General features: G+C 38.8%; 67 protein-coding genes, 4 long non-coding RNA genes, 4 other non-coding genes and 4 pseudogenes across 109 annotated transcripts; 42 read left to right on the forward strand and 37 right to left on the reverse strand.

Moving 5' to 3' along the window:
* The first annotated feature begins 712 nt into the window (after positions 1-712).
* Positions 713-5,984, forward strand: LOC103976439 (probable phospholipid-transporting ATPase 4). The gene is made up of 11 exons (XM_065138474.1): positions 713-872; positions 1,280-3,118; positions 3,226-3,336; positions 3,495-3,771; positions 3,843-3,931; positions 4,010-4,097; positions 4,191-4,400; positions 4,504-4,629; positions 4,714-4,812; positions 4,902-5,093; positions 5,178-5,984. The coding sequence occupies exons 2-11, from the start codon at positions 1,302-1,304 to the stop codon at positions 5,838-5,840; spliced, it is 3,672 nt and encodes a 1,223-aa protein (XP_064994546.1). The 5' UTR covers positions 713-872; positions 1,280-1,301; the 3' UTR covers positions 5,841-5,984.
* A 1,729-nt stretch (positions 5,985-7,713) lies between these two features.
* On the forward strand, positions 7,714-9,472 carry LOC135584402 (zinc transporter 10-like). The gene is made up of 4 exons (XM_065140583.1): positions 7,714-7,812; positions 7,890-7,948; positions 8,038-8,711; positions 8,798-9,472. The coding sequence occupies exons 3-4, from the start codon at positions 8,043-8,045 to the stop codon at positions 9,251-9,253; spliced, it is 1,125 nt and encodes a 374-aa protein (XP_064996655.1). The 5' UTR covers positions 7,714-7,812; positions 7,890-7,948; positions 8,038-8,042; the 3' UTR covers positions 9,254-9,472.
* Positions 9,473-12,387: 2,915 nt separating this feature from the next.
* LOC108952178 (uncharacterized) lies at positions 12,388-14,991 on the reverse strand. 3 transcript variants are annotated; one of them, XR_010494280.1, is made up of 4 exons: positions 14,742-14,991; positions 14,581-14,645; positions 14,366-14,476; positions 12,388-13,173 (listed from the first exon to the last, which is right to left on the reverse strand). It is a non-coding gene; the product is annotated as an uncharacterized LOC108952178 (long non-coding RNA). The 3 variants fall into 3 exon arrangements; XR_010494281.1 differs by having other exon boundaries at positions 14,565-14,645; XR_010494279.1 differs by having other exon boundaries at positions 12,388-14,476.
* Positions 14,992-15,941: 950 nt separating this feature from the next.
* LOC103976441 (eukaryotic initiation factor 4A-11) lies at positions 15,942-22,940 on the reverse strand. Of its 2 annotated transcripts, XM_065140017.1 has the most exons (6): positions 22,783-22,893; positions 21,926-21,958; positions 20,557-20,629; positions 20,334-20,440; positions 19,811-20,241; positions 15,942-16,929 (listed from the first exon to the last, which is right to left on the reverse strand). In XM_065140017.1, exons 3-6 carry the CDS (start codon positions 20,622-20,624, stop codon positions 16,294-16,296), a joined length of 1,242 nt encoding a protein of 413 aa, XP_064996089.1. In that variant the 5' UTR covers positions 20,625-20,629; positions 21,926-21,958; positions 22,783-22,893; the 3' UTR covers positions 15,942-16,293. The 2 variants fall into 2 exon arrangements, with proteins under 2 accessions (XP_064996089.1, XP_009389913.1); XM_009391638.3 differs by lacking the exon at positions 21,926-21,958 and having other exon boundaries at positions 22,783-22,940.
* Positions 22,941-23,846: 906 nt separating this feature from the next.
* Positions 23,847-29,185, reverse strand: LOC103976442 (translation machinery-associated protein 22). Its single transcript, XM_009391639.3, has 7 exons — positions 28,973-29,185; positions 28,801-28,902; positions 28,205-28,269; positions 26,841-26,922; positions 26,662-26,729; positions 26,491-26,574; positions 23,847-24,303 (listed from the first exon to the last, which is right to left on the reverse strand). Exons 1-7 carry the CDS (start codon positions 29,118-29,120, stop codon positions 24,247-24,249), a joined length of 606 nt encoding a protein of 201 aa, XP_009389914.2. The 5' UTR covers positions 29,121-29,185; the 3' UTR covers positions 23,847-24,246.
* A 1,792-nt stretch (positions 29,186-30,977) lies between these two features.
* LOC103976443 (uncharacterized) lies at positions 30,978-36,224 on the forward strand. Of its 3 annotated transcripts, XM_065138894.1 has the most exons (9): positions 30,978-31,128; positions 31,211-31,336; positions 32,929-32,948; positions 33,029-33,155; positions 33,633-33,776; positions 34,837-35,054; positions 35,137-35,395; positions 35,648-35,811; positions 35,933-36,224. In XM_065138894.1, the coding sequence occupies exons 2-8, from the start codon at positions 31,223-31,225 to the stop codon at positions 35,774-35,776; spliced, it is 1,011 nt and encodes a 336-aa protein (XP_064994966.1). In that variant the 5' UTR covers positions 30,978-31,128; positions 31,211-31,222; the 3' UTR covers positions 35,777-35,811; positions 35,933-36,224. The 3 variants fall into 3 exon arrangements, with proteins under 3 accessions (XP_064994966.1, XP_064994967.1, XP_009389915.2); XM_065138895.1 differs by having other exon boundaries at positions 30,978-31,336; XM_009391640.3 differs by having other exon boundaries at positions 32,929-33,155.
* A 1,558-nt stretch (positions 36,225-37,782) lies between these two features.
* On the forward strand, positions 37,783-42,672 carry LOC135630971 (uncharacterized). Its single transcript, XM_065138310.1, has 7 exons — positions 37,783-38,076; positions 38,718-38,839; positions 39,499-39,588; positions 40,704-40,756; positions 41,469-41,571; positions 41,966-42,081; positions 42,200-42,672. The coding sequence occupies exons 1-7, from the start codon at positions 37,839-37,841 to the stop codon at positions 42,237-42,239; spliced, it is 762 nt and encodes a 253-aa protein (XP_064994382.1). The 5' UTR covers positions 37,783-37,838; the 3' UTR covers positions 42,240-42,672.
* Positions 42,673-43,455: 783 nt separating this feature from the next.
* LOC135631653 (uncharacterized) lies at positions 43,456-49,330 on the reverse strand. Of its 2 annotated transcripts, XM_065139397.1 has the most exons (7): positions 48,851-49,323; positions 48,624-48,723; positions 48,419-48,539; positions 46,987-47,108; positions 46,756-46,877; positions 44,964-45,123; positions 43,456-43,807 (listed from the first exon to the last, which is right to left on the reverse strand). In XM_065139397.1, the coding sequence occupies exons 1-7, from the start codon at positions 49,086-49,088 to the stop codon at positions 43,798-43,800; spliced, it is 873 nt and encodes a 290-aa protein (XP_064995469.1). In that variant the 5' UTR covers positions 49,089-49,323; the 3' UTR covers positions 43,456-43,797. The 2 variants fall into 2 exon arrangements, with proteins under 2 accessions (XP_064995469.1, XP_064995470.1); XM_065139398.1 differs by lacking the exon at positions 43,456-43,807 and having other exon boundaries at positions 44,969-45,104; positions 48,851-49,330.
* A 1,175-nt stretch (positions 49,331-50,505) lies between these two features.
* Positions 50,506-54,215, reverse strand: LOC135631677 (large ribosomal subunit protein eL20z-like). 2 transcript variants are annotated; one of them, XM_065139435.1, is made up of 5 exons: positions 54,028-54,215; positions 52,365-52,422; positions 51,412-51,535; positions 51,221-51,338; positions 50,506-50,823 (listed from the first exon to the last, which is right to left on the reverse strand). In XM_065139435.1, exons 2-5 carry the CDS (start codon positions 52,372-52,374, stop codon positions 50,770-50,772), a joined length of 306 nt encoding a protein of 101 aa, XP_064995507.1. In that variant the 5' UTR covers positions 52,375-52,422; positions 54,028-54,215; the 3' UTR covers positions 50,506-50,769. The 2 variants fall into 2 exon arrangements, with proteins under 2 accessions (XP_064995507.1, XP_064995506.1); XM_065139434.1 differs by lacking the exons at positions 52,365-52,422; positions 54,028-54,215 and having other exon boundaries at positions 50,518-50,823; positions 51,412-51,581.
* A 550-nt stretch (positions 54,216-54,765) lies between these two features.
* LOC103976446 (17.0 kDa class II heat shock protein-like) lies at positions 54,766-55,360 on the forward strand. The gene has a single exon (XM_009391643.2). It carries the CDS (start codon positions 54,766-54,768, stop codon positions 55,237-55,239), a length of 474 nt encoding a protein of 157 aa, XP_009389918.2. The 3' UTR covers positions 55,240-55,360.
* Positions 55,361-63,375: 8,015 nt separating this feature from the next.
* LOC135630690 (uncharacterized) lies at positions 63,376-63,970 on the forward strand. The gene has a single exon (XM_065137818.1). It carries the CDS (start codon positions 63,448-63,450, stop codon positions 63,835-63,837), a length of 390 nt encoding a protein of 129 aa, XP_064993890.1. The 5' UTR covers positions 63,376-63,447; the 3' UTR covers positions 63,838-63,970.
* Positions 63,971-64,327: 357 nt separating this feature from the next.
* Positions 64,328-68,600, forward strand: LOC103976448 (iron-sulfur assembly protein IscA, chloroplastic). Its single transcript, XM_009391644.3, has 3 exons — positions 64,328-64,531; positions 67,333-67,551; positions 68,228-68,600. The coding sequence occupies exons 1-3, from the start codon at positions 64,384-64,386 to the stop codon at positions 68,371-68,373; spliced, it is 513 nt and encodes a 170-aa protein (XP_009389919.1). The 5' UTR covers positions 64,328-64,383; the 3' UTR covers positions 68,374-68,600.
* Positions 68,601-69,535: 935 nt separating this feature from the next.
* On the reverse strand, positions 69,536-76,109 carry LOC135630689 (inositol-pentakisphosphate 2-kinase IPK1-like). The gene is made up of 8 exons (XM_065137817.1): positions 75,698-76,109; positions 75,341-75,544; positions 74,719-74,863; positions 73,142-73,182; positions 72,907-73,017; positions 72,166-72,759; positions 71,310-71,514; positions 69,536-69,673 (listed from the first exon to the last, which is right to left on the reverse strand). Exons 1-7 carry the CDS (start codon positions 75,791-75,793, stop codon positions 71,359-71,361), a joined length of 1,347 nt encoding a protein of 448 aa, XP_064993889.1. The 5' UTR covers positions 75,794-76,109; the 3' UTR covers positions 69,536-69,673; positions 71,310-71,358.
* A 2,376-nt stretch (positions 76,110-78,485) lies between these two features.
* LOC103976587 (probable LRR receptor-like serine/threonine-protein kinase At3g47570) lies at positions 78,486-82,491 on the reverse strand. The gene is made up of 2 exons (XM_009391855.3): positions 79,645-82,491; positions 78,486-79,087 (listed from the first exon to the last, which is right to left on the reverse strand). The coding sequence occupies exons 1-2, from the start codon at positions 82,421-82,423 to the stop codon at positions 78,711-78,713; spliced, it is 3,156 nt and encodes a 1,051-aa protein (XP_009390130.2). The 5' UTR covers positions 82,424-82,491; the 3' UTR covers positions 78,486-78,710.
* Positions 82,492-84,934: 2,443 nt separating this feature from the next.
* LOC103976450 (histone deacetylase 1) lies at positions 84,935-92,735 on the reverse strand. Its single transcript, XM_009391646.3, has 7 exons — positions 92,080-92,735; positions 90,923-91,363; positions 90,010-90,240; positions 86,765-86,856; positions 86,620-86,692; positions 85,342-85,413; positions 84,935-85,245 (listed from the first exon to the last, which is right to left on the reverse strand). Exons 1-7 carry the CDS (start codon positions 92,608-92,610, stop codon positions 85,135-85,137), a joined length of 1,551 nt encoding a protein of 516 aa, XP_009389921.2. The 5' UTR covers positions 92,611-92,735; the 3' UTR covers positions 84,935-85,134.
* A 3,839-nt stretch (positions 92,736-96,574) lies between these two features.
* LOC103976451 (plant cysteine oxidase 2) lies at positions 96,575-100,535 on the reverse strand. 4 transcript variants are annotated; one of them, XM_065138799.1, is made up of 6 exons: positions 99,854-100,402; positions 98,464-98,582; positions 98,208-98,367; positions 98,008-98,067; positions 97,846-97,935; positions 96,575-97,056 (listed from the first exon to the last, which is right to left on the reverse strand). In XM_065138799.1, exons 1-6 carry the CDS (start codon positions 100,092-100,094, stop codon positions 96,932-96,934), a joined length of 795 nt encoding a protein of 264 aa, XP_064994871.1. In that variant the 5' UTR covers positions 100,095-100,402; the 3' UTR covers positions 96,575-96,931. The 4 variants fall into 4 exon arrangements, with proteins under 4 accessions (XP_064994871.1, XP_064994870.1, XP_009389924.1 ...); XM_065138798.1 differs by having other exon boundaries at positions 98,008-98,070; XM_009391649.3 differs by having other exon boundaries at positions 97,846-98,067; positions 99,854-100,535.
* A 5,728-nt stretch (positions 100,536-106,263) lies between these two features.
* Positions 106,264-108,458, forward strand: LOC135631941 (uncharacterized). Its single transcript, XM_065140109.1, has one exon. The coding sequence runs from the start codon at positions 106,355-106,357 to the stop codon at positions 108,365-108,367; it is 2,013 nt and encodes a 670-aa protein (XP_064996181.1). The 5' UTR covers positions 106,264-106,354; the 3' UTR covers positions 108,368-108,458.
* A 3,017-nt stretch (positions 108,459-111,475) lies between these two features.
* Positions 111,476-120,504, reverse strand: LOC135632061 (FACT complex subunit SSRP1-like). Its single transcript, XM_065140401.1, has 16 exons — positions 120,344-120,504; positions 119,133-119,318; positions 118,558-118,663; positions 116,861-116,997; positions 115,818-115,901; positions 115,647-115,738; positions 115,372-115,480; positions 115,138-115,224; positions 114,952-115,044; positions 114,477-114,674; positions 113,329-113,480; positions 113,102-113,246; positions 112,921-113,016; positions 112,581-112,763; positions 112,303-112,381; positions 111,476-111,793 (listed from the first exon to the last, which is right to left on the reverse strand). The coding sequence occupies exons 1-16, from the start codon at positions 120,395-120,397 to the stop codon at positions 111,666-111,668; spliced, it is 1,929 nt and encodes a 642-aa protein (XP_064996473.1). The 5' UTR covers positions 120,398-120,504; the 3' UTR covers positions 111,476-111,665.
* A 1,123-nt stretch (positions 120,505-121,627) lies between these two features.
* Positions 121,628-124,140, reverse strand: LOC135631288 (uncharacterized). The gene is made up of 2 exons (XR_010494339.1): positions 124,015-124,140; positions 121,628-123,942 (listed from the first exon to the last, which is right to left on the reverse strand). It is a non-coding gene; the product is annotated as an uncharacterized LOC135631288 (long non-coding RNA).
* Positions 121,961-126,599, forward strand: LOC135631287 (probable LRR receptor-like serine/threonine-protein kinase At1g14390). The gene is made up of 7 exons (XM_065138833.1): positions 121,961-123,715; positions 123,795-123,928; positions 124,917-125,160; positions 125,255-125,463; positions 125,549-125,601; positions 125,736-125,847; positions 126,073-126,599. The coding sequence occupies exons 1-7, from the start codon at positions 122,506-122,508 to the stop codon at positions 126,304-126,306; spliced, it is 2,196 nt and encodes a 731-aa protein (XP_064994905.1). The 5' UTR covers positions 121,961-122,505; the 3' UTR covers positions 126,307-126,599.
* On the reverse strand, positions 126,231-128,130 carry LOC103976589 (uncharacterized; annotated as a pseudogene).
* A 1,893-nt stretch (positions 128,131-130,023) lies between these two features.
* On the forward strand, positions 130,024-130,094 carry TRNAG-GCC (transfer RNA glycine (anticodon GCC)). The gene has a single exon. It is a non-coding gene; the product is annotated as a tRNA-Gly (tRNA).
* Positions 130,095-130,168: 74 nt separating this feature from the next.
* TRNAG-GCC (transfer RNA glycine (anticodon GCC)) lies at positions 130,169-130,239 on the forward strand. The gene has a single exon. It is a non-coding gene; the product is annotated as a tRNA-Gly (tRNA).
* Positions 130,240-130,310: 71 nt separating this feature from the next.
* TRNAG-GCC (transfer RNA glycine (anticodon GCC)) lies at positions 130,311-130,381 on the forward strand. The gene has a single exon. It is a non-coding gene; the product is annotated as a tRNA-Gly (tRNA).
* A 73-nt stretch (positions 130,382-130,454) lies between these two features.
* TRNAG-GCC (transfer RNA glycine (anticodon GCC)) lies at positions 130,455-130,525 on the forward strand. Its single transcript has one exon. It is a non-coding gene; the product is annotated as a tRNA-Gly (tRNA).
* Positions 130,526-131,178: 653 nt separating this feature from the next.
* On the forward strand, positions 131,179-137,391 carry LOC103976454 (heat shock 70 kDa protein 14). Its single transcript, XM_009391656.3, has 10 exons — positions 131,179-131,338; positions 131,667-132,885; positions 133,403-133,630; positions 133,843-133,938; positions 134,017-134,241; positions 135,588-135,782; positions 135,868-136,014; positions 136,097-136,246; positions 136,607-136,737; positions 136,865-137,391. The coding sequence occupies exons 2-10, from the start codon at positions 131,716-131,718 to the stop codon at positions 137,070-137,072; spliced, it is 2,550 nt and encodes an 849-aa protein (XP_009389931.2). The 5' UTR covers positions 131,179-131,338; positions 131,667-131,715; the 3' UTR covers positions 137,073-137,391.
* A 1,033-nt stretch (positions 137,392-138,424) lies between these two features.
* LOC103976456 (uncharacterized) lies at positions 138,425-143,943 on the forward strand. Of its 2 annotated transcripts, XR_010494615.1 has the most exons (5): positions 138,425-140,010; positions 140,363-141,279; positions 142,629-142,685; positions 143,462-143,776; positions 143,850-143,943. XR_010494615.1 is itself a non-coding variant. In XM_009391657.3 (4 exons), the coding sequence occupies exons 1-4, from the start codon at positions 139,041-139,043 to the stop codon at positions 143,705-143,707; spliced, it is 2,190 nt and encodes a 729-aa protein (XP_009389932.2). In that variant the 5' UTR covers positions 138,425-139,040; the 3' UTR covers positions 143,708-143,831. The 2 variants fall into 2 exon arrangements, 1 of the variants encoding a protein (XP_009389932.2); XM_009391657.3 differs by lacking the exon at positions 143,850-143,943 and having other exon boundaries at positions 143,462-143,831.
* A 2,074-nt stretch (positions 143,944-146,017) lies between these two features.
* LOC135631896 (boron transporter 4-like) lies at positions 146,018-149,681 on the forward strand. Its single transcript, XM_065139983.1, has 14 exons — positions 146,018-146,259; positions 146,498-146,603; positions 146,669-146,751; positions 146,829-147,021; positions 147,092-147,230; positions 147,318-147,483; positions 147,564-147,730; positions 147,810-147,983; positions 148,066-148,161; positions 148,226-148,342; positions 148,412-148,734; positions 148,812-149,091; positions 149,177-149,314; positions 149,387-149,681. Exons 2-14 carry the CDS (start codon positions 146,500-146,502, stop codon positions 149,417-149,419), a joined length of 2,013 nt encoding a protein of 670 aa, XP_064996055.1. The 5' UTR covers positions 146,018-146,259; positions 146,498-146,499; the 3' UTR covers positions 149,420-149,681.
* Positions 149,682-150,260: 579 nt separating this feature from the next.
* LOC103976458 (uncharacterized) lies at positions 150,261-154,927 on the forward strand. Of its 2 annotated transcripts, none has more exons than XM_009391662.3 (10): positions 150,261-150,553; positions 150,908-151,022; positions 151,112-151,226; positions 152,444-152,480; positions 152,633-152,702; positions 152,903-153,007; positions 153,519-153,669; positions 153,773-153,855; positions 154,483-154,576; positions 154,661-154,927. In XM_009391662.3, exons 2-10 carry the CDS (start codon positions 150,992-150,994, stop codon positions 154,746-154,748), a joined length of 774 nt encoding a protein of 257 aa, XP_009389937.2. In that variant the 5' UTR covers positions 150,261-150,553; positions 150,908-150,991; the 3' UTR covers positions 154,749-154,927. The 2 variants fall into 2 exon arrangements, with proteins under 2 accessions (XP_009389937.2, XP_064996056.1); XM_065139984.1 differs by lacking the exon at positions 150,261-150,553 and adding an exon at positions 150,694-150,736.
* A 485-nt stretch (positions 154,928-155,412) lies between these two features.
* On the forward strand, positions 155,413-156,435 carry LOC135631897 (zinc finger CCCH domain-containing protein 39-like). Its single transcript, XM_065139985.1, has 2 exons — positions 155,413-156,011; positions 156,101-156,435. The coding sequence occupies exons 1-2, from the start codon at positions 155,546-155,548 to the stop codon at positions 156,313-156,315; spliced, it is 681 nt and encodes a 226-aa protein (XP_064996057.1). The 5' UTR covers positions 155,413-155,545; the 3' UTR covers positions 156,316-156,435.
* A 332-nt stretch (positions 156,436-156,767) lies between these two features.
* LOC103976459 (probable cellulose synthase A catalytic subunit 1 [UDP-forming]) lies at positions 156,768-165,836 on the forward strand. Its single transcript, XM_009391664.3, has 14 exons — positions 156,768-157,044; positions 158,108-158,303; positions 158,467-158,660; positions 159,534-159,618; positions 159,713-159,899; positions 160,355-160,621; positions 160,712-161,057; positions 161,142-161,279; positions 161,361-161,486; positions 161,614-161,826; positions 161,904-162,171; positions 163,414-163,610; positions 163,701-164,051; positions 165,027-165,836. The coding sequence occupies exons 1-14, from the start codon at positions 156,964-156,966 to the stop codon at positions 165,612-165,614; spliced, it is 3,237 nt and encodes a 1,078-aa protein (XP_009389939.2). The 5' UTR covers positions 156,768-156,963; the 3' UTR covers positions 165,615-165,836.
* A 444-nt stretch (positions 165,837-166,280) lies between these two features.
* Positions 166,281-171,593, forward strand: LOC135631176 (uncharacterized). The gene is made up of 4 exons (XM_065138638.1): positions 166,281-166,944; positions 168,939-169,026; positions 170,224-170,338; positions 171,402-171,593. The coding sequence occupies exons 1-4, from the start codon at positions 166,296-166,298 to the stop codon at positions 171,459-171,461; spliced, it is 912 nt and encodes a 303-aa protein (XP_064994710.1). The 5' UTR covers positions 166,281-166,295; the 3' UTR covers positions 171,462-171,593.
* Positions 171,594-175,920: 4,327 nt separating this feature from the next.
* On the reverse strand, positions 175,921-179,326 carry LOC135631206 (OPA3-like protein). The gene is made up of 4 exons (XM_065138683.1): positions 178,988-179,326; positions 177,142-177,276; positions 176,765-176,851; positions 175,921-176,334 (listed from the first exon to the last, which is right to left on the reverse strand). Exons 1-4 carry the CDS (start codon positions 179,114-179,116, stop codon positions 176,179-176,181), a joined length of 507 nt encoding a protein of 168 aa, XP_064994755.1. The 5' UTR covers positions 179,117-179,326; the 3' UTR covers positions 175,921-176,178.
* A 290-nt stretch (positions 179,327-179,616) lies between these two features.
* On the reverse strand, positions 179,617-180,210 carry LOC135631631 (uncharacterized). Its single transcript, XM_065139369.1, has one exon. The coding sequence runs from the start codon at positions 180,208-180,210 to the stop codon at positions 179,617-179,619; it is 594 nt and encodes a 197-aa protein (XP_064995441.1).
* A 7,015-nt stretch (positions 180,211-187,225) lies between these two features.
* Positions 187,226-189,612, reverse strand: LOC108952147 (uncharacterized; annotated as a pseudogene).
* Positions 189,613-192,498: 2,886 nt separating this feature from the next.
* On the forward strand, positions 192,499-207,284 carry LOC135631654 (uncharacterized). Its single transcript, XM_065139400.1, has 14 exons — positions 192,499-192,941; positions 195,242-195,403; positions 199,165-199,230; positions 199,417-199,560; positions 199,684-199,797; positions 199,947-200,048; positions 200,133-200,318; positions 202,719-202,808; positions 202,884-203,018; positions 204,225-204,347; positions 205,026-205,111; positions 205,422-206,034; positions 206,114-206,191; positions 206,284-207,284. The coding sequence occupies exons 1-14, from the start codon at positions 192,630-192,632 to the stop codon at positions 207,112-207,114; spliced, it is 3,042 nt and encodes a 1,013-aa protein (XP_064995472.1). The 5' UTR covers positions 192,499-192,629; the 3' UTR covers positions 207,115-207,284.
* A 1,092-nt stretch (positions 207,285-208,376) lies between these two features.
* Positions 208,377-211,990, reverse strand: LOC135631655 (uncharacterized). 2 transcript variants are annotated; one of them, XM_065139401.1, is made up of 3 exons: positions 211,723-211,988; positions 211,202-211,656; positions 208,377-208,979 (listed from the first exon to the last, which is right to left on the reverse strand). In XM_065139401.1, the coding sequence occupies exons 1-3, from the start codon at positions 211,885-211,887 to the stop codon at positions 208,541-208,543; spliced, it is 1,059 nt and encodes a 352-aa protein (XP_064995473.1). In that variant the 5' UTR covers positions 211,888-211,988; the 3' UTR covers positions 208,377-208,540. The 2 variants fall into 2 exon arrangements, with proteins under 2 accessions (XP_064995473.1, XP_064995474.1); XM_065139402.1 differs by lacking the exon at positions 208,377-208,979 and adding an exon at positions 210,862-211,010 and having other exon boundaries at positions 211,723-211,990.
* A 1,306-nt stretch (positions 211,991-213,296) lies between these two features.
* Positions 213,297-215,461, reverse strand: LOC135631657 (uncharacterized protein At4g28440-like). Its single transcript, XM_065139403.1, has 2 exons — positions 215,135-215,461; positions 213,297-213,616 (listed from the first exon to the last, which is right to left on the reverse strand). The coding sequence occupies exons 1-2, from the start codon at positions 215,379-215,381 to the stop codon at positions 213,426-213,428; spliced, it is 438 nt and encodes a 145-aa protein (XP_064995475.1). The 5' UTR covers positions 215,382-215,461; the 3' UTR covers positions 213,297-213,425.
* A 5,429-nt stretch (positions 215,462-220,890) lies between these two features.
* On the reverse strand, positions 220,891-225,355 carry LOC103976465 (auxin response factor 9). Of its 2 annotated transcripts, XR_001976934.2 has the most exons (16): positions 224,786-225,355; positions 224,597-224,706; positions 224,364-224,459; positions 224,212-224,268; positions 223,925-224,077; positions 223,750-223,834; positions 223,551-223,641; positions 223,310-223,474; positions 223,047-223,160; positions 222,802-222,874; positions 222,556-222,721; positions 221,833-222,455; positions 221,538-221,725; positions 221,273-221,435; positions 221,054-221,187; positions 220,891-220,923 (listed from the first exon to the last, which is right to left on the reverse strand). XR_001976934.2 is itself a non-coding variant. In XM_009391670.3 (15 exons), the coding sequence occupies exons 1-14, from the start codon at positions 224,829-224,831 to the stop codon at positions 221,294-221,296; spliced, it is 2,109 nt and encodes a 702-aa protein (XP_009389945.2). In that variant the 5' UTR covers positions 224,832-225,355; the 3' UTR covers positions 220,891-221,187; positions 221,273-221,293. The 2 variants fall into 2 exon arrangements, 1 of the variants encoding a protein (XP_009389945.2); XM_009391670.3 differs by having other exon boundaries at positions 220,891-221,187.
* An 11,582-nt stretch (positions 225,356-236,937) lies between these two features.
* LOC135631632 (phytolongin Phyl1.1-like) lies at positions 236,938-237,330 on the reverse strand. The gene has a single exon (XM_065139370.1). The coding sequence runs from the start codon at positions 237,328-237,330 to the stop codon at positions 236,938-236,940; it is 393 nt and encodes a 130-aa protein (XP_064995442.1).
* Positions 237,331-240,302: 2,972 nt separating this feature from the next.
* Positions 240,303-243,413, forward strand: LOC135631200 (exportin-2-like; annotated as a pseudogene).
* Positions 243,414-245,007: 1,594 nt separating this feature from the next.
* On the forward strand, positions 245,008-253,838 carry LOC135587055 (uncharacterized; annotated as a pseudogene).
* Positions 253,839-256,578: 2,740 nt separating this feature from the next.
* LOC135630895 (phosphatidylinositol 4-kinase gamma 4-like) lies at positions 256,579-260,164 on the forward strand. Its single transcript, XM_065138179.1, has 2 exons — positions 256,579-258,296; positions 259,667-260,164. Exons 1-2 carry the CDS (start codon positions 256,983-256,985, stop codon positions 260,075-260,077), a joined length of 1,725 nt encoding a protein of 574 aa, XP_064994251.1. The 5' UTR covers positions 256,579-256,982; the 3' UTR covers positions 260,078-260,164.
* Positions 260,165-261,211: 1,047 nt separating this feature from the next.
* On the forward strand, positions 261,212-268,927 carry LOC135631689 (uncharacterized). Of its 2 annotated transcripts, none has more exons than XM_065139461.1 (4): positions 261,212-262,029; positions 262,918-263,098; positions 265,993-266,104; positions 266,190-268,927. In XM_065139461.1, exon 1 carries the CDS (start codon positions 261,377-261,379, stop codon positions 261,953-261,955), a length of 579 nt encoding a protein of 192 aa, XP_064995533.1. In that variant the 5' UTR covers positions 261,212-261,376; the 3' UTR covers positions 261,956-262,029; positions 262,918-263,098; positions 265,993-266,104; positions 266,190-268,927. The 2 variants fall into 2 exon arrangements, with proteins under 2 accessions (XP_064995533.1, XP_064995534.1); XM_065139462.1 differs by having other exon boundaries at positions 262,962-263,098.
* On the reverse strand, positions 266,559-269,146 carry LOC103976471 (probable pectinesterase/pectinesterase inhibitor 34). Its single transcript, XM_065139460.1, has 2 exons — positions 267,609-269,146; positions 266,559-267,528 (listed from the first exon to the last, which is right to left on the reverse strand). The coding sequence occupies exons 1-2, from the start codon at positions 268,699-268,701 to the stop codon at positions 266,831-266,833; spliced, it is 1,791 nt and encodes a 596-aa protein (XP_064995532.1). The 5' UTR covers positions 268,702-269,146; the 3' UTR covers positions 266,559-266,830.
* A 3,021-nt stretch (positions 269,147-272,167) lies between these two features.
* On the forward strand, positions 272,168-276,043 carry LOC103976472 (cytochrome b561 and DOMON domain-containing protein At3g61750-like). Its single transcript, XM_009391677.3, has 5 exons — positions 272,168-272,623; positions 273,386-273,537; positions 273,645-273,889; positions 274,464-274,750; positions 275,391-276,043. Exons 1-5 carry the CDS (start codon positions 272,309-272,311, stop codon positions 275,652-275,654), a joined length of 1,263 nt encoding a protein of 420 aa, XP_009389952.2. The 5' UTR covers positions 272,168-272,308; the 3' UTR covers positions 275,655-276,043.
* A 1,417-nt stretch (positions 276,044-277,460) lies between these two features.
* Positions 277,461-299,764, reverse strand: LOC135631688 (protein REDUCED CHLOROPLAST COVERAGE 1-like). 2 transcript variants are annotated; one of them, XM_065139458.1, is made up of 25 exons: positions 299,557-299,762; positions 299,304-299,396; positions 299,139-299,200; positions 298,514-298,606; positions 297,494-297,566; positions 296,867-297,199; positions 296,687-296,754; positions 296,465-296,596; positions 296,262-296,303; positions 295,066-295,590; positions 294,821-294,978; positions 294,167-294,719; positions 291,154-291,216; positions 290,945-291,046; positions 290,514-290,831; positions 290,345-290,437; positions 290,165-290,266; positions 289,972-290,076; positions 289,292-289,425; positions 287,184-287,367; positions 286,309-286,440; positions 286,083-286,195; positions 285,771-285,861; positions 281,989-284,478; positions 277,461-277,791 (listed from the first exon to the last, which is right to left on the reverse strand). In XM_065139458.1, exons 2-24 carry the CDS (start codon positions 299,362-299,364, stop codon positions 282,181-282,183), a joined length of 5,835 nt encoding a protein of 1,944 aa, XP_064995530.1. In that variant the 5' UTR covers positions 299,365-299,396; positions 299,557-299,762; the 3' UTR covers positions 277,461-277,791; positions 281,989-282,180. The 2 variants fall into 2 exon arrangements, with proteins under 2 accessions (XP_064995530.1, XP_064995531.1); XM_065139459.1 differs by lacking the exon at positions 277,461-277,791 and having other exon boundaries at positions 284,297-284,554; positions 299,557-299,764.
* A 2,148-nt stretch (positions 299,765-301,912) lies between these two features.
* On the forward strand, positions 301,913-302,994 carry LOC103976474 (plasma membrane-associated cation-binding protein 1-like). Its single transcript, XM_009391681.3, has 4 exons — positions 301,913-302,083; positions 302,158-302,247; positions 302,335-302,419; positions 302,502-302,994. Exons 1-4 carry the CDS (start codon positions 301,973-301,975, stop codon positions 302,813-302,815), a joined length of 600 nt encoding a protein of 199 aa, XP_009389956.2. The 5' UTR covers positions 301,913-301,972; the 3' UTR covers positions 302,816-302,994.
* Positions 302,995-306,563: 3,569 nt separating this feature from the next.
* On the reverse strand, positions 306,564-312,333 carry LOC135584475 (probable glycosyltransferase At3g07620). 4 transcript variants are annotated; one of them, XM_065140495.1, is made up of 6 exons: positions 312,170-312,333; positions 310,374-311,295; positions 310,166-310,296; positions 308,776-309,124; positions 307,697-308,385; positions 306,564-306,701 (listed from the first exon to the last, which is right to left on the reverse strand). In XM_065140495.1, the coding sequence occupies exons 1-5, from the start codon at positions 312,310-312,312 to the stop codon at positions 307,717-307,719; spliced, it is 2,214 nt and encodes a 737-aa protein (XP_064996567.1). In that variant the 5' UTR covers positions 312,313-312,333; the 3' UTR covers positions 306,564-306,701; positions 307,697-307,716. The 4 variants fall into 4 exon arrangements, with proteins under 4 accessions (XP_064996567.1, XP_064996569.1, XP_064996566.1 ...); XM_065140497.1 differs by having other exon boundaries at positions 312,033-312,274; XM_065140494.1 differs by lacking the exon at positions 306,564-306,701 and having other exon boundaries at positions 307,344-308,385; positions 312,170-312,332.
* A 704-nt stretch (positions 312,334-313,037) lies between these two features.
* LOC135631742 (protein MODIFIED TRANSPORT TO THE VACUOLE 1-like) lies at positions 313,038-326,949 on the reverse strand. The gene is made up of 5 exons (XM_065139573.1): positions 326,255-326,949; positions 325,018-325,770; positions 323,913-324,068; positions 313,889-314,818; positions 313,038-313,409 (listed from the first exon to the last, which is right to left on the reverse strand). Exons 1-5 carry the CDS (start codon positions 326,459-326,461, stop codon positions 313,365-313,367), a joined length of 2,091 nt encoding a protein of 696 aa, XP_064995645.1. The 5' UTR covers positions 326,462-326,949; the 3' UTR covers positions 313,038-313,364.
* Positions 326,950-327,479: 530 nt separating this feature from the next.
* On the reverse strand, positions 327,480-330,653 carry LOC135631633 (carotenoid 9,10(9',10')-cleavage dioxygenase 1-like). Its single transcript, XM_065139371.1, has 13 exons — positions 330,579-330,653; positions 330,120-330,260; positions 329,926-330,028; positions 329,428-329,687; positions 329,164-329,343; positions 329,016-329,094; positions 328,837-328,918; positions 328,677-328,739; positions 328,454-328,592; positions 328,051-328,369; positions 327,934-327,986; positions 327,690-327,845; positions 327,480-327,613 (listed from the first exon to the last, which is right to left on the reverse strand). The coding sequence occupies exons 1-13, from the start codon at positions 330,651-330,653 to the stop codon at positions 327,509-327,511; spliced, it is 1,755 nt and encodes a 584-aa protein (XP_064995443.1). The 3' UTR covers positions 327,480-327,508.
* Positions 330,654-337,621: 6,968 nt separating this feature from the next.
* Positions 337,622-349,123, reverse strand: LOC135631902 (TOM1-like protein 9). Its single transcript, XM_065139999.1, has 10 exons — positions 348,774-349,123; positions 347,346-347,424; positions 343,482-343,580; positions 343,278-343,394; positions 342,934-343,094; positions 342,042-342,123; positions 341,585-341,670; positions 341,009-341,179; positions 340,101-340,621; positions 337,622-338,509 (listed from the first exon to the last, which is right to left on the reverse strand). Exons 1-10 carry the CDS (start codon positions 348,872-348,874, stop codon positions 337,845-337,847), a joined length of 2,082 nt encoding a protein of 693 aa, XP_064996071.1. The 5' UTR covers positions 348,875-349,123; the 3' UTR covers positions 337,622-337,844.
* Positions 349,124-350,064: 941 nt separating this feature from the next.
* On the forward strand, positions 350,065-350,859 carry LOC135631634 (uncharacterized). The gene has a single exon (XM_065139372.1). The coding sequence runs from the start codon at positions 350,065-350,067 to the stop codon at positions 350,857-350,859; it is 795 nt and encodes a 264-aa protein (XP_064995444.1).
* A 1,737-nt stretch (positions 350,860-352,596) lies between these two features.
* On the reverse strand, positions 352,597-366,569 carry LOC103976479 (transcription factor MYB3R-1). 5 transcript variants are annotated; one of them, XM_018822668.2, is made up of 13 exons: positions 366,444-366,569; positions 365,710-365,940; positions 365,432-365,486; positions 363,421-363,478; positions 362,453-362,547; positions 362,239-362,342; positions 360,862-360,990; positions 357,997-359,854; positions 356,087-356,427; positions 354,826-354,940; positions 354,048-354,278; positions 353,509-353,595; positions 352,597-352,873 (listed from the first exon to the last, which is right to left on the reverse strand). In XM_018822668.2, the coding sequence occupies exons 2-13, from the start codon at positions 365,814-365,816 to the stop codon at positions 352,730-352,732; spliced, it is 3,324 nt and encodes a 1,107-aa protein (XP_018678213.2). In that variant the 5' UTR covers positions 365,817-365,940; positions 366,444-366,569; the 3' UTR covers positions 352,597-352,729. The 5 variants fall into 5 exon arrangements, with proteins under 5 accessions (XP_018678213.2, XP_064994608.1, XP_064994609.1 ...); XM_065138536.1 differs by having other exon boundaries at positions 356,087-356,430; XM_065138537.1 differs by lacking the exon at positions 366,444-366,569 and adding an exon at positions 366,286-366,423 and having other exon boundaries at positions 356,087-356,430.
* A 2,726-nt stretch (positions 366,570-369,295) lies between these two features.
* Positions 369,296-375,526, forward strand: LOC135631411 (uncharacterized). 2 transcript variants are annotated; one of them, XR_010494382.1, is made up of 5 exons: positions 369,296-369,691; positions 373,581-373,790; positions 374,014-374,182; positions 374,399-374,906; positions 375,290-375,526. It is a non-coding gene; the product is annotated as an uncharacterized LOC135631411 (long non-coding RNA). The 2 variants fall into 2 exon arrangements; XR_010494381.1 differs by having other exon boundaries at positions 369,296-373,790.
* On the reverse strand, positions 374,063-375,067 carry LOC135584478 (uncharacterized). The gene is made up of 3 exons (XM_065139069.1): positions 374,915-375,067; positions 374,654-374,835; positions 374,063-374,555 (listed from the first exon to the last, which is right to left on the reverse strand). The coding sequence occupies exons 1-3, from the start codon at positions 374,955-374,957 to the stop codon at positions 374,412-374,414; spliced, it is 369 nt and encodes a 122-aa protein (XP_064995141.1). The 5' UTR covers positions 374,958-375,067; the 3' UTR covers positions 374,063-374,411.
* A 1,923-nt stretch (positions 375,527-377,449) lies between the features above and the next one.
* On the forward strand, positions 377,450-378,536 carry LOC108952152 (transcription repressor OFP7-like). Its single transcript, XM_018822202.2, has one exon. It carries the CDS (start codon positions 377,504-377,506, stop codon positions 378,467-378,469), a length of 966 nt encoding a protein of 321 aa, XP_018677747.2. The 5' UTR covers positions 377,450-377,503; the 3' UTR covers positions 378,470-378,536.
* A 9,560-nt stretch (positions 378,537-388,096) lies between these two features.
* On the forward strand, positions 388,097-390,833 carry LOC103976482 (indole-3-pyruvate monooxygenase YUCCA2-like). The gene is made up of 4 exons (XM_009391696.3): positions 388,097-389,182; positions 389,922-390,170; positions 390,250-390,372; positions 390,464-390,833. Exons 1-4 carry the CDS (start codon positions 388,433-388,435, stop codon positions 390,665-390,667), a joined length of 1,326 nt encoding a protein of 441 aa, XP_009389971.2. The 5' UTR covers positions 388,097-388,432; the 3' UTR covers positions 390,668-390,833.
* A 3,486-nt stretch (positions 390,834-394,319) lies between these two features.
* Positions 394,320-397,439, forward strand: LOC103976483 (protein BUNDLE SHEATH DEFECTIVE 2, chloroplastic). 2 transcript variants are annotated; one of them, XM_009391697.3, is made up of 4 exons: positions 394,320-394,588; positions 394,688-394,760; positions 396,107-396,203; positions 397,168-397,439. In XM_009391697.3, exons 1-4 carry the CDS (start codon positions 394,430-394,432, stop codon positions 397,253-397,255), a joined length of 417 nt encoding a protein of 138 aa, XP_009389972.2. In that variant the 5' UTR covers positions 394,320-394,429; the 3' UTR covers positions 397,256-397,439. The 2 variants fall into 2 exon arrangements, with proteins under 2 accessions (XP_009389972.2, XP_064994889.1); XM_065138817.1 differs by lacking the exon at positions 397,168-397,439 and having other exon boundaries at positions 394,340-394,588; positions 394,691-394,760; positions 396,107-396,264.
* Positions 397,440-398,204: 765 nt separating this feature from the next.
* Positions 398,205-399,264, forward strand: LOC135630811 (uncharacterized). The gene is made up of 2 exons (XR_010494145.1): positions 398,205-398,340; positions 398,496-399,264. It is a non-coding gene; the product is annotated as an uncharacterized LOC135630811 (long non-coding RNA).
* A 1,367-nt stretch (positions 399,265-400,631) lies between these two features.
* Positions 400,632-401,453, reverse strand: LOC135631635 (pathogenesis-related genes transcriptional activator PTI6-like). The gene has a single exon (XM_065139373.1). The coding sequence runs from the start codon at positions 401,451-401,453 to the stop codon at positions 400,632-400,634; it is 822 nt and encodes a 273-aa protein (XP_064995445.1).
* A 10,121-nt stretch (positions 401,454-411,574) lies between these two features.
* LOC135630807 (abscisic acid receptor PYL3-like) lies at positions 411,575-414,248 on the reverse strand. Its single transcript, XM_065138028.1, has 3 exons — positions 413,820-414,248; positions 412,997-413,212; positions 411,575-412,081 (listed from the first exon to the last, which is right to left on the reverse strand). Exons 1-3 carry the CDS (start codon positions 414,021-414,023, stop codon positions 411,866-411,868), a joined length of 636 nt encoding a protein of 211 aa, XP_064994100.1. The 5' UTR covers positions 414,024-414,248; the 3' UTR covers positions 411,575-411,865.
* Positions 414,249-419,019: 4,771 nt separating this feature from the next.
* LOC103976595 (probable protein phosphatase 2C 8) lies at positions 419,020-419,388 on the forward strand. Its single transcript, XM_009391861.2, has one exon. The coding sequence runs from the start codon at positions 419,020-419,022 to the stop codon at positions 419,386-419,388; it is 369 nt and encodes a 122-aa protein (XP_009390136.2).
* A 592-nt stretch (positions 419,389-419,980) lies between these two features.
* LOC135631636 (non-specific lipid-transfer protein 3-like) lies at positions 419,981-420,574 on the reverse strand. The gene is made up of 2 exons (XM_065139374.1): positions 420,231-420,574; positions 419,981-419,990 (listed from the first exon to the last, which is right to left on the reverse strand). Exons 1-2 carry the CDS (start codon positions 420,572-420,574, stop codon positions 419,981-419,983), a joined length of 354 nt encoding a protein of 117 aa, XP_064995446.1.
* A 2,429-nt stretch (positions 420,575-423,003) lies between these two features.
* Positions 423,004-423,351, reverse strand: LOC135631637 (non-specific lipid-transfer protein A-like). The gene has a single exon (XM_065139375.1). The coding sequence runs from the start codon at positions 423,349-423,351 to the stop codon at positions 423,004-423,006; it is 348 nt and encodes a 115-aa protein (XP_064995447.1).
* A 5,663-nt stretch (positions 423,352-429,014) lies between these two features.
* On the forward strand, positions 429,015-433,750 carry LOC103976596 (protein phosphatase 2C 51-like). Its single transcript, XM_065138498.1, has 3 exons — positions 429,015-429,865; positions 432,697-432,802; positions 433,342-433,750. Exons 1-3 carry the CDS (start codon positions 429,056-429,058, stop codon positions 433,626-433,628), a joined length of 1,203 nt encoding a protein of 400 aa, XP_064994570.1. The 5' UTR covers positions 429,015-429,055; the 3' UTR covers positions 433,629-433,750.
* A 475-nt stretch (positions 433,751-434,225) lies between these two features.
* Positions 434,226-434,772, reverse strand: LOC135631638 (non-specific lipid-transfer protein A-like). The gene is made up of 2 exons (XM_065139376.1): positions 434,471-434,772; positions 434,226-434,235 (listed from the first exon to the last, which is right to left on the reverse strand). Exons 1-2 carry the CDS (start codon positions 434,770-434,772, stop codon positions 434,226-434,228), a joined length of 312 nt encoding a protein of 103 aa, XP_064995448.1.
* A 7,579-nt stretch (positions 434,773-442,351) lies between these two features.
* Positions 442,352-456,866, forward strand: LOC103976488 (ABC transporter D family member 2, chloroplastic). Its single transcript, XM_009391704.3, has 10 exons — positions 442,352-442,803; positions 445,945-446,140; positions 446,274-446,341; positions 447,870-448,196; positions 448,305-448,469; positions 450,097-450,325; positions 451,830-452,074; positions 452,647-452,962; positions 455,765-456,036; positions 456,359-456,866. Exons 1-10 carry the CDS (start codon positions 442,555-442,557, stop codon positions 456,542-456,544), a joined length of 2,253 nt encoding a protein of 750 aa, XP_009389979.2. The 5' UTR covers positions 442,352-442,554; the 3' UTR covers positions 456,545-456,866.
* A 2,803-nt stretch (positions 456,867-459,669) lies between these two features.
* LOC135630862 (NAC domain-containing protein 76-like) lies at positions 459,670-461,656 on the reverse strand. 3 transcript variants are annotated; one of them, XM_065138114.1, is made up of 5 exons: positions 461,245-461,656; positions 460,992-461,165; positions 460,596-460,867; positions 459,994-460,519; positions 459,670-459,887 (listed from the first exon to the last, which is right to left on the reverse strand). In XM_065138114.1, the coding sequence occupies exons 1-4, from the start codon at positions 461,387-461,389 to the stop codon at positions 460,025-460,027; spliced, it is 1,086 nt and encodes a 361-aa protein (XP_064994186.1). In that variant the 5' UTR covers positions 461,390-461,656; the 3' UTR covers positions 459,670-459,887; positions 459,994-460,024. The 3 variants fall into 3 exon arrangements, with proteins under 3 accessions (XP_064994186.1, XP_064994185.1, XP_064994188.1); XM_065138113.1 differs by having other exon boundaries at positions 459,670-460,519; XM_065138116.1 differs by having other exon boundaries at positions 459,670-460,519; positions 460,992-461,161; positions 461,245-461,336.
* Positions 461,657-467,155: 5,499 nt separating this feature from the next.
* Positions 467,156-467,742, reverse strand: LOC103976597 (non-specific lipid-transfer protein A-like). Its single transcript, XM_009391863.2, has 2 exons — positions 467,399-467,742; positions 467,156-467,165 (listed from the first exon to the last, which is right to left on the reverse strand). Exons 1-2 carry the CDS (start codon positions 467,740-467,742, stop codon positions 467,156-467,158), a joined length of 354 nt encoding a protein of 117 aa, XP_009390138.2.
* Positions 467,743-468,654: 912 nt separating this feature from the next.
* Positions 468,655-469,169, forward strand: LOC135631402 (uncharacterized). Its single transcript, XM_065139055.1, has one exon. It carries the CDS (start codon positions 468,665-468,667, stop codon positions 469,076-469,078), a length of 414 nt encoding a protein of 137 aa, XP_064995127.1. The 5' UTR covers positions 468,655-468,664; the 3' UTR covers positions 469,079-469,169.
* Positions 469,170-470,062: 893 nt separating this feature from the next.
* Positions 470,063-473,248, forward strand: LOC103976491 (transcription factor bHLH30). The gene is made up of 2 exons (XM_009391710.3): positions 470,063-470,869; positions 472,554-473,248. Exons 1-2 carry the CDS (start codon positions 470,594-470,596, stop codon positions 473,034-473,036), a joined length of 759 nt encoding a protein of 252 aa, XP_009389985.2. The 5' UTR covers positions 470,063-470,593; the 3' UTR covers positions 473,037-473,248.
* A 14,233-nt stretch (positions 473,249-487,481) lies between these two features.
* LOC103976492 (protein IQ-DOMAIN 10) lies at positions 487,482-492,682 on the reverse strand. 2 transcript variants are annotated; one of them, XM_009391711.3, is made up of 7 exons: positions 492,489-492,682; positions 492,325-492,384; positions 490,890-491,006; positions 489,871-490,026; positions 488,631-488,858; positions 488,247-488,360; positions 487,482-488,169 (listed from the first exon to the last, which is right to left on the reverse strand). In XM_009391711.3, exons 3-7 carry the CDS (start codon positions 490,956-490,958, stop codon positions 487,864-487,866), a joined length of 873 nt encoding a protein of 290 aa, XP_009389986.2. In that variant the 5' UTR covers positions 490,959-491,006; positions 492,325-492,384; positions 492,489-492,682; the 3' UTR covers positions 487,482-487,863. The 2 variants fall into 2 exon arrangements, with proteins under 2 accessions (XP_009389986.2, XP_009389987.2); XM_009391712.3 differs by lacking the exon at positions 489,871-490,026 and having other exon boundaries at positions 492,489-492,681.
* A 1,530-nt stretch (positions 492,683-494,212) lies between these two features.
* LOC135631954 (uncharacterized) lies at positions 494,213-495,261 on the forward strand. The gene is made up of 2 exons (XM_065140125.1): positions 494,213-494,516; positions 494,727-495,261. Exons 1-2 carry the CDS (start codon positions 494,290-494,292, stop codon positions 495,157-495,159), a joined length of 660 nt encoding a protein of 219 aa, XP_064996197.1. The 5' UTR covers positions 494,213-494,289; the 3' UTR covers positions 495,160-495,261.
* Positions 495,262-495,320: 59 nt separating this feature from the next.
* Positions 495,321-506,243, reverse strand: LOC135631953 (ubiquitin C-terminal hydrolase 15-like). The gene is made up of 15 exons (XM_065140124.1): positions 505,893-506,243; positions 505,128-505,314; positions 504,431-505,037; positions 501,953-502,379; positions 501,413-501,851; positions 501,156-501,307; positions 500,958-501,055; positions 499,834-499,919; positions 499,572-499,734; positions 498,953-499,076; positions 498,617-498,774; positions 498,448-498,532; positions 497,752-497,964; positions 496,317-496,378; positions 495,321-496,244 (listed from the first exon to the last, which is right to left on the reverse strand). Exons 3-15 carry the CDS (start codon positions 504,715-504,717, stop codon positions 495,704-495,706), a joined length of 2,835 nt encoding a protein of 944 aa, XP_064996196.1. The 5' UTR covers positions 504,718-505,037; positions 505,128-505,314; positions 505,893-506,243; the 3' UTR covers positions 495,321-495,703.
* Positions 506,244-508,529: 2,286 nt separating this feature from the next.
* On the reverse strand, positions 508,530-518,771 carry LOC135632067 (E3 ubiquitin-protein ligase GW2-like). Of its 2 annotated transcripts, none has more exons than XM_065140414.1 (8): positions 517,944-518,771; positions 517,699-517,750; positions 517,539-517,584; positions 517,341-517,422; positions 517,097-517,256; positions 516,906-517,008; positions 511,458-511,524; positions 508,530-509,309 (listed from the first exon to the last, which is right to left on the reverse strand). In XM_065140414.1, the coding sequence occupies exons 1-8, from the start codon at positions 518,133-518,135 to the stop codon at positions 508,743-508,745; spliced, it is 1,269 nt and encodes a 422-aa protein (XP_064996486.1). In that variant the 5' UTR covers positions 518,136-518,771; the 3' UTR covers positions 508,530-508,742. The 2 variants fall into 2 exon arrangements, with proteins under 2 accessions (XP_064996486.1, XP_064996487.1); XM_065140415.1 differs by having other exon boundaries at positions 517,115-517,256; positions 517,944-518,769.
* Positions 518,772-523,088: 4,317 nt separating this feature from the next.
* Positions 523,089-528,537, forward strand: LOC103976497 (polyadenylate-binding protein-interacting protein 9). 4 transcript variants are annotated; one of them, XM_065137942.1, is made up of 10 exons: positions 523,089-523,699; positions 523,923-524,033; positions 524,168-524,212; positions 524,364-524,433; positions 524,536-524,648; positions 524,797-524,856; positions 525,107-525,154; positions 525,233-525,298; positions 528,087-528,148; positions 528,214-528,537. In XM_065137942.1, the coding sequence occupies exons 1-10, from the start codon at positions 523,358-523,360 to the stop codon at positions 528,269-528,271; spliced, it is 975 nt and encodes a 324-aa protein (XP_064994014.1). In that variant the 5' UTR covers positions 523,089-523,357; the 3' UTR covers positions 528,272-528,537. The 4 variants fall into 4 exon arrangements, with proteins under 4 accessions (XP_064994014.1, XP_064994013.1, XP_009389992.2 ...); XM_065137941.1 differs by having other exon boundaries at positions 525,107-525,149; XM_009391717.3 differs by having other exon boundaries at positions 523,089-523,672.
* Positions 528,538-529,636: 1,099 nt separating this feature from the next.
* Positions 529,637-534,255, forward strand: LOC135631056 (large ribosomal subunit protein eL20z-like). 2 transcript variants are annotated; one of them, XR_010494262.1, is made up of 3 exons: positions 529,637-529,894; positions 533,190-533,230; positions 533,926-534,255. XR_010494262.1 is itself a non-coding variant. In XM_065138443.1 (3 exons), exons 1-3 carry the CDS (start codon positions 529,839-529,841, stop codon positions 533,983-533,985), a joined length of 231 nt encoding a protein of 76 aa, XP_064994515.1. In that variant the 5' UTR covers positions 529,637-529,838; the 3' UTR covers positions 533,986-534,250. The 2 variants fall into 2 exon arrangements, 1 of the variants encoding a protein (XP_064994515.1); XM_065138443.1 differs by having other exon boundaries at positions 533,116-533,230; positions 533,926-534,250.
* A 4,012-nt stretch (positions 534,256-538,267) lies between these two features.
* On the forward strand, positions 538,268-546,951 carry LOC135631798 (protein MEI2-like 2). Of its 2 annotated transcripts, none has more exons than XM_065139699.1 (13): positions 538,268-538,479; positions 539,238-539,298; positions 539,393-539,533; positions 539,622-540,091; positions 542,287-542,445; positions 542,543-542,659; positions 542,756-542,907; positions 543,740-543,831; positions 543,959-544,925; positions 545,010-545,094; positions 545,169-545,237; positions 545,389-545,568; positions 546,432-546,951. In XM_065139699.1, the coding sequence occupies exons 2-13, from the start codon at positions 539,265-539,267 to the stop codon at positions 546,573-546,575; spliced, it is 2,610 nt and encodes an 869-aa protein (XP_064995771.1). In that variant the 5' UTR covers positions 538,268-538,479; positions 539,238-539,264; the 3' UTR covers positions 546,576-546,951. The 2 variants fall into 2 exon arrangements, with proteins under 2 accessions (XP_064995771.1, XP_064995770.1); XM_065139698.1 differs by having other exon boundaries at positions 538,284-538,479; positions 546,423-546,820.
* Positions 546,952-548,637: the final 1,686 nt, after the last annotated feature.

Consider the following 548,637-nt stretch of genomic DNA (forward strand, 5'->3'; position numbering starts at 1 on the left):
AACTGAGGTTGTACATTCTTTTTATTTTCTCTCTCTATTTTTTCTCCTTTTTCCACCCAAGAAAGGGACCGGCGCCAAGTCAACCATATTCCAACTGAGTCTGCCGTAAAAGTCAACGATACTTTATTTTTAAAAGTCAACGCTAATTTAATTGAATTTTCTGTAAAAAGGTCGACGATATTAAATTGGATGCCATCATCGTCGTCACCTCAATTGCTATCGCAACTCGCTCTTCTCTTCCTCTCTCATCAAAAGGTGGACGACAAGCGATGACAAAAGGAGGGATCCTAGCCGTCGATGGGGACGAAGGCCATCGGCCAATCACCTCCTTCCAACAAGGCGGTGCCACCACGACGGGTTTGTCTCCGCCCTATGACGTCGTGCGCGTAGATGTGGCGTCCAGTGATGCCACGTCGGAGGAGGAGGAGCTTCCACGTGTTACGAAGTCGCATCCGGTAACGGTACACGTGCGAACGTGTCGGATCGTCTCGGGCCAGATGTCGCCGCCACGACATCCGGTTCGGTCGAACGGCCAGCCTCCTGAACCCTGTCCGGGAGCGAACTCGAAAAAGGGCCTCGACGTCCAGCTCACCCAATGCGGAATTATCTCTAACCCTGTTCACAAAACCCAATTTAGTTTCCTAATTAAGCTTAATTGGAGGGAGTTCCTTGACTCGAACGATTTAAAGGCGGAAGGGATCCCCCCAAAACTTAACCGACGTTCGCGTTCCAGCGCTCGAGGGTGCGCGAGCACCCTCATCCTTGGATCCCTTCCCCTCCACCTGCCTCTCGCCATTGTGGGATCCGGGGAAGCTTGGGAGGGCGTTCGATCCTTTCCCTCCCCTTCCTCCCCCACAGATCGATTCCCGAGGGTTTGCGCTCGATCCCCTGGACCCCTGTCTCTCCTTTTCCGTCTAGCTGATTCCGTTTGATCCGATCGGTCTTCTTGAGCTTTTCTCGGAGATCGCGCGCAGTTTGGATCGCATCCTTTTTTTGGGTCTTGATCTTTTATCTGGGAAGCTAATTATCTGGAACTTCTTTTAGCTTCCGTTCGAGCTTCCAAATTCGGTTCCTTTGTTCTGTTATTTTCTCTTCGATTACTTGGTCTCCCGTGAATTCTATCGTATGCGAAGAATTTGGATTTAGGTTTTCGTGGAAAATTTGAGATGATTCTCGGCAATTGCTTCGTTCATTGTTGGAGAATATTTTTTTTTTATCCTGTTCATATTAAAGATTGCATTTTTAGATGATGGGGAATAGTTGTGTTTGATCCGAGCAGAAGAAACCATAGCCAGAGAAAGATGGCCCCGGGACGAAGGAGACACGAGCGACTCCGGTGGAGCAAGCTCTACACTTTTTCTTGTCTCCGTCCCACCGTGGTGACGGACGATGAGCAACCCCATCCCCTGCAAGGCCCCGGATACTCGCGGCTCGTCCATTGCAACCAGCCCGGATTACACCAAAAGAAACCGCTCAATTACTGCACCAACCACATCAGCACAACCAAGTACAACATCATCACCTTCCTCCCCAAGGCCATCTTCGAGCAGTTCCGCCGCGTCGCCAACCTATACTTCCTTCTCACCGCATCACTCTCTCTCACCCCCGTGACGCCCTTCTCTGCGGTGAGCATGATTGCGCCATTGGCATTCGTCGTCGGTCTCAGTATGGCTAAGGAGGCAATGGAAGATTGGAACAGGTTTATGCAGGACATGAAGGTTAACAGTCGTAAGGTCAGCGTCCACAGTGGAGAGGGGCGCTTCGGCTACAAACATTGGCAGGAGATTCGTGTTGGAGATGTTGTGAGGGTGGAAAAGGACCAATTCTTCCCCGCCGACTTGCTTCTACTGTCATCGAGCTATGACGACGGCATATGCTATGTCGAGACCATGAATTTGGATGGAGAAACAAATCTGAAGGTTAAAAGATCTTTGGAGGTGACTTTGCCATTGGATGGTGACGCCAGTTTCAGACATTTCACAAGCACCATTCGATGCGAAGACCCCAATCCCAATCTCTACACTTTCGTGGGTAACTTTGAGTATGAGAAGAAGGTTTACGCTCTTGACCCAGGTCAGATTCTCCTCAGGGACTCCAAGCTTCGGAACACTACATATGTCTACGGAGTGGCTATCTTCACCGGCCATGACAGCAAAGTGATGCAGAATTCTACGGAATCACCATCTAAGAGAAGCAGAATTGAGAAGAAAATGGATAATATTATATACGTTCTCTTCACCTTTCTCATACTGATTTCATTGATCAGCTCAATCGGCTATGGTGTGATCACAAAGTTCGGGATGCCACAATGGTGGTATTTGCAACCGAGCGAGACCTCATACGTTTATGATGCTTCGAAGCCTGTTTTATCTGGCTTCTACCATCTTCTTACTGCTCTTATTCTTTATGGATACCTTATTCCCATTTCACTATATGTTTCGATCGAGGTTGTCAAGGTCTTGCAAGCAACCTTCATCAACCAAGATATTCACATGCGTGATGAGGAGACAGGAAATTCAGCGCAAGCACGGACATCAAATTTGAATGAGGAGCTCGGGCAGGTTGATACGATATTATCAGACAAAACTGGCACCTTGACTTGCAACCAGATGGATTTTTTGAGGTGCTCCATTGCTGGAGTTCCATATGGTGTGGTTTCTAGTGAAGTGGAGATCGCAGCTGTGAAGCAGATAGCATCGGAAGTTTCTGGCACAATCGAGCAGCATAGCAGCACTCAAGATTTCTGGGAGGATAGTGGGGATGGCTTTGGCTCACCAGAGTGTGAATTGGAAGTCGGGATTGCTCGCATGGTTGGGAAGCCACAAAGGCCTACAACCAAGGGGTTCAGCTTCGAGGACGACCGCCTCATTCATGGGAATTGGGCAAAAGAGCCTAATGCCGGTACCATTCTTGTGTTCTTGAGGGTACTTGCTCTCTGTCATACAGCAATTGCGGAGGCAAATGAAAAAACTGGTGCTTTTACATACGAAGCAGAATCACCGGATGAAGCAGCTTTCCTTGTTGCAGCCAGAGAATTTGGGTTTGAATTTTGTAAGAGGACTCAATCAAGTGTCTTCATCAGGGAGAGATACTCTGCTTCGGAGGATCCTGTAGAAAGGTCATAGCTGAATCTGAATGGTGTCATCAGTTTGTTGTTTGTCTTTGTGGTGATTGTTACAATCTAAACCAGTGAGTTCTTCTTCTCTTTTTTCTATTTTGATTTAGGGAGTTCAAGGTTCTGAATATTTTGGAGTTCAACAGCAAAAGGAAGAGAATGTCAGTGATTTTGCGTGATGAGACCGGGCAGATTATTCTTTTATGCAAAGGTGCTGACAGGTACTTATCTTCACCATTGTTTCTAGTTCAGTTATCTTCTTGTGTTACAAAAACATCTCACGCATATGGTTGTGCATATAGGATCTGTCCATCTCCACATCGTAGATTTGATTTTGTGCCTAAAGAAGCTTTTTTTTTTTTTTCCATGAACCAAACAGCATCATTTTGGATAGGCTGTCAAAAAATGGAAGAATATATGAGATCGAGACGATTAAACATCTAAATGAATATGGAGAGACAGGCCTGCGGACTTTAGCACTGGCTTATCGTGTTCTTGATGAATCAGAGTACTCTGCTTGGAACACAGAGTTCCTTAAAGCCAAAACTACCATTGGGCATCACAGAGAAGCTGAACTCGAGCGTGTCTCTGACACAATTGAGAGGGATCTGATTCTTGTTGGTGCAACTGCTGTCGAAGACAAATTACAGAAAGGAGTAAGGTTTTGTGATTTCCTATTGATTTTTGCCTTTCTAAAGCCATCTCTGATCACATACTTTCTCCACAGGTTCCACAGTGCATAGATAAACTAGCACAAGCTGGTCTCAAAATCTGGGTTCTGACGGGTGATAAGATGGAGACTGCAATTAATATAGGGTACGCATGCCTCACCAGCAATTCACATACAAACACCATTTAGTAGAAGCGATGTCAGTTTCTTTCTTGCTGTTGCAGATTCTCCTGTAGTTTACTTAGACAAGGCATGAAGCAGATCTGTTTATCCGTCGATAGCAGTAACATACTGTCATTAAACAAAGAGAAGGTACATCATTTCACCATATCTGGTCAATTATTTTGCCCTGGGATGTTGATATCACGCATTTATATGTCTATATTTCATGACTGCTCTGCTCAGGCTGCAAAAGAGAATACTTTGATGCAAATAATTGATGCCCATGAAATGGTCAAGCTAGAGAAGGATCCAAATGCGGCATTTGCTTTGATCATCGATGGTAAAACCTTAACTTACGCCCTGGAGGATGACCTAAAGAATCAATTTTTAAGTCTAGCAGTAAATTGTGCTTCTGTCATATGCTGCCGGGTCTCACCAAAGCAGAAGGCATTGGTAGTATTGAATCTCTTACACAACTTTTTCTAATAAACTGAACACTCATGCTGGATCGAAAACATTACTTCGGTGAGTGATCGATGCTTATCTCTTGGTTTAGGTGACTCGTCTGGTGAAAGAAGGCACAGGTAAAACTACATTAGCCATAGGCGATGGTGCTAATGATGTGGGCATGATTCAAGAGGCTGATATCGGTGTCGGCATTAGTGGGGTAGAAGGAATGCAGGTTTGTAGTGTCGATAAGGATGCTTGTGTCGCCTTAAGAATCATTTACTCGCTAACGAGCTCATAATCATTTGGCCTTTTGCAGGCTGTGATGGCCAGTGATTTCTCCATATCTCAGTTTCGATTCCTCGAACGGCTTCTCGTTGTCCATGGCCACTGGTGCTACAAGCGGATAGCACAGATGGTGAGTTTTGGGAATACTTTCAATCGATGCCTTAGCATTCATATATGTACCAATCACTCTCTGAATCGACTCTGTTGTCTTGCATTCAGATATGTTATTTCTTCTACAAGAACATAGCCTTTGGCCTCACAATTTTCTACTTCGAGGCGTATACTGGCTTCTCCGGGCAATCAGTGTATGCCGACTGGTACATGCTACTATTCAACGTCATTCTAACCTCGTTACCGGTGATATCATTAGGAGTCTTTGAACAAGATGTCTCCTCCGAAGTATGCTTACAGGTATGCTTACAAGGTTCTGAAATCCAAAGTAGACAGACACATCTCGTTGCTGGTCTTCACAAACTATGCTTTCACCTTGTGCAGTTTCCAGCATTGTACCAACAAGGGCCCAGGAACCTTTTCTTCGATTGGTACAGGATTTTTGGATGGATGGGCAATGGTCTATACTCATCCATAGTCATCTATTTCCTCAGCATCCAAATCTTCTACAGCCAGGCGTTCCGCGCCAACGGCCAGACTGCCGACATGGCTGCCGTCGGCACGAGCATGTTCACCTGCATCGTTTGGACCGTGAACCTGCAAATTGTGCTGACAATGAGCCACTTCACATGGATTCAGCACCTCTTTGTGTGGGGCAGCATCGCCACGTGGTACCTCTTCCTGATAGCTTACGGAATGTGCTCGCCGGTGATCTCTGGAAATGCCTACCGGATACTGTCGGAAGCTCTCGGGCCTGCCCCCATGTACTGGGCTGCCACACTTTTAGTCACTCTTTCCTGCAACATTCCCTATCTGGTCTACATCGCCTTCCAGAGAGCCTTGAATCCACTTGATCACCATGTGATCCAGGAGATCAAGTATTACAGGAAGGATGTGGAGGACCAGCATATGTGGAAGAGGGAGAGGTCCAAAGCTAGGCAGAGGACCAAGATTGGTTTTACAGCAAGAGTAGATGCCAAGATCAGGCAGCTGAAAAGGAAGCTACAGAAGAAAGTATCATCGCTGAGCATCCAAACTCAATCATAACACGCCCATGGCCTCCTACTTGGTTGACTCTTTCTTCTCTGTGTCATCTGTCATTGGCTCTAGAGTTTTCTTCCTCACTAAAACGTTTCATATCTGGATCCATGTTGAGGCAAGGCTCTATGGAACTAGTTGACGTATATGTTGAGTCAATGCTCAATGGAAATAGTTGAGATACATAAATATATATACATAAATATATATATATATATATATATATACACACAGATGTAACTAAAGTTTTGTTTCATCTCTGGTACTTGGTGAATTTTTTCTTATGGTTCTATGTAAAGTTGCTTGGTCATTTGAAGGATCAGTATAATCCTCATCCTGATTCAATTTGAATCTGAATCGAATCGATATAGAATATTAATAAAATATTAAATATTAAATATTAATATAAATTATAAATTATAAATTTAAAACAATTGGAAAAGGTTAGTTTTAAATTATATTTTATCAGTTAATTTTACCAAGTTAAATTGATGATCAAATTTGATTGTATCTAATTGGTATTAGAAAGAGAACCCTCGAGATAATATCATAGAAAAATCAAGTATCGAACAAGATACTGTCTCTTAAATTTGATCATAATAATTATCCTTGGATTAAGGGTTTGTATCTATACCTTCATAAGATCAAACCTAGATCGATCCATACTACTAACGATAGGACCCTCCTGCGTCCTCACCTTAGAAATCCAAGTCTTAATCAGGTAGATCCATACAATCTATTTTCCTTTTTAGTATGATGACCAAAACATCATTTCCTGCGTTACCATGTGAAGTTGCCTTTGGAGTAAAAAGGACATGCTATAGTTAATTAGATGATATCGGAAGCTTACTAATGTGGTGATTGTTGGTGAACAAACGTGCCGTGGCTGGTGAGTCAGTACGGCCTAGTCCACGGGTCAATATGGAGTCTTCGGTTAAGCTGGATGTCGAGGTCGATCGGGCCCTCGTGACGGGGTATTGATCAGCGTTCCTTGTGTGCCGATCCGGGCGCTATGAATGTCGAGCTACGTCTCTCCTTCTCCGGGGTCGCTGGCAACTCACCTTTATGAGGTGACCGGGTTTTCCTGTAAAAATGGTCCTCGTCGAGATCACCCGACGAGGCCCCTCCGACGAGCAAATCAATGGAGTGATTAATTAATCTTTTTTCCCCTCCTTTGCCAAATGCTGACTATAGGTCTTTATAGTACCGTAGGTGGGTCGATCGTACGCGGGTTGACGTGGTAGACATGTTAAACAGTGTCTTGGTACAGATTCTGATTTGACGTGTCTCGAGAGCGGCACTGTCTCGGAATTCCTAAGATATGATGTGTCGAGCAATATCCTAGTACGAATTTTGACCATAGTCGATGGCGTCGAACTCTGACGACCAAAATATACCGTTTAAGTGATGACGATAGAATAGGTTGTGGATCGGAAGGTTGCATCCAATTTGTGTTGGGATGATCTATTCCAATCTACTTAATATATATAATGTCATGCATGAAGATTAAAGAGGTTGTGTTGTATCATTTGCATTGGGATCTGTTTCTCATGCACAATACCACAATCTGCTTCCCTGAGCTTTGGGTTTGGCCATTATGTCGACATGGTGAACGAACCACGAAAGGACACCGCCCTCCGTCGTGGACTTCCAGACCTGTCGCCATTATGTCGACATGGCCCTACCAAGATGGCCCCCGTTGGTGGTCCCACTTTCCCGGTCAGTATGGCCGCGTCCGCGGCGACTCCTGGGGTCTCATCACGGCCGTCCGTTCCAACGGACGCATCGAGAGAGCGGTGCGCTCACCCGCGCGACGTCCGCCTTGTCGTATCCCCCCACCTCCCTCTTTCCCCGGATGACGACATCCTGTCCCCGCGAATCAGTTTATAATTCCGCCGCTTGTTCGTCACACGCCCCGAAGTACCTCCGGCCCGTCGAACGAAGGACATCGGCGAACGAGTCCTGCTGTCCTTTTTTCGAGGTACGGATTCGATGGAATCCCTTCGCTTTCCTTGATCCCTAATTCTGATTTTGCTCTTCTTTTCGTGTTCTACGCAGGATTTTGATCCTCTGCCCGTCTTCGCTCGATTCCGCGACAAATTGACCTCTTTTTGGAGGTAAAAATCGGTTTCCTTTTGTTTTTTTATATGGTTCGTATGTGTTTGATCTTGGATGCTGATTTGTGGTGGTGACGATGGTGGTGAAGAGAGGATGTGGGCGTCGATGGCGACGACGAACTGTGCCTCTGTCGAGGCGGTGGAGGAGTGCCTGGACGAGGAGGCGGCGTTGTGGCTGAAGCTGGCTGCGATCGGGGCGATCCTGATCGCCGGAGCTGTCGGTGTGGCGATCCCCCTGGTGGGAGGGAAGGGGCGACTGGTGCGCACCGACGGGGGTGTCTTCGTCTGCGTGAAGGCATTTGCAGCTGGCGTCGTGCTCGCGACGGGCTTCGTGCACATGCTCCACGCTGCGGAGTCGTCGCTCACGAACCCATGCCTCCCGGACTCACCCTGGCGGAAGTTCCCCTTCGCCGGCTTCGTCGCCATGGCGGCGGCGCTGGGCACGCTCGTCGTCGACTTCGTGGGGACCCAGTTCTACGAGCGGAAGCACCGGAAGGACGCGACGGCGGCCTCTGCGGCGGCGGATCTCGAGGAGAAGGGGATCACCGCCGCCTTGCTGACGCCGGAAGCGGATTCCGCGGGGAGAGGGAAAGACCCGATGCACATCGTCGGGATGCACGCCCACGCGGCGGCCCACCGCCATAGCCACTCGCACGCGCACGGGGCGTGCGACGGCGCCGCGGTACCCGTCCGGTCCCACGGCCACGCGCACGAGGAGGAAGGCGAGGGCTCCTCCAACGCACGGCACGTCGTGGTGTCACAGGTAACTCGATCCGCCATTGTCTCGATCCACACCGGAACTCGGATCGATCGAACACGGGAAATAACTCACGTGAACTTCGTTGCCAGGTGCTGGAGCTCGGAATCGTGTCGCACTCCGTGATCATCGGGCTCTCCCTGGGCGTGTCGCAGAGCCCCTGCACCATCCGGCCGCTGGTGGCGGCTCTCTCCTTCCACCAGTTCTTCGAAGGCTTCGCGCTGGGCGGGTGCATCTCGCAGGCACGGTTCCGGAGCACGGCGGCGGCCATGATGGCGTGCTTCTTCGCGATCACGACGCCGGCGGGAATCGCCTTGGGAGCGGGCGTGTCGTCGTCGTACAACCCCAACAGCCCGAGGGCGCTGGTGGTGGAGGGCATGCTGGACTCCATGTCGGCGGGCATCCTGATATATATGGCGTTGGTGGATCTCATCGCGGCGGATTTCCTGAGCCAGACGATCAGCTGCAACGTGCGGCTTCAGGTGGCGTCCTACTTGGCTCTGTTCCTCGGCGCGGGGGCGATGTCGGCCCTCGCCATCTGGGCTTGACTCGAGCAACGGAGGCACGTTTTGGCTTCCCTGCACGCATCGGTATACATCACTCATTGTTTTTTGGGATTAATTATTTGGACTGCAAGTATTACATCTTAAACATTGCTTCTGTTTTTTGGGTTGATAAGAGATGTAGACGTCATAGCCAATATTGAGGTCCACATTTGTAGGCCATGAGAGCGATGATTGATGATTGATGATTGATGATTGATTGGAGCATTGCGTGCACATCGAGATAAGCATGATGTGGAGCTATCGTTTTCTAGATAATTATTACAAAGCATTATTCTGATCAAGAAAAGTGAAACCATCACTTACCCAAACCCTTATGGTTCTTTATATTCCTAAGTGAGAGAGATGGTTACTAAAGAGTTGGTTCTGTATCATTGACCGTAAACTTTCCAGCTTCAATCACCTGTTTGACGAAACTGCGGGGCCCACGGACGTGGTATCATGAGACATACTCGTGGTGGGTGGGTCCCGATTTTATGTAGCATCAATTAAACTCACACAACGACGTGGCTACCTCTGGTTTTATCACGTTCGCACGTCAACCGAAGGCAGCGCCACTAAATATCACATTCCATAGATAATTAAATATTTTTTACATATAAAAAAAAAGTAAACAGTTGGAAATTACATATATAAGGAAGAAAGCCTTATATATAATTAATTTAGTGTGTAAATTTCAAAGATATTTAACGCTCAACATCCTATTGAATCCAAATGCCTCCGATTCTAGTTCCTAAATCTCGCCCACCTGCGTCTCTACCAACGTATCCGAACCGTCCATTTGCACACGGATCCGGCGGCATCCGAGCGATCGCTCGACGTTTACACGTGTCTTCCCCGAGCGTCCATTATTGAGGAGACATCACGTGATCCGCGAAGAGCTGGGCAGTTTCTAGAAACTTCGCCTGCGACGCCACGTGACGTTCTCTCCCGGTGGAGTTCCTTTCCCCTGTTACTTACCAGCAAGGAGTCCAAGAACGAGCGAAACCATCGTCGGCTTCTCGTTCCTCCTCCTCCTTGATCTTCTCATAACTTTTCATTGGTTGTTGAAGTTTCGAGGTCTGTGATTTGTGGGTTCTTTGTGTGACTTCTTGGCATGGATCATCGCAGGATCTCAAGGCAATGACGAGTCATCGTCTCGTGCTTTCCGTCCTGATGCTCTCTGCTTCGACTCTGTCCCTAGCGACCCGATCTCTTCCCGCTCGATCATTGTCGGTTTCCTTTATCTAGAGTTCTCGAGGGTTTTGAGATTTGTTCTCGTATGCTCGTTTATTTTCTTCGATTGGACCCCAAGGCAACGACGAGTCTTGTTCTCGTGGTATCCAGCCCTCGCCGTCCTGATGCTCTCTGCTGCCTATGACATCTTTATCGAAGCGATCGCTTGATCGCATTCCTTTACCCAGAGATCTTGAGGGTTTTGAGATTTGTTCTAGCGTGTTTGTTTATTTTCTTTAATCGGATCCTTCTCATGGTATTAACCCTTCGTCACCGCGTGCTTCTTCACGTGAGCGGTTTCTTTGTTTGATTTCTTGGCTTGGATGATCGCGGCGACGGAAGCCAACGACGATCCTCGATCTTGTAGTATCCAACCCTCGCCTCGTTTATTCTCTTTGCTGTCTGACTCTGGCCCTAATTTTCCCATTTCTTCCCTGTCGATCTTTATCGCATTCCTTCTTGAGGGTTTTGCGATACGTTCCTGCGTGTTTATTTATTTTCTTTGATCGGATCGTTTTCATGGTATTAACCCTTCGTCGCCGCGTACTTCTTTATCGAAGGCGGTTGTTTGGTAACCCTTCCTTTCCATAACAGTGCGTTCTCAGTCCATTGTTGTGTTTGCTTGTAGCATTATGTGCAGTTGTCGAGGGATTATTGCATGAAATCTGGTTTTGAATCTAACGTATAATACTTTCTTCCATGATCATGTGTTTTTTAGAGTTTTAAGGATGGTAATTTCTATTATAAGGTTAGATTTAAACGTTTTATGCTTTCTTAGTATGTGATAACCTGTTGCGGCTGTTTGGTGTATAATATTTGTAGTTCATTTTGTTGAGGTAGATATTTTGATTGTTTTGTTGTCTTCATTTCGTGATTTCTGTCTACTTGAAATAAGTTTGGTTATAGGTCGCACATCAACAGCCTGGAGAATCTTTTCAGGATGGTTTGGTCTGAGTTCGGTGATGGGACATCTTTTTTTTTTTTTTTTTTTGTACGCATTTGTATACTACGATTAACCCTTTTGTTTCCTAGCATTGATTGTCGTAGACAGATCATGGACACAGGACGTGATGGGGTAAATTCTCCAATTTAGCATTAACAGGGTAAACTCTCAAACTCGTCGTGTTGCATGATACAGGACATGGGGTGGCTTATCGCTACGAGTTGATTCAGCGTTTCCAGCATTGATAACAATATTGACAAAACGTCAACTTGTGCTTCTCATTAATCATGTTTTTTTGGTCCCTGTCCAAGCTGAACTTTTCTTAAATTTTTTTGTGCTTGATGAAATAAATTAGTATTCTTAATGCTATTAGAAAATGTGAAATACTAACATAATGTCTAATTCGAAAAAAAAACGTCTAAGAAATTAGAAAGCACACAAAAAATGTAAGTGAAATTTCTTTTAAACTTTGAAATGCTGATGTGAATGCCGATTTTGATTTGGATAAAGCCCACGAAAACTTTCTACCATGACAATTTTTTTTAAAAAAATCTTGGATATTATTCTTAAATTTTTTAAGAATATTTTGAAAATATTCTCAATATTTGCAAAAGAGATAACGAAATTTTGGGGAAAAAAACTTTTTTAAACCATGAAAATTTTGAGAATGTCTAAAAAATGTTCCTTAAATTATGAAAATATTTCTTAAATCATAAGCGTTTTAGAAGTAAAAAATCATTGCACTTTGTGCTTTGCAAAGTTGCGTTTCAGAATCATTCCAATGGCCTCGGCTTAAGTGGAATACAAGTAATATATGCAAGTCTTCAAGGACGCACGCTGCAAAGCTCAATATGGTCCAAAGTCTCACAGCAAAGTTAGAAAACTAGAAAGAAGGAAAAATAGCAACAAATCTTATAATCAGAAACAAGTCTACTAGAATAACAATATTTCGTCCAGTAAATGCATGAATTGAAGCAGCCACTTACATTTTGAATTGAAGCCACAAAGAAGGAGCTTTATGGCAAGTAACATATAAGCAAAAAGACAAAAAAAACAGTTAACTAGAGTCAACTCCTCCCATTAATGTCCAAAACCACTTCATAATCCCACAAACAGATAATTAATCTGCCGAAGACCAACAACTTTAGACACAAGAGACATGTCCCATATTCTAGCAAGCACAAAGACACATACCAGTAGAATTTGTATCATTAATCTTTTATGTGCAAACATGATGTGTCGTGTGTATAGGAACAATGCATATGGTGACCAAGAAACACCTGACTAATATTGTACAACAATTAACACGAACAGTTACATATACGCTTACAGCCGCATTATTTTCACATGCAGAAAACCACACGCCCACTCCAATTAGTTATGTAAACTTGGTAGACAGACGGGACTTGAAAAGATAATATAGGATTAAACTTGTTCCATACGAGTAAGCCCTTCTATTATTTTTCCGATTAATTTGAACACTGCGCTAGGGTGTGTACGCCATAAATCACCTCATCTTAGCATGACATGACAATAAAAAACACAAATTCATCCCCACCCAGGATTGCTATGATCATTAAACTTAAAGAGGAAGTTTAATTCGTAAAGAAGGTTACCCTCTTAAAGAAGGTACGTCCGGGCTATTTAATACCAGCGGAGCGGAGTGTGACCAGATGATGTCTCATTGAAGGTGAATGCCGAGGAAAAAGCTCCAGTCACTGTTTTGTTTTGTTTGTTGCTATTCTCCCTTCATCATAAAGATAGAAAGGATGTGAACAGGCAAGATTAGACCATCAATGCAAGAATCAATCTGACATCTAGAGAACTTTATTTGGCATAATCGACTGCAATTAAGAGTATTTCTATGCAGGAAATCAACGAGCTAAATCAAAGGCTGGATTTCATCTTTCTTAGCCACTTCAAATGATTTGATATTCTAATGACTGACGATGACATAGTCTTAATTTCCGTTTATATTAAGATCGTTCAAACAAGCATGACAAACCAATTAATGGAGAAAATCAAATACTTCATGCACTTAATTTCCAATTGTTTTCTAGGGCACATTTTTATCTCCTCTTTAATATTTCTCTAAGGTCCAAAACTAATTCACATTGTAATGCTTCTAGTTTACTCCAATTTCCAATGATCTTCTTCAACATCCGGTTAGCCTCTGAAGCATCTGTGCTCCTCATATATCCAATTTAACTGAAAAACTTCATCCCAGATTTCTAATCAAATGGAACACAATGTTCATTTCCATCATCATGTAATTAATACACGCTAATAACCTCTTAAAAATCCACCATATATATTGATTAGTCAATTGTATTTAATTTATGCATAAAGCACAACACGGTCGAATGATTTATTGTGGTTCAAAATAAGACATCTAGTTGCCGGAGATCAGTGATAAAAGTTTTTAAGGATGAAGGAATACATTTGACTATATCTCATAATATGCATTGAGGTATATTCCAAAAGCTTGTCACCCCTGAAGCACAAACCTCATGCTTTCTACATCCAAGTTAGCATGGAAGCCATTAGTAGAGTCATTATGTGGCCATGGGCTGACATGGCCCCGCCTGTCCCGTTCACCTACTTTTGGGCCTGTGTATATATATCGATATACCCTTCACATATAATTAAGCGGATAGCATAGTGCAAACTACATCAAAAAAGATAAACTAGTCCAAAAATCTCATGTAATAACTTGTTCGAAATCGTTCTTCTTTTCTATCTTTTTCATGTATCTTTTTTCTGTTGGGTGAAAGAACAATTTCAAGATCGAAGTATGTATGGCTCATTTTAGCCAAATAAAAGTCTCTCCACTTAGGTTCACATCTTAACCACGTTTTCCATTATGTGAAGATGAAAGATCGATAACAAGAACTGAGAGGCACAACAAATCTTAAGCACGAGACAGGGGCATATGTCACCTTGAGATGGGGATCAGCGGGAACCAGAAACACAAGATGATCGGTCGAAGCGAAGCCCCAAATTTGCTCCAGCCGGAGGGAGATCACGTCCCTTCACGTAGGAACCTACGGCTGCAAAAGCTTGCTTCAGGATCTAAACCGTTCTTTCTAGGCAACAACAGATCGAAAACAACAAACACCAAAGAAGGCCTGATTTCACCTTGATGTACACATACCGATCGTGTCTTCCGCCTGCTCGCCTGTGGTGGTGAGGGAATTGGACCGGATTCTAACCATGTTTCTATCAAATCAAAGATCCAAGATCAAAAGAAGAACCGAGAAAACGAAGATAAACACCAGATCAAGAACGCCAAGCACGAACAAGAGATGGTCTCACCTGGACACCGGGACTAAACTGAAACCGAACACTCCGACGATGATCGATCGAAGCGAACGCGGCGTCCTGCCGCTCTCCCTCATGGGAGCCTGCGGCAGCAAGCAACATAGATCCGGAATCCTGAGGGATTCCTTAGCCCGGCTGCACCTGAAGAAGGCGACATCCACGGCAGATGGCGGAGGATGAGGAGAGAGAGAGAGAGAGAGAGAGGGCGGAGGGTTTGCGCGCTTCTTGATCTCGACGTCCTTCGAAAAAAAGGAGGGAGGAAAGAGGCAAGTGGGTTTTGGGTGGCCGCATCTTTATTTATAGTGCCGCCACCGACTTGTAGGCTTCAAAATGAACGGCTGTGATTTAACTGGATGATGACAGTGCACACGCCACGCATCTCCACCTTCCGCCCCTCACTCGAAACGAATTCAGATAATAATAGTATCGAAATAGATAATTAGATTCATATTTAAATAGTGAATTTTATTTTTAGGATTCTTTATTTCTCAATTTTGCATTATCCAAAATAGTTTAGAATAATATGATGAATACGTTAGCATTATGATGCCAATGACATCAATGTTACTGGCAATGACTAACTCAATAGTTTATAGTACCATTTTTCTTGTGTAAAGAAGCTTCGATGGATTTGTTACTACAAAGAGAGCAAGAAAAGAAATTGCAAAAATTAATTCTCTAACACCCAACGAAAAATTAATTTAAAGAAATTGTAAAAAGTAATTCCAAAGGTATTTTCTATTATAAATCCCAAAAAAATACCAATTTTTGCTAAAAATCTATGCAATAGTTTGCTAATTGGAAAACAATATTGAGCCACAATACAGATTACATTCTTAATAGCCAAAGCAAAGTTATTCGTTTAATCATTTAAGATCATATGCACGTGCACATAAGACACAAATGTTACCACACAAATGTCATCAATAAATAATAATAAAAATTAATATTGACAGTACAGAAAAAGATAAAGATCTAAAAAGCTTTTATCAAAAAGCTATAAATAAAATTTTAAACATTTTAAATTTAATTTTGATAACGACAAAGATTCATGTTGCCGATCCATAATAGCCAAAGCAAAAAGGGAGTAACAAAAGCACCGTTCCAACCAAACCAATCACTCTACCTTTACCATCAGAGATTCCTTCAAGTAAGCCCACAGGGGTTTTTGATACAATTAATGCAGCATCAATCTAAACCAACCATCACTAGATAATTAACAATAAAATATCCTTGTCATAATACATAAATCCTTCAAATAGTACATCTAGAAACAAAACAGGTTCAAAAAAGATGTGCAGATCCAAAAAGGCTCAGCAATCGCAACAAAAAAGATGGGGAGATACAACTTAGTGGCTGCAACTCTAAAAAGATGTGATGAACGATAATAAAGTACTAGGAATCGTCGCTTCAAACAAGACCAGCACTTGGAACTTCCTTTATAACCGCACCATTCAAGATAGTCAAGAGACACCTTCGATGAGTTTATTGCTAAACCTAAACAGGTTATAAAGATCAAACATTCAGTTCAACCAAAAAATCCTTATCAGATTAGGTCGGCAACGTTGGATGGCAGCTCCTCAATCACCACATTATAGAACCTTTGGATATCAAACAACATTCGTTCATCATCACGAGTGACAAAATTGATTGCGACACCCTTTCTTCCAAAACGGCCACTTCGTCCAATACGATGAAGATAGTTCTCTGGCTGTGTCGGCAGATCATAATTTATAACCAGGGAGACCTGCTGGACATCAATACCACGAGCAAGGAGATCAGTGGTGATGAGTACACGAGAGGAGCCAGAACGGAACTCCCGCATTATAATGTCCCGAGTGTTCTGATCCATATCTCCATGGGTTGCAGAGACAGTATGATCCCTGCTCCTCATTTTGTCAGTGAGCCAGTCCACCTTGCGTCGAGTATTGACGAAAATCACGCTCTGTGTGATGGCCAAGGTCTCATAGAGATCACACAGGGTCTCAAGCTTCCATTCTTCCTTCTCAACATTGACATGGAATTGCTTGATACCCTCCAAAGTAAGCTCATCTCTCTTCACCAGGATCCTCACAGGTTTATTCATGAACTTGCGAGTGATCTCAAGAGCCTCTGGAGGCATTGTGGCAGAGAATAAACCAACTTGAACTTTGGAAGGAAGCAGCTGAAATATGTCATAGATCTAAAAAGGGAAATCCCATAAACAAGCTCCCATTTAGAAAATAATTAACAAAGGCACAGAAGACAAAGTGAAATTAAATCAAGAAAGAGGTAGTACAAGTTGCATTGAAGAAACATAAATGAAGATTTAAATGATCATCCAAAGATAACCAGGATGTTTTTCTTAAAATTGAGACTTCTAGCTATGGAATACACAGATGCAGAAATATTTTGACAACTAAAAGGAACAAAAAGATCATGATATCAGTGCAACCAAATGAAAAGTTTTGGCATATAAACTTCCACATAACATAGCTCTTACATTCAAAGGCAACATATATTTTAGCATTGGAAGAAATAGCCAACAATTTAAACAAAATTAACGTGATATTAAAAAATAAACCACTCGTGCCTTTCTATATCAGCATCATAAATGTTAAAACCATCAAAAACATCTTGAGTTCATTTATCTCAGTCATACTATGGGTAGTATTTAGAAAAAGAAATCACATCTGACACTGTGTTCATATATCTCTATTGATTGTAGTATAACAAAGAAGTCTTAATGAAAATCATATATTGACCAAAGTATCAGCTATGAACTCCAGCAAGCACCTTAATATAGGTAAGACATCGTCTTCTTCGTAAGAACATTTTACTAGAAATTTATTCTTTCATATATTAGTAAAAGAAAAAAAGAAGCAAGTCAAATGTAATTTTCTTCTAATCTTAAACAATTACAACCTATTAATGGCTCTAATGTCTTGTCTGTTTAATTAAAATTTTGGACTGCTCAGTGACACACCATCTATCAACATAAGTCATAACATCAATTAGAGGCTCAAATTACTAGTGGTGCAAAGTGGGCAATAAAAGTTTTCTAGAATTACAAAATAATGACAGTAGGTCAAAACGCCATAATGTTCAAAACAAATAATGCATTGATCATCTAGACCACTGACAACAAGATGTGGTAGTCTCTGTTTGAATTCATCCACATGTCCAGTCCTTTATGCTTTAAAATTCTATGATAATACTTACAAGGTCGGATTCATTTCAGCATCTGATATCATAATGAGTACAACTAAGGCTATCATACTCAGTAAAAGGTTACCATCTAAAAGTCTGCTTAATAGTTCAAATAACACTTCAGCTGTCCATGGCCCTCCGGATGGAAGTGTTAAGAGCCCTAAACTACAAGCAAGAGAGAGAGGGATGCACAAGAATGAAGATGAAAGAAAAACAAAAGAAATCTTCTCAACAAAGCAAAGTTTATTAATGCATCGAGTCAATCATGATTCACATAGCCTGCAAATAAGGAAAATCTGAAAAAGCAAAATTTACAAGAAATAAGCACTTGGCAGCATTTTCCATAAAAAAAAGGCCTTTGAAACAACTTTCAGATTGAGTTTTGTACTGGTCCCAGATAAATGGATAAAAATTTACGCCATATTACTAATTAAATGTCAAAATGATATTGATCAGCCTTCATTTACTGTGGTATGGCTCATATGGAATTTGACCCGATCTGATTTCTCTATAAATTAAATGCTATTATGGTCATACCATCAAACACCATAATTGTTGCCGATGCTACTAAAGAATACTGCCAAATGTTCAGGGTTCTAACTAAATTCCACACATATAATGAACTAATATTGAAATAAAACACCAACCAACATGGGGAACAAAAAAGTAGGCAAGTTGGAGAAAAAGAATAAATCACTAAATCAACAGCAAAAGGAATATAAGTGTAAAGAACAAATTAAAATGAAAAAATTCCACAAATACATCTAAGATGTATACGACAACAATAACAAAACCAAAAGTCCCAACTATTTGGAGTCGACTATATGGATCTTTTGCTGCTATAGAGATATGTAAAACCGTTTCATTTACTTGTTTTGTTGTTATTTGTTGACAGATACATCTATATCTAAGACGTATCTGCAAACAAATAACAACAGAATAAGTAAATGAAGATGGTTTCTCATGAGGTAAAATAGTAGCAATAATGATTTTATAAAATGGCAGCCTAGACCAATTGGAAGTCCATTTTTAATAAGGCACCAATTGGCTATGGTTTTACATAGATGTTGGGACCCATTAGAAGGCCACTTTATTCAGGATGACTACCAACAAAGTAGAGAAAGTAGAGAATCAATTTAGGGTTTCCTTTTCAACAAAGTAAGAAACAGGTAGAAAGTAGAGAATCATGCACCCATATTAGAACAAGCAAGAAATAACCATTTGCAGAAAAGCAACTAAAAACAAAGGATTCCTTTCACCTATTTTCCTATCCCATCCATCCTCTCTGTTACCCTTTTTGTCATATAAAAGAAGTCCAATGTTCTTTCTTTTCCTCTAAAAGAAGATAAGTTTGATTCACAGATAACTGAATTTATCCCATTACTTTGTGTCTGTCTGTGTTTTTTATTTCTTAGGGTGTACCACTACTTAAAAACAAAATTCCCAGGGATTTTGTCCTGTTGCCAGGATACTTGCTACCATAAAAGTACAATTAACAAGCATGTACTCCTTAACCATAGAGCATTCACCAGGAATCCCATCAGCAGAATTGGACAGTACATGAACAAGATCGTCAGCAGAAAAATTGCATGACAACAGCAACTGTTATGCATTTGCAATTAACCTCAACAAAAAGAAGGAAAATAAATATAAACTCTGAGGACCAACTTGTAGTGCCAATATACTGTATAAAATACATGCATGCCTCCAACTTAAAAAAAAAAAATCTTTATGTAGTAGTCAACTCACACTGGAAAGTTGAAAACAGGAACATCCGACAGTTAAGTACTTTGTTTACTATGCAAAATACTTTTACCGAAAGACGAAAGATTTAAAGACATCATTTGCAACAATATAATGGGCACTGGGTGTACCTGATCCTTGAAACCACGAGAAAGCATTTCATCTGCCTCATCCAGCACAAACATCTTGATATTGTCAGGCCGAAGAGACTGCCTTCTTAACATGTCAAACACACGACCTGGTGTCCCCACAACAACATGAACCCCACTGGAAAGAATGCGTTGATCTTCTCGAACACTAGTTCCTCCAACACAAGCATGAACTTTCACACCAAGGTAGTCACCCAGTGCACGCATCACCTTTTCAATTTGTTGTGCTAATTCACGAGTTGGAGCAAGAACCAAAGCTTGACATTGTACCAAGCCATAATCAAGCTGCTGCAAAATTCCAGCACAGAATGTTGCAGTTTTTCCTGTCCCTGATTGTGCCTGCTGAATGACATCAAGTCCCTTGCAGAAAGGAACAATACCTCTCTGCTGAATTGCGGAGGGCTTTTCAAAACCTAAAATTCACAGAGGGCAGAAACCGAAAATATCAGCTTACACCACTTCCATTAGATATTAACAATTTGAGCAGATAAGGAAGGTAATTTACCATAAGCATAAATGCCTCTCAAAAGATTCTCCTGGAGACCCATTGCATCAAAACTATCATATACCTCATCGTATGAAGTAAAAAAATCTTGCACATCTTGTGAAAGCCTGCCCTTTCCCACAAAATAGCAAGTCCAACATCAGTAAGCATTTTGCAATAACTCGTTGAATAATGACATCATGTTAAAATGAGTTCCTTATAGGGAAGAAGTAAGAATCAGTACAGCTCATTCATTTTGGCATCGTATTGGCGAGCATCAAATTGGGATCCTTCAGGTGTCATTCCAGCCATGATTGCTGAAATTAAAATTAAAGAAAATGATTTAACAGCATAATAACCAACAAAAAAATCGAAGTCAGTAATAGGTGATGCAAATGCAACAAAAAAGAGCCCTATGATCATGAAAAGAGCCAAAACCAATAGACCCAAGAAAGGTAAGTTAGCTATAATCAAACACGGCATTCAAAAGCAAAATATGGTGATAAAATATACATGGCTCCAGATTCCATTGTGAGGAACATTTGGAATCCAGGGCTGTGCTGACATAGAGTTATTTGTATCATTCAATTAGCACATTGGAGGAAAGTAGTAATCAGTTATATCATACAATAACAACAACAACAACAACAAAGTCGTAAGTCCCATTAAGATCTGTAAAAAAATCATATGTTTAGCTAAATTTAGAGTACTTAAATCTTTATTTATAATTTCTATTAAAATCTATTTAGGTCTTCCTCTACCTCTCTTTATATCACTAATATCAATTATTTCACCTCTTTTGACTACCACATCTAAAAGACACCTAAGCATATGCCCAAACCATCTTAAACGAATTTCTCTCATCTTATCCTCTATCTAAGAGGTACCTAATTGTTCATGAATAAAAGTATTTATTTTTCTACCATTCTTAATAACTCCACATATCAATCTCGGCATTCTCATATCAGCAACACAAACTTTTTGTATATGTTGTTTCTTAATTGCCCAACACTCAAATCCATAAAGCAATGTCAGTCTCAACCACTTGATTTTATATCATCCATTACAAAATTCAAAATTACGACATTGACCTTTCATACCATCACAATCTATAAGATGTCAACAAACCAATATATTAGGATAAAGAGAGCTGAGCTTTACTGGATGGCGTCAAAGATCATATCTTCAGAACATATAGTATATTCAAACATATTAGCAACTACAAGGGAATAAACAAATGGATTTAGTCACTTAGCATTAATAGAAAATCAAGTGGCTGCACTACCCCCATGAACATGAATCTGGAACACCTATGCTATTTGCCTTCAAATTTAAGCCTATGGATCAAAGCATAAAGGACTAAAGACTTTAACTAACAGTGATTGTAACCAGAGAAAGGAACTCAATTTGATATTTTGTTATAACATGCTTTTGGATCTATACAAAGGAATTGGATAATGCATGCACATCTATTATAGATTTCTACTAATATGAAGGTAGCCTTAGCCAACATGCATGCACATCCAAACAGAACAATGCCTCCACATATCACGTAACAGGCCCACAATAAGACGATCCATCAAAAGCTAGCACAATCAAGATCACTGCCTTACTTAGGTAAAGGAATCCACCGGCAAACGAATCACCTGGATCAAATTAACAATCCCAAGTTATCCAAAGAAAGAAACAACCAAATCAGTAATTAGGAAATTGTAACTTGATCTTAGAACTCTGTCATTATAAGTAAGCACCATCCGGAGAGAATACTTTAGCCTTATTAGGAACATAAAGCATCATACTAATACACATTAGAACCTTGCAAAAACTAAAAAGGAGCTATTGTTTCCCTGCTCCTTTGCTTCAGATTGAAAATCATGCATGGGAGAAAGGGCAAGCACAAATAGATTAAAAACAAATACTGTTACCACTAGCCTTATTTAGTCAGCAGCTTGCGGTCATCAATGCACTAAATATAATCGAAGATTCATTCCCACAAACATATCTACTCATCACACATGATGTTTAAATATAGCAGCTTCGCAAAGAAACATACGCCTCCTTTCCGTAAAAAACCCATGAGAACCCAATACAAGTAGGCCATCTAAGATCAATAGTCTAAAAACCGAGATCTTACTATGCTTCATTTACTCATTAGGACCCTCAAGGAAGATTGATAACAGATCCGACCAAAATCCACAAACCCACAACATACAAGAAAAATCCAGCGCGCACACTCAGAATCCACCAAATCCTACGACAAATCTTAACTTGCAACAAGCCCTCGTAACAGAACAAGAAACCAAAGATACAGGATGAAAAGATAGCACAGCTAAATCGATCCAAATTCGGAACGACAATATAGCAACTTTCCTTCCGCCTCAAACCCTAACGCTTCCACCAAAGAAACCAGTCCCGAGGAAAGAAGAAGCAGGAGACAAACCAGAAAAGGATGGAGCGTACATCCCATTACCTAGATTTCTCGAGAGCACGGAGAACAGAGAGGGAGAGGAGCCAACGGCGATGCTTTGCTTGAGAACGGCGACAGAGCGAGCGAGACCGCCACAGAAAGGTACCGCCTCTCAGGTATAATTTCTATTTGCCCTGCTCGGCCTTTTGTACAGTCGTGATGGGAATAGGATACGAGGCGGATTGGCCTTTGGGGATTCCTCGTCGCGTTACGCCACCACGTCATGTCATGTCATGTCATGTCATGTATGTGTATGTATATACGTACGTGTACGTTATATTTATACATTAGCTATATTTTTATCTTATTAATTATAATTAGAGATCTGAATGCTCTTAATTTAGCTACAAGTATTTTTTTTTATGTATTATTGTTCGAAGATGCAAAAATTAGCATAACCGATCTCAACCGGTTGGAACATCATGCTTTCTTATAGTAGTTGTTGTAATTACACTTACCTTGTTATAATGTTAGATAACAATAAGAATAATATTTATGGTAGTGAGTTAATAAACTTTATATTCATTTACTTTACATATGTTAATACTTAATAGTGTTTTGGTGTTGTTAAAAACAATATAAATTTATTTTGAAAATATTATAACCGATATAAAAATCATTGTTCTTACTTCTAACAAACAAAATTAATTATTTAAAATTATATATATATATATATATATATATAATATTTTATATTATATTTTGAGTCAATTATTGAATAGGATATTTGGATAGGAAAGACAGGGGTATTTCATGGATCATAAAAATAAAAAATGATCCTTGGAAAATTTTAAAAAGGGCGCCTCCTGAAAAAAAAAAAAAAAAAAAAAAGTAAGAAAAATCAATTTTTTTTAAAAAAATCACTCTAATAATTAATTTTTTGATGCTTCAAATCTCAATCTGAATACCAAAGAGAAAGGATAAAAGCTTCACAGCAAATACATATGAAGAATAATTGTCTTGAAGAGAGTCAGAAAAATGAAAAGTTGGATAGGCTCGAGTATATGATACATAAAGAGATGCTTGGCATATACGAAATTGAATGGCCTGCTTTCAACCAAGAAGAATAAGGTAGCAAAAAGCCATTGCACTTATCATTTTGTTCGAATGTAAGTAGACCTTTCCACAAAGCTAGAAGAGTACGCTCCCACTCAACTCACAAGTCATATACAACTAAGAAGTTGCAGCAGGCAAGCCACATCCATAGGAGCGCAACAAGATGCCATCTACGATATATAGAGACCAAGCATTCCTGTGTGTCAAAATTGGGGCCCAAGAACAAAAGCACCTTTGCTTGAAAGGTGTCGAAGAAAGAACGGAAATCCATACTGTTACTGCAGGTGATAGGACAAATGTCCAATAATTCGCTCCAACAGGCAAGTTGTTTAGCAAGTATAACGCAGGTCAAACTATCATGATGTCATCAGTAATTTCCCAAGAATCTTTGTTCCCTGAAACTACAGCATTTTAGGCAGCCGCAACCTTTCTTCCCTCTTCTATGAAGAAAATTGCAGTTGCTGGCACCTAGCATATTGTAAGAACAGATGTTAGTGCTTGCACCAAATTCAAATGCATAAGGGAAACTCTAAAGAAGCAACAGCAGAGAATGCTACGAAGCCACTTGTTTCAGTGTAGAGCCTACGACAATGGATTATTTTGTCAGTGGCCAGTGCCGATTGTCACATTAATTTGGCTAGATTAATAGCCATCAACAAAAACAACTGTTCCTACTCCAGAAAAACCACTAACATAACTGCTTAGGGTTCCTTCAGGAAGACTGAGCGGATAGGTAACAGAGTTACCGGATACAACCACTCAAAAAGGAATTGACACACACAGGCCAAACCAAATTGATGTTGTAGATATTTTGTTGTAAATTTAGCATATGTAGTACATATGCTAAATTGATGTTAAGAATGTAAGAGGCAAGGCCATATGTAGCAGTTGAATACAATGACTGTGCAATGTTGTTTTAGGAGTGCAATTGTCATAAATTTAGATATACCAGGCCATATGTAGCAGTTGAGCTGCTTAAAACAACTTTAGCCATACCAGTCAAGTGACTGGAAATTTTAAGGATAAAGCTTGTTCCACTAGATTATCCTACTAAGTTCCTCGAAGAGGTGGAAATCATTTTTTGAGCATCAAATTCCACCGCAGCAATTAAGTTCTTCAAATAAAGAGAAATATATGTTGCTCATTCAGAGTAAAACAGAAGTCTATGCATAATCAGGTAATATGTTTTAATCTGCAACTCCTATAAAAAGCAACTTCAAAAACAAAATGCAACTAAAGGAGAAGACCAAATATGATTGTCGAAGAAAAGAAAACAATATTGACTCCTCATAGACTTATTTAAACTACGAGCATGTTATCATTGTTTAATGATGCAAAAAAATGTAGTTATTATCAATTTTGATTGACACTAGGAAAAAATGCTAGGCCAACAACAGATTAGTGACATATAGTGAGTGGACAGTAAAGATGGACATGTTCATGACAATGATACATCAAAAGTTAACCACTGAATTAAATAATTTGTGCTGAAACTTTGAGGCACCCATAAGGAACTAGATACCCAAAACCAAAAGCACACCTAGGAGCCACAATTACCAAAAGTGGCAGCAGGATCATGTCAAAGAAATTGCAGAAGATAAAGCATCATCCAAGAGAAGCACAAAAGACCCTTGAAAAAACTGACATGAGGATGTATACGATGTGCAGCAGATGATTCAACGAAGACCCATTTAAGAGATTCAAAATTGATTCTCATAATTCATGTCAGAAAATTGAAATATCCATTTTAAAGAGCAGATTTCTACATAATCTATGGAAGTTACTTTGAGGGCTGATATCCAACACAAAACCTGAAATATAACAAAAAAAGCATTGTCCCTTCTCTTGGACTTAAATTTGTCTAAAGTCACAAGCACTAGGCTTCTCCACATGTTCCTTTTTTGTTCGACTAATTTAATCAAAATAAATGAAAAAATGTCAGTCCATCGTGTGCAAAGGGAAAATTTTCCAAAGCAAAAAAGGGTTGACTTGTTTAAAGAAATTGTCTAGTGATGGCCAAGAGGATATTAGAAAGATATGGAATGCAAACCATGAAAGATGTCAAATCATTAGTTCATATTTCTGTCAGATATTAATCTATTTGAAACTATCAGGACTTTTGACTGAGATATCACCAGCCACATATTTGGCAGTATAAGAATAGATCATATGCAGTATAATGACCTATTAATTTTTAAGTAGGCATATAATGCCTGAACAAATAGGAAATAACCAGCTGTTAGACTATGAACGTTAAATGTGTACAAGCCATAATTACATGCATTGGGGTGCAATAAATGTGTGAGATTAACAAGTAAAGTGTCGCCATTACAGAAGATTTTAGTACAGGCTATCTGGTGAGAAGACTATAGGGAACAACACTAGCTAGTAGATGATATACCAATTAGAGTGATTTTATTTATTTCAAAGATGGAGGTGCATGGGCATGTTTTCTATTAAGTTGAAATGCCTCTCTCTCTCAAACACACAAACATACACAAACAAAAGCAAAAGAAGTGATGAATGCTGAAATTCTTGGTCATAACACATGTTCCCCAACCATTAAGAATTTATCTTAAGGAAATGATGCACTAACATAGATGGTAAGGATGAGGAGTATTATTTGACAAGAGAAATTGGTTATAGAGAAATTACATCTGGCCAAGTGTCTGTGATGAACTCCACAATATCATATGCTATGTCCCCTTGCACATCAATTTGTTCTTTCTCAGTTGGCCCCTGAAATAAATTAGCCAGAATGAAGTATTTGGAAAAGCTTAGTATTATAAAGAATTTCCTTTACCAAAAAAAACAATGCCAGTTCACCTTAACAACAGAAGCTCCTGTAGCAAACTTTTTTCCGAGCTTCTTAGATGCATCACTCAGTTTTATGCCTAGAACATTAACATAGCAATATCAATATTCAGGCACTTAACTACGAACAATTTTCAATTTCTTAAGCAGCACAGATAAAAATGAAGCTGAAAGTCCTGAGTACCACTCACCAAATAGGTCTAGACCTTTCACAACAGTAACACATTTGCGCTTATTGCGAACAATCTTTTCAATAACAACTTCTTGCTTCTCCTGAAAGGAAAGAAGTTAATAATGCATAACTTAGGACTTTCATAAATCATCAAAAGATTAACCCAAATAAATATGCATATAAACACAAATTATCTTCACTAGTAACTCTCTGAAGTAGCTACTCTCCTACCATAAAACAGTTATACGCCATACACTGACCAAGAAACAACACATTTAATTCTTAGAAAAGAACGATGAACATCTATGTTCACTGTTCTCATCTAATTTCCTTCCGAGGTTTCAGCTCACTCAAGCTTCAAACTCACTTTGCCACAAATTTAATATTCCAACACAATGATTGGGATGCAGTTCATCAATATTATTATTTGCACATGATATGTAATGTCAAAACAAGTAATATCCACTCAGGTCTACCCTATGAAATAACTAAAAACCAAATTATTTTGCATCAAGCTATGAATAACTACATTGAAGCTGAAAAGCTGACAAAAAAACCACTACCTGACTGGCAGATAGGATCCAAAATTTAGTGTACAAAATATAGGCTATTAAAACAGAGAAGCACCACAAGTTTAACTGATTAGGTTAAGTAATATGATTTGATTAGTGAGGTTTGTTTGTGGTAGTTGGATCCCAAAAGGAACAGATCATGCATTGGAGACTCTAACAGTGGCCATGTTTCACAGAAAACTTCTGGTACATATTGAACCCAACACAAGGTTATACAAAAAACAAAACAATCATAAAAGAGATAATGGACAAGCTTGTACCCTTTCTTAACTGAATGATATCCTGAAATCAGATCCATCTGGTTTACATTAAATTAGCAAACTTTTTCTTCTTCAGCACTATATTCAACCATGGAGCAAAAAGAATTCCTAACTCTCACATGGGAGAACAAAACACTTGTAAAATTACTTAAATTGTTTATAACTAATCAAATAATATATATATATCCATATATTTCACTATGACATGCCAATTAATCATAAGCGAAGATAAATTTCTCACGGAGACAACAGATCTTCCTAATCATAATTCAAAAACAATGTCTATGGCACATCAATTAACTTTGAGCTTAAAAGACCAACACTATGAAACAATTAACCATTCTGTCAAATGGTGCAACAGCTGTGGCCAATGGAAGTTTCTGTAAGAGAAATCAGGCAATAATTGTTGACTGCATTTGAAGTTGTAATTATATTACCGCTTATACATCATAGGTGCCTTTCCATATAAAGAAAAAAATCTTTTGTTCCAGTTAGAAACAATTACATCTCCTGTAAATAAACATGACAAAACATAAGTTTAAAGGCCTCACCTTCTTCTTTATCTTACCACCAGGAAGGCGTTTTACTTCTTCTTGCTTAGGTGCTGAAGCACTCCCTGCACAGGAAAAGCAGAGTTACGACTGATGAAAGAACTACTGCCAGACGGGAGCCATCTATTCCAAATGGAAAAACATAAATCTAAACTAGTGCTGATTATTAGGAAGCAGAGTTAAGACAATACCATAAATAAACAAAAACAGCTATGCCGAAAACCAGCGGAATAGCAAAGGATCAATTTAGACTTTAGCAATATAAGAAAGTTTTGCGATGACAAATAATGGATTTCACCATCAGAAAAAAAATCAAACCCTTAGTCCAAACACATACAAAAAAAGTTTATCTACATGCACCGCATGAAGCCGTCTCGACCTAGGACCGCAAACAAAACCATGAATGTCCAACGTTTTAGTTCCAACCCTTGTGTTAATTCGTAAATCATCAACTTTAATAAAATCCTAAAATTTTATCAAATTTCTACGAAATAACGTCCAAATCAAGCAAAAGATTCCTGTGAAACGGATCAAAAAGAAGAGAAACAACAAAATGGCATATTTTGATGCCGGCAATAGTTCTCTAATTGAAGTACCTGAAGCAGCAGCGGATGCATCGCCGCGACCGTCGCCAGAACCCGATACCGCCACCGACTGCAGTTTCTGGGTGGCTTCATCCGCATCCGTCCTGTTCTCCTCTAAAATTCACATAAACAGATCGATAAGGGATGGAGAGGGGAAAGGTAGAGAGATAGATGCGGAATTTACCTTTCAGGAGATCGGGGTAGAGGTCGGGGGCGTGGCAGCGGAGCCAGGGTTTGCACTTTTCGAAGTCCGGCCCGAACTCGCAGTACTCCGCGGGAAGGCCGCAGACGCCGCAGTAGAGGACACGCACCGACTGCGGCTTCTCCGCCATCACAGTTTCTCTCCCTCCTGTCGATGTTTGTGAGTTCGAAATTATGCTGTCTTACCGAGAAAACTGATGATCGACGAGTATATATATATATATATATATATATATATATATATATATACACGAACTATTAATCTTAAAAAAATCTTTAGTAAATTAAAAAAAAAAGGAATTTTCACGAATCAACATAATTTTAAAAAAATTCAAAAAAAAAAATTTCTTAAATTATCATTTTTTCTCTAACCTTGTCGAATTTGTCTTTGCAACTATCTCTTCTCAGTGTCCCATCAAACTTATTGTTATCATCTTTTTTGTTTTGTAAAAGGGTTATGGGTTGAGACAACGAGGGTTATCGCAAATATCTTTTCTCATGTAAGAGCAATAAGAATTATCATCATCACACCCCCCATTTCATGTGCAAAAGTTATGTCACACTCCTTCGTTATATAAGATCTGTTGTTGCCTTCGTAAACCCTATCAAATCTTTTTTTTTCTCCTCTTTGTATTTTCCTTCTTTCTTATCCTCTTCATTTTCCTCATTTTTCTTAGAGGATGATATCAAACAAGTGATGACCAAGGTCATACAATGTGGAGTAGCGTCGAAAATATTCAAGATTGTGTGGAAGAAAATGAATAAAACAAAATCAATAATGATAAATAATAAATTTTTTTATTTTTTAAAAGATTACTAATAATAAAAATAAGGTTGTAAATACTAAGCTAGAAAGACAACATAGGAAGAATGTGAATGATACATGCATAATTATCAAAATTAATAACAACAATGCTATCAAGCCTTGGGTCATTAAATCACTAGTCGAATAAGTGGGTCAACTGATTAGATTTTAAAATATATTATAATATATAAAATATTTAAAAAATATATAGTAAAAGTCTAAAATATTAATTTAATAAAAAAATAAATAATCTTATATGAATGGAAGTATAAATTCAATCATATATAATATATAAAAATGATAATATTAACTAATACTATAAATATATTTTTTGTAACACCTAACAATATCAAAAAAAAGTAATTACATTAAACTAATCAAAAAATAAATATTATTATATAAATAAAATATTTTATTTAATATGATTATCATGACTTAAATAGTATATGCATGTGAATTTCTCAAATATCAAAATAAATTTTTTTAAGTCATCAGAATATCATTCCATAATTCTACCTTGATCTCGATCCATATCCAAAATTTCAAACTAATGGAATATCTATTTTATGATTAACAAATTGATTTTCTGATTCATTAATTTTATTGATTTTAATCAAGTAACTTATGATACTTAAACCCAACTTAACAAAAAAAGATCTATTATATTTAATAAATAAACTTAGGGGTACTATATTTAATGGATGAAAAGATAATTAATCTTCATATATTGAAAAAATATTGATAGTGAAAGTCATTAATTTTGATAGAGAAAAAATTAGGAGTAAATGTAGCGCATGACAATCGAACCACTATAAATAAAAAGTACTCTTTATTTTTATTACTCATTAATTTATTTATTCTTATTCAAAAGGCATACATACGTATCCAATGGGAGACTGAGCTCTAACTCGTTAGATTCTCTCTAGCATAAGAAAAGTAATCACCATGTGATCTAAACATGCTTTAGAAATCGTGCCAAGATGATCCCTTTAACTACTAAATCTTGCATTAAACGTTATTATGGGATGCAGCAGCGGAGGGAACACAAAGACGATGTTTAATGGTATCGGATCGGATCCGACTATAACCTACATAATAAATGCCCGACAAGGACTTCCGGGTCCGGATCCTTCGGTTAAGGGTTTGGGTCGTTCAAATCAAGCCCAACCCACGAGCAGGCTCTCCTCGCTCACCTGCAGCGGACGGGATGTCTCCAGTTCTCAGTCACGTGAGGAGGCAATCGATCCTGCCGATGGGGGTTTGCGGGGGCCGGAAGCGCCCTTTCTTCTTCCTCGTCCTCCCTCTAATCCTCTTCCTCCCTTTGATTCTCTCAGGTCCGTTTCCCCTCATCAATCCCCTCTCGCTCTTTCTAATTCCTTGTACTCTGATACATGTCCCGTCGTCTGTTGCTCCCAGTGTCAAAATTGCATGAGAGTTCTTCGATCCAACAAGAGCCGAAGCGAACTCGCCCCAATAAATCAGATCACCTCGTCCTCGGACCCGCTGCCGGTCAGGGGTTGCCCGATCGCCTCCAATGCCAAGGTATATCTTCTAATCCTTTCTTTCGACCTTTTTTATTGTGAAAAACAGCTTCTTTTTTTTTTTAAGTTTACATCAATTGATATGTTTGAACCTTTTAGCTGTTTACGTCAAAGTTGATGACGGTGGAAATTCTGTCATTGTTGTTGGAATGTTTGTCGAACAAGGAGTACGTGCTTTGAATTTAGGGTTGAAGTAAGACCATGGGCCATGGAATTATGTTGGTGATCCTTGATTTGGTCATGCTTCTTGATTTTGAGTTTGTTCTCGTGAACTTTACATGAAATGAAACGTCCAGTCAGCCACCTTAGATTAAGAGGTTTAGTCTTTTAACGGAAAGAGATGGGAAAAATCGTTAGAAAATTCTTGTTCAATGAAAATTGATCGGAAAGATGTTAACTTGAGAACACGTTTGTAAGCATAGTAAAAGTTAGAAATTAGTTTGCAATGTGAGAATGAAAAGCAAAACAGAAATACAAACCAGATTTATATTGGTTCGGTAATGTCATGATCTACATCCACTCTCGATTTTTGTTCACTCGACGCCATCAACTTCCACTACTAATCTTCTTTCAATGGGCGAAGATCAACTACTCTTACAACTCTTTTTTCTTTTCAAGGTTCAAGAGATAACCTTTGCACCCCTCAAGGTAACCCTCACACACCTCCCTTAGAACAACCTCTAAGCTCAAGAAGGAGGGAACTCAAGTTTTCAACACTTTTACAACTTATAATTCTTTCCCTCTTTTGCTCAATTCTTATATATCCATGCAGGAATAGCTGGGGTATTTATAGACCCCAAATTACTTAAAAAATTGAGCTAAAAAGGGTCTCATCCGGGGTCCTAGCGGTACCACCGCTTGCAGTACTGATAGTGGGCGGTACCACTGCCTGTAGCATTGATAGTGGGTGGTACTATCGTCCAGACTAGCGTACTATCGCCTGACACCCTAACACTATGTGGTACCACCACCGAGTCTGACGGTACCACTGCTTGACACAATGTTAAAGACTATGTCTCGGTAGTGGTATCACTAAGACTAGTGATACCACCGCTTGATCTACTGTCTTGTTGTCCCGTTGGATTTATATCCTCAAATCTTTTAGTAGATTATTTACGGTAGCATACATTACTGTGCTGCCACTTTTTTGCGTATGTAAGTAATTACAGATGTCAATAGCTAATGCCAGTACTTCTTCCATTTCAAGCAAATATGCTGAACCGATGTTAATCATCAGAAGGTGGGGACTTCACTGTATGTTTTGATAAATTTTATATATTAAAATTTTCTAGTAACAAAAACAGTTATGTACTAAAATGTTACTTAACCTTAACTACGGCTGGCTCAAGTTCTGAGTTTTAAGAAATGAGAATTGCTGGCTGATAGTTTCTGAAGTTTAAATTTCAAATATTTTGGCATTCTGTTATCTTGTCTCTTATATAGTAGCAATAATTCCTATATCTACCGTCTACTAAAATGTGTATATCGTTGGCAGATTTCTGGATGATTGTGCCTTCTGTTGATTTTGCAACTAAACTTAATGCCATCAATTATGTCTCTGTGAGCTTCCTCATCATGTGTCTCCTGTTACAGGCCTCAAAGCTGTCAATAAGGTCCATTCTTCAATCTCACATGAGGACATTCAAATTGGTGACAGCATTTCATTTGTCACAGTTTACACAATTTACAACAGCTTGCGTGGATCAGACTCTGCAAGGGCGGATAGTAAATTATCTGATATGGTAATTGTTGGAAACAATTCCTACAGCAAAGCTGAAAGGTCCATGGCCATTCTTATTGCTTTCATAGACTTCATACAGGTAATTACATGTATAAACACTAAATTACATGCTCCTGATTAATTATGTTTACACATAAAAAATATGATATTGTTCTTTAAAATGTACATTTTACATACACCAACACACAAGCATGTTTAGGAGATTTCTGTAAGGGACACTGATTTTAAGTTTAATCATATATGTAATGGCCACTTTAGAAGCGTGCTATTATCCGATTTTGCATATCCAATGGGGTTATAAACTGTGGATTATTTGCTAATGTTATTCAACTTAGTTACATTCATTTGTTTCTAAATTCATGCACTAATGTTCTTTTGGTGTGCATATTGGTTGGAGAGTTGTCTTTAAATTCCACATTTTCATCCAGACAAAAACTAATTTATACAAGCTGATGTTTTTCATCAATTTTGCCCTTATTTTTGATTGCTGAATTAAATAAATGTATAAGATGGTTGGTGTTTGTTTAACTTGATTTTTGTATGTAGAACTTTACAGGTGTCAATGCCAAGCAGCAGTGTAATCATATTGACTGATCCTGCTTCTGAGTTTGCAATAAGAAAAAGTAAAGCAACAACATTACCAATTCCTGGAGATTACTCACGTGGAAACTTGATGCTTCAGAGAATCAGGTCCTACATTGTAAGATCATGTTTAAATAGTATTTGAATAGCTTCAGTTTCTAAGTAATAATACATTTTCGATCTTGGTCTGTTCTTTTGTTCAGTATAATTCTGTCCATTTAGTTTGGCATATTCGAAATATGATGTTGTTCCACATTCATATCAAGTTATCAACCATGTTTCATGGGTAGTTGTACCATGCTCATGCTTTTTTGGAGTAGACTCTTTTACCAGATTATTTTACATTGCAAACCATTGCTGTCTAGCTGCTTGTTGGTTCTTTTACAAGATTGTTTTAACTTTGTTACTGTGTATCTACTCTTCTTTTTAGGTTTTATGCCTCCAGCAATTCTTTGTGTAAATTAGCCAAATTATCCAATACTTTTACAAGATTCTGTTGAGTAAAAATTGTAACCACAAGGATCAGCAGAAAATCACTATTTCAGAAAAAGTATATTGGTCAAGTCTATCGATATTATGATACTAATAATATCCAAATTTAGTGCAAATCACATATTTGAAATAAAGAGTATTGAATATTGTGAGAGAGACTTCTACATATAGTTGCCCAGATGCAAAAATACAGAAACATAACCTAAAACAATGTTGGATTAAATCCCTAGTTTCACAGGGAGTTTGAAGAGAAAAGAAAAATAGTGATAGAAGAGTGGAAACACTTATTTTCCACTAGAAAAAAGATGTCTACAAAAGAAAGAGAAAGTAATGGGCTGAAAGGGAAACCATTTCCATGTACGATGCTCCATAACATTTATCAAAACATGACTCCAAAATCATATTACAGAAGTGCCTCTACAGTTTCCATGTGGCTGAAGCTAGTGAGGCCTTTATAATAATCTTAGTGAAATATACCAGCAACAAAATATTTAAACATTTCCGATCTGTGTTGCATGTGCGAGTGGAGTGTTCAACTCCACATGTTATAGTTATATGATTTTGCAGCCTGTAAAGTTTATCTTAGCATAGTGTAGCACAGTGTTTTTAGATCTATTAATTTCTTGTGCTACTGAAAGGTTGTTAATTTATGTGAATCTTTTTTTTGTTATCTCGGACCATTGCAGGCATTCCTAGAAACAAGGCTTCAAGAGCAATCTAAGGGCCTCGGGAGTACTATTCACTACATTTTCACTGATTCTGATATTGCAGTGGTAAATGACCTTGGGCATATATTTCAGAAAGATCCTAACTTTCACCTGGCCCTCACTTTTCGTAACAATAAAGACCAGCCTCTAAACTCAGGTTTCATTGCAGTAAGAGGCACTCCAGATGGAATTTATAAGTTAGTTCACAGTGTCTCTTTTCATGATTATGATTTTCTGATTCAACAACTCGGCAAATAAGATACCAATTTTTGGCTGCAGGGCAAAGATCTTTTTAGAAGAAGTTGTGAATGTGTACAGCTTGAAATTTATGAAGGCCTCCGGCATGCTTGGTGATCAGTTAGCTCTTGCATGGGTAGTTAAGTCTCATCTTCCATTTGCTCTGAAGAAGTTTGGTAGGCATGCAAGTTTTTCTGCTGAGCTAAACGGGGTGTCAATTCTCTTTTTGCCTTGTGCTGTTTATAATTGGACCCCACCTGAAGGCGCTGGGCAGTTTCATGGCATGCCCTTGGATGTCCAGGTAAGCTTAAATTGTAGGTTTTTAAGTGAGATTCTCTGTCCCGTTGATTACCTATGAAACTTCTAATTGCTAAAATTTTGTCTGATTAAGCATTTTGTAGTCGTTAGTTGATGGAATTAATTCCTTCTTATTATCTTGTGTCTCTCTGTGATGAATATAATTATGCTTTCCTTGACCTCTGAGCTTAAACCTTAGCGCAAGGTATGCTATCCAAGGAGATACTATATTTGATTATTATGCGCTGTTATTCAGGTTGTCCATTTCAAGGGGTCGAGGAAGCGATTAATGTTGGAATCCTGGAGCTTCTATAACTCAACGTCCAATATGTCCGACATGCTCTGCCTCATTCTAAAAAGCGGAAGGACAAAATACGACTTCTAAAAAGCGGAAGGACAAAATACGACTTCTGAATTCAGGTTGGCTTCACACAATAATACTGTTGTCTGCTCAAGTTTTGTAAAATGAAGTACATCTCTTCTTCTCAAGTGCCTTCAATTTTGATCTGTCAATCTAAAGGTTTTTATTTCTTTTTTTCAGACAAGGTAGATCCATTGATTACTGAGCTGAAGAAAGATTGGTCACCGTGAACTGGTTTGAGATGCTGAAAACCTACAAAACATGTACCGAGGACATATTCGGTGAGATTTTCCAGTACATTAGAACACCACCAAGTTAGAAAAGAAATAATATGGTAATCAAAATGAGAGGAAGAGAGCTTTACTCTGTGCCGAGTCTCTTTTATATTGCCTTCCTACTGTTGTACCAACTCGACCATGAAAAAAGAGATTTTTTGTATCTAGGTTATTTAAGAAAATATTTTTGTTTGGAATTTGGTGATAAATGAGTTGGTTTAGGTTCAATAAAATTTGATTGAAGTGAGTCGTGTAATGTTATAGACACCACATGTAGTTGTATGGTTAGTGGGAGGGAAATAAGTAAATTTTATGCAAAAGATGTGGGAACTCTAAAGATTGTTGTTAAATGCAAATATGGACATGTCGTGAGAGATTTGATAATTCACTTAATATGTACTGCCGATTATCGATGGTTATTTTTTGTACAAAATATCATGTAGAGTGTTCGAGTTACACATAGTGGTAAAGGACAAGTTTGAGGAGAATGTACCGACGAATGGTAATATGATAAGATCTACAAATCAAAAAGGCAATTTCATGCTTTTACAGATGCAAATAATGCTACAATCTCGAGGAACATTTTCGCTAAAAGTGCTGCTGTTCATCATTTAATCGATGGCCAAAAAAAGGTTTCGTTTTTTCACATATTTTGGTACTTATCAAGTTAATTTTATTTCGTAAGCTAACTTCACGAGGATTAGCATTGATATATTATATCTATAAAATTACATGCATACAATTATTATTTTATATTCTTAATATATTAGTACTATGAAAAAACATGTATAGGCTTCTTTTATTAACACATTCTTTTTTTTATAATTTTTAGGGTGATTTTTCAGAAGAAAAAAAATTTATTGGCTTTTTCCCTCAATTTCAATTTTTTCATTTGGTGTTATCATTTTTCACTAATACACTAAAGGTCCTTGTTATCGCTAATGCCTCTCTTTTATCGGCTCCCTTTATCTCGTTACTTCAATCTCATTGATTTCGTCTTGTTGCTGTGATTGTTTTGTAATATCTAGTTCCTTTTGTCTCGTCATCTTTGATCTCATTACTTACTTTTATCTCGTCGCCTCGTTCCTTTTTCTCACCTTTGATCTTTATTATTTTATTTTTGGTACTTTCATCTCGTCATGATCGTCTCATTATCTTCTTTCATCTTCAATGTTTATAGAGACATTGACGATGATGAAAGACACTTAGGATATTAGAAGAAAATGAGATACGAAATGAGAAGATTAAAAATGATGTGTCATTTAATAAAAAACCTTTGATATTGATAATGATGAAAGACACTTATGATATTAGAGGAAAATAGGATACTAAATGGGAAGACTAAAAATGAGGTATCATTTAAAAAAAAAACAAAAGAAAGGTTTTCTTTACGAAAAATCATCATAATTTTTACAACTTTAAATTTGTATGATAAAATCATTAGATAAATTTTCTCCTTAAGCTAACTTGGAGAATATAATAAGCATTAATGTATTATATCTATAAAAATACACGTACATACTTTAGATATTATCTTTTTATTTTATTAAATATTATGAAAATACATGTATGGACTTTTTAAATTAATACATATTATTTTTTACAATTTTTTATAACATTAAATTTCTTTGATAAAAATCATTATATGTTTTTGGTTTTCCTTAAAAGAGGAAAAATTATAAAAAAAATAAAGAATCAAATAGGGGCCCACCGGACCATCAATCATATCTTCTTCCTTATCGCATAAACACTCTTCCCCTGCTCGGATCCTCCAAAACCGCCCCACAATTTGTCGAAGGGCTTGCAGGGCGATGGCCGCGAACGCCATGGCGCACGCCGGGGTGGCGGTGAGGGCCTCGTGGGACACCAATCCCAGCCCCAAGTCTCCCGCCCTTAAGTCCGCCAAGCCCCTCCGCGTCCTGCCGTCCACCCCTCCTCCTCCTCCCGCTCAGTCCCTTTCGCCCGCCCCCACCTCGTCGAGGACTGCCGTCCTCGAGAAGGATTTTTCCCAGCTTCTCAACGCCAGTCGCCGCTCGACCAGCAAGAAAGGTGTGGAATTGACATGAAAAAATATGTGCCCTTTTGTTGGCATGTCCATTCACTACGAGTTCTCTACATCCTTCTATTCTTGTCGTTATATGTACTAGTTTTTTTTTTTCTCAGTTTCATCTCGGGATTGTTATTGATTACGTACTTCTAATTCTAAGAGATAGTTTATCGTCTTGGATAATATGTATTAACATATTGTAGTTTCTTATGTTAGAAAAAAAAAATAGAACATTGTTAATAGACAAAATAAGCTGTAATTTCTACTTTACATATGTGAGTGACACCTACATGAGCATGTCCTTTCATTGTTTCTTTTTCTTTGGGGGGGGGATTGAAATCGATGTCATTCACTATATAAAGCAGGAGTTACATTCCACTTCCTATTCTCTTTTCCCCCTTCTTTCTGATTAATAAATGCCAGTCTTTATCATTTGCAAGTGGTGGCATTCCTGACACTTCATGTTTCTGTGATAGGAAGGAAATGAATTTGTTTAGGGAAAGTTCTACATCATTTGTAAATAGTTGCATTCCTGACACTCCTTGTTTCTTTGGTAGCAGGGTAATCGATTTGTTTAGGGATTTTCGTTTTATATCATTTGCAAGTAGTTGCATTTGTGACACTCCTTGTTTCTCTGGTACAGGGAAATCAGACGAGCATTATCTGGGATACGAGACATGGTTGCCGGTTGCGCCTAAAGTGAATAAGCCACGTTCCATTTACAATGCAGCATCTTTGGCATACTTGGGAGATTGCATTTATGAGGTGGCACTAGAAACATTTTCATGCCTATAATAATAAAGTCGTTTATATGCTTCACATGTAGTTTAGACTGAAAGTGATATGTGTTGTTTATATTTTTGGCGATTGGATCCTAAATTTTTGCATTTTTGGCAAGTGCATGGGAACTTTTGACTTAGCTTCTTTTTATAGTTAACATGCAAATTATCAGTTAATATCTATCTTGTTTCTAACTTCATTGTTGAAAAACTTGCTTTCCCCACTTGCCACCTTTTCATATTCTTGTTATCTTTTTTACTGCCATGAGAAAAGTGAATAAATATGTTGTACTCTACACAGGAGTTATTAGCCATAATGTTTCTACCAACTTCTTAAATCATTTTTCAAGAATTTTTATTCATGTAGCATAAACTATTCTGACAAAAAGTCCACATGCGTGTGATTATGTTTCCCAAGGAAAATAATAATTAGCAACTGCTTATAGTTCTGAATATACCAAACCAGATATTTAGATAATTGTCTTGTACCAAGCTTATCAAGGTCTTTATTTAGCTTGCTTCTTTGTAAAGTGATACTAACTGATTGCATATGTGAGCTGGAATCTTTTTCTAGGAGACTGAATTTTAATGTTTTTAGCTGCAACAGTTTTGAAGTTTCACTTCTCTCTTGTGTCAAATATGCAGCTGTATGCTCGAAGGCACTTTTTGTATCCACCTTTAAGTATCAACGAGTACAATGAACGGGTGATGAAAGTAGTGCGCTGTGAAGCACAGGTGTGCGCCTGACCATTTACTAGATTTTGTGTACATTGGTCACATGTATCTCTTTATTTGTCTCCTCTTAGTTTCATACCTGCTGTTCTTTTCATAATTTGTTAGAACTTTCCCTAGCATCATAAGTCGAGTTCAAACTAGTTATCTTAGTATCTTGTATGCTTTTCATGCTTTGGTGTAATGTTTGCTAGGAAAAAACGTGCAATTCTCTTGAGCTAGTTATTTTTTCCACATAATTTTGATTCACTGTTTTAAATATCTCTTTCTTTGAGCATAAATATAATTGATATTTGCCAATCCATCCTGCCCAGCTGGATCCCTCTTAGTAAAATGAAATACTAGTTACTGACATAACAGACCATTGTAAAATAATGGGTTTGAGCCAAATGATTGTTGCAGTGATTAAGAATTGCTGATTTTCAGTCCAGACACCTTATTGTTATTTGCAAGTTCAGACTGTGTTCATTTTGACCATCAATAGCGATGATACCAATGATTGTCGTATTCCCATTTAATAGCCTTGTAATGGAAAGTAATGATAATAATGAGTTTTCTTTTATGGACATATTTACAGGGATCCATCTCTGTCACAATCTTTATAACATTTATGACATTCATATTACAATGATAGTGGTGACTAATTTAAACTTTTCATGAGAAATAAATAAGGAAACATCGCATTTTTCCCCGAAAGCTAGAATTGAGCAAAAGGAGAAGAAAAATATAGAAAGAAGGAAAAGGAAAACAACAGACCTGCCTCAAAAACTAATGCCAGAAAAACTGCAAGCAGATTGCAGCCAAACTTAAAGATATTACTAACATGATTTGAGTGCGAGCAAGCACAATGACCTAATAATCAATTCCATGACAAACAAAATGCCAGAGACGTCTCGTCTTCAAAAATTGTTGTATCGTCCAAGTAACCAATTCAATAGCATCACCACTATCACCAGTTGCACTTGGTAATATGAGTTTGGTTCCTGGAGTCTTTTTCTTGCATAGGTAGAGGATCACAGTGCAGTCCGGACTTAATTAATCCATGTATCTCTATAGGCCATTTTATGCATTGGTATCTCTATAAGCCATTTGAATTTTTTTTGCATCCTTCTTGTCAGGATTTATTGCTCAAGAAGCTTCTTGATGAGGATTTCTTGACCGAAGAAGAAAGGTTAAAATTAGATTATCCATTTCTCTTCTTTTTGTTATTGTTCCCTTCTATATGAAATCTGCTTCGTTTTGTTAATATATTCTCATCATTCAACTGAAAGTCTTACTCTCACATAATCATTCATGATGAAATTTAGTGGATTTTATGAAAATCTGTTTCTTCTACTATGTTTCTTATTACTGGCCTTCTTGTTTGCAATTGTTTTGTTTATTCAAATAAAGTACTTAGAGTAGGTAGTCAGGGAATGAGCGAAGTGGAACTTAATCAAGTTTGTGGTGGCCGACTATTTTTCATTCCTCGGGATGCAACCTTGTGATTTATACAATGTCGTGTAAGAAATATGACAATTGGCATGGGATGCATGATCTCTTAGGCACATTTATGTCTCTGACATATTTACCAGGCATTTTTAAAGGGTTGAACACTTCATGTGCTGATAGCATTTTTTTCCTTTTTCATTTTTAAAGGGTTGAACTCTTATGTGATGCCTAAGAGTTGTCATTGTTTATTATTAGCCAAATGTAATAGACAATTTATGGGCTTAACTTTTATTTAGCAACAAGATTGTCCAGTTATGTGGTTGTTTTCCCATTCTGGTTGTGTTAGTTATTTTCACATATATTATGTTGGCAGTCACCAAGCCACTTTATGATTTTTTAAATAAAAGCATTCATTTGTATTGCAAATAATATTTTATGCAATTCTGGTACAGGGACATACTTCGTTGGGGAAAGAACATTGTTTCTAGCAAAACCCGAACTAGAAAACGGGTTGGTGTAGCTGTCTATAACAGAGCTTCTTCATTTGAAACACTGGTAAGTGGTCTTTTTCTGGAAAATCAAGGCAGTCAAATGTTAAAAGAGAGTTGAATAGTTAGGGATTTAATGAAAAATACACCTTAGGGATTTAATGAAAAATACACCTGAGTTAAGATAATTTAACCCGGGCAATCTGGTTTAGCTTAACCCACTTGTCACCACGAGCAACAACAAGAAAAGGTTATTTCTGTTCGCCTGTTTAGAATAATTTAACTGAATGTTTTAACCTAGATCTAACTGAAGCCAAAGAAAAATTTCTCATTATTGCGCGTATAGTGCTTGCAAGTTGATTTCTGCAAGTGAACATGATGTTAGTCCTTATGTTTGTCATGTCAAAATAAACAAAAAGCTATTCTTCTTGATGAATATATTTCAAGTTTAAATTAAACAGGTTGGGTATCTTTACCTAACAAACGTGAAGCGCTTGGAAGAGATCATGTTCAAGTTAGGATTCCTGACAGGAGCTTCTTCAGAACTTATTGCAGAGGAGCTTCGCATGAATCTTCGGTGAGAATTTTTTGTTTTTATTATGCAACTGTTTCACCATGGTTTTTGTGTGGTCTCCACCAGTGAACTTCCCATGTCTTGCTGCATATGATTGAGAAAAAATTTCGATCCTTGGCAGAAAAAAATCAGCAACTGCGGAAGCTGTTCATAGCGAGTGACGCAACAGTCGTGTTGCAAGGCACTGCCAGAAGGGAATGCATGTCATATTTCATAAATACTCAACTGCTAGCAGTAGTAACTATTTGTCATGGTATCATCAATTCATGAAAACTAGCTTCAAATCCAAATGTTTCTCCGGCACCGACGCTTTGCAAGAATGGAGATTTTGGGCATCAAAAAGGTCTGGAATTGTAGCTCAGGTGTAGAAACTTAGCTCAGCTGCATTTATGAAGGAACTTAAGGCGATGGTTTTGCTCCTCAAGATTAGCCAATTCTCCCTTTGATCGTCTGAAATGGACGACTAACTGAGATGTTTTGGAATAGTACATAAAGGAACTTGTTCTCAAGTGGAATAAGTTTAATGTGTAGGTTCCTAAATGCTTTAATGTATCTTATCCTTTTGTTATTTGACTAACTTTTATTGTCCTCTTATCTGTTTCTTTTAGCCTATTTAAATGTCCAAAATCATAGTTGGTGAAACCAATCATCCTCGCGAAGCAACAAAATTTTGAATTGTGCATTGTGTATCAGTCATGTAATTGGTTCAAGAAAAAAAAACTGGGACAATTCTGTGTACCATCAATTTTGAGTACTTATATATCACTAATGCATTGGTCATGTATCAATTATTCGTTGCGACATCGGGCATTTAGTGATGAGTTTTAATATTATATTTTTGCATTATCGTGTCACAAAAAATATTATATATACTTTAAATATGATACTTTTAACTTTTCATTTGCATATTTTATGAGAAAGGTGGGGAAGGGGTTGAATTAACCTTAGTTTTCCCCAGAGCAGAAAAAAAAAGAAAAAACCCTATTACTGATATTTTCTTTTTTCTAATTGTCATGTTCTTGGAGAGAATAACAAAATCTTACAATTTTGTCAGATCCAACAAAAAATGATACATCATGATGATGATGATCTTTTCGATCATCCAAGTTGAGCTCGCATCTTTCCGAAACTGCTTGTACTCATTTTTGTAATAAATATATAATTGTTCTATCCAAAAAACAAAAAAATCTTTTTCCTCCATTACTAGTCATAAGAGTGCATTAGCATCAGTTACACCTTAGCTTTGCAGTGGAAACCAACGAGAATGAGAGAAGCAATGTAATGATCTCAAAGAATTGGAAGACCGACTAATCGTAGCTAACAATACCAGCCAAGATCTCAAAATCCACAATTCGTAGCTAACAATACCAGCCAAGATCTCAAAATCCACAATTCACAATGGCTGACGCATCCAGTACATTTTGCGATTCGGAAAATTGCGCTTTAATCAGTCAAGTCATTTACATCATCTGATGATGCATCAAGAAGCAACAGGCAATTGCTACTCTAAAAATCCTACAAAGAAAGTAAATGATCAACGTAGTCACCAAACATCAACTAGGGCTTATATTAACTTTCAGGTCAGTGTCAGTTTGATGCAATCACCAAGTTGTTTCTTGATGCTCTCACATATCGGGAACTTTGATGGTACCAGAAGATGATCACTGGCGGTGCTGGTGCAGCGGTGCTTCCAGCAATAAGGACTTAAAGAGACCTGCATTAAGAGTCCCTGCATGATTGAATAAGATACCTACTTAGAACAATTAAGGAAAACTGACTGCTCATCTCACGTAGCAAATTAGATCGACGACACATATCAATCACACAAGATGGTACCCTTTGAAATATCATAATAGGATCGGTTCCTAAAACAATGGCAATGACGTCCAGTGGAAGTTTTTAGACAGTGGTGCTAGTATAAACTTGCAATTGCAAATAGTAAGAATAGCATCATGTTCAAGAGTTTACTAAGCATCCAGAAATATACTAATTGATCGGTGCAGGTCAAGAAAATATAATTTTGTTGCTGCAGTTATCAAGCCAATGCATCATAACAAAATTACAGATGAGAGCATTGTGATAAAGTGCACATCACCAGTATGATAAGATGTGGTCTGTCGCTTAAGACTTAATACATCACAAAGTTTGGTTTCTTGCTGGTGAAGTGGTTAGTCAACCTTAAAGTTGATGTACCTCCAATAGTTCATTCCCTCTCTTGATTAAATTAGTGGAACAAATCACAGAATGAAACTCCTATACTTCTTCCTTCAAAGTCAACTTGAGAAGGTGCAGACAGCATAATGAAGTAGGGTATATACATATATTGAGAAGAAAAGGCCAACGGCGACGTTTTAAAGTTACGACAGTAACAGGTTATGGATTGGGATCCCACCGATTGTCCAGAAACTAAAAAGACCAAAATAAGGTTGTAATCATATCACATGATGGGAGGAATATTTATTATCCCTCGCCAAGGAGCATGTCTATAATGGTTTAGAAAAACACTGACGACACCCTAATCTGAATCCTCCGAGGCAAATACTATTGCATTATGTATGTACATAGCAATTCACATGGAATGTTTTCTTGATTGGACACCAGAGGGCAGGTCATTGGAAATTAGGCATAACAATGTATGACATATACAAGCATGCATGATACTCTATCCTTAGCATTGAACAATATTTATTATGCTACCATCTCACTGGCGGTTTCTTCATCCGATCAACCAATCTAGATGCAACCAAAATTTGAGATGTGACTGATATCATAGACCAAATCTTACAAGTCTTTTAACATATGTAAGCTAGATTGTAGAGCATGATGCATTTTCGAATCATATATTAACTTGAATGGAGTCCCTTGATTAAACAATCTGCATATACCTGGCAATCTTAATACTTCTGAACCAAAGCATCACTGTAAGTATGATAGGAACCATTGCCAAACACAGGTGCTCCAAAGAGTGCCCACTTATGATGTATCGACTTGCACTGTAAATTTTCTTATCAGCAATGGCTTCAAATCTAGCTAGAAGGTAAAATCCTGCATTAATTACAGTGTTATCTCTAAGTTCTTTATGTATACTGTCAAAAAACTGCAACTAAAGAATGAACCTTTTCATGCATGACTAGAACATTTAGTGCTAGTATGGAACACAAAAAAATTGTAAAACATTCCAGTGGCACCAAGAAAAAACAAAATGTTGCTGATGAAATAGAAATTTGTCTCATGACTGTTTTCTTTGGTTCACCCAGGTGCAGATATATTGGAAGTTACAATTGGCACAACTTGTTGTCAGTAACTATAGAAATCTTACCAAAGTTGATTCCCATAACAAATGGTTACATTTGTATCTGCAGTAAAATGGCTATCTACTACATATGTGTATATGGCAAACAGTCCAACAACATCACCAAAAAGACTTGATAAATTAATTTGGGACCTATGATAAGATACTGCTCCATTATATTAAAGGCCAAATTTTTCTAAATTTAATAGTCTGAATTATTTATATTATTTTCATTCCTTGTTCAAACTTCTAATCCAAATTTAAGATTTAGTGCCCACAGAATCTGCCATAGGCTATTAATATTACATAAGGATGACCTAGCTAAATAATTGCAGTGAAGGCATGTTCGAACATATAATAAAAGGTTCATTATAGCTTCACTAACAAGAAACCTATCTAAATGAAGTTGCTACCATCTCTCCAAATTAGATATCGCATGACTGTCTATAAATAGTTTCATCCCTTAAAACATTTTATCAATCAAACTGCTGATGAAATAACCATAAAAAGAGTTTAAAAAAGAACATCTAAGCATGAATTAAAACAATGGTCCGATGCCAATATCTATCAGTGCAAGAACTAGTATGGTCCTGGTATGGTTGGCACACTGACACTCCATATGAGACAATACCAGTTGGTACCAACCTAGACCAGAGAGGAGGAGGAAGAGAGGAGGAGATAAAGCGTACTAACAGGAGGATGAGAAGGCAGCGGAGGTGGAATAGGAGAGGTGGAGGAAAATAAGATGGTGACAGAGGAGAAACAGAGAGAGAGGATGAAATATAAAGATACAGTTGGCAACAATTTTAATAGATTATAAAACATAAAAAATATAAAAAAAGATCTGATGCTGGTATATGCACACTTGCTTACATCCAGTACTACCAATAAAAACCACATCACTTAAAGTAGAACCAAAAAAGTTGATATTTAAAGACAAACATATAAGCCCCAGACATCATATAATTCTAGCATCTCATTCTTGTAATATATTGGATGACAAATGACAGAACACTTGAGGAAAGAAAAGTTGCTGAAGCATATATCTAGAGTTATGGCATATTAAGTTCTTGTCATTCTTGGTTATCACCTCCCTTCATATTATGTTGATATCTTGGATTTCCAAAAACTAACTATTTGCATCGAGACAGTGCCTGCTGATAGAGCTAAGCTACTACCAAAAATAATGAAAACAAGATTTTCTTATGAATTGTGAATTTCTAGAATTATGATGTAATGACTAATGATTATCAATATAAGAGCATAATGAAGGTAATTTCTGCTGCAAGAGTTGTAAAAATTCTAGCAATTTATGATCCGCGATACTTGCCTGCTTCATGGAGGAAATAGTAAACAGAAAACACAACATACGTTTAAAGTTCTACCTGTTGCACAAAACCAAAATCTGGAATGTGTATACTTGGGTGGAAATAAGAAGAGCAAAGCAGGGATTGCAATGCATGGCACAATGTGGAACATCATGCACAATCGCAGATCATCGAAAGTCCTGAAACCAACTAAGACATCACATTCAACAAAAGATTATGTTACATAATCTTTAAGCATTCACCATTAGCAAGAAATATTGGATGTAGAGTACAAAATAAATTAATCACCTCTCACATGCAATGCTAACAAGAACAAGTGTTATGAGGGAAGACAAACAAGAAATGCCCATCCGCTCATCTATTCTCTCTATAACTAATATAGATAAGAGCGAAGAAGCTGAAGTCATCGTCTGCAGAAAGACAAATGTTAAAAGATAACTATTAGACCAAAAAAACATGGACAAAGAAAGCTTAAAAATAAAGCATCGGAATCTGTATCAAGCCAAGTGCTGCTCAATGTCCATCATGTCCATACAGGCAAGTTAAATAAACCATGACATTTGCATGCTTAAATGATATGACTCAAGAATTCTGGTAATAAAACTAACACTAACTAATATCGTGTACCATTTGGGCAATTCCTGACAAGATATGTTAATTCCCAGAGTCTCACAGCATAAACCTTTTTCAACCCAATAGAATCATTTGCTAAGTTGATGCTTTCGAAACCTCTCAAAACAAATTTAGATATGTTACCTCCAAGAATTTCATTAGTGAAGGTAACTAGAATCTGCTCTAGCATAATTTCGAAAGTGAACTTGAGGGGAATATCCAAATATTTATCAAATTGAGGCCACATATCTAAGGTGGAGGCCCAAATGTTCCAATTTTTGTGGTACAGAATAGGTGGCTCGCTAAATGTTTGTTTCTTGAAAGGGTTCTAAGCACCTTATATAATCATTACCATGAAGTTGGTAAGGAAAGCAAATAAAATCATATGTAAATATCAACAACAAATTTTGATCTGCAGGCGTTCTAATTTATTTGCGAAGAAGGGGTATTAAAATTTTATTTATCAGCAAAACCAGCCAAGGTAACCAGTTATGTAATTATTTACTATCAAGGACAAAAATGGAGCACACAGTCAAGGCAACCAATATATCTCTGACTTTGAAAACTTAAAGTTAACAAGAAAACAAAAGACTAACAAACCTAACCTTTGTCTACCTGAAAGGGAAGGCTGTTTACTAAAGGAAATCCTATCCTGATGATTGGGTGCAAAGTGACACCATATCTTCTACTAGTTCAACTGCCTCTTCAAAAAGGTAGAGAGAAGTTGATTATGGCTTGATATTAGCCTGACTGACCTTCCCAATGGACAATGCCCAAATGCTTCTTGCAATTTGCAAATTTGCAATGAAAAACTCTCAAGTACATGGATAGTGTCTCTCTTGATACCCGTCAAATTTCACCACTGCGTAATCCATGCTGCTCCAACTCTTTTCTCTAAACAGCAAGACAAGTAGTGGAATATATTTGGAAGCATCCAACGTCATAGGCCAAATATCTTACATCTTACTCTCATTGAGTTCCCGATGGTAAAAGCTTCTTTATATCGGGTTGGCTCATTCGGAAAGCTAAAATTAACATCAATCGAAACAATAAAGTACTAAAAGAAAAGAGAGAGAAGAAAAGAACAGGGAGGGGGGGAGGGGAATACCGGCAATTTGTCCCAAACGACGCGATCATCGTCGGGCCTCAGATGATAATAAGCGGACCCAAAAGCAGCCGTGGCCGTCGCGGCATAGAAGAACGCCCAGCCCCACATCTCTCCTCTCAAGCTACCAATCAAAACCATATCTTTTTTCGTCTTCACATCATTAAAATAAGATAGAGAAAGAACAAGCACGCGACGATGATCGAACCTTATGCCGAAGCAACAGCCCGAGAGGCAGAGGACGAGTCCGGGGACTCCGACGAGCAAAAAGGGGAAGGTCGTGAGCACATTTAAAGTATTCGGAACACCTGCACCCAAATAAGAAACCATGAGGCAAAAGGGGATGTCGCCATTAGAAACAAAGATTGGGATTGGGATGTCGTTATGGGGTGGTAAGGGACGCGGGGGTAGGAGGAGGAGGAGGGAGTGGTTCACCCAAGAAGTTGCGCATATCGGCGAAGAGGTGGAAGGCGTGGGAGTGGGAGATCCTGGGCGTGGCCAGCATGAGCAACAGCCACAGCAGGATCGCCCCCGCCCACACCCGCCCTCGGTTCTCCCGCCCCCGCAGCAGCAGCAGCAGCAGCTGCTGCTGATCCCACGCCCACCGCATCCTCCTCTCGTCTCCCCTCTCTCGCCTCCCTCGCTCTCCCCCTTCGCTTCCCACGGAACACATGACAGCACATTTAGCATGAATCGGTGTGAAACCCACGAACTATTCCATATCCAAACTAAAAACTTCCCCTACAGTTCCCGCTACCCTTTTGTCCTACCCTCGCTATTATTCCTGACGGTATGTGGGGGGTCTGTGGAGCCCACCTCAAGAAGACCTTCAGCGGGCAACGACAAAGCCGGTGGGAGAAAGCACGGCCACTTCAACATCGGCCTCCGGATGTCACGTCTCGGCCACGTGGACGCCACATCAGCTTCGGATGGGCTAATTTATTATAATAGATTATTCTGAATAATAACTCTGCACATTATCTTATGATGGCTTTCCTATTTATTCATGTCGAGATTATCGGGAACAAATAGATTACATTTGTCAAAGGTTTTGAAGCTCTAACCCTTAATAGTAACATCTTAGAATCAATTGAAGGTTTGAAAAGACGATAAATTATACCAATAAATTTCACCTGTTCTTCTACCTATGGGTCAAGCAAGTGGTATGTACGTAGCTGTGTGGTTTCGTCAACTGTGTTACCTTCCTAAGAGTAGATGTAAAACAATAAGGAGTCTTCTTTTGTACCTTTGGTATGAGCGTTGTTACAACTGGCTTCAAGCTGTAGCAATTACATTGCCATCAATGTAATCCAAATCTGGTAGTACCTAATATGATATGCTTGAATATGAAATGACATATGACATTCTTTTTTCTTTTTGTAAGAGATGTAATGTATATATATATATATATATATATATATGTGTGTGTGTATGTTTCCATAAAACTTTTTTTTACTATGTTTCCATAAAACACAAGTTTGAGCCCTTGAAGTAAATATTCTTCTAAATTCAGATCAATGGAACTGATGCAGATAAAGAATTTGTCTAGAGAAAGTAAAAAAGCAAAACAATGTAGTCTAAGGATGTAAAATGAAACCTTTTATCTAAATGAGAAAGAGTAGTCATCCAAGTGTTATAGGACAATCTAAGTCTGAACTCAATTTGTGCAAACAAGCCTGACCTGCATCTGATTATTCATCCTGTGAGCAACTCAAATAACCTTTTGTGGAATTAAGACACTAAATAAATAGTAAGAGATTTGCTAAGTGACCATAGCAACAAGTACTATGAAGATTCATCCCAGACTCTTAACCTTTGGCAGAATTAAGCCACTAAATATTAAGAGATTTGGCAAGTAATAGGAACAAGTACTAGGAAAAACCATCCCAGACTCTTGAAACCGCAGCAAAAGTGTGAACATCATAAAATTCATTTCATTCTAATTACAAATAGAGTCCTGAGTCTTTATACTGGAAATACTGACATCTAAACATCCTAACAGGGCAATCTCAGATCAAGTATAAAAGTTAAGAAATGTGTTACTACTACAAGTAGTGCTTGATCAAACAGAGGATTTAATCGTGTAAATGTGAAAAAGAAAATTTGTCATAACTAGTAGTGCTTTATCAAACAGATGAATAAATCAGGTGTAAATGTGAACAAGAATTCTTTGCTCATACATGCGATATTAACACAAGGTACAGAATTAAACAAGTAATTAAGATGAGTGACACTGAACAACACAAACTTTTGGATCATGCTTCACTTGCCGAGCTTACTAATCTTCAATTTACCATTTTCGCTGTGTGATACAGAAGCAACTTGACTGAATTCATACAGGAAATAGTGATTGACTAGAGAAAAATGACAGCTAATGTAATGAGCACTACAATCGTAGAGACCAATGCCTGCAGGAACCAAAAAAAAAAAAGAATTACATATTCACCAGCCGAAGCATCCCAAGAAATGAAATAGAAACAGCTATGAAGAACTAGTAAGATATCAATCCTTTTTTTTACCCCAGAAGAAAGGCCAAAATTTGCAAGATGACTCAGATGCAAAATATCTACATGTATGATGAAATATCTTCAGCCAAAGTTCTCAGTCTAATGAACTTGATCACCAAAGTGGCCGTAGTATACTAGCAAATTGTGGTGGACTATGCAAATTTGATTTACAATTATTTTACACCTCTTTATTGTGTTTTATCAAGTCAACACTAATATTTTAATTGATGGAAGTTTCTACCAAGTATTGTTGCATTAAAAGGGAAAAAAAGGAAAAGAGGAATGGGGTAGAACTGACAGCTATTGCAGAGGCAGCAAGTCCACTTCGCTCACGTGGATCGTTGTCATAGTATTTGCATAAGTACAGAATTGCAGCGCAGTACCAGATCAAAGGGCATAAAAATCCCAAAAGCAAACTGCAAAGAATGAATGTCACAAAATAGAAATACAGTAGACAAAAGGATAAACAGGATATGGAACCATACTCACGATGACCATCCTATACCACACCCAAAGCAGGGAAGCCGTCTGTTAAACCTTGCCAATCGAGGGTCTTCATCATCTCTCAGCAGAATATACCTTCCACCACAGTCCTTACAACCATGAGATCTCCCTGTAGTCAACATGAGATTTTTATCAACCATGACACTGTTTTAAAGTAACAAATATTCTGGCAGATTTTGTTTCCAATCAAACAAATTCAATGGTCATATCCTCCAATGAACTTATGAAACCCTAAGATAGCAACATCACAATTGACGAATCTTACAATGTTCTCAAACAGATTTTGGGCAAAACCAATTCGGACACTTAATTATTTAAGTAGCGCTTGTGCCACAAACACTGAGGGTTCGTGGTCTTATATTTCCAATAACGTTGGAATTAATGGTTCACAATAGGTACCAGACAAATTTCTCTAGAGATGAGGGTTGCAATTTCAAACAGCATGGTGACTTTCTACATCATGGATAAGAAGGATGCTGTGATTGTTCACAAACATTCAATAGTTGGGTTAACATCAAGTGAACTGGAGGATAAGAAAATCTTTAACCACAACTGGACTAAAATTGCAATCAAAGGTAACGATCACAAACATATAAAAATTTGGTTATCACTAGGCAAGACATATGAAACAACATCTTTTTTTTTTATAAGTTATGAAACAGCATCTTCAACTATGATTGGAAAACATTTCATAGTATCAACAAAAAATCTAGGGTCAATTGTTTGATGCAAACCTACACCAGTTCTTACCAAATGAAACGATTGTTTCCGAACATATGAAGCTGCTATCTACTAACATTATCATCATATTTTACTCTGATATCAAATGCTTTAGAATGATATGCAAGACACTGGTCTTAGACATACAGTTCATTTGTACAAGACAACAAGAGACTCTACAGACAACATTTGGTCATAGGACCAGAGGAAGATGATACCTTGCTCCATCTCTGTGTGAACTGCGTATGTCAGTTTTATTTGACAGTCTCAAAGCACCTGCTTCATACATTCTCATTATCATTAAAATGAGCAAGGAAACAGTACTCTGCATGAGAATGACATGCCAAAGTGGACATGAATGTAATGCTAAGGTAATTTTGAGAATGACTTGCTAGAGCAGACATGCATATAACTCTATGGTCACATTGCAATTATAACACAACACATCAAAACTACTTCTATAATGACTATACAACAACGTAGCACAATTAACTGATTAACGTTAAATAGTGAAAATTTTGAAAGAGTAGCTACTGTATCACTAAAACCTCAAACAACATAAGCTATTATTTCATAACTTCCACAAGGAAGAGCAACGAATTAAATGACCAAAAGGCAGTACCACCCACAAGAACACCCTAGAAAAGAACATCCATCATAGCAACCAAAAAACCTATTCCTGTGGTGAATCATGGAATGGCTGACAGATCAATAATTTATGAATATCCTCTTTTGGCAACATGATCTCTGCTAGAATTGCAACGCTAAGGCTTTTATTTATAAATCAAAACTTCTATTGTTGGTTATGCATCCATGAATCATCATAGCTATCTTTAGCGTTCCACTTGTTAGGGAAATCTTTTATACGCTCTTCTTCTTTAGAGTGATTCTTTTCCTAAATTTTGTCCAAAAGGTTATGACCTACTGCTAACTTTTTACAAATCAAATCTTTCTAATGTCGGTTTTGTGCCCATGAATCCTCATAGTTTATATTTAGTATTCTGCCCCTTAGCTTGTGTTTCCAAAGAGACACAATCTGTTAGGGCAATCTCTTTTACACTCTTGTTCTTTAGAGTGAAGTATCTCCTAAATTTAGTTTGAAACATGCTGAGTTTGCACAACAGCACACTACCGAACCTACACTCCTTTAACACATAAATCCTGAGGGATTCTTCACTCTTTCAGGGTATCTTCCGTGGGATGGTTGTTATATCAAGACCGGTCACGTTATCAAACTTAGATGAATATCCTCTCTTAAACACTACAGATTTCACCCATTGTCCTCAGACTTCACATGTATATTCTCACAGGTTTTGGTTCACGATAGCAGAAGACAATGAAGAAGCACAGACAGTTGCACATTAAAAAAAGGCCTCATTTTTCACTTGGCTTCTCAACCATTTCCGTACAATTTCGACCTTGATCAGGCTTCTGGCAAATCCTATTACTCGAATCATGCAACTACCACGCGTTCTGTATGCAAGTATTCTCTATTTTCATCCTCCTTACTCCAATGCATCTCTTTGCAGAGATCTAATCTTGGTCGTTGTCCACTACAAGATAAGACACACACTATAATGGGAGGACACTGCGTTCAAGTGTTGTCACAGTGACCTTACTTCTATTGCCGACATCTAAGAACACGAGCATCCTCAAAATCAAATTGCGCCTCAGGCGAACTTAACATGGGGTCAAACCGCTCAGGAGAAAGACAACGAGGAACACGAATCTCACATCAAACCGTTGTTCGACGTTGGAACCCACAAAAAAGAAGATCTACAGAAAGCTGGTGCGGTTCATAGAATTCGTTGACAGCCATAGTAGACGCCACCCATCAAGGGAAAGAACTAAGAAAAGAAATGGCGGTTGGGACCCGATTACCTCGGAGAGAAGAAGAACAGGGAGCGACGACATGGGATTAGTTCGAAGAGTCGAAGAATTAGCAGCGAAGGAGACCAGAACGAGGGACGGAGAAGCGAGGGGCGACGCCGCAGTTCGAGGTGCTGTGTTCTTGACCTTTGGGTATGCTTAACAATGCGCCATCGGTGAAGCCAAGCATATGATCCTCCTCCTAACAAAGCCAAGGAATTTGCATTGACCAGCGACATGACAGTCAAAATTATGATGAGACTATCCAAATTTGATGTAAATCTCAATTCGACTATGTCAATTTTCGGTCTTGAGTTTGATACGGACGGCAAAAGAAACGAAGCTGGGAGGAGCAACGGAGGACAAACGTGACACAGTAAAAGTAACCGCTAGTGCAGAGGACAGGTGGCCCAGCCCACTCCCCATTAGCTGTCCGCCTGTCATCACTCGCCAAATCTGTTGTTGCCGTCTCCATCAGAGCAATTCGAACCGCTATGAATAGATTCCATAGACCCACACAATCCGCATAAACGAACAAAATACAAAGTGCATCTAAAGATGGTTAGATCGAACCACATACAGGTAATCGCGAGCTCGATTTCAATCGGACCGAACCCAAACCAACGATTTGGACCATCACCCGGAGGAGACACCTGTTCCATGCAGCCCTGCCACGTGCCCTCTTCTTACCCTCCCCAACCTCGTCAAATATGAATCACTCCGCGGGTGGATTCAAGCCTTGCTCGATCGATGAGAGGAATGGACGTCATGGTGGGGTTCGAAGACAACCCGTTGATGGCGGCTCTCCACCACCTGATGGACTTGACGGCGGGGGGAAACGCTGCGTGCGGGGCCACCTGCGCCTACGTCCGGGACTGTGGAGCCACGGCGTCGACGCCGGCGGATGTGAAGGAGCTGCCGAGCAAGCTGGTCTTCGAGATCGACATGCCCGGGGTCAAGCCCGGAGACGTCAGGGTGCAGGTGGAGGACGACCGCTCGCTGGTGGTCAGCGGCGAGCGGAGGAGGTGTGAGGACGGGGAGGGGGAGTACGTGAGCGTGGAGCGTCGCGTGGGGAAGTTCATGCGCGAGTTCCAGCTTCCGGAGGACGCGGACTTGGACGCCATCACGGCGCTGTGCCAGGACGGGGTGCTCACTGTGACGGTGGAGAAGCCGCCGGCGGCGGAGCCGAAGAAGCCGAAGACCATAGATGTTAAGATGGGTTAAGTGATAAGGGGAGTTGGGTCGACGAAGTCAAGTAGGAGAGAGAGAGAGACTCTATTGCTTCTTTATAATAGATATAAGCTCTTGTAAATGCTCCAAAAATAATGAGCGTTCTGTCGTACTAGTAAGCTATTTTTTGCCTTTCTTCTTTGTAATAAATAAAAGCTCTCCTAAATGCTTCAGGAATAAATTTAATATACCTTTTTCTTATGTTGAGAAAAAGATATGAAGAGGTGTAAATAAGATCGCTGTACATAAATTGAATAAGTGGAGCAAATAAAATTTTATTATTATTATTATTTTTTCTATCTCCTCCATCGCTCCATCTGTTTTATTCTCATCATAACGAGTATACTTTAATAATAATAATATTTTATTTTATTTTTTTATTTATAATATATATTGATCGAGTATACTTTAATAAAAAAGTTTTTTTTTATTTTTTTATTTGTAATACATATTGATAGTGAATATATATATTTATTGATAGTGAAAATATATATTTGTCCTTGAATCCGAGTGTCGCCCTCCCTTGAAGAAAAATCATGTCGCCCTCGGTTGAAGAAAAATAATTTTTATGACGAAAAAATAATTATAATATTTTTTAAAATATAAAAAAGTATAAAAATAATATTTTAAATCTAAGATTTTTTTTGAACTATTCAAGTACATTTGAGGGTCTTAAATTGTTTACTTGAGTGTTGGAGGGATTGAGTGTTGGAGGGACTGAGTTAAAAAATATCTCTCAATTTCGATCTTTTTACAGGTGGTACCTTGGGAGCTTTACGTTTTCACATCGGATAACATTATGCATAAGGGTTTGAATTATATCGAGTTGACCAAAATATCAAAAATATTTTTCCTTAACATTTTGGTGCTAGAAGGAGAATCAATGTCGTAGGAATGTTCGCTTACTAACCTTCTCAACGAACGCTTGAATGATGAGGCTCTGTCTCCGACATATAGTACTTTCACTTAGGGGGGCAACAACCACCCTTTCTGTATATGGATGCATCCATCTCGGCTAAAATGTCAATGCGATATGGGCATTTGTTCCATGACCTAGGCCTCTCGCCCACGAAGGCAACACCGAGCTAATGTCAATAAGGGCTCCGAAGGTGATGGTGGCAAAAAGTCCATCACCCTCGATAAGCTCTTCAAGTGCATTTGTTAACACTCACAGCGGCGATGTCACCGAGAGCGATGGCTATGCCTCCCTAGAGCACCACATCCTCGAGCTCGATGACTTCGCCCCCGAAGGTGGCGTCGACAACTACTTGGCATTTCGCCTCTATCCCTTTCGTCCTCATTTTCATCGATCTATCGTACAACCCAAAGAAGCACTGAAAATCATCGCCACTACTTGGCTTGGTTGCTCGTCATTGCCCCCGAGCTAACACCAACCAGGAGTCTGAAGGCAACGATAGTGGAAAGTTCATCACCCTCGGCCAGCTCTTCAAGTGTGTCGACAATGCTCACAGTGGTGATGTTGCTGAGAGCAATGGTTATGTCTCCCTAGAGCACCACGTCCTCGAGCTCGATGACTATGTCCCCGGAGGTGGCATCGACGACCACTTGGCCTTCCGTCTCCATCCCTTTCATCCTTGTCTTCACCGATCTCTCGTACAATATAAAGAAGCACCAAAAACTATCACCACCACTTGGCCCGCTCGACCACCACAACCCTTGAGCTAATGCCAACCAGGACTCCGAATGTGACAATGACAAAAAGTCCATCACTCTCAGCCAGCCCTTCAAGAGCATTGGCAACACTCATAGTGGCAATGTTTCCGAGAGCGACGACTATGCCTCCCTGGAGCATCACATCCTCGAATTCGATGACTTCGCCTTGGGAGGGGGCGCGTTGACCATTTGGCCTTCTACCTTTGTCCATTTCATCCTCATCTTTATCGATCTCTCGTATAGTATAAAGAAGCACCAGAAGCTATCACTCTTATGCAAAAATGACCTCGCTATCAACCCGATCGTCAATCTTGGGCCACCAAAGGCGATCACCAATATCGTGACACTGTTGAATTCCATCTCTGGTGAGGCGAGGGAAGGAGAGATCTTCATGTTGCTAGGGGAGTCCACCTTGATCAATGCCTTCATGAACCGCATTATGTAGGAGAGCTTGTAGATTACCATCACCCACAATGATGAGAAGTTGAGAGGTGGCTCCTTGAGGTGATATTTGCTTACATAAAGTAGGATGACCTCCTACACCTCATGCTCACTATGGAAAAGACCTTCATGTTCTTCACGAAGTTTCGACTATCATGGTCGAGAAAACTCAACCCACGTTAAGTGAAATCTACCATGGGGGGAGGACCCAAAATCTACCACGGATGAGGGATGACCCGAAATATACCATGGCAAGAGGACTCAAAATCTACCATAATGGGAGGACCTAAAATGTACCACTACGAGAGGATCCAAAATGTGCTACAATGGATGGAGGACTTGAAGCTCGCTATGACAGGAGGACCTGAAATTTGCCACAATGGAGGGAGGACTTGAAGCCTGCTATGATAGGAGGACCCAAAATCTATCATGACAAAGGAAGGACCTATAGCCTACTATAGTGGGAGGAACCAAAATCCAACTGAAGGACTTAAAGCTCGCCATAGCATGAGAACCTAAAATCTGTCACGGTAGAGGGAGAACTTGAGATCCACCATAGTGAAAAGAGGACTTGAAGCCCACCATGGTGAAGGGAGAACTTGAAGCCTGCCAGCATGGGAGAAAGAAAAATCCGTCACAACGAAGGCACAAGCCTAATGTGCCCGAGATGCGTAAGTTGAGAAAACTTGACTCGCATGAATAGAAATCTACTACTATATATTTGCAAGGCTAAATTCTCCCAAGATGCATAAGTCAAGGAAACCCGACCTACATGAAAAGAAATTCGTTATGGTGGAGATGTAAGGTCAAATGCATTCAATGTGTGTGAGTCAGAAAACCCAACACACACTAAGATATATCTGCCACGATAGAGGTGCGAGGCCAAATATGTCTAAGATGTGTAAATTGGGAGAATCTAACTTGTGTAAATAAAAATCTACTACGATGGAAGCATAAGACCAAATATATCGGAGCCGTGTGAGTTGAGAAACTCAACCCATGCCAAGATATATCTCCCACAATGGAGACGTAAAGCCAAATGTGCATGAGACATGTGAGTTAGGAAAACTCGACCAACGTAAAAAGAAATCTAATATGATGAAGGAGTAAGGGCAAATGCGTCAGAGACACAAGTCGGGAAAACCCAACTTACATGAAGAGAAATATGCTATGGAAGATGTGCAAGGCCAAATATGCTTGAGACGCATGAGTCGGGATAATTCGACATGCATTAAAAGACATCCTCCATAGTAGAGACACAAGGTCAAATGTGCCCAAGGCATATGAGTTAGGAAACCTAACTTGTGCCAAGATATATCTACCATAGTGGATGTGTGGGGCCAAATGCGCTTGAGACACATGAGTTGAAAAAATTTGACTCATGTAAAGAGAAATCTACTACGATGGAGGGGCATGGCCAAATCTGTTGTGTGTGAGTTGAAAAAACCCAACCCACGTGAAGAGAAATCCGTTATGACAAAGGCATAAGGATAAATACGCTATAAGGCTTATGAGTCGAGAAACCCGATCCACGCCAAGATATATCTACCACGATAGAGACACGATGCCAAATGCTCCTAAAATGTATTGAGTCGAGAAAACCTGACCCATATGAAGAGAAATCCACTATGACGGAGGTGTAACCCAAATGTGCTTGAGGCGTCTGAGTCGAAAAATCCTACCTGCACTAAGATATATCTGCCATAGTGGAGGCACGAGGTCAAATGCGCTTGAGACGTGTGAGTTGGGAAAACTCGACCGCATGAAGAGAAATCCACTATGGTGGATGTGCAAGGCCAAATGCACATGAGATGCATGAGTCGAGAAAACCTAACTTGCATGAAGAGAAATCCGCCATGGCGGATGCAGAGGGCTAAATGCATCCGAGTTGCATGAGTCGGGAAAACCCAACCTGCATGAAGAGAAGTCCGTCATGGTGGTGACTCAATGCCAAATGCACCTGAGATGCATGAGTCAAGAAAACCTGACTCATGTGAAGAGAAATATGCTATGATAGAGGCATCAGGCCAATGTGCCCGAGAGCATAAGTTGGGAAAACTCGATCCAAATGAAGAAATCTGCCATGACAGAGGCATAAGACCAATATTCCCGAGACACATGTGTTAGGAAAACCTCATCTGCATGAGAAAAAATCCATCACGACAAAGTCATAAACCAATGTGCCCGATATGCATGAGTTAGGAAAACCTAACTCAATGCCAAATGCACCCGAGATGCATGAGTCGAGAAAACCCGACTCATGTGAAGAGAAATATGCTATGATAGAGGCATAAGACCAATGTGCCCGAGAGCATAAGTTGGGAAAACTCGATCCAAATGAAGAAATCTGCTATGGCGGAGGCATAAGACCAATATTCCCGAGACACATGTGTTAGGAAAACCTCATCTGCATTAGAAAAAATCCATCACGACGAAGCCATAAACCAATGTGCCCGATATGCATGAGTTAGGAAAACCTAACCCGTGTTAAGAAATTTGCCATGATAGAACTCAAAGCCAACATGACCAAGATGCATGAGTTGGGAAAACCCGATCTACGCTAGCAGAAATCCGCTACAACGAAAGCATAGGGTGTAATGTGCCTAAGATGCATGAGTCGAATAAACTTGACTCGTGTGAAGAAATCCATCACAATGAATGCACAAGGCCAACATGCTTGAGATGCATGAGTTAAGAAATCCTGACCTGTATGAAGAAATTTGCTACAGTGGAAGTACAGGGTAAAACGTATCCAAGACACATGAGCCCAGAAAACTCAACCCACGTGAAGAAATCCAATATGGTAGAGGCACAAGGCCAACATACTCGAGATGCATGAGTTAAAAAAACCCGACCCGTATGAAGAAATTTGCTATAGTAGAGGTATAGGGCGAAATGTACTTGAGGCGTACAAGTCAAGACAACCCAACATATACTAGTAGAAATCCGCTATAGCGAAAGCACAGGACGAAATGTGCACAAGACATATGAGTCGAAAAAGCTCGACCCATACAAGGAGATCCCGAACGCTCATAAGAAAAATGAACTAAATGATGCACTTCGAGCTCCAGTCACAAGGACCCCAAAGCACACCTTTTGAGAGGGAGGGGGACGATAGGGTATACAACATCAACTGACATATGATTACTATGTGGGATTTGAGTTACCCTCCACCCATCATGCTTATGTGGATAAAGATTTAAAGCAAACAAATACAAGATTCCTTCTCATCCATTATAACGAAGGCAATCACAAGCTTCATTCTCATTCATTATGATAATAAAATAATTATAATCTTCATTATTATACTTTATGATAGGGAAAGTAACCATAAGCTTCATTCTCATTCATTATGATAATAAAATAATCATAATCTTCATTATTATACTTTATGATAGGGAAAGTAACCATAAGCTTCTTTCTCATTCGTTCCGATGACGAGAAAAATATTCAAAAATTCTTTTTCATCATTTAAAATAAATATTAAATCTAATATTATTGACTCATTTTGAACTACTTGAATCAATATTTGGGGACATCATATTACTAACTTGATGTCAAGAAACCTCTCTCGACTTCGACTTTCATGCAGATGGTACCTCGGGAGTTTTACGTTTTCACTTTGGATAACCCTACGTATACAGGTCTGAACCATATCTATATGACAAAGACATCAATAACATTTTTCCTAACATAAGCATACCTTTGTAATAGTAATTGTTAAGGCTTTCTCTTATCTTTTCGTTCAAGTAAACAAATGAATTCGAACGCAAACTTTGTTCAACGTCACTTGTTCTGCTATACAGATTGAAAGGAAAGGGGTAATATTTTGGACAAAAGGGGAATATTTGTGCAAGCTATTAAGCCGAACAACGTGGATTTCTTAAACTCTCTATATTATTTATTAGTAAAAGATCGAAATAATATATTTCGAAAATAATTTAATTTCCTAACTATATATATATATATATATATATATATATATATATATATATATATATATATATATATATATATATATATATATAATTATAATATGGCTGAAGCTGTGACTCCATCAATATTACCGATTTCATTATATATGTCTGAGGTTTTTTTCTCATCATATTTGACGTCAATCTTGAAGAATATTGGACACTTTGATCGCATTAATAAATGGGTATTTGATAATATATGTGCACAGTGTTCATTCCATATGTTTTGGATTTCCTTTCTTTATCATATTTTGTGTTAATCATAAAGAAAGTTTGGACGGGTGGATCGTATCAACAGGTGGGGTATCTGATGGGGTGTTGAGGAGTCGCAGATCAACTTGCTTCGTTGATGTGCACGAAGATAGCTTTCCATATAAAGGCGAGATTTCATGGAAAAGAAATCCAAGTGATATAGTCATCTCCAATCCATGGCGGTAGCCGACGCCGCAGGAAAACCTAGCCACCCCTCGTATCAGAAGCCGAGAATATTTCTTCCCTGCGCGCCTTCCTCCGCAGCAAAAGAATAGTTCCTCGCGGCGCCTCCTCACCCATCTCATATTCCTCGTCCATCCCTCCTCGCTCCGCTGCACGTCAAGAATCCACCACCCCTCCCCGCCTTTTCCCCGAAGCAACGATCAAGAAGATGCCCGGTGAGCACCGGTGGGGGAAGGCGATGGCCAACGCGGTGGCCGTGGCGATGACGCTGCTGATGATCGCCGTCGCCTTCGACTGCCTCGTGACTCGGCTGTACCTCGGCGCGGGCAGATCCCTGCACGTCGTCCCCCTCGCGCACGGTACCGTGGCGGGCAACCCTGTCCTCGTTCTTGCGCTCCCGTGCGTGGTGCTCGCCGTCGCTTGCTTCGTCGGGGAGGGAGGAGGATTGGCGCCGAGAGCTCGAGACGTCGGTGGCGGCCGCGGGAACGGGAAGGTGGATGGCGACGTGGTGGTCGATTACACGGGTGCGATGTCCGCCTTGGCCGACATGGTGGAGGTGAGGGTGGCGGACGAGGGGGAACGCAGCAGGGGCTGTCGCAAGGTCCGGGTGCAGATGCAGCAAATGAGTCCGGTGGAGGTGACGAAGGATGACAAGGGCAAGAGCATGTAAGGGGAAGGAGACGATCTTGTTCTTGGCCAAAGGAACGCAAACGTAGGATCATTAGGAGTGGTGGTACGTCGGCGAACGGACATTTCTGGTTTTGTATCGTTGTTCAGGGGATTTCTTTTCGACCCTTCGAATCAATCGAGGAGGCGTCTGTTCTTCTTGATGTGCATCTCATTATTAGAGCTTCAAGAGAGCCGTGCCATTTGTGTCCCCTCGCCGGACATGTAGCCCAAGCCATGGGAAACGCCGACGCCCGCTTCCCATCAACGGTCGCGGCTTAATCCGCCGCACGAGGAGACCCAACATACTTAACATGACATCTGCAGTAAAGAAGGCCATCATACTTTACATCTGAGTTATTTTTGCTGCATGCAATAATCTCCTTTATAACTTCGATTTTAATTCTTTTTGGTGACTTTTCTTTTCTAAAAAAGTAACTTGGCATTGACTTGGCTAGAATTGTTTGTGATGTTGTTTCTGACAATAATAGCTGATCGTAAATATTAGTCAAGACTATCAAATTCATTATATAAAATATATATTATTTATTTATCAACCATTCTTTTACTATTTTTAAAAATAAATAAAAAAGGAAAATCTTATTAATCTATGAAAGTGATATGTGACTGCAAGATGATTGGTAATGCGCGTCCCTTGTATCCAATTCAGCCGATCCAATCTGATCACCTTCCTTCTTTCGCTGATTCACTCCGCCGACCTCGAAACCCAGGATCTCGAGGCCGGAGATCTGAACACACGACTTCCGTACTCATCATCACCATCGCTGACAAGACCCACGGTGGGAATTCGTTCTCGTATGAACAAAACCGCCGTCACAGTGAGAACTGATAATGCATTGCCGACAGGCCAACTTTTGCTTGTTTAAGCCTTCACCTAAAGGACTCCTTACGCTATATACGTCGGCTTTGGCTTCCGGAGCAGCTCGAATTCGCCGTCCGCTTTGTCTGATCCCGTCGACCGAGACCATCTTGCACCGCCGCCGCCGCCGCCATGGATAAGGATATCTACGCATGGCTTTCCGCCCTGTCATTTGCCTTCCTGACATATAGCTCCGCCGTGGCCGTCTACCGCTCCAGGGACGACGCTTCGGCCGTGACCTTCGTGGTCGTCGCCTACGCCGATCTCTGGCTCCTGTTCCGCTGTCTCCGTGCCTTGGAATGCGGCGGCGAGGGGGCCAACAACTGGAGGCTGAGGGCCGCGGTGTGGTCCCTCGTCACGCTCCTCACCTCGATGTTCTCCTACAAGGTGGCGGCCGTCATGCCGTGGCCCGTGTCGGTGGTCGTGTGGGGCATGGCGGCCGCGGTCGCCATGGGCGGCTTCTGGGCCTTCTTCGTGCACCGGGAGCCGCCTTCCGACGGCTCCGGCGGCAACCCAGAATGATAGCATATGCTTCGTGTCATCTCTCTCATGCATGTATCATGTCTAATGGATACATAACATATAGGTACATCATCGATCATCGAGGAGGCTATACATAGCTTCCATCCATTCATCTGGTGAACGCTAAAAATTACTGGCATTAGCTGATGATGTCATTTACATAAGATTTAAATACGTATAGTAAAATAAAATAAAAATCATTTAGTCATTTAATATAATAACTCATAATGTTCCAATTGACTATATGAATTTTTGCAATATGTTTTAGTTCAATTAGAAATATTTACTACTGTCATATATAATTTAACTATTTAATTTTTTATAAAAAAACAAATTAAATCCACGGGAAAATTCAGCTTTGTTTGGGAGTCGACGTCACAAAAAAATATCAGCTATAGGTGTGACTAGAAAAGCAGGTAATATAACACAAGCAACCGATGGGGCCCACACAACCCTATTAACTGAGAGGTCGGTGAAATTTGGGTGGCGACCTCTTTTTGAAGCACGACTCTCCCAAGTCTCTGGAAAAGTAGGTCACGTTCTCTGATGGCGCTCTCATGTGGAACCCCAATCCAACTCCTATGCCGATCGCGCGGTGAATCTCGCACCACCCTCGCCCCTCGGTCTTCCGTTTCGTTTCCGCGCGATGTCAAATGCAGGAGTCTGATTCGCGTTAGATCGTCAGCTATTTCAGGTGATGGTTGTGTGTCCCTCTCTTCGATGGAAATTTTTGTTCTAATTAGCTTAATTCTTGTGCTTTTATGATTGAATTGGTAAAAAAACGTTTCCTTGACATTTTTTCCCCTTCTCGTTCATCTAATCATGTGAAAAAGGCTCTCTCTTTGTTGTTCTTTTAGTGACCCAAAATTATAGCTTGATTGACTCTGTTTTGATATGGGCAATAAAAAAACAATTTGATTGGAGGTTGGGAGCCGGAAAATTCTTAGGGTTTTTCAGACCAGTGGTGTTAAGGTCGACGAAATTTTGGCATTATAACTCATTTCTCGAGTACCAAAATCTGAGCAAGCTTTTCTTCTCAGCTACAGATACCTCTTGAAGTTCGTTCTCTGAGGGAAGAGATTAGTTCTGACCCATCACTAAATTAATCCGTAAAAGAAATGATGTCTCCTGGCCTTACAAGCATTTATAATAATTGGAGTCGTAGGTGATAAGCCAATCTCATTACTCCCCCACAAAATCCTAGTAGTAAACTTGCTTAATCAATATCACCGGGGGTTTGAATTTGAAGGGAACAACTCCTGCCCTTAGAGCTGGCTAAAAGGGGGACTTCCTGGGGTTGGTATCATTGGCACATCCATATATATATATATATATATATATATATATATATATATGTATGTATGTATGTATGTACATGTACATTAGGTGCTGTAGTTCCCGATAAGCTCTGCTGAGGTGTTTGTCTCGAGGACCGGAGTACGTAAACTTGCTAGTCGAAATCCAATATTGGGCTTTCAATATTCTTAAGGTCAAGCGCCGCCATTCGATTGATAGTCAGAGCCAAGACCTTTATGTGCCTTTACTGTTCGTCCTGGAGCAGCATCGAAGAACTTAATCGCAGCGAATCAACAGCTCCCGAAATTAATCAACAGCTCCCGAAATGGCAAATCCCTGCTCATCAATATGGAAGACGGGGCCGCTTGGTAGAAAAAGGAACCTTCCCTGCTCATCAACTTCATGCCACCGGGCACTTGTCGACCCTGTAGAATGATGGCACATCAAGTGATATTACGGAAATGAATAAGAGGAGTTAGCTGTTAAACCGAGGTCGGGGTTTGAAGACAAATCCATCATTGATGGGGCTCGCTCACTCAAAAATTGATGCTTCTTCACAATGGGAGCCTTTACGAGACGAGTCATGGCGCGTGGAGCCGGGTAGGCGTATGGGACTCTATTTCGACGGCGTCTGGTCTTTTTCTCACAATCTTCCCAACATCATTCTCAAACAAAGAAAGTATGGATTGAGTGGGTGGGTCCTTTCGATCTCCCGGAGGTAGGGTGTTAGGTTTTGGACTCAAAATTGGGTTGCTGAAATGACCAGGAAATGACCAGCCGCATCAATGGAAGGTAGCCGCATGTCAGTCTCTTTGCTCACTCATGCATCAATGGAACTATAGCACGCACGCACACACACATTTTTTATTCCTAGAAACAAGCATAATTGCCATTTGCTTATACAACTTTCTCATTTATTAGTTTCCTTCTAACCTTTCTCACTTTCCTAACATTCCTCATCAAACCAAGCATCTAAGAGAGACCCTTTCTCTTACCATCCCTTCTATTGTTATATTTACCATTCCAAACTTGTCCAAATAATTAAGTCGTTATCATTTCTGATTTCTCTGCTAATTTCTATATGGACTTGTTCATTAAATCAATGGTGCCAGAAAGAGAGAAATCCATTCAATATGACTTTTTTTGGATTCAGCTTATCAGTCTTTCCTTTTGAAAGGAGTCATTTGGTTCACAATATTTGTGGACTTGATTCTCATTACCTTCATTTCTGTATGCATCTGCCACGAATCCTCCTCTATTGAGCTAGTAACAACTATGATTACTGTATGTTCCCTATATGAATTTATTAAGTGAACTTGTTGAACTGACCATTATGTTTATTATGTTTGTTATTCTCCCCTTTCTCCTTCCATGCACCACAATGCAATCCTCCGTAATAGTCATCCTCTCCTTTAGGCACAATAGACCATTTCATTTCATGTGTTGCCCAGTGATTTCTTCCCGCAACATGAATGTCCTAAAGAAATTATCTGACTTCAATTCTTACTAGCTTCAAAATTCTCACTTTAAATACACACCACAAGCAGACAACCTTTCTGCCTCTGTCAAATCCTTCTTTTTAGTTCTTTTATTAATTACTTTAAAGTGCCAAAGAAACCTGCAATTTTGTTTAATGTTTGAACAATCTAAATACTAAACTTCCATTCAAATATAAATGTCATGTTTTGCAGCATCACTCTTGTATTTGTGTTAGTATGGAACTTTGTATATGATTTAAATGGAAACATATATATATGTCTTGGTTTATATCTTCTCATTAACGAATTTGTTGTTAGAAAATAAGGCATGCACACTTCATGTTTGGTTCTCCATTTTATATGAATAAAATTTACAATAACTTAGCTTTAATGGACTGTTATTGTAGTATTGAACATTTCCTTTCGGTGCAGCCATCTCACTAGGTTTTACATGAAATCAAGTGATCTGGTGTCTTTTAGCATGACTACAGTATACTTGTTGCTTTTTTTAAAAAGAATTTTTTCTACATATTAACGAGCTCCTTTTTTATGACATTCTCAGTTCAAATTTGTAAAATATTGTTTGGACTTTATTGGTGCCATTTTCTTTTTGTGGGCTTGGAACGCCTGATGCATTAGCATAGTGAACAATGTTTTCTTTCAAATGGATTCATTATTGTTCTAGGAATCATAATCTTGTAGTTGCATTTAAATGTCACAGCGCCTCCAATGTCTGGTAGCTTTACTCCTGCAATTTCATTAACTGATAAGGCACTAAACCATCTGAATACGATGAGATCTGAACGTGATGAAGATCTGTGCTTAAGAATTGGAGTGAAGCAAGGTGGATGCTCTGGCATGTCCTACACTATGGAGTTTGAAAATCGAGCCAATACACGACCTGATGACTCAGTCATAGAATACAATGGTTTTGTAATTGGTATGATTCTTCCTTTCTCCTTTCTTGAGGATCCTAATTATCATTGATTACTGTTTATAAAAATCCATTGCAAAACCAGACAGTTCCATCACAGCATAAACCTAGTTCTTGCATATATATGATTCTAACTTTCTTCTTTCCTTAGGAACTTGCATGGAACTTTGCTAGGAATACCTGAATTTCTAAGAATCTCAGTTGTTTGGTTCTTCTTTGTTTTATCTGAACATACATGGGACTGAAAGACAACAACTTTTCTATCCACAAGTAGGATTCTTTTTAGTTTATGCTAAACAATGGTGGACCTTGAAACCTTATGGCACTCTTATCAGAAAAATTGCAAATTCATACCAAATCTGAACTCGATTCCTGATACAATCAATTACTACTGAGCTCTTTTAATAAGTTTTTAGTCGACCATTTTTGTGCCTTTTCAGAGGTTGAGCTGATGTTAAAGTTGAAAGGTGAAAAACTTGATGTTGAACAATCTATGTTGAGTTGATTGATCCTTTGGAGAGGAGAATAAATCATAAGTTTCAGAATTGATGTGTGTGTGTGTCAAATAACATAGACAATCACATATTACATGGCAAATAACATAAGCAGACAATCACATATTAAATAATGTATGTTGAGTTTATATTAACACTTGTCTTTGTTTTTGGTTGTGAACTCGCAGTATGTGATCCCAAGAGCCTACTCTTCTTGTACGGAATGCTGCTGGATTACAGTGATGCACTCATCGGTGGAGGTTTCTCCTTTAAGAATCCAAATGCAACACAAACTTGTGGCTGTGGTAAATCCTTTGCTGCTGAGAGTATCTGACCACTTGACAGTATGCTGTTGTTCTCATAAAAGCAATTTAAACTTGATGTATCCGTAATCCTAATTAATTATTTCTCTCCCTCCCTCTACTCACTATTCTCACCATGCATGCAAATACGCAAGGGAAAGTGAAGATAGAGGAAAAAAGATGAGAAAAAGAAACACACTTGTGTAGCTCTATTACCTAGCTAATTTGGTCCAACATATGCTGGAAGTTTCAGAAATTATTTTTGGGATATGTTTGATAATATGGTTGAAGGGCTTTGCGAAACTATTACCAAGAAAAAAGAGCAAGCAGTTGCATGAGACTCTTGTCAATGTGGGATCTGGAAACGTTTCGTTCTCTCAGATCAACTTATCTTGATAGATTGGAAACTTTGATAATGTTCTTTTAATCAAGGATTACTCCTCACTTCAATTGCAACAGTACAATGTTCTTATTCTGTTCTTGTCAGTGTATTGTTTCTTCACTAATGGTGGAGCATCACTCTACAAGGTATGAGTTGCTATCTGTACCAAATAGACAACCTTCCAAGTACTTTTTCAAGACTTTATTAGCAGATCAGCTACCAATTTCACCTGACAACCTGTTATTTGAGACATCGATAATACGGATGTTCATCAAGTTCCCAAGTTCTGCAGGTAGGGTTCGTGTCGGTGAATTGTCTGAAACATTAAGGATTATGGTGAGAGCAGGGACGAACAATTTGCTGGTTGGTTTGTTGAATGAAAGGTCTAAGATTTGTAATGGACAGTTTCCATGTCTTGGAGGTATTGGATGACAGATGAAGACGATTAAATAGGGTCAGATTGCCAAGAGATGTTGGGATTCCTCCTGTGAAGAAGTTTCTGCTCGATTCCATCACTCCTAACCTTGGAAGGCTTCAATGGCAATACCATCAACAAGTGTTTTATGGGTAATCTTTGATGATCATACATCAAAAAGCATAAAACTAGAAACAAATATTGACACATGTTGATGATCCCATCTCTGGATTTTGTTTTCTGCAATTTATTACTTCCATATAAAAGCACTACATAGTTTATGTGCACAGAAGCTTAACTACCTGCTAACCATTGGAATATCTCCTCACTTGAAGATTTACGTCAAACTATACTATCCTGATTGCAATTAATTCATTGATGGAGTGCTCTTTCAGTGATGCAATCCATGATCCGAGTGTGTGCGCCGCCCGGAGTGCCATCTCGACGTCGCAGGGAAGGCTGAGACTGTCGTCAAAAGCAGCATCAGTAGGTCTCTTCCTCCTGAACGTCTCCGATACACAAAAGTATTCCATAACTGTTGCCACTCCATATTCGGTAACATGTTAGTTTATCCATCATATTTTAGAAAGAAATATAAAGAAGAATACAAGAATACAACAACAATAATAAAGTCATAACAGCTAAGATCGATGTTTATGAGAGGTGATGCAGTTTTATATTAATTGTCAGTGACCTAACCCAACCTTCTACTTTTCTGTTTTTTTCTTTCATCCTGGTTTTGGACCAGCATTAACATTAAGTGTACAGAAGAATATTATGTTAAAGAAAATGTACATGAACAGAAGAAAATAATAAGAAACCATTGTTGTAAAACAAGACCGAAAAGCAAGAGATTTTTATTCCCGCTGCTTTGCAGTCCCTTTACTATTATTCTCTTATTCTAACATTTGAATACTATCGAGTTCATCTACAGAAGAATACATGTTGCAGCCAGCCATTCTGTCAAATGGCTCGCAGTTAGAAAAGAAAATGGATTGGATGATGAAGAACCACACTAAGTCTAGTTTTAATTAGTGGATACAAATTTGGATAAGAATATGGATGCTACAACAACAACAAAGCGAACCATGTGGAGACGACTATATGGATCTTTCGTCACCGTTGAGATCTTTTGTCAACAACAAAATATGTTAAGAATATTTGTATATTTATAGATAATTTCTATTAATTATTTTTATATATTCCTTTGTCTCTCCTCATATCATTAATAATAATTATTTCATCTTTTTCTAACTACCCACATCTATTAGTCTCCTTAACACATCCATATCACCTTTATCGATTCTTCTTTGTTTTATTCAAATGATACCTTAGCACTTATCATTAATATCATCTTAATTAACATTCTCCTTCATTGTATTTGTTTCTTACTTGTCCAACACTCGGATCCATAATAGATTGTTAATCTAATAATTATTATATATATATTTTTTAATCTCAAAATTATTCGACACTCAGTTTAAGTCTTCTTACATTCTTTGTCATTTCAACTATCCTATTTTTATATTCTATGAATCTATGAATATAACCTATGCTAGATTATAAAATTATACTTTTTGACTACTGATGTGGCTATGATTGGATAACAAAAATTCTTTGTCAACACACAAACCAAACCTCTACATGAATTTGTGCCTTGGTAAAGATGAGTAACATTAGTTTCCTACCCGCTAGAAAGCGAGTAACTCGTTGACTAAAATCTAAATAAGTCTGATTTTTCTACTTTACGAGAAAAGATCACAAATGATCAAGTCTAGCATTACCTACACTGTCATGCAGGCTTCCTGCTGTTGACAAGTCAATTCCAGATGTGCTTTTAAATATCAAGCTTGCTGATGAAGCTATGACGTAGAATAATGATATACTTGGAAGAATAATGAAACCCTACAATTTGCATCGTGACATAGAGGATGCCACGTAGCAGCAACCTTTAATATTTCGATCCTTCTTGCTAATATAGCACAATGACAAGACACTTAACCTATGTTATTATTTAAGCATAGTAGAGTTAGTGCTGATGAGATTATTTCAGAAAAAGAGGAAAAAACAAGAGCTAACTGACATGATGTAGGAAAATAATAGATCATAACTGGAAATAATAGATCATAACTGGAACTAATCAAATCCCTTGAGGAGATATTTAAGCTTACCTCTTCTTCCACACATGCCGAATGGAAGATAACTTTTAACCACTAGTATTTAGTTCTTCATCTCCAGGTGGGCCTCCACTTCCAGAATGCTTGGCTTTCCTTCAGTCTCCCCACTCGTTTTATAGAAATCAACTATCTTCTGATGTAATTTATAGTAATGAACCATCTTCTCCAGAGGTTTCAAATCCAAGTCAATAAAGCAAGCCTGCAGGCATCAATATAAAGTTTCATTTAACTAAATTACTTGGGCAATAGCACTTAAGAAACTTTAGTAATTTTAGTCAGCTATCAGTGTCCTTCCAGAGTGATAAATTTGTCGTTTGCTTCACCTCCAGGAAATATTTATAAAGGGATAACATTCTGTTTATAACTGGTCAGAAACCAACAAATAAAAAGAAAGTAACAGAAAAGTAAATACTCTGTCAGAAATGAATTGACAGGCATGCTCTATGTAAAAATGTCAAACCGTCCAGCAATTACAGTACAGGTATCACACATTTTGTTAATAACTTTCTGGTGTCTGGTCAGCTGAGGCACAACACACCAGAAATAGAACTCCAAACTCCAAAGCAACACAAACAATAAGATCTGGTGACAGTTGAACCATGTAATCAAGCTAAAACTTGGAAATGATTTATAGTACGAGAACCAAATATAAAACATATTGTGTGCAAACTTGATGATGAAAACAAGTACAACCACATAAATAAAATTTGATCAAGTAGTACTGCAAATATGACCATCAATGGTTGTCGATTGAATCTCTTATTGATCATGAATGTCTCTAGGATTGAAAAATAACAAAGAAACAATGACTCATAAACAAACAAGCAACTACAGACAGTTTATTATATACCTTGTAATTATAGCATTGATTCGATGATTTGAGGGATGCAGAATTACAATCAGATGCGTTATGTCCATTTTCAGTGCGGCTAAAGCTGATCATCAGGCTGCAATCTTTTGCAGTAGCAGCTATAAGATATCCCCTAACAATTTTCAGGCTCTCCTCCAATGATAGAGAATGCAAGAAGGAATACTGATGCAAAAGCTCTGGATCAATTAAATTTTTGCAGACGACACAAGGCTGAGAAATAATATTGTAATATACATGAATAGCCCCTTCTATGTCCAAAACATCCAATTGTTGAGTTTCTAAGAGCTTATCTAAAATCCCAGACCTGAAGATTGCCTCCGCTACAAGCTCAAGAAAGCTAGCTAGCTGTAGGCCACTGGGGGAGATCAGATCCACAATTGCCTCTTCTGCTTTATGAGATTGGACAACTGTGTTATCCAAGCCACCTCCCAATCCTCCAAAGATAAGAGAGCCATTAAAAAATATACGGAAATTATTCTGAGGACATGCAAACAATGCAGTGATGGCCAGATGTATTCTATCTTTTAATCCAGAGAATAGATCAAGTGGGTCATACGGACTTATCTGTGATATCTGCAACAAAAAATTCATAATATATAATCCGAAAGCCTTGCCAAAATCTCATGATGTTGACTGAAGGATAACGGTAAGGAGAACTTATACCAAGGATAACATGTGAAAATTAGATTTTGAGAATATATAAGCCTATCAAGTGTGTACCTTTCCTTGATGAAGTTTTAAGAATTGATGCATTTTAAACCGCGTTACATGTTTCTTAACAGCATTTGCCTCCACTATGTATTCCGAAGATGGGAGAAACCCACATTTTGGCTGATCGGTTGCATCATGAAAGCAAGGTTATGAAACGAAATGGTCAGAAGAAGAGACCAAGCATATAGAGCAACTAAACTAAAAAGGGGAAAAGAAATAAAAAATCTACTCAGAAATAAAGCACCTTTATTTCTACTGCAATGCAGAGGTCATGTTTTGGAGTACCTGAAATTGCACCGAGTGTCATGAAGAATGTGGTTATGAGGCATTAACATTTATATAGTGAGCATTGTAGTAAGTACATTAAACATAGAAAAATTGCAAGAAACAAAATAGACACACAATGGCAGGACCAATGTGGATAACTTGCACTATAGTCAAAAGCAGAAAATAGAGAAAAAGACCAATTTGGGAAGAGATGGACAACGATAATCAAGAAATTGATAGCAAAGAATATACATGTATCAAAAGCTAATAAAACTGTCATTAAATAAACATCAACACATGTGTGTCCCTTAAAACCTCCAACAAAAACAAGCACTAAATCTTTATTTAACTGTGAATTCTTGAATCTGCTTCAAGCTGGCCAGGAGGGCCTTTCCCAATTTAGCCCTACAATTGAAAGCCAGGGCACAATAAGAAAGCAAGTAATTAATCTGACCAATCTCAGAATGATTTCATCTTCATTTTTTATCCTGGATTAAATCCGACAGATTAACTTGATTAATTAAACCATAGATCTATCATAGTCAAACTGGAGTTTGACCAGAATTAGTCAAAGTCTGACTATGTAATTAAACCAATTTGTACTTGGATTAAGGATATAGGTGCATTTTGTCATTGTTATTAATGTCAGTTTTCAGAAAGTCTCTAATGTTTAATTTATAATAAATATTTTACTGGTGGGTCAGTTGAATTCTATCTACTTTCATCATTCATTTTAATGACAGTATCAAATGGCATTCAGTGTCCAATTGAAGGTCTAAAAGTGTCCAAAAACTGTAATTTGAATACGATATAGGTTAGGCTAATTATTATTCTATTAAAAGTTGAATTTTGAGAGTTATAACATCAAGTTTTAGAGGTTTTTTTGTGGGTCTTATCATCACAAATACCATCAATACATGGCTATGGGCCCTTGGACACATCATTAGAGTATTGCCGTTTATCTCTCAAAAATTATATCTTCGATGTTACCATTTTCACTCTAAGTAGGCTCCGGCTGGTAGATATTACATCTTATTAAGCCCTTTGCTATAACTTGTCTTGAAAAATTCTTTACCCCAGACAAACTCAACATAGACAATCAAAAGCATCACATAATAGCCAAAGGAGGGAAGGGGGAAAAAAACCACACTAATTTGGTCCATCTTCAATGGTACCAAGTTATCGATAAAAAACTTGTATGTTCTAAAATTTGATTCTATTTTCCTTTGACCGTCATGTTTCTTCTTTGATCAGCTAACATTCACCAACTCTAACACAAGTTGATATTTCACAAAATAAGGTAGGACAAAGCAATCTATAAACAGGGTTTACAAGCATCTCATTACCAAACTAGTATAATCTTATTTGTGAAAAATACTTCGATACGCTTTAAAGGCATGACATTTGAGATACGGTAAATTTCACACTATCATTCTTAAAATCGTTGGCTGCATGCTGCTTCTATGGTCTTGGCAAGAGGTATTCCTTGATAGCAAGCTTGTATATGAACTTTGTCATTAAAAAAAAAGATTAGCTATTTAGATTATCCCTTACCACTAATAATTGAATGGTCAGAAATAAGAAGTGCAGATTCGTGCAGTACATCAATTTTGGATGCATCAACCCGCCATGGAGGACGTTGACTCTTAATATTTCCCTCAACAGCCTCCAAGAATTCCTTGGAAACATGGACAAGAATCTGCATATTGGAAGGACTTTGAACATAAAAAAGTATGAGAATATAAGAGACTGTTTGGCAAATCTAAAAAATGTATCTGACATTCAAGCCATACTATTTCAACCAGAGCAAAAAAACTAAGATGATCAATAACAACTTCCGGGGACTATGGTCTTGAAAAACATTTCATGTAATTGCAGAAATACAAGGCATATAAGTTAGCACCTGTTGGGTTCATTTCACCACCTATAAGTTCCTTCGCGGAACAATAAACAATATTATATAATGCACTAACACAGATATTATAACATTAAATGCCAAAATAAAAATACATGACTTTGCTGGATGTGAAATATTAAATGTGCTCAAATTTGGAAAAGGTTCAGGATGCATATTTAATTATGTTAAATGGAGAACAAAAAATTATGAACATAGCAACTAAAGAAATAACCAGTTCAGATAAGAAAAGAAATTGTCGAGGCAGTAAGAATAACATACACCAGCATCTACATGCTTGGAGTCCAATAGATTACTCATGACATGTTGAATAAAAGCTCTAGCAGCAACATCTTTTGAAGTGCACTCCACGAGTTCACCAATGTCTCTCCATACTAGCCTTTCATGATTAGATAGGACCAAGCATCCATTTGGAGACCGGCTTCTGCCTTTTGCAACCTTTTGAATCCGTAATACCTTACCAACCTGCTCCATAAAAACACCCATTTCCAAGCATAACATATTCAGTTATATATACAATCCCATGAAATGATAATAATAACAAACGATGCACTTAAAACGCTATAAACCAGCAGAGAAGTTTATCAAGATCACAAGTTAATGGCATAAACACTTTACCAGCGAGAGAGAAGAGCCACAATAACCCAGGACAATATTGGCAGCTCCTTCTCCTTTGTAGAACCAATCCTTTGCGTCTTCTGCTCTTAACAACATCTTTTCTTCCTATGCGAAAAATGCAATGCATCCAGACTTACTACTGCCTCGACATTAGCAGTATTGTGAAAGGCGCTAGAAGGCATCAAGGTTCCAAAATGCCCGAGGTGGTCACAGATCAATCATAGACCCTGTTCGATAAGTGGAACGCATTATCTCTCCGCTCTCGAATGGGCAATAAGGGTTAGAGAAGTGCAGTCATTCGAAGCGAACAGGGGAGGGGTGCCGAGAGCAGGAGGACGCCGGGTGGGGGACTCAGAGCAGGGGAAAGGGGAAGCCCGGCTCTAGGGCATCGGAGCTGAGAGCAGGAGGCACGGATGGCTGTCGGCTGCACCGTCAGAAGAGAGAGAGAGAGAGAGAGAGAGAGAGGCACCGGCGCGCTGACGGGAGGGGAGCCACGTTGCCACGAACGCCGGTCATCGGCTGCCCTGCACTAGCGAGGGCTGAGTGAGACGCGTGGGCACTTGTGCTCGCGAGACGCGGGCGGGGCTACGCACCGCCAGCGCCACGTGGTTTTGTTGTTGGGGAAGGAGACGGAGGGGAAGGGAGGTTGTTAGGATTGGGATCTGATCAAATCGATCGGTTTGATCGAACCACGTGAGTTGAGCCAGGATTCGATCAAATCTTCTTAATGATCAAATCGATCGACTCGAGTCCGAACCCAATCAAGTCTGAGAATTATGATTAGATGCGTCCAGGCCGATCCATGCAAGCCGTCCGTGCTGGGCGCTGAATTGAAATTGCCCATTTAAACCGTGTAGGCCATAATACATAAATAAATGTTATACACCTTCAACTATAGAGGTAAAATATTGTTACAAGTAATATTCTCTCAGGTAAATAAGCTGTTTATTATGAAGCGTTCTCATTCATATCTCATAGAGCATAAATATTTCTAATAAATTGATATCACGGACGGCGGTGATTGATGCTCAACTCTTTCGAGGGGAGGGAAGCCGATGAAGATGAAGCATGGAGTCAGGTTTGGACCGGGTCGAGCCGGGCCGGGGGAAGCAGATCAAGATGATTCATAAAGTTTCATGCTTGGACCGAGCCGGAATTATGAGGGTTCGGATTTAGACCGAGCCAGGCTGAGCCGGCTCGGTCCAACGTTGCAAACAGAGTGTTTGTTAAGCTATGCTTACACCCATTTCTGGGTAACGGAACAAAACTGCAAGGCCGGAGTGACACGGAAAGGGGTGTAATATAAAAATACGGGAGTAGCGTTAAATCACAGTTGCTTATTTTCCCCCTTCTCTTCTTTGCTGTGTGATCTATCCGTCCTTCCTCTCCCTCGTCGCCTCTTTCAAGGTGGCGTCTCTGTTCCTCCGTCGATGAGCTCTACCAGCGCTTTCCATGAGATCCACGACGAATGTTCGCATTCTGTAGTCTGCATCGATCTCTCTGTCTTCACTAGTTCCCAAGACCCAGGTATTACTGATCTCTTTGATCCCTCTCTCCGCCAGATCTCTTCTTATTTTATCTTCTTTTGGGGTTGTTCTTGCAAGTTCGTTTTATGACTCTGGACATTGGATGCGTTTTTATATGTATCTAATTTTTTGGAACGATTTTTTTTCTATCAAGTAATTGATGTGTCTTAATTCCAATATATTCTCGATTTGAGCGGTTAAGATTACAAGGTTTAAATTGATCATTGTATGAAGAGAGAATTTTATGGAATTCATGAGATCATGAAGCGTCGATAGCATGAACTGATTTAGTAATCATGGTATATGTTCGTTCTGATGATATTTTGTTACTTGCTTTTAGTTGATTTTATTTGTCTGGGGTATGACACTAATTAATTTAGTTTGTGTTAGGTTATTGATACCATAGTATGCTCTTATTTGTTATTTCTTTTCTATCTTATGGTAGATATTATTTCCCATAAAAAGGTTTTGAATATGGAACATAACGAAAAACATAATCATTAAAGTGTTAACAAAGGCTATATAAAGAGAGTTTAATTTTTTATTCTCAAATATTAATCTCAATCAAGTCGGAATCAACTTAGCTTGAATGAAGTTTGAGTGGAGTCGAGTTATTGAGTTTTCAAATTTCTGACTTCTCAGTATAGTGAGTGCTATGCCATCATTTGTTTTATTAATTCTATTTTGTTATATACTAAAAACAAGTAAAAATAAAAATTAAGACACTCATGTAGCCCTCTGATGCTTTAAGCATCCATCTCTCCTACTCTCTTTCCTTCTCTGTCTCCCTCGTTGATCAAATGCTATCCTAACCTTGAAGTCTTAACTCATTAATAGTGAGATCACCTTCTTCCTCTCATCTGTCTTACTTTGGTGTCCTGTTGGGTTGTGATCAAATTTGTATTATTTCTTACTATAGACATTCATATTATTCACCAAGCAAGATTCTTGTTTCCAGAAATTTTGATGGAACACTACCCAATCAAATTGAACACCTTTTAATCTTGTTTCCCATCTTTGCTTCATGGTATTCACTTTCATGGGAGTCAAGTACATCATGCAGCCAGAAAACTAGGGACCCATGCCTTTGTTCTACATGTTCTTAACTTACCGAACAGTCTCTGATCTAAAGAGAAGCAAGGATGGAAGCTAAATACACTGACATTTTTCACTACCAATGGATGGATGAATTACCATACAATCATCAATCACATTGCAACATTTCCGCTCATAAAGAATAAAATAGTTTCACAACTGTGAAATGCATTGGTGCCTATGGAAGCAGAGCACTCATTAACAGAAGTACAATTGTACAATCCATGATTATTCTAATTCTAGGAGCATTGTCCATATGTTTATGGAATCTTATGAGCGGAAATTCTAGGTTATATGCAGTACAGAATTTATTAGCCTATTTTGCTCAAAGCAATAGTGGATGAAACCTCGTTGCCCTGTCAAACTATAGCTTTTCTCCTGCTGTTCTGTCCTCACAGAATTGCATCCCTGATATCATGCAGTTCTCTTATGACATGTTCCATGTGCATTCGCTCTTTTGGTGATTCCTTGGAACATAAAATACCAACTCTAAGCACTGAAGTAATGCACTCTAGTGCTCTCGTACTGAATTCACTTGTTGATGGATTAGTGCGATCTGCTTCTGCTTCTGTTTCTCCTTCTTCGGATAACAAGCATGGGTCTATGATCTCAACAACTTTCTCTGGAACTGCCATCTCAACATATTGATGAAGGTTCAGACCTTCTAAGCTATCATCGGTAGGCCGCTTACCGGTGAACATCTCCAGCAAGAGTATTCCAAAACTGTATGCATCCCCTTGAACTGAAACCTTATTGGCCATCCCATACTCTGAAATGCATGTATATCAGTAAGAAATTTTGTATAAATTGAAATCAATTATAAGATGAGAAACTCAGATACGCGTTGATCTACTGATTATTAACCAGAATTCTATTGGTTGTACCAAATCACAAATGAAATACCTACAGATCTGATGAGAAAGATAGTTACAGAATCTCCATCAAGATTCTTTTATATTGGACAAATTAAGAAAGACATTGAGGATCTCTAAAACATGAAATCCTAGTAAAATACTACTGAAGGGAATACCTATATTTGAGACTATAAATCATAGATCAGGATGATGTAGATACCCATAAGAAAGTTTGTATAGTTGAATAGAGAACCAGATAAAAGTTCAGCAACTGATTGTTAGACCAATACTCCTTTATGGCTGCAACATGACAACTCGAATGTGGATTCTCAAAAAGTTTCACTTGATACCCTAAATGATGTAAAGATGCTGTGCACTATTGAGATGAATATTCCAAGAAGAGTTTTAGACATTTCTTTGTGGTAAAAACTAGCACTTGAAACAAATGAAACTGCATATATGAGAATCACACCTGGAGCAGCATAGCCGATGGACCCTTTCAATGTGACTGAATTTGTTGATCTCTGGAATGACTTGCTGACAGTTCTTCTCAGGAACCTTGCCAATCCAAAGTCACCCACATGTGCAACCATGTCATGATCCAGAAGAATATTGCTCGGTTTGAGATCACAATGGACGATAGGGGTTGGACCATGGTGATGAAGATACCCCAGTGCAGAAGCCACGTCGATCGATATATTCATTCTCTGGATGAGGCTTAGTGTTCGTGATGTGCCCCGTTCATCCGCTTCAGGATGGAGCCACTTGTCCAGACTGCCATTTGGCAATAACTCAAAAACTAGAGCTTTGAAGTCATTCCCTCGGAAATCAACACCTGAGCATGATGTTAGTACCTTGACCAGATTCCGATGCCTGATATTTCTCAAAGCTTCGCATTCAGCTGTGAAGCTTCTTGAAGCCCCTCTTTGCAGGAGGTTGAGCACCTTCACTGCGACAACCTTGTGGTCTTCCCAATCCATGGTTCCTTTGTACACAGAGCCGAAGCTTCCCATTCCAATCAGATTAGCAGGCGAAAATCCATCTGTTGCTCTGAGCAGCTCCGCAAAAGAGACCTTCCTATGTTGTTCTTTGATGCATGAGGCTACGGGAGAATGTGTCCTTGACTTGTGGAACCACCAACGAGCTGCAAACAAAGAGAGAAGAAAGATAACGCATAAAATTCCTGCTGCAAGTAAGATGACCGCGATCAGCTTCCCAGACAGATGTTTCTTCTTTGATGCTTGGTCAGGGCATGGTCTCAAACCAAGCTCTCGAACACCCCCACAGAGATTGTTGTTTCCTGCTACTGAGAATGCACTTGCATTGCTGAAGACCCCGACTTTTGGCACTTCACCGTCCAAGTTGTTGTAGGAGAGATTGAGATAAGTCATGTTATGGAAATTCGGTATCTGACCGGACAAGTTATTGCTCGAAAGGTCCAGCACTTGCAGCCCTTTTAGCTGGTTCAATGATGAAGGAATGGATCCCTGGAAAAGATTCCCCTGCATGTAAAGATTTTCCAGGACCTCACATTCAGAAATAGTGCTGGGCACGCCACCGGACAATCTATTATCGGAGACATCAATGGTTTGGATGTTTATTAACTTTCCAATTTCTAAAGGCAGGAATCCTGACAGTGAATTGTGTGAAACATTGAGGTACTTGTTGAAGGTGGGGATGAACATGATGTCTTTGGGCACCGTACCATTTAACTTGTTGGATGCAAGATCCAAGGTTTCTAGAGGGCACTTTCCGAGAGTCGAAGGAATGGATCCATACAATTCATTGCTGGCCAGACTAAGACTGCTTAATCTGGTCAGGTTACCCAGAGTTACCGGGATTTCTCCCACCAATTTGTTTGCGCCCAACTTTAATGTTTCTAATCTAACCAGGCTTCCCAGTGACGCAGGAATGGTACCACTGAGAAGGTTCGACCACATGCCAATTGTGTTCAAGTTAATAAGATTTCCAATCTCTGCAGGAATGCTCCCATATATTTGGTTGTCAAACAAGTTTAGCCATATAAGAGTTGTAGACAAATTGGCTATGGATTTTGGCAGCATGCCACCTAGATTGTTGTATGCGATACCCAATACAGCAAAACGGGTGCAGTTGGTCAAGGCATCTAAAAAGCTCCACTCAGCGGCATTCCTTGCTTCCAGCTTATTACTGGTGAGTATCAATGTCTTTAAACTTTGTAGGTGCCCCAAACTTATTGGAATGGTGCCACTCAGTTGGTTGCCACCTAAGAACAAAGCGGTCAAATTCACAAGGTTCCCTATCTCAGATGGGATGGTGCCGTTGAGATGGTTAATATGCAAATCGAGATATCCAAGGTGAACAAGATTCCCAATTTCAGGTGGGATGGCCCCTGCAAGAGAATTATTTGACAGATCAAGCCAGGTAAGAGAGGAGAGGTTCCCTATTGTAGCTGGGATGGCTCCTGTAAGTTGACTATTTGACAAAACAAGTTGGCTAAGAGAGGAGAGGTTTCCTATGGCAGCAGGAATGGGGCCGTTGAGATTGTTGCCGGCCAAGGAAAGTAATGTTAGGCTTGCAAGATTGCCAATCTGTGGAGGAATGCTCCCTGCGAGGCTATTACTCCAGAGGTCGAGCCAGGAAAGCTTCGACAGGGAACCGAGGTCACTGGGGATCTCTCCTTCAAGCCCATTGTTATCCAAACGAATAATTTGTAGCTCCAAACAATCGCTGAGATTGCGTGGGACAGCCCCAATCAAATTGTTAAGCCGCAGGTTGAAGGTTTGAAGTTTGGAGCAATTCTGAAACAGAGAGAGAGGGATCGTCCCATCGAGAGAATTATTGTCCAGCCGGAGATGCCGAAGGTGGGACAAAAGCCCGAGCTCTTGGGGAATGGGACCCTGAAGACTGTTGGTGGAGAGGTCGAGTCTCCGGAGGAAGGTGAGGTTGGCTAGGGATGGTGACAACGCGCCCGCCAAGTGCAGAGACACCAGCTCCAAAGCTGTGACCCTCGGTTCACCACTACGGTTGTGGCACCTCACCCCTTGCCACTGGCAGAAATGGAGGGAGCTGTTCCAGGAAGCCAACGCTTTGGATGGATCATCGTAGACGAAGGACTTGAAGGAGAGGAGGGCAAGGTGATCAGCGGAGCGAGCGTCTGATAGGGAAGCTGATAAGCCTCGTGAAGAAAACAACAGCAGAGGAAGCAAAAGGCTGAAAGGCCATGGCCAAAGGATGCATGAAAATGTGAAGCACCCTCCTCTTGGTTCCATGCAGGTATTATCTAGTAAGAGGCAATATACTGGATCGATCTATAAGTTGATATATATATATATATATTGCATGCTGTACCTCTCGTGCATTGACTAATTGCCATTGAATATTTGAGCATATAAGACTTTTCTCTCATTGATTAGCAGTAAACTCGGATTGATTCTAATCCGTAACATGATACTAATTATAGATGTGACCGTTTTCTAACTTATGAAGACATGATCATGATGTAGTTAGTCATGAGAAAAATGTTCTCTTGATACTAATTATTCAAGTTGAATGTTCAACAAGAAGACTATTGTCACTAACTCGATCAACACAATAATCATGATGTAATTAGTCATGAAGTAAATGTTCTCTTAATACTAATTATTCAAGTTGAATGTTCAACAGGAAAGCTGTCGTTACTGACTCGATCAACACAATAATCATGATGTAGTTAGTCATGAAGTAAATGTTCTCTTGATACTAATTATCCAAGTTGAATGTTCATAGGAAGGCTGTTGTCACTAACTCGATCAACACAATAATCATGATATAGTTAATCATGAAGTAAATGTTCTCTTGATACTAATTATTCAAGTTGAATGTTCAACAGGAAGGCTGTTGTCATTGACTCGATCAAACAATAATCATGATGTAGTTAGTCATGAAGTAAATGTTCTCTTGATACTAATTATCCAAGTTGAATGTTCGCTGTTGTCACTAACTTGATCAACATAATAATCATGATGTAGTTAATCATGAAGTAAATGTTCTCTTAATACTAATTATTCAAGTTGAATGTTCAACAGGAAGGCTATTGTCACTGACTCGATCAACATAATAATCATGATGTAATTAGTTACGAAATAAATATTCTCTTGATACTAATTATTCAAGTTGAATGTTCAACAGGAAGGCTATTGTCACTGACTCAATCAATATAATAATCATAATGTAGTTAGTCATGAAATAAATATTCTCTTGATACTAATTATTCAAGTTGAATGTTCAACAGGAAGACTGATGTTACTATCAACACAATAAATTATGATGTTGTTTGTCGTGAAAAGAAAAAAGATCAAACATGTAATGTTATCCAGAACGTCTACCAATAAAAATTTTGTATGAAGCATCAAGGAAGAGATCGACAACTAAACTCTGTATTTTAATTTTGCATGAGGAACAGTTGATCGATAGATTGAGCCACCAGTCGATCTCCTCTGTTACGTTAGGTTAATAATGCATGAATATTGACTGCATCCGGCGCCAAAAGTAGAAATAGTAATATGGAGACGATTTCCTCGTTGGCTTTTTCTTTTCTTTTTTATCGGTGACATTCTATCAAATGTTTTAAGTCGGTAATTCGAGACACAACATGATTTTTTTTTTATAACAAGATATATTAAAGTTAAATATGTTTGGTGATTTCTTTAAAAAAATATTTACATTTTAAATATTTTCAATCAGTACTTATATTTTTTTTTCACTGTTTCTCAAAAAATTTCGTTTATTATAATATATTAGTTTGTTATGGTATTTTTTTTTATCTGTTATAATACTTTGGTCACCACAATAAAAACATTGTATGATGTATTTGAAAATTCTATAAATAATCTAAATAGAATCTTAGCTTCAACTAATATAATTAAATACCTAATATTGTAATGATATATGGACAATGATAATGAGAGAGACACAATATGATGTCAATTATAATATTTTTAATATTTTAATAAAATATTATAATTTTTTATAAAAAAATATAATAAATGAGTCATAACAGTTAAAAATTAATTAAAATAAATAAAAGTTTTTGAGAGATATTTTATGTATTTTTTAATTAAAACTACTGCCTGAAAAAAAGAAAACAAATGTATTTTTCGAGAAATCACCCAAATATGTTTTGTTTCTAATCTGAATAAATTTCCGATGACTAGTCAAAAAATAATTTTACAGGTAATAATTAGTTTGGAGTCAAATTGAAGGAATCCATGGTGTTGTTCAAACTTCAAACCCCAAGTGGACAATAGGTTTCTTCTGGGAACCATCAAGAGTGAGATTTGAACTTTCTTTTTCTACTTCATTTGTGCTTAAAAATCAATGTTGTCAATTTTTAGCTCAAACAGGTCCCAACTCAGAAAGAAATAAAGAAAGCTATTTATCTCAATCCTACCATGAACAGGAAGAAAATTGCAGAGAACTGTAACAAATTCATTGATGGAGATTTGACATGTTAATAATAGAATGGCAATGAACTGGTTGGTACACACTCTTTTCTCATGTGATGTTGTTCTAAAAGGGCTCAAACAGAGAAAGAAATGTAAATGCAATGGAAATTAGGAGCTGTCATAAATGATAAAATGTCACAACTATTTGGTTGGATCGATTACATGAATCTTTCTTTTTCGGCCATTGAACTTCAAAGTTCATAAGACCTGACAACAAGTGAATTAAACTAGCAGAATTGGTGCTAGCCATCTCGGACATGCAATCAAACACAAATAAAAGATTGCAAATAAAAGGTATTAAGAAGTTCCTAATTGTCTAGGATCATTCTATTTCAACTGTACAACTAAAACGAGAATCACATTACACATCAAATTGTGTTTTAGCATAGGATGATGACACTTTTAAGCGCAGATTCAATTTCATCTTTGCACTACCATATTCTGGTTGTTTACATCCAGCTTGGTTAAGAATGATGAATACCGATATCGGTGGATGCTCAGGATTTCTGGTGCATAAAAGCTGCGGCATCAGACATCTTGTTTTGACTGTCCTGTTCGACCTTTACACTCCCAGGATCATCGACGGCCATGGGAGTAACATCCGGAGCCTAGCATGCAATGAATAGAGGGAAATAAGGCATGTTGATTAGCATTGCTATAACTTGAGATTCAGCCGTGCATTGATTAGAGATCATAAGAACTACCTTAAGGCCTGAGACCTCCTCAGCCATGGGTTCCACAGCTTTCGCATTATCTCCAACTACCTTTTGAGCTTCCTGCAATATAGTATCCAAATTAAATGAAAAGAAAAACTGAAGAAAAGGTTCCATGCATGTTGTGCGGAAATGAAGAAAAAAAGTAATACAGAAATCTCCATGCAAATGGTAAATCATGCCTGTGGATGTATATAATGAAGAGATCATGAAACTGTTCTTGTTATACCAACACCTCATGGATATACCAAGCCTCTAGATAACTAAATCTTAACCAATCGAGGAATTTCTAACAGAAATAAAGCAAGAAATATAACATATATGAGTCTTATTTTGAACAAAGTTGAAATCCATTTTTAGATTTTCCAAGGAAAGTCTCTTCCAAATGATAGGCATTTTGTTATACGTCATGGATATGCCAAGCCTCTGGATAACTAAATCTTAACCAATCAAGGAATTTCTAACAGCGATAAATCAGGAAATATAATATATATCAGTCTTTATTTTGAACAAAATTGAAATCCACCTTTTAGATTTTCCAACTAAAGTCTCTTCCAAATGATAGGCATTTCAGTAATTCAAGAAAACGTGTATGCATGTCATGTTTATGTCATATTAAACGTCCAAAATCGTCCCTTTGCTACAACCAAATGTTCAAATTGTTTGCGTACAAAAACCTTTCTTAAGGCCTGCCTCGCCTTTAGTCCTTCCCCATGAAGATTGCTGGTACGGTTAACAAGGTCATTTATTGGTTTGAAGGAAGAAAGGTTTTGGCATTTGTCTTCACACCAACAACGAAGCCCTAGATATGCCATGTCATATCCATCCTTTACCTCTCCAATCCTCCCTATCTCCTTCTGAACTCTTCACAGAGGATGATATATACCCCATCTATGGCTTACCCACAATTTAGTAAATAGTGAAATAAGTATGAAGGCATAAACAAAGTTGCTTGTCTTTTAATAATAATTAATGTTCATAAATAATAACATAATAGTTAAATATTATATTAACATTAAAATTAATAGCTCCTAGAGCAGAAAAAACAGTGACAACGGACTCTCAATATTTTCACGTGCTCAAACTCTATGGAATATGCAAATGGCTGTTAAGAGCTCAATAACAGGTAAAACAACACTAACGACAGGCTCTGCAGTAAAAATCAATCATAGCCGTTTAAAATTTAAATACAGATACACACGCATGCACATATATTGACAAGTAGTTGGATATGCTATGATTTGCACAAAGGATATCAGCAAACCCTACCTGATCTTTAAGCTCACGATCCATATTTTCCTTTTTTATTCTCATGTTTTGGATATTATTCGAAAAAGGTTTCCTGTACTCAGATATCTGTCAGTGAGAGGCATTGAATGCTACCCCAAGGAAAGAAGATGAAAAAAAAAGATACCAGGATGAATCTTCTGGATGCTTGGAATCATCCACTTCCATGTCAGACTCAGGATCATGTCTTTCATCTGGATCCTCTTGATCTTCATCTGGCTGAATATCGACAAGCAACATATGAAATAAACAGTGGGAGGCAACTTTCTCAAGTGTATTTTTCATATACTTACAAAAAATGTGAAATTACGTATGCATCACATCTCTTCATACACAGTGAAATTGCCCTTAATAAAACTAAATGATTGGAAAACATTTGACAAGACAACTGAAATAATTCCTTGCCAACAGGGCACCGGAAATGTATAAGGTGCATAGCCTAGACTGTAATATTTACTCACTAGTATCAAACTCCAGGATTGTCATTATTCTTGTACCACAAAGCATGTGGCATGTGGGTGTGCATACCCACTCAAGTGGTGGTCTGCAATGTCCATAATGCAATGTCAACAAAATCACCTTCTTCATGTTGGCTCCTGGTTGCAAGATAAGTGCCACTGTAATCCCCATCTCCAGTGTCATTGAGTTGTGCTAGTCACATGCTCAAGCTCAAGCCTAATTTTGCAAAAGGCACAACATGGAGATAAGGTTGACTGTAACTGACAATTGACGGCAATCTAATTTTCTCTGAGAAATCAGGTATATGTTAAGAATCAACCAGTGGCTGATAATTCGCTGGAAACAGCTCAGAACCAGTCAGAAATCTGTTGAGTCGACTTATATCGAGGGAAATTGGATGATCCCAGCCAATTACAGCAAGAAACCTCGCCAGCTAGAAGTAATCAACAGGAGGGGAGAGGCTGACGGAGAGAAGTGGTGACGGACAACTTACCTTCTATGCTACCGACATCCTTTCCCAATTGCTCCACTATCTGATGTTGTTGCATCACCGTCGCTGCTTCAACTACCAGCAAACTTGCACAAGCAAGTGCAAAACCCTCTATCCTAGTGGATATGTGCTTGGACTCAATGGAAGAAGGCGAGATTGTCCCAGCTTCCGAGGAAGTTTTGGAACGGTTTCCTTGAGTATTTGATATAATATATTTTATGAATTTATGTGAGTCTCTGCGGTAGCTTTTTGTCATTAAACAGTTTAATGCATTAGTTATTTTTTCTTATAACTATGATTTATATATTAAGCAGTGTGAATTACATACCTTATGTAGTTTAATATATAATTAAGTTAATTTAGATTTATAAATTGCATTATAACATAAAATTTGTATATAAGTTAAAATAAAATGCCTTCATTCATTATTACTCCACAATCGTATTTTTTTTGTTCTTTTCTAATTTTTATTTTTTTATTTTACACTATTGGACGACTGATTCCAATCAACCCACTCCGACAAAAACCTTCTTTTTGCCGCTGAACTTACCAATACCGATCTTGAAGTTACGACCTATAGCCATGACATTTCACTTCCACGATAACATAGCAACATGGTGTGGCATGATTGATACAGCAAATTTGATAGAGCAAATCCCCAAGCAAAGTTTGAAATACTAATAAAAAAAGTTTTAATAAATGCACAAGTAGAAAATATGCAAAAGAAGATATTGAATGACCTGCACAGATGCAATTTACATCCCTCTGAACCTTGGTTTAAATGTCGATCTAGCAGGATTTAAATGAGTTTGCCTTGTGCATGTTAGCTGTTTGCCTTTAGAACATTAGCTGTTTATAACCTGCATGCAGTCTATTGCTGTCACCCCTAGTAGTATGATGGAATCATGTTATACGTCATCTTCCACCTCTATCTATACACCATAAAATTATCAAAAGAATCATACATTTCTCATAATTTAAATGGTTTTATTTATAATTTATAGATGAGCCTACGAACATAGAAATCATGTAATATACAACACTGACAACAAGTGAGATAGCATTAATAATAAACCTAAAAGCAAGCAACACGTCTGACTCTGATCAAATTCAACTAACACAAGTTTAAGATACCATTTGGATCTATGTTGAAGATAAGACACCATCTAGCGAAAAACAACAAAGAAATTTTGGCATAAGAAGAAATAAACAAAGAACTAAGATATCTACGAAATGATTGAGGAAGTGAAAAAGGAGGAACCTATGAGCCTACTGCAACTTGACAATATATGTGCTTTGGCATGGACAAGATAGAAAAATTGTTTTCATTTATGAACAACTAGGTGGAGAACCAAAGAAAGATAAAATGAGGAAGAATCATCTAGATAATATGGACATATTGAAAAGAGACCTATAGATATTGTGGTTATGCGAGATGAATCAATTAATATTAATGATTCCAGGATGAGATAGAGGGAGAACTATAAATATTTTACTAAAAACAATTATAAGGATTAGCTCTTGATTTAACTAGAGATATTTCCTTATAGAAGACTCAATGATAGGAAAAGACTCTCAGTTGATCCTAAATAGTTGGAACATTGTGGCTTGTCGTTTTTTATGATCAAGTAGCTTATCTTTCAAAAGAGGTGATACGAGAAGCTTCTCCAAGAATGTTGTTATCTGGCAACTCCAACGCAACCTTATCTTTCAAAAGGCCTCCACTAGTTTTTTGAGACCTCCTGAAATCCAGTTTCAGGAAAAAAAAAGCCTAAACTAGATCAAAACACAATGCATTTTACATTTTATCTCAAGCTGCAAGGAACTGTTTCAATTACTTAGTTTCATCATTGATTTTGGTGCAGCTTCTGCCATAACAAAACCAAAACAAATGGTTTTTGACCAGTTCAGGTGAAACTCAAAAACCAGAAATCAAGCACACTTATTGTGCATTTGTAATAAGAGACTGACTATCTCCCTAAAAAGACGAATGAAAATTATCACACCTAATTTAATCTATATATTCAAAAGAAGAAATACAACATTGTGCTGAACATCAGCAAAAATCAATCAAGTAATAATTATCGACTTAAAAATATATATATTCATAGTTAATTTTCCTAACAATACATAAAATCAAGTCGATGCAGAAACACACAGAACTTGCTTTTTTACTATTAAATAAAATAATCAACATATAAATAGCAGTCAATCCATTTCATTTTTGCAATCAGCAATGAACTCTTTCTTATTAAAAATTTGCTTAACACATTTTTATTGCACATCCAGTAAGACAGAGTTTGTATAACTAATATGGATTTAGCATAATTGGAAGCTGAGATAAAGGACTATTTGATTGAAACAAAATGTTAAAGTAACAAGGATTAGAGACCAATAAATAGGGCTTCAGCATAGAAAACTACCTCTGGGAACTCTGTATCAGGTGGCCGTTCCTGAAATTGGACACTAGGAGCATGACGAAGCTTTGAAAGATTATCTAGAAGCCTTGCTCTGATCTCATCCAATTGCTGGCGTGAATTCTTATTCTCCATATTACTTGGTGCAACATGGAGAGTATAATCTGGTCCAAAATACTCATAATATTCATGTTGAGGCATCTTGTCATCAACTTCTATTCCAAGTGCAACTCCTGTCTGATCAAGAAAGTTCACAGACAAAGTTAGATGTTAAACTTGGTAACCATGCTATATTAGGCTTAGTATTGTGTTACTTAAAAAATACAGTTCACATCATTAAAGGAATTGAAGCTAAAGGATTTTTATGTTTTGATCCCAAGTAGAATTTGATGATGATAGAAAATGGATGGCTTTTGAACAGGAAGACACACACACACACACACACACACACACACACACATATATATATATATATATATATATATATATATATATATATATATATATATATATATATATATATATATATATATATATATATATATATATATATTCAAAAATAGATCCCATAGATGCACGCTGTTAAGTACAATATACTTTACTTGACATATGCACCCAAGTTCATACCTGCTTGATCTAGAAACATGTTGGATCATATCCAAAAATTCTTCTTTTCTTTTCTATATGGTTAAGCATACAACTAACGCTACAAACTTGGAAACCTTAAAGAAACAATGAAAGTACACAATACAAGAAAGTTTTGTAACTATTTAATTCTATTCTTCTCCTTCACAGAATTGGAGTGCTATTCAGAAAAATAATGTGCCCGTTACTTTACCTAGAAATATAAATACAATCATAATAAATAGAAAAAACATGTGGATTAAGAGTGCTAACGGTATTGGTTTTATCAAAGTACCTCATAACACCAACAGCGAGCAACATTCCTGATAGTATATCCACCCCCACCTACCAGCAATAATGGCACATTGAAAGATCTCATATATCTCACACACTCTGCATGGCCTCTAATAGAAAGGTTAAAACAGCCCAACCTATCTCCAGATAACGAATCAGCACCACACTGAAGTACCACTGCACCAGGCCGGAAGACTTCCATCACTTTTCCCATAATGGGTCTAAAAAGAGATTGATAACTCTCATCATCTATTCCATCATCTAATGGAACATTCAGAGAGTAATATTTCCCCTTCCCATATCCAATATCACGTATGTCCCCTGTTCCAGGAAAGTAATCTCCAAATTTGTGGAATGAAACTGTCATTACTCGGTCGGTTGTGTAAAAGGCCTCCTCCACACCATCTCCATGATGGATATCGATGTCCACATATAGCACACGCTGAAAGCACAAAGACCAATAGACACACCATTTAAGGTAACAAAAAATACGAGACAAAAATAGACATAGGAGAAGACAATATCAGTTAATCAAACAAAACAAATCATTCTCCAATCCAGTAGATCAAAACAAACAACCAAGGGAAGTAAAGCATTGGCATAAAATGTACTTGGACATACATTTTGGTAATCATCAATGCCATCTGAATCTATGAAGCTAAACGACTTAGGAAACCAAAGCTTCTGTGATGAAGGCCATTGTCTCAAATTGCTGAAGGACAAATCACTAGATCATCTATTCATCATTGTAGAAGCAATTAACATTTTCATTGATAGATAACCAAGTCTTACTAGTGGCATCAGAATTCCTTCCTGTGGTTGATAGCCATATCACTTGTTGTCTTCCTTGAAAACCACATCGACAATTTTCATTTCTCTTATGCTTACAAAAGCCCTAATTCAGCCCTCACAAACTCCACCCTTGAGGTTAGGCAAAACAAATTGTGGCACCAGATGTTTGAAGCACATGCTAAAATGATTTTAGAATAACTAAATTATTAATCTTTACCTAATATCATCACTCCTTCTATCATACAAGTCATGCGATTATTTTATTATACGGAAGGCAGAAAAAGCAGTTCCCTAGGGGCAAATAAAAGCCACAAATTTAGGATGGCAACAACCCTAAGAAGGAGCAGAACAGAGGAATCGACGAACCTCGTGGTATTTGAGGAGCTCGAGGATGGAGAGGACGATATCATTGACGTAGCAGAATCCGGAGGCCTCGCACTTCTTGGCGTGGTGGAGGCCGCCGGCCCAGTTGATGGCGATGTCGTGGCCGTGGTTGAGCTTGACGGCGCCGCCTACGGAGCCGCCGGCGTAGGCCTGGCAGAAGGAGTAGAGACCGTCGAAGACGGGGCAGTCCTCGCCGACGTTGAAGCGCTTGAGGGCGCGGATCTGGTCCTGCTGGGTCTCCGGGGAGATGGAGCGGAGGAAGGCAACGTAGTCGTCGGCGTGGAAGCGGCAGAGGTCGCGATCGCGGGCGGGGTTGGGCTTGTAGACCTGCATGTGGCTGAGGAGGCCGTAGTGTGCGAGGAGGGCGTGCGTCATCCGGATCCGGTGCGGCTTCATCGGGTGGCCCTGCCCGTAGTAGTAGTTCCCGATCTCCGAGTCGTAGAAGTAGCACACCTTCCGATTCGTCGCGTCCGGCCCCACGCCCGGCAGCGAGTTCCCGCCGCCCATCTCCATGCCAAATCCCCTTCCCTTCTTCCTTTTCCTCTTCCTCCTCTTTACCTCTTTCCAATCCTATAGACTATAGAAAACAAAGAATGGGAAATTAAACCTAAGACAATGGAGACGTTGGGAGACGCAAAGAGAGAGAGAGAGTGTGTGTGTGTGTGTTTATATAGGTTGGCGATTTTTTTTATTTAAAAATAAATTCTCGAAAAAACACCTGAAAATTTTTTCTAGTAGTAGAGCCTTAATTTAAAAAAAATTATAGAAGACTTTTTTTTTTCAAATGATCATTGTGTGTTGATCGATCATCGCTATACACTTAGTCTTTGACCGAGCCTTCAATCTATTGGTTGTTCTCTTCTCTCGTGTTAGACCTACCTAGCGACAAACATTATGAGTGAGGGTGGGCCGCCTTCCATCCTTGGCCAGAGGGCTATGGGTAATGATGAGGGCATGCCCTGTCCCTTCTCATCGATGATTGACGATAATGAGAGAGCATAATATCGCTGATAAATATATGCAAAGGATATTTGATGTAATATTTTATATATATTTATATCTTTCGATTTTATATATGCTTTAAGAGGGCTTACAGTAAGCTTAATAACCCCATTTTTATTAGTTTTTGTAGTTAGTTTAGTATTGTAAATGTAAGTTACGTGCAGTCGTCACGTAGAGATAAAACTACTTAAAAATAAGTTATCTAGAGAACTATTTTGTAGATTTTCTAACTCAACAAAGTGACGTTGAGTGTCAGCTAGTACAATATCCAGGAGTTATCTAAGTGGCACATTGCTGGATGGACCTTTGGGATATTATTTAGGGCTAGTTTTATATCTTGTTCCACAGTAGTATCATATGAGAATTTATGAACACTTGGGGTCATGATGGATCATCTTGGAACCTCTAATATGTAATTATTCAGAACTTTGAAGGTTTATGTTTGTAATTTACATTCTCTATCAAGTGTTTGTTAAAATGTGGGATCCTGAGTTAAATGTATCTTCTAACTTGTCTTCTCTTTTACTGGTCCTTATGGGATAATAAGAGGTTTCGACAAGGCTAACCCTTTATAAATTAACACACAAGAGTGTCACACGACTTAAGTAAAATCAACTACGTTTGTGATATATAGTATAAATACACACAAGAGCAAGACAAGCATACTTATAAATACTTAACATACAAACTTAGGGGACCTAACGAGGCTACGTTGAGGGCAACTAACACACGTGATCGTCTAAGGGAAACGAGCATAGAGATGTAGGGCAAGGAGTCGCTTACAAGAGCGAACATTCGAGATTGATATTTAGAGGAATAATCAACCCTTCTCATGAGAGACACCATAATGACAAGCAAGCTAGGAAGAACACAACATACAAAAGTTAGGATAATTAAGTTTGAGCTATAGCTCAAAGTTGGTAGCCAAACTTCATAGTGCTCAAGGCAAACAATGGTACTTGACAAAGGATGAGACTGTGCAAGAAGGGATGAGTTGCTCGATGACTGAAAGAGTTATGTAAAGCTTACAGAGGTGATGATGGACTATTCGTGATCATTCCAAGGTAACTAAAACTCGGAGTCATGGAGCATAAAAACTATATTTTTGGCATAAGAAGTATACATCCATGGGAGGCTAAAGTGTATAGTAGGTTTAGCAGGTTACTTGGCTTTAAGGGATGCATGGGGATTATATTAGCGAAAAATCATAATATAGCCAATGCGTTCACAATTGTGAAACACTGTATAATTTATTCAGCAAGGCGAAGTAATCCAAGGGGATGGTGATTTTAAAAACTTCTAGAGAGAATGATACAGGAGAAAATTTTTCCTAATATGGTAGATATCTAAGAGAGATAAGTCTCAATTCTCAAGAGGGATAATCATGTGTAATAGAGTGTATATGTTAAAGGGGGCACCTCAAAATGATAACTCTATAAAGCTCAATGGAAAGAGTGAGCAACGAGAAGTCGTCCATGATCTTGCAGGAAACAAATGCACATTTATAGTCAATGTGGAGATCAGACTCAATGAAAAACTAACCCGTGGAATGATAGGTGCGAGGGTCATTATCAACTCAATGCAAACCGAGGAGTTGATATAGAAGAAAAAATATAAAGCAAAGGCACAAAGCTTTTTTTGAACAAAGATCAAGGAGATAAACTCTTGTAGAGGCAAGAGTGAGATCATGTGGTTATATGGGTCCCTTATTCTGATCGATTGGACTCATCTTATATGGTGCCAAAGTTAAAAAGATTCAAAAGTACTCATCTTAAATGCAGGTTATGTGTAGTCATCGTGATAAGACAAAACTACCTAAAAATATACCATCCAAGTAGCTAAAGATTTTGGAGGTTTCCTAGCTCTGTAGAGTGGTATAGAGTGTCAACTAGCATAATACTTTGGAGTTACTTGAGTGACATATGGTTGGATGGGCCTTTATGGTATTATCTAGGACTGGTTTGTTGTCTTGTTCAATAACAGTATCATTGGATACTTGTGAGGACTTTTAGCGGCAACGAATCACCTTGGAACGTCCGTCACATAACCATTCAGAGCTTACGAAACCTATGTTTGTAATTTACATTGTCTATCAAGTGTTTGCTAAAACATCTACTTATGGGATCCTGAGTGAAATGATTCCTTTAACCCGTCTTGTTATCCATAGGTCTTAATAAGACCATAATAGATTTCGGGAAGGTTGACCATTTACGCATTGACACGTAATGGTGTTGCATAACTTAGGCAATACTAGCTTAGTTCATAATAATAAAGAGGTTGTATGACCCCTCCAAAACTAGTGATGAAGGTTATATGTGGGGATAAGCTACCCCCCTCCTTCCTCGCCCATAGCTAATAGTGAGGAGGGATTGCGAGCGATGATAAGAGCGCACCCCCTCCTTCCTTGCTAATAGTCGACAATGAGGAGGGCACACGAGGAAGTTGCGCAACCCCTTCACGGCCAACGACGAAGGTTGTAGGCAAGGGGTGGCCCCTTCCTTCTTAGCCCACGGTTGACGACGAGGGGGTTTTACAAGTGGAGGTGACAATGAGTTCGACAAAAGCAAGGATAAAATGATTTTTTTCATATGACCAAGGGTGTGCAAAATTTTCAAAATTGGGATGCTCTACAAAAAAAATTCTCAAATTTATGGGCTTATTTTGAGAATTCGATAAGATATGAAATTAATAATAATATATTCATCAAACCTTTATAAGTCGATATTACTCTAGTATACTATTAATATAAGATTAATCAGACTCTTATAAGTTAATCTTACTCTTATATATTTTGAATGTGGGACTAATCAAAAAGACGTTGTCGACCCTTTCTTATCCAACCTCTATTACCATACCCAAATTATAGGTTAGTTTTGATATCAAATGTTATGACTCATGCCAAAGGTTAACTGACCCAAGCCTAATAGATTAATTAGTCTACTAACTTTATATAACCTAAATCATGGATCAAAATATTTAAACTGAAATTGATAATTTTATATTTATTATGTTCTTATAAGTCGAACTTAATTTTGTTCGCTTTTGATGTGGAACCAACTATTACAATATTAGAATAAATTTTATCTAATATATGAATCTTTCACTATGATATTAAAAAAAATTATTTTTATATTTAAGAAAACTATTTTCAAGATTCATATCTTAAGTAACCATATCAATATACCAAGTCTACCCTCCAATAAAAGATCTAATCAATTTTGTTGGAGCCTAATCAACTTATAAAAGCTGGCCTAAGGCCAACTTTTTGCCATTACATCTACAAGCAAAAATGTGGAGAGAAATGGTTATTAACAAGCAACACATTATTCAGGACTGCAACAAATACAGTTGTCAGGACAGTAGAATTATAGCTGTTACCATGAAATTTACTATATACTCTATCCCATGGAAGAATATAGAAGGCACAGATAGCAATCCATAACAATCAAGACATGGGTGAGCACAACTTTAAAGATGCTAAACCTGGAAATTTTTCTTGGACCAACCAACAGTACAAGAAGATTACATGGCTGAGGAGCATTAAAAGTCAGCATTTTAGCTTCACTGTTCAAAAGAGCTTTTCCTCTATATTTCTTATACTCAAATTTACTGAAACAAAATAACATGGATGGAATGTTCTCTACCAGGTATCATAAACACATTTAAGCAATGGATACATTCATTCCTTTTTTCCTTGGCACTTAACTAAGAATCAAAAGGTCTGTTGAAGCTCAGACACACTTCCCAAGTCTTTCCCTATATGTTAGGATTCTGTACTTACACATTCCAGCATCTTCATCTTTTGCATCAAGAATGTAGCATCATCCTAACTTTATGATTGCTCTATAATTTTTGGGCCCCTATATTTTGCCCCAACTACAAAGAAGTCATCAGGTTTCTTCTTCGCTTCAAGCCAAGCATACACTCCATCCTCTTCAGGTGCCAAGTTCCCATCTCCTGAAATGGAGCAAATTGGTTGGTAATATTAAACAAGCAATCATATAACAGAAAACAATGGAGCACAAAACATGTTCTCAGAATTGAATAGAAAAATGCATCTGAAGATGCAAATTTCTTGTAAGGACTATATCCTAGAAATGTGGTGCTGAAGTTTTGAATCTAACTTTATATATACACACACAGTAATGTAGAATTTTGATTTATTTCAGAAGCAAATGAATTGATGACAATGGCACCAACACCAGGTTTTGGTTCCAAAATATTTCCAGGAAAGCTTTGCAAATATTTAGTGCTGACTTCTTATGAAAACTAACCAGCATAACAAATGGTTTTCTTGACAGATGACATGAACAACACTGTTTTCTGCTTGGTCCAAGTATAACCAAAAATCTTTTTTCTACGATGCTAGAAACACAAATCTGTAATGACTAATTATCATTAAGTTTGATGAGTAAGGTCCCTTGAATCAAGAAGTAACACATACATATAAATTGTACATACATGCATACATATATACAAGTAATCACATCATGACATGCAAACCAACCAGATCTTAGCCTAGTGGTTGGTTTCCTCTTCTTCGAGAAGAGGTTTTGGTTATTAATCGTTAGCGAGGTGGGTGCAGAGGTAATGTCTCTTGGTGGAGGGTCTCCCCTCCCTTCCTAAGAAAAATCAGCATACATCAAACTATGAGATGCCCCAAATCAAATGAAGGTTTATACAGTCAATAAAAGCAAAATTTAGTAAGAACAACATAAGCCAAACAGAATATTCTGCCCAACATACCAGAAAAACTTTTATAATGAAATTCATTGTAGTATGTGCAGTCCCTTCCATCGTCGGGGTTTGAATAAGGTGGCCCCAGGACATCCAGCACTGCACAGGATGATCTTGCGGTAAAACAGTGCATGTTACCTCCATCTTCTGGATAAAGCACAGATGTCTTACAAGGTGCAGTAAAGACGGAATCAGTCTTCACCTTTGCCAAATGCAATCCTGGGGGTTGAACTGCTACAAGGGGGCCACATATTATTTTACAGATAGAGATGTGCAAGAAGCAGAAATAGATCAACGAAAGAAAAAAAAAAGAAATAAATTAAATCTAAGAGCTACTATCTGAGTATCAGATAGTTACAACTGGAACTTACAGTGTAAGGATTTCACAATCTCATTAGAGTTCTGAGGCACATTAACCCAGTCATATGATTTGATGTGCATGGAACCAAAAAGAAGCTTGCTGAATACTGTCATCCCTGGGTGATTATGGAGTGGAATGACAGCTGATGGAGGCAAACAGAAGATGCCAATCTGCACATTGCACACAGCAAACAGGGAAGTGGTCAAACAGCTGAAGCATTTTGCAGATATCATTCTTGCGTGTAATGAAAGAGCATCCTTGAGTACCGATAACTTGTCACACTTGTAAATGTGCAAGTATGTAATTGGCAGAGTTCTCGTGGATGCACCATGTCGAAAATATGGCATATTTTGAGTAAGACCAACATCAGATGCATCTATATAATCTGCAAGTAGGAACATAATTGCAAATGTCAGAAAAGGAACAGAAATTTTCGTTTAGATGCGTAAAAAACAAACAGGTTCTAAGTTCCCACCTTGTATAATGAACCAAAAAAATTTAAAAATTGCATAAAAAATCTGTATTTTGTCTATCATTGATTAGCTTCCCACACTTACATAGAGTCAGCTCAAAGAACAACTATATATGTACATGTAACAAATTTAATCTTTAATCCGAGAATAAAGGATGAAAAATATTTGAACATTACAAGACAAGATGTGGTACCATCTTTACTTGAAAAGAAAGTAAACTAACACAAAAAAAAACAAGGATGCCAAAAAAAGGGTGAAGAACAAAAAGTTGAGCTGCAAATGTACTTAGCAACCTCAAAGATATATCAGACAGATCGTATAATGGTCAACCCCAGTTCCTGTTATTGATACATTGTGTAAAGAAAGCCCTTGGTTGCATGGTCTTAAAAGCACAACAACCTATCAGCATTGACCATGCATCATGGAAAGTTTTCTTCTCATGCCATCGCCGCCAATGCTGTGCAATTCACATGCATGTCGACTCAAAGTACATCCCCCTTACCCACCCTCCATGATTATAAGATCGCACAATCATGAAACCTAAACTGCATCTTTCCAAAATTCTTCCTTCTGTTGCTGTCTGTAAGCAGATTTGCAGCCTGTATATATTGACATCAAAGATGAAGTTGGCAAATACTATAATGATGTCACTTGGTGCCTTCTCACCAAATAGACCAAATCCAGACCAAGAATAGAATTTAGAATCCATGATCACTTGGTTTTACAATTGATATCTTAAGAAAGGAGACTGTGCTATGGTCCTACTTGGTAACACAGGCAGTTCAAAAATAAGCAATCTTTCAAGCAAGACTCAAAAATATCAGCTAGGTGAAGCGTACATTGCATGACCATACAAGAAAGATGCACAAATAAAACAAGAAAAACAATCACAGGTACAAAGCAAAAAAAGAATAATGCTCGAAGCAAAATATCATAATACCATCCAACAATACCACTCAAATGTCATGTAAGGATGCAATCACAGAAAGCACTTCATTCACCGTATTCATATAAATTGAACAGTTTCTTACTGTCAAGAAAAACAAGCAAACATAACGTAACCTGAATTCCTAAAACTGCACATTGTATTGTTATGATCACAAACTAAAACAGTTTAACATGCATCAGCGCTAAAAGTGACACCTTGCACGTCAATGTAACAACCAAGCAGCATAGACGATACCCAAAACGGACCGAAGGCGATCGACATCCTCCGGCGAGGGCACAATCCCAGCCCCTCCGTCAGCGAACACCTCCTTGCATGTCTCGAACAGCCTCTGCACCGCCGACGGTGTCGACCCGACCTTCTTCTGCTTCCTTTTGTTCTTCTTCGACGAGGGTCGCCTCTTTTCCGAGGTCAATTCCCTCGCCACAGCCGATAACTCCGGCGTCCTCTGGTCCGCCAACTCCCCCTGCACCCTCATCAAGGAAGGACTCGAGGCAGGAACACAAAACCAATCCAAAAACACCCAAAAAGGTGAGGCCTTTGGAGTCCTTGATGCCAAAAGAAAACAGAGGCAAAGATTGGATTTTTATACTGGCACAGGGGAGTGGGACTCATTCCATTGGAAGAGTGGGAAGCAAGAGGAAAGAGGAGACGAAGGAGATGCGTCCCATTGTGTGAAACACGGTCTGCTAAATATTTACATGAGAAGATCTCAAAGGCAACATACTACTGCATCACAATCTCAATTCTCAAGGAGTGTGGGGCTTCACCATGGGGAGGAGGAGGCGGAGGAGATGGAACCTAAGGGGGATGAAAGAGAGGGACAGAGGTGGGGTAGAATGGGGAGGAAGAGGTGGAAGGTGTTGAAAGGAGGAGGAAATACCATCAGTTTTGTATGGGAAACAATGGGCAAAGGAAGGAAGGCTGGCCACTTTTCCTGTGGGCTAAAACTCAAAACAGCTTTTGAGCATGGCATCTCTCTCTCCCTCTCTCTCTCTCTCTCTCTCTCTCTGGGGGGCCCCATCATGACCTCCTTTCCTGCTTTGAGTCCTATGATCTCATTCTTCTGGTGTCTACACATGTGGACTGAGCCCCAGCCACATCCAAGCAGCACTGATAGCCTAATCTACATGCTGATTGCATGTCAATGTGGAGCTGTGTGATTGAGTAAAAGTGTCTTGCTTAAGCTTTAATTCATATCTTCCTTGTTGACAAGTTACCATCAAGGTATTCAACTGTGAGAGTAACATATACATTAAGTTCATTCTTATTTTCAGGATCTTATGATAATGTAAATTTTTTTTATGAGTACCTCTACTTTAAAACAAAAATAAAATAATAATTTTAAAATAATTTTTTTATCCCTATTAATCATCGCCCTCCGCTTGTTGTCTGGTCATGTCTCGAACAATCGTGTAGTGTTTGGCCCCATCTTAACAATCGCTTGTTGTCTAGTTATGTCTCATGCGAGAGTCCATCGCTTGTAACTCTCGCCATTATCACTTATAGACATATCCTCTCCCCTCACCCATAGCCTTTGTCGTTGCTCACATATCCAACCCCATCCTTCGCTCGTAACCCTCGCCATCGACTGCAAGAGAGGAAGGAAAGGAACACATCATCCATAAATGAGCGACGAAGGAGAGGGGGTGATCACACACTCGGCTTAGTCATCACTTGCAAAGCCCCCCTCACGCTCTCGATGGTGGGTGAGGAAAGAAAGAGGGTAGCTTGCCTGCCCTCGTCATTAGCCATAGGGGCAGAAGGAGGAGAGGGGCACATGCCTTCACTATCACTGTCTCGTGTGAGGGTTGTAGGTGAGGCATACAATGGGCTAAGTCGATAAGGTTAACGGAGCTAGCTTTTATAGGCAGCGATGGATTCGATCAAAGAATAAACGATCTTTTCACGTAGGGTCTGTTGAAAATTTTTCAAAATAGGAGTGAAAATTTTTGAAAAGCAGAATCTTTAAAAAAAAAAATATTTTTTTTCGTAAAGACAAAATCCAAACTGTTATCATGCAAACTTTAGGTATCCTATACATTCCTTGCAAACTTAATATATGCAAACTTGAATTCTTTTCTTATTCCTATGATTTGATGATGATGTGTTTAATTTATTTTTTTCACATAAAAAGTGACGAAGGCCGAATTTGAATCCAAGATCTTACGATGAGTTATTAAAATCTTTAATATCTAAACTCGTCAGTATCTTCAAAAATATATCTGATGAATTTTAAACCTTTAACTTTTGGTAAATGGATCATATACATCACTATCGATAAATATTTTAGATGTAATTTTTTTTATATAATACTATTTTATACTATTCTTTTGTATTTTTAGAATCCATGATGATCTGATTAAATGTTTTATCTGTACCAGATCATGTCATGAATTTAAGTCTGGTATCTATCCCTCTATATTTCATCTAGTGGTTTTTAAATTGGTACATTATGAATTTCTCATTTGTGCTACGCACTTATTTTATTAACATTTATGTAATGTTTTTCTTCTCTCTAACTGATTTATGCCATCTATCTTAGTTTTATGTCTCTCTAATCGAGATTGTTTTATATAGCTTCAATTTTTTGAATATATGATAATTCAATCAAAACCTATATATTTATAATTATACTGAATTATCATATCATGCATATCACATAGCTTGATGATAAAGAGGTGCCTTTGCTCTGTAGTGTAATATGGTAAGGCTAAAGAGAGAATAATATGCATACAGTTAGAAGGTTCTAAAAAGTTAGATTTATTACTTTTTTTTCTAGTTCAAAATTTTGTTGCACACAAGTTCTTGAGAATAGATTTATTTATTAGGAAATATTACAAAATTGGACAAGGGATTAAATAATTTCTAAATATTTATGAATTTAGAAAGAAACATCTCACAAATGAAGCGTCACTTTTCATATTCAGAAGTGTTTCCTAAGAAAGAATTTATATGCATATCTTGAACCAATATAAGAATGAATGTTTTCCTTATTTCTCATCCACCATACAAGCATAATAATATTAGGTTCATCCTGACATGATTCAACTTAGGAATTCTCCTCAAGACTAATATATGGTTCAAAAGCATTCCCTTTTCCATCCTAATAATTCTGATACAACAATCCAAATTATTAGTAGTAGATCATCTAACTCTATATGCCATCATATATAACATCATATTGTATGCATAGGACTAATACATATCACATAATAATGCTCTTTCTATGCAATATGCAGATGTAGCAAAGCATTCACATAATAGGAAATTATTTCTGATGTTATTATGCTGATAATTATATTAAATTAATCAGTATTTATTAAATAGTTTTAGGTGTCTACAAAAAAAAACATTGCTATGTTAAGAATTTTTTGGCCACTATGATGGAATAAGTCCTCATTTTCAATTATCTCTCTCTTTTATGGTGCATAAATTGGGTGCATTTCATTATTTATATGTACAAAGAAAAACCCACCATCCATGCATCTATTAAACACATGCAAGTTGTTATATCTAACATTGAATCTTTTTTTATCTTGTGCTTGTCAACAACAATAATAATAATAAAACTAAGAGTTCTAATTATTTGGAGTCCGTTCCATAAATCTTTTATCATCATTAAGATTTGTAAAAAATCATATGTATACATACCTTAAGACCAATATTATAGCACATAGAGTGGCTAACTAATTGCTACATACATACAAGCTGTCTTCTTTTTCCTTTAAAAGAAAAAACTCTCATTTCCAGATGCTTAATTAGTTAATATAAGCGATGAGCGGAACTTATTATATATTATATTAAAACTGCTTGTTGATAATACAACAATCAGAAAATTGAGAAATTAAATGATAATTAATACAATTGTTTTACACATGAATAATAAAAAAATTATAAAATGTTAGCAAAAAATAATCTAGTAGATGATGCAAATTATCATAATCCAAGGTATGGAATGTCAAAGTTAAAGTCATCATTAGTGCTTAAATGCATGCTTAGGATGGCATGAGGAGAGATTTATTATGAAGTCAATAGCAATAGTTGACGACATACATATATTTAGACTACAAAGAGATAATAGATCCAATACACCGAGTCATAAGTCTCCTAGAATCAACTCTTGCCCAAAGGAAAACATAGATTTAATTTGAGAGGCTCAAGTTAGAAAGGACTACTCGATTAACTTAATGAGCCACTAATGAGATAGACCTTATACACTCCATTAACTTGAAGAAACCAGAATCACTGTGCCTAAACATTTTGGATCAACTGTTCAGGCTCAACAATCTAATGGGTCAACATGTGAACTAGCTATAAACTGTAAAAGAATAAAAAAGAACAAAAATACTTTAGAAACTTCGACAAGAACAAGGAGTTTCAACTTGACACTGCACAAAAATCTATATGATGGTTCTGCCTGTGGGTGTAAAATAACATGTATCAGATAGGTTATACAAGCATAAGATAGCTTTATGAATCTCAGGAGATTTATCGGATAGGTATATAATAACAGGTATCAGATAGCTTTATGAATCTTAGGAGATGGGCAGGTCACAAGTAATCAATGATCTGTAGAGTGCCCAACACTCTTATTTGGCTGGAAGCTAACACTACTTCTCAGTGCTCAGGTAAGCCTGGTGCTGAGAAAGCTTACATTTTTGTGTTCTTTGCATGATTTATATGTTCCACAACATAAACCTCTTCCATGGCAAATTGCAGTCACAAGTAATGAATGATGTTTAAAGTGCCCAACACTCTTATTTGGCTGGAAGCTGAAACTACTTGTCAGTGCTCAGGTAAGCCTGGTGCTGAGCACAGAAGTGGAATCAAAGGAAAGCTTACATTTCTGTGTTCTTTACATGATTTATGATGTTCCACAACATTAACCTCTTCTATGACAAATTGAAGTACCCCACAACTCAAGGGGGAAATGCTCTAGCAGGCTCTCTTCTGCAGTGATCAATGCAGAATCCTCGCCTGTCAAAATGATAAACAACATCAAGAACAGGAAGAAGAAAAGAGGAAATCTTTAAGGCTTCATTCTATCAACTTGTTACGAACTCTATGAATCAATTTTGCTCATGATACCAGCAAATGAGAGAACAAGGATGAAGGCCAAGATCTATATCGGAGGTTAAGATAGACACTATGACTCAAACAAAAGCCCACATAAATGAAGAGAAGCATTGCCCCAAGTATCCTGAATGAGGTTGAAGAAAACAGAAGAGGAAGAAGAGGAAATTTCTATCATTAAAGAAAGTTTAATAAATAAAGAAAAAGAAGCGAGCCACCAGGGGAAGCCAAAGAAACAGAAGAGAGTCAACCAAGACTTAGCTAGGAGTTCAAGAAGTTACAGATCACCTCAAAGGCAGATCATCCAGTTCTCAAGAATTACAAGAAAGCAAAGGAAAATCCAGTGATAGAATTCAGAACTTGGCCTTTCAATCTTCAAAGAAGAAGATGAAGCCTGATCAGACGAGTTACTAGGTGATTGTAAAAACTCTGAAAAATGATCCTGTTAAGTCATAAAAGATATTGAAGATATCATACTACATTTGGTTTTTATATCTTGAAAGAATAAAATTTTCACAAAACATGGTTATAGTGAAACCAAATTGATCCTATTTCTTGTCTTTGTTCCACTTGAAGTAATACTTGCAGACCGAAGAAGGATGTGGATGTTTAATCACTAGCATTTATGGAATTATAACAAAATGCATTGATCAAAACCATTATATAAGATAAACATGCCCAGTGAGTCATGCACTGAACAAAATGCATTCCAGGTGCATCAATACTTATTTCAACCACAGTAAGTCATCATTTCAACCACAAACAAAACTTGATCTATCTAGAGATTTCTTTTCTTACTGAATTGAACGAGCTACCGTTGGGGGAATCCTTTTCTCACTAATTTTCTCGATTCAAAGCTACCTCATCACAAATAACTACCAAAAAGAGTCACAACCCAGTTGTACAGCATCACAGATTATACTCCACATATGTACAAGCAAATCCGAAACTTAAGAGTGAAGTGAGAGATCACACACATTGACAAAGCATGCTCGTAAAAGCACATCACAACACGTTGATGAAGCCATAAAAATGCGATTTTTTTGACGAAGAAACTGCAGCGAAAGGGAATCAGAAAAGCCAAGCAAAGAACGAACCAGAAAGTGACGAACTCGGTAGCAGGGCTTTCTCATCGACGGAGACTGTGGTACGCGTTGGCGGATAGCAGTGTCGGATCGGCACCTCTCAGCGATGGCCTTTTCGCACACTCCATGGACGTCGAACGCTGCAACTTCGACAAGCCCGAGTGCGTGATCGATTGGGGTCGAGGAATCGCCCAAAAGAGGAAGCCCCCTGCGTCCCATCGCATAGATCCAGTCGTTTTGGTAGTGCTACTGATGGGTCGGATTTTTTCGGATCCGATCCATTAAAATAGGATACAGACAGCGGACGGACTTCCTAGGGAAGCACACAAGAATCGTTTTCGGGTTCGCAATTAATTTGCTAATGGATTCGGAAAGACTTGAGTGTTCGACCCGAATCTATGTTCCACCCGGTCTGAGTCGTCCGAGTCGACTCCCTCAACTCGGCCGAGTCATGGCATTCTTAATCTTATATGTCCGTTTCCCCTCATTCCCAAACTTCCGAAGCTATGATTCCACCGAAACCCTAATAACCGCCTCCGTTCAAACCCTAATCGTCCATCGCTTCCGATCTCCGACTATGAGGTCCAAAACCCTAATCTACGTCCTCTTCTTGGTCACCCTTGCCTCTCACGCTGCGCCCCGGACGGGAGAGGCCGCGACCCTCGGCCTGGATGCGTTCCTTGCCGGCGAGGCCCGCCGCGATCCCTCCGCCTCCAACGACTCTTTCACCTCCCTACCCGCGGCCCTCAAAAAGACGCTTGCCGCTTCACACCCCTCCGCCGACCACGCGACCCTCGTCTCACAGCTCCTATCCTTACAGATCTCCGTCCCCGTCTACGTGAAGCTTGTGGGCGACTTCTCCTCTGCTGCCCCGGGCATCATCCGGTCCTTCGCCTCCGCTGCCCTCACCTCCGACCGCTTCCACGTTATCGGCGCTACCCCGCACCACCTCGCCATCGGACACGCCCTCCACGTGGACAGCTCTCTCTCGCCTCTCGGATCGCAGATATGGAACGCCATCCGGTCTCACCTCGAGGCCTCGCCGTCGCCGCTCTATCGCTCTGCTCTCCTCTCTGTGCCGTACTCCACCGTCGATCATATCGTCCAGCAAGATTTCCAGAGGGAGAACACGAACTCAGCGCCGGGTTTCTACATCTACTTGCTGAATCTTGGATCTCAATCCAAGCCCTATGCCTATTCTCTCGATTCCAAGGATGCGTCGCTGGCCTTCACAAAGTGTCTGGGCACTCTCTGGACTGGGAAAGATCGGTATGTGTGGATCGACCTTGCTGCAGGACCAGTAGAATATGGCCCGGCAATTTCTGGCGAGGGCGTGATTCCCCGAGGTGAGTTCCATCCATTATCCTCGCTCCACGGCAGACCAAGATCAGAAAAAGCCCTTCTTTCGGATCTCACCTCTATGGTCCTTAGCGCATACCGAGCCCTTCTTGTTCCTTCTCTGAGGATTCCAGTCTTGTATGAGAACTCCCTCCTGATTCAGTTCATCCACGTTCATGGATCTGATCCGGATACCACTGGGCTTGACTGGACTTTCATCAAACAGACGCTAAAAGAAAGCGAGCTCGCTTACAAGGAACAATCTTTGGTGTTCAAATCATACAATGTAAAGTTCTCTGAGTGCCCAATATGTTCTTATGCCATTGCCCGATCGACAAATTCATACACCTCCCGGTTCCTCTTTGAGAACTACACTCTTATTGTGAGTGAATATTTGGACTCGAAGCGCATGCATCAGATACTATCAGACTCAGTGGAAGACGTACGGCGAGCTGCAGCAATTCCTGAAGAGGAGGAATATGGCAAGGTGCTTCCAGTATATGTGTTCGATTTGGAATATGACAAGCTCCTTTTGCTCGACCGGTACCACCAGGCTATTGCATTTAGAAACATGGTGATTGCTGTGAGGACCAGGAGCTCGCAGACTGTCAGCGACTACAGCTGCAATGGCCGGCATGTGATTACACAGACCCGTAACCTCGACCGCCCCATCATTGGTTCCGTGCTTCAGAGCATGTGGGGTGTCTCGCCAACCCACCTGTCATGGAGCCCACAGCACAACAGTACCCTGGTTGATTACACTTGGAGTGTTGGCCAAACTCCATTCGGACCCTTCTCTGAAACATCATCCCTGTCCTTTATTCAGAGAGATGCAGCACGGAGGAATGTTCTGCTAACTTCATTGAACTACACCATTACAAGTGTCATTGATGTATTGCAGTCTATGGCTGCACATGGTGGAGACAGGAAGCTTCTCAAAGAAAGAAAGCATGTTGAGTTTGTTCAGAGGTGGAATTTGCTCAAGTACAAGCTGGAGAAGGTAGTTTCTGCCATCTCCCACTTCGATTTCGAGAAAGCCATGTACTTCCTGAGGTCATCAGATCATGATCTGTATGCTATACACACCTTAATATATGAGGCATCACAAAAGTTGGAAGCTTTACTTGTTTGTTTCAAGGATCCACCATTCCCATGGGCATCGGTTTCCCTGTTTGGTGTGTTTCTTTTTGGTTTCTGTTATGTCTATGCAAAGAGGGACAAGATCTTGAAAAGCAAGAGAAAACAGTTTTGAGAGTGATTTATATGTTGTAATAATGTATGGACATCTTTGTTTCCTAGTTACTTCTCTGGATATTTATGTCAAGATAGCAGATTTGGTATTAGTCAAAGCACATACGCCGAGCCAGGTCATGTTAAGTATGGCCTCTACTTTCTTGTGGAAATGTCTGATCTCTAAGATTTCATGGTTACAGATTAGTATATGAATGTTAGTTTTTATCTCTAAGTTGTAGTTGATAACTTTCCATGATTTAACATGTAAAATTCTCTTTTATGAGAATTTTGTTTGTATTAGCTATCAATCTACTTTGTGCAATGAAAACACATGAGGATGTTCGCCTGCAAATGCCTACTAATGCTGATCTTGAATATTCTACCTTGCTGAATTTTGGCAGAGGAACTATAGGAACAGATGGCATTATTGCCTTTGACATATCAAAGTGAATGGACAGCACCAACTTGTTATATCTGGCTTATTGTAGAGTTTGAATATCAGCAGGATCATGGCCTTTTTTTCTGTCTAAGATGCAGACATGATTAACTTCTTCAGATTGGTATGCTTTGTAAAATTCTCCATCATCTTCAACTACGACCAGCTCAATAGCATGGATGGATTAATGGATTTGCTGGCACAGGTTCGACTTTTCATGCATTGTCGTCGTTCTTGTATATATTCAGATTTTTATAATCTGAAATATGTATAATATCTGAAAATTGGTATTCTTATTATTTTTGCACTTTTAGCATTAGGTGTCTGAAATAATTTTGTCTGAGAAACTTAGGTATAATATTGTCACAGTTTTGTCTCTAGTAATCTTGTTTTGCTATTTTTTATCAACTTTTCCACATCTTTTTTTATTCTCTGATGCTATTGTTTCGACCTTAAGACAGGTGCTAACTGTTGAAAGTAGATAAGGTGATGTTTAGGTCTCAAAGGTCCATTTCTACACCCTTAGAAAGTCAAAAATGTTTTCAATTTTTATAGGTTTATTTTCAGGTATTTGTGGATTTTTTTTAATACATCTTTCTAGATAAGCTTTTTGAGTGTCCTGGAGTTGTATTCAATTATATATGTTATTAATTTATTATTAGCTCACTGCAGACAGAATCGACACATACAGAACTTATTCAAGTATATATGTTATTGATTCAAGGCATATCTGATCTACTTTTTATTTTAAACTTATCTCTTTTATATCATACAATCACATATAACACAACATTGTCTATATTTAGGCTAATTGCATATTACCCCTTATAGTTAGACATCCTTAGTATCTCCATCCTTAGACTTAAAAAGTTTGTATTAGAGTCCCTATAGTTATGGAAGTGAAACATCTAGCTCCATTTATCTCGGTTTTACCGACAAAAATATGAAAACAAATGGTAAAAAGATAATTTTAATATTCTAGTTGGTGGTGGCAAACGACATTGTTGGTGGCGAACGGCGACGTCGTTAGGAGTCGCAGGTGGCTATTGTGGATGAAGAGAGCGACGGTTAAAGGTGAGGGCTGCTCGGCAACTACGTCGACGCAGATGCAAGCAACGAAAGGATTGCTTGGGTGGTTATTGGGAATGAGGAGAGCGACAGCAAGAAGTGAGGGTTGCTCTGCATCTACGTCGTGCTCTACATCTGCACCGGTGTCGACGCAAATATAGAGCGGCCCTCACCTCTCGCCGTTGCTCTCCTCATCCACAACAGCCACCTGAGCGACCCTTTTATCGCTCTACATCTGCGTCAGCGTCGACACGATTGCCAAGCGACAAAAGGGCCGCTGATGCCGATGTCGAGCAGCCCTCTCGTCGCTCAACAACTTCGTCGACGTCGACGCAGATGCAAAGCAGCAAAAGGGTCGCTCATCGGCCTCGACACAGATGTAGAGCAGCATCGCTTAGCAACTGCGTCGACGTAGATGTAGAGCGACCCTCACCTTTCATCGTCACACTCCTCATCCACAACAGTCACCCATGGCCCCTAGTGGCATCGTCATCCGCCACCATCAACGTCATCCGTCACCGCAAACTGAAATATTAAAATTATTATTTTAATTTTTGTTTTCGTGTTTTCGTCGATAAAACTGACGATGCTAGGATAAATAGAGTTAAATGTTTCACTTTCATAACTATAGGGATTTCAATATAAATTTTTTAAGTTTAAAAATTAGAATGTTAACGAGATCTAACTACATGGGATAATCTGTAATTAGCCCTCTATATTTATCTGCATTGTAGGTATTGCTACCATTCAAATTACTGATTTACAATGAAGCCTGTGCTCATGTTGCTACTGATTTACTACATGGGTGCAAGTTTTCTTGTTCCTTGTTATCTTGCTTTATGTTTCTTGTTCCTGTAGGCTGATGATGGAAACAGACGATACACATCCTTCAGGTTATATGCTGAGTCTGAGGCAGGAAGGAGCAGTACCAGGATGGACTGACTAACAGGGCTGTTGACCTAAAAAAAAAAAGATGAGATTTACTGTACTGGAAATCTTTGCATGTAGACATCACTGGAAGAATCTACTTCTAGTAGTATATCTTCACTGCCAATAATAGCCTGACAATCTGTATAATTTTGATATAGCCATTTTTGGTAGAATAATACTGTTAACATCATGCAACTCTTTGTAATGTGGTGCTCAAGCCTGAAGAAACCTATAACAAAATGCTTGTTTGCATGAAACCTCCCACCAGCTATTGTCATGTGTGCATGCTTATTTCTCTCAAGAGATGCGTGTATGTTTATTTGCAGAAGGTTCCGATGTGAATGGCTCAACATGCCAATATGTGGAAGTAGTTTCTCTTTTGTCATATTATGATCATGAACTGATGATCATATCAAGTGGACCGGACTACTTGATGAGCAGCTATTAAAGAGAGCATTACTCCTCACCGAAGCTATGCTTATTGTTGAGGGTCTTCAAAGAGCGCTACGTTATGCCCTCTCACCTAATGATGCTGAGTGAATTAAATAACATTACACTTATATATCACCCTTTTTTTTCTTCTTAATGTTGGATGAAGACTTTTCTTCTCAACAACACTAAAAACAAAAAGACAAATCATACGTTGAACTGCAAGCAACTGCAAATGAATGCAGCTCTCCACACTAAACCTACTGGTCAAATAGATGCTCTAATTAAAGCAACACTCCCACTCTCAATTATATTGTTCTTACAACGTATCTACCGAATTCAATAAAGCGTAAAAGCACAGCATACATTAGAGTAGAGTAGTAACAAAAGAGAAGGTTAGTTGCATGCTTCACAATAATGGATAGTCCTCCGATATTGGTTTCGCAGGTTTACTTCATTCGGACTCTCCGGAGTCCATATTGGTGGTGGTGGAAGGACCTCCGCTCTTGTAATCAGCCATGGCCTCCCTGTACCGTTTAGTATCTGCCCTAGCCATCGACTCGTATGGTTCCTTCTCTTCAGCTGCAACGTAACAGGAAAGCATAAAACACAATCAATCAGTTACCCCTTGGATCTAAGAGCAGAATCTACAAAGGTTGTATCCATAATGGGAAATTGCGGCCTCAACAGATAGATAGAAACAGCAAACAAATCTCATGGTGGTTCCTGTGACTCTGGTGTGCACCAGGACGAGAAACAACTAGCTATCTTTTTGAGGGGCAGTTGCAGCATGGAACAAAAGACAGGGTGGACTAAGGAAAAGTTCATGATGTACCCAATGACCTAATAAATCATTTATGATTTCATTAGAACATTCAAATAAAGTATAGATCATTCATGATCAATGTTCCGATGCTCAAGCATGAGACACTAGAAGAAAGACACATTCAAAATGATGCGTATCTAAGAAAACTTGCTGATAGTTTTGTGAATTATCCTAAAGCTCTATAACATCTCCTAGAAATCATGGGTGCGAATTGAGTCCTAAAAGCAACAGACATTAAGGACAATTGATACTGGACAAGCCAAACCTATCATTTTTTTCCATCTCTCTCCAAGGGCCCTTCCAACGTCTGTAAATGACATCCCTGGATTGCCCTTCTTCAAATTCTGCAAATAGAAGTACAGTTGGAATAATAAGTTTATAAGTCAAAACTATATTATGCTTGTTCACAAAGCTCAGTTTCCGCAACATTTGCAGAGATGAGATAACCAAACAAAAAGACTAACAAGAAAGATCAATTTAATTCACCTAAGAACTGAAGGAAACAAATTAGTCCGACAAGAAAGATCAATTTACACAACTTACTTCTCTTTCAGCATTTGAGAAAAACATAAAGCCTGACATAGCCCGTTTTGGTGCATTAGGATCCTTCTTCCTCTTTGGCTTTCTCTTCTTTGAACCTTCTTCGTCTCCATCTCTGCTTTTACCCTTAGCAGATGGTGCCTTCACTCCAGTAGCTTCCTTCTTGGAATCCTTAATGGAAGATTTCTGAGGAAAAATAATAACACTGCTTGAACACAATCGAATAGAGAAATTCCAGCATATTACAGGACACCATTTTTTTGTACCATGCTAATAATCAACATCAAGCAGGAAAAAGTGAATTCAACATAATTATTACAAGTAAACATATAAAAAAATATACTTTCTCTTCTCCACTTTCACTAGCATCAGATTCCTCTTCCCCAGAATCATCTGTGGGTGATCCACCATCATCCTTTTCAACAACAAAATCTTCATCCTGCAGGGTAGATAGAAAGATTTATCAACTGATCACAAGATATCTTTAACACAAGCATATATTTGATGCGACTCTATCCAAGCACCTCTTCATCACTTTCATCCCCAGCAGCATTCTTTATTCGTTCAAGATGTGGATCTACAGCATCATCATCATCATCATGAAGAGCAGCAGCAACTCCATTGGTTGTTTGAGAACCTCCAAGATTCAGTATCTTCATACCCTTTGCCCTTCATGAAACCAAAAAGAACCAGGTAACAAATCCAGACAAAGATACCAAAAAGATTATAGGAATGATGATTAAGGACCTACTTAATGAATTCGAAGAGATTATGATATTCGTTTCTCTGGATATTTCTGAAAAGATGCTCTTGATCATTTTTAAGCTTAACAAGGAGATCAAAATAGTGAGATGACACACTCGATCCTCCTGCGCCATGGCGTTCAAATTCAACAAAGTCAATCTGCATACCCACAAAAAATAAGGAACAAACTAAGTTACTCGAAAAAAAGAAGTCCAGATGTCCTGGACAATAATCACAGGTCAGCGGCTGGCAACTTGACTTGCCATCCGAAATTGGCAAAAATGAAAAAGAGGAATTATGTTTTGGACAAACAGATACAACAGAAGAATTCCAGTGTGCAAAAGCTTGGGCAGCACTTTTGACTGATGGTGTCTAAATTTCATGTCCTATCATACCAACAATTTAACTAGCAGGGGAAATCACCAATGGAAAATGGCTTTAACTTTGTTAGTTGATTCCGTTCACCTTCTCTCCACCTCCCTTCTTCCTGACCATTCCCTTTCTGATCTACCTATCCCCCATCTCCACCACCCACCAAGATCATCTCTGGCTCCGACCAACCCTTCCTCTCCATTTTCCATCCTACTCTTCAATATATATCCATAGATACACCGGTGATACAGCTCATCAAACTTCTAGCTTCTTTCACAATATATCATTCCACCTCCATGACAACCAGGGTGGAAAGAGAAGGGAGAAGAAACTGGCACCTTCCACAAAGCAGCAAAAACCGAGAAAACTAAACCAATCAAAACTAATAAAAAGCTGGTTTCAGATTACAACCTGACTCAGTTGGATTTCTGTTCGGACAATAGAAACCAAACAATTTGATCCATATCTTAAAACACAATCAAACTGAATTGCGTCTAATACACCGATAACGGACCATTCATCAATAGTGCAAACAGCAACATGACAACCCTGTCTACACTCCCCCTTTACCACGAGACCATTCAACCAAAAGCAAACCCTACTTGTTCATTATATAAAAATATCATTGGAGAAAAAGATTGTTTTATCTTACATAATTAAGCAACAAACAATTTAGATGAAAATTCTGCTTCAGATTTTGTCCAAAAATTAAACCAAAATAGGATAAAATACCAGGCCCAAATAACTGCTATTGCAGAAGAAAAATAAATCCATAATCATTACCTCATCATGAAGAATGAGTGTTGGAGGTTTTGGAAGAAAGAAAAATCCCTTTTCAAGTGGATACAGCAAACCATCCTCAGCTTTAAGTGATGATTTCACTGCATATCCATCTTGACAACTACGAAAGGAACCTGGCCTGGTCACCTTGGCTCCAGATATGCCACGCAAGGTCTTAATGAAAACCTCATGGATTAAGCCCTGAAGGAACAAAAAGAAAAAAGAAGTTTAGGAAGAGTTGGAAGTATGATGTTAAGGAAACAAAAAAACAAAAGTGCAGCTTCCATATTGTAAAGTTGACATATAGCACAAGCAAGTGCACAGCTAGAGATGCGATGAAGCATCAGATTTCACTAGACACAAACAACAGCAACAATGTGAGAGGAGGCTTGCATCTCTTCAAATTTAAAAGTTTGTGACAGATATCAAAGAGAAAAAGTGATAGAAATACTTCATTCCTGAGCTAAGTCACAATCACCTTATAGGATGGTTCCAGCCTGTCCTTGAATCTGGTTGACAAGAGCTCCTCGCTTAGTAACAGGTTCTTCTCGACTACATATTCTGTTTCAAACTTTTAAACCAGAAAAAGAAGGCACAACAGAATTTAATAACAATGATCATGATGGAAAGTGGAAACACAATAGTAACAGCACAGTGCAAATACCTGAATAACTATATGTGGATATAAAGTTTGTCCTTTCCGAATTGGTGGGTCAAGAGTAATTACAACAAAGGTATGGGGTTGGTTGGACTGTGTAGAAAAACAAAGCAACTAAGATTAAATATATTGCAGAAATCCAGTTGTTAACCAAAATTAAGTTGTTCCTCACCAAGATTATGACTATCAAAAGACACTACTGAATTAAATAACAGATTTCTATAAAACAAACATATTTACCTTCGGAAGTAGGAAAAGCCGGACAATACTGGCATATTGAATTTTAAAATCATTAGCCAATCCCTGAAGCCGCATGAATGAAAGGTGAAGCTCCACACTGTGTCGCCCCCTGGAGATACAAAGATTAAATCAGTTTCTGACAGCATATGTACGAAGAAAAAATGAAGAAATTCATGGGATGAATGTATGGACTAACCACGAGTAACCAACATAATGGAAAAAGTAAGAAAAATGTTTAAAGATGTTACAAACTGATTCACTAGTTGGCTTTGTACCTGGGTGTGAGGATTGCAATTCCTTCAAATGTGAGAAACGGTTCTTCAGACGAGCCAACATCGGCCAATGAGACTATTTTATCAAGGAAAACCTAAAATATATACAGATTATTGGATTGTAGGGGCAAATTCCATAACTGGACAAACAAACAGAACACAAGCAGATGTTACCTGAGCTGGAGGACGGTTTTCATCACCAACGAACTGTGTATTGGAAGTAGGTATGTGAAAACTTAAATCCATCAATGAATCTTTCTGAAATCAGGAAGAGAAAAATTAAAAGCTCATAGCTAGATTTTTAGGAAGAAAATTACCAATAGTGTCTTAACACATTAAACAAGTCCAATAGCTTGGACCTATTTTTTAATTGTCAACTCAATTACAACCATCAACAAATTTAGATGAAATGCAATCTTCTAGAAACTTTAGCATTGTGAGGTCCACTAGGACCAGACTTCGGTAAATAACAAGAGGTTTACTAATGACACTAAATAAAGGACTACGTTAACATCTACCGAGTCAATGTATAAAAAGTAATTTAATATGGTCTTGATATCACTTTTCCCTTTCATCCAACAATTTACGGGGTGTATAAGAAACCTGGGTCTACTTATCTTCCCAAGTTCGCCTGAGATTATCTTACATAATTTCTGTTTCCAGAATGAGACATCAAATTTAAGCTTCAGTATGCTGCTATTCACAAGTCTAGTCCAGGACCATCAGTTCAGGAAGAATCAACCTATCTCAATCAAGGCTCAGATAACTTTCATTCATAAATCTAGTCCAGGACCATCATCATAAAGAAGTCTTTCATTTTCAATATTCAATGTTCCAGCTAATTATTTTTCCCCTTCATTATACCATAGTAACTAGAATGATGATGGCCAATGTGGCACTAATAACGAAGAGTAAAATTTGTTGACATGTCATATGGATGGTGCAAAGGAACATACTGCTAGGCCATACGCACGATTCATACATCACAAAATTATAACTTCGTCATCAACAAGAACAAATTAGGTTTTGGAATCCATTTTCTTACTGCAGGAACATAAATTAATATTACAGGCAAGCAAACAAAACTAAATTTAAAAAATAAGACACGAACTGCAGGATTATCGAAATCAGTCAGCTTAGTATTTTTATCAGTCAGAACCGCACTCTAAGGTTTTCACTAGTGATCCTAAGATTCCTAAACATATATTGATGACTACCTCGGTTGCTCCTGTAGTATCATCAACATGGAACTCCATGTAGACATCTGTTTTTCCCTGAAGCTGGGTTTGAGCAACATCTGCTAAAGAAACCTCAAATGCTTGCTTTGAGCCAACTAAGAAGGTGAGCATGTTCCCTGTGATGCAAATAACATGATATCTTCAGGATGTTGGGGACAACAAAGCAAACAGTAGCAACTGTAGTTTGTACTCTAACCACCTTATCTCATAAGTTGGTAAATATCTACTACAGTTCATAACAAGCTTCATGTTATGGAAAGGGAACACTAAAATGTTCATTTGGATTCTGTTCATAAGGTAGTATCATCCATACTGGAAGCAAACAATCATGTCAGTATGATATATCTTTAACGGCATGAGAATATTTACAGTAAAGAGGTATCATCATCTTATTTCTGCTGATACGGGCATGAGAAAGTTTTTTGTTTATGTTTCAAGCAATGGCATGAACCCTACAATAAATGGTATGAAAAGACGATGACGCTTAGTAGTTGCAATCGCAAGAAAAATTTATTGAGATATGAACAGTAGCAACATATAGGTATTATTATCTCCAGCCAATCATATACTACTTGCATTTGTTGTGGTAGTTGTTAATATTTATGCAAGACAATGATAATAACATCAATATGCCGTAACAATGCCAAAAACCCCCTAGCATGAGGGGCATCATACTGGACTGTGCATTCTGGTTGCTGCAAGCAACATATGAATAAGACGCCAAATAGCATTTGTAACGAAACCTATAGCACATCTCAAATCAAAGGTAGTGAAAATGTACAAGTGGGTACTAACATTAGATATTTTCATCTTCAACCAATCATTAAAACACTAACCATTTTCAGCATTTGTAGTGATTGTTGTCAAAATCTGAGCTACAAAAGGATAAAGGTACCAGATGTGGTGCCAATACCAGGCAACCACTAACATGGCAGACACCACAAAGAACTGTGCATTCAGCTGGTTTCCTAACAGCATGGTATGCACTTGATATCAAAACAGCATAGCAGCGCTCAAAACCAAGGCGCTGCTTGGAAAAAAACAAGGTGCTGCATATATTCAATTCAGCTGTTTTCATGTGATGTTCTTAACAATGTTATGTTGCTACTGAATTGTTTAAAATAGAAAAAATTAATAAACATCGAAAAAAAAAAGACCTGACCAGGATTCTAACCTGTTCAATACCAAGTGAAATTCCACAATTAGAAAATATTTACCCTCAGGTAACCAAAGCAAAACAGAAACAAGCACCAAAACGACACGATCAGTAACATAAGCAGATATCCAATTCTACTCCTAACAGGGCAAATAATAACCATCAATAAATTCAGAATAAATAACAGCCCTTGAAACTAAATGAAGTTGTTCAGCATGGTTGATCATGCTTATGAGAACAGGACCCAAAGTTCTCCAGACTCCAGCTGTATTTCAACTGATAATTTTGTGCACTAATGTAACACTTAAACAATCAAACATAACACAGAAAGCTGATATTATGTGGAGTGCGAGAGAGAAGAGAGGGAAGGCAGCAGCAAAGGGACTAATTGGATTTGCTGGGAGCAAAAGCATGCCAAAGAAAAAAATATAAATAAATAACAAACAGTCAGTTGTAGTGACCACAAAAAGTAATTGTGATCAAGATTATTTTCAATCCTTAAAAAGAGAAGAAAACTAACCGTTTATATCAATTTCCCCCCAGTTATGGCCAGTGACAGAAAGTTGCTTCTCTTCTGGCGTTAAGCCTATATTCTTCTGTATGTAATTTGTCAAGTTGCTGACATCCTACAGCACAATATTATAACAAAAATCAATTATCTGCAAGGTCATCACAAACTATTTAAGTGTAATAAAGAAACCAACCAGTCCACTGCAAAATCAGAAAAACTACAACTGCAATGTATCATGTACTAGCAAAGCACCAACTAGGAAAACATTGCTTTTGATCATTGACAACTACAAATAAGGTTAACATGAAAGTCATAGGCTGAAATCAGTGCATGAGCCCACCTAGCCAACAATTTACATACGAAATGGCATGTTTCCTGTACTGACTGAGTTTACAGTTCCAATTTACCAATTGATATGACACTTCTGTATAAAACTTCTTAAAAGCTAACAAGGAGCTAGTCGTAGCATAACCACAAACACAAGACGACTTGCCGAAGCCAAAATATATTAAAGGAAAAATAATTAAAATGGACAAGAAAGAATTTAAGGCCCTGAACTTTGTAAGGTTTAAGAGAACCAACACCTGTTCACGAAATCCGATGAACTTGTAAAACAATCCATCTTTAAGCCTAACCCCGAGTTGATATGCCCTGGGAACTTTCATCCAGGTAACTCGAGCAATATCTGCCTTGTCGACATCAATAATCTTTCCACCACCTTGCTTTCTCCATGCAATCCCACCTGCGTGCACCTTCAGTTGCCCAGGGTTCTGCGGTCACAACACACCAAAATACGTTCAACAGGGTTTCTTGATATAATATGCCACCACTAACAAAAACTACATGAGAACTAAAGTTTATCATATTATAAAAATAAAAATGTGATTTTTTTACACCCATGTATAATAAGCTTTGCATTCGTATAATCTGTCAGACCAACAAAAAAGAAGTGGCAACAGCATTGCACATCAGCTGTAAGCACTAGGGGCTCACGAGCCTATTAGCCATCCAAAATGTTTCATAGACCTAAGTTGTGTATGTTTATTGATTCAATTTGTGAACTATGGATATATCAAAGCTTCTGACTGATGGGTATTAAAAGGACCTGAGCCTTCTCGTTTATGTTTATAAAGTGGAAAACGGAGAAGGAAATGGGAAAATTCAGAAATATTTGTTAGGAAAGGATCAAAAAGGCCAAATAACATAAAATTCACAGGACAAGGGAGTTAAATTTCTAACAACTAAACATGAAAAACCAAATTGTCAGCTGTTATTTTTGTTTTCTTCTTCCAACGGATGCCAGAACAGACCCAATAATGCATCATAAACAAGGGTTACGAAACGAAGAAATCAAGAACGAAAACTATGACAGAATAATAACTTGCAGAAAACATCATGGCATGTCTCGGAGCTCAAAGAGAAGCAATCTCAAGAAACAAAGTCTCCATCCGCAGTCGAGCAATCGAAACCCTAAAACCATTACAGACGCAAGAAGGTAACTCGATATCCGACTTCCGCCCATCAAAAAACACACAAGTGAAGACGCCAAAGTAAAACCCTAGCATCGAGAAAATAGAGAGTAATCATCGATACAAAACACTAAACTCCTCGGCGAAAAACCAAAATGAGAGCTCCGGAAACGAACCCCTCGAGTCTCAAGAAGGAATCACTCACGAAACGGGCCGAGATCCTAAACAATCCGAAAATCCCAAAAAAAATCGCCCAAATAAATAGAGACGAGGAGAGCGGCGAAGAAAGCAGGAAAACACAACGAGCGACTAGGGATTGTCCTTACGGTTCCACCGCGTCCTCCGAGGAGGATGTTGTTGAAGAGATGACCGTCCGTCATCGCTCTCGATCTCGGGGAGAGGCGGTCCGAGCGCTCGACCTTCCCCGATCTCTATTCCCCTCCCCTTCGCTTCGCCCGCCCTCGGTTCCCTCTCGAGGCCTCTCGCTCGACACTTCCTCCGCTGATCCGTGCATTTATCGTAGTGAGAAGATGCGAGCGCGAGGCGGTAACGATCACCGCAGGGCCCATCACGACTCCCCACGGTAACGGGGATTCCACGTGGGGGCCCAAAATGGGCCCAATAAATTAGACGAGAACATGTGGGCTCGCTAGAATCGTATTGGGCTTCGACGTTTAGCCCAATCAATCATATGAGATCCCAAACACTTAAGTCAAAGTTGGAATACAGCTTTGGGTTTCGAACACAAAGAAAAAATAATTGATGACGAAAACGATTTGTGGGAGTACGAGTGAAATCTTATTCATGTGAAATTGGTCTATCCAAGTGAAATCAATCTATAAATATTTTTTGTTGAAGAAAAAAAATTATTAATGTCATAATCAGTTTGACGTGATTTGAACTCGCATGTGTATGATTTCTCAAGATACCTCTTAAATAAAAATGTTGAGCTCTCGAGGTATTACCTGTACAAAAAATCAAAAAGAGAGAGAGATTTTTCGACCTCATTCCTTTGACGTCCAGATTAATAATCTAAGATATATGAGTATGAAAATAATTGATCAAAAAAATTGTAACCCCCACTTCATTTTATTAAATATAAATTTTTATATTTAGTCATAAATAAATATAATATTTTTATGAAATATTTTATGAGAATATAGCCTCTAACCATCTCTAACAATCGCCCTTTTACCTTTTACCCATAAGAGATAGCACATAATCATGTATCTGATACATAAAACAGATAAAACGTAATCTTTATTTTTTTTCACTCAGAATATCATGTGATAACTAAGTATCATGTGATTAGTTGACGATATATTTACTATCATTTTCTCATTTCTCTATCATAAAACCAATTTCTGAAAGTACAACTATTGCTCATTCATTACAAATCCTAGTATGGACAACCGAGAAGGTAGGTATAAAGGCATACCATTTGGGTCGCTTTCAAATTGAATTAAAGTATACATCTTAGAAATCGAATTAAATGGATGCATGTGCTTCGATAGTTGGATCTAACGTGACGGATTCGATCTATTTAATCCAATGGTTTGTAAACGATGGATGAAACGAAGGAGAAAGAGCCGCACACATGCATACAGACATATATCAATTGCCTAAGTTTACTTTGAGGTCTTCCTTGGAAAGAAAGTACATCGCATGCATGATGACACCAAAAGAATACATGTGCCATCCATCTTGGTTAAAGGCCTAACTTTAGGCAGATGGACCCACGCGGATGGTGGCTTATGGTTGGGTCAAGTCCTCCACGTTGACTAATCGTGTGAAGTGGACTCGGACCTTACAAGCTCGGACCAGATAGAGTGTAAGCGTTAGTCAAAGATAAAGACTAGTTTGTGTAGGTTTATGTGCATCTCAATTGGCATACAAAAGCATGGCTTACGTTTCCTTTTTGTTGCACGAAAGAGCTCCCTCTATCTTCAACCTTCATCTATTCAATCCTTAATGATCAATGGTCTCCTTTTCTCTGTCTTATAGATCTCCTCTTGGAAGACTATGTAACGAAAGATAACGATCTCAATCGTCTTCAGTGGAGAGAGAAGAGAGAGGTCGGCAGCGAGTGCGCCATTGCGGTCCGTTCACTTCTGGTCACCGCGAGAGCCGTGGCAAGTGAGACGAACGCGTGGGTAGGCTGTCGAAGCCGAAGGCACAGCCCCCGTCCCCGCTTCCCTCTCCTGCACCCCGCGGCTCTTCTCGCTGCTCCCCAAAAAGCTCCGAGGAACCTCAGACCTCATCTTCCCATCGCTAAGTGTTCGATCACGAGTCACGTCCACCCATCTCCTTCGCCCAGCAGACACAACATTTGCCGTTGCAGAAACGGACGAGCTTTTCTTTCATGCATAGCTTTGATGCGCATCGCTGTTTTGCATGCCAACTCTGAGCTTCTTCTCTGTGTCTGTTCCTTTCTGCTGCTTTTGCACGGCTTCAGTGGATCACTGAACGCTTAATCGTATCGTTAAAGATGGGATTTTTAACGCGGGACTCCATCGCTTGCCTCTGCGCCGCCGTCTTGGTTGTCTTCCTCGTCTCTCCCCCTTCGGCGGCCCAACCGCTGTCCCCATCCCAGTACAAGACGCTCCTCCGCCTCCAGCGCCTCTTGGAGTACCAGCCGCCGCTCGCCGGCTGGTCCAACGCCACCGCCTTGTGCTACCTCCCCGCCTCCCTCTCCCTCTCCATCTCCTGCTCCGGTGGCCGCGTTACCGGACTCTCCATCGTCGGCGTCGCCGACCGGCCCCTGTCAGCCAACTTCTCCTCCGATTCCTTATTCACCACCCTCGCCAGGCTCTCCGGCCTCACCACCCTCTCCCTCGTCTCCCTCGGCCTCTGGGGGCCGCTCCCCGGCAAGGTGGACCGCTTCTCCTCGCTCCAAGTCCTCAACTTGAGCTCCAATTACTTCTCGGGGCCGATCCCACCGGCGATTTCCAACATCACCAGCCTCCAAAATCTCTGCTTGACCGGGAACTCCTTCAACGGGACGGTTCCTGACCTCAGCCCCTTGACGACTCTCACCGAACTGGACTTGTCGGGGAATCACCTCGGGCCAGAATTCCCCTATGTGAGCAGTAGCCTTGTCAGCTTACTCCTTCAAAACAACAGCTTCCAAGACCGTCTCCCGCCTCGACTCGCATCCTTCGGCCACCTCCAGAAGCTGGATTTGTCTTCCAATCATCTCCATGGATGGATTCCTGCGTTCTTGTTCTCGTTACCGTCAATGCAGTACCTCGACTTGTCTGGCAACAGGATGACGGGAGAAGTTCCGGCGAATTCGTCCTGCGGCAGCAAGCTCGCATACGTTGACATCTCAGACAATCTTTTGGTGGGAGGCCTGCCTTCATGCATCCAAGCGAATTCCTCGAACCGAGTAGTACTCAGCTCAGGGAACTGCTTGAATTCAGATGATTTCGAGCTCCAGCATCCGAATTCTTACTGCAATCAAGGCGCGATGGCCGCGATTTTGCCTTCGGCAAATAAAATCAGTGGATCCAAGAGCAAGCTGGGCCTTATACTTGGCATTGTTGGGGGAGTCGTCGCTGGTGCAGTGCTGATTGGATTACTGGTCTTCTTGCTGTTTAGGAAGATAAGAACAGAGGATGCAGAGGTCAGCACCTTTCACACACCCACTGCAGGGAAATCTCTTATGCAGGTTGCGCCAAGAAGTACAGCTGAAGCAAGTAAGAAGGATTTGTCGATTCAGTTTCTATTCTGATCTCATCGAAACTCGCTGATGCCAAATTTTGATCCTTTTTGAAGGGCACATGTCTCATGCAATGCGGATAGGGACTCTTGGGCTAATGCCGTATCATGTTTTCAGTATGGAGGAGCTTGAAGAAGCGACTGATAGTTTCGATTCATTAAACTTGATCGAAGATGGTCCTCGAGGACAGGTATCGATTTGAACCTGCAAAAAAATTTAGTTATTTTTGTATCAAATAATAACAAACTCAAGCTTGGAAAAATTCTCATTGTTTACCAGCCTGCTTGCTCTGATTTTGCCTTCAGAATGTATTGGTAAAAACTCTCATTTGCATCTTTTGCGGTCCAAATTTTGGTTCTTGTCCTGTTCATTTTTTTCCCTGCTGAATGAAACAACTGAGGATCAATGAAGATGACTGGTTTTTCTGTCTCCTGCAGTTAAAAACACTAAATCATAGTGCATGCTGCCATGCTTTCATTTGAAAAGATATTGTTTCTAAGGACAAGTGCCAAATATTTTGTATATCCAAAGACGAAGGACTCAGTTCCCTGATTACAAAATATTGGTAAATAAGAAATCATAACAAAATCAGTCTGCATGTATGCGAAAGACGAATAGCAGCATTATATGCAGAACTTTCTGCAATAATATCTTTCAAAAAAGCCAAGGCAATAATAATTCATTTGGAAATCCTAGATGAAGACATCTGTTATCAATATGTGAACAATTTTAAGTCAAATAAACCTCATAATTTATGTGGATATTTTTTCACCATGATTGGACCTTAAGAAGGTTGAGTGTCTCTATTATCCATGGGATGCACTCAAATTATTTCTAGCAAAAGACCTCATAGGCAATAAAAGGCTCTCTACTAGGTAGAAACATGAACCTGATCATTTCGTATACATCATTTGCTATAAGTTTAGCTTGTAAGGTTTCATTTTTAAGAGAACCCAAAGATATCTATCGCAAGGCTATTATACAGTGCTGCAATCTATTATGGAGTCTGTTTAATGGTTCCCTCTCTTAAATGATACACGCTGGTGATGGAGATGATAAATACTAAATTTTCCCAGCATTCAACATTTCCATTTCATGTTTCACTTTATTTCTTGTCATAACCACCTGAAAAAAATATTTTGCTGAACTCTCTAAACTGTGAATGTGTGTATTCTCAGTCTTACAAAGGTTGGCTCCGGGATGGCTCTTGCATCGTCGTTAGATGCCTGAAATTGAAACAAAAACTTTCACGACAGAGCCTACTTCAGTATATGGAAATTGTCTCGAAGCTCAGGCACCGTCATTTAGTCAGCATTGTCGGACATTGCATTGTTAGCAGCCAGGATGGTGCTAACACTATGGATACCATCTTTCTTGTATCTGAGTACATCAATAGTGGAACTCTGAGAGATCAACTTAGTGGTAATAGCAAAGGCAAAGTTTCTCTTGATTTATATGAGGTTCATGATGAAACTAGAGGATTTCATTACTATTGTTTTATTAATGACTTGTGCAGAATGGAGAGAGCACGAAACAATGAAATGGCCGCAAAGAGTGTCAGCTGTTATTGGAGTTGCAAGGGGAATCCAATTCTTACATACTGTTGCAGTTCCTGGTATTGTTGGAAATGATCTTAACATGGATAATATATTGTTGGATCAAACTCTCACCGCGAAGATTCGCAATTACAATCTTCCAACACTTCCAAATTTCAAAAATAACAGGGTAATGCATCAATGATTCCAGCTGAAGTTGTTCGATTATGTTCTGTTTTTTAATTGTATCTGAGTCTCTATCTTTGATCTATCAGGTAGGCTGTGACATCCCTTTGACTAATGCAGCCGATAAGGGAGATCTTGGCAGGTAATATATCTTGTCCGAATGATTTCAACCACAGTACATGCGAAGATTCATTTCAGCCAATACATGGTCATCTTGTTAAAATCCTAATTAGATTGAATCTAAATTTATCTTTTCTGTTCTTGCGGTATTTGCAGTGTCGAGAATGGTGAAAAAGAAGATATTTATCAGCTTGGGCTCATTCTTTTAGAGGTTATCACAGGGAAATCAGCAGGGTCTAAAAATGAGTTAGATTCTCTCAGGCATAAGGTAAAAATGGACTTCTCCTCTGACTTAAGTTGAACATAAAGAAAAGGAAAGAAAACAAACGTCTAATGTATCACCCAAAAGATAATATCTGCATAGTTATCGGAAATGAGTGTTAAATTTTAATGGCATCTGCAAAAAAAAATAATTGTTTTCTGTTAAAATGATCAGTAAATAACATGTCAACTGTGGCAACTTATCATATAGCACATGAACTACTTGTTTCAGCTTCAGAAAATTTTAGTAGAAAACCCAGCAAACCTGAAAGGACTCACGGACCCTGCAATTCGCAAAAGTTCTGCTCTCGACTCCTTAAGAACAGCAGTGGAAATATCCCTCAGTTGTACATCCAGAGATCCTAAGCAGCGCCCATCGATCGATGATGTACTATGGAACTTGCAATACTCTGTGCAGGTCCAAGATGGCTGGACAAGCAGTGAAAGGTTAGACATCCAAATCTAGTTCCGGAACTGACTTCCTACTCTTCATTCTCCGGTGGTGATACAAAAAACTTGGTGCTATCTGAAATCACAGTGGTATGATGATTTGTATATTCACATGAGCAACTTTATATACAAAATAAGATTGCATTTGTACATTATGCGATCAAGTTGTTCAAATATATGAGAGCTTTGCTGAAGGTATACATTATAGCATTCTGTATCTCAAGTGCAGTTCAAAAGTGTTCTTACCATGGAGTAAGGTCACTAGAATCATTTCTTTTATATGCATTAGCAAAACAATATAATCATGAACGTGCTTTGAACAGTGGACAATATTCTGTCAGATAAATGCATTTACTGAACTCGAAGATACCAGCGACAATCTTTGTAGATCATCACAGTTTGATCAGATGAAGATGGCTGTTTCTGAAAGAAGAGGATGTTCATAGCAAACATGAAGCCTTCAAAATATGCAACCTGATATTGAGTTTTCATACTTACCAAAAAAAGGTTCAGTTTTCAATGTATCATTCTAGTTCACAATGGAATTCATTTTAACATGGAAAACCACAAATATTTCGGATCCACATTTCCATGTGAAGAAAAAAAAAAGAAAAGATCGAGCAGCTCCTACTTATGACTGTACACAAGTCTATATGTTGTAGTCAAAATTCAGTGTGTTGGAAAGGTTGTAAATGTATCAATAAGAGTTAGCAAATGTGTCCATGGAATGTATGAATCAGTCTTTGAGATGCAGATATAGCTGTAGGAGGTGATGAGGTCCAGAAGACAGACATGTTTACAAGAGCCGGAATATAAATTCAAGAAAATCCGTGGGGCAAGAAGGAACAAATTTCATCCTTGGAACACCATTTAAATTTGATTTATCAAGCTGCTTATTTTGGTGAATTAGCCCTGCCAAACTCAAATTCCATTTGGTATCAATTGTTATGAGCCTATAATCACACAAATTTTTATACATAAGGATCATTGGATCTACCAAAGAAAATAAGTAAGATAGTACTACTGCTGTCACATTGAAAGCAAATGGCATCAGGGCAAGTACATCAACAGCTATATTTTCTAGTGTCATAAGGATCATTGGATCTACCAAGGTTAAGATGTTCTTTACCGATCAGTGGTTACCGAACAAAGATGAAAGGTTCATGCATGCCCTGCGGGAGCTAATGAGATTTAACCAAACAAAGTAAATACAGTATCGAAATACGTACTTGAAGAAATCTCCGATGTTCTCTTTCAGCACACCCTCCAACAGAATCATCAGGAAATCAACCTCCGCCTGTTCGACGAAATGCCAGAACCGGCAGTTAGCCAAGGATCAGAAACCAGAAGCCGCAAGAAACGGAGCCGCAAACCTCGACCAGCCTTGGGGCGGCGCCAATTCTCGGAGGAGAAGGCGAAGACGGTGAGCGCCCGGATCCCCCCACCGGGACGACATGTCGACGATCTTCTTGAGGGCGCGGTACCCAGCCACATGCCCGACCGACGCCGGCAGCCCCCTCGCCCACGCCCAACTCGAATTCCCGTCCATTATCACCGCCACGTGCCTCGGCAGCGATCCCGCCTTCAACGGAGACGGCAAAGAAGCTTCTTACTTCCTCTGCTTCTGTTGCTCCTCCTCCTCCTCTCTGGCCGCCGCGGCGTCCGCCGGAAGCGCGCCAACGGGGGAGGCGCTTAGTAAAGGAGAACCGCGAGAGGTGTGGGAAGTTGAAACCAAAGAGTCGTTTGTCATATTTCTTCCTCTATTATTAACCCGAAGAAGAGGAGGAAGAGTTGAAGAGAACTGCTTCACAGCAGACGTGAAGTAGAGAGGCGACGCCATGCTTCCTTCGATATTGCAACGTCAAGTTGATTCTAATATATATATATATATATTCTAAGAAAAAAGTCAAAAATTTATTTATTTTTACTATGTATATATATATATATATATATCTTCGCCCTATTATCCTTATCCTCGAGGAAAGAAGATAATTATATTGAGTTGTCCCCTCTCCTCTCCTGTGTAGCCTATTGTGCTAAGTGTTATCCATTCTTTGTCATTATCATCAATAGTGCTAAGTGTATGAGATGAAAATATTGACGATAAAAGTGAGAAAGAAAATGGATAGCGAGGGTCTTGAGACAAGGTCTTAGTGATTGATAAAGATGAAGCTATAATCAGGTGGACAAGGGCGAGGACACGCTCGATGATACTAGATGAGAGCAAGGGTAGAGACAACGAATGAGGGAACGTTGGTAGCAATGGATAAGGCAACAAAATGATGGGACAAATGTTAGTAGTAATATTATTTTTTTAAAAATAAGTGGTACTATGCACTAATAAACCAAAAATAAGTGCTCTTATAGAAAAAAAAAAAAAGGGTAAAAACTTGATTTTTTTTAAAAACTGATACATGAATATAGACATGACATAAAAACTGATGACATTTATCAGTTCATATAAGTTTTTCTTCTTTTTTTTCCTAATGGATTCGATGCCCTTTTTTTAATGATATAAAATGCTGTTTAAATCATAAAAAAATTCTTACGTAGAAAAAAAGAGAGTAAATAACAGTCGTATACTTCGGTGAAGAGTTTGTGTGCTTAAAGAAAAGAAAAATCAGAAAAACAATTTACAAGAAAAAAAATTGATTAAAAATTCGTCCGAAGGACAATCCATCATCAAAGCTGCATCAGTCCCTTCGGTTCATTCATTGTGACTTGACATCACAGTGGAAAAGGCGTTGTACGTCTTATGGCTTTCAATTGTCGGATCCGACAAAAGCTAACGTGAGTACGTAAGTACCAAAAAAGTACAAACACTCGTCATCCACTGCAAATACGTCGACACTTTGTTCTATCTGTCCTTCCAATCATCACTCCATCAACCACATCTTTGTCAAATATATTTTATTTATTAATAATTTTTGATTCATCATAGATTCATTTTCTTTTGACAATCGATTGAATGGATCGAAACTCTCATTCTCTTTCTTTTTTTATTTAATTAACTAAAATATAAAAATGATAGGTAAATACTACAATTAACATCTTTATCATCATTCCCATGCTAATTAAGTATTATTATCTGTCCTCACGACTAAGAACAAAGAATCTAGGTCGTCCTAGTTAATTCATCTCACATTCGACAAAGATAACAATATCATCTCATACCTTTCGATGTAATTTTATTTATTTATTTTTTAAAATTTATCTCATAATAAACCACCATCTCGATCAAGTTTTATCCTTTGTTACCTTAAAACATTTGTTTATGATGAGATCTATTTATTAAAAATTAAGCATTTCAAATTTTATATTATTTTACTTTAATAGAGGATGTTTACATCCGAAACATTGATATGATATTAATGTAATGAATCAACATACAAAAGTTATTAGTATGAAACTTCATCTAATAAGTTTTTTAAAAATATTACTAAAGATAATATGAGGTTGCAAGATCAAAACCCGCCTTTATCTTGTAAAGAAAAAAGTTTTATGACATTTAACATTTGTGTCACGAATATAAAAAAAAAAAATTAAATAATTGGGAAACTCAAAGTTCTAAAGCTCATTTTGTATTGTAAGTTAGGGCAATCAGAAATATAGCCTTTGTATTAGATCCTATTGATATCATCCAATCGACAGGAAGCATATTTCTAGTTGACCTATGTTGAATATTTTACCAATTGCTTATAAATAATTTAACTGTTTGCTTCACAACACATAAGCACCAGTGGTCTAGTGGTAGAATAGTACCCTGCCACGGTACAGACCCGGGTTCGATTCCCGGCTGGTGCATACAGCATTTTTTTGTGTGAATCTAAATTAATATAAACACTATAAATGGTTGAAATGTTCGCACTGATCACGAAGCACCAGTGGTCTAGTGGTAGAATAGTACCCTGCCACGGTACAGACCCGGGTTCGATTCCCGGCTGGTGCATAGTATTTTTTGTGTGAATCTAAATTAATATAAACACTATGAAGTGTTAAATTGTTTGCACAAATCACGAAGCACCAGTGGTCTAGTGGTAGAATAGTACCCTGCCACGGTCCAAACCCGGGTTCGATTCCCGGCTGGTGCATATAGTATTTTTTTCGTGAATCTAAATAAATATAAACACTATGAATGGTTGAAATGTTTGCACTAATCACGAAGCACCAGTGGTCTAGTGGTAGAATAGTACCCTGCCACGGTACAGACCCGGGTTCGATTCCCGGCTGGTGCATTTAATTGTATTTCTTTTGTTAATTATCTACTCATAGTAATTAATATATGCTCTATTTGCTCATTGGTTGGGTGATTTATTTTAGTTTTAATACAACCATCGCAATTTGTATCCTTTAATTTGTTTTAATACAACCGCCCTAACATTCCATCGCATTCTTATCACGTCTAATTCGCTCTCCTACCCACGCAGAGACTTCTCTTCAATTGGAAACGGGACCCACATTAATAGCTTCAACGCTTGCAATTACGATTGTAGGTAAGAGTGGGGTAATTTGGGCGAGGGTGCGGAGTTCGGACTTTAAAGCAAAGGATTTACTGCAAAACATTCATTCACTTACCCGCATTTCGACTTCATCGTGGTTTGACTCGGGACCCACAATAACATCTTCGACGCTTCCAATCACGCATGGGTGTAATAGATCCTTCTCGAACCCGGTCCACACCACGAAATGGTCGGTTCAATTGCACGCTCTGCCACCACCTCAGCCACGTGCCTGGACTCAGCTTTCCGGGCCCCAGCGCATCGGACTATCTGGACCGCAAGCCGGGTGGACCATAGCTGGATCGACGGTTGAAAATAATTGCTAGTCCGGCGAGACATGCATCTCTAAGCCCTTTGGATTAGATGGTTCTAGAAAAAGCGACGCCAACCGGGCGACGCTTATATGTGCGCCCTTCCCCCCTCCCCTCGATTTCTTCTGCGCCAGGGGAAACCTAACGAACGACGACGAATTGGTGGATTTCGATCAGGAGTGAGAGCTCGAGGAAGGGGTTGGGCACCACTTCGCACCATCTCTGTGGTTTCCTTGAGGTACGATCCGATACCTCCATATTTTTTGATCCCCTCGCGTTTTTTCGCCTGAAATCCTTGACCTTTTGCGATGCTTCGATCAATCACTTGCCCATTTCGCTCGATTCTCGTTAGCTGTTTTGTTTTCTGCTGCTTGATCCGTTCTTACGCTCTTGGTCAAACTTTATATCATATGGGCGGTCAAGTCGCTCTGTCTTACGGTTACCATCCCGTAGGAGTGTTAGAATTGGATAACAGGATCTAAATTTTGCGTGCGAAAAATGTGTTTTTCTTCGTCTTTCTTGGGGTCTTAATGACTAAAAATCGTGTATTGCATGCATTGGTGCAGAGATCCCCGTTTCTTTTCGTACCGGAGACTCTATTTATATATATAAAACATGAGCGTCGTGGGATTTGATGTCGGGAACGAGAGCTGCATCGTTGCGGTGGCCCGGCAACGCGGCATCGATGTGGTTCTTAACGACGAATCGAAGCGTGAGACCCCTGCCATCGTCTGCTTCGGCGAGAAGCAGCGGTTTATTGGGACTGCCGGCGCCGCATCGTCGACGATGAACCCCAAGAATTCGGTCTCGCAAATCAAGCGCCTGCTTGGTCGGAAATTTTCAGATCCAGAGGTACAGAAGGATATCCAGTCTTTTCCCTTCAGGGTAACCGAAGGGCCTGATGGGTTTGCGCTGATCCATGCAAACTACCTTGGGGAGCAGAGGGCGTTCACTCCGACGCAAATTCTTGCTATGGTTCTCTCTAACCTGAAGAGCATTGCTGAGAAGAATCTAAATGCAGCAGTGGTCGACTGCTGCATTGGAATTCCGGTTTACTTCAATGATCTCCAGAGAAGGGCGGTGATGGATGCTGCTACCATCGCTGGTCTGCACCCTCTCCGCTTGTTTCATGAGACTACTGCTACTGCATTGGCATATGGAATCTATAAGACGGACCTGCCAGAGAATGACCAGCTTAATGTAGCTTTTGTCGATGTGGGTCATGCAAGCATGCAGGTGTGCGTCGCTGGTTACAAGAAGGGACAATTGAAGATCTTGGCACATGCTTATGATCAGTCTCTTGGTGGTAGAGATTTTGATGAAGTGCTCTTCAGTTACTTTGCGGCCAAGTTCAAGGATGAGTATAAAATTGATGTGTATCAGAATGCCCGGGCCTGTCTCAGGCTCCGCACAGCCTGTGAGAAGCTGAAGAAGGTTCTCAGTGCAAATCCAGAGGCTCCACTGAACATTGAGTGCTTGATGGATGAGACGGATGTGAGAGGCTTCATTAAAAGAGATGAGTTTGAGAAGATCAGCATCCCCATTTTAGAACGCGTAAGGGGACCTTTAGAGAAGGCTCTTTCAGAGTCTGGGCTGAGCGTGGAGAATATTCACACAGTTGAAGTTGTTGGGTCAGGGTCCCGTGTTCCAGCTATTATCAAGATTTTGACAGAGTTCTTCGGGAAAGAGCCTAGGCGTACCATGAATGCAAGTGAATGTGTTGCTCGGGGCTCTGCCCTCCAGTGTGCTATTCTGAGTCCCACATTCAAAGTGCGGGAATTTCAGGTACAAAGTTTTTTGCTTTTCTCTTTTATCGCGTGAAATTTAAAATTTAGTTTAATGCTAATCTGAAGTATTTTTTATTTATGTGCTAATACAATTTCCTCTGGTGGCTACATAGTGGTTTTTTTAATACTTTATCACTATAGCTCTTAACAGTTTATCACATTCTAGTTTATTATGTTTAACTTTGCACATCTTTTTTCTCATTATTTTTATTGTTAACATTTGTTTTTTGGTTTAAGCTTATTGATTGGTCAACTGTTTGGAAATTTCTGGGATGGGCAAATATAAAATATTGTTATTTTATATATATCAAAGGGAGTGGTCATCCAGAGTCGAGACACCTGATAACAAGACCACTGATGATCCACCTGGGTTGTCTGGGTACATTTAGGATACACATGAATGCATTTCTATATGTGATATGGACTGAAGGGAGCTTTCTATGTATTTTTTATAGTTGATGCTTCATATTTTGTTCTTTTTGACATCATACTTTTATTTATTTATTTTTTTGAAGGTTCATGAGAGCTTCCCTTTCCCAATAGCCTTATCATGGAAAGGATCTGGCACTGACTCTCAGAATGGTGGAACAGAAAAACAACAGAGTACAGTTGTGTTTCCAAAAGGGAACCCACTTCCCAGTGTCAAGGCTATTACATTCTTTAGATCTAGTACAATCACTGTTGATGCTGTGTACACTGACTCATCTGATGTGCAAGTTCCAGCCAAGATCAGCACTTACACGGTAATTAATTGACTTATACCAAGAATATGTTGGTAACTTTTTTTTCCGCTGGACGTGCTTACATTATTTTTTATTTTTATTTTTTTGGAGTGGAAAAAATTTATTTCTAAAAATTTTAAAAACAACTTCCATTTATTTCATCCCCTTGAGCACATGGTAGTGCTTGCTCGGCTCATAGATTTCTATGACAATTTTTAAATATTGTTTGGCAGATTGGACCTTTCCTGTCCAGCAAAGGCGAGAAGGCTAAGCTGAAAGTAAAAGTTCATTTAAATCTCCATGGAATTGTTTCCATTGAGTCAGCTACTGTAAGCACGGAAAGCATTGAATTGTATTCATTGACCTTTTTATTTACCTTTTACCATGAGATCATTTTATTTGTACAGATGTTGGAGGAGGAAGAAGTTGAAGTACCAGTCTCAGCTGCAGTGGAGCCACCGAAGGAATCTACAAAAATGGACATGGGCGAACTCACTAATGAAGTCTCAAAAACTGAAACTGATGTAAAAATGGAGGACTCGAAGAATGCAGCTAATAATTCTTCTGGTGAGGTTGACACTGCAGTACCAGAGTCTGATGAGAAACCTGCACAGATGGAAACTGATAACAAGGTTTGTAACTTATACTTGTTTGCCTTATGCTAAGCTTAGTTTTGACTTCTGGCCTAAACTTTTCATGCCTATTTGGGTCAATATTTGTTTTTTCTCTATATGTATGTTCTTTTCCCTTAACATTCAAAGATATCTTGATCTTTTTTTTTTCTGCTAATTGATTTGTCAAGTTTAGCTTTTGTCCTTTGGTGACATGCATTTTCTTTCGTTCATCTTTTGTGAAATTCAAAGATAATTGATTTTACTCATGGAGGGCAACCTGGACCTTAGCATCTGCTATTGATAATCTAATCAGTGCAAAATTTTCAAGGCATATCTTTTTTACTAAATTGTATCTTTCATTTTCCTAATTTTTTTAGCTAACAGAATTTTCATGCTCTGACAGGTTGGTAATGACTGCCACCTAACCTGGTTTGGCCATTATACTGGTTGCCTTCTAACAAATTTCAGGATTAGTGCTTAGCATGCAAGATGCACATAATTAAGTTACCTGAATTTTGAAATTGCTGTTAAAGCATATTACCATTAGAGATTTTTGCGTCACTATAGCTTTTCTGAACTCCTTATCACAAAAGTTTGTAGTGCATTGTCTAAGAAATTCAATTTATCGATCAGTCTGCCGGGCCAATCTAATGAGTGGGTCCTTCACCAATGTGTGGGACTGGGGCAGGCCAAGTTGTTCAGCTTTACTGATGCTGAAATTGGTTAACCTGCTACGCATCTGAGCTCACACTTTTAAGTCCTCTTCAATATATGTCTGAAAGTTTTTAGTTAACTTGAGATGCATATTAAGGATCTTTGACTAAAAAAATATAATGTTTTGAGTAAGTTAAATGTTTGAAGGCTGAGTGAATATCAAAAGATCAAGTGGGCCCTGTAATTTTTTGGTTGTTTGCATTTTTTTTTAAAGCATTTTTTTTGTGTTCTGGCTAATGCTTTCATTTAAAAGAAGCTGGAAATTGCAGAATCACTATCTTGTTTTGTTTTGGTTATTATTTTAAAACTAACTTGGAATGTACAAAATCACTATTTTACTGATTTATTCAATTATGAAGCTAGTGCCATCCTGGTGGGGAATCTAGTAGGTGATGTGAATAACTAGTATACTTGTGAATTTGGTGCTTTGACTCCAGTGCTTCTTTCCACCATATCATTGTGAGCTTAATGAGCTTCACTTTAATGGATAAACTGAAACCATATCCTGCTACTGAGATGTGTTTTTTCCCCTCTTTTATACTGCTGATGGCAATTTTTTATTTCAGACTTAAAATACTTTTGTTCGTCTTCCAAGGTTTTGAAAATTGCTTTTTTTTAAAATTAGATTCTTAAGATTGCATGTCCTTCAGGTTGAAGCACCCAGAAAGAAGGTAAAGAAAACTAATGTACCTGTGGTGGAATTGGTTTATGGTGGGATGTCGGCTGAAGATTTGCAAAAGGCTGTTGAAAAGGAGTTTGAAATGGCCCTTCAAGATCGAGTGATGGAGGAGACCAAAGAGAAGAAAAATGCTGTCGAGGCATATGTCTATGACATTCGAAACAAAGTAATATACATATCTCAATATTTCTATTGTGTTACAGATTTGCTGGCTATTATATAAGAACTAATAATTGATCTTTCATGTTCAGCTTTATGATAAGTATCAGGAATTCGTAATGCCATCAGAGAAAGATGAACTTATTGCAAAGCTCCAGGAAGTTGAGGATTGGTTGTATGAGGAAGGCGAAGATGAAACGAAGGGTGTTTATGTTGCCAAGCTTGAGGAGCTTCAAAAGGTACAGTATTTGCCTTAAGTCTTGATCTCTGAAAAAATGCTTCAAGATTTGGTGTGTATGGTGATGGTTTGTGTTGGTGCAGCAAGGTAACCCAATTGAGGTGCGTTATAAGGAGTGGACAGAGAGAGGTCCTGCAATTAATCAACTTGTTTATTGCATCCATAGTTTCAGAGAAGCAGCCTTGTCGAAAGATCCTAAGTTTGATCACATTGAAGTAGCAGAGAAGCAGAAGGTATGATATGTTTTCTCCACCTGCCAGGTTCTCTCTCTCTCTCTCTCTCTCTCTCTCTCTCTCTCTCTCTCTCTCTCGGTAAAGTTATTAAAGTTGGCAAGAAATGGTTTTTTTATCATAGGCAGTAAAATACCTATAATCATGAAACTTTGGTTATTCGCTTCTTTTATTAATGTAATACGGGGTCTGTGTATTAAGTCTTTATTTCCCAGAGCAATAACATTCTCTATGCGTCTGGCACATGCTGTGTGTTCTCTGTTTGATAAATTGCCTTCTGCTTAGATGCTTCAGATATTATAATTTAGGTGCAAATATATAAGGGACTCATGCATTGATGCTCTTATGCTATTTGTTTGATAGGTTGTCAGTGAGTGTAGCGAATCAGAAGCATGGCTTAGGGAGAAACAGCAGCAGCAGGATGCCTTACCCAAATATGCCACTCCGGTTCTTCTCTCTGCGGATATAAAGAGAAAGGTCGAGGCACTAGACAGGTGCAATTTCTCATAAGAAGTTAATCTTTTACTTACTGGCTGTGTTTTCAGTACATGTGTTCGATAGTAATATCTGCCTGCTAGTCATTCATTCTTTGTCTTCCTTTGGCTTGAGTTGCTTGATCAGGTTTTGTAAACCAATAATGACAAAGCCGCGACCTGTTCCAGCAAAACCGCAGACCCCACCAACTGCTGCACCCGGAGAGCAATCTCAAGCTCATGAAGGAGAGAATGCATCAGGGGAGCCCATGGCCGAAGAGGACAGTCATGCACTGCCTCGACCAGCCCCAGAGCCAATGGACACCGACAAATCGGAGACTGTACCTTCAGCATAGAAACATTGGTACCATGCTTGTCATTTAGCCTTCTACTCCAAAATCGTCTTCGATGTCAGCATTCTAGCAACAAGAGATGGTTTCTTCTTAAGGTCTTGAGTGCACGATCGAGATATTTCTCTTAGAATTGAGCCGATGTATTGAACAGAAAACCCTTAGATTCAGATCCGAAACCCCACGAGAAATTTTTTTTTTTAGTGATTCATTGATGACGGGGAAGTGCAAATTTTGAGCAGCCCCTTCTTTCCTGTGTTTTCTCCTCCCCGAAGCATGTATGACTAGTGATATTTCCCATGTCATAGTTAAGCTGCTTTTGCCACTGCTCATCTCCACCACTGTGCATTCGATATTGATTTCTTCTCTAATTTCAGGCTCAGCGGGAACATCCTCTGCTCCTCATCTATTAGTCCTGTGGCGTCATCACCACCATATTGCTATCAGGTTCAGTTCGTAACTTGATGTAGGGTTAATTATAAATCATTCAAAATTAGTATAATATATCGAAAAACAATAATGTAGGGTTAATTACCTACCATTGAGAAGATTACAATAATATCATTCATATCATCTCCCTATTGGTCTATGCCCAGTCAAAAAATAAACTGATTCCAAAAATTCAATTACATATTTGAGTGCCTAAAACGGAATATTCAATTCAACTAGCGATACATGTTTTAATTATTTAGGAGCAAATGCCAGGGGTAAGTGATGACAGTGCTGAAGTCGAGTCTTTGGTTCTATAATAAGATATTTACCAACTTACCTAAAGTAAATTGTGATGAGATCTTTACCAACTGGTCTAACTAATATTTTAATTATTTTATTTTTTTAAAAGATAAGTGGTGATCTTCCGAATGAAAATGGATTGTATTAATTGAAAATAGCTCTAATCAATTTTTTTATTATTAATTTTTTTTATCAAATGATACCCTCCTAATTACTTTTTACCTGAAAGTATTTTTTTTCTTTTGTCAATAGGATGAAAATGCCTCTATATCTTTCACTAAATGCCTCCGACCGGTGAGAAGAAGAGGAAAGAAAGGAAATAAGAAGAGAGAAGATGGGGATTATAAATTATTAAAAATTTACTTTTTCTAATCTATACTGGACGGGACGTGCTTGACTCGTGGTTATCACGTGCGAGATAAAGGCGTGGACCTTTTTTTGAGTTCGGACACAGATTCTTTTAAGACGATAAATGCTACGGACACTTACAACAGAGCCCCACCACGATACCCGGAATATCCTGACCCTCCATCACATGCTGGCCTTATCATCACCGTACTTTCTTGTGTTCGCTTTTCTCTGCGCCCGGGTATTCGGTTGGGTTTTGTCTTGGCCTTGACTAACGTACTGCTCGAACTCAACCCCGTGTCCCCTCGATGCCTCAACCCCATCACCCCTTCCATCGCCCCGCAGCTTCGGTCTCGATGTCTCGGGTCGAAGACGCTCCGCCCAATCCCCAATTCCTCTACTCCTTGCCTCCTTCTCTTTCTGTTCCCAGTTTCTCCGATTAGCTCGTTGGTTCCCAGGAGCTGGTCCGAGCTTGTTGTTAGATTGGACAGGTCCGTTGCTCGGCATTGTTGGGGTTTGACCTCTCTGCCTCTTGCTTGCTTCTTGATTTGGAGCGAAAGGTATCTACTCTGTGGCTGACAAGAGCTTTTTCGAGCTCTCGCATTCCGCCGAAATTTGCGGGGTTTAGGATGATGGTTAGGGTTTTCTGTCGAGTTCTTGCTTAGATATAGTAAAATGTGAATGAGGGGTCGAAGACATCGGAGCCAAGGATTACCTAATTGATCTGTTTAACTATGTTCTAAGCCTTTGACTTTGTTGAGCGAGCTTCAAATTTTGCGGAGATGCATCTAGATCTGACTACAATATTGTTCCTAGTGTGAGTTCAAGATTTGGCGGAGATAAGTCTGGATCTGATTATAATAGCATTGCTAGTTTGATTATGTTAGACGAGATATGGAGGAAATCAATAACAAAGCGGATTTACATGGAAATGCCTTGCGGCCTCTAGCAATTCGAACGCCGGGAAGTATGAAGTCCACTTTGTCGGGGAAATCTACTCCTAGGAATTCTGCTCCCTACCGACGGTTGCATACTAATAGAACCCCTCGAAAAGATTCTAAGGCCTATTCCAATTACATCCGAGGCAACAGTGTAGTGCTCTGGCTATTGCTCATAACTTTATGGGCTTATATAGGATTCCATGTGCAATCCAAGTGGGCTCACGGTGACCATCGGAAGGCAGAGCTCACTGGGTATAAGAGCAAGGCAGGTAGTGCTGACAAAATGGAGAGCACGGTAACAGCTGAAAATTTTAACAATTCTTCTGGGGAGAATCTTGTAGTATTGGAAGGAAAGAACTTGACTTCGAAGAAGCTTGGTCATACTTTGGTCAAGAAATTGAAAGAGGTTTCATCAAAGCAAAATACTACTAAGAAGAGCAATAGAAGAATGGTACGTAGACTACGGAAGCTTGGGGGCAAGCTGAAAGGTTCAGTGGCGGAAGATAGAACTGGTGCGCTGGAGGAAGGTTTGATACCAAGAAAAAATACTTCATATGGGATGATTGTGGGGCCATTTGGCAAGACTGAGGATAGAATTCTAGGTTGGAGTGCTGATAAAAGGAGGGGCACTTGTGATAGGAAAGGGGAATTTGCCCGCTTTGTTTTGTCACGGTCATTTGTGTTGATATTTCATGAACTGTCCATGACGGGAGCCCCACTCTCGATGATGGAATTGGCGACGGAGCTTCTGAGCTGTGGCGGTACCGTCTCTGCTGTTGTGCTAAGCATGAAAGGTGGGCTAATTACCGAGCTTGACAGAAGAGGGATTAGAGTACTTAAAGACAGGGCGCAGTTCAGCTTCAGGACTGCCATGAAAGCAAATCTTATTATAGCTGGATCAGCTGTCTGTTCATCCTGGATAAGTAAGAAATAGTCAAATTATGCATTAATTTATTAGATTCTGTAAGATAATACATTGAATTCTACTATTGTGCAACTTCTCTAGTTCTTTACATGTTTCTTTCCTTTTGTACTAAATGCTGCTGAAACATGAGTATGCGGTAAGTTCATAAATAAATTCTAGTACATCTTACAACTTAAGGGATTTGATGATGTTATTATCAATCCAAGTATAAAATAATTTATTTCATAAAATTTTTAATTGTTTTTCTCTAATCCAATAAATATGTTTTGTGTGTGGTTATCAAGTTTCTGATTTTCCTGACAAATCTACACTGCCATGCTAACCACGAATGCTTGATTTTACTGTTGTAGACCAATATCTGGCACATTTTCCAGCTGGGTCAAGTAAAATCATTTGGTGGATCATGGAGAATCGACGAGGATACTTTGACCGGTCAAAGGATATGCTTAGCAGAGTAAAGATGCTGGCTTTCTTGTCTGAGTCACAATCAAAACAGTGGTTAACTTGGTGTGAAGAAGAACACATTCATCTAACTACGCAACCTATGATAGTTCCTCTTTCTCTAAATGATGAACTGGCCTTTGTCGCTGGCATTCCATGTTCCCTGAATACTCCAGCATTCAGCGTGGAAAGCATGCTAGAGAAGAGGAATACATTAAGAGCTGCTGTTAGGAAAGAGATGGGCTTGGGAGACAACGATATGCTTGTGATGTCCTTGAGCAGTATAAACCCCACAAAAGGTCAGCGATTATTTCTTGAATCAGCTCTTTTGGTGGCTGAACATAATGTTTCCCTGGAAGTGTTTGAGAAAAACAGGTCATTTGCTGAGAATTTTCCAGTAGTTACTCATCAGAACAAGACAATCATAACTGTTGAGCTTAATTCTAGCAGTATCTCACAGTCAATCAAGCAGGATAATGTCCAGCAGGGTAACACTACCAGTGCAGCATCTAAGAAGAGGAGGAGGAAACGCACAAAATTAGCAAATATACTTTCCTCGGGTAATCACACTTCTAACAGTCTGACAAGAGAAGATCAACGAAAACTAAGGAATTTGCTGTCTGATAGTAAGGCCCAAGAAGAGCAGCACCTTAAAGTTCTGATAGGTTCACTTGGATCCAAGAGCAACAAAGTGCTTTACGTAAAATCGATGCTGAGACTTCTATCTCAACATTCAAACCTGTCAAAACTATTGTTGTGGACACCAGCAACTACACGGGTTCCCTCACTTTATGCTGCAGCAGATGTTTATGTAATAAATGCCCAGGTGATACAGGATTAGTTAAGATAACATGTCTGTACACCATGTATAATATTTGTTTGTGATGATAATCATTAACTTCATTGTTCATTTTTCTCTTCATTTTCACATATATCTCGGTAGAATCTCACTATACTTTTGATAATACTTAAATTTTTTTTTTTAATATTCAAATCTATGACATGGGCATTCTGTTCAAACTTTTCATTTTTTTCTCCTTTTATGTTCTTTGTTATAGTTCTAGGAGGATTTATGTAGATCTTTGTTATCTATATGTCTCTACTCATTAATGTTCATATCCCGGTAATCATTACACAGGTTCCAATTTATGTTCCGTTATAAATAATAATTCTCCTGTGATTTCTGCTTTGTCATCAACGAAGTCTCAAACTATGCCTTAGCATCTTCCTTTCTGATCTCATTTGTGATTCTTAGCTTCTCAAGTATTATGGATGTTCATGGTTACCCTAAGGATCTCATTTGTGGCTAACTTTGACCTAAGAAACATCCAGTGCCTGATTCATGCACCTGATCCTTTTTTAAAACACCTAAGTAAAGGTGCCATTAGTTCAGAAGTGATAAATCAAAACTAATGTTGTATACTTAATAGTGAACAATCATAAGTCAAGGAATCTTTCTGTATGTTCTAATCTCCTTGAGGATGGCCTTCTCACTAAAGGATCCGTGGGACAACCTTCTGCTATTATCTTTGTTTGAGCCAGATCCGATATCTCTGGACAGATATATTTAAATACTATGTCAAGTTATAACCTCTTTTAAGACCAAATGTGGTATAAAAATTAAATTGGAGGAAATCTGTGAAACTGTCCAGCGGTCTTTTGATGAATATGACAGTCACTCTTTCTCTTGATTGTGAAGCATAATAGCTTGTTTCTCTACTTGTCATGTCTAGAATTTTGATCGCTTCACTATCAGCCCAGAAAGGAAAGATCAACATCCATGAGTCGTTGGATAACAAAAGAAGGAAATGAATATACTGTTTGATGTAGGTTCCAAGAGTAGTCAAAAGCTGAAAACTTTTAATTTAGCTGCACATGATCCAAAATTTTGTAAATTTGCCTATTCTCATCTCTCAAATTAAGTGTAGATGATTTGCTCCTTCCACCACGTTGCTGGATATTGTGTTGAGACAAATAGGAAAGAAATAAATAATTCTTCAATATCATTTCATCGAATGTCAGGTTTGTGCAGACTCAAAAAGATGGGACTTTATAGCTTGTTGTTTTTATTGTCGTCAATTATTTGATGTACTATTTTTGTTGTTTTTTATTATTTCATGTAATACGACTCCATTTTTATATTGTTTGATAACCATTTGACAATTTGGTATACAGGGACTTGGAGAAACATTTGGGAGGGTTACAATTGAAGCTATGGCTTTTGGCCTGCCGGTATTGCCACTCGAAATCTTATGTTTCATACATTTACACTCTCATTCCAAATTTATTTTCAGTACAGGGTAATGTTTCTGTTGATTGATGACCTTGACATTTAAGCTCTCATTCTAAAGTTGAATGCATATGTACTCAGAAGTAAACACCTTTAGATAAACATAAATTACTCAGAACCAACTTTTAGTAAAGAATCTTAAATTTCAAGGATAACTCAAGTTTATATCGATATCTCATGTTAAACTACTACACACCCTTCTTATGATCCCACCATAAAGCAAGAAAATAAGACTTGCCTTTTCACTTCCATTCAAGATTCAAGAACTTAATGCACACAAATCTAAGTAGGATCATGACTTCAATCGCGTTGCTTTACCACAATGCTAAATGCTGATAGATATGAGAGTGCAACTTACATTTAACTTCACATTGAGAAGAGTTGGTTATGCTCCATCCAATGGGCATGGAACATAATTTGTGCTAGACAGCACGATCATTTCCTTTTCTAATTCTAGGAAAAGCTGGTAGCAATCTCGAGCATTCGTCCGAAGTGATTAATCTGTCGATCCTTTCCAACCATTTGAAAGAACAAGCAAAAGAAACCCAATATGAAGTCAAAAGAGAAACTTGTCAACAATTCCATATTGTTCCTATAGATGTAGGGCAGCTTACATACAAAATGCAATAATCGAGATCTGTCTTATATTCTTGGTAAGCAAATTTTTTCTCTATAAATTTTTTTCAAATTTTTTTTCTTCTTGTTGCCTGCGGAGCAGGTTCTTGGAACAGATGCAGGGGGCACTCGGGAGATTGTCGAGCACAAAGTGACCGGCCTTCTGCATCCAGTTGGGCAGCAAGGAATACAAGTCCTGGGCCAGAATATTCAGTATCTGCTGAGCAATCCATCAGCGAGGAACAAAATGGGAATGCTAGGAAGGAGGAAGGTGCAAGAGAAGTACTTGAAGAATCATATGTACAACAGATTTGCAAAGGTCCTCGCCAAGTGCATGAAGATCAAATAACAAGATTTATTGGCTTTCACCGTACTGCATTTTAGATCGGTTGTGAGTTGCCACTGCACCTTGCGACTGGTGAGCCTGTTCAAACCTGTTGAAAATTTTCCATTAATCTCTTATTTATTTTCCATTTCCATCTGATCCACAGAGGAAATTAATCCTTGATTCTGAGCTCACTTCATCTTAACAATACTGTGCGTCGATTGGATGCATTAAATATATAAATTGAGTTATTACCAGAAGGCCTTCAAGTCTACATGACTGATCAGAAGTTTCCAGGATTTGCCGGAGCTCTCATCAATGATTTGCTGGTACGTCGACTAACTTAATAATTAAGAAAGTTAAATTATGCAAATGCCTGCCTTCGTCTCCTCCACTTTGGAGGAGCTTTGATGCCCTAAACTTGAGTTACAAACACTCTTTGTTATGTATTTGTTGAAGCTGAGAACATAAGACAGACCTCTATCAATATTGCACTTATAGCACCTTGGCCTCATTAGCTGTCTTGTGCTCAGCTTAGTAGGGTTAGGAATCCCATGTTAGGTTTGTACAATGGCTCTGTAGATAGATGTCTACGGATCATATTGACACAGTGGATGCAGTTCACTGCACCGCTTGCTGATTCTAGTTGTTCTTTTCTTTCTGTTTGGTTCATTTCTTCTTCTACTTCTTCTTTGAAGCTACCTTCTTTAACCTCTCCCTCACATCCACTGCAGATGCATCTTCTTCTTGTGGCTCAGCAGCCATCTCATCAGGGCTTTGCTCAGTATCTAGACCATTAGGCTGTTCTTGTGGTTCTCTAGTGTCCTCGGAAAATTTCTCTTTCCTTTCTTTTTCTTTAGACTCATCTATGATGGAGAGGAGCAGTCTCCTTCTTCCTGAATGAACATGAATCATTAGTCCAAAAATGTTCGAGACTAGGTTAAATTTTTTTTGCGAGCGATTATTCATAGAATAAAAAATATTTTAGAAAATATTTTTCTCATTAAGCTCTTGTTGAATGACTATAACTTTTGTCATCTCTTCGAGCTTGTGTTCGGAGCATCGAGAACTCGGTGAAACGATCCTGATCGTCTCTGTTCTCTTCGTCACCACCCTATCGAACCATGCATATCTAGTGAGCAACATCCATCATTAATAAATTTCATGCAATGTTTCATGTGTTACATTGCAATTAACTTTGAATTACACACAATCCCAATCAACATTCTAAAAAGAAGAAAAAAAATCACAGTGCCATCCATCCATGATTCTTACCAGGAAGGCTGATTGAGTACTCTTTCTCTTCTCAGCGTCTGGTCATTAGTCTCCGCGAAACCGAGTTGCTATCTTTCCTCCACAACATGCATCCTACGTATGATTACGTGGTTTCTTAGTGGTTAGTATGCGAATGCATGCGCTACCACATACATCGTGGATGGGGTTCGCCAGCTCCAGTGGCGCTCAGACTTCTCGACCATTGCCATCGCTCTCTCTCTCTCTCTCTGCTTTCCGATTACCACACATCCCTGACCATTTTGCCGGCACAGCATCTCCGTGGATCCATCGAAAGAGATGATGCTCTTGGAACCACAAAACGATCTCTCTTTCCCCTACTCAAGTAGTATCTGCTTAAAGACACACAAGCCTCGTCCTTTTGTCTTCATGGATACCTCGGACACTCCACCACAAGTCGCAGAGATGAAAGCTCTTCTTCCTGCAGCTCTAAGAAAAGACCTTTCATTTCTACGGCGCATACGCGTCGTGGCTGAGCTTCCACCGAAGAAAACCCTTAGAAAACCCTCACCCTTCGTTATTGTCGTGAATGAAAAGATTCGAGGCAAAATGGGTGGTGTTATTGTCGTGAAAATAGAACCTCAATGTATCTCCAATCACCAGACTGTATCTTTTTCGTCCTCACTCTACAGCCAAAGTGTACGCAGACACATACACACATACACGAAGAAGAAAGGAAACGAGGCAGAAGAAGCGGCCGGTGAAACCCTACCGAGAGAGACCGAGGGAGGCGCACCGCGGACAGCTGGGAGCCACCCGACGACTCAGCAATCACGTGTGCGGAGGGTGGGCACCCGAAACCTCCCTTCGGCTACAAACGCGGTTTACTTTTTCGAGGCGGTCCCCACCGTAGATCTACCGCGATTGGATCCGCCGATGTGGCCCCTCTCCCCCAATACTAGATCTGTTGACCGCCAAACCTCCCGCCACCTGGACTTTTTTGTCTCGTTTAGGAAGCCCGGAGCGCGGTTCCTCCGCGGGCCCCCACCCCTACGTTGCCCGGGTCCCCCTTTCCCCCGTCTATTTCTCTCCCGTGCGCGACGCAGCGCTTCCCCCGCGCCGTCCTCGCTCCATCTCTCGCCTCGCTGTCATCCCAGGAGAGGGAAGAAACCGAGAAAGAAAGAGGCGAGGAGGACGAGGAGGAGGAGGAGGAGAAGAGGGGATTCCCCCTCCTCGTTGTTCCTTCCTCTCTCTCTCTCTAGCTCTATCTCTCTTTTCGACGCGCTTCCGGAGGCATTGCGTCCTCACGTTCTCCTCGTCCTGCCCAAGAGAGACTGCAACAGGTCGGTGCTCATTCGGTTTCCTCCCTCCCCGATACCGACACTAGTATTGGTTATTTGAGTTATCTTCGGATTCCATGATCTGTCCTCTGCTTTGTTTTCATGGTTTCATGTTCTATATATTCTCTGTCCTCTGAGACATCCTCTGCGGATTCCTTCTTTTAATAAGGCAGCCGTGCCTGCCATTAGGATTGCTTCCGGTGTTTGTCGCGTTGCTGATCTTCTTAGGTGCTCTGTCCAGGAATGGCTCAACTCAAGTCTCCCTTGGGGGGGATCATCAACGATGTCAAAGGAAGAGCCTCATGCTACAAGCAAGACTGGATCTGCGGATGTCACTCGGGCATGAGGTACGATTGCATCTTTCTATCCACCATCTCGATCTCTATTATTCATCGGATTATTTGATCTTCAGCATATTGGCTCCAACAATGTACATCTTCTTTGCCTCCGCACTTCCTGTCATCGCCTTCGGAGAACAACTCAGTAAAGACACCGGTAGGCACGCTTTCCCATTGGATCGATACGACTGCCCCCATCGGTACCTCTAAGCAGTCGACTTAAACCTGTCGCAGATGGAGCTCTGAGCACCGTCGAAACTTTGGCTTCTACCGCCATCTGTGGCGTCATACACTCCGTCATCGGCGGGCAGCCAATGTTGATCGTGGGAGTCGCAGAGCCTACCGTGATAATGTACACGTACCTGTACAGCTTCGCTAAAGGACGTGAAGATCTGGGAGGGCGTCTATACTTGGCCTGGGCAGGATGGTAATGTTTGATTCAGATCATGCTATCTATGTTTCTTGTTGCTTAACTTGGTTTTCTTTGCTGCTTCCAGGGTCTGCGTGTGGACTGCTGTAATGCTATTTCTTCTCTCAATTTTTAATGCTTCTGCTATCATTAGTAGATTCACAAGAATTGCAGATGAACTCTTCGGAATGCTGATCACAGTTCTGTTCTTCCAAGAAGCTATTAAGGTGCGCGCGCGCCCGCGTGTGTTCTCAGATTAGCTTGATATACTGATCCCTCTGTTAAAGGATCATCACTAACACAGGATGTCACAGGGTGTCGTAAGTGAATTCAGAGTACCCAAAGGTGAAGACCGAACTCTACCAATCTTCCAGTTTGAGTGGCTGTACACAAATGGGCTGCTGGGGATCATATTTGCTGCTGGTCTTCTTCTTACCGCAATAAAGAGCAGGAGGGCGAGATCATGGAAGTACGGCACAGGTGTGTCATCGTTTTGATTGCTGCACACACGCGCGCGCACGCACCGAGAGATTCTGAGAAGTCTCTGCTTTTGGATGCAGGGTGGCTCAGAGGTCTTACCGCGGACTATGGTGTGCCTTTGATGGTCTTGTTGTGGACGGCCATGTCATACGCTGTCCCCAGCAAGGTTCCTTCTGGAGTTCCAAGGAGGCTCTTCAGTCCTCTTCCATGGGAAGCCAAATCTTTGTATCATTGGACTGTTGCAAAGGTAACAATGCATCTTCTCATCACAGCTTGCAAGGATCAGAGCAGTAAGCTCTCTAATTTGTTTGCCGGATGATCTGCAGGATATGCTGTCTGTTCCTCCAGTGTACATCTTCGCTGCCATCATACCTGCATTGATGGTCGCAGGACTCTACTTCTTCGACCACAGCGTCGCCTCCCAGATGGCACAGCAGAAGGAGTTCAATCTGAAGAAACCCTCCGCCTACCACTACGACATTTTGGTCCTCGGCTTCATGGCACGTTTACCATCAACTCTGTTCTTCTTCCACCGTCGTAGATGCATCGTACTTCTTTCTTGACGTTCCGTTCCCATCTCAGGTTCTGGTTTGTGGGTTGCTCGGAATCCCCCCTTCCAATGGCGTCCTCCCTCAGTCCCCCATGCACACCAAGAGCCTTGCTGTCCTCAAGAGGCGGGTGGGTGGATCTGCTGTCTCTGTTGCATCCGGAAACAAGCTTCTCTAATGTCTGCTTTGTTCAGATAATCCGCAAGAAGATGGTGGAGACTGCCAAGGAGAGCATAAGGCAGCAAGCGACCAACTCGGAGATGTACGGGAAGATGCAAGAGGTGTTCGTCAAAATGGACGAGGGGTCTACGGTAATACAACAGCTCTTGCAAGATTCGATAGGATTCAGTGCGATTTACCGGAGATTTCGTCCCGTGCAGAGCATCTCGATCGATAAAGAACTGAAGAACTTGAAGGACGCAGTCATGGGCAACGGCGCCGGCGGAGACGATTCCAAGGGAGCGTTCGATCCGGAGAAGCACATCGACGCCCACTTGCCTGTTCGGGTCAACGAGCAAAGAATGACCAACCTCCTGCAGTCCCTGCTCGTGGGTGCTTGCCTCGCAGCCATGCCCGTCATCAAGATGATACCCACATCCGTCCTCTGGGGTTACTTCGCTTACATGGCCATCGACAGTCTGCCCGGAAACCAGTTCTGGGAGCGGACACTGCTTCTGCTCATCACTCCCAGCCGGCGTTACAAGTAAGTCCGCTCCCTATTCTACCAGGCTCTTTTTTCTCTGTCTCTGATCTCATCACCGTGTATGGCTTCCTCGTTAGGGTCTTGGAAGGGATGCATGCTTCGTTCGTGGAATCGGTTCCCTTCAGGCAGATCGCTGCCTTCACGATCTTCCAGTTCCTTTACCTGCTGCTGTGCTTTGGGGTGACATGGATACCCATAGCAGGAATCCTCTTCCCATTGCCATTCTTCGTCCTGCTCAGCATCAGACAGCACGTCCTCCCCAAGTTCTTCCATCCGCACCATCTCTGGGAGCTGGACGCGGCTGAGTACGATGAGATCGCCGGCACCCCTCGCCGCGCTCGCAGCTTTTCGTTTAAGGTACACGGGCTCGACACCCTCGACCTCACTCCACTGCATCACCGTCACGGCCATTCACATCGATGGCTTTGTTTCGGACTCGCAGGAAGGAGAAGCGTCGACGTCGGACAGCGATGACGGCCGTGTGGAAGTGTGCGACGCTGAGATACTGGACGAGCTCACCACCCACAGAGGCGAACTCAAGCATCGAAACAAGAGCTTCAACGATGACAGGTTCCACCAGGTAACGAACGACACTGCATCGATCAAGTTTCATCTTCGTCCGATGCTTCATCTGCAACACTGGTGTTTGTAGGTTCATCCCGATAAGAACACGCAGATCGGATGAAGAAACAGGGCTACAGGGCTGCTGGATTTTTTTGTCGAGAAGATGTGATAGACTCGGAGAGAGAGAGCAACGAACACAACACGCTGATTCATCCGCCATTATAGATCGATCAAAAACAACAAAACACAGCGAAGATTAGTATACTTACTACGTGCAAGTAATTAGCACACCTCTCCTCGTAGCTCCCGTGTCATTCTGCTTCTTGTGAAACGGATGAATTGGCTCTCTCTTTGATATCATATCGGATTATAGTATTGCTTCATGTGTTCGATAGATTGCTTTCTTTCTCTGTCAGTCCATAGAAAGTGACATGAGATCCCAGGCTTATCTGCAACTCTTCTATCCCGATTACGTTGCTTGTAGCAGGAAAACGAAGATAAACGAAGATGATCGCCAACTAAAGCACCGCAGTATTTGTATCAAATAATTCTCGAGATGAGGGATCATAATCCGTCGTTCTAAACTTGTTGATTAACTTGGAACTAATTACATATTATCTCTGTAATTGAACCGGAATCAACGATTCTGATTTCGATTCTAGGTCGTAGGAACTAGAATCGAACGGCTAGAACTCGATTCAGTTCTTGATCTTAGTCGGTTCGGTTCGGTTCTCGACCTTAACCGATTTAATTATGGTTTGGTTTTAGTTTAAACCGAACCGTGGTTGAGACTAACAACCCATGCATGGTTCTCGGACTCGATTGAGCTTAATTACAGCTTGACTCCTTTGCCGTCCGAGTCGCGGAGGCGTTGGCCGTCTCGCTTGCACCGCAACGGCAAGGGATGATGATGACGGGCCAATCACCAAACAGTTGGTGGGCGGTACGATGCTCATCCAGTACTCGGCCAACTCGACAGTGGGCCTTAACGGCACAAACAAGCAAGCGACAAGCCGTGGCCCATCACATTGATGGAACGGCTGCAACAGATAAGAAGGCCCGTCGATGGTGGCCACTTGGTCGGGTTGGGGTTCCGCTCTGTTCTTCGACGGTTGTCCCCGACTCCCTCTTTTCCCACCGTGCCATTCCCCTGCCCGATCCCAAGAACCCTTGCTGCAGCCGGCGAAAGCAAGGAGAAAGCGAGATAGATCTAGGAAAGCAAAAGCAATAATCAAGCATCCTTTGGTAATCTGAGGTTTGATCACGAATCGAAGCCCTGTAGCTCTTTCTGTCTTGAGTACTTTTGGTTATTGTGGAACGTGTTGTTGTCGATGCTCTTTTCTTTTCCCTCTCTATTTTTTGCGACACTACACTTTACTCTTTCCGGTAGCATCGATTCTTGGGAGCAAATCCAAACCAAGGATGTCTCTGCCTCAAGGTTGGAAAGCTCCCTTCCTTTTCCCCCCTTTACCCACTTTTTATCCTCCATTCTGCGAAGTTCTGTTTTGGACCCATACGCGTTTCCCTGGATCAGATCTTAGTGGCTTCTTGTTATTGTGTGTTCCTGAACTCTACATTTGATGTCAAAAAATGGTGCTTCTTTCCGCAGGTAGTGCGAGTTCGTTACGAAGCCATTTCCTGTAGAATCTGGAGGTTGCTAGGGGGGAGAGGGGCTGTTGTTGCTGTTGCTGAGATGAGCTACGGAAGCAGCTCGATTGCTTCAGGTTTGATTACTCTTTCTTCCTCCGTTACCAATCTTCCGGTTCCTTGCTGCTATGGGGGATTGTTTGAATGAATCAATGAATAAATTCAGGTGCTAAGACTGCTGCAAGGGCGTTTGACTTTGGAAGGACCCATGTGGTCAGACCTAAGGGGAGGCACCTGGCCACTGTTGTGTGGCTTCATGGCCTAGGTGATAATGGAGCAAGGTATTGGTAGCTCCCCTCTTTGCATTTTTGTGTGTGATTGATAAACCTGCAACATTCACTATTGACCATCAGTTTGTCAGTGAAGTTGGTTCTGACCCCAGAAAAATTTTCTGCATAAGTTTAATCTAGTAGGCGGTAGAATATAAAGTGATTGAGAGACCATATTAAACCACTGCTTGTACATGATATCTTATGTCACATGAAGTTGGACCATGTGCAGCATCAGTCTATTCTGGATATTATTTGAAGGATGTTGGGCAATCTTTATTAAGTTACTGTCTATGTTGGATATCAACTCAAGGCTGCTTGGCATCTTTGTTAAGTCGCATCTATTGTTTTCCTCAACAAGTTTTACATCATGTTGCTTCTCCAAAAAATAGTCATTTTATTTTCTCTAAAGTACTGTAAAATCCAGATTATTCTTTTATGGTTGCTTAACGAGGGAATTCTTCTCCACATTTTAATGCTGTAACAGAAGTTGTGACTTTATAATATAAAAACTGATTCTGGTTATTTTACGTAATTAAATCATATTTTAATTAGTGCTATAAGAAGACCATCACATTATAAAATCAGTAAGAAATAGAAAAGTACCATCCAGTTGGAATTTCTCTGTTCTTTGCTTACTAGAACTTGATTAGGACCTTGCCCACTTACAAAAAAGAAAAAAAAAGAGAAAAAAACAAGATCGAAGTCTTGATGGTGTGACCATCAGTTTACTAGCTTTCCTTCAACTCTCCTCCTGGCTGTTCAGTATAGAGAATCAGGCATCAGTTTAGCAGCTATGACTATGAGTTTTATGAAAGATCTCTTTGGTTGCACTTTGAGAAAAACTAAAAATTGCAAAAACTGATAGTCCAATACAAGAGAGAAAGATACTCCATATCAAATTTCTGTTGTCTGCTTTAGCTGCTACCTTAAAAATGTTTTATGTGCTATAGTTATCCTTGTTCTATGTTAATGGCATCTTAGCATTTTTATGAGAAGCCTGGTCCAATGCTCGGTGTAGTTGGCTGTCTTCTGTTCATTGTTTCTTTCTGAAGACTTAATTTTTATATGAAAGTTTACAGTGCACCATCTGTTGTAGTGGCATGGGAATTCATGTTTCTGATAGCTGATCTATAATTAGTTGAAACTGCTACCCTTTTAGGGAAAAGTTGTGCTAAGAATTCTGATAGTTCCATTCCTTATCTGCTTATTTCTTGCTTATGCTGCAGCTGGTCCCAACTCCTGGAAACCCTCCCTCTTCCAAATGTAAGAACAAAATTGCTAATCATTTTTTATACCATGATAAATATGAAAATAACATTTTCTATTACCCTTAACTTAACTAGTATGATCTTGGGTAGTTCATCATTTGCTGGTCTTCTATTAAAATCTTTATGAACTCAATTTGACCTATGCAGATTAAGTGGATATGCCCAACTGCCCCTACCAGGCCTGTAGCAGTTTTTGGTGGATTTCCTTCAACTGCTTGTAAGTTAATTAGATTGACTGTAATATCTGTTATAAGTTTACTTTCTTGTGAGTGAATGCATATGTAAAATTGTTGAGTTCCAAACTGGTTGGAGTAACATATCAATGCAATATTTGTATCTGTGGGATAAGTGCATGGGAGTCAAAATTATAATATATGTGATATTGGCATGGTACCTAAGAAGTTTTCTGTTTTATAGGGTTTGACGTTGGGGATCTGTCAGAGGATGGCCCTGATGATGTTGAAGGAATGGATGCATCAGCTGCACATGTTGCAAATTTATTGTCGACAGAGCCTGCTGATAGTATGTTCTCTCAAACAAACCTATTTTGATGTGCCTGTTCACCATATGGTAGCTGTTAATCCATGAACAAGAAGTTTGCAAAGAATTTATGCCATCCTTCGTATATAGTCTAGCTTTTCAACTTATTTTGATGTGCCTGTTCACCATATGGTAGCTGTTAATCCATGAACATGACGTTTGTGAAGAATATATGCCATCCTTCGTATATAGTCTAGCTTTTCAACTCGCCATTAGTTGCTCGAAATGGACCAAGTTGTATATCAGAACCTTGGATTTGTCTACTTGATGCAATCAGTAGAAGCTAAGACGATAAAAGCAAAAACAGCCAACTTCATGCAACAGATTAATTTAGAAGACCATCTTCTTTATTTCTTATGGCACATTAAACCTGTGATCATGTGCGGCATTAAGCTTTGTATGTTTTGCATAAGCCACCTATGTCATGCATGTTGCATGTAATTTGATCAATTGGGATCTGTAATGCGCTATACTTTTTGACTGTCTATCACAGTCAAACTTGGCGTTGGTGGCTTTAGTATGGGTGCTGCCACTGCCCTGTACTCTGCAACTTGCTGTGCTCATGGAAAATATGGAAATGGCAAGCCCTACCCTGTCAATCTAAGTGTTGTTGTTGGTCTAAGTGGCTGGCTTCCATGCGCGAGGTATATTGTACTGTCATAAAGAGCTTCCATGTCTCTGCGACACTTCTACTTTGACATTTAAATCTAGAGTGATCTCATTTGCAAAGCCATTTTATTTTTTTAGGAGTCTGAAGAGAAAGTTGGAAGGTTCCCAAGATGCTGCAAGACGAGCTTCATCCTTGCCTATTTTACTTTGCCATGGAAATGGTATGCGTCCGTACATCATCATAAATATATCATGCTGTGGTTCCTCATTATATCCTCTAGATGTGCACTTGAGTTGCACATTTAGCTGCTGGCTTTAGGTTAAGTTACATACAAACAGATCTATCTATGATATTCATGAATTTACCAGGTGATGCCAACCTGATGTATCATTGATCTCATGTTTTAGCTGACTATAATAGTTATGCAATATGCAAGAGATCAGCTCATGCACCTTTTATCCAAAATGTAGCACATGAAACACTTAAGTCAGTTAACGATACATTTCACTTCTCATGGAAATGCAAGTGGAAGATGGCAGTCTTGTAATACCTTCATCTAGTATTCTTCTAATCATCAAAATGATGAATTTAATGATCAAAATCATTATAAGATGAATTATTGATGATGTAGATTATACACCATTTCATCTCTTGAGGTCTGAACATATTTCAAGTCATTTATCAGCATCTGATTCTCATGATTCAACACAAATCTGCAATGTGACATTCTTCTTTTCTCTAAATGTTTTATCCCAATTACTAAATGTTGGAAGTTGCATTACTTTGGAGCAGTATTACATTCTGCAATGGTAACTTGTTCAGTTATGCTAAAGTTGAATTCTTACAGGAGATGAAGTGGTGTTATATAAACATGGTGAGAAATCTGCTCAGGTTTTAAAATCAAGTGGATTTGAAAATGTTGCACTCAAAACATACAATGGGTATGCAATCTTTTTTTACATGACCATTTTTATTCGGTCAGCCAAATTGCATCCTCTATGGAACTAACCGATGAAATTGTGTAGGCTTGGCCACTATACTGTCCCTGGAGAGATGGATGATGTCTGCAAATTTCTTACCACGGTGCTGGGACTTGACAGATCTCATTCTTAATTAAAGATCCATCATGAATAAGTGTGCTAGAGTTAGATAATCACATTGTTAATTCATAATTTTGGTTTGGGCTTTATGGTAAAATTTGTGTGCCATCACTCTTTTATCAACTTGATAGAATCCAAATGATCTCTACACACTCATAGCTCTCTTTTTTAATTACCATATTAGTTTATTTACCTTTGTAGGTTTAAGCTCACTACGTGTTTTGCTTGGAGAATTTAGTGGCCATGCCTTTGTTTTAATGTAATTTGTTCACATTATAGTCTCCTTTACAGTCGTGTTATGATTAAGGTTTTACTTTTAAATGTTTGATTCAACCTGAATTGTCAAATGGGAATCGGTGATGATAAGATTTGATCTTTAAACCTTGCTATAGAGTATATGGAAGTTTGTTATCTGACATCCTCAATCTTTGATAAGTAGATCTGATCTGATATATATCGTTCGGATGAGATTTCAAATCTTCAATATTTGATAAGCGAGATTGATATATTATCATTAGATTAATATTTTAGATGTAAAATAATATATCTGATGAGATTTGTGACACGAATTATCATAGTGCATGCTGAGTCGGATAGGCCTATCTATTGATACAACTGAGTTGGGTAGTAGGACTATTCCAACCGCCTCTGGTGTTCCAGTTGGGTTCGGTATCGGGCGTTTTCCAAGTTGGAGTGAGTAGGATTAAGATTTGTCGTTGATTTGAGCCTTCTTCCCTCTTTTATCTTGGCCCGAAGCCTGTCTTCCTATCAACCCTCCTCCGTCCGCCGCCGCAGCAGCACCAAGGATTCATGGAGCCTCCCCCGCCAAAGAAACCTCGGTTCGTCTTACACCCACCACCACAACAATCCCCTACCATGATTCCTCCCGTTCCAAACATGCCTTCATCGATCTCTACGATGCTCCCTCCCCTTCCTCCTCCCGCCATTGACCCAAACCTCGTGTTCTACAAGACCCGACTGTGCCAGAATTTTAGCACCAGGGGCGTCTGCCCCTACGGCCACCTCTGCAGGTTCGCCCACGGACCCGCCGACCTCCGCGAGCCGGTGCCCAACTGGCAGGATATCGCCGGGACGCACAAGACCAAATTGTGCCGGAGCTTTGCCGCCGGTGCCTGCCCTTACGGCGACAGATGCTTGTACTCGCACTCGCATGCACGAGGGAGTGCCTCGGCCGTGAGACCGACGCTGCCTGCAGCGCCTGTAGCCAACGCCAGCCGATCCAACGAGAGATGCGTCTCCGCGCATGGTTCTGCAGGTACACTCGAAGCCAGGCTTTGCTTGCTTTCATGGCTTATTTAGAGTCTGCTTTGTGTTTGATCAGCTGTTGTGTTCTTGTTGGTACAGTGTTGAAGAAGACTCCGATGAGCGTTGCGGAGGCAGCGAAGGATTATTCGGAAGAGGCTACGAGAAGCAGAACTCTTCCCAGATCTGCAAACTCTCCGACCCACGTTGGGACAGGAACACCACCACCACCCAGCTCAGAACCAACATTGAAGTGTTTCCCAAGGTTGCGGAGGATAAAGAAGCTGAACCATATTTACGCAGACTGGATCGATTGATATCTCTCCCCACTTCGAATGGGGACGTACAGTTGACGACGGAAAAAATTTAGATATATTTTTCTTTCTTTTTTATGCAATATAGTTAGTTATCTTAGGATAATTAATTCATAGTGAATCGGATACGTTCTTTCAGTTGACCGATTCTGTAGATAACGAGCCGTTACAAACAAACGACAACAACAACGTCACGTTTCGCCGACACCGACACTTTCTCCAACTCACGCCACCGACGCATCCAGTCACCACTGTTGCTGTAAGAGACACCAAACTTTGCCCGAGGAAGCCGACACTGGCTTAGCTGCACCAGTTCACCGACACTTGGCGGTGTCGTGCCCGGTGATCGGACGCTTAAGAATCCATCAATCCCTTCCATCCGACGGATGCGATTAAACGTATATTAGTTTATATTTAATTTATTAGTAATATGAGATGAAGGAAGAAAGGACGGCTGAGGAGGATAGGAATCAGCGGATGGGGGATTGCGGCAGCGAGTGAGAGACCACTGGTGCGCTTCTTCGGCTCCCATCGGAAGAGATCCCGATCGATTGTTCTCTTCCTCCGCCTCGGTGTAAGGTGATTCTTCTCCGGAGATTTTGGTGGGCAGCTCGGAGAAAGATCGGATCTGGGTAGGGTGTCGGGAGCGTCATGGAAGCCAATGCGGGAATGGTGGCGGGGTCACACAAGCGGAACGAGTTCGTGATGATTCGGCAGGGAGGAGAAGCCGGGGTGGGTGTTTGCCGTTTTTCGCCTCTTCATCCTGTTACGGATGGCCAAGATCCGACCATTTTTCCTTCTTCTCGATTCTTTTGAAAGAACTGGCATTTTGGTCGGCCTGTTGCTTGGATCGAGTGGTGCACTTTGCGGTTTCTGTGGTTTGACTTCGGGTTCATAATCGTCTTATGCAATTTGTGATGGGTTTTGTTCGGATTGACTGGATTGGAAGGCATATGGTGCCGGTCAATTTGAAGATGTTGCATACCTTTTGGTTACTGTTAGGAAAGACCATAATTTTGCCTTTGTTCTGCATTCAAATATCCATTTTGGAATTTCTTCTCTAGTCAGTTTTAGTATGATTTTGAACTGATGTCGACAACCCTATGCGATTCACTTTCTTGCAGGAAGTATTAGTTAAAAGATTGCTTCGGCATTAAACTTCACCTGATTTAGGGGTGAATCAATCGCTTAATTTTGTTTTGAGTTAGCTGTAACTCTAGTTGCTTGTTGTGGACTCTTGTTAAATTTGCGACTTTGATGCGCTCGACTAGCTTCTTCCACTTTAAATTGGGATCCTCTTAAATTTGCGACTTTGATGCGCTCGACTTTGTTGTCTTCCTTATGTGTTGTTAGATAGATATCAGAGTCTTCTTTCCTAATTGCGCTTGAAATCCCTGTATTTTGAAAAATGCATAAAGATCCTTTGCTGCCCTTTCTCGCCGGCATAGATCTGCATGCCACTTTGTGCTTTATGGACTTGGACTTGATATAGTATCCACTGGTATTTTCATGGTTTGCATGAGACTTCTCTAAAGAAATTGAAATTTGCAGGATCATTTAACTGAAATTATTAATTTGGCAGTTTGGACCAAATTTTGGTCTTGGCTGTCACCAAAATTTTGGTTTCTTGGTTTTTCGTGTTTTATTTAACTGTTTAAATATATTTTGATGAAGTTGTTAGCTTTGCTTATCTCATACACCTGACTTATGTTTACATCATTGGAACATGGACATCTTTTACAAGTTTTCTGATTCCTTTCTCTCCTGATCCTCAATTACTTGTTTCATAATGCAGCCCAAGCTGCTGAAAAAATTCGATGGCCAAGAGTGTCAAATCTGTGGTGATACAGTAGGACTTTCAGACACGGGGGACCTTTTTGTTGCTTGTAATGAGTGTGCCTTCCCAGTCTGCCGAGCTTGTTATGAATATGAGAGGAAGGAAGGGAATAAGTCTTGCCCTCAATGCAAGACTCGGTACAAGAGACACAAAGGTAAGGTCATGGTTTTAATCATTCCACTCCTGAGATTTTAGTTGCATATGAATGTGTAAGCATAAAATGAATCTCTTATGATGCTTCTTTTGATGAAATTCCCATCCGATTATATAATCACAAACCTAGACCTACTTCAGTATTTCTGACTTGTGGATTTCAGGTAGTCCTCGAGTTGATGGAGATGATGAGGAAGAAGATGTTGATGATCTAGACAATGAGTTCAATTGCAGGCAAGGCAATGTTGAAGCTGGACATACATGGCAACTTCAAGGACAGGCAGAAGATGTTGATTTATCTTCTTCTTTTAGACATGAACCTCAACACCGTATTCCATATTTGACCAGTGGGCAACAGGTAGATTAAAAAGAAATTTACTTCTTCTAGGAAACAATATATTTGGCATTTGTTCATTGTCTTAAACATTGGCTTCATGGGCAAAATAGGGATTGCAATGTTAAAACAGCAAATTTTTGCTTCTGCTAAAATATAGTGATAGACATGGAGCTGCTTTTATGCTAGAAAAAATTCTATGTGGGGGAGTAAACAAAGATCATACTAAAATTTGACTATCTAGTTTAACTTTTATTTTATATGCTATGAAGAATGCTGTGACAGTATAAACTAGAAAAGCTAAGATTATATAGATGAATGAGTAGAAAATTAATCAAAGATAACATGTCAATTGATTAAGAAAACCAACTTCATTGGTGAATATTAATGTTGGTTTTTCTCACTCTGGGCATATTAACCTGTATTTACTAATTATGAAAACATCTAATAAACATTCCTAGTCTTTTTAGTTCTCAAATGATGAAGAAGTGCTGAGCCACAAAGAATTTTCTAATTAAGAATGTTTTTGTCTTTATTGTTTCTAAAGATAACTTCTGTGAAAGAGAATGATCTAAGTTTCTTTTCGGCTTAAGCTCTCATTAAATTTGATTCCCTTTAGGACACGTAGAATAGCAAAAATGATGATAAGATCTCTCAAAGATCTCCAGAACTCAAGAAACACAGCTCAAACTGAAGGAAATTTTGACCCATACCCATTGCATTCTTCCCCAACCTGAACCTCAAATTTTGTCAATTACTGAATCATCTATAATTTCATTGTTTAAGAGCCTTCATCAAATCTATAGCTAAGTCACTGTCCAAAGCTATAATAGTAAATATGATGTCCATTGTTGGTCAACCTTTTGCTTGGTCTTACCATTAAATCAATATGTTTAGGTTTCTGGGGAGGTCCCTGATGCAACACCTGATCGCCATTCTATTCGAAGTCCATCATCAGGTTATGTAGATCCTAGCTTGCCAGGTAACATTAAATCCTCTTTCCATCTGCAAAATAAAACTTATTAATACATGGCATTTAGCTTTCAGTAATTGTTTTCTGGTGAACTATATGGCAGTTCCAGTAAGAATTGTGGACCCTTCCAAAGACTTGAACTCATACGGGCTTGGTAGTGTTGACTGGAAAGAAAGAGTTGAAGGTTGGAAGCTCAAACAGGACAAAACCATAATGCACGTGACCAACAAATACAATGATGGCAAAGGAGATATGGAAGGAACTGGTTCAAATGGCGAAGATCTGCAAATGTATGGACCTTGCATTTTTCCTGATATGGCCTTTTTGAATTGCTTTCTTGATTTTTTTCCCTTCTGGCTGGTAATCTCTAGTCGTTTCATGTTCCTTTCATTTACATCAGTCCCAGAGCTAGATTTAGATAGTTTCAGTGGTGTGTATTACAAGCAATAAAATTATTCATACAATAAATGCTTATTTTGCAATAAGGTACAAGTATAGGGACAAGCTTTATCATTCAGAAATGCTTGTCATTTTATATTTCTATTTATCAAATGATGCAATATGTAGATCTCTGTCCACAGTTTGACCAAGTCCATTGTAAGTATAACTTGTCTTTGAACTGTGCATCTCAGCCCACCTCTAATTTTCAGCCATAGGTAATTTCTGGTATGTGCTAAGAATTGCTGCCTTATTCATGATGCTTCAACATATAATCATACATCTGATATTTGAATTCCCTTTGTAGGGTCGATGATGCTCGGCAACCTTTAAGCCGTATAGTACCAATTCCTTCTAGCCAACTTAACCTCTACCGTGTGGTCATCATACTTCGGCTCATCATTTTATGTTTCTTCTTCCAATATCGTGTAACTCATCCGGTACATGATGCTTATCCTTTGTGGCTAACATCGGTCATTTGTGAGATATGGTTTGCTTTGTCATGGCTTCTTGATCAGTTTCCAAAATGGTATCCAATCAACCGTGAGACATACCTTGATAGGCTTGCCTTGAGGTCAGTGATCATGTCTTGTTCTTTTTCTCTATTGAACATAATATTCTTCATGTTTTTTCTATAATGATTCTTCACAATACACATTTGCAGATATGATAGGGAAGGGGAACCATCACAATTAGCTCCTGTTGATGTTTTTGTCAGTACAGTGGATCCTTTGAAGGAACCTCCTCTTATAACAGCCAACACAGTGTTGTCTATTCTTGCTGTGGATTACCCTGTTGACAAAGTCTCATGTTATGTTTCTGATGATGGTTCAGCAATGCTTACTTTTGAAGCACTGTCAGAGACTGCTGAATTTGCAAGAAAGTGGGTACCTTTTTGCAAGAAGCATAATATTGAACCCAGGGCCCCTGAGTTTTATTTTGCTCAGAAGATAGATTACCTTAAAGACAAGATTCAACCTTCTTTTGTCAAAGAACGACGTGCAATGAAGGCAAGGATGGAAACTAGATGCACTTATATCCTCTAAGATTTTGACTACTAGATTATATTGACCCATGGATCATTCCATTTTCAGAGAGAATATGAGGAATTCAAGGTACGGATAAATGCTCTTGTTGCCAAAGCACAAAAAACTCCAGAAGAAGGTTGGACAATGCAGGATGGAACTCCCTGGCCTGGAAATAACCCAAGAGATCATCCGGGCATGATACAGGTTCCATATACTTTTTTCGCAACTTCATTCCACTGTTTTACCTCTTTTTCTTTATATTATCTTTTTGTCGGTTGAATGTAGGTCTTTTTAGGGCACAGCGGAGGTCTTGATACAGATGGCAATGAGCTACCTCGCCTAGTATATGTTTCCCGTGAGAAGAGACCGGGCTTCCAACATCACAAAAAGGCTGGTGCAATGAATGCCTTGGTTTGTGTCCTTCACTCGATACTTGCACTCTCAGTGTGATTTAATGTTGCTTTCTTGCTTGGTGTTTCTAACATATCTAAGCATGCTGATGGATGTTTTAACCTGTAATTTCTGTCATGCTGGTCAGATTCGAGTATCTGCTGTCTTGACCAATGGCGCCTATCTTCTCAATGTGGATTGTGATCATTACTTCAACAACAGCAAAGCTCTCCGGGAAGCAATGTGTTTTATGATGGATCCTGCACTAGGAAAGAAGACATGCTATGTTCAGTTTCCTCAACGATTTGATGGCATTGATTTGCATGATCGATATGCCAATCGGAACATTGTGTTTTTTGATGTAAGAAATATACCAATGGTTCAGTGCACTAGTCATAGTGGAAAGAATCTTTTTCTTACTAGTATCATGTTTTGCAGATCAACTTGAAAGGTTTGGATGGCATCCAGGGACCTGTCTATGTGGGGACAGGATGCTGTTTTAACAGGCAGGCCTTGTATGGTTATGATCCTGTATTAACCGAGGCTGATTTGGAACCAAACATTGTGTTCAAGAGCTGTTGTGGTTCAAGGAAAAAACGAAAGGGAGGAAATAAGAGCTACATTGATAATAAAAAAAGGGCTATGATGAGATCTGAATCTTCAGTTCCCATCTTCAATATGGAAGACATGGAGGAGGGAATAGAAGGTAGTAATTTTTTCTTCTGTTGTATCTAAATTGTTGGTTAGCAAGACCTGAACTAACTAGTATAACTCGCATAATTTACTGTTGATTACTTTCCTGTGCTGGTAATAACTTCACAAGATATTGGATGCTTTTCAATCTATCGATATTGATGAAGATTTATATAAAGCATGGATATGGACATTAGATACCAATACGATAGTAACATGGTATATCAAATATATAGAGAAGAAGACAGCAAGAACTTATGATAACTGTGGCAAGATCATTTCATAAATCTCATTAATCATTGTTGTTCAATATGGATAACATGTGGACAATCTATCTAATGATTTGTTTAGATCTAGGAGAAAGTAATTGATTAGTATGATATGATAACCTCTTTGGAGCACTAATGCTTCATAATTTGCAATATTGTGTTTATTGGTGACATAGAGGAACTTCACAAGTGTAAATGTTTTTTCTATCTAACAGTATAACTGGAACTTTGCCAGTAGTGTCAGTTGGTGGTGAAGAAACTAAAACTCTTAATACTCTTGATATGTTGGTTTTCCGCATATGTTTGATACCTCTGTCCAATTTTTAAATGATCTACTCGTCCGCCTAATTTATTTCTTGGAGTTTGACTCATATTGTTGATCTTTGAACATGACAATGATTCTTTAGCAATGTGTTTCTTCTTTTTTAAGGTCAATCTCTAGCATTGTGAACATTTTGCACTTCACCACAACCACATCCATGCATATTTTCTGTGTGCACTATTCCTTCTTTATGAGGCATCATGCAAACTTTCAATGAAACCCAAATGTCACTTGTATTTTTAAGCCAGATATGGATTTATATTTGATCTCATGATCTAGGAAGTGAAACAATCAAATTACCTTTGATTTGAATTGGATATGTTGATCACTAGTATGTTTTGTGTACCTAAGTGAATGCATAATCACTGGAAATCACATATTATCTTTTAGTTTCTCATTATTGTTGATATGATTATGAACAAGACAGCCTTTTAGAGCATGCTGTTTGTTAGCCACAACCATGATCTTTTGTTCCTGAGAAACTTACAGAGTATCTACTTTAATTTACAAAAGATTCTTCGCATTGAAAAACCATCCTTTTTCTGCTGAATAAATTCCTCCTCTACATGTAAGAACACTTTTGTTATGTTCTTTTCTCTTTTTTTCCTGCATCTTGACAATATATTGACAAGTTTGAATTATGTCTATTTATTTGGCTCTCAAGGTTATGAGGATGAGAGATCACTGCTCATGTCTCAGAGGAGCTTGGAAAAGCAATTTGGTCAGTCACCAATTTTCATTGCATCTACCTTCATGGAGCAGGGAGGCATACCACCATCCACGGATCCAGCATCTCTTCTGAAAGAAGCCATACATGTTATTAGCTGTGGGTATGAAGACAAAACTGAATGGGGAAAAGAGGTTAATCTAAGATACACTCTGTTACCTTCTAGTATGTTTTAGCTCTCTATTAAATAAGTTGATGATTTTTGTTTGTTCACCTACTTTCAGATTGGCTGGATATATGGATCTGTTACTGAGGATATTCTTACTGGTTTTAAGATGCATGCTCGTGGATGGATTTCAATTTATTGCATGCCTCCCCGCCCTGCATTCAAGGGTTCTGCCCCAATCAATCTTTCTGATCGTCTCAACCAAGTGTTGCGGTGGGCCTTGGGATCAATTGAAATCCTGCTCAGTAGACATTGCCCTATATGGTATGGTTACAATGGAAGATTGAAGCTTTTGGAGAGGGTGGCATACATTAATACCATAGTTTATCCAATCACGTCCATCCCACTGATTGCCTATTGTGTTCTTCCTGCTATTTGCCTTCTCACAGGAAAATTTATTATTCCAGAGGTTAGCTTCTTTTATTACAGCTATCATTAGACTCTCATTTGATTTCTTGTGCATGCAATTTTGGTTTAGTTTCTTTGACCATTTGCATGACTAATAATGAGTAACCGATCCAGATGTCACCTTTGTTAGTGTGAATTCTGGGAGGCTATATACGGAATTACAGTATTATTGAGAACCAGCTTATATTGACCAGTTTGACATTTTATAGTTCTCACATTCTGTTGGATATTAGCACCTATTATTCCTTCGTCAATAGACCCTGGTGCAAAGTGGATGAGCTTATGCAGTATCATGATCTGGCTCGATGGAGTAACTAATCAATTAAATTGATGAGTCTCAGACACTTGCTCAACATGCTTGAGTCCAATTTGTCAATGATAGACCCGTCTAGCCTTATAAGCCTATCTAAACCTCGATACGACTAAACTGGGTTATTCCACAATCCATTATTTCCTCAAGGCAAAAGCGTAAATAAGCATGTTATAGTAATGCACCTGAAAAAAAATTCCATGTTGTGCCGCACATCATGCTTCAGGAAATTGAACAGCAGAAGCACTTATAAAAACTTAAGTAAGAACTTAACTTAATTTACTCTCTCGAAATCCACCCAAATTCACTTTATGGTTTGCAGTAAAAAACAGATTACTGATCTAGACCTAATATGTTTGGTGTTTTGGTGCAAGCTTACGGTTGTTGATATCTTGCTTGTAGAGGAGACATTCTTTTTCACATACATATGCAATAGTTGTTCGATCCTTCATGCCAAAATGTGTGAAGTCAGGATTTGATCTGCAATCACCATCACACAAATGGCTTCATGTTCATTTCTTTCTGGGTGATTTCAAATGTGGTCCCTTTTTTTTTTTACATTTTGACTTTAGCAGTTGCAATCATTGCAATTTCATTCTTTATTTCAACTGGCACCTTTTACATTGCCTAGGTTGCTTCTGATCCTACTATCCATCCATTGTGCAGATAAGCAATTATGCAGGAATGTGGTTCATTCTGCTCTTCATCTCAATCTTCGCTACTGGAATTCTTGAACTCAGGTGGAGCGGGGTCGGGATTGAGGACTGGTGGAGGAATGAGCAGTTTTGGGTGATTGGAGGAACATCAGCCCACCTGTTTGCCGTGTTCCAGGGTCTGCTTAAGGTGTTAGCAGGGATAGACACCAGCTTCACGGTCACATCCAAGTCTTCAGATGACGACGGAGACTTTGCTGAGTTGTATGTGTTCAAATGGACGAGTCTCCTCGTTCCCCCAACTACTGTCTTGGTCATCAACATGGTAGGAATCGTGGCAGGCGTCTCTTATGCCATCAACAGCGGCTACCAGTCATGGGGTCCTCTGTTCGGAAGGCTGTTCTTCGCATTTTGGGTGATTGCACATCTATATCCCTTCCTCAAGGGGCTTATGGGCCGGCAAAACCGAACACCTACAATTGTCATTGTGTGGTCCATTCTCCTTGCCTCAATCTTCTCATTGCTCTGGGTACACATTGATCCATTTACTTCTTCCACACAAAAGGCCGCCGTCATGGGACAGTGTGGTGTCAATTGCTGATCCTTCCATGTCAAGTTGGTTTCTCTGGGTGCTGCTGCTCACATGAAGAGGCAAAGCTTGTGTGGTATAGATGTTTAAGTTATGTATGTTTTTTTGTTCTCATAAAATGATTACTTGGTTTCTGTAATATTCAAGCCGCTGTAGTTGTCATTGTTAAATTCCACCCTTTTTTTTCTTTTTGTGTATGATATGAATAGATCTGATGAGGACTTTGTTAGTGTACCACTGTGTGTTAAAACAGAGAGTTTGTTAGTGTTTCTCAATGATATCATGAACAATATTCATATGAAAGAAGGACAAGAAGGTGAACTAATTATATTAACAATTATTTCTCTTTCATGCAATAGTTATTGGAGAACTAATGTGATCTTTCTACGTTCATGGAAGAATAATGTTCTTCTTAAGCATAATAACTTTGTTGTGGATAAAGAAAACATTATTATTGCATGATTAAAAAAATCGAATTAGTTCTTTTCTGTGACATTTTATTATTCAAAAGAATAAAATTCATATCATTTTTCCGCTGTCTTATTATTCTTCGAAAACAAACTATATTAAAATTAATTCCCAACAATCATAGTATTTAATTTAATATGCCAACAAAGTCCACTCTCATTTGTGCGGGTCCCACAATAATCAAGGCGGTGCACGTACGAGCCTTAGCGAATACCACGAGTCGAGATGATCGTACTTTGGGTCCCACGGAAGTTTCCAAAGATAGCCCGGGTAAGTTCAAGCGGGGAACAACAGCTGGCTGAGGAATATATAGCTCATTTCAGCTGCCATTGGCGCAATAGCGAGATTTCCATCGAGAGAAAAAACAATAACACTATTCGTACATGCGTCCTCGTACCTGCAAAACCTACCTGCCTCATTGGTGGAGTGGGAAACGGCTCCTCGAGTGGGTCCCGCCAAAGTTCCTTGTTTAACTCCAATAAAAGGCGGGTATCGAACAGGTCGTGGAAAGACTGGTGGAAGTTGCATGGCTCATTTAAGAATGCAGGTCAAAATGGAATCCCATTCACCGGATCAAACGGCGACGCAGGCAAATCTAAATCAGATCGGGGAGAAAGAAGAACGAAGCAGCAGCAGCAGCCAACAAGGAAGAGGAGAACCAGGGGAAGAGGAAGAAGGATGAGCGAGGAGGAAGGCAAGAGCAAAGGGGGACCGCAGCAATACGGCACCTTCCAGGGCGCCCCCAGCTACGCCCAGCCCGCCATCGGCTTCCCCCAGCCGGTGCCTCCCCCGGGCCACACCGCCGCGCACCCTTTCCCTCCGCCTCAGCAGTCTGGTCCTGCCTATTACGCCCGCGGCTACCACGCTGTCCCGGGTACGCCCTCGGTCCGCCTTATCGCCTGCGAAAAATGCTTCTTTTTCGTGAATCTCCTTGGCAGTCGATATGCCTCGATGTCTTCTCTATTTCATGCCTAATTTGCTCGTTTATGAGTACTTCCTTTCTTTTAAGGACAAGAATTTCTTGGAATATAGATGGATTATAAGTCTGTTAGAAGTCATTTTCGAAATGATCGTCGGAATTTATAGCGGGGGAGAGGGTTTAAAGATAATATAGAGCTTAATTTAATCGAAACTGGGGCAACATGTCTTCAGCTTGATGGGATCAACTCGGATCTGACTGCTTCCTTTGTGTTCTTCATGCAGAGATTTTGGTGCTTTGATAGGCAAGATCTTTGTACGTATATAAACAGTTGCAATGAGAGCGGCTTCTTTGTTGATTCCTTGCTGTCCATTACTCTAGTCTTAATGCAGATTTTGTGTGCAGCAGAGTGGAGGACAGAGCCATTTTGACGGTTGATCAAATTGACTACGCTTGATCACTGTAGATATCTTAATTCAATATCAAAATTATAATCCACAAACTCAGATCATTTGATCGATTCTTCTTCTTTGTTAACCTTTCATGATAGGATGCAGCCTAACTTCACATCTTTTACAGTAAGATGTTTCCTGTTCTTAAAATGCTTACCACTATTTGATATTATATACAGAAAGATATACCGAAATTAAAATCATTTTTACTCGCACTCGAGCCATATGAGTAGAAAAACCTCCTATACATTTCTTTTTTTTTGGGGGTGGGGGGGGGATTGTTTATGTACATCTATCCCAATGAGCCATCTATCAAATTGTTGCAATTGATGTTTGATCCTGAAGAGAAGGAAGAGATCTTCAAAAAGTGGGTTTTTATATTACCTTTCGGGATAGGAAGCATAAAAAAATTGTACATCTATATTACCTTTCAGGATAGGAAGCATACAAAAATAGTACATCCTGCCCAACTTTTCTTTGACATGGTTATCACTAAAGAACTGACATTTTACCAGGAGATAGTGAACCTTGTGTTGATTAGCCATGGGATGTTGTTGATCCACCACATCTGGATCAAGTTGGCCTTTGGTAAATGCTAGTGAAGAATTTGTGTCTGTTTCAAAGTAGAAGAATTTGTCACACATGACAGAGAGGAAAACCAGGTCAAAGGGATGGGGAGACAGAACTTTGTGGGATTTAGGTGAAATATGACAAAAGTTGCAAAAACTTCAGAGCAAAAAACAATAAGGTTATGAAGGGAAGATCCTATCTTCTTTTGAAGTGTCAAAGACCAAAATATGATTGTGATTTTCATGTTCATTGCTATTCTTATCATTTAAAAAATTACTTCTTGAACAAATTCTTTATCAATATTATTTGGTTGTAATCCTCCATAATTTCTGCTCTGTGCACAAAACTATTGCTTTCCCTTACACTTAATGGAATAACTGGCAGACAAAAGTCCAGGTACAGTTTATTGGCTTTGTGAGAATTAGGTGAGAATCTGACTGTTTCAGCATGAGATAACTACTTGACACTATCCAAAATATACTTATCAAAATTTAGATGTTTCAGGTCCTTCCTGTTTGCCATTAGCATCCTTTAGTTTTCAATGGTGTGTTCCTTAATTTGCTAAAGGTGTTCTGCAAGATTTTGATGTAACTTTGTTATGTTCCAGTTGTTTATTTCTGAGTACCTTTTGCCTGATAGTTTATTCACCTTCTCTCAATGCATTTGACTGACTGAAAGCACAAAGTTCAAAATTGATGTTCAATCCTGTTCGCTTGTAAATTCTGTTCATGGTTTAGACAAGTTATCTATTATTGTTCACCATGAATTTTTATGGCTGCATTGATATATTTTGAAAAGGAATTTTTTTTTATTATATTCACTGAAAGCTTTTGCATCACTAGTATAAACTTAGATGATTTATGGTATTCTGTTATTCTGCATACGCTGATGTATCTATTGTTTCCTGACTTATTGATCATTTTTAAGGTTATGCACCTGTTATTGAAGTTGTTGAAGGAACACCATTGAGACAGCCACGTCTCGCTTGTTGTGGCTTGGGCATCGGTTGGCTTTTGTATGTGAATCTTACATTTACTTTCTCAATACGTCTGTAATATATATCTACATCAAATCTTTATGTTTATATGTGTATATGTATATACGTGTAGCAATTTCTTTCCAAGTGGTTAGTGATGAAAGCGAGATTTAATCCAAGACCTTAAGATTGTTATTAGCTAACTAGCTGACATCTTAAAAAAAAAATTATAGGTTGAGATTTTGAATTTAGGTAAATGCGTCTGACCCATCATCATCAACAATAATATTTTAGATATAAAAAAATATATAGAATGATGGTTGAATACCCTTAATATAATATAAGTGAATTAGGTATGCCATCAAACTAATATTTTATATATTAAAATTTGTACAATGAGATTTCAAACCCCTAACTTAAGGTAAGTGAATTGGACACACCATCCTCAGGAGGATTGAGGTGTATAATATATCATATACTTGTATACATAAGTAAAGTTAAGCTAAAATTATATTGGGAGGATTAAGGCCTCAATTGTATCAACTTTATATAAATAATGAAGACTCCAAATTTAATTGACTTCAATCAACATAATCTATGATGTTCAGTGTTCATTAGATTAACAAGAAATAAATGGTGTGAAAATATATTCATGCGTGGAAGTATGACCCTGACAATCTCAATTAATGAACCAAATGATTGATACTTCTAAACTGTTGATAAAATCAAAATATGTTCTGTTATCACTACTAATCATTTTGTCAACTTGAAGCACAAGTTAGAATGATTTAAAAAGTATGATATTTTTATTTATAGGTTTTTTATAAATCACAGATTATGCTCATTGTTCGGTGGAGAGGATATATAATTTGAAGCCATCATGATTTGACTTTTGAGGCAACAGGCTTGAAAGCCTATATATATATGTATGTATATATATATATATGTATATATATATATATATGTATACATATATATGTATATACATATATGTATACATATATATGTATATACATATATGTATACATATATATGTATATACATATATGTATACATATATATGTATATACATACATATATACATATATACATACATATGTATAATGTGTGTGTTTGTGTGTGCATACTTATATGTGTGCATCTATACCTACCTTGTTTTTTAATCTTTCAAATATTTTTTTGTCATTTCTTAGTACGTTTGGAAGGCTAATGACATGTATTTTTCATTTCTGGAAGGTTCATAGTTGGTTTCTTTCTACCTGCCATTCCGTGGTATGTTGGAGCTTTTATTCTACTTTGTGTTAGAGTAGACTACCGAGAGAAGCCAGGCCTAGTTGCTTGCACAATTGCAGTAAGTGATTTTTTAAAAATTTGTATTCATTGTGAACTCGTTTTTGTTTCATCATTTTGATTTTTGTTTCCTTCAAATTCAGCTAAACTTTACTTGTCATTGACTGTGAACAACATACCTAGCTGCAATGATATACTAACCGTTGCTTAGTAATTCCAAATTGATATTTTCCTAGTTGCATTTAAAGTTCAAAATTGTATTTGTTATTTTTGCAGATTAAATCTATACCAGTATTTTGAAACAAGGGCATCATGGTACTCATCTTTTAGTAAAAAAATTATCTAACTTAATTATGAAGACTTCACAAAATCTCATACAAAAAATATGGAGATTAGATTCAAACACTCATTCCTCTCACAACACCATCACTACCTGGCCCTTTGGTGATTATTTTTCTCTCATTCACATTGGGTCAATCCTTTCCATACATTTTGGGTTAAAAAGACTTCGTGACACCTCAATTGAGTCTCGCTCTTCTAATATTAACTCGGGCATAAGTATTTTGGACCAATGATTAAATCTATCAAGTATCAGTAATTTTATATCTTGGTGATGAATTTGCACAGGATTTTGTCCTTACCGTTGGCCATACAGTTTTTCTAATTATTGTGTGCTGCTGGCCTCTAGATATGAAACCTGCATTGAATGAGAACAGGATTTTGTCCAAACACTACCATATTATTTGCTTCTTATAATTATTTTGTGCTACTTACCTTGGCATGAGTTTGACACAGGATTGGTCTGACAGACTATTTCATGCCTTTTTATCTGTTGAACCATGGTTTTAATAGATGACTGCTTAAGGCAGTGGTGTTGGTCTTAAAACATAAGAATATACACAGACTCTTTTCATTACATTTGTGTGCATATTGAAGAATAATCATGACACTTGATAATGTTATGAGGTTAAACTAGATTCTAACTTCTACAAATTCAGTTGAGGATACATTTTAGTAGTGAACAGCATCTTAGAACTTACTTTTGACCACCTCATGTGTCCGTGAATAGATTTAATTCAAGGCGATATTTTCTCATGAGGATTGTAATGTTATTCTATGAGCAGGCCATCCTTGCTGCAATTGCTGCTACTGTTGGTGCAACCAAGGGAGCTGATGTGTGGTGATAAATGGTGTGATTATTGTGTATATGCATTCTTTCCTGTCTCTATACCTTGACTATAGCAAAAATATTAGTTGGTGTTGTGGATGTACTTGTAATATGTCATGGTTCCTCAATAAATCACTGATTCCTTGTATTTTAAGCTGTAGTGGTCTTATTTGTTTGAATGTTCATACTTCCTATGGGAAAGAGTTATTGTGGATTGGGTTCTTCCACAAGGTTTTCAGAGTAGGTAATTAAAGGTGTGTTTTGGGATAAGGTCTTAGTTCTCTCTACTTTAACCAATATAAAAAAGTGGATGTCGAGATAGTTATCATAATCAGCTTGGATATTGACTCGGTCAAGTCTTGATTTCAACTGATCCAACCTTACTAATTTATTTTCTTTTTATGAAAGCTAAAAATATAATAATGCATTATGTTAAGAATTATAAAAATACATATAATATGTTTTGTGGAGACAACTATCATAGAGTAGACATGCTCGAGATAATATTATGAATTTATTTTTTTCAGTTCTATTACATTTGAGTAATGTTTATGTATATTCGTATCTTTTTGTTTTGTTTATATTTTATATAGTGATATTTTGATTGATTTTTATAATTATTTCAAGCTTAGATAAAACTGTCTAGAAACAAACGATAATTATTTTAGGAGCTTTTTAGCTTCACAGAGGTGGGGATTGTTAGTCAGCATAACACCCAAGAGCTACATGGGTGGTACATGATTGGATTGGCCTTTTTACCTTCTAGGGTTGGTTCGCTGTCTTGTTTCGTAATAATGTCATATGAGCACTTGTGAGGACTTCTGATCATGATGGACCACCTTGGACCTCTTGTCACACGATTATTTAGAGATTGTGAAGTCTAAGTTTATAATTTGTATTGTCTATCAAGTGTTTGTTGAAATGTCTTCTGGTGGGATCTTAAATTTAAATGCTTCATTTGATCCGTCTTCTCTTTTGCAAATCCTGAATGGATCATAAGAGGTTTTAGGGAGGTTGACTCTGTGGCAGGACACGTAAGAGTGTCACACAATTTAGACAAAACCAGCTAGGTCCATGATAGATGGTATCAAAGCGGAATAAGCACACTTAGAAATACTTAGCATGCAAATATGAGAGACCTAAGGGTTGTGTCGAGGGCAGCTAGCATACACGGTTGTTTAAGAGAAATGTGCGTTGAGATGTAGAGAAAGGAGTTACTCAGAAGAACTAGCATATGAGATTGACATTCAGAGAAATGACCAACCCTTCGTATGAGAGATACCACGAGGATAAGTGAGATGAGAAGAACACGTAGCACATAAAGGTTGGCATAGCTGAGTTCTAGCTATGGCTCAACGTTGACAACAAAACTTGATGGTGCTCAAGACAAGCGGAGCACTTAGCAAAGGATGAAACAGTGTTAGGAGGGATAGATTGCTTGGTGATGAAAGAGTTGTACAAAGCTCATAGAGGTGAAGAAAATTGCTAGCTCGAAGAATTCGGTATTGATGCAAGGACTTATATACAGACGATGGATTATCTATGTCCATCCTAAGGCGATTGAAACTTGGCATCATCTCTTCAGCATGTGAAGGATATACCCGTAGAAGGTTGAAGTGTGCAATAAGTTCAACATATTACTAGACCTTGAGGGGTGCAGTGGAGGGTTGTATTGAGGAAGAGTTATAATCTAGCAAGTGTATTTGCAGTGGTAGAACAATGCATAATTTGTTCAGTAGTATGAGGTAGTCTAAGGTGATGGTGGTCTTCAAAACTTTCAAAGGAAAGAATGTGAAGAGAAAAATTGCTCTGATGGGCAGATTTTTAGGAGGGATAAGTCTCGATTCTTTAGAGGAAGAATCATGTATAACGGACCATACATGTTGAGGAGGGATACCTCAAGACGACAACTCCACAAAGCTCAATGAACCGAGCAAGTTGTTGTATGATCTCGCATAAGGTAATGTGTTAGTAAATACATTGTGAGATCAAGTAAGGGAATGACCCAAGGTAATACCAAATAAATGTACACTTAGAGTCAATGTGGAGATCTGATTTAATGGAGGAATGACCCATGGAATGGTGAGCGTATGTGCTACTATCAACTCAATGCAAATCGAGGAGCGGAGCAACTTAGGTGGAACTTGGTGAAGTGCCTAAGTCATATGAAGGGAGTTAACATAGAAGATGAAACTTGGAGCGGAGGCATAAAACTTACCTTGGATAGAGGTTATGGATATGAACTCTTGTAGAAGCAAGAGCGGGATTATATCATTCCATATCATTCTGATGGAGCGGACTCATCCTGCATGGTGCCAAAGTTAAAAGGAGCTTTGAGACATATACACATTATCTCGACGAAGTATTTAATGAAGGAACTAAGACGACTCAATTTGCGGAGGTGAAGTTAGGGTCAGAAGGCCTTGGTATGGGACAAAGAGGATGTGAAGGCGAATACCCTTGAAGCATATGTCACAATGTTGTCATTCAAGTTACCGCGAAGAAAGCGATGTGCAATGGAGATTATGTAAGGGTAGGGACCCAGGATCCAGACAATGATGCACTAATATCAGTAAAGTTGATGGGCTTCGATGGTTACTTTACGATAAACTATTCTAGAGCTACGCTTCATCCGGATGTGACCCAAGAGCGAGTTAATAAAGATCAATTACCAAAGAAGCGAACATAATCGGAGGTGGGGGAGGCCCTACGATGTGTTGGCAAAGGTTACTCATGATGAGATCACAGTCCGAGTTCATCCCACAAAGATCAAATGGAGATATCATCAGGAGACGATATAGTGCAGCGAATCATGGTGGAATAGTATGAGGCAATGCGACATGCACATGAGAAATCCTGTGAGGGACTTGATTATACGGAGGTATAATCAGGAGCTACCGAAAGCTCTACTTCAGTGAACAACATGACGACATGAAGGTTTACGGATTCGATGAGTGAATGTTATAATATTATAGAGGTTGGTCTTCTTTGTATGTATCAAATTTTGTATCGGATGCAAGCCTTGATCATTAACATATGAGTTTATGTGCCATAGAGGGAAAATTTTGAGTGCAAATACTAATGAGCCTCGTGGGGGAGACATAATTATATAGAGGTATAATCAGTACAGTTGAAGAGTTGAACTATTTCATAACTAATATTTATTTAAAGGAGCTCGACAAGTCCAAGAATAAGATCTAAATAAATATTGTTATCAATGATGTAAAGGAGAACAGAATGAGCTCTACAACATAATCTTAGAGGCTATGCATGAAAAAAGTGGAAGACAATAGTAAAATAGCTTTGCACATATTCAAAGACCTTTGGAAGAAAGTGGAAGACAACAATTGTCAAATTCTCACCAATGGTGATCAATTCTACTAAGAGTAGATTGTTTACTTCATTTCCCAACAGAATATCAATTGAAAGCAAAAGTGATGCGAACTTACTTAGATGTGATAATTAAATAGAAGATGAATCGATGGGTAAATTTTGTGGAGGAAAGACCTAAAAAACTTCAAAGTTGGGAAGGTGATGCTTGTTAAAGCTCCATAGGCATCCAATTAGTTCAAGTGATGCAAGACATTTGAGAGACTAGCGCATAACAAGGAATGTCTCTTTCTTCATTTGAAGGATCCGTGCAAACCAATAAAGATTATCACAACTCAATTGACCTCACACAAAAGCCAATCATTGGCGAGTTGAAGTAGCATGGTATATCAAAGTTCGATTATTCAACAACAATGACAAAGAGTAGTTGAGAGCCAAGAGACATATTGTAATCAGAGCAGATGAGTGAAGATTTAACAAAAGCAAGGAGATGCAGCATCCGCAAAGGCTTCGACAAGAACGTCGAAAGAATAAGTAAGGGAAAATATCATTGACAAAGTTGTAAATAGGGTGTTCAATATAATGTTTATATATGTACATGTCTCTTAGTTTTGTTCATGCTTTGCACAACATGTAGAAGGCTTGCAGTAAGCTTGACAACCTCATTTTGATTGGCTTTTGTTATTGTTTAATGCTTGTAAATGTAGGTTGTGTATAATCATTACGCAGAGATAATAACCCAAAAATAAGTCATCCAGACAATTATTTTTGATGTTTTCTAGCTCTATAAAGTGGTACGAAGTGTCAATCAACATAACATCTAAAAGTTACCCGGATGACACGTAACAAGATGGGCATTTTGGATAGTGTCTAAGATTGATTCGTTATCTTATTCCATAGCAATATCATGTGAATACTCGTAAAAACTAGTAAAAACTCTTAACCACAATGAACTACCTTGCACCCTTTATTATGCGACTATTTAAAGCTTTCAAAATTTAAATTTATAATTTACATTATCTATCGATTGTTTATTAAAATGATTAATTGTGAGATCCTGAATTAAAAAATTTCTTTAATTCATCAAATCATAAAAAGTTGATCACGAACATAAATGTAAAGAGGATAGCACAACTCAAGTAAAATAAACTAAATTTGTGACAATAGATCTATTAATCTTCAAGATTACATTAATAATTATTTAATAATTTTTTTCTTTATTTCCAACTCCAGTAGAGAAATAAAGCTTCGTGACACTGTACATTGGCTTGGATGTGTTTCACCGGCGAAGAGTGACTATAGAACATGACCTTCCTACAATCCAACCACTAACACAAGATGCCCTACCTCTCCAATGGAAGCATCAACACCCGGTTTAGCGCCAGCACAGGAATCTTCTCGAGTCATTCGGATGATTTGACACCTTCGAGTGCGTGAGCATGCCTGAAGTTGAGAATACCTGAAAGGCCTCGTCCCTTGGCAAGCCGTTCAATCTCGCTGATCTTCAGCTTGAGTTGTTCTACTTCTCTCACTAGCTCTTCCTCTTTCTGTTTCATAGCCTTCGAGAACAGAAAAACACATTTTTGTTAGATAACAGAAGACGGCTTAAAGTAAATTATAAGGCTGCAACACTGCATTGATAATATAATGATTAGAACATCTTGACCAAGAGAAACATGCCTCAATAACCAAAACAGAAATGTGTGTTTCTTGCAGTTGACTCGAGTCACATGCCAGAAGACTTATCTGAAGGATGTTCTTTGACCTATTTATGGATTCTTACAAGTAGCACAGGATTGGAAAAGCCAAAAAAGAGAAAAGAACTTCTCTTAATGAATTGCAGTTGTTTTGTAGCTTATATCAACCCCAATTATCTTTCAGGTCCACGTAGATTTTCTAAATGCAACAGAAGTTCCAAAAGAAGAAAAGGAAATAATTTAACAATGTAGAAAAGAAAACATACTTGTGAATGAAAATTTCAGTTATTACCTCAATTTCCTGCCTGCGGATTTCCTCCTTCCTAGCTTCTGACCTTGCACTTCTTTGCACCTCAAATATCAAACCAGCTCCGGCCACCTACCGACCCAAAGAGGCCAAGGCATAGTCAAACAAAATAAAAATGCAAAGTTTCCTCTCATCTATTAGAAAACAGAATCTTCACGACATCAACCATGAGAAATGCATTAGTTATCCTTAGAAGGATCGACACATAAACAGTACACAGGGCAAACTTGCAATCACCAATTCATAAAACAGTTTCTATCGATTGCTGGCACAATAGAGCATCTAGTAATTATCAGCTTCAGTTCAAAATATTAAATTTGCTTGTGGTTTAAGTATATAATCTATTCATGGCATGTACGTACTGAGAAAACGAAGAGTTCTCCAATAAGGTCCGCAGCAGCTTGAACAGCTTTTTCCTCATTTAATGGCTGGATCTCAACGTTGGTTGAATGACCATAAATTCGTCTTTGTATGTTTGTTGTGATGCGATGGTTGGCCTGTTACAGATACATTAAGCGGTAACCATGTTGTTATGCTACTAATGACAATATTTTCAAAGCTAAACTACTTTTTTGGAGGATTTTTATGAAAATATAAATAAATGGTTGTAAACCAAGCAACCATTTTCTATACCAATCAGAATATATATCAAATGTGTGATGAAAGATAAAAAGAAGATTACATAATTCACATATAACTTAAGGCTGCAGGATAAATAAAGTGAAACGGGTAGGTTTACTACGGATTGTAGAGAATAATTGTCAGAATAATGATACCAGCTTGGATACATCATGAGAAAATGATTCAAGTATATGACTGGGCTATCATGATTCTGCAATGCTTTAGAATAAAGAAACTGCTACATTTAACCAGTGTCATAAAATGTTGTTGATCTTCTAAGTAAAGCACTTATTTTCTTTTCTACGTAAGTACAGATTTTCTGTCAGTGTAATAATGACCAATAATGCCAAAAGCATAATTACTTCAAAAATGTAAATTTTGCTTTTAACTGTAAAAAGCCAAAGTCAGCTGGGCCAGTTTTTTCGTTACTAAGAAAATAAGAATAAAATTTATAATTAATTGACATTACTTTATAGAGGAAAGGTAACTTCAAAGATAATTTTATAACCACATCCAATTTCTTTGAGAACACTTTTACAACTGCCAAACGAATTTCCTTTAAGAATACTTTGCCCTCATTCAAGTTCAAGTTTATTATACAAATGGTGGCTCAGATCTCTCATCATCGTATGAGAACCATAATTATAAATCCTCTAACTAGCGGTGTGTAGTTAACAAAGGCCATCACTTAAATGTATTATTTACACTATCAACTTTCTATATTCTTATAACAGAAATTCCACCTTGATAGTGCCATGATGTCCCTTGAAGCAAACATGTGATGAGCGTCAATAACTATCTCTTAAACTGGATCTCTCTATAAACAAATGACATAACTGATTCAACTAAAGAAGTCCCTTTTAATGAGTCAACTAGAAATTCATATTTATTTGTCATGAAAATTTTTGAATTTCAAGGATTGAGGTGTATGCTTAAGCAACTCGTAATAATATTTATTCCATTCGTCAAGTACTTCACAACCAAAAACCATAATGTCTCAACTACCTGGGTTTGTCTACATTGTTAATTACTTCAGTACTTCACTATTCATTGAACTTAAAATAAATGTGAAACCTACAAGTTATAAGAATATCATGAAATTTAGCAATATTGTCATACAGCACAAAGACAAGTCACATTGATCCATCCTCCAGAAATGGGTTTTCCATGCTATTTTAACTAGTAATTACCAGGTTGTACCACAATTTGTGACTACAAATCCTATAAAAGGATATCATCAAGTTCTAAGTGGCCAAAAATGAGGTCAAAGACAGAGCCATTGGCATAGTCTCTAAAAAGTTACCAACTTTAGTAGTGATTTGAAGTCACCAGCAACCAGATTAAAGAATTTCTCCGATTATGGTATGCATCGATCCACCAATTTACCCACAACACATTTTAATGAGGAGTCAGATAGTAGCTTTATCAAAAAGCCAATTTCTAAGCATATGAAAGATCACAAATTTTGATCACTAGGTAGATAAATAAAGGGTTTTGGTCATAATAAGATCTCATCGCCCTAATCGGTCCCGATGCTGAGTGTTTCTAAAAGAGGATTCAAACTCGGGGAAATGGAAACTTGAAGACCTGAGCTAGATTAATGATCAGCTGGCGGAACTTTGGATGGAGGCCGGCCTCCTTCTTGAGCCGGTTGGCGATGGGCTTGCAGACCGTCTTCAGAAGCAACGTCCCAAGCTTCACCACCGGCAAGATCATCCTTCCTCTCCGCACTCAACGCGGCCCAGCCGAGCCCTTGGAGAATTCCGGAGGAATCAGGCCAAGAAGAGGAGGGGAACGAGTGGATTCCCTCCCGACATTTGGGTGGTTTTGCCCCTCGAGCTGGCTGCGGAGCGACGCCGGCCGGGACGGGAAAACCCTATCTCTGTCTCTCTCACACATCTTGAGAAAGGGCTCCCATGAGACAGATTGTGTCCCACAACACTCTCATGTCGTGACATAAATCGCACTACAGTCGTGACCGATACAGAAGTACGCAGTACTCAACAAAGCAGAACGGTATATTTATACGCCATCAGATCTGTTCCTGGAGGTTACGAGTTGCGACACTCCATTTCGAAAGAAAATATGGGGGATGTTATCATCAATCCATCATGTCATGTGCGCTGCGCCAATGTATGGTGATCATATTTAATGCATCGTAGTGTGTACTCAGAAGAGGCTTACTCTTTGAGACTATGGCTAGAATGTTATTTTGCTTACATTAGCATCACATTGCGAGCCACCGTCCTCGCCCACAACCTGAGCTGCTCCTTCGCGTCTGCGGCCGATCTCCTCTCCTCCCACGCAAGCTTTGGAGGTGCAGTTCTCTCTATCAACCACGCTTCCGACAGATACGCTCGACACCCTCCGCCGTCGCCAGATATCGGCCTCTTGTCTCGCAGGCAGCGAACCACATCTGCGAGCCTCGCGCTCGGTCCTTCCTCGACGAAGACGAAGCCCAAGTCCCTGAATCCTTGGACCTCGAATGCCTCCATTTCGCTGTAGCTTCTCCACTTCCTCCTCCCTTGGATGAACCTCCTGCGTGATCTCTTGCCGTCCGGTTCCTTCTTTCGAGCTCGATGCGACGGCGTCGATGGAGGTCGGAGCAGCTTGCGAGCAATTTCAGTGGCACCAGCTTCTTCCTTGGCCGTGGTTGGAGTGCAGGGAGGTCTTGGTGGTGGTCTTCTGCCTTTGAGTGGATTGTGGAAGAACCAGTACTCATCTAAAAGATCCATCGGCGACTCCACCACCGCCTTGCCATCTGTGGCTGCAGCAGTGGCAGACCCAAAGGCTTTCTCCTCTGCGGCCATGCCGATCATGATCACATCTTGGTGGACAGCGAGAGAGAGAGAGAGAGAGAGAGAGAGAGAGGAAACTAAAAAGAGATGGGGAGGAGGAGAGAAGCCTCTGGTGGAGCAGCAGCGACGGTGGTACAGATGCATGTAACGTAGCTTTGATCACCAAACGAACTTTAGCGGGTGTCCATTAAAGGGATCGATTACATGCTGTGGGACATGCCGAATCTTTTTGCTTCTTCTTCTTCTTCTTCTTCTTCTTCCCGTATGGATCGATTACATGCATGAACATGTTGATCACACCGGTCAATACGTGCATGTATAGTATAATTTAGTATTTTACTACGATAATAGAAGGCATGAATTGCATTAAAGAAGCAAATCCAACAAGGGGCGAAAGTACAAGAACGCCATAGTGTCGTAACCTACCAAAAACATTGGGTTTGTAGGAGAGTTCATCCCTCCATACCCAATGCATCTTGTTAGATACAGTATAATTAGCTAGTCAGTTAGTCAATTTGGGCCATTGACTATGAAGGGATTCATTCTTTGGTGGATATGATTAAGGAGGGAGAATGTTTGATAGATCTGATAATTTCTTATTTCTTTTTTCCAGTTTAGTTGATTTAAAATTTCAAATATTTTATATGAAAACTCATCCTAAACATTCTTTAACATAATATATATCATATCACGACACATGAACATTAATTTAATACAAAATCTTAAACTTGTTAAGTCGTGGATCAACCTAATATTTATCGCATGAGCATCACGACGCCTTCTGAATCTAAAATTATCGGCTAACCGACGCACAAATCGGTGATTCCTGTAATAAGAAAGAGAATTCAACATATCTCCATCCTATGATCAAGCCAAAAAAAAGGAAGAAGGAAAAAAGAACACCCAGGGCTGCCACAGATGTTCCAAAGCTGACTGTCTAAGAGTTCCCAACATGGATCCAGAAAAATACAATCACAGGAACAGCTTAGTTAAACAAACAAATCTTATAAGGTATGTGATGAGAATTTCCTATCATTTCCATATCACTGTTTCTTTTAAGTGACTTCAAGATCGAAATGTTAAATGAAGCATAAGAAAAGAAACAAATGTATCATGTCAAAAAGATTAGACTCCAGGAATCAGTGATGGTTCTTTCCCACCACTATTCAAGTTCTCATGAAACCTCTGTTTTCTTTTCAACAATTGACAAATCAAGCCTCAGTAAACCAATAGTATCTAAATCCTCAAATCCAAGTATTATCAGAATACAAAAACAGGAAGGAGGAGATCGACGAAATGAGATGACGGCATGTTGGGAAACAACCTAACACAGCTCAAAAATATTCAATTTCTCAATGTTAACTGCTGCTCAAGATGCATCTGACACAGTTCAGTATGACAGCATCTGTAGTCGGATCGGGTTTTATAACAAATTTGACACCAAGAAAATCTATAGTATTTCAAAGTGTTTCTTTACTGTATTGTCACGGACAAACTTCTAAACAGGGTGTTTGATGTAATGCTTGGGCATGTCCGTGTCTTTTGTTATGTTCATGCTTTGTACAGCATGTAGAGGGACGGCCGAAGGCTTATAAGTCCCATTTTAGTTGGGTCGGTGGCCGCTTTAGGCTTGTAAATAAAGGTTGTGTCATGTGGACACGTAGGAGAGATTATTCGGTCTGTAATGGACCATTTTACCCTTTGTTGTGCCACTATTCAGAGCTTGTAAAGTCTGTTTGTAATTTGCATTGTCTATGAAGTGTTTTTCGGACATGTTTGCTTGTGGATCCCGATTGAGGCGTTCTCATTAACCCGTTCTCTCTTTTGTTGGTCCTAAGGGACAATGGGAGGCTTCGGGGAGGCTGACCTTTGCGGACGGACGCGCGAGGGTGCCGCACGCCTTAGGCAAAACCAGCTAAGGTCGTGACATTGTGGTATCAGAGCGGGACAAGCACTCATAGAAACACTTGACATGCAAACGTGGGGGACCTAGCGGGGCTGCGTTGAGGGCAGTCAGCACACGCGCGACCGTTTGAGGGAAAACGGGCATGGAGATGTAGGGAAAAGAGTCGCTCAGAGGAGCGGGCATCTGAGATTGGCATTCAGAGGAATGGCCAACCCTTCGCGCAAGAGGCACCACGAGAACAGGCAAGCTTGGAAGAATTTGGAGCGCACAAAGGTTGGGATGGCTGAGTTTGAGCTACGGCTCAACGTTGACAACTTTACTTGATGGTGCTCAAGGCAAGCGAGGCGCTTGGCAAAGGACGAGACCATGCAAAGTGGAATGAGTTGCTCAGCGACCGAAAGAGTTGTGCAAAGCTCACAGAGGTGAGGGGAATTGCTAACTCGAAGAATTCGGTACTCATGCATGGGCTTGTATGCGGACGATGGATTGTTCGTGGCCATCCCAAGGCGGTCGAGACTCGGCGCCATGGAGCATTGAAACTTTCTCTTCGACATGCGAAGGATACGTCCGGAGGAGGCTGAAGTGTGCAACGAGTTCAGCATGTTGCTAGGCCTTGAGGGGTGCAGCGGTGGCTGTATTGACGTGGAGGCGCAATCTAGTAAGTGCGTTTGCAAGAGGCAGAACAATGCACAGTTTGTTTAGCAGATCGGAGTAGTCCAAGGGGATGGTGGTCTCCGAAACGAAGAGAGATGTTGCTCCAACGGGACAGTTATCCAGGAGGGATAAGTCTCAGCTCTCCAGAGGGAGAATCATGTGAGACGGACTTCACATGTTGAGGAGGAGTACCTCACAAACAACAACTCCACGAAGCTCGATGGACTGAGCAAGCGGCGAGGAGTCGTCGCATGATCTCGCTTGAGAGAATGCATTAGTGGATGCATTGCGAGATCAAGTGGGGGAGCGACCCAAAGCAACTCAAATGGAGGCACACTTGGAGTCGATATGGAGATCGGACTCAAGGGAGGGCTGACCCGTGGAATGGTGGGCGCGAGGGCCACCATCGACTCAATGCAGAAATGAGGAGCGGAGCAACTTGGGTGTAACTTGGCGAAGTACCCAAGCCGCATGAAGGGAGCCAGCATAGAAGTTGGAACATGGAGCAGGGGCACAGCGCTTTCCCTAGACAGAGGTCAAGGACATGAACTCTTGCAGAGGCAGGAGTAGAATCATGCTGTTCCCTGGGTCCTTCATTCTGACAGAGTGGACTCATCTTGCATGGTGCCAAAGACGAAGGGAGCTTCGGGGCACATGCACCTTATCTCGGAGGAGCATTCGATGGAGGAACTAAGGCGACTCAATTTGCGGAGGCGAAGTTGGGTACAGAAGGCCTTAGCACGGGGCAAGAGGACGCAGAGGCGGGTACTCTTGAAGAATATACCACAGTGTTGCCATTCGAGTTGCTATGAAGGAAGCGGTGCGCAGTGGAGATTGTGCTGGTAGGGGCAGAGGCCCAGGATCCAGACAATGGTGCACAAATTACAGTGAAGTCGGTGGACTTCGGGAGCTACTAGGCGACGGACTGTCCTAGAGCGGTGCTTCATCTAGGTGTGACCCAAGAGTGGGTGGATGAAGGTCGATTGCCAAAGGAGCGAACAAAATCGAAGGTGGAGGAGACCCTGCGATGTATTGGCAGAGGCCACACATGGAGGGTTCACAATTCGAGTTTATTCCACAAGGATCAGAATGCAATGGAGATGTCACCAGGAGGCGACATGGTGCAGCGGATCGTGGTGGAACAGTTCGTGGCAATGCGACACACACGACATAGCCCCGTGAGGGACAAGATCATACGGAGGTATGATCGGGAGCTACTGGGAGCTCCACTTCGGTGAACAACATGACGGCAAGAAGGGCTATGGATTCAAGGAGTGAAGGCCATGGTACCGCAGAGGCGGGTCTTCCGTGCGTGCATCGAATTCTGCATCGGATAAAAGCCTTGGTCATCAGCATATGGGGGCTGTGTTCCACCAAAGGAAAAGTTCGAGTGCAAGTACCAGTGAGTCCCATGGGAGGGACTTGATCATACAGCGGTATGATCGAAGCAGCTGGAGAGTTGGACTGCTCCAGAGCTCACATTCGCTTAAGGGAGCCCGACAAGTCAGAGGACAAGGTCGAGTAAGCGAACGTTGCTACCAAGGAAGCTAAGTAGAGCAGAATCGGTGCAAACCCTACAATGTGATGGCAGTGGCCATGCATGGGAGTTGCAGTCTGTCTTTCCATCGACCAAAGGGAGCTGCTTGGAGAACACAGAGGTGTTGAAGCAGGGGGTCGAAAGGGGCGAGGAAGCGACGACGAGTCCAGAGGGACTTAGCTACCCAAAATCCAGCATCAGTTAGAATGGAGGTGGACTCGGAGGAGTGCCACAGAGGCATGTCTACTGATTGTGAAGAAAAGGGACGCAGATGCGAGTCGACGGATAGTAGTGCCATGGGCAAGGCAGCGCCATGGTACCGCAGAGGCGGGACTTCCGTGAAAGGCATTAATCCCTTGCTCTCACGGAGGGAGAGCGCTTGGTCGTGAAAGGGGCCGAGGAAGTGGAGCATGCAGAGGCAATCTCCAAGTACCGAGACAAGGCTGAAGGGCAGAGGCCAAGAAACTTCGTAAGACCGGTGTCAACAAGTTTCTCATCAAGATAGCTGTAAGTGAAGGACTTCGGGTCATGCAAGAGTGCACGACCAAGGAACGAAGCAGGCAGTACGCGGTGCTGTACCTTTGCTACTCAGTGGAGTAGGCGGCAGGGTTGATGGAGAAGACGGTACAATCCCAGAGGCGACCTCATCTATCAGAAAATTACTCCAAGTTGGGGTGAAAACTTCTCGCATTCCAGAAGTTCGATGGCATTGAGAAAGTGAATCACAGTAGCTAACTCAACGCAAGGAGTGCAAACACTTCAAGTGCTTCAGAAGTGTGAGCAAAGAGCAGGCGAAGTCCAGTAACCAGCTTGATGCATGAAGTACAACCTCGAGGAGGCGGGCGAAGTCAAGTAACCTTTGCCTTCTCAACACTTAAGAGAATGGGCGAAACCGAGTACCCCAATTCTCTTATCTATCCAGCAGAGGAGCTCTGCACAAGTTCAAAGACCCTTCGAAGATAATGAAAGACAACTGTTGTCAAATCCTCACCAACAGTGATCAGTGCTATTGAGAGTAGATTGTCCGCCTCATTTCCCAACGAAATGCCAATCGAAAGCGGAAGTGATGTGAACCTACTTGGATGTGACAACTAACAGAAAGAAGAGTCAATGAGCAGATTTTGTGGAGGAAGGACCCGAAACTTCAGAAGTTTGCGAGATGATGCTCGTTAAAGCTCCAACAAGCATCCACCCAGTTCAAGCAGCATGTGGAATTTCTGAGAGACTGGCGCAGTAAGGATGGTCTTTTCCTTCATCTGGCGGATCCGCAGGAATCAACAAGGATCAACACAACTCAGCCAACCCCACAACAGAGTCAAAGTCATTGGTGAGTTGTAGCAGCATGGCGGATCAAAGGTTCGACTACTCAAAAACAGCAGCGGAGAGCAGCTGGGAGCCAGGAGGCACATTGCAGCTGGAGCAGAAGATTGAAGACTCAGCAAAGGCGAAGAGTTGCAGTGTTCACAAAGGCTTCGACGAGGACGTCGAAGGGATAAGTGGGGGAGAATGTCACGGACAAACTTCTAAACAGGGTGTTTGATGTAATGCTTGGGCATGTCCGTGTCTTTTGTTATGTTCATGCTTTGTACAGCATGTAGAGGGACGGCCGAAGGCTTATAAGTCCCATTTTAGTTGGGTCGGTGGCCGCTTTAGGCTTGTAAATAAAGGTTGTGTCATGTGGACACGTAGGAGAGATTATTCGGTCTGTAATGGACCATTTTACCCTTTGTTGTGCCACTATTCAGAGCTTGTAAAGTCTGTTTGTAATTTGCATTGTCTATGAAGTGTTTTTCGGACATGTTTGCTTGTGGATCCCGATTGAGGCGTTCTCATTAACCCGTTCTCTCTTTTGTTGGTCCTAAGGGACAATGGGAGGCTTCGGGGAGGCTGACCTTTGCGGACGGACGCGCGAGGGTGCCGCACGCCTTAGGCAAAACCAGCTAAGGTCGTGACAGTATGGTTTTAGCTTCTCAACTCGAACCTTGGATACATCTGGTGGACGCAGAGCACAGAGGGGAAGAGCAAGCCCTGGAAAAAATTCAAAAGTGCATGAGCTTACACCATTAGAATCATAAAAATCAATGCATACAGAATTCACTTCTCTTCTTTACCTCATGTTGTTATGTTCCCTAAAGCTAAATGATTACATGTCTTGAACCAAGTTCGGACAAACATAAGCTTTTATGTAGAGTAGTTTGCAGAATCGTTTAATTAATGAAGGTCACATATACAAAAATATTGCATGACAATATTGGACAAATAGAATGACTATCTAAATATGATAATATTACATGATAATTCTGGATGACTATTTTGGAATATAGTTCCTTTTAGTATCTGTCCTAGAATATAAACCTGGATCTGAACCAAGCTTAAATAACGATGCACAACACACAATTTATTGTTGTCGAAAAGCTTCAATAACTTCACAATCACAAACCATATATGAGCCTATATCCACACACTGTTTGAAGAACTTGCCTATCAGGAAGAACTTGCCAACCATATATATGACCTAGAAAATGTGGAACTGCAAGCTACTGAGCAATTGGTTTTAAAAATAGCCAAACACAATCAGGCAACTGCTTAGGAGTTGATAAACACATTCTAAATTTTCTCTGAATTTTAGTACAAATTTTATATTTTAATTCTATCATTCAAAATATATAAGATACAAGAATGTGTTTTGCTAGTTTGCTAAACATTCCTTTCAAATTTCATGCATTGTTCCTGGCATGAGACTAACAACATGATATGCTCCAAGATTCCACATAAAAACAAAAACAGTAACATCCGCGGTTGCTACACAAGATTTCCATTGAGATAGTATACCATGGTTGCTATTTTCATTGCAGAGGCTACATAACATCAATAACACAAAAAGGCTTATCAATATTTCACACAGAATTCAACACAATGTTCTTACCTTGTCTAAGAGCTGAACAAAATCATTTAAATTGGTTGGCATCAGCTCAGAATTCCAATCCCAGCAGCCCCAGTGGGTTGATGTCTGTCCTTCCAAAAGCAAGCATCCGGCATCAGCCTCACTGATAACCTCATTGGTTCTGAATTGCACCATGTTAGCACAAGTGGACCATATGCCAGAGTTGGCGCTGGTGTTGGCCTCACAGCAACATTGCCTCTCCGCTTCTTCTCTGTATCTAATGCAGTGGATGAAACTGATGCCAGAAGTGGTGTAGGCTGGGGTGCCTCTTGTATGGGAGCAACGACTTCCTTTTTCTCACTGTTTTTATCAGTGCTAGTGGTGGTGGTGGCTGCAACACTGGCAGTGGACTTAGAAGAGTGATGAGGCTGGTTGTTAGGGTGGTGGAGACACGACCGAAGGCAGTCAGTGCCACTGACCGAAGCGTCTTCCGACATCTCCGTTGACAGATTAGGCTCATACATCATCAAAAGAAGGCAGTCAGGCAACTCTGTGGCTTTCACTCCCCCCTTTTTCTGCTGTTTCGCATTCTAGTTGGTCATGTTCCCTGTCTCCATCAGCCTCTTCTTTAACTTCCTTTTTATCCATGCTATGTGAGTTTTGAGCCTCAATGGTGTCTTTTGGTCCAGTCTCCTCCACAAAGCAATCTTCTTTGCTATTGTTTTCTTCATTGATTTCTTTCTTTAGCAATCTCAGACCATCCTTCTCGATGGAGAAGCTCCATCTCCGCTTCCCTCCTGTGGAGAAGCTAGCTCTTCTTGTTTCCTTCTCACTGCCCCAGCATGGTCTCCCCACCTCCCACTCTGTGGAGAAGATATGCCGCTGCCTACCCCTTTCTCTCGAAGCAGAGCTGCACCTCCCACCTGCCTCCTTTGGTCTGGAGACGTATCTATCTGATCTCCTCTCCCCCTTGTCTGTAGCAGTTGAGCAGATGCTAGATACCCTTCCTACTTCCTCTTCCTTCTCATCTTATCTATTCTCGAGATGAGTATCATTTGCCATCTCTTGCTCCTCTAGCTTTTCTTCCAGCTGAGCATTCTTTGCTTCAGCAACTGCTATTTCGTGCTCTTTTTTATCGCCTCCTGTGTTTTCATTCACTTCAACAAGCTCAGCCGCAGCACCTGTTAGGTCCTCGTCCATGTTTTTCTCCTCTTCATCTGGACTTGGCTGCACCTCCTCTTCCTCTGCCTCTTTTACATGATATGCTTTCATCAGTTCTTCTGTCAAAACCGCTGATTGAAAGCATTTCTCCACTCCTCTATCTTCTTGATACACTTGCTCGGTTTCAGTGGCCTCTTTACCCGTCTCTTCTCCTTCCCCTTCCTCATTATACTCTCCATGATGATCTCTGTTCTCATCACCATTATCTTCCTCCTCCTCGCCGCGCACTTGCATGGCGGGCGAATCCCGGAAACGGCTTGCCAGTGCCGCCATTCTGGCTGGATCAGATCTGCGCCTCGTTAGCAGCAGAGCGTTCCTCGGGGGAATGCATACGCTGACCGTCGCTTCCTCCTCTTGTTCTTTCTCCACCATCATCACCACCTCTTCTCTCTTCTCCATCTCCGCCAACAACCCCAAGTTCTCTCTTCATCCCTCCCTCGATTACCATTCCCATCTCTCTGTCCCCTTTACCTTGGAATACCACGCCCATGACCTCTCGTCTGTTTCCGGCTTTGCTGCCTGGAACCTCCATCAAGCACCTCGTGAACATTGCACCGCAGGAACTCGACCGCTTCTCTCCTCATTCTTCTTGTCCTTGTTCGCGTGATCTCAACGAAGAATTGGAACAGAGGGACCTTGGGCCACAAGGGGAGAAGCAATTGAACTCGTACCCGAATGCCCTCGGCACCTGGCAGATGTTCACCGAGAGCTGATGCACCCACCTCTGATATTTGATCGGGAAGCACTCTCGCGCCCCGCCGACGTTCTCCTTCCTCCGAAGCTCCCCACCCTCCGGCTCCCCCACGCCGTGGCCTTGGCCTTTTTCTTGCCCTTGACCAGCACCTGGGCGATGCAGGTGACCTTGGGGGAAGACGGCTCCGCCGCCTCAAAGGCGACGCCTTTCCACCTCCCTCCAGCGACTGCGGAAAACATCGGGGATTGGCCGCCCTTGAAGCTGCCACTCGTCGAGAGGCGGCGGCTGAGCGAGGAGGAAAGGGACGGCGTCGCTGCGGCGTTGCGACTGGGGAGGGACTTGGACGAGGGCACGGGCATGGCTTCGGCCGAGCGGCGGGAGGTGAGACAGAAGAAGAGATCGCCAACGCCGGCTTAGTGGTGAGAATGTGATCGGTCGCCTCCGCAAACGGAAGACCTCTTCTCCCGCCGCGACTACCTATTTAGACAACTATTCCTCCTAAGGACGAGAATAGCTGCTTTCATTCTCAGTGGGACTGTAAGCAAAAGCAGGGCTATTTACACATTAGCCAGGAGTTAGACCTCTTAATATTTTGATTTTTTATTTTAAAAATTATATTAGAATCTATTATAATGGTGAAAGTGAGATATTTATCTTTTATTTATTCTAACACCATGGATTTTATCGATAAAAATATAAAAATAATAGGTAAAAAGATAAATTTAATATTTTAGCTAAAAATGACGGATGACATCGATGATGACGAACGACGATACCATTTAAGACCATGAGTGACTGTTGTGGATAAGGAAAGTAATGACAATAGGTGAAGGTTGCTCTAGAGAAGGAAAATAATAACAAGAGGTGAATGGTGCTCTGCATCTGCGTCAAGTGGCACAAACCTGCATCTATGTCGGTGTCGACATAGTTGTCGAGAGGTAAAAGAACCACTCAACATCTGTATCGATATCAACGTAAATATAGAGCGATGTCGCTTGGCATCTACATCAACACCAATGCAAATACAGAGCGATGCTACTCATATTGACACCGACGCAAATGTAAAGCGGTAAAAGAACCACTCGGTAACTACGTTGATGTTGACGTAAAAACAGAGCGACCCTCGTCTCTTATTTTTTTATCCATTAAGATAAATGGACTTAGATGTTCCAATTTCATAACTATAGAGATTTCAATGTAACATTTTTAAGTCTATGGACCAGTATGTAAAGCAAGTCTAACTATATGGGTTAATATGTAATTAGCCAATAAAAAAAGATAAAAAAATATATGTAATAATAATAATTAAACTAATCTATAAGTGCATGAGGATAATGGGAGGACTCTTATAGGCTCTTTTGTGGTATATTGTTTTTGAGATAACATAATTAAAATATTCATGTTGGGTGATGATCTATTATCAATAAAATTTTCAAAAAAAAAGTTTTTATTATTATTTTATGTAAAATACTCTTTATTTTGTAAAAGACGATATCACTCTGACCCTTTGTCTTATCGACCATCATCACTACGTGGCTATCTTTGCTTTGTTGCAAGGTCTCGCTATTGCTTGATGGTATCGAGGTGGAGGACAAGGCTGAGGGCAAGGAGGAAATCATGGCGCTACATCTGCCCTCTATATGCATAATAATTATCGACCTTAGGGAAGGAAAATGAGGCGATCACAATGGGGCTTCCCCTCCTCCTCCTCCCCACATATGCCACCCTACAAGGCTTCGTCCACGCCTCCTTTTTTTAGCTACTTTGTTCTCTTGATCGAGTGATACCAAGGGATAGAAGTAAGCAAAAGCACACTTTTTCAATATAATGAATTCGAAATCTTGGAGGTTGAGGATGCTCTCCTCGAAGATGACATAACGAGAGGCATTCAAGGTGAAGGTGAGGAGTGAAGTGATAGCAACAACATTGGTGGAGACGAAGATCGAGAGCCTCGTGGTGAAACTTTAGCGATGCTTTGGTAACGCACAGACAACACCTAAGGTGTAGCCAGTGAAAGAAGGTGTGATGATCGATGAGGCGGAGACCAAAGTAATATAATCTTTTAAAAAATTAGAGATATTCTAAGAAAAATATAAAAAAATTGAGATTTTTTATAAAAAAATATTTATCTTTTATAATTTTTTTAATCAAATGTTTATATATATAAAAGTACCATCTTTCTCCATACATGGGTTCGTTCTTTCAATAAACATTAAGGGTCGACAAAGAATAACAAAAACAATGTCGAGTTGTGACTATTGTTAAAGTTAGATCAATCACAAATATAATTTAAAATGATATGAAACGGATGATAAGCACCGATGATGCAGTACTCAATAGATTTGATCAATATCGAGCTATAAAATTGATCATTTCGAGCCCACAATCATCGATTCGACAATTGGGAGCCCTTTTAAGCTTATAAAAATCTCTCCCTATTCTTTGATGCTGTAACCCACCCACCAAAGGTTCTTAGGACACATTGTTGTTTATAATAAGGAGACAATGATTTACCAATATAATTTATCGTGGAAGTGATTTCAAGATTTGGTCCGATAAATCTACATACAATATTAAAGGATGGATCTATTGGCTATAAAATATTGTCATTCAATTTAGTGTATATATTAATGTTATTTCGATAGTTTATTTTACTCAAATATTAGAATTTTAATATATATTTTAACATCTTAACTCTTTTTTCTTTAAAAGTAATTCAAAAGTAACTTTCTTTCATGGAGGATTGATTGTACAATAAGAATTTTAATTTTTGATTCTTATACCCTTGAATTAATATTCATTTTATAGCTATATATTTTAGTTGTATTTAATTTTAATTTATACACTAAAAAGTTAGGAGAAAAATATTAATTTTTTATTTTTCTATCAAATTTTGGGTGTGTTGGTACATACGAATATACCATATATTTGTAATTCCTCTGAATAATTTCTTTAATCCCGAACATTCTTCTATTGATAATTCTTATAATTTACTATTTACAACTCCCGTGCCTTATATTTTTATTTTTTTTCTATGATCTCTAATTTTGTTGTCGACGTTGTTCGTCCGTCCGAGGAGGAGAAGGATGAAGAGAATATTTATATATATTTATAAATTTTTTTAAAAATAATAAAAGCATTTAAGATGGGATTGTGAAAACATATAAATTACTTAAAACTTATTCGATCACTTACTAATTTACTTAAATTACTAATTTACATGGAAACACTATTAAACCCCTATCAACACTCCTACGAAACCTTTACAGCTCGACCGGACCGACTCATTCACGGCTGTCATCGGCTCCGCGGACACGTAAACAAATCTCAACCATCCTTCTCTGCTCATCTCCCCGTCGTTTTAAACCCGCTGGCGCCCGTCCAACTCGCTTCTCTTCCTTCCCTCCCTTTCCATTTACTTCCTTCGCTGCCTCCTCCCTTTCCCTTCCCCGAGCAATAAAAAGCTGCCAAATATACGTCCGCCAAAAGAGAGCGCAATCTTCTCCGGAAGAAGGGGAAGTGATAGCCGAGCGAGATGATGCAAATGCTTCGATTCCGCGGGGGCTCCGCCTCGACTCCGTCTTCCAAGAACGCCCCCACCTCCCCCAGATCCGGCCCTCGTTCTAGCCCTAATCCTAACCCTAACCCTTACGATGCTGCGTCCGCATGCGTCACACCCGGATCGGTCGGCCCGGCCAGGCCCCTGCGGCTGGTGTACTGCGACGACAACGGCAAGTTCCGGATGGACCCGGAGGCCGTCGCCACGCTTCAGCTCGTCAAGGGCCCCATCGGCGTCGTCGCCGTCTGCGGGCGCGCGCGGCAGGGCAAGAGCTTCGTCCTCAATCAGGTTCCTCTCCCCCACTTTCTCCGTTTTCTCGTGGAGTCATGGGATGTGATCTCTTGTGCTTCCTCTCAAGTTTTAGTTGATTTTGTTGATCGGCATTTGTCTCATTCGTTCTCGCGAAGAGAATTATGCAAGGCTCAGGCTTCTTTTTGTGAAAAATAAAAATTGCACTGAATACATTCATATTGCGGAGTAGGGTTTAGTAGTAGTTGACATCTGGGGAGTCTGCTTGCTATCTTTCTTTTTACTCAAAAACTCTTCAAGGAGTTCTGCCAATCGGCTACTAATGATCATCGATTATGGTGTCTGTGGATCATTGGGTGGGTGAAACAATTTCCGATATGCAATGAAGTTCTGATCTTGAATGAAATATACTTTCTATGTAGTCTCAATTTTGCTAACGATACTTGAATTTTGCAACAAAGTTGTGTACATCATGATACTTGGAATTTTTCTAACGATATTGTGTAGACTCGGTAGCACACTGAACCATGGTCTGAGTCTTCCCTTTTTTCAGTTGATATTTCCATACACAGATCACAAACATGCCAAAAAGACTTCTTTGAGGTTTTTGACTTCAAGATCACATGTGATATTAATTCAGATCAGGCTTGGTTATCCTTCCTTATTGGGCTGTAAGATCCAACTAGGGCCTTACTTTATAGGTTTTGCATGCCACTTTACTGGAACCTCCAAAGCAATTTCCATACCAAGGAAAAGGATTACAGGAAATCAATTTAGGTGGTCCCTCTTTGAGGCTCAAGTCGTAATGAGTACAAGAAATAGAAAAAAAAAAAAGGAGTCTTTTGCAAGAAAATGAATTAATCAAAATAATCCTTACCAATGCCTTGCCCCCTTTATATATGAGTTATTTATCAATTAAATTATTGCCGCATAGGATTGGCACCCATTCAAGTGACATTTGGTATCATCATTGAACTAGTGAATTTAACAGTTTCAGAGAAGTGGATTGTTGTTATCGGCATGTTGGGATTGATTTGTCAAAGGGGTTTGTTGTAATATATCAATATTAAGGATAATTTATAAGATTTCTTTTTCATTTAGTAACATCGAGGTTCATCAAGGATCCACATTAATTCCTTACCTTTTTCACATCGATATTATATGAACTTATGAGTCACGTGTAGATTGACCTCCTTGGATTATGTTATTTGCTGATGATATTATCTTAGTTGATGAGAGTCTTAATAGATTTAATTCTAAAGTTATGTTATGAAGATAATCTTTAGAAACTAAAGGTTTAATATTAAGCATGATTAAAATTGAATATATGAGTTGCAATTTACGTAATACTAGAAATACACTAGATAGGAGAATATTCCTTTAACTAAAAACTTTAGGTATCTCGATCAATTATTCAACAAAATAAAGAGATTAATGATGATATCATTCATAAAGTAAAAACAAGATGATTAAAATAGTGAGGGATGTCAGAAGTCTTGTGTGATTATCTGGTATCTTTGAGATTAGAAAAAATATAAGATAGTTATAGATCAATAATTAATTACAGATCTGAGTGTTGAGTAGTTAATAAATAACATATATAAAAAAATGTGTTGCTGAGATGAAAATATTAAGGTGGATGCACGGAGTTGCTAGCAAAGATAAAACAAATATTTTTATTCATGAATAATTAAATATATCTTCTATAGTCGATAAAATGAAAGAGAATCATTTAAGATAATATGAAGATGTGCTTAGGAGACCTACAAATGCAGGAGTTAGAAGAGATGAAATGATTACCGTTAGTAGTACGAGAAGAGGTAGAAGAAGACCAAAAAAGACCTTAATAGAAACTATAAATAAAGATTTAAATACTCTTAACCTAATATATGACTTTTTAGATATCTCAATGGGGGCAAAAGATCCATAGACCATAAATAGTTGAGACTTGTGATTTTGTCGTTGTTGTTAATTGTTACTTGATAACATAATTTGTGCTCGTATTTGTTTTTGTGTTTTATCTGATGATGCCCCATCAGCTTTCATTTTCATAGATCCTACACGTTATATCATAAAGATCATCTTGATGTATTCTTACAACTTTTTACACCTTGAAACCAATCTCTATCAAGAGGGTTCAGAGGTTAAAATGAGTATTCTCACAACAGGTGGCAATGTTGTCACTATAACTTCTTGGTTAGATTGATTGGTCAAGTTATCTTACTTCGGCGTCTTCTTAAGTTTTTGTTTCTTTGCCATCATAAATACAGCATAAAATCATATGTTCTGGATTGTCTATATCACTTTTGACATGTATTTCCATCTTTGAAATTTGGTAGCTATTAGGAAGGAGCTGTGGGTTCCAAGTAGCCTCAACTCATCGACCATGTACCAAGGGACTTTGGATGTGGAGTGCACCTTTAAAGAGAACTGCTATTGATGGAACTGAATATAATCTTCTATTGCTGGATAGTGAAGGAATTGATGCTTATGATCAAACGGTCAGAAACTGTTGGTTCTTTGTTAACATTACATGCCTTAGTTTGATAATCATTCATGTGTATATTTATGTAAAGTTACGGACAATGTAAAATATGTACATGCTCTTGCCATCAACAGACACATTTTTTCCTAAATTTTCACTTGCACTGCAGCTTCATATAATCCATATGGTAGGTATGTTCACATTATTTAGTAGGAATGATAATCCTTAGGTTTTGCTGGTATTTATTTACCAACTTAATTTGGTTTGAAATGAATCTATAGATTGGTAACTAACATGTCATGCTTCATCTGTTGGGTTAAAAAATTAATTAAGCTAGTTAACCATCTCTTCTTGGATATTGATTGGTTGCCATTCAAAAATGTCAACCAGTTTCATGTTCATTATTAAAAGTTGTTGTCTTTTTCAAAAATGGACATCATTTATGTTTAAATACTGGTAAATGTCTAGTGAGTTGCAACTTGTGTTAGACAATAAACTGATATGATGATAACTTTTTCAATCTTTTCTGCACTAATACTAATAGTCTATTCAATGTTGATGAACCATGTTTTATACTTCTTGATAAGTTTGGAATGAATATTGTGAATGTTTTCTAATAAGATCTATCTCTCTTTGATACTGTATCTCTTGTTCTTCTGGTTGTTATTAATCCCGTAGCAGACATCTCATAAGTAGCAAGAAATCATTTTAATAAAAATCTAGAGTTAACTTAGTTCATGCTAGGAATAAAGGGCAATGCAAAAAAGAGAACAATGAAATGGTTTCTAAACTAAACGTTATCTTTGAGTGTATCAAGAATTTCACTTGAAGATTCTTCAGCTAAATATGTTAATATCCAAATGTATGGTTCAAATTACAATAAATTTGTGATCTTTTTGGGTCAGTTATCAAAGAAATTGGATCATGTTTTTGGAACTATAATGTTCTGTTAATAAGCTTGCCTGAATTGTGTCTCCTAAATTATGCACATCATTTTCAATATTAACTTAAATTCTTCTTTTTGCTTCTCATCTTTATGATTTAGTGCTTTACTTTTGCAACATGCGTATCAAAATTTATTTTAATTGGTAATATTCCTTTTCATTTTGAGTGATGTGTATCAATGCATTAATATTTGATCTTGCTGCTTGCAACAACTTTGAGGACCTTAACATTAAATTTTGAATCTTTGCCAAAGTGTAACCAGCATGTTAGTCACAAGGGTCTTTTGTGAATATCATAGTTAAAGATTTTGCTCACTAATGTATGTTGTAAGTACATCAGAGTCAGAAACTTATTTGACTAAACAGTGGGAAACTAATGGATATATGTGTGTATATATATAATATAACACTCTTGTAACAGATTAAACATGTAAGGACCAAAATATTTTGACTGGTGAAATTGTCACTACCAGAAGTATGCACATTTTGAATTTGTAGTCATTATCAAAATCCTTTATGTTTGATGCTTAATTTGGATGAATGATATATCTGATCCTTTAATTACAATTAGGAATTTGGTATGATGACATTTAGGTTGATTGTGGATGGCTGATCCAGTACATAATATAATCTAACTTGATCATGTTATTTGTCTCTAACCAATCAATTTTTATGATTAAATATCACAACATATATATTCAATATCATCCCTGATAAGCCTATGAACTTGAAATCAATAATGTTCATAAATTGTAGCTTGTAATTCTCTTAGATAATTATAGTTTTTTTTAACGTATCATGGTTCATACTATAATCGTAAAGGATTTCTTACTATTATGTTGGCTTGGGTTCTAGAGGACAATTCTCATATTGTTTGATCTAAAAAAGCTAATCAGAATAATTTGAGCGCATGTTAGTGATTTGGAACTTAGGTTGAAGCAAGGTTTTCAATTTCAGGTAGTCCAAGTCCAATACATTCTAGTGTAAAGACACATGACATGTCAGAATGTACCATAATATCATTCTGTTGGGGAAGGGGAAGAAGAAGAAGGAAGAAGAATAATGGAGAATGAAGAAGGAAGAGTTGGTGAAGGAAGAAGAATAGGAGGAAGAAGAGAAGAAGAAGAGTAGGAGATGTACCATAGACGAGGCCGGCTGGGGTAGTGAGCATGTGGGTGGCAGGCAACATCGATAGTCGAGCCATTGACAGAGGAGAGGAACCTTACGAGTTGCGAGTCCTAGGTGACGAGGCATTAAAAAAAATATATTTTAATAAAAAAATGATAGTATCAAACTGCTTGAAATAGGTGGGTTCATGATAGGATATGCTATCAGATTGGTACATACTGTTTAGCGAAATATAAATCTCTGGGTTGTAGCAAGGTTCGTCGTACCGTACCGTACCGGCATTTCGACCCGGGCTCGGTACGGTATAGTACCGGTGTATCGGGCGGTACATCAGGGCGTATCAGCGGTACACCTTGGTGTACCGAATAATTTTATACTTTTTTCATACTGTAGCAGTGCTACAGTATAATACTGTAGCACTGTAGCGGTACCGAGCGGTCCGCGTACTGGTAACCTGTCGGACCGGTACATACCGCTCGGTATGGGCGGTACGCTTCGGTATGGCAGGCCTTGGGTTTTAGTAACAGATTGTGTATGTGCTTCTATGCCATGCTTGCCATGTCAAGAATTCACTGGCATTATACGAGGATATAGTTATCATCTGAAATCAGTGTCGCTGCCCCTTGGTGTATCCTGATTATTTGTATGCATGAGATGAATTAATATTGACCAAAGTTGAATACTAACAGAACTGGGGATATAGTTAAATTGGATAGACAAAAAATTCAAATAAGTAAAACTTCTAGGTATCTTGGATCATTCAAGAAGATGAAAAGATTGATGAAGATAAAATGAGGTTAAAGTGGAGAGGCATCAGAAGTTTTTGTGTGATCAATAGGTACCTCTTAGGTCAAGAGAAACATTTTATAAGTTAGCTGTTAGGATATTAATGCTTTATGTATTTGCGTGTTAGACAGTTAAAAATCAATAAATATAAAATTTTTTATATCACTAAGAATGAAAAGATAAATGTATGGAGAAGATATAAAAGGAAATGTTTTCATTTATAAACAATCAGATTTAACTATATTTAGAGGATCAAAGATAAAATGAGGAACAATGACTTAAGATAGTATGTACATGCAATAAGGAGATTTATAGATGCTATAGTTAAGATAGGTGAAATAATTAATACTTGCAGAGCGAGAAGAGGTAGAAGGAGATACGGAAGACTATTTTAAATGATTTTGTAAATAAAGATTTGAATTCTCTTAATTTATCTAAGTATATTATTCTATATAGAGCTCAATGTGGTGGCAACAATTCTATGCAGCCAACCCCAAATAATTGGGATATTATGGCTTAATTCTCATTGTTGTTGAAGCACCTGCACAAGTGTATCATTTTTATGATGGGAACACTGAAATTTATTTTTTTTGTTTGCTTTAGATTCTTGCTCATGTTTTACCCTAATCAGGACTTGTCTTGTAATTTGATCCTGCACTGGACTATATGAGCAATGCATGTTATGAATGATTTCTTTGTGTTCCTTCACTAAAGCCTGTAGTAGAATATTTGTGTGATGCATTATACTTTATGTGCATTGTCAACTTAAAAACTACAATTCCTATTTCCTATACTTTATGGTAAATGTCAATTTAAATGCTATAGTTGCTATTTCCTATCTAATATGTTATGTCATCATGCTCTTCAGCAATCATTTCAAAGTGTCTAAAGTGGTGTCTTCCTCGTCCTTCTTTTACAGGGAACATACAGCATTCAGATATTCTCCTTGGCTGTTCTCTTGTCAAGCCTATTCATCTATAACCAGGTACAGATTCCTTTTCTGGAGTTTCAGTTTGCTCGTGGTCATGGAAAAGGTGGAGATTATGAGTTGGAGATCTTATGCATTCATTTAATCCTGATTAGCTCACACCAAATTTGTTATCAGCACAGCCTCTCAAATAAGAAATTACTAATGGTTTGTTTTCTGTATTTCCTGTTTTATCTCCTTCAGATGGGTGGCATAGATGAGGCTGCACTTGATCGATTATCTCTTGTTACTGAGATGACTAAACATATCCGTGTTAGAGCAACTGACAGAATGTCTATGGTATCTGAACTTGGTCAATTTTCACCGATGTTTGTCTGGCTTCTGAGGGTGATTCTGCCTACCAAGCTAATTATATCATTTTTACTGCTTGTTGAGACTGAGATTTTGCTTAGGTTTGTGAAGTGATTGACCACTCATATTGATTACCGTGGATGACCCTATGATTTCTAGGACTTCTATCTGGATTTGTCTGAGGATAACAACAAAATTACTCCACGTGATTACCTAGAGTTGGCCTTAAGGCCCATGCAGGGTGGAGGAAAAGATGTATTGGCAAAGAATGAGGTATTTTGCTTAGTGCTCTTGGAGACATTCAACTTTGCTACTTAGCTAGCTAATAACAACTTTCTCTTGGGAGTGATTCCAAATTTCTTACATGTAACAGTTACATATTATCATATTGGTTACTGTTCTATTTCATGAAACACTGACAGATTCGGGAGTCAATTTGTGCTCTTTTTCCGGAAAGAGAGTGCTTGACACTTGTGAGGCCATTAAATGATGAAAATGATCTCCAACGCCTTGATCAAGTTCCTGTGAGGATATTAGACTTGCCTTTTAATTTTTCTTTTTTAATCATTGATCATATTAGCTTAAAATATACTCTCTTCGTCATGCAGGTAGCAAGATTAAGACAAGAATTCAGATCAGGCCTTGATGCATTGATGAATTTTGTTTTCGAGCGAACCAGGCCTAAACAAGTAGGGGACATTGTCATGACAGGTCCTGTTCTTGCTGGCATCACACAATTGTTTCTGGATGCTATCAACAATGGGGCTGTCCCTACGATATCCTCCTCATGGCAGGTTTATCAAGTTGTCAATATTTACATACTCATATGATTATGATATAGTTTACTCTTTTGTGGACAATGGCTTGAGATGTGTCTTCTTGTTCTTGTTCTTTTGTGCATTTGTTTGTATGTCATGATGCTTGACCTATCAGATTGTAGAACCTTAATGGATCTGATAATATTCATATGCTCTTGCAGGCTGTGTGTGTTCATGGGCCTTGTTTATAGGGATTCAAAAACTTATTAAGCTGGTTTGTGAGTTCTTCAAATCAAACCATGTTTTTACTTGGAAACCAAACTGTCCAAACTCAATCAAATCAAACCTTGATTATATGGTCTATTTTGTTCACATTCTATAATCAATCTGTTGAGCTTATGCCACACAGTTCAACTTACAAACAACAAGATGAAATACCTCTCTAGGGTGTCATTGACATCACCAAATATTATAAGCAGTTCTTCTCTTACGAAGTTGGTCAGTTAGTGTGAACAGTACAAAACTTTGCAAAAAGCAATTGTTATATTTACAACTTTCAAAATATCAAGACCATAACAAACTATTAACATTTGAGGGTGGACCTTTGTACAATGGCTCCATCATGACCTGAGACAGTCTCTATATTTGAAGGTAAGGCTGTGACATTGACCCACCGCATTCTAGGTTCCTTCGATTGCAATAATGTTGTTGGCTCAAAACAGAATTTTCATGTAATCTTGGAGCTAGACTTCTTAAGAATGATTACTAGAAAATTGCCTTGTGCAATTATCCTAATGTAAATGAAAATTATTGTAATTCTGAAACAAATATTTTGAGGCTCGTCATCTCAAAGGTATTTATCACTGATCAATCTAGCAAACTTTCTTTGGTTTGAAACTTTGAATAGAATGGCAGTGTGTTTGTGGCAGCCATTTTTATGCTTTGAGCCCATTTGAAGGGAGCAATTATAAAATCTTTTGGGATCATCACTCCTGTCACAACTTGATAAGATATAATAGCCAATTGATCCAGACAAAACAAGTTTCAAACACATACCGAAATGCTTATGCTCAAGACATGCATATTAACCCTTTCTAGTCTTATATTTTGATCCTAACATTGATTCTTGATGATGGATTAATTGATCCTCTCAATCTCCTGACTCAAATTCGTGACATTCTCATTAGGATCCACATGTGAAATATATAGACCTTCCCTAATCTCTTGTTGGTGGTCTGAAAGACTTGTGAACCACATTGGTGGCTCCATGTTGATCTTGCTTGCCCCTTGCACCATCCATTGTAGGTACTTCCTATTTAGATCTGCTAATCCATACATCGGGTGTCTTATATTTGCTTAGGTACCAATTTCCAAATTAGCTTTTTGTAGTATACTAGCGTAATAACCTAGGCAAAGCAAGCCATACTTTATATCTCATAGTTTAGTGGTGAGTCCATTTAGTCGTATCAACTAATGCATCAGAATTTACCTTTCCTGCTTCCACTTTGCTTCCTCCTATTCCTTATCCTTTTCTAGTGCACTTCTTTCTCTTTTTCCTCCAGCACCTGTGCCTGAGAGAAGGTGTGCACACAAGGGTTTCAAGGTAGGATCCTGCACGATTTAATGGTCGTGATCTACCATGTTAGACCTGTTTTGACATATTAAAAAGAGAGTCGATTTTAAGTTTGTCTTGATAAAGTTGATTAAGATTGGTTAAAACATCAAAACTTGGTCTGCTTGGTTCTTAGTATATTGGTTGTCCGCAAGTTGGTTCTCACTTGCACCAGTACATACAACCTGTGGCAAGAGGTATACCACTAATTGTCATTCCTTTCCCTTAAGTCAATCTTTAACATATTGGAGTTGTTTTATTGCATGGTTAAGATAAATATCATGTTTCTTCAAGTCAATCTTTACCACTTGCACCAGTACATACAACCTGTGGCAAGAGGTATACCACTAAGTGTCATTCCTTTCCCTTAAGTCAATCTTTAGCATATTGGAGTTGTTTCATTGCATGGTTAAGATAAATATCATGTTTCTTTATGGCTAGGTTTTTGCAACCACAACTACACACGGAAACAACAAATCCATCATGATACTTGGATTTCACATCACATAAATTATTTAACATGCTTATATTATTATTACATAATCCAGTCAAAATGTTTGCATAGTGATTTAGTTTGTTTTTGAGGATTTAACACTAGGCTATGTAGGCATATTTAGTTGTTTATGTTCTGAATTTCTATTTATGGAAGTGAAACGTTAATGTCCTACTCTGCTTGGTATTAGCAAATTTCTTTACTGTTTTGGTTTTCAAGTTCTGTGATAGTATGCCCTCATGATAGTTAGTAGCTAATGAATGATTAGAATTTCAGGCATACATTTTTCACTTTTCTTAAACTGTTATTTTTTTGTATTGTTTGACTACAGAGTGTTGAAGAGTTGGAATGCAGAAAGGCATATGACTTTGCGACTGGGATTTACTTGTCATCTTTTGATCGCACTAGGCCAGCTGATGAGGTGATGTGACACCATAGATGATAAATGGATGACAACTTTTTTTTGGACTTTCATGGGTGCTAACTTCATCTACAGGCTATTCTCAGAAAAGTACATGAAGATGCTGTTCACAAATCACTTGCTGCCTTTAATACTTGTGCCGTGGGTGCTGGTTCAGCACGATTAAATTATGAGAAACTTCTTAAGAACTTCTTCAGAAAGACATTTGAGGTATGTGCCAGATTTAATCCGGATATGATCATTGGCATCAGTTATAGGTATATTGTTGTTTATAGAATCACAAACATATGTCTGTTCTCTTTTGATTGTATTGTCCACATTGCTTAAAGCACAGTATCATCGTGCAGACTACCATGAGAAATGCCCAGCCCATGTCATTTCCCTACATCTTTGGTGCTAGTTCGACATAAGGAGTGTTGTGCTGGTATCTGCCTCCGGTGCAGTTCAGTATTTTCCATGCTGGAAACAAGTAGCAAAATACACCACAATTTTTCTCCCAGTGTTTTGCCTTCCTAGAGCAAGCTTTATAGGTTTGGGAAAAGGGTCTGAAGCCTCATAAATTTCATACATTTTATGACTTTTGAGACCCTTTTACTTGTTGGACGTATTTGAATACAGAGAGTGAAAGATCTATGAAAGAAGGGACTCAAACTTTTGTAGTCTTGGAGTAGTCAAGGAACATGTATTGGGCTTAAAATTTTAAGCTGTGTTTAAGAAAGCCTTTGATAGAATTGGCTCTGTTTCATTTTGGATGTCCTTTCCCACAAAGAACAAGGTCAAATGTATTGGTTGGTTTAGAGCTTGCATCTTTTCAAGATTGTTTGTCATTATTATGCTCAGCAAAGCTTAAATAGAATAACTGCTGATCACACGTAAAACATAGAGAAATCACAAAGCTTCCTCATTGAGATTACTTCAGCATGATTTAGAAAATTAATAGATTAAGTATTAAAGTCCTTAAATACTTTTATTTTTGGCAGTAGATGAGATGAGCTTCTTGTATGCTATATCATGTGGCATAGGAAAAGTAGAAGCTCTAACACATTAAAGCTGTGACACCTTAAAACATCTAATGGATGTAAGAAAGACATGGAGTAAATGGATGTATTAATTTTCAGCTAAATTCAAGAAAACATGCCAGCTGAAATTTCTGAGATTTAGGATAATCGGCTGAGTGAGATTGTAATCCGTTTGAAATCTTGGCCATAACTTAATCCAATCACCTAGTTTTTTAAATTAGAAATTTATCATGTTTGTACAAATGTTTTGGATGATCTAACCGGAAATTTGCTGATGTGGTCAGGAGACCCTAAACCTGCTAATCACATTTGTATCTGGCATCTGCATTCATTTATATATTAATATATAAAAATTGGTTGTCATGCTAGGTACTAATTCTGATGAATGCTTTTGCAGGACTACAAGAGGACAGCCTTTTTGGAGGCCGATAAGAGATGCTCAAATACCGTGAGAAGTATGGAAAACAACTTGAGACAAGCTTGTCATGATGCTGATGCTAGAGTTGACAGGGTGATTAAGGTGAGCATATAAGTACCAAAGTTGCAAATTAATAATGAGCTAGTTTAGGAGTATTGGTCATTGTTCGCTGTAATTTATGTGCTTAGGTAATATAGGCAGAGGAATTGGGAAGTGGAGGTTATATGCTTGATGATGCTTACATTTGATCTACTAGCTTGATTTTTTAACAATGCAGACAAATTTTGTATTTTAATTTGAAACGATATGAAGGATCCATTATGTTTATCTGAAAGTTTAATTATGAATTTTAGATACGACTATGAAAGGAAATACAACATGGTCGAAATTTCATTCTTTGCTAATTGCATTTAAGAATTTTAAACCGGTAATTTTTAAATCCAAGGTCGCAATTAGACTGCTCAAGTGATTATAAATCTCTAAACACTCTAAAGTAGGGTTGTAGTAGGGTTTTATGGGCATATCGAGAGCTCTTATATGGATCACTTGTTGACATACTGCACCAAATAATACAATGCAGTCATTGAAGTCATTATCTGTCATTTGGATTGTATATCAGTCTATTACATCCCTTCTAGTTGCCTAGCTGCCTTTCCCTTTATTTTTCTCTTTTTTTCTCTCACCACATGATCAATTTTTACACTGATAGACACATTCTGCATGGTTTAATTTATTGTATCATATGTACCTAAGACCTCAATATTATTGAAATTTCATCAGGTTCTGAATGATCTGATCTCTGAGTATGAATCATCTTCACATGGTCCAAGCAAATGGAAGACATTGGCTACCTTCTTATTTGAGTGGTTAGTTGTTGTTTTTTGCATGTTGCATTCTTTTGCTCTGATATAGCAATTATTGGTTGCAAGAGATTTCATAAGTTGCTCAGTTTGGAGCAGCTATAACATTGATTTAAATCAATGTCAGTCTGGTGGGTTGTGTCCCAGCCGCTTCATGGCTGTCCAATTAACCCTTTATATGAATTTATGAAAGAGTTCTTTATGTGTAGAACTTTTTGACCTGTTTTGGTGGTTCCATAATTGGCAAGCTTTTCTGGGTCGACATTGTTTTGTTTTCCAAGCTTTTATCTTCTAGTTTTGCTTCTTTGTCTTGCAGTTTGGAAGGACCCATCAAGGATGTTTTTGAGAAGCAATTACATCAAACTGATTCAGAGAGGGGTATTCTTGCATTGAAATGCTGTTCAAATGAAGACAAATTGGGACTGCTGAAGAAGCAACTTACAGCAAATGAAAAGCACAGATCTGAATATATGAAGCGTTATGAGGATGCGATCATTGATAAGAAAAGAATGTCTGAAGATCTAAGTTCTCGTATTGTGAACTTGAAAAGCAAATGCAGCACGATAGAGGAGTGCTGTATTTGTCTGTCCAAGGATCTTGATGATGTTAGACGTGAGTCCTCTGATTGGAGAAATAAGTATGATCAACGTGATTTGGAGTTGCAAAGAGAAAAAGAGAAATTCTATGCTCAAAAAACAATTCTTGAATCTAGTTACACTGTTACCGAGGGGAGATTCGCTGTTGCTCATGAACAGGTAATATCTGCTCAAGAAGAGGCATTGGAGTGGAAACAGAAATATGACATTGCTGCTGGAGAAGCTAAAGCAGGTCTGGAGAGGTCAGGATTAGTGCAGGAATGGGCTAACGACAAGGCACTAGAAAGGGAAGATGTGATAAGAGAAGAATGGGGCACTGAGTTGCTGGAAAAGGTTAATGTTTTTTTTGCTTATATATTGTTTTATGATTCTTTTGTCAGAAGCTTGATTCAACATCTATTGGATGCAATAGGAAGAGGAAATCAAGAACTTGAATGCAAAACTGGAGAACACTGAGAGCCTCATTGGTACCATGGGTACGCAATTGGAGGTAATTTCACACTCAAGGATCTCATTTCTTTTGACTAAGGTTTATGATACAGTTACTGATAACATAGACGATGGTGCACTTTGTATTTGTAGGATGTGGAATCAAAAGTAGCACATCATAAATCAGAACATTTGGGCTTGAGGAATGAAATCAAAGAATTGCTTGAGAAAGTGGATTCTATGAAGGTGATGGCTCAATCACATGAGAACCAAAGCAAAATTCTGGAACAAGAAAAGGAACATCTTGAAGAGAAGTTCCTAGCTGAAATAAAAAAAATTGATGAAACAGAAGAACGGATTAAATATGCTGAAAGAGGTGCAAAGATGGCAATTGAGTTGGCTGATGCTGCGCGGGCTGAATTAGTTATTATCCAGAAGGACAAAAGTGAAGCACAACGACTTGCACTTGAACGATTGGCAGTGATTGAAAGAGTTGAAAAGAAAATTGATAGCTTGGAGCACGAGAAAGCAAAGTTGACGGATGAAATAGAGAGGCTGCATCAGTCTGATGCCTTGTCGAAGGTTTCATCACTTGAGAGAAGAGTTGAGGAACGAGAGCAAGCAATTGAGGATTTGTTGTGTCAGAGTAATGAACAAAGATCCAGCACAGTCCATGTATTTGAGAGCCTTTTGGCCACGGAACGTGCTGCTCAAGCTGAGGCCAACCGTAGAGCGGAGGTCATGTCGTTACAGCTACAAGCTACTCAAGGCAAACTGGATAAGCTCCACCAAGATCTGACATCCATACTTCTAGTCGAGACTGCACTCGACAGCAAACTCAGAACTGTTTCTCATCATAAACGTTCTAGAGACGATGACTTTGGTACGGGCTCTATGGAAAACACTGAAGATGGCAAAGATCAGGCAAGAGGTGCGAAACGATCCAAGAGTACTACCAGCCCGCTGAAGTATGTTTCCTCATAAGGTGATGGTCCGTACAAAGGGAAAGATTCACGTTTTGCGGAGCCAAGAAATTCAGGAAACTGAATCTGAAAATTACATGAAGTTCACTGCTCTGAAACATAAACAGGAGCTTGTGGAACATGGATTCGGTGCATAGCTGTTCAAACAGAAGAACCCGAACATGAAGGAAACCCTTTCTCTTTCTGAGAAGCCGTATGATTTGTGGGCACTGTTTATTTTCTGTCTATAGAGTCAATTTTTAATGCTGTTAATTGAGTTGTGCATATAGTGTTACCCAAGTTTGCTAGGACTGCATCTTATGGATGTGGTTACCAAATTCCAATATGAGATGGAAACCAAGCACTCGTAAAATATGGAAGTCTGGCTTAGGTGTAATGATTGATGATAAATGTGGAAACATGTACAAAGTTTTTCGTCCTTAAGGAGTTTCTTTACTGTATGGTGTTCATTTACTGTATTGAGATAAGCATTCTGTTGGGGTTATGTAATCTTTAACCAGAGGTAACCTGTGGTCGTCGTCGGAGTTGCCCTCTACTTAATATACATCAAGGAAAGATGGAAGAGAAGATCATGAGTATATATCCGCCACTCAAAATGCATTTACATTTTTACAGTGAGAATAACTTAAACAGCCTCACTGCAACTATTCATTTCGTCTCGTTGAATGTCCTGATTTAGTAATTAGTAAGTAAAGATCATGAGCATTAGTAGTAGAATCCTAAGATCCAATCACATCTTAATCACTTACCTTTGTAACAAAATTTCTGAGCAGAAATTGATGAAAAAGTAAGCAACTTAAAAATTATGTACAACCGAGATGAGAATATTTTTATAAATATATAAAATTCATTAAAAAAACAATAGCTTTTTTATCGGATGTCTCCGAGGAGACCAAAAAAAAAAAAAACAAGGATCAAGTTTTATGAACTTGTGCAATGACAAGGAGAATCACATATAGTTTCTTATTCATGAACAATTACATATAGCTTTGACAAAGAATAAAACAAACTGATGAAATTAGACTCATCAAAAAGAGAGAAAGTTTTCCCAATAGTAAATATGAAAAAAGAAAAAAAAAACAGAAGAAGAATAAAAGAATCGAGAAAAGCAATGATCAAGACAAAGTGAATGCATCTGCAAGTCCAAATAATGAGTGAAGCAAAGAAATCAACTATATTGGGTAGGTGACAGTTTTCAATGTCCGCACAAAATGCACTACAAGTTATTGTGGGATTTGATTCATCAGGGATGCACTCATTCTTCTGTAACAAAGCAAAGATGCACTAGCTTTTGATTCATCAGGGTATTCAAATAATATCGAAATTAAGTTACAAAAAAACATTGATTCAAAGCCATTCAAGCTTTTGAGCTCACCCTAGCATATATTCTCAGCACTAGACTTCGAGCAGCATCGCTATATCCCTTCTTATTGAGCCAACAGACGTTTGATCCCAGCCTTCTGTTCATGCGTCAACCATGTCGGGAACTTTATGTTGAATTTGATCCGAAGATTTCCTTTCCTGGAGGGATCTTTTGGAACTGGCATACCCTCTCGATGGACCACCTCCTCGTAACCAGGATGAATGATGGAGTTTATGGGGATAGTGAGGCTGCGACCATCGAGTGTCGTCAAATGAACAGTATATCCAGTCAGAGCCTCGACCAAAGAGATTTTGAGTGTCACGATCAGATCATTTCCCTCCCTCGTGAAGACATCATGTGGCTTTTCATCAATGATGAAGACTATATCTGCAGGAATAACATAGGGAGCTTCATTTCCTTTTTCTGGGAAAGTAATTTTTGTACCCTTTTTCCAACCTGGCTTTATATTAATGGTCAGAATTTCTTCCACTGTCATTGTTTTCCTGCATCACACAGGAGTAAGAAATATATTAACATAACAAATATCAAAATATTCAAATGAAAATTAAAATAAGCATAGTGTTGAGCCTGTAGAGTGATCAGAATGTTGATCTAGATTGCCTAATGGAAGACTATATGTGTAACAGTTAACCATCAGTCAAAAAATCTGCCATTCAATCGCAAGGTCAGCACAGAAGAAAATGTGAATTGGGGTCATGAAAGTGCCAACGTGATTAATTCCAGAAGAGAATGCCAAAAAATCTGCCAGAAGAAAATGTGACTTGGGGTCATGAAAGTACCAACGTAATTAATTCCAGAAGAGAATACAACTGGAAAGTTAATTTTGAATAAGCATTGCAGCAATGGCTCTCGATACTCGAACCAGAAAGTTTGGCGCAACAGTTCTACATTATGCAAAGAGATATCTAGTACCAATCTTGAGCCATAACTGTAAATCTTCCCATACTAGCACCTTTGTTCCCAGAACAACCAGACCTCTGTGGCTCCTTATGACCAGACCCAGAAGCATTTTCCACTCACTAATTTTACATCTTTTTATTTAAAGGGAAATCTCAGCCTTACCACTCACCAACTCAAAATGCATCTGTCATTTTCTAATTTTATATCTAATTCAAAGACATGTTCAAGTCTGAATGAGATGCATCACGGAAAAACAGTGCAGTGCAGCTCTATATCTTGTACAGGGAGCGGTCTAGTTCAGATCCAGTGCATGACTATAGTTTTTACAATATAAGCACCTGATAACCAGAAAACACTTTTCCCAAGTAATTAGCTTCCTACTACAACTACCATTCTCTTGTTTTATAAAAAGCTGGCAACAGCATTATATCCTTGCATATACCAAGGATACCAACTCAGAGAACATCTAGTGCGGTTGTTCTTACATCTTGTGCAGTTGTTTTAGAAAAGAGAGCAACTCAGAGAACATATACCAAGGATTCTGCACAAGATCAATTATTTGCATTTCTGCCACAATGAGGTCAAGGTGCTACCTTGACCTTGAATATAAAAGGATCACATTATATCCTTTCAACTAGTATCAGGTAACATATAAGAAGTAACACTTTGAGGAAAAGAACTCATATCCTCTCGATCAAAATGCAGATTTGATGCGAAGTAACATATAACAGTGCTTTCCACTTCCTTTCAGACACAACAAAGCTATCGTTGATTACACAAGTATGTTAGCCATATATATAACATAAATTTAAATTAAAATCAAGATAAATATAAACAAACATAGAGACATTAATTGCAAATAATTTTGTGGAAGCATGTTTTTATAATCACATATGAGTATGATTACCTATTTTAGATAGTAAACATGAAAGCATTTATAGGACCTAATGAAATACACTGCTTATTTGAAAAGACATCCGAAAACAAAGCTGATTCAAGACAAATAGAAGCAGAAAGCTTCATTGATGAGTATTAGGCTTATTTGAGAGCAAACTGAGACAACCAAGTGTCAATTTGTTTCGATAGGAAAGCTCACCGGTCACCGTTCCACTTTACTATCATATATGTATTCACCGAATTATCCTGTAATTCTTGAATCATCTTACAAAGATAAAAGTAGAGCTGAAGAATCAATCACTTATCGTAGTTTACAATATTAATAGCAGTTTACTAATAAACAAGCGGAAGAATCATGAATACTATAAAACATATCACCTAATACGCAAACAAACTAACACAGTTGAGGGAAACAAACGAACTAGCAAATGGAAGAAAAAAATATTGATTCAACCATACTAACAGAACAAGGAAATTCTGCAGCACAACACCGCGAGACTCATAAAAGAAACCCACTCTATTCACAAACAAGTACAATCCCACAATGAACACTACAACTTTAACATAGCAGATATACGGCTGATCCTTACAGTTATCAACGGATTCACAATAAAATATCATTGACCATAAGAATGCAGGATACTGGCTATTCAGAATCATCTTTCTTCAAGAAAGAGTAACAACACCATTACTGGTTTACCAATGGATCCACTTGCCTGTAAATAATCATGAACTTGCACTTCTCACATCTTCTTGGATTGATTTAAAAGCATGACATTTCAATTAGAGAAAGTAGATCAATTTCATCTTCCTAAGAGACATGCACTAATTAGAAAAGCATGATGACAAAGGATGCAAGCAAAAGCTTTGGCACGTCTTCGACAACCAAAGAATGGGAGAAATTTACCTGCTAGCTTCCACAATTTCCCTCGAAATCTTCATCTTCTTGGCGGTCCCTTTAAACAAGTCCTCCAGGCTGCACGGCAACCGGTTCTCAATCGGCGCGGCCTTGCGCGGCTGCTGAGCGTACATCGACGCGCCCTCCCGGCCGCCGCCAAAGGCCGACCCAAAGAAGTCATCCCCGAACATCCCGTCCATTCCACCAGGGAACCTCGATCCGCCCCTAACACCACTACCGCCGCCTCCCATGCCACCGAAGGGGCTGGAGTAGCCGAAGAACTCCGCAAAAATGTCGTCGGCGCTCCTGGGATTGAAGCTGAACGAGGCGGGCCCATTTCCAGCGGCGGAGAAGAAGGTGGAGCCGCCTCCGGGGTCGCCAGCGCCCGGCGACGGGACCTGGCCCTTAAGGCCCTCCTCGCCGTACTGGTCATAGACGGCGCGCTTCTGGGGGTCGCTCAAGACCTAACACAAACAAGACAAGATCGGATCACGGAGGAGGAAGATTAGATTGGATCGGTCGCGCAAGACCTCGTAGGCCTCAGAGATCTGCTTGAACTTGGCCTCGGCATCCTTCTTGTTGTTGGGGTTCTTGTCGGGGTGCCACCTCATGGCGAGCTTGCGATAGGCCTTCTTGAGGTCGTCGTCCTTGGCGTTCCTGTCAACGCCCAGGATCTTGTAGTAGTCCACCCCCATCCCGTCCTCGTCTTCTGCCGTTGTCGCCGGCCGTCCTCTTCTCTACTATGATCCGGACTTGGTTCTTTCCCTCTTATTCCTTCTCTTTCCTTGTTGGAGAGGCATCGAGATCCCATGGAATCCACCCGGTCCAATAAGAATTGAATTAACCTGATTCGAGTCATTTGCTGATCCTGGCCGGGCGACCGGCTCAGACCGCATTTGATGATCGAACCGGACCCGATCCATTGATTGCGTGAAGCTAAGTGACCCAAATAATAATAATAACAATAATAATAATAATAATAAGCACGAAGCACAAAACTTGTGAGTCGATCTCGATCAATATTCTACTCCACAGGAAAGAGATTTCAGCTGCCGCCTCACACACAGAAAAATAAATAAATAAATGTGGATTTACCTTTTTTTTATTGAAGAATTACTGAAGATTCTGTGACCGAGAAATAGTCCCAAAGAAATCTTTTACAAAATCATGCAGCCTTTGCTCCTACAAAAGAATAAAAAAAAAGCACAAAATGATCAGCATGCAATACTAGAATTACTCTCTTTCTAACTTTTGCATACGCACTCCTATATTTGATTTATTCTTTTCTCATCATGCCTTCAATTTCCTGCTACATTCTCAAAAAAAACAGAACAAAGTGGTAAGTTCAGAGGTCCAACACACCAAACGTATATGCTGATCATTTGGGAAATGAAACACACCAAAAAACATTGAAGGAACAAGATCAGGGGAAGAAGAAACAGTGGCTGCACTGTGACAAATATAACTTGGATTAATTTACAGACCAGAGAAAAATGACATGCACTTGGACCACTCAAACAAAACACCATCCATGGAAGGAAGCTGCTATAGCAGGATCGCTTACATACACACACAGGTCCCCTATTATAGCAGTAATCACAAATAGCAAGCTCTTGTTGTTTGGAAACATGATAGGCTGATCACATGGGATGGATGTTCCGCATGTAGGGATCATACATTATCAGCCGCTATTTCATCTCGACCGAGCGTTCTGTTCTGTGGAAATATTTAACATTTTGTTGCTGAAAAAACAAGATCATGACCAAAGATATAAACATCTCGATTGAATAGACATAACATCAAAGTCATATATACATATAATGGTCACATGCATTGTATGTCGGTTTACCCTAGAAAAAACTGAACATCTCAGGTGAAATTTCATAGTCCTTTTCAGGCACTGAGAAACCCAAATGTTAAGGTGAACAGAATCCAGGGGGAAGCACTTAACAGAAACTGTAAAGCAATTAACAGGAGTATTAAAACAACATATGCTCCCAAAAAACAGCAGATGGTTGTATGTGCATCATGATTGATAATTCAACCATCTTCCATCATTCTGATTACAGATACCAGCAGATTATGATAGATATGCGCCAATGCAGAAACAAAAAGTAGCCTTGGTGAGATTTTGTATAACCCCAGATATTGTTCCAACCAAAACATATACGTTGAACATCTATGAAAAGTAAAGTCAGAAAAGCTTCCTCATCTAACAATCCTGTCCAACGAATCACTCTTCGCTGACGTTCACCAGTTCATACTCGATCAATGATAAATTGTTACCCTCCTTCACCACAAAATCAGCAGGTTCAGTAACCTCAACTCGGCCCCACTTATCAACAGCCAGCCTCATGCAACCCTTGAACATATCTATCTTTGCATTGCGCAGGATGACGGTAGCACCAGGCGTCAGCAAGTCAACTGTACATTCAGAGAGTTTCTCAATAATTAACGTCAATTTGTTTCACTTAAAGGAGCAAAAGATTAAAATAAGCTTTGGATCAATAACTGACTATTGGCAACTTGGAATCTACATAATCCTCCGTTCATATCATGATTTATCAACTAAGTAGTAGCAAGCAGTAAAAGTAGAACATGGTTAGCTTTGTCTATATAAGTAATACAAGTTCAAAACATGTACCTCTAAGATTGGGAAAGTCATATAAACAACTCTGAGAGAAGGAACCTACCTAACCATTTCTCAACTAAAATCTCCTTAGTGTAGTTACAGTAGACATCCAGAAATTTGAAACAGTAATTTGCATAAGAAACAACTACCATATCAAGTTTAAGCAAAAAAAAAAAACACTAACTAAATGTTGTAGGTGCGATTTTATAAACAACTAACTTTTTAAGCAGCAAGCTATAGGCTCCAACAGAAATGCAAATTAGCCAGGACCACAAAGACATGCTCCATTAAACAACAAGCATGATCCGGTAGGCTCCTTCTGCAGGCTAATTTACATTGGCACTGCCAACCCATAGCATCAAGGACAGGGCAAAAACTTGCAACCAGAGACACAGCACAGAAGTTGTGATAAAATTTGAACTTGTGTGTGCACGAATTGGTTTATGATTTCTTTCCCAAAGAAGTATTTGTGCATCATCCACTTCCTTGTTCTTGTAATAAATATTAGATGGAAGACTAATCTCACAACTTTTACAGCCAACATATGACGATCATGGAAATACGCTTGGATGTTGTTTACCAGTCCAATCACATAAAAGCCATGCAACTTAACTCACACGCAGAGGGACCTCCTAGGACATATTATCTATACATTATTTTTTTCCTTAAGTTTCATTTTGACATATCTCAGTATCTCGACAACACAACTGGATATGTTGTTTGAATTTCCATCTGATCCAAGAAATATATAAGCTTAATGAAACTTAGTGACATCACAAGTGCTTGTAGTTGTGATGCTAACTCATGGAATTACAAAGAAGATATGTTGAATCACCGGCTTCGATGGATTAAATGATAGTCCGTCTTTGGCTAATACCATTGTTCCATCCACTACAATGTGAGGTAGACAAAAAGGTGGTTTCTAATTCCGTGTATGCGGTTCTCAACCTAATGCCCCGAAATAAATGCTTCACAAACCAACTTAGCAAAAGTAAACGACAATCACAACACACGACGATCTATGACTACCAACTCTGTCAACAGCGCATGTTTTCCTTTTTTCTGATAGCCATACGCGTACTGGATCAACAGATCACAAGTTGCTCAGGAAATCTGGAGATCTAAAGAAAAGGTTTAACTTTTCTCCCTTTTCTTCAAATGCTATAAGATTAGCCATCCTCATTTGCCACCCTTTCCTGAGCTCGTCAAAGGAAGGAACGAACAAGATCTAAAGCAACGAAATCCCTTGGATCGCGTGTAGATAGATGAGGACGTGAATAGAGAAAGAGTGAAGGGTCGGGGAGGGGCACCTTGTTCGTTGCGGGCGGTGAAGACGATGCAGGCGGTCTCGTCGCCGACGAGGCACTCGGCGATCCGGGTGTGGCGGAGGTGGGCGGAGGCAGCGCCGCCCTTCTGGAGCACGGTGGTGGAGTTGACGACCTTCACGACGAGGGTGTGGCCGCCGGTGCCCGGCCTGAGCTGGTCCACCTTGGTGAAGATCGGCTTCCTCTTCGCCGGCTTCAACTCTTGCGCTTGTTGCTGAGCCGCCGTCGCCATTGAATCCCGATCTCAACCCAAGAAACCCTAACCCTAGTTTCTCCAATAAGAACAGAACGAAGCAGCAGCCGTGGCGGGGCAGTTGTCTATTAAATAGGGGGAGACGCGAGGAGCGATAGGACGGTGGTTTTGGTTGACATGCTATCTTTTTTTGCTGAAATAAATAATATATACGTAAATTGTTATGACTATAAATAAATTTATTTATTTGGCTTTTGACAATTTTACATCCCAATTTTACTTAGTATTCTAATAAGCTTCTTTTCAAAGTTCTTTGAATCCATTGAGTGAGTTAGGTTGCGGGTTGTTTGATGTTATGATGCTTTTGTTTACGAAGGATTCATTGAAGGCATTAGATACTTTTATTCTCAAAAAATATATTACGAAGATGAAAGATGTGTTGAAAATTGAAATGCTTTCACCTACGAAGGATACAGGTTTGGATGCTTTTGTCCGTCATGATTAAAAGTGTTGTGGGTTGAGACAAAGTGTCGTATATATAGTGCTTGTTAAGCGGGTCAATGGTATAATGCTTTTGCAACATGCACCCTCCTTCTAATATCAAATAATATAAGAATTATCAATTATATTTAAATCAGCCCAACTTAGCCGAAGCCTATGTGGGTAAGAAATCAAAATGGAGTTGAAAATGTCTCAAATGCTCGATTAAATGCTAGCATAAAAACTAAGGTTAGATGAGGTTCCCAATTGAGTCCCTCCAACACTTATATCAATAACAAAATGAAGTCAAAGTTTTTAATAAATAGCAACTAACCTTTGTTACTATGGTTTGATGGGTTTTTTAAATTGAGAATATTCTACGACATAAATGGAATATTCACCTAGTATTTTATATTAGGTTCATATCCATGTGAGCTTAATTATCGATCACGGTTCTATCTTCCTTATTAAATTATCTCTGATTAGATGAATATTTCTCCTATCGCCTATAAAGTTCTTAATGGATCACCATAGAAAATATTGTGAGTCTTTGAGAGTAATTACATATAACCTCCTATAATTAACTATGATTAACATAATGATTTTTATACTTTAAAAAATAGTATTGGGATCTCTATACTTACGAAGATGAAAAATTTAATCTTAATTCTTCTTATGTTATTAATTTTTTCGATGAAAAAAATTACACATTTTGTCACATGCAAAAAATACATAATAAGAAGGATAAAAAAAATAATTTTATTTTTTTAATTATTAAATATATATATATATTCTTTATCTTAACCGTTCTTTCTCTTCCTCATTCCCATGCGCTCTCAACCGCCGTCGTCTCAGCGTCGCTCGCCGCCTTCAGCATGCGAATGAAAGTAAAGAAAAATGAGCTGCTTTGTTCTCTATAAACTCCAACATTAACCTCTGCTTCATGCGACCAAGAAAGCAGAGAGTCTTTTCTGGCACGAGGTGGGAAGTGACTTCCTGCAAACCTAGCGGTGAAGAATGATGGCATCTGCTCATGCACTATGCTTGCTTTAATAAAGAGAGAGTTATTATAGCTAGAGTGGAATAAAAAAAGGGATATGTTGTCGTTGAAGAAGAAGATTATGTGGATGATGGTTCTGCAATCCACCTAAAGCTCAGCATGGACGCAGGAGAGATGACGTTCCAGGGATGTAGGAGCGAAGTTAACGAGCGGTGTAGGAGAGGCGATAGCGAGTGGTGCAGGTGCGACGATAGTTGAGCGATGCAAAGCAGCAACGATCGAGTGGGTCCATTGCAGTCGTAGTCGAGTGGTGTAAGAGCGACAGTAGTCGAGAGCATAGGTCAAGTGGTGGTGGTAGACAGCACGAGTCAAGCGGTAGCGGTCGAGAGTACAGATCGAGTATGGGAAAAAGGAGAGAAGAAAAAACGAATAAAGTATTTTAAAAAATATATATTTAATAATTAAAAAATTATATTTTTATCCTCCTCATTCGTGTCCTTTTGCATGTGACACAAATGAGGAAGATAAAATTAATAATGTAAAAAAAATTAAGATTAAATGTTTCACCTTTGTAAGTATAAGGATCCTAATGTTACTTATGGAGATGATATCATCTTGTGTCATGAATGAAATGATATCATCTTCCTTTGTTGATTAACTATAGAGGATTATATATAATTATCTCGAGTCTTTACAACGGCTGCATTGGTCACTAGCAAAATCATCTGTGGGTCATGAATGATATCATCTTCTTTTGTTAGTTGAAATCTTCTCCTCATCCTGTGTTGAATCCTAAAATCACATCTCAAATTGCTCAAAAGAAACAATCTTAAGAAACTTAAAAGAGTGAACATGAACCTGTTAGGAATGATATCCCTGAAGAAATCTAGGTTCAAGATGATGAGACCTCAAAACGAACAATCTTAAGAGACTTAAAAGTGTGAACATGAACCTGTTGGGAACGGTACCCCTGAAGAAAGCTAAGTTTAAGATGATGAGACCTAGCAAAATGATACATCAAATTTATGTTAAACCTAAGTTAATGGTAGACCACAGTACGTTATGCAAATAAGCTATGATTGAGATTTATCGAACTCGAAACTGAAGCCTTTTAAGAAGCAAGAAGACAAGAAGAGCATGGAGCTAAGCCCGAACCATAGAATGGATCTTCTCTTGTAACCCCTCTACGTTGTTGCGACCGTCACTACTATGGACTTCGACTTTTATAGCTTAAGATGAGTTAACAAGTATTTTCACACAAAATTGACATGTCTTCCTTAATTTATTTTTATCATAATTATTAAAAATAAGAAATTTATGCTTCATGATCTGATAGGGGAAATATTTGTCCTAATCAAGGCTCTAACACATGGCAACCCAATCAACACGAGGAGGATAGGGAACAAATACCAAGTAAATATTTTGCTCATATTGTAGAATATTCTCCTAGTTAAATCTACTGTATAAAAAATCCTTTGGAAACAATAAGAGGTTCATTACTCTTTACTAAAAATTCTTTCTTTTCATTCTATCGTTGACTTAGCATTAGAGGAATCACATTTTAGAAACTTGTCCAACCTCAATCTTTATGTGGGTCAACTGTGGACAAGCGTTCAAGTACCCCTTAGCCACCAAGCATACATTTGACCTCTTTTTCGGCCACTTCAAGCTTTTTTCACGTATGGATTTGAATCGAGTCAAGCTGATCCAATCACCATTGACATCATATATATCATTTTGGCACTAAAGGGAGGGCCTATGTCATAAGAACATCATCTTGTTGACCTCCTCAATGGGTGCTCTGGCGAGGGTACTCTACCCTCGACCCATAGTATGGTGGGAATGACCTAAAGCATCGATTGATCATTCACAGATAAAAGTATCCCAATGCATGATGTGTTTCATGCTCATAAATATCGCTAACATATAATACATCCTTCATGGACAAAAGCATCCGAATATCTAATGCATTCTTCACGGACACAATTGTTTCGATGTGTGATGCGTTCTATATATCTTCATAAAGAAAAGCATCCCAATGTATGACACATCTTTTACGATCATAAGTATCTCCAATGCGTGATGCATTCTTCATGAACAAGAGCATCCGAAGAATCTAATGTGTCGTTTACGGACAAAAGCATTTCAACATCCGACGTGTCCTTCGTAGACATAAGTATCTTCAATGTGTGATGCATCATTTATTCATGGATAAAAACATCTAAAGCATTTGATACATCCTTTTTGAACAAAAGTATCTCAACTTTCGAACATCCTTCGTTGACACAAGTGCCTTTGACACACAATGTGTTCCTTTATAAATAAAAGCATTAATAGCGTCATGTATCCATTATAGACAAATGCATCACAATATCTAATATATCCTTTACAAAATAAGTGTCTTCAACACGCGATGCATCCTAAAAGGATTCAAAGTGTTTGATGTGTCCTTTATGGACAAAAGCATCCTAACTTCCAGCATGATGTATTCTTTGTCGATAAAAACATCCGAAGCATTTGACCTTTCATTCACAAGCAAAAAGCATCATAATATCCGATATGTCCTTCGCGAATTCAAAGTGTTTTAAATACCAAATCCATGGATTGGCACAGCAAGTAAGTTGCCTAATGTTGGTAGATTGGCTCCTATAGCTGATCGGCCCAACAAAAGAAGTTGCCCAATGTGGGCAGATCAAGAGCCCCTATAGCCTAATCCTGCTGCTTCAGGCCACCTTACCCACCGGAGGTGAGTCCCTTAGCTCCATTGCAGGGTCGGGCAGAGATATGCTTCCACCACCTGGTGTAGGTGCCTCGACTCCACTGCAGCAGGTCGGCAATGACGGGCTTCCACCGCTCAATACATGCACATTGGCTCCACTACAGGGTTCGGTGGAGATGGGCTTCCACCATTTGATGTAGGCGCCTCAGCTCTGTTGCAACAAGTCATCGATGTTGTAGATAACCGATTGATGGGCACCTCAACTCGTTCCACCAACTGATGTGGGCCTCGTGCCATCTTCGTTGTAGATCGGGTGACGACGAGCTTCCGCTATCCGATGTGTGTCCCTTTACGGCTCTATTGCATAGTCCAATAATGTCGAAGTCCTATAGTAGAATGGACGAGGGAACTCTGTGCGGTGGTCATCTTCTCCTCTATCGAACTCCTCTAACCTGAGATACAAATCTCTCCGGCCACGAAGATTGGGATTCCGAGATGCATTGGCATATCATGACTGAGGCAATGCGGTTGCGGAGAGTTAGCTCCAGGCATCGCAGGTCGTATGCTTCTCCTGATGCTTCCGCAAAAGAGGTATCTTTAAGTGGAAGGCAGGTAGACAGTGCATGCTCTGCTGCATATTGGTGCTGCACAGGGTTCAGCTGCAGACCTACTTCTCATGGATGGATGAGAGACGAATGCTTTGCCCTATATTCTTTAGAACTAACTCGTCATGAATGCTTTGTTTGCTTGAGATCGGTGTCCGTGTGGAAGGACTTATCTCTCGGCCTCGACGACGGAGACTGTAAGCTGGTTTGGGATGCAGAGTGTTTCATGTGGTTTCTGATATCCTCACTTTTGTCATCGACTACAAAAGTAGACATCGGAGTTCGGAAGGTCAAATAAAGATCATGGAGACAACTCATGCTTCGATCTGTTTGTGAGCGTCAACATCACTGGATTAAATCACTGTCTTAACGATCTTCAAACATTCTGCATTTCAGGATCCCAAGTAGTTCCAATATCGTCTAGTTTGCATCACAATCTGAAACTTACGATCAAAAGAAAAGAAAGATGTTTCTGCTTTCATTCATAACCTCGAACTGTGAGTTGTTGTTCCTTGCTGGTCTTCTATTTTTTGTTTTGTTCTCGGTGACAGATGAGTTCTTGTTGCTGTATGATAACTTTCTGGAGTCATGTTCGACCTATAACCAGACAAATATCCAGAGAAAACAATTGCCATTCACCTTATTCGGTATCTCGGTTCATCGCAAAACAACAAACATAAGGCTAAAATGATCTCGAGTTGCCATCCAATCAAAATTTGTACAAGAACAATCGATACGTTCGGATAGGCGGTAAAGCTTGATTAAACCTGCCACTCACTACAAGTAGTGAAGGAGAAAGATTCAAATCATATATTTACAAGTTGATTACGATGACGACTACGTTACTGAAAGCTATAAGACAGAAAATGAAAGACAGCTACTTATAGAGTTAGAAAAACAAGCATACCCAAAGCATGTATTTTTCTTCCTTCTGCCTCCCAAATTAGCCTCGTGAGAACATGGAGTCGGAAGGATTCTTAATCACCATCAGCTTCATTGCTGTAATCCTCCCTGACTTCCCGAGCTCTCAGAAAACTTGAGCTGCAAATTTTCGATGAATAATCTGCATTACTTCGGTATGAAGATGACAGTTGTGCAACTATAACCGAAGAATCTTGATATTTACCTTTTAGGTTCCTGCTAACTATCATCCTTCGGTTTTAAGATCTTTATTAAGACAAACATCTTCTACATCATGAAGTAATGGAGTGAGCCTGCCCCCAGGTTTCATTTTCTTTACCTCTTCAGCAGGGTAGATGAAGATCTTTCTGACCATATTGCAGAATTCCCTGTTCGGTTCACATTTGAATTATTAACCATCCATAGAAATACAAGTCAAAATTAATGCCACAAGATAAAAGGATGCTGAGAAGGTTTCAGAGGAAAGTTACGGCCAAGGGTCATCGCCAACTAGCATCATATCATCCTCGTCATCGGTGAAGACAACTTCCCATTTATTCCGGTCTCGAAGCTCCCCGTGGATCTCAAACATCTCTTCCAGCTCTCTAATCAGCTCATCATATCCTTCTAGAATCGTCAGATCCACTGCCCGACCGACTGCAACACCTTGCATGTGAACCTATTGATTGTTCCAGGAATCAATTTAGCAATCATAAGAGATTGGTTCGATTGAAAGGTAAGAATATCTTTTATTTATGCTGGTCCAGGACAGAGGAGCACATTCACCTTGGTGCGGCTTCTGCTCAAACAGTTCGGTGCACCATGAATCTCCTTAAGACTGTCCTGTGGTGAATGCTTCTGTTCCTTTGAAGCTTTTGAAAGGCCTGATTTCTGGTCAGAGTCTTCCACTGATTCCGACAAGTTAGCAGGATGCTCAATGGGATCGACAACTTTGCTGAAATGTGTGGTCACCATGTTGGTGCTTGCCCGGCTTTTAGGGTGATCAAACAAATCAAACCCAAATAGCCGGTAACTGGTGCTACCACCTCCGGGTTTCTTCAATTCTGCTACAGCACTACCCAACTTTACAGACTGCTCCTTAACCATACAACTGGAATAAGCAGGACAGGAATTGAACTTGGTCACTTCATTAGTTTCTCGGAAACGATTCAGCAAACCACCCGTCAGCAAAGAACCCGAACTCCTAATCGGAGATTGGGTTTCCTTCAACCAGTCAAACAATCCAGCTTCGTGAGAATTTGAGTGAAATAGGATATTGTTTTCCTTGCATCCTTTCTGCATGGATGGCCAGGTAACTTGAGCTTCAACATTTTCAGCCTCGGTGTTTATTACTGCAGCTAAATCATGTGAATCAGTTGTTCGCGAATACCAGAATGTTGCAGTAGGTTCTGCATGCAGAAAAAATTGGGGAGAATTGTATGATACGAGGAAATATTCAAATAATGTGTTCCTAAATGTACAAAATATGAGATAATCTTTCTTCTCTACCAAGGACTGAGAGGTCAGCTGTGTCACTAGCTTGCCTAGATCTTTTGCACTTGACTACAGCGGGCTGTGGGACATTTGGCACAAGCACCGTGGCATCAAATGGCTCGATTTCCCAAGGAGAAACTCTCTCAGGTCGTTCGATACCGGCTGCTTCATCCCATTGAACCTGAAGCACATGAAAATTATAGAAAAAGGCAAGCATGAAAAGAATTGACGCAGAGAGGAGTGAAAAAAATGTGTATCAACCTTCAACGATCTCCACCTAGAGCCTGTCCATTGCGAAGAACAGTCTTCGATCCCAACAATAGTTCCAGAAAACCTACATGTTGAGAACCGTAATGACAACTAATTACATAAGAAATGTGATTATATAAAAAAAAAAATCTCTCCCACACTCCGTAGAAAGGAAAAAAAAAAAAAAAAAAAAAACAAACACTAAAGGCATCAAAATGGCAATGATACAAGATGTCATCTGTGTATGGATAAATCACCTTTTCTCAGGAACATCTTCACCCTCAAATCTCATCTTAAATCTAGTTCCCAGAGCAAATCCATTTTTCACAGCCTCTAAATACTTGTTGACATGAACAATGAATTGACTTGTTCTGATGTACAGGCAACCAAAAGACAATCTTTAGATAGTTACCAGATCTATAAGGTAAGAAAATGGGAAGTACTGTGTTCATCAGAACAAACTAAAAGGGACAGGAAGCATCACACTTTCTCAAATATGGCCAAGGGTTAGGTCCCAAACCTTGGTTTGTAGTAGACGGTAAAGAGTGTATGAGTCGTTACAGCATGTGACGCAGTCGCAAGCACACCTAGATGCATGCTCTGACTCGATATCACCGATGTTGGAATCGTGGCCTGTTGCCGTGCTTGGCGTCTCACTCCAACACGCAATTCGCCACACTCCCCTCTGTTACGCTTGGATGCTCAACATATCATAATTGCAATTGCAAGAACCCAGAAATTGACGGCATGAGCAGTAGTACCTCAGGAAAACAAATGCATCCCCAGCAACCAGTCTCTTGGAGGTGACAAAGGTACTCCATCCGGTAGTGAGCAAGTGCCTCCGAGGTTGACCTGCATCATATCAGCTAAGTCAACAGACAAAGTGGCATTGCCACATAAATTGGACTTGGAATTCAACACCTAAACATCTCTATCACAAACATATCTGAAGATGTTTACCCCTGAAGATGTGCTTGAATCTCCATTCAAAGTTGTGGAGATCCTTGGTGACCAATTCTTGAGTTGGGATCTGCTGTGACAGGTCCTGAGGTAAGAGGGGATTCCCACGATTAATCAGATCATTTTGGAGAAGGAAGGCTAAATGGACGGAGACAAAAGAGAAGAAACCACTAACAAGTGGAGGAAGGCATTCTGTGGCATGTCGCCGGAGTACGGAGAATCCACCATGTGTGCTGGTGTCCGAGGCTGTCAAGATCTTACAGAAAGAGTAGACCGCCGGCCTCGGTTGCTCCGGTAAGCATGGATCAGGGCTCGTAGGCTCATGTTGCTGTCTCGATTCAGCCAAAATTAGCCTTTCTAACACTAAAACCTTCAAGGATTTAGTGGAAGTAATTTGACGATCTCTTCATACCGAATTGAGAACCAAAGAAAGCGAAAACCAAGAGTTCATTGAGTTCTTACATGTGGTTCCGGTTGCAGAATAATTTGAGCGAACACTTCATCGGTCTCGGGATCGGCCTAACATGTAGTTGCAATCAAACGAAAGCTTAACATAATTTGAGGTTGCTGAGATGAAAAAAAGGCGAAGCTCTAGGGAAGAAAAGGAGCTCTACTTTGAGATGGACATCGACGACGCGACATAGTATCTTGAAAGGGAGATTGAAGAGGGGTATCTGCTGATCCAACTCCTGGTTCGTCGACGCCTCCAACTATGATCACATCCAAACACCGCACCGTCAACAAAACGCAATCTTTTTGAGAAGAAACGAAGCAAGACAGGATTTTTCTTCCTTTTTCTTTTGCATTTGCTGCATTTTCATGGCGTGTCATGCGTGGATCTTGTCACCTGTTCCATATGGCCCTGGGGGAAGTAGAACACCCTCTCCCTGGGCCTCGGCACTTCAACCAGCGGCCCCGCGCACGCCCTCCATAGCTCCTCGTAGAGCTTATCTCCTCCTTCAAGAGAGAAGCATCAGAACACACTGGTGAGAGAGACCGGAGAGTGGCCCAAAGGAGCCAACTTTCTCGCTCTCACCTCCTTCCGACCTCCCGCCGGCCCAAGCTTCAGCTTCGTACGCCATGGAAACCGCGTCCCTTTCTCTTCCCGTCGTCTCCGCCCGGAAGCAGCGCAATATCAACCAGTAGGTGGAATTCCCACTTTCCTCCTTGTCCTCTTCGAGGTGCTATTGCAGGGGGCAACAGCAACAGCAGTTATCTTATTACCCCCATTAAAGCAGCGGCGCAGGAGCGACATCACCACCCCTTTCCCCACCTCAGCGCCCTCCGCTATGTAACATTCCTTCTTTTATCTCTCTCTAGAGTCTAGAGCGAAGTGTCACACGAGTTGGGATCCTCTGCGCTCTGCTGTACTGCACGATCCTTCCGAGATCCGAGCAGCTTGTGATGTGAAGTGGCGTGGATCGTGGGAATTTACTGCACACCGCGCGGTACAAGAGGATCTCAGCTCTCCAACTGACGCACAGTTGCTTTGCTTTTGCTCTCCGCTTTCTACTGGCCAATGAAGCTTCAAAAAAGCGATCTTTAAAAAGGGGGCAGCCTCTCCTCCTTTCGCCTCTTCTTCTCTCCCACCCACCACTAGGCCAACTATAGACTACACTGCTGCAGTTTGTGGACACAGGACAGAGGAGGGAAAAAAAGGAGCTAATCATTGCAATGGAACCCCATGAAACAACTCTTCCTCTCTCCGCCTGCCTTCGCAATAGAGACAGCCGCCTGCGGGTCCCGAATGCTGCCTCCAATAGCATGACGGGTAGGCAAGTGTCGCTGTGGCCGTGAGGGAGGGAGTACAGGATTGGGGTGGAACAGGGGAACGCCGTTCTCTCACGGGGCGTCCGATAACGGCGGGGCCCGTTCCGTGTTGTTACCGCTCCGCACAGTGGCGGACGGCGTCAGGTCGCCTCGCCGTTACGTGACGCCGTCGGTCTGCCCATTCGCAGGCAAGCGGCTCGTGATGGGCGGCCTTTTTGCCAGCTCGTACTGCCCTCGGTTGTTCGAGGTATTACGGTCATGCCACCAGTTGCGGCAGGCCCCGCAGAAACACGTGGTGTCATCTCCAGAAAGCTAACGTGGTCCACAGGAACGCGTAGGTGCTGCCACGTGTATCCTTTCTACCCCGCTAAAAGTTACCCGCGGACCTGTCCCGTCCCGCGTTGCTGTGGGGCCCATGGGTGAGCTAAACATGACCTCACCCACGGCCTGAGCCTCGCTAGCATTCCGCACGCATCTGAAAGCAATGAGCCCTAAAACTCGTGCTTTTGTTTGATAATTCACGTGACTCGTATTCTTGGTTATTTTCTCTTTTGTTTTATTTGATTTACTCAAATAATCATGATACTCAAAGGTATATATACAATAACAACATGATATTCGAAAAGAGGATGAGGAGTTCGGGCTTAGATATTAATCGATAAGAAAAAATATATAATTTTACGATAATCAAAAATATATATGACTAAAGGAGCTCGGATACATAAAAGAGAAAATAGATAATGACGACGGTGATTGTGGCAACATTAGAAAAGAAGAGATTAATTGACAGGAAAAAAAGTGGAGGCACAACCACTAGCTCAACGGAGAGTTTATGATATTGAGATTCGATGAAATCAATGATATGTATAAGTGTCAATAGTATCGAGATCCAATAGAAAGAAAAGATGCAAAAGAAATGCGGATGGGATAGAACGAATGTGACAAACAGATGTAGAGACGATGGATGAGAGATAGTCGTAAAAGATTTTTAAAAAAACTTATCGACCTTGACTTGATCGAGAGAGACACATTAGAACTTAACGTGCCAACAAGTTATCGGAGATGTATCTGAATAAAGTTGAACCAACTTTGCCCAAGATTCTAGGCTTTCCGACTCATGACTACCACCACCACCACCATACCATATCCTTCTTTACTTGCATGCTTTGATTCCCAAAGCTTCTTTGCGAGCATTATTATCATCTTCTGCTCGCACTGCAGTGTGGAATAAATCGTGTGTGTATGTGAGAGAGATAGAGAGAGAGAGAGAGAGAGAGAGAAAAGTGTTCAAAGGAGAGGAGAGGTGCGGCGAAGTGAAATCCTAAAAGACAGACGCGAGAGGTGGGTTGTGTAGACGTTTCCGACTTTGCTGCTGGTACAAAGAGGCACCATTGCATGATTGGTAATCGCAAGTGAGTTTTACGTCTTTGGCCACCCTGCATGGTTGATGGACATCAAACTTAAGCCTACATAATTGATGATCGGAGGAAACCAAACCAAACCAAACCAATCCAACTCTGAAGAACCAAAGTACTAAGTTCGGTCAAATTAGACAATGGTGCAGGAAATATTCCTGTCCGAACTCGAACGTGAAAGTTGTCAGCTACGCAACAATATATTCGATGACCAATGCATTGTTGGAATCGGCATGACAAAGTTTGATGCACCAACTAACGTAATAGAGGAAAATTAGTTCAACAAACAGTTTTCCCTTTTCTTTCTCGTTCCACTATTTTTATTGCCCCTCAAGTTAAATTAGCATATATATTCTCGTAAAATAAAAACAGAACTTTCACATATAAATATACTTTTCAATTTTTCAAAAGAAAATATATTCTATCATCGTAGATTTCGGAGTGAAAACTCAGTCAAATTAGATAAAACTTAGAAATTTATATATTAAAAAATATAAAAAAATACACACACACACACACATAGAAATGTATTATATTTTTATTTATTTTCAAACAGTAAAAAGTGAAATAGGAAATTTAATACAAGATTTTTACAGATGATTTTACCATCAAAAAATTTTATCAACTAAACTAATCAGAAACATTCGAATACGTAAATGATATATCTGAGGAGTTATTCCCAGTGCAGGCATGGCAATACATGATGTGCCTGCCAATTGGCAATCGACAAGACACCTCCAGTGTTGAGTTGGTCCCAGTCAATTTGACCGAGCCAAGACAAGCCAAGACCAATAATTGTGGCCGGTCCCATCTACGCAACTTTGCACTAATGCTCACTCCCTCTCTCTTTCTATATATATATATATATATATATATATATATATATATATATAGCTTGTCAAGCTACCAGAAAGCATGTGTTCCATGACCACCTGAGAGACTCAAATTGATGTCCAAGTTGGCATGCATGCATGCTCAATAGCTAAATTAATCCTTCAGACTATACAGTGTCCATATTGTCAAATGCAACATCAACCTTTTGATTCTTTCTCTTTCTAATAAAAAAAACAGATAAATTCAGAGTAAAAAGAAGGACCTCCTCCATGTTTAAATAGATTATTTTACTGCACTGATTCCCATATTATGAAAAAATACTTCTAATATTTTTAATTTCATTTGATATTGTTAGTCTACTTTGAACCGAAGGAATGATAAGAAAAATTAAAAGTATAATTTCCTACTCGAATTAATAAATACAACACCATCCCTCGTCCAAAAACCTTAATACGAGCAATCAACTATACAAAATCATCAAAGCCAATTCTCCAGAGTTTTTAAAATTTTATTATGAATCAAATCAAATTGGACTGATATACCACCACAAGTAAAATTTGAAGTTATCCCTACACTCGACAAACTCGAGACAAACAAGCCACACTCATCATGCTTGGATGGTTACATCCATCCACCATGACAATACTCATGAGTAGCAGTAGGACTATCTTTTTCTTCTCTTAATCCATGTATGCTTAGGATTGGCATGTATTTTTCCTATAGGCTTGGTCGGCTATTAATATCCTAGACAACAATTCTAGAAGCTCACTAGTTGCTTCCTTATACTTAGGTACATGTGAAGATAATCCTACTAAGAGAGGAGAGAGAAAGGAGAGGATTAGGAACTAATGTTGACATCAAGAAACACCTAATCTCATTGGTTGTGCATCTAATGGCAATGTCAGGAAATCTAACAGGTATCCAACAACCACTAATTATAGTCTAATCATATCATCCTAATACTAAACAAAATGTGTGTGCAACACTTCACACTTACACTTGTGGGGTAGCCTGGTACACTTCCCTTTTGCTTGTCATGTTTATCATAACAAGTGATATCTTACTAAAGTTAAGTTGCAGAGCTTGTTATCTAGCATATATCACATGCTTTTATCTTTAAGGTTGGATTCCTCGAGAACAATGGACTTTTAGCAATGCTAGACTATCACTCTCTTAGATTTGCAGACAAGCAAAAGTGGATTCCAAGAAAGGATTAGTTTATAATTCATTCCCGACCAATATCTTTGAACATTAGATATGGGATGAAGGCTTCTTATCCAAATAGAATTTTCCTCTCCCGGTGCACTATCTAAATTCCCCAATTTTCAAGGCTCTATGTATGCATGACATCTTAATTGTTAGTCTTCTAAAGATCACCATTATGTAAGAGTATGAACTACTATAGGCAGTGTATCCTAACAGTCATTGTGGTTAGAGTTGCCCTTCATTCGACTGCAAGTGACAACTCACTTGCTTGGCCTTGGTGGAGTCAGGACACCAATCCTTATTCTGTGTGCTGTACGCCATTTTCTAGTGTCATGAGCTTTTGTGAAGCTCAAAGTACAGATTCCCATCAGTGATTGCTACTCCTGCTATTACATGAACAACAACTTTGAAGTATCTAAAGTTCACACATGATAGAGATGCTCTGATCAAACTTCACATAGTTCTGTGGAGAGGGAGACAGAAAAAAATTCAGAATAAAAGGATAAATCTATTTTTGTATTTGCATGTTGTAAAACCCTAATTACTATCCTAACATGGAAATAACAGCTCCTGGGTTGATGTTCACAACACAACATTGTAACTAAAGCTCTTGTGATGTTGTAAACCCTAGTTTATCATTAGTACAGCCAAGATATAGAGGAAACAGCTGCAGTTGATGAATGCTGTAGTCAATAATCAAAACAATAGTTGTTTTGTAAGTTTTAGGTAAAAATGATAGCATTGAGATAGACAAAAAAGAAAAATGAATGAACTTAAGAGGGTGTAATTGTTCTTGTTAAAATGGATCATAATGGTTTTCCCGGCATCCATTATTCCTATTATAATTGGACATCAAAACCTCTCATAAATTTTGTCTTATTCTTCATATCTATTTGGACTACCAAACCAAGATCTAGTTTTAGGACCAAGCAAGTCGAACCATTAAGACCTAGATTTAGTGCAAGTTAAAGGAAGACGAAGATACTCTTAAAAAAAAAAGGAAGACAGATTTAGAGAATGGCTTGGTTGCACATTTTCTTGATAGTTTTTAATTACATTTATATATTACTATATGTAATGTAATATCAAGGAGAATAAAAAATCTTGACATTGATTTATTTAATACTAGAGTCCATAGCATGTTAAGGATGTAAATTTGCAATAGATATCAATCACGAGAAACAGAAAAGTGGAATTATCGTAAACAATTTTAAATTGATATTAATTATTCAAATAATTGATATCTTAAGAAAAAAAATGGAGCATGTGATTAGGTCAACAAAAGGCAAAATAATTCACCTTAAGATGTAGGTCAACTCACAGTCTTGGGATTTGTACCTCAAAGTATAAGCAATGAGTCCTCCATTACATTCAGCTGCAAGTAGGGTCTAGTCAACTTCTGTAAATCTAAAGAAAACAATTCTGCAGGATGAACATTATGAGTTGCATTTGCTAAGCACCAAAAATATTCTACATTTCCACTGCAATAATGTAAAGGCTACTCTCTTGTCCTAGGTTAACCTTAGTTAAATCAAGTCTAAACTACATGGAATTGAACTCCTAGCTGCTTCAATTTTTTTTTATGTAGGATTCTTCTTCTAATGGAGCTCCATGAGGCTACTCCAGTGCATCTCTAAACTATAATTGCTGTCTCTATAAACTTTATGAGCGAGACAGGTCTCTGTTCCAACCACAGCCTGCTTGCTTTGGCATCAAGCTCCTCCTTTACTGTAAGTGCATGGCATCCATGGGATCATGGGGAATATGTCTTGCTTTACTTGAGTTTATTTTAAGATGGACAAGTTAGAGTGAGCCATCATGGGTGAGCATAAGTGGAGGCTTTTTGCTGTGCATCGTTGGCACATTCAATGGTCATTGGGTGTGAGACTAAGTGGCTTCCTTGAGGCATACCACCATGAGGAAACCAGACTGTTTGTCCCAGTGATCTCATCTAATGGCCCTAAAAGTTTGTCTTAAGGTGTCCTAAACTATAAGCTCTCCCCAACCTAAGCCTCTCCTACCCCTCTCAGAATGCATCTTTTCCCTCTACGGTGTGTTGATAAGGGACAAGCATGGCAGATAGGTATATATTCACGTAAGCTGATGTCAATCATGTATAATCATGTTTGATGTGCTGATTCAATTATAGAGGCACCATTTCCACAGTAGCATGGCTTAGTCTTTGCTCATGAATGCAACCAGAATTTAGATATACTTAAGCCAATATTAATCATACTATATTAATATTAAAGCATGGTTCACTCCCATCTCATATTTGGGAGCCCATGCATCAATTGTTTGGTGCATCCTAACTGGGTCATCTCATCAGGTAGGGCCATAAAATTATGGAAGAACTTGTACAATTGTCTGCTGCTTTAAGTCCAGGTTGAAGTGGTCTGTCAAACAAAGTGAAAAATCATTGGAAGTAGTTGCTCAATGACAGAATCAGGAGAAGGTCATAAAAATATGGAATCCAGCATGATTCTCTGTTCTGACTAGGCTGCTCTGACCCATATGATCTTTGTTCACCATAAAGCATTCGACAAAGATATTTTAGTCAAACTTAACTGGCTTGTCCCAAGGAAGCAATAACTACATAAAAAGTTGGCCAAGCCCTTCAATTGTACTGTGCAGAATTATGGTAGTTGATTGCACAGGGAAGTGACTAAGCATGGTTCAAGAAGTTTCTTGAGTTTGATGGCTCCCTAGCCTCATTTTGACATGGTCATGTACCCATAGGAGTGGCAATGGCAATGGGCCAATCAAGGCTTAGTCCAAAAACCCTAACCCTTAATCCGACTAATATCAGTTCATTAATGTTTTGGTTTTGCAGGAAGGTCTTAAGCCTTCCATTCAAAAAATGATTGTATGAGATTGATTGCCCAAGAGGACGAATTAAGTGCATAAGACTCACTAATATGGGATTCGAGGAAGATTAATAAGAATGATTTATGAGATTGACAAGACAATCATTAATATGAGATATAGAGAGGATCAATAAAATTGATTATGTCTGAGATGGACATATGCTGCATTTACCATATCCTACAGCTACAACTCTAATAATCCAAATGTATGTGATGGTTTTTCACATATAACAAACAATACATAAAAACATGGATATTAGCTTTACTTTTGTCTACCTGTCACTGATTCAACTGATCAGACTTGGATATTATGCTTCAAAAAATAATCATGAACCAATAAAGCGATCAAAAATAACAAGAAGCAAGGTGTATTGCATTTTGCCTGGACTATCTGGATAACAATTCCATCCAACTGTGTCTATGTAACACACACAACGAACATAACAAAAAAATTGTAGCATTAACAACTTCTGAAGAAAAAGAAAAGCATATTAAATAAACCTGTCTTGCAAATATAATCATTTGCTGTAGGATTAAAGAAGCATATTGATAGAAACGCTGCAAAGAGCAAAGAAATAGAGAAAGTTTAGGTAATATATGTACTCTTTTATGCGGTCCCACTACTTAATTTTGCAGCTGTGCTTTCTTGATTCCTGCTTCATAATTTCTTCTCTTTAAAAGAAAGGGCACAAATTTTTTAATAATTTAATAATTTGCCACCTTTTTTCCTAAAACAATTACAACTTGAATGGGCTAACTACCCCAACCCCCCCCCCCCCCCTCCCAAGTTAAATCTCATTGACATCCCGATTATAATTATAATTATAATTATAATTATAAAAGTAAAACATTTAGGTCCATTTACTCTAACGTCGTCAGTTTTATCAACGGAAACACACAAAAAATAGATAAAAAAATAAATTCAATCGTTCCTACTGGTGGTGGCAAACAACGTCGATGGTGGTGGATGATGATGTCGTTAGGAGACGCGAGTGGCTATTGTAGATGATGAGAGCGATGACGAGATGTGGGCGTCGCTCGTCAACGCAGTTGCCGAGCGGCCCTTTCGTCGCTCTGCATCTACATCGGTGTCGACACAGTTGTCAAGCGATGAAAGAGGTACCAATGCAAATGTCGGGCAGTCCTTTCGTCGCTCTACAACTACGTCGACGCCAACATAGTGAGTAGCCCTTTCACAACTTTACAACTGCATCGACACCGATACAGTAAGCGACCCTTTCGCTGCTAGGCATCTACATCGGCGGCCCTTTCGTCTCTTGGCAACTACATCAACGCCGACGCAGTGAGCAGCCCTTTCGTCGCTCTGCAACTGCGTAGACGCCGATGTAGTGAGCGTCCCTTTCGTCACTCTATATCTATGTCAACACCGATGCAGTGAGTGGCCCTTTCGCCGCTCTACACTTGCATCGACCGTCAACGCAGTTGCTCAGCATCTACATCAACGGCACTTTCCTCGTTCGGCAACTGCGTCAACACAGATGCAGTGCTCTGCATCTGTGTCGACGTTGATGCTGATGCTGAGCGACCCTTTCGTTGCTTGACAACTGCGTTGATTCCAATGAAGTGAGCGGCCATTTTAGCACTTGACAACTGCGTCGACGTCGACGCATTGAGCGGCCCTTTCGCCACTCTGCAACTTCGTTGATGCTGACATAATGAGCGACCCTTTCGTCGCTCGGAAATTATGACTATGCTAATGCAGTGAGCGGCTCTTTGGCCGCTCTACATCTGCGTCGGCATCGACGCAATTGTCGAGTGACAAAATGACCGCTCAGCATATGCATCGGTGACCTTTTCGTCACTCGACAACTACATCGATGTCGGTGCAAATAGAGAGTGACGCAATGTAGTCCAACGCCGCTCAACGTTTGCATCAATGCCGACAATTGCTGAGTGGCTACTCTACATCTACGTCAGCACCAACGTAGATGCTGAGCGGCCCTTTTGCCGCTCGACAATTGCGTCGACGCCGATCAGATGCAAAGCGGTTTAAGGGTCGCTCTACAACTGCATCGGCGTCGACGCAGATGAAGCTCATCCACAACAACCACCCACAGCCCCCCAACGGTGCCATTGTCTGCTACCACCAACGTTGTATGCCACCACCATCAACTGGAACATTGGAATTACTTTTTTACCTATTGTTTTCGTATTTCCGTTGATGAAACTAATGACATTAAAATAAATGGATCTAGATATTTTACTTTCATAATTATAAGAATTTAAATATATATTTTTTAAATCTAAGAACCAAGATACTATATAGATCTAATGGTAATATCTAATTAGCCTTCTTCGAGGAGCTAAACTGAGGCCCATGTTTCCTCTCTCCTTTTTTGTCATCAAATAGATTCATTCTCGTGTCAAAATGATTTGACTGAAGACAAAGACAGCTGGCTGATATTTTTTACCTATTCAGTGAACTTCTTAAATATCAAGCCAAATGAAAAGTGATAGCACAAACTTACCTTAAAAGGGTTGGCTTACATGCTATGTGAACTAAATTAAGCACATATCTGAAACTTCAATATCAAAAACATAACTTCAGTTGTAGTACAGGAACATGAGAAGGAGAGGACTAAATGTCTCCATATTAACTGCCAATTCCATCAAGAGTAAATTTATTAAGCTTAAAAAGGTATACAAAACAAAAGCACAGAGAAAGAAGATGATAAAACTTTCATTTTAGCCAAAATTAGAAAACACAAGTTCTCTCCCACTTCTGTAAGTATTTGATTCCACATTCCTTTCCTTTGGTTGACATAGATGTCCCAGGTCTCCAGCCAAAAGAAAGTGGCAGAAGTGCCTTTTCTTCTTCCCTAAGTTACATATTTGCCTTTTTTTCAGAAACCAACTAGCCCTTTTTAATTCATTTAGCTTAACACATGCTTAACTGAGGATAGATGAATCATACAAAGAACAAATCTACATCTCAAAGAAAGTTCAAACTTGGAATTGGAGATAACATAATATTTTTTGAGTTCTACTGCTGACATCTAGGGGAACACCAAAAATTTCTCATACTGGATCACTAACATGATTTAAGGAGACTCTTGATGTCCACAAGGAACAAAATAATAGAACTTTACTGTGTTGCATCAAAAAATAAAATCTTTGCCGTCTTTTGGCTCCACTCTCTCTCTCTCTCTCTCTTTTTGTGTGTGTTTTTTCATGTAAGAGAACAGTGCTCAAAATGTCCATACATGCAAAAGAAATACATGCATGCAGCTCTTGATTTTCCAAGCAAAGTCGATACACGTTAAAGATCCAGCTTACCCCTCTCTAACCTTGTAGTGTATATGCTTAATGATAAGCTTAATTTCAGTTCTTCAACAAACTAATCCTCAAATTCTACAATGAAGCTTTAGAAAAAGAAACATAAACTTACCACTTCAAAGCTTATTTAGAATTTATTGCATAAAGAAAGATACTACAAAATGACCTAACCACAACTGAAGCCTTACATCAAGTTCATCTTATAACAACAAACAGACAAATGAGGTTCAACAAGACTTAAAAGGAATAAAAAAAGGTAGAGATCATTAAAGAAACTATATATGTTGAAACAAGTCAGATCTTAGACAAGTACATCAAGTCAAATTGGTGCCATGCGCAATATATTTATTAGATATTCTTGGACAAATTTTGTCCTTACATTTAGTCACTACCGTGGGAGTATTTGGAGTAATAATATAAACTGTATTATTATATGTGAACAGATATTAGATATTCAGATTAACAGGATAATCAAATGCTAAAATTTATGATCAGTTGATCTAAACGCTTCACTTGATATATGAGATAAGTTTATCAATTAAGATTCTTACAAATGTTATCTGCTATCATGAACATCACATTCTATCCAAGTAATGCAGATAATAAATTGGAAAAAAAATAAGTGCAGCAGTAGTTTGAGAGTTTTGCAGATGCTCGTCATGATATTATGACTGACATGCATGATCATAGAGCAGATGTTGCTATAATGTGAACTATCAAGTCATGGTCCAAAGTGGAGCACAAATGCCAAAGAACATGAGAAATGATGATGGGAACCACAACATTATCTAAATCAAGCATCACAGATAGTTAAGATGAAGCATAAATATATTTCAATTGGGATAACTTGTTAAAAATCCTAGAAACACTTGCTAGCTATTTTGGTCAGATGCGAATTTTATTGCTACATGAAGTATTCAAATAATTATAAGTCAAATCATTTTTTTCTCTCTTGATCAAGAATATTAATCTTCCAAGTATTATGATGGATAATTAAGGGGTTGCTTCATATGGAATAATTGCCTCATGGGACTTTGTCAAGTCATGAGTGCAGTCCTTTTTGGCTGTGATCCATACACTTACTAGGCCATTCAATTCGTAGGAGTGACGGGTGTGTACAAAGGGCAGGGACGTAGTGACTCACGATTACTAGAAATTCCTCATTGAAGACCACTAATTGCAATGAATCTATCCCATCACGATCGAACTTTCAAAGATTACACGGGCCTGTCAGCCAAGGCTAAGTCAACCTTAAAATCACAAAATAAGACAAACTTGTTGGTATTAGATTAAATAACTTTCTACAAACTCCTTCATACACATTCTTAATTAGTTGACATGTCGCATGCTTGTCTCCAAACTCAAGATTGATGAATTTTTACCGAAGCAAAGTACATCTAAACCAAATGTACAAAATTTTCTATGGAAAACAGTTCCAGAAACATCAGATAAAGCTTTCATGCAAACCAAGGAACTCAAGGCCATATCAAATTATCAGCAGAATTGTCAATGTCTTATAAATTCCTTGAATTCACAAAGGCACTTGTATAGATGAAGAACTAACAGGGACACGACGAGGGATGGAAAAGGAAAAAATTCAGAACATACACAAAGGCAGCTAAATTGCAAATAAGCTCAACATTGCAGATCAGAGATATACACACTAAAGAGCCGGAATAGAACAGAAAGTTACCATACATCTCGAAGTATGTCCTGGAGAAGCTCACTGGACCACCAGCATACGCCATGTTCTCTCAACAACGGAACACAGATCGGGGGCAAGTGAATCGAAGTGGGTTTCATTTGGTGATGCACTCAAAACCCTTACAGATCGATACCCAAACCCCTAGGAGGAGGCAACACACCACGAGATCGATGAGGATTATTGCCCGAACGTGCTGCCGCCACACTTTATGCACCATTCTCGACCCACCATTTCCAGGGTCGGAATCAACAATGTCGCGATTGCCGGCCGAAATCACCATCTTACGCTTCCCCTTCCCACATTTCTTCTCCTGGAGGCAGAGGTGGGGGAGGGAGTCGGAGCCGTCGCCTCCCACAGCCGCGGCGCGGCGTCGGAGGGCGGTCGACGAGGAGAAGGCATCGCGGAGGCGGCGGAGGAAGAGGAGGGTGTGGGGCTTGCCGAGGATAGCGTCATCGGAGATGGCGAAGAAGACAAGGGGGTCGATCATGAGGAAGGCAAGATCCGGCCGCCGGTGGTGTGGGAGTAGTGGCGGTGGAAGCGAGGCGGGGCAGCGAGGCACTGGGCGGCGAGGTCCGGGGGGAGATCGGCGGTGGAGAGCTCGGCGAGGATGGCGGTGCCGTGGGCGACGCAGGCGTAGAAGATGGGGTTGGGATCGGGGACGGGAATCATCCAACCGGAAGCCGAAGAAATCGGAGGCTTCGGTCGAGGGAGTCATGCAGGCAGGCCGTTTTATTTCCGAGGTTATTACAAATTCACACGCAATCGGAGAAGGAGAAGGAACCTTGAGTTTTTCATTATTATTATTATTATTATTATTATATATATATATATATATATATAAATATATATATAATACCTATTCTCGTTAGACCCTTTGCTTCGCCGACACTGTCCTCGCCCGCGGCATAAGGACACAAAGTGGTCATCCATAGAGCGTCGCAAACCCTCTCACACCCACCCTTGTGCACCTTGGGACTCGAAGGTACGATAAGTTTGATGGGACCAACGAGGGCAACGAAGGTGGCAATTATCCTTACTCCCCTTTCTCTTTTTTTGTGCAAGGATTACGGAGAATAATCCTAACCGCTAGTGCCATTGATGAGGATGATGAGAGTGAAGTGACCGGTTCAACTGAGGCCGAAGGTGAAGAGAGGGGCAATAGTAGATTCGACGAGCCAAAGAGGAGAGAAGGTTACGACAAATACGAAAGATATTGTAGGGTCGGTGAACAAATATGATATGGTTGGTGAGTCAGTACGGTATGATGGATCGATGTCAGAAATTCTCTATCGACTGAGCTGAATGACGAGGTGATCGTGCTCTCAGGAAAAGGGTCCTTATCGACGTTTGTCAGTCTCCGGGCTGGTTGGCAGCTCTCCCGTGCACATTAGATGGCGACCCCTAGGTTGAAACGCTCGTGACTTACGAGTGATCGTTTACCTACAAAAATGGTCTTCGTCGGATGATTCTCAACTTTGGCCCCTCCGACGAGCAAGTCAGTTGTGTGTTTGATTGTTTATTTTTTCCTCTCCCCTTGGCCGGACGTCGGCCAGGGACTTTTATATTATTATACGAGAGTCGGTTGTACACGAGGTTTAGCCTAGCCGTTGATCCTCGAGGGATGGGACGACACTTATGACTAACCACCGTCTCGGGACGTACGGAGCAGCATCAGACGATACTGCCCTGAGCTCTCGGGACGGGACATGTTGAATAGCGTTTTGGTATGAATTCTGACTTGGCGTGTGGCATCGACTGTGACGTGTCTTGGACCCAAAACACGCCTTATCACAAGGTAGAGACGATAATTATTATTTAAAAAATATTCTATAATTTTTTTAAAATATATATTTTTTAGAAGTTTTTAAAACTAAATATTTTTTTCAAAAAATTATCCTATATATAAATGGTTTTTAATTTTTTTTAAAGAAAGAAATGTATTGCTTCAAATTTCTAATACAGCACAAAATCTATCAAATTTTGCTAACCAAGACTTGCTCTAAATGCAAGATGATGATTTAAAGATGGTAGCTAAATGTGCTAAGTAGCACTCATGTTTCCCTCACAATAAACATGACAGAATTTACGGGTCTGGAATAACTCACCAATGTTAAGTATGTTACACACACAATTCAGCCAAAAAAGTCAAATAGGTTATCCTTATTATTGAGGATTTTAATGATATGTAATCTAAGTGTCCGATTCAATTCCAAATGCGATATTCTATAACCAGAGCTTACTCCATTCCATATTTGATAGCCAGAACGTCTTTTATCTTTCGATAGCTATCTATCTATTATATTATATGTATAAACATAAAAACTATTATATATAATAAAAAATAATCTTTTATGTTAGAATTGAAATCAATTAACTTTAGATTATTATTATAATACATACCTTTTAATGTTATCTGAAAATGATCTATGAATGATTTGTAAATACACAATTTTATATCCAAAATCATTATAATCTACGAGGAGAACTAGATTCTCTTTAAATTGATGACTCCGAAACTATAATATCATTTGTGAGATGTGTTATTTAACTTTATTTATTTATAAACGAGAATAGAGGGTCTATGATAAGTTATTAAGAGAGTTTCTTCAATTAAGAGCATTCCCTAAGGAATCATGGACATCTTTTCTATTAATCTATATCTATCATCAAAATTCAATTAGTTCTATTATATATCTTATCTAATTATAAAAAATCACATAAACTAACAATATAAAAAAATAAAGTTACACCCACAAAAAAAAAATTATGTTTCATCAAATATCCAACATCACAACATCCATTCGTTAATGGTATACCTTATCACCCATTTTTTTTTGGTTTAGCCCGAGCTAGAAGAATCTGACATTCTCCTCGTACTTCCATCAAACTAGTTTGAATATTCATGAACATATGCAGAAGTTACACGAAATAATAATATGTATAGGTTATCCTTGGCATCATAAAAGATAGTTTCCATCTTCTAAGATAGAAGGATCTAAGAATCCAATCATTAATCTAATCATCTTTCTTTTTAATTATTTAATAATTGAGTCTTTCCAAACTTGTGAGACGAAAAAAAGAAAATTATGATTCTACTCATCAAAATCACGCAAAGAAATAAGAAGCCTCAAATGATCAAAATACAATCATGTCATATAAATAAATTATTTTTAAAAATCTAATTGGACGGTATCGATTTTATAATTTGATTACAATTTTTTAATATAGTTATATATTCTAAATCATCAGATCAATTATAATATATTTATTAGCTTACTAATTTAGATATATATATATATATATATTAAAAAATTAAATCATAAATATGATATTCTCAAACCGGAGAAAAGAAGGGAATTGCTTTGGTTGTTGGGGAATTTGATATACTCGAAAATAAGTATGTATATCAAATACTTGAATGAGCAATTCCTTCCCCAACTACGACCAATATAGGAAAGGGTGCCCTCGCGAAAGAAACCCTTCCCTATATAAAAACTCTTTTACCTCCTCGTGGCCTCGTCGCTCCATTTCAAATCGGTATTGCTTTGGTTTTACCGGCACTTCTCCTCTCTCTACTTCTGCCTTCGACTCCTTTCATGGCAGATCGGTTCGGTCCCTGAATCGTCCTCCAATGGACATCGGTCCCGAAACCCTAGCGTCATGGTTCCTCCATTCCCTCTCGCCCGATCCCCAACCCCGCCGCGCCGCCGAGTGCTCCCTCGCTGCCGCCGCCGACCGCCCCGGCTTTGCCCTCGCCCTTCTCCAATTCGCTGCCACCCCCTCCGTCGACGACCATATCCGACTCGCCGCTGCCGTCCACTTCAAGAATCACCTCCGCTCCCTCTGGGCCCCTGCCCCCGCCGGCGCCGCCGAGGAGCCCCTGTCCTCCTCCGGACCCCTGTCCTTCCCCGATCTCCGCCCCCGAGAAGGAGCAGGTCAAGTCCGTCCTTGTCTCCCTTATGCTCGCTGCCTTGCCCCGCGTCCAGCCCCAGCTCTCGGAAGCCCTCGCTGTCGTCAGCTCGCACGACTTTCCCCAGTCCTGGCCCGCCCTCCTCCCGAGCTCGTCGCCTCCCTCCGTAACGCTGCGGAAGACAACGACTACCGCGCCGTCAATGGCCTCCTTGCCGCTTCTGCCTCCCTCTTCTCCAAGTTCCGCATCTCTTCTGACAACAACGCCCTTCGTCTTGACCTCAAGTACTGCCTCGATGTCTTCGCTGCCCCCCTACTTGAGGTCTTCCTCAGGACCTCCCGGCTCATCGCTGCAAATGTCGCTGGCCCTCCTGATACTCTCCGCCCGCTCTTCAACTCGCAGCGCCTTTGCTGCGATATCTTCCACTCCCTCAACTCCGTCGAGTTACCTGAGTTCTTCGAGGAACACATGCGCGAGTGGATGACCGAGTTCCTGGCCTACCTTGGTACTGCCCACTCGCCTGCGGTTGAGGCCGAGGGCACCTTGGACGCCCTTAGGGCCTCCGTGTGCTAGAACCTCCAGCTTTACATGGAGAAGAATGAGGAGGAGTTCAAGGATTACCTCAATGACTTCGCGTCTACCGTGTGGAAACTGCTGCTGACTCCAGGTTCTTCGCCGTCACGTGACCAGCTCACTGTCACCGCCATCAAATTCCTGACGACGGCCAGTACTAGCGTCCACCACTCACTGTTCGGCAGCCCTGAGGTACTCCAGCGGATATGCTCAAGCATCGTGTTCCCTAACATCCGGCTCCGTGAGGAGGACGAGGAGCTGTTCGAGATGAATTACATTGAGTATGTTAGGAGGGATATCGAGGGCAGTGATATTGATACTAGGAGGATAATTGCATGTGAACTCCTGAAAGGAATCGCCTTGAATTACAAGGAACAGGTTACGACATTGGTGTCAATGCAGATACAGGAAATGCTGAAGGTCTATGCTGTCAACCCAGGCGATAACTGGAAGGAGAAGGACAGTGCAATTTATCTTGTGGTTGCGCTTGCTCCAAAGGCTGGCAGCAGTGGTGGTTACCTTGTGGATGTGGAGAGCTTCTTCACCTCGGTCATTCTTCCTGAGCTGCAGGAACAGGACGTGAATGCTGCCCCAATGCTGAAAGCTGGTGCACTAAAGTTCTTTACAGTTTTCCGTGATCAGATACCTTAGCAAGCTGTTATGGCTCTGCTGCTCCATTTGGCAAGGTTCCTGATGTCTGAATCAAATGTGGTCCATTCATATGCCGCAAACTGTATTGAGAAGCTGTTGCTAGTGAAGGACAGAGCAACAGTGTCTGGGTCAGATGTGGTTACTTTGACTCCTCGATATGGTCCATTGGATATCAATTTTTTTCTGCCACAACTGATGACCAATCTCTTCAGCGCATTGCAGTTCCCTGAGTCAAAGGAGAATCCATACATCATGAAGTGCATCATGAGAACTCTTGGTATCAGCAACCTCAACAGTGAGGTTGCTGCACATTGCATTTGTCGTCTGGCATTTGTGCTCTCGGAGGTATGCAGGAACCCAAGGAACCCAACATTTAACCACTACCTCTTCGAGTCAATTGCTGCACTGATTGGCAGGTCTGGTGAGAAGGACCAGGCACTTATCCCAGTGTTTGACGCAAGCCTGTTCCCAGTCCTCTGGAAAATTTTAGTTGATGATGTGACCGAGTTCTGGCCATATGCCTTCCAAATATTTGCCCAGCTTGTTGAAATGAGTAAGCCACCGCTTTCTGATAATTACATGCAGCTATTCAATGTGCTTCTGTCACCAGAAAATTGGAAGAGGTCAGGAAATGTCCCTGCATTGGTTCGACTGCTGCAGGCCTATTTGCAGAAGGTTCCCAATGAACTCAAAGATGAGGGAAGATTGCATCAGGTTGTTCAGATATCTATAGGTCTTCTTTCTGCTTCCAGAACCGAAGAACTGGGTTTTTATGTGCTCAATACTGTGACGGAGAATCTCAGCTGTGAAATTGTAGCACCATACTTTAGAGATATATGGAATGCAATTTTCACCCGGTTGCAGAATAGGCGTGTAGCAAAGTTTGTAAATTCTTTTGTAATATTCATGTCATTGATTTTGGTCGAGCATGGTCCCAGTATTCTCGTGGAGTCCATAGATTCTCTTCAGAAGGGCTTATTCATGCAGATCCTTCAACCATTTTGGATTCCTAATTTGAAGCTGATTTCAGGAGCCACTGAAATGAAGCTGGCATCAGTGGCTGCAACAAGACTTATTTGCGCATCCCCAGTTCTTCTAGATCCCTCATTCAGTGAGCTCTGGGGAAAGATGCTTGATAGTATCATCATCTTGCTTGCTCAACCAGATCAATACAAGGGGAACTTGAAAATGGCGAGGCTGATATTCTTGAAACATTGGGTTTCTCAACAGCCTTTGCTCGTCTTCATTATGGTGGGAAGGAGGAAGACCCTTTGAAGGAGATAAGGGATCCAAAAGAGTTTTTGGTGGCATCATTGTCTAGACATTCAGCAAGTTATCCAGGTCGGTACAGGACAATGATTGAGACGTGCGTGGATCCGGCTAATCAAGCTGCTCTTCTCCAGCTCTGTACCACTTTCAATTGTGCAATTGTCTAGGTAAGAAAATTCACGTAGCTTCTTAACTTAACTTTTTGCTGAATATGTTTACAATTTTATGAACTTTTTCTTTCATCATTGGACCTTGTTGTTATGTATTGTGAAATTCTTAACTTAAGCTATGTTATTAGGTATTTTAGAAGTTATCAGAAAATTCCCCTTTGTGCTAGTATCATGAGTTTAAATAGCTTATGAATCAAACTTCTTGTTAATTTACAACATTTTCTTTCTGGTAATGAAACACCTTTTTAGTAATGGTGGGTTGTATCTAATTAGAAGCCATCACAAGCCTTACCTTCGTACTTCTATGCCACCTAAAAATCAACCAAATTAACCTGCAATACAGGCACCTCTAACCAAATCTGACCTTAGACTAGGCCAAGCTGGGGATTTTGATCCCTTGGTAGTTAACAAAATGAACGGATAGACTGAGAATTCTGCACCACAAACCTATAGTGTGGACTAAAAGATAATAGAAAGCATAGCCTCTGGTTGCCACTATTTGTCTTTGTCATTGTTGTCTATTCAATTCAACTTAAATGACAGAAGCATCGTTGCCTGAAGTTAGCATGAATTATGAACTAGAATCAAACGAAATTGATAGGCCAGTTAACCCATCAGGCCTGGGTTGTGATAAGAATCCCCTGATGATTAAATGAAAGAAAATCTTGTAAGACTTATTGCTGAAAATTATAAAAAATAATAAAGAACACAAAAATATTATAAAAGCAGTCTTTAGATGACTTTGGGCTTGCAAGCACTTATTTATAGTTTACTAAGGCTTAACCCTGTTTATAGTTGTCTAAACTTAAATTCTCTTATGACAACTATCATCGGTCCTTCATCTGACATGACTAAACATCGTTGATGGGGTTTATATGCTCTTGGGCAGCTTCCAAGAGACTTTTAAGTTAGAAAGGGAAATATTATGATGTGAGTAAATATTAGTCGTTGAACACTTGCTCTGTAGGCTTGTTCTATGGCAAATGCTTTAGCATCACTTATCCCAACAAAGGGAAATATTATGCTTTAATTCTCTAGTTCTGCTTATAATGGCATTTCCTCAATGATGCCATGTGTCGATGAAGATCGAGCAAATTATCGAAAAAAAGTTGGTTGGTTTTTATTTTCCTGGAGAGCTTCTTATTTTTTAGTTGGAGAGAACTTTTTGTTTTCAGGGAATGCACGTAGGCATTATTGGTTGGCGATGGGAAGATTTCTTCTGAGTCGGTCTTAGTTCCTTCCTAGTCGAACACATACCAAATTTGGATCATCCGATTTGGATTAATCCATGTACCAATTAGTTACCTGAGGAGCCATAAATACCAAATTGACTAATTTAGCAAAAATAATGGTTTTTTAACTTTTCAATCTTTTATATAAAAACGACAAGTTCTGTTTTCTTATACTTGAAAGTTTTTCTATGTAGTTTTCTTTGGTTTGGTTCACTACGTTTCGATTCGACTCAAAATTTAAAAACTAGACCACTAAAAAAATAAAAAAAAACAAACTTAATTTTATTGATTATGATATATACTTTAGTATGAATGTCTAACATGACGATATAATTCTTTTAGGGGACTTAATTTCTACTCATTATTCGTTGAGGATGAAGCTGTAAAATGAGGCGCATTGTTGGTTCCCAAAACGTGGCTTGGATAGCCGGAAGAGGATCGCTAGATCTCCTCCTCCCCCCCACGCGATCCGATCGCCCGCCCGGTCCGATCCCATCCCCCTTAGGGTTAGGCTTCCGCCGCCCCTCCGTCCTCCTCCAGCCAAGACCCGCCACCTTTCGTGGTGTTCCGGTGGCCTCCCGGCCCCTTCTCCGCTGGCGACACGCCCCCTCTGATGCATGCACCCGCGGCCGCGGAGGACGACGAGAAGGTCTTTGCGAAGAAGCCGCGCCACTGCGAGGCGGAGATGCCCCTCGCCGACGCCAACAATGAATCCTCCTTCTTCCCCGTGGAGGAGATCGTTCAGTACCCGCTGCCAGGCTACGTCGTCCCCTCCTCCATCACCTTCAGCCCCGACGACCGCCTGATCTCGTACCTGTTCAGCCCCGATGGCACCCTCTACAGGAAAGTCTTTGCCTTTGACGTCGCCTCTCGGCGGCGGGATCTGGTGTTTAGCCCGCCCGACGGAGGGGGTCTTGACGAGTGCAATCTCTCCGAGGAGGAGAAGCTGAGGAGAGAGAGGTCTAGAGAGAGGGGATTAGGTGTCACGCGCTATGAGTGGAAGGCGAGGTCCCTTTCGGGGAAGCACACCATCATGGTGCCGTTGCCCACTGGGGTCTGCTTTCTGCTCTTATCTGTTGTCTCTGCTATTTCTTGATTAGCTTCGTTGGTCCCTGGGTTTAGCGTAGTGAAAATTTTGTCTTATTTTCGCTATATTATTATAACTCGATTTACTATTCGCTGCTGCATCTATCGATGATTAACTTTCTTGTCTACGGTGAGAGAGATTGTGAATGTTCTCTTTTCTTTCAGATCTATTTACAGGAAATATGTGATACGGAGCCAGAGCTCAAGCTGCCGTGTCGTTCTAGTTCACCAATAATTGACCCACATCTGTCTCCGGATGGAAGCATGCTTGCGTATGTTAGAGAGGATGAGCTTCATGTTTTAAGTTTATCAGAGGGGCAGCCTAAGCAGTTGACTTTTGGTGCAAAGGAAAATGGAATGGTGAGATTCATTTCTCATTTATGTAATGTATTATGTTTTGATGACCTTCCTTGTTCTGATAAGCGTTTGCTTCTTGTTAGTGGTACCTTTATGACTAAAGTTTATTGTTTTGTTTTGGTAGCTGGAGAACCTCTGTATCTTCAGGCATTATGACCATAGATCATGTTTTGTGCCATGTAATTTGTGACCCAAATGTCTAAATGAATCATTACTTTATGCCAAAGAAGATAATATTCAACCGAGTGGAGAAGTTAGCTTTTTGAACAGATAAGGCTAAATGATTGAAGCTGAATAGTAGTTGCACATCAAGGTTGGTCCAGTCTCTTTTGGATTTTAATACTGAAAAATGAAAAATACTTAGAAGAAATCAGAAAATGTGTGTAGATGTTATTGAAAGAGTATCGTTCCCTACATTGTAAGTTTTACCACCAGCCTATCTGAGAATGCTGAAGCAAACAAAGTATCATCAAATACTTTGTTTTGATCTCGTTATGGTCTGTAAACACATTCGAATGTGTGTTGATGTTGTTGAAAGAGTCTCTTTGAGTAACAGAAATCAGACATGGTACTAATTCCATAAAGAAAGCAAGCATGACAAAAGAATATATCAGAAACATATCTTTACCTGAATTGTTTAGCCGATTTGGGAGTTAGCTTTTTGAATTTTTTGTATGTGGGTGCAAAAAGCAGGCATTAAACAAATTTTGTTGCTCTGTACTTGTATAGTATTTCTCAGTATTGAATATAAATCTGATTATTTTATAGGCAACAAGCTGATATATATATATGTATGTATATGTATATATATATATATATATATATATATATTCCAAAATTGACAAAATTTATCTGAGCATATATAGTTTTATGTGCATATATATTTTTATGTACACCTAACATCTAGTAAAGAATTTATTATATGCCTGAATCTTTTAGTGGCCTATTTTCATGTGTAATGTCTAACCTGTCCTATCTGTTTTTCGTTTTCAGACTCATGGTCTTGCTGAATACATAGCACAGGTATAGCCTTATCCTCTCATTGTAGTTATATATTTGCTTGGATGTCACTGCATCGTAAATCAATGTCTTATTCACTGAATTACACCTTTTGGGTATAGGAAGAGATGGAAAGGAAAAATGGATTCTGGTGGTCTCCCGATAGCAAATATATTGCATTTGCTGAAGTTGATTCATCAGAGATACCTCTGTTTAGAATTATGCACGAAGGAAAAAAGTCAGTTGGTTCAGATGCACAAGAAGACCATGCATACCCATTTGCTGGAGCATCTAATGTTAAAGTTCGACTTGGAGTTGTTTCTGCCTCCGGAGGAGAAGTTACTTGGATGGATCTTATTTGCGGAGTGCAGGATGAAGCTGGAGGTGCTGAAGAGTATCTAGCCAGAGTGAATTGGATGCCTGACAATTCTCTTGTAGCTCAGGTTCTCAACAGATCCCAGACCAAATTAAAAATTCTTAAGTTTGATATTCAGACTGGAAAGAAAGTAATTTTGTTTGTGGAAGAACAGGGTACATGGATAAATTTGCATGATTGCTTGACACCTCTGGACAAAGGAGTGAACAATTTGTCTGGTGGTTTCATTTGGGCTAGTGAAAAAACCGGCTTTAGACATTTGTACCTTCATGATAAGAATGGAGTTTGTTTAGGACCTATCACCCAGGGTAATTGGATGGTTGAACAAATTGCTGGTGTAAATGAAAATGCAGGTCTTCTCTTCTTCACTGGCACCATGGATGGCCCACTAGAATCCAACTTGTACTGCACAAGCCTATTTCCAGATTGGAATCATCCCTTGCAACTGCCAAGGAGGTTGACTCATGGCAGTGGGAGACATGCAGTGATTCTCGATCATCAGATGCAGAGGTTTGTCGATGTCTATGATTCTCTGAACTCTCCACCTAGAGTAATACTTTGTTCATTACATGATGGAAGTATAATAGCACCTTTATATGAGCAGCCTTTAAGCATTCCACATTTTAGAAAGCTGCAACTTTTGTCACCGGAGATTGTGCAAATATCTGCAAAAGATGGTACTGTACTATATGGGACTTTATACAAGCCTGATGCAAGCAAATTTGGGCCGCCACCATATAAAACGTTAATCAATGTTTATGGTGGTCCAAGCGTCCAGCTTGTAGTTGATTCATGGATAAATACTGTTGACATGAGAGCTCAATACCTACGAAATAAGGGCATCTTAGTGTGGAAGGTAATTTTGGTTACTATTTTCTCTTAGTTGTGTGTTCAGGTCCAAAAACTGCAACACAATATGCTTGATTTGTTAAATTTCATTCTCAACATTTATCAGTGATTGCTTTGAAGAAGCATACCTACTAGTGGGATAAGGTTTGGATCGCTTGAACATGTTTGTTCTACAAGCATTGTGTTCAATATTTCACATCTTCATTTTTAAAAAGCCTTACCTAATCTTCATGCTCGATTATATTGTTTAGCATCTTTAAAATGGCTTGTTGATTTCACCTTGGCTTGCTTAACTTAGTTATGCAGTATTGTTTAAATTATATGAATTCCTTAATGGGTTTAGGACATATATGGTATTTTATCGTGCAAGAGACTTTTTGCTTATATTTCATAATGGTCAAAAGGTAGGGTGGGTAGGGTGCCATGACCCTGCTTGATGGGATGATGAGTCCATTAACTTGTTGAGCTTCATCCATAAGTGCCTGGACGGCTCAAGTGAATGGTAGTCGGACCATCTGGTCCTTGTAAGAATATTCCATTATTTTGCCACTTCTTGCTAGTCATAAGTGCCCAGCAAGCCAATCACGTGAGTGATGGCACGTGTGACTTGATACAGAATCTTTTTGCTTATTATATTTTTGGCGTATATCACTTTATAACTATTGCATAAATGCATATGTATTGTGATGTCCTTGGATTTGTGCAATGGGAATCGGATCGTGATGAGATCACGATAATGAGATCGATTCACCTTTAAACACATATCCTAAATAATCCCGGTCATAGGTTACTCGAGAGGGACATCGTGATAACCGGATAGACTGGTGTGCTGTATACCCGTCCATATGATGGATGCAGCTGGTCTCATAGCTGCTCGTGTAGGGACACTAGGGATACAGTACAGGTGCTCATTGGAGAATGAGTTCACTGATTGATCCGCTTACGGAATGCTGGATGGTTGATGATGCCTTATTGTCAGACAACGATTCCGTAGTCCTAGTGGTGTATCTGGTTCTTAGACTTGAGACACCAAGGATGTCCTGTATGAGTGCTCCACTCTTTGATACCAGACTTATAGGTTTGGCTGTTCCCAGATCTAGTACAGCTGGTCATTGGGAGTGGTAGTGGACCTTACGAGGGCTATTGAGTGTCGACAGAGGATCATCCACTCTCGGCGTCATGAGAGGAATATCCTATGTGTTCTTGCTCAGACAAATCCCTGGCCAGGGTCATTCGGGTTGAGAGAGAAAGAGTTCTCCGGGAGAATCCGATTAAAGCGAGACTCGAGTAGAAACCGTATGGGTCTGACAGCACCATGCTCGATATACGGTCTCTGGGATATTAGATGGATGAGGGATTATAGGTACATGGTAACTGAGGACAGACAGGTCCAATGGATTGGATTCCCCTGTATCGTCTGGGGACTACGGCGTAGTGGCCTAGTACGTCCGTAGTCGATGAGTCGAGTGAATTATTATCTCTGTAATAATTCACTAAGTTAGAAGGAGTTCTGACAGGTATGACTCACGACCAGCTCGATATTGGGCCTAGAGGGTCACACACATATGGTAGGCATTGCGATGAGTAGAGGTTCGAATATGAGATATCCGACGGAGCCCTTGTCTTATTGGATGCAGATCCAATACCCACTAGGGAAGGACCCATTAGGGTTTGACACGGGATCTCTATAAATAGGAGGGATTCACAGCCTCATAGGCTAGAGTCTTTGCTTGCCCTTCCTATTCTCCTCTCCCTCTCCACCTCAGAGTAGGCCTGGAGTTTTGAGGAGCGTCGTCGCAACCCTGCTGTGTGGATCACCGCTAGAGAGGAGGACGCTTGACCTCCTTCACCCTCTCCTGAGGATCTGCGAAGAACAGGGATATACGATCTCCCTAGGTAACACAATCTCTATACGCAGTTTTGTGTTTTGCGGATTTTGCGCACCAATCTTCGCACGACGACGAACATTAGATTTGGGAATCGGAGATTTTTGTTTTCTTGTTCTTCCGCTGCGCATATGATGTCGCCCCCCATGATTTCCCAACACTTCTGATATGGACTGAACCAAATATAACAAACTCCCCAATCTAATGACTTGACATCCTCATCAAGACCAACATAGTTCAAAATCAGATCATAAGATGGTGCACATGTGACCTAGCTCAATGGTGCCTCTATATCATGATATACCCTCTAATCTCATCCATAGATAGCCTTTTCCTACTTGAATCTCTCATTATTCTCACTACTTTGTTGACTTTGGTATCATTTGTCACGATTTGATCTAACAGGATTAATAATCCATTAACTTGTTGAGCCAGAACCATTGGCCCAAAATGTAAGACCAAGTTAATACTAGTTGGCCCATTTATATCCCACTGTTCTCCCACTAATGTGGACTTAGCCAGGGTATTACAAAGGGAGATGGAGTTAGTGAACTTAAACATGGGAATACTAGAACAAAAAATAATTAAGTTCTTACAAAGTTGGTCAGTTGGGATAGTATTTTCTGATTGAAGAAGTTGTTGGGTTCTTTGTAATGTTCATTGTCAATTTCAAAGAATTCTCAGGTTAATATGATCAAAACCATTTGAGGAGATCTATAAGTTAAATGTATCAAATTCTTATTTCATTGAAATTTGTGAAAATTTTGTGATGTAAAGCTTACGTTTGTCTTATAATGCTTCTTCAGCTTAGACAACATATAATTTGCTATGTCTGCATCAAACCTTACTGTTTTTTGCAGCTGAGACTACATGTCATCATATGATCCACCTAAATTCAACTATAATAAATTGACATAGGATCTCACGAGTGACTGAGATTACATTGAAAAGTTTATATGGCTGCCATCTTGTGTCAAAACTCTTGATTTTGCAAATAATGGATTTGAAGTTTAAACAACAACAACAAAGCCGTAAGTCTCAACTATATGGGGTCGGTTACATATATCTTTTGCCGTCAGTTAAGATCCATGTTCATGAGATCTGAAATAGTTTTACATTGGTCGTCGATGACCTGACGCAATCCTCCACCTTTTTTATCTGGGCTTAGGACCGACATTGGTGGTGCTAATGGATTTGGAGTTCAAAGAATAACTTAAAAATGTTGAACTGTTGAAATACTTATGATGACTTAATTTCTTCGAATGTATTCTTTTATCTTTTTTCATCTGTTAATTATAAATTCAACATATTTTCTTTATGCCTAAAATTTGAAGGAGCACACTGAACTTAACCTTTATGAGAATTTCTTGGTTAATCTTCTTCAGTAGTCTAAATGCTGTGCGAAATGTGATCAATGAAGTTGAGACATGAATACTTGAAAAGGAATTGGATCTGAAGCACTCCAATGTCCTTAAGACTGAAAATTTGTGACAGCAAACCAAGTAGGACTTACTTGACAGAAATTGTCTGTGAAATGTTGAAGTTGAAGAAATAGAAGAAACCCTGTATGGTTCATCATTGCAATCTGGTCATAGATGAGCATTTATTGTGGGGAAGACGATGATATGATGATGAAAAGGCAACACATAATGCTCAAAGAATAGTTGTCTCATAATGTCATTGTGCCAACAATTTTGTTTCGATACGAACTTGTTCCGCAAGGTTATATTATATCATCTATAGTCTTATTCACAAGTTGTGATGCACAATAATTCAAATGGCTTGAAAAAACAATAGGAAATTTGTGTATAATCCATTATGCATGACCGAGATAGCGATGGAAAGACCTCCTTAATTATTAAATGCCTTATGATTCAGAACTACTAGGAAAAAGGAAAGAGAGTAGAGGAGGAGCAGACGAAGGAGATGAGAGGGTAGAAGAGGTGAGGAGACTAGAGACATAAGACGAGGAGAGATTTAAGAGGACAATAGATGATAATTCATATTTTAAAATCATTTTGTGCTGAATTACATTAGATAGGCCCTTTGTGTAGGCTTAAGTCGTAATAAGTCCTCATAACTACATTAACTCAAACAACAAATTCAAAAGTGTTACGAAGATCACGACAACAACCAAACCTATAATTCCAACAAGGTAAATGAAGTTCCAATTATTTTCGTCGCACAATTTCAGCAAGTCAAACCAAGTTCTAGGATTATTTATAAAAGTGTCAGCACACATTAGTGGAAGCACTCACTCCCTGGTCTTCTTGACTTGCACCTAGAGTGAATGGCTTTCTGAAAATCCTTATTTGGGTCTACATCACCATATTGTACCTCTTGAAATAAATTCCAGTGTATCAAGTCAAAACTTGGCAACCAGGTCATATTTTAGTTTTGTTATCTGTTTCAGTGAACCACTTAACAAAGACATAAGTCTCATTTGTTGCATTGAAATGTTCGATTAGATTTTTTTTTTTTTTTTTTTTTGTTCAACCTGCATTTTGACCTTTTTTTTACCTCCCGAAATTTTCAGGACAAAAGTATCAGTTTGTATCAGTATACACAAACTTATACAGGCTGATTGTATGCTTTATTAGTGTATTTTATAAAATAAGTTCTTTCTAGTACTTGCCCTTTTCAGGGAAGCATATGAACTACTATCTTTTACTTGTCCTTTTCAGGGAAGCATATGAACTACTATCTTTCTGTGTACATAGTCTAGGTTCAGTGTTTTGTTGGTCAAACGTATTCTAGGTTCCTCTGAAAAATAAGCTATTTGGTATTTATAGCACGAATATTGTGTCCTTTAATTGAGTAATTAGTTGAATACCATGAATGTAGGTTGGTTTTACAGGTGCCCTAAGAAATATCTAGCTGTTACATATCAGCCCTTGCTCTATTTACCATATCGGAGTCATGGTTGTGACTACATCTTCCAGCTCAATCTATGGTTGCTGTTTTCTATTGGCAGCTAGATAACAGAGGGACCGCAAGACGAGGTTTGAAATTCGAAGGCCATCTGAAGCACAACTTTGGTCATATAGATGCAGAAGATCAACTTACTGGTGCAGAGTGGCTTGTAAGGCAAGGCCTTGCCAAAGTGGGTCATATTGGCCTCTATGGTTGGAGCTACGGGGGTTTCCTGAGACTTTCTGCTGTGCAGTATCAGGCGCCCCCGTGACTTCATGGGATGGGTACGACACGTTCTACACCGAGAAATACATGGGTTTGCCAAAAGAAAATCCAGATGCCTATGAATATGGGTCGATCATGCATCATGTGCACAAAATCAAAGGGAAGCTGCTGCTTATCCATGGAATGATCGATGAGAATGTGCACTTCAGGCACACCGCGAGGCTCATAAACTCGCTCATTGCAGCTGGCAAGCCATATGAGCTTCTGCTTTTTCCAGATGAAAGGCACATGCCTCGTCAGCTTAGAGATCGTATTTATATGGAGGTGAGAATTTGGGAATTTATAGAGAGAAGCTTATGAAGGGAGCCACGATCTCCCTATTCGGCTAGTGTGAGTTTATACTTGAGAACAGTCAGGCAGCACCTATTGTGAATGTGGCCCAACTATACCAGTTCAATAAAGAAGAATTTATCGACTGAGTGGACGATTTTACTTTTTAGTGTCTCCTTGTGAATAAGAGTTTCTTGGAGGATTGAGTTTTTTTTTTCCTGTTGGTTTTCATTCTCAGTCTTCCAGTTGAAGTTGGTTTTCCAGCAGATGTATCTGTCTGATTTATGTTAAAGGTTTACCTTCTTTAATTGAAGCAACGAGGCATTCTGGTTCATCAAATCATTTTGTAGTATTGATATTCTCTCGGACTAGAAGAAACTTTGCATACCGAGGCATATGTTATATATGGACAGAAATGAATCTGTATCAGAGACTACTAGATGGTGTGCATCAGTAGAATGACAGCCGGTGGGTAATCTCTCTCTGCCATGACACAAGTCATTGGTGAAAGTGTGAAACGATTGGGTCGATTGCCGGCTCATTCTATAAGCTGCTATATAATTATTTGGAAGTTCTGCCCGGGTTTGCAAGTAACTGCTGGTTGTTCAAAGTATGCTGCTGACTGTTTGTTGTATCGAAACCATATAATTTGATGACATTTAATACCAATAAATATCAGGTAACCTTTATTATTTTATTTAGTTGCATTGAAGGACATGGGTCGATATATTGTTCGGTAATAACTCTAGGAATATTTGGTACTTTCGACTTATGATTTATATGTTTTAGGTAGAAGATGACATTAGTGGTGTAGCTGGCGTATTTTCTCATTGCTTGATAACCTCTAGGTTGATCATGGAAACCATTGAAAATGATCTGCTAATGCCCAGTTTTGGTCAATTGATCTTACATTTGTCCTTTACATTTCTTCTTGATAGTTTGGCCTACGGTATCTGGTTGGTTCACTACCTGGATTGATATCGAAATTACATGCTAGCATAATTCATGTATATAATTTTAATTTTAGATCTAATTTTTTTGTCAAGCATTTTTAGATCTATTTTGAATATAAATAATTAGTAATTGTTTTTGGATGATCAGCGCTATATACAGGATTGGGTCTCTTTCCATCGTCATAAGATATGAGTGCGGCTTTCGAAAGGGAAAAGGCCGTTTGAACTCGCCCTCCGACAGCCGTTCTCTTTGAAGGTGGGGTGTGTGGACCTGTTTATTTCATACTATTATTTCACTGGAATGATAATATTTTCTGAACATAAATTTCGCTGGAATATATATGCTAAACATAAATTTTCAGACTCGTTTATTAAATTCTAAATTCACTTATTGTTTTCTCATCTTATCTTTATAATAATAATAATAATAACAATAATAATAATAATAAAGAAAATTACTTATTTGGTATGATATAAACACAAATCTTATTGTCTCATCTTTATCTTCACAGAAAAATAAGAAAATTACTTATTTGGCTTGATGTAAACAGGTGAAGGATATTTTGGTGAGACCGCCTTTGATCGTTGTGAAGATGATCTGTGCGTATCATCAAGCATGCTCGTGGCAGTGACCCAAAGGCAGTCGATGGTCACAAACGACGCGGCGGCACGCTCGTCGGGCGGAGCAACGTCTCCAAACAGACGCGTGCCTCTGCGGCCCACGTGCACATGGTTTCGCTTTGTCCGACACGTCATTTTCCGTTACCGTTAGTGGCGCCCAGAAGGGGACACGTCGAAGCCCGCGCCCCTATCCATCCCCGCTGCGACACCTCAGCCTCGTGTCATCATCCATCGCCTCGCAAGCTTCGTGCCGGACACATGAAGTTACAAAATTACCCCGCCGATGATTGCGGTACATTTTCCTCTATTTATTTTTTTTCTTTTGTTATCATAAAAAAAAAATTACCTTAATTCTTAACATATTTACGTTAATGCTTGTGTTTCATGGAAGTTTCTACATTAGATGACTATTCTCTTCCTCCTCCATTCTTGACGTTATTTGATCCTCAAAAAATATTTGATGTCTCAAAATTATGAAAATAAGTTAAAGATTTAAATTTATTTAATGATGCATATGTGTCGTTATTTTTTTATAAAAGAATTTGATAGAATTATAACATAATAATAATAATAATATTTGATTCTCATTTGAAATAATATTTTTTTTTTAATTTTGTATTTTTTTTTCTAATTGTATATGCTCCAAATAATAATTGTAAATTTAATAATATTATACATGAAATTTATATTTAATAAATAATAATAATAATAGATTTATTAATAAAATTAAAATTAATGAAGTAAAAATTATATTAAAGAAGATAAAAATAACTAAGAGTATAGGACCTGATAATATTCTTATCCTTGTTAGATAATTTTAAAAATATATAAAAAATTTATATTATTAAGATAAGAATATTGAAATAGATATACAAAGTTAATAAGAAAGATAAAAAATAAAATATTTTTTGTTGATAAGTAACTAGCTATCGTTTTGATAGAGGATAAGATGAGAAAAAATCATTTAAGATTATATGAATATATACTGAATAGACAAAAAAATAAATTAATTAATATCAAGAGACGTAAAAAAAGATTTAAAATTTTTTAAATAAAAATTATAAATAGTTTAATTTTAATTAAATATATATTTTTTTCTAAAATAAAGATAAAAGATATATGTAATCAACCTCATCGGGTATTACCAATTTTATGTATGTATACGCTCTAAAATATCAAACTACTACACAACCAAGGGGCATAATTGTAAAACTACTGTGAGAGCCAGCTTCCCGGAATCCACTCTTTGAAAACCGCTGTCATCGCCACGTAAAGCCGTCAGTTGCCGTTATGTGCCTGGCCCGCCTTATATATATGACCTCAAACCTTGCCCATCGCGATCGGCCCCATTCCTTTCTTCTTCTCTCTTCCTCCTCGACGAAGGGAAAAAGGTGTCGTTCTGAGAGAAAGGAATCCTTACAGTCCAATCCGATTCCTCGGAGCAAATCAATCCCCCCTCTTCAGGTAAAGGAGTCGATCTCTGCTGCTCCATCTTCTTCCTCATCGATCTATTTCTTGCGGCGAGAAGGTGGGGCATCGTTGAATCCTTCCATTTTGCCGCGATTCCTTGACGCCCTAGATAGGCGGGGAAGGTTCGATTGCAAGGGTGGGCTTTGATCGAAGAAAATGAGCCTTCCTGCCTGAAAAGGGGACAATAGATCTCGCCTTGTTTCCTCTTCCTTTTGTCTCTTAGTGGCAAAAGAGGGCTTCTTGCTGTTACCCCATTCAGAGGAAAGAAGATGTCCGCCGCTGCCAGTGTCGTCCTCAGCCCCATCAGGGAAGACTCGGCCCTCTCCCCGGTCCGCTTCGATGGAGCTCTGTCTTCCCATTGCCCGCCGGAATCCATCCTGATCTACCTCGCCTTGCCTGGGTCCCCGGTTACCCCATTGCGGGTGTCGGAGTCCGACTCCATCGCCTCCGTGAAGCTCAGGATACAGATCCATAAGGGTTTCATGGTGAGTAAGCAGAAGCTGGTGTTCGATGGCCGGGAGTTGGCCCGTAACAGTAGCCTTGTCAGGGAGTACGGGGTTACTGATGGGAAAGTCCTGCACCTGGTCATCCGGCTCTCCGACATTCGCTCCATCACCGTCAAAACCGCCTGCGGGAAGAAGTACGAGTTCCAAGTCGAGCGGAGCCGGAACATTGGGTACATCAAGCAGCAGCTCACGAAAAGGGGCGAGAACTTCCGTGATCTCGAGGATCGTAAACTCATATGTGATGGGGAAGAGCTCGATGACCAGCAGGTGATCAATGATATCTGCAAGGACAACGATGCTGTGCTCCATTTTCTGATCGGCAATTCGGCGAAAGTTAGGCCAAAACCTGTAGGGAAGGACTTCGAACTGTCAATAATTGCTGCAGTTGCAAAGGAGGAGATAGAAGCACCAGATAGAGATGCCCTAATTGAGCCAGTTATCGTTAACCCAAAGGTTAACTTGTCCCCATTGATCATGAACATGATCCAGTCTGTATCTTCTGGCTTGGAGAGGGGAAATCCACCGGTCATGTCCTCAGAAGGCTCAGGTGGAGCATACTTCATGCAGGATGTCGAAGGCCACAAGTATGTTGCTGTGTTCAAGCCAATTGACGAGGAGCCAATGGCTGAAAACAACCCTCGCGGGCTTCCCTTGTCAAAAGATGGTGAAGGGTTGAAGAAGGGAACAAGGGTTGGAGAGGGTGCATTCAGGGAGGTTGCAGCCTACATCCTTGATCACCCAGTCGGTGGCCGCCGCTTATCCGATGAAATTGGGTTTGCAGGTGTTCCTCCGACGGCCATGGTGCGGTGCTCGAATGGAGGGTTTCATCATCCTGAAGGAAGTGGACGTATGGTGAATAATTGCAAGATTGGATCATTGCAGTTGTTTGTAAAGAACTATGGGAGCTGCGAGGATATGGGGCCTCGAGCATTACCAGTGGAGGAGGTTCACAAGATCTGTGTTTTGGATATAAGACTGGCTAATGCTGACCGCCATGCTGGGAATATATTGATCTGCAAGGAGGCAGGGCAGACTCTGCTGGTTCCAATTGATCATGGATATTGCTTGCCTGAAAATGTGAGTATATAAAATTCTAGATTCTTTTTGCAAGAGAACTTGAGTTTTCTTTTTAATTTGAATTGTTCATGCATGTTTATACTTCTGTTCTGTTTCTTGTGCTATGTTTTTGGTAAAGTTGCTATAGTTAGCAGTAACTTTGATGTGGTATATATTTATCTTCTTATTCACTTACGGGCTGATCAAATTTTACATTATTGATTACAGTGTACGAACACTGAACCTTTTTTTTTTTTCTTTTGATGGGTTTGTTAGCTACTTATACTATGGTTGTAAGCATTTACATGTTTTTGTTTTGAACAATTTCAAGATTTTATCAATTTCTAGTGATAAACTGGAGAGCTACTTCTATACTTGTGTACTTTATGCTTGTTATTATGGGTAATTATCTGTAAAATGATTTTTTCACATAGATAGTTATAATGTGAAGTTGCTACGATAAAAAAAAAATGTAAGTGTATAATTAGTTATTTGTGAAGTCATTAATGATGATAAGTGTGTGTAGTGTGTTCTATTCTTTAGAAAATTAAGTGGTGGAAGATGAATGTTACCTCTCGAAAGGTACCTTGACAAAGGATTAGATTGACTTCATAACATAACAAACAGCTTAATATCTAGGATAGCTTTCCATCAACATTAGTTTAGCATTTTACCATTGGTGCTTGCAAGTATTCTGAGAGAGGTGTGTGGCAAGAACCATACTAGCTAGTATGCTGGTAAAGAACTCAATTATTTAAGTTGTGTAACAATCATCTAACTAATCATCAAGACAGAATATAAGCAGGATGGACATTTTGAATGACCTTCTCTGGGAATAAGCTTGGAATTACCATCCGTTATCAATATTCTTGAGTACATTGGAAAGCAATTAGGTTGCTCTCTAATGAATACTACATAACATGAATCAAGTGCAATCACTTGACCTTTCTTTTAAATATTTGACTTTGTTTGAAGCACTGAATATCTAGACATTAGTACAAGGTTCATGTGAGAAGTTCAAGCAAAAATTAGACATTTGTAAATTTTGTTCTCTTACATAAAGCAGCTGTTTTCAAGTTTATTTTGCCATTTGTTTTTTGGAGGTGCTACACAGATTGCCCATGTCCGGACTATTTAGTAAATGTCTGCAGCTTCTCCTTTTCCTTCTTCTTCTACTATGACACAAGATACTTTTTATCCAACATATTTGAAGTAGTGGTGTCTTGGTTCCATATTAGAAACTTTCATGCATGTTAGTTTCGAAGTTTCACGATGGAATTTACAGCCATCATTCTGTTGCCCTAATCCTTGTTTTCTCTTATGATGTCCACATTGCTGCGAAAATTACTTTTCTATAACCCAACTAACCAAGTTTTACATCTAACCTGCAGTTTGAAGATTGTACCTTTGAATGGCTCTATTGGCCCCAAGCCCGGCAGCCTTTCAAAGATGAGGTTATAGACTACATAAAATCATTAGACGCCGAGGAAGATATTGCGCTCCTCAAGTTCCATGGTTGGGAGCTGTCACCCGAGTGTGCTCGCACTCTTCACGTTTCAACCATGCTTCTGAAGAAGGGAGTCGAAAGAGGTCTCACTCCCTATGACATCGGAAGCATCATGTGCAGGGAGACGCTCAGGAAGGAATCGAAGATCGAGGAGATACTCCGTGAAGCTAACGAAACCATTCTCCCTGGCACTAGCGAGTCTGCTTTCCTGGAATCTGTTTCAGAAATCATGGATCATCACCTCGACAAACCAACTCTTCCCATAGACCGGCTTCTGATGGTTCCAAATCTGTAAGAAATGTATTTTTACCCGGTGGATGAACTGCAGAGTTATCATCTTTGTTTGTTCTGTTAATATGTCATTTATTCCTCCTCATTTTGGTATTCGCCTTGTATCTGGTTTTATTATTTGTTAATATGAATGAATCGAGACAAAAAAAAAAATCTTTCTAAAATGAATTGTGATTGCTTTCTATAGGTTATATACATTAGTTTGGCTTCTAACCATATCATTATTAATTGGATTTTTTTTTTAATCAATGTTGATCATAAGTTATTCCTACTTAATTATCGAGGTCAATTTTAGTTTTTCTTGAAAAAAAAAATCAGATCCTTTCTCTAACTTTATTACTATTTTCTTGTCATTGTCTTTTATTCCTTCATTTTTGTTGTTTATCTTCATCATTCATTACCATTATTTTGATTTTTCATCATGCCTTTTTAGCAATCAATCGATATTTTTTAATTTTTTTATTTATTATCGATATATCTTTTTTTCACACTCGTATTTGATGATACTCGGATCAAAGGTCCAGCTTTATGAAGATTTGTGCTCCCTTTTATCTAGCAATTCATCTACTATTGGAATAAGGTATTTGTCCTTGACGGTTATGTAGCTCAGTTATCAATACACAATCGTCATGTTCCGTTCTTCTTTCATACGAGGAGCATTAGGGGTTGTAACTTGGCCAAATAACTCCTGTTTTGAGCATCTCTTTTATAATCCTTTCTATTTCATCCTTCTGGAGATGTGGATACTGATACGGTTGAGTATTTACTGGACATTTGCCTGGAAGAATTATTATATAATGATCATACCGACAAGTAAGATGTAGGTTGCGTGGTTCATCAAATATATCTAAAAATTCAACAAGCAAAGGAAGTAGATTTGATCATCAAATCTGTATTATTATCTGTATTATTGAAGTTTGAAATTTTATTTTTTTGATCATCAAATTTCTTTAGTTTATTCTATAATAAAGAGACATTTCAAAATTACAAACTTATTGCATTTTAATATTTTAATAATAAAATAATATCTAAAATACCTGAGATCCGAGATTTGATCAGATCAAAATCCGGATCTGATAATTAGCACGAGCATTGCACGTGCTAAGAGCATCTCACTTGCTCCGCCGCCCTTCCTTTGCCTTCCTCGCTTCCTCTCACACTCTCACCTTTACATATCATATTCGGAGCAGAGAAAAACGTAATGTGAAGTTGAGTAACAGAAGCGTAATAAAGAGGAGGAGATCGAGTAAAGAAGGAGAGGGGAAAGGGTACCGAGTATTACCCTAATTTGGCACTGCTCCTCATGGCCAGATCGCCCGACTTCCACCACCGCGGCAGCGGCGGCGGCGGCGGCGGACGGACGAACCTGGCCTCTTGCCTCCTGGCGACGGCCTTCCTTCTCCTCCTCCTCGTCGCCGCTACCGTCGCCCTCTTCATCCTGTTCCGCCCCCGCGACCCCGAGATTCGGGTGTCGGCCTTCCAGCTCCCCGGCTTCGCCGCCGCCAACGGCACCCTCCGCTTCACCTTCAACCAGTACGCCGCCGTCCGCAACCCCAACCGCGCCGCCTTCTCCCACTACGACAGCACCCTCCAGCTCGTATACGCCGGAAACCAGGTGGGGTTCATGTTCATTCCGGCGGGGCAGATCGCCGGCGGCCGCACCCAGCACATGGCCGCCTCCTTCCCCGTCGACGCGCTCCCACTGGCCGCTGCCGCCGCGCTTCCCCCCGGTGCCGCGGGCGCCGTCGAGGTCGACTCGAGGATGAGCGTCAAGGGCCGGGTCCGAGTGCTGCGTTTCTTCACGCACCACGTCCAGGCCACCGCCGGCTGCCGCGTCGGGATCTCCGCCGCCGACGGTTCGGTTCTAGGGTTCCGGTGCTGATCGATCCGGCCCCAATTAAATGAGCGGAAAATTGCACGAGAATTGAGCGAACAAAACAAGAGAGGAAGAAGCAGGTAATAGTTCCTCTCGTTCGTCATGCTGTACATTATTGTTATTTTACCCTAACGGTATTTTGTCATCTTAATTTCTAATTTTTCCCCCCCAAAAAACGTTTTGGTTTTACTCACCGTTATATATAATATATAACGGTTTGTGTGTTGGGTTTGCAGATGTAGTTTGTGATGGAGATGGTTGTGTTTTTTATGGATATGTCGGTTTACTATATCAGCTGAGTGAGAGATCTGTTTGTGCTTTCTATTCAATTGTAGAAATACTTGTTTTTTTCCCAGACCACTTTTTTGTTATTGTCTTATGTTGTTTTTTGATAGAGAAAATTATATATATATATATATATGTCATTATTCTTTATCAAATGATTATCATTTGACTGTTATTTAAAATTTAAATGATATTAAATATTATTCAGTATATTTTATGTATTTATATATCTATTTAACTCCAAACTGGTTGATGTTGATTGTAGGAACGTAATTATCCTTATCTTTTTTTGGTATCAATCATCATGAATTTGGTGGATTCCTATAAATACAGGACTACAAATTGTGATTCTCCCTTTGATGGGATAACATTCTCTATTCTAGCCCCATTATCGAATAGTTTTTTCGTATTTGAATAGTCTGTCATGGTTAGTTTTAAATATTATTTATTTATTACTATCGAATCTGATCTAATAACTCGATGAGTATGAACGATTGATTCAAATTATTTATATCCAAGTTAATGATACTAATCATATCAAGTCATTAAAAATCATTTCAATTTTCCTCACTTTTGGTGGATATATGTGTACTGTGATATGAAACCTTTAATCTCTCTATCATCACTCAATTTTTCTTAGGGTTGCTTTTGTTTGGATATATATGTACTGTGATATGAAGTAGGCTGAGATGATGGACATGGTGGCTCACTCGGGGGGCTCATGCAGCATCCTGTAGGGAGGATGATGAAGATGGCTCGAGGGGCAGTTGATACCATGAAGAATGCTTTGGGTATATGTGTGGCACCACCACCCTCATGGACTCTTTTGCTTCAGCTCCAGGTTGCCACCTTTCTCAACTTGAGGTATTATCAACTCCGAATACATCGGATCCTGATAAGATTATTGATTCATTAATTTTGTTTTAGCTTGAATTAATTGATTCATTGACTTTGTTTTAGCATGAATTATTTATCTAAAATATTAAAGCATAAGTTATCTATAGTAAACTCATCATATCTTATAAATCAATTTAAGTTTTTGATTAAAGTGTTACAATCTCTCCCAATTAAAGATTTGATGTTCTTGTCAAGATTTAACATAATCTAAATTAAGTCCCACCATGATAACTTTGAGATTTAATTAAATGATGACTTACGTACCCTCTGGTCTTAACCACAAATGATCTTTTCCTATTTGAGTTTTTCATCAATGCTAACTCATTAAATTCGTTAAGCTTCAATCACTAACATAAAATATATAAACATAAATTAATAATAATATGCTTATTATTCTTATAAGTCATGTTAAATTTTTAGGTATTAAACAGCAGTGTTAGGTTGAAAAATAAGTCATTCATAAGCTGCATGTCCCTTTTCAGAATTAAGATATCATTTGTTCAGCACTCGGATGTTATCTTATTCCACTAAATCAAGAAAATGGACAATCTGGTTATGAATTATCTGATGATTCATTAGTTATTATTTTTCGCTTTGAAATAAAACTTCTAGCTTGACAGATTCAAACTTTAGAATTTTTTTTCTTGCATCATCATACATATGTAGTAAATAAAAATTACCCAACAGTCCTTTTGTCACCATTTTTTTTTTTGTCTTTTGGCATTATTAATGATATTGACAGGAATTTATGATATCAGTCCCCCTCTTTGACACTGCTAGAGCTCAAAATTATGAGAAAGCCTTACCCACATCACTAGCAAAACACTGGCCCCAGTATACTATGGAAAACCTACATACTGAAGTTTGATTAATCATTTAAATGATTGACAAATTACAATTAGTTTAGGAGTTGATAAAGCCATATTTATTCTAATATTGGTGTGGAAGAATGAAAAAGCCAAGACTTTATTAAGAGCCAAGGATGACTAGGGTTGATGGTAGAACAGGCAATTTCTTGTAGCTCAAAGAACTGACATTTAATGTTGATTTTATCAGATGATACCCAGCCTTAGCTCCCAAATTAGGATATCTGAGATCATATTTAGTCCTGAAAGATTGATTCCTTGAAAAAATCAAAGTACAATAAAAGATATTACTCTATAATAGATTTTTTTTTTTTTTTTTTGCAGCAGACAATACTAGACAATAAAGGATAACTCATTTTATCTTGAGAAACAAAGAATACTGTATATGAAATAAAAGTTGCAGAGAGAAAACAGTGGATGTGAACTAAAACTATTTCATGCTATTATTCAAGATTCAATTTGAAGTAAGCTTCTCACCAAGACTTGCCCTTAGGTTGAGATTAGATGGTAGAATGTAATTTGAATTGTACATGTTTGATCCTGCAGGTTTCTTATAAAATACTTGTGGATACTCTGTAATAGTGGACTATCCACTACAGATCGGATATTCTATTTATTGGTAAACTTGCACTGCTGATGACAGTCTCCATGTAGGACATCAAGAAACTCATAATGATTCATCTTTCTTATCCATCATGCACTGATTAACTTGTGAATAATTTAAATGACATGAGCCCAAGGGAACGACATAGGAAGTCCTAAATATTGATTGGATTTAGATGTGAACTACCGAATCTTGGATGGAACAAATTAAATTATAAGAAAATGATGGTTTCTTGTGAGAAAAAAAGAGAGGCCTGGATTTCATTACCCTCAAAACTGGTCACCAACCTCTTAAATTTAGGGGTCCTTTATGGATGAAATTTAACCTTCTAAAATATTTTTCTTATCCTAGTAAGCTCAAACACCACCAAAATATCGCTTTTTTTTTATAAAAAAAAAATATATCTCCTTTTCTGTGAAATAAAACTAGATTTCCATTTATAGCTTCTAAAATGATTATTTGTTAGAAAGAATTAAATAAGACGAGATTGATGACTGCATTTTTTTTTTTTGACATTTCATGTCAAAAGTTGTCAATAATTAAAGACATCCCAACACACACACACATTATTATTATTATTATTATTATTATTATTATTATTATTATTATTATTATTATTATTATTATTATTATTATTATTATTATTCATTCCTTTTCATTTTCTATGATGTAACTCCAATTACAATTACATAACTCAAAATTCTAGTCTCCATCTAAAATTCCGAGTAACAAAATCAAAGAAGAGTCAAAACTGCTACTTATTTTATTTATATCTCCTGCTCCCACTCAACTGAAGCTAAAACCAAATCATGTCACAATCAAGATCCATACCTGTATCCACTTAGAATAATTGAAGCAACATGGTCACTCTCCTCCAATATATTTATGTCCTTTTTTTTCTGGTTCTTTTTGTCCTTGGCTTTTTTTTTCTTTTTCTTTTTGGGGGCAACATTTCCCCTACTAATCATTGAGGTCCTCTCCATCCCACCTCACATAGAATCTCTATATATGGTAAATATTTTATAAAATTATTTCATTTTATCAATATATATATATATATTGTTTTATATTTTTATTAAAAAATTGTTTAACAGTTGTAATTAGTTTCTAATTTTTGGTCATAGAGGATCTCTTTACAATTAAAGTTAATAAAGGAAGGAGGATGCTAGCTAGTCTAAATTTGATAGGGAGGTCAAAGATCGAATTCCATTTTTATCGTTGACTAGGTTAGTAAGGTTGACAAATCTTATCTTACATCACCGACTCTTTCTTATTTTAATTTAATTGGACTAAATTAAATTATTTTATAAAATATTAGCCAATATATATATATATATATATATATATATAAATTATGAGGAGCTACCTTTGTCTCCTGGTTTTAATTTCAGAAGCTGCATCATTGCATCCCACCGACAGCTCCACGTGAAGAGCTGCTGCCCGTCAGTGGGTTGAATAGAAGAAGAGAGCAGTCAATGGATATAAACTACGTGGCGGCGCCATGTGAGCCCTCTGTCACTCTCTCTCTCTCTCTAGCTTGTTTCTTCATCCCTTTAGTCAATGAGTTCAGCATTCCTGCTTCTTCCAGACCAAGTTACCATGGCAGCTTCGATCGAGTCTTCCTCCTACTTTTAGCCCTTTGCCTTTCTGACGGGAACCTCAACGATCCTTTTACCCACCCTGTGGTATGAGCAGAGCAGTGGGAGAAGAGATGTGATGACCACTGGGAATTAAGAACAGTTGGTGGCCAAGGAAATCATGTCAGGATTCCACCCACTCGAGACACCATGACAAGCCAGTGACTGCCGCTCACACTCGTCCATTCCCATCACCCCCCCTCCTCATGACGCAGACGCTCGAGTCTTTGATTCCCTGCGAGCTTCTCGTCCATTTCCATCAACCAGCAGGAAACAATGACCATTTCGTTCTTGTTCTCGGAGCATTACAAAGAGGAAGATGAAGCTTACTGTAATCCATGTCACAATCTAGTGGTGGATCATACATACGATTAGACATGTCGAGATCAGAAAGCTGAGTTGGAACGAGTAACTCTGCCCATTGTACAGTTAATGAATTCAGCAAGTTGGAGTTATTTCCTTTCTGAAAGATCCAAAAGAAAAGAAGAAAAACTATACCATACTCTTCAGAAGATAAAAAGACTGAGAACTCGAAGAACTAGGAGAGCAGAGGAGAATGATGGATGGTTTGGGATTCGATGGGAATGGCCATTTACGTCTCGAGGCCAGCCAAGAAGGCCACTCCGGTTGATGGCAGCCACGAGGAGCCGTAGATGAACTGCGCCACCGTGAACTTGCTCGCCTCCGCCGGCAGCGTGATCACCCTGTACCCGGGCCACGCCACCCTCATCCCCAGCGCCGACCCCGGCCCGTCGTTCATGTACTCCCCGTAGTAGAGCGTGTCCAGGGCGAAGGAGCCGTTCCACTCCAGCCAGCCCGCCGGGTTGATGTGATCCCCCATGTAGGACAGCATGTACACCACCCTGGAGTAGAGTTTCCATGGCCGGCCCAGGTAGGTGGAGAAGCTGGCCTTCACTGGCTCCAGGTCTGCCGCCGCCACCACCTGGCACGCGTGGATGGAGATGCCGGTGTTCTGGTTGGGGTCCTTGCGGTTCTGGGCCGTGATGGTGTTCTTCTGCATCGGCAGCGGCCTCCGCGCCCACAGGCTGCAGTTCTGCAGCACGACGGCGGCGTTGCCGAAGATGAAGTCGACGGTGCCGTAGATGTCGCACTCCCGGAAGAATTGCCGCTGCGAATGCACGTACAGGGTGTCCTGGTACCCGATGATGTTGCAGCGGTACACCACCGCGTGGTCGGCCCCCACCCGGAGCGCCACCGCTTGGTGTTTCTCCGGTCCCGCCCAATTCTCGATCGTCATGTCCCTCATTATCAACCCCGTCGCCGTCGCCGCTGCAAATACCCAATTTCTTCCTCAGCTCAATTAGATTCGAAGCGATTCGATCATGGCAAAGCACAACGCAGTGGCGTACCGAAGGTGGCGGTGTGGAAGGTGGTGAAGTTGTCATACACGCTTCGCGATCCTGCGATGACCGTCTCGTTCTTACCATCGCCGACGAAGAGGAGGTTCGTCTTCTTCCTTCCAACCTTGATGTTCTCCTCGTACCGGCCGGCCTTGATGTAGATAATGATGCGGCGGCTGCTGTAATCCGGCGCGGCCTGCACAGCGTCCGCGATGGACTTGTAGGTGCCGTTTCCATCCTTCGAAACCACCATGTCGGCCTGGATGTTCGCTGCCGGAATCTGTAGCAGCCTCCTGTCCTTCTTTCCCATCCACGACGGGAATTCGTCGTCGTCGATGGCGTTCAGTAGCTTCCTCCTCTTCCTGTTCTGGATGGGAACGCCGGAGAAGTCCTTGTTCCTGCTCACGCCCGCAAATATGGCGAGGCAGTTGCTGACGAGCTCGGCGAGGTCCTTCATGTGGCTCTCCATGTGCTCCTTGATGTAGAGATTCTGTACCTGTTGCAGGCCCTCGTCGCAGGTGTCCTGGTTGGTAAGCGCGCCGCTGAGCCAGGTGAGCACGTCCTCGTCGGAGGCGCCCCTGATCCGGGCCTGGGAGGACGGGGACGGCGACGCGGGGGGGGCCACGACGAGGAGAGAGTTGGAGAGCTGGTCGAGGGATTCCTCGAGCAGCTCCATGCAGTCGTCGAAGGCGGCGCGGGCAAGCCTGTCCATGGCGAACCCGGCGATGGCGGAGGTGCCGTAGAGGGCGGCGCCCACGCGGTGGAGCGTCATGTTCAGGGAGATGTGCACCAGGTCGCGCTCGCCGGCCTGGAGCGCGCCGGGGAAGTCGAGCAGGGAGCTAACGCACAAAGCCGGGTACCGAGTCAGGCTGCACGCGCGGGCGATGGCCTGTGTCGGCGCCCGAGTCGCAGGCGAGTTCGACCGCATCCGGCCACGAACGACGAGCCCCACCGAGACGCCGGAAGCCACGAGGAGGAAGACGGCGAAGACGACGGTAAGCCACAGGAATCGTCGCTTGCGAGTCGCCGACGCGTCGCGACTCGGCTGGAGATCGGAAACGGAGGGAACTGACTCGGACGAGCCGAGTCGGCCATATCCCATCTCTGGGATGTGCTTCCAAGAAAGAGAAGAGATGGGCGAGAGACAAGCGAGAGAGGAGCAGAGAAAGGAGAGTCTCAGCGACGACGCTTATAAGGGTGAGCCAAAGGTTGGTGAGAGGTCCATGTCCTGCCGCTGCATGAGCTGTTCTCGACTCGGTTGTCTCCTCTCCTCAGCCACAAGTGCTATATTGTCTTCACAAAGATCGATCCCCATTTGCTTCCACAGCCATGCATGCCTTTGAAGCCTCACTTTTGTGCTTTAACATGTCAGAAGAGCCACGACCTTTCTTAAGCCTTCAAGTAAACACAAGATAGAGTCGATCGATGAACGATACGAAGCTGCTACAGTATTTGTTCGGCATTCGTTGAACTGGAAGATCAAAGACGAGAAAGCCGAGGCGGGGGAACAGAGCATGTGCTGCATACCGAGGAGATCATCATATCGAGGGACGAGGTGGGCGGAGTGCCGAGTAAAGCTATCGTTTTGTATATATACCTCAGACTGTAATGGAGAAGACTGTGGATCGTGTGTTACCCTTTCTTGGGAAGAAGAGTTGGAGGAAGATTAGGTCACCTCGCCATGTCTAAGCCCACCTTGTTTCTCTGCATTCCCACGGGGTGCTTGCTGACTTACCATTCCTTGTAGGCTCCTCTCTCGGTCCTTTTTCCCCCCATCACTTCAGATGAAGCAAACAGAAGAACAGCCTCATCAGCATCCTCGTTCATCTTAGATACGATCATAGAGAGTGCACGCAACAAACAGTTCCTCAACCTGTCTGTGCTTCATAGGCGACGAGTAAGTGGGAAGGATAGGAAAAGTGCTTTGGTTGGTCCATTTGATCTCCGATTAAGAAAGAACAGAGAAGAAGCTGAGACGGTGAAACCAACCGGTCTACGGTGGAAGTGCATGAACAAATGCTGTGTTCTTCCTTGAATTTTAGGTGATGCATGTCGGTAACATGGAAGCTACTCATTCGTCCTCTGCTCTTTTCTTTGGCAGCGTAAGTAAATACATGATCCGTCCGGTGATGATTAGATGATGCGGTGGAGTTGGGTCTTGTTCTCATCAGTGTTCTGATGCTTCTCCACCAGTAAGAGGACAGTGTACCGAAGGATACGTACGACAACTTGTTATCACTTGACCTTTGGAAAGGCTCCACAGATGTCGGTGCGCAGACATGCCATGTTCTCTGTGCGCGTCGGCTTCTCCCCGGCCTCCCTCCCGTCGCAACTCTCATATTTGTTTTTCTCCGATACGAAGATAAATCTTGCAAGCTACACCACGTGGTGTAGCTTCGTCCCGAGCGAGCTCGTACAGCTAGTTGAAGGGGACACGAGCAGCAGGTTTGCGAGCGAAAGGGGCCCGACCCTCATCATCGTTTCGAGGTACCTCGATCGTCATTGTCATTTCGTCGAACGCTCGGGAGGGAATTGGCTACGCTACGAAACACCAGGTCACAACTACTGGTCCACGGCCTTTGCTTCTTCTTTACCTCCCTCTCTCTCTCTCTCTCCTGCTCCGAGGGGGATCAACGTATGCGACTTGTTCTGTCTTCCTCGAGGACAGTCTCCATGCTGTGGGCACTGCCACATGAATAGCCAAATGAAAGGGGGGTATGTTAAAAGCTTATAGATATATCAGTCCTCTTCTAATAATTGAAACTTTTATATGATAAGCTCAAGTCTTTTGTGTTTTCTTTGGGTGTTTGCAAGAACTCATTGTTCTCTTTTAATGGTTGCCGGAGATTGGCGTATTTTGTTTGTAAGCTTAGAAACTAAATCTGAGAGGATTGAACTTTAAATCTTCGTGGAACTCTAAAAGAGTCATAAATTCCCTCGATATTATTGTGGATATGGGTGAGGGAGGGTCGTGATAGTAGGAAACGAATAAATGAATCTGTTCGACTCCATCCATCTCGACCTCGACAGATGATCTACCTATGACGGCCAATTATTAGAATTGAGGTAAGTGAGCTAACACTCTAAACAACATAATAGGTTTTTTTTTTTTCTATTACATTCTCATCTTGTGAGCTAAGAATGCTACTAATTACATATTACCCTTTTACCCCACGTAGTTAGACCTTTTTAGCATCTCGATTCTTAAATTTTTAAAAATTTATATTAAAATCATTATAGTTTTGAAAGTGAAACGTCTAGATCTATTTACTATAACATCATTAATTTTATCAACGAAAGCACAAAAATGATAGAGAAAAAGGTAATTTCAATGTCTCAGTTATATTTTCGGTGGTGGCGGATGACAACGTTACTAGGGGCTGTTGAGGGAGAGCAACAACGTCGATACCAATGCAGATGATGCAGAGCCACCTCGCTTGACAACTATGTCAGTGCTGCTCCACAACCCCATCCTTCAACTCCAACCTAGTAGGATGACCTCCACTCTCTCCTCAACCACTCGTGTCGTCGTTTTGTGGTTGTTCGTCAAATATCTAGGGCTTCTTCACTCGAGGCACCGCCATGGACTCGAAGGTGGAGAGGGAAGAGCTAGAGAGCGAGGAGGCCACAAAGTATGAAGGGAAGGCAACAAGATTGAGATCGCAGGAAGCACAAAAGGGGGTGGACCGACTGTAGACTTGTGTCGGAGACACGACAACCAACATCGAGAGAGTGGCAAGCAACACAAGTGACCTTGCCAACGTGATGAGCCACAAGGAGGTTGGTGCTATGGACGAATGTGTCGTAGGCCCAACAAAGGAAGGTTGCGTCCTACTCGCATTAGATTGTCACCCTTTCGTCGCTTTGCATCTACGTCGGTGTCACTCGGCAATTGCATCGGCGCCGACGTAGATGCAATGTTGTCCTCTTTCTTTATCACCTTTCGTCATCGCTCTCCCTCCTCATTCACAACAACCACCAACAACATCGTCATTTGCCACCATCGAAAACTTAACTAGGACTTTGAAATTAACTTTTTTCCCTATCGTTTTCGTGCTTCTATCGGTAAAATCGATGACGTTATGATAAATGAATATAAATATTTCACTTTCATTACTATATAGATTTCAACATAATTTTTTAAAATTTATAGATCAAGATACATCCAATAAATAACTATTTTGTAATTGACCTACACGAGGAGTTAGTGATAAAACGAAAAAAAAAGAGAAGATTTTTATTATGACGATAAACCTTTTTTTATCGATTTAATCAGAAAAAAATTATGCAATATAAATAAAATGTTTCTTCGATATTTTTTTTATTAAATTGATGTTTACATGACTATGACTCAATTTCATGCTGATCGTATCACCTGAAATTATTCTCTATCACATTAATTGCTCATTTATAAGAAATGATGTTTTGAGTAGATTAGCTCAGTCTGACAACAAAATATAGCAGTAATCAACTTCTGCAAAGAGAGAATCCAACATCTTTAATTGGAATCATTCCACTGTACCAAATACTGCTGATTGATCACATTCTTTATGCTGCAGTGGAAGAGAAGGAAAAAGAAAATTGTTAGATAATCTTGTTTGGAATTCTGAGTACTGATAGGATTTATAGTTTTCTTCTATAAACATCTGGCAGTGAGAGAGCAATCATGTTCTCCGGCCACCACCACCACCGCCACCGTCCACCACCGGATGCCATCATTCCCCACCCCCCTCCCCACAATCTTCCCTTGCAAGCAACAGCTCATCTTCCACCTTCTTTTCCCTTCTTTCATGTCTTTGCCGAGCTCTTCCTTCATCTCCACCTGCAATCTCCTCAAATCTCAGACTGCAATCCAAATGCTGCGTGGTGCTTATCTCTCTCTGCTCCTCGCATGGGGAGCCATGTCCATGACAGTCCATTCCCAAGTGGATAGCTGCAGCTCAAGCTTCCTTAGCTTCCTCCCTCTTCCCTTTAATGCTTCCCAGCTCAACTGTAGGCCGGTATGGAGAAACTTCATCCTCAGGGTAAACTAATCAACTCATGGATTCCTTTGGATTTGGTCTTCTTTCTATCTTCAAGCTTTCTATCACAAACAAAATCGACTCTTTTGGGTGTATTCACCTGCAAAAATATGGGATTGCTAGGGTTCATTATGTATTGATTGATAAAAGAGATCAGACCTGTTCAGGTCATATGTTTTCATGTTCAAGTTGTGGTGGTAATCTGTCTCCTCAACATCTTATATTTTCATGGCAACAAATCTGCTATCTTCTCCTCAACTAATGTAGAAATAATGTGCTAACACATCTTATATGCTTGAAATGTTCTACTTGTAAACCTCAACCACCATCCAACAACAATCACAAGAATGATCATTCCAACTGTTAATATTGTATTCTCTTTCCTAAATCAGATAGATAATGACCAATTCAAACTGATCATTCTAAGTATTTATCTTTTGTTTCTCATTTCAAATGCTATAATATTAAATGGAACAATTTCTGCTGACAATCTATCGAAAAAATAATAATGAGAGAAACTGGAATCCTACTAGTGTGGAAATAATGAAAAGATAAAATACCTTTGATCTACAGCAAGATGCAGTTCTCCTAACATTTATTGTCTGTAATATGCTTCAAATATTTTACTTGTAAATATGAACCACCATTCGACATCTATCACAAGAATGATCATTCAAACTGTTAACATTGTATTCACTTCACTATGAATCAGATCGATAATGACCAATTCACACTTGTAACATTCTGGCTGTTCTTCCCTTTCAGTACTCTCAGAACAGAGACAACACTTTGAGCATCATCCTCTCTGCTGTATATACTTCTGGCTGGGTCGGGATCGGATTCTCAAGCGACGGAATGATGACCGGCGCAAGCGCGATGGTCGGTTGGATCGATATAGGAGGCAGAGCAAACATCAGGCAATTTTTTTTTTCTCTTTTTGGCAAATGATAAGTACTGAGTTCAGTCCTTGTTATGATCAGTTAAAGTTTTTACCGACTAATCTAGCTAACATCTTCGACACCAGGCAATTCTATTTACGTGGCCAGACTAGTTCGGAAGTGATGGTAGATGAGGGCCAGCTACTAGAAACCGGAGTGGCACCTGCAGTTATTCTCTATGGGAACAACATCTACTTGGCCTTTCAGCTAAATGTTTCAGCTCCTATGGCTCAGCAGTTACTTCTATTCGCCTTGTCAACTGCAACTCCAGTTGAGTTCTACCTTATGGAACATGACGACAAGGCTTCGGTTTCGTTCGACTTTTCAGTAGGCGAGTCTTCTTTCTCAGTCACACCAGTGGTTATATTTCTGTGGAATTTATTTTCCCAGTTGATTTATAATGAATGAACATAGTGGACTTCCATAATGGTTTTTTGTTTTTGTGTTGCTGCAACATAGAACCAGGTATTCTTCTTAGATCATAATATCAGTCTAGAGTTGAGATCCTACTCTTTGATTAAGGGATCAAAACGTTATTGGACAAATTTTTACACCTAAGATGAGGGCTCAAAATATTATTTTTATAAATTTAACACATAGAAACATTGCTCTAGTAGCTGTATATCTAATTACTTACCTTACATGAGTATGCCGAATCTCACCCGATAAATTTCAAAGATGTCGAAATTCACCCTTAGATGAACTAGGTTAAGATTTTAGAACGAAGAACGGAATTCTACTGATACTTGGCATTAGATGTTTGCATTCCTTTAGCCTTGGAACTTTGTCATACATCATTCACATTGACTCACCTGTGTGATGTTTGTACTTCATGCTCATTTGAGTTCTATTGGTTCTTCTTCTCCAGAAAATGATGGCTTACAAGCTTGCAGTTTACATAGCAGGCACTGTAGCTGAACCTTCTTCCTACCCTAATCAGCTGAAGAGGAATCATGGAGCACTGGGCATACTTGGATGGGGAGTGCTGCTACCTGTGGGAGCAGTTGTTGCGAGATACTGTAGACTATGGGATCCAATGTGGTATTACCTTCATGTCATCATTCAATTTGTGGGGTTTCTTGCTGGGTTTGCCGGTGTTGTTGCTGGAATTGCACTTCACCGTAGACTTCATTCGGATGTCGCTTTACACAGAGGCCTTGGCATCTTTATCCTTGTGCTAGGGACTCTTCAGGTCAGTCTTACATATCTAATGACTCCAAACGTGTGTGTTATATCATATCTGAGTAACATATTAAGTCGACACTTATTACCATCTTGATGTTATTGTTATGATGTCCTTCGAACTGTCGAGCAATGGATGGTTTAGATAGAAATGGATTTGGCTTTGCTGATTCTATGCCCTATGAGGACTTGATACATGGTTGGCAACCTATACAAAACAAGTCGATCACCATAGACTATAACAGAATGAATCAGAGATGATTTACTCCAAAACAAGTCGATCACCATAGACCATAACAGAATGAATCAGAGATGATTTACTCTGTTAGACAATTCTCAAAGTGCGACAAGATTTGCGAACCAGGTTAGGTTGTCTCTGTAATTCGGAATAATGACCGACCTTTGGACTAACAACTTTCTAGACCATGCAATTTATTCTTTATATAACAGGAATTCGAGCCTGTGTTTTGTCGACCTAGTTTACATGTTCTTACACACTTTTATTCGGTGTCATGTTGCCTTGAGTCGTTGCAACTAATTGAATAAACTAGTTTGTATTAACATCTTGATGATACCAAACAAACTATTTGCTCTTCTACTTGTACTTCCATTGATGTGAGTCTCTTCCTTCTTCTTCTTCTTCTGTGCAGGTAACTGCATTTTTCCTAAGACCTGGAAAAGGCTCCAAGATCCGGAAGCATTGGAACTGGTACCATCACTGGGTTGGGAGTTTGGTCGTCTTCCTTGCTGCAATCAACATTGCTCTTGGAATTCAAGTTGGAGAAGCTGGTAACTCTTGGAAAATAGGTTATGGAATCATCCTAGCCATCATCTCGATAGCTGTTGCTCTTCTGGAATCGATGCGGTGGTGGTCAAGATTGTCTGAGAAAACAACTGAGCCACCGGCATTTTGATCGTTGATGGCCTCCAAATTGCAGAGGTGAAAGTGAGATTTGGAGGCTTGTGATGGTGGTACTCCCATGTCCGAGAAGAAGTGAGTGGATTTGTGTACTGCAACTGCTTCAACTCAGTTTGACATCCTGCAATTCTTATGGAAAGTTCTATGTGTCTTGACAAATCTTAGCTTCTGTATCAAAGTTAGTAAGATGGAACATGAGGCTAAGATGTTTATGTTTCCCGTATTCCCCTTCAGTGAAGAACAGTAAGGATAAGAGTATACTAATCCTGCTACTAATTAGCAGAATGTTTTCTAGTTTTGATTGATCTGCATGTGCCCTGTGTAAGCAAAACAGGTTCATGTAAAACAAATTCATGAGCATGCAGCAGAATAGATTTATCTATTTAGAGCAGAATGTTTTCTGGTGTCAAATTGATCTGCAAGTGTGCTGCTCTCCTACATGAATGGTTATGGCAGCTTCAGCTTGCTGTTAGTAGAACAGTGTCAGTTTCCCAAGCTCATTGAAATGTTCTCTCACAAGTAGTTTAGTAATGCTCTAGTAAATGAGACTTGTAATACAATAGAGACACCTTACTGATGGATTCACACCATTTGGGAGCATCTTGTTCAGAGGTATAATTGGCTGACATAGATCAGAGTAGATTTAGCACATGAACTTGTAGCTAATTCAGGAGTACAATTGCATGGTCCCTGGAAAATTCTTCCTACCACCACAGTAGATGGTAAGATTATATGCCAAGGACTTCTCATTTCATGAGTGTATCTTTTGGAACCATTTTGATTCTTTCAACTTAGAACATTCTTAGTAACACAAAACTTGCAAATAATTATTACATGACTACCAGCCTCCACTTTCAAATTAAATTTACAATCTATATCTTGAGGACCACTACTAGGGAATTTTTTTGCACCAAACTTATTTTAAGATAGATATACAAGTCCTTGATAGCTCTTGCAATCAATCTTTGTTTGAATTCAAACTCTAGTAATTTGTTAGCTTTCTATAGGAACACAATTCTTTCTAATAGCTAGTTATTCCAATACAAGTACTCATTTGTTACTGAGTGGCAATCATTCTTTTTAATCTTCCACTAACCCACTGTGCAAGTTAATTTTTTCTTTCTCATTCTCTTGGTCTCTTCTCAATTTTTGTTGCTGGCTTCTAAGGTAGCAAGAAACTGCATTCCCTTATTATGGGAATCCAATACATTTATTCTTGCATTTGCCTTTCTCCATAATGATTATTATTTTTAGTTCAGACTTCAGACACCATCTGCTGTAACTCACATAATAATTGATTGGCTGATACTGATAGCCTGCTTAAACCTCAAATATGCTCTATCTAAATTTTCCTGTTGAAGTCAAGATGTTAATAGGTTAGTAGTCTCACAGCAGTATGCCACTCACTCTATCCAGGAACAAACATGCAAATGTTGCATTATTAGTTGAGGATCAATAAAGCTAACATTAATTTGAAGTATATCAAGGGAAATGTTATGGTTGTCAACTTGCTACATGATCCGTTTGAACAATGAAGTTTTGCTGCAAGTTAGATGTGATAAAAATAAGACAACATTCAAACTCATTTCAGAATCCTATCCAGTAAAAGAGTAGCAAGTTCCTTGATGCATATCAAAACAAGTTACATGCTCCCTACTCACGATACCACAAGAGCGGCGATCAGATTATGGAACTCAGCTAATGAAGCTAAAGCAATGTTCTTTAACATTACAACAGAAACAAATAAAAAGAGAGACATCCTAATAAAGGATCAAATTATTTCAGTTTTGTAAACATGAAATGAATTCCCACTGGGTACTGAAACCCCCAAAACTGTAACATTATATTTAGAATGTGCAAAATTATTTTGATGGGCAGGAAACTCGAGATTCACAAAATCCCAAAACTTACAACATTATGGCTTATGCAAAAGCTAATAATAGAATCCTTGAGAACAAAAAAAACTGAAGAGAAAAGATCCTCATATTTGTCTATCCAATGAAGAAAAAAAAGATGGCTAATATCTCCAACCTGATTCTACATAATTCTGGTCAAAAATTCTAAACTATTCCAGTTATCTCAAGGCTTGGACATTGTATTCTCCATGAACCTCAAGAACATATACTGCAAACCTGCTAAGAAAATGAAGATCTTCAATAGGCTGACCGGAAAAAAATGCAAACAAAAGGTTGAATTAATGAATCATGCAAAAAAGGTAATCGTTTCAAGCATGGTTCATCTTACAATATATATTGAGTCGTACCGATGTACCAACATATGGTACAATGGGACATACTGATATACTAGTATGTACCATCCATACCGGTCTCATATCGGATTGATATGGAACACCTGTACCGAGCGCTATGCTACGGTACGACGAACCTTGCTTTCAAGTTTCAATCCCTCTATTCAGTGGTAAACACTGATTTAACCCTGTGATATATCCAAAGAAGTTCTGCTGCCAAGATTTAATGAAGATGACAAATGACAAGCATCTATCCAGATAGCAATGATGAACCACACACAAAATAAGATCTTCACAAACATTAGCCCTTATGAGTTTCATTTGCAAGTTAAAAACCCAACCATGTGCCGAGCAGATGTAGGGCAACATAAATGTTAAAGCTGTCTATTTCGCGGATGGACAGTGACAAAAATAAAACCATTGTAATGATATCTTAAAGAAAAATTGGTTATACAATGATCATTCATAAATGTTAAAGCTGTCAATTTAGCGGTGTTATTGAAGTTAAAAGGACAGATCTGAGTTTCAAGAAAATGTGCTGTAAACTTTAGTACTGAGTAGAAATGGTCCTAGGTCAAGTCACATAATATATAATCAAAGTTTAACATTTCTTTCACTTAACTCTCACTGGTTAAACAAATTAACCAGCAAGATACAGCTATACATTCACATGCTAGCCAAAATCCAATTGATTCTATGCAAATATCAGCCCATATACATGGTATCAAGGTTTGACGTATAGCACAAAATGATATGAAATGGATGGTATATATCGATCGACCATTACATGGACTAGTACATTTTGAGCGATAAACTGAAATATGGCCTCATAGTGGTTGATACAGGGCAGGGATTCAATTCTCGAATCGTATCGCCCAGTACGGGTGGTAAGTACCGGTCCGCCAATTGACTGACTCGCGGACTACCTGCTACCGGGCGGTATCAACCGGCGAACATGACAAGGAGCACGACAATGAGGAAGACGAGGCTGTGGCACTCGTACGACGGAGAAGGCATGACTGAGAAGAGAGTTGGACATGGCGAGACACGAAGAAGCGCTTCGTCGAACGGAACACGGTAGGGGGAGGGTCCTCGCTTCGTCGGGGGAAACACTATAGAGGGCAGGTCCTCGCTTTGTCAGGCGAAATGTGGTAGGGGGCGGAGGGATCGTGGCCGTTGTGGTTGGGGAGGTCGCAGTCAACGGCGAAGGAAGGGATCCTAGCCCAAGTTGGACTGTTGCTTCCCCTTCTCGCTCTCGCCGTCATCTTGGTCTTCTTCCTCACAGTCGCTGCTGAAGGCGGCAGCAACGGGGGAGTGGAAGATGAGCTCGCCCTGGGCTAGATCCCGACCGGATCCGATTGCTGTGGGAACATTGTGGAGTGCCTCACGGGGGATGAGTTCGAGCTGGGGACGGAGGCGACCTGTCGCATCCTCACCCGCTCCGCCATCACCCCCTTTTTGTCTCTCGAGATGGAAAGGAGGTGATGGTTTCTTCTTCTTTAAAAAAGAAACCATCCTCACTCACATGCGAGATGATTTCTTTTTAAAAGAAAGGTGTACCGCTCAGTACGCCATGGCATACCGCTCGGTATATCATACCGTATATCATACCGTATCATATCGAGCAAAGCTTGGTACATTGGTACAGTACAAAATTAAAAACCTTGATACAGGGTATGTATCAGCCGATATGGTTGAAACTTGTCTTGTATTGGTCAATACGGGTTGGTACCAATCAAAATTTGATAGATACATCCAAATCGGGTCTAGTTTAACCTCAATGATCAAATTGATTATTAGGGCCTCTTTTAGGGCTTTAAATCCCCTTCCCTCCTACCTCTTATGCTCACTCTCATTCTCGATACTGATCCAAATCGGGTCTAGCGTGAGCCCAATGATCAAATTGACTGTTGGGGCCTCTTTTGAGGCTTTAAATCTCCTTCCCTCCCACCTCTTTCGCTCACTCTCATTTACTCTCTCATTCTCACACACATTCTCACACTCTTACTTGTGATTAAAATGCCAAATCGGTTGATTCAAGATCAATGGAAGCAACTTCTTCCCGTGCAACAAAGTTGTTCCTCGATGGATCCGAAAGAATAAATTCAATGTTTCCTCCTTATAACCTATTTATTTATGGTTTATATACACTTTATTCTTATCTAAATACAATATATATACCAATAGATTAGGAAAAAATCCTAAAAAATAATTTTTTAATTTTTTTGGCTATTTTTTAGCTTTTTGAAAAATCAGTGTGCACCGGCACATCGTACATACTGGTCCACCCATGGATCGATACCACCAGTCAGCATGGCACGATGGTCCTTGCATGGTATATCTCATATATTGAGCAGTACAATCAGTTTTGAAATTTACTACCTGGTATAGGTGGTTCTGCATATACTTTGTCTTTTGCAGCTTGAACTGGTAATTCTTGGTGGGCTAGATTTCCAATGAGGATAGAGATACATGTGTGCCATTGAATTATAGATTAGATCAAAAGCAACAGACATTAACCTAAAGAGCTAAGCAAAAGGAATTTGGTTGCATTGGATTAGCAAGTCAAACCCTGGAATTTGCATTAGAAACTTGGTGGTTAGAGAAACTGGAAACTAAACATGGATATCCAATCTGATAATCAAGATTAGAGGTCATCCATGATATCTGACACTCATGTGCAGTTGATGAGAATGGCTAGCCCTAAATTAAACTTATCAAGACAAAGGCTGCTCAAATGGATGTCCTCATTCTGTGGTGCAAAATGGATAGATCGGAATATAAAAGAAATATCTGAAGGAAACAAGTTAGGATTTATGATGTAAAACAGAAATTTTATTTTTGTATGCCATTTCATGCAATGAAATTTCTTTTAATTTTTTTTTAAAATGAGAACAAATAGAGCATAGTACTCCCAACAAAATTGGTAAGACAAATGGTTTATTTTACAATGTTTAACCATATATCTATCTGTGGGAAATCTTCAGTAATGCAAAGTTGCAAACTATCGAGACTTTCATACTGTTTCTAATCAAGCCCTCCTGTGTGTGTGTGTGTGTGCCACACCATCTCTAATCTAAGTTTGCTCCTTGTCAATGCATCTAACAATCTTCTTGGGAAATGTTTGAACCACTTTAACCAAATTTCAACCAATATTTTCTATTCATGCTACCAGCAACTTACCATTGGAACAGTTGTCTATCCTTATACAGCACTTGAGTAAGAGAATTATGCTCTAAAAAAACCCAAGAAAAACCTACACTAGCTAACTATGATATATGGACCATGCAATCAATAGATAATAATACAGATATCACGAAAGAAACAGTCACTAGAATTAGAGGGTAACAAGATCTCCTTTCTATTCTGAAGTAACACAGCAAGAGTTGACAATCGAGACTGATTAATATGAGGCCCTAGTTTCCATGACTACTATCTGAGTTTATCACTTGGTTGTCACCTTTTACCCTTTACCCTTGATTCCAAGGAACCCTTAAGTTCCCAGATCATTTTGAGGGCTACATGTTGTATGTAGCAGGCATGAAATACCATTTGTAAGCATTTCTTTACCAGCACTAAGAAACAATCTCCTTATGATTTTATTCTTTTGGCATCGATTTAGAATGTGATTATCACTGTTCCTACCATTTCTTCAACCTTTTCATGAATGTTGTTTAATGTTCTTGCAGCATGATCTATGTTTTCCTTCCCTCCCAGTTTTGTTTCTTTTGGTCTCCACCATGTCTCCCACTCTGCTTACCTCTACATCTGGCACATTTTCTTTGAAACCTTCATGCAAATATCCATGTGTAAGTAATAATTGGTTCTCATGGTGGTTAAGAAGTATTATGCAAACAGCTTACTCACTTAAGTCCTCTATGTAGTCAGAATGGAATGGTAAACCGATTATCAACATAAAATCCAATAAAGTAATCATCATTAGTTTCTAAACTTTATAGAAACTATAATTCTGGTTAAGTAAATGCAATTAGCAGAAAATCATCATAGCTGCCATAACATATATGAAGCAAATTAATAACTAATTGCCTAGCTTGGACAACAAAGAGATAGCATCACTTACATTTCTGAATGTCCAATATATCAGAATTTGGTTTGAATTCTTTATAAAAGATCCCTTGCCCCGTAAAATAGCAATAAAACTGAAGTGCATGTTTTCCAAACGTCGAGTCATGTCCGCCTGGATGTAAAAGTTGACAAATGAAAACATCTTGCCTTCCTGCTAATTGAAGTCACAATATTCTCTTTCTTGCAACTAACTGACATTAGCATCTATATTGGAAGATGCATTTGCTGGTCTTACATCACTTCCTCTTACTACTTTGCTATAAACAACTTTAAATGACTGTGATCCATATGGCCTCTTGAGCAAACTTATAGGCAGCCTTAGTGTCTGTTTACGACGACTTCTACCCTTGATGTATATGCCAAGGCTCCCCTCACCCTCGTACTTTTGGCTACTTTCATGAACATGTTTTTCACCACTAGGCTGTGCATCTTCTCTGAAATCTGTCTCAGATTCCAATTCGGTAGTTTTTGTATTACTACTCTGAGATTCTTCAGCTTCCTGTTTCTCTGACAATTTCCCATCCAGTGATTTTCCAGTGTCTATAACCTGTGATTTCTCATTATTCTCGTCGGTTTTTGTTCCTTCTTCAATATTGATGCTCAACAGAGGGGTTAAGCTCATACCATTACTTACATCAGATGTCATAGTCGATTCCACCGTGGATTCAGAAATCGGACTTAACACAGGTGAGAAAGAAGAAAAATCCACTGGATGACAAACAGGCCATACTGATGCTGCAACAAAGTCAGGTGCATTTGGACCGATGTTGCATTGCCATGGATAATGGTTTCCGTGAAACATGTTGCTGTTCATAGCAAAAGTGGTATTGGGCATAATTTGAGGACGGGTATATGGTGGGTAAATAAATGGCAAAGGATGTAGGATGTTGGGAGACCTGGATGAAGATGCAAAAGGATGAAGAGGTGAGGTACAAATAGGAGGCACGGCTGGCATTACAGCCGTTGGTGCAGCATGAAGAGTAGCACTCAATTGCCAAGGCGTAATTGTAGGAATCACACCACTAGGAGGAAGGCCAACACTTACAGGAAGAGGATTAATTACTACAGGAAGGGATGGATTAAATGGTGCAGCAGAGGCAGACAACTTCTTAGCAGGGAGCTCTCTGATATCACTGTCACTAGATGGTAATTTTACCATTGGATCATCACTAAAAGTTTTCTCAGAGATGTCAACCTTTTGGAGATCCTCTTGGTGGATGCTGGAGGATGAACCGACATGAACATTGCTACACAAGACTTCCTCATGATTTTCTTCTTTGCTTTGTTTAGTGGTTAAGCACTCAAGTGTAAGTGTAACTATGTCAGATGTATTTTCAGACAAATTTGGATCATGACTGTCATTCTGTTCAACCTCTTGAACCTCATTACAAAGTATATTATTGTCAAAACTACTCTTGATGGGCATGCTACCGCTAGATGACAATTCTAAATCTGAAGCTAATGGTTCTAGTGGACTTTCCAATTCACAAACCCCCTCTCCTTCTCCTTTAATTTCAGCTTTGGTCCCCAAGTCTAATACCACATCCTGGGGAGAGTCATTTTCTTGGGCTATATCAGATATCTGAGTCAACTCAGCAGCATTTTCTGCATGTTTCTCATTCACAAATGAGTCCCTTAATTCTGAAACATGTTTTCCAGTATATATCTCTTGTTTCAATGGCGTATCCTCTAGGGACTTTAGACTCTGAACCTTGGCAATTGTTCCTGGAGGCGCTAAAGCTACATCTTTGTATGATGGAGAATTTGTAAGACCAACAACCAAATGATTATGCGGCTCAGAAACATCACCTGTTCGGTACTTCTGATCCTTTAATACCTCATTGTCATGATGTAAATAGGGTGCCTGACCATCTACGGAGGGAGCCATTCTTTCAGCAGCATTCCTATAGTTATCAGTGATCTCCTGATTGGTAGATGAAGGCACTGACTTGACTCGGTAAGTCACAGCTCTGTATACTCTCCGACCAAATTTGGTGCCTGGTGACTGGATTTTCATGTTAAGATTATCACTGAAGCTTCCAGGAACTACAGTTCTTTTCTTCAGAACATAATAGCGGTTATTTAAATAAGAAAACCTTGGCTTAGATTGAGCAGTTTCACCAGGAACATCATTCATCTGATAATTGTAGGTCTTCCAAGTACTTGTACGCCGCTGCTTGATTCGCTGGCTTGAACCTCCACCCAACCTTTGCTTTTGAACAGGTTGCCAACCATCTTCTATTTCTGTATTTATGTCCCTTCCATCTTCATCATCAGAAGGAAGCTTATGCTCTGTTGTTCCCTCAGATTGTTGAGAAACTGCTGGCTGCTTTTCAACAACTTCTTCATGTTTAACCTCAACACCTGGATCAATTGTGTTTTTATCATCTTGGGTATTGCTGGCACTATCCACTTTTTTCGTTCTATCTGAAATTGTAGCATGTGAATCAGCCACAATCAGGTTCTGAGAAGACTGCACTTTGACCTGAATCAGTACAACAATGAGTTCTGGAATAAAAGGTGTACCAATTGAAAGTCTCCAATGAAAACAGTTCAAGTACCTTCAAATTCACATATATAGAAAGTCAACCTTCTTCTAAACAGGATATGTAAAGGTTAGACATAATTTGAAAAAACACATATAACAAGGAACCAATAAGCATTACCGATGGGTCCATTTATAGGTTATCTGATTCATCCGAGAATTTCTTTCTGTTGAAATTTATTTTTATGTATATCTTATTTTAGAGATAAAAGCTACTGGTGAACAACATATGAGTAGACAAACCCATAAGTGATTCAGTTTTAAGCAAAAAGTTTCACCAAAAGATTTCATCCAACATTATGTATGAGATTATGTATAATCTGGAATAGATGCTTAACTAAAGAACACATATGGTTCTGGTTAATATGGTTTAGTTTATTCATGTTGCCTTAGTTAACAATTAAAGTGATTTTAGAACTTTCAAGACATAAATAATAGCCAAAACAACTTTGAGAAAATTGGGTGCTAGTAAGCCAAAACAATAAGACCCTTGAGATGAGTTAATCAGAACATTATAGCTCATAAAGATTATCTGGATTCTAGATGCAAGACATGCTTCTCAAACATACTTTTGCTAATACTAAAGCATGGGTATTTCACTTATCCAGATGCAGAAAAAAAATTGTGGGAAAATGGAATATCTATTTCTGTTTTCCATGTTCAATTGGATTATCTTTCAAATAATAGGATAAAGGCTATCTAGAAATGCAGAAGTTTACAGTTTCTTCTTGATGTTCAGGCATAGGACAGGCATGGTAAAATGAAAATATGCCTATACTAGCGTGTTTGGTAGCAGACAGCAAAAGATAAGTGTACAAGTCAAGTACAATCTGAAATTCGGATTCCAAATTATGTTTAGCAACTGACTTCTTACTTGCATATTATACCTTAGGTCATTTTGTTAAACTAAAGATTATTCAACCTGATTCACAGCCAAAGAATGAAATCATTAACTCTATTAGTATTGCCTTTGAGACTTATTCAACTTATCCTGAACTTAGATTCAAGATTTGAGATTTTACATGTGGCAAGTGCAACAGAATCCTACGTGTTGACAGGCATGGATACTCAGGTTCTTGACCAAGACAACATATTGTCGGCATGCCCTCAACATGGTATGAAACCTCATGCAGGTACCAAGCTTACATTGTACATGTTGGCCAATATGACAACATGTAAAATCCATGTTTAGATTCTTGGGAGATAATAAACAAGATGAAGGCTCAATGTACCTTTAAACCCAAGTTCTTTTTCTTCACAGAGTCAGCATCTCTTCCTTTACCATCTTGGATGGGATTGATGTAATCAAGGAGATCGGAGACACTGCCAAGCAGAATACACACTAGCACATGATTCCATCACTTTATTAGAAGTAAAAAAGTAAGAAAAACCTGGTCTGGTGTATCTAGTTCATGAAAAAATTACATTCAATTCATGAGAATGTTACTATGTGGAGCAGGTATATGAGAATATACAGAGGACTCATGCTTATAGTAGCTATATACTAAACCATATTGATCTAATCACTGCATTTGTTGCTTTACCTTAGGTGGCCTTTGCTGGCGATAGATGCATCAGGCTTACGTGTACCATTTCGAGCAGCTTCTTGCTGTTCAAGAGCCTTTGACTCAAAGTACTCAAGCCAGGCAGCAGCATCCTGCAAAAATCAAACAACTTCCAGTGACAAGAGATTGACATGCAGAATTAGAAGAACAGAACAGAAAGAAAGATGTCCTCATGTCTCTCCAGACAACGATGCATGTAAATTACCTGAGTACGCAAGTCATCAGGGCCAAGCTTTGCTCGAAGTATTTGCAGTGTTGTTTGCTCATGTTGAACACTCAAAGGATATGCTTCCATCAAGGAGAGTGCAATAGCTATGGCATGGTAACTTGCTGCAGTCTAACCATTAATGTAATAAAGAAAACTATAAGTTATTTATTCTTAATACTCTTGATATTATAACCAAAAGATCACATGCCTAAATTTTATTGAGAATAATTGACCAAGAAATAATCTTGGTCTTGGTGAGATTGATAGTCACTCTTAAACCCATTAATTTTAACTATTCCAATTTGTAACTACATACAATTAATTTTTTATTGAGTTGTTATCTGTTATGCCTAAACTAAAATCTATATGTTCTAAATATCAACCAACAATTAATAAAACATTATAAAATCCTAAACTACTTAAAATATATGTAAAATTGTTAGAAAGTTATTTATTTATATTCTAATGTATTTAATCTGAAAATAATAACAATAGAAAAAACAGTATTACTCAAATTAGACATGGAAAATATCCAAAAATACAGAAAAAATAGAAATTTTAGTCTAGTGTTTTCTAGACTTGATCTAAACCTAATTAATCTAAGTGTTAAATTTTTTGGGATCAATTCGATCTTCACTATTGGATAACTAACTTGTAGGGCATCATAAGAAAAACTTTATTGGAACTGAATGACTACAAAAATAAATTAATACCTTAGAAGGTGTGCAGTCACCAGTCAACTTAAACTACATGTGCTTCTATCTCAATATTTAGAATTTATAACCAATAGCCACAATATAGCTTGAAAAGAAGTATCTTAAAGAGTTAAGAGAAACAAGAACAGAAAAAAAAAATTTGAGAACAAAACAAACCTGAATGTGATCTGGGCCAAGTAACCTCTGATTGCATTTCAAAGCTTTATGAAGATATCTAAGTGCCACATGTACATTTCCTAGGCCTTCCTCCATCATGGCCACATTGATATATGTAGCAGCTGTGTTTGGATGAGATGGCCCACAAGTAAGATGCAAAAGATATAATGCACGCTTCACATACCTGATTAACAATCAACAAAAATAAATTATGAAAAATCATAATCAACATCTCATGGAGGCATGGTGATGTCCTATTACTTCTGGCATGATGTCAAAATTAAATAGCAAATAACCTGGAAAATAAGCTTAGTAACTTCTAATATTTTGTTCCTCAATCTTTATATGCACTTAAGTTTTAGGTATTCAAATAAATCAAGGAATGCAACTGCACCCGAACTGGTCTGTACTGATCGGTATTTACCAATATGGCTTTCATGTTAAGTTGCATCCTTGGTGTGGGCAAATATGAATTAAATCCTGGAATGTCATCTTACAAATGTAGTTTTACCTAATTTGCATAATATTTTTCTCTCACCCAGGAAAATTATGAAATTTATCTACTCTATGAGGTTTTGATAAGGAAGGCAAACTGATGACAAAGGATCTACTCATTCTCCTTCTAGGATGCTGGCTATTGTACTTCATGATATAACTCTGATATAAATGGAGGTATCTGCTTTCTCATGAAAACCAACAAAATTACACAGTGCATAGTCTCATTCATTTGAAGGTCACAATGCACTGGAGAATCTAAAATCTAATCATTAATTCATCCACCCATTCTTTGGCCTTATAAAGAATAAGAAAAGAAATGGAGCCTGAAGTTTTCAAGAACTATGGCAGCAAATGCTTCACCTTATCTGAAGCCACAAAGCATAACTTTCTTAATCCTTTGCTGCCATTTTATGGTTATATCAAATTCTGTATACTAGTCAACATGAACTAATTAATAGACTCCTTCATATCATAAACATTCCATTGCCATTTTTAGAAAACATATTATTGAATAGCTTCTGGCATCAATTTCTTTTTTACGTTGTAGTGCTTGGCCATACTATATATTATGAATGAAAGTAAAAGCATGTCTAATTTAAGGATTGAGACTGATGTTTCTATCTTTATGTAGATCAGAATTATTCCATGCAAACAATATTAAATTTAAAAATCTAGTTGAAAAGCTTCAACAGTTACCACCGAAAAGAGTCTATTAAAAAAGTTTCGACAGTTACTGCCAAAAGTCTTACTTTTCAGTCATTGCAAATTTGCAATTATACATCATGAGATAAAGTATTAGTATTTTAACCAAGAATTTGGGGTTCGGCAACTTAAATTGGTGTTCACTAGTATTTACAGGTCCTATGGTTGACCAATACATGGACCAAGCAATTTTGTCAAGTTCATGTTCATACCAGCTTATCGCCCGGTTATTATAACAGGCATATCATCTTATTATCTTAAAAATAATGAGCTTACCACCCAGTTATCTATACTCTCCATCATTTTCCTGATTTTGCTTGTTACTTATCAACCACTTCATCACTCTAGCCCCCATCCACTCTGCCAACAACACCATGAGCCCCTATGACTTGGTCTTCGCCTAATAAAAATGATACCCCATGTCCTATGCTATGCCTCCACCACCTCTGCCACCGTCAGAAACTGTTGGTATGGTCTACACTGCCTACAACTATACTGTCATATATAATGTCAATCACACCAATACCACCTTGCTCCCCTGCCCTTTCTGCCACCTTGGCAACCCTTCTTGTGATCACAGGCACACAATGCCTCCCTCCTCTCCATCACCTCCTGTGACCTCAGTTCCACCCTATTTAGTCAATATTGGTATGTGAATCCTCACATCTCCACGGCCTTCCTTCCCACTCAATATTGACCGTTACTAAGCCATACCAACTCATGAAACGGCTTGGTAGTCTGACCGATGATTGGTATTGGTACCAGACCAAGATTTTAATACTTAATTTCAAGTTATAATAAGAATAAAATACAGTATATTCTGTATATAATAAAGTAAGAGATCAGATCCATCAAAAGAAAGCATTCCCACATAAAGGTGGACTAGGACAATTGGGTATTGAACTTACTTTAGAGCCAATTCAGTATGCTGAAGTCTATAGTAAAATACAGCTAGATCACCATAGCTCTTCATTGTATCTGGATGATCCAAGCCAAGCTCCCTCTCATTAATGTCCAATGCCTTTTGCTGATAAGTTGTGGCCTAAACATATCAAATGTCATTGTAATCCCAATGAAAGACAACAGAACAAGTTCGAAAGTCATAATAGAAAAATCTCAAAAGTCACCCTTCACATTCAAAGTTTTACAGTTTAAATGATAAGGAATCTGTAAAATTTACATATATACCATGATATTCAACCAAGTCAGAAATTATAGAACAAAAATGTTCGTGATGTATAGACTGATCCAAATCTTTTCAAAAGCTATGAACAAAATTGAGATATTTAGTTAAAAGTTGGCCATATTTAATTAAAAGAGGACAGCAAATAATAGACACACAAATGCTGTAGTGAGATATTGCACTATGATCTATCTATAAGATTTGTTGAGATTCACAGAGCTCACAGCAAACAATAGATGGAAATAGATTAAATACCAAACAAAATATTAGTTGTACATTCATGAAATTTCTCACAATTCTAGTTGACAATTTTTTATTCATAGTGGTAGAACCACACGACAAACTGCAAAATACTCCAAATTATAATAATCATGGCCTTCGGTGACATGAATGTCTAAAAGCTACCTGATTAAAGTCTCCGGTATGGTAGAGAACAACAGCTAAAAGACTGTAGGCTCCAGCAGTCATCCGATGATATGGGCCACAGACTGTGATTAATTTTGCCAGAGCCTGAACCAAATACAACTTTGTTATCAAAGGAAATGAAAGGGAAAATGAAAAGGATTTAAGATGCAGGATAACCTGTATATGCATCTACCTTTGTCCCATAGCTAACTGCATCTTCAAGTTTACCCTTATCAAGAGCCGTCTTTGAAGATTCCAGTAGTTGTCGTCCATCTGCAGATGAGCATGCAACTTGCTACAAAATATTTAGAAGAAATAAGATCCTTGACTGCAGCGAACAGAATTCCTACAAAACTTTCTTTTTGTTTTTTACCTTGTGCACAGGTACAAGGCTGATGATGTCCAATTTGTCAAAGGGAAAAGCTGAATCCATATCAAAGTCTTTGGGTGCCAATTCAATTCCCGCCTAAAAGAAATAAACATGTGAGCTCAAAGAAAAATCAAAGGCCACACACATGTTTTGAAAAGATAAAGACTATTACCTTATGGCACAGTCCTCTCAGGATAGCATACTTTCTTATATCAAAGTAGCTTGAAACTGAGAGTTCCCAGTCATATCGTTTTTTCAAAAATACTTCGAGCCATCTCCAGACAAGGGTATGCACAGGGACAGAAGAATGTGAAACACCAGAATCAGGAAGCCCAAGGAGCAAGTTAAGAGTTGCAGCTATTGATATTGACAAATCTCTGGTGTCAGATACAGCAGCAATTACAGCTCGTACGACATGCTTAAATGCTCTTACTATCATCTCATGAATACAGAGTGACTGTACATGGGACAGCTTCTCTGAAAGCTTGACCTGATATATTGATCAGAATAGTGCAATTAATCATATATTACTAGAATACATCTTGAAATTAATATATATTAAACCGTTTTCAAATTGATAACGAGAGAAAATGGTTGACTTACAACTCGCCCAAGAGAATGCATTCTTAGGCCTCTAGTATGCATAAAATCAGTCAAAGTACGACCATCAACAGGTGAAAGTTCCAATGAACCAAAGTCTGAGACCTGAATACATGTCAAGGTATAATTTAAACTCATCAGAATAGTCATTTGATAAAAAAAAATGGCACTATTTGATAAATTAGGTATAAGCAAATAATATTCAGGCCTACCAACTTCGGAAGAGCAACCTCATCATAATATCTCAATGCCATCTCAGTTAATTCCTGTGGAGACTGATAATGAAAATAAATTATATTCTCATCCTTATACTAAGCATCGTATGATATGGAAATTTCTTAGATTGATAGAACATAAATAGTATCATGTATGCTAAATATTAAAAGATAATATTATAGAAACTTTCGCCACATAAGTATAGCTTAGAAATGGTGCAACTTCTTCTAGAACTTCAAAGAAATCATGTTAGCTTAGTCTATAATTTTCAAAGGTCAGCAGTAGCCACTGAAAACCAATTTTAAGTCTCAAAAATGGATTGTGACTTTGTAGAACTCGAGTCAAATGACCAAGTGTTTCTAGTAAGGAAGTTAGTTCCATCATGTGCACATGACATCTTTTCAGTTTCAAATATGACCATTAGTTAAGAATCCAACGTCCGATTAACACCTGTTCTACCTTTCCAACTTAGCAAATAAAGAAGTTATCGATCATTTGACTGTAAGATTTGCTATACCATGTTAACTTTTTTCCTTTATATGTTCTTTAGTTCGTGTACTGGATGAGTAGCATTTGCCAGCTAAAAGTAATCAAGGAATGAGTTGGCGCTAATGTACTACCTTGGTGGACTTTCCTCTATCAGCAATTAAGTCTCTGAAAGTATATGTCTGCTATAACATACTTTTAGAAATAGAAGAGAAATATAGAACTTAATAGAAAGATATATGTTGAACTGTTGTCATAGATATAACTCATATAATCAAATTTAATCAAAAGAAGATAGGATAATGGTGTTATTAGGAAAGACGTGAGAGATGAAAACGACTATAATTATGCAGCAACGGTATAGAACATGACAGATACATATGTAGCAGCATCTTTTAGGAGACAAGAACAGGTTTAAACAATAACTATTTGTTCAATAGAAAATAAAGTCAGCAAGGACTTTTAGAAGAGTGAAAAAGGAACTACTAGAATAGAAGAACAGTGAAATATTCACAAAGAAAAAGAGTGAAAGAAACGCAATGTTAAGGACTAGAACACAAAAACCAAGAGGCAGCAAAATTCTTCTATTTCAATTCACCTCAAGTCATGTCCATGCCCAAGGAAACAGTCAACTTACATATGCATGCACATACAAATGGCAAGCAGATTCCACCTAAAACACTATCGGCAACCAAAATAGAAAAAAACATAGTTTAATTTCCTTACATGACACCAATTTCTGTACATTCTGGCCTCAAAGTTAAGAGAAGCTGTTATCATCTGGAATGTTCTCACCCTATAGGACATACCCTCTAAAACTTCACTTCAGATTGAACTATTCTAAAAGGAAAGATTATGACCACTTAATGGTTGCCTGATTTACATGTACATTGGGCAGACAAAAAATCATGATGTTCTTATCACCATATGAAATCATAGAAAGTAATATTTTCTCTAAATTTATTTCAAAATCTTCAACATTGACAGTGTAGAAATCAAGAAAACAACATAAAAATGAATTAGATGAAAATATAAAACACCATGTCTAGCAATTAAAATAAGACACAAATTCCATTTCTACAAAATTAACCAACAAATGTAAAGTCCAACTTTAGCTTCAAAACTGGTAAATTTTAATTTTCTTATTTTAAAAAAACTAACCAAATTTCTTTGAGACCTTCATAAACCTGTTCTGGAACTTGGGAAGGATATGGAAAAAAAATTGTTATACTTAATTGATCAATATAAAGTTCATCACTTGAGATGGAGCTTGACATCTAAATTAATCTTTTGTTATCCCATGAAATTTTGTGCCAAAGTAGGATCACAATCGTGTGGAGTCATATTAACTTAGACCACAAGAACCAGATCACTGAATCATAAAATTCTGACAACATTAAATATAGCTAAATGAATGTAACACTGATCATATCAATAAATGATTCATACCAAAACTGACCTAACTAGTAAAATGAAGCAAGTGAACTTAAGTTGTGAATCCTTCTTGTGCCAGTAATCTGGTCTAGGTTTCAAGTTCCATCCAATGTTGGAGTTGGATTTCTCAAACTTCATCAACTTAGGTTTCTACATAATCAAACATCTCCCACAGTTCTTTTTTTCTTCTGTACTTTCTTCAATCTATGTCCTGTTTTATCTATCAAACAACCAAATGTTTGCCAGCTCAAAGCCTTCCCCCATTTTAAATTTATTTTCTCCAATGTGGCTAGCGAATGATTATACTACTATCTCAAGAGTGGGGGAGCATAAGAAACATTAGTCACAAATAAGTGCATCCTCATACAACAGCATTTAGTTCAAGGGTAACCTACAAACTAAAACCCGAACATCAACGAATACATACTCTGACCAGTGGCCCTGAACTACCATTTGAGAGGAATTTCAGATTAGAAAAGAAATACAATATATTTGATGGATGACTGGATGATATCTTTGTTAGGCAAACATACAATTCTATATACGGCAGCTTTTGAACTTCAGAATGAGGTTATATTAGTCATTTCATGTGCATTGACCTCTAAATAGAATTACTTTATCAAAATCAAGCTGAAAAGATGAAAACTCAGTCAAGAATGCATAAGCTAATGTAATCAAGATTATATTACAAGATAAAAATATTTCATGTTTCTCTCTTGGCATATTTAGTGAAACAAATAAGTTAATGAGGTTAATGTTGGAAAGTGCATGCACCTCTACTTTTCAGTGGCAAGTCAAAATGCCATATTGGACTATTGTCACAAAGATTCTGCATGAAGATACAAAAAGGAATTACGTGGAAAAAGATGCATCAGTAATTTAACTTGAAAAGCTTTTGTGTTATCATAATGTATCTAAGAACTCATTGTTCAAGAGGAAAAGCAGCAATCAACTCGGTCTCAAATATCAGATATAATCTTCATATGAAATTTTTATAACACGTTAATTAATTATGTGTATATATGTTCTGGATTTCAGGAAAACATAGTGGAACTAAACAAATCTACCCCAATTTTCTGTTCAGCATACCTTCATATGAAGTCCAGTTTTAGATTCTTGCAACCGTGTATATGCAGGTTCAGGTAGCAAATCTTTGAGCTTGCAAGCATCCTCTGTTGCTGTGGTTTCAACCTTTGGTTCCTCAAATGGCAACTTCACATCTTTCATTCCTCCAGGCGTCTCATCAGATGATTTCCTGTCAACTGTTGAAATCTTTTCTTCATCAAAATCTGGTTTCTTTTTGTGGTTTTTAAGAATTTTAAGAGGCTTCCCAAGGCCTTCGACTCTTGTCTCACTTTTAGTCTTTTCACCGGTTTGTTTTTTATCTTTTTCACCAGCCTGTTTCTTGTCTTTCTCACCAGTATTCTGATCCTGCAAATGCTGTATCCAACAAGCTCCTAATTCCCATCTCATAGAGACATTGCATTCAGCTTTCTCTTCCTCAAGGTTCACTAGGCTGTCTGACAATAATTTCTCCACAAAGGCTTGTGCTGCTGAGAGTTCCTCAGGCTTTGAATTCTGTAAACTATTATATGTACTTTTCTCTCTTGATGTATGGTTTTTGTGAAGAAGCATTCTCAGACTGAAATAATGAATAATAGCTTCAACAGATTGAAGAATTTAAAATTATTTTATATGATAAACTGAGAGCATGAAGAAATATGCCTATAAACTAACAAGCACCTGTTGATGTTAAAAGCATTTGCGCCCCCTTCAGGGTGATCTTTGATATCAACACCTTGCAAAGGTAAATGCTCTTCGCTTTTCTCATGATGGTTGACTTTCACAACAGCAATGTAACCACAGTAACGCACATTAACAACCCCTAAAGTGGCAATATCCTGCAGATGAAAGCCCACAAATTTGTTTCACTGAATTAGCTATCAAAAATTGTAAAACATTGCCAAGATACAATTATATTCTCTTACATGAGCTGCTGTATTTTCATCTGCAGTGATTCCTTTTAGCAAGTTCCTCTCGACAAGATGTTTGGCATCAATTCCTGTTGTTTTACTTCCATCAATCTTTGTATCAACCTTGCATTTTGCATCTGAAACATCTTTGGTGACAGTGATGCTAAAATCCCCTACTGTCTCAAAGTGCAGGATGTTTTCTGACCCTACTGGAAGTGCATCATGTTTTTTCTCCATAGCTTGCTTTACAGCTGCGATGGCTCTTAATATTGCAACATCGACAAACAGGCTATGAAGCAGGAAAGCTCTCCTGTCACGGATTTGTCTTTCTTCTGCAGTTTTACAGGGCATGGACTTAAGGGAAAGGAACTCATTTGCCCAAGGCACCATATCACTTTTTCCATCCCTACCCCAACCACCTCCATTGCCTCCCCATGTTTCATCCTCAGCAGGAAGGGAAGGAAATATGGATGGTGACTGAGCAGCAACTGGAGGCACAAGCCATGTGTTTGCACGAAATCCATATGGCAGATTTCCAAACTGCAAATAGGAATGTGCTCTTAATTGTTTGAGGAATTAGTACATTCAACAGGCAAATAGCTAGAACTGAAGGAAATTATGAATTATCAATCCAAAAGTAACATAAATGGTAAGAGACTTAAGCAAAGAAAAAAGTACACCTGCCCCAGATTTAAGATGTTGAAAAAAAACGATGTGACACATTGTGGAAAAATAAAAAAAGGCTGAAATAACTGATGAGCAGCTCATGGACACAACTTTCTTCTTTTCTTTAATTAATTTTCTTTACAAAATAAAAAGGTTTCAAACATATACTTACTACGTGCATCCTATACATGGAAAGACTAAAAACGAATTAACGAAGTGCTTTAATATACAAAATTCTGTCATATTATAACTTGGACATTGTGTAAGATTCATTTAATTGGTAAAGATACATATGACAATAGACGTCGTATCAAGAATGAGGAAGATATATAGGGTTGTTGAAGCAAGCTGTTATAGGACAAAGAATTAGATTGATTTTTGACATCAACGATCTTTTGGCAAGAAACATCCGTAAGTTACATATATCCACTTCCCAGCAAAGAAGGTAATAAGAATTAATCAAGCAAAGAACAGGAATAATTAACCAATCAGTGACCTCTTAGAAGTTCTTGTATCCACTATAATAAATAACATGAAAAAGTTACCTTATTTCGTTCCATGAAGGCTTTCATGAGATATTCGTAAGCCTGTAAACAGCACAGAATTCAAGAAAAGAATCTCGTTAGAGGCAAACATCACTGGCGTAACATATAATTCTATGCAGTACCATGAAATGTACGGTAAAAGATAAGTTAAAGAGTAATGTAATAAAGAACACAAATAAATAGTAAAGAAATGAGTTATTGACGTTATCAAATGCTCTGCTGAGATGTCTCAGGAGATCAACAAGATTGTGGCACAGCACGCGTTGCTTCCCGAGACTGTAAAATCCCCTGGCGCATGCCTCGACGATCACAAGCTTTCCATTACACAGCTTCACCTTTAATTTTACATCCAATGTCGATCAAAACAGATAATTAGCAAATAGTAATTCATAGATATAACTTAAGAAGAATTAAACAAGACGTACTTCGAGGAAGAAGATATGATCATCGGACGGACGCTCGTCCTGCCGGAGATTCGTTGTTCGCCGTATGACTGCAACGGGCAAATTGATCAAGAAAACAGACGAAAAGAACGGTTTTTGCTTGATTCTCGACAAGAACATGCGAATTGGGAAAGAGAGGGGCGGGGGGAGGATTGGACTCACACTGGATGGGAGGGGTGAGATTGGCGAGGGAGAAGAACTCGTAAAAGGCGCCGAGCCGAGGGCACGCGCCGCTCATCTCCGCCTCCAGGTCGGCCGGCAAATCCTTGGTCGGGGACGTCGGCGACTGCGCCTGGCGTTGCGGATCCGGCGGGGCCTTGCGGCTTCCGCTCTCTCCACCGCTCTTCTTCCCGTCCTTAGCGGCCGCCGCGACGGCCGGGGGGGCATCCTTGGGCGGCGGCGTCGCCGGCGGCGAGGGGCCGAAGCAGGTGGTGGAGCAGAGTAGGTCGAGGAGGCGCCGCACGTGCGCCAACGCTCGTTCCTCGTCGTAGTCCTCTGCCCATCATCGCGCTCGTAATTAGATATTTTCCTCTTATAATCGCCAGTAATAAAAGCAAAATAAAAAAAACAGTTTTCTGCATCAAAAAAGACTGTTTTTCTAAATAGCATTTAGTTTTAGAAAACGTTTTTACTTTCCGAACGCTTTTTTTTTTCTTCTTTTAATTACAACAGGCATTTAAAAAATATTTTTAAAAATTCACTTGATCAAAAAACACTTTTCATGACTTTAATTGCAACCAAATACACCAAATCTACTTATATTTATATTCCAATTGTATTATTTCTTACCTTCGACCAACGTAAGAGTGCATGGCTTAAGTGCCGTAACATCCACAGAATCCTTCAGCCTCGCTCCTCTGACCTGAAATAAAGGACATAATAAGACCAATTATTATCACTTCAGTAATTCGAAATTATGTCCATTATCTTAAAGCATTTCTTTTTTTTCTGTGTCATATATATCTTGGACAGAAACAGCATAAATAAATATATATTAAGAAGCTATAATTAATATTTAATATTTTTTTTGTGACAGTAATCCATTTCTGATATTATGCACAAATCAACTCTTTTAATATTATTTTTTTGTTCCAAAAAATAAAACTCTTTTTATGCCTTTCACTTTCTATGATGGGATGATGGAAACAATTTGGACCCCAAGCGTCCATCCCACCTCATATCCAATTCTAGGTCAGATGTCCATGCAAAGACTTCCCACCTCATGTGTTCCACATGAGCCACGAGATGCGCATGGATTTCTATTCACCATTTCCTATGTTCTCATCTACTTTGCATCCAAATCCATAAACCATATATTTTCCTGATAGCTTAAGTATTTGAATTTTCGATTGAAGTTTTTGGTGGATAAGTCAGTGATGAATATTTTGTGAAGAAGAAAAAAAAACATAAATGATAGCAACTCATGCTAAGAGATGGAATAGTTTGATCATGAGTTCAGCAAATCTAACTGGCCCTGTGGTTGAAGTCCCACCAAAGCATGTCTAGCTTATGAAAAATGCAACCAATTATCTGCACAACTTGATGAGCTACAGGACAATCTTTTTTCTTCCTTCTATGTGAAAACTGATGCTTGTCGAGTTTTCCGTCTAACTACTGTTCTTCCTTTTAAGGTCCCTATCGAAGTGGAAAGATGGATGGACTATCCAAGCACGACTCTGGAAAGGCAGTAACCCAACCAAAACCCACATCCACATCTTTGGCTTTGCATTTACTACCAATGTCTAGCAAACAAGAAGAATGAATCAACAGATCACAAGAAAACGAGTTGGGAAGATGAGAAGCTCTTACCTCATGGCACAAGGAGTAGTTGGTGAAGTTACATGTCGAGGTGTTAACACACAGCAGCCGCCGTACGTCGATGATCCTGTCAGTGGATATTCCCTGCAAATAAGCCACGAGAGGTTGCAGGGTGTTTTCCATGGCAGAGACGAAGAAGGACCATACGCAACCAAAAGAGCAACCAATTTTGATTGCTGCAGTGATGATGGTGACGACATTATTTATCTGTACAAGTTAATTTCCATGAATTAACCTCTTGCTATATGGTACCTCAACCTTAGCTGACACGATGCAATATGGTCCCAATGAGTTGTGCCAGTCTTCAGAAAAGGGCACTGAAGTGAACCACTCAGTTGCATAAATGCTAATAATAAATGCTCCGTCAGTAAATGTTCCCTTTATCACTGGTGTTGATACCTCATATCTCGACGACAATGAGGTGGGATCTATTATTCTATTGGTCCAGTGAAGCTGAGAGTAACCATCAGCTCGACTACTAGTACTTGTGTCCTTCCACGGATTAACACACTCCATGACAGTTCATACACGATGAACCTTTCATACTGTTCCATTTCATCCTCTTACTGAAAGAAAACATAGACTAGAGAAGGTGGTGAGAAGGGCATACACAGACCTTTAGGACGACATGAGACTCATCGGGGAGCTTCACTGTGATGTCCACAGCCAGAGGCAGAACTGGCACAGCAACAGCCAGTGGTCAGTCATCGGAACAAGCATGAAACCAATGACGGCAAGTGAATGGGTCAGGTTTTGCTCTTTAGCGGCGGTAAAAGCTTACCTTTCTCATCTTTCTTCTTCTTCTCGCCCTTTCCCTTGCCTCGAGCGCCCTTGGGTGCCATGGGGGACCGCCGCCCCGCTCGCTTCCACTTATCTGTGAACCGTACATACACTCATCCATCACCCTTAACACATCAAGTTGGGTTTCAAGAAGATAAGCTATTGCATGACAACCCATTAAAATAAGCTTGGAACTATCCGGTCTCAGGAAAACATTACAGAGCAGAGATATCTGGGAATCCAACAGGACTTACCACGAGAGAAGCGTTCGTTCTGCTGATGCAAAAGAGGTCGTATCAATCGGTGAATGGAGTTACGCCTGAGAAAGAGAGGAGGAAGCCGCCATTAAAGATAAGAGAGGCAGGAGAGGAGGGGGAGGAGGAGGTCGATGAGGAGGAGGAGCAGAGGAGGTAGAGAGATAGAAGCAACGCGAAGGATAGTGAGAGGAGGCGGAGATGGGGTGGGCTACGATAAGGGAGGAAGGGCGGAGATTTAACGGTCAGATACGACGTTGGCAGTTTATGGCAGCGTCCCTGCCCCAACAGTCGTCCCAAAATTACTTTTCCCACTGCTTTTCGGTCACCCGCTTTCGTACCTGAACATTGACTGGAATCTCCGACTGTATCAGAGATGTATATTTCGCGCGTAGGAGTGGATCCTTCACGAAACTTTTCGTGGCCGGGACCCACTTTTGGGGTGGAGACGATAGGGGGCGGCGTCACAGCCGTCGATCTGATCATGCGATGGTCGCTATTGGGAACTCCACTTTGGGGCGTCCGCCCAATACGGGTCAGCCAGCGGAGGGTTTGGAGCACTTGGATTCGGATCCGAGAACAGTGGTAGTGGGTTTCGAGATGATCGGATACGGTGGACACAAAAAGTATTGGGCGGACAATAATTGAAAGCATGGCGGTTGGGTCGACAAAAGGGTCCGACGCGGACCCGAACTTGCACCGCATGGGAACGGACCACGTGGCGGCCGACGAGATAAAACGGGCTAAGGAGGCGCGGTAATTGGGGTGAGAGGTGATGGGATCGATGGAGGCCACCTGCATCCGTGTCCGTGCTTGCCGATCTCCGATCGACACCTGGTTCCCATGTCGGCACACGTGCGCTTCGCGTGGAATCGTATTTAACGTGGCGAGAAGAGAAAATTAATTAACTGATGTTGACGTTAAATACCCGCTCGTAGTTAAGTTGATTTGGACAGAATGCTATCAACGAGCTGAGTAGTGATGATGCCTTTTTTTGTCTTGGAAGTGACTCATGCATGCCTTTGTTGAGACAGTGACATTCGATTTGGTTAGTATATAACGGTATAATTGATATATATATATATATATATAATTTAATGTAATAACAAAATATTATTTTTTTTATTTTTTTTTTAAAAATAAAAATTTTAGACAAAAAAATACTATTTAAGATGACTATATCATAGGATATATAATTCTACATTGAATCAAATTTCTGTGTGTGTTATGTTACAAGAGCATTCATTACAAGACTAAGTTGGTGTTTGATAGAATCACGTAGAATTTACTGTATGATAAAAGACTATAAACACATCAGAGAGAGAGAGAGAGAGAGAGAGAAGAATGTATACAACATGTCTCCCGTATGTGGTTTCCATGTGACGTAAACCACTCAATAGAACTTGACTCCATGCCCATCAAACTCGGAAGAATCAACGCCACCTCGTCCTCCTCCTCCTCCATCGGCGGTGCTTTCTCTTCTCCGACCCACTCGGAAGGCCCAGATATGAAGATAATGGCCGACCTTGAACCCATTGTTGCTCACCAGCTTGAAGTAGTCCCTGCCGAAGAGGACGACGTTGTACTCCCTCCCCAGTTGGTCGAGAACCTTCAGTTTGAGGCCTCCCTTCTCCCTCATCTGCGCTCTCTCCGCGGCGGTCATCATGCCCTCGAATACTGGCTTGTCGAGGACCTTCTTGGGCAGGAGGCGGTGATGCACCTCGTCGACGTCGCTCTGGTAGATCTTCTTCTCCATGACGCACTTGGGGTCGCTCACCCCCCCGACCGTAGCAACGTAACCGGAAGTTATCGGGTTCTATCTGATGCCAAACCGAAGCTTATCAGGCTAACCGATCCGGAGGACAAACCGGATCCCCTTTCGGGATCCGATCGAGTTTGTCCGATTGCATGCCGGGTTATTGGATCCAATGCGCTCCAATGGCAATCTCGTGGTTTTATGACCCTGTGAGATATTTATTTCACGTAGGTATAAAATAAGGGGAAGGTGGCAGGGTCCCGCGTGAGCGCGGCCACGTGGCGCAGCAAGTGGCCATCGCGCCACCAGCCCCGGCGGCGGGACCCACAAACCAGCGTATCGCTTTCCGCCGCCAGCTGTCGCGCGTTTCCGCTCTCCTCCCTCCGTAATTGACGTGCACGCCATCGAGTCATCGCAATGACCTAAGTACCCTTTACGTGCCCCCACCAGCACTCGTCCTCCCCCGTCCGATGCGTGAGATTGATGATCAAGAGCTGTTATTTTGCCTTGAGCCGGAAGGGCTTCGACGTAATTGTACTGACACATTGATGGTGTTTTGGTGGCTGGTCATCTTATATTTCCCTGGCATTTTGTAACTTGGTGATCAGGCAAACAAGCAGAGAGAGAGAGAGAGAGAGAGAGAGAGAGAGAGAGGGAGATATGGTTAACTACTGGAAGACGAAGGTCCTTCCAAAGATCAAGAAGGTCTTTGACCGGAACGGCAAGAAGGCTGCTGCAGCTGAGACATGCAAGTCCTTCGATGAATCCAAGGTGGGGGCTTTGGGCTTCATCTTCTTCTACCTCTTCTTCCTTGTCATATATACATACTCTTCGGGTTGTCACAGGAGGAGATCACCAAGGAGTTGGAGGAGAAGAAGGCAGACCTCCAGCCCAAAGTCGTAGAGATCTATGAAGCCTCTGCTGTTGAGATCAAGGTCCATCTTCCCCTCTTCACCAGAGAAAAATAGTTGCAGATCCATCCCGTGGAATTCAGCTAACTTAATAACTTTCTATGATCATAGACTTTGGTGAAGCAGCCTACAGAGTCGGGACTGAAGAAGAAATCAGCTGTTGTCATCAAGTTCATCGAGGAACTAGTGAAGATCGGTAATAATCTCTGTCTGTCTGTCTCCCTTCGTAATCTATAGTTTGCCAAAGGTGATCATGAGACACATATCGATCCACGTAGAATTCCCTGGCTCCAAGCCGGTAAGCGAGGCAGCAAGCAAGCATGGCCCCGCCCTCGTCTCCGGTCCTGTCATCTTCATCTTCGAGAAGGTCTCCACCTTGCTCCCCGCCGAAGCCGAACCGGAACCGGAACCGGAACCGGAACCGGAACCGGCCGCCGCCGTCGAGACCACCAGCAAGGAGATCACTCCCGATGGCGCGGAGGAGACCAAGAAAGAGGAGGCCGAGAAGGCGGAGGAGGCCCCAGCTCCGCCTGCTCCTGCCGAAGAGGCAGTGGCTCCGCCGGAGCCTGCGCCAGAGCCTGCCAAGGCTTGAAGACAGACAGGTTGCCATATGATTCCACGGACCTGTACAGCTGCCGGCACCACCTGCTCTACGTTCACATCATTCGCTATACTTGTTCCTTTTGTTGTACGTAATTGTTGCTTTGTGAAGGGCTTGCAAGCTGTGCATAGCATTATGATCAAGCAATTGGTGTGTGATTTATTGGCTTATTCTATTGTTCTTTGTGTTGTCATGATTGAAGTTGTTGCCGTGTCGTGTCCCATAAAGAGAGAGGGAGCTCAAGGAAACACTTCCTGTGGGCCCTTCACATGGTGCTTCTCTCATTGAATTCAATCAGGACTGTAAATAAGAAGAAGACTTAAGAGGCAGTCAAAGCGCTGATTGGGAGAGAACAACATCGAGGAAAGGGACGCGAGAGTTATCTCCTCGTGGACAAGAGAAGAGGTATCCCACACGCAAGACGAAGATTGATGGGCAAGTCTGCGCCGATGTTTATGTTTTGGGCAAGTTGTTGGGTTGAGGATGATGAAGGTTCCGAGGGAAAACCAGCTGCGGAGAGGATAGATATTGGTGTCATTCAATGTGGCGGGCTCCGTCCGCAGCACATCAACTGATGGCTGTGCCTTGTGCAACGTTATGCATTGAACTCGGCTTCTTATTACCATCTTGCTCGACGAGAAGAGAGTCAAGGATTTGACTTTTTGCTTGATGCAGAGCAACTGTTATAGTGGTTGGTGTCGGCGATAAGTCAGTCAGTCAGTCAGAGCAAACTATTTGGCACTGCGCCTATTCGATCCAACTCGAGCCCTCCTCATCTCGCAGGAAGAAAAAGAAGTGACAATTGTACTTTCTCTTTCTTTCTAATCATTAATATAACTATGCATGCATCTTATTATTAACATAATATAGATAGATATATGGGTGCAAGTATTTTTTAGATTTCTGAAATCAAATCCTTAAGGAATTTAAGTATGAAAGATTTCAAAGAGAAATATTTAAAATTTATGTTAGAAATTCATTAATGATGAGTTTGAGTTAATATAGTCAAAATTTAAGCTTTTCAATTATATTTATGACTCTTCCTTTTTTTTATTCACTAAGAGTCAAACTAATCGATATTAACATATATATCCGATCAAATATTAGTTCAATCTAAAAGTTTAAGCTTTTAAATTATGGATCAAACGTCACCCGATTTCTCTATATCTATTAATGTGAGATTATTATTTTCTTAATCTTCTTTTCAGTCTCTAATCATGCATGAATATTTCTAATTGTTTGATTATTTTGTCTATGGTAAAAAAGAGAACGGGGACTACTTTGGTTTTCTTTTTAGTAGATGTAAGATAGAATAAAACGATTCTTTTGTTGCCTATACGAGCTGGTTTGGATTAACTCAAGGAAACCGATAGTTTATTATAGTGTAATGAAAATTTTGATTTTACTCTATGGATACTGATGAATGTCAAACGAAGTAAATCTTTGTTGTTTATTTTTTTAAGTTTATATTTATCATTGATTATTTGGATTATACTTTTGAAATCAATCTCTCTCTCCTAATAACAAAATAAGATGGATTGATTATCACATAAAAGAAAAAAAAATAAAAACATGCTGACTATGAAATGAGGCACGATAATGACAATTTGAAAAAGTAATTGTAAGACTCGAAGAAACTTACCAATTTTAACGGCCAGTAAAGGAGGAGTTAGATGCAAGACATTAAAATATTCTCACTTGAACCACCTACATAAGAGGTGACATGACAGACTCATGAGATGCTCGAGAGTGTCTAAATATGATAGCTTGAACCACCTATGTGTGAATGTTGGATGCATGAGAAGTTAAGGCTTTAGACATATCATCTTGAACCACCCACATAGGGAGTGTCGGATGTATGAAACATTAGGGCATGCTTACTTGTATTGCCCACATATGACTTGTTGAACACGAGAGACTTGAGAATGCTAGTGTATGTCGACTTGAACCACATGAATAGTGTTATCAAATCCAAGAGACATATGAGATTGTGAGAGTATAATAATATCAACCACATGTTTTTTGAGTTCGAACGCATAAGACATGTGAGTGCATCAGAGCATGTCAACCTGAACAAACCACATAAGGGGTATTCAATGCACAAGACCTATACGGACATATATGTGAGACAACATGAGTTACTCAAAAGAAATCTTGAATGTAAGATGTGAGAGCATTAGAGTGTCTTGACTTAGTAGAGAGTGTCAGATCTATGAGACATGTGACGATATTAAATCTTGAATGCATGAGACATGGGAACTCATTGAGGAATATCAACTTAAATTGTTGACATAGGGGCATCAGAGTGTGTTGTTTTGAACAACTCACATTTTGGGGTCGAATGCATCACAGACAAGGGCATTGAAGTGTATCGATTGAATAATTTATATAGAGGGTTTCAGATGCATGAAATATATAGTAAAGCTATGATATATTGACTTGAATCACTCACATAAGAGGTGCCACATGCTTGACACATGTGAGGGTATTGTCGCGTGTCAACTTGAATTGATTTTGTAGAAAATTTTGAAAACGTGAGATGCATGTGGGTGTCATAATGTGCCAATTTGAAGTTCTTATGAATGAAGATTGGATGCATGGGATTTGAGGCCATCTGGGTGTGTCAAACATGAGAGTGTTAATGAGTGCCAATGAACTACCAACATAAGGTGTTTCGATTATAGGAGATTTGTGAGAACATCAATGCATGCTAATATGAATCACTAACTTAGTGGGTATCGAACACATGAATGTATGCATGCTGACCTAGACCACCCCATAAAAAGTGTTACATGCGTATGACATATAACAACATCGAGGTATACTAACCTAGACCACTCGCACATAGAGGGTGTCGAGTGCATGAGGTACACAAGAATATCAAAATGTATCAATACAAATCACGTTCGTTGATGATGTTGGATGTTTGTGATTCACGAGGATCAAATAAACTGACTTATATAGATTGTTAGATGTAAAAACATGTGAGCGAATAAAATGAAGTGTAAACATAAAAATCATGATATGTTATTATTATGTTAAAAACTTTAATTTTAAAATTGATTGATTTTCTCATATTAAATCTTGTATTGATTTTCTCATATAATTTTTTAATTATTAATCTATGATGAATTTTTCACCCTCCCAACACTCTCATGTAGAGATTTTCAATTAGGTAATTTGCCTCAACCTCCGCTCAATCCTTAGTATCTAAGAACAAACCGATGTTGCAGCGAAAGGGGTATCTGGAAGAAGTTGGAGCTGTCAGCCAAGTGAAAGAGGTTGCCTTGGCCGGAGAAGTAGCCACTTGGTATCTGAAAGGAGTGGGAGTCGGCAAAGAGGGTGGTGGCAGTGGATTAAGGGACGACATGGCTGCAGGGGGTCAGCATACCGGATTTTGGCTGGTGAGACCAAGGATGACGTGAACAGAGCAAAGAGGAGGAGGAGGTGGATAGAAGAAGGCAATGGAATTCTTGTGGAGAGGAGGAAGACAAGTGAGCAGTTGAGATTACTACGAATTTGGAGCCAACACTGTTTTATATTGAGGATGATGGATTGAGGGTAAAGAAAGCATGCATTGACCAAAAAAAAAAAAGAAGGAAGGCTTCAATCAAAGGAAGAAGGTTTGAGTGGTTGTAGCAGCTCAAGTGCAGTGGTTCCATGGAAGAATGATCGCATGAACCAATCATATAATAGTCAAGTAAAGAGGATTAAAAAGGCATGACAATAGAATTAAAAGCACCAATTAAAACGAGAAACAACATATGCCACACAACTATTCTGAAGATAGATCCAACTTGGAAAAACCTACACAGTTCGGTTGGAGAAGATTGACCTGACCTGTGCTTCTTGTTCTGCTTTTGGTTTGATGCAGACTCTGCATTTAGAAGACCCAGAAGCCAACCATCAGCTAAAACAACATGCTCTCAACAGCAGGAAAATGAGATCAGTGAGAAGAATAATAATGAAACCAAGCAAGATTACCAGTCAATAATTATGATATTCCACAAATTATAATTATGACCATACAACAACAAGATAATACTCCATAATAATGATATCAAATTAATCAGAATGTAACGACAATAAGTAGTCAAGCCTCCAACACCAGCATATTATGTATCACACAACAAAATATCATCAACCACACATCATAACCATGACCACAGTAACAGATCTTACATTGTATAAGCATTCCTGTGAAAATACAACACTGTGCTATGGTACACAACACAATACCATGTCATTAAGCATGACATGACTACATAAGAAAGAAAGATATAATCAGATCAGAAATCAGACCTCAAATGGATGAGATGCATACAAAACTATTAGGTCTGCGGGAATATTCACAGATAAGCCTTCAGTCTTTCCAACCAGGTAGTTGGCAGTTAATCCATGCTCCTCAAGTCAATTAGTAAATCCCATTAGTTTATGCTAGCTAGTCCAATTGGAATCAGCTAATGGATCTCTGGACTGGCCATGTGCAGTGTGATACAATATTAGAAACCGATACGCCTGGCTAAATTATTGAACAACATTCATTGCTGGTTCCTTTTCCAAAATACAATCTTGGCTAGGGGCTAACAGGTTCAGTTTAGATTCATCCCTTACAAGAGATTCAATATGCTATATAAATAACAGTTGAACAGGTACAGAACCAATGGCTTTGAGTGTATTGTATGCCTTGTTTTTTGAGAGGATATTGTTACATATCTTGTAATCCATATACAAAAGAAAAGATTTTTTCTCTAATCATCACTATTTGACCTCATGGATTTATAAACATTTCACTACAAATAAGCTTCATCCAGACATTTATTTTCTTCTTTTCTTGTGACCAAGTATTTATAATTATAATTAGCTGCATACCTCTGTAGGATCTCCATCCTTCATCTGGCTCTTATGGTGAAAACTCTGTTGAACCAGATGGAATGAAGAATCATGTGGAATAAATCATACTTCACTGGTGTATTATGCCAAAGGAAGTGCTTTTGTACCTTCCTTACCCCCTTCTGCAACAACAAGTACTTGTTCAATGGGATTGACATGAGTATCTCTTTTAATCGTGGTACATCTGCTTCTGGAACGATAACAGAGAATGCTTCCCAATTCAACACTTCAAAGAGAGGTGGCACATAATTGTCTGATATGATCACCGGAACACATTCATAAAAGATGGACTCCACTATCCGTGGACTGTTAACCTCATAACCTCGAGGACAGATACAGTATTTGCTTGTCTTCATGAACTGGATGTAAGTCTTCTTATTGTTGACTCCTGGAGGCATTGGACCAAAGATTTTCATGTCTGGGTCTTTGTTCTCCCAGTGCTGCAGTAGGATTGGCCGGAGCTTGCCATGCATGTTTCCTGCAAAGAAGGCAAGGATGGACCTCTCACTGGCAGGACTTCCGCCAAGCTCTCTTAGAGGGTTCTTAGGTGAAAGGACTAATGTTTCTGGAAGAGAGACATCCTTGCCTACTCGGAAGCCTTCATGGAGATCAGCATTACAGAGCGCTCTAATGGAACTGTCCATGGTATGCCTTGTTTCATAGGGTGCCTGCAGAAGTACTACTGGTGAGGAACATGATAGCACCATTCATTGAAAATTCAGCTATAATGCATAAGGTAGTTGCAATTGATTTAACTGTAATCAACTTGCATCATGTTTATCCATTAGCTTCAAAAGATGTACATATATTTTTGTTGCCTTAAGGTTAAATGACATATCTAGAAGATGCATGATGTTGACCATGGATTATATTTGATGGTAACAAACTGTCAACTGTTCACATCAGAAAATGAGTGCAGCACTATGATAATGTAAGATACATATAGAACCTAAGAGAGTGGGAATACATTAGTATCTAATGCTAGAGCAAAATTAGACATTTGAACTGATCCTGAATAATGTGTTGGTATTTTGGAGATCAAGTTTCCTGAATCCTACCCAGTCATGGCAAGCAGCAGCAAAATGGTCAGCTCCACCTGTTCTATTCCAGAAAGGATATTTTGCAGCAATCATGTCCATATAGCCCTGCAAGTACTGGACTAAGTTCTTTTTGTTGTGGGAGTTGGGCACATACAGAGCAAACTCCAAGAAACGAGAACTGAAAGGAATGTAGAACATGTTTGCATTTCTGGGGTCCTTCACAGTTAAGTGTCTGTTTCTCTTCATCAATTTCATGAACCATCCTTCAGAAGCATAAATTCCTTTCAGTACAGGCTGATGGAATATGGGTCTCCCGCCTTCCTTATAGACATATACTTTGAGCGTGCTTTCCATGAGCTCATAGCTCCTGTTGTTTGTAATATAAAATTGAAGTTATAGTACAAGAAGCAGCACATCCTAGCATAACTGGGGGGCTGCAATCAAATGTGGTTTCAAGTAGCAGATAAATCACTCAGAAAACATGGCTGATAGGAAGCATATTACAAAATAATTTTGACTTTGGTCAGGTTTTGGATGAAACTAATATGTTTTTATTAGGGACATGAAATTACATACAAAACATTAAAAAAAGGGAACTGGATCTCAGGTAATAAATGAGTTAATGATCTTGAATTTCAGATAGCAATTGTTATAAAAAATAATCATTACAAAAAAGAAATTGATTAATTTCTTCCAGAAAGTTTTTGAATGAATCTTCATGACATCACTGAATCAGACATATGCTGATTGATGTGTCCTGTAGGCACTAGTGCTATCAAGCACAATTCTTTGCAAGCTTATTAAATGCTCTAGCACTTGCTAGAAATTGTCTTGTTTGTTTTTATATGTTACCAGAACCTAAAATGTCTCGTAACTAGTGCCTTCACTTTGTCCATACAAGATATAAAACACAAAGGCAGGTGAAGATAAATATAAGAATTTAATATGCAATTCATCTACTAGAATATGCAAAGGTGTATATACGTTGTTGGGAACTGAAAAGGACCACGTGTAAGGATACTATAGTAAGGAACTAGCTTCCAATAATGGTTATATAGCAGGCTTTTTAGCAAATGATATAAGACATATAAGATAATATCACTTCCAATTCAAGTAGAATTTGAAAAGAACACATAAGACATAACCAAGGTCATCAATGAATTGTTTGTTTTTCAACAATTTTTACATGAAGAAAGTGTTTATTCTTCCAGAAATAGCTGATCACTAAATTTGTTATTGGAATGTTACCAAAAATTGCATCCTTTCAGCATCCCGAATTACCGACATGAACAACACTTAAATGGTAAGAATTACTCTCGACATGAAAGTCAAATAAAGACCATGCAGAAGCAACTGATTTACTGTACAAAAGACAAACTAGTAAAGAGAGAAGCAATTAGTAAAGTGCCTTTTAAACATGGAAAGATTTCGAAAAGCAGGTTCGTAGAGTTCTTGATCATTCTTTGAAATAGGAGCATTCTCAATCTGTGCCCTTGCAGCTATTATATTCTGGTCATGAGCCGAAGACCATCGAGGTCTCTGCAACATGTGGAAAAGGTCAAATCACAAGAGTAACTTCTCCCCATTCGGAATATACTAATCTGAGAAAAACAAACCATTGCACGATATGAAGCATGGTTCTTAAGCAGCAGGCTGTTCATCTCTGACATAGAAAGTGGTGGCATTGCTCGCCGCTTATTCTTTCTTCGTTTTGGAGTGTAGTTACCCCCAAAGCTATTGTAAGAGGTGGATTTACCAGCCAGCTGAGCACTGTCCTTTGGAAGTGTCTCTGTCGATTGCTTTATAGATGAAGAAACAATCTTAGTTGCTTGTTCTACTGATGATGGAGTACTAGTTGTCACTGTGCTGATAGGATCACTTGTATTTGTGCTCAAATCCACCAGAGGGTCAGTTGCATGAGAATCTAATGGTGATGATACAGCTACAGATGAAACAGATTCATTATGGAAATTTTTTATTTGATCAGAGACTAAAGGTGCATTATGTTTGCCATCTGAAGAAAATGAATAACCAGGAGCTGGTTCCCCAACCTTCTCCGTAGAAGGAAAATAATTTGGATCAACTACCTTTTCAAGTTTGATGAAACCACCATTTGGGTCCCTAACCTTTTTCAGTATAACCCCATTTCCAAGGTCAAATGAGAACTCGCTCTCTGGTTCTTCGTCCTCACCCAGGTCGATATCATCTTCATCATCATCCAACATATCGTCCTCACCAGTCCGTACATCAACCGGAGATGTTCCAGTCGAATTCCTTGGATCACTTAAAAGAGAGAGCTCTCCAACACTTAATGAGCGATAAGAAGATACAGTGCTCAATGAACTCCTTCCTTCAGTTTCAGGGTCACTAAAGGCACGGAATGGAGATGACAGAGCAGTTCTAGAGGAGAGCATGAAAGTCTGAAATACTAAAACAGAAAGGGCTATCGCGATCACCAAGACCACTCTTTGTACTGTGGCAACCCATGGCTTTTGCAATTGAACCATATTGATCTCACAAAAACTCACCTTCCATGACCTGAAAATGATGAAGGGCACAAAATTCATTAAGCAAGGAACACAATATGCAAAGACACCACAAGTTCATATTGGCACTTGACCAGTTGAGAGCTCAGATTTATTTTAGAGTAATTTCAAGGAGTTCAAAAACTGATATCAAGATTATTCATTCGGATGCTTAACAATTCATATGCTTTCATAAACTAGGCTTTAGCCCAGTGGTTCATACCTCACAGCGAAAAGATGTGCATAAGTAATTAGGCATGGATTCTGTCAGAAAAAAGAAGAAGAAAGAAAATGAACTATAAAGTACCCACAAATCCGACTTATCCATGTATTGCGGTTTCAGAACTAAACAGTTGACACCTAATTATTAGTGAACTCTCCGATCAAGCAACCTTTTTCTCAGGACTACACAAATGATAACCAGGCATAATCATCCACTGAAGGGATTATGCATCCACTTCCAGGATCAAACAGTCGAGAACTTGCATGTTGTCTTGAGTTGGAAATTTCTCTTTCTTCTTCTGTGGCCTGGATCTGAATGGTCAAACATCAATTGTAGGTTCCAACTTAAAACACCCAAAGGCGGAGAAACAACTAACCCTAGAAAGAGAGGCAACAGATCCAGAAAAGTAGAAGACAACGGAGCATAATTGAACTCAAATGCTCGGGAATCACTTGCACGCATTGCCCAAAAGCAATGCATCACAAACCAGAGCCTGTAAAATAAAAAGAAGGGGTCTGGTCGACAACCTCAACTTAGCAATCATGCTACAGAACACAAGCCCCTTCAAGAATCAAGAACCCCATCGTCCAGAGGGCTGAAGCAGACACACAAAGCTCGAAGATTTTCCTTTGGACTAGCTAGAGTATTAGGAGATCGAGAGTACCTCTCCCTTGCGATCTTACGACCTCTGAGTTCACCGGAGAAGAGGGCAAGCAGTAGAATGCAGCCACAAGAATGAAGAACCCCATCCTCCAGAGGGCAAACAGAAGAATTGTCACCGACTAAGCCTGAGCGTTCTAACCGCATAGCGGCAGGCACATGTCGGAAGAAAGAGTTGACAAATCAGACGGCCAGGAGCACGGATCAAAAGCAATCAAAACGAATCGTGTGGCTGCGACCCGCTGTTGATATATATAGGTAGCGTATTATCTTATGTACTGTGTATAAACGGATGGGTTTACCATGAACGGGTGAAAAGATTTGGGTACGTCGTGTATGTTTCTGTGAAGTTTCGGCTGAATTGCCTAAGGAACAAATATTAAATATCGATGATGACAAGGATCACGTGAAATGGGGTCCAGCCTTTGTACGAACGAGGTATCAAAACAGGAAAGGTCGAATATATATATATATATATATATATAAGAGTGAAAAATCTCAAATTGTATTAGATCAGGATAGAAAGCCAAAACGTGATTAACAAAGATAGAAAAGAGAATTTCTATAAAGAATGGGAACAATTCAAAATCACATGAACTAAAATAGACATCGGATAATATCTCGATACTAAATTGAACTATCATATTATTAAAATCAATATCGAATCAGTAATTTAAGTTAATTCAGAGTTAATAAAACCACGGACCGTGTTTATCCAATCTTCAAGCGGGTTCAGTAGAAATCACAGATCGAAAATAGGGGAAAAAATGCTAGTATGAGACTAAATTGCATGAGGAAGAAAAATTGATCTCCTGGCAAAACCAGCTAATCTAATAATCCTGCTGTTTCAAAATTAAAACAAACGGAAGAGAGAAAGTAAACATTTTAGTTCATTTTAGTTCATCTCAGTAGTTAATATATCGAAGGCCAATGGAAGAGATTAAGCTTCTTCGACCACAACTTATTGACCGACGGGAGAGAATAAACATTTGAAAGTGAATATCAACTCATACACAAGGAGAATACAAAAACCCTTTCTATAACCAAGCATGTTTCTAGCTGTACTGCAGATACAACGTGAAACTAACAAATGGATGAAGCTCATGTCGCTTGAGGCATTGAGAAATATTGACCAAACCAGCGGTGATCTGTTTGGAGCGGAAGGATCTCCAGTTTTCCACAGGTTAATAACAGCATCATCATGTAATCCTTTTTGAACCTCCTCGAGCTGCAGCAAGGTGATCCTGCCACAAGAAACAAACGTGATTTAACTTCCAATAGGAAGAAGAGCATGGCAAGCAGATCAGAGATTGGAATGTCATGAGGTCCATGCGCACCACCATTCCTAAAAAGATTAGTACTTCTTCTACACTCAAAAGCATTAATAACAGATCCATCTAAAAATTAACTAATCCCCTTGGATTCTTGGCATCTATATGATGAATTTAGATTCTCATTCTACTAGAATTGATTCCAGAAACTAGCATATTATTAGTTACTAATATGATAGAAATGTGTAAGAACAAATAAGTGTAACTCAGAATAATATAATTATTATAATAATCAAAAGTGTCTTCACCAGAAATTTTACACATTATATGTAAAGAATAGTTCTACTCACGCCCTCATGTATTAGACTATAACAAAAGCATATATCAGAGTAGTTCAGACAATGAAAGATTTTAGTGGAACAACTAAACACATCAGGAAGAAGAATCATTACCGTTATGAAATCAAAAGCTTTAGTCTCCTCCTTTGGGCTTTTCGTAGTTGAAGCATGGCTTTTTACTGGATTATTTGAAAGTTGAAAAATATCAGGAAGTGGTGCAGCATAACTTCCCTCCATAGCATTCCCAGCTGTTTGTCCAAATCCAGTGTTGAGATTTCCAATGTTTTGCAATAAAAACTGCTGTTGGGCAATGAATGCACTCATCGCCTCGTAGTTCATTGGCTGAGCAACAAAACCTTGATTGAACATAATATTTGGAGGCATGCCATACTGCATAGGAGCCTGGGAATAGACAGAGTTCAAATCCTGATTACTCTTCATAGATCCATTTGCAGGTACCTGGCTTGGTTGAGTGCTACTGGCCAACATTCCAAGTCCAGAGAAAGCAGCAGATGCTCCCACTGATCCAGGTGGTTCATTTTCTTGGATTCCATTGAGAGACAACCCAGTCATCAAATCATGCATGTTGCCTCTATCCTTTCCTGCTTCCTCTTGGTGCTGAACAGAATATGCACCAAAAACATCAAGCAAGTCAGGCTTCTTAATTTCAGGAACATCTAAAACAATATCCGACTTCTTATCATCAACTGTCAATCCGGAGAAAAGGTCATTCCCCTCCTTGTCCTCAGTCACATGGAAAGACACATCTGCAAATGGATCATCTTGATTTTTATTGCCAGAACTGTTTATATCAGCAAGAGGATCACTGGCAAACAGATCGTCTACCAAAGAGTTTGATGGCTTCAACTCTGCTGTGCTTTGCTTGCCCTGCGTCTCCATGGAATCTTGACTCCCATAATCATCAAAGTCACCAGTATCAATTAAGTCAGGCATTTGAACAACAGGGGGGGCAGAAGTAGCTTTTCCATCCGATGTCTCCTCTCTTGCTCCAGAAGTTTGCTCACCACCAAGAAGACTTAATACCTGAAGAATAGAAAAGAGATATGCAGTTAAAATATCTATTACAAACATTGTGGTTATTAAAGATTCTTCAAACTTGTACATAATTACCATCTCACATCTAAAACAACATTCATGTCCATGCTTTACTAACAAGAAGCCGTACTTAAATACACCCCCTCCTCTCACTGAAAAGTTCTTTTTTCATTATTAAACAGAAAATGAACTTCAAAGGATGGGTTCAAGTATTGTTTATACAGCAATCAATTTAATGCTTAAACAGGTTCCAATTTACCATTAGTATTTTATTTGCAGAACCTATTTTACAACCTCAACATCAGTTACTATCCTCTAGGATAATTTTAAATATAACTTGGATCCATGGAGGTCAGGGGGATTCGAAGCAAGCATTACAAATTTCAATATACTAAAAAGCCATCTGCTCATCAAAAAGGTAAAAAGAAAAGACTTGAGCCATGGAAAAGAAAAGATATCTTTTCTATAGATCCACTAACATTTTGGCTTAGTTATTCAATCACATATATGCTTGGACATTTTTAGACTAATTCTATATAAGGTGATTTTCCAACATTAAGTAACTCCAAAGTAGTAGGTCCTTAATGTAAGTTTCATAATTCTTTGACTCTGACTCATGCCAGTCACAGTTACACTACACATGAAGGATATAACACTGCAAACAGCATCTGCATCAGAAGTGAACCAGATATTAAAAAATAGCTTGCTGACCAAGAGAAAAACTGATATCAATGTACTTATCAGCTGAGCTTATATACTTTAAGAAACTAACCACCATATAGGACTAACACAAAAAACGTAGAACAAATAGAGACTCAAAGGTCTTGCTGGGATAATGTTAAAGACTTGTGCCAGAATCCCTACCTACAGAAGGTGACAAAAGTGGTACATATAAAGCAAAATTTTAGTGCCAACTAGGCACAGAATGCATGACGAAAAAATTTGTGAAAACAGCAATTCAGGCATGGTCAAAATGCCAGCTGAACCACTATAACAACATCTATTTCCTAGTCCAACCATGCAATGCTGAACAGTACAGTGCCACTCAGGACAACAAGTTTTTACTATTTATTTCATAATACAGAATGGTACAAGTTGGAGTCCTGCTTCTCAATATGTTGATATGACACTGGCAAGTTATCCAGATCCGTGTATGCACTGAACACGGACTTGTACCATCCTGTCACGACCTTAGCTGGAATTGCCTAAGGCGTGAGGCACCCTTGCGGCCGAAGACGCGAACTTAGCTTGCGTTGCCTAAGTCGCGGGTCACCCTCGTTGCAAAGACGCGAACTTAGCTTGCGTTGCCTAAGTCGCGCTTTGCCCTTGCGATCTTGCTCCGCAAGGATCAGCCACTTTGTAACCTCTCGCAGGTCCCGAAGGACCTGTAAAAGAGAAAGAAAGTTAGATCGAAAGAACGAGCAACGGACAAGTCCCGAAGTCTCGCGAAAAGGGAAGCTTTACAAGCAAATCGTCGAACACCTTGTGTGCACAAGAGAAAAGAGGGAGAGGGAGGAAAACAAGGCTTTCAAGGATGAACGAACAGCTGCAAGCCCACAAACAGCCGCTCACCTGGTCCCGGACGCAACACCAAGTTCCCGTAAAGGTCACGTGCGAACTTGCGAAAGAGTGTTCAACGCCCGGTATATAACCGAAGCCCCATCCAGCCATGTGCCACCCGGGGGGTTCCTGGGGTCTGAGCTGGCTGACATTTTGGTGAGCGGAGGCAGCACTCCGCTCACCTCCCGCGGCACGCGAAAACGGCTCCGTTTTGGGCTGTTTTGGGGCTGTTTTGCTCGGTTTGGTGAACGGTCGCTTTGCAACGCTGCAGCTTGTTCGAACTTACATATTTACAAGCAAAATGACCCAAAACCATAAGAAAACATGCTGTCAAGCAGCTGTACATGCGGGTGCGAGCGACGAACGGTTCGTTGAACGGAGTTGTTGCGGGTGCGCGACGACCGTTCGTGACATTCTCCCCCACTTAAACTGTCGACGCCCTCGTCGACGCTTGTTGGTAGTTGTTGATGACTTCTTCTTCATGTCGCAGGGCGTCTTCAGGCTCCCAACTGGCTTCAGTTCGGGGAAGCTTTCGCCACTTCACCAAGTACTCTGTCTGCTCCGCTCCGTTGGGTAGCTTTATCTTGCGATCCGCCAGAATGGTTTCCACTCGCTTCTCGTAGGAGGCTGTGATGGGAGGTAGCCGAGTTGGAATACTTCGAGAAGCATCTTGCGGATCCGAATGATAGGCCTTCAGGTTGCTGGCGTGAAGAACGTTGTGAATTTTGAACCACGCCGGCAGCTGCAACTTGTAAGAAACATTGCCTACTTTGCTGATAATTGGGAAGGGCCCTTCATACTTACGCACCAATCCTTTGTGGACTCTTTTCCTGAAGAATTGGAGTGATGCTGGTTGGAGCTTTACCAACACCAAATCGCCAACTTTGAACTCTTGTGGTCGCCTTCCCAAGTCTGCCCACTTCTTCATCCGTTTTGCCGCCTTCTCCAAGTAAGCCCGCGCAATATCGGCATTTCGATGCCACTCCTTTGCGAAATGGTAGGCTGATGGACTACTCCCAGTATAACCAATTGCCGTAGTGTGCGGAGTCGACGGTTGTTGTCCTGTGATAATTTCGAAGGGGCTCTTGTTGGATGCAGAGCTCCGCTGCAAGTTGTAGGAGAATTGGGCGATGTCCAACAGCTTCACCCAATCTCGTTGATTGGCACTCACGTAGTGCCGGAGATACTGCTCTAAGAGCGAATTTATTCTTTCAGTTTGACCATCCGTCTGGGGGTGGAGGCTTGTAGAGAAGTATAACTTTGACCCCAACAATTTGAATAGCTCGGTCCAGAATCGTCCCAGGAACCGAGCGTCTCGATCACTAACAATATTGTGTGGGACTCCCCAATACTTCACTACACCCTTCATCATCAGTCTGGCCGCCTCTTCAGCTGAACAGTGTAGGGGAGCAGCAATGAAAGTTGCATACTTTGAAAACCGATCGACCACCACAAGTATCGATCCAAGTCCCCCTACAGGCGGCAAGCTAGATATGAAGTCTAAGGAAATGCTCTCCCATGGCCTTTCTGGTACAGGCAACGGCTCCAAAAGTCCCACCGGCTTCCGTTGCTCCACCTTGTCTTGTTGGCAAGTAAGGCATGTTCGAACATACTCCTCCACATCAATCCCCATCTTTGGCCAGTAGAAGGCCCTCTCCACGAGAGCCAATGTTCTATGAATGCCGGGATGTCCAGCCCAAAGGGAATCGTGACACTCTTTCAAGAGTTCACGCCTTAAATTGTCCACTCGTGGAACATAAACTCTATTCCCTTTTGTGTAAACAAGTCCCTCCTGGACCCAAAATCGTCGTGCCTTGCCTTCTTTGATGAGCTGCATCAGGATAACTGCCTGGGGATCACTATACAGTCCATCTCTGATTCGAGAAAGGAAGTTGGAATGTAACTGACTTGTTTGGCCTCTGCCCTCCAGTTGTGCAGCATTCACGCACTCCACCTTCCGACTCAGCGCATCGGCCACGACATTCGCCTTCCCGGGCTTGTATTCCATTGCCATATCAAATTCAGCCAGGAAGTCCTGCCACCGTGCTTGCTTTGGGGAGAGCTTCTTCTGAGTTTGGAAATAACTCAGGGCAATGTTGTCTGTCCTCAGCACAAATCGCGACCCGAGGAGGTAGTGTCGCCAAACTCGTAGGCAGTGGATCACCGCTGTCATCTCCTTCTCATGCACTGGATACCGCCTCTCGGTCTCGTTGAGTTTGCGGCTCTCGTAGGCCACCGGATGACCTTCTTGCATGAGTACTCCACCAATAGCAAAGTCCGAAGCATCGGTATGGACTTCAAAGGGCTCTCCATAGTTTGGCAATTTGAGCACTGGTTCTTCCAGAACAGCAGCCTTCAGATCTTGGAATGCTATCTCACATTTGTCAGACCACTTCCAAGGCTGCTCCTTCTTCAGCAACTCCGTCAGTGGGGTTGCCCGCTTCGAATATCCTGAAATGAAGCGTCGATAGTAGTTGACGAATCCAAGGAAGGATCTCAACTCTGGCACCTTCTTTGGTGTTCGCCATTCCGCAACTGCTTGCACCTTCGACTTGTCCATCCGAATGGAGCCACCACCGATTCGATGCCCTAAGAATAGGATCTCAGTTTGAGCAAAGTAGCATTTCTCCCTTTTTACGAACAAAGTGTTCTCCCTGAGAACCTTGAAAATCGTCCGAAGGTGCTTGACGTGCTCCTCGAGCGTTTGGCTGTAGACGACGATATCGTCCAAGTAGACGACCACGAACTTATCCAAATACTCCTTGAATAGTTGGTTCATGAGAGTACAGAATGTGGCCGGAGCGTTGGTTAAGCCGAAAGGCATCACCAAGAACTCAAACGCTCCATACCTGGTCACACAGGTAGTCTTCGCTTCGTCGCCTTCAGCAATGCGCACCTGCCAATACCCCGACCGAAGGTCGAGTTTTGAGAAATACTTGGCCTTGCCCAGTTGGTCGAACAAGTCCGCGATGAGCGGGATGGGATACTTGTTCTTCACCGTTACTTTGTTGAGGGCTCGATAGTCGACGCATAATCGGAGGCTCCCATCTTGTTTCTTCTGGAAGAGAACTGGAGCTCCAAAAGGTGCTTTTGAGCTGCGGATGAGACCACCGCTTAGCAGTTCACCTAACTGCTTCCTGAGTTCGGCCAACTCTGGCGGGGGCATGCGGTAGGGTGGTCTCGCTGGAGGCTTCACTCCTGGCTCCAGCTCGATACTGTGATCCACGCCTCTGCGTGGTGGGAGAGTCTTCGGCAACTCGGGTGGCATAACGTCTTCGAACTCCTTCAAGACGTTCGCCACTACAGCAGGTTCTTGAATGGCCTCTTCGTTGAGTGGCTCTAACTTCATAGCAGCCACGAATGTCAGTTCGCCCTTTCGCACCCCTTTCTTCAATTGTAAGGCCGAAATGTGTTGGGGCTCCTTGGTTCCTCTCCGAGAGACGGGAACCACGCAGGGGTCATCGCCTCCCATCATACATAGGGAGTTTAAGAACGGCATCGGCACCAACTTCGCCGCATGCATAAACTCCATTCCAAGAATCACTTGGAAGTCGTCCAGTGGCACGGCCATCATGTTGGTGTTACCGCTCCAAGTCCCGATTTTGATAGGAACACCCTTCGCCAACCCGGAGATTCGCCTGGCCTCCGAGTTCACCGCCTTCATTCGGCTTGGGCTCTTCTCCAATGTCAACCCAAGTCGCTGTGCTTCGCGATCGGCTATGAAGTTGTGGGTAGCGCCCGTGTCCACCATTGCACGGGTCGTTTGGCCATTTAGCTTAATGTCCACATACATTAGTTCGCTGCTTCCTGCTTTTTGTGCCTTCGTCTTCGTGTTCTCCCCCACTTGACCCCGCATAGCGTTCAACAGACGCATTGCTCCCATTCGGGGTCCTTGCGACTCCTCATCGTCGCTGCTGGATTCTGAGCTGCTCGAACTAAGAGCAACAGCTTTGCCCTTGTCCGATCGGGGAGGGTGGATGGAAGCTGTCAAAGCGTTGAGTGCCTGCTTCTGTGGGCACTCCCTTACCATGTGCGGTCCTCCGCACAAGAAGCATCCTCCAGGTTTTGAGGCCTTGCCTTTTGGGTTCGGCCCTTTGTGGGAGCTCTTCTTCTTCTGTTCGCCCCCGAGCTCTTTCCCTCGAGAATGTTTTGGAGGGCGATTGCTTGAAGATTGTTTCCTTCTCGCTGGGTCTTCAGAGGAAACGAAGTCGGTGAGCCTTTCTGCAGCTGCAATTGCCCCGACCACGTCGGTAACATTCCTTCGATTCAGCTCTTGCTGAGCCCATGGTTTCAGACCATCAAGGAAGCTGAACAACTTGTCCTTCTCGGACATGTCCTGTATGTCCAGCATCAGTGCAGAAAACTGCTTTACATAGTCTCGGATGGTGGTACTTTGGCGGAGTTGTCTCAACTTCCTTCTTGTGACGAACTCTGTGTTCTCCGGTAGGAACTGAGTTCTCAACTCCCGCTTCAAGTCTTCCCATGTGTCGACTCGACACCGACCTTGTTGGATCTCCTCCCAACGAGTTCGCCACCAAAGTTTCGCATCTCCATTCAGATACATTGTTGCTATTGAAACTTTGGTATCTTCAGAATCGGGCCTCGTAGCTCGGAAGTATTGCTCCATGTCGAACAGAAAGTTCTCGAGCTCCTTGGCATCTCTGGCCCCTCCGTATCCATGGGGCTCAGGTGCCCTCAAGTTTTGTGGCGGTGCAACGCGGGTGTTGCCTCCTCCCGCATTTAGCATTCTTGTGAGCATAGCCACCTTCGCCGTGAGTTCCGCCACAACGTCTTGCAAGTGCTGCACGGAGTCCTTGGTGTCATCGGACAGTCGGTCGACTAGGGCCTCGACCTTGTCGATCCTGGACTCCGCTTCCTCTTGCGAGCTCTCTACCCCAACAAGTCTTTGTTGGCCAAGGTAGAGTTCCTCCATGCTCGCTTCCAGAACATCTAGGCGGGTTTCCGCCGTCGTGAGTCTCTCCTTATGACTCTTTTTTCCTGTTAGCGCACCAGATTGCGCTTCCTCCGCTCGCGGAGAGTTGCCAACTTCTCGCTCATCCTGTTCGCTGCCGCGATCCTCGTGAGCGGCTCCAACAGCATGAGAGCGAGTGTGCACATGCAGCCCACCTGCGGCTGCTTGGGGCAAGGTTCCGGCTTGCCCCGTCTTGCTTGATTCGCCACGATGCTTTGCCATGGCGAAGTTGCGAAGTTCGTTCGCTGTTCGATCGAAGAGCTTGCCCGCTCTGATACCACAATGTCACGACCTTAGCTGGAATTGCCTAAGGCGTGAGGCACCCTTGCGGCCGAAGACGCGAACTTAGCTTGCGTTGCCTAAGTCGCGGGTCACCCTCGTTGCAAAGACGCGAACTTAGCTTGCGTTGCCTAAGTCGCGCTTTGCCCTTGCGATCTTGCTCCGCAAGGATCAGCCACTTTGTAACCTCTCGCAGGTCCCGAAGGACCTGTAAAAGAGAAAGAAAGTTAGATCGAAAGAACGAGCAACGGACAAGTCCCGAAGTCTCGCGAAAAGGGAAGCTTTACAAGCAAATCGTCGAACACCTTGTGTGCACAAGAGAAAAGAGGGAGAGGGAGGAAAACAAGGCTTTCAAGGATGAACGAACAGCTGCAAGCCCACAAACAGCCGCTCACCTGGTCCCGGACGCAACACCAAGTTCCCGTAAAGGTCACGTGCGAACTTGCGAAAGAGTGTTCAACGCCCGGTATATAACCGAAGCTCCATCCAGCCATGTGCCACCCGGGGGGTTCCTGGGGTCTGAGCTGGCTGACATTTTGGTGAGCGGAGGCAGCACTCCGCTCACCTCCCGCGGCACGCGAAAACGGCTCCGTTTTGGGCTGTTTTGGGGCTGTTTTGCTCGGTTTGGTGAACGGTCGCTTTGCAACGCTGCAGCTTGTTCGAACTTACATATTTACAAGCAAAATGACCCAAAACCATAAGAAAACATGCTGTCAAGCAGCTGTACATGCGGGTGCGAGCGACGAACGGTTCGTTGAACGGAGTTGTTGCGGGTGCGCGACGACCGTTCGTGACAATCCGGTACAGGGTCTGTCCTGTTTGGCACACCTGGTACAGGCTCTGCAGCAGCAGTTTCTATTTTTAGCTTTCTTTATGCTTTTTCCTAAATCATACTAGTGTACCAACACTTGGTACACCATCATGGACCAATACAATACCGGTCCAAGCACTCTGGTATAGTACCAGTACTGAAATTGTGAACCTTGCCACTAACAATGCACATTTTTATGCCCTTTGTGGCATCATCAATAGATTGGAACCACATATAGAAAGTGCAGCCATTGCCATAGTGAGGTAGACAGCCATGAAGTTATGAATTTTTATGTCACCACTGATCCATAATCCTACCTCTAGTGGAATCTGTTTTATGAGGCTTTTTAATTTTATTGTGAGAACACTTCCATTTCCTATTGATACAATATGGACCTTGATAACAAAAAAATATCAAACACAATCCCTTCACTTTATACTAATCCAATGTTATTGAATTAAACATGAATAAACATGTTTTTAATAGTAATTTTTCAGCTGAGAGTAATGGCTGCAATATAAAGGATCCAAACCTTATTTGAAGAAAATTGTGTGACCACATCATCTAGCAATTACAAGCAAAATTGGTCCACTTTCTTCTTGATTCACACAATAGTTCACATTGTCTCTCGTACATATGTTTGGACAAGCTGAGACATGTGCATTATAACATACATCTGTGATGTATGGCTTAAAATAAGTCAAACACATATAGAATCATTATCAATGCAAACACACATGAGACAATGTAGATGTAAGTTTGGAGTGATCCATAGCTAGAACTAACACCAACAAGATTATAAAGCTTCAAAGCTAGAGATGAAACAAAAATGATATGAAAATTTATCAAGAAACAATAACAGTTATGGTGAATTGTGTTCCCAAATCAATTGTTCATTGAATCATTTTGTAATACATCCAGGAACTTCATTCATCTGCATATAAAGTAATTAAGAATAATTGATAAACTCATCACAACCAACTGAAACTAGGAATTAAGATAACCATTTTCAGAGTCTACCTTTCTGCCATTTTGAATCGAAAACAAAGTATCCAATGAGAATATTTAAGTACTAAATTATATAGGCATCATTTTCACACAAGTAGAAGTGAAAAGACCAAATAAAATCAACAAGATAACCGACTTGCACAATCAGTGACCAAAAGAGCAAAGTATAGATTAAGAACCGCTGATCAAGAATGCAACTCTGATCTCTTATGGCTTTGAAAGAAATCTTTTCCACATCATTTTTTCCCATAAGTTACTCATCACTCTCACTTTCTAACTTGTTATGCAAAGTGCAACCATCTGATGTGGAATAGAATGTAAGAATGCATTCATGAGAGATCATACCATGAATCCAGCTTAGAAAAGTGATTAACAATATAAAGACATAAGTTGAGTACTAGGAAAGCCACTTCAACATTCTAACAAAAAGAAATCATATGAACAAAGAGTACCTTGATTGCTTTCTCCCTCAAAGAAGCTTGTGGTAGCTCTGTACATCTGACGACAGAATCCTTGTTCTCGGTAAAATAAGACACTATGCTAAAGAAGTGTTCATCATCTTTTGTTTTTAAAATTGATTCCAGGACACAAATAGTCTTCATCCTTACCTGAAACAACCATGTAAATTTTACCGGTTTAGCAAACTTCAAATAACATTTAAGTTAGTTTCGTCACTTCTTGAAACAATTATCCTTATACAAAACATGGATTTGGACAAGACCCCTTTAATTCACTTCAGAATTCAGAGAATGAGTTTCATCAAGAGAAGATTAAGTATGGGGTGATGTACAATGACGAGCAATATTAATGCATGTTCAAATAGTCTCATTTTGCTACTTGTCATTTTGAGTCAGTTTGAGCCAATTAAGATCTATCCAAATACTCTGACCGTTGCAAACTCCATCAGTAAGTTCACTGACATACCTAAGTCAAATATTTAACATGACATAACCATACAATTTTTGTACCGCTTATAGGTCAAAGAAAATTCATAAATAAGCCTCTTTTGAATTCAAAATTAGTATAAGTTAGCAAGATGATGATTGAAGATGCCATATGGCATACATGTCATATGGATAAGATTGCACACAGACAATACAAATTCCCCTTTTGTTCACCAACAGCAACATAAAAGTTATTTGCTAACATGCAATATCTCTAAATCACTGGTTAACTCTACAGATTCAATATATAAGCAGAAAGCATTGTAGACATGCAATACAATTCCGCTTTTGTTCATCAACAGCAATGTCAAAAGCTATTTGCTAACATCCAGTATATCTAATCACTGCTTTACAATACAAGATTCAATATACAAGGGCAAAGCATCATTGCTGAAGTTTTTTACTCGAGGTAAATGAAATGACTAAGTCTAGACCAACCTCTCTAATGAAGTGACTAAAAAACATACAAAAAATACCTATGTTTCAATCAACATACCACTGTTTGATAGATGCAGCTTACACACAATATTCTAGATTCACACATAAAGCAGACAAATAATTTGAATAACCAACAAAGACTCAGAATGAACAAATTATAGATTAGTCAGCTTACTTGCCACAAATGTGATTGGAGCTTCATTTCTAAGGCATGACTCATGGCCACTCCATCTAATTTGGCAGCCGCTGCAAGAAAAGCCTGCAAAGCATCACGAGTTGGTTGCAGACGTACACCTCCAGATGTGACAATTGTCTCCAAAAGCCGTTCCTCACGACTCTTTGCTCCTGTGTTAGTTGAACTCGTGTCCTCATTTGCCACAGAAGTGGATATGCTCAGTCTCGAATCAGGGCCCCATGTTCCAGAGTTTCTTTTTGAGATACCAGAACCTTCCCAACTTTCTCCGTGGTGTTCGATTCCTTGATATCCATTAGGACTGTCTATTTCTGTTGTTAAAGACCTACGTAGGTTTGGGCTCTTATAACTGCCAGTGTCATTTTTCCTCGAAGAATGAGCAGCAGCAATGGTGCTAAGTCCCTGCCTGATGGAGGCACTACCAAGACCAACCACTTCACTAAGAAACGACCTTTTCTCTTCGGCTTGAAACTCAAAGTTTGTATTCCCAAAGCCTTGGATGCGCTTATCAAGGCCTTGTGTGGGTGCCACTGTCTTGTTGTCATCGGAAGCAAAGACAGCCGCAACTGCCTCATGAGCAGTCTCACGAACAGCCTTATTAAGGGCGTCTCCTTTCAGGGGATCTAACTGACCTTTATAATGGAACAGCTGACGCATTGCGACCGAGTGCCTTTGCATTTCCCTCCTGAACTCATTTCCAGATTTTGCCACTGCATACTTGATCAGCCGAAGAGCCTTGGGAGAAATAAAACAGGGATCAATTCTTTAATGCGACAGTATAAATTTGTTTGTGAGCACATTGACTAGATTACCATCTCATTGATAGAACACTCTGGACAAAGATACACAATTATACATTTTCCAACATAATTTTTTGTTATAAGTGAGATATATAGGAATCATTATATTGTGTGGAGAAAAATAAAATGAAATTTACTTATAAAATCTGTTCACGCGATGCATGCAGAGAATTATGAGTCCACAAAGACAGAAAGGAGGAAAGCATGCTTGTTTGATATATAGGAAGAGTTATACTGTGTAATATATAGAAAGAAATTTGTCATGATTTGCTTAATTCACAAGAGTAGTGACGGGGAAAAAGAATGATCTATCATCCCACCATGCAATATCATATAAATATCAAACAACACAAATATTGAATTACTGCGAGAGTACTCAAAAACGAAGGGGAGAAAAGAGAATGCATATAACCTAATACCTTCTGCTTAACAATTGGGCTCTTGTGATCCAGCCGTTTGAGAATATAATCCGATACCTCCTTCACGATGCTGGCCGGGGACGTTCGCAGAAGCTCGCAGACCTCCTCCAACTTGTACACTGGAGCAACCTTATCTTCATCCGAGGTCACTCCATCAACCATGCGAGATCTCCAATAGGACTCCACAGCTCTCCGGCTCTGATCCATATTGACCAACCTCTTCCACCCACAAGATCCAGACGACAACCCTAAAAGCACGCTCAAATCGACCAACCAAAGACCAAAAACGTCCTGCCCCCCCAAAATCCGAGCCTCGCAACAGAAATCGACTACCAGAAAATCTATTGCGACGAACCGCAGCCCCGATCAAGTATAAAACCCTTCAAATCGACAAGATTTAACAGAAAAATCCGTAAAGAAACGTTAGTCGATCGATATTTCCTGAAAGAGGAAGGCGATTGACCGATCGAACGGAATCCCAGAAGAAACCGGGAAGGCTTGGATTGAAGGCGAGCAGGTATAAATCTGGCTCGGATCGGGGGAAGGATTTGGGGGAGGGACAGCGGAGGGAGAGAAGAGAGCAGAGAAGGGGGATCGGTTTAGGGGAACGACACGGTGGAAGCGACTAGTTTGATGCGACCGCGAGGGGGTGGGAATTGTGTGCGAGTTCGATACAGGGGAAGGTTGCGTATGTGCGTGTGCGGTAAACCCGTCCGGGCCGTCCATTTATAACGCGTCGGTGGGTCCGAGCCATCACTTGCACGTGTCAAGTGAATTGGCTTGGGTTGGTTATTACGCACGGTAATAACTATTAATCGTGATTATTAGGACTTTAACTAATGATGTAAGGTTCATAAAAAAAGAAGAAAATAATAATAAAAAAAATATTAATTTAAGGCACTTAAAATATCCTTAGTAGTCTCACCATTATAATCATTTTAAAGGAATATTATTATCAATTAGATTTATAATATATACGATTAGTTATTTTATGTATATATGTTCATTTACTTGTATAGTTTTATCGTTTTCGTGAGCTTTAAAAAATATTTTTAAAAATAAAAAAATCTGATAAATTTATAAGTTCTTGGTTCTTATACTCCCCGATCAATATGAGATTGAATATTAAGAAATAAGAAAAAATAGTAACTCTATTTTTCTCTTGGATTGGATTTGCCTGTAAAAGCTTGAAGCCATAAGAGAACACAATGCCACATCGTCACATCACTTCTTCGTGAACTGATCTCGAGTTTCTTAGTCGTACATGTAGCAAGCATGGAAACCATAGGGAACCCTGCGGGGCAAACTTATCTTGGCCACTGGCTCTTCGGTGAACCTCTTCGCATCAATCACGTACACCTGCAAACATGCACAAACTCTAATCACCAAATCTTCCTTCACAAATCTTTAAATCAAAGCAAGATCGAAGTGCTACTTTGGATATGTTTGATCTTTCATCATGAACATAGCAAAGCAACCATCCGTCGTCTTCTTCCTCTGTTCCCTCTTGTTTCTGGACGAACTGAGCCCCGGTGCAGTACTCACCGTCGCCGAGCTCATGGTACTCGACCTTCGCCAACTCCTCGTCGTCCTGAGACAGGCATCGAGTCGAACACACAGTCAGTAAGCAGCAAATGATCGCTCACGATTAATCCCTTCTTCGTCAGAAACTTCAAAACCTCATTTTGCAATCCGAAGTGCAGCTTCGCCAGCATGTTGTATTTCGAGAGACCTGCAGAAGAGACACCGATTCTTAGATCACGAGCTTAGGTTGCGTAGGATTTGATGATCATCACCTAGCTTTGAGCTTGCTTCTGAATCCACTACTTGAGCGTATGCGTAGCGGTTCCTCAGTCCAGTGAAACTGAGGTTGATTGCCGGGAAGTCCATGGCGATCTCCTTCCCCGTGAGGTATCCTTCTTTGACTGCACCGGTTCTCATGTTGAGTCTCCACTGGTAAGGCCGAGAAAAGAGGACCCCATCCGTGGCAGGATCGAAGCTGTGAGAGTCCTCATTGGGTTGCAGATATGCTCTTCGGTACCACTCGGCTTTGTTGGCCTTGTGGTCTGGGCCTGGGATCACTGATCCTGTTGTTCTACACCCCCTCACAACCACCTGTTGCAGACTCATTCATCAGCTACAACAAGTCATCTTCAACCTCCGGAAAGGACCAGTAGCAGTTCGTGCGTCGGAGTCTACCTCGTCTCCATCCTCAAAGGAATTAATGATGTGGAAGCTGCAGTGGTTTCTAACAGTGAACCAGGAAATGGATTCTGCATCCCCGAAACGAGGCATCACTCCTATTCTTGATTCCCCATCTCCGTCATAACCTATGAAGCTGCAAATCCATGGACATGGAAGATGATTGAATCTGATTCAAACGCAGCTACGATACTAAGGATGAAAGCTTCAGTGAACTCACGATTTGCCTGCAAGCACTCTGTTGATGCCAAACCTGAGGGGGTAGTCCATGATGATATTGTAGCTGAAGACCACAAGTCCATGATGGTATCAGCATAGCTAAATTTGATATGATCATGGTAATTAATGACACATGAAATAATGTTGAGTAGAATGCTCACTTCTCAGTTACACTGAGCTCATGGACCAGAGTCCCTGTCCTAAACTTCAGGTCAACTTTGTGAAGCATCTCACCACCATCAGCTTAGGGGGAGAAGAAAAGGAAGAAAGCATCAGTGTATTCTCAAGCTTGAACATACTTGGACTCGTATCCTTGTTATCAGGATCATACTTCAATTACCTGATATGATTCCCAATATATAATGTGGCCTTTTGATGTCAACACCCATGATGACCATCTCACCAGTATGTGGAGCTTTCTACACCAATACAATCAGATGAATTTAGCATACATATATCACAGTATTAATGACAATGAGACACACAACCTTTGGATGACTGGTAAAGGGATGATGCCAAGCTCCATTGACATCCCAGGCTTTTAGGGTATGCAGATCCGAAGCATCAATCTCATAAGGCAGATACTGTTCAGAAACTGCATACAGTTTTCCAGCATGCTCAAACACATTGGTGTTGCTATCATCCTTGACTGCCTTCCCATACCTCATCTGCAAAATGCATTGGAAATACTTTGGTGGCCTAAAATTCACCAAGATAATGTTAGTGAGACCTCTGAGGCAATCCTGGCTTACCATGTTAAGAACAAAAGCTGCTAAAATCGCGGTCGGATCGCCGTCGGCTGCGGGTATGAACATCTTTTTGTTTCTATTCTTCTCCATGAGGAAGGTTTCTGATTCTACATACTTGTTCTTGTATGAAACTTTCCAGTTTCCTTCATCATCCTTGCTGAAATATGTGGCATGAAGCATTCCATCACCTTCAACCCATGTGTAGCCTGTTCTGCCAAAGATGGAGACTGCAGCTGTCTGATTTGGGTACAAATGATTTGGACCTGTCAACAACATGAGCATACCGATTAATCAAAGATGGCATGTACTATAACTTAGACTTGCTTGAACTAATAATATTTCTTGCAGTTGTAATCTCTTCAGATCACTGCATTTCTGCATCGATTATGTTGTTGAATCAATGATGCAAGTAAATTACTAAGGATTGCTTACATGTGATCTAAGTTTTTATTTGACTTGGTAAATGGTAGTATGCATCACAAAGATGAGAAGCAGAAGCACCTGTTCTAAAGTAGATGCCTTCTGGGAAATCATCCGGAATCTCCCCGTCCATGACTGAGAGCTGCAGAGCTTCTCCTACCTCGTCGACAGGCGCAAAGTTCCCCTGCAACACCTCATGATAGTATCATCAGACACGGAGACTTCTGCTGTCTACGCCATAATTCATCAGTCTGGTTTCTCTGGAGAAAGAATACCTCATTGAATACAGCTTGCTCTTCGAATTCGAACAACGAGTCTACCACTCCATCTAAAAGATTCAAAGATGTGGTTTTTATGATCTTGGGAACTTCAACCTTTAATGAGACAAATTGTTGCTGCAATCGTCTGAAAACAGGCTGCAAAAGAACATCCAATCACCTGTCAAACTACCATCTTTGAGGAGGAGAATCGAATGCTTTGTTAGTTGAGTCAACCTTGAAGGGTGAGAGTGAGGACATGAAGTTGAAAGGAGCTACTTTGTGAGGAGCCTTTCGAATGCTGCAAGTCACAGTGGATACAGTGAGTGAATCCATGCCAAAGCTTTCCCTTGTTGCAGGAAATGGAGAAGCATGAGGCTTAAAAGGATTCGACTGAGGCCTCTAAGCTGGTGTTTTCTTCTGTTCTTTAATCATTGATCCAATGGCATCCAAAAACATCAAACTCATGTTATATACAGCTGAAACAGCATTAAATTTAGTAGTGGAAGACTTGAGCTTTAGAATCAATCCACTATCTCTGCCCTTGTTCATGGGCATATATCTGCTGTTACAACAGTATAAATCTTTCCATCTTTGGATGCATTCTATTATTTCTTTCAAGTGGACAGCATGAGACATACTATTTTTTTAGATGCATAGCTACAAATTAGCATTACATTGTGATTGTGAAACTTCTGTCATCTGCTCCATAGCTTACAAAGGGCATATTCCTGAGGAACAAAGAGGAACAAGGAATGATTCCTTCTTCCACCAACAATTGACATAATATAGGTGTTCATCAATTTTATGGTGGAAAGAAATCTATATTTTGTTCTAAAAACTCCAGGATCAAGTGTAAACATAAGCACTGCAATAGAAATGCATAGAAGAAAGCTGCCCTGTACACCATTTTGATTACAAGATTTGAATATAATCATGCATCAAAAATTGTAATGCAGCAACTTAAGTGATTATGATTCTTTTATAAAATTTGATGCAAGCTTTTCAGAGGATTAACTATCTAAGTCTGATATATACCACTCTGTAGGGAAGAAACCCACATAAAAAAACTCTAAAAATCAATCAAATAAAATATACATTCCAAAAAAATAACAAAACATAAGATTTACATGGATGTTTCATTTGTCTATATCTTAGGAGGCAAACTAAAAAATTTCATTATATGAAATAATATAAGAAAAAAAAAACCTTTGTGAAATTAATTCAAACCGAAGCATAAAATCTTTTGTATAACCTCTTACATTAATCTTGAAAAAGAAAATCTCTTTCATACACTTGATAAATCCCAGAAGCACTCAAAAGTATGATGTTTTTTTAATATCAGACATCAAGGCAAGAGCTTCTAAAAAAAAATTCATCAATACCAACATTATAAATTAGATTTGAGGCCTCATGTCCTGCCTGACAAATAGACACAACTCTCCTAGGAGTGCAATGGTGATGAGTACATGAGACAATTTTTGGAATGAATCCATTAAGATTCAAACACCATAAGCTTTCACTAGCATGAAGAGACCTTTGGTATGTCAGAAATAAGTTCCAACAAAGCTTAGCAGATCCCAAAGTGTGGAGATCAAGCTGGAATTTAACCCAGCAGCCAAGGGAATCTTTGATGCTTGCAACAAAGAGTTGGTGGTGAAAGATTCCATTTTGTACTTACTGTGCAGCAACCTGCAAGCATGTATACCTCCTGACAAAAAGCCTTTGAAGAGGGATCTTAAAGAGCAGCATTCCTTGGTTGTACTTGATTTAACCCTGTTGATAAACTTGCCATTGTCATGTTCTTTTTGTGAATTCTTAAATTTTTTTATCAATATTATTCCATCTAGAAGTTTAGTAGGTACATGAGATATAATTTTAATTTATATTTTTAATTTTTTTTTCTCGCCTGTGGATAGCATATAACTCAAACCTATGTAGTAGATGGATAAGTTTATATGATTTAAAACTTATGATTTATACTAAAATATGAGAATAATTTGTAGAGCAATTAGAAGCTATCAAACTAAAAAGGATGAAATGCTAGCGCGCGCGCAAACACACACATCGGACTTCTAGCGTAAAACTTGATAGAGAGAGCAAATAAAATAGCAGGAATAGGCGAGATGCCCAGAAGCAAACTTGTCACCTGCAACCATGGCACCCATGTGGTAGAAGAGGCGGCTGTAGAATCGGTATCAGCCGACGCTCGAGGCGTGTTGCAATCTGAACAAAACTACCACGAGTAACTTCTCGCCGAAGGAGGAACCCTAGCACAGAAGCAAATCGAGACGATCAAGAGAACCAGAAACAAAAACGTAAGTGAACGAGAGTGTGGAACGATAAGATCGTCGTCTTGACACGGACTTAGCTGGATTTGCCTAAGTCGTGCGGCACCCTCGCGCGTCCGTCCGCAAAGGTCAGCCTCCCCGAAGCCTCCCATTGTCCCTTAGGACCAACCAAAGAGAGAACGGGTTAAAAAGAACGCCTCAATCGGGATCCACAAGCAGACATGTCCGAAAAACACTTTATAGACAATGCAAATTACAAACAGACTTTACAAGCTCTGAACAGTGGCACAACAAAGGGTAAAATGGTCCATTACAGACCGAAAAGCTCTCGCACGTGTCCACATGACACAACCTTTATTTACAAGCCTAAAGAGGCCACCAACCCAACTAAAATGGGACTATTAAGCCTTCGGCCGCCCCTTTACATGCTGTACAAGGCATGAACATGCCAATAGACACAGACAGATATAAGCATTACATCAAACACCTTGTTTAGAAGTTTGTCCGTGACATTCTCCCCCACTTATCCCTTCGACGTCCTCGTCAAAGCCTTTCTGAACACTGCAACTGTTCGCCTTTGCTGAGTCTTCAATCTTCTGCTCCAACTGCAATGCGCCTCCTGGCTCCCAGCTGCTCTCCGCTATTGTTTTTGAGTAGTCGAACCTTTGATCCGCCATGCTGCTTCAACTCGCCAATGACTCTGACTCTGGTGTGGGGTTAGCTGAGTTGTGTTGATCCTCGTTGATTCCTGCGGATCCACCAAATGAAGGAAAAGACCATTCTTACTGCGCCAGTTTGTCAAAATTTCCACATGCTGCTTGAACTGGGTGGATGCTTGTTGGAGCTTTAACGAGCATCGCCTCGCAAACTTCTGAAGTTTTGGGTCCTTCCTCCACAAAATCTGTTCATTGACTCTTCTTTCAGTTAGTTGTCACATCCAAGTAGGTTCGCATCACTTCCGCTTTCGATTGGCATTTCGTTGGGAAATGAAGCGGACAATCTACTCTCAGTAGCACTGATCACCGTTGGTGAGGATTTGACAACTATTGTCTTCCATTGTCCTCGAAGGGTCTTTGTACTTGTGCAGAGCTCCTCTGCTGGATAAATAAGAGAACTGGGGTACTCGGTTTCGCCCATTCTCTTAAGAGTTGAGAAGGCAAAGGTTACTTGACTTCGCCCGCCTCCTCGAGATTGTACTTCATGCATCGAGCTGGTTACTGGCCTTCGCCTGCTCTTTGCTCACACTTCTGAAGTACTTGAAGTGTTTGCACTCCTTGCGTTGAGTTAGCTACTGTGATTCACCTTCTCAATGCCATTGAACTTCTGGAATGCAGGAAGTTTTCACCCCAACTTAGAGTAATTCTCTGATAGATGAGGTCGCCTCTGGGATTGTACCGTCTTCTCCATCAACCCTGCTGCCTACTCCACTGAGTAGCAAAGGTACAGCACCGCATACTGCTTGCTTCGTTCCTTGGTCGTGCACTCTTGCATGACCCGAAGTCCTTCACTTACGGCTATCTTGATGAGAAACTTGTTGACACCGGTCTTATGAAGTTCTTCGGCCTCTGCCCTTCAGCCTTATCTCGGTACTTGAAGATTGCCTCTGCATTCTCCACCTCCTCGGCCCCTTTCACGACCAAGCGCTCTCCCTCCATGAGAGCAAGGGATCAATGACTTTCACGGAAGTCCCGCCTCTGCGGTACCATGGCGCTGCCATGCCCATGGTCCTACTATCCGTCTCCTCGCATCTGTATCCCTTTTCTTCACGATCAGTAGATATGTCTCCGTGGCACTCCTCTGAGTCCACCTCCATTCTAACTGATGCTTGATTTTGGATAGCTAAGTCCCGCTGGACTCGTCGTCGCTTCCTCGCCCCTTTCGACCTCCTGCTTCAACACCTCTGTGTTCTCCAAGCAGTCTGTTTGGTCGATGGAAAGACAGACTGTAACTCCCATGCATGGCCTCTGCCATCATGTTGTAGGGTTTGCACCGATTCTGTTCTCCTTAGCTTCCTTGGTAGCAACGTTCGCTTACTCGGCCTTGTCCTCTGACTTGCCGGGCTCCCTTAAGCGAATATGAGCTCTGGAGCAGTCCAACTCTCCAGCTGCTTCGATCATACCTCTGTATGATCAAGTTCCTCCCATGGAACTCACTGGTACTTGCATTCGAACTTTTCCCTTGGTGGAACCCAGCCCCCATATGCTGATGACCAAGGTTTTCATCCGATGCAAAATTCGATGCACGCACGGAAGACCCACCTCTGCGGTACCATGGCCTTCACTCCTTGAATCCATAGCCCTTCTTGCTGTCGTGTTGTTCACCGAAGTGGAGCTCCCAGTAGCTCCCGATCATACCTCCATATGATCCAGTCCCTCCCGGGACTATATCGTGTGTGTCGCATTGCCACGAACTGTTCCACCACGATCCGCTGCACCATGTCGCCTCCTGGTGACATCTCCATTGCATTCTGATCCATGTGGAATAAACTCGAATTGTGAACCCTCCATGTGTGGCCTCTGCCAATACATCGCAGGGTCTCCTCCACCTTCGATTTTGTTCGTTCCTTTGGTAATCGACCTTCATCCACCCACTCTTGGGTCACACCTAGATGAAGCACTGCTCTAGGACAGTCCGTCGCCTAGTAGCTCCCGAAGTCCACCGACTTCACTGTAATTTGTGCACCATTGTCTGGATCCTGGGCCTCTGCTCCTACCAGCACAATCTCCGCTGCGCACCGCTTCCTTCATAGCAACTCGAATGGCAACACTGTGGCATATTCTTCAAGAGTACCCGCCTCTGCGTCCTCTTGCCCCGTGCTAAGGCCTTCTGAACCCAACTTCGCCTCCGCAAATTGAGTCACCTTAGTTCCTTCATCAAATGCTCCTCCGAGATAAGGTGCATGTGCCCAGAAGCTCCCTTCGTCTTTGGCACCATGCAAGATGAGTCCGCTCCGTCAAAATGAAGGAACCATGGAACAACATGATCCTACTCTTGCCTCTGCAAGAGTTCATGTCCTTGACCTCTGTCTAAGGAAAGCACTGTGCCTCTGCTCCATGTTCCAACTTCTCTGCTGGCTCCCTTCATGCGGCTTGGGTACTTCGCCAAGTTACACCCAAGTTGCTCCGCTCCTCGTTTTTGCATTGAGTTGATGGTGGCCCTCGTGCCCACCATTCCATGGGTCAGCCCTCCCTTGAGTCCGATCTCCACATCGACTCCAAGTGTGCCTTCATTTAAGTTGCTTTAGGTCGCTCCCCCACTTGATCTCGCAATGCATCCACCAATGCATTCTCTCAAGCGAGATCATGCGACAACTCCTCGCCACTTGCTCAGTCCATCGAGCTTCGTGGAGTTGTTGTTTGTTGAGGTACTCCTCCTCAACATGTGAGGTCCGTCTCACATGATTCTCCCTCTGGAGAGCCGGGACTTATCCCTCCTGGATAACTATCCCGTTGGAGCAACATCTCTCTTCATTTCGGAGACCACCATCCCCTTGGACTACTCCGATCTGCTGAACAAACTGTTTATTGTTCTGCCTCCTGCAAACGCACTTGCTAGATTGCGACTCCACGTCAATACAGCCCCCACTGCACCCCTCAAGGCCTAGCAACATGCTGAACTCATTGCACACTTCAGCCTCCTACGGACGTATCCTTCGCATGCCGACGAGAAAGTTTCAATGCTCCATAGCGCCGAGTCTCGGTCGCCTTGGGATGGCCACGAACATTCCATCGTCCGCATACAAGCCCATGCATGAGTACCAAATTCTTCGAGTTAGCAATTCCCCTCATCTCTGTGAGCTTTGCATAACTCTTTTGGTCGTTGAGCAACTCATTCCACCTTGGATGGTCTCATTCTTGCCAAGCGCCTCGCTTGCCTAGAGCACCATCAAGTATAGTTGTCAACGTTGAGCCGTAGCTCAAACTCAGCCATCCCAACCTTTGTGCGCTCCAAATTCTTCCAAGCTTGCCTGTTCTCGTGGTGCCTCTTGCGCGAAGGGTTGGCCATTCCTTTGAATGCCAATCTCAGATGCCCGCTCCTCTGAGCGACTCTTTTCCCTACATCTCCATGCTCGTTTTCCCTCAAACGGTCGCGCGTGTGCTGACTGCCCTCAACGCAGCCCCGCTAGGTCCCCCACGTTTGCATGTCAAGTGTTTCTATGAGTGCTTGTCCCGCTCTGATACCATATGACACGGACTTAGCTGGATTTGCCTAAGTCGTGCGGCACCCTCGCGCGTCCGTCCGCAAAGGTCAACCTCCCCGAAGCCTCCCATTATCCCTTAGGACCAACCAAAGAGAGAACGGGTTAAAAAGAACGCCTCAATCGGGATCCACAAGCAGACATGTCCGAAAAATACTTTATAGACAATGCAAATTACAAACAGACTTTACAAGCTCTGAACAGTGGCACAACAAAGGGTAAAATGGTCCATTACAGACCGAAAAGCTCTCGCACGTGTCCACATGACACAACCTTTATTTACAAGCCTAAAGAGGCCACCAACCCAACTAAAATGATACTATTAAGCCTTCGGCCGCCCCTTTACATGCTGTACAAGGCATGAACATGCCAATAGACACGGACAGATATAAGCATTACATCAAACACCTTGTTTAAAAGTTTGTCCATGACAGTCTGGTAGACGCATCTTGCACTGCATCTCACACGAACAAGGAATATGCCTCGTACATTCTACGATCTCTCGGTGTATTGCATGGCTAATTAAACACTAATTAAAATTATCTTTTTATTTTTTATTTTCGTCGGACGTAACTAAGATAAACGGATTAAATATATTTTTTAAAATATAGAGATCGAAATACTAAAGATAACTAACGTATTAGATTTGTGTGTGTACATCGTCCACTTCTGATTTCTTTTTTTTATTAAAAAAAAAAGATGATTATTCCATTTCACTCTTATAATAAAATTTTTCATTATCATAAAAGAAGAATTAAGGACATTTTAGTCTTTCTAAGACTTAAACAATCTAATTAGTAAATCGGTCAATATATTTATATATAACAAGTTCACAAAATTGTCATCAACATAATGGCCACAATATCTTAGAGACTAAATGCAATGGATTCTCTAATATATCTTAACATTAGTACACAATATTTGTCACTGGGAGATCAAGTAATTACAGCATCATAGAGAGAAAAAGTGAGTGCTTGCTGGAAGCACTGTATGGACTCATATTTTGATCTCTGAATCATCAAACATGAACATAACCAAAAAAAGTATCTTAAATCTTTCTAATCAACCTTTATCCTTTTCCCCTCTAAATGTACATGATTAAAAGAAAAGGACATCATACAAATGAGGAGGCAGAAAGAGATAATACATGTAAGGAAAGCAAGTACCAGAACCAGCATATCAAATCAAAAAAAAAATGTGTGAAGAAACAGTTCCACACTGATTTTACAATATCTCGACCTTAGGAGTAGAGGCTTATTTAGCTTTGTTTTTGGCCAAACTAACAAGATCACCAAAGAGCTTATCCTCGGGCTTTGATGGTTTGTTCGAATTCTGCAGATAAGATGAGGATGTCGGCATCTGATATGACGAAGCCTTACTCGCGTACGTGTTATTATCTTGCACCGAAAGCCCATACATTGTCTGCCCGAGTGCATTTGGAGTATAATAAGGGTATGTAGGTCTCATTGGATCATAGAATTGAGCACCCGGCTGCTGCCCATACCCATAGCCTGTCCCCTGCATAGGCTGTTGACCCATACCAACCATGTGACCTCCGAATATCTGTGGCGGATACATGGCTCTCATCTGGCTGTTCTGCATTGGAGGATACATGCCTACAAACTGATCGCCCTGGACAACCTGAGGTTGCAACCCAGTAAGCTGAGGGCCCATCATATGTTGTGGAGGCATTCCTACAAGCTGACCGCCTGACGTTTGTTGAGGTTGCATGCCTCCGAGCTGGCTGCCGAGCATGGGTTGAGCTTGCATGCCCCGGAGTTGAGCAGTTTGAACTGATAAGGGATGCACACTAAGCTGATCGGTTTGAAGTGGTTGATGCTGCAAGCCAGGCATTTCATTCTGCACAGGTTGTGCCTCCCATGGCGGTGGGGGAAGAGCTCCACTTTGATCATTTGCATCTGTAAAATTCAGACGACACTCATACAAAAGGGCATAAAACTAAAAAGAATCAAGCCAAGCAATGTAGCAGATAGAGAACTCCAGTGAAATGATTTTGAAGCACAAATAAAAAGAATATAAAAAAACACATTTCATATTCTTTCTCCAACCAATTGTGCTTAAACTGCCAGCGTCGATGACAAAAAGCCTTCTATTCCAACTGTGTAAGTTGCCTACAGAAATCCGTTTTTACTATTAAAAAATACTGGGGTATCACCTTTTAACAGCCCTAACAACTTGAAGAAGGTGCAAGCACAGAGCCACAGATACAAGTTCAAGAGGTAGCTTCAAAAGGGCAGGGGTATGAAACAGCTAAAAAGCATGTGTACATGCTATGGTATATGTATGGATGTTTATTACTCGTTCACATGTAGAAATATACATATATGTATATAGCTACATACATATAAATATTTGTGTTTATCTTCAAATAGTATATTGGTGACACGGTAAAGGAAATCCTCTATGAGAGTTAACAGGGTCCATTCAACTATTACAAATGTTGACTTATAGAAAGTCACTTTGCACGTAGGGGTAAGCCGATGTATATTGATCCTTCCAAAATCCCACATTGGTGGCAGGTTTTTTGCACTGTTCTCCCCTTATATACATGAGCACGCACATATCTGTGCATTTATCAAACATAATATGCTTAAACTTGAGAAAAGAAGACTCAAAAATCAACACTTTATTTAAATTTTTTTCTCAATTTATTTGTGTTCAACAACTTATACATAAAGCAAAATATGGTTTTAGATCGAAGTTTTGTTGTGTTGGAGAGAGGTGATGATAAATAATACAATTCAAGATAAAATGGAAGGTAGTTCCAGATATTAAGAGTCATTATTCCAAATGTTAGAAATCTGATTCTTTCAACCTTTTCTAGTTGAGACTTATGGCTTTGCTATTGTTTAGAAATCTGATTCTTCAAAAGATTCCAAATCATGTAAATTTAAATAAGAGTGTGATGGGGCTTCTGCAAGATTCTTGTCGTTAAGGATAGCCCTGGTGTCTTTTTTTATTACTGATGATAAACTTTCCTTTGTCCACCTCTATAACTCTTTCTAGATATCCAAATCCAGATTGAATGGCATTTTTTGTTGGTGCATATGACAATTGGCTTTGTGTATGTTCTGACCACCATAGATAATATTTTCTCATCCTTACAATAACTACAGATACCTCTAATTTAGTAAAAGCACATCATTTCTTATTGTATCTACTGTATAATGTCATTCATCCAGTTTGGCATTGTTAGTTTAAATTGTACTTTCAGTATATGACATAATTTTAAGTATGCGACATTCTGATCCATAATATATTATTTGTCCTATAGCCATATTTGTGTAATTTTTCCTCTGGCATAGGTTTATGCTAATTGCAGAACAAACAAGTGCTATTTTTCATTTTATTCATCCTGTAGGTTTTTTAGAACAATCAATGACTAAAAAAACCTAAAACATTTGAAGAATACATTTGTAACAAAATATAGGCAAAATTACAGGGAAAAAGAGCATTATAAAGTTTTAGAGGAAAAGACAATGGTCTTACCATAACCTAGTGCCTGCTGCTGTGGATTATATGCTGGAGCAAACTGACCATTCCATGGAGTGGTTGCCAGGTTGAGCTGCATTCCCTGGTCATGACTTGACTGCTCAAATTGAGGTGCCCCTGAGTTTGGGATGCCTCCATTAGTAAAAAATTGAGGCTGTTGTGTCTGCTGAGCCTGCTGCTGAAGGTTCGAAAAAGCAGGATATGTCTGTTGTGTTGGAAATGTAGAATTTGAATCAAAAGAGTTTGCAGGATTTTTGTTGTTATTGGTAGAGTCGTTTGGAGAAAACATGTCTGCGAGTGCCAAGACATTCTGGTCAGAAGCAGAATTGTTGAGCGGTTCACTGACAGGAACAAGAGCTAGCAGATTCTCTGTTGTAGGTTTATTGTAGTCCTCGCCACTAAGAAGGTCCATATTGGGATCAACTTTTACTGAAGTGGTTCCTGCACCATCGGATGGAGGAGCAGGCAGCAATAGTTGCTGAAGAGGAGGCTGGTTACTTGTGCTTGTACTTGATGGCCTACATCAAAGTCGAACATGAAAGGAAGCCTCATTAAGCACTATAGATGTAAGCCAGAAATAAATGCTACTGATAAAGCTGAAGATTCCACTCATAAGTATAACATGTTCTAACGGTCAATCTTAAATAAAATAGATTGGTTAAAAATAAATCAACTAAACAAAAGGCTTTAAAGAGATCAACAATGATCAACTTGTATAACCACCACAACACATCCAAGCCAATCACAGAAGTGCATCCTCAGTAGAAATTTTGTTCTTAGAAATTTAAACAGTTTTCAGTAAAGCTGTTCAGATTTCCTCTTAACTTCGCATGGGCATTTCTATGGTGTAACAAATATAGTGCACAGTTTGTAAATAGCAAATTACTTAAAAGAAAGCCAACCACCTCTGTTGTGGCTCTTTGCTTGCTGAAGAATCATCAATATTGACGAGTGTCTGAAGTGACTTTCGTTTCTCCACACGAAGAGCAAGTCCTGCAGCAATAGCATCATGCTTCGCAAGTACCTTCTGCAAATCATCATTCAGAGCAAGTCCTTGACTAAGCAGCTCCTCATCTCTGTCACAAACAGCATAAAATATAAAAGACTGCAATCTTGAAAATGATGAGAACAGTCAAGTAGCCCAAATTTCGCAAAGTAGCATATGCCAATTCGAATACTTCACGTTACATGTGATAGACAAGCGTAGCTACCACTGACAATATTAACTCTAAAATACCTCCATGAAGAAATGCAATGAAAAAGGTGAAAAGATAAACAAGAGAAGAACCATAAGAATAAGAATTATTACTCAATTCTAGTGAATCAAATGTGCTAAGCTTTCATCTTTTTGTGATACAAATTTAGATGTTGACTCAAAAAAATGACTTTTACAGCAAGGAAACTAGATTAGTCCGATCTTTGTCCATCATACTTCTGTTATAAACACAGAAAATGTGGAAAACATAACTGAGAGAACATACGCAGTTGTGTTCACGAGATGCACCACTCTTTGTCTGTAAGTACGGCATTGAGCAACAAGATCAACGATTACCTCCTGTTTAAGTCCCTGCACATAAAAACAACCTTGGCTGAGCTTGATTACATTTCATATCTTTGTTTTAGCATTGGAAAAATCAGGTCATAAATGTATTGGCATACACAGGAGAAACCAGAGAATACTATCAACTCTAAATTGAGCCATGAGTATTGAGTTTTCAATAATGAGTCTAGCTACAGTAAACCAGATTAATGACACAGCAAAAAAATATTCACCCTCCACTACATTTTATTAATCAATGCCTGGATATCATGGTCCAGGAAAAAAGTTGCATGCCAGATTTTCAAAACTGGAGTGTTAATTGCCAGTTTGAACTAAAATGGTGTTTGGGATAACGTGCTAATAAATATTATAAAAGAAACTCTCAAAGTGCAAAATACCTCTCTGTTTCCAGGATCTAAGGCATTCAACATTTCTGAAAGTACATCCATGATACCACGAGCATTCTGAATTTCAGTGAGGCTGAAAAATTAAATAGAAATTCAGTCTTTAAAGTACAGCACCAGAACCAATAATGTATGGAACTTTAAGTTAATGAATCAAATAGGAATTTTACAGGGATAGAAATGAACATATGCTAATTTTGTTCTATAATACAGATTTGAGGAACTTATTGGGAAAAAAATATCTATGTATAGTCTATATATACTCACTTTAAACTAGTTTAGTGAACTAGAGCAGATCAAAATGAACAAAGAAAAGCTAGAAGATTGGTCTTAAAATTGTGATTTTAAGTGAATGAAACAAAACTTCCAGAAGTATTTAACCAGACACAAAAGTTACAGGGGCATGCAACGAAAGAAAATTTTTGTATAGTTCAAACATGCAATTATTGGAATAAAAAATCATGTATTTAACAATAAAAACTTACTTAAAACTAGTTCAGTGAACAATAGTAGATAAAAATGACAAAAAAAAATAAAAGATTGTTCTAGAAATTGCAATTTGAGTGCTTGAACCCAAGATATCGAATCTGAGCTAACATGGGTTGAACATGACCATTCAACCAACCAAGATATCCACTAGGCATAGTTTTTTCACTTAAATGTCATAAATGGTAAACCAACAAAACTCGTAGTCATACTCAACAAACACAAATATAGCAGCTAAACACAACTATCAGGGCAAAAAAAAAGTTTAAAGGTTTGGCTATCAAAACAGAAAGGTAACCATCACAGTGAGAAAATGAGAAAGGGAAGAACTAGCATCAGTGCAACTATCGTGTTTGCCACTGAAATACATTACAAACAACTGAGAAGATAGGGATAGCACCTCAAAACAGGAAAATCAGATGCAACTGAAGATTCAGGTGCTTCATTTTGATAATCAGGACTTCGCACTGATGGAGGATATGATCGCAAAGGTTGCGTCTGTGGAGGAGTAAAAATAGGTGCAGAACTCTCAGATCTCTGTGGAAATACAGCTCCAGCTCTCTGATAGAGAAGGAAACAACAATACATTTAGATAACATAAAAAACTGAGTACTAATTTGGCAACAGTTAATCCAAAATCCTAACTGTTTCACATGTCAGCATCTTATTTCTAAATTATTCCCAATAGAAGAATCGCATATCAATTGATACTTCATAGCAATAAAAAAAATGTGCAAAGCTTACCAATAATTCCTGATATGCTGCATAGTATTGAGGGTATCTTGCCCGTGGACCACCAAAAGCTTCTTGCCATGTGTCTATTAATATAAGTATCTTTTCCTTCACATGAAGGTCAGGTTGCTGTAAGAAAAATAATCAGAAATATGATCAGCAGCAAGTAAAAGGTAATAAACAAGGAAATATCTAAATTTGAAAAAAAAATAAAACCTTCTTCTTTACAATCTTGACCATCTCATGCAGTATATCTTTCTCAGCAACATGCATATGAACTATGTCCCCACAATTTTTTATCACTGTTTCCAGTAGCTGCAACATAAAATCAATATCCTGATAAGTGGTAAATCAATGTAAGATAAACAAGATATAAAAATATAAAATTGGCATGAAACATAGGAAACTATTTATCTAACTGAAGTTATTTAGAAAGAATTGTCAACTGTTAAACAAGTAATTGCCGAAATATTTCTGGCATGATATGGTAAATTCATGATGCAGCCCATGACAGCGAAGTAGGATATAGGTAAATTTAGAGTATATCTAATATGAGTTTTATTGAAGTGTACGTTAAATTTACGTTTCATATACCAGGGATTTTCTGTTAATTTTTAGTAGATGTCCAGATTCATTCAACCAGGACTGATTTGGTATAGTTTGAATTATCACCTTAAGCTGTATATTAGAGTACTGCTTCTAAAATGCATATCTTCATCTCAAGATGACGACGGAGCCACCCACAGCCACCAACAAAAAGACTGAATTAAAAAATTAAATCACTTTATTGCAATAAAATAAAGAATCTTTTATTCATATGGCCCTAGGTTTACAATCTTCTTACACATACAAGGGTTGCAGGAGATGTTAATCCCATCAACCCACTAAAGAGACACTTAAAACCTTCAAAATACAGATCTCTATGGTAAAATTGTTTGCCTAACTCATACTAAATTCATATTACAACTCTCAGATACAAATTAAACTTAAGATAAAGTTCTTTTGACCAATTAAATTAACTACTAAAATAATGACGAAAATCAACCCTAACGTAGAATCAAAATAGAAAATTCATGATGAGAAGGCTTGATCAGCCCTTACCTTTTTAACTTGACTAAAGGAGTTTTCAAAGAAGGCTTCTCCACTTCAAAACTAGTATTAAGATGTCCATTTCTATTCTAAAGCTTAATATGTCCTTTTTTATTTACCAGAAGCATGCGAGTCCTTGACCAGAAGATTGTTTGTCTAATGTTTGACATGACTTAATTCATGATTTGGACCTTTATGCGCTGAATTATGCTAGATGGACACACTAGAGGGTTGTATCAAGTTGTCTTATTCTGAACAAGCAGAATTTACACAAACTTGGGCCCTTTTGACGGTCAAGGAGGCTAGTTTAGACAATAAGCAAATGTACATTGGCTAACAAAAGACGGTCCAAGGTAGATGCACATCACAACATCTTATATGGTTCAGTTTAAGTTTAACTCAAGTCCATGTTTAGGCACAAGAACAGGAAATATGACATTTATTGGATTTCTTTCCATCTCATGGAAAGTCCCATAAGAAAATTTCTTAAGACTTTGTTCCAAATATAGATATGTCATCAATCAAATTACATGTTGACATGATTTAAATTGAGAAATCAAGTTTCTTTGGCCTGCTAGCTGATCTCTTCTCTCTTTCTCCTTGACTCTTTATTTTATCTCTCCTTGATTTGCTTTCCTCTGTCTGCCTAGAAAACCGCATTTCTTCAAATCAGCATGCTCGTACCCAACCAACACAAACATGTTGGGACTACTGGCACAAGTTGTCATTATGTATGCCAATTTGTTTCTGGCATAACATGTGCTGACCTGTTCCAAACCATGCCAGCCTGCTATGGATTGCTGTCTACTTGCAAATCCATGTATACTTCTTCGTTGTAATACCATAGAAAGTAAGTTAACTTCCCAAACGATCACAAGGGTGATGTGCTTTGGTCACCCACACATGCACAGATTTTTCAACAAAAGGAAGACACACAATATGCTGTGAAATGTGACATTTTACTGCAAGAAAAAGAAGCCTACAACTCAATGCGGTCCTGTCCAAGAGTAAGAAAAGGAGAAGTGTCACCCAAAACCTTCATGTGGAACATAGCAGCTAGCTTAACCCTCAATGTCCACCTTATAGGTACTTACCAGGAAGGAATATCCCTCACTACCACCTGCGAAGGTTCCAAGGTAAGCCATCTTTGATGTCCACCTCATAGGTAATATGTGGGAAGGGTATCCCTCACCACTGAGGGGTTCCAATGTATTGAGATAATTAATGTTTTGAAAGTTTAAAGTTATGTCTCACATCAGTTTCAGCCAATGGCATGGAAAATTTTCCATCACAGCTAGGACACTATCAGGAACCATTTCTATCTAAAGATAGTACATTTCATCAGCCCAAGGACTAACACAGTGGCACAAAACCTTCACGCTATCCAAGGAAACCACTTAAGTGCTAGTGCCATGCCACAAGTGCAATAGCAATGTCTGTGCCAAGACAAGACACAAGCTAAATGCTAGCTTTGCATACTAATTCTGACAACACCAAGAAGAACAAAACACTCAGTTTGCATGACAGATTTGTTACTCGTAAAAAAGGTATTTACCTATTTATGTCATCTCCAATGGCTTTCCAATGAAACTAGTTGGTTGAAAACTGTCTCAGCACCAAGACGAGAACGAGGTTCAAATTAACAAAAGCCTATCATTAAAGTGCTTGATTAAAAGGGCTCGAGTCTTTGATTTGGGCCCGAATCAGATTTGAACTAAAGTTATGCTAGCTCGAGCCTAAACTAAAAGGGTCTTGCCCTTAGGATCTGCGGGTGTGAACCGGGAGGCGGACCGCCCTTTTACAGGTGGTTTAGTCTGGTTCATTTGTTCTTCTTTTAACGGTTAAACAGTGACTCATATATACTCTCTCTCTCTCTCTTTCTAATTCTCTCTCTAAATAAATCAAACTTAAAGGGGAACTTGAGTCTTTCCACAAAAAAAAACAACTTAAAAAGTACACTAGTGTGTTTACAACCAACAAAAGATATGCAGTATAGAACATATGATTTCTGCAGTAATGATGCTACCAAAATACAGATAAATTATGTCAAGAGTTTGTTGAGAATTGAATCTTAGGAGTGTTGGACTAATATGTACTGCATAAACCTCGAAATCGCTGAGTGCATGAGATGCAAATAATTAATATATATAACCATGTCACTAGTATTTAGCAAAAGGGCCATCAACACTGCAAAAGAGAGTAAATCTCCAAGGGAATAGATAAACAAAGGCACATAAAGTAAATTAAAAGAAACAAATTTAAAGAGTAACTAAAATGAATCAAATGCTTTATTATCTTCTGTGAAGACATGGTCTTCATTTTATAAATTGAACTACATAACAAGGAAATTATAATTGGCACAAACATGATACGTGACCTGAGTTGCAAATCTTGGCCTTGAGAAAAACTAAGGTTGAAATAGTGACAAGAACAAAGAACAAAAATATTGCTTCATGTAAGCCTAAAGTGCAATCAGTCAGCCACATTGTACATGAGAGTAGCTCAATCAACCTAAAATAGAAACCTAGAAAGTAAAATGGAGGATAGAATCACTAAAAATAACTTATAAAACAGACACCTTTGGAGGATAGAATCAAACAATAAAACGAAAAGCAATTCAGAAAAGACTTAAAAGTGAAAATGGCATCTTAAAAGGTGTAAGAAGCACTAAGAAATGAGAGCATCCATAGAAACAAGATCAAAGTAGACAACAGTGTGAAACAAATATACAAAATATGCATAAAGATTTACCATAATTTTTTCAACAAATAGTTGCATCATGAAAGTTCAAAAGCCAATAGCAAGTGACTCCCAAAAGGGTATTATGAACCAATTGTTGTTAACATTTTTTCCTTATGTATATATTACAAGATGCACTAGTTGTTACCACATATGCACAAGGCACATCTGGGGACTCGAAACCCTTTCATATGAGAAAGCTACCTGGATATATAATGTACAATTAAAGGCCAAACTGGCTGAAGTACTTACTGTTAGTGCAAGAAGCTGAACCTTAGAATTTTTATGCCCAATACGTTTCTTGAGGACCTTAACAACATCTTTAGCTTGCCTGATAACAAAATTTAAGAAAGAATTAAATCAAAATTGGAAAAGTGAATAATGCATGCAAATGGAGTAGTCCATCATCATATGAGAAAACACATGTTCATTTTTTTAAAAAATAATTGTTCGTAAAAATAATATTTTTTAAGAATAATTGTCTCAACTCTTTTTCTTCCCTCTCCTTTGTATCTTTTCCTTCTCTTATTCACTTATATATATATTTTTCTTTTTTCCCCTCTGAACAATCTTTATTTAATTTAAAGTCCCAAGCACATGATACGTGAAACCCATTCTGATATCCCCCCTAGTGTCACAAGTGATGACTAGTGGTGGATCAGCTGAGGCGACCACAGGCAGCAGTCATCCTCTAACGTCAATGGTGAAGACTAGTGGCAGATCAGCAGGGGGGCGATGGGAGGTGGTCATCAAGAACACCATGTAGGCTTCCTCCTCCTCCTCCCCCTGGCAGATCGGAGGAGGCAATGGCAAGCAAGGGTATGGGATCGGAACATTACCCCAATCAGCACATTACAGAATTTGAAACCTCAGTCAAAAGCCCTATAGATATCTTCCATTTATTCTAATCCTGATAATCTCTTTCTATAAACCATTAGGTTCATTCCAAAGTTCTGAGTTTCAGTAGTGCCGCTGTCTGGAATGACAACCAGACTTTGACCTTAAGGAGTGGACTTCTAAAGCAAAAGAAAGGATTTAGAAAAGAACCACAGTAACAAGCAGTCACTGCATCCCAATTTTGTGGAAATACAGTTCCAATTCTTCCATATCATTTCTCACAGATGCCACCGTAAACAATTCTGGAAAAGAATTATTAAAGATCACCCTTCATAAAATGCCATACTGATCATTTTCCCATTTCATAGTCCATCTATGGCATCAGTGGTGTTGATCTTGCATCTGAACTAATAACACGTATCCTGCAGCCCTCCATTGGCGACTTTCATTGCTGAACTTCAAAATTGTCGTATTGGATACTACCCAAGCTTTAGATGATTCAGTTCCTCAGAACGTCATCCAAAACAATACTCCTGATCTAGAGATAAGAAAAACTAGTAAACTAGTTCATCAAAGTTTCCCACCTTGACAACCAGGGTAAGAATTTCGTACCGTTAGTCCTTATGTTTTACGGATGTCAACTCAAAGACCATGTTTACGCCCCAGTTTCACCGAATAAACAACCAAGTCCAACAAAAGCAAGACTAAGTTTCCATTCGCATGTGACAACAATCAAATTCAGAGCACCAAATGACGAAACAAATGCAACAGTAGAAAGCAACTCCGATGCTTAATAAACAAACGAAAGAAAGGAAAGGAAGAAGGCACAGTAGAATCACATACCCCGGGTCGTGATTGAGGATATCACAGATCTCGAGGTTCATCGCCCAGTCGGGGCCGATCAGCATATCGCTCGTGGCTCGATCCACCAGCGCGCCGGCCATCGCCGCGACCCCGGAACCCTAAGGAACCAATCGAACGAATACAAAAACGGGATCTTTCCGTGGAGATCCGACCGGGTTCAAGCGAAGACGACAGGAGGTGCTCCTCCCCGGGCAATCGAAACCGGAGTAATCGAAAGGCCGGAGAGGCGGAGACGGGGAATCCCTAAACGAGGAGAAGCGTGTGCGCCAACCCCGAATTCCCTTTCCCCTCCTTACCTGTCACCAGAGAGAGGAGTCGCGGATTCTTTCTATTTTTTTTTTTTTTTTTTGGGAGAGAAAAAATAAATGCTTTTTTTTCCTTCCTTATATACAAAATACAATAATAATAATAATAATAATAATAATAATAATAAATGATCAGAAGGGAGGATGGTTTTGCGCCGTGATCGCCTGCCACGGCGAGACATCAGCCAGGAAAGCGAGGGGGACCCACCAGGTTCGACCGGGGCTATTTACCTGATTGGTGCGTCGTCGGAGACAGAGGATGGGAAAATAATGTTTTCGGATTAATTGAAGCGTTTATACTAGTGATGATCAAAATGGTATTTTTCTCATCTACGGTTAGACTTAGCCATCTTGAGATTGAAATAAATATGGATTATTGATGGGCTACATATGAAGGATTTCGAAAATGTCGAAGAATGAGTCACGAGTAATCACAAATGATTTAATTAAAATTCTTGATAGGCATTTGCTATTTCAATTACACATAATTGTATAGGGTGTTCGTATACACGAGTTTGTCAGCTTGGAAACCACGTATTTTAAATTAGAAATTTTAGAATACAAAATATCTTTAATATATGCCATTACTTACGTCCATCCAAAACTTCATGTTATTATACTTCTACCTTACATATTATCTTCTATCTTACATGTTATCCTTATAGTTTATTACATTTAGTATCTCGATTTCTATGCTTTAAAAAGTTATATTGATATCTTATATGTCTATTTATCTTAACGATATCAGTTTTACGAATGAAAATATAAAATTAAAGGGTAAAAATATATTTTTAATATTTCATTTTAAGTAATAGACGACGATATTATTGGTGTCGATGTCGACATAATTGCCGAGCAGTCCTTTCGTCACTCTACATCTATGTCGACGCTCTATCATTGCAGAATCAAAGTTCACTACCGAAGCCGTTGTGGAGATTCGTCACCTATCAAAATAGGACCTAGAGATGCATTCCTCTCTCATCGATGCTAGCATCGTGTCCCTCCTTACCACCCGCCTCCTTAACCACCATCACCATCATTCGTCCGCAACCAAGGCTAAGGAGGACATTGTTACTGATCTCCTTAACCTCTTCATCTCTACCCATGAGGTGCTCATGTGCACCCCGAGCATCCTCGACTCCCTCAATGTCGCCCTCGACCTCCTCTCTCCCGTCGTCGCCCAACACGGCGTCGTAACCCTTTACAGCCTCCTTTCCATCGAAGCATACCGCTCCATCATTGGGTCAAAGAAGCCACTCGTCATCGCCCTTATGGACCTCCTTGGCACCCCTCCTAGCACACCAACTAGGTCCATCAAGGATGTGCTTAAGGCCCTCTTCTGCTTGACCCTCTACCTTCTCAACAGCATTGCCCTTATTGAGCTGGGCATCATGTCGCCCCTCTTCCTGGTGGTGAAGGATAGGTGGAGGGTGGTAGTGGAGGATGCGATGGTGGTAATCGCCTGGGTGACAGGATGCGATGATAGCATAAAGTCATTCCAAAGGGTGGACAACATTAGTGTCCTAGTGGATCTAGTGGTTGGGGGGAGTAGAAGGGCGAGAGAAAACGTTGCAGTTACACTACTGAACCTAGTAAAGAGCGATGGAAACAAGACGGTGGGGGATGTCAAGGAGGTGAACGGGGCAAAGGCAGCCATGAGAGCTTTGGTCAGTGGCAATAGCAGGGTGAGCATGAGGGGGAAGAGTAAGGCAGAGGTGTTATCGAGGGTTCTAGAGAGTGGGTGGGGGAGTCAACTCTAGGCTCTTGATGATTCCGAGACCGGTACTGATGACTCCGTGCCGCAAATGTTGCTCCGTGATGGAGCTGTAGAGCGCTTTGTCGCCACTTTACATCTACCACCACTAATGTCATTCGTCACCACCAATTGAAACGTTAAAATTATTTTTTTACCTTATATTTTTGTGAATTCATTGATAAAATCAACGATGTTAGGATAAATGAACCTATATGTTTCACTTTCGTAACTATTGGGATGTCAATGAAACCTTTTAAAGTGTAGGGACCGAGATGTTAAAGGTAGTTAACTACATTGGGTAATATGTAATTAGCCCAATTTATGTTAGTCTATTTGACCTACATAAATATATAAAAATACAAACACCCTAAAATACTCTGAATATTTTTAGCCAAACATAATATAAAATTGTGTGTGTGTGTGTGTGTGTATATATATATATATATATATATATATATATATATATATATATATATATATATATATATATATATATATATAGGATAAAAATTTGAAATTATATATATAATAATTTTTAAAAATTTGAAGTTTTTATTTTTTCCCACGACGTGTTCTTTGTTTTTGTTTATTCACGTAGCACGCCCCTTATTTAATAAAAGATGAGATTATCCATAGCTTTCGTCTGACTCATGCTCAATTTATTTGTCTTCCCCTCCTTCGAATCTAGGCACCACTAACTCCCAATTAAGTTGATAGTTACACCTCTACAACCATAGTAGGAGCGACCCCATCATTGTCGATGGGTCGGTGACCACCACCCTCACCTCCTCTCCCCTATTCATTTGCAAGCTTCACAATTGTCATTGTAGTGCATGGTGAGACCCGTCGATGATGGCAAAGTTACTCTTGTCACAGTGAATGGTAGAAATACAATTATTAGCTCAATGGAGAGTTAATGGTGTCGAGATTTTACGACGGGCAAGATGTATGAAGAGAACAAGGTGAGACAATGGGGTGGAAGTGAATCAGGACATGATGCCAGAGATGGATGAGGAATGAAGGTGGCCAGGTAAAAGCAACAATCGATGAGACAAAGGTTGATGATAATTTTATCTTTTAAAAAATATAGAGATGTTTCGTGGGAATAAACCAAAAAGGAATACTCTATGCAAAAAATAAAAAACTTGAAACTTATTAAAAAATTTATTCATATTATATATATATATATATATATATATATATATATATATATATATGCCTAGCTTAGTACATGCTGTTAATTACATTCTAAGTCGTCATAACTAATTCCCTTAGACAATGTTGGAAGCCTCAAGAATTCACATCATAAAAACAAGACAAAGAATGCTCTTTCGATTTGGAATTTATTTATTTGGCAGTGCCAATTCATATGCACCATGATGATATCAGAATTATGTTTGGTAAAATGATGACAATAGTAAGAGAAGTTGCACTTTTCTTGTTCCAAAGCATTAACAGAAGTCTTTTCCTATGAACATAAACATAGCTTTTCATTATAAAGACTACCCAAAGAATTAGTTAAAATGTTTCAATAATGTCTTTTAATTATTTTCTCCGACCAACAAATTGGCAAGATTGATCATTCTGATATCATGCAGTATGACAGTAAGTTGCCAACAAAGGCACTGCAAAAAGGTAACTTGCACAATATATTTTGCATTGAACAGTTGAACATTGAGAAAATTTGTATTGGGTAGAAGAATAAGATAGTTATGCTATCATGAATATGGCACATCTCCCATTCGTCTCTGTCCATGGCACTCTTCCCTACTATAGGAGGAGGCAAACAGCATACATTGTGTGTATTGTCATGAACTTAAAAGTACTGTTTCATTAGAAGCTGGCTCAAAATCATGAAAATTACAAGGATGGCTTCATGCTTGGAACTTAACAAAACCATTTTTGTAATGTAACATGGAGAGAGAAAGAGCAGCAGAACTATGTGAGTCAAATTGTCCATTGCAGAATAATGAGATTAAAATGCAGAATTCCGAGAGAGACATCATGAAGCTAATATCCTGCAAGAAAGCTAAAAAGGAGGCTCAGCCATTATTATTGAACTATTAAATCAAGGGATCTAAAGATCATCTAACTAAAGAATTCACTATGCTTGTTCAATGCTTCATTTGTTTACAAGTCCCCATAAAAGAAAGAATAAGATCACACATTATCATGGATTATAAATGCCTCCTTGGTAACTCTGCTATTTCTCCTAAGACATCAAGGAAAAAGCTAAGGTTGCACAAAAACAACTGAAGAGGATTTGCAGTTTGAAATGATGTCTGTTAAAAACACATATTTGCTGAGAAGAGAAATGCAAATTTGGAAAATATCTTATGCAACCCAGAAATATAAGCTTTATGGATCAGTTAAAAAACATGACACAATAGAGGATATTGTATTATATCTATAATAGATCAAATGTCATTCTTCAATAAAGCCCCAGTGCTGTCTTGTAATTGAAAATGGCCTGGCCGTTGAATTGATGACACCAAAAAGAAGAAAGGTGGGATAAAATAAATTAATAAAGCAATCTCTGCAAGGGGGCATTTACATATTAATATAGAGAGAAGGCAGATATTTTTTGCTTGATGCCCAAAAGCTTTTATCGGCAAACCTTCATAAGATATGAAGATGGACTTGAAAAGCTTACAGATGTCTCTGTACTGCCTGCTTTCACATTTTCTGATCTCTTGACAGGTGTGCCACATCCACTAAAATCAAGGATTCGGGCCTCAGCCTGCAGAATTGTTCAACATATTGATGTATCATAAACAATTGGAAAATATTTGCAATTTTTGAGAAACTTTAGCATGTATATTTGAATAGTTTTCAGGGAAGTTTAGTAGCCTTGTATACCAATGACAAAAAGTGACGAAATGTACCGCATAATCACAATGCAAAAAAAGTTAATTGCTAAAAAGACCTTCATGTAAAATGCTTCAAGACATTTTCTTTTAATTCATTTAACTTTCAATTGATAAAATAGACATGGTTAAACAAATACAGGAATTTCCCTCCAAATAATCTGATGTCGAATCCAAGTTAGTGCCATAAAAGGATTTTATAAAGAAAGACATGACAATGTTGCATGAAAAGGAAACATGTGCAATAAGTATATTCAGGTAAAGCATCCAAATAAATGCAGACGTATAGTAAAAACCTTGTTTCAGAGATAAAAGAGACAAATACCATGATTTTTGATGGTACACACTGATTATCCAGCTCTTTGTCAGGTTCAACATTTTCTTCTGAGAATTTCTTCTTGTCAAATTTCGGTTCGTGTGGCATCTTGATAGGGTTTCCACTTCTCAGTATCTCTTGAGCCTCTGAAACTACAGCAGCAGTATGCTCACTTAACTGCTTCATCAACCCGATGGCATCATAGCTTCGATCACCAGGGCTCAAGAAATATCCTATATCCTGCAAAATTAGGTACGAGAAATAGGGTTAACTTTATGAACAATGATTAAAGAATTCTGAAAATTCCTTAACTGAAAAGAAAAAAGCTGCAAGTTCGAGATTAACAACATTAGACTCAAGGCCACAATAGGAAAATAGAAGTTGACCAACTGAACATGTTGCCTATGGCTGTTATCTAAATACAGAAAACATAACACTCAGGACATGCAATGCCACCTTAATATTCTTTTTCTCCTGTAAATTAGTAGTCAAGCTAACATTTCTCGCAAGAGCGCCCGATGTGAAGTTAAATTCAGTTTGCAACTAGTTTGTAAAACTCTTAACTAGCATTTCTTCGACATATCTTGCAGTGTAATGGAAAATATTTACCGAGTGCACAATATGCAACTTCTTGGTTCAATTAAAAGTGTCTAAAAACAAATTCCTTGTAGGCAAATCACAGTACACCTTCATCAGAAACAGTGAAACTGAATAGGCAAAAAATTGACGAAAAACAAAGCAGAAGCAGGATACACATGTATCTATCACTAAGATTGGTTTGTCTAACCTCAAACATATCAGTGCTGATTCTATTTCCTGGAAGGAGAGAGTTCATAAACCAAGGTGATTTCCATGCTGAAGGAGATTCAATTCCCCTTTTGATGCCAGGGGTATCATCAAAACTGTAAGGAGAAGGATATTGGAATTAGAGAAAATGTATCACAGCACAAATTATTCTCCATAATATAAGCAGAAAGCACTCATTATTGAATCCCAACTTCCACGGAATTACTCACTTTAAGCATATTTCTAACAAAATTGCATTTTATTTGTAAAAAGTTTGTCCAAAAAATACTCATTAGTATTACCATTAATATTGGAAACGAAAAATAAAATAAAGTACATATGTGACTCAAATGATCAAACTAAAGTGTCATGATATATATTCCATTGAGAAAGTAATTGTTTAGGTATTAAAAAAGGGATCTAGCAATAAAATTAGACAATTTTATGAAACATAAGATACCACAAAATTTGGAGTTCTAGCTCTTTTTTCATAATTGGAAGGGTAATTCTTCTCTTAAAGACTTTTTTATACATGCAAATTCCATGCTGTCAAATCAGGAATTGATATGCCTTGTTTGATGATCCACTAAAATATTATTGAATGGATATCTTAGTCAAAAGAACTTGATCGAATAAAAAGTCATCAGAAGAAATAATAATTGATGAGCATTAATATTAGATTAAATTGACAATAAAACATGAAATCTATTAATAAGAAACAATAGAACAATCATGGAAGAGGAAAATTTTCATTAGAAGAATAGCTATATACTAGAATCTCAAATAGGAGGGTGAGAGTCGGTGTGATAGTAAGTTGCTCCTTTTGCAACCTAGGTAATTAAGTTAGAGCCACATAAAAATTCCTTTGAAAAAGGGGTTGCATTGACCCTTACCAGACCTCACATCCCTCAAGAGTCTTCTTGTGCATTGAACGGCCTTATCTTTTACTAGAATTTAAAACAGAAACAAAATTGTAGATTTACATTCAAAATGTACTAGACCTCGTTAGAAGCCATCTCATGTGTGTGATACAGCTAATCATAGAACTTAGGCAATGATGGAAACACCACTTAGATACTTAATGTTCACAATGCTAAAAACATGATGAGGAACATATGCAACCAAGTATGGAATAAATCTGCTTGATAACTCTCATTGTATGAAAGCCCGCAAGATACATATATATAATTCTAAAATCTATCGTACTGAAAAATTGAATGATCAAAAGCTAAAACAAGAATTTGTTTATCTAGTTTTCTTACATGTTCAAGTGTCCAATGTCCGCATCAATTGTTGAACTGCATTTTTCAAACATAAAAGGTGAAGGATGGATCAATGAAGCAGATTTTACTGATTTAGTGGACACTGAATGTAAGTTCTTATTTTCACTGGCAATAGGAGAAAAGAAGGCAGGGACATCAGGTAGAGATTCAACAGAATTTTCTATTTGGCCATTGTTCGATGCTTTCTCTGAGCTCCTTTGAGAGTGAACTTTCAATAATTTAGCACCAGTGCCTGGTGATGCATTCATAGAATGTCCTTTGCCATGTGGAGAAAAAAGTCCTTGGCCATTAGCATTGCGTTCAACTAGAATCCGAGATGCCTGCTGCATAAGAACCACAAGAGTAGAATGATTTTCTTATCAGAACTGGAAGTATAACAACATAAAACACACAAATTTATACTAAAATTCATAATTTGCAGCTGAAAAGAAACCAACTAATTCTGTTTCAGTTAAAACTCTAAAACATATATTACTCAATTATAAACGAATGTAATTAAGATTTAAGAATTTCCTCTAATGTCCCAATAGATCAGTAATGGAGCATAACAATGAATTGGACTGATACATAGGACTAGTCAGACCTCCAACAATTAACTTGGGCTTAAGCATGTCATGGCACATGGATAAGAACATTCTATACAAGTTATTAGGCTAGTAGGTTGACTGGACCTGGTCATGATAATTGGCATTGCAGTGGACCTATGACCACAGATACACAACATCAAAAACTAGATAGTGAAGGGCTAATAGTGACTGGTGCAAGGGGTGCATCATAGCATGGAACTGCTACCGTGAAGCAATTCTTACCAAGTCTTGCTTAGTAACAGTTAATTTGGATTGTGTGTGCTACACAATGGATTTTGATGAATGTATAACATCAGAGTAGAGAAGATCGTGATACCCCAAGGGTCCAGATTCAAATAAGCTAATGTACATAACTAGATAACTCTATTACTAATAAATGGGCTTAAGTTTTTTGGGCCACATAAAGCCTGCTCTATCCAAGACATTAGGCAACTAATGGATGTTGTCATGGCAGCTTACAATTTCAAACAATGAGAAACTTCATGGACTATCAAGTGATTTCAATGTCAATCCAAGGATGATGACATGTCATATGCCCATGAAAATGTGGAAGATCCTTAAAATATGAAAACACAATGAAGCATTGGAAGTATGTTATGGTGGCCTTCTCAACCAACATAAGACAGCCATACCAAATTTAAGGCAGTTACTTTAGACTAAAAGATTAAAAACTGATATTGAAAAAGAAAAAAAAATAGCAAAAAGAGATTAAAGCATTGGATAAAACATCAAACCTAAACGGAGACTTGCAAAAGATGTATTCATTTCTTAATCATATCAGATGTTGATTGATAGCTTCAATTCAAAAGCAAATAAACAGGCAGTGTTTACTATTGAACATAGAAGGAATCACAGAATAAAAAGTAGAAAAGTATAAGACAAGAAAATGAAATTTAGCAATTTAAAAACTACCAGTTTTAATAGATCTATAGAAGCACACTTATCTTAAATATTTATACTCCCGTATATGCCTAACATGTCTGTACTTTACAACCATTGACAAATGCCACTAAATTAAACTATACCGTATTCTTTTCTAGTTATCATGTGTCCCTAAAGAAGCTATTGTTCAAAAAGTACAAGATTGAGAACACCTTGAGTTTGAGCAAGCTTTTAGTGGAATCACATACATCGTACAGAGAAATTTTCTTCAAGGATATTTGGTTGAAGCAAGAATGAAAATATTTAAGTCATTATCATTGTAAGATCAATCAGCCACATGAACTACAAATCTTCGCTATGGTACATGGTTATCACATATAAGATGTACGGTAAAGATATAAATGATGAAATAACACTTACTCTCCGTCTTGAAGAACCGGCATCAGATTTGGCTGCTACACTAATGGTCACTGTAGATGATGTCATTTTATCAGATAAGTCAGTCGAGGACTTTACTTCCTTATTAATATTTCCATTTGTTGCACAACCAGAAGACTGACATAAATTTTCTTTGTCCTCATCCAAAAGAACAGGTTCCTTCTGCTGGTTGTCCGAAGAAGTAAAACCTCCCTCAGCATAACCTGATGAAATTTCATTCAACACAACTGCACCATTCAAGTTAACCATAGAAGAATTCTCAGTGTTACTTAAAGGTGATGAGTGTAATGACCCACAGGGCATCTCTATACCAGGTTTCTTGTCTATTCTCTGTTCCACCATAGGTGATGACAATTCACGTTGTCGTTTCTTCATAATGGATGGTGTACACATGAAACTTTTGGCAGCACTTTTTAACAGAGCATCAGGCGACTCATCATGAGAAGGTGAATCCCAGAGACTGTATGGTTTAGAACAACTCACAGAGGACATCATCAATTGACGAATCCCTAGGGGACTATACGCCTGCTGAAGATCTACAGAAGGTATGAGATCACAGCTAACAAATGGAATCTCTAAGCTTGGGAAACGTGGAGGTTCATAGAATAGAGCTCCAGAATCCTGCAATTCTGCTGGCTGCGTTGGATTTCCATCTGATAATGTAATGTTGTGATTGGCATCAGGAGTACCCGAAACCATCATTTCTGTATGTGTATGCTTTGGAGTCCCAATTTCCTGCCCCTTATCCTCAAGAAGACAGACATTAGGTATACTGCTATCATTGGGACATAAAGAAGAGCAACTGGAATAAGCAAAGCCATCATAAGAACATGTAATGACCTCTGAATCATGAGCTCCAACAAAAATTTCTCTGGTTTCATGAGTAGAATTTCTCTGTAGCTTCTCATCACTTGGACAGAGATAAGATGGAGGTACCACAGCCATCAAATTGTTACAATAGGAAATTCCAGGAACAGCTGATGAACTGACAGGATATATTGGGTTTGAACATGAACCAAGACTTCCACCAGCTTCAGAACCAAAAGAGTTTTGGCAGTTTATACCAGAGAAATAATCCAAACTTACAATGTTTGAAGTATCAAATTCAATAGGATAATCTTGGATAGTTCCCTGATGAACATCTAACCCATAAAGGTTGTTGTTGCAGCCATCAGTTTCACATGCCAAAAGATTGTTCTGCTTCTCATATCTTGAATCATTGTTTAATATAAAAGTTGGGACTTTCAGGTCTAAAAATTTTGACCACAAAACAGATGCATTTTCATTATTTCTAGTACATAAGCTATAATGCTCCGACGCTTCTGTTAGCTCAAATGACTTCTGGGAAACTTCTAATGAAGAATCATTAGGCAACTCATCCAAAATCATCCGATCAGATACTTTTTCAGACATTTCCTCAGGTAGCAAGTTTGCAGATGTAGAAGCTTCACATTGTACTTCAGGAACAGCACGTGCAAATTCCTCCATAGAAGCATAATATTCATTAGTGCACATTGACAACTGAGAATCCTGAATCTCTTTTCTATTACTATCACCATCCAGCTTAATGTCATCATCCACTGAAACTGTATTTGGTATTTCTCCATCAGATTGATACCAACCAACATTGGCTGTTGAAGCTTGGCTGCATTCTGATGAATCCTCAACTTCTAGCCTGTCCTTTAGACCATGATCATTGTTTTTTTGCATATTACCTACTTGGGTAGGACTTTCCACATTAGGCAGGCCTTTAAACTGTGAAAGTAGTCCTGATGCCAAATATGAATTTAATTTCTTCTTCACAGAGCTGTTCCAGTGGTTCTTTATTGCATTGTCCGTCCTGATGTTGCAAAGCACACAAATCTAGATCGTCATTTTGGCAAATGAAATTATAATAATTGTCACTTATCCTGAAACTGAACTAATTTTCAATTTAATGATGTAGAGATTAAAATGAGCTTAAGTGAGAATATAATAAAAGCAGAATCTCAGCATAATATACAGGTCAACAAGATAATATTCATATAAGTATATGAAATCACAAATTCTCAAGAAAAATTTACTTTCAAAAAAGTACATTGACATCTGTACAAGAAAGCAGGCATTGAACCGTGAATCTCCCAACACAGAAATAAACACTGTGGAACAATACCAGACAAGACAATCAATCGACATGTAATACCCTGATTAATCCCACATCAGAAGTGGCCACTACTAAGATTGACTTATAAGGGTATGATTGGTATACTACTATCAACTTCAGCTTAAGCATTTTGGCTATTGGTTTGAGCTCAATAAAGTCAACAGGCTAGTTATCACATCAGGTCGAGTCATGACAATTGGAATCATAGTTGACCTAGTATTGGAGCATGGTGAGAACACTTAGATAGGAAAGGGCTACTCATGGATGGAGTCAAAAGACTCATCACGGTGTGGAGCCACCACTTGGCTACACCTCACATGCACCATGCTAAGATTTAGTCTGGGCTATGACGAGCCTTGACAAGGACATCAAGCCCTTCAGTGGGGGAGTTTATAATTCAACCCGATTAGTCCCACATCAGAAGGGGATAAGACTAAGATTAACTTATAAGGGTCTCATAGGTGCACTACTATCAACTTTATCCTAGGCATTTTGGCTTGGCTAATGGATTGGGCTCAACGAAGTTAGCAAGCCAATCATCCCATCAAGTTGGCTTGTAACACAACATGCATCATCAGATAGAGAATAGTAACCATTCAAGTATCAAAAAGGTATGAAAGGCATGCGTAGCATCATCATGGAAGTAGAATCACTCAAAGACATTATGTTTATAAATCAAACAGTTAAGAGCATTCTAATCTCACCGGCCTGGTAAAAATTTTGTCAATTCTGCCCACTTATTTCCATAAATTTGATGAGCATGAATAAGCGCTATTTCCTCTTCTTGAGTCCAGGGCTCCTTGTTTATGGAAGGATTAAGATGATTATGCCACCTACAATACATTCTCTAAGAAGTCAGTAAGTTGTTAATCATGGATCATGAATTACCAAATCAAAGAAACATGATATCAAAAGAGAAAAAAATAATTGTAAAGAAACAAAAACAATAAAAAAAATATGCTACCTTCAATGAACACAGCAATATTACAATTCCATTATGGAATGAATAGTCACACTTAGGAACAATATATTCTTTAGAAAGTGTATATCTATGGTTTCAATATATTATTTATATCCATATCAAAAAAATGAATGGCCCCAAGCTAAAGATAAATGTGTTTGGTACTCCAAACCAGAAACTAGTCACAAGAATTATGCTAAAGAATCTCTCATGGGTATGAAATGTAGTATTCCATATTAATCAGAATGCAAATGAAAAGATCATGTTTTGTCAAGATCTTCTGAAGCTATGGCAGATAAATTACCAATAGAAGAACTTAGCATGTAAAAATTCTTAAACAGAAGAGAATTAACAAATCACTTCAAGCAACAAGCACAAGATTTTACATCTTTCACATGATGATATTATCTCTGAACTGGCATAGCAATTATATGTACTTACTAAGCCACATGATTACCCAAATGCCAACAATTCATTGTTAGATTGTATGACATCAGTGAGCTAATTGAACCATTGAAGATCAATAATGGGTTCAAATGTGCTTATTCAAGACCAGCATAATAAAGAGCTTTTGCAAGCTATTCAGTAGTCTTGGAACAATTCATGAGGGGATACATTTCTAGCAGAATGTGTCAGAGTATCCAACCATACATCCTACAATGATCCTTGAGGTCCAGGATCTTGAACATCAAAACCTTTAAAATTGAACTCAATCTGTTCCATTGCTCTCTGATTTAGACAAGTATGCTGCAGAAATGGATTAGATTATCATAAAACTAAGAATAACTCCTCCAATGAAAATTAACATATCCTCTGAAACCTAATAATATGTTATTGCAACCTAATACTGACAATCCCTTTTTTACTGTGATTTTGTTTATTAAAAAATATGGCTTGGTATGCAAAAGAACCCAAATTCTGAAGTATTGTTGCATCCAGCTATTCAGATAGTATGGTGATCTTACAAATGTTAAAAAAATTCACCCTTCATTTGCTTCAAAGGATCTGGGAGTCATCAACTAAATTGTAATTTCATAAGCAAAACATAGATATCATGTTGTGATCTAAGTTGAGATAAATCTAAAATGGCATGCAAGTTGTAGTGGCTCTTACTGTTTACCTTTCCCTGCATTGCTTCCCTATGCGCCCAGGTAATGCTTGTGCAATAGTTGACCATTTTTTTGGTCCAAACTTCTTTACCATTTCAATTATGATTTCATCTTCCTATTGAAGAGAAAAACAGAAAATTATATTAATCAAATGCTGACACAGAACAAATTTTCAGGAAGAAGGCAAAAGATGTATTATTATCACAATATTTAACATAACCTCACCTCTTTTGACCATGGCCCTTTCACAAGCTCTGGATTTAAAACCTTTTGCCATCTATGTAGGCATTGAACATCAGTCCGATCTGGGAAACATTCAGCTGAAAATAAAGACAACATAAGAATTATGTACTTCACATAACATAATAAAAACAACAACAAAGCCATAAGTCCTAACTATTTTGGGTCAGATATATAACATAATAACATATATTAATATTATAAAAAAGACAACGATGGCACTAGAACAAAAACAAGATTTAAATATGTCATTATTATTGCTATGATTTTTTTTCCTATTCCTAATTTACTATCAATAGTGTCCTACATAAAGCTCAATAGCTGAAAATAATCCAGGCAGATGATTTGGAATAATTGGGACCAAGAATTTAAATCTTGGTTTGATATTGATTTTGGCAACTAATCGGCTGGTATGGCACCAGCCTTATATATATTATATGTAACAATATTAACCTACATAGACCATTGGTCATACCAACTAATATCGATCGTTACATAAAGTTCAACCATTATATGAGGCCTCTACTGGGACATTATAGTTTCTTGTAATTATACTAAACTATTCATTAAAGAACTTATATAATTGATGATGTGGATTGTGTTATGCTTTTCTTCACATATGACACTTATGATACTATTGTTTATCGATAACACGTGCATATTGGTTAATTATTTATTGACATATTACTCAATTTAAGCATTAATTTTTCAGATTCCTTTTTCTCTTTTGATCTATCAAGATAAAATCAAAAGAAGTGCAATGTCCATATACAGTGTTGATTGAGAATGATAAGAAGAGGAAACACGATATGGGCATTATTGGAAATCAAAAGTTTCATACTTTGATCACTAACAAACCCATGACAACATAAGATTTTATATGCATAAGGGAATATGAAACATTAAAAAAAACTCCAAAAGCAACTCAGTTTATGTGAGACTAAAATAAATACCTATTTTCTTCCAATTTTTTCCTTTAAAACGTTCAACAGCTTTGTACAATATGGCATCCTGCATGCATAGCCAATGTGATGCATGAATTGGCAAATCCAATAAAAAACATTTGTTATTAAGATACGTAAAGCAAAGTACCATGCCAAAATTTGCAAAAGAAAATGGCAACCAAAAGAGTTCTTGTCATATTCAGAGCATAAACTAAAATAAACAACCACATAATTAAATTCAAGACCGTTAATATGGAATATCAAACGATAAATTAGCAACACAAGGATAAAGTAGGGATAATCAAGGTTTAAAGCAAGGTTTTGAATACCGATCGAAACCAGCGTACCGAGCTATGCACGGTACAGTACGTTCCGGTATATATCGTCGGTATGCCCTTAAACCTTAAAAATACCTCCACCTATCACACCAGGGTGTACCGACCGATACACCTCGATAATGGTCGAAATCCAAGGTGGTACCGATGGGTATGCCTCGGTATCGGTCGGTACCACTCAAAACACCGGTACCGTCCGATAGAGGGTGGTCCGCATACCGGTATCTTCTCGGACCAGTACGTACCTCCCGTATCGTGCGGTACATATCGAAATTAAGAACCCTGGTTTAAAGTATCACTTGTATCCATCATTATGAACCAGAATTTACTAGTCCAACAGTCAATCACATAACAGACTAAAAAAAATTGCCTAATTCAAAGGATGTACTGCTCAATAAGCTCATTATGCCAAGCACTGAGTAGATTGATATTGGATGTTAAATTAGCAATAAGCCTACCATCAAGTTGTGTTATTTTTTTTGTTTATGACAACTGGCAACTCAATAGGCTCACTATATCAAGCACTAAGTAGATTGATACTAGATGTTAAATTAGCAACAAGCCTACCATCAAGTTGTGTTAATTTTTTTAATTTATGACAACTGGCATGCGATTGTCATTATTTTCTATATTCCTTCCTCTTTCTCTCATTATGTTTAACTCTCTCTCTCTCTCTCTCTCTCTCTTGTCCTTCACCTCCTCCCCGGTTGCATTGCAGCTACCTCTTCTTGCTGCATCACCACCATCTCCTCCTCCTCTTACCCTTCCCCGCCTCCTCTGCTTCTTGCTTCACCTCTTCCACCTTCTCTCATCTTCACTCTCTTTCACCAATGAGTAAGGGTACATGCTAATTTATGGTATGCCCATCCGTATACTAGTATCACAATAGTCTGTCCGAGGACTGTTATCAGTACCAAAAAAGAGAATCAAAACCTCGGGTGAAATACTCAATCTATGATTTGGAAATGATTAATATCTTCAACAAAGGAATGTTAGTAATGCAAGAAAGACATACATACAGCATCAAACTAGTGAATGAGTGCATCATTTCTCAAAGCTATTGTCCTAAGAATCATTCTGGTATACTTATCAAGAGCAAGCAAGGGAAACAGAAAAAAATAAATAAATATCAAATATTACAAGTTATCCAGTAGATAGATATACAAGAAGTAAAGGAAACATTAAAAGTCACTATGAACATGCTTCAACTAGTTCCATCCATCAGGTCTTAATTACAGTCAATTAGACAATTACAGTCACTATAGTATTTCAATTAGACATTTACAGTCATCCAAATCTGCTGTTAAAATGATCAGAGGTAATGCACACAGAAAATATGAATTGAACAATCGGGAAGCGACAATTTATGACGAGGACAACCAGAGCATAATAAGACCAATTTTGATAAAAAGGAGCTTAGGCATAAATAACATCCATTATGATTGGAAAGCAGCCTATCATAAGCTTCACATACAAGTATATCCATAGCATCTTTCACTTCAACCTAGTTTCATGTCTCAAGGAAAGCAGTCTAGCATTCCCCTTACATCAAAACATTGAGTCATAGTGCAAAATTGCAGAAAAATCCTTCTTGCTTATCACATTTAGAACACTCAGCAGGTTAATAACCTTGTATTACAAAAGCAACATATCTGACTTATTGATTATCTACATCTGAATCTTACCTCCTCAGCTGTCCACTGTCCTTTGGTTGACCGCCGTGTTGGGCCGGTGGTTCTCCTACAATAAATTAAAAAGTAACATGTCAGATACGTTTCACCAAGCTTTAACTGAGAAAAGTCATCTTTCAGCATTGATTAAATCTTAATAACTTCAAAAAGAACTCTAACTGTAAACCAAACTTGATGCCTAAAATATTTTTATTCAAGCATAATTTGTCAAATGCCATTAGAATAAAGAAAAGAACGAAAATCATAGGAGCAGCAAACTTTTCAGCAGGTACCCATTTAAGGATCTTTGCTTCTGAATCTCTTGGCCAATCCCTTCATGAGCCGCGTTGGAAGAAGAAGCTTCACCTTTGACAGAATTCTTTCCTTTGTCACTTGCCATTCTTTTGACCCACGACTGATATTGTCGTTCCAAGACAAGTCAACAACCAGCATACAAATTCGAAGCCATCATTAAGCAACCAAGATGCCAGAAACAGATTCCACTAGCAAAGAAACACCATAGACTGCAGAATCAAAAGTATGAAAGGGATAAATAAACCACATAAACATTACTATACAGAATAAAGAGTAAGTTACCAATGTTAGAAGAGTAACTCCCAAATCAGCATTTGGTAGATGATGCAAAGAACAAGTTCATCAATTTAGGGAAATTTCCGAAAATGATTTTTCAAATTGAGAAAGATCTCAGATTGGCGAGCTGAGCTAACGAAATAAAAGCAAAAGAAACCCAACTTCCCAAGAAAAGGAAGCAAGCGGCCTACAAAAGGCCCATTCATCAAGAACCCGCAACCCTCTCTTTGCTTCTCAACCTCTCCGATTCAAACCACACAAACGGATCGCAAACCCACCAATTCCCACGAAGACGAAAGTTTCCACAACCTCCATCAAGCAAACGATCATAGCCACACCGAGCGCGAGCCCGAGCTGAAACCCTAATCGGGGACGGTCCCCCTCCCAAACGAAACCAGAATCAAACTGGGGAAAACAGAGCCAATAATTAATTCACCTCTCCGATGGAACAGACACGATCTGAAGCCGGCGCCTCGGCAAATCGAAATGACGCCGGGGGCCGAGATCTCCACCAGCTTCCCCCTCCTTCAGATCGGAATGAGCGAGTGAGGGGAGAGATTTGTTTTATTCCATCTCCGGGGTCCTTTTCTTGGTTCTTTTTAGGTCCAATCTTTTGAGTGTGGAGGCGGTTTCGAACCCTACGTTTAAACTTCGAGACACCTTCGGGCGATCGTCCGGACGAGGAACCGCGTTGCGGAAGTCGACACGAGATCCGTGCCGTTCGCTTCGAGGGCCCACTCGGTTCCGCTTCCTCATTTTGAATCCCAACGGCTGTCCACCGGGCATAGCCGGTCAAATGGCAGGTGGGCCACGGGTCCCACGCGGGAGCCGCTCGCGCGATGAAGGTACCACGTCGGGTAAGTAAAAAAGAGGTAAGAAATGTATCGCGGGTCACGCATTGACTTCAGACGACTGCCGTCCGATGATTGCTGGGATCGGCAAGTGGACGGCTACGGTTGAGTGTATGCATCACACAGATATTAATGTGCCCAAAAAAGATACCGCTGTAGTGATTGGTATTAAATGATGGTTAGCATACTCCGGTGGGAGTTAAGACACATATGTTTTATTTTTGTGAAAAATACAATTATGGAAGCAAATCCAATGGAATTCATCATAGTTAAAGATAAGCATCCAACAAAAATAACATGGAAAATCGCAATCTGATTCAATACATAAATGTCAAATTGAAGTTGATTAATGGTGCATAATTGGTGTTGGGGGGGCAATTATTTGATGGAGACTGTTTGGATTTTAGACATCAATTATGCATAATTTACTAAAATTAGCTTTATATACTATGAACATTATGTTAAAAGCAAGCAGCTTGAACTTTGTGTGTCGATTCTCCCTTATCCCAAAATATTTGATATATTAAATTTCTATTTTTTTTATTTAAAAAATACCTTAATGATTGGAGATAAATAGAATTTTATTTGGGCTTTGTTTGCTTTATTGAGTTTGATTAGAATTATGAGTCATAATAGAAGTGGAATATTACATATTTTTTATATATGTTGTAACTTATGTTATAGAGATATGGTCGCAAAAATAAACTATGGTTTTAATGGTTTCTCTATATTTATTAAATATAAATTATTTAATGGTTTTAAAAATGAATGTAATATTGTCGATGAGTCCCGTATCCAAAATGATACGATTAAAATTGACTTATAAAAATATAATAGATATTTTATTATTGACTTTAGCTTAAATACTTTAATTGATAATTGAAGTTTAATAAAAGTTAATACACCGATTAATCTATTAAACTGTAAAATATTAGTGGCATCCACACCACCTGCCAATAAAACATTCATTAAATTATTTGGCAGCAGATCTGAAACCACAACTAATGGTCCAATAAAAAAAATAGAAAAAGGCAGCTTGATAGTCTCATTCAGTACACTTGGTGCTATTTATAGTGGTATTATCTCAATATAGGGAAATAGATACTTGATTGGTCAACAGTCAACATCCATGAGACAAATATTATTCCATGTTCCAACATTCAAATATAAAGGAGTACCAATAACCAAAAATTTATAAGCCATTAATGTGAATCTATGCCTACCAAACTATTTTATCAATATTTATTTTTATTAAAATCCATTCTTTTCTTCTTATTGTTCTTATCATTTTAATTTATTGAACCAGTTTTATCAGTTAAATTTGTCCCTAACGTTTTGAATCAACCCAAAAGAAAAACAAAAAAAAAATAGCGAATTCAAATAGAGATAAAAAATATAGTATTTTAGGCCAATTACATATTAACTACACATGTAGTTAGTTACCTTTGACAATACTTTAAAAAGATACATTGACATCTTTATATTTATGAAAGTGTAGTGACGAATGATAGTATTGCTGGAGGTCACAGGTGACTATTATAGATGAGGAGAGCAATAAAGAAAGATGAGGGTAATTCTACACCTACGTCAGCATCGATACAAATTGTCGAGCGGTGTCACTCGACAACTACATTAGTGTCGACGCAGATGATGGTGGTCATCGTGACATGTATAGCGAAGATGGTGGCTGTGTTACCACTGACTCATCAAGCGGATCGTTCGACTCGAAGCTAGAGTTGCTAGAGCTCCTGTTACCCCCCCCCCCCCCCCCCCCCCCAACTGTCGCGTCAATTCTGGCATGGTCGTGAAAAAGGAGAGATGGGGGGCTCGTCGGAGGAGAAATTCTATTCGTCATGGTTATCATCGATCGGGAAGGAAAGATTTGAAAGGCTGATAGGTGAGCGATTGTAAGCTCTCAACGGATGTATTCAATGGTGGTAGAAAAATATGGGTCTTAGAATTCGACACTGAGTACGTCGTTGTACCCATCGTTGTCGAGCAACCCTCACCTCTCGCTACTAATCTCCTCATCCACAATAGCTACAAGTGATCCCAAATAATACCATTGTTCGTCACCACCGACGTCGTTCGTCACCACTAATATCGTTCATCATCACTATCTAAAAACGTTAAAATTATATTTTTATCTTTATTTTTATATTTCGGTTAATATACTGACGATGTTAGGATAAATAATTTTAAATATTTTATTTTATAATTATAGAAATATTAAGGTAACTTTCGAATGTGGTGAGAGCTAGTTATCTTTTTAAATCAAAATAACTTGTTAAAGCTAACAACGGGTAATATGCAATTTTACCCCAGCATTTTTTAGAGCAAATTAAAATATTAAAAATAAGTGACGGCTAAAAGAAGAACTGAGAGAAAATAAAATAAAACGAAGGCTATTTTCTGCTCATTTCATTTCATCCGGGCTTCCGTCCGTTGCTCGCTCACCCCTTGACACGACACTCTTAGCGGCGGCATCGGCCGCGGATGGAGTCGTCGAGCGTCCTCGAGGAGGAGCTCTCCCGCCGGTACAAACTCTCCCCCCTCAAGGAGTCATCGCCAGAACGACGACATGATTTCCTCCTTTCTACCGCCTCCGCCACGCGGCGGTCCCCAGGCTCGAGATCTTCGCCTCCTTAATTCAGCGTCGGGCACGACAAGGTCAACCTTGCCAAGTCCCGGAAGCGGCAAATCCGGGTCACCGTCATCACCGGCGTCCTCACCGCGGACCTGGGTAACCTTGCCATCGGTCTCTCCATTGCCGTCCTGCACCTCCACGAGGCCGACCACTACATCCGGATGGGATTTCAAACTCGCCACCAGGGTCAGATGCTGCTGCTGCTGCTCCTATTTCATTCGTTCCATAATAATTAGATTTGGAAGGTGCCTTTTTTCCTCGCGGGTTTCGTGAATTTTCAGAAATGGTTTGCTTTTGTTATACCTTGCCATCGCATAGGATATTAATGCAAAGACTTATTGGTTTAATTAGGTGATGCTTCATAACAATTTTCAAAAGTTAATTGATATTTGATTATTTTTTTAAAATCATATTTAATTAGTATTTACAGGATATTAATATATTTTTTTAATTTTCGAAATTACCTTATAACTTTATCTAAAATTATAAGATTATCAAAATGATTTATATATTCTATAAGGTGAAATTTTATTTATTTATTTATTTTTAAAGATTATTTTATATTTATTTACTTATTTGCATCATACAAAATTTTTTATAAGATTACATACATACATACATTCATTTAATTAATTAATTAAAATAAAAATATGTATTTATTTTTGAATAAATATTAAAAATATTAGAAGGGTAAATTTATCAAAAATATTCAATGGATGTTTGAAATACAATCTTACCAAACAAAACTTACATCAATGCACATTTAAAATATAATTTTTATCTATTGTTTACCAAGCACTCAAGGCATTCCATAATTGTAAATTCACTTGAATTCCTTTCTTCAACTACATATTAAAATAACAAATGTGTTCCCAAACGTAATCTAATTTTGTTTTGCTCCTCTTCTTGTTCTTTCGGTTCATGACATGTTTGATTGAATGGAATTACATGCTTGCTTTCTGAGATTTCTTGTAAAACAATAGTTAGAACATGAGATGACATAAGACTAGTTATATATGTGTTCTTGTTCCTAGTTGTAAATGGCTGCTACACAGACCATCAGTGACAATATGCATGACGATGTCTTGATCTCCTACGAGGTCCTATGACACCTAATTATATGTGCACATGATGCGATCATCTTACCTATGCATGTTTTTTATTTTTTACAAAAGATATTCATGAAGACAGAATTAGATTTCAGGACCATGCTATCAACTATCAAAGCTTTTACCAATTAAGCTGCCTAACATCCTCGTATGTCTATCATTTTCTGGAAGGAAAAAAAGTTTTGTTATGTGACACTATCCCTTGTCTTTGATGAGAGTGCATGCATCTCTTTCCCCTTGCCGGAGCTCAAGGTTCGATCCCCATCATGCATAAGTCATGGATTGTCCCTATCATGATGGTGGATAACTAGGATGACCTTGTGGACCTCATGGTCAATTTTGTAGGATCCTGTGCCGTTGCTATCTGAATAAAGTTTACCTAAATCTATGGCTGAAACAAAGCTGTTTTATAAGTATAAAATTTCTTGGAAATTGCAGTTCTTGTGCATATTTTATACTGTGTTTTAGAGATGGAAGAATTTATCAGCATTAAATCAGATTAGATGATGTGTTTACCATCATGCAACCTGTGGATATGTCTGAACCACATCCAAGGGTCATCTAAAACCATAACATATAAGCCAACACTCCATATTCTCATATGATCTTTGGTTCTCTTGCGATTTATTTTTCTTCTTCCTCTGCGCTTCTTCAGGTTGTCTGTGGACTGAGAAGTGAGAACATTGGAATCAGGTTCAAATGATCAAGTTGTTAAAGCATTTTAGTTTTGTTTTTTTTGTGCCTAACTAAATTCATTGATAGTTTATTCACACCACTTAGTGATACTAACATATGGACATTCACATCTGGGCATTTCCTAATTTTAGAGTAAACATGCTGAAAAAAGTGCTATTGATTAAAGGGCTAATAGTCAAACTCTTCAATCAAGTTCAAGCGCTTTGAATCAAATTGGGTTTCATCCATTCTGGTTATTTTAAGTTTGGTTGTGTATTGATATATGAAGTATTTACCTTGAATCTATCAGATGTAGTTTTAAGTTTCTGATATCTAATGCAGAGTCATAACTGTGTGTCTCATGTTCTACACAGAGATGACTAAATGTTTTGGTCAGTCTATGGTTGTTTCATGGCATGAACAGTTCTTTTAATATGACATACATATTACCTATATGTCTCCGCAATCTGTGCAAGTATATATGTATACACAACTTTCTGAACCTTCAAGTACCTGGATCTGTTTAGACGTTAGTCGATCCTTTTGAGTGGAGCTGCAGCAGCTGAGTCTGTGCTAGGGTTGAGATCATGTTATCCAAACATGAAACAATTATTACAAACCCCCCATTTGCTTTTAGGCATTTATGACCATGCATGTTTATGGTGTATATCCACTAAAAGAACACATATCGTAAGAGTTGTGTTTTCTACTTGGGACTTTTCATACATCCTTTTCATCTCATTGACATGGTGAATGTTGTTATTTTTTATTGTCAATCTATTTAAATTGGTCAATTTTTATTAAGAAAAGTGTTGCAATAATTAAGGGGTATGAAACATTATATAACATGAGGAGTTATCAATTTGAACATTATTGTTCTAAAAATAAGTATCCTCATCAAATTTCTTTCATTGGATTAAAAATTACAAGCTTATATAACACGCTATTTCATCCAAATTTTAACTTGTACATGAAATTAAAAACTCTATGAGGTCCTTGTTGAAGGATTCATCTCAAAAAGGATTTTGCTTCTTGGAGGACTCATACCTAAGAACTATCATTATAGCCCTAACTTCAGGAATCCAATTTGTAGAAATATCTTTGACTCATGAGATGGTGATATGGATGAAGTTTTTCAAAGATGGTCTTAACTCTTAAAATCCAAGTAATTCTATCTGATTCCAAGTGGGGATCATCATAACATAAAATGGAAATCAAGATTGTTAAGTTACTCAGAATAATTCAAGTTAAATGAAACTTACTCCATGTGGTTGTCGATGACTCCAACTTGTCAATGACACAGTGCATAGTCAAAAAGTTTGTGAAAATTTGATAAATTATAAAACCATTATTTAAACTAAACAAAAAAATCATAAGAAAGTTCAAAAATTAATATAATACTGTTAAGTGTCTGATCCTACTAGCCAGAATAATATATTCATTTGTTAAGTATCTGATCTTTGTTAAAAACCACAAAACTAAGATTCTGTGTTTCTTCCTTCTTAAAATAATTGTGCCTTGTATCACTGACTTGGTTTGGCACTACAGGTTGTCACACTAACAAACAATTTTTCTTTTAAGTCTGTGTCAGATGTTGCCAAAACATTCATCAAATCTATAAATAGATACCCATGTAGACCTTGGCCTTTCTCTTCTCGAATATACACTCCATCCTGTTTGGTCCGTGGATAAGATCTTTGTTTCTTCCAAACAGCACCAAGGAGTTCCTCCATTTTTGTGCCTATTTAGATTCTACTCTTTGCTCCCCATAATGTGGTTATTCCTAACATGGTCCTCTCTTTCCCTCCTCATTTTTTCTTATCTGTCATATTCTTTTGTTTACCAGTTTTTCCTTGCTCAGTATTTTGAACATCGTGGGACAAATGATCTATATACCATTTTCATATAGAAAGCACATATTATTCTCCATCCCCTCTATGCAAATTGTTAATTGCATTGTTTGTCCTCTACCATTCTATTTTCGCTGATACTGGTTAGTTGAATTAGGATATGTGAAAAGAAAAAGTAAACTATATGTGAAAAGTAGATATGCCTGGGAATGAAGCCTAGTTCAAAGTTTTAAAAATCATAACTTTGAGTTCCTCTTCTCGTTCCAAAGTTTTAAAATTGACCTCATCTTTGATATATGTAACCTGAAATTGGGAAGAAAAAAGGTATTAGAAGTTTCTGCTTGTATAATGAGTTATCATTTTTCTTAAACATTTCAAGAAACTTTTGTCTTTAATGTAAGAAGTTGACATCATACTATGATATCTGTTTGCTGTTGGCAGGGGTAAAATAGTTTGCTGTAAGAAGTATTTGGTTGCCTATAAGCTGCTACTCAAGAACAGAGAAACTGGTACCAATTACAAGAACTACTCTTAGAAGCAGTTTCTTCTGTTAAGACTTCCATCCGACTGTACAGAATTCTCTAATGAGTCACCCAACAATGGACTTCCAGTGAATTATTGGATTTCTGTTGTCTCCATTGAACTATCTAGGTATGACCTTCATCTTGCGGAATGATACCTTTCTAAGCTTATGGAGGTCACCTAACCAGCTGATGATCTGTTTTTAAGATCATTGCCGCATGAAACTTCAGTTCTGTAAGCTCATAACTTGTATAGATTCGCAAATGGTTGCTTCCTTTAATGCCAAAGAAGGAATTCAGAAACATTCATGAATTACCTAATAAAAATAATAGTTTGTATAATTTCTTTGCAGGAAATTCTGCTGCAAGTCCACAACTTATTGAAATAAAGATCACCAGTGATGCAACTTGTTGCCAATGTCTCTGAAGTTATAAACTAAGACAAGCAGAATCAGAGGGTCATGACATTTGATGTTCAGATCCAGCACTGATATATCTGCACACATAGGCTTTTCTCAAAAGGTAAGAAAAAAGTTTCTCATTTCGTTCCCTCACATTATAATGCAGAGAAAGCAAAGTAGAACTTTGATCTGAAACCTAAGTATGAAGTATATCACTATATTGTTCAATATCTGTTCTCATATTCAGCCACATTTCAGTGCGTCACAGAATTACCTCTTTTCATCTTCAGCTCTTGGGAGCTACCATCATAACAAGCCCAACAGCTATTTTGTGCAGGTGGTTGGGTTGGCTAAGCAGCAGCTCCTTTGAAGATGAGAAAGTTGAGTCTCTCCAGGCAGAAGTAGATGAAGGTGCCCTTTGTGTGGGTGAAGAAGCACCCAAAGTTGGAACCCACCACACATTGCCATCCAGGCCCATACCTCAGATCAAATTCCTGGAACATCAACACGCACAAGAAAAGAAGGGGATGACAGAAGGTCCAACCATGGAGGAATTGGAAAATTGATGTGGAAAGGAGAGAGGGGAAATTACCTTCTTGATGTGGGTAGCTATGCTCTTGCAGTCAAGGACATCAAAGAGGTCGAGAGCTTCACTAGCACAGGACATGGCTTGCAGCTGCATCTTCACTGGCATGTCTGTGTCCTGGATCATTGCCTTCCCCTCCAGCATTCTGCCTTCTCTCCCCAAATCCAGTGCTGATCCAATTGAGAAATCTGCTCCTATTTCACTGGATTAATACCTGCATGCTGTGGAAGACTGAAGGATTTAGAAGGATAACGCAAAGGTACATACATGCACACTGTCCCCTACTCTTATCTCTGATCTCTGACATCATAATATCCAGCCTTTTTTCCCTCTATTTAACTGTGGACTTGTGGGAGAACGCACGCACACACACGCACTTTCTCTCTCTCTCAATCAATCCTTTCCACATGGCAGAATGTTTTTGTTGTTTGGGAGGGGTGGGGAGATAAATATGAGGCAAAAATCTTATCACTTCTCTCCATGTCAAAGATAATCTTGTTAATTGCAACCACTGTCATGCAATCACAAAGGCATGGAGAATTCCTGAGAGAAAAAAAAAGATTAATAATATATTTTTCTTTCTGAGGAAAATTTACACCAAACTATACAAAATATTTGAACTTATCCTCTCGGTGTTTACAGCTCCTCTTTGGTTGCCAGTGGCGTGCATGGCGATCACCTCCTTCCTGCTGATGGTGACTTGTATTGTCATGGCATATAGATTGATGAACAAACACTTTTGAGGGTACACAATGACATGGTTGGTATTGTCTTATATGCAGATGTGTTAATTCATCTGAAACAGTATACTAATTAATATGATTGGTATATAGATTTGATCAAAGAAAAAAAAAAGAAAAAGAGAATTGGTTTTGACCACTAGATTATTAGAAAAAAAAAGTCATGGAGATTTATATGTCACTCCATCTGCAATTTTACATAAATTTAAGGATAAGAGGGGTATGATTCAATGGTTTGGGCCGTATAAATACATCTCTATCTGCAATTATGAAGTATGTTTCCAGGAATCATTTAATGGTATGATTGGGCGCAATGATTGCACGTTGACAAAGAGGGCTGGTGGCAGATCATTATCTTATTATATTCCCCTCGGTTTCGATAAGCTTTTGTGCAATTAATTGGGTGTCATTTTCCTTAATTTTTACGTGCCAACCATATTATTTGTTTGTGGATGCTTTTGTGGATATTATTATTATTATCTAACTTTGATGTGTCTACATGAATCCCATTCGGCAGTTCGCGTGCTTCAAGCTTCGAATCTACATATGAGATGTGAGTAATTGTAGAACTAATTAGTTGTATTAAACCTTCTTATCATTATAATTTTAAAAATTATATTGAGATTTTTATACTTATGAAAATAAAACATTTAATCTCATTTCTTCTCACGTCGTCGTCGACTTTGTTAATAGAAATATCGTAAGGTTTATCATTGAGCATGTGTTGACGTTGTCTTACTTCGGTTTATCACCGAGTACTTATGGTATTTTCGTTAACAGAATCGACGTGAGAAAAATCGAGATTAAATAGTTTACTTTCGTAAGTATATGAACCCCAATATGATTTTTGAAAGTATAAAAATTGAGATATTAAGGATAATTAATTACAAGAGATAATATATAATTAGTTCGTAATTATACTCTCTCGTTTACTAACAATTTCTCTTAAAATTGGGTGCTTGGCTACTGAATCAATAAGCATTTGAAGTTATAGCTCTACTGCTAAGCCTTCACTGTATTCAGTAAGTAGACGTAATCGTTGCAGCATCACATGGAAGGCCCTTAAAATGTGGTGAAAGTTCCATGTCGTGGTTGTTCTTTTGCTGTTGGATGTCCTGTTTGCAGCGTAGCTGAAGGCTTCGAGGAGATGAGCCTCATCTCTCTAATCAGAATCGTTCGTGGGAGTCAGAAATGAAGTAATTGGTAAACGAATGAGACAGGGGAAAGAATATTGGTGTCGTCAACCTTCCTCTTGTGTTCCTTTTCTTCTTCCACCTTTTTGAGTCCTCAGAGTAAGTGGACATTGGCAAGCCGACAGCGTGTGCTATGGGGGAAGAGAGCCCAAGAGGACAGGAGAGGTGACGAGGTTCACCACCTCCTTCGTCCCACTGCTGTCTTCCCTCCACATGGATTTCAAAGTTTGCCTTGTTTGTTCTTTGGACAGTGTAATCCCAAGAGAAAAATGCAGTGGTTGGGCTTTGGGAACTCAAATTGGTCACCAACTACTTTGTTTGTTCATAGCATGTTAATGCCCAAAGCTGCTTACATAGATAATGTGTGTCTAATAGTTTGTATCAGTGAGTTTGTCCTTTTTGTTCTTTTTGAAGAACAACAAGGTTACTCTTGTGTAAGCATTGGATCTAAAACCTGTATTGATTGAGTTTTCCAAGAACAAAGGCTACTACTTCTGTATAGGCATTGGATCTGAAACTTTGTAATTATAGGTTCCATCTGCCATGGTCATACTTGCTGAAGTTATGCAGAGCTCAAATTGTTGCTTACATTTAAGTTAGAATTTAAGATAAATTATCATAAAAATAACTTTTTATCTTTTTTTTTTCGATCTAAGAAATATTATTACTTCTTCCTGCATGAGACCGAGCCCATGAATGGATCCACGTGCGCCGTCTTCTCCCAGCAATAATAATTATTGGACAATAACAGCGTAAGATTCCGTATCTATTCCTATCAAAGAATAGATCCGATATCTATGGTGGATTCGCCACCGCATCCGAGTCGCGGTTCATAAATGAACTCCTCCTGCTCTGCTCTGCTCTGCCTTGCACCGCCTTCTCTCCGTTTGAATGCACGAGAGCGGAAGGAAGGAGAAGCCGACATGGAGATCAACGGGAGTTGTAGTGGTGGTGGTGGTAGTACGGGCAGGAGGCTGAAGCAGCGACTGGCTCGCATGTTCCTCCGCTCCTCCTGCAACACTTCCACCTCCGCCGCCTCGGCTGGAGTAGAGCCGGTCTTCGAGGTGGAACACCGCGACCATGGCCTCGGTCGTCGTTCGCTTTCTTTCGCTGTGCCTGGCGATCACCGTCGGCACACAGCGGTTGCTGTTGCGCTGCCGCGGTCAGTGGATTGCAGCGGGTGTAAACCATCCCACCAATCTGCATCCTTGATGGCAAAGAGTGACAAGTGGAAGGATTCCAAGGGAAGAAAGAAGGAGAAGACTGCTTCTCCCTCCTTGCCACGGAAGAGTTCTTACTACTATCATTGCATCGACAAGGCCATGGGAGAAAGGAAGGAGATCAAGAGGAAGAAAAAGAAGAGACTTTTGTCCAACGGCTACGGATTCAGCAGCTCCTCGTCGACTGAAAGCGATCAAGTAGACGGATTCTTCAGCAGCGAAGAGCGCGAAGGAAAGGAAGAGGAGGCCGAGGCGTTCTTTTCATCGAGGAGCTTCTCCTCTGACTCCTGCGACTTCTACCAGAGGCCGACGTCCAATAAGAAGAAGAAGAACAACAACAACAAGAAGAAAGAACCCGAGCGTCCTCCACGACGACGCCGCGGCGGCGGTAGGAAGTACGAAGCTTGGGGAGTGTGCAAGGGGCTTCAACCCCTGGTCTCCGTCCGATCTCCCGCAGCCAAGAACGGCGTCGCGGTGGTGAAGCGATCGAGGGATCCTTACACCGACTTCCGGAGCTCGATGGCGGAGATGATCACGGAGAGGCAAATCTTCGAAGCCGAAGACTTAGAGAACTTGCTGCAATCCTATCTCTGTCTCAACTCCCCTCACCTCCATCTTGTCATCCTGCAGGCCTTCTCTGATATCTGGGTTGTTCTTTTTGGCCGCTAAGTGGTTTGTTGCAGTGTTTTCTCTTTAGTGTTAGCTTGTGGTGTAATCTTTGATCGTGTTTAACGAGTTCTCTCACGATGGATTCACTGTGTCGGGCTTCCTTTGTCTTCCTGTTCTTCCCCTGTTGCATGCTTGATCTCCATGGAAAGGTTCAAAGATTACTTGTCATTGGAGGTTCCGAGTGCATCGATATGGTTTGGGATTTGTGTTGGTGTTGATGCTCTTCTGCATTTTTCTGATAACAAAGGGAACCGACAGCCGAGGAGTCTGCAAGCTTGAGGAATCAGTTCTGGTCAAATAAAGTAAGATCAAATGGATGTTTGCCTGATAAAAACATGCATACATATGAAGCTTTTCTCTTCATATGGATGCAAGAGAGATTCTGGTTTCTATATCTCCTTAGGGGCATGCAGTAGCTGCTAGGCTTACAGACAACACAAGCTCTGTTCCCACTCCTCATCTTCCTACTCCACCTATGAGCTGCTGCAAAGCCTACATGCAATGATAAGTCAGTGCTGGCTGTCAACACAAGCTGCTCCGCTTATGAAACAAGATTCAAATGGTGATGCATCTTATTTCTTTGACTCTACAAGATAAGTATCTTGAGAACTCTCTAAAAGATATATCTTTGATCTTCAATCAAGATCATGATATCAACTAAGCAATCAAACTATGGTTTCATATAATTGATCAGCTCAGGGTGAGTTTACACTGGACAAAGTATTGAAACTACATGCTGAAAGAATGTTGGAGAATGAGAAAAAAAATACCAACTTGAAGACTTGTGCCATGCTGAGGTGTGATCAATAGTTGACAAGACACTAGTTTGAATCATACCCAAGAGGAAAGATCAAAAGCCATTCAGAATATGAAATTTACATGTAGAAACAAAAGGATCCAAGCAAAAGCTAGAGACAAGTCTTTCTTCGTCTTTAAGATCTTATTGGATCCCTCCCTTATACACTCAAATGGAATAACCAATGCAAACCTTTTCAGGGTGAAAGTGGGGTGACAGACAGCAAGTAAAAAGCTGTTGCACTCTGTGATGCTCAAAGAGAATGCTTCAGAGACACAAGTAGGCAAAGTTGGTGTGGCTTAGCAGTAGTACTTCCAAGCTGTCAGCTATTTCTGCAAAGGATAAGAACCTTTCATCGGATATGTAGATCATTGAAGCTTTAGGGATACAGATAGGAGAGGAAGTAGATTTCTAATGCATGCTTCACCTGTCCACATCGAGCAAGTCTTTAGAAAAGAGAATCTACTTTCTTGAATGTAGTGATATCTGCAACACCAACTGCAGATTTTTGGGTAGATTTAAGAGTGCTGTGGAAGGTAAATTTGGCTGATATGGATGGGATGGTGACACATCAAATGACACAACCTACTTTTTCCTGTTATGTTTGCTCTCATCATCAGTTCATTCCATTGGCTCTTCTACAGGATAAAGAGAAGTTGTGATACCACTTTGTAAGAGAAGACTATTGCATAGCTACCAATTTGAAACTTTGCTAATAGCCAACTGATAAAAATAAAGAGGAGTTCATTGAAAAGTCAAAAACTTGTACTTGTAGCATTAATTTTTGTAAAAAACCAGCCATGAGTTTAATTTTTCATTTCTTTTTTCATCTATCTTTTATATCCTTCTGATCTGGATATTCCACATCCTCCTACATGTATCATTTCAGAGCAGTGATACTTCATCACAACAATACTAATTATTCATTAAATGTTACTCTTGTTAAAGTACCAATTTAGTACTGCATGAAATGTTGATTTATATACTAACAAAGGGATCACAAACTGAGCTAAATAGTTAGCATAAGTAGTAGTAGGATGAGAGATAGAAGTCACAAACTATCTCACTAGAAACTATATCTAAATATCTAACTATTCTTAATTTAACTAAGGATATGACATTTTATGAGACTCGATGATAAAGAAAAATTCATATAGTCGATCTCAAATAGTTAGAATTACACAAGTTTTTAGTACCAATTATAGTGTGCAAAGACAAATCTATCACGAGGGACAGAAGAGTAAAAAGATATTATTAACTAGTTAATATAAGTAATTGGAATGGGTTTGGGGCTGAGTCATCGGATTAAAATTTTCTCCATCAGTATAATATTTTATAAGTGAGTTCATTTTCAATCTTAGAACAAGAAGAATGTCTATTGATTAGTGGAAGCGTATGAGAATAGCTTTTATTCCTCCTTTTTACTTTTAATAGATTCTGAGGTCAATTGCCTATGCTCAATAATTCCACCACTCCAACAATCTTCTTGGCTTGATTTCTATTACCTTATCGTCCTTCAAGACTTAAGGCCCAGTTAGCCAGGCTTATGCCAAAAGAGATGATGTTCTCTGACCATTTAGGTAATCTAGTTTGTTTCTTGGACATCAAATGAACACAAATCAGATGCATAATTTGCACAATTTACCAAAGTCCTTTAGCTTTGGCAAGACCACCTCATTTGTGAATCCTATCAATTAAAATGATCTGCTTTTTTCATAATGTTTACATGCTAGAATTCGATCCAAGCATCTAAATAGCACCTTTGATATCTTTATACTAATTTGGTAGTTCCACACATACTATATAAACATATATATATATATATATATATACGGTTTAGCATTTAACTCATATAAGTCTCCAAAGGTCACCAGAGATGACTTTGATAGGGTAGTCGAACATATTTCTAGATTGCAAGTGCTTTAAGTAGTTCCACAACGATATGCACACAAGCCATGCTATTAACGTTGGATCTCCGCACTCTAATTGCTTGATGGAAATGGTGAGCACTCACTCAGACATGGCCTGTAAGATCACACTAAACTGTAGAGTGCGAATTGCTAGTTTTTGGTGATCCTTTTACCTCAGGTCCTTCGGGAAGAGGAAGAAGGCATTGGTAGGTGCCAAGGATATTGCAGACATGTACTATCCATTCTTAATGCTTGATTGATCTGTCACCTAATCTATCCACTGTCGTGGATTACGTTCATTATAAAGAAAGAAAAAAGTCTGCCAAAAGAAAGCTCTCCTCGAGTTGAGGGAATGGATAAGTGGATGAATCATCAAAGAACAATTAAGCTAAATTCTTCACACAAATTGAATTCCTCCTCATCTTCCAAAAAGCTTCTCTACCTACCGAAGTCAGTTCCCGTGGTATCTACATAATGCCCTTTTTCTTGTGGTGATTCTTAAGTGAAGCTATTATATGCATTTGTTTGGTTGGCGACAAGGATGTTAGATTTAAACTTGTTCAAGTTTTATAAAGAGAAAAGGTTCATTGTATCAAGAAGGAGATTCATTACATCAAGAAAAAAAAATAGATTAAAAGTCTATGAAAGGATAAGTTAAATTGGTTATTAATTCTTGAAATGAAACGAAAAGAGTTTTTAAATTTGTAAAGAATTTTCTTGAGAGAAATATAGAAGATCAAAACTTGTCTATTCTTTCTCTGTTTGATAATTATATCCCTTCTTTCTATCAAGATGAACAAAAGGTGCCAACATCTCCATCATGACAACTTTAATTCCATGAGCCTCTATACCTAACTACTAAACCATACTCTTTTCTTTATTTCTCTTGATGAGAGAGTGGTAATAGGTCTTTTTGTCCACCCTCTTGGCTTTAGCAGACAGTGTGGATCAGAAGCATTGATGCAAGTGGAGTTGTTTTTCTGATCTCTTGTGGAGGAAGTACAAGTAGAATGCTGAGTGATAATAATGTGATCTCCCAAAATCTTGTATCACTTGCACTTGGAAATCATGGGAAAGTTGCATACCCACCGCCATTTAATCATGTTTGAGTTCCCCTTATTATATGAACTCAAGTGGTACCGAGTCTAATCCTCCTTCCCTTGGCACAAAGCTCACTGATAACAAGTGGATGAGTTGATGTCTGAAATGGACTCTAAAGGCCACTTTCTTTATGGATGTGTTTGGGGAGGGAATGATGTTGGGCAAAGGTGGCAGTGCAGCACAATCCAAATACTATGGTTGTTACTTGGATTTGTCCCCCACTCGATCATTAGCAATGAGTGATCTCATTATATGGGCAGCTTTCTGGTGGAGTTAACCACAGTCAACTCATCACAGAATCATGCTTTTTGCAGGCAATGTATGTAATGTAATCCATGTAAAATGCTGCTTGTGAAGTCGTCACAAACTCATTTCTTTTGGATGTTTTTCATGATCTCAAGGAATTTGGAGGGTCACAAATAAACTCTTTTTTTTTTTGTATCCGTAGCTTTTTTTCTTTTTTTCATTTGCATATGATCTTTTGTTAGGGTTGACAAGAGAATAAGATTATATGGAGACTGAGAATTCAAGTATGAAAATAAATCCTTTGTGATTAAGAATGTGTTTGTTATATCAATATCTTGTGTGTCTTAAGGTTTTAATTACAGAGAGATTCAAAGAAAAACACATTGAACACTCGACAGTTTCTCACTGATGGAATAATGAATGTTAAGAGAAAGAAAAGTTCTTCGAATAAAAATGAATTAAATCAAGTTGATAGATATATCAGCTCTCCTGATTTGAACTTTATTATTGATCTCTCTAATAGAGAGGAGTTTAGAGTGAGAGTGATACTAAAGATCATTTGTGTTTCTGCTGACTCACAACGTGAAACAGGAGCTGTTGTTCTGCAATGTTGTCATGAAAACCATGGTCTCTTCTGCTGGTTCAACATATGGCATTCATCTTCAAGATTTAGTAAGATTCTATGCATCTTGAAGATGCTCTTCCTTTCTCAAATTGACGCATTGTTTATCTCAAAATGATGGGAACCTCAAGTGGTTTGCTACTTAAAAGGTGGGTCATATTATATACGAAAACCTGGACATCACTCAAAGTTATTAGATGCTGTGCTTTAGGTAGAACAATGTTTCTTTACTCCTAAGGACTAATAAAACGTGAGGATTTATATTTTTTATAGCTTCAATTTGTGTGTGTGTAGTGTTAAAAGCATAAATCGAACTAGATCGAGTTTAATTAAGAAATCTAACAATAATAGGTTTGAAATATAACAAGAAAGTTGTAAAAATAGAACTAGAAGGAACAAATAACGTCTTCGAATGGAACGACACAAGACAAAATACGATCGTCCTTCGTATGTGCATGACACGGAGTAGTAACACGAAGTTTTGGATGATATTAATATCCCAAAAATAATTTTTTTTATATAAAGGATCGAAACAAGTGGAATCGTAAAAAAAAAAAAAAAACGAAAGAGAAAGAAAACGAAGAGAAACTGGTACCGTAGTAGTGACTTTGGATCATCGAAATGCTTAAGCTGATTCCTATGAAATATTTTCGCCTTATAATAATAGTAAATTATGCTCCATTAAGATTGAGTTGAAGTGGTTTTCAAAAAAAAAAAAAAATGTTTTGTCATGAGTTGAGAATTACATTCTTTCCTTTCCTTTTTTTTCTTTTATAACCTAAATTTCTTTAGATACCGATTGAGATATATTATATTGTTTAGAACCTTCTAAAGTTTGATTGGAGTCCAAAATTGTAAAAAGGGGTATAGTTTTCCATGAAAAGGAGTTGTTATGTGAAGTATGACAACCTACCAGTCAAAATCCAATCAATAGGTAAGTACTTGGATTGGAAATCACAGCATTTAATAAGATATAATGCATATGGAATCTTAAAAATGAGAAGATCAGTCTTTTCCATACCTTCTACTCATCAAGTGCTTATGAAAAGTAGAAATGCAATGCTTGACTTGGTGCATGGTGTGACATCAAGTTTTTTCCAAGTTATACCATATTTTATGATGCCTAGATCAAGATCAACAGTTTTATGTTATTTATTTATTTATTTCTTTTTGCACTGGTACTATTTACATTGTCTATGTTGTTTATATTAAATGTATTGACAATGATGGTGAAAAATATTAATTTCTTTCTTTAACACATTGAGGTCGACGGTATTGATCTTCCATATTTATAATTAACGTTATAACTGAAGAAATAAATAATAAGAAAAAAAGATACTTTTAAAATTATCCTAACTTAATTTATAGAAGTTAGCTAAATTGTGAATCTAGTCTTTCTTGAAGCTATGTTTGTTGGGAAATCGTAAAGAACATTACATAGGCAATAAAAAATAAAAATAAAAATTAATTTTTTAAAATAATATTATCGAATCATCGTGTGCGAAGATGAGGAGCGTAAAACTAAAAAAATGATAAAATCATATAATTACATAAAATGGTTAAGACATTCTCGTATAGAGGAGATTGTATATCTCCAAATATGTAGATCTCAATCTGTAGACGAAGAAGCTTTTGCAAACTTCTCTCTAGCAATGATTCACGTAGCGGATGCAGCGATGATGCACCTCCTCTCATAGTACATTCTTTCCTCATATTCATGCACCACTATACTACAACAATCAAGGAATGATCGATCCCTCTTGCTATCCTCTCACACTAAGAGAGGACAGTCAACTAGAGGAAGAGGCAAAGAGGGGATGAAAGACTAAAGGGGTTTAGCCTATAATCTTTTTAAGCCCCAACTTCTATATATAGAGAGCCCTCTTTACTTACTCTATTGGATCCTACCTTAACAAATATTAGATCTTCATCTAATTATCCCGACTTAATGGATATTGAATCATCATCCAATAGTCACTCTAATCCCTATTGGGTATCACCAAATGAATATAATAAAATAATGACTTGTTGGATATCTCATATCCAATTCTCTATTTGTCGCGTTGTCTATCACATATATGTGTGACTCTGCCCAATATCAAGCTGGCCATGAGTTGCACATGTCAGAACTCCTTCTGACTTAGTGAATTATTATGAAGTATTATCTTCATAATAATTCACTCTCATCAATTATTGATGTATTAGGCCACTACACTATTGGACCTATATACTCTTTATTACTATATATCTATAGTCCCTCATCCATCTAATATCTGAGAGATTATATACGGAACATGATGCTATCATGCCCATATGATATCAATCCGAGTCTCACTTTAATTGGATTCTCCCAGAGAACTCCTCTCTCAATTCGATTCTCACGCTTATTGGATTCATTATGATTCGATTGACCCTAGTCAAGAATTTGCTAAAGTGAGAGCATACGAGATATTCCTCTTATGATACCGATAATGGAAGATCCTTTATTGATACTCAATTACCTTTGTAAGGTTGCCTACCATTCCCAATGACCATCTATATTAGATTTGGAACTTTCAAACCTATAAGTTCGGTATCAAAGAATGAAGTACTTAAACAAGATATCTTTTGTATCTTAAGTCTAAGGACCAGATACATAACTATGATTACGAAATTATTATCTGACAATGAGGTATTATTAACTATTTGACATTCTATAAGTAGATTATTCAGTTGACTCATTCTCCAATGAGCACCTGCACTATATCCCTAATATCCAAACACAAGTAGCTATGAGATCCACTGATTTCATCATATGGACGAGTATATAGCACACCGATCTGTTCGGTTATCTTGATGTCCCTCTTGAGTAACATATGATCGATAATATTTAGTGATCTAAAGGTGAATTGGTCTCATTATTATGATATTATCATAATCCAATTCTCATTGCACAGATCCAAAGACCTCACAATATATATTTATTATCCAATATAAAATAAAAATATTATAATAAATATTAATAAAAAAAATTATGTAGTGTATCACACGTATCATCACTCACGGTTTGTAGGGCACATGTAACTAGTAATATTATCCCAAAACTTATTAATAGCCCAACCAATTAAATATTTTATATTTTATGATTATTCCTTACAATAATAATAAGCCGTAGGATTATAATTACGATTATTTTTTTCTGCAATTGAGATATGTATATGATAACAACCTTAGTTAAATTAATTTAAATGTTTAGTTATAATTTCTAGTTCTCTCTACCTCTCTTGGTATCATAGTTTTCTTATTATATAATTATACTATTTTAAATAATCCTTCCTCATTTTATTTTTTTATTAAAACTACATCTAATTATTCATAAATAAAAATATTTCTTTTTTGATATCTTTTCTTGAATGTCATATATTTATCTCAACATCTCGTTATCCATATTTTTTTCGATTTTCATCACTTAAACTCTTGAACGATAAAGTTATATTTTTTTTCTTTTTCAAAGAAAAATGAATAAAAATAAAATAAAATAAAAATGTTGACTACAACGTTGTTCCTAGGTCAACCTCAAAAACATAGTTTGAGGGAGTAGGTTCATCTCTTCCATAAAAGAAAAACCGAAAACAGAATGATTAAGTTAAAAAGGAGATTCACATAGCATTGTGGTGAAGAGGGACAAGCAAAAGCATAATAATAACATCAATAATCTCACATCACTAATGGAAGAGGCCCAAAGAAAAGCATAACAAAGATGGAAGTACTTTTCAAGTGTGATGTGATATGTTTTTCTATACGTAGTTGGGAAGCTTGGCATCATCATACACCATAATTCCCACTACGATCTTGAGATTTTGATGCTATAGTGCTGTCTTATTTATATACTTGTCTCCTTATTAAGTTGGCCCACACTTTGCTTTGATTCTTCTCACTTTAGATTTGGAGCCATCTTATTGATGCAAATGTTTTGTTTTCTTCGAGGAGTACGGATTGCAAGCTTTAGACGACAATGGGGGAAGGAAAAGGCCTGCAGCTCATTGTCTGATCCTGTCTGGAAATTGTTCCATCACTTCGAATCTACAACTTTGTGCTTGATCTACTAACATCACAATAGATTTAATTTCCTTCTTAGAAACTTAAGTGAGCTTTTTAGGCCACTCCAAGCAACACTAAGATAGTGCTGTTAGTTACTCATTAAAAAAAATTTGTTCTAGTAATTGTGATCTATGGTAATGGTATTTGGTATTTGTTCCGAACCTTAATATAACGGTAAAATTATTTCTCTATGCACTAGAAGATGAGTCTCTGTAACCTTAATATAACGGTTAATTGATTTAACAACTTCATTGAATCAACATCATAAGTTATCAAAATACTTAAGCTGAAGTGATCAATAACATATCTATGAAACCGTTATAAGTTAAGATTAATTGGAGGTATTAAAATATCCACTATAGTCTAGATAAAATCCTAGTACGATGTATATGAGCTATAACCCTCAATGTATAAATCTTCTGACTCCATTTACAGACAGACTTTTTCTATTTGAGTCTTCCATCATATCTTAATACTATATCATATCGTTTATTAAGATCCTAAATCAAAATCATTAGATCCTCCTAAAGAAAAATAATTAAATTAAAATTAATAATAATAAATTTATTAGATCCTCCTAAATCAATTTTAGATCTTCGACAACAAAGAATCAAGATGATGATGTAGATAAGTTAGTAAAACCCACATAAAGAAAAATTCCATCCCCAAAAGCAACAGATGCTCTCATGTGGTAAGTTGTGTGCATCACATCTAAATCCAATGATGATAGTGATAATGAGCAGTTGGAGATGCCACACCTCCAAATGTCCCCTTTGCGAGCAAAGTCTTCCAACACTTGGCCAAATGCTTATATAAATACCACTCGCTCTTCACTTTGTTCCACCTCTCTCTCTCTCTCTCTCTTCCCAGCTTCTCCATCTCCTTCCCCGGAGCTTGTGGAGGGCACATGGATTAGGGTTTCCTGTAGCATCAGGAGAAGTCCCTTTTTGGACGAGCGAAAGAAAGAATCCTTCTCCAAGATTTGCTAAGCACCAGCGGTACATACGAGGAGAAAAGAAAGCAAGATCCGATGTTTTCTACATCTCCTCTCTCTCATCTCTATCCTACTTCTTCTTAGTCCGGGAACATTAGAATCCTTATGAAAAGGATCTTTCTTGCTTCCTGTGCTCACCACTAGTATTACCGAGCCTACTCTTCTCCAGATCAATATTAGCAAGCTCTGCGGCAGCTTCAAACCTTTTTGCTTCATGGATTGGTGGCGAGAAGCTGAATGCAAACGAGTTCATGATCCGTTCTTCTACGATCACCGCAAGGACAGCTCGGGGAACAGTTGCGACGTATTGATGAAGCCTCTGGTGATCGCCGCAAAGGCTGAGAAGTGCGTTTGGATCCCGGGGCCGATCGTCATCGGGGGCGGGCCGTCGGGGCTGGCTGTCGCCGCTTGCCTCAAGGCGAAAGGAATCCCCAGCGTCGTCCTCGAGCGGTCCAACTGCATCGCCTCGCTCTGGCAGCTCAAGACGTACGACCGCCTTCACCTCCACCTCCCGAAGCACTTCTGCGAGCTCCCCCTGATGCCGTTTCCCTCCTCGTTCCCGACGTACCCCACGAAGCAGCAGTTCGTGGCGTACCTCGAGGCCTACGCGCGAGAGTTCGACATCCGGCCTCGCTTCAATGAGACCGTCACCAGCGCAGAGTACGACGGGGCCCTCGGCTTCTGGAGAGTGAAGGCGGTGGCGATGGGCGGCAAGGAGGACAAGCGGGAGTACCTGTGTCGGTGGTTAGTGGTGGCCACAGGGGAGAACGCGGAGGCGGTCTGGCCGGATTTCGACGGGGCCGAGGACTTCAAAGGGCCCATCCTGCACACGAGCCTGTACAAGAGCGGCGACGCGTTCCGCGACAAGAGGGTGCTCGTGGTGGGGTGCGGCAACTCGGGGATGGAGGTCTGCTTGGACCTCTGCAACAACACTGCCCATCCTTCCATCGTCGTCAGAGACTCCGTGAGTTATTTACTGCCTTCATAGCGTAGACTCGATCTCACTGTTACATGCATCTTTGTGTCCAAGAATTCCCACCTCCAAAAATCCCAGCTTCTCATTGCACTTTTAAGGTCCGCTAGCTATCTATCATCACAGAAGAGCATAGATTTGATTTATTGTTAGTCAATTAATTACCACGTTATCTTTCTTTTATCCTTTTGACTCTGCCATCGAAGTGATCGCTATTGCCATTATCACACATCGACAACAGAGTAAAACGACAAGCGAACGTGTTGCACTTGCGCTTGTGATTGGACTTCACAGGACAAACACAAATCAGCACGTTAAATTAGTAGTTTTAGAAAGCTATTCTTTGGCATGCGAAGAAAGATGGATTCTACACGCAGGTTTGTCTGTCTGTCTTTTCTCACTCCCCACGCGGAGTTCACTCCCACTTCCTTTAATGTCCACCTCCACTGCTTTGGCTGCCCAAATTGCTGAGTGTCTTGGACCAAATGAACAAACAAATCCAAGGGTCCCAGTTGACCATGTACTTGCTGCCAAGAGAAAACAATGGAACTTGCTCTGCATGCATCGCCATGGCAAGGATGCAGAGTGTGCACCCAGGTCGTGTGTGCGCGTGTGTGTGGCCGAAAAAGATGCATGCAGCTAACGCTATGGACAATTCATGCCCAACTCATTCCATCTCAATCCTCCACCTCTTTTTGATCTCTTTTGGGGGTTATTCTATCGTGTGCAGGTGCACATCCTGCCCCGGGAGATGCTCGGCCGCTCCACTTTCGGGCTGTCCATGTGGCTTCTGAAGTGGCTCCCGGTGCGGATGGTGGATCGATTACTGCTGCTCCTTGCCCGCCTCATGTTGGGTGACACGGCCAGGTTTGGGCTACCACGGCCCCAGGTCGGGCCCCTTGAGCTCAAGTCACTCTCCGGCAAGACCCCAGTCCTCGATGTCGGAACACTCGCAAGGATCAAATCTGGAGACATCAAGGTTCGTTATCTATCAAAAGAGAACCACCGCATCATTTGATTTCTCCTCCCAGTTGTTTGATGGCCTACACGCAATGCAGGTGCGACCGGGTGTAAAGAAGCTCTTAGAACATGGAGCAGAGTTTGTGGACGGTGGAGCAGATCGATTCGATGCCGTAATCTTAGCGACCGGCTACAAGAGCAATGTACCGCTTTGGCTCAAGGTATAACATGCATTTTGTTGGGGAAAAGAGAGCATGAGATCTTCCATCCGAAGCATTAAGAGAACAAGATGACATGGTATTCGTTTGGCAGGAGAAGGAGTTGTTCTCAGAGAATGATGGACTGCCGAGAAGACCCTTCCCCGACGGCTGGAAAGGGGAGAGAGGGCTATACGCCGTTGGATTCACGAAACGAGGCTTGCTTGGTGCGTCGCTGGACGCAAGAAGGATCGCTCAAGATATCGAACAATGCTGGAAAGCTGAGCTGAAGAAGATAATGATTTTCGCATGTCCATGAACACGATAAGCATGACGTAACAGTAGGTTTAGGGTTGTCCACCATCGATTGGTTTGAGTTGCGTTTGGATTGATGGAGAAGCTGTGTGGTAAAGATGAGGAGAGCTATGCTTTCACTAGTAATCTTGTACAGACATATATATTGCCATTTTTCGACTTTGAGTTGATATTGTTCTTAAAAGGAAATGGGAGTACCAGTAACAGAGAGGAGAATTCGAATCTCTCTTCTTCTCCTTCTTGCGATCTAGGGTTTGGGCAAGGCTCTTATCATATTGTGGCAGATGCGACTCGTGCTTATTATGAACCCCTCCGCCCCCCCCCAACCCCAAAAAAGAAATCATATTGACCGGAGAGGTTCCTATCTCGAGGACCACCACTACTGCTTCATGAGGTTGGGAAAAGGATCTCAATGCCCCCTCCACCATTCGACGAACTGTAGATAAGATTACAGACGTAATACTCTGTTTGTCCATATCCTGCACATACGAACTCTTCCATGAAACTTTCCAGCTAGTTGCCTGCTCCCGTACCTTTCGAACCCCTTTGACTGCTTGGTGATTGTTAAGGCCGAAGCAAGCAACGCCCGACATCGTCGACCGACCGCACAAGCGGAGGTCAAAGGAACTCGCTCATGGAGACTCATGCCTTACCTCGAGACGGCTACGGTTGGTCTCGCACCGAGTTGCAGATGATGACGATCACTATCATCATCTTTGTTTCCACCTTTAAGTACTGAGAGGGAGGGAGGAAGAAATAGGAATAAAAGTGAGAGACGTAACTTGACCAGCTACATCGATCCACTAAGGGAGTCGATACCATGTGAGAAGCGGAGGCAAAAATGATTGAGGGAAGAAGGAAAGTGGCGGTCCCGAGTACAGTGATATACCTACAAATGAACAGGGAAACCACAGGGCTGGGGCTCCCGAAAGAGCTCCATCGACGCCCCCCACAAATGGGTGGGATCCCTCTGTCACCGCCGGATTCGGAATCGGTCCCGTCTCCTCGATCCACCTCGCTTTTTGTACTTCCAGCAACACAATCCAAGTGATCTCACGGCTGTCATGCCAGCTTAAACAAGTTGGAACCGAATCTATTTGCATCACCCAGCTAGCTGCTTCTCTTCTTCTTCTTCAGTATCCGATCAGCATTACAGAAGAAGAAGAAGAAAATAAGAGCATAGATTAGCATAGGAAGGGATCAAAGTCCCATGTTGGGGTTGTGCAAGCTACCAAAAAGTGGCAGTCTCCTCCAGTTCTGCTGTTCTAGAGAGTGCATGCGGTGGCTACAGCTTTTGGTGTTTGGAGGAGTGAGTGGTGAATGGGGCCCCTGACACATGCAGGGCGAACAAGTGGCACTGAGCTACTCGATTGCTTTTACTGGCCAGCCTCGTTGTTCGCCATTACCAACGTTAGTCTCACTGTTACAGGGAGAAAATAACCTCAACCTACGTAAGAGGCCGCCCCACTTCCATGCAATGACATGGCTTGGGTAATTCCGAGACTGCACACGTGTTACTGCATTAAGCCAAGGATATGTGAGCGTCTGCTCGTCACTTTCATCATACCCTCTTCCAAAGTGTTGTTGCATTGCCTGCCCACGGAAACCGATAGATCACGCATCTGTTTTTCACTGCGTTCTCTCTCTCTCGCTCTCCCTCTTTCTCTCTTCCACTTCATGCTACTACTGCGGCAAGAAAGAAACAGGGACAGCGTCGTCAGTCTGTTGTCTCTCTCATCAACAGTGCGAGATCGAGAGAGGAGGGAAAGATGATCCACTGCCATCGTAAAGAAGGGCATGCAACGAGGCAGTGTCTACTGCCGCCTAAGAGGTGATTCACTGGCATGAAAGGTACTTAATTCACTGCCATCATCGACAGTTTTGGCCGCTTCTCATTCACCTCCTAAAATGATAGCCAGGGAATCTAGCAGGAATATAGAATCTCCCCGTGGGTGGCATCTTCCTAATGAGTTGCACTCACTCACTCACTCACTCGTCAAGGATATCTTCCTAGGCATGAAGTTAGATAAGGGTTTTATGGCATACTTGAAAAAGACAAGAAGATAAAAAAACGTATAGTGTATGGATAGATTTGATATTAATGAACTGTGGTTCGAAGTAGAAATGTGAGGAGAGTTGAAGCATCCGCATAACGTATCTACGGTTTGAATCCAGCTCGAAAAGGTTGAGGGTATATATAAAGAGCTGAAGAGTTCTCGACTGAGATGATGAGTTTGAGGACAGAAGAAGAGAATCTGGAATATCCAAAAGCCTTCATGCTCATCTTGCCATCTATCAGACAAAATGCGCTCGGGAGGTCCCCATATATATTTATATATATATATATTCTGCAGCCATTGGTTTGTGTGCGGAACGGAATTTAAGGAGGTGGCCTTTCTTCAGGTTGAGTGAGCAATACAACCTCAGAGAGGGGTCTGCAGAAATGATGAATGTCAGCAGGACCACCGGCCATGGACAACTCAAATGGAAGGTGGAGGCTCATTGCGTTCCAACATCAACACTTGCCTCAGACATGCACCCATATGTTGCCACTGCCTGTAGTCTCTTGATGCAGCAAGCTCGTCCCTGCCCACCTGACTGACCCCATCCCCCACAACATCTTCATTTCATCTTCCTACTCCTCGCCCATTGTCAGTGCCGCTCCCAACCTGTAGCCCATCCACCACACTCATGAGAGGTCTCATGATGGAATCTTTAGCCATGGGGAGCTACATTTTGGCCAGCCAGGATGCCAGAAGCTTTGCGCCCATGTCGATCCTCTCCGGAATCTGGGTGAATGGGTGGATGACAGATCGTGCAGGACGAATCTTATTGCCCAGATATGCTTCGTACAACTATTATATGGGTGACCCCTAAACTTTTGGAAAACTCTACATGAGGATAAGCTCATCACTCAAGGGGTGGCGTCTTCCTGGAACCCCTGAGCTCAGCAAGCTGCAATGGAGCTGCCACTAGAGCACTCACAGAGCTTTTCTGCTTCTTTGTTGGGCTTGTTATGGTGCTTCATTGCCATGCCATTTGAGCTGACAGGTCCCACGGTTTACATAACCAGTCCATCCCATCACCATCTACTAGAGGAGAAGTGTCTTCTTCTTTTCTGCAGCTTTGGCATGGCAGTCCAAAGATAGTGTTTAGTGTTGGTAGCTGAAGGGGAAAACTCTATCCACCTTCACTCTTGCTGGGACTGTAGTGGATTTCTCCTTCCTCTCTCCCTCCTAAAAGCCCACTTGTGGGCTTTCTATGACTAAATCGGTATATAGATTTATATGGCTAAATAGGTATAATTCCACTAAATTAAGCTTAAATATTTTGGATCACATGCTCTCAGGCCTAAAAGCCCAACTCAAGAAAACCCAACCCAACCCAACGAGCGCAGTGGTGATCCAAATGCAATAGTTTTCTTCCACCTTATTTTACGTTACCCTTACGGTTACCTGCCTTATGTACTCTGGGGCCCACCAAATTCTTCAATCAAAACCAAGGTAACGTCGAGGCCACCACTGTCCCAAATGCAATCTTTTCTTCCACCTCATTGTTTGGTACCCGAATCTTGTACCTGCCTAAGGATGGCTTGGGGCCCACTTTCGCTTCCATAAAATTCAATCACAAGCAAGGTGAGGCAAGGTGTAACGAAGTAGTGGGTTACTCGTCACCTTGCCACCAGCCTCATCCTTCCCTTCGCCAAACCCCTAATCGGTGTCCACCACCAAGTCCATCATCCTCTCGTCGTTCCTCCTCCGTTCGCATGGCGAGCATCTTGTGCTTCACCTCCGCCGTCAACTCCATCACCTCTCTGTCCAAGGCTTCTAGCTCCACTTCTGGTCTATCTCCCAAGTCCAATCTCCCCTTCCGAAACCCCACTCACCATGGTGCGGTCTCGAGGTTCCAGCCCCTCAGGGTTAAGGTGAGCGCCCATCTGATGGATCCCTCGATTCCAATTGAGCTTCTTTCGCTTAATCTCAGAATTGCTTCGATATGTGTAATTGTTGGTCTTTTTCCTTAGCAGGCTACTGAAAGCAGTACTAATAGTGGCACGAAACGAAACAGCATCGTCTGCGCTGATTGTGATGGGAATGGTGAGTGATCACCCCATGATTAATCTAATTTGCTTTGATACTGGATGTATGATTTATCCTTAAAAACGTTTTTTTTCTACTTCCTGTTGCTTCATTAATTGCTCTGATGCAGAGCATGTGAGCATTTGAAGTATGGCTAGTACTAACACTAGTTGTATCCGTTTGAGTATAGCTAACTTATTTAGAAGATACATCTTGCTTCTATTGATTATGATTATGATTATTATTAATTTATTATTTTGGTGTGTGGTTGTAGAACAGTAGTCCAATTAGCTCCAGATACTGTGCCCAAGTTGTCCAAATATGAACAAGGGGACAACCGGATTTCTTTAACAGAGGTCCTAGTGGTACTGACAAATTTTATCCGCGACCTATGATGATGTGCATGGGGAATATTTGCCATTACAGCTTAAATACCTTGTTAGATCTCATTTCTTGATTAATTTTTTTGGGGAAATAGTCTTGTTGGGAGTCCAATAAATAGACAACACAATAAATGAAAGACTTAAGCTTAAGCTAGTAAGCTATGAACCAAGTTATATATGTCTTGCTCTTCGCTTTTACCTTTTCATTTATACCAGACTGACAAGTCTTAACATATTCTGACATAATCGGCTTTATACAACATCAAATCTGAACTTTGTGTTAGATAAGATATGCTAACTGAGCTTGGATCAAATTCAACTCATATATATCTCTCGAGTCATCTGAATGCTCTTGGTGGACATGTTTTTCTGATTATTTCCCTCTTGAAAGCCAAAGGTGCATCTGTACATTAGCCATGTGAAGTCATGCCTTTGCACCAGTGAATATTCCAAAATCCATGCAAATGTATGAGCAAGTGGATCTGCATCTGCTTGATCTTTCTCCTGGTTTTTTGTTAAATAATGTCTAACTTAGGTGCAGAGATAACTAAGATGGCAGAGATATTGTAACGTTTATGCCATTGAGATTACAGATGCTATATACATTATTTAGTTATTAGTCTCTTTTGTTTTTTGTTTTTTTCTTTGTTTTTTGTGGCAAGGATGCATGATATCTGTTTATCTGTTTTGCACCAAGAATGCAGCATATCCAACAAACATGTGATCGGTGTAGTTACAAGTTATGGCCTCAAATATAAATTGTGGGGAGGCTTTGCTTGTATTCCATTATATTAGGAGGACTACGGCTAGGATGCTGAGTTTTGTTGTCTATTTACATTTTTGCACTGAACCAAGACCAGCATAGTTATTTTTATTTCCCCTTGCTAAAGGCATCTGTTAATACCGGTTTTAGTTTTATTTGGTTCACCACTGGTATATTCGGATGCTAACTTCTTATGCCTTTTTCTTTTGGACCAACAGGTGCAAAACTATGCACGCAATGCCAAGGCACCGGTGTGAACTCTGTTGATCACTTCAATGGTCGATTTAAAGCTGGAGCATCGTGTTGGCTTTGCAGGTTAGTAGTTGATTAAATATATTTACTTCTAGCATATGAGCAGCTTTCTCTTGCACTTGTGGATAATTGCAGGAGCATTGATGAAAAGAGAATATTTTATAACTTTAGACCTTGAATTGCTTGCATGATTAGAATGAATGGTGCTTGCGAGTTGTATAGTAAACTTGTGAATTTAGCAGATGAAACAGATAAAAAAAGGACTGATGGATCATAATATTGACTAAGTTTGGTGTTTGACAACAGAAGAAATTTTACTATTTGGTAATGATCATTTTGGAAGAGAGAATTTATAACCTAATCATATCGTGTGCAGATCTTGAGGCAAGCTGCATACGGAGATCATTTTAAAACAGTAAGGCAACTTAAGAAACAGTTCAAAACTCTTTACCCTTTTGGGTGATTGAAAATCATACCAGATGCGGTGATAGGGTTTCTGCAGAATATCATTTTTGGCATCACCTCCAATCTGGATTGCCTCTTTTTGCGTACAGCCATAATACCTATCCTTAATTAATAAGAGATGTGTGTCAGTCTTTACCATGACATGAGTTGAACTAGCTTATGACTGAATCATAAGTTTAGCATTCTCAGGACTATGCTTGCACTAAATTTGCCTTGCTAGAATCTAGCTTTACCTTTTCTTCTATAAATCTTTCTTTCGTCTCATAGTTGTAGGCTGAATCTTAGGTTTTAGGATAGAGGTGTTGGGTGCCTCAGACTTCAACGACAAGTTTCATGTTCAGATTTCATTTCCATATGTCTAAGATTAGCCTGCTCTGTTTATTCCTATATATTTTATATTGTTTGCTACACCTTAAGGACGTAAAGTTAGTAAATTTTCAGGTGTTCGATAGCCTAAAACCGAAGAGAAATAAATCTCTTGTGTCTAATTTTTCTGACAAGTGAGTTGCATATAGTAGCGAAGTTTATGAGTTTCTGGTGCTTATTCTGGTTACCTTTGCAGAGGTAAGAAGGAGATCCTATGTGGGAACTGCAATGGTGCTGGCTTTTTAGGTGGCTTTATGAGCACATTCGATGAAACTAGTGGATAACTTGTCAAGATGCCCAATGGTCATGTTGTGATTACTGGTTATCGAAAAATCTAGGTTTCTCTTGTTGAGCATTGGACTTGTTTGCCTGAATCTTTGTGGGAGGCATTTGAATCTTCTGCTTAATTAGATCCACTTATGTATTTTAACAATTACCAATTCATTAGCAAAGCCTACTACTACTGTATGTTGTTTACTTAACATTAGAAGTTGATGTGGGAAGACATGTACACTTGTGAAATGCTAACACATGTTTGCATATACTCTTAACTTAGAACAAGAAGAAGAAGAAGACTTTTATAAAACAATTGATCAAGTCAATCCTAAGAAAAAAAGCTAAATAAATTTAATCAAGGACCCTACTTTGAAACCTCAAATCTTTCAAAATATATAAGTATTCGAGGAGTATAATATATGGTTGCAGAGTTCTCAATACGATCGACAAGTAGGTACAAAGATCCATTCAAGGACATTAAGGAAAGATTATTTTCAAGAAGCTTAAAATCGTTCACTTATTATTTATTATTTTTATGTTTTTTTAATTATTATTCTACGTTGTTAGTTAATTAATTTTCAAGATCTAAACTAATATAAATAAACGTCGATCTTTTTCATCCTCTTTTATATTTTATTAAAAGGAGTTGATATCTCACGTCTTTTTTTCTTTGTAAGGTTAGTTTTCTTTTTAGTAGTATTTTTAATTTTATTTTCATTTTACGTCAGCTCTTTTCATCGATGAGTCAGCTCGGAATACATCAATATCACTGCAAGATGATGCTTAGAAGCACAATAATAGGAAGCTTACAAGCATGCCCATCCAAACATAAATAAATAATGAATCACAATGACGTGCTGCTTGTTTGTTTCTGCTTCTATTTGTCATAATCTCTAAACCCTAATAATGTAATTATGATAAGTGTTTTGATATGTTTTTATCCTCATCACAAGATTTGCTGATGAATCAACGACTTTTAAGAGGAATATTTCGGTGGGTGGGGGCGAGTAAAAGAGATGTTGCTCGTGTGCTTCACGCTGCTGTGGGTACGAATAGCGACGTGGCATTCGCTTTATGTGCACGTTGCACAAAGGTATCTCCTCGCCTTACCCAACCGTGTCGGCGTTGGTGCTTCGTGCCACAAGCTGAGATGCCTTTTGTCCCTATTACATTAATCTTTTCTACAGTGACGCTCTTTCTTTCTGAGCTTTTTATCTCATCCAACCCCTCCTCGTTCTATATCTGTAGTTGCAGGCATAGATTGGTAAGAGAGATAGAGATAGAAAGTGTGTGAGAGCGAGAGGAAAGTGAAGCCATCCTATACACTCCACTGGGAGGGAGCTGGGAGATGTCTTCCTCTGTGCCACAGGAGGCGGTGAAGGTGAAGCAGATGCAGCACCGGAAGGAGGAGGATGGGTCGAGCGGCACTGCGTCTCGCCGCCTGCCGAGGATGGAGCGGGCGAGGAACGAGACGGTGCCGGAGTGGAAGGTGAAGTGCCTCTGCTCCGAGTACGGCGTGCCGGTGATCATAAGAGGCAGCTTGCTCATCGGAGGCTGCTTCTGATGGTGCCAAACAAAAGGCGTATGTGTTAAGCGAGCTCGGAGACGGTGCTGTATGCTCCAGCGTCGTCGTATGTTATGCCATGTATTCTCATCTTCTCTTCTAGCGTCGCATAAGGTGTGTCGTATGTCAAGTTACGTAGAAATCCATGTCGTCGTACGATGTTGTGCCATTTTACGATATGGTATACGTATGTTGTTACGTATTCACCAAACTCTTGTCCGAATGTGTCTTCCACACATTTTAGGATGTGTTATTAGTAAGTAATCAAGAAATCATGAAACAAAACACTTTCTTTAATAACATGACAAACACAGGGAAAGCTCATGCAATCAATCTTTTGGTCATGTATCCGGTAAGATTGGAAGGTGATCATCACACAAACAAGTAATGCAATCATCAACTATAAATTTATTTGATTTTTAAATGGTTGCTTAAATGATGTATTTTTCTTTATCATACTCCATCTCCTTTGTCATGTATCAATGTGTTGCTTAAATAGTTGCTTAAATGTGTTTATGAACTTCCATTTAAACATAATCAATCTCCTTTGTCATATATCCAATCTAGGAATATTCAAATCGGATCGAATCGAAACAATCTAGAATTTGTTTGACCCAATTATAAATAATTTAATTTTAAGGATAATATTCTTCAATTTAGTTAATTGGTTTAGATAAAATAGAGCCGATTTTACAAAAATTTCTTTGGGCATTGAATTCCACAATTCCAATGTCAATTTCACAAATAATATAAGCCTAATTTAATAAAATTTTATTGTACGATTCTATTGGACTAAGATTTTGATTCGATTCATTTAAAAATAAAATATATATTAAATTATTTAAAATTATAAATCATTTAATTGAGCCACATTAATTCCTTATTTTAACCCAACTTAACCAAAAACTGATTTGCTTTTGTTCGATCCATAAATATGAAATTTAAAAATTAAAAATTAAGAAATATATTCCAATTATGTTTTTATTTTATTTTATTTTTAGATAGTTGCTCAGATCACGTACTTATCATACAATGTATATTATATGTACCCTATATATATATATGTATATACATTAATAGATTAATGAAAAAAGACGACTTTTCTCAAACAATCATCCAAATTCTCAGTTAGAGAGAGAGAGAGAGAGAGAGAGAGAGCAAAGCCAAAGGACTTAGAGACGACGCCAAGATGAGCAACGCGAAGGAGACGTCTTCCGTGGCAGTACAGGAGGTGGCCAAGGTGAGTACGAAGGGAAACACCGGGCAGAATGAAACGAAGGAGGGGTCGAGTGGCTCGGCGTCTCGCCGGCCGGGGAAGATCGAGCAGGCGGCGAACGAGGCGGTGCCAGAGTGGAAGGTTGAGTGCCTGTGCAACGAGTCCAGTGTGCCGGCGATCATCAGAGGGAGCTTTCTCGGTGGAGGCGGCTTCTAATGAAGGCAAGCCATCGTATATAACGAATGTCATGAAACCCATGTTGTTAATAACATTACTTGTGTTCTACTGTTAGTGCAATTTTTGCTCATAAATTGGGTCGTTTATTGGGAGAGAAAAACCCTTAATTTTCTAGACATTAAAAGTTGATGTTTTCTAAATTACAAAGCATTTTTATTTTTATTTTTATTTGTGAAGAAATTAATGATAAGTTAATGCTATATATATATATATATCGAGCAAAGGAAAAGCGCGTTTCCATTGCCGTTTCGGCAGTTGACGCACAGAGGTATTATTATATAATATCAAAATTACAAACAAATTACAAAATGATTAGAATAAAAAATAAAACCGCATTTTTCTCTTCCGTCGATATTAAATCTTCCGATCAAACGGCTGTGAGCGATTCGATCGGGAACAAGTCGCCGTCGCCCTGGAAACAATCGTCTTCCTTGAACGGCTCGGAACCGAACAAACCGCCCGTTAGTGTCTCCGTCGGATCGTCGAAGAGACTCGGCATCGCCTCCTCGAAGGGCAAAAAGTCGCCCACCACGCCGTCTGGTATGGTGATGTCGGTGGTGAGTAAACCACCGTTCTCGTCAGCGAATGAGGAGAAGACGTCGCGGAGGACGGAGGTTAGGGAGGAGAGGTTGTGCGATTTCCGGCCGTAATCGAATCCGCCAGTCGTGGAAGTGAGGTCGGTACCCAAGGGGCAGTTCTCATGGGGCGTCAGGGAAGACTGCGCAGCGGAGAAGTTGGTGGTGGCGTCGGTGCCGCGGAGCCGGATGGCGGCCGAGTCGTAGACCATCGCGGCCTCCTCGGCGGTGTCGTAGGTCCCGAGCCACACCCGGACGCGCCGCCACGGGTCGCGGATCTCCGCCGCGTACTTGCCCGAGGGCCGTCGCCGGACGCCGCGGAACACGGGACCGGCCTTGCCACAGGCGGAGACACCGGAGGCGTCCACTTTCTTCCTCTTCCTAGCTGGCTTGCCCTTTCTGCCGCCCGCGGGACGGGGCTCGAAGCGGATCTCCTGGACGTAGCGGCGAACGGCACCGCGGCGGTCGACCTCGTCGCCGGAGGAGTCAGTGGCATCGTAGTCGTCGCAGAAGATCCTGACGGTGCGCTCCTGAGAACGCGGCGGGAGGGGCTTCGGCGTCACGTCGACGTGCTCCGTTCGCTTCATACAACCCTTCGACAACGTACCCTTCATGGCTCCACACAGTGCATGTAAGCTCAATCCTCTCCTATTCTATTCTCTTCTTCCTCCCTGCAACCATCAATCCAAGAGACCCAATGAATGCAATGGAAACACGAGAGGACTACCACTCTGCTCCTCTGCTTTAGATAGGCCAAAGATGCCCCATTTGAGCAGAAAAGCAGAATTCCTCTGTTATATATCAACAAAGATAGGCTAAAGCAACAAAGCTCTACGGATTTGTAGCATCGAGAACCAACCCAGAATCCCCAAACCACAAGAAATTACAGCACCGAGAGAGATGAAAGGAAGAGGAAGTACAATGGAAAGGGGGGCGAGAGAGAGTGAGAGTGAGAGTGAGAGAGAGTGAAGAATGGTTAGGATGCTTACCTCGAGAAGAACAAAAGAGAACCGAGACTGGGCGGAGGCGGCAGTGGGCTGAGCCTGAGAGAGCACGTCGCGGTTACTACAAGCTAGTCTATAGCAGCACAGAGAACCTCTGGTTTCGGGAAGCAGACCTCCTCTGCTACTTTCCGTATCCCTATCCACTGAGGAGCTCCTAAGAAGAAGATAACGTAACAGAGAGGGAGGGAACGGTGTTTGGGTTGGTTGTGGTAATATCGTGGGTTTTCCGATTGAAGGCTGGTACTGTGGCTGCTTGCGAGCGCAAGAAATGATATAATTAATGGTTCCTAATCTAATTTAATTTGATTTGGGGGAAGTCTTCTCTCGTTTTCCATGTGTTCTTTCCTCGAATTTTATTACTCATCTTCTATTTTTCTGAATAAATACATGAAAAAAGAAAAAGTAAAAGACTAAAAAAATTAAAATGAAGCAATTAACCTAATCAAAATGAAGCAATCAATGCAAAAAGAATAAAAATAAATCTAAAATGCTCTTTATATAAAGGCCTAAAGAAGTGTCTATTTTGGGCCTTTAATGGCCGAGTACTTTAGCTCCCAATAATTAACTGTTTCGGAATAATCTACTAAACCCGATCGAACAAAAAAAAGCAATATAATTATGGACATAAATATGGTTCGATCGCTTACGAACCGAACCGGGTTTGACCAGACCAACTCGTACGAGCTTGACCGGGACGCTCGCAAAAGATGTAGTTACGAGGTGCTCTCCTTCATCGGACAGAACATCTCCGAAGCCTTCCGCTCGCTCTTCTGCAGACCGTTTCTTGCAGCCCCGGTCGATTTCTCCCATCACCAGAAGCGAAATCGGCGTACGACTCGTGAGCGGACGATGGAAGCGGCGACGCCTCAGCCGGTTTGCGCTATGGAAGCGCTCGATCTGCTTAACTGCGCCGTCGACACCCCCTTCGACCGCGACAGGTGCCTCCGCTTCCTGGACGCCCTTAGGAGCTGCGTCCTCGAAAAGGTAATTTTATGATCTTATTCGTTCGCCTTCCTGTGTGCTTCGAGTCGGATCGTTCGTTTTTTTGCATCCCATTGGGTGCGGGCGTATGTGACCGACATGCCGTAGTGTGAAGTTTGTTACGCTCATTTTGTCGAACAGTTGGTGGGCGGCGTTGGGCTGAACTGAGAAATTTGAAGTGGACATGAAGTGCAGCACATTCGAACTCTTGAGTGTCTTCTTTGGAGTGAAACAGATGGGTTGGATTGGTGGCCATCGCGTTACCTTCTTATACCTTTAAAACTAGTACTCGCAATAGTGCTACTTTATATTACGAGAAAACAAAGAAAAATAATTGTTGAGGCTCAAGCATTTCGATAAGGTGCACCAGAGGGGCATGACAAATAGGTTTCTATTCAGCTGCGTCTTGTGCACTATTGCTTGTAACTATGTTGAATGATTTTTGCTGTTGTATCTTTTGTTGTATGTCTTTTCATGGTAATTTTTGTGGTCATCCTGCATCATGTGTGCAGAAGAAAATGATTCTACCAGCTGAGTGCCAACTGGAATAAGTTAATAGTATTTGCAATCATAAAACTTTGAATAAGAAGGAACTTAACAAACCTGCGTGAACCATTCCGATAATACCATCATAACAATATTTGGTGAAATTACCAAGATTAATTTTGTTAGGTCCATGATACAATTGCTACGTTGGTAGTGATTTCGATGTTACTGGTACCCAGGAAAAGGCTTCTTCTTTACAAAATAATGTTTATTTTCTTTCGTCTTCAAGGCACTTAAGTATTTCTAACTTATGCAACTGAATATTGTCGAGACAGTCAGCTAACATTGTGCATTTGTGCTTTATGCCTTCAATCTTGTCAGTGATGTTTTGGAGCTCCTTGTTAATGGAGCTACTTGTCTCTCCACTTTTCTATGGTCGTTAATCTATTGAGTCAAGATGGATATGTTATTGACTGAAGCTTTTGTTTGTAGTAGTGTTTCTCTGTTAATTATAATTTGAGATTTAATATAGGTCATGCCTTAGCTACTACTTTTAGTTTTCTAAGAGCTTTTTTGTTTTACTTGGATGAACCTTAAAGGTATTTTCTATTGGGTGTGCTCTTGTTGAGTCATTTAGCCCTGTGGAAAACATATGCTGGCTTTTTGATTGGTGTGTTACAATGCTAGTATTACATATCAAGCCCATACATCTTTAAAGCTGCTTGACATGTGGCACATCAGTGGTCATCAGTGGTAGGGTATCAACAAAATTCTTGGAATATGATCATTTAGAACATGTAGATTGAAGCTGTTCTCAGATTCTGCTGGTAGTTGGATAATATCATCAAATAGGTTGAGTCGTCAGAAGAACTCTAACCATTGATAGCTTAACTTGTACGTAGAAGATCCTTTTGCCACCAATGTTTCTGTTTTTCTCCCTTAACAAACCTGATAATGTCACCTAAAACCTTTTCTCTTTTATTCTTTATACATCACATTAAAATGAGTGGATGTTTGGTTGTTTTCTTTTAAAATAAACAAAGCAAGACTACACATATTGTTGATGTGGTTACCTATCATGCAGTATCGTAAAAAAAAAAGCAATCAGAAATAGGTAACTATTGTATGATTTCATTTCTTATTGAAACAATTTTTAAATACTTATATTTATAGGCCATTATATAAATTGTTAACCAAAGAATCAGACTCCTTGCTAGTTCATAAAATTCAGAAAATGGAAAACATGGTAACTATGTATCTAAATTAGGTTTCTGCTAGGTAAGATCATTTTATGGTTTTTAGTAGAGGGTTCTATAAGTTAACATAAAGATGAAGTCTAATTGAAGATAATTTAAATTTGGTATCAACAGAAGGTGGTAATGTTGGATAGACAATTTGAACTTGCATGGATTGGAAGTCAGATTGTATCAGCAGAAATCCCCAGCAGTGGTCAGCCTGGTACTTAATTTTAGTGGGTTAGATTGGTCTTGTCTTTGATTCAGCTTTGACATCTTATATGTAATTTCTGAGGACTATTTGTGTCAGTTTCAGATCAGTTTATTCATATGATACAGCTGGACAATGTTCTGTTTGTCTATGCTCGTGTGTTAGTCTGGGTGTCATTTTTAATGTTGGATGAGTTAACCAACACCTTAACATTTTTTGTAGAGGAGTCATAGCTAGGATGAGAGCTGGTGTCAGTTACCACTAAAAACGTGATGTACAGTACAATATGTGCAGGATAAATGTTTTTTTCTTTCCGTCATGGCCTTCTATTTAGTATACATCATTCTATTTTCTTCTTTTCTTTTCCTTCTTCACTTGTACGTTACTGATCTTTCTGCTTGAATGTGCTGCTCAAACTTAAAGCTTCTTCTGCATTTGTCAATGATATGTCAAGATCACTGCATATATGTCAATGCTTTGTCTTCTTTTTTAAATGGGTTTAAAGTTGAACTTAGCAGCTATATGTTTGCAGGAACACCATACTTTACTGTCATTAGACATATTCAATTAGTTCTTGTTCTATTGTTAAGAGGATGACCAGCATGTAAATCTATACAACCATGTGTTTGTGAATAAACTAATTGACATCTAGTATGTTAAGAAGTTGTCTCCAATTATTTGTAGTCTATATTAAACCGGGTTAACTAGTGATTTTGCCTCAGGGATGAGAATGTTCTGGATAAATATTATTTGAGTGAGCTTGCAGTGTTAATAAATTCCATTTATTGCACTTAGGTCTTCCAGGTAGCTATGACTATGATAAACATCTGAGAGAAAATATGGTAAATATTCAAATTCAAGGACATGTGGTGCATGCTTTGAATAATTTTTCGTCATATTTTGGCAGAGAGACTAGTACCTGCACTGAAAACTGATTACATTTTTCTAGAAAACCAGTTTGTTAGCTTTGCTGATGTTAGTCTTTCCATTTGAGCCTTTATCAATTTAAGTGTATCTCGATAACTAGTCCGTCCTGAATATCATGAATCCCACATGACATTAAGATGTGAATTATTTTTCTTTGCCTTCATCTTTGCTAGAAAATAAATTGAGAACTTATTGCTATTCATTGAATTCATGGAAATAAAGTTTTATTTTTCTTAATATTGTTAACAAACAATATTAAGAAAAAATAAAACTTGATTTTCATGATATCGCTTCAATAGAAAATAAGATAAAAGAAAATCATTTAGGATAGTATGGGCATATGCCTAGGAGATCTCCAAATACGGTAGACTGAAGAGGCAAAATGATTAATGTTAGTGGTATGAGGAGAGATAGAGAAAGACTTAAAAAGAATTTAATAGAAATTAAAAAATAAATATTTAAGTACTTTGAACTTAACTAAACATATGACTTTTTACAGATCTCAATAGGGGGAAAAGATTCATGTAGTCGGCTCCAAATAGTTAGGACTTACGGTTTTTTCGTTGTTGTTAACAACTCAAAGTCATATTTCTAATATGTCAGGGTTCTTAATCTCGTACCATACCGATGTACCGAGCTTTGCTCGGTACGGTATGACGTACCGAGCGGTATGCCTAAAATAGGCATAAAACCAAGGTTCGCCATACCGATGTGTACCGCCCGGTACGGGCGGTACGTACCGGTCCGAGAGGCGACCGGTACGCGGACCGCCCTCTACCGGGCGGTACACCAAAAAAAGTATATATCGGGCGGTAACGGTCGAAATTTCGACCGTTACCGCCCGGTACCATTCGGTAACGGTCGATTTCGACCGTTACCGCTCGATACCACTCGGTAACGGTCGAAATCGACCGGTACCACTCGGTAACGGTCGAAATCGACCGTTACCACACTGTAGCAGTGCTACAGTGCTCCAACGGTCAAATTGACCGTTGGAGCCCTTTCTCCTCCTATTTAAACTAATCTTCTCTCCCCTATTTCATTATACTCTCTTAAACTCTCTCTCAAACATTTCTTTTCTCTCATAAACTCTATAAAACAACGATTTGTGAATTCAATCGAGGTAAATTTGGGAAGATTAAGAGGAAGAACTTTCTAATCAAGAGGTATGTATTCGTTTTCTTTAATTAGAGAGTAATTAAGTTATTTAATGCTGCGATTAGTTATTTTAATGATGATTTAATCGAAATTTGTTTGATTTTATATCAATTTAATGTCTTTAATACCTATTAGGGTATTTGTCATGTTTATAGTGGTGAAAGAGAAGTAAATGATTAGTGTAGATAAATGATAAGTTTATCATAATTTGAATTTTGAATCATATTGGATTAAAATTACATATTTAATGTTTCTTTTATGTGTTTAACATATATATGATGGTAAAATAAGTTTAATTATGTTTTATTAAAGTTATTTAATACTGTAATTAGTTATTTTTACGATGATTTAATCAAAATTTATTCGATTTTATGTGAATCCAATATCTTTAATATCTATTAGAGTATTTGCCATGTTTATAATGTTGAAAGAGAAATAATTAGTGAAAAATTAACTATATTAATCACATAATTAGTGTATCTAATGATTTTAATACTTCTTTTATGCACGTAACATATTTATGATAATAAAATATGATTAGTTATGTTTTAATAAAATTACTTAATATTGTGATTAGTGATTTATGATCGATATTTGATCAATTTAATATGTTTATACTTTATAGTTTATTTGATTTAAATTTGATAGGATCATGGCACCAAAGGAACAGTCACACGATGATGCATGGGTTCATGCCCGAAAGCTAGATGGAAACCGTCATCATTGGCAATGTATTTATTGTGACTACATTGGTAAAGGTGGAGGAATAACTCGAGTAAAAATGCATTTGGCTGGTGGGTATCCTGACGTTGCAAAATGCAAGAAGGTTCCAACGGAGATCCGTAAATTATTTCAAAGCAAGATGAAACAAGCAAAGGAAGATGCATTAAAAAAGAAGGCAAGAGTTGAGGAAGAATATCATAGGGCTACACAGGAACCAGTTTATGATCAGTATGAGGGTTGCGGCGTGGAGGCATACGGTGTATCAATACACTATGTCATGATTGTATCAATACACTATGTCATGGGATCAATTTCATGATTGGGTCCAACAAACGTATCATATTGATATGTATCGGATCGAGGACCCCGATCCACCACCCGTGGAGGCTCGTCGTTCGTTTTGGTGGTAGAATTAACAATCAGGTATATCTAGATATATGATTATTTAATTCATTTGAATTTTAGAGTTTATATTGTAACAAAATAGTCTAACAATTCAACTGATTTTTCTATAGATATTTCAATCTATAACGAGCTGAAATACGAACCTCGAACAAGACTACCTCAAAGCCCGAAAAAGATATGTGATGCTATTTTTATCTAATTTACATTGATTTTGCTAAACTTATACTATTACTATATTTATTTGTAACTTAAAAACTCTATCCTAACTTTTTTTTTAATTTTCAGGTATTTTCGAAGGGATAAATCGGTGAAATTAAGTGTACCGAGCGGTACACCTCGGTATACCGCTCGGTACGCCGTACCGTACCGTACCGAGCCGGCGTCGAAACGTCGGTACGGTACGGTTCGGCGAACCTTGCATAAAACCCTCTGAAAAAATAGAAAAAAAAAGTTATGATAAAGTTTTTAAGTTAGAAATAAATATATATTTAGTATAGTTTTAGTAAAACTAATATAAATTAGGTAAGAATACTATCACATATTTTTTTTTGGGCTTTGAGGAGTAGCCTTATGCAAGGTTTGTAATTTCGGTCCATTCCAAATTGTTCTTCCTCTTAATCCTCCTAAATTTGATTCAATCCACAAATCGTTGCTTTGTTGAGTTTATGAGAGTAAAAATGTGAGAATAAGAGAGATAATGTGAGAAAATAAGTTTGAGAGAGTTTAAGAGAAAGTGAGAGTGAAATGGATTGAAATAGGAGGGAGGAAAGGGTTTAAAAAACCTTAAGGAGGCCTCCAACAATCAAATTGATCGTTGGAGCATTGTTACCATTCGGTAACGATAGATTTTGATCGTTACCGCCTGGTATAACCTCGTATCGCTCGATACAAGGCCAAATGGCTGATACCGCCTGGTAACGGGCGGTCTGCATGCCGGTTTGCTAGCAGACCGGTACGTACTGTCCGTATCGAGCGGTACGGTACGATTTTACAAACCCTGCAATATGTACTTGGAAGTGTTGTAGATTTATAAAAATTAGGGAAGATGCATCAGTATTAAGTTGCAAGTTAGCTTACGGGATGATCAAAGCTGCTTATGAGTGGGCCATTACTACAAATGCTTTCTCTTTAGTTATTTTTTTTTGGCAGGCACCGACGGATAATTGAAGCATAAGCTATCAGGAGATTGTTCTTCCCTGACAGATGCATGGTTTTGGTGACTGGTAGTGCAAGATTTTGAATCTGTTTCATAATGGCCTTAGGTAGCAACATTTTCAAATGATGCATTGTCTTTCAATTTGGTAAACTGAACAATAGAATGATTGACGTGAGTTTGCATCAGTGCATGAACTTGCTAGGCTTCAATAAAAAGTTTCCCTCAAGAACTTTAATAGGCACAAGGGACTGGATGGCCTTACAATGATCAGTATATATATATTTTTTATTTGAGTTGCCATTTTTTAACCTAGTTATGTCATTACAATTGGAAGGACAACTTGCATCTAACGTGGTTTGATACATTATGTTAATATGTTGATGTTTTCATTGTCAGAAAGTGAAAAAATTTTCGGTGGCAGAACAAGGACATGCAGCTGAAGCTCCAAAGAGAGAGGAAAATCTCTGAACACCAAATGAAAAATGAAGCCATCAAAAGGCACCGGAGAAAATTTTCCCATTCTTGGTACACACTATCTTGTCACCCATTTTTCCTTTCATTCAGTTGCTCAATTGAAGCTGCAGTTGGCTATTGTTACAGGAAGTTAAATAAGATTGAATCACATATGGTGAATGTGTTATTTAATTTGCATTCCTCCAATGTGATAGTTGTGTTGCCTGAAAATGGATCCCTTTGTATCCTCCTCATGTTGATTGGCATGGAAATGGATTCAAGTTCAAGCCCCACAAGGGAATAGATTGGGAGTTTGAAGTATCGACGTGGATGCGAGAAGCTGATGTGAAACGTAAGTTCTCTCGGTCTCTCCAATACCTAAGTCAGTCAAGTTCCTCCTATTTATAGTTCGAGTTCTTAGTGCTAGTTGTTTGGATAGTTTTATGTATGTTAGAATGACCATTGAGGTGGCATAGTTATCTCAGTGACCTAACCACCTCTAAGGTGGTTTGTTTCAATCATCCAAGCAGCATAACGATCGATAAGTTGGTCGTTGACTCGAACCAACCACCTATAGGGTGGTAGTTTCAGCCGTTGAGGTGGTACAATGACCACTAAGTTGTTTGATAATGGACCCAACCACCTCTAGGGCGGTGGTTTCAAACCACTGAGGTGATATCGACTACTAAGATGATGGATGATGTGGCCCAACCTCCTCTAAGGTGATGATTTCGATCACTAAGGTGGCTTAATGATCGTTGAGATGGTCGGGGATAATTTTGCACGTACCACTTGTGTGAGCATTTACAATATATCCATCCATGTGCTAAACTATGATGAGACAACTTTATTTTATATTAAGAACGAGCTCTTATGCTCGATCTATCAAAGAAAGACCATTAGGCGTGTGATGCTTTTTGAATGATTTGATGGTTGGGATCGAATCCTTATGCTGATGATAGGTTATGACTCGTTGAGTCACTTTCTATCTATCGATCCGATAAGACGCACATTAGATGTGGGAAGCAAGAGTGGTCAAGACAACATTGGCTTTGAAGGACCACCTCCCTTGAATTAGAAGTGATGTAGTAAGCTTTGAATTAGAAGCAGCTTACTTCCTAGTATAGTCTCTACTTTTTTTTTATTTTTTGAAGCAAGGTGTCAATTTTGGATTGTAATGATCTTTGACTTGTTGAGATTAGAAGTGTGTCAAGTTAGCCAAATTTTGAGATGAGAGACTCAATAATTTGCCTTATGTCCATCTGTGTATTTTTCACCCTTCATCCTTCCTCAACCTCAGCTCGAGATGAGAGACTCTACAATAATAGGAGATTGGAAAAGCTTACCAAAGTCTTTTTGGCGATCGACCATAGCAACTAACTAAGATGCATACAGGTGTGAACAATGACCGATGAGTGAGACATTAGTCGACCAAGGATGATTCCTCCCCTCCTGTGTACATAGAAACAAAGGGAAGGCCATTGAACCACTCACTCGTGCCACTCCTTGAAGCGTAGTAGGAAACGAACGACGCATCAACACATCAGGGGCATGGCATCCAATGTAGCAAAATGTCTTGTCTTCTTGTGTGTTACACACCGCATCGAAATAAATGATCCTTGGAAGAGGAGATGTACGTGGTCACCTTCTTTAAGGAGACAGTAATATGGATTTATCTCCGTCCCCACAAATGTGGTTTGGACTTGGTAGTAGATGCATGAACGTGTCAACGTCCACTGAGATGACCATCATGACCTTCCAGTCCGAAGGAAAAGTCTTGCAGAAGAGATTCCTCAAGCTCTAAAAAGTCAAAGACTGCACAAAATTGACATGTCCATGCTGTCGGTAAGGCCAAAAGTCCAACTAGTCTCACATCTTATCTCTACAGACACAGATAAAAAGAGTGTTGGATTGTCGTCTTTGCACTTCAATGGCCCAAAGCTGTCAACATAATCATCCAAACACCCTGTGAGTGATTGTTAAATGTATGGAGTCATGTAACAACAGCACAAGATTCATATTTGCAGAGGCCAAAGTCCAACATGTCTCAAATCTTATCCTGATGGAACAGAGAGGGTGTCAGATTTTTTTTGTTTACAGGACACAATGAGCCTTAATAAATGCACCAAAGCTGTGAAATAATGATCCAACGCCCTATGGTTCTTACACTCTAATAGAGCTGATGGTCCAATTTACCTCAATGCGAAAACGACACCAAGAACGATCAAGTCATAGAACGAGCATAGCTCGCTCGCTTGCGGCTATCTCCATGTCCCTCGGATGGCTTTTAGCAGTCAATCGGCTCTGTGTAATCCTGAACTGCCAAGCGCTCCGATATGTCAGCCAACGATTTCAGGTTGCACTTGATCAATGCCTCCACAAAGTAGCAGGTCTCTTCCTTTGTGTTTCCATCTGGAACATCCACTACAAACGACTCGATTACCAGAGTTGCTGGTCTACCGTCTATCGTTTCAGGATGGGCGGTAATGATAGATGAGTAGTTCTGCAGTACAAAACGAGATACTAGATAAGCCACAATTCAGTAAAGAAAGTCTTTGATTATTAATAGATACATCGGATTCGATCAAAAAGAAAAAAAGGACCACTGCTTGAAGTTTCCTTCGACTCTGGACTTTAGCGATCCTATCAATACCATCAAACAGATAGATTGAATTAGGTTATATGAGAATCTGAACCTGAACATGAATAAAACACTTGAGAATAAGAATTTCATCGTTGAATAGTCGATTGTTCATAGGAAGGTTGTCAATTTTCCCCACATTTCTAAAGCAAACTACACAGCTATGCAAACTTAAAAAGACACCAGTACCAATAATTTGTAATTGGATAGAACAAAGCGAGGTGAGCTGTAATGTCCGACGGTACTCGAAAGCAGGAATATTTTCATTCCAGATGAACTGGATTAAAACAGGTGATGAAAGTCTAAATCTAAAAGTTTATAGACTGTTAACCTCAAAGTTATTGCTGGAGACCAGTTTCTAATTTCAATTTAATAATGAACAGTTTATCCGACCTCAATAAATCGAATCAGATCAGAACAAAAAGAGTACCCAAGCAAATGAACTATTTTGATGCATTCAAAATATAAACATCAGAACATAACTGCATAAGAAAGCATAGATTTGAGAAGCAGCAATCACAAGCTTCTTCTTACCGAACATGAAGATCTATCTATAGCGGAAAGCAATTATATGTTCTCAAAGTGATGATATTACATCATCGATCACAGAGAAGTTCATATATCCAACAGGTTAGTTCGAATTTATGGTTTCGATACACATCGATAGAAAACCATTAACAGGGAACATAACGCTAAAGAAATAGGCTCATTCATGATCATCTGATGTATTTTTTAAAGGAAATAAGACAATAAGAACATCTGAGGAGATCAACACACCTTGAGTCTGTGGTCTCCCCCGACAATTCTGATGCTGAGAACCCGTTCATCGTCGTCGAGGTGCTCCAGCCTTTCGAAGCTGGTGGTGGCAGGTAGTCCAGATTTGATATTTACCTCTCTCAGGCTCCCAACCCCTGTGCCATCCTGCACGATGCATCTGCTAACAAAGGGCTTGTACTTCTGCGGCTGATCAAACCTTCGAACGAGAGACCACACCTATTACGTATCAACAAACAAGGAAGACAGAGCATCATCACTGTGAACGCAACAAATGCCACAACCCAATTCGCATCTCCAGCTCTAGATTTATGATTTAACATGAAAAAGAAGCATTTTGGGAACCATCAGATGCCAGTTATAGGAAGATAAGTAGATCTAATAGACAAAGAACCCAATCACTGCATATTCTCGTCGTCCTAGCTACTCTGAAGAATCCAAGATTATCTTTTTATTTAAGGATTCCCAACCGGAAATTCCATTTTAGACAAGCAAAAGTTTCGTCAAGAAAAAAGAGAGACAAATGACCTCAAACAAATTAAAAGACCCAACAAATGAGAGAAATCACGATGCATGCACGAAACCTTGTTTCTTCATAAACCAGCTTCAATCAACACCAAATCCAACTTCTGAGAGGGGAAAAAAACGTTTTTTTTCCTTTTTTTTGCATGATTTTCCGGGTCTGCTCATCAAATTTTATACCAAACAAAATCCTCGAGAAAATCCATTAGAATATATCTTATCAATCTCGAAGCACCATGTCCAGAGAGAGAGAGAGAGAGAGAGAGAGAGAGAGAGAGAGAGAGAGAGAGAGAGAGGATCATACATGGTGGACGGGGGCTTTGATGTGCTTGAATATGGCGGAGCTGCACTGGTTCTCGTTGGGCACATGCCGGTGGAAACTCCGAACATATTCCGCCTCCAACGCCCGGCACTCGGTCCCCGGCGGGTTCATCTCGTCAGCGAGTCGCCAAAGAGCCGGCACCTTCGACTCCGCCCCCCCGCAGCCGTCACCGTTCATCCGCACCATCCAACTCCTGTCCCGGCCCCCGGTAGCACGATCGCACCCGATCGAATCCGGGGAAGCAGCAGCAGCAGCCACAGCAATCAAACCAAATACCCTCCACCCCTTCCTCCCAAATCGCCTCGCTTCCTTCCTCGAGCGTCTCCACTCACCTTGTACGACCTCTTTCGCCCACAGAAAAGGGATATTCTACTTCTATATACCAACATCTCTCTCTCTCTCTCTCTCTCTCTCTCTCCACCGTCCTCTCGTCGCCCGCAGAAAACATACGATCCCACAAAGGAAAAAACGTCCTGGCGGCGGCCCCGCCGCTTCATCTCTACAGATCTATTCTTCTACTGACACCCTCATCGTGTAACCTTTATTACGGAAAAGCCATCACGGTTTTGTCCTCGGCTCGGTCGCCGTAGTGGAGCGGTGATGTGCTTTCAACCTCGGTTAACACTGGGCGGTGGCGTATTCGTAATTTAAACCAACGACAGTGGCATTTAAATGCAAACAATGGGCTTCTTGCTTGTCGATGAGGTTGGCATCACAAGTAGACCATAACGTCACCCCTTAGTTGACCGTTGCTTGTGGTGGGCCGACAGCGAGCGGGTCCCGCCGATGCGCCTGTTTTCGGCGGTTTATATATTAATATATATTTACCATTACGAATATTAATGCGGTATATATATCTCGAGATGTTTCCGAAAGGTTCTTCGAGTTTCGAAGGGCGGGCCGTCGCACGGCCGTCCGTCCGTTGCGGCGGCGCCCCTCCGAAGCTGTTTTTACATGTCAATCCTCCGTAAAGTTGGGAAATAACATTCTGTTATTACAATTTCTAATCTCATATATAACATACGATTATTTTTTAAAAAATATCTTTTTATTGATTCTTTTAAAAAAGTTTCTCCGGTTATCAATTTTTTCATCAGGTATTTTTTTTTAATATCCTATATACCTCTTGTTATCACCACCTTTGTAACGTGGATCGTCACCTTCGCCCCACTATAGTGCTCTGTCACTTTCCCTCTGTCGTACTCTATCACTTTCGATATTTTATTTCAACCTAATCATCTTCTTTCCCTCCATGAGATTTTAATTAACCTCTCATAGTATCCTTTCGATGTAGGTCCATATAAAGATCAACATAACGATAGTATCACCATGGGGCCCATCAACAGTATGAATGAAGGTCTCATAATGCTTATTCTCAAGGGTCTTTTTCTCGATAGAGATGGAGTTGCCAATGGGGACATATAAGGGGTGTCAGGCAAGGGGCACGATAGAGGCAATGCGACAAGATGAAGGTGCCCATAACAAGGCAACGAGGTGAAAGCAATCATGACCAAATGGAGAAACGATCGACAACATCCACCAAAATAAGGAGACGACAAGGAGAGACATTTAGAATATTTGAGAAGAAAATATACTGATAGGGAGAACATTGTTAACCAATCATCATCGGATACATGGCATTCATATGGTGCTCAGGATGGAAGGAGAAGACAAAGGTCAACCTCCATCTATTTGCCCACGTGGACACGGGTTCAAGGTAGGTAGTTCTAGGTTGTTCCCCTCTTATCGCCCATGTGGAGGTTGTTGGAGGGAGTTAGAGGCTACCTCCCTATAGAATATTTCACCCATCTCTTTACGACCAGGTATAAAAGCTCATATTCAACGCAATGAAGAAGAGGAGTTACCTTTTTTGACAACTTATGTTAACACTCATATACCTCGGGTTACTAACTTGGGTATTCAAGGAATCGAATTACGAAACATCTTTTGACCTCGATCTTTATGTAGGTGGTATCTCGGGAGCTCAACATTTTCATCTTGGATGCACCTTGGACAATCTTATGTATATAGGTTCGGACCATGTCGAGTTGACCAGGATATCAATGACTTCTTCCCCTATCATTTTGGTGCTAGAATGAGGGCTTGATGTCATAGGAATGACCACCAGCCGACCCTCTCAATAAATGCTCAAGTGAAGAGGCTTTATCTTTGACTCACAAGAGAGGCAACAGCCACCCTTTATACATATGAGTGCATCCACCTCGACGTAGATATTGATACAATAGTAGTGTTTATTCAACGACCTAGCTCTCTCACTCCGAAGGATGATCCCGAGCCACTTGCTCATTTCCGTTGATGTGTTCTTAAATCTCACTCAACAAGTACAGATGCTAACAAGCATGATATAGGTCGTCATTCTACTTTTGCCTAAGTTAGCCTAATAAGTGGTGCCACTAGCACAACAGCCATCAATGGTTCTATCGTGACCGGCACTGATACCTATCAAGGTTTCCTAACCCGACATGGTGTTGACATCCCAGGAGTGCCGAGACCCATCAAACCATCAGGCGAGGGGGCACTTCGGTCCCCAATCATGACATTCAGTAGACCATGCTAGCACTCTATCTTACTTGAATCCAAAGCCCAATTGATGGATTCGATTAAGAATTTCATGTAGATCCAACTATGGTAGATGGATCAACGTTTGAAGGAGATGCGATAAAAGTTTCAACAATCAAAAGGCGAAACGTTGGTCGACCTTATCTCAAGTCAATCACTGTTCACCCAGAAAATCTAGGAAGAACCAATTCCAAAAAACTTTCAACCCTCATCCTTGTAAGCATTCAATGGTAGTGTGACGGAGCACATTGCAACTTTTTATGCCCAAATATCATTGTACAATACTTTGGATGCCTTGATGTATAGCACCATCTTGATCATGTTACGAGGCTTAGCATGAGAATGGTATGCTTGCCTAAAGCAACTTTTTATTAATTCTTTTGTCCCAACTCATGAAGGAGTTCTAATTTCAATGCACCTTAGACTTAAGTAGGATGAGGAAAAAATGCTAGAAGACTTCGTAACTCAGTTCACAAGTGAGATTCGAGGCATGCTAGATGCCCATGTAACACTTATAATATAGACCTTCATGATGGGGCTAAAACCCTCTCGCATATTCTAATTATTGATAAATAGACCATTAGTAACTATACCAAAGGCTTTCAAATGGTCAATCAATACATCGTCGTCGAAGCAATGGTTTTAAGTATAAGGAGTCATGCAAAAGGTCAAAACAAGAGTGGTCACAATCAACCTTAACCCCGAGATCACCATGGCGAAGGAAAAACAAATGATCTTAGTTATCTCGCCCAAGGTCCGAGTTTTTCTATAGATAAGAAAAAATTTATAAAATAATTCTGCAAAATGATTAATTAAAATAATTTGTTGGTAACCTTAGTCGCATGGGGCACCGTAGAGTAGGGTGCCCCAAAATTCTGTAAAATAATTAATTAAATAATTTATTATTATTATTATTATTATCATCATCATCATCATCATCATCTATTAGTCATACATGGTGATATGTACAAGTGATGTATGATGTGAACGAATGATCATGAATTGTGTGATATGGTATATATATGTATATATATATATATATATATATGTATATGTATATATATATGTATATATATGTATATGTATATATATATACATATACATATATATATGTATATATATATATATACATATATATATACATATATATATATATATGTATATATATATGTATATATATATGTATATATATATATATATATATATGTATATATATATATATGTATATATATATATATATATATATATATATATATATATATATATATATATATATATATATGTATATGTATGTGATGTAATTGTTATTATTATTGAGGCCTATAAGCCTCTATTTTTCTCGTTTGTTATTAGGCATAGTTGAATGAGGGTTGGGTTCACGTCAACAAGCATTGACTTGCTATCGAAGAGAGCATATCGACTGAGGGTCCAAGGTTGTCGATTCAAGACATGGGTCGAGTGACCTTAACCTTATCGGTGTCCACCTAATACACAAAGTCGGAGAATCAAACGAAGAGGCATAAGTTTAACGTGTCAAATAAACTAAACATTGCACTTCGGATCCCTTTCACGGAAGTTTTGAAACATGCCTTGGGAGGAGGGGAGATAAATGATAAGGAGAACATATTAGCCAATCATTATCCAATACATGGCCTCCATATGGTGTCCAAGGTAGAAGGAGAAGACGAAAGCTATCCTTCACCTATCTACTCACGTGGATAAGAATCCAAGGTAGGCAATTATAGATTGTCTCCCCTTTATTGCCCACATGGACAATAGGCCAATGAGAGAATATTGAAGGTGATTAAAGGTTGTCTTCCCATAGAATATTTCATAGAATATTCTATCTATTTACAACCAAGTATAACAACTTATCAACATAATGAAAAAGGAGAGTTACCTTTTTTGACAACTCGTGTCTACACTGATATGCCTTAGATTACTAACTTATGTGTCGGAGGGATTTGGTCAAAAAAATATTTTTTAAATCTCGATCTTCATATCGATGATATATCGGAAGCTCAACGTTTCCACTTCGAAGGTACTTCGGACAACCCTACGCATATGGGTTCAGACCACAATAGGCTAACAAGGACGTCAATGATTTTTTCCCCTATCAGATATTAACTGAAAAAATTGAATGTTGGAGGCACCTTATAAAAAAAACCCAAAAAGAAAAACTTTTCAAGAATATATAAAATTAAAAAAATATATTATGTATATATATATATATATATATATATATATATATATATATATATATATATATATATATATATATATATATATATATATATATACACACACACACATATAATTAAGATATATATTTCTTCTTATCCTTATATTCCTAAGGTAAAATGATAAATTTCACTTGATTTTCATAATTATCCCTCTAAATCTTATATTACCATATACATATATATATCCCTTCAAAAACTAAAAAATTATACCATCAGTAAAATACAAAATTCATTATGATGGTAAGAATATTTGATTTATTGAAAGGAATGGCAGGAGTAGAAAATAAAAAAAAAATGTATTTACAAATGTTAGATAAATAATATGTAAAATGCAAGTATACCATATTATTTCTGAATCGATGGCTTCTCTGTCGCTTGAGTCACACACAGTAAGTTTATTTCCACTCATCAAATTCCGGCTTCCTCAATCCCGAACTACAGGGGATTACCATCTGAAGCCATACGTCAGCTCCGATCCCGAACTTACGGTGACCGGTCGCACCGAGAAGGATGAGTTCCTGATACTAGCAAGCGACGGGCTGTGGGATGTCATATCGAGCGAGATGGCATGCTGGGTGATCGGGAAATGCCTCGAGGTCTTGGCATCCGATGGTTATCCGTGTGGAGTGGCTAATTTTGCTGCTAAAGAAGCAGCTGCTGTGTTGGTCAGGCTTGCCATCTCTCGGGGCAGCGTAGACAACATCAGTGTGGTGGTGGTAAAGCTCTAATGCTGGCATGGTGGTTGTCACCTCTGCATCAATGCAGATTTGCATTCATATATTTCAAGATGTGTCTTCTTTATAGCCTCTCTGATGCCATAAGAGTGTTTCATGTCTTAGTGTTTAGGTAAATGTATGAAAGCTTCAGTTTATAGTCTGTTAAATGTATTGACAGAGGAAGCAATGTGTCTACAAAACCCTGTGTTTTGTGCTGAGATGCTTTATATAAAACATGAATCAAATTTCTTGATTCATCAATTGAATTCCTGGGTCTTACTATCTTGTTCGAGATTGCTATGCTTATATAAAACCAATAAAATTGATGGGATGTATCACAAAGCTTCTGGATTGAAGAGAGATTAATGTTGTTTTAATTGTAGATTGGTGGAAGATAGATTAGATCAATATTTAAATATCCTCGTATTTGTTGCGTGCAACTTTGGTAGTAGTAACGTAAGTTTCCTGTGGAAAATGGAAAACAAACATCAAATAAAGTCCAGCCAAAAGTTCATTCACTATTATTCGATTTATTTCCAAACACAAAGAGACATGCATATAAATATCTCTTCCATCTCTCAGCCTCCTACACGTATTTTCCAAGTCATGCAATCCTGCAAAAACACACAACAATAATATATCAATTCAAAGTCAAAATAAAACTTTTACCTCTCTATACATATACACAATGTTTCTATTAAAAATAATTTATGATTTCAGAAAATATGCAATCGCTTCATCTTTCTCAAACACAAAACTAAATGTAAATTTACAACAACTACTTAATCAATTGCTTGCATGAAATAACAGTAATCGAGCATGCAGCGGAGAGAAACAGAGAAGCGGGTTCTTACTTGGAGCAGTCAAAGCTGAGGCTGGTGGGGATGACGTCAGTGGAGACGCCACAACCCCCCGCAAGGCCTTTGGCCTTTGACGAGTCGACAGAATCTCCGGCATCTTTGAGTTCTTGCACGAGGCATGCACAGATCGCCCGGCGGTCCTCCACCGTGGGTATCAGCTCCTTGATGGCCCTGACGGCGGTGCAACACTTGTCCGAGAGCGACGGGTCTTTCCCGATCACGTACGGCACGCATTCACCGAACGCCGTCTGCGCTATCCCGCAGTCCGTGTGCGTGTACGACGACGCCCTCAGCATGGCGGCCGCCAGAATCGCTACGAGCAACAAGAGACGAGCCATGCGCGTACAGAAGCAACAGTACACTCGCACAAAGACGAACTGCGATGACTGCAACAAACCACGCAAGAAGGCAATGGCACATATATAGGAAAGAGAGACGGAGTTGAATGCCGTGATTAAATTGTTGTATGATAGAGGTTAATCAGGCAATTACTGATTTGATGCAATTAAATCAAGACAAAGATTTCAAGCGAAGTGTCATCTGACCAGAGACTTTGAATCCGATCGGATTTTGCACGAGTTATCTCGTGTCATCCAAAGTTATTTGCGTGCATAAATTTCTAAGATAAGAAACACAAACTTCTTTCTAATCCATTATGGTAAGAAACTTCTTTTTATCTTCTTTATAATAAGAAAAGTAAAACTTCCTTTTTCTTCTTTCATGACAAAAAGGACATCATAAATCTTTTTTCCTTCCTTCAAGATATAAAAATACATCCTAAATAGGGAAGGAAGGGGAAGAACTTATTTTGAACTATTTGAACCCATATTTGTGACTTTGGATTACTAATTTGACCGTTGAAGGGGTCAGAGCATGAAATCTCCCTATCATGGACTTAGCTAGATTTGCCTAAGTCGTGAAGCACCCTTGTGGCAAAGTCATAGACTTAGCTAGTGTTGCCTAAGTCGTGAAGTACCCTTACGCCAACTCCTCAGACATAGTTGAGATTGCCTAAGTCATGAGGCATCCTTGCAACATATGTATCTGCAAAGGGTCGACCTAGTTGCAACCTCGTACTGGTCCTGAAGGACTTGTAAAATAGAAAGTTGATTAGATTAAAAACAAGCGACGGACAAGTCCTAACGTCTCGCGAAGTAGAAAGTTTTACAAACAATTCAGCGAGCACCTTGAGTGCAAGAGAGAAAAGAGAGAAAGAAGAAAACAATAACTTTAGAAGGTAGAACGAACATTTATGAGTCCACAAATAATCGCTCACCGGGTGTCAGGCGCGAAGGAAAGTTTCCGTCAAGTTAACGTGCGAACTTGTAAAGATTGTTCAACGTCCAACACTATACCGAAGCCTCATCCAGTCCTGTGCCACCCAAAGAGTTCCAGGGTACTGAGATGGTTGACGTTTTGCGTACAATTACGATTTGTAGAAAATAAACCATGGCACGTGAAAATAGAGCTATTTTGGGACAGTTCGGCCCGATGCGTGAGCGATCGCATTGTAGCGCTGTGAACTGTTATTGCTTATATTTTTTAATAAAAAACACATAAAACTAAGGCAAAATATGTTATGTCTCTGTATAAGCATGCAAAAGCGATGAACGTTTTATTGAACGAAGTTATTATGGGTGCGCGATGACCGTTAGTGACACCCCGTCGTTGATCGCTTTTGTAAGACATTACGCATCTAAGGGGTACCTCGAGGTGAGGTCGAACATTCCCAAGCATGGTCAAGGTATACCTCGGGATGACTTCAAGCTCCCTTTAGCAGACAAGCCATATCTCGGGACCATCACAGAATCGTCATCATAAGTCAATAACACATCGAAAGTCCATCTCCCATCTCAACTCCCCATTCGGGTCACACTCTCGCCCCTAAGTGGGCACCACGGATGAATCTTTATCATTGGAATCGAACAACACCATATTGGCTCCCTAGTCAATGACACCAAGACCACAACATTTTTCTACCGTTAAGATATTTATTATGTTACCCTTCTTAAATTCAAGTCATGAAGTGTGCTCTCTCAGTTTCACGCATATTAGTGATCAATCATGTAACAACAATTATGTGTTCGTTGTATTTCAAGGATGTAATTTGCCTCGATCGATTCCATTATTAATGGATCTGCCTCATTCCGTGCGAACAATCCTGTCCTCGTGTTGTAGGAGTACTATCCACTTGTAGGTCCTTTGGTATGTACATCGATGGATGACAAGTTAAATACAAGCAATGAATTCCTTAGTTTAGAATATAAAAGCTTAATGTTCTGCCATGACAAAATCGGATCCCAATAGTTACTTATGAAAATATTGTTGTTTGAATTGTAAATTGGTGGAAGATAGATTAGATCAACATTTAAATATTCTTAGTGTTTGCATTCATATTTGGTGGAAGTAAAGTAAATTTCTTGTGGAAAACGAAAATAAACTCCAGCCAAAGTTTATTCGCTGTAATTCTATTTATTTAAGTTTCTCTTCCATCTCTTATTCTCCTACACGCATTTCCCAAGTCATGTAAGCCTGCAAAACACACGACGATAATATATGTCAATTCAAAGTCAATATAAAACTTTTACCTCTCTATATATAATGTTTCTCTTAAAAATAATTTATAATTTTCAGAAAATATGCAATTGCTTTATATTTCTCTCTCAAACACAAAACTATATGTTAATTTACAACCAAATACGATCATTTGCTTGCATGAAATAACAGTAATCGAGCATGCAACGGAGAGAAACACAGAAGCGGGTTCTTACTTGGAACAGTGAAAGCTGAGGCTGGTGGGGATGACGTTAGTGGAGACGCCGCAAGCCCCCGCAAGGCCGCTGGCCTTCGACGAGTCGACAGAACCTCCGGCATCTTTGAGTTCTCGCACGAGGCATGCACAGATCGCCCGGCGGTCCTTCGCCGTGGGTGTCAGCTCCTTGATGTCCCTGACGGCGCTGCAACACTGGTGTGAGAGCGACGGGTCTTTCCCGGCCACGTACGGCACGCATTCACCGAACGCCGTCTGCGCCATCCCGCAGTCCGTGTTTGTGTCCGACGACGCCCTCAGCATGGCGGCCGCCAGAATCGCTACGAGCAACAAGAGACGAGCCATGCGCCTACAGAAGCAGCAGTACACTCGCACAATGACGAACTGCGACGACTGCAACAATGCAATTAAATCGAAGACAAAGATTCCAATCGAAGTGTATATATACCCCAATCAAGCTGTCCTATTATGTACGATCATCTTTTTCTTTTTTGATTTGATATTTTGGCAGACACATAATCAATTGATACGAACGTCGGAGTCCTCACATTTGATGTATGCGAATGTAGAAACAAATCAAAAGAGAGAAAAAAATTTAATTAAAGAAAGATATTATAAAAAGTTCAAATTTTCTTATATATGTTTCTTCTTCTTCATTAATCTGCTGCTATTATACGGAGTTGTTTTTATCTCAAAATATAATATCATGATTATATTTGTTACATTATAATGTCAAACATCACATTGAAATTATAGTTTTGTGGTTTGTGAAATTGATGTGTTCAGAGAAAGCCACGGAACCTCATAAAAAATAATATTTTTTTAATACTTATAAAATATATTTTGATAATTTAATATTAAATAATAATATATTAATTTATTATTTGATATTCACGTATAGTCTAAAAATGCTAACAATCCCATTAATATTATCAACTCAATCTATTATTTATTATTTTTAAATAACACCTTCAAATAAAATCTTTTAAGTTCGAAGAATTATAAATACTTAAAGCATCAATCTCTCGGCAATCCTTAATCAATCCAAACTATATTTGAAATAGCTCAATTAACTTAAACCAAACTCAATTTAATTAGAATTTAACGAAACCAACCTCGAATCTTATTGGTTTGGAATCATCCTAGACTGATCTAATTTAGATTTGATTAGTTTCAATTAAGCCAAGTGGACTTAAACTAATCAAATTAGTTTAGAATCATTTTAAATCGATTTGAACTAATCAAACTTATCTAATTTAGTCAATAACAAGCATAAACCAATAAAAAAAGAGAAATTTGGATTATGTTGTAAAATATTAGCCTAGGCTGAACCGATCCACCCGTTGGATAAGGCACATGTGTTGCATATGCCTATCCCAAGTATTAGATTGGAATAAGGTACAACAGACTAGATAGAAGGACGATGATATGTCTAGCATCGACCATATAGCTTAGCGGGCCTAGCTTTATGGGTTAAGTTGAGTCTCACTCAGTTAAGCTAAGTCTTATCGTTAAACTAAGTCATACTTGACTCCCGGGTCGGGTCATGTTTAACCATATAGGTTACGTCATATTTGGTTACATAGGATGAATCATACTTGATCACATGAGATGGACCATATCTGATCATATAAGTTGAGTCATATCTGACTATATGAATTGGATCATGCTTAGTTACATGAGTTGAATTATACCTAACCACATATGTTGGTATGACTAATCATTCTAACTCAACTCCAATTTAATCTCTTTTATTAATTAGATATCAATATATTCAAAAGTACCAACTTTTATAGTGATTTATCCATAACAAACTAGGGGTACACAAAGACTCACATATGAAAAAATACATGAGCTATTGAGTGAGATGTGACATTAGATTACTTTTAAATAAGGTGATAAAATATTATAAAATAATAATTAACCTTAAATCTATTTTTTCATAAAAAATAATTTAAATTCATGAGTCTAAATTAAAAACTAATCAAATTATACAAATACACACATAATTCCTTTTTTGAAACATCAATATATCTAATTAAATAAATAAAAACTATTTATTAATATTAAATTTACTAATCAATCTAACATCAATATTTATTAATCATAAAATTTTAAAATCAAAATATTATTATACATCATACAAATTATAATAATTCTAATATAAAAGATTTCAAAATATGAATAAAAATTGATAAAAAAAATTAGAGAATCCTACCTCTAATGGGAAATAAGTGAGGGATAGCCCTTTTATATAAAAATTGATAAAAAAAAGAGGATTTTTAAGGATCCTCTTTTCAATTCTCCCACTATCAAGCTTGATGGGAAATAAGTGAGGGAGAGCCCTTTTATATAGGAGAAAATGAGTTCTCCTAAAATGATAAGCAATAATTAAATTTTTATTTTTAATTTATTTTTATTTTACTTTTGCATATAAAGATAGAATTATAATATTTATTTCTTATAATTCCCACATAAAAAATAAAATTTAAATTATTTATTTTTTAGAAATTTATATTATATTAAAAATAAATTAATTAATGATTTAATTAATTGATAAAATTTCTAACTCATTCAATATGAATTTTTGGACGGACATCAACAATGGCGGGAAAAAGCTCGCATCAAACCTAGTGGGTCTCGTGCGCTTCTCTGCCTGATGTCTTAGCGTGGCAGGCGATCACAACGCAAAACCATCCTCTCTTCTTGTTATTATTATTATTAAGAAAAAAAAGTATTTATTTTTTCTCTCTCTTATAAAAAGAAAAGAATCTATGACTATTCTCTCTCTGTGTGTTGATAGGTAAATTGTGTCTCGTCAAAGAGACTCAACTTTGCCTCTTCCAAGGGTACTATTCTCTCTCTCTCTCTGTTGATAAATAAATTATGTCTCGTCGAAGAGACTCAACTTCGCCTCTTCCAAGGGTAAAAAGTTGCTGACCACGTCGGATTGTGTGGTATATCAATGGTGAGCAAACCATTGTTCTCGTCGACGAATGAGGTGAGGTTGTGCAATTTTCGACCATAATCAAATCTACCTTTCAGAAATATATCAAATTAAAAAATATATTAAAAATAATATATATAGTATTAAGATATATATTTCTTCCTATCCTAATATTATTAAGAAAAAATAATATGGATTCCTCTGTATCGTCTAGGGACTACGGCGTAGTGACATAATATGTCCATAGTCGACAAGTCGAGTGAATTATTATGAAGATAATAATTCGTTAAGCCAAAAGGAATTCTGATAGGTATGACTCATGGTCAGCTCGATATTAGGCTTAGAGGGTGTCACACATATGGTAAGCATTGCGACGATTAAATGTTCAGATATGAGATATTCGTCGAAGCCCCTATCTTATTAGATATACAATAAGTCCATTAATTATTAGATCTTATGGATGAGATCCAATAAACACCAATAAGAGATTATTAGATAGAGATCTACTAATCTAAGAAGCTTGGGTAGTTGGATAGAGATCCAATACCCAATAGGGTAGGATTCATTAGGGTTAAGTTAATAGAGGGCCTCTATAAATAGGAGGGAACCAAATACCCATAGGCCAGAGGTTTTCTTAGTTGTCACCTCCTATTCTCCTCTCTCTTTCTCCTCCTCAGATAGCAAGTATGGAGTTTTAGGCAGCGATTAGAGGAGCATTGTCGTAACCTTGCTGTGTGGATCACCGCTAGAAAAGAGGGCACTTGACCTCTTTCATCCTCTCCTATAGATCTGTAGAGATTCAGTGATATATGACATCCTTCATTCTCATATGACGATGAATAATTTTTTAAGAAATTTGAGGATTTTTGTTTTCTGTTCTTCCGCTGTGCATGTGATGTCGCCCCTAGACTTCCCTACAAGCATATCGAGTATCTTTATACACTCACCCTCGTAGAGGTGCACTAGTACCATTGAGATGCTTAACCTTGAGGAGGTTGCATCAGGCATCTTCGTATGCTTACCCCCGTAGGGGTGCGTTAATGCTATTGAGATTCTCACCCTCGAAAAGGACACATTGGCCATCTTTGGATACTTACTCACGTTGGAGCATGTTAATGTTATTGAGATGCTCACTCTCAAGGATGCCTCGGGCATTTTTGGATGCTCACCCTCACAGGATGCATCAATGTTGTTGAGATGCTAACTCTCAAGGAAGGTACATCAAGTATTTTTAAACGCTCACCCCTGTAGGGATGCATCAGTATTATTGAGATGCTCACCCTTGAGGAGGGTGCATTAGGTATCTTCAGACGCTCACTCCCATAGAGGTGCATTAGTATCATTGAGATGCTTATCCCCAAGGAGGTCACATTAAGCATTTCAAATGCTCACCCCAATATATATAGGCATATCTAGTGACATTGAGATACTCACCCTAAAGTGGAGCGCATTGGGAATCTTCGGATACTCATTCCTGTAGGGGCGTGTCGGTACCGTTGAGATGCTCACTCTAGAGTATCTTAGATAATATCATTGATGATCTCTCTATTAATGACTAGAAGAGTTAGGAAAGCCTAAGCCTCATTATAAAGGTTTATACGAGGAGTAACAAATAAGCATTGATTATGTCTCGAATCTTGTTTGTGAATCAAGTAACAAAATCGAAGAGCATCTCCTCCTCACTTTACTGAAGTCCCAAGAGGGTTATTGTCAAATGCCAAGGGCATGCACTTCCAATGAAATGTTGCTCAAAACTCTTTTGCTAATTGACTGAACTAGCTAATCAAGAATGGCTTCAAATAGGCATATCACTCTTGCGTTGGGCCTCACAACATCATAAGGAAGGTGCGATATGTCATAGCATCTATTGTGTTGTATAAGAACATCTTAGCACAAAAGGTTACCATGCATTAGGTTGGGTCAACACAATTATCAAATATCTTTAAGGTTGGGGGTCAAAAGTTAACAGGGATAAGCTCTTCTTAGATCTTTTGAATGAATGGTAATTGACCTAAGTAGAGGTCGGTTAATTCTTCTCCCTTGGATAGTTGAAACTCTCGATGCATGCCATCCGGATGCTAATCTATTTACTATAGTTGTACTCGAAGAGTGTCTTCCATGTTGTATATGGAGTGTGCCTAGGACTCTGGTAAGGTAGATCAAGAATAGTCTAGGATAAGCTTTTATTCTAGGTAAAAAGAGGGTAAAATATTTTTAAAAATAATCTCATAGGGATAGCTCCTGATAATCTTGCTTGAACTCTTGTCCATATAAATGACAAGGAAGAAGAAGGAGGAGGTAATTCGTAATTGTCTATTATGGACTTGGACTTACGACCAAAAGGACTAGTCTTATTTCTCGTATTCTAACTTAATTGTCATGTATAAACTATATGTCAGATGATTGATCGATAATATTATCTCTATCATAATTCTAATTAAATATTTTAATCTTAAATCTTTAATTTATTTAAAATATTTTTTATATTATTTTTTATTTTAAAAATATATTTTCTCTCTCTGTCTCTTCATTATTGTTGCACATAGTTTGCTTTAAATGCAAAGACGCCAGAGTGTCCGTTACGGGCAACAGGACACCACCTCCGTGCCGTCGCCGAGAGACGAAAGGGCTGCGAGCACGCGCCACGCGTCCGGCACACAAACCGTTCCCCACGCGACACGCCCCGCGCCGCCCCTCGCTACCCTCCAAACCCCCATCAAAACCGTCAATCCGCCGCCGGGCACGAACCTGCACCCACCTGCCCGCCTCCCACGGTCGAGCCCAAACACCCGATCCGGTAAATTTCTCCAGAAGGCGATCCAACGGCCAGATCCCAGCGCGACGTGTCCCGACTCGTTGCATCTCTGCCGTCCACGTTCCCCCTACCTTCGCCGGAGGTCGCTGGGCTTCCACCCGCGGGCCCCGCGAAGGCAGACGAGATCTAACGTTGCATCGCGATCCGACGGCGGGGGCGGCTCCTCGCCTGCGGCCTCCAGGTGTTACGTTCATATTTAAACGCGTCAAGCAGCTGCGTCTTACGTTCGGCACATCACCACACGAAGTGTAACGGTCGACGACCCTCCGTTACCGCTATAAAACGGCATGGCGAGCGCTACCATCTCACCTGTAGCACCACCACCAGCAGCAGTTGCGCCGCTTCCACTGCAGGCGTCGCGGTTGGAGCCGGAGGGGCCTCGTCGCCAAGGTTTCCTCATGGAAGCGCCTCCCCGAGACGATAACAATGACAACGCCAACCACCACCCTATTCTCTCAATCCGCCGCGGGTATCGGCGCCGCCACTGCCTCCCCCACAACCCCGACCCGGCCAAGCGCATCCGCCGCGCCGAGGGGGAGAGCTCCCGATCCGCCTCCGGCACCGACCCGCTCCCCCAGGATGACGGCTCCGGGAAGATCGACGAGAAGAACGCCACCGACGCCTCGCCGCTGCGCCGCGCGAGTTGCCTGCAATCCCTGGCGCACGGGTCAATGTCGGTGCTGGGGAGGCGGAGGGACATGGAGGACGCGGTGACGGAGGTAACGGGTCTCGCCGCGACGGCGGCGGGGGCGGGCGGGTACGCGTACTTCGCGGTGTACGACGGGCACGGGGGGGCGATGGTGGCGCGGGCGTGCCGCGACAGGCTGCACGTGGCGGTGGCGGAGGAGGTGTGGCGGCGGCGTGCCGCGGGCGAGGGCGAGGGACCCGAGATGTGGAGGCGGGCGCTTGAGGCGGGGTTCGCGAGGGTGGACGCCGAGGTGATGGAGGCCGCCCGGGCGATGAAGAAGGGGATGGTGGGCTCAACGGCGGTGGTGGCGGTGGTTGCCGAGAAGTGGATCGTGGTGGCCAACTGCGGCGACTCAAGGGCGGTGCTCTCCCGCGGCGGGGTAGCCGTGCCACTGTCAATCGATCACAAGGTCTAATTCCTATCTTGGTTTTATCCATACTTTTGAAGTCTTCCCTTCTATTTTATCCTCTCGTCATTTAAGAATAATAGCTTCCTTCGTTTCCTATATTAAACTACTATGGTATGTTCTGTTCCTTGTCTTCTACTTGAAGCTTTGGTGGTACAAATTAGAGATTTTTCTCATGCAATATTTTAGATTTTCTTCATATATAGATCGACATGTTAGGATTGGTCCACTTTGCACATACAAATACTTTAGTTTCTTAAATATTCATGGTACTGTCAAGTAATTATTGTGGTTATCTTTTTTTTGCTTCCCTTAGGATTAAGTTCATGTTGTTCCTGAAAGTGCCCTTGTGTGACATGATATGAGAAAGTATTTGTTTCTGTGGTCCCTTTCCTATAGGGAGGTATACTGTGGCTCTTGGGAAGTGGTCAGGGGTGACAGACTGCATGCTTGTTGAGATGGAATCCATGAAGAGATGATTATAGAGAATGGGGTTGAGAACCTCCAAGTAGGAATTTAAGAGATCTCACACAAATGAGGCAGAAATGTTGACTTCTTCCTTTTTCTTTCTGAAAAGAAAGGGATTAGTTCATTGATCAAACAATAAGGTGACTTTTCAGTCCGCAATTGTAAAAGAAAAAATTTGTAGGAAAATCTGATCCTTAATATGGTCGATGTTCTGCGAGTTGTCATGCGAGGTTTAGGGATTCTAGCTAGCTTATCAAGATTCTCGACATGGGTGATTAACTTCTTTTGTACAGACACAAAGAAAATTTCGCAAGGTGGAAAATGGTGCTAAAAGATTTGGCAAGTCTCCATGTCAACTTGTTTTATTTTGTAAGCTGAAATGCTAGAAAAGAAACAAAGTTCAGGAAAGAGAGTGTTTAGTTGAAGTGTTTGATTTTCAATCAAATCAAAAGTGAACAAAAAAAATGTGGCAATCCACGATTGGATTCCTGAAAGGAGAGAAAGGAAGTTTGACAGCAATTGGTTTAAATTACTTGCCTAATATATAATGGATTACACATTGAAAATGTGGAAGTAGAAGTGAAATTATAAAAAAAAGAAGAAATTGACAAAATGACAGTTTGTTCAGATAATTCTTGCAATTTTAAGGATTGATGAAAGTTTAAATCATGTAGGCAGATATATCCCATAAACAAGGGAAAGAATGACAAAGAATTTCAATTTAAGTCAGCGCATGTAATCTAATCATTTTATGAACAGATTGTTGTGGATGTGGCATTAGATAAATTTGTTTTATATAGCTATAAGAATATTTCCATTATATTACTTTCATTTTTTGCCGTCTCAAACCTGCATATCATCTTTAGTGAGCTTCCAGCACGAAACGAAGGTAAGATAACAAGAACTAATTAACCGTTGAAGCAAAAATCAGTAATTTGCATGGGAATCTTCATGTTGAAATAATTTTTGCATGTGCATGTATATCCAACGTGGTCATGATAATTTGTCATTCTATTTTACAGAGAGTTTATTTCTTTCCAATTTTCAGATTAATCACAATCGAAACTTTTGATGATTCCTTTGGTACTATTTTGAACAATCATTTTTCTATCTTGTGGCTATTTATTATGTTACCCTTCTTCAGACTCTATGTTCAAGTCATTAAGTGTGCTCTCAGTTTCACGCATATTAGTGATCAATCATGTAACATCTGTGTGTTTGTTGTATTTCAAGGATGTAATTTGCCTTGATCGATTCCATTATTAATGGATCTGCCTCATCATGTGGGAACCAACTATAATTATTAATAAAATAGGCTGCACAATCAAATGCAGGTGTAGTTGATCATCAAATTAATGGAACGTGAGGCTATGCTACAAGGATTGTTTTTATTGCCTCTCTCATAGCATAATGTTTCAAGGCATCTTTTGAAATTGCCATTAGTGAGTTTTCATAATAGATTCAAGAACTACAAATGATGCAACTTGAGCTTGAAGGATGGCTATATTTTTCTATAGATACAAGCCCATAACCTGAGTAAAACTGGCCTAGAATCATGTATCGAAAAATACTTGAAACCGAGTTATTGGCTTAGCCTATCAAGCTATGTGGTTTTAGTTACTATCAATGTGGACCTAATACTATATATGTGTAGTGAGTGAGACCAAGTAGAAAAGAGTTGTGTGGATGGTATAAGAGGCATATCATAGTATGGAATCACCTGGGCCTTTTGCATACATGAATGATTCTTGACTATCATCTGAATGAGAAAGATTGTGAGATTGTGAGACTGTTATTGTCCCGTATTATGAGTGAGAGGTTTCGGGCTCTATGGTTATAGTGTTACTAACTTAGCCTTATACAGTCAAGTCATTTGATTTTTGGCCCGTTATATCTAAAGTTCTTGGATTAGTAGGTTTACTGAAATGGGCTGTAGTTACGTGGTGTTATGATTATTTGCTTCTCAAATCAGTATATACTAAAGATGCTGCTTCTCAAATCAGTTATTACTAAAGATACATTCTTTCACACTTTATGCTTGGGGCTGATGCCAATACCCAAATCCATGTGCATGTTTGTGGAAGTATGCTACCATGTCTGTGGAGGAGGATCTCAAATGGAAGAATCAATGTATGCCAATGATTTATTCAAAAATGGTAATCACCAGGCATAGGAAATATCAATTTTCCCATTAAATCTCTTCTTTGATGTATTTAACACCTATAAATTTTTTTTGATGATTTTCCTTTTCTTTTATTTTCTTGCATCAATTTTTCATTAGTTAATCTGTAACTTGATAATTCATATTTGTTTGCAATTTGTATGCAGTTACGTCAATACTAATGAATGAACTTGTTCCTACACAGCCTGACAGGCCCGATGAGCTCAGGCGAGTGGAAGCTCTAGGAGGGAGAATCCTCTGTTGGGACTGTCCTCGTGTCCTAGGAGTACTATCCACTTCTAGGTCCTTTGGTATGTACATGTTCATACTTGATCGATGACAAAGGTAAATACAATCATTCAATTACTTAGTTTAGAATATAAAAGCTAATGTTCAGCCATGACAAAATTGGATAAATGAGTTCCCATTGATCATGGTCCTTCCTTAGAAAATAGAGGGAATAAGTCTTTCTCTTTTTGAGTATTGAGCGAGGAAAACCTACAACATGAAACCAGTTATAAAAGAGACCAGACGCCAATTCTGGAGTCTACGTTTATAGGCTTATCAAAATACTACTATGACAACAAATCAACTGCTTCACAACAGTTAGCAGAATCCAAATTATAGAACAACTCTTCATCTTTTTTATTATATGCCATCCCAAATATTGAATGATTAGCTTTCGAAATTGCAAGGCACTTAAGTTATCAGTGTTGTCAATTCTCTTCATTACCATTTCTTCTATGACTGGCGTATCTATATTTCTGAATCGATGGCTTCTCTGTCACTTGAGTCACAGTAAGTTTATTTCAACTCATCAAATTCTGGCTTTCTCAATCCCGAACTACAGGGGATTACCTTCTGAAGCCATACGTCAGCTCGGATCCCGAACTTACGGTGACTGGTCGCACCGAGAAGGATGAGTTCCTGATACTAGCAAGCGATGGGCTGTGGGATGTCATATCGAGCGAGATGGCATGCAGGGTGATCGGGAAATGCCTTGAGGTCTTGGCATCCGATGGTTACCCATGTGGAGTGGCTAATTCTGCTGCTAAAGAAGCAGCTGCTGTGTTGGTCAGACTTGCCATTTCTCGGGGCAGCGTAGACAACATCAGTGTGGTGGTGGTAAAGCTCTAATGCTGGCATGGTGGTTGTCACCTCTGCATCAATGCAGATTTGCATTCATAAATTTCAAGATGTGCCTTCTTTATAGCCTCTATAGTGCCGTAAGACTGTTTCATGTCTTAGTGTTTAGGTAAATGTAACATAGATGTTACGTGGTAAATGTATCAAAGCTTCAGTTTCTAGTCTGTTAGATGTATCGACAGAGGAAGCAATGTGTCTATAAAAAAACCCTGTATTTTGTGCTGAGCTGCTTTATATAAAACATGAATCAAATTTCTTGATTCATCAATTGAATTCCTGGGTCTTACTATCTTGTTCGAGATTGCTATGCTTATATAAAACCAATAAAATTGATGGGATGTATCACAAAGCTTCTGGATTGAAGAGAGATTAATGTTGTTTTAATTGTAGATTGGTGGAAGATAGATTAGATCAATATTTAAATATCCTCGTATTTGCGTGCATCTTTTCCTGTGGAAAATGGAAAAAAACATCAAATAAAGTCCAGCCAAAAGTTCATTCGCTATTATTCGATTTATTTCCCAACACAAAGAGACATGCATATAAATATCTCTTCCATCTCTCAGCCTCCTACACGTATTTTCCGATTCATGCAATCCTGCAAAAACACACAACAATAATATATCAATTCAAAGTCAACATAAATGTTTTACCTCTCTATACACAATGTTTCTCTCAAAAATAATTTATGATTTTTAGAAAATATACAATCGCTTAATCTTTCTCGAACACAAAACTAGATGTAAATTTACAACAACTACTTAATCGTTTGCTTGCATGAAATAACAGTAATCGAGCATGCAGCGGAGAGAAACAGAGAAACGGGTTCTTACTTGGAGCAGTCAAAGCTGAGGCTGGTGGGGATGACGTTGGTGGAGACGCCACAACCCCCCGCAAGGCCTTTGGCCTTTGACGAGTCGACAGAACCTCCGGCATCTTTGAGTTCTTGCACGAGGCATGCGCAGATCGCCCGGCGGTCCTTCGCCGTGGGTGTCAGCTCCTTGATGTCCCTGACGGCGCTGCAACACTGGTGTGAGAGCGACGGGTCTTTCCCGGCCACGTATGGCACGCATTCACCGAACGCCGTCTGCGCTATCCCGCAGTCCGTGTGCGTGTACGACGACGCCCTCAGCATGGCGGCCGCCAGAATCGCTACGAGCAATTAAGAGTCGAGCCATGAGCGTACAGAAGCAGCAGTAAACTCGCACAAAGACGAACTGCGACAACTGCAACAAACCACGGAAGAAGGCAATGGCATATATATAGGAAAGAGAGACGGAGTAGAATGCCGTGATTAAATTGTTGTATGATAGAGGTTAATCAGGCAATTACTGATTTGATGCAATTAAATCAAGACAAGGATTTCAATCGAAAGATTTCAATCAGAGACTTTGAATCCGATCGGATTTTGCATGAGTTATCTTGTCATCTAAAGTCATCAATTTCAAAGCACAGATATACATTTCAAAGCAAAGGAAGATAATATTTTTCTATGTTTTTATGATAAGAAAGGTAATCCTAAACTTCCTTTTCTTCTTTTACTCATTTTTTTTTTATGACAAGGAAGGACATCACAATTTTTTTTTTTCCTCCTTCAAGATATAAAAACACATCCTAAATAGGAAAGAAAGGGGATGGACTCCTTTTAAACTAATTTGGTCGGGACGAGAAACCCTTGGGATGACTTTGAACTCTCTTTAGCAAACAAATCGTATCTCGGGACAATTGTAGGATAGTCATCGTGGGCCAACAACACATTAGAGTCCATCTCCCATCTCAACTCCTTGTTCGGGGTCACACCCTTGCCCCTAAGAGGGCACCTCAAATGGATCTTCACCTTTGGAATCGAACTAGGTCATGTTAACTCCCTAGTCAATGGCACCAAGGCAACAATATTTTAATTCAGGATAAATGTAACTTATCATATTGGTGCTAGAAGGTGGGCCCAAATGTCACGAGAACATCCATCTATGACTCCTAATAAACACTCCAATAAGGAGGCGTCTCCTTCAACATTTAACTCCTTCGAACAAGGACACCTTTCCCCCACCCCTTTTTCAATAGGAAAGTAACAAGGACACATTGAGAGGAGCTGCTCTTTCAACTCAAAAAAAAAATCTTCGATAAGGCCACACCCAAGAGGAAACTCATTACCTCAAGATTATGAAAGGCAGAGCCTATATCTTGAGCACAACACACCAATAAAAAATGATTCTATATTTAAAACACTACCTCAACTAAAAACTCACAATAGAATGACACAGGAAGAAATTTTTTTTTATTAAAAGTGGAAAGCTTACACTAGTGTGACACTTACAATTAAGGGCTCATGTTTGGAAGACCTAAATTGGAGCCCTTCAAAAATGATAAAAAAAAAAAAAGGCCGAATCATTCACTTAGAAGAATAGGATGAATCAAGGCTGTCGTCAAAAGGGGCATGTGTTTTAGGGATGTCAAGAACTTTGGGCCACAAAGTGAAGGGATCCTTCTCGACACTCATTCCCGATTACCTAGCCTTAAAATGCCCCAAAATAATGAGGTACTTATATTGATACGAAGCCCTTCCCGATCTCAACAAGCCCTGCCAGAATCCCTCTAACTCCTTATACATCGTGATCGCCCCCCTCTCTAGATTGTGAGCTTGGTGTCACTCCTCTAGGAGCTCTTTAGCCTCATGGGTCTCCATCTTAGTGACCATTAACTCGTTAAAGCACATTTGCAAGTTGTCCTCCAACTGGTCCCCCTCTCTTGGGCGTCCTCTAACCTTCGTTATAGAATTGTCAATCAATACTCAGCATCTTCCAACTACTATCAGGCTTGCCCTAATAGACCAATTGTCTTGGCGAGTTGGGCATCCTCAATCGCCAAGGGGGGCCTCTTCTCTAGCTTAGCAATCCTAGCATGAAGACCTTTGTTTGCCCGGGACAACTTGTCCACCAATATCCGAACATCATAGGCCTAGTCAACAAGGCTTGTCACGTAATTGTGATGTTGCTCAAAACAAATGGGTCAGTATTGGAGAGATATATAAAAAGGACCTAAATGGATGAACTAACCTTATTTCGAAGACGTTGATTGACCAAAGATTCCATTAGAGTACAATACACCATTTTGCTTAGTGTATGGCTGAGCAACCCTAATAGTACTCGCCCGTAGTCAAGGAGCTCTCACACACTCTTCCACACGATCATGGATGACAAGAACATAGCCTGTGGAGATACCAAGGCCCAGGAGGCCCCAATTGGCGTGATGGGCTAGCACACATGTCTTCACAAGATGACCCCTCAATGGTGCGTTCCCCACCCCATGCCAAGGCCTTGGGCCCATCAGGAGAAACCTTGACGAGAGGAGAATAAACCTCATGGCCCCCTATCTCCAGGTGGGGCACTTGTGGCGAAGGAATGGTCTTCTCATTACTCTCATGTGCCTCTTATTTTGGTTTGTACTGCTACTCCTGCAAATGGCGGTTGAGGCACAAGAAGACCCTCGTCTCCTGTAAAACAATGACTATGCATATTCGCCTAGAATGACACAAATCTCTTTGCTGCCTCCCACAAACAACTACAACAAGATTCGAGCTCCAAAAACTTTAGTAGATCAAAGCTCTAAAGCCCTAAAATTGACTTAGACTGATCAAAATCCTTAGGCGGGCCCTGCTACAATCAAAAGCCAACTAAAGCGTGCCACATCAAAAATGACTTAGCACGCCAAGAAAGAAGATGAAGTCAGGGGTCCCACACACTGACCCTAGAAACCTCGACAAGGCCCCTCCCCCTAAATAGAGCAACTAATCGAGGTCCCCTAAAATGACCTACCCCACTAAGGTGGTCGCACAAAGCCACTACGGTGGAACCACACTCCCACAACGACGATCGAAGCAAAATCCGTAAACGGTGAACTCCCACTCCTCGCACGGTTGAGGCAAAATCTATAATAGCGGACTCCTACTCTTGCAAATGGTGGTTGAGGCAAAATCCACAACATCGAACTCCCACTCCCCGTAACGATGGTTGAGGCAAAATCTGCAATGATGGACTTCTACTCCCATAATGACGGTCGAGGTAAAACTCACCATGCCGGGGTCCTACGCCTGCTATAAACAAACAAAAATTGCTACAAACAAAATCATGAAATTCAATTTCGACAGAGCTAAATGATCAAACGATGTGCCTCAAATTCCTTACCAGAGCCCTAAAGCATGCCTTCTCGGGGGATAAATGATAAAAAATCTACTAACAATTGACACGTAGTTGTCACATGTCATCCAAGTCATCTGCCTATGTGTATAAAGTTTTAAAGCAAAAAAACACAAGCTTCCTTCTCATTCATTATGGTAAGAAAATCACTATCTTCTTTCTCTCCATTTTTTATAAGGAAGGCAATCCTAAACTCCTTTCTCTTCCTTTATAATAAGGAAGGATATCACAAAACTTTCTTCCTCTCATTCAAAGTATAAACAGGGAAGGAAGGGAACAAACTCATTTTGAACTATTTTAACCTATATTTGGGACCTTGGATTACTAATTTGATCTTCGGAGGAGTCGGGAACTATTTTAACTTTCTTCCTCTCATTCCTTTAGCAAACAAACTGTATCTTAGGACGATCACAGGACCGTCACCGTGAGCCAGCAACACATTGGGAGTTCAATTGCCATCTCAACTTTTTGTTCGGGTCGTACCCTTACCCCTGAGTGAGTATCTTAGATAGATTTTTGCTAGGAGGATCGAACCAAGTTATGTTGCTCCTCAGCCAATGACACCAAGATAATAATATTTTAACTCAGGACCAAATGTGACTTATCATGTACCTCAACCGAGCTATATTATTATGTATGATATTTATTTTTATTTGATATTGATACTAACGTCAGAGCCATGACATTGATGTATGCGACTATAGAAACAAATCAAAAGAGAAAAAAAATATAATTAAAGAAAGATAACTTAAAAAGTTTAAATTTTCTTATATATGTTTCTTCCTCATCTTCTTAGCTACGTTGCTAAGAAACTGTCGATCTCATTTGTTATAACTATCTTTGCAATATTTGATAGCGTTGAAAATTATGTTATTATGCGGAGTTGTTTTTTTCTGAAAATATAATATCATGATTAGTCTATCAGATGATTGTATATTTGTTACACTATAATGTCAAATATCACATTGAAATTATAGTTTTGTAGACTTTGAAATTGAAGTGTTAAGAGGAAACCACATGTTCGGATTATATAAATTGTATACTTTCAAATATAATTCTGCAAAAGTCAGCCTCCAAAGTATCATAAACTTTCGATGTTTCAAAGAAAAAAAAAACACTCAAGATATATATATATATATATATATATATATATATATATATATATGTATAAACAAAATTCATATATAATAAGTTGCATGAATATATGGATTCAATTAGAAATAGGATCACATTATGCTTGTATTTATTATGTTGGGGTACAACTACATCATTATTATGATAAACAATGTCACAAGACATAATATTTTTTTCTCTACTTGGAGACATGATGATTGTATCATGCTCATGTCACTAAGAGACCAAAGGATTGGGGTTTAACAAGCCACCACAAATCTTGGAAAAAGGTTGACCATGGACTTGTGGCCACAATAGATAGCTGGAATAGTTAGATGTCTCCCATTTAGTACTACTAAACATGTGTTTGGTCCATTTGGGAGGTTAAATTCCGATCATTAGCTTAGATTAGAATAATAAATGCTTAAGAAACTAAGCTCGACACCCGAGCATGATTAAGTAACAATCTATTCATAAATCATGCTTAATCCAACATTTTCTCGTGCATAGCTTGGAGTAGATTCTTAATTATGCAAGAGAAGGGGAAAGACATGAGTACATGGCAGGGTCGGATACTTTTGAATTTATTAGGGTGTAGTGAGAGAATATTAGTCATATAAAAACAATTGATCAGTACTAGTCTACCCCTAGAATCCAAATAATGGAACATAGTCTTCTTCTCCTCTCATGGCTTTGTCGGCCTTGGTTCTTCTTCTTGCTAAATCATTGCCTAGTAACAATCATTCACTCATCTTTAATCACCCACATTGTGATAGGTGTCAGTAAGTAAATAATTTTCTAAAATATATATTTTCAGTTCATTGGATGATTGTAATTAAATATAAACAAGTAGTGATTAATTTCGAGAGAGGATGAAATGTAGCATTGATGTATGTAAGGTTGCTTACTACTACTACTGAAAGAGCACACAATAGGTTGTTCTTTTGTTTATTATAGCCCAATATATACAGCTATAAATTAAGAAAACTTTGTCCTTGTGGAATAAACAAAAGAGGTTATGAAAATTTTGGGATTAGCAAAACTTGTCCCCCACTTAAAAAAAAAAAAGATTCCTTGCTACTAACAATTGTTATTTTAAACTTAAAACATATTAAAAATATAAATAAACCAAAAGAGGTTCTTGAAAATTTCTTTTAAAGGTTGTTAATGTTGATTAAATTTTAAATATATTTGATTTGACAGTCAAATGATATTTAATTACTGAAGGTCAATTACAAGAGCATATATGCAAGTTTCTTAATTTTTGATATAAACACACATATATACATGTATGTGTTTAATTTAAATAAACAGTGATGGACACAAAAATAATTTGACCTATATGGAGTGAAGGCAAGTCAGTGGTCTCCTTTGCTGGCAAAAGAGAAAGTGTCAAATGATTGCGGTGAATACATCATTGAGCAGCAACATAGACCAAGCGGAAGAAGAGCACAAGAAGAAGTGAGAAGAACAGTGGGTGACAGAGAACAGTGGGTCACCACTGTTATGGAAAGAGGCACCAAAGTTTGCATCACAACAGTCAAAGCACATTGCCACAACACGCAAAAGTCCCTCACAGCTTATCTACAGATCGACCATGTCTCTCACCCTGAGAATGTGCAGTCAAATTGCTCCGACTACTGTGTGTTGGGCTTGAGGACCCACGCATCATGTGCTGCTTAACCTTCAGCTCTGACACCCTCTCATGCCTTGTTGAATCCTTGGCATCACTCCCTTGTGTTGCCAGTGAGATAAAGTTCCTGCACCCCCTAGTTTGTCACATTTAAGCTGCCCCTTGTCGTCTCCAGCAGCCACGGCAGAAGATTACGGAGCTGTGACTCTTGGTGCCGGAGAGTCATGGGCAACTGCACGGAGAGATCTGCTCCGAGCCAAGAAGAAGAAGAAGAAGAAGAAGACATGGAGCCAGGAAACCAAGATGGTGATGGAATTTCTGAGAAGGAAGGCAACTGCAGGGTTAAGATCTTGCTGACAAAGAAGGAGCTGGAATGGCTGGTGCTCCGTTTGAAGGAGAAAGGGGAGCAGAGGCTGGAAGATGTGTTGGAAGAGATGGCCAGAGAGCTGGGGAGAGAGAGAGGTAAAGCTAAAGGGTGGAAGCCTACTCTAGAGAGCATAGTGGAAAGCTCAGAGGTGCAGACACCTTAAGCACTCAGTCATCAACAGATGTTTTGTGTGTGTGTTTGTGCATGTTATGGTATTTCTCCTGTTAGCCCCCAAATTATGCATATGATTTAGAGACCTAAGTACATTACAAGTTCCTCAATGACTCCATGAAACTACTGTGGAGTGCCTGTAAATACTGTCTTCTGTTCCTGCAATCTGAGTGTCACTGAACTGAGCTTCTCAAATGTGGAGAGTGATGGTTTTCTCATCATTAATTACATCTGGAAATCACACTAAAGTTTCTTCGTGTGGGTCTTAAATGCATGATAAAGAAATTATTATCAATATTGTTCTCCATGATCATATGCAACAATGAAGTTGCTCTATATGATCTCAATTCTGATGTAAGAGAGAGAGCAAAGTTCATTTACACCTCCTTTCGTAACCCATGATGTCTTTCTTTGATGTAGTCTTGTAATTAACTATAAAATATATGTTTGATAATAAAATAAAAATTATAGATATTTTTATTTTTATTTTAAATACTTAAAACGATCGATAGAGGATTTAAAATTTTATTTTATTGGTTCGATTAATCGTTCCTATCCATTGTGATATCATTGAAGTGACATTCATATGGCATAGAGAAAATGAAACACATCCTCATATGATTCCTTATCAACAACATGTGATTCACATAGAATATCTTCTCCATCATTATATTTTTGATAAAAAAATATAAGGATAAATTTGTTTAAATTTTTTTTTGATATTTCTAATATATATATATATATATATATATATGTATATCTGATTGATAAAAATAAATAATATTTGATCATCTGTGTTACCTCAGTCATAAGGTGAATCAAACCACTTATAATAATTTTGAACCAATTCAATTAAAAATATATATATATATATATTACAACCGAAGAATAAAAACTTAAAATGTAATTTATAGACTAATTTATTATTCTTTATGATGTTCTAAATAGATATTCTTATTCATTCGAGAATAAAGACATGTAAAATATTTGATTACGAGAGTACATAAAATATCTGATTTGATTATAGTATTTTGTAAACTGATTCGCATGATGTTGATAAAATCATGTGGTCCACAAGACTCGACGAGGAGCCACGTGGTGGCAGCGGGTTGGTCAGTGTCGGGACCCTTGTGGCCACCGATAGTTAATGGCCCCCACCAAAAGTTGACAGTGTGGATAGGTTGCGTGCGGCTGCCAATGTTCCCAAAACACAAGGATTTATTACGCTTCCGTGGTGATCGGAAGCCACGAGACGACGACGAAAGGGAGGGAAGAAGGGAAAGGGATCGAATCTCCCACCAGCAATAGAGTGAGACAGAGAGAGTGGGGTTCGCTCCGCTAACTGCTGTTCCTGCGACCGCCTCTCTCTCTCTCTCTCGCGGTGCTCCAGTTCCAGACGCACTAAGAAATATAGAATAGGAGAGAGAGAGAGAGAGGATGGCTTTTCCCTTTATGGTATCAGCTCCTGCTTCTGCTGCTCAGCCACTGTTATTGATTCCACTTCCCCCTCAACGGCTCTCCGCCACGTGCCCTTCAACCCGCCCCTCTTCTTCTCTTCTTCACCGCACCAAGATCTCCCTGCCGCCGCCGTCGCTGCCTCCTCTGATGCCGCTCCGCTGTCGGAGGGTTGTCAGGTCGTCGGCTGCTGCTGAGAGCTCCGATTCCTCCAATGAAGGCAAAGATAAGGTCGGCTTGTTTGAACTCGTTATTCGCTTTCTTTCTCCTGGAAAAGTTTGACCTTTTCTTTTATTCAAGGTGGAGGAGGAGGAGAGGGATGGTTGCCTTGTTGTATTGAAGATGTAGCTCAAATCCTTTTTTTTTTCCCTAGCTGTTTATGAAAATTTTGCCATGTTTATTATGCAGGTTGTTGATGTAATCAAAGTTAACATACTTAGAGATAGGAAACTGGATAGGGTTTTACTGGTAAGAACCAGAGATTCAGTTAATCGGGACCTAAAAGGAACTGCCACTTCATACGAAATAAGAATAAAGAGAATAATTAGCGCTGATTGTAAAAAGAATATTTCATCTAAGGGAAAATCCTTAGTTATCTTAGAACATCCAACAAATGCGAAACCTCGATGATGAAATGAAATTACTGTTTGATTTAGGAAGTGCCCAGAAAAAAAAAATAAAGGGTTGCTTAGTGTGCTACAATCATATTGTAGAATTAATGTCACACTAAAATTGCTCTTACCCTGTTTACGGCTTTAATTTTGCCTGAGTTGGTCGTCTAATATTTTCATGCCTTGATACGTGTCAACTACACATTTTAGAGATTCACTAAACACAGCAACTTAAACCTTTAATCATGACAAAACATGGACAGTCGATTGCCCTAGTAGGTATGGTAGGATTTCATCTCCTTGTAAAAATATCTAAATTATGAACTTCTATAATGACTCACCACATAGAAAATTGCTTGGGAAAGCAGTTGGGCTCATTCTTTAAAATGATGCAAACCTAGAATCTCTATGGTCAAGGTTTAACTAATCAGCCAGCTCAATTTCTATTGAATTAGAAATTATGATATAAGTGTCATTATTGTTTTAAGTGGTAACTTTAAAGGGTTTCTAGAGTTTAGCTGAGACAAGTTGGTTCATAAAACCATAATATGGAGTATGGACATAGTTTATGTTAGACTAACTATTTTTCTAGTTAAACATTTATTTGAAGAGTTCTAGAGTAAATACGTACAGAGAATTTCTGGGATGATGGAATGAGATTTTCTCCATAGTCCACATAAGATTTATAAATATCTGAGCATGCAGATCCTAAAAGCACACAGTTGAAATTAATAAACACTTTCTTTTTTCTCTCAACTATATTTTCTTTCTTTTGTTTTGGTGGTAACTACCTTTTGTCGAATTAAGCTGCCAATGCGCCACTCAATAGAAGGTGGTACATCCAATCCTCTAGTCCATTAAATACACCTAGTTTGCAAAGCATCATTTATAGGCATTATATAAATAATATTTTATCCATCATAAATTTATGTTTTGTTTGTTGTTAGTTAAGACTTAATGCACATCTAGCTGCTGTGGTCATGGGAAGTTGTCATCTCGAAGTTAGGGCTTGGAAGTTCAAGAGGAAGAGGAAGAAGAAACTGAAGGGGAAGGGGAAAATGAAGATATGGAGGAAGAAGAGTACTAGCAATAGGAGGAAGAAAAAAGCCATGTAGGTCGTCATTACCAAATTAGGGCTTGGAGTGGGCAAGGAACAGAAAAAGAAAGACAAGAAGAAATGCTCTAAGGTCCATCTTTCCCTCTTTAGAGGAGACATTTTAGTTCAAATAAAATAAGTAATAATATAATGAGCAGGAAAATGTTTGTTTGTGCCTATAAGAGGAAAATGCATTAACATTAAAGAACTAACTTGAACAATAATAAAAGGTAGGATCCAAGTTGCCATTTCAGGAATAGTTTAGGATAACCACTGATGCCATTAAATCTTCTTTTTTCTCCAATTCCTCTTTTCTACTGTCTTTCCTTATATCAAAGTGATTCTTGTGTTTTTCTGCTATCCCTTGTAGCAAAGAGTTTTGTTCAATCTTTTTTTCTAAAGTGGGATTCTTCTTAGGCCAGTTTTTCAATCTTTAGGTGACACCTTCATATTGTTCACCATCATTAGATGCAACTGAAATGAGTACATACCAAAAATTGGTTCTTCATTCACCCACAGAGGTAAAAACATCCTACATTGCTCTATCCTGTGCTATGGAGAGTTAAAATCTTCATCTTCTCTTCCTGAATTCTTTTGATCTCATCATCTTTGTCATATATCAACATACCATATACTGTCGTCATTGCAAGTTGCAACTGAGTGCTTTGGAGCCTCCAAATCAAATTAACTTCAAATCAGACCATAATATCTCCATTTTTAAAACCCATGATTTTTTCCCTCAATTTGCATTTCAGGCCAGTTGAAATTTTTAGCATGCTGTTATTGTTTTTCTTGCTCTTCTGGCATATTTTTCTCATGAAAATTTACTAAAGCATTACTTGCTTATCTAAATGATTTTATCCTTTGTATCGTTTCCTCTAGCTTTAAGAGATTAATGGCTCCAATTAGGTGGTGTTTCCCATATTTAGAACACACAATTAAAGAAATATCACCAGATTTTTCTGCTACACAGTTGTCATAATTTCTTCAATTCCTAAAACAGATGTTTAATGAACAATCTTCTTATATAGGCTGAAAAATGGACTAACACCATTGCAAGTTACTATTTCTCAGGGTCTACAGTACCGAACTGTACCGTCCGGTATGGGTGGTATGTACCGGTCCGACAGGTTGCCGGTACGCAGACCGTCTGTTACTGGTCCGAGTGCACTATAGCACTGTAGCAGTGCTACAGTACTCGGCACACCTGGGTGTACCGCTCGGTATACCGTACCGTACTGGTACCGAGCCCAGATCGAAATACCGGTATGGTACGGTATTGCCAACCTTGCTATTTCTTGTTGTTATATATATCAACTTAATAAATTCTTTGTACATTTCAAGTTTTTTTTCTTATTGGCAAAATTTGTGAGTCAAAATACAGTACATTGTTTAACTTAAAACTTGAAAGCTGTAATTTTATGATGCCTGTCCTCTTTCAGTTAATCAAGGTGTTGCTCAATCTGCTATGGGAAACCGTCAGGACCTTTGTTTGCATGCATAATCGTCAAAGAGTTGCTTTCGACTTGAAGTCAATATTGATCTTTTGTGAAGCCTCTCATGGCTTTTAGTTGAAACTGCTCATTCATGCTTCTAAAGCTGATTCTTATTTGTATAAGCTTATTAGAATCGTCCAGTTAGTTGATATAGATTATGTTTCTTCAGGATGATCAGAGGGTAGGTTCTGATCTCAAGACACTATTGAAGAGATTCTGGAAGGTTGCTGCCCCATATTGGTCATCTGAGGACAAAGTCCAAGCTAGGCTGAGATTGGCTGCTGTATTTGCACTCACCTTGGGAACAACAGGGATTAGCGTTGGATTTAACTTTCTTGGACGTGACTTTTATAATGCACTTGCTAGTAAGTAAATTTCTTCTGTAATCAGTCTGTTACATATTAATTCTCAGTGTACTATGGCATACATTCGTAAGCAAATGCCAGCATAAAATTCATTTCTAATTTAATTATAGTTTCTTGTCATGTGTTTTGCAAGACAAGGATCAAGAACAATTCACCAAGCAACTTCTCTACTATTTAGGGGGTTTTGCTGGAGGAATTCCGGTGAGCATATTGCTGGCTTTATTTTAGGTATTCCTCTGCAAGACACAAAATATTTAGCAGCATATAATGTGCTCTGCTTCTTAGTCCATATGATCCAGTGAAGATTTGGTGTTTTAGCATAGAGTGCTTGATTCCAATACGGAATAAAGAACATGGTGTAAATGTAATCATGCTTCAGTTATAATTGGAATTATGCATCTCATCTAGAGTAGTATTGGACCTGCATGTTAATTAAACCTACCAAACATATTCGTACGTCTATTTTATATAAATAAATCACACATAAAGGCCAATGATGCATATACAGAGAGTACTGGTCAAAATTAATTAAGGAGCTTCTAATAATGCATAATAATCAATGTTGTCAAGCTCACTCTCGTAACTAGAATTGTAAGAGGGTTCATAAACTTGGATGATAGGATCATAAGATCATATAACCGAGTCAAAATTAGTTTTCCCATGATGTATGATTAGACTACATAGTCTATAAGTCACGGCTACTATATTTAACAGAAGCAAACTTATAGAATAGTTTAAGCTACATAGTCATTGCTTTGATGAATAATGAGGCTAGATGTTCAAAAGTTATGGTGTTCTGAGTTAATATGAAAACCAACATATTGTGAAACACTTGATAGTTGACAGGTTGGCTGGACAAGTATCAAAAATTAAGGTCAAACATCTACTTGGGAAAGTGGTAGGGAGCAAGATAATGAGGATGGTGGGCAAACGAGGAGGAAGAGGTGGCAGAGATGAGGAGGAGAAATACTGGCTCACAATGGCAGCAAATAGCGGCAGGTGATGGGTGGGTAGGCCTGTGATGTGGGTGGGTGGCAGCATGATTGTTGAAACAGTAAACTGCAAACATTACATTCAAAGTGATTATTAATCTTGTCAAATTGGGTTAGTCAGTTGGTTTATTTATTAGATAATTGTGATAACCCAACTGGAAGTTGGCAGATATATAAAGAATTTCCAGCCCTATGCTAGTAGACAACTCCCTGATCTCCATACATGTAACTTGAGACAATGCCATCTTGAATAAATTAAATTTTTGTTAGAGGTTAGGCGGTGGTGGTCTAAGATGACTCATAAATGCATAATAGAAAAAAATGTCTACAAACAGTAATTACAAATTTGTTAGTTCTCTAACAGTTAACAGAGAAATGATATTGGAATTTAGATGGATTTATATTCACTGTGTTACTAAAAGGTTCTGTCAGTGCAATTTTCTATTGTGAAGGATAATCTCACATAATGAGACTTTAAATATCCAAGAGTTTATCATGCTACTGTCTAAGTAAGAGAATCTATGCTATGGATGTTAATATTTCTTCAAGTAAGTGTTTTTGTTGTTTCTTACAGTTCCATTACATATTGCATCAAACAGACTTCACTTTTATTCTTTGTTTGATCCTTTTTTTCATAGAAGTAATTGTAAAATCAGCATCCAATTTGCTTCATTAAGAGGACCTTTGTATTGGTTCCCTGATAAGTCCTTTATGCACTTTATTTTTATGTATTGCAGTTCTTTGTTATAAGAGATTATGCAAGAGAAACTCTTTCCTTGAGATGGAGATCTTGGATGACGAGCTACTACATGAAACGCTATTTTAAGAACCAGACATTCTATAAAATACAGTCTCAATCAATTATTGACAATCCAGACCAACGGATTGTAGATGATCTAAGTTCTTTTACTGGAACAGCACTTTCATTTTCTTTGATTCTCTTCAACGCAGCTGTTGACTTGGTATCTTTCAGTAACATTCTCTTTGGAATCTATCCACCACTATTTGGTGTACTTCTTGTTTACTCTCTTGGTGGCACAGCTATAAGCGTCTTTCTTGGGAAGGTAACTCTGGTTGCCTGCTCCTTTTAACTTATGGTTCTTTCTGCAAGTTGATTTTTTAGCACATTTCCTTTGAGATTCCAGAACATCTTTGCCACTTTTTATTTTCAGGGTTTAGTCACTCTGAATTTCATGCAAGAGAAGAAAGAAGCAGATTTCCGTTATGGACTTGTCAGAGTTAGGGAAAATGCTGAATCTATTGCCTTCTATGGTGGTGAGGGGAATGAAATGCAACTTCTGCTGCAGCGATTTAGAAGAGCTTTTGAAAATTTAACTGTAAGTTCCTGTCTGCCTCTTGTATCACATATAGTTTCTTATTATATCTACGGAAATTGGTCAAGCTTTTCAGAAATGCTTCCTATTTCTACATTTCCTAGTTCAAATTAGCAAGAGCATTCAAGTGAATAAGCTACATGTATGACAATTAAATGCTTAAATATAGTAACAAAATGCACAACTAGGTGCTTTGTTGCCAGTTACTGGGTTGTTTAGATTACTGAAAGACAAACAAAATATAAGTAGATTTTTGAAGTACGAATGGCTTATATATGCTGAGTTAGGGCCTATTTGCCATTGTCCATGTTGTATGAGTCTTTACCATGAAAACCAGAGGTTGAAGACTGCAAATGGAATATTTTCCTTTTCTTTTTTGTTTATCTGAAAAATGATATAAAATTTGTGCGACAATAGGTTTTTTGCCTTCTGTTTTATATTAAAATCAAAACTTGGAATCTTGACATTTGAACTTGAAACCCCTCTCTTCTCCAAGTAAAAGCTCAAGCTTTTGTTTTATACTATTCCTTTCAAGTCATATGTAGTATATGGTCGCTGCCAATAAGCATTTTATGGAACTATGTTCCATCTTTCTTTCACAATTTATCCAGCAACCATTTTGCCTCAAATATTATGATGTTCCTTTCCTATTTATTCTAGTCCATACAATAAGCCCTCGTAGATTCTTAATGCAGTTTTGCAGCTGAAGAATATCTGTTCCATGTTGCAGAAAACACAGAAAGATGCACTGTCTTTTTTTCAGAAGCCTGTTTCTAGTTGAACTTTGCCATGCATTGCTGTGCAAGTATAACAGCAAACTCTGATCCTCGTAGGGTTTGGCACAGAATTTTTATGTCACTTGACTTTACCTTTCTCTCTATTAGAAGACCAAGATTCTTGAATATATTTTGTTTATTTGGCTTTCTTAAGATATCATCTTATGTTTAACTTGCAGGCTTTCCACACTTGATCTGTTTCTCATCCATAACTGAAGTAAGATTCCCATTTCTAACGGAACATTTGCACCTTTGGCATGAAGAAAAAAAAAATCTGAATTAAGGTTTTCTTCCTCACTTGATCTATGTATCGAATGGGTATCATTCATCCAAGGATCAATATAAAAAACACATAATCTTGCCAGTTGGTACTCAGATACTTTTCTTGATCAATATTTGCTTGATGAGAATCCAACATGATCTGACATTTGATGTTTCAGTGATTAAGAATGGTGAACTGCATATTTTTCTATTTTGGAATTGGTAGTTGCACACATTTCAATAAATCTAGTCCTCGTGTCATTTCCCTGCTACCATAGATAACTGTTTGTTGAAGCATGAGAGTGAGATATTTCAATTTTCAATGCAAAATTTGAGCTTCAAATTTGTAGGTCTTGAGTAATTACTTGAATCATAACATTTGAAAGAATTTTGGTTTTATCATAATTGGTGCCACGCGAATGATGAAATTGAATCTGTACTTCAATGTCATGTCTAGAAAAGTCACTCATTTGTCACGTCTAGAAAAATATCTCAGGCTATACCTTCTCCATTTTAGAAAACACAAATAAAAAGGACAGAAAAGATTTATAATTCTCTGGATTTTATAAATTCTTTCTTTTACTCTGTTGCAGGAACTGTTGATTTCATCTCGTAATCTAGAGTTCTTCACCAATGGATACCGTTATTTAATTCAAATTCTTCCCGCTGCTGTTGTTGCTCCTATGTACTTCTCAGGAAAAATCGAGTTTGGAGTAATCAATCAATCTGTTTCTGCTTTCAACCATATTCTTAGTGATTTTTCACTAATTGTGTTTCAATTTCAGTCAATCAGTGCCTTCTCAGCTGTCATAGATCGTTTGGGTAAGTCATTTGCACTTTCTTCTCTCAAGGAATTATTTCCTGTATAGTGCTTTTTGCACTATATAGTGCTTTTCGCACTCTAGTGTGACACATCATGGCACCACAGTATACTGTGCTCATTATTGACATGCCTAGGGTTGTCAGTTGAAATGTAACATAAATAAGTTAGTTACTTGAGCACACACGTGCCATGCCAGCACTGTTAGTACATTCTATAAACTATTATAATACCTGACAAACTAATCATATATTATTGAAAATAAGTTTATCAAGATACTTTAAGGTTCAATTTTTGAAATTCAAACCAAGGTTTGAAATATCGTACCATACCGGCATTTCAACATTCGCTCAGTATGGTATGATACAATATACCGAGCGGTATACCGTTCAGTATATCGCTCGGTATATATATATATGCAATTTCGAATAGTACCGTCCGGTACGGGCAGTATGTACCGGTCCGACGGCATACCGATACACGGACCGTCCGCTACCGGACGGAACGTGCTACAGTGCTACAGTAAGAGAAAGAAGTATTTAAAACTACTCGGTACGTCCTGATGTACCGTTCGGTATGTCCTGGTGTACTGCTCGATACGCCCTTGTGTACCACTCGGTATGCCCTGGTGTACCGAGCAGTACACGGCACTGTACTGTACCGAGCCAACCTCGAAACATCGGTACGGTACAGTATTGTGTATATATATATATATATATATATATATATATACACTGTCCAGTAACGGGCGATCTATGTACCTATCAGTTGACGGACCGGTACAGGTGGTATTATTCGAAACTGCATACCTTGATTCAAACATTATAATCTGGAGTTGTAGTCAACATGCATCTAAAAAGCAATATGCTTAAGTGGGTACTTAATCCAATGTAGTAGGAAGGAAATATGTTTCTGATACCTTAGTGTTGCCTTATTCAATCCATTGGACGGTATTATTCGAAACTGCATACCTTGGTTTAAACATTATAATATGGAGTTGTAGTCGACATGCATCTAGAAAGCAATATACTTAAGGGTACTTAATCCAATGTAGTAGGAAGGAAATCTGTTTCTGATAACTTAGCGTTGCCTTATTCCATCTCAATGGACATACATACTGCTTGTTTCTCTGTCCCAGGAGGAAATCCAGAAAATTTTTATTTGGACCATAATGTTGAAGTTCTACCATTATTTTTGCATGTCACCTTAAAGCTTGGAAGAGCTTTTATGTACTGTTGACATTCTAATGCAAAACACTAACTTTTGCTGAGAGGGCTCCGTGATTAAGTCTTGATATTAATGCTATATATAACTCGTCTCGTTCATGTATTTCATGTATTTATAGTGAATAATTTTCTAAGAAAAATATTTTTGTTAGTAAAATTATATCAACATGTTTTTAAATTCTAGCTTTGCTAAAAGACATGGAATGAATATTTTTCTAATTTTTCTTAGTCCATTGTTTCATATGTCTCGCATTCTCTAATTTGTTTTTCTCTGTTACAGGGGAATTTGATGATATTTTGGATGACAATGAATCTTACATCACTGAACATGAAAGCAATGATGAGGTTAATATTCTGTTTATTGACAACAAGGATCCATCTTTGTTGGTGTCAAATGGATATGTTCCTCAAGTTGAGCATCATCAGTTACTAAAGATTCAAAATTTGACATTACAAACACCTCGAAGAAAAAATATACTAATAACTGACCTGTCTCTGGAGATCAATGAAAAGGATCATTTGCTGGTACTCTCTCTCTCTCTCTCTCTCTCTCTCACACACACACACACACACACACATGTATGCATGTGTTGTAGTAAAGACACAAATTGGAGTAAAACTTGAATAAAACAGAAGTAGGAAGGCGTTTCCAGGAAATTCTATCTCCAGGATAGATAATTTCCCCACTAAGATGCAGATGACATCACGGAAATTCTATCTCCAGGATACAATGCCTATTACCCAAAATAATCAAGACTGCACTTCTTGATTACTTGAAGAATCAAAACTCAACTGGAAAATAAAGAGAAAGAAAGAATTCAGTACTATGTTTGCACTAAAATTTTCTTATCCTTTACTCTTCGATATAGAGGAGTTTATATAGACATTGAAAGGATGTTAATACACCCTTTTGGTTATCCTGAAGAGTTATGATTTTTTGAACCATCGCAGCATATTAAACTAATTTTTGAAACTGTAAGTAGTTTCCATAACTGTTTCTTTTCATTCCTTTCCTTTTTTTATTTATAGTAAATTCCTTATATATGACAGCATTTCTTTGCTGTTGAAGACTTCTTAAACAATTGCTTCATTTATAGGTGATGGGACCTAGTGGAAGTGGTAAGACCTCATTTTTACGAGCTCTTGCTGGTCTATGGAATACTGGTAAAGGAAATGTCATATTCTATGTGGAAGATGCTGGCAAACATGCACGGTCTGTTTCAGCAGATACTGATTCATCAAAGTCAGAAGATGTGCTAAAGACGGAGGAAGAGCAGAGGCCCAAAAACAGGAGACCAAGCAGTGTTTTTTTCCTTCCTCAGAAACCATATATGGTTCTGGGAACACTTCGCCAGCAGCTGCTTTATCCAACTTGGAGTGAAAAAATACACCCTGATTTAAATAACTCCCCTGGTAGGTTTTCAAATATCTTACCGTATGTTACAACTGGTGTATGTGAATTTGGATAGTGTCTATCATTTCCATTTTAAATGTTGATTACTTTTTTCCGTCAAAACTGGGATTAGACTGCAATTCCATTCTACTTATCTTATGCTATTAAAGGCCATTTTGTGACATTCTAAGATATATTTTCACAACAAGTGCTCCACTTTGCAACCGTTCTTCATTGCATTACTTACATCTTACTCTTTGTGCACATCTTGATATTTCTTCCTCCAATCAATGCTTCTTTCCTAGAAAGATGTCTACAATACAATTTTATTGTTCATAATCCATAACTTGCATGAAAAATGAAATTTGGTCACAGATTGCACATGGGGATCTGCTAATATGTATTTAGGTACAGATATGCTATTATGTGATACGAGAAATTTTAGTTATGTTATTTCTGTAAAATGCAAATCTGAAGCAAGTCACTGGACAGCCTTCTCTAATTTATTCAAGATAATGATCTTTATTTTTAGTATCTAGAAGTATACTTATTAATTTCTATTGTACATATGTTCTAATATTTTATTATTAAAAAATTATTTTTTTAAACAGTAGGCAATCCTCCGAACGTTAGAAGAGTCACAAAAAGGTCTTGATGATGTATTTTTGAAATTGAGAAGCTAGTTTCACAAGAAAAATGCTCTTAACCTTATATAAATTATAAGATGAGCTTAACTATGATGAAATAATATTACGAATATGTTCTGCATAGTATAATACTATAATGTATACAATGACATGACATCCCAAGTTCTAAGATCATTGATTCATTTTATCCACATTAATGAGCATTTGCCATACTTCTACAAAATGTATCTAAGAAAATACTATGTGAGAATCTTAAAATTATCCAACTTTTTCTTTAATGATTAAAGAGATGTGACATAAATGAGGTATCCAGTACTCTATGTACACTCTACAGATTAGACAGTTTGCTTTAAATCATCTGTATCTCTAGAGTTAAGGTAACACTGGTAGTTGTGGTTAATTCATCCTTGTTAAATGCAACACAAGGAACTACTTGGTACTACTTTTCTAGCATAATTAATTATTATGTGAAGAAAGACTTCCTTGTGCTTATGTCTTAAATTTCATGGTTGATTCTTGTCACATGGTTGCAAGATTTGAACTTAACAGATTGGGTAGCTTGTCAGCATTTTGCAATGAGAAACTTCTGAGTGTGCCATGCTTGACATGTTTAACTCTCCAATATTCATCTTGTGTGCTTAGTTCTGAAGTATCTGATATGCAGACCTGAATTACTAGCCTTTCATATGCTGATATGATGGATTGATATCACTCATTAGCTTAGCTATGAAACTCCTAGACAGACCCATAGTTTCTAGAAAACATAGTTAATTTTCAAAAATTCAATCTAATTTCAAAATTATTTTATAATGAACTTGAGCCTACTTTCTGTATAAATTTTGTCCTATTAAGTTTTCTGTTTAATTAAGTTAGCCTCAGAAAAAAGTTGTCTAGTATTCTGTTTTTCATGTGCTTGAATGTATCTATATTCAAGTTAGGGTTATCTTGGTTCAGATTTATGTGTCGTTCAAGGTGTACTTCCAAGTCAAGTTATTATTGATTAGCTTTTTCTTCTATTCCTTCTTAATGTCATCATTATTGCATTTTCAGAATTGTACCTTTTGTTGTGTGCATTTTCCAGACTTTTGGCAGTTACTAATGCACGAATAGTATTTGGTAGCTCCTATATTTCTGGTCTAAAATGACTGAAAATTATAAAGAGGGCTGGCTTAGAGTTTTGTATAAGACATCTACTCAAATGCTACTTTCTATTTTATTCATTAATGAATCCTGTCTCAATTAGGACAAGGATCAGACTGAATGTTAGATTTGAGCCCAATTATGTGTACCTCTGGAAGCCAGTTGCATCTCGAAAATTGCATTATAATCAGAGCCTTTTTTGATGTTTCAATTGAAATCTTTGAAAACTTCGAAGATTGGAGAGAATTTGAAATTTTAGCATATCAACAACAGACGATTTTGTGGAAGCAATGATGAAAACAATAGAATTTTGATAACTTGAAGAATGATGTATGTGTTCGTCTGATGAGTCGGGCAAACTAAAAGGAGAGTCATGAACCAAAACTAAATGTCCAAAATCTGAAGATCTGTAAGGCACTTTGCCCGTTTCATGGTAACTAAAAATTGCTGTGGCCCTTATTTGGAACTATTTCCAACTAGTGGCCATTCACTGCTCTTCTAAATCCCCATGAAATATCCCCAAGTTCATCCGTTAAAGTGATCTTGAGTATTATCCATTCACATCCATTATTGTTCTGTACAAATAAATCATGAATGTCTGACAACTCATGCCTTGTATGAAAGATTAGGTGTCTGTTATCATTGGTCCAATGTTGTCTCTTTATTTGACATAAGAAAAGAATACCTTGAAAGAGTATGATTAAAAGTAGCATTTTCAAGCTCTTTTTTTAAAAATCTTTTTCACAAATAGCAAATTTCAGTGTTATTTCTGTTGACTATGAGATAAGAAACGAGTATGATAGATATCTTTCTGATATTAGATTTTGTGAATATATTAAATGACACTTTCAGTGATTTATTTGTGACATTTACATTCGGAAACTGTCAAAGACAATAACTCTTACATGGTGTTGCAGGTTATATCTTTTCCGAGAACAAAATTCATAATTATAAATTTGCTATAATCATATTTGTCAAAGTAATCTCAGATGATCTACATGGTCTTTAATTATTGTTGTTCTTAATTGCTTTTAGGTTCTCTGCCCTTCTTGTCTCAAGCACCAAGCTTAGCGGATGAATTTGACAAGCCTGAGAAGCCAACTATTGATGATATGATTCAGGTGCTTGAAAGAGTTCGGCTTGGGGATATCTTGTCTCGTTTCAATGGCTTGGATTCAATCTATGAATGGTCTAGTGTTCTTTCTCTTGGTGAACAACAGCGCCTTGCATTTGCTCGCCTGTTGCTTTCGAAGCCCAAATTGATTTTGTTGGATGAGTCGACAAGTGCATTAGATGGTGCCAATGAGGTATGAACATTTTATTCTTTTTCTTCAAATATTGGATGCAGATGTTACTTTTTGCATAAATATAACCAGGGAACCAGTTTTTTATTCTGAGGAATGGATAAATATGCTTTTTGAAAGAAAATTCGTGGAGAAGCCTTTCCTTATGAATTTTGTTCTAATTAATAAGCATTTGAATGCTGGTTATCTTTCTCGATTTGGAGAAACCTGTTAGTAACATTGTCATGTTATCTAATGTCTCATCCTACATTAAATGCAGAATCTGGATTTTTTTAAACTCTTTTAGTTTCATGCCTAATTAAAGATAGCTGCAACTTATGTGCAGGCTCATTTGTACAGACAGATTGAAGCTGCAGGGATAACATACATCAGCGTTGGACATCGGATGACACTTCGAAACTACCATAAAAACATCTTACACATATCTAAGTATGATGCAAGAGGCAGTGAGCGGAATTGGCACTTTGAGCCCATCAGCCAGACAGCTACAGAGGCAAACTCAACATGTTAACGGTGTGGCAGTATTACACTTGAAAAGCGACAAAACCATTGGGCAGACTTTCTGGCTCGGTATCAATTGGTTAATATAACAAAAGAAAAAGAAAAAAAGGTTCTTAGTGAAGATACATGATTGGATTTGGCTTTTTTTCATTATCATTTGCTGGTGGATATGGAGTCACAGTTTTCTTGTATAGAAGAAATATCGAGTTCAAGAATTATCTAAATCGTCTCTTTTTATTTTTGGATCATGATATATTGTTGTATAAGAAGTTATTTGATCCACATTTTTGGACTATTATCATACTCATTCTTAATACTTTTAGTTTGCTATATCTTGCTGCATTACTGATTACCCTGCTGTCTTATTTCTTCTACAAGCCTGTTGATGAATGCAGAGGGGGAAGAACTATTACTGTCACAATGGCTTCCTTTTCGCCCCTTCGTGAGGTAAAAGGTGGGTCAGAAAGAAAGAAACTGGTTATGATTCCCGCCATTTCACATTGTAAGTTTGGGATGCCTCAAATTTTTGTAGTTCTTCTGTAAATATAAATATCATCATTATTATATAAAAAAATTTAATATCAAAATCTAATAATATATCAAATTTATGATATATATCTTTTAATGTTATTCATAAAGTTTTTATTTGATCCGTATTTATATCGTCATTGGATTCAAAAGCTATAGTAATATCGATTTACAAAGAGAATAAGATTTGTATTATTTTCTCTTTCTATCACTGATGAATTAGGGATTAAGAGAAGATGAAAGAAAATATGTAATATCTATTTAAAGTGAGATAAAAGAAGATTTTTAATTTTTCAATAATGTCATCTCATAATAATGTCACATATCTTGTGTTTTTAATTCTTGTGAATTTTTATCTATTTATATGTGAGAGAAAATGATCTGTCAATAAGATATTTTCTGCTGTCATCTCTTAAGAAATTATATTATAATTAGATCTTTTTTATTAATTGATAATTATAATATAATATATATTATCTAATTAAATAGAAACATATAATCTGACACCTTCCTAAATAGAATGCAAAGTTAAGTTCGAAAGATGTTTTCTTCTTTATATGAATATAGTATGTTACATAACTAATATTTTGACTAGAAAGATAAATAAGACCTAAGAAAAACTCGATTTAATTGTGGAAAAATATTTTATGAATATTTAATAATATAAAATCTTATGTAATTTAGGCATCATGGAATTTGAAAGATTATTATTATACTCTTTCAACCTGCAAATTATGTGATAAGATGTTGGAAGATGAGGTAAGTGAATATCTATGTTTGAGAGAAGATGAAGGATTAAATAGTGTAATTTTATAAGTGTTAAAAGGGTTTGATGACATATATTGGGTTTGACATGTAAATTATAAAGTTCAAACTTTTGACTTGAATTATTGTTTAATCTCATAGACGTTATTGCTGACCGGTTTGCTTCGTACTCATCCACTTGTTTATAAAATTTAAAGTTCTTTTAGAGAAAAAAAAAATCAAAGTAGGTTTTTAACTTTAAAAAAATTAAAATTTAAGATAAAAGAAATCACAAGTGGGTTTATGGTAAGCTCGAGTTGTTTGTAAATTTCTACTTAATAAAAAAATTCGATAGTTTTATAATTGAGCTTAGTTGAGATGGTACGTGTGTCGAGTGTTGATATAACGGGAAATGTCGATGACACTAAAAAATTATCAAAAATTCCTCCGAAAATATCTAAAAAACAAAACTTAGATTAAAAATTTTAAGTTAAAAATAATTATAAAATTAGTATAATTTTAAGTATTAATGATATTGAATTGACCTAATTAGTCTTCTTTCACTGCTATAAACATATCAAATACCTTAATAGGAATTAAAGACATTGAATTGATTCAATATAAGTCAAATTTTGATTAACTCATCATTAAAATTACTAATCATAGTATTAATAAATTTAATTAAAATATAATTAAATCTATTATACCATCAAAATATGTAAATCACTCTAATATGCATGACATATAAAGATTTCACATTATATATATATATATATATATATATATATATATATATATATATATATATAATTTTGATTAAATTAATATTAAATAAATTAATCATAACATTAAAGACTTTAATTAAATCCTAATTAACCCTATAATAACAATCATAAAGGTCTCAAACAACATATTAGACATTGAAAACATATAATATGCTTAATCATTTCATAAATCAGTAAAAATCTAAAAAAATAATAAACAAGGGGATAAAAAGGATTTAAAAAATCTTTTGATTTGGCTTAAATGTTCAAATAGACCATTTGAATTTAACAAATCTCTGGTATAAGTCAAAAACTAATTGTTACTAATCATTATAGGTCAGTATCGATCGGATTTCGATCGATCTATAGACCATCGGGTCATATGTCATAGACCATCGGTACAAGATGATCTATATATCGATCTCCTATCAGATCGATACATACCGCTTAATATACCACGACACGATGGACATCGATAGGAATGCTTCACCAACCTTGATCAAATGACAGACATCATATCCAAATGCTCAATCTAATATTCATAATGGAAGTAATGCTCAATAAAAAAGAAAAAAGAGTAAATGTTTGGTTGATAAAAGAAAGAAGTGAGATAAAATTTCTCATATATCTCTCTTGAAGAATGAGTTCTTTCAGATTTCTTCCTGTTTGAAAATGAAGTACATATATAGATGTTTGAAACTAGGAAAAGCTCTCATAAATATTCTTTTTCAAGAGTATACAAGAAGATATTTGGACTTATGGGCATTCATATACAACCAACCCTATAATATGGCATTTATGATAAGTTACATTCATAGAGTGATGAACAATGTATCAATTTCCTCATCTGAAATAATTGATCAATGTGATACTTTCAATACTTGTAAGGACAAAAATAATATCTCCACCACCCGACAGAAAGAACAATGTTACGTGAGTAATGGGAGCTCGCTTACTAAAGCTTGATTCAACCCCTCTTCCACATGATCTCAAAAATATCTTATTTTTACATCCAAATTCTTGATTCATTTAATATGGTTTGCATAAACAAGTTTAGTCTTATTATGTATATATATCGAGGCCTTTGTTTTCCTCTAAAAACGCAGAGCATTGTTATTATAATCATAAAAGCATTCAACTTTTGGACAAAGAGAAGAGAAAGTCCAAACTCGGCACTTTAAATGGTATCATGTGCAGGACGGCAATCTATTTGAGCCACAATGATCTAATTGATTTCAGCATGCTCTCAGGGAGCAAAAGCATTTCCAAGAGAAACTAGGGTTTGCCATTTCTCTGGAACAAACACTGGATATGCATCTGCATGAAGTAGACAATTGCACCACTTAGGGCAAAGGCAAACATGAAGTTATCATCGTCCAAAGTCCAAACAGTGCTAAATCTATATACATCTGAAACCACAAACCTCCAAACATTTGCAGAAATCCATCGCAATCTTAGTTAGAGAACTTCAGTAGATCAGCCTCACAGCCAAGATACTGGAAAGGATTCCTATGGACCGATGTCGCCATGTCCAGGAGCTGAGAAGGTGGATTGCACTTGCTCTGAAACAGCTGGTCTAGGTCTTGATGAGAAGCCAGAAGCTTGTCCAAGATTGACCACTCCCCAGGAAACCTATCATGTGGAAGAAGAGCTCCTCCTCCTGTTGTCAGTTTCATGAGGTTCTGAGAGCACTCGAGGTCCAGAGAGTTGATGGAGAGTGGTGGCACAAAGGGTGAGATTGTGGCCTCAGAGCTCAAGAGCTGAGGGAGATGCATGGAGGCATTGAATGAGAGGTCGTATGGGGTTTGGATGCTTTGCTTCTGATCTGCTGGAACAGATCCACTTGCCTTCCAAGGACTGAACTGGTCTTCTTCCATGACTGCTTCTGGAGGAATGCCCCTTTGGTAGTTCTTCTTCTTGAAGACTCTGCACACAACCCATCCATCTTCCTACATCGACAGAAAACATCTCTCTTGGTTAGATTCAGATATTGGAACTTGTCAGGCTTGATCGGTCACGTGGTACCTGGATGTCTGGGTTTCTGTCTTCCAGGCGATACTCATGCATGATCCAATCGGTCTTCTGTCCATGGGGAGCTCTCCCGGTGTAGAACACTAGGGTTTTCCTCATGCCAATCCTCTTGGAGCTGCTAAGGTGGATAGCTTTGTCTCTCCCGGTGGCCTTCCAGAATCCTGCGGTTGTTGCTCGGTTGGTTCGAGTCCCGGTCGGGTACTTCTTGTCTTTGTGGCTGAAGAAGTACCACTCATTTTGAGGCCCAGACCCAATTCTGCACTTCTCTGCAATGAATCAAAGGAAATCTATGAAGACTATGATGACGCATCTCTTTTAATACCGTTTCAAGAAGCTCATGGATCATATCACAGAGAGAAGCAAAGGGAGATGAAGCTCATTCGACTAAACCTTTGAGGTCCCATGGCTCGAGCTTGTTGATGTCGATATCTCTTATGACATCAAGATCAATAGCTTCATATGCCACCTTCTTCCTCAAGTAATAATACAGCAGCTCCTCATCTGTAGGGTGAAACCGGAAGCCCGGAGGGATCGATAGCTGCCCGTTGCTCGGCATCATACTTGCTAAAGCAAAGCAGACATCTCTCATGGTTCATATCTTAGCATGGACTGTACACAGAAGAACACAGAAAAAGAGACACACCTTGAGAGAACCGGGCTTCTTGATCTGCTCCGAACACCAGCAGCAAGGGACAGTAAGGTAAGCCAAGAGGCAACTTGTTCTTCCAGGAGATGGGCTTTAAGGGAGAGGGTGGTAAGCGTAGGACACACTCACAGCAAGCAACCATAGCAAATATAATATGATGCAGGTTGCGGTAAATAATATACTGGTCAAGCTAGGGTTAGGGTGACAGTGAGAGTGCATGGGTTTTGGATCATATGGAGAGTCCTACGTGAAGAAGGGGAGTTGTCTTTTGAAGAGGAGACCTGCTTGGGAAGAGTCTCACGGTGAATGAGGAAACATGCATGCAGACCGCCAATAACCAGTAGAGATAGATATCAAAGAGAATGAGGTCTCTCTCTCATTCCATATTCCTCTTCTATTCTTCATTCACCTTCTGTTCCCCCAACCCCACCCCATATGAGGCCTATTTTATGCACCATAGCCTTTTCCCTCATGCAGATCTGATATTTCCACCTTATTTTAGTTCTCCCCTCTCAAGAAATGGATTCATGGAGACCTCAGATACCATTCAATAATATGGTCTAATCTCCAGTGCCCCAGTCAACTAACATATTGATCCTCATAATTCTTGATTTATGAGTTCTCATACACATTTTACAGTAACATGATTTCCAGGACCTACTTGTCCTGTTACTTTCTGTCTCAAGTTATGGAGTTATTGGTGAGACGATGAGAGGGCGTTCGGAAACCCTAAAGCACAGTCAAGAAGAAGAATTGTGGCGGCACGTGCTGCAGCGTGGCCAACAGAACAGAGGCGGATTGATCCTCGAAGTCTGTGTGGGTTTGCACGTGCAAGGATCCCGTAGCAGCACTCCACCGCGCCCCTCACTTCGAGGCCGCCTCAAATCCAACCACACCCGAGAAGAAGAAGAAGAAAAAGCTCTTACGTTATTTGCAGTAATAAACAAAGCACATCATTGTCTCGTCGAAGGGATTCTTACGCTATCTCTCCCTCACCATCTCCCGGTCAAACACGGAGGCGTTCAAAGAATTCTTGTGATGTCGAGAGAGAGAGAGAGAGAGAGAGAGAGATGAGATAACTTGATGTGGCTCCTACTTCCATGTGTAATCACTGGTCCCTTTCTTGCTCAAGAGAATGAATACATGCCATCAGCTGGTAGTGACAGCATTTCTAGCAGTAAAATTATCAGTGGCTCAACATTTACGAGGGCCTGCATGCCGGTGGCAAAGACATGCATGGGAGCATGTAAAATGGAGGAGGCTTTCAACTCCTCAGCCTCGAAGGAAGAGAGAGAGCGAGAGACAGAAAGAGGGGGGAAATAAGAGAAGGGTGAGGTTACACAAGCTACTAGTCTGTGACTTCCCTTCTTCTTCGCCTACATTTCTGTGCTCTGTCCCTTCTCCCTTCCCCTTCATTTCCTACTGTGTCTTGTCTCATGTAGACTCACCTTCAGTGGAACACTTTGATACGTAGACAGCATAGTCTAAAAGGAAGAGACGAACGAACGAACGAAAGCTTTTACAGCTTGCACGACATCATGGCCACATTATTCCTTGCCCTAACCACAGCTTTTACTCAAATCATTATCGCATCTTTTGGCCAACGTTACACGGTTCAGAGCTGATAATGTACATATCTTGATCATCCATCATTTGGTGTGAGGATGAAGCTAAGATCATCAAGTATGTGATGTTCCTTAGCTGTTGATTCTCTTTGCTAATGGCATCACATGGAAGTCTGTGCTCCTTTCTTTAGGAATCCTTTCCTAGAAGATGTTGGAGTGATTGAAGTGTATGATTGTGAATTTAAAGTGCCTAAGTTTACGTAACGATGACAATCTTATAAATGAGTGCCATCATACATATAGTCTTCATTAGAATTAGCTTGCAAAACAGCTGTGTCATTGTTGTCACCATATATTAGCATCATTAATGTGTACAAAATGTCTTGTTGATGAAGGATCATCTGGTGCTACTTGTAGAAAACAACTTTGACAACATACTTTAAGGAACATTTAAATCTAGATACTACTAGCATGTAGCATGTTGTGATTCTAAAATTAGGTTGGATTTGTTTTTGAGCTCCCACATGCTAGAAACATTGCTTAACATGATTGCGATTTCGACCGATACAATTCTACGATACCGAATTTTTTGACAATCGAGCCGCTTCACAAAAATAATCAATCTAGAACATATGCATATGCAATTGCTTCGCATGCAAGAATTGCATTGCTAGTCGTTCTAAATTTGAGATATTTCCGTAATTGACAAGCAAGGTATCTCAATAAAAAAAATTGTCCTTAATTAACTAATGCATAAAACCAATGAGAATGTTTCATCGGTTTTTAGATAGATCATTGATCTTGAGATGATTATTGGCTAAAAGTAAGGTAATTTGTTCATGGAGATCCACTAATGAAGGAGATGGTATTAAGCTACAAGTATGAAGGAACCAAGCAAATTAACATTACTTTTCTATTTTTCATGCTCTCACAAAAGTTTGAAGAACAATGGAAGCTTGTGAAAAAATTATCAAGATTAGGAAAGAAAATGTAGATCTGACTTTCAATTTAAATGATTATTCATGTAGTTTTGATTCATAGAAAACCTATGTTTACTATGGTTGATAAATGAGCCACACTATTAACATGTTAGGGTCTACATTTTGTAATTTAAACCATACATTGATCAAGGCATTTTATAACACATACAAATTCAATTTACATTAAATGATTATATGTTATTGAACAGATCATATCACATTGTTGAATCTATGTTGTACCTCTTTAGGGCTATTGATGAATGAGTATGAGTTCATGAAAAAATCAAAATTGATGATACAGTTTGATTAGATTATAGCATGTATATAATTATTATTTATTTTGAATGTGAAGTATGAAGTATAGAAATTTTCTAAATGTAAAATTTAAGCTTAACTTCAGTACTATAGATTTATTTATGGTGTGGTCTAATTTACCATCAAGCAGTCATAGTTTGATAAAATTATTTAATTATGACACATATATAGCTCATTGAGAATTAGGCTTATGTTTGTGTAATCTCAAGTCAAACTCAGTCAATTGTCTGATGATACAAAAATAAAGTTAGAAATCAATCTCAAACTTAACTTTATTGGGGCTAAATTCAGGATGAAAACGATGAATAAAAGTCAGCTCATGAGAAATCCTAACATCAATCTAACATGTAAGGAAAAACAAAAACAAAAAATTTGTTGACTATGACCTGTTTGACAGTCTAATTATGTAAAAATATCTTATTATAGAATTACATATATATATATATATATATATATATATATATATATATATATATATATATATATATATATATATATATAGTTTTGTAAGAAAGAAACTTATCTAACAATATCCAAACTCTAAATTAAAAAGATTTAGCACTCACAGAAGGAATGGAAAACAAAAATATTTGTCCAATGTGACCTTTCTTACATACAATTACATAAGATATATTTTTCTAAGTATATATCCTACTCTGCAAGAAAGAATATTCCTATAACAATTCTAATTTAGAAAACTTACTTAAGAAATCCCTATCTTAATTGATGTACTTCAAACAAACAAATAGAATCCTATAGAATCATCAAATATGGCTGAATAAAATTCTATATAATTTTGGAAACTCACAGAAAAAGAGTAGATCTAATGCTCATTCAAGAATAGGAAAACAAAATTTGTATTCCATATAACCCATATCTTATTTTTCAAGAAAAAAAGTGTATTAGAGTCCTCCTATGTAATAAGATCTTATCTCAATTAATTCAGTCTTGAAAAATAATTAAGCAAATATAATTCTATGTAATCCTCACGAGTTTGAAGGTGCGTTCATGGGAGATGGTGATACCTTGAAAGATTATTTCTTGAAAATTGATGGAAGTTGCAAAAAAAGAAAAATATATATATCATAGAATATAGGGAGGATTTAACATAGCAAACATATGATTTGAGAAAATTCTTTGGAGTTTGGCTATAACAGGTTTTTCTTGGCCAATATGTGCATAAATTGGTAACAATAGCTATTTTATTATCTATCTTTATTGATGGCTATGGCAGAATGATATGGGAGGAGAAGTCAGATGAGAAGAAAAGAGGACTTGTTATGAAGATGTTGTAGGTAAATCATGGTGATTTGTCTAAGAAGAATTTTCTTGTCAAGATTGGCATCCAAAATGCACTTCTCAGCATGCTTTAATCTGAGAGAAAGCATTGGCTTGGTAAAGATATTTAAAAGTGTTCTCAAGCAATTCGTACTTGAGCATATACATCCACATTGCATCATCAAACTCCATTTGAAGCAGTGTATGTGTGGAAGACAAAGGCAACTCATTTTGAAGTCTTTGGCTATGTTTCTCATAACAAAACGACAGTAGAGTGCAATACATAAATTAAAGACTCCATGTCTTATGATCGTCTCACTAAGAAGTTACTGATTAGCTGTGATGCAGCACTATCAAGTTCTAACGAAGAAGATGATGAGTAATTGATTGCTCTAATTTAACATGTTGATGAAGACGATAATGATTCCAGCTCTTTCGCAATTAAAACTGAGCAACACTAGGCTTCATCAGGTTCCAACTCTCCCAAGCTCTTCTTCCTCCAAAACCCCTCCATGAAAATGGAGATCATCAAATGAATCTATGAGACATCAAAGTCCTTTGAAGAAGCTACGAAATGATTGCAGTGGCACGATGTTTCGAAGAGGAGAAAAAACTTGTGGAGCTGAAATGGATCCACAAGAGGTCTGATGGCTCAATTCAGAAATGTAATGATGTTGATTTGGAAGAAACATTTGCTTCCGTAGCAAAGCTTGACAATATTTCGGCTATGTTTAGCTTTAGTTTCTCAACATAATGAAATGCTTATCGATTCGATGCAAAATCAACTCCCTATAAATGGTGTTGTAGAAGAAAAAGTAATTGTGCTACAGCCACAGGGACAAGAACTTGCAGATCAAGGAAAGAAACTATACGAACCTAAGAACCACTCTGTCCAAAAGGATTAAAAGGCATGCATTTCAACAAACACAAGTTACATAGAAATGTGAGTGATCTCACATTATATATATGGCAAGAGCTCATGAGGTACTTTATGTCTTAATGTGGATGAACTCATTCATATGCTTGTTGATGAGTTCAGTTTCTTGGATAGGAAGTGGTGCAAAATGTGAGAAGAACTTTTGTTTCTCAAGAAAAGTTACTCCAGTTCAAATGATGAAGCAAAGACTAATTCTAATCTCAGTCAGCCTGACATTTGGCAAACTGCGAATCTCTTTATCCCAACAATGCAATATGCAAGCAAGGTTGATTAGGGAGTCGCAAGAAGTTTACTATGACACTTGAAGAAGAAGAAGAAGAAGAAGAAGAAGAAGAGCAAGCTCTTTTGGCAGTTAGTATGCTGAATCTGTAGAGAGTTCAGAGCATATGGGTCTGAACTCTTTCAATTGATGAAAGGTGTTTTCCATCAAACAAAATTAATAATGTTTGAAGATTGATTATCAATTGAACCAAATCTATTTCAAGATTGCTATGCTTATTATAAAACCAACAAAATTGATAGTATTACTCTTTCCAAGTTTATTAAGAGTATGTATCACAAAGCTTCTGAATTGAGGTGAGAGCCTTCCAAATTTTCCAAATAATTACTTTCTTTGTTGTTTTAATTGTAGATTGGTGGATGATAGATTAGATCAACATTTGAACATTCTTGTCTCAGTGCATATTTGGTAGAAGTAAAGTCAATTTCCTGTGCAAAACGAAAATAAAGTTCAGCCAAGTTGATTCACTATTATTCGATATATTTCCCAACACAAAGAGACATGCATATAAATATCTCTTCCATCTCTCGGTCTCCTACACGTACTTTCCAAGTCATGCAATCCTGCGAAAAACACAACAATAATATATCAATTCAAAGTCAATATAAAACTTTTGCCTGTCTGTATATGATGTTTCTCTTAGACAAAATTATGATTTTGAGAAAATATGCAATTGCTTAATCTTTCTCAAACACGAGACTAAATGTAAATTTACAACAACTACTTAATCATTTGCTTGCATGGAATAACAGTAATCGAGCATGCAACGGAGAGAAACAGAGAAACGGGTTCTTACTTGGAGCAGTCAAAGCTGAGGCTGGTGGGGATGACGTTAGTGGAGACGCCACAAGCCCCCGCAAGGCCGCTGGCCTTTGACGAGTCGACAGAACCTCCGGCATCTTTGAGCTCTTGGACGAGGCATGCACAGATCGCCCGGCGGTCCTCCACCGTGGGTGTCAGCTCCTTGATGCTCTTGACGCCGCTGCAACACTGGTCCGAGAGCGACGGGTCTTTCCCGGTCACGTACGGCACGCATTCACCGAACGCCGTCTGCGCTATCCCGCAGTCCGTGTGCGTGTCCGACGACGCCCTCAGCATGGCAGCCGCCAGAATCGCTACGAGAAACAAGAGACGAGCCATGCGCGTACAGAAGAAGCACTACACTCGCACAAGGACAAACTGCGACGACTGCAACAAACCACGCAAGCAGGCAATGTATATATGCAGGAAAGAGAGAGGGAGTAGAATGCCGTGATTTGTTGTATGATAGAGGTTAATCAGGCAATTACCGATTTGATGCAATTAAATCAGGACAAAGATTCCAATCGAAGTGTCATCAGATCAGAGATTTTGAATCGGATCGGATTTTGCATGAGCTATCTCGACATAATCACAAGCGTACGAGAGATTTGATGGATATGTATACCCCAATCAAGCTATACTATTATGTATGATCATCTATTTTGTGATTTGATATATTTGGCAGACACATAATTAATTGATACTAACATCAGAGTCAACGTTGATGTATGCGACTATAGAAACAAATCAAAAGAGAAAGAAAGATAATTTAGAAAGTTTAAATTATCTTATATATGTTTCTTCTTCTTCTTCTTCTTCTTCTTCTTCTTCTTCTTAACTACACTACTTAGAAACTGTAGATCTCATTTGTTATTACGATCTTTGCAATATTTGATAGCGTTGAAAAAACCATTTGTTATTATACGGAGTTGTTTTTATCTAAAAATATAATATCATTATTAGTCTATCAGATGATTGTATATTTGTTACATCATAATGTCAAACATCACATTGAAATTATAGCTTTGTGTGTGTGTGTGTATATATATATCCTCGTGGAGTTCGCATTCGCCGGCCTTCGTTTGCATGTCGCGTTGTGCATTTCATATGCGCCGTTTGGGGATCACACGATGCTGGATTCCAATCCTTGCCGATGAGCCCAATGACACTGTCATTCGTCTTCTCTCTCACTTCTCCCTCCTTATATACGCTTGGGGGTTGTATCACCTTCAAAGCAACCTGCATCGACCACCGTGAAGCCATGGCCGAGAAGGAAGGCGGCGTCGTGAAGGAGGGCCACGAGGAGGGCATGAGGCAGGCGCTGTCCCTCCTGGAGGAGTTCGGCCTCCCCATGGGCCTCCTCCCGCTGGCCGACGTCGTCGAGGTGGGCTTCGTGAGTGCCACCGGCTACATGTGGATCGTGCAGAAGAGCAAGGTGGAGCACAACTTCAAGATGGTGAGCAAGCTCGTGAGCTACGACAAGCTGATCCACGGCTACGTGGAGAAGGGCCGTATCAGGAAGCTGAAGGGGGTGAAGGCGAAGGAGCTGCTGCTGTGGCCTCCCGTCCACGAGATCACCATGAACGAGGACCCGGCCACCGGGAAGATCCACTTCAAGAGCCTCGCAGGCGTCACCAAGACCTTCCCTGTCGAGGCCTTCGCCTTGGGCCAGTAGGGGAGGAGGAGCTGTGTTTTGCCCTTCCGTCCATGGAGTGGTTGGGTGGGTGTTACTACTACTAGTTTCTGATCTCTGCTTGGGGGGTCACAAAGGGAATAAGAAAACATGGAGAAGAAGGCTCTCTGTTATCATGTTTCATGTTTTCTAATTGTATGTCTATTAAGGGTGATTTCGATTCTCCAACACGTCCACACTTTTCATATTATCACAAGTGGCTATCCAATGACATGTAGGACGACAGGTCATTCAACTTAGTGTCAAGCTGGAAGCGACACACCGTCTAAATGTCCATTATCATCTTCTCCACGTCAGCATCTCACTAGGGCAATGCAATATAATGAATGCCTATGCCACATACCCAATCCTTAATCACATATCTTAATTAAATACAAGTGTTAAACCTTATCTACAACCCTAAAGATGGGTGGAAGTTGCAGATTAAAGAAATATTGATATAAAAAGTTGATGCACCAAACCATGAAGTCTATACTTAAAGATGAGGCATCCACTTTGCTCATTGTTCTTTAGGGGGGGGGGGGGGGAGATCATAGTGGAGCATATCATTAGTTTATGTTATCAAATTGGAGGGAGCGGCGACAACAATTTGGATGCTAAACATGGTTAATGTGGCCCACACAGACTTCAAGTGAAGAACAATTGATCAATCGATGTGTTGCTTGATGGGTGGCTATCGTTGACCAAACCGGTTGACTTGTTCAACCCCCAATAATAATAATAATAATAATAATAATAATAATAATAATAATAATAATAATAATAATAATAATAATAATAATAATAATAATAATAATAATAATAATAATAATAATAATAATAATAATAATAATAAAGCTTGGATATATAGAGTCCATGACATTCTTATAAGTAGAATTTGATTGGAAAGTATTCCATGGTGAAATATATATAAAGGCGGATCCAATTAGTAGCAGCCCGACATTAAACTAAAGCACATGACTGCTGCGTTCTCAATGCTCCTTAAGATCACGTCGTGCCATTAAACTATAGCAAATACTGCTTTTCTCTCGTTTTCCTCTTGCGGTTTCCGTTTCTCGCCGGCGATAAGAAGGTATCGCCCTTCCTACGATTCCGAGCTACACAGCTTGAGATCGGACGAGAAAGAAGGAGAAATGATCGATTTCAATAGGAGTCCGAAGATGAAACCCGCCGCCTGTTAGTCTCTGCCTCCAATTCTCCCGTTTTCTCTCGTGATGGAAGCGATCGAGTGGGTTATAAGAAGACGAGTTACTGGATCCGTCGTTGGCGAGCAGGTAGAGGGCGAGGTGAGGAAGCTGCGGCGGCTGAGGCTCCCCCTCTGGTCCTGCCCGCCGAACCGCCCTCCCGGTTCTTGAGTTCCAGCAGAGAAGGCTTGGATTTTTAAGTCGCCTTCCCTTCCTTCCCCCTCTTCTTCTTCTTCTTCTTCTTCTTGTTCGAGTTCTTGCGTTTGGATCTGTCTTTGTTTCCCGCGTGGTTGCCGCTGTTGTTGTTCCAGCTATGGGTTCTCTTCCAGATGGGGATCCGGGGTTCTTTAGAGGGTTTCCTAATGGTCTGGGGTTCAGTTCTGGAACGGATGGGTCTTCGTCCTCGGTCGTGTTGGATCAGGAAAGGAGTAACCTTGTGGGGGCGCCTTCGAGGCTCGAGGGCGGAGGGGCTCTGGACGCCAAAACGGCGATGGCGATGAAGAGCCACTGCGAGGCCGAGAGGCGGCGGAGGGAGAGGATAAATGGCCACCTTGCCGTGCTGAGGAGCATGGTCCCCTGCGCCGACAAGGTTGGTGGTCGCTTTCTCTTTGTTCTTCTTTGTTTGCTTCGGTGCCTGCTTGCCTTGTGCTGTGGAGGTTCTGTCAACACCACTTCACAACTTGATTTAAAACCTTGATTTGTTCTTCTGTTTATGTGAACCCTGTGAACTTGACCAGTCTTTGACATGGTTGAGGTTATTGGCATCTCTATGATTTGGAGGAGAAATTTTAATTTTCTTTTATATGTCCCTTTCAATTTGCCTATGTTGTATATAAACCTCTCCTGCCTCTAAAAATTGTGTTGTAGTTATAGGTGTGCCTCTTTGCTTCATTGGCATAGGTTAGATTCTTGGTTTTGTTTAGTCTGATATGGTTGGGTGTTTGAGAAAATTCGAACAGTAGGAAGTGAAAGTCAAATAGAGAGAAACTACTCTGGAGCTATTCACTGAACTTATCAGTTTCAAAGAGTATCTATGTAAAGCACCTATTCTGAGATTCTATGAAGAAGAAAAAGCCGATCTTATGTTATTTCTCAAATCACCAGTGTTTACTAAGGATCAACCTAGCCAACATACGCAAGCCTAACACTCATTGTTCTTCTAATTTTTCCTTGCTTTCATGAAACTTTGTTGTTGACATTATCGTGTCGCACGACAAGGCCCAATCAACAAGGAGGCATTCCCCAAGTAAATCCTTGGTTTTCGAATATTAGGATGAGCGAGTTAATGTTCACCTTTTTCGGCTTTTCATAGGTTTGGGTCTTACTCTACTCCATTCAACCACTATTTTGAGTGTGCACTATTTCTTGAGGTTCATGTGCTGTTTTAATTAATTCACACTCCCAGTGAGTTTTAAGAATTAGTATTTGGTAGTAGAAGATGTGGACAGTTGATATCAAGATCATTGATCGTAAAGATTTTTTGTCGTGAGACATGCATTTTCTTGATGGATGGGACTCCTCTTTATTGTATTTTTATTTTGTCCTTTGTTTATGGTCCTAGATAGTATCTACGCTTATCAAGAGCTACAATCTTTATTCCCTGTTGCTTTCACTCATGCCCTTTGTTCTAATTCTTCAAACTGTAATATTCTTTTCTTGTTGCATGGTTTGTTGAATTTCCATCATGAATTTAAAATTGGAGTTCGGTTTTGTATTTTGTTGTTCATGATCCTAGCTACCTTTATCTAAAGTCGTAGTTTTTTTTGCTTTCCTGGATTTTGCTTATGCTCTATGTCCTATTCTGTTTCTTCAATTGAGTCCTCTGTTGACTGTGATCCAGAAAATGGTAAGGGCGTTCCTTAGTCATCTACCTTTCCAAGATTAATCAGATAGTTTTTAACATCTGATATATGGAAGATGTTTACTTTATATATGATGAGGATTATAGAACTTAATATTTTATATTTTTTTCTAGAATACTTATCTATCTATTATGACTTTTACATCTAATTTTTTGAAGACCTATTTCAATATTATCATTGGATACCTAATCCATCAACAGCTTAAGATTCTATGTCATCTTGCACTTTAAGAACCAACTATTCTCTTGACAAAGCATGTCTATGAGTGCAAAATCTTTTCATTGAAGAAACCAGTGGAATTATTAATATATCGATAAATTGTTGCTTTTTTGATTGATCAATAAATTGGTTAGTAATATTGACTACATTTTAAGACATATTTTATTAAAAGGTAGTGGTTACTTCTTGCAGTTGGACAAAGCTGCCTTGTTGGCCGAAGTCATTGGTCATGTAAAGAAACTCAAGAGGAATGCTGTAGAAATCAGCAAAGGCTACACCATTCCATCTGATACCGATGAGGTGAGGGTTGAAGTTCAAGGAGATGCAATGAGCACCGGCGGTTTTATGGTCAAAGCATGTCTATGTTGTGAGGACCGGCCATGGATCCTTGCAGATCTAAGACAAACACTTCACAGCTTGCATCTTCAAACTATTAGAGCCGAGATTTCAACTTTAGGTGGTCGAATCAAAAACGTGTTTGTGATGAGATCTGCGAAAAACTCCAGAAACATCGACAGGCATCATTTTGTGGCTTCTGTTCACCAGGCTCTGAAGTCCATACTCGAGAGAATCAATTCACAAGTGGACTTTCTGCCGAGGGCCACATTTGCTAACAAAAGGCAAAAAATCTCACTGTTGGAGTCATCGAGCTCCGCTTCAGGACTATTACATTGAGGAGTTGAAGCATATAGTTGCACTGCTTGCACCTGATATGATGTGATGCTTCTTTTACATGGACTGTTTTATCTACCACAGCTTAAGTATGTCAATAGTGCTGCTTTGAACTAGAAATTGGTGTTTGATGTATGTTATATTGGGTTTCCTCACATGTAAATCTGCAATGTATGTGAACTTGATGGACTAAATTTATATTACTTGTTTTGTCATTTTCATGTGCTATTTATTTGCTGGGACTCGTTTGGAAGGGAGATTTACAATTAAAATCAGCAAAAACGATGAGAATAGAAACATATAGAGGCACATAAAGCCACCTTCATTAATGGATAGATGTTGTTACGCTTATTTTTAATATCTTTTTGGAAGCAAACGTTGTTTAGGCTTTCGAATTGTGTGTCTTCAATCCCCATATATTATAGTCGACAGATTTAGTTCCCAAATAGTGTTGCAGTTTGTCTCTTTTTTTTTTCTTTCTTTCTTTTTCTTCTTCTTTTCTCTCTCTCTCTCTCTCTCTCTCTCTCTCTCTCTCTCTCTCTCTCTCTCTATATATATATATATATATATATATATATATATATATATATATATATATATATATATATATATATATATATATATATAAAGAAACGAGAAAGACAGACCGCCGCCACCTCTGCTTCCTGTGCGCCTCGAGTTGTTACCATTGCCTTTAAGCTTCCGCGATTCTGAAGGCGGCGGCGGCGACAAAAGCAGGTGTAGTAGTTTCCTCCGCAGTAGCCTTAGTTGGACTCCGACGCCATAATTGATACCATCAAATGCTTCTTCCCGATGGTTGCTACTGCTGCCACCGCTGGTTCACAATTGGCTTCTAGAATTACCCACCGGACCGTCTGCTAACACTGCCATAATCGCTTTCTGTAGTAAATTTTTTATGCATGATAATTAAATTTTAATTATGATTTTTAGATATTTATATAATTATTCACATGTACATATTTTAAAATTATAAAATAATATTTATTTTTTATATAAAGATATGAATTATGTTTTATCATGATTATAGTTATCATATGAATTTTTTATGATGATTAATAATAATAATATTATTATTTTATTCTTATTATTAAATTATTTTTTATATAAATTAGACTTAAAAAATTTTAATCAATATTATTTATAATTTATATTCTTATGTTTTATTTGTCTAGTAGTTATCAAAGTACCATAAGATGATATGTTTATGAGATGTAAATTATGATAAATGTTTTATTATTTATAAAATATATTTAAATTATATTTTATATTATTGTTTTGATCTTGTAGTTTTCGATGTAGCTTGGATTAATAAATTTATAAAATTATATTGAGAAATTAATCTTAAATAATATTTAAAAAATAATATTCATACATAATTAAGAGATTTAGATATTCTCAAATAAAAATATACATTGAATAATTATGTGATGATGTAGGATAATACTACGTATCCTTTTAGTTTATGATTGTATATATAATAATAACAACTCTATTCGATAATGATGATATCAATCCTTCATAATTATAAAATATTATGTGAATATTAGATATATTAATATTTTATCCAAAAATAAAATAGAGGTGATATCAATAGTTTAATATTTACTAAAAAACTTAAAATATTAATATTATATTATTTTGTTACAATGATATTTACTTCATTGTATTCTTATAAATGTTAATATATTTTTTAGATTAAATTATTATAAATGGCTTGAGTATTAAGAGTTAGATGTTAAATTTATTTGTTGAAAGGATCACAAACTTTAATAATTATTAAATAACTTTGAAAAGGGTCTAAAAGGCTCAATTTTAATAATTACTAATAATATTTAGATTTTATTATAAAATATAATTAATACATTGAGAAATTAAATAATTGAATTAAAGTTATTGGTAAATCAATAATTGATACCTTAAATGGAAAAACTGGCTATAACTCAACATTACAATATTAGTGAAGTTCTATGATATATTATCGTTATGACTAACAAAAATACAAAACTTAAAAATATTGGGTATAAATTTAGATGAGTTCTTCGAGCATAATTTATTTTTAATTCTCTTCCTTCTATATTTGGCCTCATTATAAGATAGATAAGTAAAATTTAAATGAATTGACCGGTATATATGTTTAAAAATAATTAAGATTAAAATAGAAAAGATTCATAATATTTTGAGTACCACTGGAGAAGAGGGTAATAATAAAAAGTTGAAACATAATTTATCAAATAAATCAACTTAGTTTATAAATACTATATAAACTCATAAAAAAATATTCACATTAAAATGCTATTTCTTTAGTGAAAAATATTATATGAAGAGGACTATAAGATTTGTCCGAAAAGAAAAGGTATAAGCTAAATTAATCATTATGGAAGTCCCTTTATAATGTTAGGATCGAGAGCACTAAGAGGGGGGGGGTGAATTAGTGCAGCGGAAATCTTACAGCAATTTAAAAGCTAAAGCTGCGTTCGTCCGATAAAAAATGATTTCGATATAAAAGCAGAATCACAGTGCAGTTTGCGTCTAAGTGCAGTTTTGCGTCTAAGCGCAGTTTGCGTCTAAACACAGTTTGCGTCTAAGCGCAGTTTGCGTCTAAGCGCAGTTTACGTCTAAACTCAGTTTTACGTTCAAACGCAGTTTTACGTCAAAACGCAGATTTACGTCTAAACGTAGTTTTACGTCTAAACGCAGATTTACGTCTAAACTCAGATTTACGTCTAAATGTAGTTTTGCGTTTAAAAGCAGTTTTGAACCTTGAAAAGCGTTTTACGTAGAAAGCAATTTGCAGTTATAAATGGAGTCCGAATGTAAGCGTAAACTGCAGTGTGAAGATCGTACGAAAACACGATTTACGTTTGAATGCAGATTCTGAAAGAACAGCACTTAGAACTTGTTCGTGAAAGCGCAGAGAGCAGTAGTAATGGAGGAGGTTTGCAGTAATGATAAAGTGCTCAAAAATAAACGCAAACCAGAGATTTAGAGTGGTTCGGTCAGCCTTGACCTACTCCACTTTTGGCTTCCTCCACCGACGAGGTTGCCGACGTCAACTAGCTGCCTTCCTTCAATGGGCGAAGGCTAACTGCCCTTTTACAGTTTCTCTCCTTTTGACAGGCTCAGGAGACAACCTTTACAGATCCTTTCTCTCCTCTCTTTACAACTCAAGACTTGAAGAACAGAAGGAGGAGAACTTTAGGACTTTACACAAATTTGAGCTCTTAGAATCACTGAAAAGATCAAGAATTCGGTGTGTATCTATGTCATTTCAGTGCTGAATGGGTGGGGTATTTATAGGCCCCAACCCAGTTCAAATTTGGAGCTCAAAACGATCAAATCGATCAAATCCCAGAATTCTGGGATCAGGCGGTTGCACCTCTTGACTGGAGAGGTGGCACCGCCTGGCAGAGCTCGAAGACTGAGCTCAGGCGATTGCTTCTCTCTGCCAGAGCTCGAAGACTGAGCTCGGTGATTGCATCACCTGGCAGAGCTCGAAGACTGAGCTTGGTGATTGCATCACCTGGCAGAGCTCTAAACTGAGCTCGGTGGTTGCATCACCTGGCAGAGCTCCAAACTGAGCTCAGGCTGATGCACCTCTCTGCCAGAGCTCGAAGACTGAGCTCGGTGATTGCATCACCTGGCAGGGCTCGAGACTGAGCTCAGGCTGATGCACCTCTCTGCCAGAGCTCGAAGGCTGAGCTTGGTGGTTGCATCGCCTGGCAGAGCTCGAAACTTGAGCTCTGGCGGTGCTACCTCTTGGCAGAGGAGGTTGCACCGCCCAGTCTAGCTCGTAGACTGAGCTCTGGGCGGTTGCACCTCTCGGCTGGGGCGGTTGCACCTCCCAGCCTCGCAGCCCTGGCGGTTGCACCTCCTGGCTGGGGCGGTTGCACCTCCCAACCCCACAGCCCAGGCGGTTGCACCTCCTGGCTGGGGCGGTTGCACCTCCTGGTGCAATCAGGGTCTGAATGGTTCACTCCATTCGGCCCACTTTGAATCTTTTCAGGGGCCCAATTGCCCCAAGATTAAGCTAATGGGATCACCTCCCATTTTCATGCTTAATCATCATGCTAACTACGATTAACTCTAAGACAACTTCTGCAGCTTTGCTCCGATGCGTCAATCGCTTCTTCCGGCGAGTTTCCGGCCAACTTCCGTCGATCAACCGATAACCCTCGGTGATCCTTCTGCGGACATCCGGCATACTCCTGGACTTTGCGACGATCCACTTGGCGAGTTCTGACGAGCTTCGCTTGGCAAGCTTCTGGACTTCTCGGATCTGTCCTCGCTGAACCTCCGACGACCGTCCGAACTTCCGTCGAACTCTCGAACTCCCAACGTGATCATGATCTTGACTCCGGCGCAACACCTGCTGCTTGTCTTACTCTTATCGTAGTTAATCCTGCACACTTATCTCAACACATAGATTAGACAACAAATGACAATTGACTTCATCATCAAAATCCGAGATTCAACAATCTCCCCCTTTTTGATGATGACAATCAATTGATAATGGAGTTATCCTTAACTCCCCCTGTCTATATGCCATAGTTGAGATAAGTCAACCTTGAATTCAAGACTAAGAATTCAAGTGACGTATTGATAAGTTAGATCAGTTAAACTTATCAATACTCCCATCATGATACCTATCATGATGTATCTCTTCAAGGATGATGTCAAAGCTTGACATTCATCATCACGTTTGTATTATGGTGTTTGTAACTGTTCATCATGTAAACATATAAAGCTACGAAGGACTTTTTACATGATGCACACATTTGAGATTTTCTAGCAAGTTTGCATTTACTTCACAAAATAGGATATCAAATCAAGATATGATGCAAACTATAGCACATGTTCACATATCTCTTGGTGATGCAAGGATGGCATAACATTGTTTATAGCATCATTCAAGTATTTGCAACTATGACATAGATATGATGATGGCAGTTCAGCTATGACATAGTGTTTATCAATTCATATGTTTCTCCCCCTTTGTCATCAACAAAAAGCATGATAGCATTATCAAGCATATAAAGGAAGTCATGACACATATATCTTTTTATTATTTTTGCTTGACGGAGGAAAGTCATTTTTCAAAGAGTTTTCATAAGAGTTTACAAGAACATCCCATTTTTAGTATACAAACCGAAAAATGAACTTCTTACATGCATCTGGTTAAAAATGTTTGTCACATAATTTGCAACATGTTATTTGATCAAGCGTTTGTCAAGGCATGTAATAGTAATAACATCCGAAAAATAATTTTAACTAGTTAAAGTATTCGGACAATTCAACATTCCTAATTCTCTTCTTATGTAATCAAATTGTTCTTCACATAGGGGTTTTGTAAAAATGTCAGCTAGTTGATGTTTAGTATCAATGAACTCTATGGTTACATCTTGATTAGAGACATGATCTCGTATAAAGTGATGTCTAATATCAATATGTTTTGTTCTTGAGTGTTGTATAGGATTTTTGGTTAAGCATATTGCACTTGTGTTATCACATTTAATTGGAATATTTCTGAGATAAACTTTATAATCTTCTAAGGTATTTTTCATCCAAACAACTTGTGCACAGCATGCACTTGCTGCAATATATTCAGCTTCGGTTGTTGATAGTGCAACTGAGTTTTGTTTCTTTGATGACCAGGAAACAAGGGCATGTCCTAAAAATTGACATGATCCTGATGTGCTTTTTCTATCAAATCTTCACCCAGCAAAGTCAGCATCAGCAAAAGCAATTAACTCAAAATTTTCTGATTTTGGGTACCATAATCCTAGATTTGTGGTACCATTAAGATATCTAAATATTCTTTTAACTGCTTTGAGATGAGACATCTTAGGGTTTGATTGAAATCTAGCACAAAGTCCTACACTGAACATGATGTCTGGTCTGGTTGCAGTGAGGTAAAGTAAACTTCCTATCATACCCCTATAAGTTTTTTGATCAAAGCTTTCTCCACTTTCATCAATTTCTAATTTAGTGGAGGTGCACATAGGAGTGTTACTGGCCTTTGAGTTGTTCATATTAAACCTTTTTAATAAATTCATGGCATATTTAGCTTGACTAATAAAGATGCCATTGCTTAGTTGTTTGATTTGTAAACCTAAGAAGAATGTTAATTCTCCCATTAAGCTCATTTCGAATTCAAGACTCATAGTTTTACCAAACGATTCACAAAGAGATTCATTTGTAGAGCCAAAGATGATATCATCAACATAAATCTGAACAATGAGAAAATTATTTTCAAAATTCTTGATAAACAATGTAGTATCAACCTTGCCTTTTATGAAATTATTTTCAATGAGAAAAGAACTAAGTCTCTCATACCAAGCCCTTGGGGCTTGTTTTAAACCATAGAGAGCTTTAGTTAGTCTAAACACATGATTAGGATAGCCATTATTTTCAAATCCAGGGGGTTGTTCAACATAAACTTCTTCGGAAATGAAACCATTTAGAAAAGCGCTTTTAACATCCATTTGAAATAACTTAAAATTATTGCAACTGGCGTAGGCAAGGAGCATCCTTATGGCTTCCAATCGAGCCACAGGTGCGAAGGTTTCTTCGTAATCGATACCTTCTTCTTGGTTGAAACCTTTGGCCACTAATCTAGCCTTGTTTCTAACCACGATACCATTTTCATCTTGCTTGTTTCTAAAGACCCATTTAGTACCAATAACTAAATGGTCATTTGGCCTAGGAACAAGCGTCCACACCTCATTTCTCTCAAATTGATTTAATTCATCTTGCATTGCGATAATCCATGAATCATCTTTCATGGCTTCATCAACACATTTGGGTTCAATTTGGGAGAGAAAGGCGGCGTTGGCACAAAAGTTTTTAAAAGAAGATCGTGTTTGAACCCCCTTTGATGTGTCTCCTAGGATTAGCTCCTTAGGATGAGCATCTATATACTTCCAATCCTTGGGTAAGGATATTTCGGAAGTGGATGCATCCAAGTTGTTAATTGGAGACGGGGTTTCGTTTAAATTCAAGGAATCAAAATCATCATCAAGATCATTTTTCTTAATTTCTGAAATCTCATTGAAAACAACATGGATGGATTCTTCAATAACTAAGGTTCTTTTATTGAAGATGCGAAAAGCTTTAGAAACCGAAGAATAACCAAGAAAGATTCCTTCATCAGATTTAGCATCGAATTTTCCTAAGTTATCCTTTTCATTCAAGATAAAACACTTACACCCAAAGACTTTGAAATATGAGACATTGGGTTTTTTGTTATTCCATAACTCATAAGGAGTTTTGGTGAGTAAGGGTCTTACTAGGACTCTATTTAAAATATAGCATGCAGTGTTTACAGCTTCGGCCCAAAAATATTTGGGTAGGCTATGTTCATTCAACATTGTTCTTGCCATTTCTTGTAAATTTCGATTTTTTCTTTCTACTACCCCATTTTGTTGAGGATTTCTTGGAGTAGAGAAATTATGGTTATATCCGTTGAGTTCACAGAATTCTTGGAAGTCATGGTTTTGAAATTCTCCACCATGATCACTTCTAATTGACGAAATCATAGATCCTTTTTCATTTTGAACAAGTTTACAAAACTTGGTAAAATATCTAAAGCATTCATTTTTCTGTTTTAAGAAGTAGGTCCATGTATATCTGCTATAGTCATCAATAATGACAAAGGCGTATTTGCTACCTCCTAGACTCGATGTAGAGATTGGTCCGAACAAGTCCATATGGATCAATTGTAAGGGCCTAGAGGTGCTTATTTGATTCTTAGCTTTGAAGCTACCCTTAATTTGCTTACCTAATTGGCAAGCATTGCATACATTATCTTTGATGAACTTGATATGAGGAATTCCTCTTACAAGTTCTCTAGATGATACTTGAGTGATTAGTTTCATGCTAGCATGACCTAATCTTCTATGCCATAGCCAAGCATCCTCATTCATAACGGCAAGGCACATTTCATCACATAAGTCATTGATGTTAATAGTGTATACGTTGTTTTGTTTTAATGCAATCATAGATATATTTTTGTGTGGTTTTTCAATGATACAAGCATTAGATTCAAATCTTATAATATATCCTTTATCACATAATTGACTAATGCTCAAGAGGTTATGTTTTAAACCATCAACTAGTAAAACATCTTCAATAGAGAGGTTGGATTTGTTACCTATGGTTCCTTTGCCAATGATTTTACCTTTGTTGTTGTCTCCGAAGGTGACATATCCTTCGTCTATGCTAGTGAGCTTAGAGAATTGAGATGGATCTCCGGTCATATGCCTTGAGCATCCACTATCAAGGTACCATTTCTTGCTCCTAGCTTGCGATTGTTTAGTTTTCTACAAGAAAGGATGATGTTTAGGTACCCATTTGCTTTTGGGTGCCTCATAAATAGATCTACATTTCTTATCATGTTGCATAGAGTTTATCATGGTTCCCTTAGGAACCCAAATTAATTTGTTTGGACTTATTTTCTTGAATGGACAACAATGTGTCTTGTGTCCAGATTTGCAACAAAAGTTGCACTTGGTTTGGTGTTGAACATGTAAGATGGGGCCTTTTACAAAGGTAGTTGGATTTCGGTGAGGACTCCTCACAAATCCAATCCCACTTCTTTTGGGAATGTGACCCTTGTTTGCAAGGATCATGTTTAATGACTTGCTACCAACCTCGAATTTCTTCAAGGTGTCCTTGAGTAGCAGGTTTTCTTTTTGCATAGTTTCTAAATCATGACATTTGATACATGAATTTAAACTATCATGATGTTCGACTTTTAACTTATCAAACTCACAGGTAAGACTATCATGCATCTTTTTCAGCAATTTATATTTTCTACTTATACTCTTGCATTCGTCAAATAAATCATTGAAAGCATTTAATAATTCATCGAAAGATAAATCAGCATCTATTGAATTTGTTACCTCGTCTTCGATGGCCATTAAGGCGTAATGAGCAACTTGCTCGGTGTTGGACTCCTCTTCCTCAGATGCGCTCGAATCATCCCATGTTGCTTGGAGCGCCTTCTTCTTTGTTGTTCTTTTCTTGACTTGGGGACAATCACTTTTGTAGTGTCCCGGCTTTTTGCATTCATAGCAGATCACTTGGTCCTTTTTGGGTTCAAGTTTATTTTTTGCATCATTCTTAAATTTGTTTCTTTTAAAGAACTTTTTAAACTTTCTTGTTAGTAGTGCCAAGTCATCATCACAGTCCTCATCACTTGAGTTTTCTCTCAAGTGGCATTCTGACGTTTTGAGTGCCATATCCTTCCTGTTCTTTGGAAGGATGTCTTCTTGCTCTTCATGAGCTTTACAAGTCATTTCATAGGTCATTAGTGACCCGATTAGTTCTTCAAGAGGGAAATTTCGCAGATCTTTTGCCTCTTGAATAGCGGTGACTTTAGGATCCCAACTCTTAGGAAGGGATCTTAGTATCTTATTAACAAGCTCAAAATCCGAAAAGCTCTTTCCGAGTCCTTTTAAACCGTTGACGACATCCGTGAAACGGGTAAACATGTCGCCAATGGTTTCACTCGGTTTCATCCGAAAGAGTTCGAAAGAGTGTAACAGCAAATTGATTTTTGACTCTTTTACTCTACTTGTGCCCTCATGGGTCACTTCGAGTGTGTGCCAAATATCAAATGCAGTTTCACAAGTTGAAACACGGTTAAACTCGTTTTTATCGAGTGCACAAAATAAGGCATTCATAGCCTTTGCATTTAGAGCGAAAGCCTTCTTCTCCAAATCATTCCAATCGATCATTGGAAGAGAAGACTTTGAAAAACCATTCTCGACAAGATTCCATAATTCAAAATCCATAGAAATAAGAAAGATCCTCATTCGGGTTTTCCAGTAGGTGTAGTCCGTCCCATTAAACATGGGTGGACGTGTAATAGAATGGCCCTCTTGGTTTCCGGCGTAAGCCATCTCTCTTGGGTTTTAATCCTTTTGAGAGTTAACCGGGCTCTGATACCAATTGTTAGGATCGAGAGCACTAAGAGGGGGGGGGTGAATTAGTGCAGCGGAAATCTTACAGCAATTTAAAAGCTAAAGCTGCGTTCGTCCGATAAAAAATGATTTCGATATAAAAGCAGAATCACAGTGCAGTTTGCGTCTAAGTGCAGTTTTGCGTCTAAGCGCAGTTTGCGTCTAAACACAGTTTGCGTCTAAGCGCAGTTTGCGTCTAAGCGCAGTTTACGTCTAAACTCAGTTTTACGTTCAAACGCAGTTTTACGTCAAAACGCAGATTTACGTCTAAACGTAGTTTTACGTCTAAACGCAGATTTACGTCTAAACTCAGATTTACGTCTAAATGTAGTTTTGCGTTTAAAAGCAGTTTTGAACCTTGAAAAGCGTTTTACGTAGAAAGCAATTTGCAGTTATAAATGGAGTCCGAATGTAAGCGTAAACTGTAGTGTGAAGATCGTACGAAAACACGATTTACGTTTGAATGCAGATTCTGAAAGAACAGCACTTAGAACTTGTTCGTGAAAGCGCAGAGAGCAGTAGTAATGGAGGAGGTTTGCAGTAATGATAAAGTGCTCAAAAATAAACGCAAACCAGAGATTTAGAGTGGTTCGGTCAGCCTTGACCTACTCCACTTTTGGCTTCCTCCACCGACGAGGTTGCCGACGTCAACTAGCTGCCTTCCTTCAATGGGCGAAGGCTAACTGCCCTTTTACAGTTTCTCTCCTTTTGACAGGCTCAGGAGACAACCTTTACAGATCCTTTCTCTCCTCTCTTTACAACTCAAGACTTGAAGAACAGAAGGAGGAGAACTTTAGGACTTTACACAAATTTGAGCTCTTAGAATCACTGAAAAGATCAAGAATTCGGTGTGTATCTATGTCATTTCAGTGCTGAATGGGTGGGGTATTTATAGGCCCCAACCCAGTTCAAATTTGGAGCTCAAAACGATCAAATCGATCAAATCCCAGAATTCTGGGATCAGGCGGTTGCACCTCTTGACTGGAGAGGTGGCACCGCCTGGCAGAGCTCGAAGACTGAGCTCAGGCGATTGCTTCTCTCTGCCAGAGCTCGAAGACTGAGCTCGGTGATTGCATCACCTGGCAGAGCTCGAAGACTGAGCTTGGTGATTGCATCACCTGGCAGAGCTCTAAACTGAGCTCGGTGGTTGCATCACCTGGCAGAGCTCCAAACTGAGCTCAGGCTGATGCACCTCTCTGCCAGAGCTCGAAGACTGAGCTCGGTGATTGCATCACCTGGCAGGGCTCGAGACTGAGCTCAGGCTGATGCACCTCTCTGCCAGAGCTCGAAGGCTGAGCTTGGTGGTTGCATCGCCTGGCAGAGCTCGAAACTTGAGCTCTGGCGGTGCTACCTCTTGGCAGAGGAGGTTGCACCGCCCAGTCTAGCTCGTAGACTGAGCTCTGGGCGGTTGCACCTCTCGGCTGGGGCGGTTGCACCTCCCAGCCTCGCAGCCCTGGCGGTTGCACCTCCTGGCTGGGGCGGTTGCACCTCCCAACCCCACAGCCCAGGCGGTTGCACCTCCTGGCTGGGGCGGTTGCACCTCCTGGTGCAATCAGGGTCTGAATGGTTCACTCCATTCGGCCCACTTTGAATCTTTTCAGGGGCCCAATTGCCCCAAGATTAAGCTAATGGGATCACCTCCCATTTTCATGCTTAATCATCATGCTAACTACGATTAACTCTAAGACAACTTCTGCAGCTTTGCTCCGATGCGTCAATCGCTTCTTCCGGCGAGTTTCCGGCCAACTTCCGTCGATCAACCGATAACCCTCGGTGATCCTTCTGCGGACATCCGGCATACTCCTGGACTTTGCGACGATCCACTTGGCGAGTTCTGACGAGCTTCGCTTGGCAAGCTTCTGGACTTCTCGGATCTGTCCTCGCTGAACCTCCGACGACCGTCCGAACTTCCGTCGAACTCTCGAACTCCCAACGTGATCATGATCTTGACTCCGGCGCAACACCTGCTGCTTGTCTTACTCTTATCGTAGTTAATCCTGCACACTTATCTCAACACATAGATTAGACAACAAATGACAATTGACTTCATCATCAAAATCCGAGATTCAACATATAATACTTGATGAATTAATTCTAATAATAATAATATGCAAAAAATATTTTAAATCAAAAACTAAAAGGGCATGAAAGGATCATCATTATAGGAAATTATCTTAAAGTAAAAATGATAATAATAGATACTTATCGTCTATACCTAGAAACGATTCATATGATAGATATTGTGGATGCATGTTATATTCTAACAATTCTATAAATTTAGTTAATTTATCTAAAATTATTATAATATTATTTTTTTTGGTAATGCTAAATTCAGTATATTTGTAAGTCAATTGGTTATGAACTTGTATAATCTTGGGTTTACAACTACCCTATAATCAAATATTATAATGAAACATAGATTCATGGACTCTTTCATATTATATATATTTATATATGTGAGTCATGTTCCTTCGGTGAAAAGAGACATGTTATTACTTTATGGATAACATATTGACAAGTGAGCATATATATATATATATATATCTAATTCATATAAGGTCTTAGGTTATTGATATCTAAGTGCATATAAATGAAGTCAAGAAATAATTAGATAGAAATGTTAAAATTATCAAATCTAACAATGGTGATAAATTTTATGATAAATATGAGAAACTAAATTATAATTCTAATTTTTTTATAAGATTCCTAGAAAAATATGATATATAGTATGTTTTACCATATGTGTCATAACAAAATAAGGTTACTGTAAGATGAAATCGTACTTTTAGAAATATAATAAATTTTTTTCATATACTTAAATCAATATGAGGTTCTATAACTTGAGTTATAGACTCGTAAGAAACCTAACCTAAATCAGTTCTATATCTTGAACATTGTTTCCAAGAAATCAATTCTATTAACTTGAGTTATAGACTCATAAGAAACCCAACCTAAGATAATTACATATTTAAGATTATCCTAGCGAGAGTTAAAAGCCTTCGATTTACATGGAAAGAAATTAAATTCAAAGATTTTTTTTAAAATTTTATTATTTATCCAGAAAAACTCAAAAGAGTATAAATTTAAATATCTTAATCATAATACAAGGATAGTTGAATCTAGGAAGATAATATTTATAGAAAATAATAAATCAATGGGAGCAAAAATCTTAAAATTTAATCTTGATATTAAGTAGATATAAGTTAGTACTTATTTATCATTTATATTCGAGAGATTATTGTTTCTTAAATCATTAAAAAAATTGATGAGAGTGAATAATAAAATAATATTGATAAACTCTCAGATGATATTGATATTGATATCGTTGCTAATAATCTTATAAAATAACCATAACCGATAGTTTGAAAAGATCTCAAAAGAAAAAAATAACTTATTATTTCTAATGATTAATTAGTATATCTACAAGAAATAAATTATAATATATGAATCAAATAAAGCTCTCGTTGTTTTCATAAGTTATGGAAAATGTTAATTCCAAAAAATGATACAATACAATAAAGATGAAATCAATAGACTAGAAGTACTCATCAAATTGCTTAATAATTAGAAAAGAGTCTAGGCTTTTAAGACTAAACATAAAATATTAAATGACATAAAGTCAAACTTATAACCGAAGATTTTACTCATAATAAAGCATTAATTATAACAAGATATTTTTTCTAGTTTATCTAACAAATTTGTTAAAAATTGTCATGATATTAATGTTTACTATGATTTTAAGTTACATTATATAGATGTGAAAAAAAACTTTGAATGAAAATCTATATAAAAAAATTATATAAATTAACCTAAATGATTCATAGAGAAAAGAAAAAATATAAATTTTAATATACAAATTTAGAAACTTCATTTATGATCACAAATAAGCTTTTAAATAATGGTATATAAAGGTTAATGATATTATTTTTTTAGATTTAAAAAAAATACTATATGTTGATAATATTTTACTTATCAATAGTAATATTAGTTTTTATATGAAAATAAAAAAATTTCTCACCAAAAATTTTAAGATGATTAATATGATTGAAACAACTTATCTACGTAAAGATATTTAAAGATACATCTCAATAATGATTAAAATTATCTTTGAAAGAAATTATTAATTGAGTCTGAGAAAGATCTAATATGTAATTTTGTTCAATAAATGACAAAGATATAAAATTTAATTAAAATTAATATTTTTAAAAATTAAATAAATAAATAAATAAATAAATCCCCTTTATTATATACTCAAACTTATGTCAACCAAATATCAGTCTTTCAATTAAAATATTAAAGTTATCTAAATATAAAATAAAATTACTCCAAATAATATCTTTTTCGAAACCATTACTGCATTAGGATAAAAATAACTTTAGGGATGTAAAGTGGAGGTTCCAACTTCAATTAGGACTTGCCACGTCGACACTGCCATTGCCATCACTGCACTGCATGAGACAACCACTACAAAACTCTGTAAGACCTGCTACAGATGATTACAATCACCACAACAATGTTCTTCGTTTGACAATGGACAGGACCACGCAATCCTTAGGACTCATCTCAATCACTCAGGCCACCATGGTACATGGAAAGGACAAAGGAAGAAGACCCACCCAGCTTGCAGCCAACCTTGAGGCTGCTTCACTTGAAGACACATACATATCACTCATCCAGTAATCTACACTTTAAAGGGCAAATCACCTCTTATTCTTCACATCAAATGGTAAAACCCCACGAAGATTTCAACTCACACACAATCTTCTCTCTATATCCACACACACTGCTGCATGCATACATTAGGCAGCGCCTACCAAAGCCAGTAAAGATCTCTCTCTCTCTCTTGTTTATGTAGTTTTCGTTCTTGAATGACCAGAATTTGCTGCCTTTGTGTTAGACTCTTGGTTTGTTGTTTCTTCATCTGATTGCTTAGATGGTTTCTTTGCGAATTCCTTCCCGTCAATGCTTGCATGTTTAACTGAACTAGGTAGTTTTGCACCCTTACCAACTCTGTTAACTACCTTCGTGAGAGTGGAAGGTCTGGTCTCCCATGGCTGAGCTGCAATCCATTTGTCCACCCAACTCCACTCCCAATTACCTTTAGCGAGCTCAAAGACAAATGGCCCTTGGTTCATCCCGGAGTTTGCCCTCCACTACATGTGCAAAACAATTGCATTAGTCTTAAGTTTCTACTCACAGCTTTCTTTGGCAAGTTCTTCCAATGACAGACCTGATGAGAGAACGCATATGCCATGGCTCGTTCTCTCTTGACTGCAGCTTCTTCTCTTTGCTGTATCCTGGCAATTATTTCCTCCTTTGTCTCGCTGCCTCCGTTCCAGTCTACCTGGTAGGAACTCGAGGTAAGGTTCATGCTTCTGAGTATAACTGAATACTATGCTTGTTGCTAATTTGCCACAATGTAAATGAATCCCTGACATGGTCATTCTTTTGTCCGATGTAAGGCATAGCTCCAAAGTTTCTTGTTGCTTCAATCATGCTCAGTTTACACAAGGCTAAGATATAACATTAAGATGATTGGAATTCGATTGTTTAGCCATTATCAATTATGCATCTCTTAAAGAAAAAAACACGTTTGGACATGCATCTCTCTTACCTCCAAATCATGAAGCTTAGCCTCAAGTTTTAACTGATTGTCATGTTTCTTCTGCCTAATGCGACCTTCTGCTACCATATTAGCACGTCGAGCTCTGATTTCTGCCTGTATTTTGCTCCAGGTATGAACATGGATCAAAGTGTTTGTTGTCTGCTTCTTTACAGAATTATGATAAGTGAATGCTTGCAATTTTTGAGTTCTTCTCAAGCTACCAAGAGTTTTCCTTGCCTACAAAATGAAGTACCACTATTTAGCCAAATCAACAGCATTCAAGCAGATGCGTAGAAAAGCTAATCTAGCAGGAGCTGTAACAGAGAGATCATTGATTCTAATTTCCATTGCAACTCCATGAAAGAATCACTTGTTTTAGAAAAGGAGATTAAACATGATTATAAGCATCACAAATAATTTTCATCAGCAAGTTGTTTTGGTTAGATCCTGGAGTGAATGAAAGATTATTACAAAGAAAACAAATGATGCTATCCAAATAATGTTTAACAACAGATCAACAGGGTTGCTTTTGAAGACTTGGTAGGATGAATATAAACTGCAAGCCAAGGTATAATGCTTCGGTCAGACTGATATGTATCATCCAGTTACCAGTCCAACTGTGACCAGCACATAGAAGAATTAATTTCTCCAAATCCATGTTTCGTACCAGAAATGACACCCAATATTGTAAGCTGACTTATCTATGCGCTGGTATCCTCCCATCTTGTTTCCTTCTTGTTTAGTCAATTCCCCCTTTCCTCTTCTTTCTTATCTCTCCTTTGTGGCAAAGTAACCTTATCATATGAAAAGCCTGGTATTGCAGTAGATTGGACGATTGAACAGTCTGCTTGAGAAGGTAATCTTATCAGACAATGTGCTTGGTGTCTCACCAGACCAGGCATACTAGTCCACACCAGCTGGTACAACCGGTAATTCTGTTACTGATTTCATTTCTTAGTACTAAAACGAATTTAACATAATAAACAAGAAAGTATCGATCTAATGTGATAGCATGCCCATCGCTATGAGCACCATGATAATTGGTAGTGTACACATTTGTAACCACACTGGTTGTGATGGAGGAATGATTTCATTGATAATCTACTGAAATAACTAAATGTGCAAAGGTACCCTGAAAAAAACAAATTGACTTTCAAGACTCAGTTTAAGATGTTCAGCGAGACAAGTGTGAAATTTGTTTTTCCAGGAAGCGTGAAATGGACAATTGCATAAGTGTAAACAATCATACCTTGAAGCCTCGAAAAGCAGTTTGAATTCGAATAGCAGCTATAATCTCAATAGTCATGCCACAATCTTGAGAATTTCCATTTAAAGCACCATTTAATAATTTATTAGGATCATTATGAGATCGACTCTTCAACTTAAGTGGTTGGACAGCAGAATCCTGTTAATACCATTGAGCTCATGAATGATGAAAAAAGACAATGTGGAGAAGGAATGAATACCTGATTTAGATGTTCCTATTGCAGATAAATATGAAGCAGTTCAGGCATCAGAAGTTAACAGATATTGAATGACAGAAATTATATCTATAATGCATGCAAAATAAATAACAGTAAAATAATTTGGATTTACCGAATGGTAAAGAAATTAGTGAACTTGTATGGCTACAGAAAAGTTATTACTATAAAGTCGAAGCAATAGCTAGTTAACAACTTTAGCTTTACTGCTTCCTGTTGATTCAATGCTCAATTTACTCATTCTTCATTATCAATTCAATTGCTACAAAGATCTTATAACCTTATCTACAAAAGTGAAGATGGTGATGCTGTTTCAGTTGCTAACTTAGAACACCTTCTAGTAATCTATCTGCAGCAATTAAAAGGCTTCGATGAGATCCATTTTCTTGGAACTGGTACATGTACTATTAAACCCCTTTGGTTGTTTCAGGGATTAGCCATAAATCTACATTGATACAACAGCGAAATTGAGATATATATTTCAAGGAGAAGAATCAGTAGGTTAGAGTTTCATGTTTCAAGTTCATTGGTGCTATTGACATTTCAAGAACTCCCATTGTATATCAAGGCAAAGAAAAATACAATGGTCATATGTTGATATTATGTATGAAATGCTCATTAAGATCCATATGTTCACCCAAAATATGCCCTACAACCTGATAATTTAATGCCCACAGTATGCGTTTTAGGCTCATTCTTTTTCTGCATAGACAAAAGGTCATTTCACCGGGCCCGCAGATGAGACGAGACTTATGGAACAAGAGTAAAAGAGAAGATAACCAATCACCTGCTTTGGCCTTTCTTTGTTCTTCTTCTTCCGACTAATTATCGTCCTTAACCAATCTCCAGTACCCATCCTCTTGAAGGCAGCTAAACTTTATGTCTAACGCGTCGAATGCAAAACCTGCAAGAAATTTTTTTTAATGTTAATATGATCTCCCTGAAAAAATAATATAAACCTCATCATGTGAAAAGATTAGAAGACCATCTCGAGTGAGATAAAATAAAGGCAGAGCAAATTGGTAAAACATGCAGAATTCAATGTGCCAGGCATTTGGAAAAGTAAATCAAGGCATGAAAATATGAAGAAATATGATTTTTGTATAATAGATTACAACAAGGCATGTCAATAAAAGTTGTGCATGATTTGATAACTACTTACCGCTATGGCTAAAAGGGAAGCATGCAAAAGATGCATAAGTAAAACTGTAATTCATTAGGGTATGTCTATGAACCAAATTTTCAGATGTAAGAAAAGAATAATGTCACTTCATTATGAGAAAAGCATAATTGGTAAGTAATCAAGTGCTTGCAAGATGAAAAGCATTAGACCACAGGGACGAGATTTCCAGGGACACAAATAAAATAACCTTAATTGTTCATATACCAAACCATTTTGTTTTTCCTTTGCAGGAATATTGAATTTCATGCAGATTAATTGTCCACAATTTCTCAAACTATATGAGCTTATTATATTAGAAATACTCCCAAATCTCCTAACAAGTGCACCTAAAGATCGAAGTTGTCCCAAGCAACCTTCCTTTCCCTTTCGTAGTTAAAAGAATGTAAGATTTCTTTCAGTACAAAGTTTTTTTATAACAGCTTATCTCACTAGTTCTTTTTTCACTGTGTCAAACATGTAAATCAAAATATGATTCCAGAAAAGATAGCTTGGAAAAAAGAGCAAAACCAAAACTCTCTAAAGTAACTCTCCACAGTAAACCCTCTCAAAGACTAAAAAAAGCATCTCAGAAGAATTCACTACTCAATTTATGATTCAAAAACAGACAAAGCTGCAGCAGAACTTCGACAGATGAACCAATACATTCCAGTTTCTTCATGTGATTTCTGATAAGTATTATAAAACTCCAAATTAATTTCTAACAAAATACTTTATGAGCATCAGTCGAATAAAAATTCATTACAGATTGGAAGCAACAAGATCACAAGAGGCCTCAGCTGCGGAAAATTCCATGTCCAAATATACAGATGACGATTGAATTAAAATCGAAAAAAATGATTTACTGATCAATTTATGAAACCAGATTTTGTATAAATCTTCAACAAACCAACATTAATACGACAAAAGAAATATGGCATCCGATAAACACAAGGACAAGCTGTAGCAAAGTAAATTGCAATAGACAAATTACGAAGATTGCCTGGATAATTCAAGGAACAGATTGCACATAAGAACAATATTGACCAATTTAGATAACCACCTTAATATTCGCCAAAATCACCGATAAAGCAACCTTCTTCGGACTCGTCAGATCAAGTCCCTGAACAGAAGATGAACTCAATCGTCAAGGTGATCCCAACAACTCCGATCAGAACTGCTCTGTGAAGAAATAGAAAGATCAAAGAGAAGGAACAGCGGCAGTACCTGAGGAGCAGCAATGGAGAGGGGAAAGAAGGAAAGATCAGAGATGACAGGGAGCTTTCACAAGAGGAGGAGGAGTCACTGTGGCAGCAGACAGAAGTCACCGAGAAGAAGCAATGCTGATAAGCCGTAGCAAGCAAAGGAGGGCAGGTGGGTGGGTGGGTGGGGTAGAGGCGGAAAGCCACCGCCATGGCCCAGACCTGCATCAGATCACCTCCGTCTCGAAGATTTGTATTCGTCTTGCAGTGCCCATTCTCTTACCTCTCTCACTGGCTCAGTAGGATCCAAAGTTAACATCATTTACTTCAGCCGCCGACATCAGCCACAATTTATTATTATTATTATTATTATTATTATTATTATTATTATTATTATTATTATTATATAAAGTATAAGTTAGTCATTTATATTGTGATGATTTCTTTAAAAAATATTCATATTTTAGATATTTCTTAATCGACACTGTCATTTTATTTTTTTAAATAGTACTCCTAATTTAAAATACTTAAATTATTTTTAAATTTTTTTACTTATTATAATGTTTTGATCATTACAATAAAAAAAATATAAGACCTACTCGAAAATACTATAAATGATCTAAATGAAGTCATAAAGAATATTTCATGCAATAAATTTTTTTAAAATATTTTCTATTCAACATATGCTAACATGGTGATTAATAATTAAATATTTTTTATTTCAAACTTATGGTTGAAATGTGGATCTTATTTCTAGAAAGCTTTACATTCAAGCAAATGCTATCATGATATCAACTTTCATGTTGTGATTAAGATATAGTATCAAGAATGTAAATAGTCAACACCACTCAAACTTACTTAAAACCCAAGCAACAAAAAAATAAAGATCACAAGTCATAATGATTGATTCAATTATGGTGTTGAGATTTTTTTAAAAATAAAAAAACTTATTATACGTACATAACATTTACGCATGAAATTAAATATACGACCTATCATTCACGTAATAATACATTAATCAATTCAGATGTCTCGACACATATAGATGTTAGGATATTTTATCGTTATTTAACTTTTTAACAAATAATCTTATTAGTTAAGTTAAAAAAAATTAAACTATTTTTTATTATAGGTTTTAGTATTATCTTATTTTTTTTCTAATTACAACAACTATATACTTTCTTAGTTAATGATTGTATCATCTTAAATAATTTTTTATCATTATATCATTCATCCAAGTATACTTAATCGTTTATATTTTTTTTTAAATTATTTTCGTAATTATATATTTATGAAATTAAATTAATAATTTCAGCTATCACAGAAGCAAAAAAAGATGACCACTGAAATGACTTGTAGCATCACAAAATAAACGGTGGACTAATTGTTGAAAAATCTATAAAATATATCTAATAAAATTTTTACTTTCACAAAAAAAAACATGTAAAATTTATAAATTGAAATGAATAAATCTGATATTTCAGTTTTCTATGAATATATATATATATATATATATATATATATATATATATATATATATATATATATCTTTGAATACTTCTTTTTCCCACCCTCGCCGGAGCTCTCTCTATTGGGTGGATGGCTTTCCACCACTCTCCTGATAAGATGAAGCAATCCGCAACGTGGAAGCATACTACCCACCCACGTCTCCACCACGGCAATCTCACCGTCTTCCCAACCCATCCCTTCGGTAACGTGGACGCATACAGTCCGAGCGTACACAAGTCTTCTATAATTACCCCTTCTGAGCTCCCACCGTAGCTCGTACCTTCGCCTCTATAACGCCACCTCCGACGAGCGTACTGATGGCCTCGCCGACCCACTTCATCCTACCGGTTCTCCTCCTCGCCGCTCATCTTCTCGGGTCCCGAGCCGTTCCTCCGACGTGCGAGCGCATCGAGTGCCCGAGCTACGACGTGGTCGACAAAGGCAACGGTTTCGAGATTCGCCTTTACAACTCCACCCAATGGATGTCGACCTCTTCCATAGACGACATCTCCTTCGTCAACGCCACCCGGACGGGCTTCCTCCGGTGAGCCTTCGAGTAGCAGTGGCCGTCTTCAAACGTTGGGCATTCGGATTTTTTGTTTCTTTTATGAAAATAAAAATATATTATTATTACTTCACAGGAGTTCTACTGATTCGTATCCAACCACATAAATATTGTGTACATTAATTATTCATTAGGATTTATATTTTTTATGTTCTTCCAACTTCATAATGATTTGTATCACTTGAACAGATTATTTGATTACATCCGAGGGAAGAACAAATACGGAGAAAAGATAGAGATGACTGCACCGGTGATCACCCAAGTCGCACCCAGCGACGGTCCCTTCTGTGCCTCCTCCTTCGTCGTCAGCTTCTACGTGCCTAAGAAGAACCAGCCAAATCCACCGCCTGCCGACGGACTCCAGCTTCAGACATGGGGGCTCAAATACGCAGCCGTGAGGCAGTTCGGAGGCTTCATCTCGGATGACGACAGCGTCGGTGAGGAAGCGGCGGCCTTGTACTCCAGCCTTCAGGGCTCCATTTGGTTCTCTGCGGTCAGCAAAGGACAGACGGCAGATCCCACCTCTGCTTATACTGTTGCGCAGTACAATTCTCCGTTCGAGTTCTCCGGTAGAGTCAATGAGATCTGGATGATGTTTGCGATGGACAGTCACAGAATTTAGACCGAGGCGAGTCAATGTTTCAGAACATGTATATGTCGGTGTGTAATGTATTATGATGTATCGGTATCGATCGTAAATGCATGCCGACAGAATCATACTGTAGTCTCTTGTAGAGAGTGGGAGGATGAATGCAATTAGATTCATCGTATCGACACCAAATGGAACATCCAAAAGAACAAATCCACTGACACGTATGAAGAAGGTGAAACAATAGTCAGTCTCTCTCTCTCTCTCTCTTCCATTTCTTATCCAACAAGACTACAAAGAAATCGAGAATCTCTACTAAATTACTTGGATTCTGAAGATTAGGCACGCCTCATTAGATTAAAAAGACATGAGACGGAGTTGAATTCAGCTCGATGATCAACAAGCACAACTCAGCTGCACCCGAGAAACTAAGAGAAACTAACATTGTCCCAAAATCCAGAAGATACAGCAAGGCCAGTCATCTCTTCTGGGATCGCTCCCATTGGCCAACTACATATGCGGCTGAAGCAGCACGGCCACAGTCAATAATCCTTCCTTTATGTACGCTGCCGGCTCGTCAAGGCAGCATCGATCGATCCATGACACAACCTGTGCTCTCTGGAAAGAATCTCCTCTGCAGCCTGGAAGGCGTGAATTTTGCCCAAGATATGTTGTTGCCATCTACATGCTCTTGTTCGTAGAACGTGCCAAAGAGAGAAGAGATAGTACCATCAAGGCTGGTATTGTCTCCGTAATCCGTCATGCTAAACGAATCCCGGGTGCCCTCGGTGGTAAAGGATGAATCGTCTGAGCTTGTAAAGAAAGTCCAGTCGCTCGATGTAGCATCAGAAAATTCTGTGCCTGATGTATCTGGATATCTTCCATTTGGCAGGAAGTTTCTGCTCGTGGGCCTCGGGAAGAATTCATCAGCATCCTCGGTGAGATCTTCATTTTCTTTTCCAAAACCGTTTCTCTGGTGCGATGAGTTTTCTCGGGCAAATAATGTCTCATTTCGTCTTTGTTGCACATGTTTTGATGTTTTCTGGCTCTTTGGTATACTAGTTGGAGGCCTCGATAGCCTTTTCTCTGCATAACCTCGTGGGGGACGTGGAAAAGATCTGCAGGATTGGTTGGATTTAGCAAGTTGATGTGTACTAATCCACCATTCCACCAAAACAGACTTAACATACCTTGAATAGAAAAGCATGTATGCACCTTCGGACATCACTTGACTCAATGTTACTGCTTGCACCTGTTTTAAGCAAGAGATTAGATCATATAAAAGTAACCTGAAATGCTTGCATCTGTTTTGAGTTAAATATGTGAGTATAATCAAAGTAGTTTTTGTAATCATGAATCAACTCATCCATAAAACAACTTAAGATACGAAGGATGTCCAATCTCAACTCTCCATCAACCTTCTCACTGACCAGTTTATGTACTTGAGATGGGATTTCACATCTCCCTATCAGCCCTGGTTAAATCAAGACATTTCTTGCTCTAAGAAGCTCCTCATAAAAATGAGGTTCCTAGCTCACTCTTAGGTGCATTTATAGAAAATGAGATCAGATTGAAGGAGTCAAGATTTCTAATTTTGGATACCAAACCAGTATTGTCCTGGCATGACGTATTCGAATGCGACCTATACATGATGCCAATACAGTCTGCCAATATATACCTAGTTTCAGATTTATCCTGAAAAGAAAGTGAAAAAAAAATAAAGATGTCATCTAGTACAACCCCTATACCGGATGATACAACTCCTATACCGGATGATACAAACCTTTTACCAGGTGTACCACTTGGTTATTCCTGGTCCGCATGCCAATAGGCTGTCGGACCAATAAATACTACCCGTCCTGGATGGTATTTGCAAAACTTTGAAGGAATCCACACTTCGAAACCATTACGAATTCACCATATTCTTAAAGGCTCAACATTGGCACGACTTCTGAGATTTTGTAGCAGTGTTTACAGAAAATTCTCACCGATGATTATATATAGTCATTAATTATCGTGTATATAATCATTCCCCAACATCTATATATTGGAATGGCTTTTTTGCCTGTACATTTATAGCTTTTCCTATGTCTAATAATCCTTTAACCTGAATTGCATCAGGAAACCTGATACAATACTAACTATGCAGTAAAGAAAACTGTCAATATCCAGAAGAGCTGACAGAAAAATTGGAGTATCACAATATTGTTTTCCTAATGTTGTTCATCAACCAGTCGCGTAACAGTACAATGACATTTATGTTCATTCAGAAATACATGTTTCAAAACCCAAGCAATAAAACACACAAGACATGTATTGTAAAATGAAGCATAATATATTCAAACTGAAATGTTCAATATGTGTAGATAATGCAAAATAGCAATCTACCTATAGCAATCCTGATAAGAAATGAAATGTTCAATAAGTTGTGTAGATAAATTTATCAGAATAGAATCCAACAACAAATAGCATTTCTGATCAACGAAAAGAGAGACGCATCAATGATACACTAGTAATGCCATAAATCCAGTTTGTGAAGCTTTCTTTATTAATGATCACCATTAAGCTGGGGGAAATAGTAACAAATGATATCCAACATAAACTGATTTAATAAACTCTAGTTACCTGAGAATCATCAATTCTGAACCATGTTCCTTCCAGATCTTTAATGTATGAAATATAGTGCCCAGAAAATGATGCATTTTGTGCATCCAAATGCACAACAACAGCATACAACAGGTAAATGGGAGGATTGTCAACAGTCCCAGTCACAAATGGAATCATGTCCAGCATGTCAGGGAAGGTAACACACTTATTAATTTTGCCATACTTCCCTGTCTAATTAAGCAAAATAAACAAAATGTTATATGAGAAACGGGGTCAGAATACAAAGAAAAGATCTAATAGAAGTTAAATTATTTTTATAGGCTAATGTTACTCACAAGAAGTATTGTCAACAATATGCAAGGCCATTTAATAATTGCTTTCGAAGTATCTTTTGAACATAGATATTGTGCAATATCATCATGTATTACACACAACAGAAGGACTAATCATACATGAATTTTAAAAGAAACCTGAAATGACATATGGAATAAATGTTGATAGAATGGACAAGAACCAATCATTTATGTTTCACATGACAAATGACATTCCACAGACACACAAAGCAGTTACTTTAGGGCATAAACTAAAGTCTATCAATATAGAAAAAAGATGGCTCGGTGCATAAGGCTCCTGCCGTGAGAGATCTAGAAAGGATCAATATATACAGCCTTGTTCCAGCATAAACTAAAACTAATCTACTCAAGAACTTAATACCTGGAATCTCTTCAAAACTATAGTTAGTATGTTTGGCACCTCATGTACACTCAACTGCTTTCTGGCTTTAACGTATGCCGAACACCTATGTTTCAAAAATAAGAATATAATCAGCTGGGACAAACAACAAATTTGGTTCAGATGCACGAATAAGGACTATTGACCAAACCTTCCACATCTGTACATGTTGTCTCCATCTAAATCCTCAGGAGCAGTAAATTGAGTGAGAGCATCTTCTAGTGACTCAACCCAACCGTGTATCTCCAGTGTAAGATCCATAATGCTCTCGTATCGTTCAGACTCAATATGGCATCTTAGGCACTTAACCTTCATTAGGACTAATTGTCATTTATAATTGAGGAGATCATACTGAGCTAACATATATATATATATATATATATATATATATATATATATATATATATATATATTTTTTTTTTTTTTTTTTTTTTTTTTTTTTTTTTTTTTTTTTTTTTGTGCATCAAAGCGATAGTTAGATCAATACCTTTGATTTGAGGCGACCACCAAATATCTGTTGTATGAGTGTGGTCTCTTGCAACCTTGGATCAACTTCCTTCTCACCACCCATTCCTTCGAGGAAGACAGATTGCATGGACATAACTAGAAGCCTGGTTGTTTTGGAAAAGATGCATCAATATGACTGCTGTTGGAGGTAGCTGCTTGAAATTGTATGTAGACAAATCTAACTAGAATACGAGACTGGAATGAATGATGCTAAACCTAATCCCACCATTCCATAAAACTAAACTCAGTCCATGATTTCAGACTCTAAAGCCAAGAGGAGTTCCTCAAGTAGGTTTAGGTCGGGTTAGGGCATATTTTCCAAGTTATTATCAGTATAAAAATAAAACAACAAATTCAATCCCTTTCTGGGATAGCTTGACTCATATTTAACCTATCCAAGGCTGGAACCAGACCCAGCATCAACAAGTCCAGTCTAACTGGACCCAAGCTTACTGACCCTCACTACCCTTCTTAAAACTAAAGATCAGTCTAGCTTGCCTAGACTATTGCATCCCTCTTCTGAACTAACTGATATGCAAAAATCTTTGACAGAAACAAATAAAGAAGCAATAAAGAAGAGGCAGGTTCATTTGCTACACCTCAGGAATTCATGTGCATCTTCTTGGTCACCACCACCCATGCGACACCCGATATTTTTCATGTTTGAAAGGATCCTACTGGGAGATAAAGGACCACCTCCTTCCCGCAACATTGAAACATATTGCTCAAGTTCGCAAATGAGGCACCATTCTTTGACATGACCTAAACAATGAAGAATAATTGAGCTGAAGAAACCCAAATAAATTAATAAAACTTCTGATATTGTTTGATCATTAAAACAAGCACTAGAGTCAAAATTACAGCTTTTTGAATGCAATCTCCGAAGTAGGTAGATCCTAAGAGGTTTTGTGCCAGTCAGACATTGCAAAACAGCATTAGCATAGCAACTGCAATGAATACAAAGCTATAGAAGTTATATAGAGAAATTGTTAGAGAATATTAGAAATAGTAATAAAATGAATCAGTATTTTCTAAAAGTGCAATATGATTTTGGAACAGACTAGGCACATGGACCACATGCCCAAAGCCATAACATGAATACAAAGCTATAGAAGTTATATAGAGAAATTGTTAGAGAATATTAGAAATAGTAATAAAATGAATCAGTATTTTCTAAAAGTGCAATATGATTTTGGAACAGACTAGGCACATGGACCACATGCCCAAAGCCATAACATTAAGATGTATAAATCTTCATTGCTGTTGTGATGTACTTAAGGACTAGTTATGCAAATCGGTAAACTCAAATAAGTTGCAAACCCATTCACTTGCTCTTAATAAATGTATACCATCTGAATTATTATTTCGAAACATGAAGCATGCTATTTTATTTAAGACAGAATTTATGAAGATCTACAGGTTACTGATGCTCCATATGCTAGGAATGCAGCGATGTCCCTAAGCATATCAAACACCAAAGTCTAAACCAATTAAAAGAGATGCATCTATGCAACACTAGACATTCATGTTAAACAATCCAAAGGTCCAAACACTGTTCCAAAATAGTGTTCTAAAACATAAGTTATTACCTGCCACAGATTTCTGCTTATCAAATCTAGATTTCTTTGAGTTAATCAATTGGCTGGTGTACATATGTTGCACATGCACATGAAGAACTTACGATAACCATATTTTGCGTAATAGATGATAAATCATGGATTCAAATAAGGATTCAATTTAATAACATAAGCATCACAGTTAATAAAATAAACTGCATAAATGGATAATAGCCAAGGGGCAACAATCATCTCTTTGCATGATGTACATAGATACTCCAGCAACAAGACACGAGTGATTAATGTTTAAAAATTCAGGTTCAAACTGACAAATTAGATATCAAATCAAGCTGAAGACAATCCAGCCTTCCAGAAATTGAGATTCCACTAGAAAGAATCATTCAAATGAAAAAATTTTCTAATGCATACCTATTGCCACAATTAAAAAGCCCCCTAGGATATATGTACTCTTCTTCACATTGGAAAAACTTGACAACATCCTCATAAGGAAACAACACCTGACATACCTGATGTTTCAGAAAACAAAAGTCAGAAATATGTTAAACCAAAGAAATTCATGATTTTAAATCTAAAGAACAATCAATTAATTAATTAATTAAAACATACCTTAGATTTCTTATTGTCATTTCTCAATCCAACAAGATTCCATTTAATAACTTTAGAAATCTTCTTTGAACTTGTCAGCCTCCCTTCGATGCTTGGATTCTTGTTGAGGTCCTGTAAGTGGATGTTAGAGGAGAGATTCTTCTGTGGAATGGCTGCACAAAGTTAACAAACAAGAACAATAAGCAAAAGCCAAAAAAAATCCACAACAGCTAAGAGTATAGGCAACAGAATTTCACGATAAGTTCCAGTTATCCTACTAGTTCCTCTTTCCTCGTCGCTCTTTCTTTCTAATCCTTGAGAATGATATTCTCTTGAACCATTTTCGGCTAAGTTTTGTGACAAGAAAGATGAGTGTCCCAAAGTGTAGGGGGGCTTTCTGTACATTATGCTCTGTTTAGCTGAATGTTCATCAGGGTACCTAACATGGGCTGCTTCAGTAGCAGAAGATAACTCAGCCCCGTAGGTGTCTACTTTCGCTGAACTGATATTTCCACCATTTTGGCATTCAGTTATCACATCTTGATCCAAATGGAAGGGGGATGACAATACAGAGGAGCCATTTTGTTCCAATCCCCTTCTTGTTTCATCTGCTGACGTATCATGGTAAAACATTACATTTCTGGTGTTAGATGAACTGTTGGTCTCTTGATTCGAATGGACTTGTCCAGAGGAAGCAGTTAAGTTTCCACTTGCCAACTAAAACCATCAGTAAATAAGGTAGTAAGAAAGTGCATAAAAGAAAAAAAACTAACTCACTTGTTGAAAGGACATACAATATGACATTAAATCATAAGAACCTTATGCACCACAGGAGCATCCACTGAAGGAAACACATTCCTATAGCTGGTCAATGAGGCTTGAGCAGAAAAACCGTAGCTAGAGTCTTCATCACACACACACGTAGCACTGTCATTGTCATTAAGATTAGCTCCTCTTAACTTGTTCAAGACCAACTTCTCTGATGGCTTCCTTCCAGTCTCTGAATTTTGAGATGTATTGATGATCATAGAGGAAGGATCATCCATGGTATAATGAATATTGCAACGGATGGACTCTTCAACACCATTGCCAAGGAAAGGTGATTTTATGTTATCTATTAATGGCTTGTGCTGGACTGTGACATTAAGAGGTAGGCTTGCAGTAACATTCAAGGAATTATCACTCCATTGTCGACATTCGTGCTTGTGCCCTTGCCTCCAGTGAATTATTTGGCATTTTCCAGAACTGAAAATATGCAATGAATAAGTGTAGAGTAATGAGAAGACAAAAAAAGAAAAAGAACTTCTGAAAAAAGCTCCCAAAGGATTTGAGATTAGTTTCACCTTTCAAATCCCATGTGCTTGAACCAATAAGTCAGTGTGATACGTACCGACTGGTATTTATAATCATTGCATAGATATCAAATAAATCACTTACAACAATCATGAGAAGCAGGAAAGAATTAGCTATCAGGTAACAACTATTTCTTTGGCTGCCACGTAAAACCATTCAAACATGTAGCTCTACTATGGGCAAATCCTCTTACCCTTGTGGCGAATGATTTGAATCAATCCACTCAACTGTCAATGCTGTATAGTGATCATCTTATATTTTTGAGGCATCATAAACCATTCAACAACTATCCATGTTATTCTTGTGTTGTTTTTCCTAAGAATCCCTTTTGTCTACCTCAACCTCCAATATCAGCTGCTCTAGATTGCTACAATAATTAGGTATGTGGCTTCCTGATAGCCAACACTATAACACATAAAGAATGTCTTACTTTATTGCTCTATAAAATTCGAAGCTTTTAACTTTTGCCTTGAGTTGTATCAAGTGATCAAATGTCATGCCTGGCACACTTATGCATTTTTCCAACTTTCAACAATATCATCTTCAACCTCCCACTAACAACCGCTTATTGATTCAAGCAAGCAAAATGAGATTCTTTGAAGTTCAAACTTTAGCTAAATTTTACCTCCCTTAGTCCCTTTATTGTCGACTTATTGGCTCTAGCACATCCATAACATAGCAAAAGTAAATTGTTTTATCTTCACAAAACATTTGTATGCAGCCAAAAAGGCAGTATTAATAAAGATAGGCAGAAACTTCACCAGGACAGTGCATTAACTTTGAGAACCATTTCATTTTAGTTCCTAGAAATTTCTGATATCAGGACCAGTTACAGTATATTAACAAGAGATGATGGCATGAATAAAGGATTACATAGGCTTATCTGCTCCACAGATGAGGAAAATTTTTTATAATCCTATCATATGTTAGCAAGCATTAACTAGGATGTCTAGAGGAAGCAGGACCCCTGATACATAAGACGTCTTCCATGTCCTGGTTAACATTGCCCATAGAGAGCAAAAACAAGATGCAAACTTTTGAATGAAATTGCAAGTATAAAAAAGCTTATAACAGATAATCTAGCCAAAAGGTATATGAAGGTTGACAAGGGCAGATAATGCAATGCAGTGAAATTGTGAAATATTATCAATTATATTTTTTTGCCAAGACTAGCAAAGGTGCTTGCTTAACAAGAACAACTTCAGCACCATTGATCACTGGCATATAGAATGGTTAATTTATAAACATTATCTCTTAGTAAGAAAAAATATTTTTATTATAACTGTGACTATGTCTCAACTCTCAAGATGTTTACCTATCAAATTTCTGAACCTACAACTATTATCATCTTCATCAGTGATCTATAATAATAATAACAATAATAATAATAATAATAATAATAATAATAATAATAATAATAATAATGATGATGATGATGGTCTTATTAGCCTATTTTATCTTTCCAAAGTATTCAAGAATCCCTGTGATTGCATAAAAAAGGATGTAAGGAATATGGTATTCTCCTATCATCAGATCTTATCAGCCACAAGTGCACTATGAGCCCCAACCAGTCCACAAAATAGATTTGGCAATTGACATCTTCTCACACAATCACATTATCATCTTCATCATCCATCCTTCTATTGCATTTGAATACTATTATTTGGGGCACAAAAACATCATATGGAACAATATTTGCTAAACAAATCTCATCATCAACATAATATTATCATTACTTCCAACACCTCTTCCTTTTTTCTGTCATGTCCAATTAGCAATCTAGAATAAACTATGTTTAGAGAAGTGTTCAGTTCACATCTGTGGCAGCTTCTGATGAAGCAAAATATTCTCCGATCAGGAAAGAATGTATGGCTGTTGAAAAACATAAGAGCTTATGAAATTATGACATTGTTAGAAATACATGAACGTAGTACTATTCATACCAGTATCTAACCGACTTGCACCTGGAGCAGCGTGTTGTAGCAGGAGCAGAACATCTACTACATTCATGAAAGATGCTTCTTGATGAAGGCAAAATTAAAGGAACATGAGCAGTTGTCGTTGCTTCTGCTTGGCAAGCTTCTTCAGCAGCAAGCTGAGCAAGCAAACCTATCCTTGCCTTCTTCTTTGCAGACTCGTTCCATATCCCAAGTAAAACATAAGTGATAAGAGGAAGCACAACCAGGAAAATGAAAAGAGCAGGTATGTCAGCTTCCCTTGGCAGAAGCATGTCCCCACCACCAGACTCATGTCCAATTTCAACTTGTGCTACTCGTAGGAATTCATATCAGTTGATCAACGGTACTTTCTCCTTTATTTTCATATAAGATCATAGAAATCCTTTTGTCTATAAAGAGACATGTTTGAAAAGCATAAAATCAGTAGCACAGATAGGTCCACAACTTTGTGCTCACTATTTTTCTTGAAGTTTCGGGTACGTGTGTACCAGAAAAAAAAAACTACTATTTTTTTCTCTCCAAGGAAGAAAAAGATTGCTGTTAAATTACCCTTAAATAACCCAGATAGATCAGGCCCAGTGAGACATTCCTTCTGAAAATACAAGCAAGAAAAAACTGAGGAATATATATAAATATTAAAGAAGCAACAAAAAGAAAGACCAAAAAATGAAAGCAGCCTTACTAGTTTTTGTTAGAGACCAACACATAATCACGAGGAGGAATCAAATCCAGGCTTGATCTACGAGCAACAGAGACGTAGCAATCTGGAATATCCTAATTCCAAGCTTTTGAACCAACTAAGAAACTTCAGCCTGAAATGTTCTATCTTCAAGCTTTTTTAACCAACACAGAAACTGAGGAATGGCGCACTGCAGGATACCAAATTCGGCATGCAAGTTCAGTACAAGATCATATCACAAAGTAACATCTCAAGAAAATGAAAACTAGAACTCAGTAGTGACTAAAAGTAAAGCTCTTCTCAAGCTCCATTGTCTATCGAAATTACTCGAGAATGCAACCCAAACTGAAGGAGACGCGATGGCATCAATCATGATTCGAGAAGGAGACCGTCGAGGAGAGAGATGAGAGGAGTTTTAAGAGGGGAGGCCCATTTCATTTCACCAAGATCCCTGTTTTACAGTCTCTGGCAGAGAAGAACCAAATCAAAGAGTTAACTCCCAACAAACCCACACGATTTCTGCCCCTTGACCAATACATGCGCACTTTTACCAGTTTCCTAACAAAAACACGCATTGCATCCAGCATTTCCAGACTACTCATGAACAACAAGTTCGGAAAAATCCCTCTTGTATCAAAGTCCGAGCAAGAAAGCGCCAGAAAAAAAGCAGAAAAAGAATCAAAAGAGATAATTTTTCGGTCGAGAAAAATACCAAAAGCGAAAAATAAATGGCACTAATTGGCAAAAGGATGCGGTTTTCGCTCTTACCTCAAAGGATAGAGATGTCTTAAGCATCAAAACCTCGCATCCTCCGAAGATTCCCCAAATTCCTCTTGAGAGGCTATTATCACAAGGAAAGGAGAGGCTTTTTCTTCCGAGCTGTTGCTGGCTCCGTGGTACTTTTCACACACACACACACACACACACACAACCCCTGTGTGTGTGTGTGTGTCTCTCTCTCTCTCTCTCTCTCTCTCTCTCTCTGTAGCTGTTTTGCTCACCAGGACTAAATGGCTCATAAAAGGAAACGAAGGTAATAATTAACAGACCGCCGGTGCTCACCTCCTTGTGTGCATCTGTTGGCCTTCCTCCTGTTCCTACTCCAACCAGTTGGAGGTAAACCCTGGCAGAGGAAACAGAGTCAAAGCTCTGTAATATCTTGTGTCCTACATACAATTACGAACCCAAAGTCTCCTTAGATTCACTGGAATATCAATGAAAAGGCATCATTTTTCTACGACGAGATCAAAGAAATTTGAAGTAATATTTACCTAATTTATCAGTGATTTGCATGCATCAACATTTATTTTCTTAATATACAGATCAGATTGTTTCTGAGGGTCTTAATCTTTTTATGCCCTGAATCTTTCCAGGTTAATACGACACATACATGGAGCTTTGGGAAAACAAATCCTATAATTCTTGCCTTGGAAACATGTGGAGTTGCACAAAAACTTGTATTGGCATCATACCATTGTAATTGCCGGCATTTTGATGATTAGATAGATGTACCGCCTCATTGTCCCCTTACTCCATAAGCATTCCTGTCTTCTACCATGGTTACTTTTACTTAACCAAGCCCACCAACGGGACACATGCACATGAGCTCGTTCTTGGCCTCATCTCCATGGCTTTTGTCTCATCGGGGAACATGTTATGCTGCGAGAGATGCCAAGTTTTGACCCGCTCAGTGAGGTTGCAGGGAAATCATCTTGCCTTCGATTGGAAGGAGAGAGGCCACAGGAAAAGAAAGGTTTTATCCCTTTGACCGGCTTCCCCACTCCCCAACAAGGACAATGATGCTGTGATGGCAGTGTCAAATGAATGAATGGCCGTGGGACAGAAGTCTAAGGTGGAGCCACAATCCATGAAGACGAAGAAGGAGAAGTCGATATGCCAACATCACAATAAAAAGTAAATTTGAAGTAGAAAAGTTCAAGTATGGCTTCTACTACTTAATTGATAGTTCTCTACTAGTATACAGAAATAGGCATGGTTGCTGAATAGAGTCAACTTAGTCTCACATTAGTTGAGTGGGGGAGTCAAAGGCTCATAAGGTAACCGTACCTCTCTCACATTGGTTGAGTGGAGGAGTCAGAGGCGCCTTTCGAAGTTTTGTGACTCCGAAATGACAAAACCGTACGGGTTCGATCGCACTCATCCAAAACGGACAATCTCTCGCACTCCCAAGGTGTATCGAGACAGACCAAGTGGTCCCCTGTCAATCTTAAACCAAAGTGATAAATGAGAATAATTTTAATGATTCAATCTCCTGCATCATGTACTTGATGATAAATAACTTAACTTGGGTTGTACACAACTTGAGATCAACATTATTGGGCTAAGGATCACTTTACTTGATGTTCTATCTCTGTCATTCTTGGAAGACCACATTTGCATTAACATTGATGCTACACTTGCCCCCACCATAGGTAAGAGTCATGGATGATGGTTAGCAACCGGAAAAGATCTAATAACGTTCATATAAACAATATTGGATGACAACCAATGCTGAGGGATTTTAGAATATGGAAAAGCAAATAATTGAATCATTGTATAAAATATAAATTGAGTGATCAAAAGGTAGGCACTCATTTTTTAAACAAACTAGTATAGTTCTCATACATTAAGGAAGTTTTATAGTAGATTTTCTAGATCAACTGAGTTGAACAACACACACAAGGCTATGATGTAAAAAAAGGATCTTTAAGACATTGCTCTATTGTGCTTTCCCTGCAACTCTGAAGAAGGTTACACACATGAGTGGTATAAATGTATATAACAATATATACAATATATATATATATATATATATATATATATATATATATATATATATATATATATATATATATTGGTGTCACAGCATAAATAGATGTAATTCAACTTGCTGATCAATTTCTTGTCACAGAATTTGTGTCAGATTACCATGTCCTGTTAGCTGTTGTACTGACTACATCCTGATGCCCCCAAAGCAGCAACAGAACCATATCCATCTTCCATATATCCCCTTGCAAGTTAATGTGATAAGTACTGTGGTAGCAAAGACTATGACAGTGTTCCTAACTGAATTATATTACTGTGCTTGACAAGTTCTAATCAAACTAGGTCTAGCAAACAACTACCCATGAACTCAATGACAATCTTCCACACAGCCATGTTACCTCAATGATATATTAGAGGCAATTTGCACCTCAGCTTCCACCACAAGTACAGTGAACTAAGTGCACCTGCAGAAGCATGATCCATGAGTGTCTCTAGCTTTGATTGGAGCTATGACTACCTTATTAGAACAAAGAATATAACTTTCCTACCTAAACCTGTATTAAGTTCCACCTCAGTAAATAGCCTTTTTTTTCAAGTTCAATGAGAGATGAGCCAATTATTGCCTATTAGCCTCAAAAATTCCATATTGCCGTCTTCCTTTCCACCATTCCATTCAAGATTGACATACAAATTTCTTTCCCTTATCTTTCTTTTTCCATTTTCTTCATACTCATGTATATTGGAAACAAACTAACACTGAAAGAACAATAGAACCAATAGATAAAAAGGAGAAAAAGATTAAAGAAAAAACGAATGGAAAAGGAAGCGATTTCTTTCATCCAATCACCATCACTACAGCCACGCAAGTCCATGGGGAGTCATCCTTCCTTGAGAGTCCGCCAGTGAAACAGACATGGCCAGCATCATTTGCTCTTCGAAGCTATCTGGAACAAAATGCCCCGGAGCCACGATAGCACTGTTGGGAAATGGAATTGCAGCAGTTCCTGGATCTATCGTGACATTGGAGCCAGTGTAGCTGGTCCCTGCCTCAGCCATGTCTGACCAATGATCGGTTGAACACTCACCAAACTGCTCCCTCAATATTTCCCTCCCACTATCTGGTGGTATCGCAGTCCAACTCCCTAAATGATTGTTCTGAGCAAAACTCACATTTCCAGCAGGTAAGCTACCTGACCGATGAACCATGTCGAATACTGAGGTAGCACCACCGGCCATATTACCAGCAGACTCAACACTGATATGCTGGCGCTCAGCTAAAGCTGCAGCTGCACAAGCTAACCCCCCATAGGGAGATACTTCTGGAGGAGCTATTCCATGGGAATTGTAGCATTCCTCTGAAAAGGATGGCCCTGGCAAAAAGCTGCCAAGATAACCTGGATATCCTTGATGACCATGTTCCTGGTGAAAGTAAAATGTCTGATTAGTGAATGGGTTCTTGAAAAATTAATACAATTATGAGAAAATTATTTTAGATAAAAATGTATGCATTATATAATTTCATATGACCTAATTCAACATTTGCGGTAATAATGCAAATTAAAAATACTTTTTCCATATGTCTCTGAGAAAATGACATCAGGGACTGACTTGGAAGTAGGCTAACTAGCTATTAACAGATAAAGGACATGTATGAATGCACACCATCTAAAATACACATTCACCAAAAGCATGTAGAGAAAAAGTTTCACAAAGATGGCATTCTGTGGAATAAAATAAAGCTCCTGCCATTTGTCACAACACTGACTTCAATGCTTACAACCTTAACCATACATTAGGATAGGCTGTTTTGAAAAATTAATCACATAGCATCTGGGTTTAAGAATCAAGCTCTACACCAAGGTCATTTGTGGATACTCAGGGAAGCTAATGTAGTTTACAAGTCCCGACGATTAACCGAGTGAAGAGACATGAGATCTCAAAAGCCAAGAGACTTCTCTGATTGGTTAGTAAGAAAACAACAGCAAACAGAGGGGGCAGGAAAAACTCAGAAAGGAGAGAGTAGAGAAACAAGGATTAACCAACAGTCAACAGAGTGTACCAGTTGGTAAGATCTCCTAAATTTAGAAATCAATAATTGACTTAAAGAGAGGTCTAAATAGCCAACTGAATCCAAATTTGTATGCTTGTCAAACTAGTAAGAACCAATCAGTAAGACGGGTACCAGCTAGTACCGCATTGGTACTGGCTGTTGCACCCAAAACACACAAACATTTCTACTTGTTAAGAATTTTTTGTTACCCAAGTCTACCGGCACACTTTCTGTGATTCGACCCATACAAAACTGAGCAGTATGCCTGGTATACTGCACAACATCAATCTATGATTTAAACTAGGTCCAGGCAAGATCCTGATATGGTCCAGTCCTGATATAGCCATGTTTGACTCAGAGTGATCAATTCAAAGGCCCATCTGAACATAACTGGGGTTCTTCCGCTTGACTCCAAGTTGAAAGACAAAAGTTAGATAAGAAAAATACAAAAATTAATAGTGATGCAAAATGAGAAAAAGAAAAATCAGAAGAGGCCTGCAGCCCCTTTCATTCTTGCTCTGGCGAAGAAGACCTTAGCATAAAAGATCCAAACTAGCAGACAGCAGACCAGCATAGAAAATGAAAGATTGAGCAAACTAATAAAAAACTTCAAGAAACATCTGATTATACAAGTCAAGAATCTCACTTTATCCCAATCAAAGACCCTCTTAAGTCTTAACCAATACCAATATCATCTAGCTGCCTCTTCTTAGCTGGAAATTTATTCAAACTTGATATGAATATCAAATATTACATACTTGATCCTTCTATAAGAGAAAGGAAGTACAACCAAGTTCCTAAAAAATAACTAAAAACATTAAAAAATATATACATTTTAAGTATCAATAATTTCTTTGAAGAATTGTGCATGGTATCATTAAAGAAGTCCTTGGCTACAGATTTACATTAATATTCAAATTAAAATGTTACTTGGAGTTGGATGAATTGTACAAACTTAGAGCACTTCCTGTTCTTTATAATCTAATGAGAATTCAGCTGACAGAATACCTTATACATGAAGACCACAAGATCATTAACTGCATGACTTGGATGAAATAAATGAGTGAGCCAAATGAAGTGATATATAACTAGCACCTATGTTTGTGCAATTTATGGAGGCAATAACATTTATATCAGACCGGAAGCATCATTTTAAAGAAAATTCTGATTCAAGTACAGAGAGATATTGGAAAATCAAAGGAAAACTAGTCCCATAAAACTAGAATTAAAAGGCAAAAAAAGAACAAAATTACTCTACAACAAACAACATGATGAGCATATCATCCATGAGGGCATAATATCTGCTTTCAAAACATTAAACAGATAAGTCATTGAACAGGCAATAAATACACACTGTTTTAGGAAAAGGGTAAAACTTACACAGCAACTCAAGACTCAATATTAAGAATAATTTAAAATACAACAAATTTTGAAAATACTGTTTGCATAATAAACATTCATTCAGCTCAACTTCCAGCAATTTAACTGTGAACTAATAAAGTAATAATCAACTTTACCTGAATTGAGAGCCAGACTGCTTCCATAACCATTATGTCATCAAGATCCAGGTCCAAATTATCAGCCCTGCATTTTACAAAGTTTGAAAAATCAAGATGAATATAAAGAATATATCATGGTTAGTGTGGGTGGTTAGTGTGGATGGATCATGGTTACACTCGTGCCTAGATCTGGATGGATCCACTCTCCATTCAAATAGATTTAAAGAATATAAGTGTACCTACCTCAAAGAGCAACATTGCATGCTTGAAACTATAAAAATTCCATCCGGAAAGCCAATTTAAGGAAAAAAGCAAGTTATAAACATGATGGCAAGATTCAATAATAACTTGATTTGGGGGAAAAGATAAACTTCCCCTCAAGAATTCTCCACATGACAAGAAAGAAATACTCAAAATTAATACTAATGGGGATAATTGATTCAAAAGAGGAGAAATTTGGTGAAATTAACTAGAAAATGGAAAGATAAGGATCTACTTGTGGAAAAAAAAAAGATAAATGGAGGAGTCATGAGGAAGAGGGGAAGGGTACCGGTACCAAAATATAGGTTTACTGCCCAACATAGCTTGGTACCAAGTAAAACTACTGAGCAATATACCTATTATGAAGCTGGACCAAGAACCCAATGTGGTTCATGGTCGAACTGACAAATACCAATCAGGACAGATGGACCTGTCTTAACAAAATTTGAGACCATGCAATAAACCAAAGATAGTCACCTTCATATCCAATAAGCACTTGGTACATCATGAATCAAATAATTTAGAAAAGAAGTATATTATATCATCTTAGAAACCTAAATCACTTGATCCATGCTCCAACTGATGGTTAAAGAGAAAAGGATAAGAAAAACAAATGTAAAGTTTGGTGGTCATTCAACAGCACGATTCCATTATCCAATCATGTACATGTTACCTTCCTCTTTGTAATTTCTAGATTAATCCCTTAACATTTTCTTTCATCTAATTTTCCTGCAGCCCTTGAATGGTTGATTTGGGTCATGAGATATAAACATATGGGATTTACATCTCTCTGCTGAACTAAATGTAAGGTTAAGGTTTGATTGAGGGCTCGTTGGCCAGATCTAATTTCATAAGAGACTGACACATACACACTTATATAAAGGAGGCCATTGTATCAATAAAGATGTGCATAAATGCTTCATTATCAACATGTTTGCAGCATTACACCTCTACTATGGTGACACCACAGACTTCTACCATTTCATTGACTATATGGTATTTAAAAGTCCACCTGCTGAAGGCAACAAAAACAACACCAGAGAGAAACTGAAAACACCTTCATTGTCATTGGCTCTTGCTTAAGAGGCAATAGTTGGCTAACGCTTTAAGCTATTCCATCTTATTACCAAATTGTTCAGTAAATAGCCATGCAGATCTTAACAAAAAAGGATGTTATTGCATCTAAAAGGACCTCAGAAGATCCCAGTAAATGCTTAAGGCCTTGCACAAGCTGAACCCATCAAGTCCCCAGGTTTTTTATGATAAAACTTAAGGAATGGATTACATAAAAGCATCAGGAAATAGAAGGTCAAAATATAAACAATCATTAGAACTAAGGTCCACCATACCGTACCGTACCGAAGTTTCGACCCGGGCTCGGTACGGTATGGTACCAGTGTACCGATACTGTAGTAGTGCTACAGTACTATATTGTAGCACTGTAGCAATGCTACAGTGTAGTACTGAAGCACTGTAGCGGTACAGGGTGATCCGCGTACCGAGTACCTGACGGACCGGTACATACCGCCCGGTACGGCCGGTACGCTTCGATACGGCAGACACTGATTGAAACATAAACATGCATAACAAATTAATAATTAAAAAGAAAGTTTGCTATAGAAGTCACTGTCACAGATCCTTTGTACAGAAAATAGCCGATGAAGCCAGGCAAACAACTCACACCCACTTTTCGCTCGAATCCTATTTCTTTCAACAAGATCAAAGAAAGGCCTCAAACACCCTAGGACTAGATGGATCTCAGTTCACAAGCAAGGGAAAAGCAGGACACTCTTTGGCTTTGTACAGACCGATAGCTCAATTGATTGAGGAAAAGAAATGGAAAGCCACGCGTCCTAGAAAAACCTCGGTGTGGGCTCTAATCAAAGAGAAAAATGTTTCAGATAATTTTATGAATTGTTAATGAAACTCAAGATTGACCAGCAGAATCAACCAAAATATAAAATTTGTTTCTAACCAAAAGAAGAATTTGATACACAAAATACAAAACAATTATATGCACAAATTAAAATTTTCATGAAATAGAAATAATATAATCAAGCAAATTCTTTTTGTCTAATGATGCTAGATCCAACAAGATCAAGTATGGATCTAATCATAGCACATCAAGATCTTTAATAAGTATGAAAATCACATAAAGTCATATCAAGTGATAGATTCATAATTGGGTGAACGTGGGGTTAGTAAAATTTCCCAGGCTAAACCGACCATTGTTGATAGTTGGATACATCTCTTTTCCAGCATCAATAGTGTTGTCTTCTAGGACTTAAGAGGATGAGGATTCTGTTGGTGGTCCCTTTTTTGCTTCTCTTAAAATGGCTTATGAGAATTTATAAGTCAAATTTGAATACTCCAGAAATCTTTGTTGAAGATGTATTGATGTGGTCTCCTATTGCCTTGTCATAGGTGGAAACACTGTGGAAGTTCCACCAATTGCTCTGGAACATGCCATGAAGGCACAACATATGCATTCACCATGGGCAGCCTAAGCACTATAGTAACAGGCCATGAGTCAGCCTGTGGTTTGAACCATGCGGGCCCAACAGTGAACAAGCCAACAGGGTTTTGTAGCCAATGGCTAAGCCCAACAGTGAACAAGCCAGGCACCACACAAGCCTAAGCTACATTAAATATTCTTCACCATTGCACCTGCTTACCTCAAATGTCTTGCATCCATCCCATTTTGTCACCGTGTCAGTCATGTGAGAAGTCATGAGACAGAGAGCCCATGCTTCTGTCCACACTAAATGTCTATTTTCTGCAGTCGGCTTTTCATTTCTTCTCTTGATTTGGTTTAACTTGTCACCGCTCTGACCCATTGGTCCCCTAAATAATCCTAGTGTAGTTCCCATTAGGTGCAAGGGTATTTTGGTAAAATATTATATAAAAAACAATTTTGGCACAAAAATATTTTGCATGAAATGACCCCCAAGAACTATTAATATCTATTTTAAAGGGGTGTTTTAATCCAAAATTCAATGTTTTCTAAATATTCAAATTTTAAGATTAAGACCAAGTTGCCTCCTCCAGTGTCTATGAAAGGCTGGTTTGGAAAGCTAACAAACACAAATATCCCTCCCACCTCTCTTATTTTTACTGCACATACAATTTCTCTTATATTATCTCAGCCTAGGCCGATCAACCTCACTTGGAACCCCACATCCTCTCTCTTGGGTCCTGCCAACTTGAAACTTGGTTGTGTATACTTTACATACATGGCATATGTGACATAGGGATCGTGCACAATTGGATGTCAAGTGTGACAAAATTAGGCAATATAGCTATGTTTATTTACTTCCTACCACCCTTTACACAATCATAATTTCACTTAACTAGATCAACATATTTTAACGTACTCACAAGTCACTATTACAAACTCTGATAATGTCCTATAAGCTAAATGGATAATTATGACTAGTATCGGGTCAAAATAACTAAGCTTTTCATCAAATAATACAAACACAAGTACATGTATACAAAATAATCAAGTAAAATATAATTGTCCAAAGTAGTACATCATGCATAGCATGGCTTCATATGTTATAATAATACATGATCCAAGAAAAAGCTCAGATTCATTAAGAACATTTTATACTCGATGTTTCATCCTATATGATTCCAAAAATTACTGCCTGACATAAGCAAAAGATCCACTTAATGATTTCATGAATCTTGTCATTCCAAGAATCGATGCTACAAGGAAGACTATGATACTATAAATACAAAAACATTTTCCTTGATCCTAACTGAAAATCCAAAAATCATGAATCTAGAACAACTTTCACTATCCACAAGATAAATAACTCTTCTTCTACATGCAGAATTGCAGCCTAGCAGAGCTTTTAGTAACAGTCATTTGCATGGAGGCCAAAGAAACATTAGCCTATCATGAATGTATTAAACTGTTTTAACCCAGATATTTTCATATCTCATCCTCCCATATTAAGATTCAATTTATCAGACAAAAATTACAAGAACACTTTTCTCAACATGATAAAGCCAATTCAAAAGACAATTTACATATAATAAGGCCAACAAATTAACAATCATTCCTAATGGTCATTCTTTAAATCTTCACTGTACAAGTCAAGGCCTAACCACTGTCAAGCTTAGGCTGAATCATATTTGAAATCATTATGGCAAAGACAAAAGCTGGCAAAGGCAAAGGAAATAGAGACGAGGCCTCAAGGCAATCCTTCTCCTCTCCATAATGTAGCTTGGACAGGAAGTTTGCACAAAATTGAAGGAAGAGAGTTGGTTAAGCAGCTGGCTACAGAATTCTATCAAATCTTGATGAAGCATCCTCAACTTAAGTTGTACTCTATAACTGACCCTTCTTTATGAGAAAAGGATTGGATTAAAATAGTCAAGACAAAAGTAAAACAAAGGGAAAGTATCTTATTATACTGATCAAGTGGTAACTTCAGATTTATCCAAAATAACTCTTTACGTTTTCTTAAAGGTAAAAAGTTGCAAGGCTCAAACATAATTTTATCTAAGCTCACTTTCAAAATTTTCTAGATTTTGCTATGATAAAGAACATTTCAATTACTTCTTTAACAACCTAATGCCAAAGAATCATAGTTATCGTTGTCCAAGTAAAATGAGGCAACCCTTGAAAATTCATTCCTAGTTGGATTACTGGATCAGATCCTACATAGTATAGGTCCCAGTAAATCTGTGGTATAGGTCAGTGTATTGTCTGCTATAGGTGCCTAAGGTGCTTGTTCTATATATATTTTTAATTACTTAAGATATGATCATGTATCTGGGGACTTCACCGATTCAACCCTCAAGTCAACCAACTATGAGCAAGATGATGCCATGATAAACTTAATTAACTTGATGTTAAGAGATACTACCAAACTCTGGCATCTGCTGACTTACCAAGAAATTCCTCGAGAATCAAAATAACTAGATATGGTTAGATTCAAAATTCATGATAAGATGGAAGTCCAGCGCAGGAAAGTATTCAACTCCCTGACCAAGAAAAAAAAGGTTTAAATGATAAAATGATGGATAGTTTCCTTTGCTGATCATATATATGATTAGGTGGTAAGGTCGACCAATATCATATTTATTGTAGATGGTTCAGTCTCTACTATTACAAACAGGATTATGAATCATTATTAGCCAAATCAGAACTGAACAATTAAACTAGTAGAAAAGCCCAAAACAATTTTGCACCTGTTCTGTCTGGAGTGTGAAGGAAGCACGCCTGATGGCATAGAGCATGAGGCTTGAGATAAAACAAAATCATTGGTTTGTGTAGTGCATCTTAAAGGTGGCACTGTTGAGTTTTTATTGGAGCATAAACCAATGTCAGTAGCCAGAATTAAAATAATAGTGTAAAACAACATATCTAGTGGAAAAAGGACCTGAAATTGAAGAGCTACCTATGTCACAATACTCCACTTCTACTGGATTCATTATCCTGCTTGATGAATTTATATCTTGTATTTTCTTCAGCTTTTTTGCTTCATCTTGAATTTCTTGCTGCCGAATCCTTATTTGTGCTTCGATGACTTTCTGCTCTTCCTGCATTCATGCAGAACTTTTGAAAAATAAGCCCCATCTCACAGGTCAAAGGCGTGCGAAGGTAGTACAAACTGAAATACTTACAACTTCTTCCATGCTCTTCTCCTCTTTTGTCTTCACACCTCGGTATTCAACAGCGTAATTTGAAGTTTTACAAAAGGGGCACCTTTTAGGTCAAGTAGTAAACTTCCATGGCTTTGTTGTTGTTGTCGTCGTTGTTGTAGTAAACCTTATATGACCAAATTATGTTTCACAAAAAAAAAAGTAACATTCGAAGGATACTGTGTAGGACGAGTTGCATCTGGTGGTTTCATCTGAAGGAAACACTCTGCAAGAAGCCACAAATTGAAGTCAAACAAAGTAAACAACATGGATGTACAGCAAATACAAAAAAATGTCTAAACAAAAAAGCTTTTCAATATCAGAGATAGATTTGCAGTACCCGTGCATATGCCTTTCATGCAACACCTCGACCGGTTAAGACCCGGATAATACTACAAAAGTTCAGCAAAAAGGGGGGAAAAAGTTTATATCATATCATCATCGAAAGAGATGAAAAGGCAAGTATAAACAGGTACAGATAGAAATCCCAACGAATTACATCAGGTACTTTTTCATTTGAACTGCTCAAAACTACAATACTTGAATAACCAATCAGGTGATGAAAGAAGGGTAGAGAATACGAACCAGAAAACAGATGGGACAGTATTCAAGATCAATGGCGCGTTCCTCGCTTCCAGGGTAGCAAGGCGCCAGCTTGGACTCGAGAATGAGCTTCCTCAGCTTCTTCTGATCAATGTCCGGGTGCTGGTACAGTCCCTGCGGCCTCGTGTACTTGTCATCCACCACCTGCCTCCTCCTCCCTATCTTATTCCCCATCTAATCCACCTCCAAAAAAATGCAAGAGATCCTCAAACCAAGCAACTTCTCCCCGACCTTTTATTCCTCAATATCTTTACTAAATCACCCACAAAAGCTAAAAGACAGAAAAATCAACAAGAAAAGCAACCAACTTCCCCTCCAAGAACCGACATTTCATTTCCACGCCTCCAGATCGAGCCAGGAAACCACCTCGGGTCCTCCCTCTCGCTCCCAATACCCAAATCTACATCAGCGTCGCTACAAACCCGGAACCAGGAAGCAAATGCGGCGAGCGGAGCTCAATCAAAACCCTAAAATCTAACTCGCGGACATCCCCAACAAAAAGTGACAACAACCCTAAGCGCCCGTCCACCACCACCCTCGTCGTAGCCCAAGCTTCTTCTTATATCACGCCGCCCCCCCCCCCCCCCCCCTCCCCCCCCCCCTTCTCCTACTGATCTCGAAACCAGACAGAGAGGTCAGGAAGAGAGAGAGAGAGGGGGGATCGGCCGTACGAGGCTTTGGAAGCAGGAGAAGGATCGGAGAGAATGATTGGAGGGAGGATATGAGGGTGGGATGGGTCGGATGGGAGACAGAGATTTGCAGACGCAGTGATCAGAGCCGGTCGGTCGGGTTTTACTTTGGCTGTAATAGCAGCGAAGTTAAAGGCCGCGGTAATACAGAGAGAGAGAGAGAGAGAGAGAGAGAGAGAGATGGGTGTTTGGTAGGCGATGGCTAGTGGTGTGGACGTAGACTACGTGACAGGGATTGTTCCTAATAATATAATTGGAATTGGGGATGTACGTCTTCAATTTGTCCACATTGGGGACACCAAATGTCCGATTTCATGCAGAAAATGCCATAATTATTGATGATGAAAGAAAATGACAAGCCATTATGAGGACCCAAAGAAAGTGACATGCATAATTATTCTATAATCTCATTTTAAGAATATAAGTACATGTAAATGTTCTAACTTATCATTTAATTTTAACACTTAATCGACTCCTTTCAACTTTCATATCAATTTTTTTCTTTTATTATTATTATTATTATTATTATTATTATTATTTTTATTATTATTATTCTCCATCTCTTGATCCCCAAAGATGATCGAAGAGTGTCATCAAGATTCTGACAATTAACGTAGTTAGATAATATGATGAATGAAATAGATTATATAAAATAATAATAATTAAGATGTTAATGGAACAATGATATTATGATTGATAATTATGATGTTGTGTTTAATAAAATTATTTTTATTATTTTTTAGTGGTTGCATGTAGTAGTTAGATATTACCAACATCAAAAAATTATCAATATGTGATTTTTTTATAAGAGGATAATAAAATATGTGAATATGTTTTTTATAATTTGTTTTTATAAAATATATATACATATATATATATATATATATTTATTTATTTAAGAAGATAGCTAATGAATATGTGATTGGATGCAGCTAAGTTAATCACACCCTCAAAATATACTGTCTTCAATTTTAGCTTTAAATTGTTTCAAAAAAATTATTATTATTATTATTATTATTATTATTATTATTATATTCAATGGCCCATTCTACATTCAATACATTTTGAGTTCTTACATGAGGATCGAAAATAAAATTCTCGCAATGTTTCTCGAATAAAAAATATTTCAAATAACATTATTCTTCCTTACTCACTAGAAGAATTGGATTGACTATACCCTATCTATTGAAATATTGGTCATCTCACATCCTAAATATATTGATCATGTAAACTAGCAACATTAATGTTTTTACTGTAATAAATTGATATATTAAACATGGTGTTGGCAGTTTTATTTGAGGGTGTATTTACCCTTTCCCTCATGAAATTATTTAATAATTTACACATTGATTGAGTAAAATTCTTATTATAAATTGTATTCATGCTATGATGAAATCATTTCCTACTTTTTAGCGAGCGATAACCCAATTTATCATGTAATAAATATATCCTACCTCATGATTTCTATCTATGTTCATACTCTTAATCTCTCATTGCCTATAAATGTATGATTTGTGGAGATAATATCTTATGCACAAAATATTCACTTATGATACTATTCGATGGATTAATCGAATTGAGGATTTAACTCAGATCATCAAGAATTCTTTTTGCTGATAAGAAGAACTTTAGATGATAAGAACGCTATCGTCAACTCTAGATAATATATATGGCAATGTCTTGTCGTTCATGAGACAGTCAAGAATTAGAAGAACAAAAGAAATGCTTGCGAGGGGAGGTAGGCTTCACATGCACCCTACTATGGCTGAGAATGACAAAAACTAAGATAAAGAAGTCATCATGGTGTTATATATATATACATATATATTAATCTATCATAGTAATCATCAAGACTAGTACTTGTGTTTGCTGGAACATGGGCACATACATTGATTTTGGAATGACAGAGAAAACTATCTCTCGGTTTGGTGAATCCTTTTGTTCTCCCTTTTCTATCTGGTTGACATTTTGAATCATCTAAAGTGACACCACAAATCAGTGCAGCCAACACAGTTTGTTCTTTCTTGTTTGTTGATAGATTTTATTATTATTATCTTATGTAATTTGCAAAAGGTTTATAATCATCTTGTCCTTGAAGCATTTATTTCTCTTTGCCCCACTCCAAACTTTTAGGATTGACAAATGAATTTGTGGGCATAATCTGATCATTCAATATCTCTATGATTAAAAAAATATATATTGGATAATTGCTAGGATAATAATATTTATAGTTATGTGCATCGGACATCTTAGACTAATTAATATGGCTTATACATGTGACAATTCATTAACGATAGTATATTTATCAAAATTTTATATGTCAGCCTTAATCTTTTATACTCGAGCTCTCGTTCAATTATGTCTTTCTATCCATGAATAACTATTTTCTACTTAGCTCCTAACTCTAATATCAAACGTCAAGTGACTAACTAAATTATTAGTAAAAATAATTAAGTTAAAATTAATAGTAATATACTCCTTAGATAATCAATCTGTCTTATCCATTTTTAACGTAGAATCAATCGATGTATTATAATTTTTTAAATCCAGGAGTTTGACGTTCTCATAAAGGTCCAACATAACCCAAGTTAAATCATAGATGTAATCGAATGCTAGCTTTATGCTTTAACGAGTCACTTTGTTCACGGATAATCCTTTCGTACTAAAGCTTCTCGTCATGTCAAAATATTATATTAATTTTGATATTGAATGTGATGACTCTAATGGGTTAATTTCTGACTCAAACAATTGATCATATATATATATATATATATATATATATATATATATATATATATATATATATGACTCAAACAATATATCTCTTTATAAGAGTTTTTTTTTTTTGCCTATCTTATCCTATAAATGAATATGGGTGCATAATTAAATGTGATTTACTTTAATCCAATCTAATATTATATTAATTTTTTTTATCATTTTCATTTCTTACAAAGCTCAAACAATTAGATGCAGCATGATTATTACTTATATGTTTAAACAAATATATAAGGCTAAAAGTTGGTGTTCTTGCAAACCAGATATATCTATACATGCATCCAGGATATTGTACGAAAATAAATGTATGTTATATTTTTGTGGAAGTTTTTATGAAAAGTCTGATCAAATCCATGATTTTATGGCTTAGATACTATATTTTTTTTATCGGGTATAATAAAAGAAAAAAAGATATATCCAAACTTCCATCAATACGAGATCATACATAATTTTTATCTTTTCATAATTTTAACTATAAAGAATAACTTGTATAATGATAATTAGAGTTACATAGACATGAAAAATTAATATTTTCATATAAAATTCACATAAAAAATAAAATAAGTTGACTATTTTTCACTAAATCATTGTCCGGAGCAAGGTTTGCAATATCATATCATACTAGTGTTTCGACCTAGGCTTGGTACCGGTACGGTACGGTGTACCGAGCGATAGGTGCACCGAGCACTGTAGCACTACTACAGTGCATTACTACAGTGTATCGGTGCACTGTATTGCTACTATAACAGTGCACTGTACTACTACAGTGCTACGATGCTACAGTCGAACCGGTAGCAAACGATCCGCGTACCGTTAGCCTGTCGAACCAGTACATACCGTCCGTATCAGGTGATACGATTCGGTATGACAGACCTTGACCCGGAGAATATATAATTCTCTTAAGATAAGAACGAAGACTTCAAATCATATTTGAACTTTTTATCAATTATCTAATATATTTATATTATTTTCTCTTCCTCATCGTCTTTTTTTTTTTTTTCTTATCATCGTCCCTATTACGATTATATATTTTTATAAATTAAAATAATAATTTATTGTAATTTATCATTAAATTTTTTATTATTAAACATGTGATTTGTCTCGTTGAATTACCAATTCAACCAACGAGCATTGATTGGATCTGATTCTAACAACCCCAACTTTCCGAGTCAATATGGAAACACACGACTGCTTCAAACCTCAACAAACGTTCCTCACCTACCAAGTAATCTCATAGGGTATATATATATACACACACGCTAATATCTATCCACAGTGATTGTGCAACAACCAACATTACAAATAAAATAAATCTCCATGGAAAATAATCCCTTCCAATATTATTTCTAAGCTTCTATCTTAAAAAAAAAAAGTGCAAAAAATTATTTTTATTAGTTTTTCGTGTCCAACCATTTCATTTATTTATTTTTAACAGAATAAAAGTTAAAAAAAACTTTAGAGGTATATTTCTTTTATTTTTCAAATAATTCATTGTGATTTGTCTCTATTTTTAACAAAATAAAATTACAAAAATTATATTTGTCTATTTTTTTAATGTTTATCCATTTAATTTATTATCAAAAAATAAAAATATGTGAAAGAAAAATAATTAGGCGTAAATTCCAATTTAGCAATACAACCTTCTCTGAATGGCCGGCCTGATTTCACCTAACCGTCCAGTCATCACGCCTCTCCTTTCTCCATCTCTCTCGCTGTCTTCTCGATTCCAAATCGAATCCTTCCATCTCTTCCTTAGCAATCTAAATAGAGCTTATAAGAGAGAGAGAGAGAGAGAGAGAGAGAGAGAGAGAGACTTTGCTGACAGTTGCGATCGATTGTTTTCGATTTGCTTCTTGTCCTTGATCGATCGACCGGTTTCGAGAATTTTTTGCAGCTGTTTTTTGTCCTCCTTATTGCTGTTTGAGGAAATAAATGGGTGCGGTGGCGGAGAACGCGGTCGGGTCGGAGGATAAGTTCATCGGCCGCCAGTCGCATGCGCCATCAGAGGCGGAGACGGAGAACCAGCGAGACGTGAGGAATCTGGTGGATTTCCTGTCGAAACTGAATCCTTCCGCCAAGGAGTTCGTCCCGTCTTCGTACACTGCTTGGAAATTTGATGGCCGCCTCTCGGCTGGTGCGCCTATCTTTGTGGTCGCGAGTGACTACTATAGTAAGGGAGGGATTGACCATGGTGGTATTAGAGATTCATTCAGCGATGGATCGTCGAATAACCAGCTGAATCGTGGAGTAATGGTTTATTCGTTTCAATTACTAGTATAGTCTCTGTTAGATTGTACCATGTTTTTGGGTTTTAGGTTCTTTCACAAAAAAGGAATGATCTCTTATGAAATAAAAAAAAAGCAAATTGGAGGAATGAGATAAATATGGGTGGAGGAAAAATTTTCCGCATTTTGTGGCAAATATTTTGATTAATTTTTTGCCTTTTTTTTGGCTGATATACCATGTGACTTAGAGTGAACTGCTTTTAACTCGGCAGAGGCGAAATGGTTATAGTCAGGGGTGGAGGAGGAAGACTGATAGAGTTCGGAGTGCTCAGAGCAAAGAAAGCATTCGGCGAACTGTGTATGTTTCTGATATTGATCATCATGTAAGACAGTGATAAGAAAAAACCCTTTGTGTTAATTTTATCCCATTCTGTTCTTCTTTCAAATTTGGAAGGGACCTCCTCCGCTCCTGTCTTTCTTTTGTAGTAATTTGAACTCGGTTACTCGTATTTATCAGGTCACCGAAGAAAAGCTTGCTGGAATATTTGCTACCTGTGGGCAAGTAAGTTTTCTTAACTGCAAAATGTTCCTTTAGCTGCAACTAGTAAATATATATACTATGCTATACAGGTATTATGATTCATGGTGGAGGCAAATTGCTAGTTATTATGCAATGTTATTTTCCTGATTATTTTGAGGCTTTTGTACTGTAGGTAGTTGATTGTCGAATTTGTGGTGATCCACGCTGGGTTCGATTTGCGTTCATCGAGTTTTTTGATGAGGGTATGTTCACATGACGTTGGGCTGTTTGGTGTATGCATTTGAACGCTGAAGTTATTAGTATTATGCATCTTATAATTATAATGGTGGGATCTTTACCGATAGATGGTGCAAGAGCAGCCCTAGATCTTGATTTTACTAAGCTAGGTTACTATCCAGTCAGAGTCTTACCTTCAAAGACTGCAATCCTGCCTGTGAATCCAAAATTTCTTCCTAGGGTGAGTTCTTGCCTAGATTTTAATATGATTACAGATATTGTTTTATGTTTTACTAATATGATGAGAAAATGCAGACATTGTTTTTAGATTGTGTTGCATGGTTACTTCAGTTTGGTTGAATTATGCTAACCGGAAAGATATAATGCAGTCAGAGGACGAGAAGGAAAAGGTTTCAAGGACAGTGTATTGCATGAACATCGATAAAGAGGTAGGCCGAACTCTGCTTATGTTGTTACCTGCTTTCTGCAAATGGCTAAAAAACATTTAAAATGATCATGGGCAAAGATAACTTGGAAAAAGTTAATATTACATGCAATTAGTTTTGGCAGATAACTTGATGGATTCTCTTTATATGTAGCCAATAAGCTAACTCCAAATAGTTGGGACATTACAGCCTGTTGCACTTGTTATGGTTGTATAGATTGCCTTTATATGACTTTGGATTAGCTCTCTTGCAGGTTACCCAAACAGAAGTAAAAGTTTTCTTTGAGCAATTTTGTGGTGAGGTCAGCTGATTATCTCTGAACTGATACCTTTTTAATTCATTGTTTAATATGGTTAATCATTTTATTTATTCTGTACAGGTTTCTCGTTTGAGACTTCTTGGCGATACGCATTTAACATGTATTGCTTTTGTCGAGTTTGTACAGGTAATTATTAGCAAATACCATCCTTGTATATCTGTAAGATGATTTTTTTTAAAAAAAATCTTACTCTTTTCAAGGTTAAAAAGATAATTTTCTTTGTTAGGCATGTCTCGATCATGTTTGTCAGTGAATCCATCTTTCTTTTTTAATTTTTTGAATTATATGGACAAATAAGGTTCTGTAGCCTGTTCAAATCCATGAAGTGCTGAAATCTGGTGGTGAGTTCAGGCATTTAAAGAAAAAGCATTATATTCTATAATCCTGCTTTATGGTAACAGTCATTTTAGGGCATCTAAAGTTAATCCAGTATGTTCACATTCACCTTGACATATCATGCTTTCTAAATGCTTTGTTTTTTAACTAAGTTGTACAGCCATATCATAATGTCCAAGAGTTCTAATTTCGCTCTGTGAAGATTAGTCATTGCACATAAAGATTTGTAGTTTGTTTATCATCATCTTCCTCACTCCATGGTGTCCTCTTTTTGTACTTGTTGTCTTGGCATGCTTAGGTTTTCAGGGCAACTTTGATTAAGCCACAATTATGATGTAACATCATAACCATGATTTTTTATCATTTCTTGAAACATTATGAAACTTAACTGCTAATGATAACTAGCAAAGAATGGTTATTGATGTCCTTATGCCCTTGTAATGTAGACAAATAATCTTAATCTTTTTTTGTGATCTCTGGTTGTTGTCTAATTGGCAAAGTTATCAAGCATCTAAATGGTGGCAGTTACCTTGTTGCATTTCCATACTTTGTACATGTTGGATCTATCAATATACTTCTATACAGTTCATTAATGGCATTATTATGAATGCTCGACCTGTTTATACACACACACACATATACATAGCAAAGGACACTGTCTGGAGAGAGATGCACTCTAGTGTCATATTATATTCTTTATTGGGATTGTAAAATTAAGGGTCATTCAGTCAGGAAAACACATAATCTGGCATGAAACATGTCATTCATGCATTATAATTAATTGTCAGAAGATTGTTCGCTGGGCAAATTTGTAATTTTATTCACCTTTTTCATCTGATCTAATGCTAGAATTATTTCATTGAAGGGCATAATGAATATGTAAAGCAAAATTGGTATTTTGCACCAGAAATGATGTCTGGTAATGTATATATCAAATAAGAGTAGAACAACCCAATTCATACGGTTGTAATGACTTTATCATATCCTTTCTAAATGCTACTCTTTGGAAGATGCAATGGATAGGACTTGGTGACATCTCTGTCAAATTTCTCGACTCCTAAGCAAGGATTGCAATCTAGTACCAAGGTATTATAGCGGTCCCTAGCTAGATAATGTATTGACCAGTCTCGGTGTATCGACATATGGTACTTCGGTATATATCAAAGGCTCGAAGAGGAAGGTGCAGCAATGGGGGTAGAGAAAGGAAGAAGAAGAGGAGGCGGTGGAGAAGAGCCTACCCGATCGAGGAAGAGGAGGAAAAGAAATGAAGAGGATAGGGTGGAGGAAGCGGAGTAGGAAGGAGGGAGAGGAACAAGAGGAGCTGGAGGAAGAGAAGGAAGGAGGAATAGGAAGGAAGAAGAGGAGGAGAAGAGAAACATACTCGGTTCACGACAACGTGGGCGATAGGGATGTAAGTGGCGGCTAATTACGTGTGTCGAGGCTTCTCCCGGGATTAGGGCTGGACTGTGAGGAGGAGGTATGTGATTTTTGTTTTTATATGGCCGGACCAGATTATTCGAAATTGGTCATGTCCATTTATCGGTTCACACCCCAACTGGTAAATACTGGTCGGTACATACCGCTGTGGGCGAAACAGAATTCTTGCTCCTAAGTTACATTTTGTGTTTACTGTCTTAGTTCAGTTTTTTCTGTTTCCTTGTGTTAAGGGGCAAATATGGCGCTCATCAGTTTTGTTTTGTCAGCATTTGCTTTCTTCTTTTGCTTTAAAGGCTGTACTGTGTTTGTGGACTCTTTAGACTTTACTTAATTTGTTAACTTTCTAGTTTATTGCAGAAGGTACTAACCCTGATTGAGCTAGATGGGTCTTGGATGTTTCATGATATCAAAGTTCAAAAAATAGATTGTGTTGTAAATACTTGTATGCATGTATAACATACACATGTATATCCGCATATCAAAACATGCATGTGTGTGTGTATGTATGTATATATGTGTGTGTGTGTATGTATATGTATGTATGTGTATATGTATATGTATGTATATATGTATGTATGTACACACGCGAGCGCGCACGTGCGCGCGCGCCCACACACACACACACACATACATATACTCAGCCTGCTCTGCTCAAATTTTTAGTTCAAGACGGATTGAAAGAGGGACATGCATAACAATTTAACTTAATTGAATCCTTTGGTGTAGCAGTTGCGGTAACAGGTTGTATTCTTGTATGCTGTAAGCTTTTTTACTTAGGAAGCTTTATTCCTTCTCCTATCTGTGTTAGCATATGCCAATCTTGACTCTTCTGGGGTGTTTTGACCATGCAATCCTCTTCGCATTCTTTTTATCTATAAATACATGTTCCTTAACATTCTTTTTTATGTGTTGGATAAATCTTGATGTCCTAAAGCTATTTCACTGTGTTTAATGCATTCTGTGAAATTTAAGAAGACTTGAGAGTTGCACAAATCTTTTTTTTTTTTTTTTTTCTGTATGCATAATTGTCAATGCCTAAAAATTGAGCTTGTGAATTTCATGCATCACAAAGTGGTTATCATGCCTATTTATCTATTTATTCAGGTTTTCCTAATGTTTTTATTTTTTCTATGAATGGCAGGCAGAAAGTGCTGTTCGAGCTCTGAATTGCAGTGGCATGATTCTAGGAACACAACAAATCAGGTATTTTCCTAATCCTCCATCCATTTCTGCACTGTCATATGTTATAACACAGATTGTGGTTTCAGGGTGAGTCCTTCAAAAACCCCGGTGAGGCCACAGGCAATCCGAGCCTCATCAAACTGACTTGGGTTCGGTAACAACTGAACTCGGTTGCAATGTCCATGTAACCAGACTGCTCATAAGGGCTCTTATCGCATTTTGCATGTATCAAACTGTTTCAACTGTTAAGAGTCTTTTCTCGTGGACTTACAAGGATGGCTTTCTTTCATTTGTTCTTGGCTGGAAAGGGCCAAACAACCTTCACTGACTACGGTGTAGTTTCTGTAGCTGATCATATTTGTCTGACCAGTAAGTTAATTTAGCAGAAGTAAATTGGGTATTCTATGCAATTCCATGATGTTCCTTGCGTCATTTCTCCAATCATAATCTTCTTTTAACACATTAGTGTGTATAATGTGTGATGGAAATAATACATTTGTTAGGCTATATGTTGGAATCATGAAAGTTTATTAACCCTCGATTTTCTAAGATTGTGTTGGCTAGTTTAGCTGCTGGTAGAAATTTTGACGGATTATCATAAGATTCTGATTAGAATTTTGTCTTAGTTATTTTCCTTTGCAAAAAAAAAAAAAAAGATAATGATATTTCCATGACTGTTACAATGTTTCATCTTAAACAACCTTTAACGATAATAACAGCATTGTTTTTCTTTTGATACAATATTTGGGACTAATTAAATATGTTTTTTTTTGTCATATTACCTAACACATGAAGCGCTTGAGAAATGGTTGCATTGTAGTTTTCTTAGAAATGTATAATGCTTATCAAATACACAAAATAAACATAACATATTATAAAAGTATACAATAAATAAAGGGTGAATTCTTAAAAAAAAATACTTCAACATTTTTTTAGTGCATTTTTGCCTTTTTGAAAAATAAAACGCTATACAGCAAAACTGAAAATAAGAAGCTTTTATGGGAAAAACTTATAATAAATGGCTCTTTAGTAAATTCGCCAATATTGAGTTCCTCGCAGGCTTCGGAGCTCAGTTCCGACATCACAGCCGTCCAACGGTGTGGGCCCTGTCCAACGAACATCCGTAAACATAATTTTGCATTCACCTGCTCAATGTGTACCCACGCAACCGTGGAAGACAGTGTCGACCCCGTCCACCAGTCACATGAAAGGTAGATGATTACGGCTGTTTATTAACGGGTAAGGGTAGGAATCTCTTCACAATTATTAGAGAAACCAGCCAATTCCCGTCTCTGCGATATCTATGTCTCGTTCAAAGCACCAAACACAGAAGTCTTTGCTTCCATTGGTCAAAAAATGCGGGGGCACTTCGTCTTGGGACAGTTGCCGCTTGTGCTACTGTGTTTGGTCTCTCCCTAGATACACAGGATTCGCTCTCGCTTTCGATGGGAACCCCAAACGAGTTTAAAGGCCTTCAGTGCCCACCCCGACCTGGCGCCCTCCTCTTGACCAAGATGTTGATGGCCGGGCGAGGCAGCGATGCCGATCGCACCAAAGTTCCCGCCGTCCAACCTCCTCCTACTCCTCCTCCCTACAGCACCTTTTCTCAGCTACCACCGACGGAATCCTTAATTTTCCCCTTTCCTTGTTGGATTCTGTTTCAGTTGGGTACCAATCTCATCCGTATTCGACTTTTGTGGATGGGATACCCATGGCCATGAGGGATCCTCCCCTCCCTTTCTGCGGCATTGGCATTGGCTGGGCTTTGTAAGTCGAATTTACCCCCCTTTCCCTCGGCCTTTCTCGAATGGTGGTTGATCGATTCACTACTTTCAAATTTTCTCTTTCTAATTATCGGGATTCTTTGGCCCCCAGTGAAATGGGTTAAACAGACGAGTTTCTATATCATGGAGTATCCCTTGAATTATTGGGGCTAATTATAGATTATCTACTATAGTTAGAACTTTTTAGCATCGTGATCCTAAACTTCAAAAATTTCTATTAAAATTTCTATAGTTATAAAAGTGAAATGTTTAATATTATTTACCCAAATACTATCGATTTTATTGTCGGAAGATACAATACTTGACAATACGTCCAAGAATAATATAAAAATGATGGGTAAAAAGATAATTTTTGGTGTCTTAGTTATGTTTTTTTAAATGCCCTAATTAAAACTTTTTAGTCGACTGTTGTAATGGTAGCCCACGGCGACGTCGTTGAGGGCCCGGCTGACTGGCTGACTGTTGTGGTCGTGGTCGATGAGAACGACGTGATGGTCGACCTTGTCGATGTCGATCCGAACATTGGCGACTGAGTTGGAGGTGACGGTTTGACGATGGTGGTGGTAGATCTTGGGGTTGTAAGGAGAAAGAGGAGAGAGAGCAACGGCGGGAGGTGATGCAAAGGGAGAGGAGCAAGAGGACGTTAGTGTCACGGGAGATAGCATCGGCGCGGCCATTGTCCTCATGACACTATCATCCCATGAGGGAGGAGGAGGAAGAGGAGGGAGAGTAGTGGTGGCGCTATCTCTGGCTTTTGTAGCTTCTTGTGGGAGGAGGAGGAGGAGGAAGAGGAGGGAGAGCAACGATGGGAGGTGAGGCAAAGGGAGAGGAGGGAGAGCGACTCTCTCATCTCCCTTTGCCTCACCTTCGTCACTCTCCCTCCTCGTCCTCCTCCCTCTATAAGAAGCCGCAGAAGCCGGAGATAGCGTCGTTGTCACTCTCCCTCCTCTTGTGGGCGGAGGAGGGAGAGTGACGGCAGGAGGTGAGGCAAAGGGATACGAGATAGCCACTCTCCCTCATCTCTCTTTACCTCACCTCCTGTTGTCGCTCTCCCTTCTCTTTCTCCTCCCTCAACGGATGATAGTGTCATGAGGACAATGATCGCGTCGACACTATTGTTCTCGTCCTCTTCCTTCTCTCCCTTTGCATCACCTCTCGTCGTCGTTCCCCTTCCTCTTCCTCCTCACAACCCTGAGATCCACCACTACCATCATCAAATCGTCGTCCCTGCCTCCGTCGTTGATGTTCGGATCGGCATAGGTAAGGTCGACCATCTCGTCGTTCTTGTCGACCAACACCACAATAGCCACCCATGGCCTCCGACGGTGTTGTCGTCCGCCACTACCACAACAGTCGATTAAGAAGTTTTGATTAGGGCATAACAAAAGAAAACATAACTGAGACGTTCAAATTACTTTTTTGCCTATCGTTTTCGTGCCATTCCTACATGTGATATATTTTTCATTGGTAATGCCGATGACATTAGGGTAAATAGAGTTAAATATTTCACTTTTATAATTACAGGAATTCCAATGTAAATTTTTTGAGTCCAGGGACCAAGATACTAAAAAGGTCTAACTACAAAGGGTAATATATAATTAGCCCAAATTATTGATGTGGAAGTACGATGACTGCAATATGCTAAAATATGCCAAAGATGTTCTTCTGTGATGCGATCTTAGAAGACTAGAAGTTTTATATATTAGTAGGCCATATCTCTAGTCTGTGATGATGGACTGTTCAATTTGTGGAATAATGTTTTTTTCTTAATGCCAAAATAGTGATGAGACACTTGGATTGCTGAATAAATGATGCTTTCTGGTGTGTAAGATCGTTACCATTTAACATATTCTTTCTCCAAAAGAATTATACCGTGAAACTTTGCTTGGTGGTTTTCACCATTCTGTATGCCTTTGTCTTGGATTTGAATCTGGACCTTATCATATGCCGTACATAACACTACATCACTGCAGATGTAACAAGGGCTACATTCTATTTTCTTTGACTTCTACCTCATTTCTCCTTGACCTTGTCATATGTTGGAACCTATGGCATGGGTTGGTGTGGCACATACAACATCATTCTGGTACAACACAGATGGTTGAGACCAAGATTAAACAAATTTATTGTATATATAATGAGGCAACAACAAAGTGAAGATTAAGCAAATTTAGAATACATTTATTGAGAAAATTACAAATGGAAGAAAAAAGGAAGTAAAAAAAGGTGTTGAGAGATTAAATTAGAAATCAGACCTAAAAAGTTGATCCATCGACTATCTGATCAAGAATCAGAGCTCCAAGTTGTTTAATATCTAATTTAGACATTGATAGAATTATGAATTATCTGGTTCAAATACTGACAGGATTATCAAGTCAAAATGTTGAATCTTCATTTGCCATAAATTGTTTTGGAGTGGGTCATATTTGATCCAATCTATTGACAAGCGTAGTTGGAAGTATGTGGATGAGATATCTTTGGAGGAATTTGTAATATTTGTTAGAGCAAGAAAGTGAAAGTATTATTATGATATGAATATGGGAATTAGGAAGCAACAATATTTATAAGTCACATAGTTTGTGGTATTGGACAATTTTGATAGCATACAATATCATAGGCTTAGTCTGTATTAGTTACTCCGGAGGCCAATCCAATTTCAGTTGACTTCTGGCCTTTTTGCTAGAATCTGGTCAAAATTGCTATTAGCAATAAACTCATCCAAGGTCAATTAATTTTGTTCATTTTTTGTCAATTATTTATCCAGAAAAAAAGAAAGAGAAGAGGGAGAAATGGAAAAAGGCCATTGGCTGCCGATTGCCATAGTTTACAACTGTAACAGACAAAACCATAATTTTTCACTATTTGGTTATGTTCTGGCCTGCGATCAGTTCCATAACAACCGATGATATGCATTATTATTATTATTATTATTATTATTATTATTATTATTATTATTTACTATTGACTTACAAACCCTACTAAAAGCCCCAATATTGTTTTATTTGGAGATAAGTATTTCTCTTTTTAATTTTAGCAAGGACAGAATAATTGTGTAATTTGTACTAACTATTGGACTTTAAATGTTTTAGCTTGCTAATGAGTCATGGAATCTCTTTGTGTGCTGCGTCACTTTCTGTGTGTGGCTTTACTGCATTTTCTCAACCTTGTATGTCTATTTTAATATGGCTTACATTTCTTTTAAAGGTTCGTGTCAGGTTTTTTCCTTGCTTCAATTCCGTGGTATGTTGGTGTTTTCATTCTGCTCTTTGTTGCTACAGACTACAGAGAGAAACCAGGACTGGTTGCATGTACAGTTGCTGTAAGTATCTAATACATCTACACTTGGAATAACATAGTTTTTTTTTTTTCTTATATTTTGGTATGTTGAATGAATCTAGGTTGTCTGCTTATAACTTTTGTATAGATCATCCAATTATCTCAAGGTTATTTTGGATATTATCAATTTCATTAAAATTTGGTGTCGAGTTTTCTTATTCCGCTGAAACTAACAAAACCTCTAATCTAGAGTTAGTATGCTTGATTAACAAAGTATCACCTATTGTAATATGCATTGTTTCATGTATTGAAAGATTTTGAAGTTGAAGCCCATTTAAGTATCATTTTAGCTTACACAAAGAAAGAAGTTGCACTTAATAATTGTATAATGAAAATGTTGAGGATGATAATTTATAGTATCAACCAAGAAGTAAAGGCAGTTGTTTGGTTGTTCTACCAAATTTTCTCTTATAGAACGAAAAACGCTAATTACATTATGTTGTTTTTCTAGCATCATGGCTTTGGTTTTGAATAGCCAAAACTGAAGTATGCTGGAACCAAGATTTCGAGACAAAGTTAAAGCAATTGATATATAAGTGGAAGTTTGTACGAGCATTAGACTTTGCCCACTCCTGCCTAGTTTCTATTAAAGTAACATCTATTGGTGTTTCTGCTAAGTCATAGTGCTGTTATCGGGTTACTCACCTTAGTATTTTCAGACTATATTTGTTCTTGCAGGCGGTTCTGGCACTCATTCCTCTAATCCTCAACGCCTTCAAATTCCATGTGTTCTGGTGACTTTCACACTATGTATACGCATGTGTATATTGTTAACCTTTATTCCTAACCGTGCAATGTCTTATTTTAAATGCATTACATTTAAGCTGCTTATTTGTTTTTAACACACGCAAACTTTTGCTGGCATGGGACATTTTTCCATTATAGTTGTGCATTCATCAACTAAAAGTGTTTTGCTTGCTGTATCTTATTCCTGATTATACCAGAAAATGTTTCTGCTTTCTTGTTTGAATTCATGACATTATTAATGTGTGATGTTTACATTAAGATGTGATCATATGAATATAGTGATATACCCTACTGACACCATAGTTGTTGGAAACTGCAGAACCCAAGAGTGGGTGAAGCCAGTGACAAGGGATATCTAACTCAATGTGGCTATTTATACAAGTAAAAGTTTCCACAGGTAGGATTCCTAATATGCTACCACACAATAGTTAACTAGTGAGGAACAAATATGCAGACAACAACCACAACCGAGGTGTAAACAATGTGGACGGAGCAGCTGCCGAAATGTAGCACCACAACCAATGAGAACTGTGAATTAACATCGGTAAAAGCCACCCCTTTAAAATCTTCCCTAACACCAGTGTCAAGAATTTGTTTAACCGAACATAGCCACCCGGAAGGACAACTGCTTGCTGGCATTCAATGCTCACCTGGTTGTTCTTCAGATTCAGCTGTTCAAGGTATCTATGCAATGGCGTTACCAACATGGTAACGAGGAAATGCAAATGACTGATTTAGCAATTATCACGCTATAATTTATATACACCTCGGTTTATTGCCCTTTCCAGATGACATGCATGACTAGAAGCATTACGTTCTTGTGCAAACAACATATCATTCAACTGCAATACAATGGGGTCGAGGCAGGCTTATACAGGAATGGTTTGACAGTGTGGGAATGTCCTGATGGCCGATTATAAGAGAATTTTATTCCAGAGTGAGCATCTCCCCTTTGCGTGCAATGTTCATGGAAGCTACTTACAGGCCTTGCCAAGCATGACACCCAGCGATAACTCTCAGGCATCGTCTCTGCCACTTTATAAATGCCTTTCAAGTTTGTGAAGGCCTGATAATTCAAAACGTCACCTGACTTGGTTATGCAAAGAACAGCCACTTCAGAACCTATAAGGAAAAACTATGCACCTTGTTAGCTCAGATCAAGTTCACAAATAAGCTTCTAAGCCAGATAATATTTCAAATAAAGGAATGCAAAAGATTAACTAATTATAAAATTCATGGTCAATATTGCAGGAAACTATGATAATTCATAGGACAAATCCTGAGATGTTTATGTTGCTCGGATAGAATCTTGAGCATTGTTTTTAATCTGCTCAAGATCATTCAACAGAAGAAACTTCATGGCAGTGTTAGGGACTATATGACAAACAACTTTTTGGCACATAATATCTTCTACCAAAACTTAAAAAGATTGTTTTTCTTTAGCAACAGTTGATGTGTCCATCCAGCAACGATACAAAATTTATCATTTTAGGACCAACCGGATTACTCCAGCTTAGTACCACATTGAAGGTGGAAGAAGATTTTGGGTTAGTTTATTAGGTTTTGATGGGTATACTAACACTACCTTGTGTTTAAGCATCTTGGTTCGACGGTTCATACCAAAAGTCAATGATTCCATCGAGTATTGTTCGTAACAAATGATATCAGAATCGACCTAGTATTAGGTATAACAGGGACACGAGCAGGAAAGGGCTATCAAGACATAGGCAAATCATGACGTGGGGTAACCACTAAACTACTGTCACATGTATCATGCAAGGACTTTATTTTTTTTTCCTCCTTAAGCGTGGCGATTATAATATCCTAGTTTGATGCCACATTGAAAGTTCGAGAAGATTTAAGTTAGTCTATGAGCTTGATAGAGATGGTTGAAATGAGAAGAAAAGAAAGGATAGATAGATAGAGAGTAGTGCGAAACTTGGTGGAAGGAGCAAATAAGAAATTTTATTTCTCATTCTCTCGACACAATTTTACACTCGAGATTTTTTTTCTTGACCACTCTTTATCATGAAACATCCCACCTATGTAGAGGTTAAATAGAAGTTACAATAGATATTACATTAATAGATTTGTAATCTATCAAATTTATTAAATGTCCCTTCATCTTCATGACTTATATAAGTTCTTCATGTTCATTTTTATCATGGAAAAGGTAACAATTCCCTCTCTAATTAAGTTTATTCTTTCGTAACACCCTTTAAATTTAATTCAGTTTCATCATACATTGAATGCATTAATTGAAAGGCATGAGGGAAGTGAATTAAGTTTAAAGGGTGTCAATAGAAGATCAACTTGATTAGAGAGAGGATTTAAGTGTCTCTTGCATGAACATATGGCTACGTAGAAGTGTAACCTCATTAGAACTTTAGGAGAAATAAACGGTTTTTAGCACCATGATAAAGTGAAATTGAAAAAAAAACAAAAAGTCATGAAAATGAGAAGATTCATGGTAAATTTGATATGTTACAAATCTATGAATGTAGTCATGAAAGATGTGTACTGTAACCTTCATCAAAACCCTAAAATAGGCGAGGTATTTCATGATCATGGAGAAAAGATCTACCATTATTAAAGTGTAGAGATTGTAATATCCTAGTTTATTATTATGTCGAAAATGAGAGAAGATATGAAGTTATCTTATGAGAGCTTAATTAGTGTATTACCATTAACCTAAATTTTAATCATTTTAGGTCAAAGATTCAAGCTCAACAACGTCATGAGTCAGTTATCTCACAAGGTTCAGTTCCTGACACACAAACCTCACCCAAAATTCTTAGACGACCTACTTTGATTATTCAGGTGTAGTAAAAGACCCATTCATGGTCTAATCAATCCTTAAGCAGTTCGACAAGATATAACCTCACAAGCATATTTTACGTTCTGATCACCACACCATCCGCAGTCTATAAAGAAATCGCGTTGGGGGGGTGGGGGGGATATTTAGTATTTATTTATTTATAGTTTCGCATAACTCCATGACATTTTCACCATGCAATTTCTCACATTCACCGATCATATCAAAACCCTAAAAAGAAGAGTATTCTTTTAAGTGACCCAAGAAAGGCGTTCGCTTGATATCAAGAAATGATAAGGCTAAAGAAACGAACGTATTGTTCACAAGAAGAAGAAGAAGAGAGAGGAAAGGAGACATCGACCTTGTAAGACGTGATCCTCGGGTCCGACGGAGGCATCCCCGCACACATCGCACACCACCCTCCCGCGGATCTCACCGGTCCACGCCTCCGATGCGCCACAGAGCAGCAGCGCGAGCGCCACCGCCAGAACGACTCCGCCCGTCATCATCGACCACCCGCGGCCTCCTCCTCTTCTCTCGACGCAGTGCTTCTGGTCGCAGCCACGCCTGCCGACACGCCGTGAGTCGTCTTCTTCTCTCCGTTCTTTTCTCCTCTTCTTTTTATGCACATTCGATTAGGTCAGGCTTTTATGACGGTGATTCCATCTTCCAAAATTACGTGTATATCCCTCCCAAACTGTGCAGATGTAACTATCGAATTATATTTTAAAATTACTGGTCATTAATCTTATCACACAATAATCTTATTACTGCTCACCAAATTATTTATATGATTATATTTATTTATTTATTATATATTTGGATCATATAAAATTTTTAATAAGATTACATGAATATATATATTTAAAATATAATTTTAGATATTAATTTAATTTTTAATTGTATATTAAAAAAATAAATATATTTCCAAAGCAGTCGATATGCTTTCGTTCGCTGCCTACACTTTCTTCTTTATCCGACACCTAACCGGGCATAATTGGCCTCATAATGGCCCATTTGAACCCTTTTTTTTTGTTGCCACGTCATAGAAAATGTCGATGTTTGCGTGTTACTTTGTGCCCAACCCATTAGATTAATATCATCAATATTGCTGGTATTATTGTACCGCGCATCAATCACATTGCCACGTCCACAACCAGTGTGTTACAACCAGGAAACACCCACCAACTCATCAGTGGTGATGACGTGCACTCACTATCCACGACACAGTGTTTGTTCTATTCTATTCTATCCGTCGTATAAATATATAAACAAGTAATTTTCTTTGGTTAATATATAGCATTACTATTATTAACACAAAAGGCTCGGACGCCAAATTCCATTCAAATACGGCTAATTTTAGATAAAATAAATAAATAAATAAATAAATAAATAAATAAAATCTTTCTCGCCATCGCTCTCACTTCTTTACTCCTCCCATCATCCCACCCACCCTTTATGTGTGTGCCGACGGGAGGAGGGACGACGCAGCCCCCGCGCCCCGAGAGGAGCAACGGGCTCTCTTCCTTGGGCTCTGCTCGTGATTTCGGCCTGTTAGGGCGGATCTCCGGGAGGGATCGGGGGAGTTTTGCGGGAGTGAATTCTGGGCGCTGGTTCCGGTTTGGGGTGAATCGAGGGTGTCCCCGATGCGAATCTGAGTTTTTCTCTTGGTAACCACCTGTTCCGTCTTTGTTACGAAATTTAACTTGGATTTCGCATGTGATGTGTTGGAAAGTTGGATCTTTTGTTGCTTGGGAGGCGAAATAGAGGTAGAGTTGGGCATCATTAGAGATGTTCCCTCTTTGTGATTTGGTGTCTATTTGCATCAGTATAGTGTAATTATGTTTCAATTTGAATTCTCCCTTTTAGCTCGTCTATAACCCTAGCTGGATCCTCCTTACCTTTTGCTGATTGAATAAGGTTGCACTTTAATTTATAGGTCCATGCTTGACAAACGTTGGGTATATTGTCAAAATCCATCATTTTTTCCACTTATGATTACTGTGTACTTGGTGAACTACTCTTTCTTGTTATATTTGATTGTCGATGCTGTCTACGGATGTTGGAATTCGGTTTTTTTTGTTGTACATGGCTTTGTGGAGTTAGGTAAACAGGGACACAATCAGGTAGCGTTAAGTGTGGGATATTCCTGTGGTTATGTCGCATTGGTCAATTTTTGTCGTGTTATTTCTTTTTATTCTTTATGATCGAAGGATCTAACAAGATCATTCATGAAAGAAGAATGAAATATCCATGTGTTGAAGCAAACCATTTGGAAGGCGGCAGTTTTTTATTTTTTTCATGGTCCCTTAGTTGTATCCTTTCAAGCTCAGAAAATTGTTGTATAAGAACTGTGTCGCATCACACTCTCTGTGTTTGTATGTGTCTTTTGCATTTGTCTTCTCTCTTACTATCTGCCTTTCTTCAGGACACTTTAGAGTTTAGAGGAAGCACAATGGATCTGACTTTGAGGAATTCAGTTCCAATCCGTAAGTTCAAATGGTGCTATGCTTGTTCAGGTTGGAAGAGAAGGTTCTTTCATCGGAAACTGATTATATGCTTATGTCTGACCCTATATCACAGGTTCTTTAAATACTGATTCAGTGAACACACTGGAGAAGGTTGATAATGCTCCTGAAATTCCTTCTGGTTCCGATGTTCTTTATGGATCAAATGACGTTGGCCTTTTCTCTAGCTCATTGCCGGTCCTTCGTCATGGGAAATGTATGTTGTATTTTTTATGTTAACTAGCTTGCTGATAGTTATCATTAGATTGGATATTTGACGTTATCAGTGCTATGCTGTCATTTAGTAAACTTTTCGGATACACTCGGTGGTGTTCACTCAACTGTTGATGCATCTTCTAAATTGAAAAAGCTAAGCAAAGATGTGGAGGGTAAGGTTCGTGTGGATGATTTCAAACTCCAAGGAATGGGGCTTTTGTTACCTGATGATGAAGAAGCACTTTTGTCTGGCATTATGGATGATTTTGACCTTAGTGGGTTGCCTGGTAAAGTTGATGAGTTGGAGGATTATGATCTTTTTGGCAATTTAGGGGGTATGGAATTGGATTCTGATCCTACAGAGAGTATTACAGTTGGTATGGCAAAGGCGAGCATCTCTGATGGCTTTTTAGGCAATGGGATTGGTCAGTACAGTCTTCCGAATAGTGTTGGGGCAGTTTCAGGAGAGCACCCATATGGAGAGCATCCTTCGAGAACTTTGTTTGTGAGGAACATTAATAGTAATGTGGAAGACTCTGAATTGCAGTTACTCTTTGAGGTAAACAACTATTTGCAAATTTATAGTGTAATATATTTTTTTTTTGCTTTAAATCTGCTTAAGCTTATATAGAGCTTGCAAGTAGTTTCCTGATTGTTCTAGCGGTACCAACATGGAAGTACTTTTGCTATGTGTCAGCTACTCTTCAGCTAAAAGGATTAGTAGAACTAATTTTCCTTATTAACGTACATGAACATAATAAAAGTATAATAGGTTTATCATTTAACATTTGAGTATTGCCATGGAAGGATTTTTATTAAAAATTGATCTTTAGATTGGCTGGTAGAAGTTATCACTTGTCACACATAATTGTTGAACAAAGTAGCTCTTGGCTTGGGTTAACATGTGATAGGAATAGCTGTACCATTTTTATAGCCTTGTGGTAAGCTTATTGTCAAATATCATCACTATTGTTACTAAATTATATTCTCCGATTTTAGAAAATTACCAATAATATTTGTTCATGCTGCAGAGACTTTTAATACTGAAAAAAACTCTTACTTGTATTTGTATGCTCAAGATCTTTGCACAAATAAAATGATTAAGCAAATATGTGTTGTTCTACCAAAATTTATTAGTTCAAAGAAAATAACATTTTCCCCTTATATCTGATGTTTGATAGGAAAGGCTACATTTGTTGTCTTTATCCTTGTAGCTATAGCTACTATATGCAGCTTCTGAAGGAAAACTTGATTTTCGGAATGCAGGGAGAAACCTTGATAACAAAATACTGAAATCAATTTTATAGGCACGCTGAAAACTAATTCATATTTTTTCTGTTAGATTTATCTGCATTATATGATAAAATGATATACTATGACATTCTTCATATTTTTGGTGTTTAACTATATTGAAGATTGATTCCATCTTGACATTTATCGATTAATAATACCTATCTTTCTCCCTTTCAGCTGAACCTTCTTTTGGATGAAGTTGGAATTTTTTTAAAAAAACTATCTTGTATATGATTTAGGGGCTGCTGAATAGAGATGTGTTGGTGTGGGGTATTGCAGACCAAGTTTTGGCTTGCTAATTTAGTTAGATTTCAAATTTAACTGTAGTATGGCAAATGAAAAGAAACACAAAAAATAAATTAAATAGAAAATACAGAGATAAATTAACCCATAAGAAACTTGTCTCAACCTAACAAGACCGCTTCAGTGTAGGCTGTGCCTAGAATTGCTGCATCAAGTTTCCTCGTCTTTGTAATAACCTCTTAAGAGCTTTTGAGTGATCACTGAAGCATTATCTTCCCAAATTTGACTTTTGGTTTTTTTTTCTCTTATTTATTCACTGGAGCCTGGCAGTTGATATTTGATACAAGACAACCAAGTAGATGTACCTAAAGATGCCTAAATCTGAGATGCTTCATGACCATAGTAAAATAACTAGATGTAATGCAAATAGCAGGATGAAATGCAATCGAACTGCAGATTTTAGAATATGTGTAAAAAAAAAACAAGAGCATGTCACAGCCTATGAGGTTAATAGTGTTTTAAGAATGCTTCCAAGTATGACATTATATTAAATCTAAGGAAATATTTGAATATTTGATTAAAAGCATCTAAGTCATGCAAGTAACCAAAATGAAATAAATGTAAAATGGTGTTTTTCTTATTCTTTATAAGGTTTTAAATCTTGATGGTATGAATTGTAATTATTGGTCCGATCAAGAACCAGATACCAAAGCATATAGCTCAACACCAGGATGATATTATTTTTTTATTATTTTATTTAATGATATTGGGCAGGTATAGTATACTGACTAATATATTGATACTGTACCTATCCAATAGGCGACCAAGATTGATGCGGTCCGAGATTTGAATCCTTGTCCCTCAAAATTTTTTTAATGTAAAGACTCCAATGGATGTTGTTCTGGGTTTTGACAGTGCATTGTTAGTGGATTCATGCAGTGTGTTAGGGGATTGTCAGATAGAGATTTGTGGCCAAAGACATGAAAGGGTCATATTTTGGTCTGAAACATGTTTGCTTAATCAATTAAAGAATTTTTTAACATGGTTTATTCCTTGAAAGAATTGAAAATCATGTACCTTTTCATGTCCGTGCATGCGATTGTGTAATATGTTGTCTGTTTTCATGCATATGCCTGTAGTTTGACTGGTTTGTGAACATGCTAGTTGTCTTTCTGGGCACTGTTTCTGATGTTTTATTTTTTTTCCACCTCCTTTTAGCAATATGGGGAAATCCGCAGTCTTTATACTGCATGCAAACACAGGGGATTTGTGATGATATCTTACTATGATATTCGATCTGCTCGAACTGCCATGCGTGCCTTACAGAACAAGCCCTTAAGACGCAGAAAGCTTGACATCCATTTTTCAATTCCAAAGGTTTGACAGATTATCTTCCTTTCTCATCCTATATTATTATCTGTAACCCTTTTTTGTTTTCCATCACTTGTTCATTGTTTCGTCTACTAATTTTCAGGATAACCCCTCAGACAAGGATATGAACCAAGGAACTCTTGTGATTTTTAATTTGGATCCTTCGGTTTCTAATGATGACCTTAGGCAAATATTTGGTGCATATGGAGAAGTTAAAGAGGTGGGAATCTTTTAATTTTTTTCCTTTCATATCTTTTATCCAAAAAATTAATTCCCATAAGGCTTATGCAAAAATGTTGGTGAATAAATGATGCAGATAAGGGAAACTCCTCACAAGCAACACCACAAATTTATTGAGTTCTTTGATGTCAGAGCAGCAGAAGCTGCCCTTCGGTCTTTGAACAAAAGTGATATAGCTGGGAAGCGAATAAAGTTAGAACCTAGCCGCCCTGGTGGAGCTCGGAGGAAGTATATACATGATTTTAATTTTTGCATATATTTTATTTTGAAAGAGAAATATTATACCAGGCTGTAGTTTTTCTTACTTTGATTGCATATTAACTTAATGTTCTTTAGTTTGGATTCGTTTAAACTTTAAACTTCTGTTTTCATGATCTTAACTTTAAGCTTGACATGCATGGGGAAGCACAGTCTCAACCATTGTTTGTGGTTAATGATATCTCAATCATTGTTTATTGCCTGAAAACCTTTGGGTGACAAGTTACTCTAGACCAAGGTATACAGTTTCAAATGATACCGCCCGGTATGGGCGGTACGTACCGGTCCGATAGTAAATCGGTACGTGGACCGCTCGCTACCGAGCGGTATTTTTTTTATTTATAAATTACATATATATATATATATATATATATATATATATATATATATATAAGGTGACGTTGCATATTTTTTAATTTGTTTATATATAAATATATATATAAATAAATAGATTATATATATATATATAGAGGCAACGTCGCACATATATATATATATATATATATATATATATATATATATAAAGGCGATGATGCCTCATTTTTCTACGACGTCACCTCAGCGACGTTGCCCCGCCTGGGGAGAAGATTTTATTTTAATCCTTGCTCTAGACCAATCGATTTAACTTCTAAAATGATTTTATTTTATTGAAGTTTGACAAAAATCATAATTTGTCTTCTACCTGAAACTATTAGTTAGATTATTTGCTATTTGCTTACTATCCTGTATAGTTTTCAGTTAAATATCTGTTTGGAACTCTTATTCTTCTACCGAAATGCTAAATCCTCAATCTTCTAAACAGCTTGATGCAACATCTGACTCATGAATTGGAGCAAGATGAAACGAGAGTTTATCTGCATCATGGGGGCTCACCTATTAACAATTCACCTCCAGGTATAGCTTCTAATGCATGCCCTGAGATGAATTTTGTTGGTGTTTATCTCTAGTCTTTGTTGGAACTCTTCACTCATATTTTAAAGTTGCCATTTATTGATTATACTGGATACCTTTTCAATGGCAGGTCCATGGGCTCACTTCAGTAGTCCAAATGATAACATCCCACTACAAGTTTTTAGCCAGTCCCAGAATGGGTTAGCAATGAGCCCTATCGTAAATGACCATTTGCCTGGATTAGGTTCTGTATTTCCTCCGATGTTGTCAACTTCTGTCAAGATTGCACCAATCGGCAAGGACCAAACTAGGTTGAATCATGCTGACCATATAATCTCTAGAAGCAGTCTTTTACATGGAGGTGGGTATCATTCTCATTCCTTCCCAGATCATAGTTGTGGAGTGATGACGTCGGCTTCAGGAAACTTAGCTTCTTTTGGTTCTTCAACTCCAAATTCATCTGGTGTTGGAACTCTGACTGGCCCACAGTTCCTCTGGGGTAAATTGACTTCTTACCCGGAGAATACACAGTCGTCTGTATGGCAACCTCTACCTACAGGAAGTTCATTCATGTCAAATGGTCAAGGACAAGGTCAAAGCTTTCTCTATTCAAGCAGTCATGGCTCATTCCTTAGGTCATCACACAATCAGAATCCCCATCATGTCGGATCAGCTCCATCTGTTGTTCCTTTTCAGAGGCAGTATGGGTATTTTCCCGAGTCAGCGGAGCCATCCTTCATGAACCAGTTTGCACTTGGTAATATTGGGTTTAACCGAAAAGGTGGGACTGGACTTATGAATATGACTCCTCACCCCACACTGAACCAAGGCATCATATCAGGAAGCATGTCAGATAATAATTCACCCAATGTGAGAATGATGTCTGCTCACAGATCTGGGCCTACTCTCTTTGGCAATGCTCCATATCCTGCACTAAGTTCCATAGGCATTGATGGTCTAGTTGATTGGCACCGCAGTCGACGAGTTGACAACCACGGGGGTCAAGCAGACAAGCAGCAGTATCAGCTTGATTTGGACAAAATTATCAAGGGGGAAGACACTCGAACAACGATAATGATAAAAAATATTCCAAATAAGTATAATTTCAAACTATTACAATACTATGCTTCTTTGTCAAGCATACAGAAATGCAAACTGAATTTCTTTTAATTGGTCTCTAGGTACACCTCAAAGATGCTTTTGGCTGCAATAGATGAAACTCACAGTGGCACTTATGATTTTCTGTACTTGCCAATTGATTTTAAGGTAGCTTGCAAAAATTCAATATAATGGTTTGGCAATAGTACCCTCAACTAACACAAATGTTTGATTCTGTGCAGAATAAATGCAATGTGGGTTATGCATTTATAAACATGTCGTCTCCTTCACACGTGGTCTCATTTTACAAGGTTTTGTTCTGTAATTTATTTGCTGACACAATTCTAGTTATGACTACTTTCTTAAATGCTTATAGGTCTGAGAGGGAGTATGTGTAAACTAGGCTTACCAAAAGATCATATAAGTTGGGGAGCTTCACTAAACATCTGTATACATGTACAGGCATTTAACGGAAAGAAATGGGAGAAGTTTAACAGTGAGAAGGTTGCTTCTCTGGCATATGCACGAATCCAGGGTAGATCAGCACTTGTTGCCCACTTCCAAAACTCAAGCTTGATGAATGAAGATAAGAGATGCCGACCTATTCTTTTTGATCCTGAGGGAGCAGATACTGGCAATGAGGTAAAAGATGAAAATTTTCCTGGGATTATACAAAAAGGTAGTTTCATGTGTTGGATGTATGCAAGCCGGAATCATATGGTTTGATAGGCATTATAGATTTCTTAAAGCTCCTAACTAAGGCTCAATGCTACTACTTAATAAAGCCCCATACCTTTGTTTAGCTTAAAAAATTCTTAAGGTTCACCGTAATGTATTTCATGAATTAGGTGGATGTCCTGGGCATTAATACCAAAATGTGCTTTTTCTTTTTTTTTTTTCTGGTGAGCAATATATTGTGCTGAATGCATGATGTCACTGCAATAAATTGTACTTGAATTGCCTGTGAGATATATAATTATGCACATGCAAAGGCCAGAATTAATCTTTTGTTTTTGACTTCATAGAAGTCGTTTGCATCGGAGCTGTCAAGGTATAGTTGTATGCATGTGTGTCCACACAGGCAGACATGGGAAAAAAATGTTTTAACCCCATGTTTCTATATTTTGACTTCTCTGTAGTTCTCTTATTCATTGAATCTCATGGTTCCAAATAAATAAATTGATCCCAAATGGTTCTGAATATGATTAATTATTTTATTATATTTGTTGAGCTGACAATTTTCTGGAGAATATAAAGTGTTTATTCTTGTGTTCACTTCATCTAAATGATGGGATTAATTGATTTCTAACATTTTTAGTTTGAATCTTTGCTGAGCAGACTTCTACTGAAATATCTATGCCCTGTTGCTATTTTGTCTCTAAAAAACTGAGACAGCTTCTAAAATGCATCCGCATGCTTCGAGTGTTTTCTTTGTCAAGCAATCTTTGAATTATTTATTTCCAGTATCTTGAAGATGATCGCAAATAAATTAGAAGGTTTTGCAGGAACTCTTTCCATCGAGCAGTCTGCACATACAACAAGAAGATGGGGCTGTTTCGGTGGGGGTCTCGCCTGAAAGTCCACAAGGAAGCAGTCCAAGTGGGAAGTCCGAGAAAAGCACCTTATCTGGAACTGTGTTGAAAGAATAGCATTCTTCCACAGCAGCCATTTATCTGTGAATACTAATTTATGCATAGGTATTTAAGTGTAAGATATGGTGAGGGAGAAATTGCAGGTGCATCCACTTTTGAAGCCATGGATGCACCAAAGCATCATATTGCAATTGAAGGAAACAGAGGCTTAAACCCTGTTTCTTGTAAATGATGTAAAGAAATAATATTGAAGTGTACAGGTAAGATCAAGGTCAATCTGCTGGTAGGTGAATTGCTAACAAGTTGTACATGTCTTTGATCTTCTTTGTTTTTTTCTGTCTATTTCCCGGACTAAGTCCAGTGTCCATGTGTTTGTGAATTTCTTGAACTGTACATAAGAGATTAAAATATCCTTGCCACGACAATTAATTCATGTTTGTGTGCATATGTTCATTTATTTTTCTTGTATATTCGATATTTTTTATACCATTTCAGAAAATTGATTTCGCGAGTGATGCAAAAAATTTCATACTGAATTATGTGGGTAATTTTAATTATACGCCACACCTTATTTTCTCCTTGACTGGAATTGGTAGCTATCTTTTATCATTGCGTGGAAGCCTGAAGTATGAAATGAACATTCCAGCTCTGCTTTGATGTGAATATGGAGGAGAAAGGATGATGAAATTATTTGTTTTTTATTCTTTGCATTAATTTTAAAGGCTTAACTTGAGAGGGTTTATCAAATAAAAGTGGGGTAGTTTTGATGTCATGATAACATCACTTTCTTTGTGATTTTAAGTGATCAGATTTCAAGTCATGTGATTCTCTTCATGTTCTATATTCTATATTGACTCATGTAATGAAAGGATAAGCTTGGCATCTGTTTGGAGGAGGGTCAATGCATGAATCTTAATTTCTTTATATTTGGACTAATAATTTTCAAGACTTAAACCATGATGTTGGCTTATGCATCCAATCAACTAATCCATTGGAGGTGATTAATCTAAATGGAGAAAAAACCATCACTTTGGTCAAACTAAGATTCAAAAGTTGAAAGCACAGTGGAGGAGGATATGAACCATGTGATTGATTTGAATGCTGAAATGGACATAAAAAGCAACTCATGTTCATCCACTCCACTAGCTTTAGCCTTTAGTAGGCAGACTTGTGTGAGACATGTAAATGGCATGCCCAAACAAACAAATCACATGAGTAAAGGACTTCCCTACTCCCCCCACAGCGCTATCAAGTCTTAATGAAGCCAACTGTGTGTCACTGATAGCAAGATGGTTTTCCACGACAAGTATTTATGATTGCAATGCAATGAGGAAGAACATAAGGTCACATCACTTTCATCGCATCTAAAGCTGGTCTTCTCTTCATAGGGAAAGTGTTTTTGGTAAGAGAGACAGAAAGGACACTCACTAAATGTCTTGCGACGATGTTAGAATGTAGGATGTGTGATGACAAGCACAACTAAACCTCAATTGACCCCAATTTTAATTAAAGAGACGAAATCATTTACTTGTGGGGTTACATTCATCCTACCAAAATAAATGTTGTGAAGGAAAAAGAAATTAAACCCCCCTCCCCCAAAGAAAAAGAGAAGGATCCCAAACTCACCATGCAAATTCTGATGCAACAAATGAAGAAAAAGAGAAGGAGCCTTCTTTTTCCCTTCCACATCTCTTTGATTCTTTATTTATATATAAAGCATGACATCACGTGAAAAGATTGAATTATAAGGCAAAAAATAAAAAATAAGAAAAAGCTTAACAATTCTTTCTTCGTTTAGAGTATAAAAATTACATCATTTATCTTCAATAATATCCTTCAAATCTAACCCTTGAAACTGATACATCTAATTCATAGTCAAACATAATAAAGTATTTATAAAGTTAACATAAATCTTATTATGAGGTCGTCAAATGTAGATTCGATTAGTTCTAAAAAAAAAGAGAAAGTCCTCATGTTCAGAATATATTTTTTTATTTTAATAGATGAGAAAAAAGCTTGAAATTATCTTCCTTGTTATAAAAATAAAATAAAATTTATGATTGCCTATTTTATCATAATGAATAAGAAAGAAACCTGTATTTTCATGCTTTAAATCTTT

The sequence above is a fragment of the Musa acuminata genome, chromosome BXJ3-2 (assembly GCF_036884655.1).
Source record: "Musa acuminata AAA Group cultivar baxijiao chromosome BXJ3-2, Cavendish_Baxijiao_AAA, whole genome shotgun sequence".
Lineage (NCBI taxonomy): Eukaryota > Viridiplantae > Streptophyta > Magnoliopsida > Zingiberales > Musaceae > Musa > Musa acuminata.

What these genes read in the sequence shown, in the direction of transcription:
- LOC135631056 (XM_065138443.1), top strand. Translation starts at nt 529,839, where the DNA reads ATGGCCATGAGGGATCCTCCCCTCCCTTTCTGCGGCATTGGCATTGGC. An exon ending in ATTGGCATTGGCTGGGCTTT is followed by an intron (nt 529,895 to 533,115) that starts GTAAGTCGAATT and finishes TTTCTTTTAAAG; the next exon opens with GTTCGTGTCAGGTTTTTTCC. An exon ending in TGGTTGCATGTACAGTTGCT is followed by an intron (nt 533,231 to 533,925) that starts GTAAGTATCTAA and finishes TTGTTCTTGCAG; the next exon opens with GCGGTTCTGGCACTCATTCC.
- LOC135631954 (XM_065140125.1), top strand. Translation starts at nt 494,290, where the DNA reads ATGGCCTCGCCGACCCACTTCATCCTACCGGTTCTCCTCCTCGCCGCT. An exon ending in ACCCGGACGGGCTTCCTCCG is followed by an intron (nt 494,517 to 494,726) that starts GTGAGCCTTCGA and finishes TCACTTGAACAG; the next exon opens with ATTATTTGATTACATCCGAG.
- LOC135631636 (XM_065139374.1), bottom strand. Translation starts at nt 420,574, where the DNA reads ATGGCTCGTCTCTTGTTGCTCGTAGCGATTCTGGCGGCCGCCATGCTG.
- LOC135631742 (XM_065139573.1), bottom strand. Translation starts at nt 326,461, where the DNA reads ATGGATCAGAGCCGGAGAGCTGTGGAGTCCTATTGGAGATCTCGCATG. An exon ending in GCCCAATTGTTAAGCAGAAG is followed by an intron (nt 325,771 to 326,254) that starts GTATTAGGTTAT and finishes ATTTCTCCCAAG; the next exon opens with GCTCTTCGGCTGATCAAGTA. An exon ending in TCCAATCACATTTGTGGCAA is followed by an intron (nt 324,069 to 325,017) that starts GTAAGCTGACTA and finishes TGGTTGTTTCAG; the next exon opens with GTAAGGATGAAGACTATTTG.
- LOC103976450 (XM_009391646.3), bottom strand. Translation starts at nt 92,610, where the DNA reads ATGGAGATGGGCGGCGGGAACTCGCTGCCGGGCGTGGGGCCGGACGCG. An exon ending in CTCGCTGTTGGTGTTATGAG is followed by an intron (nt 90,241 to 90,922) that starts GTACTTTGATAA and finishes TTTCTTGATCAG; the next exon opens with ACAGGAGTTGCACTTGGAAT. An exon ending in CATCCAGAAGATTCATCCTG is followed by an intron (nt 86,693 to 86,764) that starts GTATCTTTTTTT and finishes ATCTGAGTACAG; the next exon opens with GAAACCTTTTTCGAATAATA.
- LOC103976448 (XM_009391644.3), top strand. Translation starts at nt 64,384, where the DNA reads ATGGCGCTCTCATGTGGAACCCCAATCCAACTCCTATGCCGATCGCGC. An exon ending in TAGATCGTCAGCTATTTCAG is followed by an intron (nt 64,532 to 67,332) that starts GTGATGGTTGTG and finishes TAAATGTCACAG; the next exon opens with CGCCTCCAATGTCTGGTAGC. An exon ending in ATACAATGGTTTTGTAATTG is followed by an intron (nt 67,552 to 68,227) that starts GTATGATTCTTC and finishes GTGAACTCGCAG; the next exon opens with TATGTGATCCCAAGAGCCTA.
- LOC135632067 (XM_065140414.1), bottom strand. Translation starts at nt 518,135, where the DNA reads ATGGGGAATAAGATAGGGAGGAGGAGGCAGGTGGTGGATGACAAGTAC. An exon ending in AGGTAGCTCTTCAATTTCAG is followed by an intron (nt 517,009 to 517,096) that starts GTCCTTTTTCCA and finishes AAAACTCAACAG; the next exon opens with TGCCACCTTTAAGATGCACT. An exon ending in CAGTCTGGCTCTCAATTCAG is followed by an intron (nt 509,310 to 511,457) that starts GTAAAGTTGATT and finishes TACTTTCACCAG; the next exon opens with GAACATGGTCATCAAGGATA.
- LOC103976471 (XM_065139460.1), bottom strand. Translation starts at nt 268,701, where the DNA reads ATGGGATATGGCCGACTCGGCTCGTCCGAGTCAGTTCCCTCCGTTTCC. An exon ending in CTTCCACACCGCCACCTTCG is followed by an intron (nt 267,529 to 267,608) that starts GTACGCCACTGC and finishes GGGTATTTGCAG; the next exon opens with CGGCGACGGCGACGGGGTTG.
- LOC135631655 (XM_065139401.1), bottom strand. Translation starts at nt 211,887, where the DNA reads ATGGGGGTGGACTACTACAAGATCCTGGGCGTTGACAGGAACGCCAAG. An exon ending in AGATCTCTGAGGCCTACGAG is followed by an intron (nt 211,657 to 211,722) that starts GTCTTGCGCGAC and finishes TGTTTGTGTTAG; the next exon opens with GTCTTGAGCGACCCCCAGAA. An exon ending in GAAATTGTGGAAGCTAGCAG is followed by an intron (nt 208,980 to 211,201) that starts GTAAATTTCTCC and finishes TGTGTGATGCAG; the next exon opens with GAAAACAATGACAGTGGAAG.
- LOC135631896 (XM_065139983.1), top strand. Translation starts at nt 146,500, where the DNA reads ATGGCTCAACTCAAGTCTCCCTTGGGGGGGATCATCAACGATGTCAAA. An exon ending in TCTTCCAAGAAGCTATTAAG is followed by an intron (nt 147,231 to 147,317) that starts GTGCGCGCGCGC and finishes AGGATGTCACAG; the next exon opens with GGTGTCGTAAGTGAATTCAG. An exon ending in TTGCTGTCCTCAAGAGGCGG is followed by an intron (nt 148,162 to 148,225) that starts GTGGGTGGATCT and finishes TGCTTTGTTCAG; the next exon opens with ATAATCCGCAAGAAGATGGT.
- LOC135631654 (XM_065139400.1), top strand. Translation starts at nt 192,630, where the DNA reads ATGATGCAAATGCTTCGATTCCGCGGGGGCTCCGCCTCGACTCCGTCT. An exon ending in ATGTATTGGCAAAGAATGAG is followed by an intron (nt 199,798 to 199,946) that starts GTATTTTGCTTA and finishes AAACACTGACAG; the next exon opens with ATTCGGGAGTCAATTTGTGC. An exon ending in GCACTAGGCCAGCTGATGAG is followed by an intron (nt 202,809 to 202,883) that starts GTGATGTGACAC and finishes CTTCATCTACAG; the next exon opens with GCTATTCTCAGAAAAGTACA.
- LOC135631634 (XM_065139372.1), top strand. Translation starts at nt 350,065, where the DNA reads ATGCATTCCTCTCTCATCGATGCTAGCATCGTGTCCCTCCTTACCACC.
- LOC103976482 (XM_009391696.3), top strand. Translation starts at nt 388,433, where the DNA reads ATGGATTGGTGGCGAGAAGCTGAATGCAAACGAGTTCATGATCCGTTC. An exon ending in CCATCGTCGTCAGAGACTCC is followed by an intron (nt 389,183 to 389,921) that starts GTGAGTTATTTA and finishes TATCGTGTGCAG; the next exon opens with GTGCACATCCTGCCCCGGGA. An exon ending in ATGTACCGCTTTGGCTCAAG is followed by an intron (nt 390,373 to 390,463) that starts GTATAACATGCA and finishes TTCGTTTGGCAG; the next exon opens with GAGAAGGAGTTGTTCTCAGA.
- LOC135630690 (XM_065137818.1), top strand. Translation starts at nt 63,448, where the DNA reads ATGGATAAGGATATCTACGCATGGCTTTCCGCCCTGTCATTTGCCTTC.
- LOC135631953 (XM_065140124.1), bottom strand. Translation starts at nt 504,717, where the DNA reads ATGCTTCTGCCAAGGGAAGCTGACATACCTGCTCTTTTCATTTTCCTG. An exon ending in ATGCTCCTGTGGTGCATAAG is followed by an intron (nt 501,852 to 501,952) that starts GTTCTTATGATT and finishes TGATGGTTTTAG; the next exon opens with TTGGCAAGTGGAAACTTAAC. An exon ending in AACATGTACAGATGTGGAAG is followed by an intron (nt 498,533 to 498,616) that starts GTTTGGTCAATA and finishes TTTGAAACATAG; the next exon opens with GTGTTCGGCATACGTTAAAG.
- LOC135631653 (XM_065139397.1), bottom strand. Translation starts at nt 49,088, where the DNA reads ATGTGTTCCGTGGGAAGCGAAGGGGGAGAGCGAGGGAGGCGAGAGAGG. An exon ending in GGCTGTTGCTTCGGCATAAG is followed by an intron (nt 48,540 to 48,623) that starts GTTCGATCATCG and finishes TTTGATTGGTAG; the next exon opens with CTTGAGAGGAGAGATGTGGG. An exon ending in ATTTTGGTTTTGTGCAACAG is followed by an intron (nt 45,124 to 46,755) that starts GTAGAACTTTAA and finishes TAATTAATGCAG; the next exon opens with GATTTTACCTTCTAGCTAGA.
- LOC103976587 (XM_009391855.3), bottom strand. Translation starts at nt 82,423, where the DNA reads ATGGAACCAAGAGGAGGGTGCTTCACATTTTCATGCATCCTTTGGCCA. An exon ending in CATCGGCTATGCTGCTCCAG is followed by an intron (nt 79,088 to 79,644) that starts GTGTGATTCTCA and finishes CATGCATTTCAG; the next exon opens with AGTATGGGATGGCCAATAAG.
- LOC103976497 (XM_065137941.1), top strand. Translation starts at nt 523,358, where the DNA reads ATGGGTGCGGTGGCGGAGAACGCGGTCGGGTCGGAGGATAAGTTCATC. An exon ending in CATCGAGTTTTTTGATGAGG is followed by an intron (nt 524,434 to 524,535) that starts GTATGTTCACAT and finishes CTTTACCGATAG; the next exon opens with ATGGTGCAAGAGCAGCCCTA. An exon ending in CTAGGAACACAACAAATCAG is followed by an intron (nt 528,149 to 528,213) that starts GTATTTTCCTAA and finishes TTGTGGTTTCAG; the next exon opens with GGTGAGTCCTTCAAAAACCC.
- LOC103976472 (XM_009391677.3), top strand. Translation starts at nt 272,309, where the DNA reads ATGCCATCATTCCCCACCCCCCTCCCCACAATCTTCCCTTGCAAGCAA. An exon ending in GGAGGCAGAGCAAACATCAG is followed by an intron (nt 273,538 to 273,644) that starts GCAATTTTTTTT and finishes CTTCGACACCAG; the next exon opens with GCAATTCTATTTACGTGGCC. An exon ending in TTCGTTCGACTTTTCAGTAG is followed by an intron (nt 273,890 to 274,463) that starts GCGAGTCTTCTT and finishes TTTACATAGCAG; the next exon opens with GCACTGTAGCTGAACCTTCT.
- LOC103976441 (XM_009391638.3), bottom strand. Translation starts at nt 20,624, where the DNA reads ATGGCTGGAATGACACCTGAAGGATCCCAATTTGATGCTCGCCAATAC. An exon ending in GATGCCAAAATGAATGAGCT is followed by an intron (nt 20,441 to 20,556) that starts GTACTGATTCTT and finishes GGGAAAGGGCAG; the next exon opens with GCTTTCACAAGATGTGCAAG. An exon ending in CTCGTGGTTTCAAGGATCAG is followed by an intron (nt 16,930 to 19,810) that starts GTACACCCAGTG and finishes TTCCCTTTTTAG; the next exon opens with ATCTATGACATATTTCAGCT.
- LOC135631402 (XM_065139055.1), top strand. Translation starts at nt 468,665, where the DNA reads ATGGCCGAGAAGGAAGGCGGCGTCGTGAAGGAGGGCCACGAGGAGGGC.
- LOC135631632 (XM_065139370.1), bottom strand. Translation starts at nt 237,330, where the DNA reads ATGATCGACCCCCTTGTCTTCTTCGCCATCTCCGATGACGCTATCCTC.
- LOC103976483 (XM_009391697.3), top strand. Translation starts at nt 394,430, where the DNA reads ATGGCGAGCATCTTGTGCTTCACCTCCGCCGTCAACTCCATCACCTCT. An exon ending in TCCAGCCCCTCAGGGTTAAG is followed by an intron (nt 394,589 to 394,687) that starts GTGAGCGCCCAT and finishes CTTTTTCCTTAG; the next exon opens with CAGGCTACTGAAAGCAGTAC. An exon ending in CGCTGATTGTGATGGGAATG is followed by an intron (nt 394,761 to 396,106) that starts GTGAGTGATCAC and finishes TTGGACCAACAG; the next exon opens with GTGCAAAACTATGCACGCAA.
- LOC103976596 (XM_065138498.1), top strand. Translation starts at nt 429,056, where the DNA reads ATGGCGAGCGCTACCATCTCACCTGTAGCACCACCACCAGCAGCAGTT. An exon ending in CACTGTCAATCGATCACAAG is followed by an intron (nt 429,866 to 432,696) that starts GTCTAATTCCTA and finishes GTTCCTACACAG; the next exon opens with CCTGACAGGCCCGATGAGCT. An exon ending in ATCCACTTCTAGGTCCTTTG is followed by an intron (nt 432,803 to 433,341) that starts GTATGTACATGT and finishes CCCGAACTACAG; the next exon opens with GGGATTACCTTCTGAAGCCA.
- LOC103976454 (XM_009391656.3), top strand. Translation starts at nt 131,716, where the DNA reads ATGAGCGTCGTGGGATTTGATGTCGGGAACGAGAGCTGCATCGTTGCG. An exon ending in AGATGGAAACTGATAACAAG is followed by an intron (nt 134,242 to 135,587) that starts GTTTGTAACTTA and finishes CATGTCCTTCAG; the next exon opens with GTTGAAGCACCCAGAAAGAA. An exon ending in AAGTAGCAGAGAAGCAGAAG is followed by an intron (nt 136,247 to 136,606) that starts GTATGATATGTT and finishes TTTGTTTGATAG; the next exon opens with GTTGTCAGTGAGTGTAGCGA.
- LOC103976479 (XM_065138536.1), bottom strand. Translation starts at nt 365,816, where the DNA reads ATGGCAAGTGACAAAGGAAAGAATTCTGTCAAAGGTGAAGCTTCTTCT. An exon ending in AAGCAAAGATCCTTAAATGG is followed by an intron (nt 365,487 to 365,709) that starts GTACCTGCTGAA and finishes AATTTATTGTAG; the next exon opens with GAGAACCACCGGCCCAACAC. An exon ending in CCGGTTCTTCAAGACGGAGA is followed by an intron (nt 356,431 to 357,996) that starts GTAAGTGTTATT and finishes GTTCTTATGCAG; the next exon opens with CAGGCATCTCGGATTCTAGT.
- LOC103976446 (XM_009391643.2), top strand. Translation starts at nt 54,766, where the DNA reads ATGAGAGGAATGGACGTCATGGTGGGGTTCGAAGACAACCCGTTGATG.
- LOC103976492 (XM_009391711.3), bottom strand. Translation starts at nt 490,958, where the DNA reads ATGGGTACTGGAGATTGGTTAAGGACGATAATTAGTCGGAAGAAGAAG. An exon ending in ACAAAGAAAGGCCAAAGCAG is followed by an intron (nt 490,027 to 490,889) that starts GTGATTGGTTAT and finishes TGGTATTAACAG; the next exon opens with GATTCTGCTGTCCAACCACT. An exon ending in CATATGCGTTCTCTCATCAG is followed by an intron (nt 488,170 to 488,246) that starts GTCTGTCATTGG and finishes TTGCACATGTAG; the next exon opens with TGGAGGGCAAACTCCGGGAT.
- LOC135631941 (XM_065140109.1), top strand. Translation starts at nt 106,355, where the DNA reads ATGAGGTCCAAAACCCTAATCTACGTCCTCTTCTTGGTCACCCTTGCC.
- LOC135632061 (XM_065140401.1), bottom strand. Translation starts at nt 120,397, where the DNA reads ATGACGGACGGTCATCTCTTCAACAACATCCTCCTCGGAGGACGCGGT. An exon ending in TCATCGGATTTCGTGAACAG is followed by an intron (nt 118,664 to 119,132) that starts GTGTTGGTTCTC and finishes ATTGTGCTGTAG; the next exon opens with GATGTCAGCAACTTGACAAA. An exon ending in ATCCACATATAGTTATTCAG is followed by an intron (nt 115,045 to 115,137) that starts GTATTTGCACTG and finishes CTGGTTTAAAAG; the next exon opens with TTTGAAACAGAATATGTAGT.
- LOC135631688 (XM_065139458.1), bottom strand. Translation starts at nt 299,364, where the DNA reads ATGGCACCCAAGGGCGCTCGAGGCAAGGGAAAGGGCGAGAAGAAGAAG. An exon ending in TCAGCAGAGCATTTGATAAC is followed by an intron (nt 296,304 to 296,464) that starts GTCAATAACTCA and finishes TGCTGTTTACAG; the next exon opens with GCTTACGAATATCTCATGAA. An exon ending in AAACTGGACTTCATATGAAG is followed by an intron (nt 291,217 to 294,166) that starts GTATGCTGAACA and finishes TTTCATTATCAG; the next exon opens with TCTCCACAGGAATTAACTGA.
- LOC103976491 (XM_009391710.3), top strand. Translation starts at nt 470,594, where the DNA reads ATGGGTTCTCTTCCAGATGGGGATCCGGGGTTCTTTAGAGGGTTTCCT. An exon ending in TGGTCCCCTGCGCCGACAAG is followed by an intron (nt 470,870 to 472,553) that starts GTTGGTGGTCGC and finishes TACTTCTTGCAG; the next exon opens with TTGGACAAAGCTGCCTTGTT.
- LOC135631287 (XM_065138833.1), top strand. Translation starts at nt 122,506, where the DNA reads ATGGGATTTTTAACGCGGGACTCCATCGCTTGCCTCTGCGCCGCCGTC. An exon ending in AAGATGGTCCTCGAGGACAG is followed by an intron (nt 123,929 to 124,916) that starts GTATCGATTTGA and finishes GTGTATTCTCAG; the next exon opens with TCTTACAAAGGTTGGCTCCG. An exon ending in TCTGAGAGATCAACTTAGTG is followed by an intron (nt 125,161 to 125,254) that starts GTAATAGCAAAG and finishes TGACTTGTGCAG; the next exon opens with AATGGAGAGAGCACGAAACA.
- LOC135630895 (XM_065138179.1), top strand. Translation starts at nt 256,983, where the DNA reads ATGTCCGCCGCTGCCAGTGTCGTCCTCAGCCCCATCAGGGAAGACTCG. An exon ending in GATATTGCTTGCCTGAAAAT is followed by an intron (nt 258,297 to 259,666) that starts GTGAGTATATAA and finishes TCTAACCTGCAG; the next exon opens with TTTGAAGATTGTACCTTTGA.
- LOC135631638 (XM_065139376.1), bottom strand. Translation starts at nt 434,772, where the DNA reads ATGCTGAGGGCGTCGTCGTACACGCACACGGACTGCGGGATAGCGCAG.
- LOC135631206 (XM_065138683.1), bottom strand. Translation starts at nt 179,116, where the DNA reads ATGATCTTGCCGGTGGTGAAGCTTGGGACGTTGCTTCTGAAGACGGTC. An exon ending in TGATCATTAATCTAGCTCAG is followed by an intron (nt 177,277 to 178,987) that starts GTCTTCAAGTTT and finishes TATCTGTAACAG; the next exon opens with GCCAACCATCGCATCACAAC. An exon ending in GAGAACTCTTCGTTTTCTCA is followed by an intron (nt 176,852 to 177,141) that starts GTACGTACATGC and finishes TTGGGTCGGTAG; the next exon opens with GTGGCCGGAGCTGGTTTGAT.
- LOC135631635 (XM_065139373.1), bottom strand. Translation starts at nt 401,453, where the DNA reads ATGAAGGGTACGTTGTCGAAGGGTTGTATGAAGCGAACGGAGCACGTC.
- LOC135630689 (XM_065137817.1), bottom strand. Translation starts at nt 75,793, where the DNA reads ATGTTGTTAAGAGCAGAAGACGCAAAGGATTGGTTCTACAAAGGAGAA. An exon ending in CCAAGCATGTAGATGCTGGT is followed by an intron (nt 74,864 to 75,340) that starts GTATGTTATTCT and finishes TCCAATATGCAG; the next exon opens with ATTCTTGTCCATGTTTCCAA. An exon ending in TGACCATTCAATTATTAGTG is followed by an intron (nt 73,183 to 74,718) that starts GTAAGGGATAAT and finishes GTGCAATTTCAG; the next exon opens with GTACTCCAAAACATGACCTC.
- LOC135584402 (XM_065140583.1), top strand. Translation starts at nt 8,043, where the DNA reads ATGTGGGCGTCGATGGCGACGACGAACTGTGCCTCTGTCGAGGCGGTG. An exon ending in GGCACGTCGTGGTGTCACAG is followed by an intron (nt 8,712 to 8,797) that starts GTAACTCGATCC and finishes CTTCGTTGCCAG; the next exon opens with GTGCTGGAGCTCGGAATCGT.
- LOC135631798 (XM_065139698.1), top strand. Translation starts at nt 539,265, where the DNA reads ATGGATCTGACTTTGAGGAATTCAGTTCCAATCC. An exon ending in GAGGAATTCAGTTCCAATCC is followed by an intron (nt 539,299 to 539,392) that starts GTAAGTTCAAAT and finishes CCTATATCACAG; the next exon opens with GTTCTTTAAATACTGATTCA. An exon ending in ATAAAAAATATTCCAAATAA is followed by an intron (nt 544,926 to 545,009) that starts GTATAATTTCAA and finishes ATTGGTCTCTAG; the next exon opens with GTACACCTCAAAGATGCTTT.
- LOC135631633 (XM_065139371.1), bottom strand. Translation starts at nt 330,653, where the DNA reads ATGAACAAGGGCAGAGATAGTGGATTGATTCTAAAGCTCAAGTCTTCC. An exon ending in AATTTAATGCTGTTTCAGCT is followed by an intron (nt 330,261 to 330,578) that starts GTATATAACATG and finishes GTTCTTTTGCAG; the next exon opens with CCTGTTTTCAGACGATTGCA. An exon ending in GAGCTCAGTGTAACTGAGAA is followed by an intron (nt 328,740 to 328,836) that starts GTGAGCATTCTA and finishes TGTGGTCTTCAG; the next exon opens with CTACAATATCATCATGGACT.
- LOC135630862 (XM_065138114.1), bottom strand. Translation starts at nt 461,389, where the DNA reads ATGGTTGCTTGCTGTGAGTGTGTCCTACGCTTACCACCCTCTCCCTTA. An exon ending in AGAAGCCCGGTTCTCTCAAG is followed by an intron (nt 461,166 to 461,244) that starts GTGTGTCTCTTT and finishes GCTTTGCTTTAG; the next exon opens with CAAGTATGATGCCGAGCAAC. An exon ending in CGAGCCATGGGACCTCAAAG is followed by an intron (nt 460,868 to 460,991) that starts GTTTAGTCGAAT and finishes GATTCATTGCAG; the next exon opens with AGAAGTGCAGAATTGGGTCT.
- LOC135631657 (XM_065139403.1), bottom strand. Translation starts at nt 215,381, where the DNA reads ATGGCGACGGCGGCTCAGCAACAAGCGCAAGAGTTGAAGCCGGCGAAG. An exon ending in CACCGCCCGCAACGAACAAG is followed by an intron (nt 213,617 to 215,134) that starts GTGCCCCTCCCC and finishes CTGAATGTACAG; the next exon opens with TTGACTTGCTGACGCCTGGT.
- LOC135631637 (XM_065139375.1), bottom strand. Translation starts at nt 423,351, where the DNA reads ATGGCTCGTCTCTTGTTGCTCGTAGCGATTCTGGCGGCCGCCATGCTG.
- LOC135631631 (XM_065139369.1), bottom strand. Translation starts at nt 180,210, where the DNA reads ATGGCCGCAGAGGAGAAAGCCTTTGGGTCTGCCACTGCTGCAGCCACA.
- LOC135631897 (XM_065139985.1), top strand. Translation starts at nt 155,546, where the DNA reads ATGGAGCCTCCCCCGCCAAAGAAACCTCGGTTCGTCTTACACCCACCA. An exon ending in CTCCGCGCATGGTTCTGCAG is followed by an intron (nt 156,012 to 156,100) that starts GTACACTCGAAG and finishes TTGTTGGTACAG; the next exon opens with TGTTGAAGAAGACTCCGATG.
- LOC103976465 (XM_009391670.3), bottom strand. Translation starts at nt 224,831, where the DNA reads ATGGCGTACGAAGCTGAAGCTTGGGCCGGCGGGAGGTCGGAAGGAG. An exon ending in ATTCAAGCACATCTTCAGGG is followed by an intron (nt 223,642 to 223,749) that starts GTAAACATCTTC and finishes GATATGATGCAG; the next exon opens with GTCAACCTCGGAGGCACTTG. An exon ending in GATGCATTTGTTTTCCTGAG is followed by an intron (nt 223,475 to 223,550) that starts GTACTACTGCTC and finishes CAAGCGTAACAG; the next exon opens with AGGGGAGTGTGGCGAATTGC.
- LOC103976459 (XM_009391664.3), top strand. Translation starts at nt 156,964, where the DNA reads ATGGAAGCCAATGCGGGAATGGTGGCGGGGTCACACAAGCGGAACGAG. An exon ending in GGAACATTGTGTTTTTTGAT is followed by an intron (nt 161,827 to 161,903) that starts GTAAGAAATATA and finishes CATGTTTTGCAG; the next exon opens with ATCAACTTGAAAGGTTTGGA. An exon ending in GAAAATTTATTATTCCAGAG is followed by an intron (nt 164,052 to 165,026) that starts GTTAGCTTCTTT and finishes TCCATTGTGCAG; the next exon opens with ATAAGCAATTATGCAGGAAT.
- LOC135630807 (XM_065138028.1), bottom strand. Translation starts at nt 414,023, where the DNA reads ATGGTGCGGATGAACGGTGACGGCTGCGGGGGGGCGGAGTCGAAGGTG. An exon ending in TCAAAGCCCCCGTCCACCAT is followed by an intron (nt 413,213 to 413,819) that starts GTATGATCCTCT and finishes GATACGTAATAG; the next exon opens with GTGTGGTCTCTCGTTCGAAG. An exon ending in GGGGAGACCACAGACTCAAG is followed by an intron (nt 412,082 to 412,996) that starts GTGTGTTGATCT and finishes TTTGTACTGCAG; the next exon opens with AACTACTCATCTATCATTAC.
- LOC103976456 (XM_009391657.3), top strand. Translation starts at nt 139,041, where the DNA reads ATGGAGGAAATCAATAACAAAGCGGATTTACATGGAAATGCCTTGCGG. An exon ending in TGTCTGTTCATCCTGGATAA is followed by an intron (nt 140,011 to 140,362) that starts GTAAGAAATAGT and finishes TTACTGTTGTAG; the next exon opens with ACCAATATCTGGCACATTTT. An exon ending in TTTATGTAATAAATGCCCAG is followed by an intron (nt 141,280 to 142,628) that starts GTGATACAGGAT and finishes TTTGGTATACAG; the next exon opens with GGACTTGGAGAAACATTTGG.
- LOC103976595 (XM_009391861.2), top strand. Translation starts at nt 419,020, where the DNA reads ATGGCTTCTCTGTCGCTTGAGTCACACACAGTAAGTTTATTTCCACTC.
- LOC135584478 (XM_065139069.1), bottom strand. Translation starts at nt 374,957, where the DNA reads ATGATGTCAGAGATCAGAGATAAGAGTAGGGGACAGTGTGCAT. An exon ending in GAGTAGGGGACAGTGTGCAT is followed by an intron (nt 374,836 to 374,914) that starts GTATGTACCTTT and finishes AAATAGGAGCAG; the next exon opens with ATTTCTCAATTGGATCAGCA. An exon ending in TAGCTACCCACATCAAGAAG is followed by an intron (nt 374,556 to 374,653) that starts GTAATTTCCCCT and finishes TTGATGTTCCAG; the next exon opens with GAATTTGATCTGAGGTATGG.
- LOC135631689 (XM_065139461.1), top strand. Translation starts at nt 261,377, where the DNA reads ATGGCCAGATCGCCCGACTTCCACCACCGCGGCAGCGGCGGCGGCGGC.
- LOC103976451 (XM_065138797.1), bottom strand. Translation starts at nt 100,094, where the DNA reads ATGAGGGTGCAGGGGGAGTTGGCGGACCAGAGGACGCCGGAGTTATCG. An exon ending in GATTGTGAAATCCTTACACT is followed by an intron (nt 98,071 to 98,207) that starts GTAAGTTCCAGT and finishes GCCCCCTTGTAG; the next exon opens with CAGTTCAACCCCCAGGATTG. An exon ending in TCATTATAAAAGTTTTTCTG is followed by an intron (nt 97,057 to 97,845) that starts GTATGTTGGGCA and finishes GCTCCATTTCAG; the next exon opens with GAGATGGGAACTTGGCACCT.
- LOC135631902 (XM_065139999.1), bottom strand. Translation starts at nt 348,874, where the DNA reads ATGGCCGGCGCGCTGGTGGATCGAGCCACGAGCGATATGCTGATCGGC. An exon ending in TAGATCCTGGAAACAGAGAG is followed by an intron (nt 341,671 to 342,041) that starts GTATTTTGCACT and finishes TTTTATGTGCAG; the next exon opens with GGACTTAAACAGGAGGTAAT. An exon ending in GCAGCAGGCACTAGGTTATG is followed by an intron (nt 338,510 to 340,100) that starts GTAAGACCATTG and finishes TGAATTTTACAG; the next exon opens with ATGCAAATGATCAAAGTGGA.
- LOC135630971 (XM_065138310.1), top strand. Translation starts at nt 37,839, where the DNA reads ATGGCCGCGAACGCCATGGCGCACGCCGGGGTGGCGGTGAGGGCCTCG. An exon ending in CCGCTCGACCAGCAAGAAAG is followed by an intron (nt 38,077 to 38,717) that starts GTGTGGAATTGA and finishes TCTCTGGTACAG; the next exon opens with GGAAATCAGACGAGCATTAT. An exon ending in TTCTTGACCGAAGAAGAAAG is followed by an intron (nt 40,757 to 41,468) that starts GTTAAAATTAGA and finishes ATTCTGGTACAG; the next exon opens with GGACATACTTCGTTGGGGAA.
- LOC135584475 (XM_065140495.1), bottom strand. Translation starts at nt 312,312, where the DNA reads ATGCGGTTAGAACGCTCAGGCTTAGTCGGTGACAATTCTTCTGTTTGC. An exon ending in ATGCTTCATATCGTGCAATG is followed by an intron (nt 310,297 to 310,373) that starts GTTTGTTTTTCT and finishes CACATGTTGCAG; the next exon opens with AGACCTCGATGGTCTTCGGC. An exon ending in CTGCTGCTTGCCATGACTGG is followed by an intron (nt 308,386 to 308,775) that starts GTAGGATTCAGG and finishes GTACTTCTGCAG; the next exon opens with GCACCCTATGAAACAAGGCA.
- LOC108952152 (XM_018822202.2), top strand. Translation starts at nt 377,504, where the DNA reads ATGGAGATCAACGGGAGTTGTAGTGGTGGTGGTGGTAGTACGGGCAGG.
- LOC103976488 (XM_009391704.3), top strand. Translation starts at nt 442,555, where the DNA reads ATGGCTTTTCCCTTTATGGTATCAGCTCCTGCTTCTGCTGCTCAGCCA. An exon ending in GTTTTGCTGGAGGAATTCCG is followed by an intron (nt 446,342 to 447,869) that starts GTGAGCATATTG and finishes TATGTATTGCAG; the next exon opens with TTCTTTGTTATAAGAGATTA. An exon ending in ATGAAAAGGATCATTTGCTG is followed by an intron (nt 452,075 to 452,646) that starts GTACTCTCTCTC and finishes CTTCATTTATAG; the next exon opens with GTGATGGGACCTAGTGGAAG.
- LOC103976439 (XM_065138474.1), top strand. Translation starts at nt 1,302, where the DNA reads ATGGCCCCGGGACGAAGGAGACACGAGCGACTCCGGTGGAGCAAGCTC. An exon ending in TTATGCAAAGGTGCTGACAG is followed by an intron (nt 3,337 to 3,494) that starts GTACTTATCTTC and finishes TGAACCAAACAG; the next exon opens with CATCATTTTGGATAGGCTGT. An exon ending in CACCAAAGCAGAAGGCATTG is followed by an intron (nt 4,401 to 4,503) that starts GTAGTATTGAAT and finishes CTCTTGGTTTAG; the next exon opens with GTGACTCGTCTGGTGAAAGA.
- LOC103976597 (XM_009391863.2), bottom strand. Translation starts at nt 467,742, where the DNA reads ATGGCTCGTCTCTTGTTTCTCGTAGCGATTCTGGCGGCTGCCATGCTG.
- LOC103976443 (XM_009391640.3), top strand. Translation starts at nt 31,002, where the DNA reads ATGTCTCCAGTTCTCAGTCACGTGAGGAGGCAATCGATCCTGCCGATG. An exon ending in ACTCCAGATGGAATTTATAA is followed by an intron (nt 35,055 to 35,136) that starts GTTAGTTCACAG and finishes TTTTGGCTGCAG; the next exon opens with GGCAAAGATCTTTTTAGAAG. An exon ending in GCATGCCCTTGGATGTCCAG is followed by an intron (nt 35,396 to 35,647) that starts GTAAGCTTAAAT and finishes GCTGTTATTCAG; the next exon opens with GTTGTCCATTTCAAGGGGTC.
- LOC103976458 (XM_009391662.3), top strand. Translation starts at nt 150,992, where the DNA reads ATGAGCTACGGAAGCAGCTCGATTGCTTCAG. An exon ending in AAACCCTCCCTCTTCCAAAT is followed by an intron (nt 152,481 to 152,632) that starts GTAAGAACAAAA and finishes TGACCTATGCAG; the next exon opens with ATTAAGTGGATATGCCCAAC. An exon ending in GGCTGGCTTCCATGCGCGAG is followed by an intron (nt 153,670 to 153,772) that starts GTATATTGTACT and finishes TTATTTTTTTAG; the next exon opens with GAGTCTGAAGAGAAAGTTGG.
- LOC103976442 (XM_009391639.3), bottom strand. Translation starts at nt 29,120, where the DNA reads ATGGCGGAGAAGCCGCAGTCGGTGCGTGTCCTCTACTGCGGCGTCTGC. An exon ending in CTACCCCGATCTCCTGAAAG is followed by an intron (nt 28,903 to 28,972) that starts GTAAATTCCGCA and finishes TGTGAATTTTAG; the next exon opens with AGGAGAACAGGACGGATGCG. An exon ending in GAAAGGTCTAGACCTATTTG is followed by an intron (nt 26,730 to 26,840) that starts GTGAGTGGTACT and finishes TTAATGTTCTAG; the next exon opens with GCATAAAACTGAGTGATGCA.
- LOC135631176 (XM_065138638.1), top strand. Translation starts at nt 166,296, where the DNA reads ATGATCGTACTTTGGGTCCCACGGAAGTTTCCAAAGATAGCCCGGGTA. An exon ending in CGGCTACCACGCTGTCCCGG is followed by an intron (nt 166,945 to 168,938) that starts GTACGCCCTCGG and finishes ATCATTTTTAAG; the next exon opens with GTTATGCACCTGTTATTGAA. An exon ending in TTGGGCATCGGTTGGCTTTT is followed by an intron (nt 169,027 to 170,223) that starts GTATGTGAATCT and finishes CATTTCTGGAAG; the next exon opens with GTTCATAGTTGGTTTCTTTC.
- LOC103976474 (XM_009391681.3), top strand. Translation starts at nt 301,973, where the DNA reads ATGGTTAACTACTGGAAGACGAAGGTCCTTCCAAAGATCAAGAAGGTC. An exon ending in AGTCCTTCGATGAATCCAAG is followed by an intron (nt 302,084 to 302,157) that starts GTGGGGGCTTTG and finishes GGGTTGTCACAG; the next exon opens with GAGGAGATCACCAAGGAGTT. An exon ending in CGAGGAACTAGTGAAGATCG is followed by an intron (nt 302,420 to 302,501) that starts GTAATAATCTCT and finishes CGATCCACGTAG; the next exon opens with AATTCCCTGGCTCCAAGCCG.
- LOC135631677 (XM_065139434.1), bottom strand. Translation starts at nt 51,566, where the DNA reads ATGGTTGATAAAAATCTCATGTTGACTACAGGGAGATCTCATGGTTGT. An exon ending in TGTGGTATAGGATGGTCATC is followed by an intron (nt 51,339 to 51,411) that starts GTGAGTATGGTT and finishes CATTCTTTGCAG; the next exon opens with TTTGCTTTTGGGATTTTTAT. An exon ending in TTGCTGCCTCTGCAATAGCT is followed by an intron (nt 50,824 to 51,220) that starts GTCAGTTCTACC and finishes TGGTTCCTGCAG; the next exon opens with GCATTGGTCTCTACGATTGT.